Source organism: Plodia interpunctella, chromosome 20 (genome assembly GCF_027563975.2).
Source record: "Plodia interpunctella isolate USDA-ARS_2022_Savannah chromosome 20, ilPloInte3.2, whole genome shotgun sequence".
Classification (NCBI taxonomy): Eukaryota; Metazoa; Arthropoda; class Insecta; order Lepidoptera; family Pyralidae; genus Plodia; species Plodia interpunctella.
This window is the reverse complement of record NC_071313.1, coordinates 1796656-2319780: the sequence shown is the minus strand read 5'-3', so window position 1 is coordinate 2319780 and position 523125 is coordinate 1796656. Positions and strand designations below refer to the sequence as shown.

The following is a 523125-nucleotide window of genomic DNA, read 5'->3' as shown; positions in this document are numbered from 1 at the left end:
TACTATCGTCCCGCACTATCCGAAGTTCGAGAGCTACGGGGATGTTGGCACTGTCATTGAGAGCGGCGCGGTGTGACGGAATTGACGGCCGGCACCTGAGGAACAGGTGAGTCCGTGGTGACCAAGACCACAAGTACTTAATATAAGTGATTTTTTATTTTTTAATCATTTAAATTTAATGCAGGGTTTAAAAGCTATGACGATCTATTATATTATGTAGAAAAGCGCGCCTGCTGCGCCTGCGCCTTTTACCATTCCCGTTAACCTTTATTTTATCTTCAAGGTTTAGGTGTGTAATTAAATAACAGGACGTGCTGCTAGTTTAATAAGTACATTTACTTACCAAACTTTTTAATCACTATTCAATGTTTAACTAAAATCGTGCGTCCTGCAAACTATAGGAAATATAGTTTTTCAGTCTGATGAGAATCTTCTGTAAGGTATCGTTACGCTTTGTCTGTACAAATAAATTTCCCTAATAATTTTGACTCCTCACCAAAAATTGTTCGGCCACGCGAACTAAGTTGCGGGCATCAGCTAGTATAAAATAAAACAATAAAATATTGCAAAAACAAACTTTACTACAATTTTATTTACCTTATTTCCTAAATAATTTTAGAGTCAAGAAGTAGATGGTTCTCTATTTTTATGCATACAATTTTGTGTCATAATTTAACATGGCATACTTTTAAATCATAATAATAGTTACGCACAATATTAATTTAGCATAATGTTTTAGGCACAATTTTTTTACGCATACCTACCATAAGTATAACAATTTTTAAGCATAATATTTTAAAGCATATTGGCGGCTTAGGGATGGCCAAACGGCCACCCCGCCGCACCCTGACCTACACTATAGCTTTATGCAAATCAAAATTATGGTAAAATACATTAGCCTAAACTATGATTATGCTTATTAAAAAGGTATGCCAAAAAAAAGTTTTATACTTTTTTTTGGCATATCTTTTTCATAATTCGTTATGCTAAATTAAATTATGATAAAAAATTTATGTATATATTTATTAATTATAAAAAAAGGATCCCAAGTAAATACATTGCAATTTATGAGCAATTATTCAATGAAAATTTCAAATCCATCTCATATACAGGGTTTACTGGTGTCAAACGTAAAACCTCCTAAAGACTAATTGGGTACATCAAAACAAGCCACTTTTATTCTACGACTTTTTGGGATTCGTAGTTTTTTTAGTATAAAAAAAATACAATCTACTTTGCGATTCTACACATCATAACTCTATGTAATAGCCAAGCAATACGAGACAGTACAGTAGCGTTATGTAGCGGAATCGAACATAGAGTTAAAATAAAAAAAGGATTTTTTTTTGTATTTATTACGATTAGACAAAAGTCGTAGAACAAAAGATGTCAGTCTCTATGTACCTTATGCGTCTTTGGAAAGTTATGCGTCAGATACCAGTAACCCTGTATAGCTCGGCCTAGAGCGTTCAATAAACACACTCTTACTTTTTATTAAGTTATTATTTCAAAAATTTGTGCGACTATCTTAATCAATGTAACCAAACTCACGATAACTATCAACCAAATCCTCAATCTTCCTTTTGAACAGAGCAACAGTTTCGTTGTCCAAAAGAGACACTTGCACTGCTACTGTCAGCTCTTTTATGTCCTCAGGATTTTCCATTCCATTCTCCATTTTTTCCTTCATTGCAGCGGCATCTTCTGATTTTCTTATCAACATTGTGTTCAGTAATACTGACATCGCCAGATAAATTTTGGAATATCTCCGTAAGTCTGCATCTAGTTTGTCCCTTGGATAAACGTAATTTGCTTTCAAACCAAAATTAGCCAGAGAATTGTCCAGCTCTGAGTGATAGTAATCTATCCATTCATAATAGTGCTTCTTTCTTGTACTGTGATCTGTTGAACTAAATATCATGTATTGCAGGTCATCCACAGGATTCCCCACTTTACTTAATTGATAATCGATCAAAATGGCCTGCACGGGAACGTTGTCCTGAAATATGTAAAACATATGTCATAATTTTTTTCAGTTTTACTAGTTTATATTAACTTCTTGAATAATATTCACATAACATAACTTAATGTAAATAAAAGAGCTGTAATGTATTTAAACTAGGGTCTAAATTAATGAAACTAACCAAACCGTAACAATAATAAATTGTTTACGTGAAAACCTAACTAGTAAAATTTTCATCGAAGAAATTCACTCTCAATGAACTCACCTTGAAGCTAAACATTATGTTATTAGTCCAACCATCGCCGTGTGTGATAATAGAATATCTTGAATTTGGCTCGTTCTTAATTACTTTCGCTGAATGTTCAGGTAATAGAGAAACCGAGCCACGAATAGCTTTTTTGTAATTGTCACTATCCAATATGGCCAACGTGTCTGTCTCAAGGCTTTCAAAATAGTATTGCGATTGTGGATCGTTACCCACCCATGAATAAAAATCTTTCAATTTGTCGTTAAATGAATCGAATGTATCAGGGTCTTGCTTTTTCAACACAAATGACAAGGAATGATATATAGCAAAATTCTTCAGAATCAATTTGACGTTTTCATTTGTAAGCGGCGTGAACCGATCGAGCATTTCAAAATTTGAATCTTTCAGGTCCTCCAATAGTATGATTTCATTAAATGGCTCCATTAAAGTCCCATAGCATTCAGGAAAGCGGAAAAATTGATCTTCTGATAATCCTGCAGTAGTTTGTAAGTCAACGAATTTTGGAAATACCTCATTGTATATGATGCACTCGTTTTCAAAAAGCATGACTGTTCCCATTAATGTTCTAGTTATTTCATTATTTGTCGCAATCTTTGCTATCATATTGAATGCTTCTCCATTTTCCAGTTCTGCCGTAATCTTCTTTACATCAGCAACATAGTTATCTCCAGCTTTTCCAAGTGTATTTACTCGAACTTTACTACTCTTTATATTCTTCTTTTGTAACACTTCCTTCACTAATTCTTGTCGACGTGGCGTCAAACAATCTGTTTCTCCTTCGAACGTGATTCCTGTCATATTTCTCAACTTTTCAGACAATGCATCTATATTTTAAATAAACTTAGTTTTTATACTTCAATTCTGGCATTTGATTACGCAAATAATAACAGAAGATAATAAGTACAGATAACATGTATGATAACTGATAAAGAAAAACATATGACATTATTTTTGGGTACTAATGAAAGTGAAGAAAATCAATCGTCAAGAAACCTTATAGCAAAATATTGTAATGAGTAAGTATTTATTATAATGAGCTAGTAATTTAGTAAAAAAGGAGCAAAAAGATAAATAAGTACCTACGTGATATACATATGACACGATATGGATCTACATCAATGGAAACTGTATAAAAGAACCCACGATTTGCAGATGATATAATTTTGTTAGATGATAATAAACTAATGTATCTATCAAATAAAATTTGATAGATACATTATAAACTAAAACTGATGATAAACAAACTTTGCAAAAGTGAATGAAAACATTGGCCTCCGTCTGACTAAATATAAAAACAAGATGCCCCAAACGGATCATGTGAGCCTATCACAGTAAATAAAACTACACTTAAGTATGTAACTAGATACATCTAACTAACAAATATCTCTTAAAAACCCCAAATGAAATGACATGAAGCATAAGTAGAGAGAAGAGTGAACATTGAGGGGAAGAAATATTTAAATCTTGACTTCCATTGAATTTTAAAAGAATGTGATTGAGTTCTGTGTACTGCCTAGCCTGACATAATGGAGCACAAATATAGATATTTAGTAATAAAATAAAACAAAAATTACTAAAATGTCTATTCAATGGAAAGGAGCATCTTGAACATCAAGATCAAAGACTGGCAAAAATGCACAGAAACTCAAATCATAGATGCTCCGCAACACTCAACACCTGAATTCTTTTCAGTAGACAGGACATGTGGCACCAGGGACAGATGGACAAAGAGAGTCATTACGTGGAAGGCCCAAATAACAACAGGATCGTAGATGGGCATGCAGAAAAAGTAGCGGGAAAAGATTGGAACAGAAAAACTGAGGATACGCCAACATGGAGATTATTGGAGAAGCCTTTCATTCAATAAAACTAAAAAAATATATATAATAAAGTTTTGTGCCAAAAGTGAAACAGAGGTTTATTTTATGTGAACTGTAAACTTAAGGAAATAAATGGTTTCTTATTAATATTGTGTATTAATACTATTTATATAATATCAGGCAAAAACAACAATGCAAAATTGTATGTATGAGGTTCACAGACTACTAATAAAGTTGACAACAAATGATATTGCATTCCTTCAGAAAACAAGTTGCTGAAACACGATATCTGAAACATTGAATAGATCAGAAATATCTCTAATGCTTTTTCTTTGAATTTACAGGCCTCCCATTCTTTGTATCTATCCTAAGAGGCGATATGTATGCAATTGTGCATGTATGTTTGTTACTCTTTCACGCAAAATCTACTGGACGGATTGTTATGAAATTTGGTACACGGGTGAAACATAACCTGGAATAATACACAGGTTTAGCCGGTCTCAGATGTTAACACCTAGCCGGAATTAAAAAATACTAAATCTAGATCTAGAGTCTAAGATGAGCGGGCTACCTACACTTAGGTCTAACCAATCGTGACTGGCTGCGCCTATGTCCAGCCGATGTAGCCGCACTTGGGGGTTTAGCCGTAACATAATTATAATACGGAACTGCCATTTTTTATTATCAAATTGATTCGGGTTGTAGTTATCGTGAGCTCAAACCGTCGACGATAAAATAGTCGCGCAGAACTGTCAATTGTGGATAAAAATTAGTGACAAACAAACTTACTTCCGCATTTATAATATTAGTTCGAACTATCAGTCCGTCCCGGCTTCGCTCGGGTAAAACTGTAACAAATTACAACTATTACTAAACCTTATGTATAAAAAAAGATTAAAGGGTAAGGTAAAATAGTTTTTGTATCCCTCTGCCATATGTCCGGTGGTTCTATCTAACGAACGGAAATCTTATGACCATCCTGACATTCCATTCTACATATTGGAGAAATATTTTTTAAATCGGTGCAGTAGTGCCGCAGATTACCCCAAACATACACAACACTACCACTTTATTAAAATTTTATTAAAAATATATGCTGTATAATGTGTGCTAATATACAGATTATACAGCATACATTTTTAATTATTCTAAAAAAAATTAAAGGCTTTAATATTAAAGACCCTATTAATACAAGTGAGTAATCAAAATTTAATATTATCGTTTATCACCAAAGTTATTTAGGTTTGCGTTTATCCCAAAATATCAATGATGGACATAGTTTATTATATTATTCATAGTTTACCGTGTTCTCTCGCTCTCGCGTGTAATGACCCTGGCATAGGCAAAAATAAATAAATAAAAAAGAATTGCCAGAATTTATCAATGAAACTTTGTGTGAACCGCCGCACTGAACTTACCTTTACTATGAATCGTAGTATAGTCAGGTGGCACAGCACACATATTATCAAAATCAAAAAATCTTTATTTGTTCTTTTGTTCTAAATCTTTATCTTTATTATAACCAATTATTATAGATTTTTTGGATAAATTTTGGATTTCGATTTTTTATGCACATGTTTTGACTATGCACATATGATCAGTAATAGGTACTGATGGCCCCATTTTATTTTTTGGCATAATTAAAAATTTATGGTGTATAATACTTCCAGTAATATTAGTATGGAAATCGGTGCAGTAGTTATTACCCCAAATATACAAACTTACAAACACACCTTTATAATATTAGTATGGATTGATGTCTTAATTTTTTTAACACTCAATCAAATACCCAGCAATTCATTCTGATTCAGCATAATCGTGTATTTAATAAATCTTACCGACAAAAGTACTTTTCTATACCTAAGTATATTGATTTCTTTAAGCCTAAACAGCCATTAAATCTACCCAAATTCGTTGATATTAATTACCGATAAATAGATATACTGTTTCCTGTGTTATTGCACATAGGAAACAGTACCTATATATCTATCTATACTTCTAAACTGTTATTAAAGGTAAGTGTTTGTATGTTTGAGGCGGGTAACCTCCGAAACTACCTAGGTACCAAACCGATTTAAAAAATTATTTCACCATCGGACGTACATTATACAGGATTGCTATAGGCTATATTTTATCTCCAAATTCCCACGGGAGCGAAGCCCCGGGCAACATCTAGTATACAATATGAAACCATAAAAAATAATGACAAACGAAACATTTTCTCAACATGATCTTGATCAAATAAATTTGTATAGGTTGGTATTTCAACCAAAACAAAAAAACGCCCACGTTTCGAAGCGACATAGACAGACAGACAGATACGTCAATCGTGCAACTCATTGGTAGGTATACCTACATAGGGAGTAAAATAAGTATTTCTCGTGCCAAAACTTAGAGCGGCTGTCGAAGGATCCAACGCATCTTTCCCACGCCCCAATCGCGCGTTCAGGCCACTTCACTACACCTCCTGCCTGTGCCCAGGCACCGCCGCTTGTCGTCCTTGAACTTGCCACAGATCTCTTGAGTACCTTAACTGGTGCTACCGATAATTGATTTTTTTTTCAAAATCCTTACCCATGTCCATACTGATATTATAAATAGAAAAGATTTGGATTTCTTTTTTGTAATGACTAAATTCAAAAATTACTCTGCCGATTTTCATGAAATTTGGCACAGAGATGGACGAAACGTTTGGGAGTAACATAGGCTACCTAATTTTTTTTTAACGTTTTATTCGAGCGAAGCCGAGACGGATACCTAGAGTATTCTAAAACAAAGGTTTCTGCCGCGTCTGTCTGTTCGATAAACTCACAATTATTGCATAGTTCATGCATGAAACAGATAGTGTGATTTCTGAGGAAGGTTTTGGTGTTTAAGTGCCCCCGCCAAGACGAGCCAAGCGAAGCGCAAGCGCACTACCTACCTTTTCTCGAAACGTTTCGTCGTATTTTTGAACCCTCGTAACTTTGGTTTGGATGATGGATGCCAGATAGTTAAAATTTTCAAGATATAATACCATGAGTACATTAATTAAACATACAAAGTTTGAATACCTATCGTAGCTAGTATACCTACTTCAGATTTTGTAGATGTCCAAAAACCCATAATTTCGTCACTGATTCACTGATCATCAAAATTGTTAGGGTACTTCCTGAAGTCTTAGAAAGCTGAAATTTTCTACCCATGTACTAAATTTCATCAAAATCTGTCCACTACATTTTGTGTGAGTAACATGTATCCTGTCGCAATGGGGACAAAGGTTAACCTTATTATGTACTTCATTGTACTTACTCCAAACCATGTATGCAACACATTAAGATTGGTTAAGTGGATAGAACGACTTAGGTGGCTAGGTACTTGGAGAGGTAACAAACAAAAAACATTGGCATAGGTTATTATTATAGGAATTTCCTACAATATCAGTAGGTTTTAGGGATAAAAGGTTGATAAGATTAGTCGAGTAGATAACGCGTGAAGGAAACAACAAACTTACTTTCGCATTTATAATATTTTAGGATGCCTGAAAAAGAATTACATAGGTACTTTTAATTATTATTCCATTGTATTCCAGTCACTTGTTCACATTTTGACATTTTGGGCAAGGTTAGATTCTTCAATTAATAAATACATATAGAATTTGCCTTTTGTTGAACTTTAATGAAGCTTAATTCTGTGATAACTAATCTAAATTCCACAAAACACAACAACGGACAAACAAAACGAAATAACAACAAAAATGGTTGGCTTGTCAACAAGTGTTGCCAGTCGGATTTTACCTAAAAGGTTTTTTTTTAAATGGCTGAAAGAGTAACCCTTTATATTAAAAATTAGTTTTGTTTTTTCGTCTAAATAGATGTGTGTAATTTACATATAGTTTTAATTTCAATTTAATGGAACGTCTCTACAGAAAATATTTTATTATTTTGATTTTTTAAAGAAGAATATTAGAAAGAAGATAGTTATTAGCCGCAAACCGTGCTTAGTTAACATATTTTTATCATTTCGTTTCATTAAAAAATTTTTTATGTATAAATTATCACGAAAAGTTACCTTTTGGTTAATATACACAAAAGTAACATGAGAGAATTAAAAGTCACCTCATAGGTAGGTTCCAAAAATAATCACAATGAAAAAACCATAGATTTATAGAAGAGTGAATTAACTTTACGTTAACAATGCGAAAAAATGAAATCTTGCACTCAGATAAGTCTTACGTGCATTGTGGAACCGCAGTGAGAAATTCGAAAATTATAAAAGACAAAGTCGCACTAGACATGCAGGTAGCGTAACGACGATATTTGTTGACCAATTCGGCACCTTCTGACACTTTGTGCTGTCACAAGCGACCATCACATGTTTACTAGATGTTTTTACTGGGAGTTTTCAGATAAATTATAGCCTATAGCAATATTAGATAATGTAACTAGGTAATGTAATGGGGAAAGAATTTTTGAAATCGGTTCGGCAGTTTCGGCGATCATACTCCTCAAACATACAAAGTCACAAACTCACAAACGCTTACCTACCTCTTTATAATAATAAGAATAGATTTCTTACACACAGTTGGCTAAATTGAAAACTGTGGCCACCAAAATCCGTTTAGTCAATTGTGTAATGGAAAACACCCACTAAAATTCTTTATCTAGTATGACATAACTTGTTATCATTACATTTTACGGCGCCTTGACGTATTCTTTATTTGTACCACTTTTACTATACTATTTCTCCTTCACCCGCAAGTAAAGTTTATAAAATTCAATCGTTTACTTTTAATTTTTTAATATTTCAATTGGGTACAATCATTTTCAAAAAAATTCTGCGACGGCTATTAGAAATCCAATCACTCACAGACTTTATTTCCAATTTGTGACTATCTCAAAAGAAGCAGGTTTTTCAATAACGTCCAAGGGTCCATAAATTAAGGAGAAGCCCTCAAAAAGTCAATTTCGTAGGATCTTGAGGCTATGATTAAAGGTAAGACAAAGAGATAACTAGTGCCTACTGGAAGTATTGCCTACTCTGTTCGTAAACCTACTTACTTATTAAAGTACATAAAAATGGTATGGAACAACTAGCAAACTGTTTGCTATATTGAGTCGCGTGATTTTCCTAAACCACAATGAAATAATACCGGGAGCTCATTAAATTTCTCCATTTTTTTTCGATGGTTTTAAGCAGAAACCTAAACCTAAACCTAAACCTAATCAGCTCCCACATTATTACTAAAACGACCTTACATTATCAACAAGAAAATCAAATAAAAAATTATCCAAAACAAAAACAGGTCCCACCGAGATTTGAACTCGGATCGTTGGATTCAGAGTCCAAAGTGCTAACCATTACACCATGGGACCACTAACCGAAGCGGTGAAACATCGCTTTGGTAACAACATACGACGTAGTACGCATGACCTATATTATCTGTCTCCACTTGGTAGATACATTTGTCTCGCTCATTCATTCACTCCACATCGCATATTAAGTGGGCGTTCAATACAGCGAGATAGTCAACAGAAATTTCAAAAGAAATTATGTTCTGTTGCATCTTGTTTACATTCAGAAATAGATTAATACTCTTCTTTTATAATTTAAAACGTATTACAGAAAAGCAGTATGAAAGTAAATATTGTAAATACTTACCATTGTTTCGTATGGTTAGGTTAAATTAATTATTTCAGTTAGGTACGGATGAGAAAATACAGTTCTATTGTAATACGAAGTAAACTCGTATAAATGAAGTAAAGAAAGAAAGAAAATATTTTTTTTTTTCGACAAAAAAATTACATAAACTTACAACTAATTATGCGACTTAAAATTATTAACAATACAGTAAATATAATTGTCGAAAAGGCGGCCAGCTCAGCATGTTGCTGTGGCAGACACCATAGCGCTGGTTTTCAGCTGTAAAAATAATATAATTAATATCTTTTCAAAAAAAGTTGGAAATTCGCACCGTGCACTTAGCACCATAATATTAATTTACTTCCCCTCTCCCCAGTTCCCCACAGCTGGTAGACAGCGTCCCCAGATCCCGCCAACTTCTGATTGGGCGTTAATATTTTAACAAGGGATCTCTGTCTTCCACGTCATATCATTTCCTGATTTGGAATTTACTCCTCTTGAAATGTGTTGTATGTTGTTGTAGGATTATATTATTGCTATAAATATTTTATAGGCGTTTATCCATTTTTTATTGCATTTGCGGTCTCGACATTGTATTAACTTGGCTGTATTTACATAGTTTAAATAAAACAAATTCATTTTTAATAAATAATTATCATATAAATAAGTACAACTCTGCAAGTCAGTTTAAAATTTTTTGGAGAGAAAACTAGTAAGTAGGTACCTACCTAGTGCCTTCGATGAAGAGAAAAGACTAAAAGTAGGTTTTTATTGAGAAACAAATCACATAACTTTTGATCTTCGAAAAACCTACCTACTCGATCCACAATGTACCTACTAGTTATTGCTTATCCAACAAAATCAATATAGAATAGAGTTCAATAATGGACCATGAATATATTGAAAAAACAATGCAACTCGACTCATAATAATCCTTTAAAATTAACATCATACTACAAAATATATAAATTAACATAACTACTTATCTTTGTTTTTTATTTTTAATAAATTCAACATAAATACATTTATTAGTCAATATAATTGTGCTAGAAACGGGTTACCTACAGGTTTTAATTTAATTTAGTGAGCGAAGCAAGAATCGATTTGCCTGAAGACAGAATGTATCGGTTCACTTAATTTGAGGCGATTAGGTATTGCATGTTCGATGCTCGCCTCGCTCTTTCTAGAGTATTTACTAGGACTTTCTAGAGTAGAATACTTTAGTAAATATCATTGAGCACTTTGTCAATTTAAGGCAAGTTTTATTGGATAATTTAGATACAGATTTTTGATTGAGAGAATTTGATAGAAAACCTAGGATGACACAATTAAAATTAATTCTACTAATGTAATATAAATATAATGTATAAATGCGAAAGTTTGTGTGATGTTTGTGTGATGTTTGTTTGTTAATCTTTCACGCAAAATCTACTGGACGGATTGTTATGAAATTCATGACACGGGTTTTTTAGATGTACTAAGTAATATAAATGTATATGCAATATAAATGTTGCTGCAGGCTGCAGATTAGCACAGATATCTCATGTAAACTCGCACTACCTTAGCGTGGTTGGTGACAGCGAACCGGACGCACTACCTTGCCGTCATACAGTTTATACGGAGAGTAGTGACCAAAGGTCAGCATCCCATCTAGCCAATGTATAATGCAGATGTAAACATATATTTGTATACCTAGGGTAAGTTATTGTGAAAATAAAGTTATTATTATTATTTTTATCCCGAAATTCGCACGGGAGCAAAGCTCCGGGGCGCGGCACTAGCTGTAAGTGTGGTGTCTATAGATTGGTTGAAAATAATCAAAAAAAGCCTACAACATGTTAGAGTAACGGTTCGCGTCTAAAAATTCCCGTGGCCGTTAAATTTGGGGCAGACGAATGGCCGCCATTAAACAATGCCAATGCATTTTGCAACGGTCTATCTTCAGTGAAAATTGAGATGAAAATTAGAAAAGATTCGCTGCCGGATTTAATGTAGTAATTTTTCAATTTCATTTTACTGTCCGCAGTGAATATGAATGTGTTTCACTCAATGCTACGCTACGTTTAGTATATTATTGTCACTAGTCCCTTGGGTTCTGATCTCCTGGGAACACTAGGATAAAAAGTGGACTATCCATCCGTGTATATGAAATCTGACATTTCACACATATTTGTTCAAGATTTTGCTGAATTGAATACAGCACACACTTACGTCAAAACGTCTCATTTTAATAGGTAATTATTAAGTTCTTCTTCATCAGTATTAAATTTCAAGTCAATATGTTTTATTCATCATGACTTCTTTATTTTTTACATATATTTATTTACATATGATTTTTCATTTCGAGTTTAATCGGAAACTTCGGACTTATTATAACATACATACCAAGTTTTTTATAAATCTTTACCCTTTTCATCTATGCTCTGTGTGCAATACTCCAACTTGGCTATAAATTAAACATTTCTAGTGTCCAGCATCCGCATAAAATTCTAAGCAGTCAGCTTCAGGAAGCATGCCAAAATTTGGCAAAATTCCCTTGACATTGGCTCCCCGACTACAAAATATATGGGATCCTGACCTAGTATAATGCATTTAGCCACCATCGCACCTGAACAGCTTTCTGCTTGTAAATTTAAGTTTTAATCTTACTTTACAGCCTTGTTTTGATTTTTTTTACTTATTAGGTGATTTATGTATGAGTTTCCTCGGGCTGCAGGTTTGCAAGAGCTTAGACAGGTTTAATGAGCGGTATTTCTTGAAGTCTGGAAAAACTGTTAAAAAGTTTTTGATTTCCATTGTAATATGTACAGTACCAGCTACATCTCCTCCTCCTATGGGATTAAAAAGTACCATAATTTGAACTACACTGAATAATGTAGCTTCTTAATGATAAAATAATTTTGGAAATCAATCATATAGTCGTAAGTTCCTCTCTATAATGCCGGCTCCACACTGTCGTCGACGAGTTTGCCAAACTTTGGCGGATTCGGTATACAATGCTGGATTTTCATTGCGATAAATAAAAGCCCTCATACCTATTAACTACGCAATGTTCGCGCGTTCGTGCCGGCTTGTGTGTGAGTTCGACGACAGTGTAGAGCGGGCATGACATTACACTGTAGTGTAGACTGTAGATACTTCAGTGTATATTATGCAAGAAAATGTAGACATTTTGATGTTTCTTGTACTTTGCGAATAAGGCCAGGTTTGCATAACGTCTCTGCAAAGTACAGCCTGATAAATGTTTAACATAACGTCGGACTGCACTGCATTCGAGTGTGAATTAAAATTTCATTTTATTTCGTTCCGAGCGACTCAAATTTGCAGCCATTTTACAGACCGAAGAATTTTTATTTATTTATTTGACATTGGCTTAATACACTTGTGTGGAGACGACATTGCTTGTGATTTTCTGTTTAGAAAATAAAATAATTTTATTCAATAATACTAGTTGCTGGGGTCGTTTTTTTAAGCAAAAAATAGCGACTCCTCTCTTCATATCGGTAGGTTACATAAATATTATCAAATTAAACAAAGATATTTTAGTGCACACACGACTTACACCTTAGGTAATAATCTTCATTATCTAGGAATTATATAATGCAAGAAAACGAATAAATGGCAAACAAGATAAAACATGCCTAGACAGAGTCTTAGGTAAGTATTTGCGTTACTGTTATTGTTTCTCCTTCTTCTTTAATGTCAAATGGATCATTTTGTTGGTAGCTGTAGAGTGTCAATGGCTATTTTTTTATATACCTAGTAGTATAGGTAGTAGGATATCTGATATAAAACTCTTCCGAAGCTGACTGACGGTCAACGTAAAGTCGATACAAAGTTCGAACCACGAAAGTATTTTCTAAATACTTAAAGAGTTTAAAAATATTTTTTTTAGAGTAAGTTACAAACATTCTCATCTCACCTGCACTTGTGAATTGTCAGCTCTTGTCGTCTACTTCAATACAAGCCATACGTCTTTCGGCCTCGCAGGACCAAGGATTAAATAAACAATATATGGAGTCGGGAACCAAGGAAATAATCCTGAAAAATGTTCCAGGGTGGGTTCTTGATCTATCCATCTCATTCCATTCGGGCACCTTACGGTACTCCATTGTGCGAATGAACAAGCATATGAAATATGGATTCAGTTTGGAAAACTGTTCTTTGCTTTAAGTTTTTTTCATATAATAAAAAAAAAAGTAAACCAAAGAATAATTTCATACCTGAATATGTATTCAGTTCGTACTAATTAACTAATTTTAATATAATGACTGCATTATATTTTCAATTAATTATTTCTCATTTCAAGAATTCCTACATCGGTTAAATTAATTTCATTTTTTTTATGACTTACTAAAACTAAAATTAACTTATCCAACAATACCAAATCCGTGTTTTCATCCATTACATATTTCTCGACACATATCATAACTTCGCAGAAATGTAGCTTTAAAGAATATTCTCAGATGAAACGGGGTAATGGAAATAAAAAGATCGTCCCTGGTGGCTTTTAGGGACTTACACGTATCACCGTTATAATGGCTGAGTATTTCCTTACTGCAATAGCGAATGCAAACTCTTTACAAAATAGGTGAATAAAATGGCGCGTTTGAATGAGGCAAGAAAGAGTTCTACAAACATTTTTTTAAATGTATTTTTCTTGCTACTTCTTCAAGCATATAGAAAGTGTCCTACAAAAAAAAAAACACACTTTTTCAAGGATTTCTGTATAAGTTCTAGGATAACTGTTTATTTGCTCGCTGTCTCATTGCATCAATAAGTTATAGGTGCCTGCCTTTACAGGCAATTTTTCACGTCAAATTTTAAACGCAATATAATATTGGTGTCAAGCCAGACTAGAGATATTTATTGTACTCATATTGCTTTTATCTATGATTGTACACGTATTTTACCCGCAGAAATGAAACTTAAACTTTTCCCAAACCCCTTTGTTAAGCTCCTGATAAAAATACAGAAAGATTGAATAAATTAGACCAAAGGAGAGAGGTAAACGAACAATTTTATTTTCACATATATAATATTAGATTAATATTAACATGTGTAGTAGATAAGTACTTATCATATTAATATTATAAATGCGAATGTTTGTGTTGATGTGCGTTTGTTACAAAATAAAACGGATTGTTATGAAATTTGGTAACACGGATATAATATCTATCCTCGAGTACCAAATTTATCGCGGAATTACACATAGAGAACTTTTTATCCCGAAATTCCCACGGGAGCGAGGACCCGAAGGCGCAGCTAGTGTACAATAAATTAATTGTATTTTTGAAAAAAAAAATACCATTATTATTATTTAATTTTGGTAAATAAAAACCAAACACAACAAATTACCTAGATTAGAAATTACCACTTAGTCTATCCAATATAAAATATAATTCATCATAGGTAATTGTATTGAAAGGGTAATGCATAATTCAGTGAATGCCCCTAACGAGGCGGAGTGTACTCAACTGCGCTGCACTACAAACAATGCAAAATGTTGTACGGAAATATTAGAAGCAACTATGGTTCAGTAGGTCTCAATACAGTGGAATAATGACAACAAATTCTTGGAGTACTTTATTTAATAAACAATTCATAAATAACTCTGATAAGGCTGTAAAATGACACAAAACTTTAGAGGGAAAATTTTCGAATCATTGGAATGGTAATAGATTAAAAAAAAATCTTTTGGCAAAGATCGATATCCCCATAATCCCATCCCACGAATATTATAAAGGCAGTTAGGCTAGAGATATTTCATTTTAGTGTAGCATTTACCTTGGTTTAACACTGTGGGTACTTACTTTTTATTTCACGCGATTTCCAAAGGTTTTGGTCAATAACGATGACAGTCAATAGCGCTTTCTAAAATAGATGGTGCTACTGTGTATAAAAACGTAAGTAGTATGACTAGCATTAAATAAAGGCAGACCACATGTCAAAACATTTTCGTCCGTATTCCGAGTTTACATAATAAACAGTGTATTAATTATTAATTTTTCAAATTATTTATATATGAAAGTATTCTCAAAATTGAATAATGAATTAATGAATTTATTTGCAGAACATATATATATATATTTATGTATAATATAAATTTATGTATAATTTTATATATATATATATATATATAAAATTATACATAAATATATATGTATAATTTTATATTTATTTTATAATTTTTATTTATGTATAATTTTATATATATATATATATATATATATATATATATATATATATATATATATATATATATAAAATTATACATAAATTTATATTTAAAACATGGTAAGCCCTTCTGGCATAATAGGGACCAACACTGTTTGAATGAGTTTCTTTCGGCATTTCTTCTCAGCAGTGGTCGTTCCGAAATGCTAGTAGTTTGTAGCTTTGGTAAACATCATTTAATTTAGAATATGACGTGAAAAAGTGCCTGTGAAGGCCTAATTTCTGAATAAATGATTTGATTTGATTTGAACAAATTCATGGAAATATTTAGAAAAAAAAACAAATTTGTTCGAAAAAAATCACCTGTTAAAAATAATTAAATATTTTCACACAATACGCCCAAGCAGCATGTACGGATTTCTAAAAGTAAAAAAAAAAACAAAGATCTATACAGTGCACTTACAGCACCGTCCGCTGTTTGAGTAGTTGATGAAAAATGCACTTGTATACAGTAGAGGGAATTTTTAAACAGCGAACATTCAGAGCTGTTCTGTGCAGGGCCGGACTGTTATTGGAGCCAATGTGAACATTTTTAACCATCTGGGAACACTAAATGCCCCATACTTCTAGATATATCAGTAGCAAAATTACAGAAAGTTCCTACCAAAGTCTCTCTCTCTCTTCTTTTACATGTTTTCCGGGTATCTTCCCAGGCGTTGACCGTCGGAACCCAGGATCCGTAGGATCCCATACTTACACACGCATATCATTCTTGACGACATTAAGCCAGCTCTTCTTAAAAAATTCCTATTAAAATAACTGAACATTAAAGTGCGGTTCCTGATATGATCACGGAATAGGTATCACTCCATGTTCAAAACTCCATCGCCTCCTGGTAATATATGAAGCGACTGAGGGATACGCAGTCTTAACAGCTATAAGAGACAGCTTCAACTGTGATTTCCCTAAGAGACGTGATATCAACAGATGGATGGTCGTAAAATCATAGACAAAATTTTAAAATTTCAAGGTATATTTTTGGAGCACATGGAGCCATTAATAAATCGGGAACAATCGGTAACTGAGGTTTTTTCTGTGCATTTGAATATTTAATTATTCTCTTGTGTATTTTAATATTTGGCAACTGTCCTTCAGAATTTATTAGAAAAATAACAGAGTAGAGCCTTATTTCCACCCTGCCTAGCTATAGTACCATCCGTCTCTAAGCGCATTAGATTTTGCAGAATCAAATTATTTGATCCAATCAAATGGATCCATATTTTTTTTACTTTTCCGTTGGCTGGGTCGGAAAGAGAGGAACGGTAGGGAGTTTGTGTGTTTAGATGTTATTAATATAAAATCGGGGTTGTTTTAGAACTCAATCATAAATTCAATCCAAATATATATGGCTAATTAGGTAGTAGCTTTTTGTGTAATCTTCACTACATAGTCACTACAGTATCTGTCACTCTGTATATCTGTCTATCCCTATATATGCTTAGATCTATAAGTATAAGACGGTTGCACCGTCAGAAAAACGTACAGTACGCCATTTTGTCTAAATATCAGCGGCGCGCTGGTTAAAATCAACGTAAAAATTGACCGGTTCAACTCACCCTAAGTATACGGGGGTAACTACAGATTGATTTACTTTTTTTTTTAATAACTAATAGTTAACCAGATTAAGAAATACTTAAAAATACAGCAAGTTTGAACAAAATATGCGGAGTAAGACATCGAGTGCGGTTCACAGCCGATATCAAATATTTGCTGGTCGCGAGCGCTGCCGTGCATTGTATGTAACAAACACTATGTGGATAAGCCTAATCATCAATTAATTTAAGAACTTTGTTCTTGTCGTTGGAGCATTTTCCATCTTATTCTGTCCTCAGCCAGCGATTTCACCTCCCTATACGACGTTGTAAGATCAGATAAATTGACCTTGGAGAGTTAAACTGTATATATCTATTTCAAATGTTATTAAAATCAGCCCAGCAGCATCTTACTCGTGAAAGCATGACGGAAATACAGATTTTCGAATTTATAATATTAGTATGGAGGGATGGATTGTGTAACGAGATAAGTATTAAAGAATGGCTACCTACTTTCCACCTAGTCAAGGCATATATACTTTGTAATTGATGAGACCAAAAAACAATTTAAATCTCGTAATTAATAAAACTCATAATTATAGTAACATTTATTTTTTATATTTATATGCATTTTATTTTATACCCTGTCAAGTAGCCAATTGTCGCAGGATGGGTAAAACGTTAATTAGTTTTTGTTTAATTTCAAATAATTTATTTTAAAATCACACGAATGACATGTCCACAAGAAGCCACGCGAAAGCGTGCATGTTCACAAAATGTAAAGCGCGCGCCAGTGAGAATTTTTACTTATTTACATTGCGACCAGCCGCGCCGGGAACAAACGGTCTACGTGATGGGAAACCAGCAATGGGCGCTAGAGATACCCGTACCGTACTGTATTAATGAAAGTGTTATGCGCTGCGTTAGATATTCCATTTATTAAGACCATCGAAACAATTCATACTATACATATCTATACTTCCTATTTACTAATATTATAAGGAGAAAAGATTTGTATGTAATGTCATAGAGTATCTTCGCTCAAAAAGTAGTTTTGATCGATTTTGATGAAATTTGGCACAGAGACGATCAGGAGTAACATAGGCTTTTTCTTTATTATTATTTTACCCGAAAAGCCGGGACAGATCGCTAGTACAATACTTATGTAAGAGATACCTAGTGCGTACTGTCTCATAAAAAGTGAAAACTTCTTTAGCGGCGTTGTGCACTTTTGTGAGGACTCCGTACTCCGCGGTCGGTATTTACGTCAACAACTAAAGACGACTCAGTCGTAAATGACCCATGTATTTTAGTTTCAACAAAACTGACTAACTTATACTAACTTTATTCTTGTAGTATTATTATGCAGTGCTATTAACCCATAAGTTAGTATTAAAGTTAACGAATTATAAAAGAATTATCGAAGTCATAGTGCTAAAACGCAGTGTTCACGCTGGCGACGGCACTGCGATTAAAACTTTAGTACCAAATTGATCACCCTAGTTGGAGTTAAACACCAACCTTCGGGTGTTAAACCAACTAGAGAAATTGTACTTCACCAAGCTTTCCCCACGGCTGAAGGTGACCAAAAGACGTCAACGGTCGTAATTACGTGATTATATTTTAAGCTATTATATAATATTATATATTATAGCTATTAGCTACATTGTTTATTGAGGATCGTTTGATACTAGGGTTATTCTTAAGTTGGGCGGGTTTGTTATAGTGAGATGCACGTCTTCACAGTTCATACAGTTATTTGGCACTAAGTACTATATGACATTTTGATACATATAAAAAATTCGTTAGTTTTACAATCCATGGAGGCAGTAAATCTGTTTTGGACAAGAATCCTTTGGCATTTCTTCTCGATAGTGGTCGTTCCAAATCGCCCGTAATTTGTAACTCGCATAAATATTAGCCTCCGGATTTAATTTATTTTTATTTTTGAAAGAAAATGCCTGTGAAAGTCTAATTTCTGAATTTACTTTGGCTTTGACAATTGGTCGGCATTATTTCTGTTTTGCTAAGTGTCTAGTATGTATGATGAAATTAATGACATCTCGCCTCGTCCCTAAAATGACAGACTATTCTGTATAGTTGGTCACGTCGCGGCCTCTCCGGTTGATTTACTACTCAAAGCCACAAACTAAATATCTGCCATGTGCAAGCTAAGATATTAGATATTAACGGACCATTCCCGCTAAAAGTCAATCGTTTTTGGAATTTTTAATGTGCTCTTTAAATTTTTCGATACGCCAGGATCATGTTCAGGACGCGTTTTTGGCTAGATAGGCTATTCACGCTTCTTCAAAATTTATTATATGTTACTTTTTTTGTTATAAATATACCTATATGTTTGATTACATGGCTTATATTTGTGAGTCAAATTTTGCGTACGTATATTGTTGTCATGTCTTATTTACTATCAGAGGAAAACTCAGTTGAAGACTCAGAAGAAGCACTTGCTTGCATTGTTGTGTTCTGGTTTGAAGGGTGAAAAAGGCAGGGTAATTACAGGGACCAAGAGGTGACCAGTGGCCTAGGGGCCACACAGTCGGCAACGCGCGTGCGCCTGTGACCCTGGTGTTGCAGGCTTCCACCAAGTGGTCCGTATGCCTGTTTGCTGAATTGAAATAAAATGAAAATCACTCTGACATTAATCTGTATTCAGTTTAAGGCAGGCCGATTAGTCTTAGCGCAGCGCTGTGAAAAATGAAGAAAAAAAAATTAAGTGCTTTTAGTTTAAGTGGATTTGGCAGAGGCCGGGCTATCTCCCGTAGTGAATCACTTTATACTGGCGCGAGCCGGTTTGCGCCGCTTATATCCAGATATTAAATAGACTAATTATGGCGGTTGAGTGGCTGCTTCTTTCACATCGGTTATTTAGCTCATTTTTAAATATAAAATATATTTATAACCAGAAATATATTACATAGACACAATTTTAGAAGTAATATATAAACGTAAAGCTGTACTTATATAGTTCGTCGGTGAAGCCAAACATATAGCTCATAATCTTCTTAAATGTTTAAAGTTTTACGTAATTTCCTGGCGCGGAATGACGAAGTTACAATATCACATTAAAATAAATTTAATGTCATTAAGACGCGTCCTGCAGGTTTGCTTCAGTTGGAAGGTTAGAAATAACCCTTTCGTTTCATTTCAACATGGGTTGACCAAATTTCATCAAATTCTGTCACTTTTGTATTATAACCACCACTAATAGAATTAGTAAAGTATCTACCTAAAAAATATAGTACTCAGGTAGAATTGAGTCGAAAGGTAAATAAAACCTCTATTTACAAATTAAAATAGAAGTCTGAAATTATAAGCTTTCGTACAATTTCTATATTATTAAATCAAAATCCCATTACACAGAGTAAGGATTACTACGGAGCGCGCTTCCACAAAGGTCGGAATGTAAGAACTGCTCGTAAGAATGGTGCATAAACTAATCCGCTCAGAAAAGATTAGGTCTGGAGAATATTAATACCGGGTTTATCTATATTAATGCGAGACTGTTGCCGCGCTTACCTGGATTGGAGACTTGAGTCTCCTCTACACTGTAGAATGTTGCCAGCATCAAAAATATTTTTTTTTTTAATTTGAAAAGGGGCACTTCATTGAGCGGCCTTATTTGTTTCATGTTCTTAATTTTTTTATAGAATTCGACTGTTATAAACACACAAACAGAAAAAGAGTAATTCAAATGGAAAGAACTACTATTATTATAAAAAGGTAAGCGTTTTGTGAGTGATGTTTGATGTTGATCTTCGAAACCACCGAACCGATTTCAAAAATTCTTTTACCATTACAAAGGTTTATCCAAGATTGCTACAGGCTATATTTTATCTCAAAATTCCTACGTGATCGAAGCCCCGGGCAACTCTAATATGAAAATAAATTTATGACGTAAAAATATTTAATAAAAGACAAATTTAATTAAAGCAGACACATAGTTAGTTGATGATGAATAATATGAGGCATGTAAATCTTAATTGAATGAGAAAGCCATGCCAAAGCCAAATATACATGTTTTTATATGTGTATATTAAGGTATAATTTTAAACCATTATGTAAATTGCATCATACATTACGTCCTTATATTAATAAATATATTAACAATCCTTTATTATAAAATGTTACATAAGTCTTCGAAACACCACCTTTATACTAGTACACTGTGTCAAAGTGCACTGAGACTGGCTGTTTAGCTGTACAAGAGTGCTGCAGGATTATGGCAATGAGAGGACGCAAAGCGGATCGCTGGCGGTTCCGATCTCTTAAAGATCCGAGCGGAAACCGGGATTTTAATTAATAATATGGATTTGCTGCGCTTTAAGGTTGTCTTAATCACTTTTCTGATCTTATGAATGTCGATATTATAGTGTGTTTATTTATTGGTGTATTAAAACAATAACAATAACTACGTATAAAAAGTTAATTATATAACATTTTGTTTGTTAAAATATGTTTTTATTTTAGGTAACTTTAATTTAGTTTTATTTTTTATTTTAATTAATGTCCTTCTTATTTTGTATGGACTTTTAATTTTCGAGTTGTATATGTGGGAGAAAAATATTTTTAATCGTTAATATTGTTATTTTTTGAATTGAAACGGTTTCTTTATGTTGATTGTTATGACGCCTCATTCCCCCTCCCCCCACTATGGTCGTTTGACGTGCGTCACTATAAAAACCCTGTACACTGCCCGACGAGACACTTTGGTTTCGTCTGCGCACCGTGTCAGGTAAATAATAATTCTTATATTTATGTTTAAGTAAATCTATGAATCTATGATTAAATTGTGTAAAATATGTGTATCACAACTTTACTTTAATATTTTTTAAATGTGATTTATTTTAACATGAGTTTTTTTTGTTGCAAGTACCTACACATGCTTTTGTTATATTTAATGAAATAAACGTCGATTATTACTATATTTCGCTAATTTTATTTCTCGCTCCATATATACTTAAATGTCTTATACTTGAGGTACGTATGTATCTTTCACTTAAGATATTGGTGTGAAAAACCAATCGAAGTCAATAAAATGCTGAAGATGGAAATCAAAACTTGAAATGAAAATATAAAGTAGTTGATGTACAGTACATAGCACACCAAACTACACATATTCATAGCAAATTGGTCGCTATTACAGCCGCATAGATTTATCCATGTAGGGTAACCTGGGATGGCTACAGAGTAAAATGTTAAATTGCATTAAAAGGAAAGGTTTAGCAGTAATAAAAATGCTTTGAAAAAATGTGTTGCCACCGAATGGTGTGTAGTGCCAAAAGTCCGCAGATGTTAACAAATAAATATAAATTGTTGTTAGCACGACAGCATCGCATTGCGGGCGCGAACGTGCGGCGGCGCAGTGTCCGAGGAACGACCTAGTTGTACCTAAAATTAAAATATCGCCAATACTGTATAACAGAAAAGTATCGAGTTGTTAAAACAAAGACATGCAGACGTGGAGGTAATCTTTTTTTTTTGTACGTCCAATGTCCATGCCTGTAGATATATAATATTGTGTACCATCAGTGTTACACAACAGGGTTGTCACATTTATAATAATGTGAATTTCACCTAATCTTTGCTTTCCTTTGAGGTCAACGATTTACAACATGTTAAATATTTTGTGAAGATGTGTATTAGCAGATCTTGGGTTACACTGCGGAAGTAACTCTTCTTTTCGAATTAAAACGGCAGTCAAATCATATTGGTTAAAGGCCCGTGCGTACCGAACACGTATCCATTACCAGCACAATATAATTACTTACATGGAATTTTGAATTACGCGCGAATTACACGCATGCGGTATAATTCCATACAGAGCAACAGCAGCAAGTGCTACACAGGAATTCGGTGTGTAGAAAGTAGCCACAGCAACTAAGTAGGTATCTTATGATTACTTGCTTTATTAAGGTCTTCTATGATCAAGGAGGAAGAAACAAAATTTTTTTCCGTGTATGTTGACAGCCCTAGCGCGTATATCACGCAAACACAATCTCTCACCGGGCAGCGCGCCGTAAATCCCGCTCTGATGAAAGTGCGGAATTAACTGCCCGTGCCGCCGCGCGCCGTGCCCTGCACTGCGTCGCTTGCCCTATTTTTGTATCGCCTTTGCTATTTTTATGACCGTAAAATAATTTTGCAGGTTATCTGTGCCTTAAGACTGGACCGATCCGCACACAAGTGCCACCATCAAATTCTTATCAATTTCTTTCATTTATTAGCGAAAATTTTAAAGTGTTTCTACGAATTACGCAATACTGGATAATTGATTTTATTAGGAAGTATAATTCTGGTGGTTTCATTGTGACTACATTTTGTATAATGGAAACCTATAATACAATCTCATAAAATCCTCTATCTAGTATAGAATAATTAACTATAGCATTTTTTTAGTTTTAGCTACAAAGATGTCGATAAAAATGTGATTGATGGTGGCGCTACTCAACGTAACGGTAACGTCGCCTCGCAGCGTAGGTATCAGTACTAGGTATCGATAATATTAACGATACATTTATACCAGTACAGATAATAGCGATACAAATATTGGTATTTTACTTCAGTTATCGATTCCGTTATCGATATTTTCTTCAAAGTATCGGTATTTTAAAAATATCGGTATCCTGTCCCTGACGCTAATAAACCACGAACGCCCTACCTACTTAAGTAGGTATTACGTACGGAATTAGTAGGTAAGTACTTCGGAGTCCGAAGTATCTACTAATTCCATGATATTACGCTACATTCCGCATGATATAGTCAGAAATCCCGAAGCGAATCGGTTTAGAAGAACTTGAAGTAGAACTATGTTTAATAGAAGAACACAAGTAATTTAGAATTCTGAACTGTGTAAATGACCCTGCAATAAAACAGCCTTTAAAAATAATTCACAGAACGGCCATAACTAGCAGTGCATTCGTAATTGGGAACAGGTGGTGATTCCGTACATTTTACAGGTTTAATAAAACGACTGCAGCTGCCGTGAGCGATGTAGGGTGCTATGTAATGTACTGAAATAAATCCTCAACTAAACTGAATTTATTTTTGTTTTTTTTAGTGAAAACTTCTCAAGCGGCGTTGTGCACTTTTTATGATGTCAGGACACGTGACGGGGAAGTGCGGGTTTGCATTTCACTTCTCACCATCGAATCGATTCGAAATGAAACACTGCGAACCAATCACATTGCGCCTTTGTGACGCAACGTTAATTTCATGCAATCTTATTGGTTCGCTGCGTCACACTTCGAATCGATTCGATGATGGTGAGAAGTGAAATTATGCAAATCCGCACTTCGCCCTCTGATCGAAAATTCGTAAGACGTGAAAAATACACAACGTTTCAAGTTTGCACGTACTTCTGCTGTTTTTTTAAATTGCTTTCTATAAACGCCTATTTTACTACTTTCTGATAAGATAAAATGTCATTATTGTAATCAGACTGATGTCAATTCGTATTTCATCCCATAGATTGACTTTCTCAATCTATCGTATGGTATGATGGTATGTTACGAGTCCCGCGCGCTTACATGCGAAATTCTGAAATTAGCCTAGTACAGTCAACAGCACATCAGCCTACACAAATTTATTGCGATCTCGCCGCTATTACCGCGCCACATAGAGGTTCATGCAGGGGTAACATGATGTGCTGTTGACTGTACCAACTCAGGCATCAAATGGAGACATCTCAACAGTAGAACTTGTGGCCAACTTCGTTCGTCTTCGAGGATCTGCATATGCATTTTCCTGAGAAAACTTAATTGGAAGGCAACTTTAGCCAATCGACATTCGAAGTCATCTCGTTTCAACTGTACAGTTTACAAATAGACGTATATATAAATCCAACCAATATTGCAAATGAAAATTGTTTCCCTATCTGTTTCTTTCATAATATGGGCATGTCACAGCGCTATATATATATATATATATATATATATATATATATATATATATATAACTTGTTGTTGCCCGCAGCTCCAGCCGCAGAAGCCTATATTTGACCTTGGGACATCATCTATATCTATTCCGAATTCCATCTAAATCGGCCATACAATTAAGCCGTGAAAAACAAGACAGTTCGCATTTGTAACATTACGTATGAATATGGAAAATGATAAAACACGCCTTGTAATGAAAAGAAGGATATTTTATGTTATGCTAAAGTTTGTTTTGTCTCGTCCTGTCAATGCCTAATTTTGTAAAGTGCGATAGTAACAAAACATACTTTCGCTTTAAAGTATACTTATCTTTTTATATTAATAACACGGATAGAATTTAAAATTTATTACAAATTCATTCTGCTTTCCTTTCATCTCAGCATTTCCATTTTCGCCGCCATTTCCCGTTTGCTTTACAACTAGAAACAAGAATATAAAGAAGAAGAAATAGAAAGAAGTAATATTTAAAACGACATTTTGTCAACGTTTGCCTCGTTTGGGATCATGTTTTTTTTAGGGTTCCATAAGGAAAGGGCAAAACATACAAACACGTGGGTACTAGCACGTTCGTTACCAACATCCACATACTGTCTCTTTTCCTCATTCAATTTATCATCATCATCATGTCATATCAACAGTTACAAATAGAGAAAACCCGTTTTGTCGAAAACGCAACCCCATAGCGATATTTAATATGACGCGTGGCGATTACAGTTTTTGTCTCTTATTTGCGAGACTTTCTTACTTCAAACTACAAGCAAATTTTCAAGAAAATTAGTTGAGCAGATTAATCGTGAAGGTGAGGACTAGTTAGGATGGGACCCGTCCGAGTCCGACTCGTACTTGGCCGGTTTTTATTCAAACAAATCATTCTTTGTTGAAATATGGAATTCCTGAATAAGACGACGACGGTAAGAAGCGCGCTTAATAAATAATTTATGGAAGAAACAGCTTATCTGTCCCTCCAAGTGATTCGTGGAGCCGAAAAAATGTCACTGCAGAGAAATTCTTAACCGTCTCCCACAACGCGGTGTTTATTTATGTGATACAATCCTAGGAAATTTTCAAAAATGTTTCTTTGTTGTATTTATTCAGTAATCAACTTTCATATTGGCATGTTTCACGTCATTAAATAATATTTACCAAAGCTAAACACTACTAACTTTTCGGAACGACCATGTTGATAAAAAATGCCGAAAGAATCTCATTTAAACAGTGTTGGTCCCTGCCAGGAGGGCTTACAGTTAGCATAGAAGGTATAATCCTAAATATCTCTCTCCTTTCTGCATGTTCTCGGTTCGAAGTTTTGAAGCCGGGAAGCCCGTATTCAGCATATAAAAACCTTAAAATTTTAAAGCTGCGTGCACAACCGGCCGTCTGCCTGTCGTCAACCCTGCTTGTGAATGCTATGCCTATCAGCTGCCTAGGCTGTGAGTCCCTTAGTCGCCTTGTACGACATCCACGGGAGGATACGGAGTGGTCGCATTCTAGGACGGAACCACTCGCCAAGGGATAATCTAAGGTCACATTGAAAAAGTATTAGTGTGGTGATCAAAGAGAAGCAATTGTTTTACCTTTTAGTTTCTTTGTTTGCTAGTCCCGGTTCGCAATCACAAAGTAGATCCCGTAGGAGACAGGATTATCCGGAGACTGAGCCGGGAAGGGTGGAGCCAGCCTCTGTCAGCGGACCTTATGCCGGCTCCACACATCCGTGAACAGTTCGCCAAACTTTGACGGGTTCGGTATACATTGCTGATATTTCATTGCGGTAAACAAAAGCAATCATATGCAATACGCAATGTTTATGTACTCGTGTCGGCATCTGTCACTAGCGCCGCCATTACAAGTGTAAGTACATAGGTAAGTACCTATATCATTTAAAAAAAATAATATCGAAAACTAAAAATAGGTACCACAGAAGATTATGGTATACTAAGGTAAAGACTTTGATTAGATACCAGCGGCCCGTCTCCGCTTTGCAGGATAAAACCATAATAAAAAAGTCTCTTTGCCAAATTTCACCAAAATCGGCCGAGTAGTTCTTGAGTGTAGCCATTACAAACAAAAATACAAATCCTTTCTCTTTAAGTATATCTTCTCTAGTATGAACTGATATACCTACCTTGATAGGTCAATCCCATGGATAAATGAACAATTTTTTATCTATGGTCAAGCCGATGCTGCTACCATGGATTTAGTAAGTACTTCGTAGTTCCTGCTAATTTCATGGCTGCTACAGCGACACAAGATATAAAAACATTACAGCACATGCATCGTGCCTCTGTACAAACAAATTTCTCCGCTTACAATGTAACTCCAATTCACGTCGGAATTTGACTTTGTAAGACTACGATAATACTTTCCTGAGTAGGTACACCTTTGTTTCATAAATCTGCGCCAATCCGAAATCTTCGTAAAATTGTTTCCGCAGACTGCACGTGGGTAGTTGCACGGATTACATCTGTTTTGCTGCACAGAATTTGATATTACTGTTAAGTAAGCCTTTGCCCGCGGCCTCCCTTGTGTTCATTTCGCTCGCTTATAACTTACTAGCAGCGCCCCGAGGCATCGCTCCCGTGAGAAATTTGAGATAAAAAGTAGCCTATGTTAACACATAGGCTACTTTTTATCTCCAGGTTATATTCTACCCAGGTCCAGTAGATTTTGCGTGAAAGAGTAACAAACATACACACATCCTCACAAATTTTTGTATTTTTAATATTAGTAGGATTATTATCAAATCTCGGGTTCAGAGCAAGGTGTCGCGATGAAAACTATACTTGATTTTAAGTTAAACGTTGTGAAAACCATCTAATAAATCAACAAATTAACGTAACAGTATCGCAACGAATTATTTCGTTATGTATTATATCATAATCCATACTAATTATTACAAATGCGAAAATCTGTCTGTCTATATGTCTGTCTGTTCCGCTTTCACGGCTAACCCGCTGAACCGTATGGGTATGCAGTATGTAGTTAAGGACTACCGTTCAAACGTACATAATAAAGTCAGTTAAAATTGTACTTTCTGTCTTCCAAAGACGAGTTCAAACAAACTTTTCTGTCTCATTCAATTGAAGAGATTATTTTATGCGAAAAGTAGAAGTTGTGAGCGCGGCTAGTTCATGCTGGCTGACCCTATGTTAACATTGTGTAAAAATGTATAAAGTGCATAGAGTGCACTTCCTGCACTCGTGCAGTGAATTGTCAATATACCTGAGTTGCACTTAGCACATTTCCGAACGAAGACGGATGTTAGAAGTTTTATAAACTTTGTATTGGACACCACAGAGTCTCAATCTTTATAAACCTAATTGAAAAAAAAACGGAAAAAGACGGCAGCATTCGGACGTTAGTGACGTGTCGTGCTACGTGCTATATGCTTAGTATGTGTATCTTTCGTGGTAGGCCTTCAGTTACGTCAAACCAAAGTTACTTACGAAAGGGTCGAAAATGTAACATCGGAATATTAGACCATTGTGCAAAAAGGGTTTCTCAAATCAAATAAAGGGCACTGATTTGTTTGTATTAAGTAATTAGTCGGGTTCCAATTAACAGATGTTGCCGGGTTACGACGTCCTTTACAAATATTCGGTTTCCTGCCCTTAATGATCACCTTATTGAAATGAATCGTTTCATCATTTTACTGCAAATAGATCCTGGTCACGGTCAAAGTCTCACTCTTCCTCCGCACGGGGGTGTTCCTCGGAGCGTTTCGACCGCTCCGGTCGCGTTGTAATTTAAATTCAATTTATATTTACTACTTGCTGATGCCCGCGACTTAATTCGTAGCTAACAATTTTTGCTAAGGAGTCAGAATTATTGTAGAAATTTAATCAGGTAAACCGTAACAATACCTATACCTATCTTATAGTTTAGCTGGACCATTATCTTCTTCAAATGTTCCAGATCTTCGATTTTTATACAAAAACTGGGGGCTTCCCATCATTTCTTGACGCGATTCACTTTACGACCTAAACTGAACTGCATCGCAAATTCGTACCATCGACTTAATTTTTTGTATGAATGCGATTCATTCTATAAAAGTTGATGGTAGGCCTGCTGCACAACTTTTGTGCGGCATAATTTTATATTTCCTGTAGCTTAGCTGTACCGTCGTTGTTCTACATCTGGTGTTCTAGTTTTCAAAATCACTTACATATATACCCCATATGTTGCCCAGGCTTAGTAGCTATATAACAAAAAGTTTCATTCAAATCCGTCCAGTAGTTCCGAACAGACAGACAGACATATAGGTTGTTTTATTATAAATATGTATTGATGTATTTATTGATTTTAACTTATTTATTAAACTTTTTAATCTCCAATACCCTCATGATACCCAAGTTGCACATTGTACACAGATGTGTCGTTCATTTGACTTTAACCATTAAACATAACAATGTTGTGTGCTTGTACATGAATTGTCCTCAGCCATATCACTCAACATAAAACATCTGGCCACTAAAATGTTTATATTTTTAGTAGATTAGTTCCAGGATAGTGGTGAAGTAAGCGCACTCCATGATTGCAGATAGCGAATATGCGACATTTTATGCACTATAAAAGAGATTGCACAGCACTTCGGTTGAGGTCGAATTTTTAAAACATGCTCAGTTCTACCTACAGTTAATATTACCTACTAGCTCGTGCCCGCGGCTTCGCCCGTGAACATTTTTCATGGGAACAGTTTTTCTGGGATGTAAGGTACCTTATGTCCTTCGCCATACTTCAAACATGACATATGCAAAATTTCAAGAAGATTGGTTGAGCAAGATACAGCGTGAAGAGGTTCTAATCTTGTTAGGATGTGACGAGATTTTGTATTTACATAAACGGATAGAAGTAGGTACTATAAATTTCTATTATTTTCATAGAAGATTGGAGACTTCGACTTCAACGAAATCGTGATCTGATTGCGTATGGAATTTTCTAACTCAATTTTGACCGATGAAAAATGAACGATTAAATTGAAATTTTGTACACACATTTATTTTGGATGACTAGGTATACATTATTATGATAAACGCTTCACGTATTGAATGCAATAAGATGTCACAATACAATAAAAGCTTGTGTCAAAAATGGTATATTTATTAAAAAAATTATTCTCTTAAGACTGCTATCCATCATCTAAATATACCTATAAATTAATCCGAGTAAAACATCTATACTTATCTAATTTTTATTGAAAATCTTTACGATACAATAGAAGACTGAATTTGACTTTGTCTTATCCGGCTTTGTTTTGTAATTTAGAGATTTTATGCGATTTCAGCGAAGATACGGGTGTAATTCGCAACAAAGATGGTAATATATCGTAAAAATGCTTAGCCTTTTATGATTGAGTTGACGGTGCTCGTTCGCCGACTTTGTATGTTTGGGGAAAAGATAAAGGTAAACAATTACCAGTGTCCACAAGTGATTGACAAGTCTCTCATCCTCGCGTGTTCTCGATTAAATTTGGTGCTGGACGCCCCGAAGTCCAAAGATCGTGTAAAACAAGGAACATTTAAATTTTGAAGGTTTGGCCGTGCTGATGTTTAGTTAGTCCGAGTTGCTCTTCTAACCTATTGACGTGTCTAATTGACGTGTTAGCAAATCCTTCATTTTTAACCTTCAACTTTATTTACTTAACAAATGACGTTGCAAGTGAAAAATATCTTAATTTCACATTGTACCGAAAACAATTTCCATTAATGCTCGCCTTTGGACAAACATATAAACAAACGATTCAATTAATCGCTTTGTACAAAATCTAAACTAAAACAATTATATACCTGCATTTATATAACAATCATCAATTCACTTTAAACCTTAATGCAACAGTAATAAGATTCGCACTTAAAAATTTATGAAATAATGTCGTTTCGTTTTCTTGTTAATCTGGTTATTGTTCATAGGGTGTTATTTGACCAGGTGCAAATTGTTTGAAGATTATTTATATATATTGTTATATTAGTGTATAAATAGTAGATAAAGACAGACGATTTTGTGTATAATATATACCGAATTGGTCGAATTAAGACCAGCAAAATGCTGCCTATCGTTTTGGTATTATTCGTCGCTGCGGTGAGTTTTTTTTTTATTTTTTTTTATGTGACATTTTTAATTAGGTGTGTGCTGAATGATCCAGCCGTTAGGCCCTCTTTCCGCGATGCTCTCGAATTAGATTATTAGTTTGCCCGCCCTTATCCGTGACGCTCTCAATATTTTTTCTGTAAATAGATTCTTAATTAAATGTCACTTCACTAATTCAAATATTATTATTTGTAATGGCGAAAAAGCGATAACACCATTTTTATTAGTATTATTGACTTCATTATTGGACTTAACAAACAGTTACTCAAATGGTTTAAACTAGTAAAGTGAACAGTGAACAAAACAAGTTAATAAAAATGAGATTTTTAAACTATACACGATTATTCCGGCATTAACTTGAGGCATAACCGATTGAGTCGAGGTGGTTTTTGGTATAGACAACTGATTTTACTTTGTGTGACATGACAGACCACCTTTTTGCCGCAGGCGGGGATGCGGGCAACAGCTAGTACGTAATATTCACATAACAATTTTACCTTTATCTGGGAATTAAAGAACTCGTCCATTTTCTGCTTTATCGAAATCTCAGAAAAATATCAAAAGCACATTAAACGTAAACCGTTTCACATATTGAGCAAATATTGAGGTATAAAATTTTGCAAGATGATGATACATAACACATTTTTGAAAAGTATAGTTATGTCTGGACAGGGTAGGTACTTACTTACTTGATTTGTCATATCTCCTCTCGTTTCACCAATGAAGACGTTAGATTTAGCATTTATCAGTACCAAAATGTGTATCTAAGAGGATAAACTGGTAGAGTTCAATAAAAGTGTATCTCTAGGCAATAAATTCTATTTAAACTTTTTAGCTCAACAAAAATTGTTGTTGTGTTATATGATTGTAAGTAAAAGGAAGTATTTTTATCCCTTAATCGCCTCGTACGACAGCCGCAAGATGTTCTATGGCGGGAAACACACGCCTCTGTCTACCCCGTAAAGGGTAAATACGTAATGCTGTGACTGTTTATTTTCCTAAGAGTCTACTTAAGAAAATTAATTAATTAATCTTTGTATGATCCACACTCGAAAGTAATTAAAGCCTATGAGCAGTAAGAACATAAAGTTTTAACGGATACGGACAGACAGACAGACTAGCGACTGTCACATTCATTCAAGATAGCGACTTTGTTTATTGTTCGCACAAGTTGGTGGAAATTATCCAGCAACTTGACATCAGGTCGTGTGTACGAATTTACAAGCTAAAATCCAAATAAGATACGTCTCCCTGGGGGTATGTTAGTACAGTCAACCTAATGATATCTTAATTTTGCATGGACTTATGGACGTAGCGAGGTACGGGCAGGAGGGGCAGTTGCCCCGCCTTAGAAGAGAAGTTCTGACGGGCTTTATAGACTTACGTTCCTTCGTATAAGACCTAACATTACACTCACTGTACCCTACTTATACTAGTTAATACACTTTTGTAATGTAGTTACGTTCAAAGTGAAAAAGTTTATAAAACAATATTATTATTTTACATAATTATATTTTTCATAGACCTCTCTCAATTACTCTACTTACGCCAACTAAATTTTTTAAAATAAATAAATTGTTTATTTCGTCTCAATGGTGAGTCTTATATCTGATGTTTGTGTGCTTGTTTGTTTAATGGCTTTGGATGTGTTTACCTTCGTTTAGTGACTAGTTTCTGAAAGAGATTCCTATATGACCCTGTGCTTCAGGTACTCGTAGCTAGGCCCGGCCCTCAAATCGATCGTCTTATTTCAACAGGTTAGATTGGATACGTGTTTCATCTTACACTACACAGGAGATATTTATTGTTACAAAATTTTTAACATGCAATGTATGTATTAGTTGGGGCAATTATGTTTGTTCGGGTGGATAACATACTACAGCTACCCTTATAAATACATGATAAGCGAGATGACATGATGGTGCAACCGGTTCGGCTACGGACTAGGGAACTCGTCAACAGTTTTCCGCAAGGACATGATTTTATTGTTACACATTGACATACAACAAGATCTCTCTGACGACAATAAATATTTAAATGAAAATTTAAGAAACTACCGACTTCGAAGTTGCTGACATGGCAAAAATGAAATGGTTTCCAAACGGCTTAACGCACGTTTTCCAAACATAGCTAAAACAATCTCGACTGAATTTTCTTTCAAATAAAAATAAACTAGATCGAAATCGGTTAAGCCGGTTGGCTACTATGATGCTACAGACAGTCAGAGACGCTCATATCAGACATGTTAAACTTGTAACCCCTTAATAATCCCCCTCCTTTTGTCATCGGGGATTAAAAACGTATTTTTTATAGAAAACTTATTTATTTTACACAATACACTAGGAACATTATTCCAATTCACAACCAACCTCATAAATAGGTAGATTATTAGGAATCTCAATACGTATTCACGAATACGGATTTACATGGAAATATGTGCGGTGCCAGAGCCAGTAACACGGGTGACGCGATCTAGGGCTGCCCCGGAATAAAATATCGAGGTAATAATTTGTGTAATAAAGCTTCTTCTACACTTGCGCTTTGGAAGTCGGCGGTAATTTTTTTGACGACATTGTGATGCATATCAGCCGAAATTGAATTAAGAATTTTGATTTCTATTTAAATTTCTGGCCATGTGTCTGAAATAAAAAATAATATTTTTATTCGTATAATAGAAATCAAGCATAAATTGAGTTCTCATAATCTCATACCTACCACAATCTTTCAATCTAATGTGGTTATGAAATCACACAATTATGTTACCAATGAACATATTTGTAGTAATGGATCATTACAACTTTCTACGTTCGTAAATTTGAATTTCTTTAAAAAAAAAATGTGTTTTAGATTTTCTTTTATTTTTGCCCTAAACATGTGGTCATGGTGTAGATGTATGGCAAACAGCTAAAATATTTTCATAATTACTAACTTCAGGTAAGAATTTCTTCAAAAAGAATAGTTTTACCTATTAAGAACTATATTTTTGTTATTCTTACTTGTATCCAGAAGTGAGAGCACTGAAGATCTTGTGCCACAGGCCTCGCCTTACACAGGCTCCAGTCTCCTCCAATCTGGTATTTACGTTTGTAATATTCGATTGTTGGAGAAAACACATATATTTTTATCTTTTATCTTATCTTATTTCGCGACTCTTCGCTCTGTCTACCTCGCAAGGGATTACGAAATAATATTGGAATTGTACCAAAACAGATTTATGTTTTCGATATGCATGCATGGAGCATTTTAATATAATTTAATTTTGATCTGCAATTCAGATTAATAGTGTTGCTTACAATAATATCATTTACAGCGTATATTGCGCATCCTTCGTCTTGTGTCATAGATAGGACATTGACAGGTTGACAACCCTGGCAGAGGATATATTGAGATCGTGCCCTGCAAATGACGGGCACGGCCGATACGACCGCTGTTTGTTATGGGAAAATTACGAAATATATTGCGATTTTCACGTGTGATTTCTACAATGAAATGGTGAGATATCCAGTAATAATATATTATATACAAATCACACAGATTTACCTAGCCCCAAATTAAGTTCGAAACTTGTGTTCTACTACATACTATACTAACTTAAGTTACTTATACTTACGTTACTTATATATAAACATCGACAAGACCCGGGCCAATCAGAAAAATATCATTTTCATTCATGATCCGACCGGGGATCGAACCGGGACCTCTGATCATTACTTCCATACATATGTACCTGTCATACGTGTCAATGCTTTTATTTGTTCTTCTTTCACGTCAAAACGGAGAATAGGTTTTAAGTATTTTTTAAATCTGAGAGATATATAGACGGCAGGAAAGTTTATTCTATATCTATCGAATATAGGCTACTTATTGCCATGAGCAGAATCGCGGGCACCAGCTAGTAATGTTATAAACATAATAGTGTATTTAGTTGTCTTTATTTCATGTCAAACCGAAGTAATTAAGTATGTGATTGTTTGTGTGGAAAGGTGGAGAGTGACGCAGACTACTTTTACCGGAGAATAACAGTTGGTTTTAACAAATGTTATAAAAACAACAAATAAATTGTGTTCATTAACACTCGAATTAACGATGTTAGATTTAAATACTATTCATATCATCTATGGCAAAACTAACGCGCAATATTTTTATAGCGCATTAACAATTTATCAGAAAAATTTTTCACATTTCACAAATAAGAGGTAAACACATTATTAGGGCTCCGCCTGCAGCGGGGCGGAGTCAGCAAATCCCTCAGTTGAGTTATGAGCTCTATCTACCTGGTGACAGCCCTAGACCACTGAATCTGTCACACCTTTATCCGAACCAATTCAATGTATTACTTCAAATTGAGGTAATTTTACGTTTTGGGGATTTTAAAAACTGCTACCTTACTTGAGGCGCAATGGAGTATTTACACCAAGATCCGCTGATTTATTTTGTGGAATAGATAGAGACTGCTATACAATTATTCCACGACAAAAATAAAGATAAGGTTACTTCCGATGTAAAAGCTTGATCTTCTCAAAAAATCTTAAAATATCGTATAATTAGGTACATTATTATTATAGTACGAAGAAGGACTTATACAATCTTACATCACATACACATTCAGTCGTGGATGTGAAAAAACGAAGCGCAAAACTTTTCATTACCTTGAAATCTCTCGCATTCCCGGTTGTGTTCGGGCTGTGAACTCACGGAGCCCAAGGTCAGTGTAAGCATTTGAAGATTCGTGGGTAGTTTTACTATTAGCCGGCCTGATTTCAATCCTCCCTGGGAATGCTATTACTGTCTAGGATCCTAGAGAGAATATGAAGTGGTCGTGTTCTAGGGTGAAGTCATACACAACGGCTGAATTATCGAGATAGAATTTTGTTTTATTTTATTTTTTCAGGGCTCTTTTGCCGCCCCATCTGTGAGCATCATCCAAGCTGGTATCAATCAAATCCCTCGCCTCCCTGACGATGGCAGACTCGTAAACAGGTGACATTTTCAACGACCATCTATGATTACTGTGTATAAACTGGAACAAACTATTTCACCTGGTGGATTTACGATTTTAATTTACGACGCGGCCGATTCCGATTCTATTCTCAAAATAATTATTTCAGAGAATTGACTTTATTCAGAAAATCTATTCAGAAGGTCTAAACTAGCACGTAGTGCTACATGATCAATAAATGTTTACATCACAAGTAGTCCTGTAGATTTCTGGGCAGTTTCTGAATCGAATAATGTATAACAATTTGAAGTTTGACAAGAACATGAACATGAAATTTTAACAATCGACAATTTTGACAGCCAAGTCATTGACAGCGCATTCGAATCCTACGATGGTGGAGACACCAATATCTACATCCTGACCATCCAGGAGATCCTCAAGGACCTGGCCAGCAGATCAGACGCCGACAGCCAGAGCCTCGCTGTCGGAAGCGCTATCGCCACTCTTGGTGAGCTCGCTCCAGGAACCCCAGGAGACGCTTGTCAAAATGCAGCTGTAAGCAACTTACTGTTTTTTTTATTTATTTGTAAACTCTTCATTAAGCAAAGAAAATATATAAAAAATAATAATAATAAAGGGAAAGAAAAGACCGATTAGGTTACCCAGAGAGAGAGAGAGGAGAGGATATTGTTTTCAAATCTACAGCGCTCAAGAAAGTTTACATGGTAGTGATTTTTTTATATTAAATCAAGTATATAAGTAAATTTTTGTCCGAATAGGATCGAAAGTTTTTGACGTGTTTACATCTATTATTTTCAATAACATTATTAAGCATTTAGTAAATATATCATTTGTAATCTTAGTGCAAAAAAGAATTCACAAATATCATCATAACGTAAGAAACAGGTGTCTGTCTATATCGCGCCTGGTCCTGGCTATAGCGTACAGCTGAAATGAGGTTTTAATATCGCCAATGTTGATATGCGCGCTAGTGGTCTGATAACTAAAGATGTCGGACACGTGCGAAGTGACGACGGAAACTTAATAAAGCGGTCCTTAGGCTGCGACGATTTTTGGCTAATGCTGAAAGGAAATCTTCAAATAAAAGAGAGAGAAAATCTCGAGTACAAACATATTATTTTAAGAGTACAAGAGTAGCATTCAGACTAAAGCTCGTTATAAATTCGCTCAAATAAGAGTAAAGATAAATTATTTTCTAGAGTAACTAGTAAGTATATAATGTTTGCAGCTCATCAACGCCGTCGCCGGCGGAGTCGGATCATCAGCTCTGGGCAGCTGGGCCAATGGAATTTCGAATGCTATTGACAATATCGTCCTTCTCGTCAACAACCCCAACGCTGCCCGTAACGCCGTAAGTTTCGCATTTTTTTAGTTCTTCGTACTAGTAAATTAAAGAGACAAAAATACAAGGTAAACCTAGGCTTCGACGCTCGACGGCTAAAGAAGAAACCAGAGAGTACACAGATGAGAGACTACTAAAAACCCGTAAACTACGTTATATGAAATAGATGTCTCATTCACTTATGTTTATAAAAGCCCTACATCTACTATAGATTTCTCCAGGAGACGAATTGATATTATTTGGTACAAATGTACTCGTGGAAAGCTATAAATAAACATTTCGCTGTCCTAAAAGCAACATATCACTCATATCCTTAAATATTAATAGCCGGATCCTCCCCAATACATTCGTAAAGGGCCCACGTGTCTATAAATCATATTCGAGGACAGACAGCAACTTTATCTGAATAGAAAATGCGAGTTACAAATGTCCCGCCGACATCTTTATAAATATTTTGCGTTACGTCGCTTACATATTGTTTTCCAGTAAATCATTTTATCTTCTGAGAAAATATATAAATATCTCTTAAGGTTTTTATATATTTTAAAACCTATGTTAAGTACCTATGATATGACAAAGCTTAAGTTTTTTTCTAAATAAAATAGATAAAAATATGCATAACAGTTACATATTATAATTAACGACTGGGTGTTCTAGTCTTATCTAAATAATAAAGTTTATATATAAATAAATAACATTTATACTATAAAAAAATCATTTTATTAACCAGTTCGGTTTGATGTTGTACCACGTCGTATTCTAGACAATTAACGGTATCCGGGTCAGCGGTGGTGGTGTAATGGTTAAGACGCCCGCCTGTGGATCGAAAGGTCCCAGGTTCGAATCCTAATCGTGCCACATAAGTTTGTATACCAATCTGACTCATGTATAGTAGTTTTCATAGACCGCCATTGCTTCCGGTGAAGGAAAACATCGTGAGGAAACCTGCACACTGGTTGATTATTATTAACTTGTGTGTGAAATGGAGAAGGCAATGGCAAACCACTCCATTAATAATGCCAAGTTATTGTTTGTTTTTCTTTTTACGACCACGACCCTCAGCCATGAGGAATACGACTATGAAGAGAACAATGTCATCAAGAAAAGATGGTACGACTACACGACTACGTACAGTCGTCGAACGAATGTCACGTTATCCTGCATGAATTTGGTTAACTTGATATGAGTTGTTGACTGAACATTGGCTACCTCGTTATATTGTTTCACTTGTTATATTTCGCAAAAGATTTTTCCCTCTTTAACTACCTATATTCAATTCTTCAGGTTGGCGCACGCGGAAACTGCGCTGGAGGTGGGCGATCCTACCAATTCGAAGCAGCTTGGAATGCGGCCTTTGAAACCTCCAACCCATACAACATTGGGTGAGTTTAACTGGATACATAATACCATTGAATTCTTAGTGGAATACATACATGAACATTGAACAATATTAACCATAGGCCATGATTCCCTTGGGGTATGGTAGATAAGAGGGTAACACTGAACCTATAGAATAACTGAAACTATACGTGTAAGTAGAGGAAGCAACAGAAGCAGAGAGACTTAATTTATTTTATTTTTATAGAAGCAATTTTCTCTATCCTTCTCATTCCATCGTTCTTGCTTCTGATTAGATAAAATATAGGATTTTTAATTTTTGTTCCACTGCGGGCCAAAGCCTTTCTGCTTTCATGAGTCGAGACTCAGAGTACATAGAATCAGACTCAGAGTACAGACTCGAGAGTACATAGAATCGAGATTCTATGTATTTTCCCGCCATTCTGACAAGAATGATCGAAAATAATTTCGTGTTCTTCCAGCCTGATCAACGAGCAGTACTGCGCAGCCAAGCGCCTGTACGGAGCCCTGAACAACCGCAGCAACAACGTAGGAGCCGCTGTGTCCGCCGCCGCCACCGCCCCGGCCAGAGCTGCCCTCCAACAGGCTCTGCCACAGCTCGCCAACGTGAGTATTCTCCTTCTTGGTTTCGAGTGTGCTGGTGTCACGGAGCCAAGCGTCTCTATAGAGCGGGTTACGCAGATTCTGATACATGCCTCTCCTGCGGTGATCATCGCCAGGGAAGCATGTGTGTTTTCAAATTGGAAAATTGCTTCTGTCTCATAGTCAGGATACTCGTTTCTGTATTTAAGTCCATCCAAGCACGATATGGCGCTGTACAGTCTCAACTTCCTGCACTATTGAGGACATAAATGAGGTTAACGACAAAGTTATTAGATAGCATAGCCATTGCAATTTAGAAAGAGGCAACTTATGGTTTTAAGAAGAATAAACTTATGTGTTCGTTAAGTGTGTTCGTTGTCATAATTTTAACTTGTCCCTTTCATTTTTAGTTCCTGAGAGTAGTCGGCAATGGTGGCAACCCAGCAGGCGCCGCCAGCGCAGCCAAGTCTGCAATCAGAAGCGCCGCCGCCAACGTCCAAGCCACCGGCCTTTACTGAAAAGTTCTTTGACCGCACATCCCACTTGTACATATAGTATATATATATATAATTTATCACACACCACTCTTTTATATACTATATACGGTTTCATATACAAACGCCGCGAAATCACGGTTGTTATTCTAAATAGTAAACTGGTATTCGTAGCACCTTTTCGTGATCACAATAGATAATTTTATTTTTATGTAAATATACGTTTATATTTAACTAACAAGACCTGGCTTTTCATTTAACGGATTTTTTTTCAATAAAGATGTATCCAACTTCAATTTTTACGGCTGTGTTTTATTTCAATAAATTAACCTCAATTAGCTTAATTCTCTCAACTGCAAACTGTTTCTTCTCCCAGTTATTATGTCGGGGAAGCTTGAGTCTCGTATCGACTGACCACAAGGTCTCTATTGAATAGAAATATAGAATTCGCTTCGAAGGTTACCTTCGCTATTTGTTGTACAATTTGCTCGAATACATTTCACGAGCGAAAGTTTTCCGCGAAAATGCGACTGTCAAGCTATTCGATAGTGAATCATATAGTTAGTTTATAGAGGCTATTTTTGAATGACGTTTGATGAAAAAATTTTCGAGTATGTTATTCGCCTCACTGTGAGAAATTTCATTTGAGAAGATTTCGCGATTTCTCCCACTCGTTCCCTAGGGCCCGGCCCGTTGATTTATCGTCAAGAATTTTTCCTTTTCTTCTGTATTCAAAAAATTTGTTGTGTTACACTTTTCTTATGAGGATTCCCACGAGGCTCTGAAATTAAAATGTGTCGGAGCCGATGTATATCTGAACGTTAATTTTTTAAGAATCTTTTGCTGTATGACGCCAGCTTTCGACCTAAGAGAATTTGGTTAACTTTTTTCACCCCCTTTTCACCGTCATTTTCCTAGTCTTACCACTAAATATTTTAACCTTGGCACCAATTAATTTACAATTCAAGTTGCAAATTGTTATATACATAAAAAATCTCTTCTAGTATAGAAAAATCAAAGAAGAAAGGGACAATGGACGTGTAGATTTTTGACCCTTTTTAATTGACAAGTATTTAAGTTAACTATTTAAGTTTTCATTTTTTTTTGGCCTTGTACGGTACCTTTTTGCCCTTTTCGGATCGGACAGTACATATTGTATTGTTACAATCTTCAACTAAGCAAACAAGGAGTCGTTAAAATGCTTCCTAATGTATATTGGGAACATTCACACGGGATAGCTGTGGTTCTCAAGGCGAGTCAATGGGAATGGGAAATAATCGGAGTCGGGGTCTGTGTGACACGTGCCTTAATTGGGGGTGCACTGTGCCCCTGTTAATGTGTTTTTATTTTAATCTTATGATCTTGAGATATCTATTTAGGGTGTCTGAGATCGCTGTTGATAAGCTGGTGTATTCTATTAACATTCTATTATACTACATAAATATATTATTTTGATTAACTTTAATCGACAATTTAATTTATTACAATCAAATTTATTTTTAATTATTCATTATATCTTTGAATTTAATTTTTTAAAACTTAATTGACAATATCATTAATGGTATTATATTTATCGAAATAGAGTTTTACATTTGATTTAAATTCAATTAAAATAATAATTTTATGAAATAGTATATCACCTATTTCATTTTATAATTATTAAAATTACTTAAAATTAACTTAAACATTGTAAACCTCAGTAGCAGGACATAGAGATTTTTATAACCTTACTAGGTACCTGTGATCTAATAAATAAATCATTAATTAATCATCAAGAAGCTGAATGTATAGTTTGTGTGTGTGTGGGTAAATACCTATAATAGGTATAGGTCTAAATTAAGTATTATTACTCCCATACACAAACCCTACAATATTTAAAAAACCAAGTTTGTTGCATAAATCTATGTATATTTACTAACAAAACGCATATTCAACGATACGTAACGCAGAAATATCGTTAAAAACGTATATTTTTTTATTTGGTTTATGTTCACACGGGATAGCTGCGGTTCTCAAGACATTTCAGTGGGAATGGGAACTAGATCGGAGCGGAACAGGGGACTGTGTGACACGCGCCTATAGGTCCGGGTGTCATGTCGTGTCGATTTTAGGGTAAGGTCGAATGGCATAAAAGAAATCCTTATCAATTCGTTTGTCCCTCCGGATATCATAGCCTTTTCGAGTTGAAAATTTGTATAGGTATGTGTAAATTTATTGCGTGAACCGCTTCATGGTTTTTATTACCGATTTTTTTTTTAAAGTTTTATATTTACACTGTATAATGTTGTGATTATATGTAATATGATGATGTGAGACAATGACACACACATACATAATGGGAGCTGAAATGAAAAAAATATAAAAAACTAATATTATTCGTAATCTATGTTTCCTACTATGGAACCCTTCATGGGCGAGTCCGACTCGCACTTGGCCACTATTTATGTAAGTAGTCGTTTAATCTGATAATATTGGGTGTGAAATATTTATTTAGTTTCGGTTGGTTACATTTTGGTTGCGTTTTTTTTTTAAATTGAGGGTTATTTATTTTATTGAATTAAATTTTCCTCAAGTGAATTATGCATTTGATTAATTTCTGTATTTGTTTATCCCTTAATAATTATATTTCATTTCTAAATACAAATATATAAATAATAAAAAAATCAAGGTTTAATTTACAGCTTAGGTTTTCAAGGTGAAATTTTACCAATTGATTGTAAAAAAATTTGTAAATATTTTTTCTATCTCAAACCACAAAAGATACTTATGCAGCTAAGATTCGCGACGATCTTCGATTTAAAAGTCATCAGGGGGCTTACCATCATCTCTTAACGCGATTCACTTTACGACCTAAACTGAACTGCATCGCAAATTCGTATTATCGACTTAATTTTAAGTATTAATGCGATTCATTTTAGGTTCCTAAATTGAACTGAGTTGCATTGGAATCGTTCTGTAAAAGTTGATGGTAGGCCTACAGGTAGTGGAGCTTCACCCCCTCATGCCCCGTTCCGACTCACCCGGGGGTATTGTGGTTCACAGGAATTCTATGGGAACCTCAACGGACGGCACGCGGCAAGTCGCCCTTACTATATATTTTTGTTGATCTATGGTACTTAAAGAGCATAATAGACGGCGTGTCCTTAACAGTCGTACAGTCCTACAGTCGTAGTAAAAGATAATATTGTTAATACTAACAGTTTTCGTGTAAGTATAAGCTAATAATGTAGTGATATTTCTCTGTACACTTTTCAGTTCTCTTTGCCGTAAATTGTTTTTTTTTTTCACGCCAAAAATTAAAATAAATCCTGATAATAAAATATATGGGGATAAATTCGAGAACCCTATCTTCAAAATACAACATCGATTGTAAATTACTATCAAACGATCTTTTTATTTTCGAAAAACTGTTGACTGGAAGAAATCCCTTCATGGCTCTTATGAAATTCTGTACGTTTTTATTTTTAATAAAGTTAATTCAAGCTAACAAATATACGTGATAATGTCCTTATAATATCCATTACTTAAGTACATAACCTGACTGGTATATATATCTTGGCCAGAGATTAAGCATAGCCATTCAACGTGGCAATGCTGTCAGCCTTTTGGGCACGCTACTCCAAGGTAACGAATTCCAGGGTCTGGCATTTTTGTAAATGATTATTTTCTTTTAATAATTTGTTTTTATTAATTTTAATTTATTTTAGTTGTATAAAGTAGCTTAGGTTAAAATAATGTTACGTATGTAAAAAAAATATGTGACTTGTATGTATTAAATAAAACCAAAAATGTGAAGTAAAAATTAATACAATTCATACTAAGTATCAAAGTACATGTTTCTATTAACTACAATTACATACACAGAAAAAGCAGGAATCCACAAAACGTGTCCAATTTTCACACGGTCGCGGTACGGGAACACATGCCCTCGTTCCCACGGGTCGGATGTGGTTCCCAGGATCCCAGGCCATTGGTGGGAACCTCGGAAATACAGGAAGACGCGTGCCTTGTGGAATTTTTAATAGAGAATTGGCAAAAATACTCATGTAACGGATCCATTTGTGAAGGTTAATTTTTTGTAAGGGTATAATGTGTTTGAGGAATTGTGTAATTATCTTAGTCCTTTAAGTGGCCAAATACATTAAAAAGTCACTGTAATAGTAAAGAACAGGAGGCTCACCATCATCTCTTAACGCGATCCTCTTTACGACCTAAACTGAACTGCATCGCAAATTCGTACCATCGACTTAATTTTTTGTATGAATGCGATTCATTTTAGGTTCCTAAATTGAACTGAGTTGCATTGGAATCGTTCTGTAAAAGTTGATGGTAGGCATACAGTACTGATTTTAAACAAATCATTGCATGGTTTTAGGCGTTATAGTATTTTTTAACACAGTTAACCTATAATCGTTTTAGATAAATAATTAATTATTAAATTGCTAATTTATTATTAATTGCCGAACTCGGACAGGTGCCGACGCGACTACATAAACATTGTGTAGTTTGTATGAGTAACAGCACTCGTGCAAAAAGACTAGCAATATGCCGAATCCGTCAAAGTTTGGCGAACTGTTTGCCGACAGTGTGGAGCCGGCATAAAGAACCAAAGGTACGAAGTGCGAGCACAACAGTAGTAACGTTACATGATAATAATAACTTTTATGTGATCAGAATTTAAATTGAAAAAACCTGTTGTTGTCCCTCCTTGTCATTTAATTTAAATTAGTCTACCACTACATCACTAATTGGTTTGAAATGTTTAATCGAAAAAAAAAATTAAATTCACACAAAAAATTGAAATTCTCACGAGAAACCAATTCGTCCGTTGGGTTTTCACACGGGACGACGCTGGTTCCCAGCCCTTAGGGTGGGAACGTTGGGATCAGTGTAGTGTGACACGTGCCTTATATTTAATCGGTGGTTAACACACTTTCCTGTTTAGGGCACAGTCGGTTAAAATTCTCACGGAACATTTTTGATTCTCATTGAATTAGGAATGGGAAATAAGTGTTGACATTACTCAGGGTGATGTTGAGAAGTGTCAAATGTATAAGGTTAAAAGCATGAGTTGCAAACATAGATAGGGTTTCCGTCCAATATTTGCTCAGTGTCTTCCCAAAAAGTCTCAGGTTTACTTCCGACTGTCTGGGAGGAAGCTTGGACTACCTAAACTCTAATACCTACTCATTCGCAAATCACACAACAATCATTTTAGGAATAAAGTTTAAATTATTTTCTAGGTTGGTATTTGCTGAACACAGTTTAAACAAGAGGTTAAAGAACTTTTCAAAATTATCTGGTGGATTTCGTACGAGGCGACCAAGGGATACAAATCCCAAAGAGTGTTGACGTCAGGCTGGCGGTCGGTTAGAAAAACATAGCCGAATTTTTTTAGGGTTATTTATCAAGCGGGCTTCAGTACTACAAATCCTTGTGAATACGTGAAAAATTAACTAATAGATATAAATAAGATGTTGTATCAAAATATTACATTATATATATCATAATAAATATACTATTCGCCATTTCCATTAATTTAAACAAATTGCTTTTTCTCCTTTCGTCGGGAGTCACGCAAAACTCACGCTGCGAAGGAAATTAAGTATGTTTGGGATATAAATTTCGAGAACAAAAGAATGAAGGAACAGGAGACACATTTTTTAACGACTTGTTTTATGTTTCCAATTTGTTTTATATGGATCGGTTATGAATCTACAATTTAGATACCTACGTTTTCTTAGCGTGTCGAATCAGCCTAATTTGTGAAGACCATAGATAAAAAAAAACGCGAGAATGACGAATGTGAGTCGACTTGCTTGTGTAAAGAAAATACAATACTGTTTTATTTTAATGTTTCTTTTTAGTGTGATATTGTTATAGGATTTTTTCTTTTCTTTCTTTTACTGGACTGGTGGACTGACACCATCAAAAACAAGAGACGAGACACAGTTTTGATCATCTTAACATTATGTACCTTGTATTAAAAAGTTGTTGGCAGTGCGGGCTCCATTATTATCTAATAAGTAGGTAGCTTTGGTACTCAGAATCTGCCGCGTCGCGTCACTTAGCAAGGACGTCGGGTCACACAGATTCCCCCATAGCTCCTCAAGAATCTAACCATACTCTTGGGAAACTTAAAACGGATTTTATGTTGAGAATTAAATTATATCATTAAAGTCATGTTCCGTGGGATAATAGTCCCTTCCGTGTTATTTATGTTCTGCCAGTTTTATTGGACACGATGGGTATTGTTGAAATAAAAGGTTCCGTTTTTTTGGGAAGACGTTAAAGCCCTTTAGAGTAATAAGAGAAATGTTATGAGTAGGATACGTTTCAAAATGAAACGATAATAGTCGTGGGAATTTAACCTGTTTTTTTGCGATTGAGTCTAGCGAAATATTTAATTCGGTCAACGACGGGACTTTTTAGAAATAATTAAGACATGTTTGTTAAATCATGGTAGGTTAGGTTATTTTTATAACAATAATAAGTTGGTTAGGTTAATAAGAAAATTGAATTTATACACATATAGTATATTTACTACGCTGATTCAAAGTCCACAAGTCCTGCGCTATGATTGCCAGTGGGCAACTCCTAATTTACGCTAATAAGTATAGTATACTAAATAATTAAATAAAAATAGATAATTTAAGTTATCAGGGTACATAATATACAGAACAAAATAGAATGGAATATAACTCACCTAGTAATTATACTCATCACTCTACCGGGAATTAACACTAAACATATGCACAAACAAACACAACACTTACCCCAATTTGTTGGTTGACCGTTCAGATTAACCCGTCAACGGCGGGCGCGTGTCATTCGGACCCCAGTGGTTTTCAACCTGCCACGTGTAAAACGCGAAATGTCACCCCTTGGCTATTGACGTCACAATTTAGACAATTTTGTTACATTTCTTTTTGCTTTTCTTTAGTTTATATTCTTATTTCATAGAAAAATATATAAATTATTTAGTTTCATTCATTTTTAATTCAGTAGTGGTTCTGTATGTTTAAATTCAATAATTTTATATACCTTACTAATTTTACAAAAATATAGTTAACTAATTTAATTCTTGTTCGAGTCCTCTATTTTTTCATCTCAATATTTACAAAACATATTATAATATATATTAATGTATTTAAAATTGTGCACAAATTAATGAATAGTAGGTATTTATATGTATAATTTAAAAAACACATTATTTGCACAGTTAATTGCTCCGAAGTACATTAAATCAGGGTTGAAAATGAACATCAAAACAAACAAACCTTATTAGGGTAACAAATTAAAAAAAAACCGTGAACAGCTTCGGTCGAGTGTCATCCCGACCCTTCTCACGGGAATCGAACCCGGGACGTGAGAGTGAGAACTGAGAACTCAGGCGATGTTTCGACTAAACCGTTATTTTCGTCAGAATTTTAGGGTTGAATGATGGCCGGTTGCATAATTTCTTTAAATATAAATACTACTTTTTAAATTATAATTTTAGTGTGTTTGTTGGATGGAGGATGTAGATCTTATCAAGCGAGGATGAAGTCTACGTCCTCGGTTCCCATTATTCACTCAAATTATTAATTATAATAATTAAAAAATATAATTATATTAAAAACACAGGGTACCACCACGCGCGACCTCAAAATTGCCTCTCTCTTGCCAAGGCAAGGTCGCTCAATTATAGGATTTGCTCAATTATAGGTATTGCTTATAATTTGTAAAGTTATAGAAATTCAATATATAAAAGTAAGTTTTTACTTGACAACTTACATTATGTGTATTAATTCACGCTTAGTTCATTGCGTTGCATACCTTTATTTTGTAGTGTTGTATCTATTTAATCTTGAGATTGATTAGATAATGCAAACACCATCCAATGTGCTTTAGTATCAAGTTCAAGTTATCACTTTCTACGAAAATACAAGTATAAAGCTGAAATAAATAACAATAGATTTTATTTTATTAGTTTTAATTGTATTTACTTAGTTTTATTATTTTTGTAGACGAAATGTGATTTTTTAAAGAGTACCTATTCGCCAAATTTTCTTATTGATATTAAAAAAACCACAATTATAAACAAAGTAGCTAATCACCAAATCAATTACAAAAAACAGCTGATTCCATCAAAGAAAAAAATCTACCATAATTAGATTAAAATCTACACTAATTTTACATACGAACACGATATAAGCGTAAAAATCTATAATATCCCACTCAACGGTATGTCGGCACGTGGCAAGGTTCCCGCAGCCGTCAATTCCATGGGAAATGGGTTTTAAAAAGTTCTCGTCCCAGGAATTCACACGGGAAGGGCCGGGCTTCGCGGGAACCCGCGGGATTCCATCGGGTGATAATTAATTCTGACCTTACATTGACTCTTGTTGGCCTGGTAAAAAAATGTAGACGACGCTAGATGTAAGGAACGTTTGTATTTGGATATATTTGCTCTCGATTTTACTGAAATTGAAGCGCAGATTTATTTTTACAAGATTTTATTTAATTTGCAAATCTTGCAATGTGTTTGGTGGGAAGCTTGTAACTCAGTATTGAAGCAGATATCTTCAGCCTGTTGAACTGAAATTTTGTATACACGTTTAGTTCGGATCTTCTATTTTTCGAGTGCTAACAATGGTGTCAGATTTTGTTTTATTCAAGTCGCCTAAAAGCATCTGACATGACTTTTACGACCTACCAACGTAAACGTAGCAAGTAGTCGTTTTTTAATTCCAATTTATTATTAAAAATCTAATACATTAAATGGTGTTTTCATTCAAGCATTTAGATATTTTATCAAAAAGTCAGATAGATTTTTTGATAAAATATACTTAAAAACCTGATATACTTAAAAACTTGGTTTTACGAAAATGCTTCGAAAATTTAGCTAGGCGCAAGAAACAATATTTATTTCAGAGATGTTTCGTGGAAATTTACGTCGAATTATACTACAAAATATAATTAGTTATCTTATTTCTTATAAGTACTAAAGAAGTAGATATAGTACCTATGATTTTGGTGCAAAAAAGGTTATGGAATATTACCTATATTTTCCATATCCCTTATGAACAAAAATAAGGATAATTTAATACGTTTATCTATATAAAATAATTTACAAAACTATTTTGTCATTATGAAAATTTACGTTTGTCAGAGAATCACATTATCTCATTGTTATAGGTAAATACTATATTCAGTAATCCAACTCAGATTCACTTTCAAGGAACCGTCGCAAATTTTCTGAAAACAAAAGAAAAAGTTAAAAATTTAAAACTAATACTGGTTTATTCTTAATATTTAATTAATCCATAAATTATTTAAATTATTCAAAAGTTTTCATGATTTGGAGTAAAATTAAAAGAAAGTGTAACCTAGTTTTATGCACTAAAATAAAATATGTATAGGTATCTACTCTAGATAAAATAACTATTTTATCTAGATTGGATGTAGGTATAAGTATTTTTAATATAATAAATAATTCTCTGACCTTGTCAGCAACCCTATTAACACTTTCCGGGGCAGAACGGCGATTTTCGTGATTTGCGAAAATCACAATATGACACAACGCCTATTTACGCTAAAATATTTTTCAATTTATTTGCTAGTACGGACATAAGCGTGAAGATTTCATAGAGTCTATATGAAGTCACATGTTTACTGTCACAACGCAAGCAATTTCAATGGTGTACTGTCACAACAGAAGATTTTTAGCTGCAAACGTGTGGCCTTACACACACATGTAAACGTTCGCATAGTAAGCGTGTCGTGCCGCCACGAAGATAGCCGACGCGCGACTATAGCGCTGTGGTCGGTCAGTAGCGCAGTGCCACAGTGGGGGGCGATCGCTTGCGGCCGCGCAGTTTCAGCACGTGGTGTTTGTGGTTAGTATTTTATTCAATTTATTATTTTCTTGCTTTTTTGGAGTAAAATAATAACATGCCAATTATTTGTGAAATGTGTTTCAGAGAATTGAGTGTATTTTACGATAAAAATGACATATTTTGTACACCCTAACCTGTAACTATAATTATTATTATGTTTTATTGTATGTTGTATATCTATTGCAATCGTGTTATGTTGCTTCTGGTCTGGCTGTCTGTTACAATAGGTATTTTACTTATAGATGGCTACTAGAAAGAAGAGGGCACGTCAAAGCGAGAAATCCAAGACCTTGTTTGGAGCAGAAGAGTCAGGTAGTAGTCATGATCCGTTCTCTGACGTTGAAGGTGAATATGACTCCGACAAAAATTTTGAACCACCCGTGGAATATTCTAGTGGCAGTGAAGAAAGTATTTTTGACACACGTCCGCAGAACATACCCCGATCTCTGTCAGGAAGTGAGGAATCCAGTCAAGAATCTGATGAAAACTCTGAGAGTGATGACGGGACAGAAAATAACTCAGCTGAAACTCAGGAAGAAGGTGAGGATGCCGACGTAAGCAGCGACCAAGAAAGAAGCTCAATTCAGGGTGTTAGGGCTAGATCGCCCGAGCGGGTTTCTGGAGAAGAAGTTACACATCAAGAAGAAAATGAGGTAAACTGCTATTTGATACTTACCTTGAAGTTGAAACTTTGAGTTCAATTTTTTTTATAACCTATTTAATTAGTACAGTCAGCGTCATAAACATCTACACACTTTAGTACCCTAACACGTTGTAATAAGGTGCTATAGTGTGTAGATGTTTATGACGCTGACTGTACATATGTTGTAAAACCCAAAATGCGACTATACCTAAGTTTAGCCGACTAAATTTAGGTGTATCCGCATTTCGGGCTTTAGCTGTAACACATATCGCACTAACAATACAATAAGTAGTGTTGTAACTCAAAATAGGTAATTTTTCAGAATCAAAAAAGACTTATAAATCACTTCCTATTATAGATACACATAAAATGAATGTTTTCTGTGTTTTTGAAATGAAATTTTTGGCATTATTACAACGACGGTTTTATTGACTTGTGGGGCATTGAATTTTACGTTTGTTTATAGTGTTATGTCAAGTTAGATGTATTTTCAGTTACAACACTATTGTATTATTAGTGCGATATTATAAAGGATACAGGTAATTGAGTGTTGAATTGAAACTGTAAAATTTATGTACAGATTTATTTGATTTATTGTCAATAGTATGTTTACATTACTTTTTGTTCATACAGGACCAAAGCAGCAGACCAGAAGATTCACACGTTTCGGAAGAGGAAATCAGCCCAAGTCAAGACGAACCGATTACCGATCGTCAATCAAGCGCCAGTCAACCACCAGTGGCCCTAGTTTCTGATGGAAGAAATCAAGACTCTGAAGATTTTCCTTTGCCGCAACCACAGGCACAAGCTGAAGTGAGAGAGCGTGAGATAGAGGTCAGTATAGTTCAAGAAGAAAATAATGCCGGAAATCAGCTTAGTGTCAGTAGAGGACACAGACATTCGGTGAATCCTGTGCGCCGAGGTACTCCTCCACCAACTGAAAGGATTTGGGAGGAAAATGTATTAGATATTCCTTCATTTGAGTTCAGATCAGCTGCGGAAGGTCCGACTTTTGAAGTAAATGAAAATACCACATGTGAAGCAGTATTTAATGAAATTTTTACACCAGAGATGTTAGAATATTTAGTTGAAAGAACAAATTCTTACGGAGAAGCCCTAACAAATACTAATCGGCCGCATACACGCCATGCGCGAAACTCTGTATTCCGACCAACAAATACAGAAGAGATGAGAAAGTTCCTAGGGCTCATATTATTAAATGGTCATATTCATGTCCCAAACCAAAGAAAACTTTTCACTTACGATGATCCGCTGTACTTCCATCCCGTATTTAATTACACAATGTCCTGTAGAAGATACGAACAACTACTGCGGTGCTTATATGCAGCTGATTTGGGTGCAGATGGAGGTGCAAAAATTGAAGGATTCATCAATACACTGACACAAAATTTTCGAAACAAATTTAACCCTGGAGTAGATTTGTCTCTTGACGAGTCACTGTTGCTATATAGAGGGCGTTTGATGTTTCGACAATATATAAAGTCAAAAAAGGCGAGATACGGAATAAAATTTTACGTTTTAACGACATCTGATGGCTATGTGTTAAATATTAAAATGTATACTGGAGCGGAAGATGCAGATTCAACTGTGAGAAAAACAGATAAATTGGTCCTTCGTTTGATGCGTCCGTATGTGCTAAGAGGGCATAATCTCTATATGGACAACTTCTACAACTCTGTAACGCTTTCAGAGAAGTTAATAGATTTACAAACTCATTCTAATGGAACCCTGCGAAAGTCTAGGAAAGACAACCCAAAAGACGTCACAGGAAAGAAACTAAATAAAGGACAACATGTCTGGGCTAGAAAAGGAAGAGTTTACGTAAGTGCATGGAAAGATAAAAGAGAAGTCTGTATGATTACAACTTTGGACCACCCAGAACTTATTGAAGTGACAAACAGATTTGGTAAAAAGAAAACCAAACCCATAGAAGTTCATAGATACAACCAAAAAATGGCGGGCATAGATCGAGCTGACCAAATGGTCAGTTATTATTCGTCACCAAGAAAGACCATTCGGTGGTATAAAAAGGTTCTTTTCCACCTTTTGGACACGGCTGTTTGGAATTCTTTTTACATTTTCAAAAACTATGTGAAGAAAAACACAAAGTACGAGTTCATAAAATACAGAGAAGAACTGATCCGAAAACTGATTGGATTGAATGAAGAAAAAGGAGTCGATTTAGTACAAAAGTCTCATAAACACAATAGCCGACGATTTGTGGTTCAACCTGATCCAGTGCCCCAAACACAACCTGAAGAAGCATCTGCTTCCCCATCGACTTCCAATCACGGACATTGGCCTACACGCATGATGCCTTCTTCAGCATCAAAGAAGAAGTTTGCATTTTTGTCATGCAAGCAATGCTCAAAGAGTAAAATACGACGAGACACGAGCTATTACTGTAAAGGATGTGACAAATCTCCTGCATTGTGTCCATCGTGCTTCGAAGACTGGCACAAAGATCTCTAATATAATAGAAATGATACTTATATTTTGTTATATCTGAACTTGATACTGACGTTTTTAAGTTTTTTTTATTGTTATGTTTGCTGTGAAGAAGTCACATTTTTGTTTTCTTAAAAATAAATAGATACTGTAGGTAAATAGGTATAATAACAGGGTAAATTACTTTTATTTTATTGTGAGGAAGAACAAATTTTAAGTTTTTGTTAAGTTTCGTTTTATTTTTTTGTACACCCAGTATCATAAAGATTGATAAAACTGTGATTTGATGGAAAAATATGTTCCTACTTAGACTATAAGATTTAACTGATTAAAAAGACTTGGAATATAAAGACTGTATCTAAAGTTTGTCAATTATAGTTATTAAGTTGTAAACAAATTATAGTATGTGATTTAATTAAAGTGACTCTATTTTTTTCCTACAAAAAACACTTCGTACACAGGTATTGTGCAAACAATCATCAAAGGATTTGTAGTAAGTAAATATGCAACTTTACGTTTAATTATATACCAAAAACGTCTAAATCCGTGACGTAACAAGGCGTTGTGTCATATTAACGCAGTACATCTCTATTATTACCGGTCAGCACGTCTATTTGCGCTGACATACCAAGACGTTGTGTCATTTCTTAACTGTTCTTTTGATCAATTTTGGATACATCTCGACACAACGTCTGTTTACGTGTCACGTACTAAGACGTACTGTCAAATCCACAATATGAGCAGCAATGCTATACGACAGTACGCCTATTTACGGTCACGTACCCAGGCGTTGTGTCAGAATTTTACAGCATGCATGTAAAACCACATGACAGTACGCCTATTTACGTGTCACGTACCCAGGCGTTGTGTCAGAATTTTACAGCATGCATGTAAAACCACATGACAGTACGCCTATTTACGGTCACGTACCCAGGCGTTGTGTCAGAATTTTACAGCATGCATGTAAAACCACATGACAGTACGCCTATTTACGGTGACGTACCCAGGCGTTGTGTCAGAATTTTACAGCATGCATGTAAAACCACATGACAGTACGCCTATTTACGTGTCACGTACCTAGGCGTAGTGTCACATTAAGGTAGAGTCTGATGTAGTTATAATGGCAGTACGCCTACGTACAGAGACGTACTGCCATGTCAGCAGTTATAGTATCTTTAAATATGTGACACTACATTTATAGACGTGGTTTGAATTTGTATGAAAAAAAATAGTGCCACATTTGGTACTTGATCTAGTGAATAGTGTCCTTGAAAGTGTTAAGTGACATTTAATTTGAATATATTTGATTATTTATATAGATATATTCAGACATTTTATTTTGACCCAGTCGAATAGTCCATTGAGTATATGATGTACTAGTCGACATTATTACACTTAAAAGTTAGAAAGAAACGACACAGGGCGCTGACTTATTTTGTCCCTCATCACCCTGTCCGGCCCAATCTGCAAGTTTGTTTAAGATTAGGCGGATTGAGCGGGAAAGTTGTATGGATATCTTGTAATTCATTCGATCACATTCGTCTGTCGTCTATATAGTTTTATTGGCCTGGGTTTTAGGTGGGTTTTGGAGAGGTTACACGCTACGTCTACACGACGGAGCATTGGCGCCGGCCACATCTTTGAGTATCGCTGAAGTAGGGTAGGCACATACTAACTTTTATCATGACAAAGCATCCTGGTGCAGTATGCTATGCCATCAGCGCCGCAGACACACTTGTTACACTCCACCAGGTATGTCGTGAATGGTTCACATTTCTTATCAGAATTATCTGAAACATGCAGTTAAAATAGATCAAATTACTATCATCATCGTGTAACAAAAGCGGGGATCTTGACGGCGGAGTTCTTTCCATTGTTCTCTCTCCTTCACTTCTTATTATGATGCGACGGCTAATTTTTATTTGTCTGGTACACATATAACTACTTATCTGTTGGTCCAGTCTTCCAGATAGCCTACATCCTTCTACCTTTCTTTCTATAATATATCTAAAGAAGGCAATGTCCTATCAATTCTTCTAACATCACTATGGAGAAAAATAAAGTGAAATAAACTATAATATGTATCTAGTTGACCCTACTGTCTCGTCAAGCGCTCAATTCTGAATCTAGGTCTAAAATTGATTCCAGAGTTAGGTTCGGTCGAATAGGTACCTCCTAAGTACCTCCCGGACAATATTGGGCTTATTTTCTGTTAGATGTAGCAACACTCATTCAGAAATTAGGTCCAGTGATTAGTAGACGCTTGTGTCACAAATTCGAATCCTACTCGTGCCACAAGAAGTACTCGTAGGTACACCAATATAATAACTACTATAATGTATAGTTTTCGTTGACCTTTCCGGTGAAGGTAAACTTTTTATTCTTCACCATTATGCTTACGCAGAGTTTAGGATAACATCGCGAGGAAATCTGCACACTAAGCTTGAGTTCATTCATGCGTATGGTCACCGATGGTAGTGGTAAGAGTCATGTTAGATGTCTTTAGGCGACATTCGTGATAGCAATCTTTCTTTCTCGTTTGAGCGTTTTACCGGAGTCTTCCTTAGCCGTAAAGCTTTAGAGCCAAGGGGGCTACATCAGTTATAGCAATAACATATTAAAAAACCAAGATCTCACTTACCCCGTCTCCAGAAAAGTAATTTGTCAGCATCAAATTTCATTCGTATAGCTCTCAGGTCGACCATGGAAATCTGAAAATCATGACAACGCGACACGTTGTTACCATTTTAGAATTAAACATCAAGTGCTAGTTTAGTGATAAATCGAATAACATGAAGTGGGAAAACGAGTTTATTTGTTTGTCGCTTTATTAAAACAAGCAAACTTCTTGAAATTTCAAAACACGAAGAATGACATGGGAGAATACCTTTTATCCCCCAAATAAGTTCTGTTCCTTTGGGAAATTTACGCTGGCACAGTTACGGGTCAGAAGCTAGCCTAATATAAATTAAATTTCTCTCTCTCTCTCTCTTATGTGAGCACTTTTCCGGTTTCTTCCTAAGCCGTTGAGCGTCGGAGCCCAGTATCCGCTGATAAATATGAATTAAATTTTTGCGATTAATAAATAAATAATTAATTGTGTTCGTTTTTCCACAAAACTAAGTACCTATTACGTATGCACCGAACTTTTTTTACGCGCTTTTATAGAACCTGAAGTAAATGGATCTTGCATACCATAGTTATGTCTAAATCGCCTTTTAGCCTCTGGCATGTTTTATTTATTTATATTTAAATTAATGTTTAGTTTTGAAACCACAATATGGTAACCCAGATTTTATCTTTACCATCAAAGTCATCAATCGATTTACACGGGCGAAAACGTCACGACAAAATTTAATTAAGCAACCTAATTAGCTGAAAATAACTAACATTGCAATACATCCGCTCTATTGATAAAATAATGCCGAAAGAAACTTATTTTATATAGTGATTCTTCATCAAACCAAAAAGTTTTACATATATTTTTTGAATGGTGTTATTTATTACTATTTTATCTGTGAGGACAATCTTCACGACAGGCCTAGTGTCGTGTCGCTTTCCAAAGACATTTAGATGCTTCTACCAAACACCACAGAGGCGTCGAAACTAAAAATAAAACGGTAAAAACTCACGGTAATCGTAAATAGAAGAAACACTAGCTTCACATGCATAGCGATAACAAAGGAATAAAGTTTTTACTGCAGCCAATCAATTTTACCTATTATTTCGCGTTTATCGGCAAGGCCCAATGTTGCACGATTATCACATTACAAAAATATTCATTACAATACCAGTTTTAAGCGTGATTATTTACACATATGGTTTCAATTTTAAGATTATAATCGTCATTGTGAAAATATGAGACATGAAAAGAAAAAAACATATGTAGATTATTACTCGTAATTATTGCAAATATTAATAAAAATTACAGTTTTCGCTAATATACAAGCTTTTGTTTAGTTTCACAAATCTTGCAAGTTAAATATCGTCATTTGTTTTACAAAGGGGCCGCTCGACCGGTAAGCAGAGAGTTGCCGCTCTGAACCAGCTCTAGTATTTTTCAATGATGTAATTTTTTATGATGACCAACTCGGCCAATGGTCCAGATTTGTATGGCCAGCTACCTAAGTCGTATTTTACACGTGCTTCAGTTTTCATGATCCGTTATTATGACCTGACCACTCAGGATCCGCCCCGAGGTTCAAAAATTTACTATACTATACATTCATGGTAGTACACACCTTTAACGCAATAGAGGGGTATACTAAGTTTGACCGCTAAGTGTGTCTGTCTGTCTGTGCACCGTAGCTCATCCACGGGTGAACCGATTTGGAAGCAGTTTTTATTTGATAGTTAATTTTTTAGCGGCGGTTCTTAGATATGTTTGATAGAAATCTGTGTAGACGTTCAAAAGTTGTAGCGAAATGAAATTAAAAATATATATATTTTATAATTTGTCTAACAAACTTGTTACTCTGTACTAGGTGCAAAAATGAAAAAATAAGTCTTAAAGGCTAGGTCAGACGTCTCATGATGACTTCCAAGCTATATTTAAAAGGAAGTAATATAATTTCAGCTTCCATAAATTCTATAGTTTTGTTTCCAAACCTAAGACCGAAGACCCTTTGTTATTTTTACTTAAATTCTAACTAATACATTACTAAAGAGACACAAACCCCGCCTATTGAAACTGCGAGTAAAAGCATCTCATTGAAAATCAATCTGGCATCTCAAACGAAATCACGGAATGATCTCATAGGTTTGCACAACTGAAAGGCTCAGGAGTAAACACTAGGAGTTACATGAAATTTTCATGCGCTCCGTCTCTTTTCCACTTGCCTATCATGTGTTGCGCCGTCTCTGTCTCGCGTTTGAGGGTTGCCACAAATTGATTTCTAGACGCCACCTACCTCTTTGTCAATGTTCCTTTGATGTCTAAATTTATGACTTTGAGATATTGATTTAGTTGATTATAAACGTGGTTTTCTGTCTGTGCATATTGAACTATTAAAGTTACCGTAAGTTATGTAAAATTATTTTGTAAGCAAGTTAGATACTCATGGCACGCATTACTGACTAGTTACTTACTCATGGCAAGTATTTTGCCAGCCACATATTATCGTCGAATACAGACAGGTGTCGACGCGAATGAATGAACATTGGGTACCTAGTTTGTATGAGAGTTTTTATTTCCAGCACTGAAAAATCAGCAAAGCAATATTCGACAAATTTTTCGCCTTTATATATAGCCGCCATTATTGAACTAGTTGCAAATGTACTGTAAATAAATTATACTACTTATATCTGATATACAAATGCGAAAAAGTCAGTCTATATGTTTAACACGCTTCAGCAGCTAAACCGCTGAACCGATTGTAATGAATTTTGGTATGCTTAGAGTTGAAAACTCAAGTTCAAATATAAGCTACATGTTTTTACAATTTTTTTAACCGGAGTGACCGGAAATGCGGGTGAAAGTTCGTATGACTTTGATATACTTTACCACGGATGGAGTTTCGGCTATTAGCTATACTTTATAAAATATAACTTGGGTCCTATGACAGATGTCAATTGGTATGAAAATAATACTTCTGTCTCTGTCGCTCTCATTTCTAATTTATCAGTTCATTATCATATGTAGGTACTTCGTACAACGTATACTACTGATTCCATGGTATATTAATATAATTGCACTTAATTCTAACTTAAGTCAAATCTTGCATTCTGTTTCTTGTAAAGTGTAAGTTTATGATGCTGTCTATGTAAATGCTTTGTGAGATACCCGCACCTTTAGTTTAAAAGCTGTAACTAGTGAGAATTGAGAAGTTAACCGACCGGCGTCGAAGTTTTTAGTTTCGAAACTAATAATAATACCGGCCGCTTTGTTCTTCGTCTTATTTTTTTACTTACTTATTTAAAAAAATGTTCTTACCACTTGATATTTTTAAATGTTTAAAATTACCTATTACATATATTAAAAAAATGGATGCTGTCCTCTATTCAGGTTAGTTAATTACATAATTAATAACGCAGACGTAAAGAGAAAATGGCGTGCTTTGCATTTTTCTGCGCAGGTTAAAGTTAACGTTAAAGTTGACTGGAGCAATCCACTCTAAATCTCGCTTTTGAAAACAACAAATGATTTATAAATACAAGCTATGTCATTATTTACTTGTTGAGTGAAGTTTCCGCTATCCCGAGTTACGTCCAACATAGTTGAACTTTCGCGAACTTAGAAGCAAGAATAATGAAAGCTGCAGATTAGTTTACTATAACGTAATTAGCTGGAAAATCGTGTATCAGCCATCGGGTAATAGAGATTTATAATGCAGCACAGAAAGTGAGTAAAATCATTGAAAATTTATATTCTCAAAATTTCTAGAATATTGTATCTTGCCACTCAAGTTTGAAGAAGATATCTTTAACCGATTGTGATGGAATTTGATTTGATTGAAAATTATCTCATGGTGCATTTTAAAACGGACATGGTAACTAGGCTTTTCAACTCAAAAAGAAGTTCTTCTTCCTTGATTTCCCAGCTCGGCATCTGAGATTTTGGTATATTACGCGAGACACAACCAACACATACAAAATGGTAGCAAACATTTTATATATTTTTAAATCATATAATAGAAAAATATCAAATGTATGTGTACAGCTTGAATAAATGAACACCGAACGCTCCTCAAGCGAAATATGTAATGCGCCACGTAAGTGGCTAAGACCCACCACGCGGGCCCATTGCGGATTGGCGGATTTTAACGACTGCAAATACAATCAGGACTGACGGTTTCACGTGCCTTCCGAAGACGGAGGAGCTCAAGATAACACATTTTTAGTCCAACCATCCGATGACCAACCACTGTGAGAGTATCTTAACCGCCACTATAACAGCGCGCGCTAACTACTGCGCCATCCTTAGCTAGTTAGATGTTATTGTAAATAAATAATAAAATAAATAAAAAAAAATAATAATATTAATGATCATAGATTTCCGGGACAAAAGGCGTTCCCCAAGGAGTCAAGGCAGGACGTCCCCAAAATTGAACTAGAAGTGGGACGTTGGCAAGCCTAGTGACAATTCCTAAACGGTTTACTGCATGAACATGTTATTTTTGTAAAAAACTCATTCGAACTAAATTTTAAAAGCAAAGAATCTAGGTAATTTAGTAAATAACTACTGAAGCAATGCTGTAAGGTTTGTATTAATAAGATTATAACATAACATCGCGTTGACAAAGCATTATATTATAAAAATATAGAAAAAGTGTGTTAGGTATAAGTATTACAAAAATTGCAGTATTCAGTTTCAAAGATACATAGCCCGGTCAAATCAAAAATCAAAATTAAAAATCTCTATTTACTTTTACAGCAATGATCTTGTAAGGGACAGATGTAGGCGCTAGGCGTGGTCCAGGGCTTGAATAATAAGAACACAGGCGATATTTTTGGAAGAGCTTTCGGTAGGTACTCCATGCGTGTGCAAGCGGGAAGTGTCGGTCTCGAGCTGTCAATGTCAACTGTCGAAGTGACACTCGCGCACACATGACGTACACCTACGGCGCGCGTATATTTGAACTAATACATAGAAATGTACATCAAGCGGGTAAGTATATCACTTTTGAACTACTTATCAAAACTATTACTTTATTTATATTTATTAATATATATTTTAGTGTATTTCAGGTGCAGCCGGCGGGTACAGCGGTGCGTCGTCTACAGATCTTATAACTAGAAAGGTGACTGTGCCAGGAGTCTCCGCTCTTCTTTAACAATATCTGAGTTGAGATCTTAACATCAGTAAGTAGAATTTAAATTACAATATATAATAATTTTAATTTTAAATATACTTAATATAATACACTAAAATGTGAAAGAGTGTGAGTGTACAAAGAAGTAAAAAGTGTGCACAAGACAAATTCGTTCAATAAAAATAGACTAAAACTGGCTATTAATAAACACGCCTATTAATTGTCATTATAAAAATAACCCATACTATTCTATTCTCTTACGTCCTGACCTTTCCATTCCGACATGTAAGCGAAAGTTCATTCATAAAGCATCAGGGTATCTATTTCTGAACCACTGAAAGTGATAGCGAACTTATATAGATCACAGTCTGAAAATAAACGCTGAATCAGTAACAGTTTATTTAAGTTACGATCGATATAAGAACTGTTTGTTTATGGACGTCGCTTTCAACTAGATCTTCTTTTGTGATATATGATGTATATATATATATCTAGTTGATTGAGAGCTTTGCAGGATCCCTCATATACTTTTGAGGATGTCGTACGAGGCGACTAGGGGATGAAATGCTTTCGCAGCTGATAGAATGGTAGTAGTTGTAGTATGTGGCTTTGATTCTCAATATACATATATTTAAAAATTGTGGGAGACAGATTTATTTATTACTATTTATTTTATAGAGTGAGGTAGTTCTTTAATCTAGGAAGCTCACACGGAGTGGTCTTAATAGAAATTGTAAAACACATACAGAAATATGAATTTAAATTAAAGAAAAACAAAATTCTCAACTGAAGATTATAAAAAATCCATACATAATTTTACAATAAATATATATGTTACCGGCCAAACCCGATTCCAGGATAAACTAGTTTTGCTTAGGCTCAACTAATTCTTCCTACATGCGATAGGATAAACTAGTATAACCTAGGCTAAACCAGTTCGTCCTAAGCCCAACAGCCTGGGCCAAACTAGGTTATCCTAATAGAAATACACACTCTCAGGATAAACTGGAATGGATAGTATTTGATTAGTCTAAACATTATAAAATATCTAGAAAGACAAAATAAATAGATAAATTTCATAAAATACTATTTAATCAAGCTTGTTGGACTAGGCTAAATTGATTTAGATTAGGTCATTCCTGTTTAAGCTGAGTGTGTTTATTTCTATCAGGAGTTCATTTTTCTATAGTTTGGCCTAGGATAAACTCATTTTTCCTACATGCGATAGGATGTGCTAGTATAGCCTAGGCTAAACCAGTTTATCCTATCGCATGTAGGAAGAATTAGTTTGGCCTAGGCAAAACTAGTTTATCCTGAAATCGGATTTAGCCAGTAACATATATATTAGAAATTAGTATGTAAAAGTTTTTCTCCAACGTATTTTTATTTCTCAGTCGCGGGAGTTAGTTAAATATTTACTTGAAACATTCAGTAGATTGTTAAAGTATTACCAGTAGTATGTTACATTCTAATGAAGTTGTTATATGAATTGTTTACTTATTTTCACGTTTGCATTTTAACAATTTGTACGTGACTTTCGTACAAATGATATAGACTGATTAATGATTGATTATCCGTACCGTAATACATGATTGCACCAGTAAGAAAATCATTGGAATTGACTCAAAATATAAGTAACTAGATGTTGCCCGGGGCTTCGCTCCCGTGGGAATTTTGAAATAAAATATAGCCTATAGCAATCTTGGACTATGTACCTTTGTAATGGTGAAATAATTTTTGAAATCGGTTCGGTAGTTTCTGAAATTACCCGCCTCAAACATACAAACCCACAAACGCTTACCTCTTTATAATAATAGTATACATGAAATGAGTCTACGCGATTATATCATACATTTCATATACTAAACTAATATCATAAATGTAAAAATTTGTCTGTCCTTTTTAAAAGTCTAAACAGTGTACTGGATTGATGTGATTTTTGGTGTGAATTTAGTCGAAGAGCTCTCCAGCTCAGCTTTGCCGCGGACAGAGCCGTCCACACATGAATGTCCACACATTCATCACCATCATCAACAGCCACTTTAACGTCCCCAAAGCTGGGACAAAGCTTCCTTATGGATGGATAAGATGGATCCTTATTACAAGCCACGTAATTGGCTAAGACCCACCACGCGGGCCCATTGCGGATTGGCGGATTTTAACGACTGCAAATACAATCAGGACTGACGGTTTCACGTGCCTTTCGTAGACGGAGGAGCTCAAGATAATACATTTTTAGTCACCCATCCGATGACCAACCACTGTGAGAGTGTCTTAACCGCCACTATAACAGCGCGCGCTAACTACTGCGCCGTCCATAGCTAGTTAGCTGTTATTGTAAATTTAATGACTGTCTATAAAACAATCTGTGATTTTGACTTTATATCTCTTTAATTTTCTTACAGAATTCTGTTTTTGCTTTGGTATTAAGGTACTAAGTATATCTTTTGTCACCTTTTTTGTCAAGTTTTTTTTCATCACATGTCCAAACCGCGACCGCCTCAGCCATAGTACTTAATGTACTAATTTATATTATTCATTTACATCATACATCAATAACAGACCTTTAATTAATAGAACTACCCGAATAACTATAAATGAAACCTAAAATCAATAATCTTTTTAAACATTCGTGTAACAGAAAATATCTGAATATCGGAAAATGGAGCTTCGATTCGTGTCATATCCCACAAAATCTAACAAGACACGGAATATTGAATGAGAGCCGACAACTTTAGCCCCGAGCGAGACACCATTCTTGGTTTTGCATGAATATCATGAAAGTGACGTGCAGATTGGATATGAGGCCGGGTTCACATTGGAAATTTAATAATTCTATTAAATTTATTATTCTATTAAATATATTAATATTATCTGTTACTCTGAAGTTATAATCTTTGCATATTCCAAAACATGTAGTGAAATCCACACAAATTTTATAAATGCGAAAGTCTCTCTGTTTGTTGGTTTCACGGCTAAACCACTGGGCCCATTTTGATGAAGTTTGGAATAGATTTTTTTTTCGGCTTCCTAGTTCCTATATTACTTAAGTCTGATCATTGATTGATAAATCAATCAATTCGTGTAGGAGAGCCAAATAATTTTTGACATCTTCACTGCTGTAATATTTTGATAACAAAATTAATTAACAGACAATTCATGCTATTGACCTTTGTTATTGTTGGTCCAGAAACAAAATCAGACAAGAATCGACTTTATATAGATAGAAACTATTTATCGATTAAACAAACTATTTATCGATTAAACAAACTATTTATCGATTGGAGAAGTAGATATCTTTGAGTCTATACTATTATTATAAAGAGGTAAGAGTTTGTGAGTTTGTAAGTTTGTTTGTATGTATGTATGTTTGAGGGGGGTAATCTCCGCAACTACCGAACCGATTTCAAAAATTCTCTCACCATTAGAAACGTACATTATCCAAGATTGCTATAAGCTATATTTTGTTTCAAAATTCTTACGGGCGTGAAGCCCCGGGCAACATCAAGTATTTTATATAGGAAATCCAAGGTTAATATAGATATATTGTAAGTACAATATAGGTAACTATTCCACAAAATTGTATTTATTAAGCTGAGTTGTAAAGCTTTCAGGTCGGCCAGCAGAGGTAAAACTAAATAAAGGTTTGCGATATCAAAAATAGAAGTATTCCAAATGCATTCATAGTAAATCCGTTCACAATACTCGGATTGAATAGACCCGGGCGGAACGGTCCGGACGTCCGGGTGCAGATCCGGTCATTTCCGGTTCAACGGACATGCGTCAAAAGCCGTTATTTATTTTGAATATGCATATTTTATAGAGTACAAGTTATGAATATATAAAATCACTAGCTGAAACCCGCGGTGTTACCCGCGTGTTTTCTTCATAGTCGTATTCCTCATGGCTGAGGGTCGTGCGGTCATTACGTGGAATTAAACACACAACTTTCTTAGCATTATCTAGGAGTGGTTTGCCATTGCCTTCGTATCCATTTAACACACACATAATAATGAATTAGTGTACAGATTTCCTCAACATGTTTTCCTTCACCGGAAGCAAGTGGTGGTCTGTGAAAACGACTATACATGACTGATTGGCATACAAACTCATGTGGCATGAGTAGGATTCGTACCTGGGACCTTTCGATCCACAGGTGACGACTCTGGTTTACAATTTTAAGTTTTATTCTTTACCAAAGTATAACACTCAACCGCATGTCAATTATGAAAACTATATGAATGACTGACAAACGTAACCACATGAGATAGAAGATTTCCATACAACTGCCCGGTCCAATCCGGGTAATCTCATACAAAGTGGCAGATGGAGCACGTGATGAGCGACAGAAGATATCAGCGCTCTGTCTTCTTTCTTTCCACACATCTCTTTCTGGTATAAGTGAAATGGAAGATCTATATCTTTCTCTATCTACGATTAAAGCAGTGACACGAAATACTGCACCAGTTTCCGGCCAGGTTATATATACCAAATGTATGTTAGGTGACGCAGAAAAGGGTTAAAGGCAGAAGTCGACCCTTCCTTTCAGGACAGCGACCATATTCAAACGATCTTCGATTTTATTTTATTTGACTAACCTGCAGCCTGCAGGGTTTTGTTGTGTCAATGCTAGCACACTAGCACCACCATATTTTTTTATTTGTTAGCAAACATTCAAAAAGAAAAAGATCTTGACTAATTGTGCATTCCCACAGATATGAGAACATTACATTATGTGCGTGCATTCCATATATAATTAGGTACTAGCTGCGGCTTCGCTCCCGTAGGAATTTCGGAATAAAAAGTACCTTATGTGTTATTCCAGGTTATACAGACCTACCAAATTTCATAACAATCCGTCCTGTAGATTTTGCGTGAAAGAGTCACAAACATACATACACACATACATCCTCACAGAGTTTCGCATTTTTAATATTAGTAGGATAAAAAGTCGCGTTTGTCTCTCTCTGTCTGACCGCTATCACGGCTAAACGGCTGGATCGATTTCGATGAAATTTTGTATACATGTAGTTAAAGACGACAGATCAAACATAGGGTATTTAAATTTATATTTATTTATATATATTTTACAGACTTTCACGTTTAAAATATTAAAGTGTGATGGATTAATAAATTAAGTAACGAATATACCTATAGCAAATGGGTTTGTATAGTTTATTTATATTAAGAACTAAGTTTTTTTTTTCTTTTTTTTTACACAAAAAAAAATATTATATAGAAAATTGTTTTGTCTACTCCGCTGAATCAATTACAAAGTTCCGAGAGCTGAATTGACGTTTTACATACTAATAGTTTAGTCTTGTTATGTAAAGCGGGATAGCCATTGCGAAGTTTTAATTTATTCTGGAAATTTCTTTAGCGTCTGGAAGTTTCAGTCCTTGAGGCTCTCAACTCTTTACCTACTCGGACCACTTATAATTTTAATGAGTAAGTACATGAAAATTCCATAAAGATTTTGTTTAACAAGTGGCAGTTTTGTTTAGGATTTAATATATTTTTGAGGACATTTATAGGTTTTATTAGAAGGTTAATTAAGTTATCTAGAAATAAGTTATCTATTGAAGTAATATATTATTGCAGTAAATTGAAATGAAGGAATATGTTTTCTGTAATGGTAGGTTATGTTTGAGCAAATAAATAAATATTATTCTGCCTTCATTAAAGTATTTTGAACACAAAGTAAATCGTATAGAATTTGCGCAAAATAATAACTGTTCTTAAATAACTATCCCCATAGATCTTAGATCTCCCCATAGGTCTTGGTCATTATGTGAAATGTAATTTTACAAATATAATTTTCTTACCAATCAATGAGTGGTTTAACGTTGCCGTCTCCAATATCAAAATTAATTTAACTCAAATGCGTTACATATGCGTTACCTAATGGGTTACTGTGATATTGATGAATGATTAAACAATATTTATAGAAAATCCACTAAACGCGAGCCGGATTACGAACAGCAAAAAACGGCATTTGTTTTAGAGGAAAATTGAAATATTTATTTGATTCTGTTTTTATTATTTGTTGTTATAACGGCAATACATCATAATGTGAAAATTCAATTGTCTAACAATCGTGCTTGTGTCCTCGTCGTGGTTTGTGCTTGGTATCAGGCGGACAGACAGATGGACAAACGTGAAGTCGAGAAAATTGGAGTCTTTATAAGAGAGCCCCGTTTTTTCGTTTAAACTATTATTTTTTAACCCGTACGCAAGGATACGAAATCCTAAAATACGGCAACCACACATCCGCACACCATACCACACATCCACACAACCGCACAACATAAAGTGTTCTAAACAGAAATGATTTACGTTGTTTCATAATTGTAGTGCATTGTCGTTTGTCACACCGTCACACCATCACGAAGGTCCGCGCGGCTGAATTATGAACGTGTGACAGAATCCACCACGGCCTGATCCGAACGCACTGTATTTACACACGCTGATCTAATTGGAAGTGTTTATTTTGCAGTTTACGTAAAGTATCATCATTATCATCTCAGCCACAAAATGTCCACAAGAAGCTGGACGCAAGCAGCTTTCAATCAGTCTTTGGGAGAGGCCTATGTCCAGTTGTGGACTTCATTATATGTAAATGTATGATGGTAAATATGTTTGTTCTATCTCTTTGGCGAAAATAAAAAAGTTGTGGCAAAAATTACAAATTTGTAAAAAATGTGTAATTATATTCTGTATTACTCATCTATAACAAGATATTTATATTATTTAGATAGATATATTAATTAGTTACGTCTCTTAATTAAATAAATACAATTTAAGCCCAATGACGCCCAAATGTGACAAGACTATCGGCGAATCAATCAAACGTAACTCAATTGGTCGTTAATAATATAATTGTAGCAATACCTTAAAATATTTAACAATTATATAATTTAAGCGGTTAAATAAACGCGTCGTTTTTCTGATGTAGTGCGTAAAAAACCGCTCAATGTTTCATAGAGCGGGCAGCGGCCGGTTACAAATTCATGCGGACATCAGCAACAATGTGGAACTCGTTACCAACTGCTGAACAAGGAATCACATCAGATCAGGTTATTATTATCAACTAGCTTTTTGTTGACCTCGGTGGCACAATGGTAAAGTGCTTGTCTCTGAACCGTCAGGGTTCGATCCCCGGTCGGGTCACGATGGAAAATGATCTTTTTCTGATTGGCCCGGGTCTTGGATGTTTTTATATATATATGTATTTGTTATAAAATATAGAATCGTTGAGGTTAGTATAACACATTTGGACATATGGGGATAACACAAGTCTCGAACTTACTTTGGGGCTACCTCAATCTGTGTGATTTGTCCTTATTTATTTTTATAATTATTTTATTTTGGCCGCGGCTTCGCCCGCTAGAATTTCTCTATATCTAAACGGAGGTAGTTTTGATACAAACTTTCACCCCCCATTATAGTCTAATTATAAAGGATGGATTTTGGGTCTGCGTAAAAAAAAACCTTAAAATTTTGAAGATTCGGTTCTAATTTTTAACCGTCTGCCTGCCTGACGTCAACCTCTTTTGGAATGTACATAGGCTGTGTGTCCCTAAGCCGGCTTGTAAGACATCCAAGGGAGGATATGGAGTGGTCTTATTTTAAGGCGGAGCTAACATTTAATAAACTAATAATTCACGATTTTATACCAATACATCAATTCTATTTTTAGCTATGTCATCGGCTCCTCAAGTAACTGGTCAACATTCAATCACTTCAAACCTCAGACGCACGGCGTGTGTTCCCGATTTTCGAAATGTTCGAAAAATTTTCCAGACTGTTCGATATAAAGTCGCGCGACACATACCACCCTTCGTCCACAACTCCCATATACATGAAAGTACAAGTAATATGCAACCCAGCGAGTTTCCTCCTGAACGGGCATGCTCAAAAGATCGGAGGAGATGATGGCACAAATATTTATGCCTCAATCCTTCGTAATGTGCATCTGGAAAAATGTACTCTATTAACACAGAAACAAGGTGCACAAAATAGTTTTTTCAATTTTCCAGATGGCATTTGCTATTTTCGCATTAAGAAAATTTACTTCGTAGTGTCTTACTCTGCAATGATCGGTATTATTCATATGTTATATTCCGTATAGGTAAAAATTGTTCAAATACAAGTAATAAAAGTAAATAGTCTTTGATATTTCGAATGTTCGAATGGTAGCAGCTGCGAGGTCGATCGATTTTTTTTTTTAATATATTAGGACAAATCACACAAATTGAGCTAGCCCCAAAGTAAGTTCGAGACTTGTGTTATGGGATACTAACTAAACGATGATATATTTTATAACAAATACATATATAAATAAAAATCCAAGACCCGGGCCAATCAGAAAAATATCATTTTTCATCTTGACGCGACCGGGGATCGACACGGGACCACTCGGTTCAGAGGCAAGCACTTCACCACTGCGCCACCACGGTCGTCAATTGACTCCTTTGTAAATAGTGCTGTAAAGAGTTCATATATCTATCCAAATAAAGACTTAATTCGGAATTCTCTGTGAAATTTCGACGAAATTCGGATGTACTACACGTCACCCTGCTGTAATATCGCTCCTAGCAGCTTTCAGCAAATTGTTTCTCTGTTCAGCTCGTCGCAGTTTTAGATATAGTCTACCGATAGCATCGGTGAATTTCACAAACTCCTAATGAAATTGGAAATTCTTCTTGCTGTACCGAAGTGAAGTAAATAAGGAATATTCATTTTATTGGAACCGCTTTTTCCAATTGAAAGCCCTTGTTGAGTAAACGGAATGTAATGACTGATAATATTTACTTATATAACAAAACTTTATTTACCATATTGGTGGATACGGTAAAAGCATACTTCACCTGTGCCCTGGGTTTAGCGGTGGTGGTCCAATGGGGTCCTGTGATTGATAAGGTCCGACGTTGCACTTTGCCTCGCGGTGGCGCAGTGGTAAAGTGCTTGCCTCTGAACCGAGAGGTCCCGGTTCCCGGTCGGGTCATGCTGGAAAATGATCTTTTTCTGATTGGCCCGGGTCTTGGATGTTTATTTATATATGTATTTGTTATAAAATATAGTATCGTTGAGTTAGTATCCCATAACACAAGTCTCGTACTTACTTTGGGGCTAGTTCAATCTGTGTGATTTGTCCCAATATATTTATTTTTTATTTCACATTAGATGTTGCCCGGGCCTTCGCTCCCGTGGAAATTTTGAGATAAATAATAACCTATAGCAATCTTGGGTAATGTACCTTTCTTATAGTGAAATAATTTTTGAAATCGGTTCGGTAGTTTCGGAGATTACCCGCCTCAAACATACAAACTTACAAACGAAACTCAATAGTATAGATTACTTATGCATTTTTGTGAATAAGTACTTTTTGAAATAAAGCGAGGTTGGCAACAAACGGTACAAGAGATCTTTAGAAGACAAATAGGGAAGCCTTTGCCCAGCAGTGGGACACATAATACACACTATTTAAAAAAAGTATTTTTTCAAAACGTAACATACCCCACAAGACAAATTATTCTATCAGGAACACATTTTGATTTCTCATCAAGTAGCACCTGAAAAATATAGATGCTAAACGGAACCGATTTATGCCGTTTGGTGCGCAAAACATACTTCTATCATTTAGGTGCTATTCGAATTGGTGCGAAAATAGGCATACCTCACTAGCACGCCCGGGTGACTTTCACGAGCGTTTTGAACGCCGCCGTGGGCTATCATTAGTGTTTATTAAATTGTACCATACACAGTAATCAATTTATTTATCCTGTTTTTAAATAAGTAAAGTACTGGTACAATGCGACACTAATGAAACGCTACACGCCGCGTTCAAACAGTCGTGAAATTCACCCGCCCATGGAATGAGTAAGTACTGTTGTACGAAGTACTTACTAAATCCATGAGCACGCCTACCTAAAATAGTAATAAATCCAGAAACAATAATTTAGGCAAAGACAAATGGATCATGGCCACAATCCGCTTCCAAATTCAGTTCGACGGCAAAACTACCGGAAATAGATCCGCGCGGTAATAACCGCCACTTCCGGCTGAAACTAGACCAGCGGTGGCCATATCCGGTCCGAGGGCTTTGTTATGTTTCTCGTTTCCGGGTTCGACAGAGCCTTTTCCGAATGGTTTGAGTTTTAGTTTTCCCTAGCTGAAAAGCTCAGCAGTTTGGTAAGCTCCGCTAGTAAAGCTACGATAATGGCTGTTAAGCAACTTTAGTAGATTGTCAGTCATGAGATGGGTGGCCAAAAAATCATCGAGCAATGTAAGTAAGCTTCTCTTACGTTTCGTAAGACGTTTAATTTATCGTTGGTACCGGCCCTGCAATGCACTTTGCGTGATACGATAAGCACGTAGTAGGCTTAGCATAAATATCGTTGTCACGTGTGGTTCCGCCTTAGAATAGGACCACTTTATATCCTTCCGTCGATGTCGTACGATGCGACTACACACACAGCCTAAGCAGCTGATAGGCAACAATAACATTCCCAAGGAGGGCAGGGATGATGTCAAACGAGCGGCGGTAAAATAACAGCCGAATCTTCAAAATTTTAATATTTTTTAATATTTTTTTTACGTTGACCACGGGCTTTGCGGCTTTACAACCCCGAACGCAACATGCAGAGATGGCTTAGTATAATTATGTCGACGACTTTCCACAGTTTCTATCTATCGTTCTCCCTTAATTAGATAACTATGAACAAATCATACAGATTAAACGCCCAAAGCAAGCCCTTATCTGGGCTTTCCGGTTTCTTTCTCAGCCGTTAAGCGTTGGACTTTGATTATATAGTCAACCGTAGTATCGTTTCAATATTTGAATATTATTAAGCAAACTCCCATGGCACGAACACAAATATAATCCAACAAATCTCCGAGCTCGTCATGAATATTTATAAAAACAATTGAATTAACCATTCTACTTCGTCAAGGTACATTTGTGTCAGTATCCCTGTATTAATTTAACATCGAGCGAAGCGGTCTTTAGCCAAAACTTTCCAAATTAATCCATAATATAATTTGGCCAAACGAATTTATTGTTTGTAACAAGAAAACTGTTTTAATGTCGGTTTTAGTGTTGTGATTTTCGTATCAATTGATATTTTGATTATCGTATCAAAACGTTACGCGGAAATATTTTTGTGTTATAAATAAGATTTTGTTAGATTAGAGTTTATCAGAGATAAGAAACGTATATAGCTAATTAGGCACTTATATTTATTTCCTATTGGAAATTACTATTTTGATGTTAAAAAGGGTCTGTGAAGATCAAATTTCTGAATAAAGACTTCGACTTTGACATAAGGTGATATTGATGCCTTTATAGGAATACAAATAGCAATTGTTTTTCTTTTCTGGACACCTGTGTTATTGCTAACACTTGTGTCCAGAATTTATTCAAGTCGCCTGAAGGCATCCGACGTGACTTTAATTAACAAAACGTTTTCCATCCCCACCCTATTCAGTAAGAAATTAGTTGAGCCGTTATTCTATGTAAATAGAATTATAATAGCGTTACGGTATTTACATTTTGATTGGTTGTGAATTAAACTTGGCACAGGAGATGTTTTTGAAAGCTTTTATTTCGTTTCACCTGACCCACCGTTTGTTTGTTTGTTTGTTTGTTTGTTTGTCTGTAATCAAATCTTGCAAGTTAAATTTGTTAAATTTCATCTGATTTTGATTATTCTACAGAGTTGAAATTTCGCTTTAGTTTCTACTGGCGGCCCGTCCCGGCTTCACTCGGGTAAAAACATAATAAATTATACATCTAAACCTTCCTCAGGAATCACACTATCTATTGGTGAAAATTGCATGAAAATCCATGCATTAGTTTTTGAGTTTATCGCGAACAGGCATCGCGTATGCTGGACTTTGTTTTATAATAATTATGTAATGCAGCATAAGTATGACCTAATGTGGCATCCAAGTTGCCATTTGGGTGATGATAGAACATTTCTTAAAATTTTCTCACTAAAAAACTGAAAATCGCATCGAAATCCGTATGTATCGCCACTAGTCTCATTAATTTAGATGTTTTTCACAGCTAAGTACGCTAAAGAGTCCGGAATCTGGTGAAGTCGAACAGTTACACTGGTTTCACATTTTATTCAACTCGCCTAAAGCCATCTGACATGACTTACAACTACTTACCGCCATCTAGTGGCAGGTGATCGCATACACACTAGGAATCTAAACTGTCAACCAGTGCCCAGGTTTCCTCACGATGTTTTCCTTCGCCGGAAGCAAGTAAACTACTATACATGAGTCAGATTGGTATACAAACTCATATGGCACGAGTAGGATAAGAACCTGAGACCTTTCGATACAAATGCGTCTTAACCATTACACCACCACCGTTTCAAGAGTCCGGAGTAACTCTTGAAATGGATACCCAGTCTATGAATTAGTGTGTGTTGCTGACTCGGATACCCGAAATATTGTAAATAAGTACAGCCCAGTCTGAGTCATCAGGGTGCAAAGTAATCTTGCGTGAAAGAGCTGTGCCGTTCAGCGCACCAATTGGAATGGCACCGATTTGAATTGCACCTGGTTCCGTCTAAAACAGTCAACATTTTTCAGGTGCGATAGTAGTGGGAGTATATATATTTTAATAACTATCATAGTAAAATTTAATAATTATATTTTTTTACCTCTCGGTGTGGAAACGATGGGTCTCTGAGGCCCTGATGCAAAATTATTTTTAAAGGATATCACGACGCGCCACGTGGAGGCAACTGGAGACTCGAAGAGCTGGCAGATATTTTGCACAACGTGTTAGTCTCGCAATACAGCGGGAAAACGCTGCTGGTATTCAGGACACGTTGCCTTCATGGGGCGCGTTGTAAGATTATTTTTATTTGTAAGTAATTTAGATCATTTTAATTATTTGTACTTTTGTATTTGTCATTGTAAATAAAATATATAGTTATTAGTGTATTTAACATTTTATTTCAAAGTATCAAAATAAATTGAACGCCTAAAAATAAGCAACTAGCTTATTTTTAGGCGTTCAATAAATAAGCAACTACTTAGCTCGATGTGCTATAAACTCTATCTGTACTCCTGTGACATTTTAATTATTATTTTCATCACTCGAATCGCACCTGAAATATATTGACTGAGGTGCTCTAAATATGGCATGCATGACATTATGACACCCAACCGTAAGGTGCAATTAGAATTGGTGCGCTGAACGGCACGTGAAAAAATCGGGAAAGCGGGACCCGCTGAGTCACGTGGTCCAAATGCGATGAGTTCGCCTTGTCAAGGGTAAAAACCCTGTGTCAATGACACAAATTGAATGATTAAAGATATGTGACTCACGCTGGTTTTCCCAAAAACTAGGAATCGATCGTAGATAGAAAACCCAACATGATATTCTGTAAGTCACCTATTGGGAGTAAGCTTGCGTTTTTTTCAGTTCGTCGTCTTGTTTCAGTTGCCTTGTTATAAGTTAAATATTGTACTAACCTCATAATTCATAAAAAAATTAAAGCAGTAAGCATTTTATAATAACCTAATATTATAAATGCGAAAGTCTGTCCCTCTCTCATCTGAGCATTTTTTCTTAAAGTATTAATTCATTACCTTACTAGCTGCACCTCATGGCTTCGCTCCCGTGGGAATTTCGGGATAAAAAGTACCCCATGTGTTATTCCAGATTATATTCTACCCGTGCACCAGATTTCATAATAATCCGTCCAGTAGATTTTGCGTGAAAGAGTAACAAATATACATACATCGTCACAAACTTTCGCATAGTATATTAGTAGGATTTCATTCCAAAGTACATTGTCATTCTAACACATTTTTGTCCTAGGATAAAAACTGCTTATTGATTTTATTTCACGGTTTTAGTGTCAGAAATATAGTTGTATTTTTTTTTTTGAAAAAGTACTTTGTGCGTGTATCATTTTGTAAGTAAGTTTAGGAAAATAGTACCTACATGTTTAAATATAACAGAATTTCTGAAATGAGGTGGTGTATTCATGATTGAATAAAGCCACAAGTTCGCTTTTCGGACGCAATTGGAGCACGGCAGGCCACACCACATTACAAAACAAATATTTTACAGAATCAATTTAATTTTGTTTATTACACATGAAAAACCTGATAAAGCTTCATAGGCCAAATTAGAAAGAGAATTTAAGCCGTAGAATATTTAAATCAAGACTAAAATATTATCAACACAATCAGGAAAAAAAAAAATAAATGGACATTTTTCTAAAAAAGTTGTAAAATTTTTGTTGGTGGCCAACATTAAGTCATCATGTGATAAACTCCTGTGAATTAAGGCCCAGGGGGCAATACAGTACTGGTGCTCCATAGTTTGCGCCGAAGTTAATTAAGTAAGTTAGTCTACTAATGGATGAAAACTATAATCGACTTATCCTTCGATAATTATACGTGAGTGACATGTACTCTTCAATGAGAATTCAGTTACCGCGCGCCCCGATCGGACTGCGTTCCTAACGTTGTTCAATTCTCTTTATTTTATCCAGGGTCGAGGGGAAACAAAGTCAAACATACTGCCACCATCACTAATTAAACTTTTCGCATCGGTGTTAAAAAATAACTCAGGTTTAGATAATCATTATTCGGATCAACTTTGTACATTCTGTATTTTGCGTTCAAAAGCACCTGCAACAATGGGACAATTTCAGCATTTACAATTTGAAGAGACTGCTACTTTTGTACATGTGAAGCGTTTCTTGGTATCCCTGTTCCTGCTACATCAATGAATTACCTAATAGCATAGACGACCGAGCTACTTGATTCTTAGTAGGGAATGGGCGAAATTTGACTGTAGGAACTTTCTACAGTCTGAATTAGAAACCTTGAATTAGAAAACGTGGGGGCTAAGAAGTGCGGGGGGAAGGGTTGAATGTCGCGTTGGGAGCTACGAGTATTGTAGGGGTGTAAAACTTTTGGAAAAATTATTAACAGATACTGTATCACGTCTTTCATAATTTGTGACAACCCTGCCAGTATTGTCAACGCCGCCGTCTGTTTCTTTAGCAAAGCCGTCGAGCAATGAATCTCATTGTACTATCAATTGTGCTAATATTATATAGTATATAAAGGAAATAACGGCGAATTAGAATTGAAAATCTAAACGCAATAGCATTAGCAACAAATTAGAAGGTCTATATGGGATTGAACAAAACCACAGCGTGGTTTCCGGGCTTCCGGAGAATTGGTTTGTGTGAGCTTCGAGCCACACTTATTTCCTTTTCAAACAGTCACATAAAAGCATTTTGATATTTAAATGTTACACTGTTACTATATGTATATTCGTCCACTGAATAAAATAAATATAGAAGACCAGACTGTTTTTAAAATGTATGTCTTTGAAGAAAAGGCTGCGGCGAAGTTTGTTGCACCGAATCTTCTTCACCTGCACTTGATCACACAAAATTTAATGGACGGATTTCTATAAAATTTGTCACACTGGTAGAATATAACTTGAAATAGAACGGAGGATATTTTTTATCTCGAAATTTCCATGGCAGCCCCGGTAGTCAAGCCCCACGTAGCGTATGATATAATTTTATATCATACCGGCGTTACATTCCTTGTTCCAGTGGCTATACACTTTTGTGCCAAATTTTGCGGTTTGGACGTACATTGCAGGTTTTTCCTTGAGATAAATAGAAACTATCTTACAAATTACGCAATGCTCATTCATATGCCTCGGTATCTGTTCGAGTTCGACGATAGTGTGTACCCGGTAGGCTACATAAAGGCACATTGGGCTATTTCATTTTCGGTTCAGTAGTTTCGCGGAGAAAACTAGCTGTCAAGATCGGACAAACAGATGCAATAGTAATGCTTGAAACTTTTAAAGGCTATAAAAATTAAACGTATGAGGAAGCTCCTACGTTTAATTTTTTATGGCTCCTCACAAGCAAAAATAAGAACAATCTTACAAAGAAGAAACTTCCTCAGAAGAAGTGAGGAACCCTGAAATACTAAACACTGGCCGATTGCCATCGAGTCTCCTCGCAATGGCCAGCACCAATAATAAAAAATCAACAGGTCAACAATTTCGTTTAAACCCCACTCCTTTAACGCTGAACAGTTACATAATCACCGTCATAATACCCATTTCCTGTCCATTGCCGGCTGAACGATCATAAAAAAATATTTATTGCTCTTAAAACAGTAATGTATTATTAAAATGTTGTGAGCCTTTTCTGTGGGATGATTTTTTATGAGCGCTTAGGAATGCGTAAGGTTGTATTATACAGATGAATATCGATTATTTGGATTGAGAGGTCTCGAGAGATTTAGAAATGTTATATGTATGGTTTTTTCGGGTCCGTATTCAGTTGATTTTTTGGTATACTAAGGAACGATAATTATACTAGATACAATATGATATATTTTTCAAAGAATATATTAAAAAATGTAAATTATTTATTCTGTCGCTGAAATTGTGTGTTGTGTATGTCACATATATTAAAATGTGTATGTGTGTAATTAATAAGATAGGAAATAGGTATTCCACCGACAAGAACAAAGTTCTTAAATTAGCTGATGATTGATGTGTGTAATTAAAAGGGTTTTATCAGGACAGACATGTCCTGATACAAACATAATTGACAAAAAAAAAGAATCTAGCAAAAACAATGGTTAAATGTGGCGATGTGGCAATATTGCACAATTCGTGTGACAGTTGCATTGCGCGAGAGCGGGTGGATCAAACCGCACTGTGGTCGACGCGTCATTTTCAGACCAGCAAGCAAAATTACGTGTTACTTTTGGTAAAAATTATCACCTTTTATTTTAAACTATGCATATTTATCATGCATATTTTAATGATGAGTCATTAAAATATGCATGATAGCATAGGGTAACTGAAGAGCATGGTAACAAATGGATAGGATGAGAAATGTCCGCTATATAAAGATGCTGGGTTCGAATCTTAGCGCGGGCATAGGTATGTACAGTCAACGGCACATCAACCTACCCAAATTCATTGCAAACTCGCCATAGAAGTTTTTGCAGGGTAACTTGATGTGCTGTTGACTGTACGACTTGTAATCTCAAATATTTGTCTGCGGTCCTGGGTGTGTTGTGCTTGTTTCTGTGCACCATCAGTTGGTGTCCATTGTCAATAATTTAGTCTCTTATCGTACATACATAAGAGACTAAATTACTATATAGGTCGTCCTATGTACTATATGTATAATAATGTACATATGTATGTACATTACATACATTACATTACATAGGACGACCTCGGTGGCGCAGTGGTAAAGTGCTTGCCTCTGAGCCGAGAGGTCCCGTTTTCGAACCCCGGTAGGGTCTTGGATGTTTATCTATATATGTATTTATTGTAAAATATTGTATCGTTGAGTTAATATACCATAACACAAGTCTCGAACTTACTTTGGGGCTAGTTCAATCTGTGTGATTTGTCCTAATATACTTATTTATTTATGAATCTTACGAAAGTAAATATCGAAGTCTAGACTAGGATTAAATTTTACCACATCACTGTACAATTCCCGAGTCCCTCAGCACTATAACTTACCCATCGTAAATTGAATTGGGACAAAATATCTTGCAGGCTGGCAACACTCCAGGTCCTGGCTCTTGCGGTTTTGTTCTACGTCGTGTACCGTGACCATGTACAGCTATATTCATGAAAATACTAACTAGCCTGATGTACATGTATTTTTATATTTGTTTTTATATGTTTATTTACTTGGAGATGTTGTATACGCGGAGTCGGGTTTAGAGGTATAAACAACACACACACAGTAATCACATTCTATCTATTTACTTATTGGCGAAAATAGCTTGAAAATAATCAAGTACGTAAGTATTTAAATGAATCGTCAATATTTTTATCATTGTCAAAATATGTAATCCCAAGAAAGTATAATGTGAATTTAAGAGCGAAAATTTAAGTATGAAAAATGTACGTAGATAGAACCTAGTGCTAATAATTTTGACGGAGAAATAACTAATGAATACCTATTGCCAAGAATACATTATAATAGAATGTTAAAGTTAGAAGATTATAAAAGTATAAATATTTTTAAAAGCAAGTGAAAGAAAATTTTGCTCAGAACCGTGACTGAATAGATATAGTAATAAGTACTCGTATGTACTCATAATAATAGCAAAAATCTTAGGTTAATATAATATTAGGTTGTGTCAAAAGTTTTCTCACATTTGTTTTTCGCTGACAAACTGGTTTACGTGTTTTTTGTTTAGTGATAACCTGAAAAAATTGTAATATAAAAACGTACAATTTTTCATTTTTGAGTTCATCGTGAAACAAAGTCAACTGGACTTTATTTTATATTGTGTACGTATAGTCAACAGCACATCAAGTTACCCCGCATGAAACTATATGACGCGGTAATGGCGGCGAGTTTGCAATGAATTTGGGTAGGTTGATGTGCTGTTGACTGTACAAGGATTTTGAAACTTTCAGGTAGTTATAAACTACATTTCTTATTACAAATGATTTATTAATCTGATGCGACAAATGAATCTGATGCGAAAATTATCATGTTAAATACCAATAATAAATGTTCATGCACGAATATGTATTTTATGAACGTAGTTAATTAGTAGTAACTATTATATTATAATATATATATATATATATATATATATATATATATATATATATATATATATATATATATATATATATATATATATATATATATATATATATATATATATATATATATATATATATATATATATATATATATATATATATATATATATACATATATATATATACATATATACGCTGCCAGAGTTTTGAGCACATGGTCGTGCGTTAGTATGGTATATTAAAAAAAGATTAATATTTTAGTTCCAAAACATTTCGTATTTTCAGCTCATTGTCGCAACATATTAAAACATAACCTAAAATTAAACGTTGATCGATACACAAGGCCTTTTGACACTAATACAACAATTTTCCACTGAATCGCCGCACCGCAGTTTTCGATCAAAATTGTGATCAACGTGGCATTGAGCCTTTCGCCTATAGTCGGCTTTGATTACCTGGTGCTGGTGTAATGAACATTGTGTATGTATATTGCGGCGTCTGTTTTGTTAACATACAATATATTTTTGATATGTCACACATGGCAGTGAAATACATATTTTATAACCGTTAAATATCCTAAAAGATGAACTATTCGGATTTATTCTTTGTTGTTCGTAACACGCCTGCAGAAAATAAATAGCAAATTGATTGGCTTGCTTATTTTTGCTAAGTAGGTATCCATGTTCTGTTCATGTTATCACTTAATGTGATTGCCACTGTGAATGTATATCTGATTGGAGTAGATCCTTTGAGATATAGGTCAATCCTTCATAAAAGCCATTATAATTATTGGGTGGGAGTCCTTGTTTTATTTTAGGTACGTATTATTTGGGCAGGTCTGCCATCCGTAAGTTTTAAGAGTGATTATTTCCAAGTAGCAGATGTAAAAATATTGAGTTAATGATATTGAATTGATATATAATATTTGGCAACAGTTTTTCTTGGACATATATTCTATGGCATTTCACGCGCGATAATCTGTGAGGATATTATATCATTGTTATATTATATCAAGAAATAATATGAAGGATTTTTTCTGTAGGAAGGTAGCTTGTTTTTAGATTTAATTTATTTTTTTGAAATAACGCCTGTCAGTGATGAACAAAACTTAATTGAACAATTTAGCTCCTGATCGGTCCATAAAGTTAATGAAATTCCCAGAATTATTTTCTCTGATGCTCTCAAAAATATGAACACGGTTAAGTAACAACGTCGTTAGCTTAACAACAGTAGTTACATGTCCCAAGTTTACTAGTAGCTAGTTAATGTCTGAGTCATGTTCTTGTGCAAAATAACCCTGTTCGCGAAACTTTACCAAAGGGACTCATTACTGTATTGAGTTCATCCAACATACCTACCAGTCTTTGTGTTAGTGAGAAATATTATATTTATCTTAGACAGACAGACGCGCCAGAGGACTTTGTTTTAAAGGAAGGATAAAGAAATTTGGACAGAAGAAGATAAAAAACTCCAATCTCGGTTAGATTGAACACATGGAGTTTTGTAACTTCGCCTTTAAAAAAGTGTAAGCAAAGAAACATATATGATATTTGTGAGGCGAAACACACAAACCTATTTATTTCATGACACGAACAGGTTTATTGTAGCAGTGATATTATATGTTTTAAATAGTGCTTCTTTTTGAAATAAAATTATTTCTCGCGGTAATATGTCACTTTCCATCATTCCAAAACAGTTCAGGGATCATCAAGGTAAGAATGAATAGACATTTTTAGAACTTGCGTGTCCTTATACCCTACCTTTGCCTACCAATTATTTAGACTGAAGTCAAACATACTGAAATTATTAATAACTAGCGGCTTGTCTCGGCTTCGCTCGCGAAAAACATAATAAATTACCCACCTAAAACTTCTTCAGGAATCACCTATCCATTAGTGAAAACCGCATAAACATCTGTGCAGCAGTTTTTTAGTTTATCGGAATAGACAGAGAGACGTGGCAGAGGACTTTGTTTTGTAATATGTGAGGATAAAGAAATTGGGAATACACAATAGACACATGTCATTACTTAGCATAGTTGTCTTATCTACGCCTTAAAAAAAGTGTGAGCAAAGGCACAGGTAAAATTTTGTGAAGCGAAACTATGGATTTAGTAAGTACTTCGTACAACGGAGTACCTATTAATTCCATGGGCGAAACACATTAAACACATTGGCAGGGATCATAATAAATGTTGTTAGATCAAATTTGGCGCCCCCTAAAATCTGCCGCCCTAGGCTCCAGCCTACTCAGCCTAGTGGTAAATCCGCCACATACTTGGCAAACATTGTTACGGTTAGGTACAACTTAGATCTTATATACTTAAATTATTTGTCAGTTTTCATTTGTAAGTAATCAGTTTTAAGTGCCACTATGTAATTAAATAAATAAAATATGCATCAATATGACTGCAGCTTTAGAATTTGTTTTCTATGCAACAAAGGCAAAGTTTAATGCATTTTCGCAATGATTAGCCTATTCATCGTAAATTGTAGGTTTGAGGAGGCCGGTGAATGGCTCGCCAAGGACTCGGACAATCTAAGGGTGGGTTGCACCGTCAACTTTGACGTTAACTTAATCGAGCGCAGAATAACGCAAAGTACGCCATTTTGTCTAAAAGTCAGCGGCACGCCGCCGGCCGGTCGAAATCAATGTCAAGTTCTACGAATTTGAAATTGTCTCCAATTCTTCTATTCCAATACTTGTTGGAAATGGTGTTGCTTCTTTCGGGAGTATATGGTTCTATTGTACGGCGGAAGGCGGGAATTTAAATCTCTCATAGCCTGTAGTATTCGAATGTGATTCGAATACAGGCCCTGTGGTTCCAAATCGATTCGATCATTCTAAATGCAAAGTTGAGTACCTACTTATGTACAATTAAATTATAGTACGATCTCTACTTATGTCGTGTAGGATTCATCGACCTTCAGGAATTTGTACCTCAATCTGAATCATGTATCTCATAGATAAAAGAAATATGATGTATCTCAAATTTTCACGTTGCCTAAAAGGCAAGAGGTGGCCATGAAAACTACTTTTAATAGACCACCACTTGCTTTTTTGGCAACGTGAATGTTAGCAGTAAGATGAAGTTATTGAAAAAGATAGGCCTTGAAAAGATGAAAATTCAGTTCATGAAATAATTTATCAAAGTTTACTTATATGTATAACCCAGTCCTGTGTGTGTGTGAGACCTCTGGATGTCACCCAGTGAGAAAATTCTACCTGTCAAACTACGTAAATCAGTTGTCGCGAAAATTTGGAAATTTCCTATAAGACATTTTGCCAAAAGAGATCATTGATAACAATAATTGCTCATCAAATTAACCCCTAGATGACACCGATATTACACAATCAGTAAGTCGAAACAGACATACATTATGTTAGGTATAGTAAAGTTCAATCGCACTTCAATATTGTCTATTAAACCGGTACTTATCTCGATGTATATAGGGAGCACAACACCGGCAGACGCGTATGACTCAGTCGTACAACCCGACTTTAAAAGCCGGCGAGGGAAATGGAAAATCTCTTGAAAATACATAAGCTAGAGCGAGACAGCAACAGCTTTCCCGTTGCGTTTTCCGTTTAGCACCTCTGTAGGACCACGCTCCTCGGCCGGTTAGTTTGTGTTTTTTTTTCTTCAGGCGCTCAGTATTAGCCGTGCCATCGACGCGGATGCCGTGTCGATACGCTGCAGTACAAAAAATAACAGTACGTTGCATTGTATGCCAATATTTCAGCTCCAAAACTTGTGTTTTTCCAATAAACACTACGATTATACCCTCGGATAGAAACTGGACGTTGGAAAAACATTCATTCTCCCTCATTCCCCTTTAGTTATTCCGTTTATAGTGTCTTTATTTTACCGGGAAAACGCCGGTTCGCTGGAAATTTGTGATATACGCATTACATTCAGTGTAATTCCATTGCCTTGTGGTGGTTGAGGACTGGTTGGGAGAAAGACGTTTGGTTTTGTTAATTTACTTTTTTGGTTCAGTTTGTTTTTTTTTTCTTCTGAAAACCGGCTGGAGGTGTGGTGAAAACACGTGGGTTATCGATCGACCGGCGTGCCGAGTCAGGTAAGCCTATAAATTGAAAATATTACGAAACAGACGCGATATTAACTTTGGACACACTAACAACTAATGATGTGCGTACAATTTAGTGCATACAAATGCGTATTAGTCTTTTCTATGGCATTGACAGGAAAATATGATAATTTATGAGACTCAACTTCCGCACACGATAAACAGCTGTGCTTATAGTCAATATTTATTTTCCATATTAATTGCTACGATATTAAAATTAATGCTAATGGCGTTGTCAACTATCGTATTGTGTGTTATCGATTCGAAGCAGTTTTTTCTTTCTGTTTGTTGATCTGTTTTCAGGTCACCTGTTGTTATGTTTATAGGTCTTATTTTCATAACAATATATCTTTTATGTCGCAGTTTCATAACGTTGAAGCTAATTTCAATTAGGCTGACAGATGTTGATTTATTTACAAGCTTATGCCCGCGGCTGTGTCCGACTGAAAAACTGTCTTTCGCACAAAGTTGCACTTTATTTCATCCCCTTGAGGATGAAATTTCTTCTTATTAAATTTGTTATTTTTAAGAATGATTGCGAAATTTCAAGTTTCTATGTTCAGCAGTTTTGTTTCTGTTTTGACATCTATCAGTTAGCTATCAATACAGATGGCATATATTATAGATTTATCATGTCATTAGATTGGGCCTCGGGCTAATTTCATGTAGTGTGGGACGTTCACCTACATTACATTCTAGTAAGTATATTATCAAACGACTGTTTTTAGAGTTCCGTAGTCTAAAAAACCCTATTAATATGCCTTTGTTGTCTGTCGCTTCGTTAAAAGTATCTATCTCTTCATTATATATAGTATAAAATGAAGTCGCTTCCCGCTGTCTGTCCATAAGTATGCTAAGATCTTTAAAACTACGCAACGGATTTTGATGCTTTTCAAAAAGAGAGTTTGATTCCTGGGGATGGTTTATGTGTATATTTATTACCCGAGCGAAGCCGGGGCGGGCCGCTAGTTAACCATAAAAAGTGGCCAATTGATATTTTTACAGATGTCTTTTTCTTACAAGTCATATGTAAACAATATTATCATAATTTTTACGATTTTACAGCACTCCTTACATATAATAAAAAAAGTCCCAATATCGTGTTTGAATTATTATGATCATCTGAACGTATCCTCGGTTGCTTCTTCAGCCGCTTATCATGGAAGACCAGGGTCCATTAAAAAAAGCTTCTATCAATGTTAGATTGAAAAGAATCTCACGATCATTCTTAGACTTTGTGACTGTACATTGTACGACTGTATACTCAAAAGTGTTTTGTAATGATTTTTTGATATTTATCATTTCTGTTTAGGGTTCCGTAGTCCTAGACGAGGAACCCTTATAGTTTCACCATGTCCGTCCGTCCGTGGTCTAGCTCAAAAACTATTAGAACTAGAATAATTTAATTTGGTATGGATATACACATTAATCACGTCGACAAAGTGATGAAATAAAGTCTTGATAAAAATAAAATATTTTGTGTTACCCCTACATGTGTAGTGGGAATGATTTTCGCTAAATAAATACCTCTACATACTTGATTTATCAACGGATTACCTACGTGACACTATCACGTGTCACTCCAAGAATATACGCTGTATAGTATGGTGGTTCAAATATCAACTGTATTTCTTTATTATAGAGTGCAATTTGCAATTCAATACGATGGTAATCCGAGCGGGTGGCAACTGTTTGTAAGTTTGTAGAACTAACGTCATAAGGAACTACTGGAATTAAAAAGTAGGTATTAAGAGAAGACAGAATTATAATTAATGTCAATTTATGTATATATATATATATATATATATATATATATATATATATATATATATATATATATATATATATATATATATATATATATATATATATATAAATGTAATTAAAATATAAGTGGATACAGTAGATCACAGGAGATATTAAAATCAAAAATCAAAATAAAATCAGATTCAATCATTTATTCAGAAATTAGGCCTTCACAGGCACTTTTTCTCGTCATATTCTAAATTAAATTATGTTTACCAAAGCTACAAACTACTAGCATTTCGGAACGACCACTGCTGAGAAGAAATGCCGAAAGAAACTCATTCAAACAGTGTTGGTCCCTATTATACCAGAAGGGCTTACCATTTTTTAAATATAAATGTATGTATAATTTTTTATTTATTTATTAAAGAGAAATATCTTTAATATCTCCTGGGTCCATGAACTAATACAGCCGATGTTTTTTTGTCTGTTTGTCGTATGTTTATTGTATGCACAGATATTACATTAAACACTTGTGTCAAAATTGACATATAAAAATACTCAACTAAAAGCCATCGTTTTGACCTCAGATATCAGAAATTTTGACTATTAAAATAGTTGTGTTAAAAATATGCTGTCGTTTGGGATATTGTATTTATTTTCATATATTTTGTTTGGTTAATTGTATTGTATAAATATACTCTTAGAGAGAGAAAAAATTTGTAAGAAACAATAATAAGCTCTTCTGGTATGATAGGGACCAACAGTGTTTAATGAGTTTCTTTCGGCATTTTTTCTCAGCATTATAGACGTTACGAAACGCGAGTAGTTTGTAGCTTTTTGAGAAATTACTATATAGTATAAAATTTACTATAGGTATGTCTAATTTCTAAAAATAATTGATTAGATTGGATTTGATAAAATCCTGTTGCAAAAACTAAACTAGTTAAAAAATATGCGCAAATGGACTTAATGCCATATAGGTACTATATATACGTATTTTTTATCAGTAGACCATAAGACCGAACTGACATAGCATTGTGGTGCGATAAAGTTCATCTATTATGTTATATGTTCGTTTATTTTAATAGTTCTCTTCAAGTACGACCTCGATGAAATGACATTACGAAAGTGTAATGAGCGGTGGTGTATGAGTATAGTGCAGTATGCAATTCTGTGTGATCTCCGTGTCGCAACAGATGATCAGCTCGACCTGGTTACCCTTTCACTTTCCACTCGTAAATGAATGCACGCTATTTTAAGATAGCTTTCGATTTTTGCACACACGGTTTTTGGAGTAACACTAGATGAGATACGTTATGAAATGTGTTTATTATAATAGCTATGTCTTTATTATAATATACTAGCGGTTCGTTTAGGCTTCGCTCGGGTAAAACATAATAAATTATACACGTAAACCTTCCTCAACCACACTATCTATTGGTGAAAATCGCATGAAAATCCGTGTAGCAGTTTTTGAGTTTATTGCGAACAGACAGACGCTTTAAGGGACTTTGTATTATAATAAGTATGTAAGGATACGCTAAATTACAAAAAGAATTGAGTACAAATGGTAGATTTAGCGCTATATGACATAATCTACTATTCAACCATAAGACCAAACAGAGATGGGATTACTGTGCGTTAAAGTGCATCGAATAAATAGAAAACTTACGTACCATTAAATTAATAATACAAATATACATAGGTACTGAGAAGTACACACACAGTATAAAACACACAATCATAAATACACAAACTTATTGATAATAATAAATACTTATAAACCTATCTAATATTTATAATACGAGTAATGGATCCTTAAACCTTTTCTCTTAGGCCAATTACTTTATCAAAATTTATCCATAAGGTTTACATGTTTTTTATAGTTTGCAGCCCATATCAGCTTGATTCGGATAAAACCATAACAAATTATACAACAAAACCTTCCTCATGAATCGCACTATGTATTGGTGAATACCATATAAAAATCGGTCTGGTAGTTTTTGAGTTTAACGCCTTAATACTGACGAACTAACGCGACACCGGCTTGTTTTTATAATATGTAAGGATTATTCCCACACAAAGGCCATTACGAAATATAAAAACATCTTTACGAATGAATGATTTTTATTGCATGAAATGGTGGAAAAATAAGGAGCGTTTCACATAAAAACTTCGCTTAGGTTAGTACGAAATTTAACTATGCACATTGCAAACTAAATACTGACTGCATTTTAGTTGGATTACTGTAACAAAGGAAGCTGGCGACCACAGTTAGCCACAGTATTTAACTAGACCAGCCTAGGAGTGCATCTGCGCAGTATCTCTTACATAATGCCATTTAGTTAGCCACAAAAACTTTCGGACTAAAAATGTTGGTTGGTGTTTAAAAATTTCATGTGTGTTTTTGGATGCAAATACGTCCAACCCATTTCAGAATTAAAATCTGTAATTAAAGCGTCACTTTCGCCGTTCCTTGTCAATAATGGCCGTTGAGAAATACTAGTAGTTTGTTGACGTATCACGTCGTTTAGATATCAGGTTTTAAATATTCGGCTTTAAATATTACATTTTTTTTTTTCTAAATCAAAACATTGTAATGTCAAACGAACTGTATCCACACCATGATTCAAAAAAGACGCACCACCAGTATTTTTTCATGAATTTTTGATTTCGAAGTCTATGACTTGCAACTATGCAGTGCACGTTTTTATTCGGGTGAAATCTTGTATTTAAATTTTGAAGCAGATATCTTTAACCGATCGAGCTGAAATTATGTGCACACGTTTAGTTTGGATAACAATGCATTATTGTGATCCCGACGAGGGAACTCCTCAACGGTCTACTGCACTAACATATTTTTAATGTCACACGTCGCTCTCTGACAACACTAAAAGCTTGTGTCAAAATTTATTTCTCTATTAGCGGCCAGTTTCAGCGTCGCTCGGGTAAAACATAATCAATTATACACCTTAATTTTCCTCAGAAATTACACTATCTATTGGTGAAAACTGCATGAAAATGAAAATGAAAACTGCATGAAAATCCGTACAGTATTTTTTGAATTTATCGCGAATAGACAGACAGACGCGGCAAAGGATTTTGTTTTATAATATGTAAGGTTAAGGATGACGGCGGTTTAACTGTTATGGGAACACAAGGAGCATTCGATCTAGAAGCAATCTTATTTAGAAATGGCAGTAATAATAAATATGCACCGTCTGAAAGGTTACATTACGTGTGCATAACAGTGTTACATTGAATGGTTTATTTAATACAATGAGAACAAAGGTGCATTTGGCGCAAGGCCAAACATCGGAAGTGTTTGTGCATAGTGTTACCAAAACTATATTGCTAAGACCATTGTTAACGTTCGGTTGGGATATTGTCTAGCGAGGGAAGAAAATAAGGATGGTCTTATGCAATATGTTGAATGATATTAAATGTGTTTTCAAAACCTTTGCGTTTTGAACATATACTAGTTAAAGAACTTGGAAGCGGTGGTGTAATGGTTAAGACCGCCAGTGGATCGAAAGGTCTCAGGATCGTATCCTACGCGTGCCATATATGATTTGTATACCAATTTGACTCCTTTTTAGTAATTTTTATAGACTTACCACTTGCTTCCGGTGAAGGAAAACATCGTGAATCTGCACACTGGTGGACAGTTTAGTTCTCTAGTGTGTATTCGACTATCTGCCGTCACTAGATGGCGGTAAGTAGTCGTAAAAGTCATGTCAGATGCCTTCGACGTATTACAATACAATGACACCCAGTATTAGCAATAACACACTCGATATGATGATGATGATGATGAATTAACGAGAATACAGAGTTAAGTGCGGGACTTCTCGAATAATGCTGTATGTGACTATGGAGCGGTTCAATCCATGGCTCATCTAATGTCTTGCCTAAACTGTCCTGCTCCACAGAGGATCTGTATGAGGCCAATAACAAGATAATTGCTGTATCTACGTGTTGGTCTAAATCAATATTTTTTTTTGCTATTTCGACTCGGAAAAAAGAAGATTAATTAACGAGACTTAGAATTTTTTTATTTCATCTTGCTGACGTTTCAACGACCTTGTGGTCGCCGTGGTCGCAGTCAGTATTTGCGGTGTGAAGTAGTGGTGTTGGATGCAGTTACTAAACAATCAAAAGAATAATTTGTATCTAAAATCTTTAGCGTTTATCGTTCATAAATGTACCGGCTATGACCTATGAAAATATAAACTTAATGACTCAATTTCCCCTGCATTTTACCTTTGTAAATCAGCTTTTGCAACTAGTTTCCAGTGGGTTGACCTGACCAACTAGATTTTGTATTCATAACATAATAACTTTCAACTGCATCGCCAAATTAAACACGTACACGCGTATGCAACCATTTCATTTATTAGTTAAACTTAAATTAAATTTTGGACGTGATACAACTTTACTGAATACTAATTTATTTGTTTAGACAAAAATATTCTTTGGGATTTGGAGAGCGTAGCCACACAAAGAAGAATTGGTGGTCAACAGGGCAATGAAAGTAAGGTGCTTTATCTTTCAGGTCCAGTGGGCACTAAACCGATTTGGCATCTAACTTCGCTATGGTGAGCTCAGACTTTAATAACCAACTCTCTCTCTCTCTCATCTGCCCGCGTTTTCCCGGTTGTTTCCTCAGTTGCTGAGCGTCGGAGTTCGGAGTCAGATTTCCTACTATTTCGTGTTCATTTCGCACGGTCGTCGGCATCCCTAGTTGTGACATGATTCACGCCCATCATCCTTGGGCTTGGCGACTAACTTTGATAACTAATCGTGTTCGTCTATCGGAGTGACCAGCGCTACAAGCGGATATCTGTCCTCATTACAAAATCCTCATTACCAAGTTATCTAAACAATGGTCTAGCTAAAGGAAGTGTTGTCATACTTCACCTTGAGGCATCTTTTTAGGCAATGTTTGTATGAATTCATCATCATTAGCCATTTTAATGTAAATTAGATGGTACGAAAGTTGAATGAAAACCAAATCTTTCCTCTTGTAGATAGTAATAAATTTCATGACCATACCTTTAGCTATTACCTATATCTACCATGAATTTCACTTAGGTATGCCACGCTTATTTTCTCATTTAATAAAGGCTGATTTTTTTAATCACTGATGATATTTTGTCTACATGCCCAGTCCATGATACTTAACAACTCCTCGTTTTCGTATGGGACCTCGAAATCGCTTATATTGTAAAAGTATAGTTCCTACTTTCTACTATATATATATTCATTATCCAGTGTGGCGTAATCTGTTTTTTTTTTATTATCATTATTATTCGCTAAAATAATAGAAGAAATTCACGAAAATGTGAAGTGGCGCTAGTATGCGAGCACAAAGCGCCTTACGAACCACTGCGCCGCCGAACACCGAGCTGTTCGTTGAATTAAAATGCTAATATGCTCGGCTTCAGAAGGCGTGAGTTTGATGAATTGCCATCCTTGAGAACCGTTGTATGGATAAAAGCACTTTTAGACTGTATCTCAAATGTTTACTGCGTGAAATTATAGTGACATATAGACTGAAAGACGCCATAGAAATAATTAATTAACATGTTGGGCACTTCCTTTACTTTATTTCCATTAATATGAAACATGATCATGAACAAAAAATGTTCTTAATAATTATTACGGAAACTGGAAAAAGCCTTGGTGGCTGAGAGGCAACAAGAGCCTTCCTATAGGGTTGACGTCAGGCAGGTGGACGATATATACATATACATAGTCTTACTTTCGCGATAATCAGTACCCTCCCTATATATTCTAAGATATCAGTTACCTCAATACCATATTTCATAAGAAATTGGAAACGGCTTTTCCAATTTCTTTGAGCGTGAAGATGTAACAAACATATTCATAAACTTTCAATAACATTACTGGTATGAACTTTTAATAATATTACTGGTATGAAACGAGATAAGACGAAATGTTTCTTTTAATACAACAAGATATTTGTTTTGTGTTTATATTGATCCCGAAGACACACAAGAGCGAGGCCTTGGGTCGTATTTAGAAAACAAACTTTTAAGACGCGAAATAGAATATGTTCGGTATAATATTGTATCAGTTCTGAATTCAAACATAAAGCTCTATGTTTTGCAAGTTAAACATACTTGGAATAAAATGTAGGGCTTTTACAAACCGTGTACAGTGAATATACCGTCAGGCTGAGTAACCTGCAACCTAGGGCGGTAGATTTTAGGGGCGATAAATTTGATTCACACGTTACTTTGTCAAAGTCTTTCAATGATCTGGAAGACATGCCAATGTTAAAATACGTAGTTCAATCTTGATTCAGTGCTATTCCGCTTTGTGCAGTCGGGTTATATCACCTGGGCGAGCAAAGTTTTTATTTGTTTGTAAAATCTTTATTAAAATGAATCACATACAAAGATAGCAGTTAGAAAAAAAGATGCGGTACAAACGCTATCGAATCGACTCAACGTGTGACGCAGCGAACCAATGACATTGCAGTGTGGTTGTCGTTCCGTCATAATGACGCAATGTGATTGGTTCGCTGTGTCTCATTTCGAATCGATTCGATGGTGAGAAATGAAATGCTAACCTGCACTTCGCCCTCTGTTATTAAGTATTCTCACTTCATTTGGTGTGGTTAGTTTAGTTTTATTAATTTACTAGATATTCCCCGGGGCTTCGTTCCCGTGGGAATTTTGAGATAAACTATAGCCCACAGCAATATTGGATAATGTACCTTTCTTATTGTGAAAGAATTTTTGAAATCGGTTCGGTAGTTTTGGAGATTATCCCCCTCAAACATACACACTCTCAAACGCTTACCTCTTATTATTGTATAAATAGACGTGTTACCTTTTTGTCTAGTATGTAACTTTTGTAAGTATGTACTTTGTTTGGCTCACAGCGTTTGTTTGGCGACTGTTCGTTAAATAAAATATTCAAAGTTCAGTAGGGGCGGCAAAAATTTAATACCCTTTCCGCCTTCCGGCTTTGTAAATTCGACATTGCCGTGTGGTGAAGTTGAACTCTTATTGACTGAGACTTTCAGATGAGCGTTCTTCGAGTTTCCGAACAGAGTTGGTAAACGAATATCTGGGATATGTTTACTTTACTGCCTTTGACTGGTATGCAGATGAAAGCAATGAATAGTTATTTATTTTTACGAGGAGCTTCTTTGAAACCAAAGGCCCGATTTTCACGCAACCAAAAATCCATCTCAATTTTTTTTCGGAGATTTCATTAAATTCGCTATCAATAAATTGATTTAATTATAAATTTTTGTGCTTTCGATAGAACGTAATCATCAATTTATGAGAATAGTTCAGTATAAATATGCTTGAATCTCACAAAACATGAGTTTATATACCAATATGACTTATGTCTGTTACACATGAGTCATTAAGGGCAGTATTAGTTTTCATATCACCAAGTGGCGATTGCTTCATTACATTAAATACAATCGTACTCAAGTTTTTTCCTCAAATTCGTCCCGAAATTCCTACGGGAGAAAATCAGCTAAAACCTATACTATTATTTAGAGGTAAGCGTTTGTGAGTTTCTATGTTTGAGGCGGGTAATCTCCGAAACTACCGGACGGATTTCAAAAAATCTTTCACCATTAGAAAGGTACATTAAACAAGATTGCTATAGGATATACTTTATCTCAAAATTCCCACGGTAGCGAAGCCGAGGGCAACATCTAGGTTGTTGTAAAATCAAAGTATAATAATTATTGAAGTCATATTTTTTATCGATTGTGTTTTTGCTAAAACTGGTGTCTTGTTCATTGTCGCCTAGAGGCATCTGACAAAACATATATATTAATTAAATACATTGTCAACATCAAGACAGTCTTACTCTTGCTAAGCGTTGGATCAAGCTCGCTTGGCTATTTGCCATAGCACTAAAGTGTTTATGTAATACACAGTTATAATTTACATACAAACTGGATTTATTATGAGCAGTATATGGACAAGGGCAGTTGGTATTCAGATTGCGTCTGGTTATGAAGAATGCTGGATGTTGGGTAGTCTCAAACGAAGTGCAATTCATACGGTCAACAATCACTAACGAACTGAACAAAAAGTTTGTCTTCATGATCAGCCTTTCTCCATTCTGCCTTTTCATAGAAATCACGGGATTTAATTTCCAGGGGAAGTATAATTTTATGTTCGAGATTTGTAGGTACGTCTGTATGTATTCTGATAGCATGTTACAAAGACGACTGCAAATAAATGTCGCGTATCTTATATATTAATGTTATATAAAATATAAAAATTATATTAAAATGTTAGTTTCCTTTCTAATTCTAGACTTTTTTGTCAGTGTTATACCAATTTTGACCCACATCCTCATGCAAGCTTTAAAGGTCACACCTAAACCTTCCTCAGGAAGCACACTATGTATTGATGAAAACCGCATGGAAATCCATGCAGTAGTTTTTGAGTTTATCGCGGACAGACAGGCCGACCGATGCGGTAGAGGACTTTTAAGGAAGGGTAATGCCTGTCGAACGGTATACCGTTCAATCATGAGAATGACAACCATGAGAATACGCCTTAACCCCTCGGCCAAAGTCTATGGAAGCACAAAATAATACTTCGTTTCACAAACGGACACCAGATAACTAGTTACGTTACAAGTTACCTTGTTACATCAGTGTCGCTTCACTATTGCGTGGAATTGTGGAATTGAGTTATGTCGAGCACTTCAACATAGTCTAAGAGCCTATATGTATATATTTAAGATGCAATAATAATATAGATTGTATATAATATAGATTCTATAGTTCTACAACTGTTAATTTGTATGCGGAAAGAGTCCGGTTTTGTATAACATTTATTTTCTTTAATTTATTATTCTGGTGTGAGGATTCAAAAAGTCAATTGTAAGTGGTACCACTTACAATTGACTTAAATAGTAAATAGTTAAATGCTTTTTTTGCTGATGACTTAAATTGGACTAAAATTTAAGGTCTTATTTAATATTTTATGTTAAAAAGATATTTTAATGTTTTTCTTTATCATTTCAGTGAATATAAAAATCCACATAAAAATATAATCATCATAGTAATTTTAATGTCCAGTGTTGCTGGGGCTACCTCCTTATCTATATAATAAAAAGGAAAGCGTTTGTGGGTTTGTATGTTTCAGGCGGGTAATCTCCGAAACTACCGAACCGATTTCAAAAATTCTTTCACCATTAGAAAGGTACATTATCCAAGATTGCTGTAGGCTATATTTTATCTTAAAATTCCCACGGGAACGTAGGCCCGGGCTACATCTGGTCTAGTTATAAAGATGGTGATGGTTTAAAAAGAACTCAAAGAAGAAGAAAATTATCGCATCCTAAAAATGATGTTCGTATTAAAACGACAGCAAATGAAATGTCAGCTCTTACACTAGACATATTAGTGTGAAAGAATTATCTAACAGCTGTTCCGTTTTAAACAATAGCGACGCCATAAATACAGACACAAGACATATCATTATATACATTATCGTTGTGTGAGATTGCGGCGATTAAGCAGTTAAGATCGAATGATGAAGAATTATCACTGATTGTTCGTCTTATGTCTACGCCTTGAACTTAAAGATCGTTATTATTTCTATGGGCTATTGAAACGATCTATCTTCTGTGTTATTTACATAGTACTTCGTTGTCCACGGCTCTGCTCGCAGTAGCTTATTTGACTTCGGGTCATTGGCTATATTTATTCTAAACATCATAATCAACCCAACGGTTAGACGTGAAAGAGTACCAGATATACAGACTTTCGCCTTTATAATGTTGGTAAGTGATTAAGTGTTTATTATATATCGTGTTCAACTTGTCGTTTTGTTCCGACAACCGACCGATTGGCTCCTTAGTTATGTTATCGTCAAACCGCCTTGGGAAAGCTATTGTTGCAGACACAAATGCCAGCTGACAAGATTATAAGTCTTTCAGTTGACTTGTACGACAGCCACGGGTGGATATGGAGTGGTCCAATTCTAGGGCGGAACCTCACGCCACAAAACCAAAACCAATTAAATCGTATTGATATATCATCTCTCACCACGTATTTGATTTAGCAATTAAACAGAGGTCGTTTGAACAATGAAATGGTGGTAAATAGCGATGCGGTTTGTAATTATTTAACGTTTACCTTTGCGGCAATTAAAGCGGAATTATGTTGAACTAGCTACCTGGCCCGGCTTCGCACGGGTTTATTTATGTAAATAAATTATCTATATAACAGTGAAATCTGCATCAAAATCGCTTTCAGTTTTATTATACTACCAAGCAGGTAAACAGGCATGCGTCCCACCTGATAGTGGTCACCACAGCCTATGAACGCCTGCAACACCGGGTGTGTTACACGTGCGTTACCTACTTTGTAGTCTTAGGATGTTTTGCCATAATACCCTGTCGCTTTAGTACATTGCCTTTCTAATCCATCAAATCAGATAAAGGCGCTGCTATAATTATCTCGATATTTTCTTAAGGCATACTTATCTTTACATATTATAATACAAGTCCACTGCCGCGTCTGTCTGTTCGCGATTAACTCAGAAACTACTACACGGATTTTCGTATGGTTTTCACCGGTAGATAGTGTGGTTCCTGAGGAAGCTTTAGGTGTATAATTTATTGTTTTTATCCGAACGAAGCCGGGACGGGCCGCTAGTATAAAATAAATAAAAGCGTCCAAAATCGCTATTTCAGTTTAAACCTATCAAATATAATAGATATAATCCATAAAGAACTATCATTCACGCGTTTCATTCGGTGACGTTCCTCATCACCATTCGCGCTCCATTATGCAATTATGGAAATACTATGGACTATTCCGATGGATGGAAATTGCGTTAGTCTGTCTGTACGTTTGAATCCAGGACGTCCACGCTTTACTATGTAGATGGTGTGAATTGGTTTAGCTGTCAAACGGACTGAGATTCTTTACAAGTAGTCGAAAAGTTAAGTGTCGACGTAAATTGACAGTCGATTCTATTATCGTTACGTATCTAATTTAAGAGTTCCAGAAAATATTATTTCTGGTGTTTCAGTAGTGGTGCTAACACAATTCTTACTTTTCGTATCGCACGGAATTGAGCTAAGAGGTAGGATTTTTTAGCAGATTGATTGGTGGAAGTTACACAATTTTATGCATTTCTCGTATTATTTTCGAGTGTGTTATTGCTAACACTGGTGTCGGATTTTATTCAAGTCACCTAAAGGCATCTGACATGACTTTTTCGACTACCCAGCGCCATAATTTATGCACTTATTGCCGTCTTGAATTACCCAATAATATCTGGAGGTGCGGGTGATTGATAGTGCTCCGCCCGGGATCCGCTCGAGCCATTTAGAAGTTACGTAACTCGTAGATAGAGATGGGAATTTTGTCGATATCGATATATTTTTTCTCAATTTATATATCAGACGAAAGTATCTAAAAAATAATTTTAAAATTTTAACTCCAAAAATATGCTAAACTTCTTTCAGAACGACTTATGGGGTTACGTAAAAAGTACGGACGGACATAATACAAAGTATTTTGGGTGATATTTTTATAGTGAAATGTGTCTATTCTGATGAAAATATTTTCTTGTTACAGGTGAGCAATATTGACTGAGAAAAATGATACGGAGAGAAGTTAAAAAGCTATTAAATGTCGCCTCATCATTATAAGGTATCCTCAAAATATAGAAGACATGTTATCAAATATCATAGGGCTACGTGAAGACATTGTTTTATTCAAAACAATGTCTTCACGTAGCCCACACATTTCATCGAATCGGACATACGATAATCGGTTATCACCAATGAATAGTGTAAATCATGAGGAAAAATTTTAAGCGAATAATTTGTTATGGTTTTCTCCGAGTGAAGCTGGTACGGGCCGCAAGTTATTTATTTAACATAGAACGTTGCACATGCAAGCTACTTGCATGTATTTCCGCCATTGCTTAAGTTGTGAATGTTGTCAATTATAGTGCTACACAAAAAGTATCTCTATACATATATCGATAAAAGTACTTCCCCACACTATTTTCTGTCCCAGCCACTCACAATTCAGCAAAGTAGGTAGGCAGGCTTTCATTTATGTAACACTTTCTTATCTTGTGCTACACTCGACGTCTGATGATACTAGCAAGGGCGAAGGGCTGAATTTATGAACACGCGATTGTGGTATCAATGTACTGACAACAGCACTTAAACCGTCCAAATTCTATGCATATTTGACACTATTAACACTGCTTAAGGTTTAATTTAGTATGTATCTCTCATGCTGTAGAACTTCATGTGGAAATTTGAAACAGTGGTGGTCCAGAAGTTAAGGCGCCTGTGATCGAAAAGTCTCTGGTTCGAATCCTCATGCCGCATGAGTTTGTATATCAATCTGGCTCATGTAGTTTTTATAGACCTAGGAAAACACCGTGAGGACGAACCGTGTATTCTGGTTGATTTTGTGTTGACTAAAAACCGATTGATGTCAATGACAGGATTGGCGCTGGATTTGCAATTAATATTTTAGAGGTACAACTATTTCTCTCTACCAATTTGCTTCTTAGATAGATGAAGAATGAAAAACTTTAAACCATACAAAAAAGGTGATGAAAAAGAGTATAGCTATATTCATAGCAAAGATATCCAACCACCTGTTGTTAAATTCCTTATCGAATTCCTTTATGATTAATGCTTCCTGAAATTGTAATTTAAACTTGGATCCGTGATGCCTTATCAAGTGATTAAGTTGATAGAGCTCAATGGGAGTTTTAAATAAATTTGAAGATCGTAGGGTTGCTTTTGTAAAGTAAACAGGTTCTCTATATATATATATATATATATCATCAGAGCGTTTTCGCGGTTTTTTGGGAAATAAGTAATATATAAGTACTCGTAAAATTGTATGTGAAAAGGTGCCTATGAAGGAAAAATTTCAGATTAAATGATTTGATTTGAAATAAAATAAAGGCATCAAAATAATTGCCTAGGTACCTAAAGTATTTCACATAACAATCCGAATTTACCACAGACATATATTGTGGAATTTACCCATAACAACCCTGTGTTTCCCGCTTTTAATATTAACTTCCCCGAACAAATGGTTTGTGGGTGTCTGAAAAATGATATGTCAAGAGTTTCGTTTGCGTACATCCAGAGTCCAGCATCTGATGGATGGCGTTCTTGTGGTCGTCACGTTTACAATTTTGTTTACACTTGTAAATTACGGTCAGGAGTCGTGTGGAATTTGCAGTTCGAAATTCGTAGTCATACTAGTGTGACAAAATGGTAAAATCGAAAGTTTTTTTGGATTTTTTGTGCAAATTGAGTTTATACAATAATAATGAAACACCTCGAAAAGAGTTTTAGAAAAAATTGAAACAGATAAAAGGATACGTGATTACCGATCAGAACAATTAAAAAAAATAAATTTGAAACGAATGCCTACTTCATTGTATAAAATTGGTAACGTAATTACCAAGTCAAGAACGTGTCGAAAAATCCGTCAATGCTTAATGGAAATTACTAATCGTAGCAATAAATGCGAATGTTTGTGTGTATATGTGTATGTTTGTTACTCTTTCATGCAAAATCTACTACACAGATCATTACGAAATTTAGCACAGGGGCGCAGTTTAGCGCAGAATATAACCTGGAAAAATACATTGGGTACTTTTTATCTCGAAATTACCACGGGAGCGATGCCCCGGGTCGCAGCTAGTACCTACTGTATAAATATTATAAATAACTTGTACCTAAACTATATTTCCTACTAAAATCGGTGTTGCGATCTTTTTTAGAATTGTCGCCCTTTTCCATTCTAATAATAACATGATGTTAGTCTAATTGAATCAGTCCTCTCCAATTTCCAATCTGGAAAGAAGTTACGGTTTGAATAAAACATAACTTTAATAACAGTTCTAAAAGGATATTTTTTATAAGAACCTCTTATTGAAATTAACTCAAAGTGAGGACAAATATTTATCTCGATATACAAGTGTGAAAGCTAAGAGAGAGAGAGAGAGAGAGAGATGAGTTGTGAGAAAATAAGAAAAGTTCCCGCTCAGTAAGTCCGTTCTATTTTAATTTATACAACTCCTTGACTAAACTAGAATTCCTCGTATTTCTCATTCGTTTTCCATTTAAGTTGTCTTGTTGGATACTTATTTATTATGATGCCCGCACAGTGGCACGAATTTCTGCGCTCTAGTAAAAAAAAAATGCGTCTATTATGTCAACTGTTCATTATCACTAGTAGTATTACTACAATTTGGACAATTTGGAAAAAATAAACCGAAAGTAAGTTTGTTTGTTTGTTACCTCTTTTCAGTGTTCACGTTCTATCTACTCAACCATACTTCTTGAAATTTTGCATACATGTAGTTTGAAGTGTGGAGAAGGACATAGCTTACGACCTTTCATCCCGGAAAAATAACTGTTTCCGTGGTGGAAATTTACGCAGGCGAATTGAAGCCAGTATTAAATATTTGGGAAAAAATCTACTAGTTACTAATAATCAATTTTAACTGGGAAAAAATACTAAGGGTGACTTCGACGTTGACTTTAACCTAGTTGACTTAGTGTTTAAATTACGCGCCGCCGACCTCACCGCCGCCCGCGCCGCCACAACAAAATGCCGTACCCACTTTTCGATTTTCTGCGCAGGTTAATGTTAAGGTAATATTTCACTGGTGCACTCTTAACTTGGTAGTTCAAAGTCTAACATTTTACAAATATTACATACTAGATTTGTAACATGCTATATATATATATATATATATATATATATATATATATATATATATATATATATATATATATATATATATATATGTGTGAGTAAGATTTTAAGACGGATGCACAACATTTTTTTCATAAAAAAGACGTACTTGAATCATCATAGTTATAAATTGCTATTACTATTATAATGATTATAATCTAATTTCCTACAGAATTACGAATAGTTAGTCTTTGAGCATCGGAGCCCAGGGTCCACTTTCCTACTTTTTCGTGTCCACTTCGCGTACGAAGTCGTCGCCATCTCTAGTTGTTGTACCATTGGCACGCATATCATCTTTGACGACATCAACCCATTAAATAACGAATACCTATATGGCACATATGAATTGAATAATGTGATCGATTGAGTATTCTACTACTTAATTCGCACTTCAATTGACTTTATAATAGGTTATAGAGTAGTCACTTTACATGGACACCTTGGTAGTACCGAATCTTCAATCGGTTCCATCCCCTCACTGGGCAATGGTCTCCCTCAATTTCCTCCAAGTTCGTTTTAAATCCAACCATATCTTTTTAGAGCTTCGCAGATTATCACTAACAATCAGTATTTCGGTACCTAGATATTCAATGATTAGCTAAAAAATTTATTTGTTAGACAAATTAAAAATCCCCCGACTTTCAATATTCATTTGATTTTGCTACAACTTTTCAACGGCTGAACAGATTTTCATGAAACATGGCATTTCAAGAACACACGGGATAAAATTATCTATGAGACAAAAAAAATAAACGAAAATCGGTTCATCCGTTTGGGAGCTACGATGGCACAGACAGACAAGTTAAACTTATAACCCCCCCCTCTTTTTGCTGTTAAAAATACCCATTGACACAAACACACCCTTATTTCATAGAATTTTTTGATACAATTTTCCATATTACGCATATCTGACTGTTATGATGATGTATCGAGATAAAATACCTAATTCTAATTTGTATTTTGATACTTGTGGCGACTTCTATTGTGCAGTGTAAACACTATATTGTGCAGAATAATTTATGGCACATATAATTACAACTTTTATAATGATCCATACCAACTATTTGAAATAAAAACCAGTTTGATTCCGGCATTCAGTTGTTTTATTAGACTAACACACATAAGTAGACAAAGCATTATTTTTTTCTTTTCCGTAGTGTAAACTCCTCCTTGCTTTACTCGTGCGCCGCCATTGTCGTCGTAGGATTAGCGCCGCAAACTACCAACATTATACACTTAAGCTTGCACTGTGAAAACTGCACGAGAAGCGAAACTTTTCATAATTACTCGCCGATGATGGTAGTTACTTTTTAATGAGTTTTACTTATCCTCTATTAATTAATATCTATTTAAGATCTATTGTGTCTAACCTAATCTTTTAGTTGATAGACTATCATTCAACATATATATGTTACTATCAGTGTTAGCAATAACATACTCGATATGATTATGATGACACAACTAAATATTCTCCGGAGCTTTCTTTTCATACTACCAAGCTGGCAAACTGGCGTGAGACTGATGGTAAGTGGTCACCACAGCCTATCAATGTCTGTAACACCAGAGTTCACGCGCGTTGCTACTTTTTGGCCTAGGATCTTTTGTCACAGTACCCTGTAATCACAGCGCCTCTCTCGCCCTTCAAACCGGACCACAACAATGCAAGCACTGCTGTTTGGGACAGAAATAGACGCGAGTGAGGTATCCATGCAGAAGACATTCGTACCAAGGTCTACGTCTGTCGAAAAACAAATAAAAAAATCTTACGATATGATTATAATGGATGTCGTAATAAGATTTAAAAAAGAATAATATCAAAACTCTCCTAAAGGCCTCTACGTGTCGGATCTAATATCACCACGCAAGCCTCACAATGGACCGGCCTAGGTGCCGTGTATTGTTAAGCAGAAACATAATAATAACAATAAAATATTTAAATTATTGCAAAATGTAAATAATAAAACCAGGACGTAAAAGTCATGTCAGAGGCCTTTAGGCGACTTGAGCAATTAACACACTCGAAAAGGAAGAAAAAATAATAAGCTGTTTTGGAAATATTGACAATAAAGAAATAAATAGGAACAAACATATGTTAAAGAACATTAGGATAGGAATAACACTAATCACACACATTGAGTTAGCCCCAAAATAGATGAGTAAAATTGAATACATGAGTAAAAATTTAACTTGAGATTTAATATTTAAGATAGTCCTTAAACTAAATATAGTGGATAGCATGCTCCTCTTTATTTATTTGTATTTGCATACCTATATTCGGTAAAACATGTAGGTTTAATTCATTTTGACATAAATTTGTATATTTGTACACATGTTTTTGGCAAATAAATGTTTTCTTTCTTTCTTTAAAGTGTTAACATATCTACTTGTAATAATAATATGCTTTTAAACAAAGCCAGAAACCTTCTTGGCAATTGGTAATTTTGAAGTCTTGGCAATTATCAGCAAAAAATATTATTCCATATAATTTATGATCTACAATGATCATTTTCGAATAAATACATAGAAGTGGCGCTCTATACTGCAATATTTTCTCTCTAAATCCATAAATTTAGTAAATCATATAGAAGAGTCGTTCCTAGGCAATGAATGCAAATGAAAATCCGAAACGGAATTTCGATTATAATGAGTGTGTGAGTGGCGATTTCTGAGTTATATGCACTTAGAAATAATAACTGTAATCTCTTACAAATTGTATAAGTTCACTTCATATACTTTCAGATAAACATTCATAGAATTGATTTTTATTTCATATAAATATTGAAAATGTTCCTTTCAACAACTTTCCATTTTGTATAAAATTTCTCATAGACATATTTTGTTCCTTTCAATTCACACAAATACAACTTTTCATTTTGTATAAAATTTCTCATAAACATATTTTGTGATCAACCATATCTTTAACCTGTGCGGTCCTGAAGCGGTGGTGGTGTAATGGTTAAGACGCCTGGCTGTAGATCGAAAGATCCCAGGTTCGAATCCTACTCGTGCCGCATGAGTTTGTAAACTAATCTGACTCATGTATAGTAGTTTTCATCGACCACCACTTGCTTCCGGTGAAGGAAAACATCGTGAGGAGACCTGCACACTGAATGATTATATTAACTTGTGTGTGAAATGGAGAAGGCAATGACAAACCGTTACTAATGCCAATAAAGTTGTTATGTGTGTTTAATTACACGTAATGACCACGACCCTCAGCCATGAGGAATACGACTATGTATAATATATTTAACTGTTGTATCTTCTACTTTTGTCTACGGCAGCGAATTATATTGTTGGCAAATGTTGTGCTCGCTGTTAACTGGTGTTTATGTATCGCATTAAACTGCAAGTACAATTTACATACTATAATATTATATATATATGTAAACACTATAAGCGTTCCTAATATTAAATAAATAAATAATAAATAGAAAGGATGTTGAATACTGTGCAAAATGGAGTAGTTTATACTACTGGCCAAGTAAGAGTCGGGTTCTGGTACAGAGGATTATCGTAACTACTTATATAGTACAAAACAAAGTCGCCTTCGTCTCCAGTCGTCTGTAAGATATAGGGTCCCATTTTACCCTTTGGTTACGGAACCCTAAAACCCTGGGCCAGTCGCTTAATAGCTCAGGAAACAACCGAGAAAATGCTCAGTTGAGAGAGAGATAGAGTGAGGGAGAAAGGTATTGAAAATAAAATGAATGCTTGACAATTCTATCGTCCTTATCATTGCAAATTCTGTGGTCTTAAGTGATCACAGTGTAAATTCATCTGATATATCACTTTGGTTCTCTGCCAACTTAGCATTGTATGTTAAGCGTATATATTTATTGAATGGTTACTATTGTGACCGCTATGGCGACTAAATCATTTTTGGTTATCTAATCCTATTGTCGTGATCTACGACCAAAGGGCCTTATTTCGCGTGTTGGCACAGATTTACGCGCAGATTATATCTAAAATGTCATAATTTTTTGCGATCCATGCAATGACAATTAATATTTTTGAACCACAAATGCCACTAATAAAAAAAAAACGAACTCGACTTTAGTGAATTAAACTCTAAAATTTAGATTAGAAGTGGCTGTGATTTTCGGCAATTCGGTATACATTGCTGATGTTTCATTGCGGTAAATAAAAACGCTCATACAAACCACGCATTGTTCGAATATTTGCGTGTAGTCATCTGTAGCCGGCATAAGTTTATTTACATTATTGCATTACATTATTGCAATATATCTGTGTATGTTACATAAAAATAAAAAGCGAGACAAACAAATTCAAAACTTATTTGTCTTGTATGATTATTTGCATGATTAATGTAAAAATTACGTCTTCATTCTCTCCATCCACTGAACCACTTGGTTCGAAAATCTGTCATAATAAGTTCGGAATACGTACATTGCATAGCATCATTCATCCCGGAAAAAAGTGTCGCCGTGGAAAATTTATGCAAAATAAGATTTGAAAATTCATGGTAATTCGAGCGAAGCAGTGGACAAGAGCTACTTTAAAAATCAAGGCAAATGGACGGGGTCACTGGAAAATGTTTTAAAGTTTTGAATTAAAAAAAATAATTTGAATTAAAAAAAAAAGCATAAAAACACTGAATTCTAAAGGTGAAATTATATAAGAATCTTAGACTTTTTTTAAAAACTTCTCACCTTCAAAAACTTTTTTATTTTTTGGCCGTTAGCTAGCAGAAAGTTGAAGAAAATATAAATAAATTCTCTTCGTAAAATTATGCCAATGAGACGGGAAAATGTCTTGTGAAGTATTTCAACGCCTTTGAGTTAAAATGTAAGGATTTTTTATTTGCACTGCGACTCGGATCAAAAAGACGAGTTTATTTCAATTTGTGACTGAAAAAATAGTCCTCAAGGAGATTTTTCTCCAAGGCAAGCGGGGCTGAGGCAGACGGAGCAGAGTAGCAGTTCGATATAAGCCGCCCCGCCGTGTACTTGTGCACAAGTAGATACATCGGATACTTCTCTTTGTTCAGTATGTGATTCTGACTAAATAAATAAATATATGGAGACAAATCACACAAATGCTAGTTAGCCCCAAAGTTTTTTTTATACTACTAAGTAGGCAAACAGGCATGCGGCCCACTTGATGGAAAGCGGTCACCGCAGCCAATGGAGGCCTGCAACACCAAGGGCATCACGTGCGTTTTGCCGACCCTGAAGAAATCTTTTCACGCCCTTTTTGAAGAATCCCGTGTTGAAGACTCTAGGGAAAACCATGCCCCAAAGTTAGTTGGAGACTTGTTTTATGGGATACTAACTAAACGATACTATATTCTATATATATATAAATATAAAGATAAACATCCAAGACACAGGTCAATCTGAAAAAAAAACCATTTTCCATCCTGACCTGACCGGTGATCGAATCCGAGACCTCTAGTGTAGCCAAAGCAGCACTTCATCTAGCGCCTGAAAAATATAAATGGCAATAATTAGTGGACAAGCTCATTATAAGTCACGACCTTCAACAATGAGAGAACTATGAAGATTTTAACTAGAGAACCTCATGAATTGTCGCATTACCCCTTATCACTTCACAAAGACAACAAGGTCTCAAAGTTACGTCAAACAGAGACAATTACCGTAGTCCCAGCAGTGGGGTTATGCTTGTGCGTTGGCCCACAGCGGAGTAGGAACTGCGATAAGCTGAAAGCCGACAACAGCCTGATGTGTGGTACAAGTGATGTCCTGACAGCGTGTTATTTATTTAAACATTTTTGTGTCTTTGATAAGATCTTGTATCCACAAATAATCAGTTAATGGTAACGTTGGTTAACTAGATTTATAAATCAAAACAAATCTTAGCAGCAGGAATGATAATTTACTAAACGGATATTTTAGATAATACTATTGCAAAAGTGGATTTGATTAGAAATAAATGGATAATAATATATCTATCTATATAACTAAAATTGTTATAATTCTATTCTTTCTAGTTTATAATTAGTATCTCATACTTGTCCTTATACATTTTGATTAGGATACTTAAGTTCAAAATTCAAAATAATTTATACATCACATACATAGTCCAAAATGTATTTTAAATTAAGTCTACTGGCGATTTACATGGTCCCCTAATTTTGAATGAAGGGCCTACTTCATTCCAAATTAGTGTACAAGGCAATTTAGTTCGGCGAGGTAGTCGTAAGAGTCATATCAGATGCCTTTAGGCGACTTGAATAAAATCTGACACCAGTGTTAGCAATAACACACTCGATATGATGATGATGAGTTAAATATTTTCATTGTAAGAACTTAAACCTACCTAGATTTGATATTGAACTAAATGTTTAACTGAGAATGGTCGTCATTAAGTGGAAAATACGTTCGCTGTAAGTTCTCACCTTGTACCACACCCAGAGTGCGTTATAAGCAATTCATGGAACTGTCCTGCAGATAACAACGCGAAGTTTCAGCACTTGGGACCACTAATTATGTTGCCCGCTAAAACGTGCACGTCTAATATAGTTTGCTCTAACGTATTACGAAACTAAGGCTGCGGTCGAGTGATGAAAACGCCTATGTATCATCGAAAAGTTTAGTAATTCTAAAGACTCGTGCGCATGAGCGTTTTTTCGAAGCGCGTTAAAATTGCACTGGAATTGAAAATGATGTTCGGTTCATGGCAACTCTTTTTTGGATGCATGGAGACTGCTTGGTATGGCCATATTCATCCCTGGATCTCGTACAAGGCGACTAAGGGAATTAACACATACTTTTTAAAGTATGTGACGAATTAACATTCAATGTATGAAGTTTTAAAAACGAACCGAATTTACTTTGTGGCAAATGAACAACAACCCCATATTCTAGACAGCTTATAGGCAACATCAGCATTACCAAGGCTGAATCAACAAAATAGCAAAAAATCACAGCTTTTTAAAATCGAAATTTTAAATCGAATAATCAATTTTTTTTTATCGAATAGTAAAAATAAAATTACACCCCGGACTTCGTTTCGTCACAGCTCCGAATGAAATCGGGAACATGACATGCGGAGCGGTGAGTCCATTCCCATTATAGGATGGCAATATATCTCCATACAAAAAACATTCACAGTCCTAAATTCATTGCTCCGTTTTGATGTGAAATAAGAAAAAATAATCAGACTATAATTTCACAACTCTCTTTCTTATAAAAGAGCTAGGTTTTGCTTTTAAGATCTCGATATCTTCTTTTACAGTTGGCTTGCGTAACTCTTCCTCAGTCTCCCTGGACATCTTAATCCTTTCCTTCAAAAATAGTTTTAAAGCGGCGTCGTGTGTATCATTTATTTACTGGTTGGGGCAACAAGGGTACCACACACACGATAGACTTTATGACTTTGAATATTTTGCCACATTATCCTATCAAATTACAGAGTTTTGTGGCAAAATACCTAAACTATTGAGGTTGTATATATATCTTCGTTCGCGTATAAGACTCATTCAATCATTCGTTCACTCCTTCGGCCTGTCACTGGCGGTACCTGATTCCGTAATGCCGAGACGAGGAAAAATAGGTAGTCACAAGACATTTGCTGAGTCGTAAATTACAAGTAAAGCTACATCGAGCCCATCATTTGAGACATATGGTCTTGAAAAATGGCCGGCAACATAATATCATCGGATTTTCCGGATATGTTATGATCGCGGACCCTTCCGAGCCGCATGTTTTGACTCGATTTGGATGCTGCTTTAGTCATTTCAACACACACATACTTGAAAAAATCTCAATTACATTTACAAGTGTATAAAAATAAATATTACTTGATACTAAATGCTGGTAAATTATGGTCAATTTAAAAAGCAAAAAATTATGTAAATTGTATGAAACCTCTTATCTTTGTTGTACTCAAAACAAATAAGATGTAGCTTTCATCATTACATACACAAAAACACTTAAACTATAACAAAAAATGAGACACTCAGAAATGTAAATAAAAATTAAATTATTTGATATTTCTAAATGCTGTCCAATGATGCTCAATACCGATGGCAAAAAACAAGTATCGGGAATTATATTATCATTGTCATTAGGTCCACTTCATTAGTTATCTCTGCAAATATATAAGATTGAATCAAATACCAAAATTAGAACATACGAAAAATACAATGTAACAAATGTTCGTCAGGCGAGCAATCCTTGTGTCACAAAACTGAAGGAAACTGGAGGTGGAAAATAGACTTTTCGCGATTTAGCGGGCGGAATGAAGACTGACACACCTGATTGCCAATTCATCCACGGGAGAAGCCGAGGTGGCTTTCGGCTTATTAATGTTTGTTTTTATTCGATTCCGGCCAGTGTTTAATCTGGATCAACGTGGATTCAATTTTGAATCTTGCTGAAAAATCGATATTTTAAAGTTTAATTCATCGATTTCAAAGTATTTAACTTTTTGTATTCATATCGTTAATAAATTAAGTTTTATTTGAAGGGCAAACATTATAATTATAACTTGTAAAGAATGATATTAGTATATTAATTTTTTCAGCGAAATTTACATAGAAAAAAACGAGTTTAAAAGTCTGCAGTTAAACTGAACTTTTCTAACAAATTTACGATTACAAAACGTCTGTAAACTTTAAACGAGGTTTAGAAAACAACGGTCGCAAAATAAAAAATTAAGTTTGACAACAAAATGTTTCGGTTCGGTAACCATTCGTCGTTCGCTGTTTTTGACGAGTTTCGTGGAAAGTTAATTTTCTTTCGTCATTTTTTTATGTCGCTTTGATTATTTTCGAGTTCTGTTGCCACCACGAAGACTTAGGCGTTCGGGATAGGTACAAAGAATGTGTTGTTAAAAACAATAAATTGCGTAATCATTTCATTTTATTATTGGTTTTCTTTGTCGACGATACAACAAAAAAATAGCCTTATTTTCAAACGAGCTTTTGCTAGTTTGGCTTCGCCGGCGTTTTTATCGTGCGTACGCACTTATAACTTAATTATTGTTAATATCTCGGATTCTACGCATCGTATCGCTATTAAATCTTTACCAGATTCAGATCAGATTCATTCATTATCATTATATTATTCATATTCAGATCGTAGTCGTAGTCTGCAATACGCACTGTGAAAACAGCATCAAATTCCATTCAGTCGTTTTCGTTGTTATGTTTTTTCGCTCATCCACAATAACGCATCGTGTAAAAAAATAGAAGAGAATGTGTGGACGCAATGACGTGCTACGTTTTATGCTATGTTTTATATTTCATGGTATCCGCCCTGAATCTGACTCAAAACGGCGCTCGAGCGTTTTGAGGAGACTCACATTGACACACGAGTGTTCTATGCCTGACTCGAGTCAGCGCTCTGTATTGTATGTATACAAACTGCTCCAGCGTCGACTGGCAGACGTCACAACACTACTTGAAGATCACATCACATCACATCAACTGACAGAATGTCAAATAAAGATAAAGGTCAAGTGATGTGATGTGACTTTCGTGTTTTACGGAATCGCAAAGCTGGATGGAATTCGATGCGGTTTTACAGTTGTATAACGGATGGTCTAACTTAAAATATAGGTATAGGTTTCATCGCGTTACAACTCTTAGAATCCAAGATATTGGAAATAATATATTAAGAACGGTCGAAGTCACAAAGTTAGGTGGGCAATATAGTATAATTTTATAAAGGCATAATTTAAATAATAAAAATCCAGTTATTTTTTTAAAATAAGTACATATATCAACAGCAAGAAGTCCAACGCTTGATGTACTCATCACTCAGTAAAATAACAACTAACTTCCATTTTGACTAGTTCGATGTCGTCTCTATACTTAAATTGCATGTTGTGACAACTCTATAGTATCAAAGATCTCATCTAAGCACATTCACTATTTCTTCCCCAGCCAAATAGTGCCCGAATTCAGGGTTCACTTTCCTACTTTTACATCTCCAGTTCACGCAGTCTTTGTTATCTTTATCTAGTTGTTAGACCATATTTTTTGACGAAATCAATCCTTCTTGGATTTACCCTATCTGCCTGAACCAGATCAGAGCTTTGTCCCCTGCGCAATATTCCGTTCAGTTTGCCTGTCATCTCTATATATTTTTTAAATTACAAATATCATATAATCGTTAAAATTTCGCAAACTAAAAATGAAACATCACAAATGGTGTCAGAATGGGGATTTCCGAAGTGTTGCAAAAGCCAATGTTAAAATCTGTCCGGTGGACGTAAACGAGCGAACGTATTACGAGACAAAAGGCGGGAAAATAAAAGGTATGGACACAAGAGCGCAAATTGAAACTGAATTTCCCGGGGAAATGGCGACTGGAGCTGGAGTTACAGAAAGTTCACATATACGAGTTGACGGCATGCCTCGAAGAGTTTGTGTCGAATGCATGAAATATTTTCTACTTTTATTTTGTGAAAATACATTAAAAGAATTAATGTATTTTCACTAGTCACAATGTGTATAGATAACAAATAATAAAACTGTCAATGAGCTAATGTTTGTTCGCGCATCACGTTAAAGCTAGTAGATGGAATTTAACGGAGTTTTTACCGGACGATCGAACTTAAAATATGGTATAAGTTTTATCGCGGTACATTACTTAAAACCTGAGATACTTAATAATAATAATAATACTTAATAATAATGAGATAATAATTAGTAATAAGCGGAATGAACGCGGCCGAAGCAGCAGGCATAAGCTAATAGTAAATAAATTTATGTCGTTTAAAACATCATCGTCTGAGTAACAACACAATATTCCCAAAGAGGTACGTCAGGCCTGTAGTAAAATTGCAGGCAAAGTTTTTAAGAAGACCCCAGGCTTCTGGCGTCTCAGCCAAGAATTGAAGGGGAAACAAACTCGGACAAAAGAGAGAGAGAGAGAGAGAGAGAGAGAGTCGTAGATTAGTAAGTTGAGTAAGTACCATATAACATAAGTCTGTATTTTTCCTTCTGGACCCGGATATCCTATTTATTATTTACACAATCGCAAAAAAATTTTAAATATAATTTGAATAATACGTAATTGGCAGTAAGATCAGCTAAAGATTTAAAGTGCTGTTGATTCTGTGATAAAAAAGAAACAAAAAAAAAACAGATATTACTGCTTTGAGAGAGCACTAATGTTCAAGTTATCATTTTGGTTTTAATTTATTCTTAATAGAAATTTCAATGAATTATCTATCATGAGTCTGCCGCACAATAAAATGATGAGGTTTGAACGCTGAGTTATTTTCAAAAACTCGTACAATTACAAAATTCCCAAACTCCACGAAGTCTAAAACTTTATTAATTACTTTCATAACTCTTTTGACCTGTAATTTCTTCGCCCTTCAGAGTTCAGTTAGTAAGAAACGCTTTAAATAGCACTGAAATATCGCAAAATATTATCTATACTATTATTATAAAGACGTAATCATTTGTATGTTTCAGGCGGGTAATTTCCGAAACTACCGAACCGATTTCAATAATTCTTTCACCATTAGAAAGGTACATTATACAAGATTGCTATAGACTATATTTTATCCAAGTTCCCACGGGAGCGAAACACCGGGCAACATCTAGTATATTAAAAATATTCACTTTGGATAATGATTTGAAATTTTCTGTTTTACGGTGTACTTGAAATATATTTTTTTAAATGAGTTTTTTTTACTTTTTTTGAAATCATAAAAATAAATATATAAGACACATATTGAGTTAGCCCCAAATAAAGTTCGAGACTTGAAAAGGATACGAATTCAACGATACAATATTTTACATAACATTACATTTTCAGGCTTCATAGTCATTCTCTATTATCCTTACAAATCGAACGTCAACTTTGGTTTTCATATCTCTTTCTATTGTAACAAAATCTTGCAAGTTTAACCCTTTGCAGGACAGTTAACGTCTACAGACGTTATAACAATGAAACTTTTGTCTCTCGTTTAGTGTCCGTGATTAATTTCACCTACTTCGACTCTACAGCGTTTAATTTTCAACATCACCGCTTCAGTTTCCGTGACATCGCATTATTATGATAAACCTGGACCCTAACGAGGGAACTCCTCAACGAGCACACATATGATTTTTTCTTCACGAGTTGCATTTAAACCTCCCTAAATGACAATAAAATATTGTGTATTTTTTTTTTTTATAAAAAATTTATTCTTTACAAAAATGACAAATATCTCCTTATTTCTCATTTATAGTCCAGTGTCGACAAATTATTGACACAAGTAAAACCCTATAAAATGGCATCGTTTCAACTTTCCTCTCTTTTTTCATCTGTACACTGAATTTTTTCCAGCCCTCATTTCCTGCCGGCAATTGTCTTCTTTCGATTGGCATGCTCGCTCGCTGTGTTACGTTTTGTCTGTATTTATTTTCCATTTTAAACTCTCATTTTGCGTTCGATGGTCTTTGAAAATGTTCATCGTAGCAACAAATTATCCGTGTTTGGCTATTGTTTAAAATACGTATGCAATGGTTTGGAAATTCCTTGATTTTACGCTGTTCCATTTGGTTACACTATAACTTGAAAGATTCACTCGATAAGGCACACGAGGAGACCTTTGCCCACACATAAATTAACAAAAAAAAAATCCTTTGAACGATTTGCATGGCAGTTTCCAAATGGATAAACCGTACTTCACAAACATGATTACATATTAGCATTTATTTTAAAACCATGTATGTAACCTCGATTTTCTGGAGGGAATTTAATTTTTTTACCGAGTTGTTGTAATACAGCAATATCACATGCAAGTACAAAGGCCAAGTAACACGAATATATAATTAAGCAATATTTTTTTAAATTACACAATACTTTTCTAATTGGAACTCATACCGCTTATCAAATGTAAGCAATGCCGTGTACATACTTATTATAACTGCCTCAATATTTAATTTAGCCGCATTATGTTAAAATTATGAAGAGGTTTTTTATACATTGGTGCATTTTTAGAAATAGAATAACATATATATATATATATATAATATATATATATATATACATATATTTCTTTTATCTATGCTCACTATGTTTTCCTTCACCGGAAGCAAGTGGTGTTCTATGGAAAACTATACTTGAGTTAGATTGTTCTACAAAGTCATGTAGAATGTGAACCTGGGACTTTTCGAAGACAGATCCTGTTCTGTAGGCACTGAATAAATGATACTCAAGCATGGTACTAAGGAGGTGGCAGCAATAACGCGAGTTTCCGCGAATGTCGGCTCTGTGTTAATTTATTGGTTCGCTGCGGTGCAAGTGAAATGAGAATACGGATGAAATAATTCATCTGTCTGTCCCGTCTGTCTGTCTATCAGTCTGTTCGATAAACTCAAAAACTACTGCACGAATTTTCATGTGGTTTTCACGATAGAGTGATTCCCTGAGAAAGGTTTAGGGGTATAATTTTTTATGTTTTTATCCGAGCGAACCCGAGACGGGCCACTAGTTATTTTCTAGTTTACTCTTCTTCATAGGCTTCCTCAAGGCTGAGGTTCGTGGTCGTAGTCGATAACGTGGATTGAAACACTCAATAACTTTCCTGACACTATTAATGGAGTGGTTTGCCATTGCCTTTTCCATTTCACACACAAGTTAATAATCAATCAGTGTGCAGGTTATTTTCACACGATATTTTCGTTCACCGGAAGCAAATGTTGCTCGATGAAAACTACTTTATATAAGTCATATTGGTATACAAACTAGTAGATTAGCAGTAGGATTAGAACCTAGGATCTTTCGATACACAGGCGGGAATCTTAACCATTACACCACCCACCGCTTCTCATATAGTTTACTAGCTCGCACGTAACTACCTCGCTCGAGTAAAACCACAATGAATGATACCTTCCGAGTTCGATTTGAGTTCTATTATATAACAACAAACGCGAAAGCTTATGCATTGAAGCACTTTTACTCTGAACGACCTTCTCCTTAAGTAGACTGACGCATTTATAGCCAATAAAATGGACCACATAACGAGAAAATATACAATACTACGGATTCCAACTTTCTCAAGATTCGTAGAAGAGGGAATATTATGTTTTGTTCTGTATCGTATCTATTTTCGTATCAGAGAATTTATTACCTCCGTATGAAGTGTCCGCTATCTTAATGTGCTGGGTTCGATTCCCAGCGCGGACAAATATTTGTGCCTGTGATCACAAAATTTGTCTGCGGTTTTGGGTGCTTTGTGCCTGATGTGATGCTAGGATATAGTAGGCCCCATTTCCCGAGAGAAGTCGGGACGGGCCGTTAGTTTTACATAATGATATTCGTTATCTGTGACGTCAGACACGTGGAGTTACGAGTGTGTAAAACGTGCGACGAAAGAAAATTAGACACGGTTATGTAAATTGTACGTATATACCACGTACACAATACATTATTGAAACTTATGCAAGTATTTACCTAATCGCCCTTATTAATTAACTTCAAATTCAAATCGTATATTCAGAAATTAGAACTTCACTTTTCACTTCGATTTTTATATTAGTTATTTCTCAAAACTACTGGCTCTGTGTGACGATATAATGTTACGTTTTCAATGTCTTTGATTTTAATTGTAAACCTCATATTTCCATCTCACTAAGTATAAAATGAGGTCAACAACACTTAAAATCTATCCTACTAATGTTATAAATGCGAAAGTTTTTGAGGATGTGTGTACGTATGTATGTTTGTTACTCTTTCACGTAAATCTACTGGACTGATTGTTATGAAAGTGCTTGCCTCTGGACCGAGAGATCCCGGGTTCGATCCCCGGTCGGGTCATGATGGAAAATGATATTTTTCTGATTGACCCGGGTCTTGGATGTTTATCTATATATGTTATAAAATATAGTATCGTTAGTATCCCATAACACAAGTCTCGAACTTCCTTTGGGGCTAGTTCAATCTGTGTGATTTTTCCTAATATATTTATTTATTTATAGGGTACTTTTGAAATCCCCACGGGAGTAAAGCCTCGGGACGCAGCTAGTAAAAAAGAAAAAACAAAAATAAGGATAAAACAAAAACATTTATATGGCCTGTCCTTTGTTATATAAAAAATAATTTACAAATGTATCTAAAAATTTGAAACTTAATTGAAAATTGCCATCTTTTGACAATCCAATTAGCTCAGCGCTAAACTAAATAAAACAGTAGCGAAATGGAATTCTGTTTTGTGTTTTTCGCTTGAATGCAGCGGTCGCTATTCGTAAATAGAAATAAAATACCCTCAAGTATGAATTTTCATGAACCACAGTTCGGTCATAAGATAGCTTTATCATTTCGGCTACACAGTCGGCCTTCAAATCAAATTAAATCAAATCAAATCATTTATTCAGAAACAATCTTTTGCTCGCGGCTTCGCACTCGTAGGTACATTTCCCAACAATTCCAACAACAACGCGTATAGTTTAACATAACTGTTCCCATGGGAAATGTACCTACGTAACCTACGTACCTAATGTTTTCCAGAATGAAAGATACCCTATGTCCTTCTCCATACTTCAAACTACATGCAAAATGAATATTGATAAGACTAGATAGAGCGTGAAGAGGTAACAAACAAATTTAATTTCGCATTTATAATATTAGTCAGGATTAGCACTGGCCTGGCACTAAAAATAATGTCTATTTCACGTCGTATTACAAATTAAATAAATATTTACCAAAGCTACGAAGCTACTATCATTTCAGAACGACAACTGCTGAGAAGAAATGTCGAAAGAAACTCATTTAAACAGTGTTAGTCCCTATCATGCCAAAGGGCTTACCATTTTTTCTAACTTATATAACAATGTAAGTACACAATAAAGTACATGGTCAAAAGGTATACTGGAACATATATGTGTGTGATCGAAAAAAAAAATGGTGCAGTCCAAACCGTGGTGCAGTCGGTCGCAGATAAAATATAGCTTTAAGATTAGGTTAATTCGTGTGCATACGTTTTTTAAAACTCATGTCGGCTATTGTATCGAAACTGTTTGCCAAAGTTTGGCGGATTCGGCACACATTTCTAGTTTTCATTGCAGTAAATAAGAACTCTCATACAAACTACGATATGTTCATGCATTCGCGTCGGCATTCGTATGAGTTCGGCGTTAACGTGTAGCCCCTGAGTTGGACACAACTAGCTACCCACATATAAACAAGTTTTTATTATTGTCAGAGAGATCCTATGACTTTTAAGGCCTCACAAAAAACCGGGCTGTAAACGGTTGAGGAGTTCCCTCTGTAGGAGCCCATCCGGGCTGCACCATCACGTCATGCTTATCATAATAATGTATTGTCATGGAAACTGAAGCGACGTGGTAAATTTCAACTCTGTAGGACAACTGAAAGTAGAAGAAATCTAACTTGTAACTAAATAAAAGCTTGTAAAAATAATATCACAATGAGCCAAATGCGATAATACTCAGTGCTAAAAATACCATTAGGTACTTACCCGGTGTCAATTGGCATAATAATGATGTTGATAAGCCACTGTTCTTGGCAAGGTCATGGATATTGTTCGGGAAGGTAATTTTTGCAACTGTTTGCACGTGTATTGAAAGTACGTTTTGATATCATTACATACGTGAATTTGACATAATATACATATTTTATCAAAATAATGTACGTGACTTCAGCTTTCTAGTAATCAGTGTTAAACCTAATAAAACATGATTATATTTTGTAGTGTTTATTCTAAATGTCATCTATTGCGAACCTACAAAAATAAACGCGAAAAATTAAAAGCATATTTAGAATACCTTACTAATAAATAAATGGTTTAAACGAATACTATTTTATTTCAATCATATGAAACAAACAAATAATATATATGAAATAGCAAAAAAAAATAAAAATAAAATAAATTAGTATCTAGCTGATAAAGTTCAGTACATTATAACTAGATGGCGACAGTGAGCTTCACATGTTATCAATGTTTCGTTCCGTCTCTCTTTTTCCTTAATCATCCCGTATAGGTGATGCCTTTGCGCGCAAAGAAGTAAAACTTTAAATTAGTTTGACGCAAATATTTATTACAAATTCTAAAAATAAATGACCAATACGGTCTTAGTATTAGTAGATTTATAATTTTCAATTAATTTAATATTAAAAAATGCTGTATTTAACAAGATATTCTGAATCGCGAAGTCAAAGTTTTGGTGGCGCGTAGCATAAATACAGACGTTAGTAATTTGTCCGCGGGGAGTCCGTTTCTACACAGGATGTCAGTGGTTGATGGTGAGAGCTGTCCTAATTCCATTCATATTCGTGGACGCAATACGCTCAGAGGTTTTAAAGCTATTGTTGTCATAGTGCACAGGTGCAAGTCCTGTATTCGAGAAACCAGGTGCCTGGTCAGCCCGGTTATAGCAGCTCCATTGGGGGTTTATGGAATACGGCCCAACGGGGTCTAATTTGAGGCCATTGTGGCTTATTATGGTAACCTTGTAATGAGGATTATACAGTTGAACGAGGGATTTGCCCCTCATCCCCACTGTTGTAGAACATTTGACTCTCTTTTGCCAATTAAAATTGATTTCATAGGATAAGGTACATTATCCAAGATTGCTATACTTAGGCTATATTTTATCTCAAAATTCCCACGGGAGCAAAGCCTCTGGCAACATCTACTTAGTAGATTATAAAGGAGCTTTGTATCCAAGACCAATCTAAACGTGCATACATTAAAAATAATAACAAAAACTTCTAAAAACGGTTTTAGAAGTTTTTGTTATTTATTTGTATTGTAAACAAACAAATCTTGCAAGTTAAATTTCACCTACTACCGTTGGTCCTATAGAGGTAGAGTTGACTTTTTCCACAACGCTTCAGTTTCCATGACAATGAAATTATTATGAAAATTATGAGATGGTGTACCCAGGATCGGCTCCAGAGTAGAGAACACCTCAACGGTTTACTGCACGGACATGAGTTTTTGTCACGCGTTGAATACATCAAGATATATCTTGTGACATGTAATTTTTATTGAATAATACAGACTTTTGTAAACCAAATCGAGACCGATGGCCTAGGGATGCCCTACCTAGACCGGTTTACTGAACAGTCGCTGGCGACAAAAAAGATGGCTGATTAAAAAAGTATGACAAGGTCGTCTGTGAATCCAAGGACTGTGATAAGGAGTGAGTATTGTGATGTTACTTTTAGTACACACATGGCACACTGTCGCCGAGCGCAGACACGTGCCGACTCGAATGCTAACATTGCGTAATTAGTATGAGTGCTTTTATTTACCGCAATGAAAAACCAGCAATGTATATACTGAATCCGCCAAAATTTCGCAAACTGTTCGACGACATTGTGGAGCTGGCTAATACATGGCACACTTATAACCAATCTTTGTATTTTTGTTTGTATTGAATAAACTCAAAACTACTGGGCCGATTTTGATGAAATTTGGCACAGAGATAAACGAAACCTTCTGGTTATTCCTGGTAGGCTTAGGCTTTTTTCCGTAGGCTTTTTTATTGTGGTTTTACACGAGTGAAGCCGGAACGGGGCGCTAGTATATTATAATATTGCTTGTAATTGTGTTTCTACTTATCTCACTGCACTGTTCAGTTGCGCTGCATCGTCCTCCATCATGTTGACATCCGTCGGTAAATTAACGCAGAACATAAGAATTGTATGAAGTTTCAATGTGCATCATGCATGTCAGTACCTATCAAACCCTATAAAAAAACAACGGAGCACAAAGGAGCAACATCATGCTGTGTCATCGCAACGGAGCACGACTGAGCAATGGGACATGGCTCTTATCGGAGTTTGATTTTTTTAATGGAGTCACTATTCAATTCAGGTCACAGATTAAATAATATACGGTACATTTCAACATTTAAAATTTCATCAGAACAAAATACAGTTTATCAGATACATTTGGAGTATTTTAAGACTGATATTCCGCTGTGCATTGTACCGACGGGCGATGACAGAAACTGAACAATAGTAGAGAATCGTTAGTGATATGTAAGCGAGGAAGCTACTATGGAAACTCGAGAACACATTTCTCGGAGGATACTATGACACATAAAACACGTAGCACGTAATTGCGTCCACATATTCTCTGTTCTTTTACATGATGGGTAAAAGAGACAGCATGTGGACATTAGTATGTTTTGGAAGTATTATATATTTTACTGGAAGTATTATGTAATCTGTGGTAATAGTATAAGAGTAATTCAACAAGTCTTTTAAATCCTATTAATATTATAACTGCGAAAGTTTGTGAGGACGTGCGTGCATATTTGTTACTTTTTCATGCGAAATCTACTGGACAGATTTTTATGAAATTTGTTACTCGCGTAGAATATAATAAGGAATAACACATAAGGTACTTTTCATCCCGAAATTACCACGCGCGCGAAGCACCGGTGCGTAGCTAGTTTGTTATATCTTTGTGTAATCCAGTCGAGATAGTTTCGAAAACCATTCGTAAGGGCAAATACAGAACAATGTGGAATAATAAACTATACAGCTGTCTGTATGTGTTATGCAGACGCTTTATTTGATAAGTATTTAGATATTACTAGCTGCGCCCTGGGGCTTCCGTGGGAATTTCGGGATAAAAAGTAGACTACCTAAGTTTATTCCAGGTATATTGAACCCGTGTACCATACAAAAGAAGATTTTGCTCGAAAGAGTAACAAACATACACACATCCTCACAAACTTTCGCATCTATAATATTAGTAGAATAGGATACGGAATCACAACATTGAAAAATGATTGGATAGACATTTTCTTCGCCTGTTACCCATGGCCCACCCGTAGGTGAGTGAACTACGGGAATAATTTTTTCCGATATCTTACTTTTATGAGGTAATATCCTGAAACATGAATTTATATGTATTGGGACATTGTCTCACAATTGGAGCTAACTCAATCTGTGTTTTAATTTTTTTAATAATACGATTGTTGATTCAAATCAAATCGTTGCTTCCTTAATGTATCATACAGGTCTTTGTTTACAATAAATAGGTAGTAACAATTAAGGACGCGCCTGGCGGGCGCTGCAATGGGAGAAGGGCTATAATATATTTTCGTCAAGTTTATGTTATTTATTTTTTATTTTAGATGTCGTCGCGTGTTTATTTTATTTTATGTATGTTTATATTTAGGTATATTATTATGTTTATTTAGATATATGTTTTTTGTTCATAATAAGTTAGTTAATTAATAATAAATTAATAAATGTAAAAGTTTGTAAGTATCAAATATTTTGTTTTTTTTCTATTATGTTAATAATAGTAAGACATAATACAATGGCGGACTTATCCTATGAACCAGCGATAGTTTGACAAAATATATATTTTAAGTTGAGAAGATACAATTTAAGTCATGGTTAAGTAAAAATACTCAAACATCGATTACATTCGGAGCTGTGACGCCGAAAAGGGAGTAAAAAAAAGAACAATGGCTATGATTTTACAACCGACCACGTGCCTGACGTCAACCCTGTATGGGAATGCTAATGTTTGTTGTTAAGGCTTTATGTCCCTTAATCACCTTATACGACTTCCACGAGGGGATATGGAGTGGTCCTATTTGTGGACCATCCACGCCTTGTTAATGAATACTACAAATAACATTTGACAATATTTTTATCATAAAAAAAATATATTTTTTCGTAGAATATTTATGTGTTAATATTTCGTCATACATTCGTTCCTGGAAACGGTTGGCGCTATTCTGTAGGTCATTCGGTCGAGGTGACCCAAAGGATGCCGACTTCCTTTACGTGCTTTTGTTTCGAATAATGTTTTTTCGCTTTGTCTTTTTAAGGTCATGCATTGAGCCATATCCATGCTATGAATTATTTTATAAAGAAAAGATGTGTGTTTTGTTTTTTCTTTTAATTTTGTTTGTAACGAATAAACTTACTAAATACTGGGGCCCGATTCTCACTGAATCGAATTTCACTTCGTACGTTTTCAAATTTACAAACGTAAATGTTAGAACGATCGATGCATTCGCTTGAAATTTTTGACTTCTTTGTAGATAGTGCTATATCTATTCACGTGTCTATATTTGCAATAGATCAAAAAAAGCCTCCTCCCGCCCCATGCCTCCGAACGACTTTATTATTTTTAATGGTCAATATACACTTTATGTGATAATAAAAATGGATGCCATAATCGTTAAGGAATATTTAATAGAATTTTTATTCCAACTGTAATTTGAAATTTTTATTCTGCTGTCGAATGGAGGTTTATGGAAGATATTAAAATTCCATGTTTCTTAATATACATATGAAAGTGGAACAAAAAACTGAAAAATATATATAGATATTTTGCTTATATGCCAAAAAAGAGTGCTATGTTTTGTTATGATTTCCTATGTGTACATATCTAAGTGAGAATTGGTTTATTTACCATAATTTTTCACAACAACATATAACATTTATTCTACATAAATTCCATGTTAAAAAAATAAAATGTCGACCAAGACACGTTCTTTGAGTTTTCTCGACGACATTTTGATACACAATCGAGTAAAAATATGTTTTTCCAAAACGACTTCTGCAGTGTATATTAAGATTGTTTTTCCTTATACTTTGCCGTTTAAAAGTATATTTAGAAATTGGTCTTAATAGACTAATAGCAGATGTCACTGCAATTCAGACATTCTAAGAAACAGTTTAGTTTCAACGCAACGGAGCACTAAATATAGCGACAATTGACACCGAGCAGTGTCGCTCTATCAAAAATTTATTATATACATTATCGCGAAACTGTTCGTCAAATTTTGCGGTTCGGTATACACCGCTGGTTTTTTATTGTAGTAAATAAAAGCTCTCATATAAACTACGCAATGTGGTAGCCGGCATTAGAATCAATATGACGAAGTGACGTTTAAAAATTCTTTTTTTAAACATAATTATGAAAATAATTGATTTATTATTCATCGAGATTCATTTATTGTCATTGAGATAATAAATCATCTCGATGACAAAGTAAATGTCCCGGCAAGTGGGCTTGGGTTCGATTTCCGCTCAATACCAGAATTTTTTTCATCTCATTATTATATTCAAAATCATGTATATTGATTTGATGTAGCATAAGCAATTTGCCTCGATTAATATTTGGCTAAATATTATAATTAGTACTGTCGTGGTGTAATGCTGATCACAATCTTGTTCACGACGGATCATTAATCAATGTCTGTTGCGCTTTATTTTTGTTTTCGACTCTAACGAGACACGAATTTGTGGTAGAAAGTAACCTTTTTCAACTAACTAACTTCTTGCCGTGGTGCGACTTTGCTATTTACATCTCACCATCGAGTCGATTCGAAGTGAGACGCAGCTAACCAATCATAGAGCGCCATTGTAACGCAATGACAACCACACCGCAATGTGATTGGTTCGCTGCGTCTCACTTCGAATCGACTCTATAGTGAGAAGTGAAATACTATAATTTGAACGGGTGAACCGATTTTGATCAAAGATATCTAAAAACCACCAAATAAAATTAGATATCAAATAAAAAAACCGCATCTTAATCCGTTCACCCGTTGGTGAGCTACGTGCTACGTGCCACGACACAGACAGATAGACACACTTAGCGGGGTATTGTAAGTTTGAACATCTAAAAAATATCTTATGCCGGCTACACAACATCGCACAATTCAGACAGATACCGACTCGAATGCATAAACATTGTGTAATTTATATAAATCAGTAAAGTACCGTTATACCCTTTGGGTACGGAACCCTAAAGAAGGGGAATCGAGTGTGTCATGGTCACTCAAATGGTCAATCTGGTAGTGGCGTCGTGAGGGTCGTGAGGTTCCCTCTATTATGGTTGAGCTACGCGATGGCTATATATATATATATATATATATATATATATATATATATATATATATATATATAAATCAGTAAAGTACCGTTATACCCTTTGGGTACGGAACCCTAAAGAAGGGGAATCGAGTGTGTCATGGTCACTCAAATGGTCAATCTGGTAGTGGCGTCGTGGGCCGGGTCGTGAGGTTCCCTCTATTATGGTTGAGCTACGCGATGGCTATATATATATATATATATATATATATATATATATATATATAAAGTACCGTTATACCCTTTGGGTACGGAACCCTAAAGAAGGGGAATCGAGTGTGTCATGGTCACTCAAATGGTCAATCTGGTAGTGGCGTCGTGGGCCGGGTCGTGAGGTTCCCTCTATTATGGTTGAGCTACGCGATGGCTATATATATATATATATATATATATATATATAATAATCAGCACTCAGATCACAATCATAACCTGTTTTGATATACCTTTTGACTATGTACATTATGTACTTTTATATATTATGAGAAAAAATCTTATAAGAAACAATAATGGTAAGCCCTTCTGGCATGATGGGGACCAACACTGTTCAAATGAGTTTGTAGCTTGTGAGAAATAACTATAAATATAAAAATTGACGAGAAAAAGTGCCTGTGAAGGTCTAATTTCTAAATAAATGATTTGAATTCGAATTTGAAGAAATATTTTTTTTAGTCATTTGAGAAGTTCAAAAAAATTTCACGTTTATTTTTCATTTCGAATAATCAATTCAAACAAACCATATAAAACTAATACAAATGTTTGAATAGTGAATAAATAATGAAACCGATTGCACATACCGTGTATTTTATAACGTGAATCGGAAAAATGAATCATATTTTTTTTATGTTAAAAACTGAAAGGACTGATGGAATGATTTGATTTAGGATTGGATGATTCAGGTCACATATTTGTTGGGTGATATAAAAACATAATTGTTTGTATAGGCAGTTATCTACCAAATGCATACCGGATGACATTTTATACACCAAGTCATGTACATACTCGTGGTACATTTATATATTTTCGTTATGTAAAACTAACAGCTAAATCTATACTATTATTATATAGAGGTAAGCGTTTGTGAGTTTGTATATTTGAGGCGGGTAATCTTCGAAACTACCGAACCGATTTCAAAAATTCTTTCACCATTAGAAAGGTACATTATCCAAGATTGCTATAGATTATATTTTATCTTAAAATTCCCACGGGAGGGAAGCCCCGGGCAACATCTAGTAAAATATATGTAGAACAAAATAACAAAAGCTGGTTCCTGCAAAATGGTAATACAAGTTCTCACAGACAATACATTTATATAAGTATTTATCTAATAATACTCTATATATAATTAAATAAAATTTTAAAAAAGCAGTAATAATGTGTTTAGTTTACTATTTGTGTATTTATGTGTCTTGACGACCTCGGTGGCGCAGTGGTAAAGGTTCTTGTCACTGAACCGAGAGGTCTCGGGTTCGATCCCCGGTCGGGTCATGATGGAAAATGATATTTATTGGCCCGGGTCTTGGATGTTTATCTATATATGTACTTGTTATAAAATATAGTATCGTTAACACAAGTCTCGAACTTACTTTGGGGCTAGCTCAATCTGTGTGATTTCTCCTAAAATATTTATTTATATAAGTAGTCAATTCGTCTTTTATTTAATTCTTATTACTATTGGCGCCAACACTTAAGGTTCTCTGTTAATGTTCTTGATTTCTATTGTAAGTCAATAAAGTGTATTGAAACGTTATTAAAAAAAGTACCAAATAAAGGTAATTATGTATTTTTTTTCCCTAAAAATAGGATGAGATGTGGTGTAATAAAATGTTTTACTTACTTAAAATTGTTTGATGGGTTTCTAGAAATATTCCGTTTTACATATCATGGTCAAACAGACCCCTCTTTATTCCGGGTTAATCACTAATTATATTTTTTTTGCATAGGTTGTGACCACATCATTATAGTGCGGGCTCATTAGTCAGTCGCTGACATATGGGAAATTAATGTACGTGGTGGTTTATAGTTATAAAAAGACATGTTAGATGCCTTTAGGCGACTTGAATGTAATCTGACACCAGTGTTAGCCCTAACACACTCGATATGATGATGAATGTATGCCATACTCTCGAGTGTGTACGGTACACATTACTATTGAATATTCAGGTGCCAATTTTTTTAGGTGTTCATCAAACGTTGGTATGTTTTTTTTTCTATTCACATGTAATTTTTTTTAATCAGCACTCGACCACAATCATAACACGTTTTTGTACTTTGTTATACCATTAGGAAAAAAAATTAAGAAACAATAATTGAAAGCCCTTCTGTTTGACATTATAGGGACCAACATTGTTCAAATGAGTTTCTTTCGGCATTTCTTCTCAGCAGTCGTTCCAAAATGTCAGTTGTTTGTAGCTTTTTGAGAAATCACTATATAATATAAAATTTAAAGTGAAAAAGTTCCTGTGAAGGTCTAATTTCCGAATAAATGATTTGGTGAATGTAAAAAAAATGTGTTTTATATGATCATTAGACCACATGTGTGGTCAACCCCGTGTGGTCAGTGAATAACCTCGCTTCACTGACCCTCGTCCGTCCCCACCTATCTTATTGCCATTCACACTTCACTATATTTTCAGGACCCAACTTGCATGGGACGTGGGATGAATGTATCAAGTGTGACTTGGACTGACATTGCTAAATTTAAGTGCCACTGTTTTGCCATTGAGGTTTACTTTACAAGAGTTGATATTGAAAATAAATTGGTCTAATGATAGTTTGATTCGCTCAGCACCCCAAGGGTAAATTTGATATTTTAAAGATACCTCTAAGCGTTCCTGCAAAATGGTTTTAATCACGGACAGACGGACAAGTACGTAGGTGATCGTATAATGGTTAAAAAAATTATAGTTAGAAAAAGTTATTTATAATCACGAAAGAAGGCATAAAACTCGCCTGGGTGAGATCTGTTGATTGTAGTGGCTCTTAACTATATATTTTATTCGATCTATAGAAAGAAACGCATTATTACAAATTAATAAGATCTATGCCGAAAAGGATACCAGTTCAACTTTATGTTATGACTGGAAGCCACAGCGCATATTTTTAGTATATACTTGTTATATACTGTTCACTGTCTACTTTATACCAAAGCACAAATGTAAAAAAGTAGACATGCGATCTATATTGTACTATAGAGTATAGAGAAGTGCAGGAATGTTCCCTTATGAAGCCACGAATACACTAGGCAACATTTGACGTGCAAGATATCGTTTTTTCATTTTTATTACAATTCGCAAGAGCGAGATCGACTATGTGCTATTTCACTCGAGTCAATGGCAATGCTAGAATGATATGTTACGCATCAAATGTTGCCCAGTGTATTCAAAGCATATTAGTCATACAAAAAAGATACTCTCTCTCTCATTGTCAGCTCTAGTAATTTAATTCAAGTACGGGTCGTTCGGTATCTTATAACCTTTGCCTTAAATAAAGCTTTCTGACATTGACTAAGACTGTTATAAATTTGATGTACTTTGGAAAGATTCATCAAAATGTCCAATAAAAGAATGGCGACGTGTGATAAAACTCTTACGTTATTTTATATTCTAAATCTCTAGACATGTTTGAAATAAGAAAAAAATGACCTCTCTATATAATAAAAATATATAAATTACTGGCAGAGTTTTTATTTAGATACTATTTTAAAAAATATGTGAAAATTCACTACTAGATTGTAGAATTAAATATCATGACGTGAAAATATTTCACTTTTCATACAAATGAGTAGACCGATCTATCTAATACAAACCTCCTTTTTAAAGTCGATTAAATCGTGCGTCAACTGCAGCTGTGAAGAAAAAGGTTGACCTTGTTAATGGAATGGCAAAACAAAGAAAACACCCGTGTTAGTTATCGCACGCGCTGCGCTTGCGTCGGTTTGCGATTGTGACACACAGTCGATAAGATTGACAAGCATGTATGCTAAGAAATTCGTGAACTATTCAAACAGCTTCCTATATTTGAAGAAAATTTTATTTTACTCGGAGAACATACATATTATAGCTAAAATATGCTCATAAATTGAACACTGTTGCATTCTGTAGAATGCTAATAAGCTTGTTTTTTCTGTTTCAACTATTCTATTTAATCTTCTTATTGAAAGTGTCAGATTTTGTTTAAAACGCCTCAAAACCTTACTATATTATGGAATAATAAAAATGTATGCAAAAAGAACACAATTAATTTAACAATTTATAAATTTCATTTTTCAGCCTGGAATGAAACATTCCAAATAACGAATGACAATTTATACGTTTCTATATTTTTTCTTGAGTCATTGTCATTGCATCATATCCTCATTACTGAGAGTTGACATGTCAATGATGCGCTGTTTTTGAAGCAATCTTATCGGGCGAACAATAAAATCAATTAATAGTTTCGCCATTCATTTTTTCCGTGTGTATCGCAAGTGCTAACGGCTGGCTATCGAAACCGTGACGTAATTGGTTGCGTGTGAGCGAACCAGAAACCGGTTGGTATCTAGAGCAGTCGTAACTAACGCCGGATTGTCACTTCTGGTGCTAAACGATGCTATTATAGGATTATTGTGTTGGTTATATAGTTTTTTTGATTTGTCATCGACATTATGAAGAAATGTATTTGCTATGATATTATGGAGTCCTGAAGCTCATTGATGAGAGGATGGATGTAGAAGTATATACCTAAGAGTCATGTTGACCTCCACAAAAACAAAATTGTCAACTTAAGATAAGTTTAAATTTATGAGTATGTATTATATATGTATATACAAATAACTAGATATCGCCTAGGGCTTCGCTCCCGTGGGAATTTTGAGATAAAATATATAGCCTATAGCAATCTTTCTAATGGCGAAATAATTTTTGTAATCGGTTCGGTAGTTTCGGTTATTACCCGCCTCAAACATAAAAACTCACAAATACTTACCTCTTTATAATAATAGTATAGAGAGATAATATTAAGATAGATAATATTAACTGTTTATCTGAAGTAAACAATTTTTATTTTATTTATTTTATTTTATAAATAAGAAATCTTGATAATTGTGGAATTGAAGTTACTCTATTTGCTACTAGAATTCGTGTTTTAAATAGATAAATTATTCCCCATTCTTCGCTTCACTGTTCACTTCCTATCAAAATGTCAAACTGCTCTATAGAATTGGCAAACAGATCTGGCAAGACAAAAGAAGAAAAATTCCAACGGTATACCAATTACAGGTTCAAAGAAGAAACAACATTCTGTTTTATCGTCTGTTCACTTCTAATAAAATCTTAAAAATATCAGCGTTAAGTTATGTAGAACTAAGCAACATTTGCCGCGCAACATATCACTCTATCTCACTCATTACCATTGACTGGAGTGAAATAGCACATAGTCGATCTCATTCATGCAACTGAAAAGGAAAGAACGATGTGTTTCGTATCAAATGTTCCCTGTATCCGTGGCTTTAAACTAATAATTTGTATTAGCCATTCAAGGAATTTAATTAACAAATATATTAATTTAAAAATTGACCGAAGCGACTACACATAATTTTGTACTGACGTACTCAATCTGGACATAAACAGGTATAGGTATAGGTAGGTATTTATTCTATACAAAATCGCGAGCATATTGTAAACTCATTCACACGTTTACAGGAAATTCTAGAGAAAGATCTAGAGAAAAATCTAGACTCAATACTCAGAAAGGGTGAGGATCCCAAGTCTCCAGTGTCCGGGAGACGGCGAGATGAAATTGAATTTGTCAGGTACATTCTTACTCAACTATATGTCCACTATGAACGTCTTGAAATTCACTCCCAGAGCAATATCTCGATGTTTTTGCTTTCGAATTTAATACCGGCTCCACACTGTCGTTGAACAGTTTGCCAAACTTTAGCGGATTCAGTATACATTGCTGGTTTTTCATTGTTGTAAATAAAATCACTCATACTAACTACGCAATTTTCACGCATCGGCATATGTCTGAGTTCGGCAGTGTAGATCACATACACTGAAATCGAAAAGACCGCTGCTGAAAAGAAATATCACATATCAAAACATATCAAATCTTATCGAGTGTGTTATTGCTAACACTCGTGCCAGATATTAATCCAGTCGCCTAAAGGCATCGGACATGACATGGTCCTACTCGTGCAACATATACACACAACAACTAATATGACTCATGTGTACCTACTAGTAGTAGTTTTTATAGAACACTACAACAACTTGCTTCGGGATAAGGAAAACATCGTGAGGAAACTTGCTCACTGTTTGACATAAACGAAATATGTTTAGTTCTTAATGTGTATGAGACTTCATGCCACTAGATGGCGATAGGTGATAATCAAGATCTCAAACGAATAACTGATAATAATCAATTTTAGAAAGTAATTTGAGTTAATTTATGTTGAGTGCCTAAATTACTTATAGATGTATGTGAAGTGTATATATGTTACTGTAAAAGCCCGTATACAGGCAAATCTTAGGTTTTTTCAGAAAATCTTAGTATTTACCGGCATGGGTTGGTAAATGTAAGGATTTATAAATAATTGACGATTTTTCCGAGCTTTTACCATTAGAATTTAGTATATGCTAGGTTTTGCCACTGACGGCTGTTAAATGTTGGTTTTGGGAATAAAACAATGAGTAATTCTTATTAATCATTTATTTTTCAGTCAAAACCTTACATATTTTTATGTAGGTATCATAATTGTGAGAATAATTAATTAACTAAGTAATTAGTCAAATCCTAACCTATATTTTCATTAGGTAAGTATTTTTATTTTTATATTTTAAAGTTCTTAAATAATAAAAACTAACAAAAGTAAAATTATTTTCTCAACATTTACCGTGCCTTTGATGTAAATCTTAAGATTTACCAAGTGAATAGTGGTAAAAGTTAGAATCGCAAAATTGTTCGGATTTTTACCATTAAGAGTTGGTAAATCTTAGGTTTTACTGGAATATCTAAGGTCTTACCGTAGTTCGTGCTTTTACAGTAACATATTCATTTATTTTTCCATTTCGACACCCCACTCGATTATATAAGTCAAAATTGAATGTTTCAGTTTACATTGAAATGGAGTATGCATACAGTATGGATTTAGTAAGTACTTTATACAACGAGTACCTACTAAATCCATGGTATATATATAATCCGCCATATTGATTTAATAATGACGTCACATAGCCCATAACACTTCAGTATAATATAAAAATAAAATACTGATACCTGATCTTTATTTGGTTACGGTGTAATAAACATATATATTATATTATGAAATTAACCCAGAAAACATTACACATTTTTTTTGTGCATCCTTCGAAAAGCCGGTAAAATTAAGTCATTATAATTATTAATAAAAAACCTAAAAATAGTTTTAAAATTCAATGAATCCATCTTCAACAATGCTTCACTTGGTTTCCAGTGAGGCTGGTTTGTGGCATATGTCAGACAAGAGTTGAATACCAACATGATACTAGTACATCACCTCCCCGAATTTATTGCAATTTCGCCCGTATCACCACCGCATAGAGATACATGCGTAGCTTGTTATGCAGACTGTATTGTCGGAGTTAACAGCTTCCCAACGCACGTCAGATATAAGATGTTCTCGTACTAATTGAATTGATGGAATTCTGCGCGTTTAAGTTACATCTCGATTGTAGACCAAGAGACAGAATAGCCAAATTAATAGTTTTATGAAATACTAGCTTTTAACCGCAACTTCGCCAGCGTAAATTTATCTTTCCGGGATGAAAGGTACCCTATGTCCTTCTTCATACTTCAAACTACATTTATGCAAAATTAATCAATATCAAGATGATGGGTTGAGCAGATAGAGCGTGAAGAAATAAACAAACTTACTTTCTCATTATTAATATTAGTCCATGCAATATGTTGTTATACTAACACAACAATATAAAACACGCGAAATGTCTTGTTATATCAACGAACCACAACAATTTTCCTTCGAAATGTTTATAGTTTCACAACATTACATATCCAAGTACTTTGCTACCTTGGGATTATCGGGATAAAAAGTACCCTATGTCACTCAAGATTAATGTCGCTTCAAACCGGTAAAAGTATTTTAGAAATCGGTTGAGTTGTTGATTCTCAAACACCGTTTTTGCCCGTCTTACTACCGGATACCCTCCAATTCACTGCAAATGCATATATATATATAAATGTATATATATATATATATATATATATACAGTATTCGATATATATCAATTAACTGTAAATGCACATATATATATATATATATATATATATATATATATATATATATATATATATATATATATATATATATATATATATATATATATATATATAAATGTATATATATATATATATATATGTGCATTTACAGTTAATTGATATATATCGAATTACAAGTCTTGTTTTTGTTTTGTAATAAGTAAGGGGGGGGGAACTCTTTGCCCAGCAGTGGGACACAATAGGCATACTAATGCAAAGAAGTATCCTTTATATGAAAGCTATCAAAACAGTTTCCCGCTCCCGGACTAAAGCATATACTTATATCTCTCTGTATTTGAGTTGAAAAGCGAATCTGTGTGATTGGGCAATCACTTGGGCATGCGATTTAGTCCGTTTGATTCTAAGCTCGCTGACGATTTCCTGTACCATCAAAGGAATCTGCTAAACACACGTATTATTAATTGATAGCTTCGCCTTGTGGCGCCCTCTCGTGGGAGTTTACGGGTAACTAGTTTGTCTGTTGATACACTAGTAGCATTATCTGTGTTCTAGGTATTCGGTGGTCAATACACGAGAACGTTATCTTCATAGTCGCATTCCTCGTGACTGAGGGTCGTGGTCATTACGTGGAATGAAACACAAATAACGACTTTCTTGGCATTATTAATGGAGTGGTTTGCCATTGCCTTTTACATTTTACAAAGTTGATAATCAACCAGAGTACTGGTTTCCTCACGATGTTTTCCTTTAACGGAAGCAAGTGGTGTTCTATGAAAACTACTATTATATACAGGAGTCAGATTGGTATTCAATCTCATGCGGCACGAGTAGGATTCGAACCTGCGATCTTTCGATCCACAGGCGGTCACCTTAACCATTACACCACCACCGCTTCATTCTCGCTGTACTCATAAACCACACTAAGCATTTTTAATTAGATTTTTTACAGTACAGTAGGTAACAAAGTACGTTTGCATATAAGTTATAAATATCAACATTGCTATTTCCTTTTGCGATGACGCAATGGTTGTAGGAAATGGCCGCAGAGTATGTGAGGATAATTCAAAGCACCAGATATCGAGTGTGACGACCTCGTCTAGACTAACAGGATTTGTTTAGATTTTATATGTATATGACTAGCTTTTCCCCACAACTTCGTATGCGAGCAAAAATCCGTGGGAATTTCAGAAAATACCCTCTTAGTGCTCCCCTACACTGTACTAGGAACCTACACACCAAATTTCAGCTTTCTACAACCAGTAGTTTCGGCTGTGCGTTGTCTGTCAGTCAGTCACTCAGTAACGCAAGAGTTTTACGAGTATATATATAGCTGCGCCCCGGAGCATCGGGGAATTTCGGGATAAAAAGTACCACGCTATGCGTTATACCAGGTTCTATTTTACCTGTGTACCAAATAATTTGTAAATAAACAGAACGTGTATAAAAAACTACAAATTATTGGGACCGTAACTAAATATAACTAATAAAACTTTTATTTTGTTCACAGGTACCTACTATAATTTATTTTTTAACTAGCTTACATAGTGGTAAGTCAGACACCTCTCATCCATGTGTGGCTGTGACACCCCGAAACCCAGATACTAATAAAAAGTAAAACTTTAAATTTTGAAGATTCAGCTGTGATTTTACCAGATTTCCTGACGTCAATCTTTGCGAATGCTATTGTTATCCCAAGGCTTGTTATCCCTTAGTCCCCCCCTACGATATCCACGGGAGGATATGGAGTAGTCCTATTCGAGGGCGGGAACCTTACTCTTTCACGTGGTAAATCTCACGCCAAATATGGCATATGACCAGACCATAGACCATTAAGAATTCTAAAACGTGACTATAAATCCTTCGTCGCGGTCATTGCCGTCCAAATCTAAACAAATATGGTGATGTAACAATTTATTTTTGGATTTCAATCGTTTTTGCACGTTATGTAACGTCTGAAGACTTACTTTGTCACGATTTTATTACCTTACTTGTTTTTGAGCTACTTACTCGTATAAAAAAGGTTTATATAAATAATAAATAAATATATTAGGACAAATCACACAGATTGAGCTAGCCCCAAAGTAAGTTCGAGACTTGTGTTATGGGATACTAACTCAACGATACTATATTTTATAACAAATACATATATAAATAAAAATCCAAGACCCGGGCCAATCAGAAAAAGATCATTTTCCATCATGACCCGACCGGGGATCGAACCCGGGACCTCTCGGTTCAGTGGCAAGAACTTTACCACTGCGCCACCGAGGTCGTCAAAATGAATGATTATGTAGTCAAAATGATGCCTATGTATAAAAAATCATACTGTATAATTTAAATTTATAGTTATATACATTATATATGTGGGAAAATAATATTTTGGGTTAACTTTGCACTCTTTTATTATTTAATAATAAAAAAAATCTTACGCGACAAAACAACGTCTTCCAGTCTTATCTTTCTTAATCCCCACCCCAGAGCGAGATAGCTACATCCGCTCGTTCGGAAACCATCAACTTCCGAGTTAGCTTTTCTTAGCGTTCAGAAATTAATTAACAAAAAAAAATTCTACATATATATTTATAGTTATTTATAGCTTCCGATGAAGCCAAAGCATCGAATTGGCTCGGTTCTGGCAAGAATATAATTAGCACCTAATAGAGCGTTGATTTGTCGTCGACGTGCAAAGAAGTTATAGATTTCTACACTAAGATCTAGTACTTAAACGTTACTTAAATTGGCCTAAGTTTATAAGCTAGCAGAACAGGGCAGTTATCGCTATCTAAACGATACAAGAAACTAAACAAGGCAAAACGTTGACAAAGTATTTGCGAACCCAAATTTATAGTGTAAAGTTGTTACTACATCGAGAATGTTAGGTAGTCTTAGTGCATAAAATATAGATTAATATATTTAATACTAGCTGCGCCCCGGGGCTTCGCTCAATTGGGAATTCGGGATAAAAAGTACCCTATGTGTTATACCAGGTTATATTCTACCCGTGTACCGAATTTCATAACAATTGGTCCAGTAGATTTTTCGTGAAAAAACAGACATACATGGTAAGATATTATTATTCAGAAAATTGAATTGTTTTTTTTTTTGGTTTGGGAACAAATAATTGTCGACTTCTGTGGCCTACTGGTCATCATGGCAGACTGCTACGCTGGAGCTCCCAGGTTCGATCCCCTGTTAGGTCAAGATTGAAAATGATCTGTTACAGAGAAAGAAGTAGAAGTAACCAATCCATACGGACGGGATCTCACTCAACGAATCTAACTTTCAAAAATATTTACTAATTTATTTACTCAAAATGATTTACTTCAAATATTTTTGGTTCAGTGCAAACGAATGCAGTCACACTTTTCCAATGCACCAACAGGTAAAAACCCCCATTAAAACACTAACACAGAACAAACGATTCAAACACGTAACGAACAAAAACTAGGACCGAACTAGGTCAGAGCTTTCGATGACTAAAGCTTGTGCATCAAAACTTCCTAGCCGAAGCTTTGGTTACGTAATCATTTGAAAACCATAGGAATAATTACGTACGACCACGTTTCAGTCGTGTTAGGTTATGCAACCGGGATGAGTAGGGTGCCATCGATAGCGATTTTATTTATTTAGGTAGCGGCCCTTAACATAACAAATTACATACCTACAGAAAAATCTTTCTAATCACACTATCTATTTGTAAAAACCTGGAAATCCGTGCAGTTTCTGAGTTTATCGCGAACGACTTTGTTAATATGTAATGCTAAGGATTCATTTTAAGTTTATTTGCCACTATACAAAGTGGTATCTCCCGTCCATATTCTTAACTCAGCTAGCTAATAGGACTATAAACAAAAGATTTTTAATAATAATAAATAAATATATTAGGACAGCATTAAATTAATTAACAAAAAAAAATATCCTACATATATATTTATAGTTATTCATATTTATAGCTTCCGATGAAGCCAAAGCCATCGAACTGGCTCGGTTCTGGCAAGAATATAATTAGCACCTAATAGAGCGTTGATTTGTCGTCGACGTGCAAAGAAGTTATAGATTTCTACACTAAGATCTAGTACTAAAACGTTACTTAAATTGACCTAAGTTTATAAGCTAGCAGAACAGGGCAGTTACCGCTAACACACAGATTGAGCTAACCCAAAAGTAAGTTTGAGACTTGTGTTATGGGATACTTACTCAACGATACTATATTTTATAACAAATAAATACATATACAGATAAACATCCAAGATCCGAAACATCCGGGCCAATCATAAAAAGACCATTTTCCATCATGACACGACCGGGGATCGACCCCGGGACCTCTCAGTTCAGAGGCAAGCACTTCACCACTGAGCCACCGAGGTCGTCGATTTTCCTTATAAAAGGTGTGCTAACCTTCCTATCTCTCTCTCATCGGACCGTTTTCCAGGTTTCTTCCTCAGCCGTTGAGCGTCGGAACCTAGAGACCGCTTTCCTACTTTCTCGTCTCCACGATGACAGGCGATGGGCAAATTTGTCAATAATTAATCTCATTTCTAACAATAAGCGTCGCGTCGTATAGATAAACGAGCGGGGCCTTTAGTTTCGCAACTCTTGGCTCTGTCTGTCTGTAAAGATGTATGCTGTATCTGTATCAAAATGCATTATATAGTAGCATTCTCTGCCATTCAACCACTGTCAGTGATATTTTTTTGATTAATCAATTGAAGTTATGAATACAGGTTGTTTAATGTCATGTGCTTAATCCTACTTCCTACTAATATTTGTTTGTTGTTCGAAAGTTTGTTACCCTTTCACGCAAAATCTACTGAACGGATTGTTATGAAATTTGCTACACGGTTGGAATATTAACACTTAGATTATTTTCATCTCGAAATTCCCACAGGAGCGAAGCCCCGGGCGCAGCTAGTGATATTTACATACAGTTTTGATAAAAATCGAAAACTATATTTCTAGCATCTAAAATTCGTACCTAAAATTACTATAAGTGTAAGACATCAGCATTTGATAGGAAATTCAGTCAGGTCAAATCATTCAGAAAATCGCTACAAGCAGGGCCCCAATCTGTGTAGGTTCAACTCGGACAAACAGTACCTACACTGACAGTAACATCCACGGATTGGACATTCGTAAACACAATTAAAAACATATTGTACATATATAAATAAAAGCGTCTGTATAAATCGACTAATCCTATGAAGATTATAATATAATCTATAGCATTATTATAATGAGGTAAGCGTTTGTGAGTTTGTATGTTTAAGGCGGGTAATCTCCGAAACTACAGAACCTATTTCAAATAACGCTACATAATATTTTATCTCAAAATTCCCACGGTAGCGAAGCCCCGGTAACATCTGCTATTTTTATAAAAAACCCAGCCATAAACAGATGGAATATATTCGGGATCTCCAAAGTTCTGTAGAGACCTCGCACATGATAAAATTTTGAAGATTCGGTCTTCTTAGGAGCGCTATTATTGCCTATCAGGTACCAGGACTGTCTCTTAAATTATGTATATCGCAAAAGGCGAGTCACGGGATATGTGTGGTATAAACGCCACAAACTGCTACAGATCTGTAACCATAAAAGATGACGCATAGTGGTTTTAAAAAAAAGTTATGATTTTAATTTATAAATACTGAAGTGTGTGGCACAAATCCATAACGTCTATGGTACCTACCACCGTCTAGGCATGCGCTTTACTATCAATAATAGGTTTATTGACATTATAAAAGATTTGATATGAATCACACATTTTAATAACCTTTTGCTGTCATAAAGCAGGTTATTGTTATTAAACTTGAAGTAAATTGTTCAGCTTTCCCACAATCATTTTGGGTCTAAAAATTGGGGTAAATTTTGGAACCATTATCCTTACATTATTATAAAATAAAGTCCTCTGCCGCGTCCGTCTGTCTGTTCGCGATAAACTCATAAACGACTGCGCGGATTTTCATGCGGTTTTCACCAATTGATAGTGTGGTTTCTGAGGCAGGTTTAGGTATATAATTTATTATGTTTTTACCCGAGCGAAGCCGGCACGGGCCGCTATTATATTATAAAACTAAGTCATTTCCCCGCTAGTTCCTTTGTTCCTATGCAACGGATTTGATGCGGATTTAAAAAATATAAAGTAGATCCAAATGAAGGCAAAGGAGTGTGATTTAATACTGTTTTACCTAAACGAAGCCGAGACGGGCCGGTAGTTTAGAAAAATATTGTACATATATATTATAGTAGCTAAAAGTTAAGGCTTATTTTATAAAGTTCTAGGAAAATCCTCCATTCTCTTTGTCCTTTATTTCCTTTGTATGAATACTGATTCATTTCTTAGCGAAAGCATGGCCTTTAGTATCGAATGCTCTTTTGTGTTTCACTGTAACATGTGTACTTTTATTTTAAAGTTCAAAAGAAAAATACTTTACTAAAACTGTTTTGTTTCTGTGTCGCATAGATAAAATAGTACATTTGGTATTTGGTTTTAAATTATAATATTGTTTACAAGTGCAAATAAAAACAATTATTTGTTAACTCTTTATTAGAAACATAGAAAAAACAAACATAATAATCTGATTACGAAAAAAGACTTAACTCTTAGCCCTGTCTTACCTTATCTTCCTTTTTTTTTAATTTTTCTAAGTAATATTTTTAGAACAGCTTTGTTTTTGTATTAAGATAATTCACAAAAATAAAACTCAAACAAATAAATTAAACATTATTGTTCTGTTTGAAATTAGCATTGCCCAGTGGACCGATTGTCTTTTTAAATGTACCAAAAATATTTGAAAATGAGAATCAAAGACTAGTAACACTATTCCAATGATAGAAAACGTTTGATGTCTTCATACTTAAAGTTGTCTGAAGTGAATAGTTATTTAATATCAAAATAATTTTATTTCTATTTAAAACTATTGTAAAAAGTGGAAAAAACTTACTTATTATACCGATTTCACATAAAACATGAATGGGGATATTTTTGCCAGTGAATATGTAAAATTTCCCCTATATCAATGACCACGTAGGTACCTACCTAAATGAGTTTGTAAATTACAATCCGCGGAAGTCCACGGATCGTGACCAGGGGTCAGGCGGAGTCACGGCGGCGGGCTAGCTTAGGGCTAACGTAATGACACAAGGAAATGTATGTAATCTTGCTGAAGATAAGTGACGTGTTTTATTTAAAAGGCTTGGAAAACACAATGGTTTGTTTTGATGACAGGGGGCAGGTAGGGCTTTAACTGGCGAAGAATATTAAGGTGTTTGTCATCGACATCAATTTGTACATTGGACAATTATTATGTGATACTTGATATTTTTGACAAAAAAAATCCTTCTACATTACACGTTTTATTCATAGCATGTTAAGATTTTTTAACAGTACTGCAGTCCTCAGGTCCTCATACAATGACAGCTCATTTTCGTTCCATTCCATCCGAATGGAACAATATAATATATATATATATATATATATATATATATATATATATATATATATATATATATATATATATATATATATATTATTGGACGTATATTAATGGAACTTCATCTAAATTTGTGCGGATAAACAGTAAATTTATTATTATATATTGATTTGTTTTTTTTTTGTTTGGAAACAAATAATTGTCGACCTATGTGGTCTGGTTATCATGCTGCACGAGAGGTCCCGTTAGGTCAAGATTGAAAACGATCTTTTTCAAATTGATCTCGAAGTATCTCATAACACAAGTTCCGATATATCTAACCTTTATGTGATTTATCCCTGTCAATATAAATATATATATACATATATAGACTTAATATATATAATATTTCATTTTTCCCGTTGGTCTTATTCCAAAGTATCTGCCACGTAGTAGACAATTGCCAGCGATTCTTGGAATCACTTGGCTCCTTTAAACGACGCCTCAAAGGTGCTCAAATATTATTATTATTCCCCTATTCACCTTTACGATATGGCAGGACTTCGTGCTGAGTCGTGACTTTACGTTTGTATGTTTGTACCCTATAAGATAGCTTGTATGTGAACATAAATAAGTATGTTTATTTATGTATTTTTTAGAGTAGTGTCTAAATTCCATTTGTTCTTATAAATCTCACTATGTATTTTTATTAATTTACAGAAATTAAAATATACTTTTTAGGAAATGTTATTCGTGGTTTGAACTAATTATTTTCAACAAAATTCAACAATAAGTACCCTGTAGTTGTTCACTGAAGCGGTGGTGGTGTAAAGGTTAAGACGCCCGCCTGTGGATCGAAAGGTTCCAGGTTCGAATCCTACTAGTGTCACATGAGTTTGGATACCAATCTGACTCATGTAGTTTTCATAGACCACTTGCTCCCGGTGAAGGAAAACACCTTTGACGACCTCGGTGGCGCAGTGGTAAAGTTCTTGCCACTGAACCGAGAGGTCCCGGGTTCGATCCCCGGTCGGGTCATGATGGAAAATGATCTTTTTCTGATTGTCCCGGGTCTTGGATGTTTATCTATATATGTATTTGTTATAAAATATAGTATCGTTGAGTTAGTATCCCATAACACAAGTCTCGAACTTACTTTGGGGCTAGCTCAATCTGTGCGATTTGTCCTAATATATTTAATTTAATTTTTAACATCGTGAGGAAACCTACACACTGGTTGATTATTATTAACTTGTGTGTGAAATGGAGAAGGCAATGGCAAACCACTCCATTAATAAAGCCAAGAAAGTTGTTGTGTGTGTTTCATTCTACGTAATGACCACGACCCTCAGCCATGTGGAATACTAATATGAAGAAGAGTAAGAAAACAATGAGTGAAGTTAGGTATATTATTCTATTGTTTTAGCAACAAGTAAGATTAAAATAAGCTGAAATACAATACAATACAATACAAAAATCTTTATTGCACAAATTAATTACATAGTACACATAATTACAAAATGTATAATCACACATAGCATGACATTATGGTACTGATACATTGTGCAAAAGGCGGCCTTATCGCTGTAAGCAATTTCTTCCAGGCAACCTTTTGGGAAATTGCTAGACGAGGAAATACAGAAATGCGGGTCGGATTAAACTGACAATTGTAAAAATAGATTTAATATAATAAATATACTTAAGATAAATATCAAATAATATGAGGGGATGATTTAAAGACCGTATGCGTATTTACATGTAATGTACAAAAATAACTACACAACAAAGATGATAATACGATGCAGATCTAAAATAAATTATTATTTATTTATTTATATAATTTTACAGAAGTTATATTTTATGCAACCTATACTTCTAAATTGATCTTTAAAAAAAAAGCTTTTGTCATTGTTTCGCAGTTAATGAAAAATTCAATCAAGGTTAAAAATAACCTATTCTGCAAAACGATCATCACAAAAGGGCTCCGTAAAAGTATTGTAAGCACACAGAACACTTATCGACGCGGAACTAATGATATGCAAACTGTTGAGTCGCGCGTTCGCGAGAAGCCTTATTCTCGGGGACTTCCCAGATGTCTTGTGTTGCGTAGTGAGGGCTTTTTGAAGTGAAAACTTCTTTAGCGGCGTTGTGCACTTTTTATGATGGCCAAAACAATTTTAAACTCGCGTCAGGACACGTGACCTGATCGAAAATTCGTAAAACTTCAAAAATGCACAACATATTAACGTATCAAGTTTTCACTTCTACCGGAACTCACGGAGTGCAACCAGATTTTTTTCTTTATCATGCCTTTGATATGCATCATCTTTTTAATCTGTACTGTATTAATGTAAATTTCATGAATGATTGATTCCTTCCTCATGAAAATTGACGGATTGTTTGACGACCTCGGTGGCGCAGTGGTAAGGTTCTTGCCACTGAACCGAGAGTTCGATCCCCGGTCGGGTCATGCTGGAAAATGATCTTTTCTGATTGGCCCGGGTCTTGGATGTTTATTTATATATGTATTTGTTATAAAATATAGTATCGTTGAGTTAATATCCTATAACACATGTTTCGAACTTACTTTGGGGCTAGCTCAATCTGTGTGATTTGTCCTAATATATTTATATTTTATTTATTTATTTATTTATTGTAATGACAGCGCGGCCGCAGCGGTCGCAAAGCTCTGATAACGACCCAGCTATGACATAGATATAATAATTTATCTGCAGAAATCTCGTCATGTTCGCTTTCTTCTACCTCTTAACCTTTAGAGAAGTCGCTTGAATAAAAATTTAAAATTGTCGGCTACAATATGTAGTCCGGAATAATCCGAGTTGGCCTATTGTCGGGGATAGAGGGTGCTCCACATTCTCCCTTATAATGAGGAGTCCGCCGCGACACGCTACACTTCAATATACGCGACGTTCAAGTATGTTCTGTATTTGATAGTACCTATTTTAATCTTCATAGTCGTATTCCTCATGACTGAGGGTCGTGGTCGTCACGTGGAATGAAACGCACACAACAACATTCTTGACAATATTGAGTGGTTAGCCGTTGCCTTCTCAATTTTACACATAGGTTAATAATCAACCAGTGTGCAGCTGCTACCGAAAGCAAACGGTGGTCAATAAAAATTACTAGAGTCAGATTGGTATACAAACTCATGTGGCACGAGTAGGATTCGAACCTGGGACCTTTCCATCCATACACCACCACCACTTCTTTTAATACATACGTGTTATTTTACTCTCTTTTCCCATCGGTGGTATAGACAATTAGTCACCACGCCCGCCCGCTCTCTCTCTCCGCCAAGGCGAGCACTACCACGACCATCACCACGAGATTCCCCAGCACGGGCAAATATTTGTACTTGTGATCACAAGCTGCAACCGCTGTATTGTGTTCGTTTCTGTTTTTGTGTCTATCGAGTGTTGTCCATTTATTTATAAATTTATTTTAAGGTTTAACACATTCCACTTCAACTTCCATATTCCAAGGTGCTCAAAGTGGAATTTGGAATTGGTCATCTTCGCCTGTTCCCGGTTTCATACGAGGCTGTGATGCCGCGAAGCCCTGAACGGCGTATAAAATAAAACTTTAATTTAACAGATTTCGCTGCGATTTTCAATCCGGCGCCTTCTTGACGTCAACCCACTTTGGGAATATTATTGTTAGCATCAGCTGTCCAGGCTACGTGTCCCTTAGTCGCCTCGTACGATATCCATGAGAGGATATAGAGTGGTCTTAGTCTAAGGCGGAACCACAAGCAACGGATTCCTTATTTATAAACCTAAACATCGAATTCTGTTCATCGACACGTTATTTTTGTTTAAATCTTACATAAGCGTGGTATGCAAGCAAAACAACAAAAGTAAAAACCTACCTCAACTCACAGTAGATAGGGCAAGGGCATCGCACGCGGGTACCAGTGCACTGAGCCACAGAGTTGTATTGAAAAAAAAATATAGAATGACCTTTTTAATAAAATTTTGGCGGAGAAAATGATCTTTTTTTTTAAGTGAAAACTTCTTTAGCGGCGTTGTGCACTTTTTAGGATGGGTAAAAAATGTTAAACTCGCGTCAGGACACGTGACCCTGATCGAAAATTCGTCAAAAATGCACAACCGTAATATTCAAGTTTTCAATTCTGCCGGCAATCCCGGAGTGCAACCCGTTTTTATTTTAATATATGAACTAATTTACAATAATATAAAATAATATAAAATAATATAAAATAATATAAAATAATATAAAATAATATAAAATAATATAAAATAATATAATGCTTTAATATTATATATACAATTAAATTGCAACGCCCTTCCAGACGACCTCGGTGGCGCAGTGGTAAAGTGCTTGCCTCTGAACCGAGAGGTCCCGGGTTCAATCCCCGGTCGGGTCATGATGGAAAATTATCTTTTTCTGATTGGCCCGGGTCTTGGATGTTTATCTATATATGTATATGTTATAAAATATGGTATCGTTGAGTTAGTATCTCATAACACAAGTCTCGAACTTACTTTGGGGTTAGCTCAATCTGTGTGATTTGTCCTAATTTATTTATTTATATTTCTTATTATAAAATTACTATTGAGTTGTGACTGCTCGTGTGTCTTGTGTGCCTTGCAACATGTTCCATAAGTATTTTTTTGTACCGGCCGTAATAGCATTAAGATATGCATCATTCAGTCTTGCGATCGGCCTTTTTATTTTATTTTTGTGCTGCGTAAATAAGTAATTGTTATTATTTTATTTCACATTTTTTTGCAGTTAAGAAAAAAATCTGACAGATTCTGAGAGACAAAAATCAAGATACTACTGATCTTAAAAATCCTAGTTCCCTTAATACATGATGGGGGTTATCATGTCCAGAGACATCATTCTTTACGTAGGTATATTTAACCAAATATCTAAATGATGTCTCTCTGATGCAGGTACTTTATTTTATGGCCGCTCAGAGACAAAAGCGGTACTCTGTTATTAGTACTACCTGCTTATTCTATGACAATCTTGACCCTTGAGCGTGACCAGCGAGCGATCGTTGCCACTGCGCTCAATTGGACGAAGCACGTAGGTATTTTTGTTCCGCTTTGCTTTGTGGAGATACAAATTCCTTTTAAATGGACAACGCTCAACAGCCCCGGGCTTGTATCCTGTTGCCACAAACACAGAAAGTGTTGGGCCACACACCCATCCAGAACCAACCAAACCAACAAAAAATTGTATCGTAGATTTTAAACAAATTTTAATAACGAATGTTTCGTAAGTGAAATCTCTGTGTTTGAACAAAAATAGCTCTTAATAAAATATTTTTTTTATACTTAAAAACTAACTAATAAAGCTAATATTTACCATTCAATGCGAGATTCGTTCGCGATATCAATGATTGATTTCAATTCGATTCTAAAGCGATAAAATGTTCGAACATTTTATCGCTTTGAAAATAGTGACATTGTGTTCTGACTCTTATTTAAATATACCTTAGTATTTTGGAAGCAATTTCACATTTCGATTGGAAACCGAACACGTTACCGATTTACGATTTACTATTTTTCACTAGCAATATCAATTCTGAGAATTCGGAAATGAAAATTTTAGTTCAAAACAATCACTAAAATATATTCAGTATGTGTTGTAAATAGGTGAGACCCTGATTATAATAGGCTATCCTTAATATATGTATAGAAGCGGTGGTGGTGTAATGGTTAAGACGCCCGTCTGTGGATCGAAAGGTTTGTATTCAAATCTGGCTCATATATAGTGTTTTCATCGACCACCACTTGCTTCCAGTGAAGGAAAACATCATGAGGAAACATGCATACTGGTTGATTATTATTAACTTGTGTGTGAAATGGAGAAGGCAATGGCAAACCACTCCATTAATAATGCCAAGAAAGTTGTTGTATGTGATTAATTCCATGTAATGACCACGACCCTCAGCCGTAAGGAATACGACTATGAAGAAGAAGAACATATATATTATTAAATAGATAATTCAAGTATTTTTATGATTGTTTATACTCTGCTTTCCCTGTTTCGGGAAACTGGGGAAAGCGTCGTACTCAGGGTCTGCTTTCCTACTTTTACTTATCAACTTTATCGGTTTTCGGCATTCTTATTTACCAATTGGCATTTATCCATCCTTGACGACATCTAGCCAGCACTTCATGGGTTTGTCCCTTCTGCCAGGATCAAGTTATATCGCTTCTATCGTACTTCCTACACTAATCTGGCTTGTTACATTGTTTTTTGTCAGTCTGTTTTTACTCAATGGATTGGACCAAATTATATTATACTGTATACATATAATTATATTATGCTTTATATTGCCTGCGCCTCTGTTCATGTATATATCCCACGGGAACGGTAGGTATTTTACTCGAATCTACTTCTACGAAAATTACGTTGACCCTTGTGAGACACACACAGGTCAATAAGTCTCAGCATTTTCCTGTATAGAACGTACACAATTTTTTAATGTAAAATTAAATGCCGCCTTTGTATATTGTAGGTACCTATACCCTCTTTATATCTACTCTAAACCAGTTGGAAAACGAACAATATTGTACAAACGACTACGAGTTTATTACCCCCGAGATATAGATCGCAGTCACGACGTCGTTATCGTCTTTGTTTGGCTCCAATTGACAGCTGGGGTCACGGAGGTCAAGGTCACCCGGCACGGTCTCATGTGAATGGCGAATTCATCGGTTTTTATTAGAATTCGGAAAGTGTCTTTGATTTTTTTTTACAAAGACAAATAGAATATTTGTAAAGACATGAGTTTACATTATTATTTATTAATAGAATGTGGTGTTAAAAGAAAACTTAATCCTACATGTTTCACCGGCAATAGGTATCCTAATTGAAATGGTGGGCAATGTTATCATTTTACAAAATCGAAAAATAAATGTAACGATACAATAATGTAACAGTAATGTAATTACTGCCATTTTTATCTGAATTTATCGTTAAAAATCCCAAAGAGGGTTTTTTTTTATTTTTTCTTTAAAAAACCCAAAGAGGGTTTTTATCTGAATTTATCGTTAAAAAACCCAAAGAGGGTTGACGTCAGGCAAGTGGCAAGATGGAAAATCATAGCCGAATTTAGAAAATACCTTACAAGGTTAGTTTTTACGCGTTTTACGTCGCAGCCCCGAAAGAAACCACGCGAAGATGAGAGAGAGTACTAGCCCAGTTCAGGGGGGTTAGCGAGGTTGACAATAGCAAAGTGATTGGTTCGCTGCGTCTCACTTCGAATTGATTCGATGGTGAGAAATGAAATGCAAACCCGCACATCGCCCACAGTAAAGCCATTTTTTTAAAACGAGTATAATAACTCGTGCACCGAACCTCGCACTCCGTCTCGATTTTACCCGATTGATCAAGTCATACTACCATTAGTTATACAAAAATACGACCAGATCTCTCTGATGACAATAAAATCTAGATTAAAAAAAATGGCTTTTCTATGACGTTTATGAAGAACAGGCCATTTATTGAATTTGTGTATTATTATACAAGCCGTTAGCCTTTTCCAAACCATAGACACGATATTCGCAGTACCTTTAAATGTATCCTCTTTATTTCCCGCGCAAATGGAGGCAACCCCGAGATTAATGGCCAGATTTCATGGAGAGTTAACTCGAATAATTTCTAGCGATTTTTTTCCATGCAAGGAGTGTTTTTACAGGCCACTTTTACACTGACCAAAAACTGAAAATTTTTTTTTGGTCAGTTTGCCACATGCTATTTCATTGGAACCTCCAAACATTGGCAGTAAATTTGACACACCTACTCTATACTACTAAATTACCTGCTTAGAGAAAAATGTTTTGCTATGGCGTTTCCGCACGGTATTGGCAGAATGGGTAAACCTAACAGGCGGAAGAAACCGGGAAAACGCATAGCTGAGAGAGAGAGAGAGAGCAACAGCGTTTCCTAAGGGTAATTGACGTCCAGACATGTGGCCGCCGGTAAAGCTACAGCCGAATCTTCATCACTTTAAGAATCGATGACTTCGAGGCGTCACAGGCGATAATGCAATTAAAAACAGGCTTAGATCAGAAATAGAGTTTTTCCTTCCCGGCGTCCCGGGAGACAAGAAGGGATTCGTCAAGCAGAGGTCTAAAAAAATTATTAAATAGGTATATATTGGTGAGATTCTCATGTGCCGCAATTTTAACGTGGAAAATATACCTTTTCACAATACCTAATCTAAACAAAGTTCACTCCGAAAATATTCAAAATATTTCAGAAGCAAGTAAAAATAAGGAAAAGGGACGCATTACATTATTTTAGCAATAACATCATTACATTCTATTACCGTTTGAAAGCGGCGTAATAAAAAAAGTTTCACAAAAGAAAATTGTGTTTCGCCGGTATTTTCTGTCAGGAGCGTTCTTCATAATACAACTATTACGAAGTTATGGACGAAATCACATTTTACCATATTTTTTTCTTTTTGTTTTGTTGCGAGAATTTCGCCAAACGTATGGTCTTCGAACAAATGGAGCACCTTGAAATTAATACGCGTTATTTGACAAAATACATAGCTACGCTTACAGGTTTGTACATATTTTGTTTGTTTATTAAATGCTTATGCATGTGAACTCTGTGTGTATAACAGAGCCACTGAAGAAGAAAAAAATCTTATTTTTTTGCAAGCATTTTCTTGTCTACATATTTCGGTCTTATGTCATATGTTTTGTATGTATATTTGTATTTTGTATGCATAGTATAATGTGCAATAAAAATTTTATTCCTTCTTCCTATACGTTCTTCCGTTCACTCATTGCTGTCCTAGCCATGCCGATCCGTATTCTAATCTGACTTCTAATCGGTTCACTGCTACATTTGTTGGTAATTATCGATTCTAAATATTGAAATTAGTCTACGGCTTCATACTACGGACAAAAACTAGTAACACATAAATCGTCGGCGTCGTCCAATCGGCAATAATCAGGCTTTGACCACTCGCTGGCTGCACAAAGTTCTTCTGTGGCTCATTGCAAACTGTTAAAACAGTTGAAACAACTCGAATTATTTCAACTGAATCCCTGGTTTAGCTTTGTGCTGTGCTCAATTGTACTGGATACTGTTTATATTTATTTTTGAATACCGCACCGAGACTCTTCCATGGGAATATTAAGTTAGGATTTTTATCCTGATAAAAAGTAATTTATGAAATTTGAGTAACTACCAATTTGGGAAGCCAAATATTATTCATAAATACAAAAATGTTGATATATGTATGTTACTTTTCTACTTTTCCACATTTTTTATTATACGGTAGGTTTTTGTGGGCTTCCTCAGCTTATAACATTTGTCTATCTCTATCCACTATAAACCTGTTAACCTTTTAACTTACTGTATGAGCTCGAAGTTATAGGTTTCAAAATGATAATTAAAACTTATTTTGGATATGAGCTCAGACAATCTTTTAACTTACTGTCTATTTATGAATAATATTAGTAGGAGCTCAACGGCGTTCACACTCAGTGGTTAGCACGCTCGGCCTGAGCGGTCATTGGATGGGTGACCCAAATATATTATCTTGAGCTCCTCCGTGCTTTGGAAGGCAAGTTAAGCCATTGATACGATTATATTTGAAGTCTTTCGAACCCGCCGATCTGCAATGTGCCCGCGTGGTGACCTGTGCCCCAGCGGTGGAGACATTTAAATGGTAGTTGTTGATAGTGATTGTAGATCAATAGGATTATGTGAAGTAAAAAAAGAACGACAAAGTAACAAAATCCTAATCTTTTTATTTTATTCAAATTCAAAATTCTTTATTCAATTTAGGATGATATACATCACTTATTGACGTCAAAAAAATTACTTCAACTAAGTCTACTGCCGGCTTCCAAAGCGCAAGTGAAGAAGAAGCGGCGCAACAAACTTCACCGCAGCCTTTTCTCCAAGGACGTTTAGGTATTATATTAGGTATTATATTATATATATATATATATATATATATATATATATATATATATATATATATATATATATATATATATATATATATATATATATATTAAAAATTAGGAGGACGAATTTACTATTATTTTAATATTACATTTAATATTAAATTTATTTATTATTTAATTTTTTGTCTAATTATTTAATACTGTTAAGTTTAGTGCACCCTCTTAGTTTACTTGTGTCTCTTTCCATCCAAAGGTTGGCTGGAAGAAATTGCATTAGCGATAAGTCCGTCCGCCTTTGCACTCATTATGTTTGAATATCTTGTTATAACTTATAATTGTAACTCCTTTGTGAATGGTGAAATAAAGTGTTTATCTATCTATCAAAATAAACTCAGATCAAATAATAAACTATAATATCACTAATAGCCTATATTCAATTGATAAAAGCACTTCAATTGAATGAATGAGCGTTTCGAACTCTCGTTCAATGCGATAGACGCGGACAAAAAGGGCGAACACAAAAAATATTGTGATCAGCACTGAACGGCACAATGGCATTTCAATATTAAATATTGAATGAATAATATTGTCTGCATTTGTTTGAAGAGTGAATGATAATATTTTTGTTGTAAGACCGAAATATTTATCGTATGTTGATTTTGATCTTACTTTTGGCTACCTACTTAGTTGTATAGCTGTATGTACCTTTTTCATAGGAATTAGGTACTGTTGATTTATTTGACATCAATGAAGTAGATTTATAAAAGTATTAAGTTTTTCCGTAAGTTAAATCAGTTGGTTATAAAAAAAATGTTTAAAACAATAATTTTTTGATTATGATAGCGATTTTGGAGTTGCTTAATTTCAAAGCGTTTCTTTTAAAGGAAAGCCTTGAAATATCGGGTAAATAATAATCGGGAAATACTAAAATAGTAAATCACGTCGTTCGTAATATTAATCAGTTAAATTAATATTTTTTTTTATGTTTTTTGTAGACCCGCCGTAACATAGTAACAAGTTCAGTAATTAGGTTGAGTTTTACGAGCAATCTTTACAATTAGCATCCCAGAATGTAGTCGGGAATGCACCCGCGCTGGTCCGACAGGATTGGTACCCGTAGTTCTCTAGAAGTCTGTGGTACGCTCAGACTTCTAGAGAACTGAACACGTTAAAATTCGTTCGTCCTGAATTCAGACCTTGCAATATTTCAAAATAAGTAATCACTTAGATGTTAATGAAAATAATAAAATCCTAACTGATCCAGATCCTGCTTTCACGCCTTAACCGCTGGGCCGATTTTGATGAAAGTTTGGAATTTCCGCAAATGACTAGACGTCATACATACTATAATGTAAGTTTCATCTATATTAATATTATAAACGAAAACTGTATGTCAATCTGTTTCACGGGTAAATTGTTGGATCTATTTTGATAAAATTTGGTATGTATGTAGTTTAAGACCCCTGTTCAGACATAGGCTACTTAAAAAATCAACCCATTTAATTGTGAAAGTTTATATGAAAATCATGTTTGTTTCAAATTCAGTGGGTGAAGCCGGAAGCTAAAGCTAGTGTTTATACATTAATTAATAAACAAGGTAACACAGGCAGAGTTTCGAGAAATAGCTAGTAAATAATACTTACAATATGAAACTATATTTGATTAAGAAACTTAGTTCGTAAAGTATACGTTTCATACGGAACATTTCGGAACGACTGCTGAGAAGAAACACCGAAAGGACAAACAAACTCTGATTTATACTCGTAATAGGGACACTTATAATAGATCTGGTATTAACCTTAGCACCGTGACAATTTAGGATCTTTTAGTCCTGGTTTAAACCAGATATAAATCAAACTTTTGTAATAAGACGGAGAAAGTAATGCATTATTAGACAACTGAAAAACTACAGACTGAACTACCTGAGGTTTTGACGGCACAGTTTTATTCCCGTCTAGCTAGTCCATCGTTGATAGGAATCATTGTTATTGAGTTGCTTTAGTATCTATTATGTATACTACGTTTAGGGACTAAAATAATGATACGTCTTGTCTAACGTTAGCAGCACTCAGGTTAAATTTAACGTTAAAGTTGACTTGTGCAGATCACCCTTAGTGAAATAACCTATTCGGTTAAGCGACGCAGTTAAATATAGACGTACAAAAAGTAGCCTCGCTGGCTTGCAAGGGAATTCCCCCAGCTGCATTATACTGAACGTTGCAACCGGTTCCAAATGAGAGGGAAAGCACAAGATTCCATAGAAAACGAAAGGGACAAAGCTACTTGGCTTGTTTTGCTTTTAAGTGGGATTGTTTCAATAGGACTCGGATAATAAACAAGGAGAAATGGTTGACCGAACATATCAGAAACTTTATAAAAGAGCGAGTTGCCATATTAATATTTATTAATAGTTGCATGGTCACTAACAATCATTAGGTAATCTAGGCTTTATTTTTATACACTAATTATATTTTAATGACCACATGATATGACCTTTAAAATTATATTTCATAATTTGACCTCTCTTTTGATTGCATTGAAGAAAATATTGATGAAGCAATATGTTAATTGATTTTTGGTTCTAAAAACATTTAAGGTTGGAATGCACCGTCAACTTTAACGTTAACTTTAAAGTGCGCAGAACAATGGAAAGTACACAGGTTAAAATCAACGTCAAATTTGACGGTGCAACTCGCCCGAAGTAAATACCGGCGCTGTATATTGTGTGTTGCTTTAATTACAAAATATCTTTGGTTATAATACACTAGCTTTTACACGTGGCTTCGCCCGGGAGCGTTTCCGAATCATTTTCCGGGATGATGACCCTATACGTTACGTTCATACTCTGAGTTAATGTATGCCAAATTTCAGGAAATTTGGTGGACTTGATAGAGCGTGTCTTGTTAGATTTGATTGGGCGTGAAGAAGTAACAAATTTACTTTCGCATTTATAATATTAGTCGGGATTGGGATTACTTATGATGTTGTCTTCGGAAAAACTTTTTTCTACCATCTATATTATAGTAGTATTTTCCAAAGAATTTTAATATAATTGACTCGGGTTCTCTTGGTGGCTCTCAGGCATCTAGTAAGATAAATTAGTTATATTTATTATCAGTCGCAAAACTCTGTTTAAAGCCTCTTTACACTATAGTAGAAAACTAATTCAAATTTGACAGAACGAGACACGTAATGCATTAAAATATGCACGTTTCTGCACCAGACCTTAGCAATTGTTACATTACATCCTTGAGTACCGTTCACTTCTAGCTAGATCTCAGATTGCTGTTTCGACACACCATCTAGGTCAAGTACGCTTCCTTTCGAACCCTGTGCCTAAGGTCTACCACAGCTACTTCTTAGGGCCATTTCGACACGGCTGTTTTGTCATCTGACTCATAAGGATGTTTACTTTCATTGGTTATTTGACTGAGTAAAAAATAATTAAACATGTTAATCGAATGTAAATTTAATTCAACAGTTTTTATTAATTACTCGATATTTTTCCGTTCTCTTTGAAGTTGGAAAGGTTTTTGACTGCAAAATCGTGACGTCACAGGATCACTTTGTGTTGTGAAATAATGTCCATACATTATTTAACAACACAAAGTGATCCTGTGACATCACGATTTTGTGACTTGTATGACAGCTTGTATGAAAGCTTGTATGACAGCTATATAAATTTATTTATTTTTACATCAGAAAAAAGTATCTCATTGGATAGTTGGAAAATAATCAATGGTGCTAACTGAGCACATTGACAGTAAAAGTGGCTTGTTATATCATTTTATACACATATTTTAGACTAGTTAATTGATCGATATACTTCTAACCTATAACACGACACATTTCACATTTACACTTCTAACCATCCTATATATGTAACATTCCATGCAAAAAGCTATTCAGAGACTATTATAGTACTGGAAGTATTATATAATCTATGACTTTAGTCTGGACACAGATTATATAATACTTCCAGTAGAGTCTAGGGAAGGCCTAAAACAGAACCATATGTCACAGTGACCTGACCGCATAGTTGCCGGAAAATGTTAGTTATATAATTAATGACATCGCGCAACCAATCGGTATGAGACTGTATGAGTCCTGTCATTTTTGCATGTACATGACAAAACAGAGGGAGATAGAAAGTATAATTTTTATGCAATTTGACTTTCATTACATTGTTAATAATTGATGATTTTTTTCATAGAACTTTTATTATATAAAACATTTGTAGAGGTACAGTTCATCCCAATTATATCTTCCCCGGTATTGAAGGGAGGGAGAAAATTCAATGAACGCCGGCTCATCGTTATAACCCACTATCTGGCAATACCTCTTATTTTTAGTAACTTCTGTAGTAAATATTGACTTTCCGATATCAGCTTCAATTGGACGTTTACAGTTTTCATATTTCGAATTCTGAGAATTGTTGATTATGTTATGATATGTTAAACGAGTGTTATATATACATTTTGATTTTTTCCTGGTTGAAAGTATATTTTGTAACTATTTAATCGTTTCGTTTTTACATCAATCGTTGATTGAATAACATATTTATTTGAAACAAAGCTTTAGTTAAAATTTAATTTAAAAGCATTTAACACAATTTTAGCACAAAAGTATTTAGCACAATAGCCCAGAAAAAACCTTGATATTGTCCTACTTTTAATATTGAATATTAAAGTACTTTTTTTGAAATACTTTTACACAAGTAATTCAATTATCTATGCCACTACGAGTCACGCGCCAATTTTTTTTTAGGTCAAATCAAGCGTAAAATCGTGTCAGTATAGTGCGAAAATTGTCAAATACACAGTTTTTCAGTTCAGCAAGTTTGCCTGGGAGGAAAAGTGAATTTAGTTGGACCCTTTTTAGCGGTCCTCTTAGGGATTCTTTGTTGGTGAAATTGGGAATTATATGGTTTAGTGCGTAAAAGAAATGATGATATTAGCACTGCGCACGTTTGTCATTGTGTTCCCCATTCTATTGTCTTGATAAAAATGAGGGCTTTATATAAAGTTTTATAAATGGAGGACACATTTTGGCGGGATTAACGACATTGGCCGTATATTTCTCTCATCTTAGCGTTTTGCCAGTTTCTTCCACAGCATTGAGCGTCGGAGCCCAGGGTTCATTCTTTTCAGTCTCAATTTCGCATGGTCGTCGGCATCCTTAGATGTCAGACCATTGGCACGCTAACCTTCCTTGAGTTGGCCCGTCTACCAGAGCCGTAGCTTTCTTAGGCAAAATCTGTTTGTATTTTTAAATATGTTAACCAGGCGTTTTTATTTTCTACAAGTACATCTTATTGGATGTGTTATGGTTAATCTATACTATCATTATAAAGATGTAAGCATTTGATGATGATCCGTGGTTATCTGAAATAAACAATATTTATATTTCTTTTTATTTTTTTATTTGTGAGTTTGTATGTTTGGGGGCTCCGTAATTTTCGAAACTACCGAACTGATTTCAAAAATTCTTTCACCATTAGAAAGGTACATTATCCAAGATTGCTATAGGCTATATTTTATCTCAAAATTCCCACGGGAGCGAAGCCCCGGGCAACATCTAGTCGATTATAAAAATTATAAATCATAATCCATAGACTAACTAGTAGCCTCTGTACAACCCGTAAAGAGTAAAGAACGCCAAAGTAAGTTCGAGATCGTGTTCTGATACTATATTTTATAACAGATACATATATAGATCAACATCTAAGACCCGGGCCAATCAGAAAAAGATCATTTTCCCGACCATCATGGCCCGACCGGGGATCGAACCCGGTACCTATCGGTTCAGAGGCAAGCACTTTACCACTGCGCCACCGATGTCATCAAGATACTTGAATATAAATACCTAAAACATTAATCTTTCCCGTCTCTGTCACCCCAAAATCCCATTCGATTTTCGAATAAACGCAATCAACTCGAACCAAAGGGTTTCTCGATTGTCCACCTCGGCCAGTTGCTCCCCTGATTGACACATAACCGATAAGAGTCATAGATCCACCTTAATAAATCACTTACCGCAATGCGATAGCTGACAGGATACCGAATGGATGAAATTTAAATCACGCTATCTGTGAAATAAGATAGCTTTACATGCAAAAGGAAAATTGCAAGAAACGTGAAACGAGTTCGCGAAACAGGAGTTCAATTTATCATTTTTTAACTTAGCTCCCTTAAGAAATAAATTTTGGAATTTAATGTACAGATATGTACATTATCAATTTTCCGGCTTACGGGATGTACAGAGCCGAGACGCGCTAAACTCGAAAGTTTTAGTTGGATATGTTTATTGCTCGAAAACTGTTTTTTTCGTGTTCCCTCAACTTTGCAAACGATATCTCACAAAAATATAGTATGCTTTATTGCGTGCAACCAGTTAGTGAGAATAGGGCATTAGAGGGCTCGTTTGTCAAGGAGACAGATCATCCCTTGTGGCCAGGGGATGACAAATGCGCGGTCAGGTAAAAACGGCTGTTATTCACTTAACTGTTTTTTGGGCACTTGTAGATGGAGAGATATTAATTCCACATTATATCTGTGAACTAGTGGCATGTCCAGGCTTCGCTCGGATAAAACCATAATAACTTATACACCTAAATCTTCCTCAGGAATCGTTATATAATAAATAAACAAAACATCAAAATTTGTTGCGTAGTTTTAAAGATCTGTGGATACACAGGTACAGATAGACAGATAGCGGGAAGCTACTTTGTTTTATACTATGTAAGTAGTGATAAATTGTTAGTTGTGCGTGTTGTATATAATAAAACTTTGATTGTTTCAGATTTTGCCCCGCAGAGAGAAGACGATAGAACTAACAAGGTAACATTATAATTAAGCATTTAATAATAATCTTATCAGTGGAGCTATCTCTATTTACATCGATCCTCTGCCGTCGATTTTACCTCCCTATACGACACGACTCCTGCCGTCTCCATCAACTGATCCATGAATGCCCTCCGTGGCTGTCACTTCTCTCTCCAAGCTCGGCTTTTCCTTCAATCAAGAATTCCATAAAGTTATTGTGTCGTATAAAGGTGGATAAATATCTTTCCACGGTAACTAAAGAAGGTAACACATCTTATTATTTAGGTAGCTAGCGACAAAAAATTTTGTAAATTAGTATTCTATTTGAATTTTCACAAATTCAAATCATTTATTTAGAAATTAGAAGAGAAAACGTGCCTGTAAACACTTTTTCTCGTCAATTTTTATATTAAATAATTATTTCTCACAAGCTATAAACGACTGGCATTTCGGAACTACCACTGCTGAGAAGAAATGTCTAAAGAAACTCATTTGAACAATGTTGGTCCCTATCATGCCAGAAGGGCTTACCATTATTGTTTCTTACAATGTTTTTTTTCTAATAATATGTAAAAATAGCAGGTTTGGATGACAAAACAGTCAAAAAATATCAGACAAGTTCCAAAAAATAGAAACTGCGGTTGCCTAATGTCAACTATTATTTGACGACTTCCGTGGCCTAATGGTCATCATGCCGGACTGCCACACTAGAGGTCCCGGGTTCAAGGTCCCCGGTCAGGTCAACATGGAAAATAATCATTTTCAGATTGACCTGAGTCTTAAATGTTTATTTATATATGTATATTTTATAGATAGAATATTGTATCGTTAGTATCCCATAACACATGTTTCGAACTTACTTTGAGGCTAATTCGATCTGTGTGTTTTTTCCCTTCAAATTTATATTTATTTATAACTATGCTGTTAATTTTAACCTGCGCAGTAAAACACAAAGCACAACGTTTCATCTAAACGACGGCGGCGCGCAGGTTAAAGTTAACATCAATGTTGATTGGAGCAACCCACTATTGTCAACTTAACACGAATTAACGTTCAATTCTTTATGTCCATTAACTAAAATCTCCAAAGCTAATGCTTCCAAAACTATTACCTTTTATAACTCACTATCGCCAGTTAATGTCCTTTCAAATTGACCTATTTTCTATTGTGAGTAAGTTATCAAAATATTAAAATTACAGAAATGTTATTTTGACTCTGTATCCTATAAAACTTTGATAAAGCATGAAACTTGATTTATTTATTCAGAGCCATTAGGTGTTCCACTGCTTGGCAATGGTCTCCGGCCCGGTCCGGTCCGCTCGTATGTTATGGCTAGCTTCAGTTTTAGCAAATGGAAACAGAGATTATCTTTTTTAAATTGCAATACGAAAGATATTATTTAAATGTTGATTTATTTCTTGCAATTTCGGTTCATTCGGTGTTTTATTTTTGACACCTGACACTGCAACTACAACTTAATCATTGAAATTATTTATGTATCACTTAATTACCATCTTTTTCGGTGACCATCATCAGCCGCCTAACCCTTATCCCGTTTTATATGTGATCGATACAGCATGCCAGCCTATTCCAATTCTCTCTGCCTGATTTTTACCGATCTGTTACATTTATCTTAGCCAAATCCTGCGCATCTTCTGTAGCGACCAAAACACGCTGGCAGAACACTGATCGCATGTCGACTTTACCATTGTTTTCTAGCCTGTAGTGGTGTATCTGTTACATACATTTATTAAAATTAACCAGTTGCAGAACACTACAGACCTCATAACAATATATAATATAATTAAACTATCGCTGGATGACTGGAAGAGATCCCGTCATGGGATAAGTCCTCCATTGTATATTTACCTTTTTGTTATATACATATGTACTTTTAACATGTTCATGTTCTCAAACAAACAAACAATTAACTTCTATTGTGTTTCGTTTAGTATCCAATACAATAATATTTTATTACACAAATTAGTTTCCTTCTCCATTTCACACACAAGTTAATAAGAATCAACCAGTGTGCAGGTTTTCTCACGATGTTTTCCTTCACCGGAAGCAAGTGGTGGTCGATGAAAACTACTATACATGAAAAAAAAAAAAAATATTTATTGGGCAACTACAAATTACATTAGATCAGGTTGTGGGAACCTCCTTTTAAGCAAAATGTGCTTGTGCCAGGAAGCTCCGCTCTTTCATAACTTATTTAACAGTTGACCTCTTAAGCAATAACTATAAAACAAAGTTTTTCACAATTTTATACTATTTATATGTTGGAATGAAGTAGGATGAATGAAAATTACATGAGTCAGATTGGTATACAAACTCATGTGGCACGAGTGGGATTCGAACCTGGGACCTTTCGATCCACAGGCGGGCGTCTTAACCATTACACCACCACACAGTATACATAGATACAAAATGTATTATCACACATAGCATGACAGATTTAGATACACTGTGCAAATGGCGGCCGTGGAAATGAAGTCTTATTGAAAATAATTTCGCTGAATCTCTAATTCGTGAAAATTTTGTGTAAATCATGCGGTGTGCACATCTCTTATAGACTACCATTTGTGACATTTCTTAAAGTTCAGAGCCTGAGAGGAACGTCTACCAATGTGGACATGTTCATCCGCGTTAATGTCACAATGGAAAGAATTGAATCGACATTCGCTAGATTACTGGTCACTCTCAATTTGTGGGGTTATTGGACTCAACAATTGCCGATATTATTTTTCCTTTGACACAATTTATTCGGAGCGAAATTTCTTTGGTGTTTGTAATGTTATACAATATTGCCTGAGTATAATGTATGGTTAGAAAAAATTGTTATTGTGAAAACTTTTATGGTTACATTCCTTATAGGTGGGACGTTGTAATTATGTGGAATGAAACTCTCACTAGGTGATAAAATAGGACACAATATGTTTTGTTTGTTCTGCTAATGTCATTAATAGTAAATAAAAAAGGTATTTGAAATATTCACTCTTTAGTTAATATTCACTCTTTTTTGACGTTCAAAATATGCTACTGATACTTTTGAACAACGAAAAAAAAATTGACAGTGTAATTTGTATTATTATTATAACGCGTATCATTATAACGCGTTATATTGCACGCATTTTATATTACAGCTTAGTTCAAGTCAATTGAAATAAGCTAATTATACAAATTCATCATTCTGAACAATGTGTCTCATGTTTTTGTTCAGCAGGGGACTTGTTTGAAATCTAAATAACCTTGCCTCGCCTAAACAGAAGCCATTACGTGGAAATGTACAGCGGAGGATGAAAATAGGTTAATGATGATTAAGCGGGATATTATTTACAATATTGTTATTAAATAAAGGGGTTCTTACGTATTTTATAACAACCACTTTTCATAAATACGATTACTCATTTCGCTATTACGGCATTTCCGTTATTTTCGACACAAATTGTGGACATAAATTTGAAATAGGATCACAATCATAACCTGTTTTTGATATACTTTTTGTCTATGTACATAGATGCATATCACATACCCGTATATAATGTACATAATGTAAATTATGTACTTTGATATATTATAAGAAAAATAAACTATAAGAAACAATAATGGTAAGCCCTTCTGGCATGATAGGGACCAACACTGTTCAAATGAGTTTCTTTCGGCATTTATTCTCAGCAGTGGTAATTCCGAAATGCCAGTAGTTTGTAGCTTGTGAGAAATAACTATTTAATATAATAATAATTACGTGAAAAAGTGCCTGTGGAGGTCTAATTTCTGAATAATTGATTCGATTTGATTTGATTGACGACCTCGGTGGCGCAGTGGTAAAAAATCTCTGAACCGAGAGGTCCCGGGTTCGATCCCCGGTCGGGTCATGATGGAAAATGATCTTTTTCTGATTGGCCCGGGTCTTGGATGTTTATCTATATGTATATTTGTTATAAAATATAGTATTGTTGAGTTAGTATACCATAACACAAGTCTCGAACTTACTTTGGGGCTAGCTCAATCTGTGTGATTTGTCCTAATAGGTAGGTATAGGTAATTGAAAAATATCGTTAGACACACATTGATACAGATGGTTTGAATCGCACGAGAAGAATATTTAAACGTTGCAGTGTCGTATTGTGTTGAATCACGCCATTGTAAACACAAGTTTATGACAAAAGTAAGTATTTTATTACTCTGCTATTAATTTTGTACAAATGAAATATATATTAAAGTTAATATAACACCCCTCTGTTCGTGGACGTATAAAACAATTTGTTATCTCGCTAAAGAGAGTGACTCAGACGAGGCGCTTCGGCTATTTTATAGGTATTAGATCTCCATTGCCAACGAAAGATTACCCGATAATATTTTAGTTCAGTTTATTTTCAACAAAACGACGTTTATAATTTTTTGAAATGTTTCCTTCTGTAATTTAAAACTGATAAAATATTTATGCCTTTAAGAATGTCGACGAAAAATAGACTTATTTTTAAAACGTACGCGCTTTATTGTCTCTGTTTTAATTTAAATCTATAACTCAAATTCTTTCGTGTCATTAAAAATTGTAGTTTAAACGATAAATGTACGATCGTTTTTATTAAGAAGAACAACAGAATTGAAATCAGCCATACAACATTACAAATCATGTCAATAACAGATATCTTATATGTCTGCATGTTTGTGGCTAATTTTGATATAAATTAGAATATAGCTTAGTACTTTAACGAGATTATATGTCCACGGATACATAGTGAGTAAATCCCTTGTATATATTCTGTACAAGGAACGGATACTAGGTAAGTCAGTGCATCGTGTTCTTAGCATGTAGCCCCTGGCAATCTTCAAACCAAGTTTTATGTCTTAGGGTCGGGAGTTTGTCGATGTTTCGTTTATCGACCTCGATTAAATCATCTAGTTTTTGATAAATACGGCAGAGGATCGAAAAGTATAGATTCGAATCGTAAATTCTTACAATTAAACCTGTGTCGTAAAAAAATCAACATATAAACCAGTCTACAAGTAAAGTTACAACTAATATCTATAGTCAACGAAAACACGTTCAATGTGCTTTAAAAGGAACTTCCACATTTTCTGAGATTGTCGAATGAACGCTGTCTTATGTTTCTCTACAGACAACATGGTGTTCTTCAAAAAGGACGTAAAAAGATTTTTACAAGGCAACGCGCGTGTGACATCCAGGTGTTGCAGGTGCCCATAGCCTGCGGTTACCATTTTTCATGAAAAAAAAAACGGGGTGCTCTCCGGCAGTGACGGCAGAAGTGGAAACTTGAATATTAACGTTGTGCATTTTTGATGTCTTGTTAATTTTCGATCTGTCACGTGTCCTGACGCGAGTTTAAAATTTTTTACCCATCAAGTGCACAACGCCGCTAAAGAAGTTTTCACTTATATCGATAGTAGGAAATTCCCAGCACTAGAGGCAGCATTAAAGGTATCTTACGAGCAACTGTTCAAGTGCGAGACTTAGACGGTATTAATAATGTTTATAAATGTGTTAAGTTTCCCTGAAGTTTCGTGTTTACATAAAATACACGTGACTTAAAATCCACTTTTGTGTTGGGGGTTACATAACACTACGTATCTTACCTCCGTACAATCGACCTCATGGCTTAGGGTCGTGGCCATTAGGTGGAACGAAACACACACACACTCTTGGCAATATTCATGGCGTGGTTCTCCTTCGCCATTTCACAAAAATTGATAAATTAACAACTAGAGTGCAGGTTTTTCTCACGATGTTTTCGTAAACCGAAGTGGTCTATGAAAATTACTACACACGAGTCAGATTGGTATATAAACTCATGTGGCACAAGTAGGATTCGAACCTGAGACCTTTCGATCACAGGCAGACGGTCTTAACCACTGGACCATCGGCACTTCGTAACTGTGTTATATACAGGGCCGGCCGCAGGGACTTACTCCTTAAGGAAATTTTGTGATACAATACTAGAAATCCTACTTCTCACTAACTTGTAAATGCGAAAGAATAGGCGTGTGTATATAATTTATTTTATAAACAGCCAGTGAGGCCTTTAAAAGGCCTAGTGTCACTAAATGTTCCATTTTTCTTTGTCGAATCATGGTTTACTTTATCCCCGTTTAATTTCTCAGGTTGTTTTGTTGACATCAAAACTGCATTTAGTTGAGTAGCTAAGTAGATAATTTTGCTTCTCCAAAAAGCGGATGGACGTGGTGATCACCACATAAGTCGTCAAATCTTTTATTTCGACCCGAAATGAAAATTTGCCGGTCATTTCGCGAAGCAACCTTTAATATTTCACCTTCTCATTTATTATACTCTAAAAACGTAAACAAATCAATCTCAACTCCTTATTTTTCGACTCCGCATTTCTGGAAACTATTTCAGCGGAACCTCCTATCTTCATTCTATCCAGAGTTACCGAGTAAAAACTTTTCAAACAGATAAACACACGACTGAGACAAATCGTTATAGAGAATTCATCGGATTCCGGTCGAACTTCGACGATTTAAACTTCTGAATTCAATATAAAGATTCTTTCCCTATATACCCTGATATAGACCTTACCGATAACCCTTTATTGCACAATTTATAGAGGAATTATATGTTAACTAGGCACCTAACGTAAATGAGAATATAGGCGGACTTATCGCCACACAGAATAGTAGTAACTAATAACCAAAAATAGTCAAGACTTTATCATAATTACACAATAAATTAATTAATCAATCTACCTAACCTGTAGGTTGATTAATATTAGTATATTAATATAATAACATACACAAAAAAGTATCCAAAAGCATTAAAAGATTCTTCCTTAATTTTAAATACAAGAAAATTAATGCAAAACCGTTTTATTTTGAAATATCTACATTTCTACATCACACAGTATAGTAGAACCTAATAACCAAAAAGATTTTATCAATATTACACAATAAGTTAATTTAATAAACCTACACAAAAAATACTTGAAGGCTTGAAAAGATTTTTCCTTAATTTTACAAGAAAATCAATGAAAAACCCCTTTATTTTGAAGTATCTACATCAATTTAATCACACCTCTTAAACCTTTCTTTGATCGAATTAAATCCCGAGTATTGCTACTATAATCCGTAATACTTTCCTGGAATATCCTTTGGGTATCCTTCACACCTAAAAAATCCTTTCATTTAAAACCAGCTCCCTAGAACAAAGGGAGATGGCCAGGCGAAGAAAATTAACAAAGTTTAATGAAAACATTCGGGGGGAAATCACCCTCCAATAAAGGCGCAAACAGGTGTAAAAGTAAATAAACAGATGAATATAATGCCTAATATTCTTAGGGAGATAGGGATGGGCAAACGATAAAGAAGGCGATGTCGATAATTAGGGTATTGCTGATTCAGTATCACCACTTTGATTATATATAATTCAAAAAGTGGGCCCTCTTTCTGATATTAATTATAAGTAATACACGCATACGCAAGTAATTTCGTGTAGTAAATGGGTATTCTATTGAAGTTTCATTTTGGATTCTTACATTCATTTTAGGAACATAACACTTATAAGGGACTGATAGAAAATGACTGAATTGTGTAATATGACAATTATATTTTCAATATTTTTTGTTGTCATCGATACGTATTGAAAAATAATAATTTGTAAATATTATCGATATGAATTTACTGTGATTGTTTTGTTGTTCAATAAAAGTTGAAATATTATGATAGTGTTAATCGTTTTCAAAACATTTATATTTTCAAATCCATGACAAACTATAATTTGGTTCTAATATCGATAGTCGATAACACATATAATCCACATTTTCTCGCCCCTATTTCAATAATAAAAGGTAATAAAAACGGGGATCTCAAAGCCGACAAGAGGTTGAAAAAAAAATACAAAATTTAACATACCACGGTGTAGATTGTGTTTCGTAGTAACTTTTTCAATAAAACGTCGGTTTGTTCAAACAATTTGCTTTGGATATCAATAATTTTGTGTTTCATTGTGTTCGGGAAATGTTCAGAGGAAAGGTTTTGCCCTCACAATGGAAAGGTCGAGAGTCTATGTTTTACAATTGCCTTTTTTGAGGTAAAATATATTTCTTACATTTTGTTTTGTTACCTTTTTCATTATAATAAGAAGTCGAAATTGGTTTCTCCATATTTATTAAAAACCTATATATACACTACATAGTAAAAAACAAAATTGTTTTCCGCTGTCTGTCCCTTTGTTTTAATAGGTAGTATATATATAAAATGTATTATGGTTTTTTGTATGGTTTTGTTTTGATATACCTTTTGACTATGTACATTATGTACTTTTATATATTATTAGAAAGAAAAGAAAAAAAAAATTTTTTGTAAGAAACAATAATGGTAAGCCGATCTGGCATGATAGGGACCAACACTGTTCAAATGAGTTTCTTTCGGCATTTCTTCTCAGCAGTGGTCGTTCCGAAATGCCAGTAGTTTCTAGCTTGTGAGAAATAACTATAAATTTAAAGATTGACGGGAAAAAGTGCCTGTGAAGGTCTAATTTCTGAATAAATGATTTGAATTTGAATTTGAATTTTGAATTTGAATTTGACCCGAGCAAAGGGCCGGACTGCTAGTTATACATATAGTAGGTAGTTACTGTTTAATTGACAGATTGCTTTGACATACGCAGAAAAACGCAATGTATGTCAATTTGTCTAAACGTCAGCGGCGCGCCGGTCTACTCACCCTAAATGATGTGTGCACAAGAAAATCAGAATTTTCGACAGCAATAAAAGTATTAAGCTTATGGGAAAAACTCTTAGGTATTTAAAAAAAGTCTAAGCAAACTTTGTCTATGCTCTTCTTCTATAATATCGAACGAAGCGACCATTGACACAAAAGCATTTTTAAAGTCAACATTTCACTTCGCCTGACAATCAACCTGTCAGGTGGGTGACCGGTCATATAATAATCACAGCAAAATCTTCATTTATAGTTTATTTCTTATGTGGATTCTGGTCTTTGGGTCTTCTTGCCCGTAAGTAAATACGAAGAGAGACAATAACGACGAATTTTGTGGCAATATCAATGTACCTAGTGGTTTTGCCCTTTGTCCACTACTTTCACACATTAACCTGCACAGCATTCAAATTCAAATCATTTCAGAAATTAGACCTTTGCAAGCACTTTTTCACGTCATTCTAAAAGCTTCTGCGTTTAACAAAATGTAATATATTCTTATCATGAATATAAAACCTTTGCCAGCATATTTGATGCAATATTAAAAACGTGTGCATTATAAAGGCTAATAGTGTAATATCCGAAGTGTCACGTCTCGCGTGAAAAATCTATGTAAATAGTTACAATAAAGACCTGTTCTACACGAAATGGGATTCTGAATGCAATTGCTGCGAACAAAATGGATGAAAATTCGTTGATAAGGGACAGCGGATGAGAAAATAATAATGAGTTGAGAAAATTCTGGAATCGAACGGGAAACTCAGTGGTTAGGAGCACTGTCCCGGATAGACAGGGGTGTGGGTTCGTTTCCCGCTCGATTCTAGAATATCATTCATCTCATTATTAATTATAAAATAAAGTTAAAAGCATGTGTGACACGACTTTATAATATGAAAAGTTTTTTAAACTCATACTTTTAAATATAGAAATGTATTTTTTTAAGAATCAGTAACTTATGTTAAATTAAATTATTATGGAATTTGTATGGATGGAATAAAGGCTTGAGTAGAGGAAAGCGTGAAATGACGAGAGACCGATTACACATGCGGGAAATATACTGAATTATTTATTTAAATTTTTAACGGAAAATCAAAACGATTCGACAGACTTAAAGTCTAGGGTTTCGTTTAATTATTATTTTTTACCTGCTCACAATGTGTAATGGTTTTCGCATAAACACCGTCTCCTGAATTACTGGTTCTATTACGCTCCAAAACCATGGGTCCATTTGAAAAATAAATCTTAATTTTTTTTATTGGGGTGGTACTTTACGACTGGCCGCTTACCAGACGTCAACTCTTTGAGAAAACTGTTGTTGCCTATCAGCTGTCAATACTTTTCACCTCTTAGTCGTCTCTGTACGACATACACACAGGAGTACACGTAGTGGTAGTAATTCAGAATCAACGCTACCTTTCTTTACTTAGACATCAGTCAAAGCTCTTTGTACGATGCCCCCCCAGTTACATTAATAGCTGCGTTAAGTGTACGGCTTTATTAAGTTTTAAACAAGCACTTACTGTGGCTTTATTAGATTTACTAGCATCGCCCTGGGATGAACGAGTGCTGCCAAGGAGAACTGGTCAACTCGATTCTCATATATTTTTGTGTGATTTATCGTTCTTTACATCAATTTTTTTTATCAGCACTCGATTACAATCATACAAGACATCTTCAAGGTTATTTATCCAGAATAATATAATAACTAAGTGAAGTTTGGTATACTAGATAAAATGGTATCTGCACTCATCAGCTTTTGATTTGAAGCCGCCATCATTACCCACTTTTGGCTTTCGTAATCGCGTAAAAAGGGCTGAAATTCCGCACTAACATCTCACGAATCCCCTCGGCCAGTTTCACAACTCTCGAGATCAAAAAGATGTAAATTGGGGTAGAATTTAGCCGATAGCAGTTTAGAGGGTACTTGGACCTCTGACGATGCCCAGGAGTGGACCCACAAAAGGGCAAATCCAATATAGGTTCTTAATTTGCTTTTATAACAACTTGAAAGAATAGTCTGAATTGTGTAGATACGAATATAGCTGATTGAACCTGTCTTAAACCATTTTAAAGTGGATGTAACGCTTTACAGTGCACCCAAATTTCTGTGTCAATATTTATGTCTTTATTGATATACCTATATCCATACAAATAATATAGATATATGTTGTAAATATCAGAAAGTCAGTCTGTCTCTCTGTCTGTCTGCTGGGCCGATGAAGCCGCCTAAACCTAAGGAGCTACAGGCAACAGCTAGTGTAAAAACATAAAAGTAACTTGTTGGGTGTACGTACAGTGGTTAAGATATCTGTGATCGTACAAATCCTACACGTGACACATGTAATTTCGGCAAGGCACTCTATAACGAAAGGTCATAATAACATTTCAAATTTGCCGCCCCCTAAAATCTGCCGCCCTAGGCTCCGGCCTATTCAGCCGGTAAATCCGCCACTGAACTCGTGTACGTTGATGTATTCATAGACCACCACTTGACTGCAGTGAGGAAAATATCTGATACTTACTGGTTAACTATTTACTTTACTGGTCTGGCGATTTTAATAAATTTGACACATAACAAAACACTCTATAAGAAATAAAGATCGTATAGTTATCAAATTTCAGTCTACTTCTATGTATCTTGCTCTCCTATCTTCCCTCTCTTCGCTTAATCTATGTCACTCTTCTACCAAAAAATTTAAAGAGCTTTTCACTTTGAAAAACATCGGAAAGCAACAAAGCGACAGTGTTTATAACACAGTTAATCCAATATTCTAGCGATACGCCCGCCGTCCGGACGGCCCCTGCATTATTTATATGGGAAAACTTATTGGTTACAATGTTGTAGACTTGCTAATGGACAGACACGGCACGGCATTTACTATAGGTAATATAGAAATGACGCCTTAATAAATGTTTTTCAGCTCATCAAACTGAAAAACATTGAATGAAAATGATCTTCTTGATCTTCTGTATCGTTATGCTTTTTCGGTACAGTAAAATTTCTTTAATGATTTTGACTCCTTACCAAAAATTGTTCGGCCACGCGAACGAAGTCGCGGGCATCAGCTAGTTAAAAATTTTATTTTATTCTCTCTCATTTTGGCGTGTTCATTGGTTTCATCCGGAGCTGTGACGCCGTGAACTGGGTTTATTCATATAGGAAATTTTCAGAGCTCTTTTCGATCAGTCTTTATGTATGCTTTTTGACTGTAAAATTGTGACTTCACAGGTTAACTTTCATACAAGGTCCATAAAAATTATTGTTTTGGATATTAGAAAAAGAATCTGATTTTGTATTCTCAATTAATCTGAGCTGATGAGTTTGGAAATGGAAGAATGGAAATTTTATTAAACTGCAAGTAACACGTACAATCATAGATAAAATAAATATATTATGCGTACAATCGACTTTTTCTTAAGTTTTCATTCAAAGACAGCAGTTATCTGAAAGCAGCAGTCGATGTAATTTGAGATGGTTAATTTTGCTGTTTTGTGATAGTAGGTACGATTACAAAATGAAACATTTTTAGAATTATAATTAGATAAAAAGCCTGTTAATTCTAAGTTTTTTTTTTGCATTCTTTATTGTTTATTTGTTAAATAATAGCAGTCTATAACTGTTATTTAGTCTATGGTTCTAACAACTCTTATGTGACTGGCTACGAATTCGGACATTTGCTATATCCTATACAATTTCTCAGAAACCACCGGAATAGCAAGCACTTTAGGGTACATACTTACGGAATGATTTACAACTTTGCAGACCATGACGTAACATGAGATGGCGTGTGGTTCCGCCCTAGAATAGGGCCACTTCATAATCCTGCCGTGGATATTATACGGCGACTAAGGGACACGTAGTCGAGGTTCTTTCTTTCGGCATTTCCAGTAGTTTGTAGCTTGGGAGAAATAAGAAAAAATGCCTGTGAAGTTCTAATTTCTGAATAAATGATTAAAATTTGCAGCTGAAACCTTCTGCAGCTGCATTCTTGTATACCGGTCTGAGAGAGCTAGTGTAATTATAGGGTATTGTGGCAGAGGGCCCTAGATCAGATACGGAACACAAAAAACAACTGTTTTCTGAGTTCCGTGGGTTACAAGCTGCGGTGCCCATTCATTTGGAGTCAAAAGCTAGTGAAGTGAAAACTTCTTAAGCCGCATTGTGCACTTTTTGTGATGGGTATGAAATGTTAAACTCGCGTCAGGACACGTGACCCTGATCGAAAATTCGTATTTTCAAGTTTTCACTTCTGCCGGCACTCCCGGAGTGCAACCCGGTTTTTTCAATGCTCAGTTTTATGTGTCCCACTGCAGGGCAAAGGCCTCCCCTTGCAACTTGGGTTCCCGAAGGGCGCAGGCGTCGAGGTAGACCACGAACAAGATGGCGATGATTCAGACAGGTTTCAGCGCGGTTAGCAACAAATGGCTCTAGATAGACCTTTGTAAAACAAAAGGGGATGCCTTAGTACATGATAAGTAAATATCTACAGTTAACATAAAAGTCGAAGTGCTGTAGCGATATAGTAGGTACTTGAAGATTACAAGTAGAAAAGATGGGAAAAAGGTCCTCGCAGAAAGTCTAAGACCTTGCCTTTTGATTAACCACTTCATTGTTTTGCTAATTAATTCAATAATAAATATACATTATGAAGATTAAATAAATAGTCACATATATAATTTGCAGAGCAAGAAGTGAACTGTAGCATGCACATTGCACCGAGCTCACCGATGCGTTACACCGCGTTGCGTGGGAACCGCGTGTTGCACAATGCAGTTGTGTCACACTCGCCATGTGTCAACTGTGAAGTAATCGATTTGAATTACTGTGTCTCGTTCTATTTGCAATTTCTTTTTTTTTTACTTTTTGTTTCTAACCAGTTGTTTTAGAAAAAAAAATGTGTGTTCCAAGCGCGAAAGTTTAAAAAACCCAAAAAAAGGAATTCCTTTTAAATCATTTTCTTTTTTTAAACGATTTTAATGACTCCTCTATTTGCATTATTTTTTGTTTTTGAAAGTTAAATAAAAATAATTTATATTATACAGTATATACTGTATAATATAAATTATTTTTATTTAACTTTAATAATATAAATTATTTTTATAGCTTGGGCTATAAAATTATACTACATAATAGAATATATATAATTACTCCTTCTAGCGCTTCACCGTGAAATTTTATAAAATTTATTTTTACTGATTTTGTCCCCTGACAAAATATAGACGTATTTGTCTACTCATTAAATCAGTAAAAATAAATTTTAGAGAAAGAATTTTCTAGAGGCCCTCCTCTATATGTCAGTTTTCTCTTTAGATATGTATGAACGATTTTCCATTGTACAGGAATATTTATTTGCTCAAACAATAAGAAATATATGCATGCAAAGACTCTCGGCTACAACTCGATGAAAGCGAGAATTAAAAAGAAGAATTTAAATTTTTCTTTAGCAAAAGTTAATATTCCTATCCGCGTGGCCAGTATTAGCATTCTGCTGGTAATCTGATATTATGTAACCACGTACAGAGTGTGGAGTAAATGGATTCTCCACGACTTTCAATGTTCTTGTAGAATTTTTAAATCTACTGCTACATTAATTTGCACACGTAGATTTTTTAAACGAATTTGAGATCTCAGAATTACGCTCCGATGTAAACTTGTGATTCGCTCTGCCACTCCATATCCTATATATGTCGTATAATGTGATTAGGGGATAAAAAATCATCACAGTTGGTAATCATTAATATCATTGGTAATTAACGTTAAGCAGACCTCTGGAAATAAAATCAAAGCCGAATCTAGAAAAACTTAAAGGTTCTATTACTATCTATTTATAGTAGATTAAAAAATTTTAAAAAATGTCAATAATTTTATATTTTAAATTACTATCGTATTGTTTTTGAAATAATTAGCTATGTTATAATTCGTATGCAATTAATTAGCAATGTAAAATTGTAACACATCAGTCACAATACAAAAATACGTCTGCTGCATTTACGTCATCGTATATTACTGAGTAATCGATGCAAAACTGCGCAATGTGTATTGTTACATACGTTTTTATGATAAAGAGGTTAGGGATGGGATAACATTGTTATATTTTATTAAACATAACAAATTGGACAGCCTTACATTATAAAACAAAGACCTCTGCCGCGTCTGTCTGTCTGTTTGCTATAAAGTCAAAAACGAATGCACGGATTTTCATGTGATTATCACCAATACATCCTGAAAATTTAGGTATGATTTTACCCGAGCGAAGTCGGGGCGGGCTGCTTGTAGGCCAAAAAAAAAAAAGAAAAAGGTTTAAAAAATCTGGGCGCTGTGATATTCTAAGATTACTCTAGCAATTAAATCGTGAAAATGTAAGAAACAAAGTTACTTACTCATTAAAAACATTAGTTAGGATGAAGATAAAGTTAATAAATAAATAAATATATAAGGACAAATCACACAGATTGAGTTAGCCCCAAAGTAAGTTCGAGACTTGTGTTATGGGATACTAACTCAACGATAGTAGAAGACTAAGTAAACTAACTAAGACACTAATAAGAAGAAGATTTAAGGCTCCAGAGCGACGCATAATGGATGAGAAAGTAACGGTGAATTGAGAGATTACTATAACAATTTTATTATTTGGGTGTCATTGACATCGACATTAATCTTAATGATAAGTTATCTGTGAGTTTAATGAACTAAACTGTGTAAACATTTATTTGTAAAAAAAATAATTTCAGTCTCACTTCAAGTTTTAATTGACAGTTATAGGAATATTAAAATAAAACGTCCCAGAACAAAATCAATAATACGTAAAAATAATCCATACTTCTATACTAATATTATGCATGCGAAAGTCAGTCTGTCTGTCACGCTTTCACGGCTAAACTCTTAGGCCGATTTAGATGGGATTTGGAGTAGATATTATACTTAAACATACATGTTTAAAACAATAAATATGCAAAAATAAATTAATAAATCAGGAGCCATACCATCTACTTACCATAAAATTAGAAATAGTGTAGCCAATATCATCAATAATTTTTATAATTACAAAAATATTTGCTTTGTCTGTCCATCATTCGTTGTTATATTAAACGTAGTAAATTAAAAAAAAAATCTGCACAGAAACAATTTCTGCACGAAATCTTATGAAAATCGCATAATTTCGAGGTAAAAATGTGTTAATCCAAAGTAACAGCTACCTCAACACCAAATTTCATAATAATTGGCCCATCCGTTTCAACGTGAAGAAGTAGGTAACACACTTTATACAAACATACACACTTTCGCCTTTATATTATTAGTGAGATTCAAATAAATGGCATATCTTCTACGGAACAACTGATATGTCTGTACTCTGTCTGGACTGTGCTGATAAGGGGACTTTGTGTCTAAATGATACGCCATAAACAACACTTAATACATTGTATATTTTGTAAAAGATACGCAGATGTTTTATCTGTGGATTAGTGTTTATTTTTGTCGCCACATTGTGCAATATCGATATTAGTCTACATAATTTTAAAAGTCTATTTTTCTCTTATACGTATATTATATTAAAAAGTTTATAGATATAAATTTATTTGGTATTGTCATGAAGATACAAACATTGATACACTTCACAGAATTTTCTTATGTAGTACCTATTTAATACAATTTGAAATATCCGCAACACGCTTCGTCAGAAGTTTATGTATTAAAATTTGTTTTGAGAGAAATTATATAATTTTAAAAACCAGTTATTCGCTTGCGAAGAATAATGCGATGCATCACAATGTCTAAAACATGAATGTTGTTTGGTTTTGTAATGAATACTTGCATATTTAGAGTTTAACATCGGAATAGTTTGGGATAAATGAAATTCAAATAATAATGGCTGATAGAGAGACCAAAGTCCAAAGACCAAATGCAAGACAATTTGACATCAGTAATATTGCATAAGCAAATATAAAAATTTTATTGCAATATCATGCGTTTCTATAAATTCAGTAAGCCTACGATAAATTGAATTGTGCACACGTCCACATAAATAATCGTTATCGATAAAAAGTTACGCACTAGCGCGTCACTAGTGTTGTAATCGGTTATCGTTCGATTCAGTCTCAATGTGCGTTTGGACGCTTGCCCTCGCGTCCACGTTAGTTCTAGCAACATTCGACATTTGATAAGTTTGTTTATTTTTAAAAACGAATTTTATTAGTGGCCAAGGATGATGCAGTGATTTGGATAGTGCAAACGCTTCAGTGAAGTGTCATCGAATCGTAATCGAATTTCGTGTTTCGAAAGTGTATTTGCGAATCGATTTTATCGTATTCGTGGTGTGCGAATAAATCAACTTTCATCACAGGTTAGTGAACATTTTCTATCTGATCACGTAATGTAAGGCTAATTATTTTTTGCAATAATTACACGGGTGAAGGTTAATTGGTGACCAATTCTTTCAGTAAACATTAGATTTTTTAGCTAGTGTTTATTTATCTATAACCAATTAATGTTTTTTTAGTCTCAGTATAAGCAAATTTTTCCTTATACAAATAAACATTTATATTCTTCCCTGTGACATAATAATTCCAGGAAAACTGTTAACTCAAGACTATAGTTGTTTTTAATATAAAGACATTGTTTCAAAGCGTAATATTTTTTTATAAATAGGTATTCTCATGTTGCTTTCATTTTCCATACGGTCATAGAACTGAAAAATAATTTATGATTATAACCCAAGTAGAATCTAGGCAAACAAAAAAAAATATTTCGTTCTGTGATCATAAATATTTCGTGTTTGAGTCCATCGGACCCGCGACACAAGCTTAGTGTGGGCCGTTGAATGTTGTCCATCTATATTTATTTATTTAATATTTTACACGTTTTTGTACCTCCGCCTTCGGTGGCCTATGTTTGAATGTTGTCCATCAATATTTATTTGTTTATTCCGTTGAATGTTGTCCATCAATATTTATTTATTTAATATTTTACACGTTTTTGTACCTCCGCCTTCGGTGGCCTATGTTTGACTTCATGTCTGTGATTGTGAAGACCTCGGTGGTTCAATGGTAAAGTGCTTGCATCTGAACCGAGAGGTCCCCGGTTCGAACCCCGGTCGGGTCATGATGAAAAAATGATCTTTTTCTGATTGGCCCGGGTCTGGGATGTTTATCTATAAATGTATTTGTCATAAAATACAGTATCGTTGAGTTAGTATCTCATAACACAAGTCTCGAACTTACTTTGGGGCTAGCTCAATCTGTGTGATTTGTCCTAATATATGTATTATTATTTATTATTATTTCTATATCTATTCCAAATTTCATGAAAACCGGCCATACATACTATCGCATTCAGATATTAGTATCGTTAGGTGCTTCTTAGCGTGTCGATTAGGCTAAATTTCTGAGGACCAATACAATACAATGTATTATATATTACTAGCTACACATATGTGTTCAAGCGCGAAGGTTTAAAAACATTAGGTGTGGGTTGCACCAGTCAACTTTGAAGTTAACTTTAACCCGCCCAGATTAACGCAAAGTACGCCACAAAGTCAACGTCAAAGTTGACTGGTGTAACTCACCCGAACTGTTTCATTTCTATGAAAGTCACCTTAGGACTATGAAGCGAAATGAATTGATAGCCACTTGAGACACACAACTGATGTTATGTTTTAAAAACAAATGTGACTAATTGGTTTCATACTAACAGCAATTTGCAATGCACGTGCATAGATCCGTGATATAATTGTTATCGCTTGGAAGATTCGAGATAAAAAAGGTCAAAAGTGAACTGCTTTCGAAAACACATTGTAATAATTTAGCGTGAACTAGAATAAATTTTCAGTGTATGTGGTTAAGAGTGCGTAACACCAGTAATGTAAACGTGTGTTTATTTGTCTTTCATAATGATTTGAAGTTATTTTTGTGTAAAGAAAGGGCGCAGCGAATGATATAAGTTACTTTTAGCGAAACCCCAAGCAACTAACTGGTATTTAATATAATAAATTGACAACACGCAATGTGTTTTAAAATGAACATTTTAAAATTTAAATATACAGGAATAATAAGGAAAATATATGACCAAAATAGGTCAAAAGGATAATGTAACGCATAAGGTAAACGGAAAACAAATAAATATTTAACAGAAAACAACGAAGCGTTTGCGCATTACAGACAAAATGTAAGCATGTGTCAAGTTAAACAAATTTTCTATTTTATTCCAATTTTGATTTTCTTAATGATTATTTAAATATATTTTAAATTTTTCGAACGTTATTCAAATATGGAACTGTAGTTGCCTGACAGACATTTTTTTTCTTCCATAGTTGTCGATCCAATGCGGTTTCCCGCCATTTCGTCTGAAGTCGTTGCGCCACCTCGTTAGTATTAAAATTTTAAAATAAAAATTTTCATACAAATTGGCACTGCCGATTTCTCCATTTAGGGGAAGATTTTCCAGGATAAATATAGGCTATTTGCTATTTCAGATTATAAATCCTTCAGTCTGTCAAATTTTATCCAGATCCATTCAGCAGATTTTATGCGATATGTATAAATATACAAACATAAAGACAGTCCGACGAAAATCCTTAAATTTTAAATTGTTAAATGCATTTGTAGCAAAATAATGAATTGTATTTCTATTTACCTACTCACCTATATATACCAAATATAATGCTACTTTTCATGTATCATAATGCTATAATTTCAATTTTTCAATCCGTACATTTAATTATCCGCTTATCTAAGTTATCCTGCATGGCACAATGTCCCGGTAACATACGGGCGAATTCGCAATGTTTTTGGGCAGGGTGATATGTTGTCGACTGTATTTAAATAGTATTTTCTAACAAAACACCGTCAGAAAAAAAAGTTGCTAATAATCGTAGCGATCACGGAATGGTTTCAGTGGTGCAGTGCAGGGTGCATATACTGCAATATCGGCTGCATTTTATGCAAATTCACTAAATGGTTGCCTACTTCCACAGGAATCGGAAGAGAGTCTAAGCTTCAAACAATTAGGTTTTCATTGGTACACTACTACAAGCTTGCAGCGCATGTGTGCGTGTGTCTACTAACCACTTGAGCGTACTCACTGTAGTACTGTAACCGGATAAAACCGGTTTACGCACGCGCGGCCAGTAGACAAACTGAGAACCTCGTAACGGCTATCACAATGTTTCGCGCTCCAGCTCCATGGAAACTGAAGAATTTTAAATTGTTTTCAGTAGAATAAAGTGTAAATAGATAATCAAAAAAGTGTGAACAGTTAGATTCGGAGGTCTAAAATCTAATAAATGTATTGTTTATTGAAATCTTCTTTATCAGCCCAACTAAAATAGGTAACGATTTTGGACGCTCCTTAGAAAGCTTAGCCTCTGTTTTGATCTTTACTCCTGGGCCTACTTCTTTTATTGTTATAACTGCGTATAGTTGTATATAATACATGTCAAAACTACAATTGATTCTGATTGATCCTAGCTCTAATATTGTAATTGGGAACTATTTTGAAGAAATAATCATGCTTTATCTACTCAAACAATCTTCACGAACTTTGTATACACGTAGTTAAGAATACGGAGAAGTATATACATTATCATTCATCCAGTGGACAGTTTAGTAGATACTGTAAACGTATTTTTTTAATTCGATTGAGATATAAATTGTTCTGTTATTTATTGTCCCAAATAAATTGTAAAGGAAATAAAAATTTTTAAAAAATCGTGGAATTTAGAATACCTACTTGTCTGTAATAAGCTTTATGTCGTAAATTCTCGACAATATAAAAAAAAATGTATTTATACAGACAATGTTATACTTACTAGCTGTTTTCATCGGGTCCGCCCGCGGCAAGAAGTAGCTTAAGACAGGCAGTTTTAAAAATCTAAAAAAAAAACTATCTCCACACAAAAAATATCCTCAATCTGTTGCTCCGTTTTGACGTGAAACACGGACAAACAAACACACTTTCACATTCATAATATTAGTATAAATTACAATATTAGTATGGCTAATTACCTTTAATTTTTTAACATGTAGACTTAAAAACGATATTTATATTTTTTTACACACTTCTCAACAGTCCAGAGTTGTTCTCATGACGTTGTATAACTGAAATTAACAATTCCGGGACATGCCAGTCTTGAGGGATGATTTAATAGGTCATTCCATAACGACGTGGGTCGGGGTGAATTAATTTATAATTGCGTTTTACTGACCCAAATGTGTGGGGTTGCAACACCCGGAATCCACGAAGTTACGGGGTTTACCTGCAACATCAATCAACGTCGAATTGTACGTAGATTGGTTAAATTATGTAACTTGCTGATACAATTATGTAAAACTTGAGGCACTACACGCCCGCCCTAAAATATTACCTCCATATATTATTTTATTTTATTTCAATAAAGGAAGACCAACAGCTGTTAAAATAACAATAGGTAAACACTTAAATATCCAAAAAGCTAATAACAGGTCCTCACAAATAAAATGGAAGTATTATACCTACTTACATAACAAATAAGTTGAATATTTTTATTAACACTAATCCTGTGAAAAACAATGATAGGATAAATTAAAAAATGAGTAAAAAAAAAAACTAAATTTGCAGTTAGTTATATAAAAGTCAACAACAAGGCGAATTAGTGACACATAGCCTTGAAACGGTGATGGTGTAATGGTTATGACGCCCGCTTGTGGATCGAAAGGTCTCAGGTTCGTATCCTACTCGTGCCATATGAGTTTGTATACCAATCTGACTCATATATAGTAGTTTTCATAGACCACTTGCTTCCGGTAGAAAGCATCGTAATGAAACTGCACACTGGTTGACAGTTTAGTTCCCTAGTGTGTATGCGAACACCTGCCACTAGATGACGATAAGTATCATAGAAATCATGTCAGATGCCTTTAGGCGACATGAATAAAATCTGACATCAGTGTTAGCAATTACATACTCGATATGATGATGAGGGACAGATAGCTTTAAAAACTGCTACACGACAATAGGAAGAGAGGGTTTATGTCAGCCAGGCGGCCGGTTCTAAAACCATAGCTTAATTTTCCAAATTTTTACTTTCTATTGTACATAAAGTTATTATGAGAGGCTTCGGAGCTAATGAAGGGATGAAAGGCCTTGATAACATATACGAAACCACAGCATTCCAAAAGTGTGTCGACGGGTTCACGTCTGGCAGGTCATGAGACCTTTTCACATTGTATTCGATTGAACCTCTTTATTCGATTAATCAAATCGTTTCAAAAACAAATTTAAACACCGGCGACATTTTTTTCGAGTTATTAAGATATTAATCTGAAGTTTACGAGGAAAGGGCGAAAAGAAAATGAAACCAAGTCCACCCTTCATTGGAAAGCTTTTGAATGTATTTTTATGAATTTCAATTGCGTAATAAAATTCAATTCTTCGTTCCTTCTTTGATTAATGTTTGCCTCCGGTGCTACGTGAAATTTTCGGGTTCATTATGAAATTGATTCATTGGAATTCGTTACAATTAAATTCTTTTAAGACTTTCAATATAAAATCAGGTGACGAAAAGGACGATTGAAAATATTAGTTGCTAGTGGCCCGACCCGACTTTGTTTGGGTCAAACCATAATAAATTTTACATTTAAACCTACCTCAGGAATCGCACTGTCTATTAGAAAGGCCTGCATCAAAATCCATAGCGTATTTCGTTGCATACATAAGTACTGACAGCGGAAAGTGACATTGTTTTATACTATGTAGTGATCGTAATAAGCATAGATACATAATCTATACTAATGCAGAAGCGGTGGTGGTGTAATGGTTAAGACGCCCGCCTGTGGATCGAAAGGTCCCAGGTTCGAATCCTACACGTTCCACATGAGTTTGTATACCAATCTGACTCATGTAAGGTAGTTTTCATCGTCCACTACTTGCTTCCGGCGAAGGGAAACATCGTGAGGAAACCTGCACACTGGTTGATTCTTATTAACTTGTGTGTGAAATGGAGAAGGCAATGGCAAACCACTCCATTAATAATGCCAAGAAAGTTGTTGTGTGTGTTTCATTCCACGTAATGACCACGACCCTGAGCCATGAGGAATACGACTGAAGTAAGAATACGAATGCATGAATGCTATCGACGCAGCTAGCATCTCGGACACCTTTGCGACAGAGTTTAATTTATATTTAACTAACGGCCCGTCCCGGCTTCGCTCGATTAGAAACATAATGAATTATACACCTAAACCTTCCTCAAAAATTACACTATCTATTGGTTAAAACCGCATGAAAATATGTGCAGCAGTTTTTGAGTTTACCGCGAACAGACAGACAGATACGGCAGAGGACTTTGTTTTGTAATATGTAAGGATTTATTTATAAGCACGTATATATTTATGTGACACTTTGTGACTAATTTATGTGTAATAAATTAAATAAATAACAGTCTTTAGCTATATAAATCATTATTATAATCACTACATAGTACAAAAGTCTGTCTATTCCTATGTATGCTCAGATCTTTAAAACCACGCAATGGATTTTGACGCGGTTTTTTAACAGAAGAGTGATTCAAAAGGAACATTCATATGTACCTAACATGCATAATATTGTACCTTTACAAGCCTGAGCGAGTCGCTAGTAAAAAATAATATAGGAATTTTATCCAAAAAATATTACGTAATCTTCAGACTTAATTCAAATAAAAGTATTAACCAAACCTGTCGAAGACAATTGCACTTGACCACTTCACTGCTTCTCCAAATAGTGGAAATCACATATAAAGGTAAATACAGCCTGGATTCAAATCAATTAAGCAGAAAAACCCCTACACGAGAAATTAGCTCGTAAAATCCTAAAGCGTTTGCGGAGAACCGAACCTTTGCGTCCTGTATGTGGTCCACGTATAAAGAATAAGAGTACATGGCCACAGAAAAAAATTTACTTATTCTATATTCAATAATTTAAAGTTTTACAAAACAAAATATATGTGGTCGTCCAAATCAAAAGGGACCTTATGGCGGCCAGCGCTTAGGTCTTTATTGCCGTTGTTCCAATACAAAACAACGGCAATAATGGCGTAAGCGCCGGGCGCCATAAGGTCCCTTTTGATTTGGACAACCATAAATTTATACACCAGCTGATGCCCGAATGCCGCGCGCTGCCGCAAGAAGTAATCTAATACATAGTCACTTATCACCTCTTCAACTCTAAAACCATCACTAAAAATTATCTCAATGGTCCGTTTTGGCCTGAAAAAGGACAAACAAACACACTTTTATATTGTAAGTACTACAAGTTTGGAATGGATGGTGGATTTCTCCATTTTATCGTTAATTATAACTAATTTTGATTTAGACTTAGATTACGATTAAATACGATGGTTATACGTTTTAGAATTTACGTGATGGTGTAATAAGACACACATTTAATCCTGATAAGACCACAAAATTAAGGAACAGTAAAAGTAGTTATATCATTATTTTTGTTTATCATATTTCTAAAATTGTTTGCCAATAATAATTTCAAGATTTGTTCACTGTATTTACCAAAATCGGAATTCCATCTATGTTTCCTATGTTTTCCATTTTATTGATGTCTTATACCGCGCAATCTCCCTTGACTTGGACCATCCAATAGGCAGGAGAGGAACACTCTGACTTACAAGATTGCCTTTGGAGAGCCATCACCCTGTTCTTCAAATGTGGGAGCTTTATTAACCTCACTTTATTTTACGTTTAACCCCGTGTTTCTATCTTTCTGGAAGACAAATTGTAGATATACATACACGACTGCCCAGTAAGGTTATATTTTTGGCTCATTTCTGTTTTTATCAACGGATAAACGTAGTCTCTCTCTCTCTTTTATCTGAGCGTACCTATTTCCTCCTCAGCTGTTGAGCGTCGGAGCCCAGGGTCCGCTCTCCTGCTATTTCGTCTTCCTTTGCGCGGTTGACAGCGTCCCTGGTTGTTGACATTGACCCGCATATCATCCTTGACAACATAAATCCACGATTTCTTCATAAGTTTTTGCATTTTATCACCTTGGAGTTTTAAGTTTGGTCTCTGTAGTCCTAGGAATGCCGTCGGTTATAATAAATACACCTTACGATGTAATATTATGACGTAACGAACGAAAACGTATATACTTATATACTACTACTATAAATATTTATTCATGGAATAATTTATCGAAAATGCAATCATTTCCGATAATTTGATTATCGTTTACCAAATTTCATTTCAGTCCAATATATAATTAGATATCCAATCATATAATTCCATAAATAATAAAGATAACTTCCAATTTTATCCCGAAATTTCCATGGAAAAGTAACAATTGAAGTGAAAATAAATCAAATTTAAATCGGCGACTCGACAAAACATGACGAAAGGTCAATGCACTGCGCAGTTATGAGGGGATGAGTCATCAATTGTGCAACTAAGTGAATGAGCGTTGTGTACTAGTATATACTTTATCTATTAGTAGCTCGCTAATAGACATAATGCATGTTGTTACTATTAGAACCGACTGTTGGCGTGTGGTTCCGCCCTAGATTAGAACCACTCCATATCTTCCCGTTGATTTCGTACGAGGCGACTAAGGAATACACAGCCTAGGCAGCTGATAGGCATCAATAGTATTCCCAAGGAGGATTGACGTCAGCCAGGCGGCCGGTTGTAAAATCACAGCCGAATCTTCAAATGTTGAAGGATTTAATTTTAAACTTGAAAACGGCAGAATATGCCTTTTTGTCTTATCAAAACGGCGCGCAGGTTAATTGGTGCAACCGACCTAAGTAAACATAATACCATAGAACGGCCATCTTGTCGGCCACATTTTGGAAATGGGAGATCGTCTTAGAGTTTCACATGAATACGGAGCCGAAATCTGCATATTAGATAGGTCATTGTCCAATTTGTCAGGATATCTGGATATGCCAACGTTCAAGTATTATGCAAAGGGAGTATGAAGTTTTGATATCTGTTACCTAATCAGACTAATTTTAATATGCTAATTTATATAATTTATATGAAGTACTAGCTGCGTCCCGGGGATTTGCTCCCGTGGGAATTTCAGGATAAAAATTACCCTATGTGTTATTCCAGATAATTTTCTACCCGTGTACCAAATTTCATGACATTCAGTCATATAATGCGTGAATAGGTAACAAACAAACTTACTTTCGCATTTATAATATTAGTAAGGATGGTACTTGAGTAATTTTTATCCTGAAATTCTCATAGCACCAAACTTCGGAGCGTAAATGGTGCTAACTTAAGCCCAAATAACTTAGTTAGTACCTACTTAATTTAACTTTAGATTAGTATGTAGATAGTGTGTAGATTACTTTTAGATTAGATTGTTTTTTCACATATTTTATTATTAAGCACATATTAACTTTTCACAAGTTAGATTATCGAAAGTATTTACATACATATATACTCACAATTAATATCCAGCCATACATAGTATCGTGAACATGCAAGCCGGGTCGTTTCCTTCCGCTGCGGATGCCGACATCTCACAATATTGCCGAACAAGATGGCGGCTGACGCCAAAATGGCGGCCTTTGAACATTATCCATGGCGCCTAATTTAATTACCCAAAATAACATATATGTTATAATAATATATATATTATTCAATTAATAATTTGAAGGAAATATGGTGACTTGGAGTTGATCTACATTTTTGTGCCCTTTGGGGTCCCGAGGCAAAATCCTTTTTGTCTGAGATTTCAGCGCGTCTCCGTGAGGTAACGGGCGATCCAAGGGCGGACAGTTACTTTGCACAGGGGATTGCCATAGCGGTTCAGAGGGGTAATGCTGCCAGCCTTCTTGGAACCCTTCCTGGAATTTCTTTATTAGTTATAATTATACATTTAAAAAAATATATATTTTTTTTTAATGTTTTATAAAAATTATTGAAGTCATTGAAAACAAAAAGATACCTTTCTTCTTAGTTATTATTCACTCTTGACCTTTTTCTGGTTGTTGTAAATATTTTTTTTTTCTCATCTCATCGAACTCAAATGTTAATGGATATTCTGATATATTTGATAATAATATTTAGTTTTTTAAATAGGTTTATAAAATTAATAAACAATTTTAATTTATATAAACATAAAGCCATACTTTGAAAACGAAACAATATTTGATTTTTTTTCCTAACTTATGTGTGGGTTATCAACAAATTATTTAGTTTACTGAATATACGTATTACGTATATTGAGTTTAATACGCGTATTTACCAAAAATGATTTGTGAAAAATCTATGATATAGTTCAGTCAGTGTCATTATCATTCGTCTTAGGGTGAGTTGTACCAGTCAACTTTGACGTTAACCGACGCACCGCTGACATTTAGACAAAATGGTTAACGTCAAAGTTGACGGATCCATCCCACCCACTTTAAAGGTTATTTGTACCAATATAATTTTTAACAACGTTATGTAAAAAAATGAAGGGATGAGACAAAACCTACTCTCCTTTACATGACTAGTCACAATGTGAGTTCGTTAGCGTTGGTCTGCAGTAAGTAGCAATTAAAACTTAACAGAATAAAGGGCAACGTGCTTAGCCATTCAAAATAACAGTGTTTCCTTGAAACTTTTAGTTTGTAGCGATATATTCCCTTGTGGCGCGCCCGGGTAGCTTAAAGTTATGTTTACATTCCCAAAAATGAAATTAGAGAATTAAAATTTATTTATTTTGATATCAAATATTAAAATCATCATCATTTTGCTCGCTTGAAGTTCTCGGATATAGTGTCCCCCAACGAACGAACAATCAACAAGAACAATCTGCCTGAATGAACAATCCTACTAAAGACGAAAAAGTAGAAATGCGGAACCTGTACTGCGCGAGAGATACGGTTTACTTCTGCAGCCATTGAGCATCGGAGCCCAGGCTCCGCTTTTCCTACGTATCGTCTTAAGTAGCAAGCGCCGTTTATCCCTTTTACAATTTGTATTATATATGTAACAATCATTCTCTAAAATTTAATTAAGCTATTTACCAAATTTAGAAGTAAAAAAGCATCTTGACTTTTATCGAAATTCGGTAGTAAATAAGTACGTATAGAAGCGGTGGTGGTGTAATGGTTAAGACGCGTATGAACCAAAAGATCCCAGATTCTAATCCTACTCGTGCCACGTGAGTTGGTATACCAACTCTGACTCATGTATTTTTCTAACTCATTTTCGTCGACCACCACTTGCTTCCGGTGAAGGAAAACATCATGAAATCCGCTCTTTGACTATAAACTTGTGTGTGAAATGAAGAAGGCAATGGCAAACCACTCCATTTATAGCGCCAAGAAAGTCGTTGTGTGTATTATTGTTCCGCGTAAGGACCACGACTATTTATTTTATTATTAAAAAATACATTTTCGGACAATTTGTTACTTGCATTAAATTAACTTTTTCTGTATCATAGGCAACTAAAGCATAGATTATGATATACTAGGGCGCCCCGGGGCTTTGCTCTCTTGGAAATATCGCGATAAGAAGTAGCCTATGTGTTATTCCAGGCTATTTTCTACCCGTATAACAAATTTCATAACAATCGGTCCGGTAGATAATGCGTGAAGAGGTAACAAACTTACTATCGTATTTATAATATTAGTTGGGATTACTGAAAGTATTGTGTAATCTGTGCATAGATAGAAGGCTTATGTATTAATAAAGGAAACCACTATCACAATGCAATCAGCTGGATTGAGTTACATTTACTATGCAAACCGGTTCGTCTATAATCTGTAGGCTTTGATGGCCGATGCCTCATTAAATTTATATTAATCTGATTTAACCATAGCATGGTCATGATAGGAATTTAATTGCATTAACGAAGGTTTGTGAGGAATGTATGTGCTTGTTACTCATTCACGCAAAATCTACTGGACGGATTGTTACGAAATCTGGTACACGGGTAGAATATAAGCTGGAATAACACATAGAGTACTTTTTATAGAAGCGAAGCCCCGGCGCGCAGCTAGTATCTTTAAACAGGAGGATAGAAATTACTGAAACATATATTTATTTTTACAAAATGTTTATTTTTATTAAAATTAAAGATGTCTGTTAATTAATAATCCTATCACTTGCATTCGAGTGTGTTCCACAGATTGTAAATACAATTATTTTTTTTCCTGCTGCCTCGGGAAAACGCTGGAGGCATAACTTCTTTAAATTCACAGATATAAGAATATTATCGATCTAATCTTTAAATTAAAATACGTAAATAAATTGTTGGTAAAAATATCGCCAAGTCAGCAAAATATGCCTATTGCAGGCAAACTTTTGACATTCAAAATGGAACGTAATCACGAAAACTAGAGTCATTATTTTCACATTAGTGCATCTTGAACGTCAAAATGCTTACATGCAATATTCAAATAGTTTGCAGAATCCGCATTGAAGTGAATTTAAATTAGCTAGCTACCCTGTCTGAGCTTAGGGTAAAATTTGGGCAACCGGTGAAGTTAAACTTCTAAGTTATGATAGAAGGGTTAAACGTACAGAACCCCTTAGTTAAACCCCTCAGTCGGTTTCCACGACTTCAACAACAAAGGCCACATTCTGTAAATGGTGCAATAACCAGTTCATCTATTGATTTACCTTAAACATATTGCAAACGAAGTCGCGGGCGGCCGACATTGGTACAATTATAAATATATGTAAAAACTATTTCCGTATCGACATCTAACAAATATTTTATTCTTTTTTTTTTGTTGATTGATTAGGATTGGACGGTAAACTCCATGTTTTAATGAAAAGTTTAATATTAAAATGATCACATATCAAAAACAAAACATGTTTACATCGACTTCCGAATAAGTTAGGCACATAAATTCACTGACTGACATATGAATCAATAAGTACATGTAAAGTTGACGCCCTCGGCGAGCCAGCGATGCCCTTGTCTGGACGTTGTCATCGCGAAGTCATTCGCATCGCCCGGAATGCAATGTCATGACACTACCAACAACCCTAACAAACGATAAACAAACCTCAAACAATACCAATAAGTCGCAAATTCAATAAACCCTTAGAAATCAACTTGCTACCTTTCTACACAAAGAAATGATTGAACTACAAGCTAATAAGTGTTCTGTGTTGAACGCTATTAAGTCCATATTCGAAAAATTGGAACTACCCACACGGGGCATTATCCAGGCTCCAGTGACTCCTGTGCTTGCATTCCAAATGAGGTATTCTAAATTAAATTTTATTGCTCGGAGTTAAGGTCTATGTTAGAACGTGTGAATATGGTAGTTGTGCTGTATTATGAGCTGAATGGTCTTGAATGGCAATAGTCGTTTATTTCTGAAGATGTATGCCTCACTTGTCCCACGAGGTTTCGACCCGCATAAATAAATCTGTTAATGTACCTACATGTTACACTCCTATTTTGTTCAATCATTTTTATATCATACTAGCAGTTACCTGTGGTTCTGTCTATGACAAAAAGTAATATATAACACTCTCTACCCCCTTTAATTATATGTATGTATAACAAAAGATCATAATCGAATGCACATTTACATATTATTTTATTTGAAAGAAAAAAGCCTACAAACACACTTACACTACACTTCCACACAGTTATATGGTATTAGCACAGATATCTGTTACAAGTTTAACCATTAACTTAAGCAGAAAATATGGTTTTAGAATGGTTTTAGTGAGGATTTATTTTTAAACATAAATTGGTTATTGGTTAAACATAAATCGATTGATATGATTTAATTTGGTGGTCATGTTTTAAAAATGTTTTTTTTTACACAGAAGCCTAGTAAGTGCTGCATATAATATTTTTTTTATAACGTGGAACAAATAACCCAAGAAAACATGGGACAAAACTGTCTGAAAGGACCGCTGATTTGCGCCGATTATTACAAAATAAATTTTATTCGTGGTTTAAATAGAGTTTGTTTTCGTGTGTGGTTATTTAAGGTCACGCCTTGGCCGAGTGCGTCGACATTACAATTTTAGCCCGGATAGCTTCATGCAGTTTTTATTGTGGTAGGGTCATGACTTCACTTTCTTTTTATTTTATTTCTCTGATTAATGGGTTCTAATTAGGTAAACTGGTAATTTTGTTTGTGTTTCCCGCCCTTCAAATGCACTGTCTGATTTTATCAGATTGATATTCGAACTCGGGACCTTTCGATCCACGCCATAACCATTACACCACCGCCGCTTTGTAACACTTATTCGAGTCCTGAAATAGTGTCACATAGTTACAGAAATAATTCGGTTACAGATTTAAACTTTAATGTTATACTTACCGCTATGAATGTGTTACACTTATTATAGAGTTTTAAACTTTAAAATACTGATGGTCTTTTTAAGTTTTTATATAGTCGATGTGTATTTATTGGTTGTTTTAAAATATATGACTAACCTTCGCCTTCCACCATTGGATTACCATACGCGGGTGTGCCTTGTGACATTGGTCGTCTTTGTCGAGGTTACTGACTTGTTTTCAAAGAAATGGGCTTGTCACACATTCCTGGAGTGAGACCTCTTCCCCTATAAACGTTTTGCAAAAGTCGATAGTTTTTGAGACAAAAATGGACTTCAATGAAATATGGAAATTTTATTTATTAAAAAAAATTAATTAAATTAAAATTTTTACTTTTATCAACGTTGTCCATATTATTGACTCTATTTGTTATAATTATTATTAATGCAGGGGAAAATCTTATTTTTCATACTGAACACCATGCCACGTAATTCAAATACTTATCAACAAAAATTTCCCTTTTTTTGTTGTAAACATTTTATGTATCAAAATTGTAAACATTTCAATCGTAAAAAAATTTTGTTAACACAAAAAATGGACAATTCATTACCTACGTAGTATAAAACAAAGTCGCTTTCCGCTGTCTGTCTGTCTCTATGTATGCTTAGATCTATAAAACCACTGAACATATTTTAACGCAGATATTTTTAATAGATATAGTGATTCAAAAGGAAGGTTACATGCATAATATTGCACCCGTGTTATATAAAAATATAAAATTGAAAAATTTAGGAAACCCTAACTCCGAAGTTGTTGGCATTCGCTAGAAAAGAGCTGACAATTTCCAAATGGCTGTACACACTATTTCCAAACATAGCTAATAACACTCTCGATTAAATTCTCTTTCAAATAAAAAAAAACTAAATCATAATCGGTTCAGCCGTTTGGATTCTATGGCGCCACAGATAAGACACGTTAAACTTATAAGTCCCCTTTGTCGTCGGGGTTTAAAAAGCCTTGGTCTAAATAAATAGCATGTAGTGGCACAATATGGAGTCGTCACGTACTTAGTAGTGTAACTATGACGTCACGTGTCGCCTTGAACAGAATAGGAAATGTTAACGGGAAGAACTTTGTTCTGTGTGAAAATAATTGTTTCAAAAGAATATTTGATAAGTAGTGTGACGTACACGAAACATACACATTCGAAACAAAATCAAATCATTTACACAGAAATTAGGCCTTCACAGGCCACAGATTGGTTGACTAAATATAGCGTGTAGAGGAAACTTTATTTATTGCTTGACCAACATACTATCAATCAATACTAATACAAGAATCCATATATAAAATTGAAGATAAAAATAACGTTTCAATATATTTTTAGTGTATATTCAGAATTGGTCTAGACTGGAATCCTTTAAGGTCTAGACCAATTCAATTATAGATTAGAACTAGACAAATAAACTTACAATGAAGTCTTTGAAGTGGGTTTATCTTGCATTTATTGGTTCTATCGACAATAATTAGGTGCCACTAGACATTTCTTTTATCTATGCGCTAGACGCTATAGATAGTCGTAAAAGTCATGTCAGATGCCTTGAGGCGACTTGAATAAAATCTAAATAGTGTTAGCAATCCAAAAGAAATATCGATATACATGATTATTTCGTACGTAATGGTGCAATACAATTTAAAATATCATATTATATTAATTGGTTTTTGGTTGCACTAAATACTCCTATTTCTTAAAATTTTATAAAATTTTGTATTGCATTAAATCTATAGAAGCTATTTCAATCGGTGGCTAAAGTAGAAACGTCAGTTTACTTATCCTAAACTTGGTTACGATGTTAAAATCCACGTCTATCAAAATCGGCTAAGCAGTTTTTGCGTTTATTATTTACAACAAAAATGAAAATCATATCTCTTTATAACATCAATATCGGTTAGTATGGATTAATAACTGCCTATCTGAATATAAATATGTCTCTAAAAATCAATTCAAGTTTATTGGGTTCATTTTTAAAATTAACTAACTAAATCTTCCCATAAAACTCTAGTAGAAAAAGACGCAGCTTAAACAAAAGTCTAAAACATTACGCTCCCTTTTGTGTGTGAAAATAAGCATTGTTCAAAGTAAGGGCTGTATCACACAACATATAATAAGATTTTCGTCATCCGTCAAAGAATCTAATAAACGGTATCTCGCGGCGCACGCGCCAATCTCCAAATTACAAAAGAAACATTTACCGAGCCGCATAAAGAACTTATTTACGCCGCAAATCCTTTGAGTATGGTGCAAGTTACAAGCGACATGATTTCTAAACTCATAAGATGCGGTTCAAACCACTTCTGAAAGCAGTTTAGGAACATAAAAACGTAAGAGTTTATAGGTAAAATCTTGTCAATTTTTTTGTATCTGATTACGTTTCTAAGCGTTTGAAAAGCTTGTTTTCATTTTTTTTAATCTCGATTTATTTTGCATATATTGGCAAATTTTACGTATTAACAATGATTTATCCATATTAAAATTATAAAAAGATATGATAAGATATTATAAGTATTTTTGTTTGTAATGAATAAACTCAAAAACTACTGGACCGATTTTGATGAAATTTGGCACAGAGATAGACGAAAAGTTCAGGAGTAACATAGGCTTTTATATGGCTTTACCCTAGCGAAGCTGCCAATTTATAAAATCGTCAAATGTTATTGGAGTCATATCCTACACTATACTATACTAGAAAAGTACTTTTGTTCAAACTTCATTGATTGAAAAGAAATATTGATATGTTTTTACTCTAACTGAATACTTGTCAAAACAAAGTCATCTGACTGCACTGATTTTCATGCCGTTTTCACCAATAGATAATGTAGGTATAATTTATTATAGTCTTACCCGAGCGAAGCCAGTACGGGTCGCTAGTGATTTGTAAAAGTTATAACTGACATTTTCAACGTAGCTTTTTTATGCTATGTCTACGCACGCTAGATATGGTAAAATTGATGAAAATTCGCGTCCCCAGCTTCCGGTTACTCTGGTTCCGTCCTTTTTGCGAAAATGAGAGGGAACATTATAATGTTCCCTCTCATTTCTACAAATATCTACACACGACGCCATTAAAAATATTATAAATTAGAAGCCTTGATAGCTCTATACCTACAACAGCATCCCTAAGTGGTTGACGTTAGGCTGGGGGTCAGTCGCAAAATCACAGTTCCAAAATTTGTATGTTTAATTACGGACCCCGAGATTCGGGGCGTCACAACCGACTAAGAAACTGCAGACGTGTGTGGATTACAGACAGCGTTTCGTCAATAATAATCGCGTTTTTTTTCAACGCAAATATAAATTGACTAACTGAAATATTTTATTACCGAAACACAATTATACAAGGTAGGTATATCGACTATCGTATAAATAAGCTTATGAGTAACCAATTACATTGTGAGTGGAAATGAAAATACAATCTGAATGAATTGAGCAATCAGTGATGGATATTACATACAGGCCCATTACGCTAATAACTTCAACTGGATCACAAATGAACCTCGACCAGACCGTTATTGTGTCGCGAAAATTCTTTGATAGATTTTTAGGTCAAAATAAGTTCATTACAACATCTTTCCAACAAGTCTAAACACCGCTATGATACGATATTCTCTCATGATATCATGAAATCTCAGCCCATCTTCCGACTCCATCATCAGATCAGTTCGTCAGTACGATATTATTGTATTGTCATCAGAACTACATACAGCTGCATATTTTCAAAATCAAATCATTTATTCAGAAATTGGGCACTTTTTCACGTCATATTCTAAATTAAATGATGTTTACCAAAACTACAAACTACTAGCATTTCGGAACGACCACTGCTGAGAACAAATGCCGAAAGAAACTCATTCAAACAGTGTTGGTCCCTATTATGCCAGAAGGGCTTACCATTTTTTTAATATAAATTTATGTATAATTTTTTTATCAGTAATATAACAATGAAAGTACACAATAAAGTACATGGTCAAAAGGTATACTGAAACATGACACACTTTTGATGACGTTACAATCCTTGGAAGATGGTTAAATTAGTTACTTAAGATTCCATTACATAAGTAGTTTCTTACATACGTGCAGGGTCGACCTAATAAAAGCGTGTTAAAAAAAAAAAATATTTGGACGCAAAGACGTATGTATGTTTATTTATTTATTTTTCAATTCATAGTAGCCGCCCAATTTCAAAGAAAAATATGTGCAATCATGATCTATGAACAAAACTATACTTATATTTACTATACTACTCGCTCACTCTCGATCCATTCTCAGATATTCCGCAGCCAAGATTTCTTACATTTTCCAACTTAAAATATATTATAAATAAATAAATAAATGAGGACAAACCACACATATTTAGCTAGCCCCAAAGTAACTTCGAGACTTGTGTTATGGGATACTAACTCAACGATACTATATTTTATAACAAATACATATATAGATAAACATCCAAGACCCGGGCCAATCAGAAAAAGATCGTTTTCCATCATGACCCGACCGGGGATCGAACCCGGGACCTCTCGGTTCAGTGGCAAGAACTTTACCACTGCGCCACCGAGGACGTCATTATATATAATATAGATGTTTTATAATGTACACCAAGGAAGCAATACATGATTTGATCAGATTTGAGCTTTCTTTTTCCAGCGACTTTGCTCGTACAGGCGATCTTATCGTTCTAAAACTGCCTGCAAAATCAAAACACTGCTCGTTATGACTGCGCAGACAATTGTATAAATAGTACAGTTTTCATATCCATATTTTAATTTTTATTTAGTAGACATATAACATAAGCAGCTCAGCTTTAATAAACATAGTTACATACAACACGAGCCTTCTATTCGGGATGTTTTATATTTGTCTTCACACCATGGTTTCTTGACTTTTTGTATGGTCAAGAGAAAAAAATGTCCATTTCTTTTGTGTATGTATTGCATCGGAAATGAATGCTTGTAAAATATGTGACTTCATTCTTCACCATGTACACAAGAATACAAGGATAATGGACCTTTCAGTAGTGAATGTCCTCATCAGTCCTACTGCCAGATACTAATATCATTGTCGCTATAAGTGTAAAGCAGTCGATCTTGAACTTAACGTATATTGTTGTATATCTCTATGATTGTTAGTTCTTTTTATAGACAAATACAAAGATTATTTATTTGCAATGTTTCACCGGCTATGGATATGTGCAAATTTAAATGGCAACATAAATATACGATACTAGATGTTGCCCGGGGCTTCGCTCCCGTGGGAATAAAATATAGCCTATAACAATCTTGGATAATGTGCCTTTCTAATGGTGAAATAATTTTTGTTTCGGAGATTACCCGCTTCAAACATACAAACTCACAAAGTCACTAACTCACAAACGCTTACCTCTTTATAATAATAGTATAGATGAAAAGATCCCCTAATTGTGATGTCTTGTACTACTTATGAAAAAACAATAGTATTGCACATCTACCATCTACAGGTAACCTCTATGACCCAGTTATCGTGTCACTCGTCCAATCCCCTAGGCGATGTCGTGATGAGTCATTGTCATATCGTATATATCTATATAATCATGGATGTTCTTGAATTCAGGACAAATGACACATCATATCCGACATACTTATGATGACAAATTAATATTAACGATAGTTTTCCTACATCGCAATTTGGATTTTGTAAGAATTTAGAGATAGTCCCATGTTATTTTATATTTCGGCAAAATTTTACGCCATTTTCATACATACATATAGTATTACGTTTTTATCTCTTACGGGGTAGACAGAGCCAAGATTTGTGAGACTCGAAGGCCTTGTTGTTTTTGTGCTTGTTATATAAAATTAAGATTAAATAGTGAAACTTATGGGAAGACTCATACTGTTCAATACTGTATAAACATTTTTTTTTTATATATGGACAAACAAACCACACAGATCGAATCAGCTCCAAAGTAAGTTCGAGACTTGTGTCATATAGTATTTTACAAAATATATAGATAAACATCTAAAATCCACTCCACTCCAGTCACTCCGAAAAAGATAATTTCCCATTTCAACCTGATCAGGGATCGAACCCGGGTCCTCCAGTGTCGCTAGCATGATGACCATTATGCCACAGAAGTCGTCGAATACACAAAGCTATACTACTTTTGTGCCTAGTCGAGCGTCCCTGATATTTACAGAAGAATTCGAACTTCGCTCATTTGTCGAGCCGAGGTGTGAATGTGAACCTGCGTCATTGGCATTTCTTAGTAACGTTCTTGGCATGACACCACACCAGCGCCACCATTCAGCTGCTATAATTCAGTCGACAGCACAATTAAGTGTTGTGATAGTAAACAAACATATGGACTACTTCGTTTTGTGTACAGTCTGTCCAGAAAGTGAAGAAATAAAATGCCGACGCTTCTTTTCTTCTTTGTGCTGGTAACACTGAGTGTTTATCAACCAATCTTGATCGTTATATTTGGTATTGCAATGGCAAAAAAAATGTGGTTCGTTAAAAATTCGTTTTCTTCACTTTCTGGACAGACTGTACTGGCTTTGTAATTAAACTCGTGTTAAGATCTCTGAATGAAAACGCGCGCTACATATCTGTTCGAAACAATTAGAGAGCTATAGTGCTTTGAGTACTCAAAAAATATTCTTAACCACGACTGATCTGTCAAGAGCATACATAGATGAAAATGGCTTCTTTCCCTCTCTAATATTCGTTCCCTGTTGAATTCGAAGCTATGATGCTGCGAAGCCCGGGGTCGGCCTAAAATAATGAACCTTAAATGACGATTGGGCTGTGATTTTATATACAAACATATTATGTTATGGCTAAACCCCTAAGTGCGTTATACTTAGGTTTAGCCGAGCTCAATTGGCTAGATCTAGGTGCAGCCTGTCTTCGCTGGTTACAATTGTCATGTTTGTATAATCATGTTTATCTCCGGCTATAGAATCCTATTTTAAGGCGGGGTCACTCGCTAATCTTCTTCATAGTCGTATTCCTCATGGCTGAGGGTCGTGGTCATTACGTGGAATGAAACACACACAACAACTTTCTTGGCACTATTAATGGAGTGGTTTGCCATTTCCTTCTCCATTTCACACACAAGTTAATAAGAATCAACCAGTGTGCAGGTTTCCTCACGATGTTTTCCTTCACCGGAAGCAAGTGGTGGTCGATGAAAACTACTATACATGAGTCAGATTGGTATACAAACTCATGTGGCACGAGTAGGATTCGAACCTGGGACCTTTCGATCCACAGACGGGCGTCTTAACCATTACACCACCGCCGCTTCCACACACGCTAATAGTTACATTTATTTTATACTGTCTTTAGATTCTCATTCGAGCTTCATTATATATGAAGTTGACATCTTAACAACGAATACATATATGTACACTCTTACATGCGTAATACTCGTTTTTTTTTTTAATTTAAATGGCCATGGATCCAACTTGGCAAGATTCCTTGCCGTACATAGCGAGGACTCAACACTAATACATACATTTAAGTCCATGCATATCTAATGTGACCATTTATTCTTATATAACAGCGGGACATTTGCGAAATGTCATAAAAAACCTATTTCTACGCCACGAAGGTACCTACTTTTCATACCATAAAATAAATATACTTAATTGATAATGAAACGGTAGTAGTCCAATGATTAAGATGCCCACGTGTGAACCGAAATATTCCATGTTCGAATCCAATTTGTGCTACGTAAGTTTGTGTACCAATTTGATTCATGTATGTATAATATTTATCGCCCACTTGCTTCCGGTGAAAGATAACATAGTGCGGAAACCTGAACTCAATTCGATGCCCTCAGATCAGTGTATGAATTGGAGAAGAATATGGCAAACAACTCCATTAATATTGCCAAGAATATAATCGAGTATTTCATTCCATTTAATCACCACGACCTCAGCCATGAGGATACGACTGAACTTATTACATGAGATAAGTCCGTCGTTTTGCATGTATATTTCTTGTTTTTATGTAATTATCATATAATAAAGTCATAGACAAACAAGCAGACAAACGTTTAATAGGTGGAGACATAGATGGAAAAAGGGACAGAGAACTTGAAAATGGGAAAGTCCCGCCAAAATCAGGACGTGTGGTCGCCTTATACAAACCCATATAATATAGATGTGATGTCGCCTATATAACAATACAAGCTCATACAATGGCATACATCAATTGGAATTAATCAAAATTTACATAATATAGTAAATATTCATGAGTTAACTAATGAAATAATACCGAGGACGACAACCAGATTCATTGTTACAAATTGGTTCGAGTTTTATCGCGAGCGATTGAATTTATTGTCACTGTAATTAATTCAACTAATCAACTCGTGAATCTAATTATATTTTACTAGCGGCATGTACCGGATTCGCTTGGTTAAAAACATAAATTATACAGCTAAAGCGTCCTCAGGAATCACACTATCTATTGGTGAACACCTCATGAAAATATATGCGTTCGTTTTTGAGTTTATCACGAATCAGACAGAGGTCAGGACTTTGTTTTATAATATAGTGATATAAGGATAGTGACTCTACTCCACACACAGTATCACCAAATCTTGTCACCGTACCTCACGAGTTCCTGGTTATATTCAGGGCGGTAACGACACGAAGCGCTGGGCCATCGTGAAAAATGAATTAAAATTTGAAGGTTCGGCAATGATTTTATCTGCCAAGTACCTCTCCATGACTATGTGACCCTTAGTCGCCTTGTACGACGTTCCCGGGAGGATCTTGTTTTAGGGCGGGGACCGCACGCACGCACCCGACACAGTACCTGTTATAGTCTATACCTGAATTCAGCATAAGTTATGTTAAAATACCTATGTTGTATCTCTTTCTAACAATGTCAAATTTTAAAAAGTGCGACTACACAAAACATTTTATTCGCGGTAAAATATATTTTTTAAGTACTTTTTGAGTAAATTGTACATTATCGTCAAAATATTAAAAAATTGTTTCAGATAATTATCGCTTTTCGGACAACGAGATAAATTTTATTTCACTTACTATTAATGCTTATTTTATAAAATAAAATGAATTTTCACATTAAATGAATTGCAAATATTATGAAATATATTATTTAACTGAATTACTTATAATTAATGCAGCTTCTTAATAGCATTCATGTTAAAATGATTTTTAAATATACCACAATTTTGGTCAATAATAATTATATTATTATCAATTACCACGTTAAAATAAATTACATAATTATCATGTAATTGGTAAGTAGTTAGATCTTTTGTCAAAACGAGGCTTTATCGTCAAATTTGCCTAATAATCACAATATTTAGAGCGGATTGCACACTTTGACTTTAATTTTAGCGTGCGCAGGAAAAGGCAAAACACGCCATTTTGGGCAAACGTCAGCGGCGCACCGGTTAAAATCAACGTCAAATTTGACGGTGCGACTCATCCTTAATATAGATATAATGACGAACTATTTTTTTTTTCCCGTTGCAATACCAAATATTGGCAAGGATTGGCTGAACAACACCCATAGTGTTGCCAGCGAGACATCACCTGTATTTTCTAATCTATATAGACAGGTAATTAGGACTATAACAAAAGTGCAATGTCGGCTCCAGACTATTCGCGAACAGTTCGCTAAACTGTGACGGATTCGGCAATGAATGAACGAAAATTGCGGTAAATAAAACACTATATACTATGCAATGTTCGCGTCGGCGTGTGTCCGAATTTGGCGATAGTGTGGAGCAGCTGTGGATCCTATATACGAGTAAAACGTGGGTATTGGTCAAGGTCCGTATTGACGCTGATCGAATTCGCACGCCCAAGGCAGTAAGTCTATTATGTTCGACTGCTTGTACAACTAATGTGATTATTTATCATTTATATATGTTGTACAACATTATACAATACAGATATTTTAAGCACGTCACACTGTCCGATACGAAGCGGCGTGTTTCATTCGATGCGCAAGCACATTTCAACAATGATGATACTAATACCTATAGACACTTTGTAAAATATAACTTCAGTCATATGACAGCAGGATGAAACGATACATTCCAAATGAGAGCGACAGAGAAAGATATTATTGTCATTATAATCAAGTTATATTTTATAAAGTATAATAAATAAGATGTGTGGATGGTGTTTTCTGCTAAATTATTTGCAGATTTTTATTGCCGTCAGACTAACTTTCTCACTTTTTTTAATGATTTTCAAGAGATAAAATAGATTCTTGACTACTTGAATGTTTTAATCATACATGCGAAGCCGGGGCGGGCCGCTAGCCTTAAATAAGAATAGATCACTTTCGATCTAGTCATTCGTACAAGTTATCTTGTTTTCTTAGGTGTCTAAACGTATGCCACTTTCGTCACCAAAAAATGGCGCCTCAGGTTTTCCAAAAGCAGCGGCTTCTAGTATTTTACCAGACAAAAATATTATATAAAAATAATTGTAAGAAATAATTCCCAGCATGTGTGTCCATGCGTACACACACCAATATAAACTAACATATTAAGAAATCAATAATAAAATCTGAAACTCTGTAAATATGCTAGCGAAACTATCAGTTTTTCATCACGTCCAGATTAGCGAGGCGTTTCGGAATCGACGTTCCGTTTTGCAATATAAATATTCACCATTCAAACAAGGCATACGCGTATTTGAAACATTCAAAGGTAAATTGACACGACAGGAAAATAAATAAAACAAATGTAGGCAAGCGAGAAAGGGTCAAAGGCACCCATTTTTATGTCAATGTTGGATTCTGTTGCTACGATCAAAAATCACCATGTAGATGCGTCGTGAAGGAGATAGACATTGTGAGAAAAGTCGTGAAACTGAAAAATGGCTTGACATTGATTACAATTTAATGTAGATTATTTATTTACTTATTAAACTTTATTGTTCCAAATAAAAACATACTTGACAAATGACGAAGTTAATGCTAAAAGTTACACATAAAAAATGGCATTCGAGAAGTAAATTGTTCGAATTTTACTTATATTTCTATACACGCCGCCAACATAATATTATTAAATTAAATACTGATAGATATTTTACCAAACTTTATATAGCTTTATATTGTTTACGATTGTCTGGAGCTGCGGTGACCATTTGCTTAGAATAATTAGACTTTGCCTTGCAGTAATACGTTAGCCCTGACAGAAGGAAAAAACCCAAGAAATGCTGGCTCTATGTCACCAAGTATGATAAGTCGTTTGACAACTAAGGATGCCGAAGACCATGCGAAGTGGAGGGGAAATGGAACAATCACATTACAGTGTGTTTGTCGTTGCGTCACAATAGCGCAATGTGATTGGTTCGCTGCGTTTGACTTCGAATCGATTCGATGGTGAGAAGTGAAATGCAAACCTGCACTAAGCCCTCGGCTCGCTCAATGGCAGCGAGAAAACGCTAAGACGAGAGAAAGAGAAAGAAATAGTCACAGCGCATCTTACATTTTTCATCTCAGCCCAGGGTGGTTCAATCTTTGATGCGAGGGTGTAGGCGCGGGGGTTTTACAAAGGTGAGATAAAATAAGATGTTTACTGTTCGATAACACTTCCAGTTTTGCCGGGTATACTCGTATATATGCTAATAGCGAAAGTCTTAGGTAATTGTATGCATGAAAATGTCTATGACTACGCACAGGCACGTCTGTCTCTCGTGCGGCTATTGCAGAACCTTGGAAAGCTATTGAGGCAACGTTTACCAATGTAAATGAGATACGTTTGATACATGAATTAAGTTCACCTTTCTTTCCTTACATTACATTACGCGTTCACACAAACAGACGCGACAAGGGCACTTATTTCTAAAGTGCCCTTGTCGCGTCTGTTTGTATGAACGCGATAAACGACAAAACTCTCGGACGGATTTTTGTACGGTTACTACAAATAAATAGGTGATTCCTGAAGATTCCTCGTTATTTTTTCTTTTTACTCGAATGAAGCCGTGACTATAGCTTAAATTGCTAAATATTCTAGAAAACAAAACCAATTAAACTTTTAAAACTCAAAAGTAATATTCCCGGTTTCCTGAAGTTGCAAATGAAATTCGATGCATGTAATATGCCATAAAAGATTATGCAACTGGTCGTAATTTGACTCAAATGGACCTCTCTTGCGTGGAATACTTTTATTCTGACTTTTTAGTCAATTTGCTTGGGTTTTTGTCAATGTTTATTCCTACAGATTCCATATAAATTGAACCCTTGGTCTTATTAAATTTACAGGTCCATCTGTTCATTCATTTCAATTTCAGCTCAATCGGATGAAGATATCTGTGTCAAAATTGAGTTGTCAGATTCCACCCCAGACACAGCGACATACAATGTATTACAAGATAAATAAAAGCTTGTAAAAATACTTTTTATAACATCGTCAAATTTACAATGAGTTTGGGTAGGTTAATATGCTGTTGACTGTTACTGTTTGAATGAACTTAAATTACACACAGTATTCGGTGTTAAATTTTGTCAGCTTAATTTTGATTAAAATGTTTGCGGAAAATTCTCAAACGTTAATGTCCAATGTAAACATTATATTCATCTTTAATTTGCTAAGTGCTGTTAAATTCTACGATTGTAACCGTGTTGTTTAATCTATTTGAAATAAACAAGGTATAATTCCACGAAATTGATTGTTCGTGACACACGCTACATTGATCATTTCATCAATCGAGAACCTTATGTGGCCGCATGTTTTTGCTGTATCATCTATACTCATATATTAATACGAAATGTGTGTAAGTACTTTCGTACTGGACTACTCTAGATTTGTGCCCTTTTGTAAATATCATGCCGAAGAGCCATAGCTTTTAGGCATTAGATTTTAGAATACCCATCACTCATTCTCTCATCTTTGCATGTTAGCAGTTGCATCGGGGGCTGTGACGCCGAAGCCCAGAAGTCAAAATAGAACCTTGAAAAATCGAGTCTTTAAGACTCGATAGTGATTTTGGAATCCTCTCCTAGGGAATGCTATCATTGACTATTGACAGCTGCCATCGCTATAAATCCTGTGCGTAGATACAGCCTCGTATGATATTATTATGGAGATGTCCTATTCTAGGGCGGAACCACACACCATTAGGTTCTAGAATATTCTGCTCATAACAACGACCTGCATATTTTTGTTGGTTTAGAAACAAGTTGAAACATGATTGGTATTTGTTGATCGAACGATATTTCAGGCGAAGCGGAGCTATTTTCACCGTTCTATTTCTGGATGTTGTGTGTATGGCGTTATTAGAGTACGTAAATGAAGAATGAAACAATTTGCCGTCTTCAAAAAGAAAAGAAGTTTGGGAATGAACGGAAAAGGCCAGAAAACGTTCTCGGAAATTCCCGAGAAATGTGTTTAGAAAATTTTTGGTGATTTTCAAAAGGCAAAAGTTATACGAACAGCGTTTCTCGGTGGCTCATCACTAGTTGTATGCCAACGATTCTTAATTTTAAATATTTCAAATAGAATTTGATCCAAACGTACATAATTTAAGATTCGACCCGAAATAAAAAGGATTTCATTGACTTAGACCATTCGACCTTCCTTAAATTTTAACATGCGCGCGCATTGGATCCCCATTTATGGACAGTAATGGACATCTTTAATTTGAATTTGAAATCACGTAATGTGGGCAAGGAACATTTATTTTTCCGGGATGAAAGGTAACTAAGCTCCGTACTTCAAACTAACTGCAAAATTTCAAGTAGATTGGTTGAGTACATAGAGCGTGAAGAGATAACAAACAAAACTATTTTCGTATTTATAATATCATTTTCACTGATTTTTCCGTTTCTAATGATTTGTTTTCATGTTTCAGGTAATTCCAGTTTACATAAAAGGTATTTAAATAATTCTTTACATACTTATTACTCGTAAGTCTCACTCTTATAGTTAGCATTCTCGATTAGACGACCTCGATAGCCCAGTGGTAAAGTGCTTGACTCTGAACCGTGAGGTCCCGTGTTCGATCCCCGGTCGGGTCATGATGGAAAATGATCTTTTTCTAATTGGCTTGGGTCTTGCATGTATATCTATATATGTATATGTTATACAATATAATATCGTTGAGTCAGTATCCCATAACACAAGTCTCGAACTTACTTTGAGGCTAGCTCAATCTGTGTGATTTATCCTAATATATTTATTTATATTTCTCTATCTAGGTATCTGTTAGCCTCTGTAGCGTTAAAAATGGCGGGAAAAACCTCTTACTAAACATAACATTAGCGCAGTTTCAAAGTTAAGCCCTCATACACGTGGTTTTCAAATGTGATATAATTTTAAATGGACTAAACATATTACCAGAATTAGTAGTTTCTCAGTTAACCCTAAAACAAGGCCAGCTCAGGGTTATGTCTCCCAAGGGGAGCTGTTCTACCGGCCCACGTGTTACCACATGTTTCCCCACATTTTACTAGCGTGGGGTAGCTAGGCTCTTGGGGTTTTGACAATGTGCCGACAATGTCATTCGATCCGAAATATTTGTGTAGCCTATTTTGACGACCTCAGTGGCGCAGTGGTAAGGTGCTTGCTTCTGAACCGAGAGGTCCCGGGTTCGATCCCCGGTCGGGTCATGATGGAAAATGATCTTTTTCTGATTGGCTCTGGTCTTCGATGTTTATCTATATATGTATATGTTATACAATAGTATGTTTGTTAGTATCCCATAACACAAGTCTCGAACCTACTTTGGAGCTAGCTCAATCTGTGTGATTTGTCCTTATATATTTATTTATTTTATTACCGCTCCACACGGTCGTCGAATAGTTTGAGAGACTTTGGCGGATTTGGTATACATTGCTGGTTTTTCATTGCGGTAAATAAACGCACTCATACTAACTACGCAATGTTGACGCGTTCGCGTCAGCTCATATTATGTTCGGCGACAGTGTGGAGCTGGCTTAAGTGTAAGTATATAAGATTCGGAATATATGTATCCGATTATTTAAAACCGCATAGATAGCACGGATAACTATAACTTGGGATCATTAATTGATATCGAGTGTGTTAGGTGATTAGCAGAGCGTTTTTTTTTTTCAAATTTTAACAAAGACAAGAATGAGTTTTACTATATGACTCTACATAAATTACTCTGTACTGTAGTAATGTCAATTTTATGAATGATTGATTTTGGAAATGATTCCTTCCTCAAGAAAATTGACGGATTGTAATGACCGCGCAGCCGCAGCGGTCGAAACGCACTGCGAACCACCATTATAATGCTGATACTGCGACAGATTTTATTGAAATCGCTTAAAGACCTCTTATATAACTTTTACGATTACCTACAGCTATCCTATGGCAAGGTACCGACATGGAAACATAAAAATTGTGATAGCCTTCGATCCCCAGGGCACGCCGCGTCAATGTCACCAAGTCAAGGTCGTGACCGTCGTAATAGCATTGTTAATGGAATAACTAATTGTCCTGAAATTGTGATACAGCTTATTAAATAACCGGCCAAGTGCGTGTTGCGCCACGCATAGAGGGTTCCGTAGTTTACTACAACAACGAAACATTATTATTATTTGTTAATGTATAAGTTATGTACTTATTAACGAAGGAAGAAGATGTCCAGGGAGACTGAGGAAAAGCTATACACGCCAACTGAAAGAGAAGGGAGGCGTTGTGTCGTATCGAGACCTTAAAAGCAAAGCCGAGGATAGAGAGGCGTGGCGTATACTCCACCGACAAGAGCATAGCTCTTAAATAAGAAGTAGAAGAAGACTTATTTTCGATGGAGTTATTCGAAGTTTTAAAATAGAATACAGTTGGTCGGTTGTATTTATAACCATACAAAATTACATCATTCTAGTACTAATAGTTCTTAAGCTAGACCGCGGACGGACAGACGGATAGACAGACATGGCGAAACTATAAAGGTTTCACGTCTGTAGACTATGGAAAACTAAAAAAGAAAACAGAAAAACAAAATTACAACAGTTTTCACTTTTCGTTTTAAGTTGAAAATTATATGTAACAAGTAATTTTACAATGCAATTAACATTTTATTCATCAGAACGCGTTTTCCGATTACATCATCCTCTCTCAGCTGCGACGCCTACGGTTGGTTAGTACTTGTGTAGGAGATAGCCGAGAGTTGCTTAGCGACAATATGGATTGGTCATATTCAAGGGCGGAAACCACACACCTTTGTGACCACCACCACTTACAACCATTATTAGCACTAGCGTCAATGTGAACTGATCTTAATTAACTAAAATGTAAAAATCAGCATAAAAATCCAAGCGCTGCGCACGCACACGTACTTAATTGTATTTAATTATTGTGCCAGGGTTCCGCGTAACCCTGTTATCGCGCGGGTTGTCACCTTGTCAAAGTAAAAGCCATCCTTCAATTAAATGCCCCACTGGGATATGTGCTATGCGCGTGTAGCCTTGTACGAGAGATATTTTATGGGAGTTTCATTACGGCTTTTGGGGATCCTTGCTGCTGATTTAGATCTGTATTTGTTTGAGTATACTTTTTATGTATATAGGTGCATTGGGTAATTCCACGAGAAATTTCTAAGAGATGACTAGAGGTCTATGTTTCGGTTAATTATTCGAAGTTATTTTATATTCACTGTCATTATCGTTTCACCTCTGTGTTCTCAATAAAATGATGTGTTACTAATTGTATTAGAGTCTTAAACACGTTATTAGGTTCTTCAAATCGAGCATTTAAAATGTCGAATCATATTTTTTCGTGTAGGGGAAATTACGAATAAATCTTGGGAATATTATGAAAATAAACAAAAATGGCGCGAATAACACTAGCTTTTAATTGAAAAAAAAAATTGTATTAGCTTCGCGTAGGCGGGTTGCGAGAACGAGAGGAGGGCGCAAGGTTATGTATGGAATTCGCGACTTCGTCATAACTTACATTTCGGCCATACAATAAAGATAAGAAACGAGACAGAGCGCTTACAACTTTTGTCCCTCCTTTACGTGTCCAACCCAATCTGCATTTGTGTTACCACTGATTGTACGATAGTGTTACTGATATTTTCTTCATGTACCCAAAAATTGATTAATATAGACCGGGAAGCTGTATGTAAATCTTCATCACATTTGATAACACTACGGTCCGCCGTAGATAGTTTTCTTAGTCTTTGGTTACCATAGACATTTTTTTTTCGTTTAATCTATCCATATGGAAAGGCAAAGGAATCTAAGTCCATACAGCCATATTACCATAGACTAGCACCTAATCATCTCAAATATTGGTGACGTCATCATTAGCGCCACAAACATTTCGCCGGAGGAAACGGAAATCCGCTGGTGAGGTGTTCCGTACGTGGGCAACTATTCATCATAAAATTAAACTATTCTCAACGTGAAAACTATGCTAGTGCCGCATGGCTTTACAGTATAATGTAAATTGTCGTTTATGGAGTCAGATGATGATAGATGGATGTTATGCCGGCTATAGACTGAACAGTTTCGGCACACATATCCGGTTTTTCAGTGCGGTAAATAAAAGCGTCGGCATCCGAGTTCGGCGATAGTGTAACCGACATTATACGAGACATAATCGATAGAGAGAATCTCTTGATTTTATTCAAGTTGCATAAAGGCGTCTGAGATGACTTTTATATAGCCGTAAACTATATAGTCTATATATACATTGTATAGATAATGTTCTTCTTTACCGAAAGCAAGTGGTGGTCGAAGTAGTAAACGGCCGTCAGATTTTTATAAAAAAAATCTCGTGGCACAATTAGGATTCCAATTTGGGACCATTCGATATATAGGCGACTTAACCACTGGACCACTACTTACCAGATTTTTAACGGTATTGTAAAGACTTATCAAAAAATCTAAACCGGCAAAATCATTACACTCCTATATTTCGACAGTAGTGCTATAAAATGTATTTTATTTAAACGTGCGGATTCCATGTTCGAAACTTGAACGGTCAATGCGCGGGGAAATTTCCTCTACCAACTAATTAACTTATAAAATATCGCCGAACCCCATTTATAGTTGATAAAGTTGAAAATTGTCTGACAGTTCTTTTTTTTAAACTTCCAAATGAGTTGGCAAAGGAAATAACCGTCTTGATCCTTGAACTGTTATCAGTTTAGGTGTTCTGATGTCAATGATCGGCACAAGGCTTTTGGAGGTCTTATTCTGGGCTGTTTTTACGCATTTGCCGATCGTATCTGACTGAGGGTAACCAGATGTTTGGATAACTTGGGATTCTAGACATTTATTTTAGATTTCAATATTATATACATCTTTATGTGAACTGGCAAATATGGTATCCATACGTATCGTTGGTCTCGGATATCCTAAAGTAAACTATGTTTATTGGGTATTATACAATTGATAACCTTTTATACTATAATAATACATATACATATACATAGTTAAAAACTTGAAAATTAAATTATTCGCGCAAAAGGTGGACCTCTGAGCAATTTCCAGCCAACCTTTTGGTGAATTATAAGAAAATAATAAGAGTTAAACGTGTTGGTCCAAGAAATACATAATAAATAAATACATGTACACTTCATTAAAATAAAGCAGACATTGACAGCAAAATATTAAAATTTCTATACTCAGTCACAAATTTCTGGTCACCCTAATGCATCAAAGTTCGTTGAAATCTGAATAGCGTAAATGATCCGACCTTGACGCCTCCGCGAAGTCATTTTCGCGTTTTCCGCCATATTTTTTTTCTATTGTGTAGGAACAAACATCGCCAGTTCAATGACAGTTTGACGAACTCTGTATGTATTCATGTTAAAACATAATGTGGTTAAATAACTCAATTTTTAGGATGAAAATACGTTTTCATAACAAATAATTGAGGTTAGGGTGTTTCTGTTTTCTTTTTCTGTTTTTTTTTTTATTATACACGTCAAGACATTACATAAAAATAATCTTTTAGCTTCAAACTAACGCCGAAAACGGTTTGAAACTATTCTTTTATTCCCTAAATAAAACATTCAACAATTTATAGTAGGGTTTAGCATCTGCTTCGGTAGTAAATCGCTCGCTAACGAGCAGATCAATCAGCGGAGCGATTCGTCAATTTGTTGCCCGACAAGTCGAGTGCTTAATCTGAAAAAAACTGGAGTGATGAGGTAATACACTAATTTGCTAAAGGAAATTAGTAATTTTTGACTGGAAGTAGAACTCTCTCTCCTTCTCCTATTTTCTCTCTCGTGTGAGACCTTCCTGATCGGATAAGCCAAACAAAATCCTTTTTTTTTATTGTGATTTTACGATCGTTTGCTTATCTTTGAGAACGCTGTTATTGCCTGTTATCACTTAGTTGCTTCATACGACATCCACGGGAACATACACACAGTGTTTCTATTCTAGGGGGTGAGTCACACGCTATGTATGCCGTACAACAGAACAGACCATACGACTGATTATCTAAAAAAATAAAAAATAAAAATGTGTGAAATCTATAATATTATTATAAAAGAGAATTTGAATTTGATTGTGAATTTTTATGTTTGAAGCGGGTAATCTCCGAAACTACCGAACCGAATTCTAAAATTCTTTCACCATTAGAAAGGTACATTATCCAAGATTGCTATAGGCCATAATTTGACCCAAAATTGCCACGGGAGCAAAGCCTCGGGCAACATCTAGTACCTAATAAAAATTACAAATAGATCAAATCAAGATTGCAATTGCTATGCGGTGGTTGTTGCAAGCTCACTTCACGAATGGCAAATCTATTAATTTATACATACAACAAGCATAATATGACATTATGGTAGTTTACAACATTAACAACAATTTTACAACCGGTACGTGCTTATTCATATGAATTAATGTAACAATGTAATTTAAGCTCTCATTAACCACGCTATAATTGAAAATTAAGCGATTCTTGAATATTCATGTGGGATCGGAACAGACTGTGTACCTACAAATCCTTTCTGACCCGTGGAACACCTAGGTGAACCATGGTTTACCTAGGTGTTCCACGTTTAACTTTGAATACTCCTGGTTCGCTATGCCTTTTGAGCTAGAGCTCACTAGAGCCACTATCACATTTTATGCCTGGCAAAAAAACTATGCGCATGCTGTAAACGGTTGAGGAGTTCCCTCGTTTGGAGCCGATCCGGGATGCACCATCAGGTCTCGCTTATGTAAACTGTTCCATAACAATGTATTATTAAGATAAGCGTAGTGGGAAATTTCAACTCTGTATAGGACAACTGGAACTAGGAGAAAACTAACTTGCAAGATTCGATTACAGACAGACAACGGGACAGGTGAAACTAAATATAATAAAAGCTTGCAAAAAGAACATAAAAATGACTTCCTAAAGACTCACTAAAAACAATCGACTACTTCACTGGGTAAACAAATTAAATCATAAACGTATTTAGTCATATATTAATATCACTTTAATTGATCAGTATTATTAATTACGTAATTTACAATTTTTTTGTTCTCAATAATGTATTAATTGAAATGCACTTTGATTTAAAAAATCGTTACGTCATAACACATAACTGTCATAGAAGCTCCATAAAAAGAAGTATCTGATATGTCTTGATAAATATTAACCAAATGGCTGTTCGGAGTTCTATTTTTGTTTATGTACACTACAAAATACTTCAGAAGAGTAGGTCACACCCATCTAGGGAATTCGTAGGAATATTTCTTAACTCGTTGTATGACTAGGTATTGGATGAAATAAAATTCGATTCGATTTTTGTGTGTATGAGTTACTGGTTATGAATCGCGTCTTGGTCAGTCTACTACAAAATAACGCATTAATATTTACAGAGAACTAAATGAATTATCTTCATAATATTCAAAGTTCTCGACATCCACAATCAAAGCCGAACCACAAAACACTTTTTACTTATCAAAATTAATTGTTAACCCATTTCTAACAAAAACAATTCTAGTTATGTTATCAGCGGCATCCTGCCTCGTAATATCCTATTTCTCAACTGCTATCGCGAACCATTGTTGCACTGTGCGATTGCGTCGTACAAGTTGTTTGAATTTATTTTGAATTTCGAATAGAAACTGCGTTTGCAATTTACTTTTTCTTCTATAAATATTATCATACGTTGCCAGTGTTGCCATGACGAGTGTAGATCAATCACAGACTAGGATATATGGAATTTTATGACCGCCTAAAATCTAACTCAGAAATTTTTCTCTATAATGTTGTGGTTTTGTATGAATTAGGTAACTAATTAATAAATGGGATTTTTTTCTGAATTTGAATTTTTTGAATCAACATTATCCGATTAATCAATTCAGTATAAAAAATATGGTTGTAACCAACAATATACAATAGTATCTAATCTAAACAAGTGCTAAACACTAGACAAACTCTAGTTTATATTATTTACTTAAGTAATTAGACCTATTAGAAGAACTATTCCTCTTACGATTCCATTTGCATTTACAAAAATCATTAAATATCAACCAGATTGCACCAAAATACGAAATGAAACCGAAACAAATGAAAAGCATAAATAAAATTTGGAAAGACACCCGACGTCCCATTTTATTTTCGTGAAATATTGCAACATTTAGCTCCACTCCTTACACAGCGCTCATTGCTTACTCCGTAATCTATAGCGACACACTTTATCCCCTTTCTACTCCATAAATTCCGCGTACCATCCATGGTCCTTGGAGAGGGAGAAAATAAAATAAAAAGACTGGAAGCCAAGTTGCAAAGCAAATTTAAAAACAAAATTGCCACTCGGAATTCAAATGAAGTAGCTATTATTTGAATGAAAAGACTGCAGTATCTGTAGTCTATGATCAAAAATTAAAATTATATCACTGGCCATATTGACCATGAAGTTACTTATAAAGGCAATTTGAAAAAAGAATACCAGCTGGCTGACCGCGGCAGCTAGTGATGCGGATCAGTCGACAATCAATTATAACTCGTATTCATTCGGTGTTATGGTCGGATAGCATCACAATCGAGTAAGTAGGCTATACTTTCACTATGTAATGCCAATGTCAGCGCAGCTATTTTCTCTGATATTATACAATCGGTTACGCCTATTACGATGTTACGCAATCGTTTGCACGTGGAACTCGTTCTAAGAACATTTGAATTTGATTTGAATAAAGATTTACGTTTCGATTCCATTTTATGTCCATGCCCTCCTATTTATGTGTATTACCAATAGGTAGACTGTCACGATTTAGGATTAGCTATCAGAATCAAAAGTTTATCCTCAAAAAGTGTAATTTTCGACAAAGGTTTTTAATAGTAACGTGACTTAAGAATGAATATGGCTAAGGCTACGACTCGAACGAATCTTTATTCAGATATACATACATAACCCATTACAATATATATTCTAATCTCCTAATCTAATCTCACATGACAGGATTATCAAGGATTGATGTATCGATATTTATTAGTTTTACGTAGGCATCGATTATATTCGGATAATAGCTCATCGCGATCATAAAATTCTCGATTTCCCACGCCTAATATCAAATTCGACCTTGAGTAATATTAATTTCTTGAAGGAAACATTTACCCGTAGAACGGCAACACTCAAAAGTAACCGTTGAATCGTATTCGAAAGCAAGCTCTGAAATGAAATAAAACTGAGAACAAGTTTTATGAGATGAGATGGAAGCACTGAAGATCTTATTAAAAGTCTTACGGGTATAATGTACTCTTTTTCGTCTGAACGTTGTCCCGGTTTCTTCCTGAGCCGTAGCGTTGGAGCCCAGGGTCCACTTTCCTACTTCCTCCACTTCGCACATATCATCCTTACGAGTTTATTATATCTACATGTATTAAATATCAATGAGTCTAATATAAAATATAATTACGTAGAATCTGTAAAGATCTTACGCATCAGTAAATAAATAAACAAATATATAGGACACAGATTGAGTTAGCCCCAAAGTAAGCTCGAAACTTGTATTATGGTATACCAACTCAACGATGCTATATTCTGTAACATATACATATATAGATAAACATCCAAGACCCAGGTCAATCTGAAAAATATCATTTTCCGTCTTGACCTGATCGGGGGTCGAACCCGAGACCTCCAGTGTAGCAGTCCGGCATGATGACCATTAGGCCACGGAGGTCGTCAGTGTTGCCTTAAGACATATTAAAATTCCGTCACTAAAAATGTCCCTCCGTCACCTTATCTACGCTTCAAAATTATATTGTTGCGCCATAAAGTTGCGAAAAAGGTGATAAAACCCCCCCCTAATAAAGACATTTGCAGGTGAACTTTCCACTTTATTGGCACTGTAAAAACATTTTTACTCCTACGGGAACACGTGGTTATTTTACATAATTAATGCACGAATTTATGACCTTTGAACTTCGTTATGTGACTTAAAATTAAGCCTTATAAAATAGAACTTTAGTTATTTACCACCACAATATTTCTCAGCACAATACGGCATCATTGTTTTGATATTGTTTTTATTTTGGAGCAAATTAACACAGCCTTCGCTTCGATGTTCGCCGGCGGTATAACCAAAGAAAAGGGGCGGGGCCCGATCTTATGTAGTGTCACGACATAAGCTTGGCGAATGGATATGCCGATGATGCGCGGTCTTAAGGTTAAATGGTCTGTAATTATGCTCTATAGAAGTCGTACAGTAAACAGCACATCAACCTACCCAAATTCATTGCAAACATTGCTATTGCTATTACCGCTCCATAGTGGTTCATGCAGGATGACTTGATGTGCCGTTGATTATACGTTATACCAGTCAATTTTGACGTTAACTGACCTGCGTAAAAAATCCTAAGCAATTTTATCTAAAAGACTACAGCGCGCAGGATAAAGTTAAAGTCAAAGTTAACTGGTATTATACAACCCACTCTTAATATGGATAGGCTAAATACACATTTTCCTGATTGACCATGATCTTCATACAAAGTTTCATTCCCGAGATTTTCAAAAAGGAGTATATGTTTAACCGCTTCTCTTTAATTATATGTATACCAAATTTCATCGAAATCGGTCCAGCGATTTAGCCGTGAAAGCGGAACAGACGACAGATAGACAGACTTTCTCATTAAAATATTAGTATGGATGTGGGCTATAAGCATGTATTAAAAAAGCGCTAACTATGAACGACGACTTAATATGATCACCGTTCATCCTTCAAATTGAATTGAATCACCCAATCTCAGGAATAATTACGTAACAATCCAATTAATTAAATATTACGTCATCGTTAATTCAAATTCACAAGTTCAAAAGCTCCCAATGGGATATGGGCGGGGGGCGCCAAGGGGGGGCTTGTAAAGTCTTATTTACAACATTAGGTGTAGGCACCGCTGTTCAAAATTTTACGAGCCACCTTCTATTGCTGATAAAGTATTGCTAGAAATGATTGGATACGAACTTTTTGATGAAATTCATAAAGTAATATTTTAAAAATCACTAGAAAAACACGTTGGTTAAGTTTATTACAAAATTTTTCTACCAAGTCCAAACACGGCTATGATACGATGTTCCAGAATGAAGTTCTAGTTCATATCTTCCGGCTCCATCATCAGATCAGTTCGTTAGTATCATATTATTGTATTGTCATCAGAACTACATACAGCTGCCAATTTTCATGACGCCACGATCCTTGGAAGATGGTTAAATTAGTTAGGTACCTTAAATTACATAGTTTTTTACATACAATTTTGCATTTTAATGAAGTACGCTGGGACAGTATATATATTGGCTCAGCTGTTTTCGTTTTTATATTTTAAGAAAAAAATATGTTTGGACTTTTAATTTCTTTTTTAAATTAAATATTTGTTTTGATATAAACGTAGCATTGCTGTCAGTATAGATATCTATGATGAATCAAAATGTAGACAAAAAGTGATTTATTAGCATAGGATTCATGCCACTGAACTGTTCAAATGATGGAGGAGGAGCTACGCCGATCCGGGTAATGAGTACCCTATGTGTTATTCCAGGTTATATTCTACCCGTATACCAAATTTCATAACAATCCGTCCAGTAGATTTTACGTAAAAAAATACCAAACATACACATATGCGTCCTCACAAACTTTCGCATTTGTAATATTAGTAGGGTATTCGATAAATCGTACAAGTATCATATATCAAGAATATTTTATTTTTTATTAAAACTTTATAACATCATAACAGTGATGACACTAAAGCAATATTATAAGTACATTAATGTGATTGTATATAGTCAATTTGAACAATAGGCTAGTTAGAATAAATGTTTTTCTGACCGTGAAATTGAAGATTCTGACCTAACCTTGGACTCCGACGTTCTATGGCACGGAAGAGAGATAGAATTCGGTTAATTTTTGACCACGTTTTTAAACACGCTCTTATTTGGCACATTTGTATTGACATTCATACAGAACAGTTACATTTTACCCACAAGTGCACATCCAGTAACAATGCGTTTTATATCAAAGTGGGCTCGCCCAGTTTTATTTATTTTACTTACACCAGAGCTGTTTGCTACAAACATACAACAAACAGCTATTTGTGTTTGCTTGATAAGTACTGTTACTTATTTGCTAAGCTCGCCTAGCTAAATCTTATTGTCATATGTGACTTTATGTTGATTTTAATTAATGTTTTTAAGTTTATAGAACATTTTTGATATAATTTCGAGTTAAATAAATACCTATATAGGAACACTACTTAAACATCACATCACATCGCAAGTAACTGACAGAATGCAAAATAAAAATCAAGATCAACGTCAGGAGAAGTGAAAATGATTGCCAAGTGTGAGTTATGTGACTTTCGAATTTTACAGAATCGCAAAGCAAATCACTCATATTGAGTTAGCCCGGATGGGATATTAAGTCAACGATGCTTTATTTTTGTTTATCCGCCATTGACAGAGAGACAAAACATTCTTAACTTAAAGTATATTTATACTTTTATAATAATAATAGGGTTATACAATATATAGCAGACCATTATCTCAGAAAATATCTCGTAACATTTCATAATATTGCCTCCACTCTAATTTATATAAAGAATACTAAAGCAATTTACACATGCCATCGTAAAATTATTTCAATTCTGAATAAGGTACAATTTCACAAAACCTATAGATATAACTTGTTAAATTTCGCACTCACAAGATGTAGATTTTATTTGAATAGCCTTGAATTTCACTCGTGAACGGGTGCTGCCAGAGGGAACTGGTCATCTCGTTTCTCATATATTTTCATGTAAGTTAATTGTGTTTCACATCGATATATATATATATATATATATATATATATATATATATATATATATATATATATATTATAATCAGCACTCGGATCACAATCATAACCTGTTTTGATATACCTTTTGACTATGTACATTATGTACTTTTATATATTATTAGAAAGAAAAGAAAAAAAATTTTTTTTGTAAGAAACAATAATGGTAAGCCGATCTGGCATGATAGGGACCAACACTGTTCAAATGAGTTTCTTTCGGCATTTCTTCTCAGCAGTGGTCGTTCCGAAATGCCAGTAGTTTCTAGCTTGTGAGAAATAACTATAAATTTAAAGATTGACGAGAAAAAGTGCCTGTGAAGGTCTAATTTCTGAATAAATGATTTGAATTTGAATTTGAATTTGAATCCCAACAAATTGCGTAAGCAGGCTCTGAAACTCATAACTTGTAAAATCATACACAAAATATCCATTGCATAGAAGTTTGCACTTCTTCAATCATTCATATGTATCCTCAAACTAAATATACCGTAAATATACCTATATATTTCTTTATGTATCAAAAACAAAGATTATTTATTTGCAAAAACATGAGTTTACATTTTTTTACAATGTGGTGTTAAAAGAAAAACCTAATCCTACATGTTTCACCGTCTACGCGTTTGCAAATTTAAATGGAGAGCATGCTATCATCCCACAAAACAAAATCGAATAAACAAAAGTAACTAAATCAACAAAATTTTTATCTGAGTCTACCATTACAAGCTTTTATTTAGTTTCACCTGTCCCGTTGTCTGTCTGTAATCAAATCTTGCAAGTTAGATTTCTCCTACTTCCAATTGACCTACAGAGTTGAAATTTACCACGTCGCTTCAGCTTCCATGACAATGCATTATTATGATAAGCATAACCTGACGGTGCAACCCTGATCGGCTGAAACGAGGGAACTCCTCAACCGTTTACAGTACGGACGTAGTAGGCGTTAAATGTCCTAAGATCTCTCTGATGACAATAATTGTGGCAAAAATTACATTTTCGTAAAAAACTTTTCTTAATATGATAAAATGCGCAAAACAAGCCTTTGACGTTATGTATGCACAAAATGCAATTTCTGCTCTCTTTTTCTTTTCAACGGAGCCCCCGTAAATGGCTCGGCTTCCGACAATTCAACCGGTTGGTCTCCTTCTCAGCATGTTTTCAAGGTTGAATTTCTTTAACAAAGAAAAATTCTTTCTGTAAAAATTGGCTTTGTCCGTATTCTTTATATAAATTATAAAAAAGTAACAGGTATCCTTATGCTTATTGTTATGTATACAAATCTCTTCTCTTTATAATATTACTAGATGTTGCCCGGGGCTTCGCTTCCGTGGGAATTTAGACATAAAATATAGCTTAAAGCAATCTTGGATAATGTACCATTCTAATGGTGAAAGAATTTTTGAAATCGGTTTGGTAGTTTCGGAGATTGCCCGCCTCCAACATACAAACTTACAAACGCTTACCTCTAAAAGTATAGATTTACCCTCTGGACCCAAGGGTTGAGTTTGGCTATCCATGGAATGTCACCAGCCTTCTGGGAACTTTACCGCACGATTAGGATGAATTTTTCATTCAAATTAATTTTCATATTTATACTTGAGTTTTGATTTTAGATAAGTTTGATTAAGTTGTTCTTTATTTATATATTTTTGAATTAGTTAAAGTTTATTTTGAAATGTATTTTTTTTACTTTTTGAATTTCTTTGCTTGAAGCATGTGTAGTGATTGAAAATATTCATTAGACTGTTGTAACTGTGTATTGTTAAAAAAAATTTTCTAGTTAAAATAAATAGACTACTTCTAAGTTAAAGTACAATAAAAAATGGTAATTTGAATGTTATCAAAACATTAAGTGATAACCACCGTAAAAAGATACCGGTACTAATATATAATACTAATTTATTTCCAGAAATAATAGTAAAATTGCTACTGCTAAACTTAATTCAGTACCTAGTTATTTCTGAACCTATTAAAAGAAATAATACTTGTTAATACGTTTTCGAAATACCTGTTACGGTAGAGCAGGTATTTCCTGGAACAGTTACCGCAGGCGCCGAGTTCACTAAAACTAATGTTTGCAATTATTGTACACGTGTGGTCTTTGTACAGTGTCCACAAAACGAAAGTTTATCAATATTATCGATTTATACTGTTCGTAGTATCGTATAGTAGTGATATAGATTATGGTTAAAGCTGACTTGTGATACTTGTAATGAGGCCCTCGAAGTGGCTCGGTTCTTGCAAAAAATATTTAGTATCCAATAAATAAATATTATAGTACAAATCACTCAAATTGAGCTAGCCCCAAAGTAAGTTCTATACTTGTGTTATGGGATACTAACTCAACGATACTATATTTTATAACATATACATATATAGGTAAACATCCAAGACCCGGGCCAATCAGAAAAAGATCATATTTCATCATGATCCGACCGGGGATCCAACCCGAGACCTCTCGGTTCAGAGGTAAGCCACTGCGTCACCGAGGTCGTCAATAAAGCATGTTGATTTGCCATCGACACGCAAAAAAGTTTAATTTGAAGCAGTGTTTTGTTAGATATTCAAAATTTAACGAACAAATCCGATTCCAAATTTGCTTTTATCCTAATGAATATTACAAATGCGAAAGTAACTTTGTTTGTTGCGTCTTCAAGCTATGTCTACTCAACCAATCTTCTTGAAATTTTGTATACATGTAAAATTTGAAGTATAAATAATGGAGTGCTTTTAATGTCAGAAAAATCTGTTGGAAAACTACGCGGGTGAAGCCGCAGGCAAAAGCTATTGTTAAGTTTTTCACAAATGAAATTATATTTGTCGTTCAAAATGCAGCTACTTTACGCTTCGCTCGGCTTTGGCGGAGTCACACGAAGCAAGAGACTGTTCACTAAAAAGCTGTAACGTCCATAAATCTCAGACGATGTCGTTAAATTACATGCACTTGCACAATGTAACCTCAGGTTTAACTTAGTGTTTGAGACCTGCAATTTTGAGCTAGGTCACCTAGATCTGACTTAGTTTTATTTGCGACTTAACTTTTAACATCTCTATGAAGTTGGCTGCAAACGTTCACACACTTGCTTTCATTCGACAGTAAGTTTTAAGTTAGTTTACATTGAGATAAAATGCAACTTACTAGTAAGCATTTTGCAGTTAATGAGGACTAACGCAATTGAATTCACCACTAGGGGTGCTAGTATAGGGAAAGGTTTATTAACAAAGAAATTTTTGATATTTCAGTTGTGCATGACCTCTTTTTTTAGTCCTAGTACTTGGGTTTAAGCATATAGTATTTTCCCAGCTTTTTACTTCAAAAACTTTTTTGTGAAGAATTTAGCAAAATACTGTATATAAATCCGCAATCTATGCGCGCGACCAGTGAACAAAAACGATAGAACAGATTCACATAGGTAACCTATAAACGTTCAAATCATAAAACAAAAAGTATATCTTTAAAGTGCCAATCAAAAACAATAATAATAGAAATAATTGCAATTGCTTTTTCGCCCATCATGAGTATCAATTTTTGGGTAGTCGCACAAAAGGAAACTCGATAGACCCCGCCGATTACATTGCTACTTTACGAGGCACATAAAAACAAATACATTACTGGTTATTCTTGTTATATCGTGAATCAGTTTGACACACGCTGGGTTACCAAAACAATACTGCAATAATAATATAGATACTAATAGATAGTCAACCCTATCTCGTACTCAGAGAGATTAGACAGGATTAATGTCCTTAGCTTTGCATTCTCCCGGCATCTTCCTCAGACTTTAAGCATCGGAGCCCAGGGTCCTCATTCCTACTTATTCATTCCCCATTTCTTCAAATCTATAATCTGCTGATATTCTTTAAATACAACAGTTTGCATTGTAACTCAATCATACTAATTCTCTGTTTACATCGCGAAATTCCCGCGGGAGAGCAGATTAGGAGAATATTATAAGTTATTTTCACTTTTTTCCATCAATCGAATGAAAAAAGTTTCAATTACATTAACTACCTACATTGCCTTGATAGAGGTAGTCGTAAAAGTCACGTCAGACGTCGTTAACTAATTCTATCGTGGCGCGATGCATCAATTTTAAATACATTATTTACTTATATGTTGTCGTCGTGAATATTCAAACACGTGTACTGTGACGACAGTAGTGCAATGTGACATCGCGTCGTGCAGCCTTCTGCCGCTCACCTATAACGTAGGGATAGCCCATAAGTATAATAATAATAAAAGCAGACATGAAATAGACAGGCCAAAAAAAATAAAACAGGAAAGAAATCCAATCTAATTGATTCAACAATTCACTATCCATTTTATTTCGTTATAAAAAGTGATAGGGCCACTCAGGATCTCCGATTCTCAGACTAATGGGGGTGATGGGGGTGGGGGGGGGGGTAACTTTACGAGTGTCATAAAACCGGATAATGTACTTAGTTGAAGTACTCGCACGCGTGATCGGCGTACCTGAATGTAGGGCGCTATTTATTTGGTAACCAATTGAACGAGACGCATGTACTAGTATAGGTACAGTCAACAGCACATCAAGTTAACCTCTATGGCGCGGTAATAGCGGCGAGTTTGCAATGAATTTGGGTAGGTTGATGTGCTGTTCACTGTGCATTTGAAATTCTTCAGTCTAGCCCTGGCAGAAAGGGCAAACATAGCTTGATGTAGTCAAGAATGGTATGCGTGCTAATGGTCTAACAGCTGATGAAGTGGTGGCAAAAACGCTCTGACGCTCAACAGCTCCAGTAGAAACCAAGAAAACCCTCAGATGAGAGAGAACATGTATATATTATGGACCAGAGAGCGCAAATGCGGGTTTGCATATCATTGAATCGATTCGAAGTGAGACGCAGAGAACCAATGACATTGCAGTGTGGTTGTCGTTCCGTCACAATGGCGCAATGTGATTGGTTCGCTGTATCTCATTTCGAATCGATTCGATGGTGAAAAGTGAAATGCTAACCCGCACTTCGTCCACCGATGATTAATTATAACATTATTATTAATATCCAGGCATTTTTAATATTGTCAAGCCACTTTATTAATATTGTCGTGTGGCAGTCACACCTACGATAATGGATAGCTTGATGAGCTGTTGACTTTACATTTAATCCTATCACAGCTCACTTACAAACATTTTATGGAATACAATAGTAGGGTCAAAAAGAACGTCGTCAAATTGACACATTCATGTTTGAATAGATCAAATCAGGAAGCCGAAATTATTTATTTACGGAGACACGCGTAAACCCGTTTACGAGCAGAACGTCGATTTCTCAGAACGGTAAATCGCAAAATGTAAAACTGCATGAGAAGAAGTCAATATCATTGAAATTTTTATCATCTCGTCGAAATAGTAAATCCTTACGGATACAGTATGTAATATTCTTGATTTACTCTCTTATAGATGGTAAAGTTATCATCAGTTGCTTATCGGTCTAGTCAATAGTCAGTTATTTTTAGTAAAATATATGACCCTAACTTCGCAATGTAACCATTTTTGTGACGAATGGATATGAAAGTTCGAAGTGAAAAAAAAATATAAAAAGTATGTATTCCAAAAATTTTTCATAACGTTCCCCAATTTAGAAAACTTGTTAAAAGAAATATTTTTTTTACCTTTTTCGTTTCGTCATTTCGCGCTGCTGACCTTATGCTCCTAAAAGCAAATCTAGTTACACGCTCGTGTCCTCGAATAAATAAAATGTTACTTTGTTATCGGATTATGGGAGTTATAACATAATTAGCTTACGCTCATGTTTTTATCGTGCGCCATTTTGTGTAATCTCGTTATTCGGTTGTTCTTCGTTGTCTTTCGGCACATATTTTTCTGTATTGTGTGTATAGAATGTTTATATTTTGTATTATCTACCTCTGTTTGGTTACAGGGTAGTAATATGCCGATAACAGATTACGTAATACGTTTTTCTATACTGGCTTGGGAAAGAAGAGCTAATATTTGGTAGACGAGTATTTAATATTGCTGAACGGTGCCTAGTATTTTTCAGAATTTATTTTTGGTATTAGATTTTTTATTATAAACTAAGACAATATGTACACAGAATATAGATAACAATCTGAAAAAGATCGTTCTCAATCTTGACTTGATGAAGATAGAACACGGGACCTCGGTGATCATTTCGATATGATGACCAATAAGACAGAGCTCATTAATGGATGGAACATAACAAAACATCAAGATGGTTATAAAGGGGTGGTTGTCAGAGCGCTTCGACCGCTGCAGCCGCACTTTCATTAATTTTTTTTAAATTTTAACAAAGACGAGAATTAGTTTTACTATCAGACTTTAAAATAAATAATCTGTTCTGTGGTAATGACAATTTTATGAATGATTGAATTTGGGAAATTATTTCCTCCTCAAGAAAATTGACGGATCGCAAAGATAGCGCGTCCGCAGCGGTCGATACGCCCTGAGAACCACCCAAAAACAAAATGATTTATCGTTTGAGCAAGTCTCTCGGGTTTCATTATTGAAATTGATTGATATTAGCTCTTTTATATCATTTATATGTTACGGCTAAACTCAGAAGTGTTCGATCTATGTTTAACCGGGTAGATCTAGATGTAGCCGGCAGCAGGTTTACACCTAAGCGTAACCTACTTAGGCTAAAGCTAGGTCGCAATGATAACGGCTAGTCTAGCTGAAGAAGATAAGCGGGTTACACCAGATGTATATATCTGAGGATGTTAATTTTATTTTTTTGATGGCAAACAGCATACAAAATATCTTAGTACCATCTGCTAACAGTCAACCTATGCTATGGATATTCAGTTCAATTCAAATCGTTTTTGCTTTTTACAATGTACGGTAAATCAAATTTTTTTGCACATTTGTACACACAGGTATTATTATTTTCATAAGTAATTCATTAACTTAGTCACCTAGTCATTATAATATAGGCACAATGTAAACCCTGTGGGGCATTGCAATTTAAAATACAAATAAGGAAACAAGGAACAAACATTCCAAATCATTTGTGAGAGTTTCAATAGTTTGGTAATATTAAATACTCAATTAAAAAGAATAAAAGCAGCTGTTAAGGAACGCAATACGTCCTTTGAATTGCCGCAAGCAGGAAATTGACCTATCTGTCAATACAGCAACTACCGGACGAGATTTAAAACTATGAAAAATCTTGAAAATTTACCACTTGAATTATAAAAAACTGTAAAAAATGATGATGACATTAAAAATATGTGGTTTTATTTTTTATTTCCACGATAGCGGCTTAAAACGCTAGGTATCCTTTACTTCTTTGACCATAGAGTGGTTCCATCTCGACAATTCAAATGGTGAGTATAGCCAGCCTTCAATATTGTCTATTGCAAAATTTGCAAACATCTACAAAAACTAAGTGTTATGTAGGTAGTTTGTAAAATATGTATGATTCTCTTTTCATCCATCGAAAATAATTTATAAATTTATTGAAACACGGGCGAAGCCGCAGACAAAATCTGTTACTAGATTTTGTCTGCGGCTTCGCCCGTATTCCATGATCATTTTATAAAACGGACACAGAAAAGTAACTTTTATCATATACGCCAAGCAATAAAATCTCGGTCATTTATATTTAAAACCCTCGTTTTAAGAATATAAAACGTTATCATTTTTCATGGATGGGCAAGAACGGAGATTTCAGTTTAAAATAATGAACATACAGAAAAAACACTTACAGTAATAAATTTACGGTAAGTAATTTACGGTAGTGGTCAAGATGGATTCAAACTCCAAGGTTTCACGATTACGATCCTATTACGATTGCTGATAGAGAAAAGCGCACAAAGTCGAGATTCATTTCCTCCTGGAAGCACTTTACGCTGTTACTGTTTCGGTTGTATGGTCCTTGCGACTGTCGCCATATTTCCTTCGGATAAGCAGTAAGAACGCTAGACTAGTGTAATTATATTTCAAAGTACAGTACATATTTTCGTGAAGGAAAAGATCGTGAGGAAACCTGCTCACTGCTTATTCAACAAGCAGTGAGCCGATTTGGTGGTGATAATCGGGTGGGAGGCTCTCGTTCCACGATAATTATGAATTGGTACGTCTATTCTCTTTGATAATGTTGTCATTATTATTTTAAGACTTAATACTCCCTCAATTGCTTTCTATTTAATTTTTATTTACATATAAGCCAGATCATTGATGATTTGTTCACTATGTTAACCTCCTGTATTTTCTTTATTTTGTAAGGTTAATTTCCGACATAAAGTCGAAATTAGCAGGGTTTGTTAAATTTAATGAACTGTATGGTTTTTATCTGAATGGAACATAATATCGGTTAGCGAAAAATGTCGCTATTTTCATCATTTATTCAGTCATTTACGACAATCAGTTACATATTTCCGTACCTTTAAATGAAATCAATCCCAACAGAGAGCCCATTGCGAGTGATAGCAACACATCTCCTTTACATCAAAAAGACCTCAGTAGTGCCAGTTCCATAACTATCTATAGCTTCATGAGAACAACGAAGCAGCAACGCGCTGCATCGACGCAACGGAGTAATGGAGCCGGGCCCCGGGACTGCAATTAGAAAAGCGTTTTGTAGAAAAACGTTTATGAACTAAAACCAATTGTAATTGTCTCTTCAAATAATTTAATTGTCATGGCCCGCAGAGAAAAATGTAAGGGAACAATTTAGGGCTTGAATCCCATCCATTCCACCCGAAGAATGTTAAGCGAATGCGTGCGCATTCTTTGGATATTTATAATGGCGACTGACGATTTATAATTATAGAAATTATTAGCGTTTACCCTCGGCTACACCCGCGTGCAAGCTGTTTTTTTTTTCTCCACATAAAAATGTACCCATGTCTCCCTCCGTACTAAACATCTATGAGAAATTTCACGGTGATTTATTGGAGACAAATTGTGAAGACTTCAACAAAGTAACATACCAACAGATATACTCTGTTTATTAAATAGTGAGAGTCAGATACTCATTTCTCATTTCTCATTTATTATATATTACTATCCTTCCTACTAATATTATAAATGGGAAAGTTTGTGAGGATGTATGTGTGTGTTTGTCACTCTTTCACGCAAAATCTACTGGACAGATTATTATGAAATTTGGTACACGGGTAGAATATAACCTAGAATAACACATAGAATACTTTTTATCCCGAAATTCCACCGGGAGCGAAGCCCCGGGGCGAAGCTAGTTTATTATCAAAGTACTGATAATATAGAACATGTATGCGCGATGTATAGCAATTTTTAAGGTCCCCATTGATCACGGACATTTTTTTTGTAGGTTTGATAAATAAATAAACAAATGGACATACACTCAACGGAATACTAAGTTTGTATCGCGGGTCCGATGGACACAAACACAGAAACGGGCACAACACACACAGAACTCTTATCACACATAACTCTTATAACACTTTTATCCTGCCTAATGGGTAGCAGATATTTGTACAATCACAATTATAAATAATTGCCCGCGCTCGGAATCGAACCCAGGACCTCCAGTTAGCGGACGATAGTGGTGACCACTAGGCCGTCGTCAAGATCGATTAGTTTAAGAAGCCAATTCTTATATTTGATTAAACTGTGCTATATTTTAAGTAAAAAGTAACAATCAACGTCGTCTTTCACAGTAATTGTCAAATGGCGGGTAATATCGGCCAGGAATTCTAAGATCAATCGCGAGTGACGAATATTGATACTGAGCGGCTTTGCGTTGGATAAATCTTCGAGTCATCATTGGCTGAGATGTAGGGTTGCCACAATCAATATTACAAGAAGTTGATCCTATTTTAGATCAATACGTACGTACGTACGGCCTTTCTGGAATTTAACGCAATGAATAGTTTTGGTATGTTTGGGTTTCGTCTGTAAATCATAACGATAAATAGTGTTGGTTCGTCCAGGTTTCTTCGCTTTTACCGGCATTCCGGTATATAGGGCCATACGACATTGCAAGATTTAGATGGTAAAAAATTTCATGTAAAATATTAAGTGTGAAGAAGTAACTAATTTGTTCATGTACTTTTGCGTATTAGTTTATAAATTGTTTATATACAAGTTAGAATTGAACGACAACGTAATATATTTTTAGGTTTAAAGTATTTTATTTCTCAAATAGAATACACATATTTACTTACTGAGAAACTGTATCTAATATATAAATTTTAAATATACAACTTTCGATCTGTTTACTATAAAACAGCTGTCTATATATAGCAATTCTTATATACTTTATTCTTTCTATTATCTGTATAACTGAGATCAGAGAGATTTAATTCGAATAGAATTGTATCTAAGAAGATACAAAATTAAGGCTGCCTTTTGGCAACCCTAATTGGAGGATATACAGGATTTTTCGTAGATCTCGCTTCGAATCGTCCAATACCTTTGAAGAAAAAGACTTTATAAAAGTAAATTGGCCTCAGCTGATGCTGATGAGCATAAAAATGGGGATTTTCGAAGGTAGGAACGCGGTAATCCGTCTTGTTAGATACATTACTGATTTTCAATCTTCTGTCAATTGGAAAAATGGTCTCCACTTTTCAGTTTGACAATTGAAACCGAAACAACAATCGGAGAAAGGTGTAAAAAAAATAACTAAATAGCATCCAGACCCGACTTCGCTTTGGGTTCGTTGTGGTTTTTGAGTTTATTGCGTTCATACAGATAGACAAGACTTCTTTTTATGATATGTAAAGATGGACAAATCACACAAATTGAGTTAGCCTAAGTCAGTTCGTGACTTGTGTTATGAGATACCAACTCAGCGGTACTATATTTTATAACATAGGTATATATAAGTAGATAAACATCCCAGACCCAGGTCAATCTGAAAAATATCATTTTCCATCTTGACCTGACCGGGGATCAAACCCGGGACCTCCAGTGTAGCTTACGACGTGATGACTGACTAGCTACAGAGGTCGTCAAAGAGGTCTCGCGGCAATATATGATCAGCCACGTTGTTGTTGTCAGCGACTGTAACGCCGCGTTCAGAAACTTAGTTCATTGTGCAGACTCAAATTCCACAATAAACCGACAGCAGGTATACGAGTTGACACCGTACTATCTGCGGAATGTAAGGTCAGATATTCCAGTTATCTAAGGAATTCCCAACGAATTTTGTTCTTATTTTCTAAAACCACTATTTACTTGCATTTTACCTATTTTACCTTGCAAAAAGCCTTGGAGAAGATTTTTTGTCCGGTATTTTCGAAACTTCTTTCAAAAGTAGGATACAACTAACCGGACTTTTTCCGAACAAATTGGGAATATTATGTTGACAGTTGTTTGGCAACAGACAACGATATTCCGAAAGAGAGTTGACGTGGTAAGGGCAGGCCGAATCTTCAAAATGGAAAGGTTTATTTTTTGAACAGACCTCGGGCTTCGGGGCGTCTAACAGTCAAGAATGAAGCTGAAAACACGCACTAACCCCAAAAGTGTTATATTTTCTCTCTGCACCTTTTGCTTCAATTGTAAAACTCATTAAACTAAGATAAATAGGGGAATTCCCCTTTTTATCTTATAAAACATTTTTTATTTAGTCATCATCATTAACGGTCATTTAAACGACCCCACTGCTGGGGCACTGACCTTCCCTTTGGGTAAAAGTATGAATTGAATGAATTGATGAGTGAATGAATTACCACTATTTATACTCACTCTCTTATCTCTGCATGTTTCAGGTTTGTGAAATTCGGGGTTGTGAAGCCTTATCATCAGATCAGCTTAAAAAAATCCTTTAATTATGAAGATTCGTTTGTGATTTGACAACCGGCCGCCTGCGGACGTAAACCCTACATGGGAATGCTATTGTTACTCGTACTCGTACGACATCCACTGGAGAATATAGAGTGATCCTATTCTATGGCGAAACCACATGCCATCACTATTTTTACTATTTGGTATAAATTATCGTATCTTTGTTTCAGGTAATTATAGACATTGGTACACTTAAAAATTAATCATCAATTTTGTAAGTAATAAAGAAATAAAAAAAAATTGGTAGGATCCTATAACACATTTTTTACTGTGTCTGTCAGTTTGCATGTGTTAAAACTCGCATTAGGCCTATGTTATAGTGCAAAAATCGCAGTCAATCAAAACCACCACAGTTTGCTATCAATCATACAGCTCATAAATGTGAGTCACGTATCTAACAGGCTATATATAACTGGATCACCGGAGTACTGATATGGTTCATGAAAAAATCTGTGACTTCTTCTTCTTTAATCTTTTGAAGTAGTTATAAGCGCTCAGATCAAAAAATATACTTTGGTCTATCCTTTTTAAACAAATGGACTGAAAATTTCACGTTTTCAACTAGATAAATATATATTTTTTTAAGTAATCGAATTTATATTTAAAGTTCTACAAATGTCGGGAAAATTCTAAACTGAATTTTTATTTTAAAATGTTGCAATTCAAAAAATTGCAGTAACTCAAGTCAGTTTGCAATCAATCCAAAAGCTAATAAATGTCAGTGACGTGGCCGTTGTCCAATGGGATTTCCCTACGGGGCAACATGGCGGCAGACTGGCGCGAAACTAACCGAGTCACTGCACTGCGTCTTTACACTGTGGCTACGTAATTCCTTTTTAACATTTTTAATTAATTTATTTTATTTGTAAGTGAAATTTAATATTGTTTGTAACTAGATTTTGCCCGCGGCTTTGCCCGTGCGTGTATTTGAAACAAACATGATTTTCACACAAACTTTCACCGTCCCCATTATGGTCACTTGGGGGTAAATTTTTGAAAAAAGTAGCCTATGTGTGAACGGGGATCTTTAACTACATGCATACAAATTTCGTCAAATAGCAACATTTTAGTATTGTCTATGACGTTTGCCTTTGGTTTTGTTTCCCGCGTGCTCTCTCTCTCTCTGTACTTTCATCTTTGTGGACGAATACACGTATTTCAACACATTAATACAAATTTCATTTATTAACACCTAGGAAAATAACAAATCAAATAACATCGAAGCTTACCAATACTAAGTTTCGGTTCTCCCGAAGTTACTGCCTTGTTTGAGATTCCCATCTCATAGTTAATAGTTCTTCCTCCATTAAAAGTACCCTTAACTTTTTCAAAGGCTATGCGGTTTCTTTGTACAGAGGCTTTGTCTTCAAAAATTCCCTTTTGTCGGAAACTGTTAACGTTTGCTTTAAGTTAATTTATAGGAGTATTTATTTTTTCCCAATTCAAATTTACTAGACACGGTTGTATTCACGGCTGTGAGGCTTCGTATCTCGAACAGAGAACACTTTATGGCGTTACTTCATATATTGTTGTCATTTACATTTGTGAAAATAAAGTTGAAATAAACAAAAACGCTCGGGGATCGCGTAAAAAAATAATTGGACGACACGACAGAATTTTTGACCGGCCTGATGTAAACCCTCTAAAGGAAAGCGTCTTCTTCCTTCTTATCTCGTGAATGATTGCTAATACTGGTGTAAAATTTTATTCAAATCGCCTAAAGGCATCTGACATGACTTTCACAGCTGTCTACATTAATCTTTTGGCAAGTAGTCAAGTGAGGTTGGCTATTAGCTAACTTTTAAGGTTTTTATGTAAGTCACAATAAGGGTAACGAAAGGATGCGAAACGTTCCTATTTTAGGGCGGAAACACACACCCCAACTACACAAATAAACCAGTGTTATCGAATCTATAATACTGTCAACTGAAACTCAATTAATCTCATCGAATAGTCGGCCAATTTCCATTAATACCATAACGAGAATTTCAATTTAGCATTTTCAATTATTTCCGAATATATTAAGGATTGTAAATCTGCTATTCAGGATAAATATGTAAAAGTTTGTTAAATGGTTCCTGTTTTGTGCTTAAAATTAACTATTTGTACAATAGAAATGTTATTAAGCTGTATGTAAAGATCATCGTCATTCGTCCTTCAAATTTTAAACGGTAGTACTGGTTGTTGACCGCGTCTCCGCCCACGGCAAAAAATAGCCTATGACCCTCTCTAGCTCTCCAACTATCTCGACGCCAAAAATCACCTTAATCCATTGCTCGGTTTTGACATGAAAAACGGACGAACACATTGTCACATTTATAATATTTAGTATGGATATTGTATATAATAGTAACAAAAACATTTTTGGTCTCATCGAATGAGGTTATAAATTTACACTTTTTTCACGTAATATTTTAATGTAGCACTAATTTTCTTGTCTAACATAATCTGATTCATAAAGTGACATTTGATTATAGTGCACTAGCGACCCGCCCCCCCCCCCCCGGCTTCGCTTATGTTAAAACATAATAGATTATACACCTATAAACCTTCCTCGGGAATTACACTATATATTGGAAACCGCATGAAAATCCGTGCAGCAGATTTTGAGTTTATCGCGAACAGACGTGGCAAAGGACTTTGTTTTATAATATGCAAGGATGTATTTACTTCATGGATTTAGTAAGTATTTGAGTACCCACTAATTCCATGGTTTATTTATATAATTAACTTTATAATTGTTACACGTTATGACAAATTCAATACTAAACCGACTATATACATATACACGAGTATTTTGATTTGCTTTAATTGGGAATGTGTAAATAAAGAGGCTGAGATTCTGGTTGTTAATTAATATTTATTTTGTTTAATTTGTTGACACCTAAATACTGACGTCAACTACTATTATTATTGTTACAAATAGAAATAGAAAAGCACATTTCCATCCATCTAACCATTAGAAGAGGCGTTGGTGTAATGTTTACGACGCCCGCCTGTGGATCGAAAGGTCTCAGGTTCGTATCCTACTCGTGCCATTTAAGCTTGTATAGGTACCAAGCTGACTCAAATATAGTAGTTTTCATCGACCACCACTTGCTTCCGGTGAAGGAAAACATCGTGAGGAAACCTTCACACTGGTTGACAGTTTAGTTCCCTAGTGTGTATACGACTATCTGCCTCTAAGGTGGTAATTAGTCGTAAAAGTCATGTCAGATGCCTTTAGGCGACTTGAATAAAATCTGACATCAGTGTTAGCAATAACACACTCGATATGATGATGAATAACCATCGTAAGGGATCACAATGTCAATTGCTCAATCTGTGTGATTTGTCCTAATATATTTATTTATTTATTGCTGAAAACATGAAAATCCGTGCAGTAATTATTTTTGAGTTTATTGCGAATAGACGACGACCCAGCAGACGAATTTGTTTCATAATAATGTGGGGTATCTATAAATTTTGTGAACAGGTATTACCACAAAATTCATAGAATCAAAGTAAAGAATTTATAACTTTTGATTTTATGAAAACGGATAAAACGGGACATAATTAGGTGTGTTAGATTGATACATTATATATACCTATATATGAATTAAATATTATTTTGTTTTAATACAAAACTGTTTAATCTATTTGAACAAATAAATAAATAAATATATTAGGACAAATCACACAGATTGAGCTAGCCCCAAAGTAAGTTCGAGACTTGTGTTATGGGATACTAACTCAACGATACTATATTTTATAATAAATACATATATAGATAAACGTCCAAGACCCGGGCCAATCAGAAAAAGATCATTTTCCATCATGACCCGACCGGGGATCGAACCCGGAACCTCTCGGTTCAGTGGCAAGAATCAAGAGGTCGTCAACCTGTAACTTTTTTGTGTTGTTGTTTTGATTATCTAAATATTATTTTCTTAATTATCGTATAATATTCCTTAACTAAATAAATACCATCATCCGTCACCATCGTAATCTATAATCTCTAAACCGAAATGTAACTGGAAACTTATCAAAATTAATACAGTAGTTCGTCATAGAGCGTTATCCCATATCTGTATTTACGTTTCCCGCATAAATGCTGCTTGATCCTTTCCAAATTGATATTGTTGAAATGGCATGATCCCTCTGGCTTCACTGATTGTTCCCTGCGTCCATAACTACGTACAGGACACAAAATGAAGTTTTCACTAAATTATAAATATTATCTTACTTCCGTACTACAAAGAGGAAAGAGTTTGTGAGTTTGATGTTTGAGGTGGGTAATCTACGAAACTTTTCTTTCACCATTAGAATGGTACATTATCCAATATTGCTATAGTTTATCTCAAAATTCCCACGGGAGCAAAGCCCCGGGCAACATCTAGTACGTTTAATTAATTTGTGCAAATAATTCTTTCAAGATTAGCCAAAGTATGACTGTTGGCTAATGCGACTGTGTTTTTTTTTTACTAATCACTCGTTCCCAATGGGTTTTTAATACTTGTGAATTTGTTTTGTATATTATTTATACTTTTAGACTGATGTATGTTTTCTTCAATACTTACATCACTGAAAAAAAATACAATATGGTAAGCCCTTCTGGCATAAAAGGGGGACCAATACTGTTTAACTGAGTTTCTTTTGGCATTTCTTCTCAGTTATTCCTGTTCCCAAACCTCGAATATAACTTTGAGAAATATCCCAAAATTCTAGCAGTTCGAAACACTAAAAAATGTCATTTCACTAAGACTACTTTAATTGCTTGGTCTAATTCCTTTGATTTTGATGTTGAGAATACTTCCACTGGCTCTAATCAATGAGGTACAAGAGGAGTCCACTTATAAACCGGGCTCTGGGTTACTATATAATAACAAGGGTTTAAATTGTTTACAGTTCAATTTGCTTTCTGTGCCTGTTAATCCTAGGAGATAGTGGAGTCCTTTGTGTTGCCCATTAAAATTACAGTCAGTACAGTCGACCGCACGTTAAGCTACCCTGCATTACTCTCTGTCATCCTCGCGTGTTCGGGTTACATCCTCTACATGTAGCGTCCAATCGTTCACCTAGGACACCTAGGTGAGAAACTGCGAACGATAATGGTAATGATAAAACGTTGCCAATCACACGTGAGCTATTTTAATTTCTTTAAAAGTGTTAGTTTCTTTTTTATTAGCTCTGAAAAGATGTGATGTGAGGATTATGGGGAAATCTCGAGGGATTCAATAAATTATACTCTCTTGGTTTCGTTCGTCGTTTCCGTGTAATGTCCATTCAAAGTAGTTTCTTCCTTTCACAAATAAAAAAGGCGGTATTTTACGACATTGACAGCTGTCATTAGACAAGCTCTTATTAAACGGTGGATTTCAAAGAAAACAATATTACTTTCTTGATTCACTAATAGATCCTAGATCGAGATAATTACTAATTTTAAATACTACTTACTTACTTTGACAATTATTAAACCACTTAATAAGTTATATTTATATATATTACTTATAATTTATTTATATATATATATATTACTTACCGCTTTATCTATATATTACTTTGTTATTATAAATACAAACCACGTAATAAGTTATATATATATATATATATATATATATATATATATATATATATATATATATATATTACTTACCACTTTATCTATATATTACTTTATTATTATAAATACAAACCACTTAATAAGTGGTTTGTATTTATAATAATTGTTAAAGTTTCACAGTACCCTTAAAAATGTTTGACTTGATTTGATACTTCTATTGAAAATAAACTTATATACTTCTATTAATAAATATAATGTAATATTTTTACCTAATTATATGACATCACAGGATTATTTACCTTCAGTATAATAGTAATAAAGACTTGAATGTAACGAACGGCCAGGGAAATCTGTTTCCAGACATAAAAGGTCGGTCACAAACGCGAGTCTTTTCAACGTCACCCGAGTGTAAAGCGGAGTCTACATTTTTCCCAAGGTTTATTGCATTCTTTCCCTTACAATAATTGAGAATTCGGCGGTATAATGAAGGAAGTCTGGTGACAAAGATAAGGCCTCCTTGACAGATTTGCGCGGATTGTGGAAGAATGAAGACGGATATTCAAATGACATTAATAAATTTGATAAGCCCGTTTTTGTTTGTTCTTGCATAGCCTTTGAGTTGTATTTTGCGTTACTTATTTTGAAATTAGAAGACCAGGAAATATAATGATTTGTCACTGTTTTTTGAAATTAGAATACCAATAATTTTTTTTTATTAAATATATGTAGAAGACCAGTATTTTTTTTTTTAAAGAAATTTGTGATTTATTTAATGCTTATAGTTAGAATGCAGTTGAGGAGAAACGGTTAGCTGTTATAACAACGAAAACTTCTTTAAAATCACGAGTAGGATTCGAACTTGAGTTCATTATTACTAGCGGCCCGCCCCGGCTTTGCGCGGCCTTATTTTACATTAAAACATACCTCTTGAAATCACTCTTTAAAAAAACTCGCTTCAATATCCGTTGCGTAATTTTAAAAATCTATGCTAGGCAGACAGCGGAAAGTGACTTTGTTTTATATCATCGTTTGGGTACTAAGAACAGAATATATTGAACCTTACTAAAAACATATCGAAGTAACTCAAACTTTTGGTAACGTGTAAACTCCAAAACTTTTAAAGATATGCCTGGTCGGATCGTGTTTTCAAACTTGTGTTTAACAAGCTGGATTTAGTGGTGTATCCCTTGTGAACCGGTTTATATAATCTAAATATATACATATAATAAAACTTTTAGTGGTTATAGTAAAAAATAATTATGAAGGTATTTGTAAGACTAATAGAAGCCAAAACATTTTTTTAGAAGTTTGAATGTTTATTCGCACATAACGCTAAAAGTACTAGACGGAATTTGATGCGGTTTTTAAATTTATTTAGTGGAAGTTCTAAATTAAAATCTAGTATAGTTATCATCGCAATATGTTGCTTAGATCCCGAGATATCGATAATATGTTATGAGCGGACGCAAGAAATAAACGTGGGAGCTAAGAGCAAAAGCGCGTTAAAATATGTGTTTAAATATCAATGTGGATTGTTCTGTTGGGTCTAATCAATAAGCTTGTATAGAACACATCAGTGTAGTACATAAGCACGTTATATCAGCATAGGCGATAGGCACCAACTAGATTACACTCCGACCCTATAAAGTTGTTATATAACCGTTATGACAGGCGGTATACTGCTATACTCTTTATACAGCATTGTATTATATAAAACTAGTTGCTTATTAACTCAAAAATCCGTGACGTCACAACACATAACTGTCATACAAGCTCCATATAAAATTTTGTTTTTAACATTAGAAAAAAGTATCTAATTTGACTCAGTTGGAGATTAGCCAATTATATTGTTTTCCCATCAATGCCATGCAAAAATATTGATAAATTTAATCTATACAGGTACCTGAGCGACGATTATTAGTTAGTCATTTAATTAAATTTTAATAAACAGAATATAGACAGACAATCGAAGAAGTTTATTTGTCTATACTAGACTAATACAAAAAACAACTTTCAATATTCATTTCGCTTCAACTTTTGAACGGCTGAACCGATTCCAATGGAACAGGGCTAAGAAAAAACGGGATAAAATTATATATAACACAAAAAAAAAAACTCAACGAAAATCGGTTCATCCCTTTGGGAGCTACGATGCCACAGATAGATACACAGACAGACACGTTAAACTTATAACACCCCTCTTTTTGCGTGGGGGGTTAAAAATGGAAAATGTTGAATATTATCTTTTCATAAAATTTGATGAATAATTGAAAAGTAAGCAACTGCATTAGTTGTTATGCAGCACTAACACCCAATATAAATATTAATAAAAAGCCTACGGCCTATATAAAAACAATTTTAAATAGTTCTTTTCATCCGTATTTTTCCACCAAGCGATGGTCTCACCGGTCACCGGACTCAATGAACGCAGTGACGCAGTGTCGGCGTATATGTTCACGATAAGCTTTATATAAGCCCGGCCAACCTATATTTTCAGTTGTACGATGGCAGTGATAACAGACTTACTACGTAGTATAAAATACACCAAAAAAATCCACAGCCGCTTTTTCAGTTTCGGGCCAAATTTCTGCGGCGCGATATCTTTGTGTGTTCATGTTCTGTGCGACCAGTTTACAGGTCTAACAGATGGTGCCTAATAAAGCAGGCACGCCCTCGACGAAAGTGGTTTGATGATATAAAGGATTGGACCGGACTTAGATACAACCAACTGAAAATAGCGGCCCAAAGCCGTGAGGGTTTCCGTATGCTGACCTCCAAACTTCAACAAAGCATTACAGATTTAAAAAAGTAATGAGATATCTCAACATCGTGGCAAGTGCGAATCTTATCTAGCCCAGGCATGATAATATATGTATGTGAATGAGAATGCCGGAAATACATGTAAGCATGTTTGTTGTACGATCTAAAGCTCATTTATTTTTATTTAAAAAGGTTAAAAACAAAGACGTTTCTCTAACAGGTATAAGTCATTCGCAAACCGGCGCCCCTTTGTGTCCGCCACCCGGGGCAGTGGCCCGAGCACCCCACCCTAACGTCGCTGAAAGTGTTTATACTGAAAATAACCCTCCCATGAATTTGCCTACAAAATAGTTGTGCAAATAACGTGGCATTTTTATGAGGACATACCTTTGTGAATTTTGGGACAAGCTTAACTAAGTAAACATCTGAATGTGTCAATTCTCTAGTGGAAACATTTTATTCTAATAATAAAGCTAAAGAATAACCATCCATCAGTAACCTATTTGCGATGAAGCCTAAGAACCTAGAAGCGGTGGTGGTGTAATGGTTAAGACGCCCGCCTGTGGATCGAAAGGTCCCAGGTTCGAATCCTACTCGTGCCACATGAGTTTATATACCAATCTGTCTCATGTATAGTATTTTTCATCGACCACCACTTGCTTCCGGTGAAGGAAAACATCATGGGGAAACCTGCACACTTGTTGATTATATTAACTTATGTGTGAAATGGAGAAGGCAAAGGCAAACCACTCCATTAATAATGCCAAGAAAGTTGTTATGTGTGTTTAATTCCACGTAATGACCATGAGCTTCAGACATGAAGAATACGACTATGAAGATGAACCTATTTACGATGGCAATAGCTGCGAATTTACAATGAATCAGATAGGTTGATGTGCGGTCGACTGTACTGTGTGTGACAAAAGACAAGACCCTAGATCACAAAGGCGGCAACGCGAGTGTGAGACCCTGGAATTACAGCGCCCGTATGTGGTGTGGACCAAGCGTTTCCTGGTAGGCCGCAAGCCTGTTTGCTTGCTTGATAGTATATATGTAAACAAGTAGGCAATAGACGCATATATTTCCTGGTGTTGCATAGGCTACGGTGACCGTTACATAGGTGGTTTTGATATAAAAATAAGAAAAATACCAAAGAAATATTTTATTGGAGAAAAGGTGATGATTGTTAGTTTATGTAGGTATTGGGCACATTCATCGAAACTCAAAAAATCAATCGATTTCCTAAATTAATTCACCATAAGGAGCATTATTCCTGAATGACATAAGGTACATTATATCCCTTTATTCCCATAGGAAACCCGGCACCCTCCTAGCACATTATGTAATGCACTATAGCAGCCCATTCCGGCTTCGCTCGGGTAAAACCATAATAATTATACACGTGAACCTTCCTCAGGAATCACGCCATCTATTGGTGATAACCGTACAAAAATCCGTCCAGTAATTTTATTTGATAGTTAATCGCGATCATACAGACAGGGGGACTTTTTTATACCAGCTCCGCCACTGTTGCCGAAGTCGGACACTTGCCGACACGATGCGTGAACAATGCGTACTAAGTTTGAGTGCTTTTATTTACCACATTGAAAAATCAGCAACGAATCCGCTAAAGTTTGGCAAACTGTTCGACGACAGTGTGGAGCCGGCATTATAATATGTAAGGATTGCAAGCTGGTAAACGCCGTTTACGAGTACATTTACACTGAAAATATGTCGAAGTCCGGAATTCTGGACGCGCGTCGAGAGCAATTTGACATCGATATCGTGTCGATGTATCGATATAGTATCGATGTTTCTGTCGGCAAGTTGGTGCTTTGTAGCGCAGATGTTTCGTTATATTTCAACATTTCCAACGGAGAACACTTACTTTTAGAAAGGACATGCAATTGTAATTTTACACGTACACAGTAAAAGATCTCATAATGCCTGATATAAATGTAACAAAAACACAAAACTCACAGGTTTCGTACAAATTTTTATATGTATAAAAATGTACAATCACATTTCTAATAATAATGTATATGGACAATTCACACAGATTGAGTTTGTCCCAAAGTACTTAAGTAGTCGAATAAAATATATTTTATAACTGTTATGTTATGTTAGAATTGTGTATAGTGACTAAATAATTTTGATATTTGCATGTTCGCGATTCATGTATTTTATAGTTATTGACTCAATTCTGCATGCTAATTTTAGCTAAATAGGTATAAGGACATTATTGTTATTTAGTCCATCATTGTAAACCCTGTTTATCTATACGTACATAAAATAAAACTCTAAGCGTCTGTCTGTACATAGGAGATATTAAAAAATATATATTATGAGGGGCCTTTATGAGACTACTAGAAGCCAAAACTTTATTTTAGAATTAGTGTACTGGTCTTTATGTTTGTTCTCATGTCACGCAAAAACCTACTTATATATAATAAATAAAATTAATTAAAATACCTGTCCCAAAATTTTTTCACCATTCTTATTCACTTGCTCCTTGAAAGTAGAGGCAGAAGGTTTCAATTTTAAATATTTTTAACCCCATTATGTGATGTATATCACCCTAAGATGAATCTAGAATTTTGAATTTGAATTCATCACTTTATTAAAACAGATGAAATAAATTAACCTACGAACTATCAGAGAGGGCACTTGGCGTTGCAAGACACTTACCTCGGTCTTCAAACTTCGCCTCACAATTTGGCAGAGAGGTTCATGAAACTTGTCCATTCTGTCCAAGTGTTCTTAATTAGTTCTCCTGATAGGCTGCCTACTGCTGCCTGCTCTAAAACTGGGCCATTATTGGCCGCTCCGATACTTGAAGTTATAAATAGATTTCAAGCGCATCGTCCTACAATTGGCTGGTTGTGTAAAATAGCCTATATTTTTAATACATTCGAGTGTGTTTACAGGTCTAACCTGTAAACACACTGTATTCTGTAAACCAACTGGCTTTTTGCCAAAACAGTATATATTCAATGGCTTTATCGAAAGCTACTACTTAATTGCTAATATTAATCCATTAAAACTCGCTTATATAAGTAAAAAGAAGAGGGCGAGGGGTTAGGGGGAGACTTGTCCCAGTGAGGAACTGATCCTGGGGACTACTTTTCCTTTTTTAATTGTGGTAATGAAATAAAATTTATAAAATGTCAAAAGTGAAATAGAAAATTAATTTTCTTTAACAGTAGCGACATTTTTTTAACAGTAGCGACGACGCCTACGCCGTACCAGATAAGTGTGTTCCTACAACCAGAAAGACTTGCAAGTGGGTCTTAAGACATTTCCAGCTGCACTTTATCCTGTGGCAGCCCTACAAGCCACGTGACCATTTATCGAGCCGGCACACACACGTTTCAGGTATCGGAACAGTTTATAAACAATAAACACGTAACCGATGGAGTACTACGTGCGAGTGCTTTGGAAATGCACGTCAAAATGTGCGGAAATGGTTGACCATGTTATATAGTATATAATATAATAATATAAGAAATGCACATAGCCACGAATGCAACCGGGCGGACCCTTGGCTACGACGCTAACGGCTGAGGAAGAAACCGAGGAAACGCTCAGATGAGAGAGAGATAGCCATGAATACCACCGAGAATACAAGAAAGAGTGTATATTAGCTCTATGTTTGATCTTGTGTTAATCAAAATCGGCCCAGTAGTTAGCCGTGAAAGCGTGACAGACAGATTACTTGAATAATGATATAATGTCATATCGATAATGTTTTTTTTTTCAATTATGTAATTATTCTTAATGAATTAATAATATTAATTTTTATAGCCCTATCGATGTAAGGCACTGCTGGGCAAAAGACATTCTATAATATTCATTTGTTTGACACAGTATTTTTTTAAAGCGCTTACATACCCGACACCTAAAAGCATTATATTCGTGACACACACCAAAAACACTCCGTTTTCATCAATCCAAACTATGAAAATACAATTTACTCGTGGAAGATTTCTCTTACTTACACACAGCGGTCATTTATCAAAGTGTCGCGTTTCGCGCAGTGCCAGCGACATCAACACATATGAAGGAAAATTTTCCAGAAGTCTATTGTACATTAATAATGGAAGTTGCTATTGCAACTTAAAGTTGTTCGTTTGCTTGTGTAATTACGCTTGAACTTTGTCGACTGTGAAGAACTTTATGTTAACCTTACGCTCGGTTTACATAGCGAGCTAGTAGGATGAATTGATTGATGAATTAATTGATGTATATCACAACAACGAAATAAATAAACGAGACACGCAGCGGGAAACTGGAAATTGAAGTAAAGATGAGAAAAAATGCAAATTTAAATCATATATGTTTACTAGTCTTAAAGAGTACGCGATAAAAAAATTACTAAGATTTTGCTATGAAATTCACGCGTGCGAAGCCGCGGGCAAAAGGTAGTAAATAAATATTAATACATGATCATTCCTCATACCTTACAATGTACTCGTTATAGTCGTATTCCTCATGGCTGAGGGTCGTGGTCATTACGTGGAACGACACACATAACAACTTTCTTGGCACTATTAATGGAGTGGTTTGCCATTGCCTTCTACATTTCACACACAAGTTGATAATCAACCAGAGTGCAGGTTTCCTCACGATGTTTTCCTTCACCGGAAGCAAGTGGCAAAATTACTACACATGAGCCAGATTGGTTTACAAACTCATGTGGCACGAGTAGAATTCGAACCTGGGACCTTTCGGTTCACAGGCGGGCGTCTTAACCATTACACCACCACCGCTTCAATATAATATGTGTCCAATATCATAATACAATACCAACATTTATCCTTTTTTTTTAATAGTTTGTTATTTTCAATTAGTTTATAAATAAAAAACCTGAGTATACAAAAACTTTATCAATGACTCATTTATTCTAGTTTTCTTATACCACCACTTGCTTCCGGTGAAGGAAAACATCGTGAGGAAACCTGCACACTGGTGGACAGTTTGGCTAACTAGTGTGTATGCGAATTTACCACTAGATTACGGTAATACGAAAAAAAATATGAAAACCTAGGACCCTGAAATATTGAACAAGACAGTAACATAATCAGAATCCTTTTAATTTTTTATATGGATAGGACAAGCTGTAACAACAAATGTTACATTTCAGAACCCATTCAATTATTCTATATAATGAAATTGCTCGTGGACTGCTCTCAGGATATCGCTACTGCGGGCTTCACTCAAAACTGCTGAAGACAATATTCCTTAATTTAATAAGTCCGAAGGCGATGCAATAAGCCTCCGCTTCCAATGAGAGCTTCAGCTAAAACGACTGGTAAAGGTAGGGTTCCAGTAACAGCGTTGTAACCTTATATTGTCTGAGTAGGAAAACATCGCGGAGAAAACAGATTTTATCAGCTAAATTATGTCAAACACAGAGGCAATGATAAAATTATTCGATTAATTTTCCAGAGAAAGTAAATATAACATCGACAAGATAAATATAAACGATGTTTAAAAAAAGGTTTCCATGTTGGAGCCTTCAAGAGAAGAGTCTAGACTAAAACACATCAGTTGTTCGTATCGGATCTTTGGTTTCTATTGGCTATATGCTTACCATCTGGCAACCGACACGCTTGTTTGCCCACTATTCGCTACAAAAAAAAAGAAAACAAAAAACTTCTCTGATTTTGATGGCCTCAGCAATCAGCGTTTTTAATGTACTGTACTGGTGTCAGATTTTATTCAAGTCGCCTAATGTCACCTGACATGACTTTTACGACTACGTACCGTCATCTAGTGGCACGTAGTCGCATATACACTGGTGAACTAAATTGTCCACCAGTGTGCAGGTTTCCTCACCGGAAGCAAGTGGTGGTCTATGAAAACTACTATATATATGAGTCAGATTGGTATACAAACTCTTATGGGACAATTAAGTAGGATTCAAACCTGAGACCTTTCGATCCACAGACGGGCGTCTTAACCATTACACCACCACCGCTTCAATTGATTCAACATGCTTTTCAAAATATGAGGAGAAAAAGTACAATCAAAGTAGGGTAAATATTTATACAAGTTCATTCTGATAATACCATAGTTAATCAATATGCGCAAAATAACTAAAATTTAAATAAAATTAAGTATATATATATATTTTTTTTAATAGTTCTTTAATCGAATAATTTTTTAAATAAACCCAACCTAAAGGACCTTAAGGATTCTATTTTTTTAAATTATTTACAAAATTTTCTTGTCCATATAATATTCAAATTATTATCAATTAGTGTGTTCCTATAAAATCAGTCACAGAACTCCTGGGGAATTTATTAAATTAAACCACTCGCTGATAGTGGCACCATACCCGTATTGGCGACTTGAATATTTCAACAAGATGCAAGTAGCCGTGAAAGGAAATCCTTCATGCGCCTCGAGTGCACTGCTAATATTTTACAAAAGGTTTTTGTAAATTAAACCTGCCTCGTTTGCAACAGTTTTCGCTTCAGAAGATTTTTTCTCGCTTGAAGCATTAATTGTATCGATGTTTTAGCAAACTGAAAGACTTTGGTAATTATATGAAACGTATAACCACACTATTTCTGTATTTCAAAAGAAATGAGGATAAAATATCTTAGTGGTTCCTTTAGCTCTCTTAAAAAATGAAAAAGGTTTATAGAGAGAATACTAGAGCTAAAGGAACCAGAAGGCCTACCACGAAACAAATAAATACGTATTACGTTACTAACGTCCACATGCTGTCTCTTTTTCTCATATAGCTGCCAAAAAAGCTAATACAAGTCTTTAATACTCACGTCTTGAAGACGTAACTAAAAGGTAATATGTAATAAAAACCCGATCGATTCTCACGTTATGGCCCATTAAATTGTTACACTCAACATACGTTTCCCGATTACAATTACGTTGTCGGAAAAATGTCTTTTTGAATTATAAGGACGTGTTTTATGTGGCATATGGACGTAAAATTTATCCTTTTACAGTATAAGGATAGCGTATCTTACAATGATGTAAACACAATTAAATTTCTTACTTATATTCACACACACACAATGCATAACGTGTTGCATTTAGTTTAAAATCGTTCAAATTTAAAATTTGTTAAAAAATATATTCAGATCGATTGACATATAACAGAAAGCATGTTTAGTTTGGATGACAATGCATTATTATGATAAGCATGACCCGATGGTGCACCCAGGAACGGCTTCAGACATGAGAACTACTGAACGGTTTATTTCGTGGACATGAATTTTTTGTCACACATTGAATGCAATTGTAAAAAAAACTGTAAACTTATTAATTCTGAATTTTATAATGTTAGTTATGATATTTTAAATGTAGTAGTATTTTTCATTCCCTAGCTAGTATAAAACATCTAAAGTTACAAGTAGATTTTTATCTCAACAAACATCCATTAATGAATCCCCAAGTAACTTATCTGTAGATAGGTCGAATTAATTTCCTCTTGCGGTAACCGCCGCGCCGCATCGGATGGAATCCATTAGTCTACAACATCAAACAAGACGTACGAACTTGGCCCCCAGTTCGCCGTGCTCACTCCACTTGTAAAACTTTAATAACCACGGATTATGGCTTTGATGAATATTATCGTTGGTGTTGCCAGATTGCAGAATACGACGCCAAATTTACTGCTAGTTTCAAAATCGACTGTGGATTTGACTGATAATTTCGTGAGAAAATCTGTAAAACCATTCTAATCTATACTATTATTATAAAGAGGGTAAGCGTTTGTGAGTGCGTATGTTTGATGTAATCTCTGAAACTACCAAATCGATTTCAAAATTCCAACGGGAACGAAGCCCCGAACAACATCTAGTATTATAATAAATACGAAAGTCTGTCTGTCCGTCAGTCCGTCAATCTGTTCCGCTTTCACAGCTAAACCGATAGACTGATTTTGATGAAATTTGGTATATATGCATACCATTACGTTACGTTTTATCATCTACGTTTTTACGTTTACGTTAAAGACTCCCGTTCAAACATAGGTTACTTTTTTTTTTTCAAAGATCAACCCCTAAATTACTATAATGAAGGGGGTGAAAATTTGTATGAAAATCATGTTTGTTTCAAAATCACGCGGGCGATGCCGCGGGCAAAAGCTAATAAACTATAACGAAAAAAGGTAAGCTGGTAAGATGAATAAGCAGTGGTGGTCTTGAGAATACAAATCGGGGCTAATCTAAACATCTGACGGTCTCGGTGTAAATAAGGCCTGTATATAGGACAGTTTCGGCCTACTGGAGTACTTGGTAAATAAACATATTAGCCGTAAGTGGAAATGCGGCCGTTGGATTTGCCAATGGGATGCGGCACAAGTTGTAGACGGACAGAGGGTAATGCTGATGCAAGTGCAGCGTGATGGTAATGTAGATTTTAAGTGTACCCCGTAGTTTAGCCGGGCACGCTTCCCGAATCTTTAATCTTTAAGATTTTTCTTGAATACATTTTAAATTATAAATGCGAAATTCTGTTTATTCTGCTTTCACGGCTAAATCACTGAAAGCATTGTGCTGAAATTTTGTATGCATGTTGTTGTTAAAGAACGCTGTTCAAACATAGGTTTTATTTTAACTATGGGAGGTGAAAGTTTGTATGAAATTCATTCCGCTTTCGCAGAGAAAATCACGCCGGTAAAAGCTAGTCATAATTAAAACCTAGATTTATATTGAGATAAATAAGCGATTAAACAGTAGTACCACAGATATAAAAAGTAATGTAAATGTTGTTATATGTGTGAGTATAAACACTTATGCAAGTATTTTTTAAGTATTTATTTTCGCTTGAAAAACACTGACGGACACGTTAAACTTATAATACCTATTTTTGCGTCGGGGGTTAAAAACCGAATCACCTGTCTCTTTCAGTCTTTCACGGATTACCGTGTCGCCTTTCACTTGCACCGCAAACATTTAGTAAGGTTTAGCCGGGCACGCTTCCTGAATCTTTAATTTTATTGAATTCCGATCGATCCTCGGGTGCTCGGCCCCCCAGATGTTCGTGAGCACTTTATCCCCTCATTCGCTGGTCTTGTGCCGTGCCAATATTACATACCGGTGTCTTACTTCCAATACAGAGATTTTGTATTCAGTGTGCCGATGAAATACTGAGAATTTATTTACTTTCAAGTGGAAGCCGTGTGTTTCTTGTCGAATGTCTGGATCATTCTCACTAGTTCCGCTGGCAAATAGTACATGGAACAAGTGAGATTTTTTTTCTCAGTAGTTTCAAACTCAAAAATTAAAACGCCATTGGAACCTAGAGAGAATGATCCGAATGTCTTACTAACATCCAAATCAGATTTTATTAAAACTTACAATAAAGGAAAAGACATGTGATAGAATGATATTTATAACGTGCTGTAGTTGTATATCCTAACTTGAAGCGGTGGTGGCCCAGTGGTTAAGGTGGCACTGGGATCGAAAGGTCCCAGGTTCGAATCCTACTCGGGCCATGTTTAATAGTTTTCATAGACCCTTTGCTTCCGGTGAAAGGAAACGTCAGATTCTGCAGGTTTCCTCACTTTTTCTTTCGCAATACCATACGAGGGTTCACGTACCTAACTTATAATTTTGGAAACATCTATTTTACTGTACATATGTACAATCCTCGGCACATAATCTGAACCAAAATGCCGACCGTCAGCGCAGGTTTAATCAGAGATAAAAGTGTTATCTATGGGATTTTTCGTTGTTATCCGCGAATTTCAAAATACGCGTTTATTTTTTCATAAATAATAACCACTGAAAAATCCTTTCTAATACTTTCATCTCTAATTAAACCTGCGCTGACGGCCGCCATTTTGGTTCAACTTATGTTCCGAGGATTGTAAGCAATTGCGAATGCATAAATGCGCATTGGTGGGCAATTTAATTCATTAGTGTGTATCCGACTACTTCGGTGTAGGTAGTCGTAAAGTCATGTCAGATGCCTTTGGGCGACCAGTGATATCAATAACACAATGGGTGATCGTAACAGTTATTCAGTCCAGTCCTCTCGTTATTTTCCTTAACTGTTTAAGTGTTTTCTTTCGGCATTTCTTATCACTGGTTGCTGCAAAATAGTAGTCAACAAATGCATAATCAAAGTCAGGACATTTTTCAGAAATACAATTAATGTGCTTCACAGTCGAAACTATAAATAACAAAGGTTCGTGCTGGGTCCCGTTAATATAATATTACGTACATATTACGTAGTTATGTGTTAAAAGCGCGAAAGTTTAAAAACCACCAGCACGGGCAAAATTCTGAATAAAATCAATCAAAATAATTATATTTTGATTGATTTTATTCAGAATTTTGATTGAGAGATGACAGTGTTTACAATATGTGGCCGTCGAAATGAAAAGGGACCTTATGGCGGTTGGCACTTAGGTCTTTATTGCCGTTGTTCGAATACAAAACAACGGTAATAATGGCGTAAGTGCCGGGCGCCATAAGGTCCCTTTTGTAAATATAAGTTAAATAAAAATAGGCGAGTAAAATATTCACGTTCATTCAAAAAAAAAGAATGGAGTTATAACAACGTGAACATTTTACCAAAGTTTAGAAATAAATCGTAAACATATTTAAGTTTCAGTAAAACATGATTTTCATGATTAAATTACCGTCCGAATGTCGTACAAAGGAAAATAAAGTGAATTTAATCCATTTAATTTGTATGGACCATTGTTAAATATTCCGCCGAGCGGCGACTGCTGTATCAACGTATTTATTTCCGCCTTTTTTCCATCCCGATTAACTTGGCGATTAAACTTTTGTCTCATTTTGGATGCGGTATTGATCTTTTTCACTTATTCTCGTGAAAATTCAGTTGCCACCTCAGCCATAAAGCATCGGAAAGCCAAGTGTTTCTTACACTTATTATGGATGTTACACAATATTTGACTTTGACAGAATTTAATTTATGTTAAAGTGTGCTTTAACAATTGTATAAAAATTGCAAATTTTGCCCAATATTGTTCGAAAGGACGTTATTTTATGGCTCATATAGACCAGTGTATTTCGCACTCGTTCATCATCAGTTACGCTCTCCTGAAGACAAAACTTTACAGAGTGCTTTACAGAGAGAATTTATGTAGTTTATTTTGCTTTGGAATTTACAGTTCTTGAACAGAAACTTGTAATTATTATTTATTGTGTACTCTGATAGTTCACCAGTACAAGTTTAAACTTTTATGTTTTGAAAACATTTTTGTCCGCAAAAGTAGTTTTGTGTGAAGTTACAATGACCTACTTCTAGTTCTCAAAACGTTAACCAGTGCGCAGGTTTCTTCACGATGTTTTCCTTCACCCTAACTGGTGAACTTTGAATTTTTCTTGGTAACAATACATACAAGTGCAATTTTCAAAATTTTAAAAATCTTTCTTTTATTCATTCATTCGTTCATCCATTCATTCATTCGTTCACCATTCATTTATTCATTCATTCATCCATTCGTTCATTGTTTGATTCATTCATTCAATAAATGAGTGTTTTGATCCTTATTTTATATAAGTGTATTGTTGAAAAACCTATTCGATGCATAACATGCCGCATCCACCTATAAATGGTATATAGCATCCATGGCTCGTTAGGTTCGGATCGACCATGCAAGAATTCATTTCCGGACCGTAATGGTTTGCTGATTGCTCGCCCATTTCACAATTTCGTCGCCCACTTAACTTAACTTCATATCGTCGTTTTTTTCGGCTTTTAATCAGTATTGTTATATTATGAGCGACTCTTGTGTAAATTTTCATGCACGTAGCACCATCTTCAATGGATTCTTCCACGCACCAGTTAGAACTTTGTAACCACGTATTCCTCTCGGACCAACCTTGGTTGGTATGTACACTAACATCATAAAAGTTATATTTTTTACACAATTTTATTTAATCGCAATGTATGGGCAACTACCTACATTTGTTCGGAATCCTGAGACAAAATTTTTTAAACTAATATCTTCAACCAAATTTTGAATACACTTTTAGGTTGAATGACAATGCAATATTACGTTATGTTACACATCGGCTCCCGATGTAGGACTTCGTATTTTTTGTCACATATTTCTATGTGACATTATTGCATTCATGCAATAAGATCTCTCTGAAGACAATAAAAGATTGTGTCAAAAATTACATACTATATTGTGTCAATAATTACATAAGCCAACTTTTTTTCAGGTATGTGCTCCATTTAAGTATTTTTACAACTTGGTAAGTTTATTAATATTGTTTGAAAGAAAGCTTTTTTAGAAAGACACACACAATACGCTCAAGTTTACGGGGTTAAAATAACAACAATAATTCATATAAATATGTGAAGTTATAAATACTTGAAAACCTGCATGACACAGCCTCCGTGGTCACAACACCCGACCGCTATGGTCCGCCCGACAACTAATACTAGCTATAATGCGAGCAGAACCGCGGGCAAAAGTGGTTGTAGTAAAGCTTGTGAAAGACAAAAGGTAGTCTTCTTTCGAAACTATATTAAAGTGATTACTCTTCGCACACTAGCGACACCGAAAGATAGAGAAAATTTGTTTATTTAATACATTATAAAGACAAAGATTATTTATTTGCAAAAACATGAATTTAATTTTTTTACAATTTTGTGTTAAAAGAAAAACTTAATTCTACATGTCTCGCTTCACCGTCCACGGGTGTCCAAATTAAAAAAAAAAACTAATGTAAACTAAAAATTAAAAAAAAAAAACACAAAGCATACCTACATTACTACATAGGTTTTTTTACCTACATTACTACATAATTTTTATTAATTTCTTTTATTTCTTAGCGAAAATAAAAATATATATATGTTTATTTTTACAGTTATGCCACATTACATAAATAATTTTAAAAGAAAGTATTATAGCGGAAAGTTATCGGAGAGTCCAGCGTAATTTTGTCGCGAAAACGACCACCGGTACTACCATATGGGTAGGAATTTCGCTTGAACGAGTAGGTACATTGAGATGAAGTGCATTCATTGAGATAATTGTCCCATCACGCACGATTTACGCAATATTCTGCTCGTTCATTATTGGGGACAGAATTGGATTCGATGTTTGACAATCTTGCCCGGATTTTTTTGTAATTTTGTTGAAAAACTTTAAAATAATCATTTTCATTTACTTAAAGAAATTGACAAAAACTTATTAAATAATAATAAATAAATTTTTGTTAATAAAAAAAAAACAAAAATAATAAATATACACCAATATAACCTCTCCTTTTGGAAGTCGGTTAATATTAATTAAATATGACAGAAACCGAATACTAAACTAATGTCATGGCCTCATATCTAAAATACTTACGCAGCACATATTGACATTAATTCAGAATTGAAAATATATTGTATATCTTATATCAACCGTCGTGTCCATAAAGTAACACGGCTCCACGCTACACGGTAAAAAGCAATTGAAGTTTTGAACAAAATAAATTGGCCAGTGTAAAATAATAAATACAAATTTCCGGATGAAAATATTCGAAAACAAAAAATCTTATGTCAAGCGATGGCAACACTGAATGATTGAATGTATCCAGCGGCCAGTAACCGGAAAATTGTAACTGAATTTTAAATATCGAATTGAAACATGTACGAATTACCGCCATTAATATTTAATCCCTTGTAACCGGCTCCATCGTTTAATTTTGTCAGTTTCATTTATTAATTTTAAAAACCCAGTAGATTAAAAGTGAATTGATTTTTAGTTCATTGCTATATTTTCGCCTAGGTTCATTGAATTTGACAATAATTCAATGCAAAGCACACACTTGCAATCTGCCAATAAAAAACATCAGTTTTATGCAAAATTAGGCATATTATTAAACAAGTACTAATTATGAATCTCTCTCTCAGCTGTGCATGCTAGGTTACATTATTGGCTGTAACGCCTCAAAGCCGCATGCATGCGGCTTACCTCGCAAAAATAAAAACAATTGAAGATTCGGTTGTGCTTTTACAACACTGGCATCAATTCTTGGGAATGCTGTTATTATCAAGTCTTTTTATCTCATAGTCATATCGTATACATCCATAGGATCACCGTAGTCATATTCTGGGGCGAGAACCACACTCCGCCACGCTACAATAGCCATCGTCAAAGATACATTGATATCGTAACATTACCAAAATATTACTTAAGTTGTGTAACTTAACAATAGTGTTTAACGAGCACTATACTTAGTCAAACCGTAGCCAGAAGTCTCAATTTTAACGGGATGTCCCGTTTTTAACCACATAATTTACTGTCCCGCGCAGGACTGCTCAGTCTCACTTTTTCGAGTTTGCGTCAGGAGAGAAGACAAACGCCGACAAACTATTGACAAAAAGTAAACCAGACTTAATATTTTTATTATATTATCGAAATAAATATAATAATATACCTAAATATAAACATACATAAAATAAAATAAACACGCGACAATATCTAAAATAAATAACAAATAACATAAACTTGACGAAAATATATAGCCCTTCTCCCATTGCAGCGCCCGCCAGGGTCCTTAATTGTTACTATTTATTGTATACAAAGACCTGTATGATACATTAAGGAAGCAATAAATGATTTGATTTGATTTATTACAAGTAAAATATTAAATTACCTATTAATTTATTTTTACTCTATAACGCTTTTGACGATTAAATTCCGTTTCGAATTATCTGGCAACACTGAGTCAAATTATACATTTTTCGTCAACACTATTCTGTAGACGAGACACTCAAACACTTACCGGTCTAACTCTTATGTATTGTTTATCCATTTATTTATGTACACAACATAACAGTGTAAATATAAAACTTACAAATAGGAAACTAAGTACAAAGGTAATACTTATTTCTATAGAAATTTCTTCTAGTAGACCCGCGAAAGAAGAATGGGAAAAAAAGAGGCATTGGCGTGTATATAATAGAAAATTACAATAAACTTAAATATTTTATATAATGCATAATGTAATATAATGACTACAATAATATAAGAACTACATATAATAATTAAGTAAATAAACTATAATAGTAAATACAAATAATATATATATATATATATATATATATATATATATATATATATATATATATATATATATATATATATATATATATATATATATATATATATATATATATATATATTATTTGTAGAAAGGAGATGTTCCTTAATCCTTTTCTTAAAGACCGAAATTGTTTTTGATTCCTGTATACTAATTAAATAATAAATAATAATAAATAAATATATTAGGACACATCACACAGATTGAGCTAGCCCCAAAGTAAGTTCGAGACTTGTGTTATGGGATGCTAACTCAACGATACTATATTTTATAACAAATACATATATAGATAAACATCCAAGACCCGGGCCAATCAGAAAAAGATCATTTTCCACCATGACCCGACCGGGGATCGAACCCGGGACCTCTCGGTTCAGTGGCAAGAACCATTGCGCCACCGAGGTCAAATATATTTATATTTATTTAGTTTGTATATATATTTGTTAAACAATATAGTATCGTTGAGTTAGTGTCCCATAATACAAGTCTCGTACTTACTTTGGGGTCAACTCAATCAGTGTGATTTGTCCCTATATATTTATTTATTGTGTATTACATTATAGTAGTAAACAATATTCTATGTGATATTATTTTTTAAGTTTACTTCAGGGTTTCGGGACCTCGCAGTCGTGAATGAATACGGAAACACGCGAGAACGAGATAAATACTTTTTTTCATGTTAAAATTTCCATGCCTTTTACAGTCTCCGTTAAAACAATGACATGTACAAGCATGACTATTAAATAAATAAATCCGGGTTTTTTTTTTGCTATCATTCGTCACACAATAAAAACATACGGCATCGACCTGAACCATTATAATATTAATTACGCCATTATTTCCAAAAGGTCGTTAACCCCCCATCAAAGCATGACAACTCATGACCTTGCTATTTTTTTTTTGCTCGAAAACCCGTGCAAAATTTCCGTACATCCTGTTTTTCCTTATCACAACAAAATAGAGTGCTATTTGGCGCAAATGACATTTTGTGTGTAAATGTAATTTTGTGTACAATAATGGCACACTGGCAGGTTATTGTCGTGGATTGCGTAACGTTTAAAAAATATAAAAGTTCGTTCACTGAATTCGTAATTAGAAGACAATAGACGAATCATAGAACAAAAAAACAAAAACTTCCGTAGCCGTTAAGCATTGGAGTCCAGAATGCTATTTCCTTCTTTTTCTTTGCACGATCTTCAATACTACTACTATATTTAGTAATTGGTGGGTTGCATATAGGTACCTCTAAGTAAACATTAGCGTAATTACCTTCACTCTCCGGAGGAGGCTTATGCTGAAGGGCAAGACTATTATATAAATCAAATAGCGGCCGGTCCCGGCTCGAGTAAAAACATAACAAATAAATTAAACATAACATATACAGAAAAAACCGCGTGAATATCCGTGCCGTAGTTTTCGAGTTTGTCGCGAATAGACAGAGGACTTTGCATTACCCGTATCTCTGTCACTAAACATTAATTTAAAACAAAAAAAATATTTTTATTTTTCCAAAACTTTACATCATAATATTAATATCGACAATGACCAAGTTTTGTAATACCATAATGTCAATTTGTCTATGTAATAAAGAATGTAATTATTTCAAACACTAAGCTTGGGTTGCACCTTCAACTTTGACGTTAACTTTAACGTGCGCAGAAAAACGCAATGTACACCATTTTGTCGAACATCCTTAATTGTTAGTTGCATCAACGTATACCTTTTATATGCTTATATCTAAAAACGTAAAGATAATTACGCCTGTCACGAAACAATAGACCTGTCCAAAATATAATAATTCATCGAGGGTTACCTTGTTTTATTTATTTCACCCCGAACATCGGACAATAAAGATGGGAAAAACTATTATAAGCTAGGGGAAAACACGGCAGCGGACGGCGCATGATATGAGAGGAAGCGAATCCTAACTAATATTATAAATGCTTAAGTTTGTTACCTCTTCACGCTCTATTTGCTCAACGAATCTTCTTGAAATTTTGCATACATATAGTTTAAAGTACGCAGAAGGACATAGGATACTTTCATCCCGGAAAAATAACGACAAAGCCACGGCCTAAAACTAGTGTTATATAGGGTGCGCTTCATTTGAATACGCTTCAAAACGCGTATCGAGGAATACCTCAATTGAGTGTGTCAAGGTTTATTGACGACCTTGGTGGCGCATTGGTAAAGTTCTTGCCACTGAACCGAGAGGTTCCGTGTTCGATCCCCGGTCGGGTCATGATGGAAAATGATCTTTTTCTGATTGGCCCGGGTCTTGGATGTTTATCTATATATGTATTTGTTATAAAATATAATATCGTTGAGATAGTATCCGCAAACAACAATAATCCTCACTAATATTATAAATGCGAAAGTAAGTTTTTTTGTTATCGCTTCACCCTCTATACCTATACTCAACCAATCTTCTTGAAATTTTGCATACATATAGTTTGAAGTACGGAGAAGGTACCCCCTACCTTAAAAAACAGATAATAAATTATTTCGCAGAAGTCTCAATACTTGCACCGCGCCCTTAACAGGAGAAAAATAAGTCCCTCGAGTTACCTGGAGCCTTATCTCTTGCTGGGGTCATTCGCCATTGCCATATCCATGATTTGTGGCGATGTGGGAGCGCAACTTGACGTGCAATCATTAACAGAGGAAACTTCTCGCCCGTTTTTATGTTCAGATGTTGTTTTCGGGGTGAAAAATAACACATTTGTGTTGCCGAAGTGTTGAATTTAATTAGATCAAAAGTATTTTCTTGTTGACATTAAATATGTAAGTAAGTAAAAAAGTAATATCATATTATAGAATACTAGCTTATTGCCCGCGGCTTCGCCCGCTTGAATTTCCCACATTTATTTTTTCGGGATGAAAGGTACCCTATGTGCTTCTCCGTAGTTCAAACTACATGTATGCAAAATTTCACGAAGATTGAACAATCAGATCGAGCGTGAGGTAACAAACAAACTTACTTTCGCATTTGTGATATTAGTTAGGATATCTATAGCTTATTTAGTTTTAAACGACGCGCCTACAAGTGAAAAAATAATTTTCATTACGCGTAATTATCGCGTAATAATATTGGTAAGCCGCTAAATGCGGTAGTTAAAGAAGTCATGTAAGAAGCCTGTAGGCGACTTGAATATAATCTGACCACAGTGTCAGCAATTAACACACTCGAAATTCTATACAGACAGATAGGATATGTACAAATCAACTATTATTTTACGGTTCGTTTTCCCTCCCATTCGACGACCTCGGTGGCGCAGTGGTAAAGTTCTTGCCACTGAACTGAGAGGTCCCGGGTTCGATCCCTGGTCGGGTCATGATGGAAAATGATTTTTTTCTGATTGGCCCGGGTCTTGGATGTTTATTTATATATGTATATGTTATAAAATATAGTATCGTTGAGTTAGTATCCCATAACACAAGTCTCGAACTTACTTTGGGGCTAGCTCAATCTGTGTGATTTGTCCTAATATAAATAAAATAAAATAAAATAAATAAATGATAACCCCAATGGAATATAACTTTTATGGGTTTTGGGTTTAAAGATTTATTTTCATAAAGTAATTCTCATGAAATAAATAATGAGAACTATACGTTACAGACAACTATGTAAAACAAAGCGCGTACGGTAATACTTGCAATAGAATTTGAATTCGCAAGATTTGTCACTGTAAAAACTGTAATTTTAAAACATAACATCACAAACACTTGATTTCCTATAAAGACGACGAGAGCGACGAATTTTGCTCCTATCTATCATTTGACAAGACGACAGATTAAAATATAAGAAATCAAAATCACATCATTTATTCAGAAATTAGGCCTTCACAGGCACTTTTTCACATCATATTCTAAATTAAATGATGTTTACCAAAGCTACAAACTACTAGCATTTCGGAACGACCACTGCTGAGAAGAAATGCCGAAAGAACTCATTCAGTGTTGGTCCCTATTATGCCAGAAGGGCTTACCATTTTTCCAAGATCCATACGATTTTTACGTAAGCCTAACGCATTACAGAAATCCAAAAAAATCGATGACAATATTCACAATCCTTACGTTCCCTAAATACCTGCGTCAATATTAATCGACTCGCTTTATCTTAATCGATTCAGATATTCCTAAAATTGAGAACCGATTCCAAGCCCTATTAAGATGACGGTAATGTCCCAGTTAGCGTTATGTAATGACGCACGAAATAGATTAGGGATGTTAACAGATGACGATAATTATCTCAATTACGTTTTAGTGTTTGTTGCGATTATTTTGAATGAGCCCGTTTTGTATGGATGATCAAGGACAGGTGTAGAGATTTTGATGTCGATTGTCGATAGAATATTGAGAATTCTAACTAATATTATAAATGCGAAAGTAAGTTTGTTTGTTACCACTTCACGCTCTATCTACACAACCAATCTTCTTGGAAATTTTGCATACATGCAGTTTGAAGTATGGAGAAGGACGTAAGGACCTTTCATCCCGGAAAAATAATTGTTCGCGTCGAAAATTTACACGGGCGAAGCCGCCGGCAAAAGCGAGTGTACAAAATGTTAGAAAGTTATGTGAACTCATCAACTGTTGCAAAGGTTTGTCCAAACAAACTTTTTAAGAGGTTGTTTAGTCCCAAAAGCCTTTAAGTAAAAGAAAAAAATGCGTATTTCAAGCGCAAACAATATGGAGTTTTTATATGTGTTTTTCACTAATATTATGTAATCACATATCAGTGAACAAGCGCTCGCAGTGCCAGATAAAACAGTAAATGCAGACATCTCTATCAATACAGTACAAAATATCTTTGTGGCGAGTGATTCCGCCCTGGAATAGGGCCAATCTATACCTTCCCGTGGATGTCGACTAAGAGACACAAAGTCTTCAGCTGACAAGCAACAATAGTCGTTATTTTATTATGCAATAGCATTCCCAAAGAGGGTTAACGTAATCAGCTTGTGTGTGAAATGGAGAAGGCAATTAATTCCATTAATAGTGCCAAGAAAGTCGTTGTGTTTGTTTCATTCCACGTAACGATCACGACGCTCAGTCATGAGGAATACGACTATGAAGGGAGTCACTTTATGTGATCGGTGCAACATGTCAGCCTCCACTTCCTGCCTGATGTTAACCGATCTGTTACATTTCTTTTTGCCATATCCTGCCACCGCATCCGTCTCTACTTCGATCTTCCTCAACTTCTTCTTCTTCCCCACTCGATTTCAATTATGAATCGAATCGATCCATTCACAAATGTTTGTTTTGAAACTGTGGAAATGAAAAAAAATATCTGCAATCAAAAATGAGGTAGTCCAAAGTAGAAAAATAAAAAAAATCTATAATACATTATATATTAATAATAATTAATAATAATAATAAATATATATTAATAAATATATTAGGACAAATCACACAGATTGAGCTAGCCCCAAAGTAAGTTCGAGACTTGTGTTATGGGATACTAACTCAACGATACTATATTTTATAAATAGATACATATATAAATAAACATCCAAGACCCGGGCCAATCAGAAAAAGATCATTTTCCATCATGACCCGACCGGGGATCGAACCCGGGACCTCTCGGTTCAGTGGCAAGAACTTTACCACTGCGCCACCGAGGTCGTCAATGTAATGTACTTACTACCTTACTCAGTTGGTTCCATTTAAATCGTTCACTGTCTCCGTAAACGGTCACCGATAAAAGCAAAAAAGTCCACTAAAATTCATAGCGTTCATTCCAAATTGTTTTGACCCGAAATCTTTAGATTCAGATCGGTGATATTTTTTCATCCGCCAAAAGCCGTGTCAATATCTAGTCGCCACTGTGTCGAAATAAAAGACCCTACACACTATATGGCTGCTTTATCCCTTGTTCACACGGGCGGTAAAAAAACTCCAACATTCGCGCGGTTTACTCGCTTGTGACATAAGTAGCTTTCGAATATGGTCCCTGAAGGTCTTGGTAGCTGTAGGCAACAATAATATTCCCAAAGAGTGTTGATGTCATGCAGGTGGCCGGTTGTTAGTTGTTGCTTTGTATTGTATGTACACACACAGATTTTGCTATATTTTTTTTAATTTGACTAAAATCACAGCCAAATCTTTTAAAATTTTATGGTAATTTGACAACTACGCGACACCACAGCCCGAAATACAAGCGGGAACGCGCGAAGAGAATGAGAGAAAAAAATAGGAAAAAACAAGTGTATACGATCCACTATTCGATATAATGTAGTATTCACGTCACGCTTGTGCGTGTTCGCAATACAGGATGCGTTAGCATATTCGTCTTTTAGCCCTAGTCGTACAGTATACAGAACAAAGAATCACCCTACATGGACTCTATGTCGTACCAATACCAGCGAGATTCCAAAAAAATTTGGCTAGATTGATGAAGTTCACTTGTACTCAGCGTTTAGGCCGACCCGCGGGTATTTCCGGCAGTTTAACCAGTTTTCGATACCTACCGTCGCCTTTGCATAGAGCCTTTATTTAACTTACTTTCCTTTTCATAAGTGATTTTCATAAGTGATTTTCATAAGTGATACTCAGAAAATTATATCATATTTTGTCCGTATACCGGGTTAAAACTGGACAAAACATAACACTGAAATACTCATAGCAATTAATGCCCTATCAACCGAGTAAATTTCAAAAATAGAATTCGTATGTTATCGGCCACAAATAATCTTACTAATAAAAAAAAAGCTAGAATACAAAAAAGAAACGCTGCAGTTTTGTAAGTTTCTAAACAGCCAGTTATTTACATTAGAAATAGTCATATAGTTTTTTTTTTATATAGAAAAAAATCTCCAAAATGGCCAGAACATGTTGTTCAACAATAAAATAATTTATTTCCATTACACCCGACATGTGTCATCACCAGGGTGCGTATCAATGTTATCTTGGCAATGGCCTCGTAAAGTTATTTACTTCACAGTCGTGAGACTCACGTCTCCTTTCATGGTCGTTTTGACAGAGTCTCGGGCAATTATTTTTATATTTTTCACACAAACATGAGTTGTCCATGTAATTTCTTACACCGGTGGAGTAGACATTTTCATTCCGAAATTCCTACGAGAGCAAAGCCCGGGAGCGCAGCTAGTGATATCACATTTTACATATATTTTAAATCCTCCAATCCTATATATACGAGTATAACACGTGTGCAGACGGGTGAACGACCTCAGTATTACCTTCAGATCACTCAATTTACGAAGCAATCCGCGCCTCGAGTCATTTATCAATATTAACTGTCGAATTGAGATTATTACGACGGAATTGATTTTGGTGGGCTGTAAGCGAATCAATCAATGTTATATTTATTATATTATTTATGTTAAAATCAATGATATATTTATAAAAAATATATCATCGATTGATTCGCTTACAACCCATCAAAATCGATTTCTGGGCCGTCCTGGTTTGCTCGAGTAAAACATATAAATATATATAATAAATAATACATATAAATCTTTCTCAAGAATCACACTGTATACTGGTAAAACCGTATAAAAATCCGTCCGATATTTTTACCCTTGACATAAAAATGTATAGTTATAAAAATTCTAATGGTGACTCCCAACGTGACCTCCTCAACGATTTTTTTATCACTCAATGGATAAAAGAAAATCTCTCTGAAGACTTTGTCAAAAATTACATCCTACTGACATCTTATTACGCTTGACGACCTCGGTGGCGCAGTGGTAAAGTTCTTGCCACTGAACCGAGAGGTCCCGGGTTCGATCCCCGGTCAAGATGGAAAGCGATCTTTTTCTGATTGGCCCGAGTCTTGGATGTTTATGTATATGTATTTATTATAAAATATAGTATCGTCGAGTTAGTATCCCATAACACAAGTCTCGAACTTACTTTGGGGCTAGCTCAATCTGTGTGATTTGTCCTAAAACATTTATTTATTTTTATTTATTTATTGGGTTTCACCAGTAGATTGCAGGTTCGAGATAGATGGAAAAGGGACAAGAAACGGAAACTAACACTGAAATAAAAAACGTGTAAGCTTTAATAAAATCGATATATGACAATGAAATTTATTGACAATTCATAGAAAAGGTCGAAACATCAGAATATCTAAAGAGTTTTCGACACTAGTCGACTGTGACGTTCACCTGCCCAACGCCGGTTTCGTTTATACAAAATGGTGTACTTGCGTTTTTCTGCGCAAGTTAAAGTCAACGTCAAAGTTGTTGCAACTCACCATAAGTCCGTACAAATGAAGAAAATTATAAAGAGAAAATATATTGGATAAACTCAAAAACTACTTGGCCGATTTTGATGATATTTGGCACAGAGATAGGCGAAAGCTTAAGGAGTGATATAGGCTATATTCTACTAGCCCCGGTAATCGCCGTAGTCGGGACGGGCCCCGACTTCGCTCGGGTAAAACCATAAAAACTGTACGCCTAAACCTTTCCCAGGGATACACTATTTATTGGTGAAAACCGCATAAAAATCCGTGAAGTTGTTTTTGAGTTTATCGCGAACATACAGACAGACGGCGGCAGAGGACTTTGTTTTATAATATGTAAGAATTTTCGTACCCAAAAAAGTACCCAAAAATCAAACTCGAAACTGAGTCTCCACACAGTCGCAATCATAATTAGGTGGGCACGCAGTGACAATAAAAACTAATGAAGCGCCCTCTCGCGTCTATAAAAGACATTCGTGTTGCGCAGACTCCATTTTGTTCGCTGTATTTCTCTAAGGAGCTCATCCTTGGCGCTATAGACTGTGATTTGGACAAACATTAACATTTTTACTTTATTGTAGCTATGGACCTTTAAATTTGACATTATTTTATAACAAACTTTTATAGCAGCTCGCCCCGGCTTCGCTCGGGTAGAACCATAATAAAAGTAGTCTATGTTACTCCTGAAGGTTTTGTCTATCTCTGTGCCAAATTTTGTTTAAATTGGCTCAGTAAGTTTTGAGTTTATTCATTACAAACAAAAATACAAATCTTTTCTCTTTATAATATTAGTATGGATTTTTCCACTTAAGGTTAATTTTTAAGGAAAATTTGCAATATGTTAATAGTACTGTTACGAAAGTCCATCGACAATTTGCCTTTTAAAAGTAACCTGTCGGACACATCAGAGTACAAAGGCGTAAAATATTTCATTCTCAATAGTGTCAAACCTACTATCAAGTATAGGTTAAAACGCAGCGCATATAAACTTGAAATGCTCAGAAACAACTATAAAACGTGTACAAAGTCACACTAGACATGGATTAATAAGTGTATTTGAAATTCCTGAGGCACCCGGCAAGGTCACGTACACCGCGGTAGGGTGACCACGTCACTGGATATTATAACACACAGGGTTGACGCCCAGTATCTCTCTAAAAACTCGGACTCAAACACAACTGGAGGTTGGCTTTTCGTCCGACTGTTTGCGAAGAAACTCGGGAAATACTGGACTTAAACCCATTTCTGTATGGTCTGCTCGACGTGCTCGGAAAGAGGAACGGAATAACACACAGTTCAAACGAGATAGGTAAATGGTTCAGTTCAAAATCTTGGAATTTATTGCGTTGAGAATGCTGAATTGAATTTTACTATTTGTTTGAATATCTTAGAAAAGTATGTAACTTTTCATACTTCCTAAGGAAAGGACCATTATTACTAATGGTAATTTGTCCTGAAGTAAAATATATTTTTCGTAGAAAGATAAAAAATATTGTTACATTAAAAAACCGTTTAATATAAATTTAAATTTGAACATTCGGTTGTGATTTTACGACCGGCCTGTCTGGCAGTAGCTCTCATTTATTTGAAAAAAAAAAAAACATGTTTAACCCTATCCATAATAAATTCGTGGCGCAGCAGGTGTATAAATATGAATTTCTTGCCGGAGTGTTTTGAAAATGATATAGTAAAGCTATGGCTCTCTTTATGGCCGTCCATTATGGTTATTACATTTACGACATATTGCTGGTAAACACCCCTGTAGGTTACTCTGTATGATTATAAGGGTCGTGTTCTGTTTGTATTTTTAATCTGTAATAGCTACTCGATCTTTATAACGCTTCAATTTTTTTAATAACAATAACAGTAAGTAACTTATTCATTATATATACTATCTTTTGCCTACGCATATTTCACGTGGGTGAGTGATATACAGTTTTCGAGATGAGGTTTAGGATTCGGTTTCCGTACCATAAGATTGAAATTAAAAATAAATAACAAATAAAATATTGTTAGGTATGTAATAATTTCTTTTAGAGGTTCATCATACTAAAATGCGGAAAATAAGAATCGTTATTTTTTTGCCAATTGTAAATGAATGTGCCAATACGTTCAAAAGTCAAAAATTAAATAACGTGCAAGATTACGTGCTAATAATTCTATAATTATTAAATAATCAATAAAAACCACAATCAAAACTTCAATTTGTGTCATAATTTCCTTGAAATACGTGTACTTTTAAGTGTCTGTGATAAATGAATACGTTCATAAATAATTTCAAAATTGTACATTACATGTTATTTGGAGACCCTACAATCGAGTAACCCAAGGAGCCTAAGTTTTCATAGTGCTTCTAAAATGCCACTTGTGAGAAATAAAATTTGTACCGTCTGTTCTAAAAGGCACAGATGTTATATTTTATTAGCTTTTCGTGACATATAATGCATTCTACCGTTTTGAAGAGAAATAAAATGCATTATTTTGTTTGAAATTTATGTCTGCGTAAATTTCGTGTTCGCCATCCCAGAGAACATAGATTGTTACTACTACATACCTTTTTAACTATAACAATATCACCTGTCCCGTCTGTCTGTAATCAAATATTGCTTGTTAAATTTCGGTAACCTCAGCTTGTCCTCATCATTGTCTACATCAACCCATCGCTGGATTAAGCCTATATATTCACCCCACTTCCTATGGTCCTGTACTAATCTCTAATCTGTCATTTTCCCGTGACCTAAAAAATTTCATCCACTGAATACTTTTTAACAATGCAAGTGGATTATTGTATTCTTTATGAGTCAACAAAGATCATTAAACCTAACTTTCGCGTTGCATAATTATATGAATGATTTATTTATAAACTTGCACGTGTACAAAAATAATTTACCAGTTGGCTCCACACTAGGCGGCAAGCCTGTCCTGCGGCAGCCAAAAAAAAGGTTAACAATGTTGATTTAAAAAGCCAATGACAATAAGGTTTATTACACATAATCTATTATATAATAAACAATTACAGGTAGGAATAAGGACACTGTCAGTGTGTATTATGACGGTAATTGGCTGAGAAATAATATGGCGGTAGAAGAAGATTTTACCGTAGCTCGCTGAGTCAGTCGCCCAGTGACCACGTACCTTTGTAACAATGTCCAAAACGTCTGGGAAATAAAAATGGCGTTTGCGCGTTTAATACCTCTGTTGTTTAGTATGTAATGTCATCCACCAGCGGGCTGGTCTGGTCTACCAACTGGTCTCTGTGTTTTTTTTAAAGTAGCTATATCATGTCCCACTGCGGGGCAAAAGCCTTCCGAATCTCTTTTCGTGTATCCATGTCTCCGGTCTCAATGAACAATTTCAACTCTGTAGAGTTGAAATTGTTCACATAACCTCAGTTTACATGAAAATTATTAAATTTAAAAAAAGGTGAATGTCAGGCGGGTGACCGATGTCAAATCATAGCCAAGTTTGACGTTAATTTTTAACCTATGCGCCGGCGCCGATTAAATAAATTTACGAAATGGGCGATGTAGTGCGCAGATTAAGGCTTAGTGAGGTTTACTTTTATAATGACGCCAGCTTACGCGGCATCACAGCTCCGAATGACAGAATGACTATGAGACAGAGCGTAAACAAAAAATAGTGCAACTAGTTAAAATTAACAGATTAATATAAGGCTAATGGATCACATTAACTGTTTCGCTGTACATCGTAACTGTAATGGCTGAAATCTCTCAATTTAATTTATTTTCCCCCAATTTATTTAACACCCGTACACTTAAATACTTGTAATTGTTGGAACTTATTAAATGGCGACTTCATTATTAGGATGGCTTGCATTTGTTATAAATCATTGAGATATATCAACAGAAGTGACATGCCAGAGTGCTTTGGCAATCGGTCATTACATTATATTTTAAATGGCTCTACAATTTTAGTCCGAACATTTATTTATTCAGACTAAAACCAAATAGAAATAAAGTATAAAAAAAAAATTTTGACTCTTTCGCAAATTTTTGTTAGTGATTGAATTTAAAGTATGTATTATATTATTTATGAGCCTGTCACGTGGATAATGTCGGACATTTTATCATAGTTCATAATCCATGGACACAAATGTGGCAGTGATCATAATACACTATGTCGCCCACTCAGTATCGGCGAAAAGTTCGCAGAACATTCGCGGTTTTCACAAGTTATTTCACAATAAAACAAGTTATTTTACAAAAACATTTTTACCACAAGCTTCTATTGTCGTCAGTGATATCTGGCTGAGGCGTTAACAAAAACCTGACAGCCTGACAAAAATCAATGTCTGTGCTGTAACCGTTGGGAAGTTCCCTCGTTGGGAGCCGATCCTGGGTGCCCCATCTGGTCATGTTTATCATAATAATGCATTGTCATGAATCTTGCAAGATTTGATTACAGGAAGATAAGCATATATCGGGTCAGGTGAAACTAAATAAAAGCTTGTAATAAAGCTTACATACAAACTACGTTCATTCGCGACGTACGTATCTGTCCGAGTCCGCCTAGTATTTATGCGTCATTAACGTCATTATTCCGAAGTCGTAATGTCGTCTCCACGTATATCTCACATCAGTGTACCGTGTGTACGTTCGTCTAAACTTCTAAACTCATTACCGATGTCGTCAGGCTTAACGATGAGGTTAGAACCCGCTTAAGACTTTTGTCTCGCTCCTAAACTCTAGTTCACACTGAGCGAGTGCTTCGTTCCAGCTGCTTACGATAACTACCGAGTAATCAAGATGGGACTATTACAGACAGTAATAAATTCAAATAGGAAAACCCCTTTATTCCTTTTAGTGGATTAACTTTCAATATGTTCCTGAAATGATCACGTATTTTTACTTCAAAGCAGCATGTAAGCTAATTTATATACCAAAAGACAATCAAGGTCCAAAAGTCTGTAAAAGTGTGTCAAGTAAAAGTGTCTTAATAGTCGTATTTCCTCATGGCTGAGGTCATTGCGTAGAATTAAACACACACAACAAGTTACTTGACATTAGTAATGGAGTGAGCTATTGCCTTCATCATTTCCCACACAAGTTAATAATTAGATTTTCTCACAATGTTTTTCTTCGCCGGAAGCAGAGGTTGTGGTCGATGAAAACTTCTATACATGCGTCAGATTAGCATACAAACTCGTGTGGCATGAGTAGGATGCGAACCTGAGACCTTTTGATCCACAAGCGGGCTTAACCATTACACCACCACCGCTTCGTGCACAAGTACAAGTGTACTTGCCCGTAAACTCGACCACAGTGAACATGTTAAGTTAGGCTGTCCTCCCTCCTCTATATGTTAATTATTTATGATTAAGTTATGCAATTTAAGTCATTGGAGAAGTTGGGAGTCCTGAATATTTCGAGCCATGTCTCGTCATTAGAATGTGTACGGTGATGTGTTGATCAATCAACGTGATTGTAGGGATTAAGGGGATTAATCATACATTTTAAGTGACACTGCGAAGTTACTTACGATCTAAATCCATGATTAATATTTAACCTTTGACATGTTTTTTAACCTTTGACCTCGCGAACACAATATACACTTTTACAAAATTGTGAATATTCAAAAACTACATACTTGATCGATTTTGTTGCCACACGAAGCTCCACGAACTTAAAATTTCTATTAGACGTATCCTACGTACCTTTCAAATTTCATCAAAATCAGACCAACGGTTCGAAAGTTATAGCGTTCAACCTTTGACATGTTTTTGTAATAAAACTGTTTGTTACCTCCCACACTAATCTAATGAACCTGAATGAACTATCTTCTTGAATTTTTGCATACATATAGTTTAGAATATGGAGATGGACGCAAAGTACAATTCATCCCAGAAAAAAGAACTGTTTCTGTGGGAGAGCCGTAGGCAACAGCTAGTTATACAATAATGAGAAAATATTTGTTTTTTTTATTATAAACTCAAATCATCACGATGACCTATGGAATGCTCAAGAAACTAATCGACCCAAAATCGATGCATGGTGAAAAATTACGTGACTCAGCTATGATTTCAAAGCCTGCCAGACGTCAATACTCTTTGATAACGCTGTTCTCATCCCATGGTTTCCTCGTTGATCCACTTTCGGATATAAAGAGGTCCAATTCTAGGACGGGAACCGCACACCCATCTAATCACATCCCGGGTTACATATCGGAACAGTTTATGACTTCATATTCACCTTAGGCAGTTTAGGTCTCGGCTAAATACGATCACATAAAAGCAAATGGGGCCACAAACGCCCCGCCATTAGGGCTTGGGGTCAATCGGGGACGTTATGGCCCTAAGTAGTGGTGTCTTGATCGGGGTTGGGCAGTGGCCCGGATGGAACTGGGCTCTTTACCTGTAAAACGCCCACTTGTTGCTTAGTAGATTTCATCGGCGTTTTTTTTTCTTTATTTCTTATCAAATGTGTTATTGCTAATAGGTTGATACTTGTGTCTCATTCGGGTTTTGTATCTCAATTTTTTTTTAGTAAGTTTATTATACCAACTAATTTTATTAATGCAAATTTGTTCGCATATTCATTTAAATGAGCAACGCAATGCACGACGAAATGCGACGTTGTGCTTGTATGAGTGATTACGATGACTACACAGACCACTAGTATACTCTGTCGCATTTGTCGCTCACTTAGGACATCGACGTCCTAAAGGTGCATCTAGCCTGCTACCAACGGGATAAAAATGGTCCTTTTGAAAAATGACCAGTTTTGGGCCAAACTAAAGGCTGTCATTCTCTATACAGCACTATTAGAAAGAAGGTAAAGTTGTTTTTTTTTTTTTTGGTAAAAAAGATAAATCGAGACTGTTAAGGGTCTACCATTTATGAAGGATAATCAGGTGGTCACTTTATGAAACGAGGAAGGGAGGAAGGAAAACGTGTGTTCAGACATCATGTGTATTATTTATTATGCTACTTCGTGGTTAATAGGTGGGACTTTTGCATCAACAACAAACAAAATCTTGAATTAATAGGCGTTTATTATTTTGCTCCGACTCTAAACACTATTGATTTCAATCGTAATACATTTTCTATAACTAACACCTTAAATTCTTACTACCTACATAATAATGTAATAGTTTCAAGTTTATTTAGTTTAAAATAATAGTTTTTATGTAATGTAAGATAAGTCCATTAATTGATTTTTCTTAAATATTTTAAATTTAATATTACTAATTCTAAAAACTGCTGATTGAGATTAAAAGCATTAAATGCCAATATAATAATTAATTTCTCATAATTTTGGATTTGTAAACATGTAGATCTTTGTATGTCAATCACGTGAAATCTACTCGATGCATTTGGCACCCAAGTATAAAATAACATATCACCCACAAGGTACCCCTTTTAGCCCATAAATATTTTTATATTTCAAAATTCGGATGGATGTTCGGCCATTACTGACTTCCATAGCCGTTCCGTTTCACCTTAACATAAGTCACAATAAATTTATTGCGTGGTTCCCCCTAATTCGAACGTAAAACTAAACGGGCGTATAATTTGAACATAGGTAACCCTATTTCCTTTGTAATGAGAGGAGGTTTATATGATGTTTAAATGTTTCCAACATCGTTCATTAGTTTTTATTGTTAGCAATGTTTCCGGGAGCTTTTACTGTAATCTTTAGAGTTAAAATAACAAATATGTAAAATCCAGATAATTAGGTTGCAAGTGAAAGATATAATTATAATTTTTTCCTTAACATTATTCGAATAATATATTTGCCAAACGCCGCCGTAATACGGAACAAATACGGGACAGATTACTCAAATACGATCCCCCATATACGGGACATAGTGCAACTCTTTAAGTACATGTAGCAAGTACATGATGTAAGTACAGTCTGCCACAGAGAAATCTGACCCCTAAGAGATGGTGTTCAAATCGCGGGGGGTCAGATTTCTCTGTGGCAGACTGTACACAGGATATACTGTTCCTCACGTACACGACAAACAAGAAAATCGTTTCAAATCCCCGCGATCGATTCGTTCTATTAATAGACCGCTTTACGACCAAACCCTTCAATGTTCGAACATCCTTACATATTATAAAAAGAAATTCCCCTGTCGCGTCTGTCTCTATGAACGCGATAAACTCAAAAACTACCAGACACATCCTTAACAGCCGATATTCAACAATAGCAACTCCAAAGAGTCTTGACGTCAGTCATGCAACCGGTTACAAAGGCATAGCCAAATCTTCAAAACTTAATATTTGATTTGTTTACGTGAACCCTGGGCTTCGGGGCGTCATAGCCCCGAATTTAGCCGAGAAAATACGAAGATGACAGAGAGAGACAAGAGAGTTTAAAAATAAAAATTATAATTAATTACAACTTATGTCATGACTATTACCAAGGTCTTGTTAGTGGGTCGAAACAGCGAAAGTACAGAATTGAGGTTACATCGAAAGCAAGTTAAGGTCAGTGGTACAAGGTCACTATACAGATGTCATATTTACGACAAGAACAACAGTCTGACAACTTAAAAGATTTATTTATTTATGACGTACAAATAAAACTGGACTTCTTATATCCATAATAATATTACTCGTATGAATGCGAAAGCCTTTGATTTGAAAGATTTTAAGACAGTCATTATTACAGTTTCTGTGTATGTCACTTCTTTACAAACAACTTTCTTCAACAAACTTCTTTCTTTTTTATAAACAGGGAAGGGGAAATATGTATGTTACGTTATATTTATAAAAAGTAATTATGTAGGTAAATTACGTTAATTGAATAAACCAGTCGTCGTCTATACGACTATGTTAGATTAAGACGCCCTGCTACACTTTCTGTTTGTCTCGTATCAAAATCGGCCCAGTGGTAGAGGGGGCCGATTTTGATGAAATTTGGATTAGATATAATTGACGAGTCGGGGTCAAAAACAAGCAACCGCGGGCTGAAAATACTTATTATTTGATGGTTTCACTTGTGTGTGTGTCTGTTCGAAGTGTTTATACTTCTGAAGAAGATTTTCTCTGTTGCGGTTCTATTTTTAAAATCTTTGTCTACCAACAAATTTAGATATTTTTGTAAAAATTATTTATACCTTATCAATTTACAGACACAAACCGCCATTATCTCCGAGCACTCAAATCATACACTCACAACAAACAATTCAAACACATTGTTTTACGCAAGAACATTACAATTTATGTAATTATTTATTTATGCAATTCAATTTTACGCTTCTAGCATTATTGATCCTGACGTATTTTTACTATATATACGCATTTACGTAATATAAAATTCTCTGTGAAATTGAAATTACGAAATACTGAAATAAACACACGAAGCACGTCGAGACATCCACAAGTTGTTTGATGTTTTTGTATAAACTTTTCTTTGATATTATTTTCAAACAATGTACAACAAGAATACACAAAGATTTGTGTTTAGTCTTACTATTTATAACGAATTCTGTAATTGGCCTTTCTTATTTTGTAAGCTGAACCGATTTTTATCAAACATATCTAAGAACCACCGCATAAAAATTTGCTGTCAAATAAAAAAACCGCATCCAAATCGGTTCACCCGTTGACGAGCTACGGTGCCACGTACACAGACAGACACTTAGCGGTCAGACTTATAACACCCCTTTTTTGCGTCGGGGTTAAAAATAACGCAAAGAACAAGTTTCTATCACAAATACAGATCACTTTCCAACGGCGAAACAATAAAATGTATAAAATATTCAGTCGACACACAACCTTGACTATTCCTTTCTCTTTCTGCGCCCTCGCTTTTGCAGTTTTAGATCGTATCTACATTTTATCCATATTCCTGAACTAGCTTAAGCCCGCGGCTTCGCCCGCGTTAATTTCGTGCGTCCGCTAATATCTTATTATTGTCAGTATCTCGAGTTCTAAGCAACGTATCGCGATGAAACCTATACCAGATTTTAATAGACTATCCCTTATGCAGTTGTAAAAAACAGCATCAAGTTACATTCAGTTGTTTTTGCGAACAAACATGCAGACATACATAAAACCTTATAAAAAAAATATATAAAAAAATTATTTGCCCTAAAACAGGACTACTCCAAAACTTCCCGAGGATGTCTCAAAAGACAAACGTAGTCTTGGCAGCCGATGTGCAACAATAACATTCCCAAAGAGGGTTGACATCAAACAGGCGGTAGTAAAATCACAGTGAAATCATCAACATTTTTTGGTTAACGTTTAAGTGAATCCCACACTTCAGAGCGTCACACCCCCAAATTAAACGGTAAATATGAGAGAGAGATGTGAGGTAGAGAGGGAGACAATACAATATGCATTAGCGCTGCTTGCAATAGTAGCTTCTATGCAAATCCGCGAACAATATACGAGTATATATTTATTTATTCAGCAATCTGATGAAGGTTATTAAGTCTAAATTTGCATAAACTAGTAAAACCGTACTTCCGTCAACAATGTTATACCCTTCGTCGTTGTTTTTTAAATTCAAATGGCGACGGAGTCTATATATGGTATAAGACTGTTGTAGCAAATGCTCACAAAGAATATCTTTATATATTACTAGCTTATGCCCGTGGCTGCGACCGCATTTATTTCGATCACATTTGATTCGATTTTGCTCAAACTATCAAATCGCAACGTATTGCGATGAAAAGTAATTTTTTGAGAAATTATAGATAAAAATGATTCTGATTCTGAAACCTAAATACCAGATTTTAAGTTAGTATAGTATAAAACCTCATCAAATTCCATCCAGTAGTTTTTGCGTGATGCGCGAACAAACATATAGACAGATTCTGAAATAATTTGTTTTGGCTTTTATTAGTCCCGTAAAGATCCCCCAAAATTATTTTTCTTTAATATTATGTATAGATATAGTTAAAAAGGTCAAGTAAGTCTGCTCAAAAACTGCCGAACAGATTTATGTTCGGTTTTCACCGATTGATAGAAGAGGAATATTTAAAGTATAATAAATTATGGTTTTACCCAAACGAAGCCAGGACATACCGCCACTATTTATTTCAACATTGGATAGATTTACTTCACAGATGCCGCTCTAGCACCGCTCGATAAGAACAAATCGTACAAATTGTACGTTGATTTTAACCGGCTCGCCGCTGACGTTTAGGCAAAATGGCGCACCTTGCGTTTTTCTGTGCACATTAAAGTTAACGTCAAAATTGACGGTGCAACCCTCTGAACTCACCTTTAGTCTTTTCTCATTGTCATTGTTTAAATCTAAAAAATGTTTTTGTCTACTTCAAAAAGTTACATCAAAAATTCAGAATACCTGTTCGTCTAGAAATTATTATTTTTAACATCGAATAATAAAAAGAATATAATAAGAATACACAACATTTTCTAAATTACATTTCAAAACAATTTTTTCTAAATTATTTTTATACAAGAAAATTATTATAAAAAGTCTTAAAACTAAACAGGGGCAGCCGCATTCACGCGTCGTATTTCGCGGGAAAACTAATTATTTCTCACTTTCAAGCCATTTGTTTCCTTTCAGAGGCCGCCATTGTTTTTCATCCCGAAGTAAATTAAAAATATTTTTTTGTCGCCCAAGTGTGTAAATGAGATACTTTGTTCAGTGCGGTGGATGGAACTTGTGTTGCGTTTTGTTATAACGTCGCGATTTTCATTTCCAATTTATTCAAAGAGCATAAGGGTATATTATAGTTATCGTTATATCCTCAAGGATATGTGTGCCACGTGTGTTTAAGTGAGACTTTATTCAAGTCGCCCAAAGGCATCTGACACGACTATTACGACTACCTAAACGCATTTAGTGGCATGTAAACAGACAATCCTCTGATAACTAAGGATGATGATGTGCGTAAAAGAGTGAAAGAGAAGATGTTGGAAAGAGAGCTCCAAATCTCGACGAAGAAAATCACTGTAAAAACGGTGCAAAGGAATGTATCCTTTGGGCATAACTCGAAATATAATCTAAGCAGCAATTGTAATTTCTAAAGCGGTTGACATTTAATTTCGCTTGGCTTGAAATAAATATGGTGTTACTCGGACAAAAACCCATGCAAATTATGCCATCGTAAATAAATAATTTCTGTCTCTCGTCAAAAATGAAACGAACGAATCTGGCATCTGATAAATAGTCTATTTCACTGTAATACTCGATGTTCACCGTTCGTTACCACTACGAATGGGGCTGTAATTAAAGGGTTGTAATTGAAATGGCTGCGCTGCTATCAATTGGCCGTCGACTACACCTCAGTGTAACATATGTGTGTGCACTTGTCTTTGTTTTTAGTTTCAATTGCAAAATTCATGTGATACAGAAGTATATATACATATACATTAATTTCGCAAAAAATACTAGAAAAGTAATAAAGTACTAGAACTTAACATTATTCTAAGCCTGTTTTGATTATGCTTGTGAAATTTATTTTATTTTTTATCTACTAATGATGAGGTGCACCACCTTTAAGTTGCGTGCGGCCGTCGTTTCGACAAAATGGCGTACTTTGTGTTTATCTGCAGAAATGGAAAAATGGAAAAGGCTACAGAAAAAACCCTTATATTATGAGACAGAAATAGTTTAAATGGATTTGTTATACTTACATGTAACACATGCTTTTTAACTTTATTTTTGAAAGTAATAATGACATGAAAAAATTCTGAAATAACAAATCTTAACCATTTAAATAGATGCTTGATTATTTTCATAAAACATAGTTTCTTGCTTGTATGTTGATTAGTTGAGACCTCCTACTCTCTAATCTCTCTAATGAAAATACTGTACGTCGACTGGCGTGGTCTCGATAGCTCAGTGGTCAAGACACTGTGCCGGATACAGGGGCGCGGGTTCAATTCCCGCTCATTTTCATCTTTCAATCTTAATTCCCGCTTGATTCTAGAATTATTTCATCTCATTATTTGCTATTTAATGTTAATAAGTTATTTAATTAATGTTATAATTGTTACAGGTAATTCGTCTACGAAACTGAAAACTGAAGTTATTATAAATGATGCTAAATTATTATCTTAAAGGTAGTGTCAGAGTTCAAACTAATTAATATTTGATTCATACCTCAATAAATTATACTTACGTCATACTACTTACCTTATATTAATACTTATTAACTTTGTCATAAGTAAATACATTTTTTCCCAATGATAGTATATTTCAATCGAATAGATATCCATCAAAAAGTTTTGATTTTATATCAAAACTTTAATCAGAAAGTCATAAAATGAGCAACGAGTTATTGAATGGAAAACTCCCAAAGATTTTTAGTCATTCTTCTAACATATTACAATGCAAAACCCACAAGTTTGTCTTTTAGTCAAATTGTAGATTGGTTACTATATTCTCACTACCAATTTTAACATCGACTTGTTCGTTTGTAACAACTTTTAAAATAAATACATACGAGTAAATTAAAATTATCATTTTTCATCAACTAGTTAACACATGTAACTAGTTGTTCGCCGCGAACTTAACACACAATGAATTCTTACAAAATTGTGAATACTTCAAAAACGACTGAAACTATTTTGATGCTCCACGAACTTAAATTTCATCAAAATCGGGCCAAGGTTCGAAAGTTATCGCCTAGAAACAAACAAACAAACATACATACAAAAAAATTATTATAATATTTTTGCCCCAAGTCTCGTTGACCTCGCTCGCTCGGTCAATTAATTGATTATGGTTATAAAGGTGGGATGCACCGCCATTGACCTTAACATTAACGTGCGCACAAAAACGCAAAATATTTTTGTCTAAACGTCAGCGGCGCGCCGATTACAGTCAATGTCAAATTGACGGTGCAACTCACCCTAATTTTATTGAGTAGCAATTCGAAATCAATCATACATAATCAGCTTATCTCATCTAATAAACGTTGGAATCTGTTTGCAATGAACGGCTAAGCGTTATTGTAAATCGTAAATTGTGTCTCGATTCGTATTCGATGTAATAATAGGATTATCTACTACGAGTATACTTATACTGGTTTATATCTACATTGTTTTAATTACCTGAAATATATCGGGTACATATTATAAACCCTTACCGCCAATGCCAGTTTAGCTTCAGATAAAACAGCGTAGCGCCACATAACATAGCTTAGTACAGCTTCTATCGACTCCAGTCCTTAATACATCATGGCTCCGGCAATAAACAATAGTTTGTATGCAAGTACATGTCATTTAATGTTCATAAGGCCGTTACAGTTTAGGGCGCCATAATCAGAGGCATATCTACTAGCATAGGTCGTTTCTTTCTTGATGGCAATTCTGTATGCCAGCCGCGGAGTCGGGCCGGGATATAGAGGTTTTATTGGGTCCGTAATTAGGTCGAAATCGTGTGGTATACGCATAAAGGAATAATGAAGCAAATATTGTTGGTTGTACCATCATCTTAAGCTTAATATTAGTACCTATTGTATCATCAAATGTGTCATATTGAGTAAGGTGAGTAAGTCATAAAGTGAACAATAAACTTTAATTAAGAACAAGTTATTTTAATATACCCAATGCGAGGGTAATTATCTTCTTTCTGAATGTTTGAGTATTGCGTGAGATTGGGAATCTACGATGGGTTTTAATGAAGTCATCGTTTTCAACCTATATATCAATTGGTTTTTTATATTATTATTGGTTTGCACAGCCGCCATGTTCGTTTTTTTTAACATCAACTATCTAAAAATACTCGGGCAGCTAAGACGAATGAACGATACATCAATTTATGTAAATACCTTTCCTTTGCAGTCGGGTAATGAGAGGAGAGAAACACTCCTGCTATCTGATTGGCTAAAATGAAAGAATCACAAGTCGATTTATAAAGACCCAATTGTCTTCCAACTATATCGGCTCTTTCATGCAACTTCACAGCTAATACTGTGGGTATGATTGATTATGATTGAACTTCGAGTCGATCAATTTTTCAAGGGGCATTTTTCAAACGGTTTTTTGTCATCACAAACAATGGCCAATAAAGTGGGATGGATCCAGAGATGTCTAATATATAGAGCAGACATACACCGCTCAACTGCATTCGGATATGAACTGTTCGATAACTATTACGTTATGTTATAAATTTTTCTTCTACTTATCTCTAAAATAAATTTGAAATAAGGTCAATTTCGTTTTCATCTCCCAAACCGAAGACAAAACTTTTAGTCGTTTCCTCAATTCAAGTTTGACATATTCACACTTTTTGCATCCGAGGTTAAAAGGATTTCTTCCTCTTCATAGTCGTATTCCTCATGGCTGAGGGTCGTGGTCATTACATGGAATGAAACACACACAACAACTTTCTTGGCAAAATGGAGTGATTTGCCATTGCCTTCTCCATTTCACAATAAGTTCATAATAATCAACCAGTGTGCAGGTTTCCTCACGATGTTTTCCTTCACCGGAAGCAAGTGGTGGTCGATGAAAACTACTATATATGAGTCAGATTTGTATACAAACTAATGTGGCACGAGTAGGTTTCGAACCTGGGACCTTTCGATCCACAGGCGGGCGTCTTAACCATTACACCACCACCGCTTCACGTGTCTTTACATCCTTTAAATCCTTCTTCCATATCATACTTAAATACTGTTTATATATGTAATTTATGTTTTTATTCCGACAATTTATTTTGAATTATTTAAGCACTTACATGTAAATAAACACGCGTGCGGAGCCGGTCGCGTCGCTAGTTACCATATGAAATAATTATTTATTTTTATAAAATCTTGAAACTGTAAAATTGTATTTTATTGAGTATGTAAACTCTATGCGTAGTACTCATCGGACTGCGAATTTTCAGGCGTTGCTTTGTTCAAAGCTATGAATGCAATAGTGAGGTCTATTTGAACTGTGAAATGAATGTGACTATCTCTCATGGCCTGGCACCTTGCTAGTTTTGTCTACACCAAAACCTCACATGTGTGCTTTCATCTAATGAACCCTGAGTTCCGGAGCTCAACGGCTGAGGAGGCAACAGGGAAAACGCTCGGATGAGAAAGAATGACGCCCCAAAATCCTGGTTTCGCGTAGAAAAGTGCCTTGAAAATCTGAAGATTCGGCTGTGATTTCACGGCCTGCCTGAATGCCTGCCAACTCTTTGGGAATTCTGTTGTCGCCTGTCAGCTGTTTAGGCTACACCGTGAATTTTCTGCTAAGTATTTGTCAGTCGATGTAATTTATAACTACCCATTTATTTTCACACTACATACGTATACCTATAACATAATTAAAACATTTGTAATCTTTTTCGTTCGTACTTGACTTTTACATAATATAATAATTAATAGACGATGAACTGTAAATATATTAGGACAAATCACACAGATTGAGCTAGCCCCAAAGTAAGTTCGAGACTTGTGTTATGGAATACTAACTCAACGATAGTATATTTTATAACAAATACATATATAAACATCTAAGACCCGGATCAATCAGAAAAAGATCATTTTCAATCATGACCCGACCGGGGATCGAACCCAGGACCTCTCGGTTCAGTGGCAAGAACTTTACCACTGCGCCACCGAGGTCGTCACTCAATTTCATCGTCGTCAATTATATTAATATTTTCACACACTACTTGGAAAGTTTGGGACCCCTGCTTTTAAAGCTACACTGTAAATAAAAGCGCAAAAGTTAAATTCCATCTAAAAAGCTCCATATCCATTACTCAGAGAGCTTTCCCTTCATTAGCTTTTCCACTAAAAGGTTGGTGTAGTAAAATACTCATAATATAAGATTTCCTTCCGAGTTTCGCTCACAAAACAATTTAAAAATGTTCTCCACACAACACCGACTTTTAAATATTAAGAGTGGGCTACCCCAAGCAACTTTGACATTACCTTTAACCTTGAATATGAACAAGTACGAAAAGAAAAAAAAACATAATAAAATCTCAGTAATTTATTTATTTATTGGTGCACACAACAGTTTACAACTTATACATTCTTATGGTTAAAAAAAAAAAGAATCAGCAGCTGCTTGTAAGACCAAAAGTGCACACAGCATGAAAAAGATTATTATTCTAACAGGAAGACATGTGTATGACAGTAAATAATATAGTGATGATAATAGTAAGAAGATGTGAAAATTTAATGCAATAAATTAAATTAAAAAATTAAAAATAAAAAAGCCAAAAGAATTGTGTGAAACTAAGAGATTTTGCAAGCGAACTTTGCAATTAGTGGCAGGTAGTTGCATACACACTAGCCCACTAAACTGTCCACCATTGTGTAATGTGTAGGTTTCCTCACGATGTTTTCCTTCACCGGAAGCAAGTGATGGTCTATGAAAACTACTATAGGTAATGATTGGTATACAAACTCATATGGCACGAGGTGGCTACGAACCTGAGACCTTTCGATCCACAGGTCTTAACCATAACACTACCACCGCTTCACACTTCGCTTTACCACAATATATATATATATACTATATATATATATATATATATATATATATATATATATATATATATTATTTACGAGTATTATCATAAATATGTAGTACAAATTCAATTTACAAAATTTTACTACTTTAGACGCTTGTAAAACGCTTTCAAAATGCTTAAATTAAATTTAAAATCCGTGCATTTTCAAGAGGCTTCCACAGAATCGCTTGAATGGAATTCGAAATGGTTGAAAAGGTTGAAAAAAAACAAAGATGCGTGCTGAAAAAAAAATGTTTTTACTTAAATTGAACTGCAAATAATGACTCGCGTTTTGGTTTATTACTGTGGTTCTACAATGTAAATTTCAAGGCACTAATGTTTTTTTTTTTACATAGCTTTAACTATTACCCGCGGTTTTGCCCGCGTGAATTTCCCACGGGAAATGTACTTTTTTCCAGAATGAAAAGTAGAACATGTTCTTCGCCATATTCTTAACTAAAACTACGTACTCATTACTAAAATTATTTAATTTATTATTAACTTTTTTCCCAACTTTCAATTCACTCTCTCTCTTTTTCTCATCTTCGCATGATCACTATTCATTCGGGGCTGTAACGTTACGAAGCCACTAAGATTTTTTACGCCAATAATAAATATTGAAATTTGAAGATTTTTCAGTGATTTTACATTCGACCGCCTGCTGACGTCAACCCATTTTGGGAATGCTATTTTAGCCTATCAGCTTCCAAGGGTATTTGTCTTTTCTCCTCATACGACATCTGCGTGAGGACATGGAGTGGTCCCATTTTAGGGCGGAAACACAATACAGTTAATTTTTTAATACTACCTATCTAAAGTAAGTACCTATATACGTCAATATTTTCCTAAGTTTCTTTTGGCATAGTACCAAAAAAGGCGACCTCAACTCGACTCCCACCTCAAAGTCGTAAATCATGTACAATATCACCAAATACTTTTCACATTTATTCAGTATTACGAAGGTACATTAATCACCATTCTATTTCAGCTCGAATCTGAATGTGACCCAACCGTAACTCGTAATCATTTTTCAGGTTAATTTACGCCGTTTGGCTTAAAAACCTGTCAAAAACCATCAAGCACTTCTATTGCAAATATATTAATTACTTATAACTTTAGGAAATTTCTTTATAGTTATCAGAGAAGACATTTCGATTAATAGAGTATGCATTCTATTAAGAAAGCTGGGGTTTTCGTATGATGTTTTATGTTTTCCCTTCAGTGTCTTTTTCGAGGCTCAAGCTATTATCAAAAGAAGTATCAAACTTGAGTAGAAAAAATAAAAACAAATATCTAAGATCCGCACTACAGATTTTTTTCAATTTAGGCTTACTATTCTTGTTCCTTTTTTAAATGAAAAAGCGTCTAATTTGCTATAATTATATAATAAGTGTTACTGCACTGTTAATGATCAAATTAAGTGAATATAATTCATTACCTTGAGTTCTCACCTGAGACCGGGTTTGCAGCCATTTTAGTATAAACTCACCCTTATAATTTCATAATTTACTGAGACGTAAAAAGCTAATTAAAATTTCGTATGCACGCTTAATGGCACCTGCTTGTTTACACCGCTCGTAAACTGCTCTCCGAAATATATGAAGCGTGGATGATACTCTTTAATATTAAAGATAAAATAACGCTTAATTTTCGTATATATCCTCCATTGTTTCACCATTGATTATATATTGAGTGAGTTGCTGCGCAGGTTAAAGTTGACGTCAAAGTTGACTGGTGCAACTCACCCTAAGTAGTAACTCTTTCTTGGACTCTTAATCCTTAAACAAGTTTTTTTTTTTTTACAAAAATATCATTTTGACGCTATTTGTTTTCGTTTCAACGCGTGACAAAAAAAAAGCATTTCTGTGTCTGTTGAGGAGTTCCCATCGCTAAAAGTGGATTCTGTGAGCACCATCAGACCTTGCTCATCATAAAAATTAACATGGAAAATATCAATTCTATATAACAAGAGAAATTAAATTAACTTGCCACACAACTTTTAAAAGAAATAGAATCATAAGAAAGGAATATTTTATTTTTACATGAGACAATGACAATGAGAGCAATTTCTGTAAAGTTTTCGTCATAAACACACAGAAATCATCATCGGCCCACCCTTATGTCAACTGTATGTGTGGTCGGTACAGCATGTCAGTCTCCTCCACTTCTCCCTCTCTGATTTAACCGATCTGTTACTTCATTTTTAGCCATATCCTGCCTGACGCACTCAATCCACCTCTTCTTCGACCTGCAACTACTTCTGTTCCCATTCAACTTAAAATCCACAACCTTTCTTACAAAGTTATTTCCCTCCCTTCTCATAACGTGACTATAAACTCACAGAATTATTAATCAAAAATGTACTTCACTTCCACTTGCAAGAGTTGCATCAAATTACGCGTCAAAAATCCCTATAGAGAGCGTACACATACACCTCATAATCCCGGCATTAGCACTGCCAGCTGCAGGCAGATCTAACTGGTTTAGACCGGATTTTTCCGCTTATTCGAACGCAAACACAGTCTTATCTCTTACATTTTTCGTCCTCTGAATTTATTTTACTTGCAAGACAATTTTTCCAGTCTTGTTCGTGCCAAATTTAATAGTTTCTCGTTTATGTGTTCAATTTTTTTTTACTTTCAACAAGTTCTTCACTGCAATGCGTATTTTAAGTACACCTATAATTAAATTTGTTTATGTTAATGAATTCAGAGCTAATGATGAAAAAAGATAACACGACACGAAAATAAGGACTTTATTGTAAATTCAAATTCAAAATTCAAATCATTTATTCAGAAATTAGACCTTCACAGGCACTTTTTCTCGTCAACTTTTATATTTATAGTTATTTCTCACAAGCTACAAACTACTGGCATTTCGGAACGACCAGTGCTGAGAAGAAATGCCGAAAGAAACTCATTTGAACAGTGTTGGTCCCTATTATGCCAGAAGGGCTTACCATTATTGTTTCTTACAATGTTTTTTTTTTCTAATAATATATAAAAGTACATAATGTACATAGTCAAAAGGTATATCAAAACAGGTTATGATTGTGATCCGAGTGCTGATTATAATATATATATATATATCGATGTGAAACACAATTAACTTACATAAAAATATATGAGAAATATGTATGGTGGTTATCTATTATAAGTTGCGGAGCTTCGCTTTCCGGACGTCCCCTCATAACTTACCATTATCTTGGGTTCTAAGCAATGTATCGCGATGAAATCTATACAAGAAATTAAGTTAGACCTTCCGCTATACAAATTAATAAACCGCATCAAATTCCACTCAGTAGTTTTTGCGTGATGCGCAAAGAAAACAGAATAAAAATTTAAATAAAAACAATGTTTTTCCTTCTATTAGCCCCAAAACAAAATTACATGGATCTCACAACTTTTTACGGTAGAAAAACTGAGTTGCAAGACTTGAGTTTTTTACATCATGTTTTTGATGGCATAGATAGATTACTGGATAAAATTCGACATCTCTCTTATTTTTGTATGAATTAAAAATACATAGGTAAATATCTCTCTCCGAATATGCCTAATGTGATTTTCGCAAATGTATGAGATTGAGAACCTCTCCAGTTCCATTATAGACGCCATATTTATTCTGATTGTAAATTCTCATCAACGCGAGTGCTCTGAATATTTACATTATTATTTTCATACCTATATGTTGAATATGTTTGTAATATAAAGATTTCTCTTCGAAGATTGAGTAAACATTATATTTGCTTATATATTATTACGTTAATGAAATATGTACATATTATAAAACTATAATTTTATTAGCTATGATGAGATGTATTATGGGACTAATAGAATCCAAAACAATTCTTTTTAGAATTTTTGTTCTATGTTTCTTCGCGCATTACGCAATAACTACTGAATGAGATTTTAGGCTGTTAATTGTATAGTCGATCGAACTTGATTTCAAAAACTCCCAGCTAACCATTAGAACAAACAGAACTACTTGAATATAAAACACACGACATAAATACGTATATAAAACAACATTGATACATAAAGATACATACAAAAAATTCTGATAACGATTTATGAGAGAGAAAAAATAAAGTATTAAAAAGAGAGTGTCCAGGAGGAGAACTGAACTCTTCCCTTTTCTTGAAAGAAAATCTAGTATTTAAACTGTTTATATTATCTATACTATTATTATAAAGAGGTAAGCGTTTGTGAGTATGTTTGAGGAGGGTAATCTCCGTAACTACTGAACCGATTTAAAAATTTAAATTTAATTTAAATTAAATTAATTTAAATTAAATTCCCCCGGGAGCGAAGCCCCGGGCAACATCTAGTGGCTTATAATTTACAAATATCTGAAGAAGATCGCCTAAGCAAGGTGCCCATCACATAGGTATTTTTAATTTGTAAGTTTTTATATATTACTTTTAAGATTTAGATAGGTAGTTTTTAGTTAAAATATTTTGTGTGTATTTAAAGTAGTTCTTATAAATATTTAATTTCTAATACATTGAATAAATTCACTTATTTTTACATTTTTCTTCATAGTCGTATTACTCATGACTGAGGGTGGTGGTCATTACATGGAACGAAACACACGTAACAACTTTCTTGGCATTATTAATGGAGTGGTTTGCCATTGCCTTCTCCACTCCACAATTTTACATTAGCTTAGTTATATGAATAAAAAGGTTGTATAACAACATAGTACGGATTTAAAGTAAAACCTTTTTGCCGCAAGATATTAATAATACACGCGATTAAACTAGAAAAACTGTGTAATCCGGCGGATTTTAAAAAACCTGTGTGTTTGCAGATGGTGTTAAAGTGTATGTAGTGATTGCGAGGCATATTTGATTTTGATACTAATAGATGTTTTGTGGTTCCAGATCCACTACTTTTATAAGTAAAGTAGATATTCTAGTCCTTTTAGTGTCCAAAAAAATGAAAAAACGGAACACTTATAGTGAATGTAATGTACGGTACCCTCTTCACGCGAGTTCAACTCGCACTTGACCGGTTTTTTATGCCTCATGAGGTAGACTGCTCGTGTCTCCGACACAAGTATTTTGGGTATCAGGCTTGTTGGTAGAGTATCTCAAATAGTAACTGATTGCTAGACCAACGCTCGTGAAAATAAAATATGCAAAGTCCTTAAAGTTAAAATTTTAATAGTGGGTTGCACAATTTTTAATAAAAAATAAATAAATCATATTTGACTTGTGCAATGCACTATAAGTATGAGTAGTAACATTCAACATTGACAAAATGGCTTACTTGGCGTTTTACTGCGAAGGTTAAATTTAACGTCTAAGTTAACTGGTGCATCCATCAAACGAATACTATCATGAGTTCTATATAAAGATTGGACTTGGCAGCCCAATATGTTTTTATGTCTGTTTTTAGTTCGAATTAGTTATTTTTCTGACAACTTCCGCTCGACCAAGTTTTGGGCGAACAAATATAAACGGGAAAGTCTAAGTTCATTTCCTTTGTGGAGACAAAGAGAGAAAAAAATATACGCTATTACATCTGCCTTAGTAAGTATTCCGGAATTATCTGGAATTCTTGTAAACAAGAGGAAACTCTTGGAGAAACACGGTGAATGGAATAATTGAAAAAAGCGAAAACATTTTGATTTTGGTACGCAGTCAGCAATAATCCGCAAGCACGAAAGTGATTAAAAATTAATCGGGCAACACTCAACGCCCCACACTAAGTACAAAGTTGTAAGCTTGTAGCGGTAAGGTAGGTAAGGCCGCGCTGGAAATCGAACCGAGGCCCTTCAGATAGCGGACGGGCGTGGTGACCACTACGCCACGGAGGTTGTCTAAGTGGCAATTTTGACAAATTCGTTAAAATATCGATAAAATATTTTAACGAATTTTCTATTTATATTAACGAATTTATCATATTTACAAATTTATATTGTAAGAACGAGCGCAAACTCGGTCAAGTTTGCATAATTTTCTGATCGCAATATATTGTACCAATCCTACAAGCTATTTTTATCCGATTTTCCCACGGGAGTGATATCCCGGGACGCAGCTAGTAAATAAATAAAATGTCCGGTCTTTCCGAAGTCTATCAGCACGACAAAGTTTGAACAATGGCCGCCATTCAATTTGCAGCTAACAACGCTCTTACAATCAGCTGTATTCACCACAATTGGCTTCCACTCGGATTGCTCCCAGATATTCCCTGTAAAACAATATAATCAAAACGTCTGTGAATTGCTTACATAACTTTATCGGTAATTAATGAATGAACATTAGTTTAGTTTTCATCAAACATTAGATTGTAAGGACGTTTATCCGAGAAAAATATGTACCAACATTCCCATCCTACTAATATTACAAATGCGAAAGTTTATAAGTATGTGTGTATGTATATTTACGCAAAATCTACTGGACGGATTGTTATGAAATTGGTACATGGGTAGAATAGCACATAGGGTACCTTTTATCCCGAAATTCCCACGGGAGCGAAGCCCCGAGCCAATAGTATTCCTAAGGTGAGTTAACGTAAATTTATATCCATTTACAGTTCATATATTATGTACTGACCTTATTAAAATATAAATTATAGAAAAAAAACGACGAAAATTTATTCAAAAATACTTAATCACCCAAGAAACCCTGAAGAAAATTAATTGTAAAAAATATAGGCAAATACTAAAAAAACAATTTTAACTATCGCGTGTTATTAAAAGCACAAAGCCTTTCATACGAACTTATTAATAATCAAAACACTAAAAACTTAATAATCCAGAAAACGAGCTCAATGTAAGCGAAAATTAGCTTGAAAACGGGCAAAATGTGTCGGAAAACGCCTTCATTTTAGCGTGGCGCGCTGCGGGGCCAAACAGTTATTTCTGACCTAGGGCATTACCAAAACTATGAGTTCATAGAATCTATTAACCCGTACCCGCCCGGTTATATTTGAGGCTGCATACTAATTACGTTTACTTTCCAAGCAGTTAAAGTTACTAAATGTGGCAACCGTAGTACAGAGAAAACATAACGACCCTGAAAATCTTTTGTCTCTTCAACGCACAAAAGCAATTTCATCTTTGTGTATAACTTTAGTATATTTTATTCTATTTGTGTTTGTTTGAAACTGTGTGGCTTTGAATCTGTCCGCTTAAAGGTTGTGACGCCTCGAAGCCCGGCTCATCATGAAAAAAATATGCTTAAATTTTTGAAGATTTCGCTGTGTTGTTATAACCAACCTCCTGCCTGACGTCAACCCTCTTTAAGATTGCTATTGTTGCCTCATCTGCCAAGGCTGTGCAGAAAAGCCGCTTTTCAGCAATCCCATTATATTAAACCTCAACTATTTTAGAATACAAGTTGTGTATTTAACACCAGAACGAGTTCGCTCGAACTTTCCCAATTTAAATTTTTAATAAGCTCTTTCTGCATTTTATATATCTTGTTTCTTCCGTAATAAGGAGTCGCCGGCGTACGCGTAATATTCTTAAATAGGTAGGTATAGTAGTATTATCACGCTAATATTAATATAACAGGAGTTTCGTGCGGAAACAATGTATAATACACCAGCCATTTGCTTGTAGCAAATTCAATTAGTTATTGTAGCAATTTTAACAATAAAAACGAATAAACGAAGCCCCCCACACGATCACTTTATAGTCAATATCATTTTTTCAAGAAATATATGAAACTATATTGGAATATAACAGCTTTGTATGAAACAACTTTATTGCGCGCAATAAAACACAAAAAATATACAGTAATTGTATGCTTTAATTGTCGTGAAAGAAAAAATGTGTGTTATGATACAGTTTTCACTGTTACCTTGACAATTTATTCCCGAATGTACATACTTATATATTACAAATCAAAGTCTTCTGCTGCGTCTGTCTGTTCGCTAAAACCTCAAAAACTACAGCACAGATTTTCATGCAGTTTTCACTAATAGATAGATTCCTAAAGTTAAAATGTTCAAGCAATTATGTTCCCTAACGACATTAAACTAAAAATTCCCCATTAATTTTAACCCCGCGTCTAGGTTCATTACCTGAGGCTCTAAAAATTCTTGGAAGTGTCAGTAATAATTTTCGTCTCCTCTAAATTTAATGGTTCTAACATAGCCTAGAATAAATTGTGAATCTTTACACATATTTCAACAACTTTATTTTTTAGACAAATTGAAAAACCCCCGACTTTCAATATTAATTTCGCTACAACTTTTGATCAAACATATCTAAGAACGGTGGTTCTTAGATATGTTTGATCAAAAGTTAGCATAGCATAAAAAATTTCTATCAAATAAAAAAAACCGCATCTACCTCCACTTGCTTCCGATGAAGGAAAACATCCTGAAAACATACTGCACTTTAGTTGATTATAAACTTGTGTGTGAAATGGAGAAAACCACTCAATTAACATTGCCATGAAAGTCGTTATTTGTGTTTCATTCATTCATTCATTCACTCACTCATTCATTCATTCCATTTAATGTCCCGATCCTCAGCCATGAGGAATACGACTATGATGCTTACCTACTTTGCGTGTTTCTGCGTTAACGTCGTACTTAGTTAACGTCAAAGTTGACAGTGCAACCCACCCTTAGATGTCAGACCATTGATCATGGGTGCAGATACTTACATGTAAATATTGAAAATCCGTCTTTTTATTTTAGACAACGAACGAATACAATTCAATAAAAACACCGAGAATTCGAATGACCACAACATAATTATATTGAAGACTTTCCCCAATATTGAATATTCCATTCAATAACGCCAAAGCCTAACTAGGGTTTCTTAACGACATTTATTTATGAACTGGATCCATTAATTTTTCATACGAAAATTGGATAACTTTTTTGCAAAAATTTCATTTTTGATGCAAGTAAGCTTTTATTGCCGTCACAACTAAATGTAATTGCATTCAATGAGTGACAAAACACATATCATGTCCGTGCAGTAAACCGTTGAGGAGATCCCATGTCGGGAGTCGTTACTTTTTAAATTTCACCAAATTCAGACCAACAACGGTTCGAAAGTTATCGCGTCACAAACAAACAAACATACTTATTTTTGCCCCAAATTCATTTGTAGACCTCGCTTGCTTCGTAATTAGTTATTTCAAATGTTTGACATTAAAACCAACACAGCTTATCTGTATATCTTAGCAACAGAATTGGCAAGAAATCTCAAGACGAGTTCGCCCTTGCTTTAATTTATTTTCAAATATATATATCAAAGGAAGAGACTGATTGCAATGGAGGATTGATTTTATCCTGATTGGTGCTTATAGAAGATTCATTTAGCATTAACCACAGACTGCTATAGACTCTCGATTTTATACATTTTATAGCATTTAAAAAAATACCTAAAGTTTATTTGTGTTAACTGGAATTTTTAATTTACAATTTACTATCTGCTTCCCAAGGATTCGCTCTCGTGGGAATTTCTAGATAAAAAGTACCCTATGTGTTATTCTAGGTTATATTCTATCCGTATACTAAATTTAATAACAATCGGTCCAGTGCATTTTGCGTGAAAGAGCAACATACGTACATACTCACAAACTTTCGCGTTTATATTATTAGTAGGATAAGTTTCCTGCGACCCATTTTGACTTCACTTTGATGAAACCATAATAAATTATACAATTTTAAACCTTTCCCTTGAATCACTCTACATAATTGTACTGAATTAGTAAATACTATGGTATATTTCTTCGTTTCTTTGTTCTTTAGCCTATCGCCTTGAGGTTCATGAGGTTAATGTGTCTTTGCCTATTTCTATCGTCAGATACATATATATCAAAAACACACTCGCCGAAAACAACACAAACATAGGTTTCCCCATTCGTTTCGTGTATTTCGTGTATTCTTTTTGCGTTTCCACCTCTCTAATCACGATACCCTTTTTTTTGCAAATAAACACGTAACCCGACGCTTTCGTTAAGCGACGGAGCGCTGGGTGATGCTACGCGACCCTGTGTGTTAGGTTGTCTCCACAGTGACAAAAGCGCGATGCGATGTATATTACGGTGTACTTATATAGTTATAATATACACATTATACACATGTCATGGGCATATTTCTCGACTTATTTGGTATTTTTGCATCAACGAAGGCGAGGTTTAACGCCAGCTAATCCCGGAACACGGCGAAATGAAATGTCACTTTCTAGACTTGCTCTTTTTCGGAACTGTACAATGACATCTTCAAGGTGTCATCCATTTTTATTTATTTGTAAACTGTTTATTGCATGAATAAGACACATACAAAGAAAGAGATTGTTCTTCATCCTTTTCTAAAATTAATATTTTCTGATTTTCTATTTATCTTTTACTCACAATCTCTTGCTCTAAATTTTGCTATCGCTCTGTTTGGCGCATAATAAATATTACGGAGATAATATGCGACATCTAGGCATACATACATACATCTGTTTGATATTGTCGCATCGCGTCGCGCCACCTTGATGCAGCCTACTAACAATTAGCAGTTAGGTTTATCCTTTTTCAATAGCAATAAACATTGTATTCTGTATTGGAATAATTTGACGAATCGCGTGGTTCAAATTTCCAATCAAATCGTTGTTTAATTAGTTAGCAAGCTAATCATTGCGGTCGAATGATTAAAATATCTTTGATTGAAACGCCTAAAAGTGGGCCAAAATCATCAAAATTAATGCTACAAATTCCAATCAAATATGAATCGAAATGTACCCTTCTCGGTTCATCCTCAAATATTCATAAATACGTAAACACGCAAAGGAAAACAACTTAAAAGTATTTGCGTGTTCACATGAAGTTCCCCATTAATCATTAGTCCTCCGCGCTGCCGCCGGAGGCGCGACTGTGCTGTTTAATTGGAATACTTCGGGAATTACGAATACCTGTCTTACGCCGGTACGAATAAGGGCAAAAATTGGGCCGCAAATGGACTGTTTCAAAATGGCCGCCTTCTTTCTATAGGACTGTTACATTTAAAGTGTGGCAGTAACAGCCCGTAGGAGATTTACCGGGAAAGTGTCATAACCTAGAAGGGCGCTGCGATGACTGAAAGTCAACAAGAGATGTTGATGAGTTTGAGATGTTTTCTAAAAAATCTGACAATCATTATTATTATTACATAATATACAACAAAGTCGTAATATGTAAGTTATTTGTTGTGCTTCTTTGTAACAAGGCGCCATATTTTGTTTACGGAAAAATTCATCTGAAGATTTCCCCGAAATGTTTGCAATTTCTGGTTGTACAGAAATTACAGTGTCCTTGTTAGTTCAAACGGTTCGCTCCCATTGAAACTTGCGTATTTCCCTCCTTAGGGCAATTTTTTGAAGTGAAAACGTCTTTAGCGGAGTTGTGCACTGTTGTGATGGGTAAAAAATGTTATACTCGCGCCAGGACACGTGACCTGATCTAAAATTCGTAAGTGGTCAAAAATGCACAACTAGTTAGTATTCAAGTATTTTTTTGCTACTAACTTTTGCCCGAATGAAACGCACACTTTCCCCTCTTATAACTTTAAAAGCTAGCTGTTACAGTTAAATTAATTAATCCTGTAGTCGTAACATGTAGGCTTTATTTATTTAACTTTGCATTTTTCTGTGCAGGTTAAATATAACCTCAAAATTGACTGGTGCAACGCACCCTAATCTTCATAGAAAAATAAATAATATTACAATATTTGGCATTGAGAGGCAAAGCATACTTTAGCTTAAAGTTTAACTTTTTAATAAGTGTAGAGCTTTTTCTGCCAACTAATAGGTAACGCAGGATAGAACATTTTTGGTCATTACCTTCTAATTGGTTTACTTTCAGGCATAAAGTGACATTAGACGTACAAATCCCCGACTTTCAAATATATGTTCCAATATATTTAAAACTAGCCGTTACATTTTCCACGGAGACATTTATTTTTCCGAGATGAAAGGTACCCAATGTCCTTCTCCTTCTCTAATGTAAGTAGTGGTTTTTTTTTGTATATTGTTAGCAAATAAAGATTATATTTTTAATATTCTCCATACTTTAAGCTACACACACGCAAAGTTTCAATAAGATTGGTTGAGTAGATAGGACGTGAAGAGGTAACAAATAAACTTAAAGTCTAAGAGATGTGTTTCTAATTCAGCTTGCTAAAGGTGATCTAAAGATACACCAATCGCATAGTATCCTAGCTGAAGAATAGCTTGCATGAAATGGGTTTACCCAAAGGAATGAAAGGGAGTAAACCCTGCAAGGGGCGGGGATGACCTCGTTTGATACTCATTAAGTCACCTCACCGCTTAACTTTTAACTTAAGTGAAAAATTTAGTAAATTTTCGCAGTTACAATCAGTGTTTGTTAAATAGGGGTAATTATATATTTATCTGGCACTTTTATTAGCGCGTGTGCTTGCTCTAAAATTAGACTACTGCATATCCTGTCGTGAACGTGGTATGAGACGAGTAAGGGATAAAGCATTGATTTTTTCAACAACAGCATTACCAAATAGGATTGACTTCGGACAGGCGGCCGATCGTGAAATCCCAGCTTGAATCTTCCACTTTTTTGTTTTGAGATTTCCTTTTTAAGTGATCTCAGCTTTCGCGGCGCTACAGGCCAAAAATTAATTTAAGTGAGACATTTATCATATGATATTTATAATCGATATCGTCGGGTATTTATAATCGACTTTACGAGTGCTATTTATGCATTTCCATATACAAACTAGTGATTTTTATTAAACTAAATTCAGTAAATATTTTTTACATTTTTTTCCAGGTACAAATGAAAATATAATGGCTATGCTCCGATTATTAATGTAAGTTAACTTTGTTTATAATTCAGTAACGTAAGTGAAACGATGGTGGCCCAGTGATTAAGAACCAAAAGGGCCCAGGTTCTAATCCTACTCGTATCACATGAGACTGTCTCATCTTCTCGTGTATAGATTTTTCATCGACCACCACACTGTGATGGTAAACGTCGTGAGGAAACTTGCATTTGATGATTTATCACTTGATGATGTGGAATGGACCATTATTGTCATGAAGCTGTTATGTGTTTTTCATTCCACATAATAGTCACGTCATGACGTGACTCTCAACCACGAGGAATACATACTTCCATACTAATATAAAATCGAAAGTCTGTTCTGCCGCTGAGCCGATTTTGATAAAATGTGGAATATATATAATTCAAAGAGGTCAAAGATCAAGCGGAGTTACAGGCAACAGCTAGTAGAATAATAAGAACAATTTCATAAACAGCTACACGACATTCGAAAACTCAACTGTAAAATGGAACAAAGTTTCTCAAAAGTTGAAATAACTGTATTATGAATATAATATTAATAAAAACATTTAAACGAAACTTTAAGCTTTGTACTATTCGTACACAGCGCAAGAAGTCTTAAAACAAAATTAAAAATAAGTTTTCCTCGAACGAACCTCTGAATGTAACAAACTTGGCACACAAAGGTCTTGTGCTGTTTTTGTTTTAGCAGATTTTATTGTTGCAAAACGTGTGGTTTTCGTAACAGATTTTTGTATAAAATCTTAGCGCTATTGCCAGGCCTCGCCTGCACGAAAATACTAAGCTATATTGCCTGATACAGTGATTGACTTCAAAAAAGTACTCAAAACTGAGAGTGGGTTGCACTGACGTTAACTTTAACTAGCCCAAGCATGATGGAATAGCCTTATAACAACTCCAATATCTCTAAAAGGCTCCAAAAAGTCATTTATTATAATTATATGTTGTAATTGTAATAAACATTTTGTACATTATTTTTTCTTGACTCTTATAATATCCTTTTTTACATAGCGCGAATATATAGTTTTTCCTCCTCTTTGATCAGAATTTCGAAATTTTCTTTCTTATTATATCACTCAGCGTCCATTTTCGGTCCACGTGAAATGTCTGAGCTAAAGAACATGCAGCCGCAACGGATGATTATAAGGATTGTCTTATATTGACAACGGAATCATGAAAATGGCTTCTTGTTTTCCTAACACAACAGTCAAAATTTTTCAAACAAAATGTAGGTTTTGTGCTTTCCTAATTGTATAAAAATTGGTACAGAACCAATCAAAACTTTTAACGAATGAACAGCTGTTGAAACTGGGTCTATTTTTAAAACCTAGTCGAGAGTTTCGCGTGGTTCATGCCTTAGTATAGGACTACTCTATATCCTCTTGTAAATGTTGTAAAAATTCAATCCTGTTGCGTCAATTCAATTTCAAACGTATATAAGCTTGTGGCTACGTTCTCGTAATCACTCATTCACAAATAGCGTAGTATTCGTGCACTATTTCGCCCCTCAACTAGGAAGTGTCAACATCAAATGTTTGTCGAATATTTCAGTCATTTTTTTATATTTGGAACATAACTTCCTTCCTACTTGAAGCGAACATCGTAATAAAATTATACATGTTTCTTCTGAACCAACTACAAACCAACTCGTAAATTAAACTGCAAAAGTGCAGTAAAATCACGTCTTAAAGCCACAAATCTGTGTAATGAATCGTATAATAAAACATTTACACGTACCGACACTAACTTACAGAACAACGAAGTTAAAGAGGTAATGTAAAAGTCAAATGCACTCAAATTTCTAATAAAAAAAAATACTTACTAATCTTCCCGTGGTTGTCATACGAAGCGACTAATCGTAGTGGAGACGGGGATGTTAAATTTGCAGTAACTGAAGCTTGGCTAAAGATTACGTCTTTTTAACCCCCGAAGAGGGGTGTTATAAGTTGAACCGCTAAGTGTGTCTGTCTGTTTACATGGCAAAATCGGTTCAGCCGTTCAAAAGTTGTAGCGAAATGAATATTGAAAGTCGGGGTTTTTTTAAAAACTTGTTACTAATCTGACGGGCTACCCTCAACGTACGCACGCATGATTCATATTGTTGAGTACTTCTCAGGGTACAAGGTTTCGCCACATATGATATAAGAGATACAGGATTGGCAGCTGATAGGAAATAATTACGTTTTTCTTCGCTCCCTGGCCAGCATATCAGAGGCATTTCCAATAAAAAAAATATATTTTTTTTTCACCGGGCTTTATCATCAGGTTCAGGTCAGGTTAACATGGAAAATTATATTTTCATTCTCGATGTTTATCTATTTATTAAAACTCAAATTTCTTTATTCAATTTAGGATGATATACATCACTTATTGATGCCAAAAAAATACTTAGTCAACGGCCGACTTCCAAAGCGCAAGTGAAGAAGAAGCGTCGCATATGTAATGTACCGATATTATGATATAAAATATAATAATATATTTTAAGTATTGAGTAAGTATCCCATAACACAGGTACCTTACTATGTCGCTAACTTAATCTATGTGATGTGTCCATAATATATTTATTTATTTTTAACTGTTTCTGTACGATTTTGTTTTGTGCTCTAACTAATGGAAAACATCACGGGTGCGTACAAAATATACGATTTTTGAAGCAGGTAACATTGCCACTTAATTTTTACAGAGATAACTTTATGAGAAATATTTTTGTATAAAATGAAACATGATTTCGTATTTTATCGCGAATTTAGCGATACATAAATACGTTGATATTAATATAATAATTAAATATTAAATGATGCTAATTATTTTATTTTATTTACAACGCATTAAGACTTTATGCCTAATAAATTGTCTCGTAAGATTTCCACCCCGTCGAGATTTTATTACACGCGTACTTTATCCAAATGTGTTCAGTACTTTCAAATATTACTTAACTAGCGGCCCGTCCTGTCTTCGCTCGCGTAAAACCATAATAAATTATACACCTAAACGTTCCTCAGGAGTCATACTATTTAATAGTGAAAACCGTACAAAATCGGAGTTAATCGCATTCATACAGACAAGACAGCGCACACACACATTTATAATATAAAGAAATCTATAAATAGAAGTACACATTTTGATATTACATCGGGATTATTTTTCATTTTTTTTTGTCCTTATCATTATTTAATAAAAATAATAATTGACCAGTGCTATATTCGACGTTCAAGTGCGTCAAAAATATAGGTATTTTAGACAAAATCATGAAATTAGTAGGCACTACGTATTGTACGAAGTACCTACTAATTCCATGGACAAAATGACGTACTTTGTATTTTTCTGCACACGTTAAAGTTAACGTCAAAGTTGACGGTGAAACCCACCCTAAGTCCGCGAAAGTGATTACAACTAATCTTGATGCTCTAGTAGCACAAAATGGAAGCTACACCGCTTGTCGACGAAAACAAATTTCATCCGTTTTGCATTTCTCATCAAATGTACTGAATGGGTAAAGGATAACCTCCCTTTGTGGCGACTGCTTTGCGTGGAGTCGAGGTGTGGTCGTAGTTACTGCGAGTTACATTAATGTGACTTTTGGTTCCGCCCTAGAATAGAACCTCTGCATGTCCTCCCGTGGATGTTGTTTGAGGCAACTAAAAGATACACCCTTGGCAGCTGATAGGTAACAACCGCGTTCCATAAGGGGGTTGACGTCATAAAATGAAAGCCAATTATTATATTAAGCGGATTTTTAAAATAGAGTGATTCAAGAGTTTGCGATGGCAAAGCCGAGAGCCGCTAGCATAATACGATTTGTTAATTCAACTGATCCGCTACGCTCAAAGTGAGGCGGCAACTTTTCTGCAATCTCTTCAGTAGGTTAGGCTGCAATACGAGATATAACTTGTGCGGAGATGGCTTGCCGACTGAGACGTAATATGCTTATACTTCATGTCTTATTTGATATTATCTAATAAGACCTACATATTTACATGGTTCCTTTGGTCTCCACACAGGGTGGAAAAGAATGGCCCACCATTATAATTCACCACGCGGGCGCTTTGCATTGCATTTTTTTTATGAGAGTTTCCGTTTTCTGTAATATATAACGCTTTAAATACGTTTTAAATAGTTTTATTATAAACTTAACAGCTATCCATCATTCTTAATTAGTAGGATGAGCCTGGACTCTGTAGTCAGGTTGCGACATAGTTCAGACTCCAGACTTTCACAATGATTCGCTTCACAAATAAGTTTGATGAAATCAAAAACGTAAGTTTTGTTTGTTTGTTACCTCTTCACGCTATATCTACTCAACCAATCTTCTTGAAATTTTGCATACATATAGTTTGAAGTATGGAAAAGGCCATATGGTACTTTTTATCCCGGAAAATTAACGCGGGCGAAGCCGCGGGCTAAAACTGTAATTGTGAGAAGTGAAGTAAATTTATTATTATTATTATATTATCCGCCATTACAAAAATGTTAGACCACAGACAAAATACAGCGGTAGGATATTCATTGATTCTCCAACAAATACTGGTCAACATGACATGCCGTTGACTGTACAATTAATGTAGTAGTTCATCGCAATTTGCGTTTAGTAAATTCAACTCTAGTTTGCTCGGTTGTGTGTTAATTGATAAAATTAGTTTCATTTGCGATAAACGGGCTAGTTTTATATGTCAGATTAGTGGAATTGTTTTTAAGATTTTGCTAATAGGAAAACTCTCTAGAGATGGATTATCCCTTCATTGCAACATTTACAAAGGAGACATAAAGTATAAAAAACTATTCAAACTTAAACGACAAAGGCGGACTTCTCGCAAATGTGTCCAAAATACGAAATTTAAACTCTTTCATTCATATCGAGTGTGTCATTGCTAACACTGGTGTCAGATTTTATTCAAGACAAAACTACTCGAAAATTGTTATCGCCATCACTACATAGTAATAAAAGTCACTCTACGTGTCTGTCTGTATAAGCTTTCTTTTTACAGATGTTGATGCATTTTTTGTGTTATTTAGACAACTAATTCCCGAAGTTTATAAACCTCGAGCGAAGCCGGGCCAAGTCGCTAGTTAAAAATATATTTTGGGATTATTTTACGTACATACACACACACATCATAGTCTCACTTATTTTCACATTTTTCCATTATCCCTAGCCTAACTAATATTATAAACGCCAAAGTCTGTTTGTTACCTCTTCCCGCTCTACTATGTACTCAACCAATCTTCTTGATATTTTGCATACATATAGTTTCAATTATGAAGAAAAACATAGGCTACCTTTCATCCCGGAAAAATAACTGTTCCCGTGGGAAATTACCGCGGGTGGAGCCGCGGGCAAAAGCTATTTCTTCGCTTTGCTTTGCTTCCATTAGAATAGAATTCCTTGCGCCTAGTATTTAAACATCATTTCAGCCAATGAAATAGTATCGGATACTAGCAACCAATTACTTACCGAGTAACGTCTTTGACTGGGGTACTTTGAGCAAGTCGCTCGAAGTTGTAAAGTAAATTCCTTTATCTGTTTATCTTCTGCTTTATCATATACGTGCGCTGTTTATTGTTAAGCTTTCGGTAACTTTAATTTTCTTGATAAAACTTTTATTGAAGTAAAAACTTTTTACTTATAAAGTGGATGACAAAAGCAGCTATTAAGACACGACGACGCAATTTGGATTCGTATGTATGTTGAACCTAAGAACACAACTGTGGAATTTAATTAATTTTAATTTTTAATAATTTTAGACGTGTGAACTTGATAATAGAAATTTTTGATTTTTATGTTTTATCCGATTTTTTAAATGAATTTGGATAGGTTGAAACGCTGTCGACTACATGTATCCTTCTTGTGTCTTCATTTCAAAATTAGGTAGTTACTTATAAATATACTACATACAAATTTAATTTATACAAGCGAACCGCCCCGGCTTCGCACGGTGCAATACTAAGCATGTTATATACATAAAAACCTTCCTCTTGAATCACTCTATTTATTAAAAAACCCGCATCGAAATCTGTAGCGTAGTTTTAAAGATCGAAATGGTGACGGGCAGACAGCGGAACCCGATTTTGTTTTATACTATATAATAATTAGCAGCTATCGATGCGATATCGGTGCACATAAAGTACATAATTATGGACATAAAGTCGTGTATCAAGCTGAAGGTCGCGCTAGATCAAGTGCCATCCGAACTAATGACCGCCCAGCAATGAACTTGAAACTAGAACAAGTTTCAACTACTTGCACTCCCTAGAGGTACATTAGTATGGATACGATTTTCGACATTATTGTGGACTAGGTGGCGGTGTAATGGTAAAGACGCCCGCCTGTGGACCGACAGATCCCAGGTTCGAATCTGACTTTATAACATTTTTCATCGACTGCCAACTTGCTTCCGGTGAAGGAAAACATCGTGACGAAACCTGCAATACCGGTTGATTAAGCTTGTGTGTAAAATTGAAAAGGCAATGGCAAACCAAAACCACTCCATGAAAATAATGCCAAGTTGTTGTGTGTGTTTCATTCCGCGTAATGACCTCGACCCTCAGCCATTAGGGAATGCGACTGTGAAGATTTTAATTTAGATCGCGGTTTCGCCCGCGTGAATTTTCCGTGAGAAAAGTTATTTTTTCCGGAATGAAATGTTACTCTATGTCCTCAATTTCAAAAAGATTGGGTGAGATATTATACATTCTGATTAGTTTTCATTGAACATATTCATACATGTGGTCATCCACATGCTTGTTTTAAACCATATTTGGTAAAATATATAGACATGTTTTGATTTTAACACAAGATACAGTACCACGTTTTTATCCGTTGCGGGATAGTCAGAGCCAAAAGTTTCTAAAGTCGATGGCCTTATTTAGCTGGTTTATTTGTGGAAATCGCCTGTGAGGAAAATTTCACTTGTTTATAGTCTTTCCCTGGATGGACTTTTGCAATGTGCGCGGGAGAAACACTCTTATATTCTCTGTTTTTCTTCCGTACCCAGACCGGCATGGAAACACAATTTTTTTAAACAAAAATTCATTTTTTTTTTTCAAATAAAATCTTTGTTTTTTAAGCATATCTATAACAATCTTGCGATGGCAGTCCATTACTCGCAGGGTACCGAAGCGAGACAGTCCCGTCTCATCCCCCCCCTCCCCCTCCCGCTCACCCCCTCCAGCTCCCATTAGTCGTAGACGCATTCGTATGGAACATCTTCCTGTGTCCTTTCCTCTTTTTATTATAAATCACTTTGTGACGGCTTGTACTTTATAACTCGAAGGCGCGCAGTCATTGTGTGACTTGAAAAAAATATTGTGTTCTTTTTGTCATAAACTAGATCAACGATTTTTAATTATAAACCTTATTTACTGTACAATACTTACAAAATATTGCTTGTCTACTTATTGCAAAATAAGAACTATTAAAAAATGATTTTATTAATATTTTGTTCTGATTTATTGTGAAAACATTGTGAAAACATTTAGCTACTCAGAGTCCGTAACATGCGGGTCGCACCCCTGGTATTGCAGGTGTCAGTAGTCTGTGGTGACCACTTACCATCAGGTATATCATGGTCATAAGCTTCAAAATAAGCTAAGTACTTTAAGGCCATGTTGTTCATAATTGGTCGTTATCACTGAATACATTCGAATGCTACTAATTTTTAACGTTTAAATTTAAAATTAGTGTTGTTTTGATCGACTTGAATTTAGAATTTGATTTTTTACAATATGCAATGCTATGCTTGAGAATGAACATATTTAATTGTTTAGCCGTATTACATTCCATCCATTGGAAGAAATGATCTGATTTCTAATATTCTAGGTCGGACACTAAAGTACCAACTTTATTAAACAGCATTTTAAAAAGGTGACGCCGCTACGTGACTATCCGATGGCGAAGGCGACCTTTAAAAATGTTCGCTTATCGTAAATCAAGTTTATAGTGCTTGGGCTAGGTCGGGCACGAAGTATCGGATATTCAAATTTCTGCCGCGTTTTGAACGTTTCAGCAACCCTGATATGTAGGGCTGTCAAACATAGATATCAATTAATGAACATGGGCGAATCCTAGCGTCGAGGTCAACTATCCGATCTTGAGCAGTATGTGAAACAATTCGAAACGATAGCGTCAAAAAGTAGTTCACAAGTGATTGATAAGTTTGCCTTACCGTTGTTGCGTTGAGTCAGATTGGTCTAGCACTTCGTTTTAGTTAGTAGTTGGTATTCTAGTTTATCTATCAGATTAAAAAAAATATTTTATTAGATAATAATGAAACAGACCCTAAATCTAACAGACTCAAAAGTATTTAGGGGTAAATTGAAAAACAAAACACTGTACGGGGTCCTACATGCGACAAGTCTCATGTGCTTATTTTCGTGTAAAGTAAACAACCTAACAGTATTAATAGTTGCAATGTCATTTAGAGTGTGCAAAACGCATACTCTAGTGCAATAATTCGCATTTCAAAAAACCCCAAATGATGGTATTATCGAAGACCATTTCCCCCCCATCGAGTAATAATTATGTAAACAAAGACTAAAAGTGGGATGCAGACCAGTCCAGGGAGTTGGCTCCCCCTATCATTGGGTTGCACCAGTCAACTTTCACGATAACTTTAACCTGCGCAGAAAAGCGCAAAGAACGCTATTTTGTCTAAACGTCGGCTACGCGCAGGTTTAAGTCAATTTCAAAGTTTACCGTTACAACCAACCCAAAATTAGCCGAAATCTGATCAAATCGGATCTAGATACCAAACAAATGACATCAAATTATAAATTTACATATAAAATTTGCAGAGTTCGCAGAATTTAAACACGCTGTTCGACAACCCTACGCTACCTAGCTTGATGATATTGGAATGCAAAAATCCCGATATTTATTTTCTGTGTTTGCGTTTTTAATGGAAATTGAATGGAAGAGTGAAAAATGAAAATCGCACGATCCTCTCAAGTCTTTGAGTCTTAAAAAAACTGATATCAATGTAAAAGGAATGGAATATTTTAGTAACAATATTTTCAGCTTTTTGTAAAGACTTTTGTATTCATTTCTGCTTTCGAAACTATAGATATAGTCCAATTGGCATTTAAAGTATAAAGAATCGAAAGTAGCTTTGTGCGAGTTGAAATGAGAGTAGTATGTTCTGAAATTACTTTTGTTTGAACCTTACGAACCGGTGCAAATGCGCTGGTCTATCAATTAATATATCTATTGTGTCTCGATTCTGCTTAGGAAATCTATACTTAAGCTTTTCCTTCTGATATATTTTTTTGATAGCTGCAACATATCCCACTGCTGGGCAAAAGTGTCTTCCCACTCCCTTTCCATGTATCCCTGTCTCTTCTTCATCCATCTCTTGTCGAAATCTGACCATATCGGCATGCATACTGAAACTAAAATAAAATAAAATTTAAAATATTATGACAAAGTCAATTTAGAAACAGACAGAACAAGACAAAACATACATAGGTTAAAATAATGGAATTAGTAGGTACTTGTACGTAGTATATACTAATTCCATAGTTAAAATACTTTAACTTTCTTTTAATAAGGTGGCTTGACTGTACGAGCTTGAACTTTGAAATAGAGTTTGCATATATACGCCATTCAGTACATCGATGTCCTTCTATCGACATCCCTCATTCGGACGCACGTTAGTTTGTGGTTTTTGAACATGGCATTGACAAAAGTACCGAGTTCGAAAAAGTTCACTGGATTGACGTCGGTTTTAATTAAAAATCGGGAGTGCATTTGAACCATACCTTTTTTGTTCGCTTGAAATTTTGGGGTACCAAACAATTTTTACAAGATACCCTGCGTTTTCTGCCCGTGCCCGTTTCGATATTTTACGTTACTCATGAAGGTGTAGCCGTGGCAGAGATGGGTAAAATTTAATCGAACAACCAATAATTTATTAGTTACGAATAAATTATTATTCATCACTAATTTATTCGTAAATAAATTGGCCACGAATTGTTATCATGACAAATGACGATGTGACGTGTGACGTCATAATTTTTATTTTATTTTAATAATCATTTTCATGATTTTTTATTCGTTGCCAATTCATTCGCGAATAAATTAATTACGAATAATTTATTTGCGAGTAAATTGGCCACATATAATTTTTTATTCCAATATTCACTCAAATAACAATTAACTCGAATAACGCCCATCTCTGAGCTGTGGTAGTTAGATAGATAGATAGATATTGCATTTATTTGTACCAAAAACACACACATTCACAATAAAAGTTCTAAGAATGAAAAGAACTATTCATAACATTTTACAGCCCAGACAGTTTATTAAATAAACAAAACCAGCCTGTTCTGTTCGACCACCGAGATAGGGTGTGTTTACATTAGTATATTATTATGTGTAGGGTATGTTTAGGGCAGACAAATAAAGACTTGCTTTGTCCATGTTCCAGAGATGGTAAGTGGACAGACATAACAGCTTCTAATTTGTATATATATTCTGCTGTGGCTACGCCATCATCATAGCCAATAATAGCTGTAGGAATATTCTGTTTGGCCTTTGGTTATTTATTAATGGACTAGATGTTTTGACGCGGAAAGCGATTTTATTTTATACTACACTATATGTTGCCCGGGGCTTCGCTCCCGTGGGAATTTTGAGATAAAATATAGCCTATAGCAACCTTTCTAATGGTGAAAAAACTAGTAGTTTCAGAGATTACACGCCTCAAACATACAAACTCACAAACGCTTACCTCTTTATAATAATAATATAGATATTAGATAAGGATTATAACCACTGACGCGCGGTTCAGATCTGCGAATTCTTTAGTTAATATAAGTCTGTTTTTATAAAGAATTTTGAACTTAGTGATCAACACACTCCGGGGTATATTTCGAGACATGCTCAAGAATCGAACCCGCTTACGCCGTACTAACAGCTGCTGCACTCTAAGTACCACCTGAACCAAAGCTATACATGTTTCTCTAGTCGACTAGTGATGCGACTGTATTAATAAGAGATATCGACAATTGGTATCTGCGACACGATTTATCATTTTCGGGGTTAATTAAAACCCTGTTTTGTGTTTAAATTAGGGTTCACATTACAAAATTTAATTTTATAGCATTTGCGGGTCGTTAATGAACGTATATTGTTTTAGAGATCGTGTTGCGAATTGATATCCGGAGGACGGTAAATGGTACAAGTAAATTCAGTAATGGCGCAGGGTAGGGCGTAGTTTGGCGACCGCTCAGGGCGCAGTATACTAAGGGGCGCCACGCCTTTTTTGTGATTATTAAGAGGGCCTCAGGTTTGCCGACTATTTGTAAGGCACAACACCGGACAATCTAAATTTATAAGTTACATTTTATATCTACACCACCACGGATCAAATATCGAGAGAATAGAAGGAAGAATGATAGGTATGAACTTGTGTACAAATACAAAGAAATAGACTTCACGGTTAGGGGCCGGATTCATTTCGTTTTTCGTTCTAAATGGGGTGGAGCCATGGCAGAACAGCTTCCTCACTCATCTGACTCAGCCCCGTAACAACTTTTATTCGAGAAATGGCAATAAGGCATCACTTTTTTTTTAAATGTTTTATAATACAATGTTCAGACGCAACTCGCGCTCGTCGCCCCTCTTAGTTTGTGCGAATGGGGGCGCCATATAAATTTCGCCCAGGTTATTTAACTATTTTTTTATCCACCTACAACAGTTGGTCGCTTCGGCGACCGTTCCTGCTTAACCGACTGAGTTAAACAACTTATTTTCTGACAAAGCAGAAAATGTAGCTGAAATTTGTATATTATATTCGTTGGTTAAAATGTTTTAAATAACCGAGGTATGTTTCGAATTTACGAAGCATATCTTGCATTTAATAATTTTCAGAATCTGTTTTTAACTGTACAGTAACTCCATTCGTGACAATATGAGAATACAATTTGGAATTTACACTTTCTCTAACTAACGAGAACAATAAATTTATAGAGTAGACGAGAGAATTTTCCAAATACGGATAACATTATGTCTTTCACAATATTAACATCAGTCGTATTTTGAGAACTTTACACATTGATAACTCTAATAGTTAATACTATGTTTTGAACAACTGTTTTGTGAAAAGTTATACAATTACTCGAACTAAGAATAGTTAGTATTTGAGGTCATAAATTGGCTCTCTTAATCCCCGACGACAAAAGGAGTGGTAAGTTTAACGTGTCTGTAAATATGTGTGTCTGTCCGTGGCATCGCCACTCCTGTCACACCTTATTATCTGTGGACATCTTCTCTATCGGTAGCCACCCTGAGAATTTCTAGCCCAAAGTCAAATAAATATATACCCTGATAAACACTACATATCTTATCTATACTATTATTGTAAAGAAGTAAGCGTTTGTGAGTTTGTATGTATGAGACGGGTAATCTCAGAAACTACCGAACCTATTTCAAAAATTCTTTCACCATTAGAAAGGTTTTTTCATATCAAAATTCCCACGAGAGCGAAATAAAATCGCTTCCCGCTGTCTGACCCCCTCTCTCTCTGCCATCTGAGCGTTTTTCCGGTTTCTTCTTCAGCCATTGAGCGTCGGAGCTTAGAGTCCTCTGTCTGTCTGTCCCTATGTATCCTTAGAAATTTATAACTGCGCAGCGGATTTTGTTGTGGGTTTATTTAATAGTGTGATTCCGGAGGAGGAGGGAAGTCGGGACGGGCCACTATCCTTATCCTTACAAATTATAAAACAAAGTTCGCTGCCGCGTCTGTCTGTATGTTCGCTACTGAACAGATTTTCTTGCGGTTTTCACCAACGGATAGTGTGATTTCCGCGGAGGTGTGTAACTTATTATGGTTGTAACCAAGCGAAGATTGGACATGCCACTAAAATATTCATATTTTAATTACTTCGTTCCCACATTCAACTGTTTTACCCAACAGGGCGGATATTAAGCATCAAATTATATTGTAAGCTGCACAGCGCACAGCAGAGGCAGTCGGCGCAAAAATAAATTACAATAGAATTGCGAGCTTTCCTGAAAAGCTCTCTCTCTTTGCGGCAGCATAATTACGGTTTATAACAGCACGTAAAAAAGCTCAATGTAATTTCACAACTTGCCCGTAGCTTAACTTTTCAAGTAGGATTTTAAGTAAGTTTGTGTAGGTGAGCGCTTACTCTGAGTTGCATGTTCGGTCCAAGTTAGGTAGATGACCTATTCAATTAATTCACACTTAAGTGTGAATCAATGTGGCGTGTGTTTCCGCCCTAGAATCGGACCATTCTATATCCCGTGGATGTCGTACCAGATCTGTCTTTTAAATTATATAAAACTAGCTTTATCCCGCGGTTTCCGGCCCGCGTAAATTTCTCTGCGAAAGCGGAACGGACAGACAAACCTTCACCCCCAATTGTATTCATTTGGGAGTTTATTTTGAAAAAAAAAGTAGCCTATATTTGAACGGGAGGTCTTACAGGTCTTTCAGGCTAATTTCATTAAAATAGGTTCAGCGGTTTAGCTGTGAAAGCGGAACAGACAGGCCGACTTTCGCATTTATAATAATAGTATGGATTTGTCAATCCTAGTAGCATTTCGTAACGATTGCAACTGTTGAAACAAAATGCCAAAAAAAAACAAGTTTTTGTTATGACATGATTGTCTGGACATATCAGCCTATTTTCCATTAGATACCTACATCGAACCTTCTCGTAATTAATGTGATACATAACTGCATACTACCGCCAGCTTCATATTTTTAAAAATTTATTTTGTTTATTACGCAAAAATCAAAAATCCTCTTTCCAAATTATTATGTACATACATATAGGAAGAACAAATCACACAGATTCAGTTAAGTAGCCCCAAAGTAAGTTCGAAACTTGTGTTATGGGATAATAACTCAACGATGCTATATTCTGTAACATATACATATATTGATAAACATCCAAGACCCAGGTCAATCTGAAAAAGATCATTTTCCATGTTGACGTGACCGGGAATCGAACCTGGGAAAAGGAATTTAATGCAAAAGATTATATATATAGTTTTCCATTACACAATGTAGTTACAGTCTACTAATACCGAAAACGGTGACCACCAAAATCTTCATAGTATTTTTGCTAATAAACAAAAAGAAATTGGTAAAAATGTGATGGTGACGCTATTGTTCAGTTATGTATAACCTTAACTTTGCTTAATCCTTTAATTATCTTGATTCCGAACCGAATATTTCTGATTTCTATTCATTACTAACTAAATAAACAGCCCCGCATTAAGAGACCAAAATATTAATTAATCGTTCTAATATTTTATATCATAGCCATTAGGTCTTTCATTTCGCTGAGCTGCCAAGCGATTATTATTATAGTCCGTAGGAGATTTTCTGAAGAAGCGCACTGCGCCTGCTTTTTGTGGAAATAACCGGCTTTTTCTGGAAATAACCGGGTATCTGGAATGGTATAAAATAAATTGCCACTTGAAAGCCTCGCGCTCGGTTTCAGGTTAATAATGTGAATTTATGAAATTTACTTTGACCGTGCGTTTTCATGGAAAATGGGTTTAACGAAACATACTCTCACAGGTCTTCCGAGTAAAATAACATAGGGACCCTTCTTTCATTATTAATACCTCTCATTCTCATCTAAACGTGTTGGTTTCAATCACGGCTGTGATGCTCCGAAGCCCGAGGTCCGTTTAAAACTCTCTGACAAGTTAGGAATAGGGATCAATAGTGTTAACTCAAACCAAATAATTTATTCAGAAATTAGACCTACACAATTTCACGTCATATTCTAAATTGAATAATATTTACCAAAGCAACAAACTACTAGCATTAAATTCATGCTGTCATCAATCCCTCTCAACAGCGGTAGTTCCGAAATATATACATACTAGCTTTTGCCCACAACTTCGTATGTGAGTAACAATCTGTCCCGTGGGAATTTCAGGAAAATCCCTTCTTTGTGCTCCGCCACACTGTCCTAGGAACCTACACACCAAATTTTAGCTTTCTACGCCCAGTAGTTTCGGCTGTGCGTTGTCTGTCAGTCAGTCACTCAGTAACGCAAGAGTTTTATATCAATATGATAATACGATGTAGGTAGGTACTCCTAATTTTATCGGATCAAGTTTTGTTGTAGCCATAGATAAAAGATATTAATTTTATCTATGGTAGTAGCATTTTCTCTCTTCTTTGGACCGTCTTGATGTCAATTCCTTTACATTTTTTACATCTCAAGTTTTCTCATCTTCTTACTCTGTGTCCAAAAATTCACAGATCATAAATCTTTCTTCACGTACCGTGGCGTGAGTGGATAAAAAACAAAGGCCGTCAAATAAATTGTATAGCATTCCTGGGTTACATTAACATAAATGGGAGAAATAAAATAATGATAAAACAGAAGATAATACGGTCAGAACATTGTAAAAATACGTGTGCTCTTGATAAAATAGATATATTTAATATCATTGTGATAATTCATGGACTAAACTATACGAAGATCCGTTCCATTCAAAGGCCGTCCCGTTGTCCCGAAACGGTGTCCCGTTCAAAGGTTCCTATAATGGAAATACGTTGTTTCTACAATATCTTTATTTTATACAAGACTATTCCTTCATAGTTTGTATAGGGCATTCCTTGAATATGTTATTAGTCCATTTGTATTGAGATCGTTTTTACAACGCATGAGGCAGTATTAGAAATTTGTTTAATGGTATTTAATGGAGTATATCATATCTAAATGGATTTGTTATACATGTCACACATGCATTTTGACTTATTTTTTGAAAATACTCAAGCATCTTTTATAGTTGCTTAAGTATATTCTTGCTTGTAACAGTCTCTATCAGTCTCAATCTCTAATGAAAATACTGTAAGACGTAAAGATAAGAATTCATTCAGCCGAAATGGCATAGTCTCGATAGCTCAGTGGTTAAGTCCCGGATAGACAGAGGCGCAGGTTCAATTCCCGCTCGATTTCAGAATTTTTTCATCACATTATTTTCAAGAATATATCATATCTGTCACACCTTGTTTGGTATATATTCCACTTTTCATATATAAGTGTTAGATTGTTGTGCTAATTGTGTAGTACCAAATAAATAGTTTATCTTTCTCTTTCTTTATACCATACCACCATTTGAGCTCCGAGGTTCCACTCCACTCCTCTATATCGAAAAGGTTTAACCTCTCTTTCATCTGAACACATCTCTTATTCCTTCGTCGAAGCCTAGAGTCCGCTTTCTTACATTTTCTTCTCCACTTCGTATTATATTCGGCATCCATAATTTACAGACCATTGTCACGCATAATATTATCCTTTATGACATTAAAGAGGGCGAATGACTGGACGTAACCATAGACTAGACAGATTCTATTAACACATTTTTAATCTGATGCACAACAAATACACAACATTAAATACCTCATACTTAGCTTAAATCATACATATAACATGCACAGAAACAGGCAGAACACACCTACCTATTAAAAGAACGAATGTTTGCCCGCGCTGACAATCGACCCTCTGTCCGCAAACAACAAATATAATTACCCTAGCTTTGCCCGCGGCTTGCCTCGCGTTTATATTGTGCGTCCGCTCATAACTTATTATTGTCCATATCTCGGTCCCTTAGCAACGTATCGCGACGAAACCTATACCAGATTTTAAGTTAGACCATCCGCTATACAACTATGAAAACCGCATCAAATTCAATTCAGTAGTTTTTGCGTAAAGCGCCATTGCGCGAGCAAATATACAGACATTGTTTTGGCTTCCATTAGTTCAATAAAGACTCCCCATCATTATATTTCATATGTACAGATAGCCCACTTATAGTTTTATTATATGTATGTATAGATAGATTACGAATACGAAATAGATTACGAATACAAATATTTGCCCGCGCTGGGTATCCAATCCAGGCCCTCCAGATAGCGGTGCGGTTACCACTATGCCACGGCGGTCGTCTAAAATGCACGCAGTTGCCTTTCCACAACGTAATCTATTTGCCGAAAACCTTACACCAGCACGATTTGTCTCATTCAAAAACCCTCATTAAGTATCAACAAAGAAGATAAACAGCGATATTTGTACCTATAGCAATCCACCCCTAATGAAAACTGCTCTAAAGCCGGGACAATATACTTAGTTACGTTGCTCAGCGCTTCCCAAATGTCGGGTCACCACACGACAGACATTTTTCAAAAATGACACCTTCCTAGAATTACCTGAGGAAGGCCCCCGCTTTATTCGTGTGTTCTCTTGTAAAACTAGTTAAGGAACATCATAATCTCACATCTCTTTCGTGTAAAATAACGATGGTAGGCCTAGGACGAGACGGCCATGATTTGAAGATACCCAATAGAGGGAAGCGGTGGTGGTGTAATCGTTAAGACGCCCGCCTGTGGATCGAAAGGTCCCAGGTTCGAATCCTACTCGTGCCACATGAGTTTGTATACCAATCTGACTCATGTATAATGAGTCTGAGTCTGTGTCATGTATAGGAAATTATGCGTGCTACAAACAAACAGCTATAACAGCAGTAGCTTAAATCTATATATAACTTTTCCAAATATTTAACAATCATTAATGTATATTACACTTATATATAAATAAAAGATGTAAGTTTCTTGGTGACATAATGGTTAAGAAGGCTGCCTGTAGATCGAAAGGTCTCAGATTCGAATTCTACTCATGACACATGAATTTATACATCAACTTGTCTGTCTCATGTATAGTAGTTTTCATCGACCACCACTTGCTTCCGGTGAAGAAAAACATCGTGACGAAACCTGCACACTGGTTAATTATTAACTTGTGTGTGAAATGGACAAGGCAATGGCAAACCACTCCATTACAAATGCCAAGAAAGTTGTTGTGTGTATTTCATTCCACGTAATAACCACGACCCTCAGCCATGAGGAATACGACTATGAAGAAGAATATAGGGATTACCCAGCAGTACCACGTAATAGGTAGGTTCACCACCGGCAAAGTTGTCAGACCATTGGCAACGTCACATTTTTGTCAAATGGCGGAAAATGGCAGAACGAAGTTTCGGAAACGTTGACGTACATAGACACAGACAGACACACTGATTTCATTTAGCGCTGCCCCCCGTCTCGACGTCTAGCCGTCTGGCGGACTATACGGAAGGGGGACGGAATAGCGATTTGTGGTTGTATTGTACAGTATAATGTATGGAAGTGGCAGTTTTTTTTGAAATCCATATGAAATTATAACCCTGAATCTGTGTTCATCGCGAGCGAACAGGAGTGACGCTTAGGGAATATAATAAACTGGTAAATAACTTAAATAAATTGTTTATTTTCGCAAGGATTCAAAAACCATTCAAATAAAATGAAAATCTAGCTAGCACGAGTTTTTGCGAGTTCGTAATCGTATTCCGTCGATCGCGCAGAATATAGACAATTGTTTTACCGGCGCATTTGCACGACGACATCGACAAAAATTAAATGAAAACACACACTCGACCCTTGGCCTTGAGGCCCTCCTAACAATCTAATACACAACCTCGACGTCGCCAATATATAACATAGTAGCTATAAGTAGATCTTCACCCTAGTTTCTGTATATATATATACATAGGTACCTATATGTCCAGTCTGTAGATTTACCACCCACGTCGAGACCTTTCACACTATCCTCTGAGTGAAGCAGTACATACTACATATGTATGTATACTTCTAGTTGAGTGGAAACTGGTGGAAGATTTTCTAGTATGTGTTTGGAGGAATATATAGGCGATCGGTATTGGAATTTCGATTTATACTGTAAATTGCAATGGAAAACCTTTCAGCTGTCAGGTTTTTTATTCTACAGAGTGTATCCTAAACCCCGTGCACATACGAAACGGTAAATACAATCTACCCAATTCGTAGAGGATCTAGTCACTAGATCCTCTATGCGAATATTCCAGTGAATATTAACATTTCTAAATTTTTTATATTAATAAATCCGGTGTGAATTAGACTAGGCGTCTATTGTTATCTACAATATATCTATTATATATATCTATTATATATATATATATATATATATATATATATATATATATATATATATATATATATATAATATTTATAAATCACAGGCAAATTGTTTTTTATTGTGACCGTGACCGGTAATAGTCGAATTAAAAATACATTCAGCCTGCTCCTTGATCATTATTTTTAGATTATGTATAAACAACTTTTCAAATAATTTTTATACTTGGCAATTTATTACTTTTTATAACAGAAGCATACTTATTTTAAAAGCATTATAAAATTTAGACCCTTTTAATATTTAATAATAATGTTATTCTGAAAAAATATCCCATTTCAGTTAGAAATAATTGGTCATAATAATCCGTATTGCTTAAAAGGGCAATAAACCTTTGACGTTAATCTTTCGGCCATTTTCCTTTTTTTTTTCGCTCCAAAAGTAATTTCCAAATATTTTAAAGCGAAAAATGGACTCTTTCATTATATTTTTATGTACCATTTAAGTAACTGAATAATAAGCATATTTTATAGGATTTATGGTAAAAAAATTTGGTAGGAGGTAGTACTTTTGGACATTATTATTTTTTCAATTCAAAGAAAATGAAAATCTAAAGCCATGGAGTTAGCTCGAGTTTTTGCGAGTTCGTAATAGTATTATATTATATGAAAAAAGAATAGCACCTCTATCGTAAAATGAACTGTTAATTTTCCAAATAATCTTTTACGCTGTCGATGTCGATAAGAATGCGCTCTCGTAAAAAACTCGTGCTAACCCCACGGATTGTGGTCTAGGTTGAAATTATGCGTGCTACAAACAAACAGCTATAACAGCAGTGGCTTAAATCTATATATAACTTTTCCAAATATTTAACAATCATTAATGTAAATTACACTTATATATAAATAAAAGATGTAAGTTTCTTGGTGACAATGGTTAAGAAGCACGCTTGTAGATCGAAAGGTCTCAGATTCGAATTCTACTCATGCCACATGAGTTTCTACATCGACCTGTCTAATGTATAGTAGTTTTCATCGACCACCACCTGCTTCCGGTGAAGGAAAACATCGTGAGGGAACCCGCACACTGGTTGATTATTAACTGGTGTGTGAAATGGAAAAGGCAATGGCAAACCACTGCTACTCATAGTGCTAAGAAAATTGTTGTGTGTGTTTCATTTCACGTAATGTCAACCACGACCCTTAGCTATCAGGGAATACGACTATAAAGAAGATTTATGTATTCTTACATGCTAATGTGTACTGGACTAGTTTTAAAAAAAAAACATTTTTAACCCCCGAGATCATAAAAGACCAAAACCTAAGATTAATATAAAACATTTAATCATATGTAAATATACTACGAATATCATTAAAGAATTCAAAAGTGTACCATTTAAATAGATCCCGACCTGCCATACTTTGAGGTAGGTCCGATGCATCAAGTAGGGTACCATCACTAACAAAATGGGATCCGTAAAATTATTTTGTGTTTTTTTTTTTTTTCAAAATTTGATTATGCCTATAAGTTGAAAGCGTGAAAATATTTATTTAGGGCGGACAACGCGCGTGTGACAACGCAAAAACGTGTCACAATGAATGAATTTTTTTACACTACTGAACAAGGAAATAGGAATACGACACACCTGATGGAAAGTGGTCACCAGTGGACTTGTAACACCCTAGTGTTACAAGTCCATCATTGGTTATTTATTTTGTTATGCTGTATTAACTAACCAATTAAATAAATATTATTGCACATATACTTAAGTGTTGTTTGCTATTAATTTTACAGTTATAAAACACTGACACCAAATTGCGTAGCGGCTCAGATGACGTCAAAACTTGGAGTTTCATAGTCTTTGATTGTTATGTTTAGTGGTGATGAAATAATTTTACAAAAAATATTATTAATAGCAGTTGATCAAATGTTCTTTTCTTTTCGCAGGTAATATTTTAAGTTTGTCCTGCTTGCCTGGTAAGTGAATTAATTAAACATTAATCAATTAACTTCAATTAAAGTAATATATATTGTTTACATACATTATGTTTATGTAAATATGATAGATAATCACATGCTTACAAAATTAAGGCACATTTGCATTTTTACGAGATAAATCTATAGGTTGTTCAATTTTTGTTTTCAGTTTTTGACAAGTATGATATTTTTAATTTATAAGTTTATTCTTATTATTTAATATCTCTAATAATACAATTTCGAAATAATTCTTATTTTTGTTTATAATGTCGGTCATTGGCATTACAGGCTAATGATATTTAAAAAAATTGTTGCTAATACTTTGTCCACGATTACACTGCACGATATGTTACATTTTCAACACGAGGGTTAAAGTAACTATCATCTTAGCAATAGCAATTATATCATTGACCTTTGAACCCGGATATAAACAATGGTATTTGTATAATCATTTCAGCAGACACTTCTGTCAACGACCGTACTCATATTATTATGCATACATAAGTGACGTATGTATAAACGAAAACATGCACCTGTGTGCGTGCGTCACACGTGTGTGCGACCTTTAGAATGTAAATTTATCATTCATCTCACTCGCACACCATCGTGCGTGACGCCACAGGATGTGTGGTCATTGACTATAAAATTTATAAATTTTATACCTTTTTGTTTGGACCTTTTTCGTCATTTCATCAAATTATTTTTAACTATCTACTTGTCCCGGCTTCGCTCAGGTTAAACCATAGTAAATTATACACATGTATCTTCTTCAGGAATCACACTAGGTATTAAAAAAACCGCATCAAAATCCGTTGCGTAGTTTTAAAGATCTAAGCATTCAGACAGCGGGAAGCGACTTTGTTTTATACTGTGTAGTGTTGTTCCGTACCCAGAGGGTTAAAAGGGACGCTGTTCTGTCCGCGCCTCTTTCTGTCCATCCGCCTCTAGACTGTACGTATCTCACGAACCGTAACAGTCAGATAGTTGAAAAATTCACAGATAATTTATATCTGTTGTCGTTGTAACAACAAATACTGGAAAACAATTGAATAACATTTTGCATTTGTTCTATGGGAGCCGAAATTTTTGACGTGTTTAATGATGTTACCGGCCGGTTTTTGTTTTCTAAAATCGAGTAGATGTGTAATACACATTTTAATTAAAATTAGCATGGTCACAGTGTGCGCACTCGGCGTGGGCGGACCTTAAACTGGTTGTAACCTTGTAACACCTACGAAAGTAGATAACAAAAGTCATAAAGGGAAGTAATGTGGTGGTCGAATTGTTAAAACTATGGTCTAGTTAGCTACGCTGACGCACGGCCAGTTAGTATTAGTTGAGTCATACCTTGATTTGATTAATCCTTCTGTGAATTATTTATTTATTTATCTAGAGCGATTTGTGTGTCCCAATGCTGGGCAAAAGCCTCCCTTTATAAAATTTAACAGTGAAACATTTTTTACTATTAAACTAATATACCATTTCAGCCAGTTCGAAAATCCAAGTTTTCTTCCCAAGAATCTTTTAACGTGCCAGCCGTTATGTAGAATTAACGTAACAAAAAACATGCATAATCCTGTTAACTGCCATTTTTACAGCTTTTCCCACAATTAACGTTGCAAACAAATGCGAAAAGATATATTTGGCAATAAACTTCCCGCGAATTTTGCACCAAGTTCGAACAAAGAAAGATATGATTTACGTGGATTTATGCCAGCAAAATGAAAACTCGTTTTTTTTTTGTCGTCAGGTACAAAAGAAAATGGAAATTTTATTTAGACACACGTGTGTATATATTTAGATACACGTATATATATTATCATTTTTTATATAGCTTTTATTTAGTTTCACCTGTACCTGTGTTTGTCTGAACTGAAATCAAATCTTGCAAGTTAAATTTCACCTAACTTTCTCTTGTCCTATAGAGTTGAAATTTTCCACATCGCTTCAGTTTCTATGACAATGCATTATTATGGTAAGTATGACCTGATGGTAGACCCCGGATCTGCTCCAAACGAGAGAGCTCCTCAACGATTTACTACACAGTCAATTTTCAATTCAACGCTTGACAAAACAACAATGTTTTGTCAAGCGTTGAATGCAAGATCTTTAAGCATGTGGCAAAAATTTTAAAAATATTGCTTTTCAAGTAAAAATTATCACAATCACAGACAGTAATCGGATTTCTTTAGGTAACTAAAGAACCTAAAGAAATCCGATTAATCCTTTCGTAATTTTGGACAACAACAATTCGATACCTTTTGTAATTTTGGACAAACATTGATATTGAAAACTACGCTAATACTAGTTTAGAAAATATTTATTATCAATTTGATTAATATTAATATATTATTAAGTTTTGTCCATTTTTGGAATTAAAATGTGCCTTGTTGGAATAAATTAGGGAAATTTGGATTAAATAATAAAAAAAGCGGGCTTTTTTGTCCCTAATTTAATCCAAATCCATTTGTGTATCCATTTTTGTAAAGGAGAATGAAAAAACAAGTATTGACAAATTGAGTTTATGATAGAATTGTTTATTAGTGGCATATAAAAACTAAATGTACTAATGAATACACGGACAAGAGATTCCAAGTCAGGCGAGACTACGACTAAGTGTGTCATTGTCAAGGACGGACAGACATACTATTTTTATATAGTGACCCACGCGTCGAACTCCGCTTGTTCTTATTGTAGACAAAGACGAATAAAATAGCTATTAGTTTATTTTTATTACAGAATATATCATTTGAAATTAGGCCTGTGATAGTGGCGGTTAAGACACTCTCGCAATGTTCGGTCATTGGATGGGTGACCAAAAATGTGTTATTTTGAGCTCCGCAATACAACCGGAAGGCCGTGGGTTCCGGTTGTATTGCAGTCATTAAAACCGGCCAATCCGCAATGGGCGTGTGGGGTCATGGCCCATAACCCTTATGCATCCGTAAGGAAGGCCAGTGCCCCAACACTGGGGACCTTTAAATGGCCGATGACAACGATGAAATTATATTGTAAAACAGTAAGTTGTTATTAAAAAAATAATACCTATACGAATAACTTTGAAATGGAATAACAATCGTCGAAATAAAAACTAATTTTTCCGATTTTATTACCTGTCAATTTTCTATGTTTGCGCTCCCACCATAAATATTATTTTCTCATCAACTTCTACTTTATTATTACCTTGGTTGACTGGTAGCTAAAAGCCTCAGGCTTTAAGTCCGCCATTTACATGTGTTTGTAATAAAGTTAAATAAATAAATTATACCTATGAATCTTGACCAGAAACATCCTAAATATTAGTATCTATAATTTAGTGTCAGCAACTCATGAAATCCAACTAAGGTGGCTTTTCTTTGACCCCGGATCACTAATTGTATCTAGGTATTCTAAATCTCATCAAAATTGGACCAGCGGTTTAATTGTTAAAGCGATATTTTATATATGTAGCATAGTAGTAGATAGTAGGGGGTATCGAATTCCTATTCTTTGCTCCTGTTTGGATATGAATGTGGCAGAAGATATTTTGTTATGAAAATGTATAGAGACAAGTCTCATATTAATCACTATGATATGTCATTATGGCATTACAATGTAGTCTATATTTCCTTCAAAATAAAAGTACATAGACACTGGGTAAGTAATTAGGAATGGCACGTTAATTTAAAATGAAAATATAAATTACAGATACGTGTCGCCGTACGTAGGTAAAGCGTGCGTGTGTGTGTCGTGAATATTTTTATATCGATGTCCGTGGCAATGACCGTCGGCGCTGCCTCGGTTCACGGCCGTTTAAAAACACGCACAATTGCGCACCAATACGTAGAATCATCGAGTAAATAAGATATTTTTCTTTAATAAACACGAATATCCATAGAATATGCACTGAATACCCCATTTTGGAAAATAAATAAATGGATGGGGCGCAGGGCGGTAACACCCTCACATCTACATCGGCGAACTCACTCACACATGCGCAACGGGGCGGATGAGAGGGCGCTAGTACCTTCACGCGTTCGCTCGTGTTTAGTCTCGCGCGGACCATTCTTGCGGTCGGATGTCTCGCCAGCTGCGATGCGATCGGAAAAATAAACTAGTTTTGTTCGGACCGATCGCCCTTACTGTGCATCCCAGACAAATTTTACGTGCTTTGTGGACAAAAAAAACTGTGTATTGTATTGTTTCTCGAAACGCGAACGGTTAGTATCCCCTTGATGTCGGTTTTTTTTCAACGGCTCCGTTCCACACATGTTCATTGTTTACATCTGTAGTTATATTAATGGTGCAGACATGTGTTTCTTTATTTTTTTCTCCCCTCTGCATGCGGGGTTTAAAATATACGGGTAGGTCCGCGCGGTCGTATGAATCATAAGGCGGTACCCACATTAATATAAGTCGCTTCTATTTTCAGATAAAACGATTGGGATTGATTTGGAGACGTATTGTGTGGAACAAAGGTTTACATTGTATAAAGGTGAACGAACGTGCTTCATTCAGCATTCTACAGGTATGTTTGAATTTCAACTGTTTAATTAAAATCACAGTGCGCGTTCAAAATTACATTCGACATTTTAAAAAAATACTGGCTGTTAATTGGGGTATATGGATTTTTATTTTTAATGGTGGAATATCACGGTATTGCATGCCTAATTACGTATCAAAGCAGTAGTTGCCATAGCTATGTCGTATGTCGTCCGTTTTTGGGTCAATGCCCTCAATAGTCGCGCATTAGCCGATAGGTTGCTAATTTTTTTTTATGCAACTCGACTAAGCCTTGCATAACGTTCGTCTCAGTATGTATGTAATTAAGCGATTGTTAGTGTTGCATATGAGACCCTGCCTTATATAATTTGTAACCTTTGTCTGGCATTTGATAGGTTGATATATAAGCCTTTCAAACGGATTGAATCGCTTACTTGTTGCTTTTGGCCGTTATTAGGCCAGATATGTATAGGTATGATGGCAAAGTCAAACATACCATATTAACAAATATGTATATCTAATCTGGATTCTGAAGCTTTATCTGTGAGTAATGTAGGTTGGTCCTATGTAGTATCTGTATTAACATAAAGGCGATGGCATCTATTTACTTATCCGTTTTATCGAACGAAACAGAGAAGGAAATTGAATCTGAAACTCCTAGGAAGATAGTAGGTAGGTACCTAGTCATTAGTCAGATGAAACTAATACCTGTAGCTAGGCAGTTCCACAGATTATTAAATAGGTAGGTACCTACCTACCTAGTTACTTGACAGTTCTGCTAGGTAGGTACAATCGCATGTCAAGTTACCTAATAGATACTAACCTTTGACATTATCAGTATTTTTATCTCACTCTAATTAATGGTCGGAGACAAAGACAAATGATTTATAAAACGGAAACTTCAAACTACCTATTTAACTAAATATATGCAAATCATTGTGTTAGTGAATTCATCTTGATTGATTAACTCTTTGAAGCGCAAAATTTAATACCTAATTGAATTTATTTCATAGATTAAATTTTATTTCAATAAGATAGAATACCTATGCTACCTATGCCTGCGTAATAATGGCCGAATTAACTATATTTCGGAATAAGAAGTAGGTAGGTACCTAGGTACTTTACTTACCTAGGTACTGTAAAAATCCGTGTAGATATCCACTAGACCTACTAGACTAAACCTTCAATATGTATATTGAAGGTTTAGTCTAGTGCCTATGTACCTACCTACCTACCAAGCGAATTTCAAAAAATATAGCATGGTCATAGCCTATTTCATGTAAAATTTTGAACAAGTTCGAATTCGAATGGGCCCTGAAATTAGGTTCAATGGGCACATTTCGCTTCCGGATCGAATCTGAAAGGTCCAATGGCTACTAGACCTTTTATCCTACTATGGTATAATGTTCTGAAGTAGATTGGTCGCGTATTTGCTAGTGTTACATAACCTGCAGCTTTGTTTCCTAACTGAACTGGTTTGTGACTAGGAGTATGAAGCAATATAGACCTAAATTCAATGTAAAATCTTGTCCTGTGCTTTCAATACGTAGGTACTTATGCTTTATTACTAGATCGAACGTGGGAAGGTACCTAGTACCTATAGGGTATAAAATGCATTAATATACATTAAACTCGATAATTAATTATATAAATTGATCAATTTTATTTATGTTTTTCGGCCAATTCTGTACAAAAAATTTTGTTGACTATATTTCTATTTATTATATTTAGAAATGTGATATTTATTATGCTACTAGATGTTGCCCGGGGATTCGCTCCCTAGGGAATTTTGAGATAAAATATACCTAGCCTATAGCAATCTTGAATAATGTACCTGTCTAATGGTGAAAGAATTTTTGAAATCTGTTCGGCAGTTTCGGAGATTACCCGCCTCAAACATACAAACGCTTACCTCTTTATAATAATAGTATAGATTTATATTTACAAAATTCGTTGGTCTACATGGTAATTGATTTTTTTTTACTTAAAATAACTACAGCATGTCCCACTATTAGGTAAAAGCATCCCAATTCTGTTAATTCAAAATGTTATTTATTTTGTACTGTAGTGTACACAACATAACAGAGAAAATAGGTATAAAACTTTCATATGGTACCTATACGTATACATCGAGCGATGATTGTGTAATGGTTAAAACGCCCGCCTGTGGATCGAAAGGGCAGATCCAGGTACGAATTCCACTCGTGCCACATTAGTTTGTAACCAATCTGATCACTTCCCTCTCACAATCACTTGCTTCCAGTGAAGGAAAACATCTTGAGGAAACCTGCACAGTGGTTGATTTTGTGCGTGAAATGGAGAAGGCAATGGCAAACCACTCCATTAATAGTGCCAAGAAAGTTGTTTGTGTTTCGATCCATGTAATGACCACGACTCTCAGCCATGAGGTTTATATGACTATGAAAAGAAATAGTACAAGTTTACTACTTATTTCTATATAAATTTCTTCCAGTGTAAATAAATTAATATATAGTAACAATCGACGACCTCGGTGGCGCAGTGGTAAGGTTCTTGCCACTGAACCGAGAGGTCCCGGGTTCGATCCCCGGTCGGGTAATGGTGGAAAATGATCTTTTTCTGATTGGAAATTATTTTTTTATTTTTATAAAATCACAAAGATTGAGCTAGCCCCAAAGTAAGTTCGAAACTTGTGTTATGAGATACTAACTCAACGATTTGATATTGTATATTCTATGATTTGATATTGGATATTGTATGATTTGATATTGAATATTGTATGATGTATACATAATATAGATAACATCAAAGACCCAGGTCAATCTGAAAAAGATCATTTTCCATGTTGCCCTGACCGGGGATCGAACCCGGGACCTCGAGTGTAGCAGTCCGGCGTGATGACCATTAGGCCACGGAGGTCGTCACAATTCCTGTAAATTGTGTGTGTTTTTTTTTAAGAACTAACCGTACTCAACATTGTTAACATAAGTGAGGTCAACACAAGTGGTTTTATCACAATGTATATTAATTAATGACATGCTTATCAATGTTTACATATTTATAATACTGTTTTTAGATATCAATATTGCCTATAAATCAAAACACACGGTTAGATAGAAGCATAATCAAGTCGAATTTGTAGGTTACATGAAACATAAACAAAAACTGATGTAGTGATAATGTATGGACAACCTATTCTAGATATGTTTTGGAGACATATTTGTTGGTTTTGTCACTTTCGCACTTTACACTATTTGCCACTGACAGAACGAGACAAAAGATACTTTAGCTTGAAGTGTGCTTAACTTTTTTAAGGAACAGGTAACGTGGTCATATTATTAACCCGTGTACCTACCACATTTCAATGAAATCTGTCCATGAAATGTGTTATTTGGTAATTCCTGTGGCGCTCATACATACATTCTTACTTTAGTATTTAAATTATTCGTTTTAACTTATTTTTGATAGAAATATGACTTGTGAATTATTCTAATTTCAGGTCATTTAAAAAGGACAAACTCACTTGCAATATTTTTGTGGCAAACAATGAAATAGCATTTCCTACATAAATTACAGGGGACAGTGTGTAGCCGTTAAACCACATCTCCAGCCTTTTATTAAAAGGTCTGGAGTACTGCAATTAAGGACAATCATTCAATTACCCAGTACATTAGGGTGCGGGTAATTTAAACCGTTTCCGAGTAAAAGTCAACCGTTGCCATGGTTACGTATTTTAGGACGTAACTTTGAAACTAAAAACAAGTTTCATTAATCAATGCAATTGCAAACGAGTGTTAACCATTTTTATGGCAACTTTACTCTATTATTATTGTTTGAACACTAATTTACCCAGTATCGGTTGGTATTAGCCTATTTTAGTATTCATGAGTTCGACTATAATGACCGATTTATTATACCATTGCTACCGAAACCAAGTTATTTCAGAAAATAGAGCTTAAATGTTTCAGGACTAAATTACAGTTCTTATGAACTAAAATTCTTGTAGTTTTTCAAGCACTAAACCTTAATACAGCTGATTTATTTCATATCAAAAGTAATTGAATTTGGTAATAAATGTACGAAATTATGAGACTGGTATTTATCTTAATTGTCTGATGTCATAACTTCTGGACGACGACGGTCTGTTTTTATTATCTTGGTAACACATTTCGAGTCATTAAAATGTTACATTGTAACAACCGTGCTAGAACCAATTTTCTCGTTTATTGACATTGAAAAAACTGTTACGACATCAAGTAATTGCTAAGTAATCGCTAAACAGACATGGGAATCGTAGTAATCAGTCACCAATGCTCTTTTTCAACGCACCTTCCCCTTTTGATTTTGTTATATAACAACCACCAGTAAACTAAGACCTCGGAACTCACCTTTGGGGGCTTCACCTATCTGTATAAGAGAGCGGCATTTGCGAGGGAGGGTGAGTCAATTTATAGTGGACAGACAAATTCTCAGAGACTAGTATAGTCATCGCCCGTGTCGTTACATCCCCTTTTTTCTTTGTTCAAGAAGCGTATCGCCACGCAAGTCGGTTCTCAGGCCTATGCCACGTTTGGACCGATTTAGTAATGTTAGGTTGACTCATAAGTTGTGAGTAAAATTAGTCATTGCCGCTCTTTGTTGAATGTTTCGCTGGCCTCTGAGTATGTTGACCGTTTGCAATACAGCGTTTGTGATGCGAATAACACCATGACTGAATTCGGAATTTCGCCCGCTTCTAGTGCCGCTGATGCCAATAAAATTTTTACAGTCGGTGCTCTCGGTACAATACTAAAATGAAAATGAATTTTAGATATATCGCATCAACATCTCATCAAAACGGCAGTTTTATTATCAGATATTTTTCATGATACAAAATTTGCTACAGTTGCCAAGATTCCGTTTTTATTTGGAGCGATATTAACGCGAACATGACGTGTGAAACCATTTGTATTATTTACAAAAGTGTTCCTTTCAGAAGAAATATAATGACTTGCAAGTCACGTCTGTTACATGTCATATCGAGAGGCAAAGTAGTAGATTATCTGAATTTTGGAGATCGTTGACTTCACGTTCCATTGTTTTGGTGGACCCACCGCATCGAATACTCATTTATTTATCGTGTCATTAGTAAATAAATTAAGCTCGACCCACTCACTGTGAATAGCGATAGAGTTGAAACAGAGCTTAGCAATGAGAAATATTTCCTAACCATGCGGACTACCTTCACTTGTAACCTTGCAAGTATTGCAGCGTAGAACAAGGCATATTTCCTTGAAAATACTTCCGTAGAGGGTTTGCAGCCTTTCTTAGTAATCTGTGACATGGTATTAGCTGTAAAAGCTATGAATTCTTCGATTATTCAAACTGTATCACGTATTATGAAGTTCATGTTACCACCATAACTAGTTGAATTAGAATTAAATTCAACACCATTGTCCACAATTCTAGGTAGATATACTAAATTGCTTGAATAATATCTATTCTGAACCACATGTTTTAGTATTTTCAGTCTTAACCTTTTATCGGATTGGCTACGTGACTTCTGACATGAAGAGACCTATACCAAATTGCACCAATGACGATCCATCCGAATCTTTTAGATTAGCTTGCTTCATACATATTATTTGTAAGGTCATTTCAATACGACATATATGATTAAATTTATTTTTCTGAAAACTTGATGCATGTCGTCTATCAGGCATCGTAAATTATATATTCTGACAGATTGATTGGTTTGGTACAACTGTATGAGCGGATGTCCGCTAGCGAAATCAATATCTGACTAGACAGGATGCGTCTGATCTCGCTTGTGTTGGTTTTTGATGTTTATTTTCCAGAATAGGATTCCATTCTTGGCACATACATTGAGTATCAGAAATGTTTTATTTTCAATTCAGTACTACTTTAGTATGAAGTAGTAAAATGCTGGAGCAGTAATATCCTTTATGATTAAATACATGGCGCAGAAGAAACATGAAACATTTTTTCAAGTTTTACACATAGCACACATTTACTTGACACGCAAATGAAAGAGATGTTTATAAAGTTAACTCTTTGGAAAACATAAATTGCACATACAAAGGTCAAATGACAGTAACCTTCATACTTTAGTAATTGACCTTAATATTAATAATGCAATGAGAGTTATAATTTGCCAAATCTAGACCTGTATAAAAAATTATGTTTAAGACATACCTATTACGAAAGTTCACATACACAAAAATGCTGCACAAGTAGAAATGTTTTTGTGGTGTGTGAACTCATGCTTTTGTAAAAAAAATATGTATTGTTTGCTTCGGTACAAATTGGTTCGTTTTACATTATAATTGATCTTAACATAGATACCACACGTTTCCTGTGGCTCGAATTCCATTTCGTCATCCTAACGACCATTATTTAAAGTAACCAACCGACTTATATCATCCACTGTAACGACTTCTTTAGTTTTTGTTTCTAACAATTTTTTACTGGCGTCGTGAGGTATTCTTTGTCTTTTGACGTATGAGAGAGGGGGATAGGAGATATATTCGGCTAGTGAAAACGCTGGGTAAGGTAATGTACCAGCTCACGCGCGGTGTTGATGACCGCGAGCAAGCCGCGAAGGTCGTACAATCGGTCAGACATCCAAATGTCACGGCCGTACGCGGAGCGACAGGAAAAACTTCGTCACAGATGAAAAAACGTGACGTGACTCAGTGACACGTAGCTCTAGCCAAATTAGCGCGCCGCAATTTACGCGTTCACGAGAATTAGCCGTTTTATAATTCGTCGCATTCACCACTATGACTGCAACAAAGAATGACAGTGACAATGACATTGGATTCAACGCGGAAAACGGAAGCGTCTTATGACACATTGCACATTCTTTCCTTATTTATGAGTGTGTTACACCAGTCTACTTAACGTTAACTTTAACCTGCGCGTCGCTTAGATAAAATGGCGTTCTTTGCGTTTGTTTTCGCATGTTAAACTTAACGTCAAAGTTGACTGATGCAACGCAGCCTGTAACATTTTTATCTGGAATAATTGTGTTTGATACATAAAAATGAGCATTGTGCTATTAAATCGTAAACAGAAATAATAAGTAAGAGATCGACGTTGTTTTACGACTGTCAATAGCGTATTTCTAATAATAAAATGTCTCAATTTAGAGAGGGCTATGTTTTATCACGGCTGTAAAGACGCGCTATTATCGCTTTTTATGTTGGACGGGGTTGGTCTGTTTAGCACTTCGGATTTAAGGTTGGATTGTGCACCAGAAATTCGTTCTTATATTCCTTAACGTATGAAATGTACCTTTTTTTTTAAAGTCTCGACGTTATAGTAACTAATTCTTTTATAAAATAATTCAATTTCATAATAATTATTATCTCTTACAGGCAATGGACAAAAAGGCTATATGCCGCTTTTTTAGATTTGTAGTCGCAAACAGGAAAAAAAATTACAACATTTTCAATAAAATTTAGCTTTAATGTGTAATTAAGAAATGTTTAACTATGTGTATTATTTTAAATATTTCGTTTTTTTTTTCTATTATGTCCCGTGTTTGACGAAATAATCCCGCTTTTTGTGGCATAATTAACATTTAGGCTAGGCTAATTAATGCTTTAAATAGTTACGCCTAAGAACGTTATGATCAAAAATCATTATGCTGCAGTTATTACTATTATAATACAGTGTGCTATTATTTACATTATGGCTTATATTTTTATGTTCATAGATAGAGAACCTTACATATATCGTAACTCTTCTAGCCCAGTGGACAAAAGGACCTATAACATTTTTTTATATCTAGTGGCGCCCTCATTAGAAATATTTTTAAAACACAGTTACAGGACTCATTCATTTTTATGTTGGACAGGGTTAATATGTTAAACAGAGTTTTAAGTGTTGGAACGTGAATATAATGATAATAATTCACGTTATCTAACCGGAGGTACGGACGTGGCGAGTCGCCGCCGCGTTTTTTATACGCATTATAAATAGTCCTTTATTTGTGAGCGACTGTGCGTGCCGGTACGTGAAGTTTCCATATTAAAATCGTGTGTTAAGCGAGATATATCGTACTTTTCAGAATTGTACTATAATTTATCTGATGTCGTGGTACTAAAGGCTGACGTTTCGAAATAGTTATTTATTTTATACCTTAAGACTATACTATCGTTATAACGTGTGTATTTCAGTTGTATTTCCCTTTATTATTTATCAAGTCACTTTCGTCCTTACCAAATAAAGAGAAAAATCTGACCAAAAAAGGTTATATTTTGCGCGCTGTGCGTATATCAAATAACTGTTTAGAATAAATGACAGCCTCTATTGCCACTTCATAAGGGTCAAAGTTGAGTAACTCGATATTCTGCTGTCGGTACCGCCAAGGCATCGGAAAATTCCTGGTAATATAAAATAAAATCAAATATTTTCTCGCCACGAAATCTGAGATTACGTGTTTCTTGGAAAGGTTTACTGTCACTTGTTTATTTTTTGTCTGTGACAAAGGAATCACCATTCCTTAATCCACAGAGAAAAAACTACTTTATTTTATCGGTATCAAAGTTTATAATAGATTAAGTTTCAGTACACAACTTATGATTTTCTGCGCAGTCAAATCGTTCATAGATGAAATAAGACCACTGACACTGCAACAAAAGAAGCTATCTAAATACCATATGACTTCTAAATACCATATAATTAATTATCATATCATAAAATACAATAGATATTTTGTACCAATATTATTCACACACAAACACCACGTGAATTAGCAAAAGAACCGCACGAAAAACGTAAAAAAAAAACATTATTTCATAGTAAAAAGACCTTTACAAAATCCTTTAGTATCGGAAAGTATCTCAGACATAAAAGGAAACATCCAATTTATCAAGATGACCTCGAGTGCTATTTTTGAGACACATGACTCGGCAAAAACATTCATTTCAAAAATAACATCTCGGATAATATAGCAACATGATCACTGTGCAATCCGAAATGTTTCTGAGGTCGTAGTGGATTAAAACAACGCCCGCTGCCGGGTACATAGGAAAGTCTGTTGGAAATCTGTGAATGTTTAACTAACCAAAACTCGCACTACGACCTGAAATCTGTATACGTTATTTGATTTGATATAGGTATTTGTATTTAGGGTTGCCACGCATTTCAGTGATACGAACTCATGTATTGATATGAGCAATGAAATAAAACTACTATCGAGACAGCAAATTATTATTTATAAGCATCCACACAATTAAATTTACAAAAATCACCTGGCACCAAACTGTTCTTGGATGACCGAATGAACTGTCACTAATATGTTCAATCTCGAGACTGACTTGAATGACAGACTTGACGTGTATGACGATTGTGAATGAACGTTCAGTAAAATGAATGATTTAATGGATAAGAATCGTTACACCGGTCTACGGGAAACTCTTTTTAATTTGACCATCCTGTCCGTGCCCCATATTTTTCCTGTATTTCGACATGCGATCGCGAACATACAAAACATTTTCATCTAAATGACCCGAATTTTGAAGCGTGGTAGTGTAATGGTTAAGACCTGTGGATCGAAAGGTCTCAGGTTCGTATCCTACTCGTGCCCATATGAGTTTGTATACCAATCTTTCATATATACTCGTATATATAGTATTTTTCATCGTCCACATCTTGTTTCCGGTGAAAGAAAACGTGAGAAAACCTGCACATTGGTTGACAGTTTAGTCCCCTAGAGTGTATGCGACTACCTGCCACTAGATGGCGGTAAGGAGTTGTAAAAGTCACATCAGATGCTTTCAGATGACTTAAATAAAAGCTGAAACAAGTATTAGCAATAACACACTCGATATGATGATGATGAGTCGTATCGGTTACTAGGTAGTTTATGGTTTATGGTAACCCTGTTATTCAGCTCGCGTATAGCGTAGCCATTTATTATATTAACAAAAGAGACGCGTAGTTTTCCGAAATAGATTTAACAGTAACATATTAGTTACGCATATCTGTCATATACATATATAGTATTGAAAACGGTCAGTACTCTCGTAAGTATGACACAATAACACAGGGGCTAAGTCGGGTTGCTCAGGTTGGGTTCAATGAACTCTGTATCTTTAGTACGGAAATGTGGTGTTTATGGAAAGAACGGTGACTCATTACATTTTGAATCCTATGGTGTTTGCCGTAAGGTTTATTTTGACAGTTTTGTTTGAGATTCGAATAGGTATAAGCGGTTGCGAGCTGTTGATCATTTATTACATTTGTTGTGAAATTTGATCATAAAAAATTGTTTGGACTTGTACTTTGATCTCAATATGTAATTGTTTTTCTAACTACCTACTAAGTACATACATATACGTATATATACCCACAGAAGAGATTTTTTATTATTTCTAACAACATAACTGGGAAAAACTGACTAAAATTAAAAAGTTTCTTAGAAATACATATTTATGTGGAAATTTCACAGCGTGAATAAAATATTTTTGGTGCTCACTCGAGCAAGATCATAGATCCTACCTATATGTACGTATTAAGAATGCATACCTATATTTACATACCTAGGTAACCAAATTTCTCACCCCAAATAAAAAAAACTGGCAGTCATCGAGACACGAGCCTAATAAAACAATGAAAAAGAAATATCTAAAAGAACATTTTAAAGTTTTTTCTCATTTCGTGATATGGCTTAATTTGATGATAGCGAGCGAGACTGCTGTTTAACTATCTCGCTCGCACGGTACCTACCTACCTGTTTTTTTTTAATCTACCTGCGTACCATCCCCATGTGTAATCGGGTTGAGTCACACTGTGTACAGTCCTCGACAAAAATGTTATTTTTTGTTATGAGCTCCGTTTTATAAGGTTATTATGCCTGGTTTTGTTATGGTATATTTTAATGCCTTTTTGGTTTGATGCATGATGATCAATGTGGTACCGGGTCAGGTAAATTTCATCTACGCTTTGGCGTCTTTGGTATCGCCATCAGAATGTTTTATAGACAGCCCTATAGGGCTGGCCAATACAACGTTGTATCGTTGTTAGTAAAGTTTAATTCTAGAAACTTCATGACTTTTTAAATGAAACAGCGCAAATTACATACGCCAGAACAAGTTTCGATGATACATTTACTCCGATTCATTCTTGAAACACTGTAGCTTTTAGTATGATAGGATTTCCTTCATAGCCCCACTGCACATACATTTGCTAAGCTGGTTTCCCGAAAAGGTTCATTGAATTACATTAAATAAACATTCACACAACATGAAAAGTTAATTAGGTAGGTACATTCCGTGGAAACTTATAGACTTCATTATTTATTAATAATGTTTTTCCGCCTTATTTATCAGTTCTGTTGTTTAGCTTGAAATAGGATTTACTAACTTCTTGCGTAAAATCACACGTTTTACCATTTATGGCTATGTAAACATAAATGAGCATGCTATCGTCCCGCAAAAGCTAAAAATCTTTCATAAAATAATATGGAATATATATTATTTTTACTAATAACGAATAAACATTTTAATAACGAACTTACTTTAGGGCTAGCTCAATCTGTGATTTGTCCTAATTTATTTATTTGTTGCGCCGCTTCTTCTTCGCCTGCGCTTTGGAAGCCGGCAGTAGACTTAGTTTAAGTATTTTTTTTGACGTCAATAAGTGATGTATATCATCATAAATTGAATGAAGAATATAATACTATACTTTGTTAATTTCAATGATTTCAAGTATACTTGTGACATTTTTGTCGAAGTAGGTATTTACACAAAAAATAGTGGTATAAAATTGACATTATGCACGCATCTGTACAGTGTTAATGTAACGAAAACTGCGGTGTTTTGACCTCTCGATGGTTGATCTTATGAAACACGCTGTATCAATATGAACAAAACAAAATATTGTTACTTAGATTGGTGGTCTTGGGGTGACTGACCCGGAAAATTGGATCCCTGTGGTTTGAGTTCAGTTTTTTTATACCAATTTCTGCGGCCATACACCTGATACCTATACTTATGTGTAAACAAATTAATTCAAGAATATTTATATATTTATTACAATAAATATAAATATAGGTACTAAAACCTTTCATACAAATATATACATCTCTGACGAGTATAACATATAGATATATTATGATAATTATAGTACGATAACTATAAATGTAAATGACTATGAATATCATACTACAGCAGGCGCCGCATATTCGTAATACCTGTAAAAGACAAGCACTACTTGTGATTACTTTAATATCATTTTAACACTTGGTTAGCAAATATACATTGTTAATAAATAAATAAATTTATTAGGACAAATTACACAGATTGAGCTAGCCCCAAAGTAAGTTCTAGACTTGTGTTATGGGATACTTGTATAATTGCCAATTTTAAAATTGAATATTTTTGTCACTAGATGGCGATATCTAGTTTTAGAACGCGCTATCGTGTGTCGCTCAAGAAATTATATAGTGCTTTGAAATATATGAACCTCTTTTTGGCTTAACTTTTTGATCATTACACGCTTGTCACAATTCTGAAGTTTATATTTCTGTTGGACCTCACGTGTATTTTTGATAATCAAACGATTGTTCAATACTAACTCAACGATACTATATTTTATAACGTATCTATACATATATAGATAAACATCTAAAACCCGGGCCAATCAGAAAAAGATCATTTTCCATCATGACCAGACCGGGGATCGAACCCGGGACCTTTCGGTTTAGGGGCAATCACTTTACCACTGCGCCACAATACATACAGTCAACAGAACATCAGCCTTTCCAAAATCATTGAAATTAAGCAGCTATTACCTTCGCATCAAGGTCCATGCAGTGTAACGTTATGTTTAATTATTAGGTACTATAACTATGTAATTTTCATTAGCTGTACAGCCGAGGTACTATTGCCGGCCCCATACTGTCGTCGAACAGTCCGTCAAACTTTGGCACATTCGGTATACATTACTGGTTTTTCATTGCGTTAAATAAAAGCATTCGTACTATGTACACAATGTCCACGCATTCGGCATGAGTCCGAGTTTGGCGACAGTGTGGACTGAGGTGCTCTATGGGTTACGTGTTATGTTAGTGCTAAAATCAATTATTTATTACATTTGATTTCTATTTTTAAGACTAAATGTTTTTTATTTTTATATTAGCTGTTTGAGTCCCATTGCTGGGCAAAAGCCTCCCCTAACTTCTTCCACGCAATCCTATCCTTTGTGTTCTCGTGACATTCCTAGTCGAACTTTTTCATATCGTCCCACCATCTCGTCCTAGGCCTTCCTCTTTTCCTGTATCCGTCAGTTGGAATCCATGAGGTTAATCTGTATGTCCATCTCTCCGGATGCATGCGGCAGACGTGACGTGCATGACTTTGACTAAATGTAACGAATAAAAATTCGATCAAGACTCGTTATGCCGTCAAAAGCGCGTTACAACAGGAATCCACAATATAAATCACCATACAATGATACACAAATGCTCCCCGAAACTACCCTTCCGTGGAATTTCCCCACTCATAACCCTGAATCATGTAAGGTTAGGATACAAGGGATTAAAGAGTTTCCCGCAGGTCCTGGGACCGTATTATCATAAATATATAAGAGGAACCTTAATAGGATTATGTGTAGTCACGAAATGTGTTATAAGCGCTAAATTGCATTAAGAAAGATGAGACTCAAACTTACTTTCATCGATTTTTAGAGATGTGCAATGTATTTATCGAAATTATTCTGGGAAACATGTCTGAAAACTTAAATTATAAGCGTCGACGCTCGTCATTAATTGTTCTCTCTTTGACGGCTTCCAGCGCTTCCAGAATGGCAGGAAACTGCATTGGGTCGACGGTTATGGAGCAGAAGGGGAGGGCATTTGTTGCCCAGCAGTGGGACACAAAATAGGCTTTAATACTAATGTTTTTTGGAGGGACAGCCATTTTATTATACTAGAAATGTCATGACATAATATCGTCTGGGCAACTGCTGAAATACTGATTCTTACTTATGAATATTAGAGCAACTATAAAAGAAGCAAGTTATTGATAACAGGATAAATTAAATCGTACGCTTTCAGCGCCCAGACTAAATAAATCGACGGGCCATTCAACTTTTATAGGATTATTTTTCGATCGAACCTCCGACGATTTAAGGCACACATCCAATGCGTCCGACGACAAGGCATATACCGCGTTTATTCACCCAGATGAACAAAGGGAATTTTTTCATTATCTATACTATTATTATAAAGAGTTAGGCGTTTGTGAGTTTGTATGTTTGAGGCGTTTAATTCTTTCGCCTAGAAAGGTACATTATTCAAAATTGTTATAGGCTATATATCATCTCAAATTCCCACGGGAACGAAGCCCCGGGCATCATCTAGTAATCTATACAACTGAGTAATTGAGATCGAGGTAAAAAATAGGAGACTAAAATTCTACCTTCATCCCCTAGCGCCTATGGTGGAATAAACCATTTAGCTCATATTAGGTTTTTTATACTACCTAGCAGCAAAATGGCGGCTCACCTGATGGACCGGTTTTGAAGCTAATAATTATGACGGCCTTGCTATGAGATTCAGATAAAACTATTTTTATCTGCAGTACAGGTTCCAGGGTATACTAAGTGTGTTCTCAAGACATCGTTCATTTATTCACGGCGCATTATTTTGAGATAAATGCTATGTTATTTCTAACATTCACTATAACAAGCATTTTAGTACCAGCCGTCGCCAGCGCGCTTCCATGGAAGATAACAGAAAAATAGTAATGGTCTTCTATAGTAATAGCAACTAAGTCTTAAAAGGACTGCCTAATTGTGAATACAATATTTTCATTCTGGAATGATTTGGAAATTGTCCTTCAGCGCTTTCGGCTCATAGCATTTTTTAAATCGGTGCTAATGGATCGGCACCTTTAAGCTGAGTTTTTTTTTCTTCAGCTCGTAATCTGAGAGGAGCCGTGTCAGGGCATTACGTCACTAATGCATTTTAAGATGGGCCGTTCAGCCCTTGTTCGCTTAAAAAATATTGCCGTGCGTGTTACAGAATATTCCCAAAAGTGTATGCGCGGAATATTCTAGATAAATGAGGATTGCGATGTTATGACGCCAGACTAGAGCAGCATAAGAATATGATGATCGCGTATTTTGACTTTGACAATGACAGGTCTTCCATGACAATTGACATTGACATGTGCACCGGCAACGGCTCGTTTTGAATCTGTGATTACATGGTTATGATCTCTCTTTCGTAGTTTATTTATCGAAGGTAGTGGCGCCGTTTACTCTTGAGTTTTGTGTAAAATGCCCCTATTGACTGTCTTTGTCGCTTTTTGTTTTATTTATCACTTAACTCAACTAAGAGTGACATCATATTTCCATGAATCAATGGCGTTGTCCAAGGTATTAAAAAAAATAGGCTATTATTTGTTTAACTACTCAGTTCTGGCATGGCCCGATCGGACTGCGATTGTAGTCTTTATTATCTCGTGACTCGAAGGGAAAAAATTATCTTGTATTTGTAATTCATAATTGATATAGTAAAAATTTGAAAACAACTCAGATTTATGAACTGATGATAAAATGCAGTTTTTGGAGAGAAAATTGTAGCCCTTACTTCATGCAGGCGGCCGGCCGTAAAATAACAACCAATTTTTTTTTATCAAGCGGATCTCGGGCTTCATGGCGCCACATGCAAGAGGATTCACTGCAGCTGTGTTTAATCATAAACTCGTCACTGCGCCGGAGTTAGTCGTTACTCTATAAATAAACGCAAGTCATGAATGCCCTTAACCCCCCGTTTAAATGAGCAACGGAAACGGGGCTATTTCAGTTAGTTAAAATAAATTGAACGTTAGTTGGAAAGTTTACGCGCCCACATTTCACCGTCTTCCGTTCGAGACAAAAGTTTTAAATTGTTTATCGAAATTCTACAGTTAAACAAAGATTGGATCTTAATTGATCTATTTTATGGACTGTTGATCGTGTCTTCTGTTCATTTCGCTGACGCTAATTACTTTCATACTGACTCTGTGTCTTTGCGAATGCGTAGTATCGACATGGAATTAAACTTTGTTAGGAACTAAAGTAAGATAGTGTTTCCTTGTCTCTCACAGCATATAGAAGGAAGTCCTTGTCTCTCACACCAGATAGCGCTTGTCGAATGCCCTAACAACTGGACGATGTCTCTAATTTGATGATTTTCATACGTGATTTTAATTTTTCGCTTCCTCTGGGGCACGACAATTTCTGATATCAAATATTATATACGCGATATTACGATTAAAGGTGAATGAATTAATTAAAATTCAATTTAGAATTATATATATATTTCTTAATTTACTTAAAACCAAGTCTCCATCCGACTTCCAAAGCGTAGGTGAAGAGGAAGCGTAACAAACTTCACCGACGCCTTTTCCCGTAAACGTCAATACGGGTAGAAAAGTTAAAGCTAAAACTTCAGAATCCTATTTTATTCTTTAACACACGACATGAAAGAATGACCCAAACTTTATCGCAATGCGTCACGATTATCACATAGAGAGATTTTAAGACGGTCTCATGTTTATGTTAAGATGTGAGATAGTGCTGGGAAGTTAGGAGAGTTCACGCTCCCTAGAGGGCGCTACTGCGCAGTTTATTTCAATTTTTGTTTAAAGAACATGAGGAAAACATTGACGATACCGTTTAATTTAGACTCCGTTTTTTTTAACATGTGTTTACATGTTAAAAAAATGGAGTGTAGATCCTATGGTCCTAATATATAAACATTTTTAACAATACATGAAATGGGTGCTAAACGTTTGAAGTGTCTGTGTATCTGTCTGCTCCCAAAATGGACGGCTGAATCAATTTAACATGTTTTGTTTGTAAGGGAGTATTCTTAGCCATGACCGAGAGCCATGGTGAGTATCGCATCAAAATTCGTCGCTTAGTTTCAAAGGTCTAAATTGTGACTACATAACACAAACTCATTTTTGTATTTATTTATTTTTTTGACATTAGAAAGTTGTCAACAAGCGCATCAGTTTTAGGTTTTCTATCGACAAGGATTTTTACAGTTAAAGTAAAGCTCTCAGTAGGTGCTTTAAATATTGAATAATAAATTCTGTTTAAATTCTAAGCATACATAGGGACAGACAGCGGGACGCGACTTTGTTTTATACTATGTAGTGATATTATAACGTTCATTCATCTCCAACCTTGTCCATCCGAAAGGAAAGCCAGTGCCCCAGCAGTGGGGACGTTTAAATGACTGTTGATGATACAATGTGGATCATAGTATGAAATATACCGTATTTTTAATATTCGATCAAGATTCATATTCTTACATACATCAAATATTGTAAACAAATCTTTCAGCTGGAGATGGAAGAGGTTCGAAAAAATTTTCATAAATCAATTCGAACATTTACTTACGACAGGAAAAATCGCCTTTCGCAGTCCATCTTCAATAGGAAATGATAATCTTATATTATTATTTGGGTTGAATGGGCACGCCAAGAAAATAGATTTTCCTGCCCTCGACATTTATATAATTCGTTCAGTCGCCTTTGAAAAAATATGTTTCTTTCGATTAGCGGTTACCTTTGTTCGATATTAAGTAATATTCGTTCAAACATTTTTCTCTTTTGTGGCGCCCAATTCTTACGTAATAGAAGTTCACTTCGAAATTGATTTAAAGATCGATTTGTTCAATTGATTTGTGATTTTCTAAGAATGTAAAAAACTATGCTAATCTAATCATTAAAATAAATGGAAGACAATAGATGAAACGCGGGAATTCAAAAATCAAATCATTTATTCGATATAAAAACCGAAATAAAAACATTAAAAGATGTCTGTCTTGTTAGAACAATTTAGAAAAAATAAAAAACTTTTTTTTTCTAAATTGTTGAAATTTCTTCACAAAACTGGCTGTAATTAACATAATGCATACCCAAAATTTCTAATTTCCTCCTAGAAATTTACTTAAAGTAAGTTTACGTGAAGTATATGGGCCAAATAAACCACTCAACCCGAAATTTATTCCCAGCGCACCTGATACATAATGCATTCCATCTTAACCCTAAAACTTCGTTCTAAATTCACTGTAGGTCTGCACAATTTAAATCACAATATGCCAAGTGTGATATGGGACGGCTGCCTGTGACAGGGCCTTGTCCTCTTGCGTTTTATCACGCAAGTTTTGGTACTGAATAGCCTTTATGACTGTTGGATTTTTTTAACATATCAAGTACGCTTGTTAAGGGTTTGACCCCTCTCATGTTTCTTCGATATCGGACGTGTCATTCAATATTTATTGGCTAAGTTTTTATTGTCTCGCGTTATTTCAGACTTATAATTGAGTAGATTTAAACAATATGTATTTGTTGGGATGGCCCTATTATTTGACCTTGCGACCGAAATCGCATGAATTGTATGACATTTTCTTGACATTTTTTTCAAAAGTATCGATTCACTCTATATGCCATATACATACATTACGTTTGTTCCTGTGTACACGTGTCCCCATCGCACGCGATTTAGCAAAGCAATTCTGAAGTATGAGCTCATAAATTTATGTAGGTTAATAACTGTTAACTATCAAGAAGTTGAGAACCATGCTAGTCCTTAAAATTATGAATATTTAAAAAACTGGTTCGTTATTAATACAGTTTAACCGCCTGTGGTAATTAATGCAACCGTTACATGTACATATTTCATGAAAGAAAATAAACGCACGTGTTCTCTTTGTCAAAATATGAGTCGTATGGCTCAAACAATGGTGCGTATCGCCGGTTATATTAGACGTAAAACGGAGCGTTTCAAACCTTATTTCCAAGGTATTTTGGTCATAAGGACTGCGTCTTTTATTCTGTATTAATGTTGGACATAACCTGTTTTTATTCTGTCACGAGTAGTGATGTGACAGCTTCGATAAGACTCATTTATACTTTGGGTAAATAAAAATTAGTACTTATACTAACGGCTCGGATATATATATATATATATATATATATATATATATATATATATACTATACTATATAATTATACACCTTCCTCAGATATCACACTATCTATTTGAATTTATCGCATTCATAGTTCAACTTTTGTTATAATAACTATGTAATCATAATGTTATATCATATCTTGGGTTACTTACAGTAAAACATATTAAATTATTAAATGTTTTACTGTAAGTAACCCAAGCTAAATGCTTGGGTATATATATAGCTTCATGAATCAATGTTTTCCTTACATTATATGTATTAATAGGTTTCCCAAATACTTTGATTAATGACCAGAAGTAATGTATGACATTGAATGTACACACGATTACTGCAGCGTTGCGTGATTTCATTGTAATTCTTCATGTTTCGCCTTAACCTCGTTTACCTCAATTTAGCAAAATATTTCGCGCCGTTTTTATAAATCGACTCGACTCGAGTCTGTGTTGAATTGAAATTGAGGACGATTTTTTGAAATGCAGCATTTTCAGTTCTTTGAAATCTGATTCTACATTTTTTTTATACGGTTACATTTGCGAAATATTATTAAATATTACTTGCACCGAACGCTATAAGGCTGGATGCAGGCCGCGTCCAACTGGTCTTGTATCTCGTTGGGGGAGGCCTATGTCGAGCCGTGAACTCATTGCGACTGAAATGATAACGATTTTAATAAGTTCATTTCGATTAGTCCAAGCCAGAGATATTTATGTACACGCTGAGTATTTCCCAATTTATTACCCATTTTTTGGATTGCCACTTTTTGAGAATAAACTGGGAAAATATCGAGCATTGTCTCTGAGGATATAACTTTGCCTCTTTTTCATATTAAAATATCTTTTGGAGGATAAGTATCCTCCAAAAGATATTTTTAGCAATTTTCATTTATATTTATTAGTGTCAATGCAGTCCTCCCTAAACACATCCAAATGTATGCAGACAGATTCGGATGAAAAAAAAAATCCGTCTGAACCGAGCGGGATATTTAAATTAAATGTCTGGTTTAAACAATGGCTGATGTCAGTCCGGCCATGGTCTTTGTTATGGAAAAATTAGAGATGGGTTGATGTCGACTTTAATATCGATAAAAATCTCACCCTTCTATCATGTTTCAATTTCTGATAATCAATTGCTCATATAGAACTAGTGAGATAAAAGTATCTAAATTAATTTTCTTAATTAAAAATCTTTTTTTTGTCATGTTATTTTTTTCAGATTTCCATTTTATACTCTTGTTTCGTTCTCGGCGCCAGTTCATAGTTTTAATCTTTAATACATTCAATAGGGGACCAAATAATGTTTGAAAATTGTTGAAAATATACAATAGTAATATCCCGGTAGGCTATTGTTTCTACTGGGTTTAGAATCCTGGATGTTGAAGAGTTGTCCGGGAGGATAGTCTCCCGTCAATTTTTATTCAGTTGGCTTTAGTATCTATAACACCATAATTACATTTCCAGCACTTGGTAATGGTAATTACAGAGAGCCAATTCTGAAACGCTTTGATAGTGGTATTAATTCGAATATATCGAAGACAGGCATTGATAATTAACAGAATATCCTATAGACCAACTATGGTATTGAGTGTAAAATGATTCATTGTTTAAGTCATATTTTCATGACGTAGAATGGGAACTGTATTAAATGAATATATATCACAAACTATTTATTTATCTAATGATAAGGCTTTACACTAAAAAGTCGTAATATACTTGGAGTCATCTTAATATATATTTTGGTAAGTAAAATATATCAAAAAATACATAAATTATATATTAGGTCCAAGCATATTAGTAACTCTTCTTATATCTTTGTCGCGGTAATAGCGTAGGTTCGCATTGAATTTGGTTAGGTTTATATGATGGTGACTGTACGAAAAGGTGGTTTCCGTTTTGGAGATCGCTGTCGTAAACTATCATATGGAATTTCGTCTCGTTATTCTATAAATAACATGGCTATTTCTAAACTGAAGCTACGCAGCGTGGCACGAAGTAATTTGTCGAAGATTAATTACTGGGAAGAATTTCTTCTTGTGTAAAGTTTGCGGAACGATTCTTGTTACACAGAGTATACGAGACTATATTTTGTCTACCACAAAGATAAATTTCACTAAACAATGATTAATTTCTCTCTCACTCTCTCTCTAATCTAAGCGTTTTCCTGTTGTTCGCTCCTCTGCCCATAGCAAAAAATTCATAGTGTGTTTTTCATACAAACTTTCATCCCCCATTGCCCCCAGGTCCTAGGAGTTGAATTTTAACAAAAATAGAAACAAAGTCATTGCGCCTGGAGCTATATTTGTACTAAATTTTATCAAATCGGTCAGAAATAGTATACAATCACGCAACAAATGCATTTTAAATTTAATACGACAAAAGTATCAAATGCATATATATTCTATAAAATGCACAGAAAATAAAACTTGAACTAGCATTCAGTGCGCGTTCGGAACTCTTATATATATACTAGTATTTATTCCAACCACTTTCATTGATAGCTTGCTTGAAGCAATAGAACAGATTCGCTGTTTACTGATTAAAAATAGAGTATTATTTTTGAAATCCCGTGTTCCAGGTGAGGGAAATACCACCTGTTACTGAATATTTCCGTCTACGAGTATGTAATAGCTGTTCGTAGATTTGAATTTAAGACGCGATGTTATAACAGATAACCTCTCTCTCTCTCTCTCTCATTTGAACATTTTAAGTCTATGCCAAGGGTTCACTTCTCTACTTTCTTTTCTACGTTTGTTAGACTATCAGATGTCTCTCTTTTTATCCCGTAGTCACCTCGTACGACGCCCACGTTAGAATATGTAGAGCTCCAATTTATACTTATTTTTATATGATTTTGTGTAATTAATCTTAACAATTAATTTTGTGTCAGTTATTGAAAACAAGTAATATTAGTAACCTAAAAGCGATGAAAACTAAATTACCTCAAAAATTGAGATCAAAAGTAAACAGCGCGTAGGGAACGTAAGACACAATCTGTCAACCATAAACAATTTTACCAGCGACAAAAACACGGCCGGAGTGGGGATTTCCTCCTACCCGCAGATTAGCAATGTTAGGCTCTGAGCACATAGACCTCACACGTCTACACACTTAATCCTATGTTTATGGTCGCCACCAGCGGATGTAGCGGATGTGATCGTTTCCCCTTCGTCCTCTTTGATAAGCAAACTTACTTAGTGACAAGAAAATAATTTTTCGTTGTTAAGTTGTAATTGAGTAATTTTTCTATTTTTGTAATTTTGTGTTTCATTGTTTTTTGCCTACATTTGGATTAGTATTGGTGAATACAGGGAAAATAATTGATTGTTAATTTCATTAAAAATTTGGCTAACGTCGTCGCTTTTTTAATTTTTCAATAAAAAAAAAACCTTCTCACTACAACACTGTCAAGTTTTTAGTAATCAGGTGTCTACACAAGTAGTGTTTAACTTCGAGAAATGGCACTTGAATTTTCATTTTGTTTTCACTATTCCAGAAGGTACATTCTATAACCCGAAAGCGTTTCTCTTTTTACCTTGCACTTCACTTGTACAATTTCATAGAGCTTACCTTTAAGTTAACTTACTTTGCGTCAACGTTGACAGATGTTGAACCGTAGTTACTGCTCGTAAAGTAAGGGATAAGGTGGTATTTATTGCATTCATATTTTGTTGTTTGTCTCTCTGGTGGCACATTTTATCCTTTGTATACATTTAGATACCGTAGTTTTCCTGTGAATTACACAGTTTGTACTTCAACGTGTTTATATATATATATATATATATATATATTCGTGTTTTCATTGATAAAATCCTAAGACGTAAATCCACACTTCTATAATATCTATAAATGTTAAATAGTGTAGATGACTTGATTTTTATTTTGGTAACCGTTCGAACACCCATATATTAATAGAAACGCAAAATACTGTGATAATGACAATGCTTTCAAAGATATGACAAAAAAAATTGCACATTTTTGGACTCGTCCAAACGCTCCGTACTGAATGATGCTCTAACGTCACAATGAGCAATCACTTAGCGAAAACGCTGTTTGTTCGACAGCTGCCTTATTTGCGTTTATGATGGCGACTTCTCTATATAAGTAGTTAAAAAATTTAAAGTTTTTCATGATGTTCGAGTTCATTTTTACAATTTTTTCAATTTTCTATAGTATGTTTTTATCTAAGAGCACACATATTGTTTGATGCTTGTAGTTTGTAGCTTTGGTAAATATCATTTAATTTAAGAATACAATGTGAAAAAATGCCTGTGAAGGCCTAATTTCTGAATAAATGATTTGATTTTGATTTTTACAATTTTCTGACCTTGTTTGTCATCTAACCCTATCGCGTATGTTTAAAAAAAGTCATTGATGTAATTTTTGGTGTGGAATTATTTATTAATTATTAAATTTAATAATTAATTATTAAATTTATTTTACAGGTAAGCATCTACTTCAACTATCAACAAAGTGTTAAGTCCGTAAGTTTATCATGCATTATTCTATTATATTATTTCTCTGAGCAAAAACGAATTCATGCTTAAATTTATTACTAGCTGAAAATTAGAAATTTCGGGATGACTTTTAAGTTGATTCGATTTTGCCCGTGGCTCGATCCGCGTGAATTTCCCACGGGAACAGTTATTTTTCCGGAATGAATGGTATCCTATGTTCTCTTCCGTGCTCTTAAACTACCATATATGTAAATTCGAGAGAATAGGTAACAAACAAACCTACATTGCCTTTTATTATATAAGTAATGATTACGATATTTTACTCTCGTCTTTCAATGGAAACCGTTTTTGAACTAATAATGTATGTGTTTCGTCCAATATGACCTTTCTATCCGTTACGATATATGACGTACATTCGTTGATGTTGGCACCATCGCGGGCACGTGGGCAAGTGCAGCAGTCTACGTGATACGAATGCCGCCTATTGGCGGCTATATATCAGTAAATACTTCGCCAAACTATGGATCCGGCAAACACTGCTGGTGATTCGTTGCGGTAAATAAAAGCTCTCATACAAACCACGTGTCGGAAACTGTATTAGTTGGGCAATAGTGAACTGCCATGTTTTGGTCAAATCCCACTTTTCCTGGATCCTAACTTTTAGTTTGTTATTCAGTTATTTTTTTATATTTTAATCTTTCCTCTTCATATTTCGGAATCTTTCAATAACTTTCTCTCATTTGATCGTTAGACGTATTTCAGAGTTTAGAGAGTCTAGTTTTTCTTCAGCCGTTAAGGCTTCTGAAGTCAGAATCCACTTTCCACCATTTCTTGTTTATTACGCGCGGTCTTCAGAATGTTTAATTATCTGGTTTAGTTGTCTCCAGGTTACGAATTGTAATACTTATTAGGTTACTTTTCTGAAGATCCGCTGATTGATCCGATGAGCTTGTTATCCGCAAAATATTACACAAACACATTTAGTAGTAGTAGTAGGTTGCACCAACAATTTTGTTTTTAACGTGACATTTAACGTAACGTAACTTTAAACATGCGCGCCGCCGCCTTTTGTAAATTATTTGTTTTCTCAGTCCACTCCAGTAATTTTATAATCACTTTATTCTACGAAAAATAAGTAGACAAGCACAATAAAACACACACGCACCGCGGCGGGCTCATCACGAGGAATAATCAGAAACTTGGAATTAATATTGACACAAATCTAGATAGGAAAACGTCGGGTGTTGACGATATGGCCTACATGTCGATTACATTTTCCATACTTACAGAAACCATAGCATCTCTAAAACCCTATTATCCACTGAATCGCGTAATAGTTAAACAAATAGAGAGAATATTCAACAAAGACCTTACCATAACAGTGGATTCTATAACAGCATTATATAATGCTGCTACTTGTATTGACAGGCAGAGTTTGATTCAAAGTGCTCTATAACGGAGATATAAAGGAAATATGTTACATATTACCCGCCGTGTACCAAATTTCATAACAATCCGTCCAGTAGATTTTGATAGATTTTCCTCACAAATATTCGCATATTTATGATATTATGCATATTTAGTAGAATATTGTTCGTACAAAAATACCTTCTGTGCTGTTTCTAACGCGGACGAAGCCATAATATTTCATTCAAGACCAAGAAATACTCTCTCTTTTATTCTGGCGTTTCACTCTCAGGCCTTGATGCTCAGAAGCCGTCAGTCGGCTGGCCTGACGTCTATCTTCTTTGGGAAATCTATTAAATTTTTTTATCTCTTATTCGCCTTCTATAACATCCAAAATATGTCACTACATATTTTGGATCACTACCCTATTCTAGGGCGGGAAGCAAACGCCACTTCTAGCTGGACGAACTAAGAAACTCCACACAGTAATGCCACCTCCATACTGTCACCAAACTCGGAGACATGCCGACGTGAATGCGTGAATATTGCGTAATTAGTAGGAGTGCTTTTATTTAACGCAATGAGAAACTAGCAATGTATAGCGAATCCGTCAAAGTTTGACGACAGCGTGGAGCTGACGTAACATTTATATCGCGCTGAAGCAAACAAAATCCTCGCGTTTCGCATCGAACACACATATTTGCACTTGCACTTGGCTACGTTATGTAGTGCGTAGTGATAGTGACATTGCGCAATGCAAGCGAGGAAATAATACGTGATGACCGTAGAGTTCACTTAGTGTCTCGGTGGCGCAGTGATAAAGTGAACCGAGAGGTCCCGAGGTCGATCTCCGGTCTGGTCATGATGGAAAATGATATTTTTCTGATTGGATCGGGTCTTATCTATATATGTATTTGTTATAAAATATAGTTTCGTTGAGTTAGTACATACATACATACATCACAAGTAAAATAAAAGGTTGTAAAATTGTCATAAATGAGACAACTCGACAATATAATTATCAAGTATCAACCTTTATTATACAACCAGCACGTTAGTCACACACGATTCCGCTTTTGTAGCAAGATTGTTTTTTCTCATAACTAGGATATGCTTATTTGAAATTGTTTATCAGCAGTTGTACATAATTACATCATATAAGGTCTTGTGTCGCTTGTAGTTCCGTTTGTGTTAGCTAAAAATGTCTGAATACTCCGAGCTCGTTAGATTTTTTGTTCGTATATTCGTGCTTTCACATTTTAATTAACAATTACTGGAAAATAATGAATCGATGTAAACATCATTTCGTTTGCAATATACTATATATTTACATTTATAAAAATAAGTTACGTCTGTCTGTATGAACGCGATAAACTCAAGTGCTTAACTACCAAACGGATTTTTGTACGGTCATCATATATATTGTGATTTCTGAGTCAGGTTTAGGTGTATCAATTATTACTTGGATTAAAACCCGAGCGCAACCAAAAAACCTATCGAAGTGAAACCACCTGGGTTCCGACGGCTGAAGAAGGAACCGGGAACACGCTCAGATTAGAGAGAGAGAGAGAACTAAAACCATCAGTATATAATTGTTTACCGCCAACCACAATGTTCTTTTTTTGTTTACAGTAAAAATAACATACTTATATAAAGATTTTTTAAAAATTGTCAGGTTTCTTGCCCTCTACCACTGAAATATAAAATCGTAATAAACTCTAAAAGGAGACGTTTATTGAAATTCGTCAGGAAACCTCATCATTATGCGGCCCGCCATCTTGGTCGGGTAAAAACCGAAACAAGTCATTAACATTACGATAATTCAATGGACGGAAGTGGCTTGGTCTCGTGCTATGGTGTTTTCGAAAAAGGATGGTGTAACAAAAGGCTACATTTTGAAAAATCATTTGGAACAGTTATTATGTTAAAACTCTATAGTTAACAATGTTTACTCTATTGCCAGGCAAATAATCCTCATTTCCTCTTGTCATTTGATCCTGAGGCACTCTCGACGGCATACAGCCAGACTGTTCAAATAATTGTACTTAAAATAACCGATAGGGTTTTCGTCCACCTAAATTCAGGAGATTTTTCAATCATCGACAGCCATTTCAACGTACCCACTTCTGGGCACAATGGGGCACAGGACTTCCTTATGGATGGATAAAGAATATGGGCTATGACCAACTACGCGGGTCCTTTGTGGAATTATACAATCGGAACCAACGGCTTTACGTGCCTTACGAAGCACGGAGGAGCTCAAGATAAAAATTTTTTGTCACCCATCCACTGACCCACCATTGTGAGAGTGTTAACAGCCACTAGTCTTAACCACTGCGCAATTGAGCATAGGACATCGTTAAATATTATTTATATATCCTCAAAATTGAAAAAAGTTAATAACGTTTGGATATTCAGATTCCTCTCAAATCTCCCAGCTAATCCCCAAGGTTCTCAACCCTTGCATAATTCAAACGCTATTTAAGATCATTTTATAAAATTCTCCATTTCACCACTGAAACCGCCAATCTTGAAGATTTTAATAATAAATCTGGAGCGCTCAGGATTTCCAAAAACGAAATACTTATACCGATACTGTTTATCGACTGTAAACACTCGTTATATAGGCACATAAAAGACTGGCTCTAAATTCATCTTATAATGCCTTTCCATTACTGGAGGTAGCCATCTCCTTTGCGAAGCCATATCTGTCCATCGTCAAGCGAAACGGCTCTGGTTTTATACATGAGATTTCTACATCTTTTTCCTTTCAAATCTCTTCATAGACCTGTCAAATATCTCACAGATACGGAGCTTCATTGTAACTGACTAGCCCTAATTCTTTGACCGAAAAAACAGCTAAGCAGCCATCTTTTTCTAGCTTATTGTTTAAAGTGTCAATTACAATACAATCCTCGTTATACTAACCCGAGGTCCTCTCATTCAGGGTTAATGCTCTCTGTGTCAGGCATCTGTACGCAACGTAGACGGGTAAAGGTGACTTTACAATACGTCCAGTTTTAGCCACGTAATTATTTTGGTGGTCTAACAGTCCTTTGTTCGGATCCCACTCATGCACATGTTTTTAGACCAATCTAACACCAGCACACTATAGCTGTACTCAGATGCCGACGCGAATTAATGAACATACCAAAGTTTGTGTGAGCTTTTATTTACCACAATGAAAAACCACCAATGTACGCCGAATCCTCCAAAGATCGGGGAACTGTTTTGTAACAATGAGATTGCCACTTGTATAAGAAATCCGAAGTTGACTAACTGTGAACTAGTAAGTATAAAAATAAGGCTATTTACAGATCATTTCAAATATTGTCAATAAATTCGATGTCTTACAATGAAGGGAGAAAACCCAGAACCTTAAATGGTAACATTGAAGGAGTCCAAAACTGAGCCAAACAGTTCACTCCTAGTAGGACCGTAGTCAATTCTGGCCCGGAGTATTTTTATCCGATGTTTATCAATGATGACATTCAGGGGTCATCCGAAGTGACAAACACTGTAGGTACTCCACTTATGGCTAAACAACTCACCTGGTTCTAAAATGGTGGTAATATTAAAATAAAGACACCATATTAAAAGATATACTTTATCATAATAGGGTAAATTTGAAACTCAATGACGCACCAGCGCATCGTAAGATAAAACTATGCTATATTGCCATCATAAATCGTAAAGCTCAATTTAGTTAATCTGTATTACGCACCTATCTGCATAGTAAAGAAACAGTATCTTGCTAGTACCACCCTAGATTGTACAATTTTCATGAAGAAACTGGACGAGCAATGGTCTAACTAAAGTATGTGTTAAAGATATAAGATAAGATTGAGCATCCAAAGGTTGGCTGGAAATAATTGCGTTTGCGATAAGTCTGCCTTTGCGCTCATTTGTGCTTGAATATCTTATGATTCTACTGTATATGGTGCAAAAAAAGTTCTTCTATCTCATGGTGGGCATGGCAACCACATGAAATATTTCCATTAGGAATGAATTCAATTTCTTTACGTCAATATCAGCTAAACTAGCAATGTCTAGCTGGGCTAGTGGTAATGAAATAAAAAGAAATACTGAGCGCGCTTTATTCAGAATCGTGACGCAACTAAACGTCGATCACAAAAAGGGCATGCTTTGCCTCTTCCTTTCTATACACTGGTTTTTTATAGCCACGCTTGATTAATAATCCACAGGATTTATTCCTGTGTCAGGTTGAAAAATATAAAAAAAAATGACACGTCACATCATCCGAACCCCGAATCACAGTCTATTCAGTGCCACAATAGGACTTCGAGCATTTATAATTCAAAAGAGACTTTATCGTGACGGCGCTAAGTTCATTTTGGCCTACCCTCTTTTTATGTAAACGCTGATAAAGTGTTTTCGACTTTATTTGGAGCGTGTCAAAGGTAAAATTAGGTTAGTAGGGTTTATTATGGAATTTCAATATGGCTGCCAAGGAAAGGATGCGTCGGGCGTTCAGGACATAAAAACGTAGATGTGGGCGGTCGATTGAAGATGTTTCAACAAAATTTAGCTTCAAGGAATAGAAGTTTATGATTCACGAAGGGATATTTCATGAGGTCGTTCACTATAAAGATGAATTGATTCTGGTAAACATCTTTTGAACGGTATATTAAAAGAGATAATGCAGGAGATTATTGTTCCTGTCTCAATGTCTTAAATGAATTTATGCAACATGTCAAATGACAGTTACAATATATCTAGCAGCTACATTATCGAATAAAAATTCTTGCAATAAAATATATAAAGAGCCATTTGTAAAGAATCACGAACGGAAACTTAACACATGAAAGCTTAAACCACCATCCTATTAAATTAAATATGCACTTCATAAAGCGAATTCGATTGTGTTTATTTTAAAAAAATCAAACTTATTTTATTATGGAAATCGAGTCAAGATTCAATACCTTAGGTTTGACTTGCGTTTTTGAATTTAAATATGTCTCTTTCTGATCTATGCGGTCTGAATGTTTAATATTGTTAGTCCTCGCAATGTGTTAGACCACCATGCTTTTAAATGCGAATGTAACATTATCTAATAGGATGACACAAAACCTGTCGCAATCGACCATGTTTTATGTGATGGTAATAAAGATGAAGACGTATCAACTGAAGCAGACGTATAGTGCAGTACAGTGTACTCTAATAAATGCAAGTGTTTAGATAGGAATGAAAAATATTTTAGAAATTCAATAAAGAAATTGAGCAAGTGCGCAAATAATCTTATTGTCATACCAAATTTTATGAATCTAACCCAAAAGCCCTATATGTTTTGACTCTATTGTGAAATCGCAAAGTGCATAAACGTTTCATTTTTCTCAGCTGATCTATACATATAATAAAACTATATAAGTAGGCTGTCTCTACACTGGAGATATTATAGAAATGTAATCATTGGTTTCTACGGGGCTATTAGAAGTCAAAACAATGTGTTTTAGAATTTTCGTCTGTAGGTTAGTTTGCGCATCACGCAAAAACTACTGAAAGGAATTTGATACGGTTTTCACAGCTGTATACGCTGATAGTCTAACTTAAAATCTGATATAGGTTTAATCGCGATACGTTGCTTAGAAACCGAGATATTTACAATAATAAGTTATGACGAGATAAAACTAGTTATTTGAATAAATTTCAACTTGATAACTATTTAACATTCCCGAGAAAAAGGAGACAGATCTGCATCAGTTCAGTCTGACAGATGTACAACGAATTACAACGTTACAGGATTATTATTAATTCAATTTTTAATTTTTGAGATACGGAACCCTAAAGACATGAGGGTAATTTACAGAGACTGGTTTGTTATTCTTCAGTTGTCGTTTTTGCTAGCGTCACACTATAGCTCTGTTTGTTGTGGATATTGAGAGCACGAAACATGATATCTTAATGGAATAACACCACAAATTCGCACCATACCTCTTTACTGTACACACGTTGAAGCTTGAGTATTAAAGATGATATTACTAGAAGCACTTACAGAGGTACTTGTAATTTAAATTGCTTTTGAACTCAATAGCTCCAGTAGATTCTGCTTAAGTTGAGTCATAATAGTCTCTCGATGGTTTTTCAATGGCAGTTCTTATTGTGTGTTAATCAAAAGTTGATTGTTGCTTGACGATGTCGATTCTGAAGGATACGAGCTTTATATCAGAACATCACACACATAAATGTAATTAGTGTCATACTACATATATAAAAAGAAAATAAGTACAAAAAGTACTACTCATTTCTATAGACATTTTAATTCATTTCCAGTAGTCACGCGAAAGAAGAAAGGAAAAAAGAGGCTCTGGCGTGTACGAAGATATATAATGTATATAATATAATATATATATATATATATATATATATATATATATATATATATATATATATATATATATATATATATATATATATATATATATATATATATAATATAATGCATATACATATTCTGCTTAGATCAAGCCATAATATTGTGTCAATGGTTTTTCAATAGTAGTGTTAGTTTTCAATCAGGTGGGCCGCATGCCTGTTTGCCTACTTAGTAGTATAAAAAAATAGTAGTTTTTGTATGATGTGCACGGGTTTTCAACCTTCATGGATCGATACGATGGTAATAGCTACGAATTTGCAATGAATGTTATACAAATGTACGTGACTTCAATTACTAATTATACAGATAGGTACAACCATTGTAAGAGAGTCCCTTTGCTCTCATTCGTTATTTCTGTCATTAACACATGTCAGCGCCTTGACCTACTAACCCAATGATTTAATACGAAATGAAAGAAGTCGACAGTGCACTTGGTCATTATGACTGTTGCAACATTGCAATGCAATGCTGAATGCGCGATCTACATTTTTATAAATTCCAAGTTTGTTATGCGAATTTCGTTTAAGTTGTATTGTTTATGTTGTCGAAGCGGTGGTGGTGTTAAGACGCCGGCCTGTGGATCGAATGGTCCCAGGTTCGACTCCTACTGGTACCACATGAGTTCGTATACCATTCTGACTCAATGAGTATAAGTTGTTTTCATCGGACCACCACTTGCTTCGCGTGAAAGAAATTAAGGAGGAAACCCGGTTTGATTATTAACTTGTGGCAAAAAATCTTAACATTTACCTTAGACATGAATGTTATAAATTTATAATAGTTATGAAGTACAGACAAGGCAGACAAGAGAATTTTAATAGCAACAAGATGCAGGTGGTCCTGTACAAGCATCAATCGAACCTTCATGAATCAACTGCAATACTTGGATTGTATGGGCTCAATTCCAACTGTACAAAGTGCAGAGGTTATGTTAGATATACGACATAGTATATATCTTAATTTTTGAAAGTGTTAGTCCTGTAGCACTAGGCAGCTGATATCACAAACGATAGCTCGAGTTTTGATAATTCATTAACCTATCAATTCCCGCGCGTCCCGATCTGACGATTTTTTGTTGTTCAATTGTTTTTATTGTCTCCAATATCGAAGGGTTAAAATTTACTTTGTACATCTATAATATTATTATGAAGAGGTAAATGTTTGTGAGTTGGGTCTAGAAACTTCTAATTTAGCACGTAGGTTCCTTATGTGGTCTAGGTGTGCAGTAAGAAAGGATTTTTCAAAATATTCATCCTCTAAAGGGGTTCCAAGTTTAGGTAAACCAGATTAATTACGAGTCTAAATATTTAACTGAACGGAAAATGAAGCGGGCGAAGTTGCGGGAAAAAAACAGTATTATTGTAAGTTTAACAATTTTGTTTTCATATTTAAAACTACAAATGTAATTATTTTCGATTTAAACGTCCGTTGTTCAAAGGCGTCCACTTTTTCTTTTTTGCAAGGTTAATAATGACTCGATTACAATCGTAGGCGGTCGGTCGTGGTCAAATATCACTTTCCAATGTCAAATATCTACTTATACATCGAAATTATACGTAATTAAGACTGTCTTTATGTTTATTCGCGCGCACGGTATGTAAGCCGGCTTCCTGTTTCGGCAGTTCGATCATGTCTTTATTCGTCATAGGTTACTATGCCCAGCTGTGGGACACATAAACAGACTATGTAAAAAAATATGTTTATGTAATATGTTTACTCTTATTGTATATTATTACATGGCATTATAGAATGTGTCTTTTTGAGGATAGAAGGAAAATTGTCTTTTATGCTTAGCTTCTTGTACTAATATGATAGAGTACTAGCTGCGCCCCGGAACTTCGCTCGCGTGTGAATTTCGAAATAAAAATACCATATGTGTTATTCCAGGTTAAATTCTACCCGTGTACCAAATTTCATAAAGATCGGTCCAGTCGATTTTGCGTGAAAGTGTAACAAACATACATACACATTACATCCTCACGAACTTTCCCATTTATAATATTAGTAAGATTGTCCACTGTATAAAGCATAGTTGTAATTATGAATACAATCACGTTCTTGCAATTATTCAAATATAAATATAATAAGTCTAACACTATGATCGAAGGTTCTCTTAGATTAGAAACCTTGAATGTCTAGAATGTTAGATAATGAGCTAGCTAACAGCGAAGCTATCGTAACAATAGAAATAAATTCGCCATCATAAATTTAGATGTGCACTGAGTGACCAAATGAATAAATAAATAAATATATATATTAGGACAAATCACACAGATTGAGCTAGCCCCAAAGTAAGTTCGAGACTTGTGTCATGGGATACTAACTCAACGATACTACATTTTGATAACATATAGATAAACATCCAAGACCCGGGCCAATCAGAAAAAGATCATTTTCCATCATGGCCCGACCGGGGATCGAACCCGGGACCTCTCGGTTCAAAGGTAAGAACCTTACGATTGCGCCACCGAGGTCATCAACTACGTTGCTAAGCTGAATTTGTGACAACCCAATATTTGTCTGTGGAGCCGAGTAATAAGAAATTAAGGGAAGGGGCTTCTTTCAGTACAGTGAACTCTGCATGAAACTCTATGGCGCGGCAAAACCGGCGAATTTGCAATTTATTTATTTGCATGTTGAAGAGGTGGTGGTGTAATGTTTAAGACGCCCGCCTGTGGATCGAAAGGTCCCAGGTTCGAATCCTACTCGTGCCACATGAGATTGTATACCAATCTGACTCGTGTATAGTAGTTTTCATCGTCCACCACTTGCTTCCAGTGAAGGAAAACATCGTGAGGAAACCTGCACACTGGTTCATTCTTATTAACTTGTGTGTGAAATGGAGAAGGCAATGGCAAATCACTCCATTAATAATGCCAAGAAAGTTGTTGTGTGTGTTTCATTCCACGTAACAACCACGACCCTCAGCCATGAGGAATACGACTATGAAGAAGAAGGTTGATCTGCAGTTGACTGTACGTCTCAAAATCACGCTTCAAATCTCCAAAATAATTTCTCTGAATTCAATTTCTTTGAAATATAAAGGAGTTTCATAAAAACTCGGCTCATTTCCTTTATATAAATCTCTTACTTCGTCTTAAGGTTAATTTCGTAGAAATAAATCCTGTGTATCAGGTCAGAGGGTTTCCAGTTTTTGGAGACAGTTATCGTATTAACGCCTATTCCTGGCTGCTTTTGGTCGTAGATGTTTTTTTTTTCTGAAATATGTTTCGAAAATGAAGTACGATTTCCAGCTTTCCTTCCAACTATAGGTTCCACTTACTTTCGTGTCGTCGTGGATTTTTATTAAATAAGTTAGTACGATTCATTTAATTTAAATGGATCTGTTATACATGTTACAGAGAAGCTTTTAAATATTACCGTTTTGTGTAAATAAAAAATATAAATATCTTTTTTAATGACGACCTCGGTGGCGCAGTGGTAAAGTGCTTGCCTCTGAACCGAGTGGTCCTGGGTTCAATCCCCGGTTGGGTCATGACGGAAAATGACCTTTTTCTGATTGGCCCGGGTCTTGGATGTTTATCTATATATGTATTTGTTATGAAATATAGTATCGTTGAGTTAGTATCCCATAACACAAGTCTCGAACTTACTTTGGGTAGCCCCAATCTGTGTGATTTATCTTCATATATTTATTTATTTATTTTTGGCAAAAAAATTACGTCGTTCCTATTGTGGATATGAACTATTAATATACTAGCTTTTGCCCGCGGCTCCGCTCGCGTAATTTTCCTACGGGAACATTTTTTTTCCAGGATGAAAGGAACACTGTGTCCTTCTCTGTGATTTAAACTAAACGTATGCAAAGTATCAAGAAGATTGGTTCAGCAAATAATGTGTGCAAATTCAATGAACAAACTTAGGTAATTTCGCCTTTATAATGAATATTTAGGATTATGAAAAAACAATATGACCAACCCGAAAAAACTATTTAAATTTTTATTCAGACTGCAGTATGAAAATTGAACACTGGAAAAAAGTCGACTGCATTTTGTCCAAAGCCTTGAGCATTGAGTCTGACTCGAAAGCCCAAGCTTAATAAGGTATGCAATATATCGCACGAATTGCATCCGATATAACCTCTCTATAATAAGAAATCCTCAACACAATCTTGTTCCCATAAATTGTGTGCGACTATGACGTCATACCGGCCAGGTACTTGCTATTCTCACTGGCCACTGACCACAAGGGACCTTTGCGGGGTTACTGTCCTGCCAACTAAGCTGGACCCCTGTTCAGGATGAATTCCCAAGCGAGAAAAGTACATCTTCAACTGGTCGGTTTATCCCACCAATTTACTAAGAACTCAACGACCCCACTCGAAACTGCTCAAGATTTTTATATTGCGAAGGCCTAAATAAAATATTTTGAATTTAGCATGCAATTACGAGTATATTACGTCTTCTGATGTTAAAAATAAAATCCAGTTGGCAAAAATATTTGATACATTTCGAAGAAAATCAAGATTCCATTCTAAAGCTGCTTTTCTTATTTAATTATCCTGTATCAAATATCTACCAGTGTAGATAAAAAAAAATAGAAACCAGTATTGAGAAATTTCTCGTAAATTTCAATTTCATTATCGTCTATTTTTCCATCATAAAATCAAACGGCGACATTGTATGAATTCATCTGCACATCATAGTCATAAAGGTTAAATAAAGGAAGTCTCCCGGTTTTCAAGGATCAAGATACATTGGTTGTCAGTTGTGAGTTTCTTTTTTATGCCATATGTTTTCTGGTCGTTTTGTTGGCCTTGGAAGAATGTCTGGTCCCTGCACCGTGTGGGTTGATGTCTTCTTATTTAAAGGTGTAAGTTTTTCTCTCGTGTACTTCATTTTAAATTCTATCTGGCCAGGATTTTTTACTTCAGATTTCAAATTAGCTGTTCTGTTTTTAAATTTTAACATTTCGCTTGATTTATTCGAATCCGATGTAAAATATCAGTGGAAAATACCACCATTACGTTATTTAATACCAACCTTAATATTAAAGAAATACTTATTTACAGTCTTATTTTACCGAACGGTATTAAATTTACTCTGTCCCTTGTGGCCAGATTTCGGGGCAACGATGTTTAGTGGAAGAAAATTACTTTGATGATGGTGATTTTAATTTTGGTACAGTTTCTCATTTATTTTCTTAAATCCCAATCTCGTGTCTTGGGCGACATTTTTATCGATTACTTTATTTTGACACCGAACCGTACAATCGAATTCCTAAAGAAATCGAAATTCTACTAAATCATAGCCCAACATGTGGCCAATATAAAAATGCTGACGACCAACAGCTTTACACATAAAACTGAGTCTTATACGTTATGACAAAAGAAACAGTGATATTGAATGAGTTGTGATGTTAAAATTGTGGATAAGTGGGATCGGAAAAGTGGTCTGAACTCGCCTGACTGGTATTCACAGGCGCGACCTGTTTCGTCCCGTTTTGTTTTATTTTTGTTCCGTTGAGGCACTGACCACGACAACAAAGGTCTGTGGGCTGGGCTCGATCTTTTTTTTTCTACGGCGCTGGCTCCAAGGCGTTTTGCCTCAAGTTGTCTGCTGCACGGAGATAGCATTGTTGCAACCGGTGCTTTTGTAACTATTTTATATTACAATTTATTGCCTTATAAATTGATATCAATATTTCTGTTTCTTAAGATCAGACTGAAGTTGGATTTTCAACATTTTCTGTAGAATCGATACGGAATCTGTTTTATTGTGTCACTAAAATAGCCCCTATTTTGCCCCGAATGTTGGAAATGAAATGTTTATTAAAAACATGCCCTTTGTTTTGACTGTTTATTTTGAGGTCAGGTGATTTAGGTCCGGGACGTTAATCCTAGGCACCCGACGAGACCGCTGTCAATGTCAGACAACAGTAGGTGAACATCTACGTAAATAACTTTATTTATTTACTAATGCTCAGTCCCCTGCCGTCGACCAAATTCTTGGAATACTTTTGGGATGTCCAACAAATTAACAATCTAACAAATATGCGTGTTTTAACAACAAATGTGTACAGTTATTATCCCAACAGCTAGTATGTTAAACAAATTTTTAATTTTGCAAGTTCTATCCTTCAGTCTTCAATTGATTTCAAGGACAAGAGTTCTACAAACCGAATTGAAAATTGAAAAATGTAATATAAATTTTACTGCAATAAAAATTTTCCGTCTTTTGTACCCTAGAATCGATTTCTCTTGATAGGAAATCGCAGATTCCTCTATACTGCCATTTTTATTGCCCTCCGCTTTTATGTTAGTGGCAACACATACGTTTTACGATTATACGGTAGATAACCTAAATTGTACATACATATTTACAATCTCCTTGATAGGCTTTATGTAATCTATCATTCAGGAAAACCTTTTTAACCCACTACGCCAGACCCGGGGTTTTTATAACTCTGTAAAAAACGATATCGGATTTAACTTTAACCGTAGTTTTGCCCGTAAAAAGCAATGGTAAAAAGCCAAAAGTTAACTAGTTTTACGATTCAGCTACGTAAACAGACTTCGAAAATCGAAACAAACAGTCCCCTGCCCTAAAATTAAAAAAAAAAAGAACGCGTTCCGCGCAGTTTATTTATCTATTTATAGCTTAGGCCAAGTGTTCGTTTCATTACTTGTGAACATATTGCGGTGTTTACGTTGTGTATTTCTGGAGCTAGCCGTGTGTTCGGCCACGTGTGGGGTGCCAGTGTTGCCATTGCAACGCCCTATGTCTTGGCCTTTGATTTTTAAAAAGTAAAACGCGCCAAAGCGCCTGTGCTTCCTTTCGATTTTTGAAATTCGATTATGTCTTTGGCCTTTTTTTTGATCGTTCCAAATTTAAAATGAATAAGGAACAGTTTACTTTTAGACCAAATGGCGTACATTGCCTTTTACTGTATACGTTACAGTTATCGTCAAAATTGTCGGTGCAACCCACCCTTGGTAATTAATTCGTTTAAAAATTAATGTGCCGAAATATCTGATTAAATTTATTTAACTCAACAACCAGACCTAATTATTAATGCTAAAACCAACCAAATAAGATTATTAAGTTGTTAAGTTGTAGTTCTTAAGCGCTATTTATTAAACTATATATTAAACTGTCCCGCAGTTTAATAAAGCCTTTTTTTTCTACACTAGTACCATAAGCTTTATTTTCATACACTAGAGAATTCCAATTTATTAAATGACATATCTCAAAAATTCTCTAAGAAGTATCTGGTCCTAACTGGTTTAAGCTGGATTATATTGGAAAGAGTATCAAGAATCACGATCCATAGAGATTTATACTGGAGAGCATTCCGCAATTTGAACATTTGGGTCAAATCTTGAAGAAGAAAGATGAAGACTCCGGAGGGTTGGAGTATATTTATTTGGATGATATAATCATTGTATGTAATTTTAGAACCTTATGTATAGAAAGGGATTTTCGTCATTTCCACTGCCGTTTTTTGGTGTTGGCTTGTTTGCCGCGTGCTAGCGAAACAACACCAAAAAATTAAATATAATGGGAAATAAAATGTTTGCACTAAAAATCGAAATATCTGGGCCTCGATTCTCGTGTCATCGAAATTCATATTATTATTTACTTATTTATTTCCTTGTTGGAGGCAAAACATAGTGATACTATAATTATCCATAACCAACTAATGTATAATACCTATGTTTTACAAATGAATAAATGATTGATGACTGATTTCATCCCATTTCCAAAAATTTTGAAAGTTCCCTGTTGTATCCTTTTTCTAAGTCAACGATTTGACTAATTAAGGGTTATTATCGTGAGTACCAGAACATATATAACTGGTAATATAATTATCTCTCTTAGAAATATAATTTTCTCCCTTAGAAAGTAGGTACTTTTGCATTAGAAAATGTTTATGCGTAATATGGGAAATAATCATATACACAAAAATAACACGAGTTTTGCATCAAGTTTACTGACGTTATAAGTAAATGAGGCTTTAATTTGTTGACTTAACAAGCTACAAGCTGTTCCCTGCAACTTCGCCCGCGGCAAAAAGTATCATCAGGTGCGTTTGTCTATATACTTTCAGCCCGCCCTTTTTTCTGGTGCCTGGCGGTAGAAATTAAAAAAAAAACAGTTTTATTCTTAAAGAGTCCTAACAAGTAAACAGTCTTCATAGTTTTTATTGTTAAATTTTGTTGAAAATTAATCAAATATTATTTCAAACTCATCCTAAAGTAAAATATGTACTACGAAAGTCATTTTTGATAAAAATTTTTACTAAGACCCGTAAGAAAAAAGAAACTTTACTGATAAACAAAAACTAGTTGGAAATGATGACAGATACAATATCAACAAGAAAACATCTTGGATTTATGAATAATAATTATGGCTTGGTTAGCAAGTTTTGAATTCAAATGCATATTTCATGTTAGTATTTACAATTATCCGAAAACCATAGAACACCACACCACTTCCAACTGTGTGCGTAGTGCGATTTTGGTATTTACATTTCACTATCGAGTCTATTCGCAGTGAGACGCAGCTAACCAATCACAGTGCGTCTTTGTGACGCAACGACAACCACACCGCAATGTGATTGGTTCGCTGCGTCTCACGAATCGACTCGATAGTGAGTATTGAAGTGCAAACCCGAACTTTATTCTGTATATGGTTCTGTAAAGTCGTTGTAAGCATGATTTTATATATTATAATAACAACGAAATAATTTATTTTATTTTGGTTTCCAGGTACACTACGCACAAAACGGGAACAAGTCAATCCGTGAGTTTACCTTGTTTACGTTACCTCATAAACATCCATCGTAACACAAACTGTAGCGAATTGTAAATAAATACATAAATATGGCACCGAAACGACGCTGTTGCGAAATATCTAATTCAGACTATGAAATCAATATTGAATCTAAATTGTTTACTGCCAAATACTAACAATTTATACATGTGACGCGTGCACTTGCTTCCGGTGAAGGAAAATATCGTGGGGAAAGCACACGAAGAACCATGTCCCATTGGGGGTGTCCGTTAATCACGTGATGTGTTTTAGCATTTTTAATCCTATTGGCCAGGCTAGCCTAGCCAGGGAACCCTGCCACGTATCAGGCAGGGTGGGTGGATCTCAAGCGTATCGACCGCTGCGGCCGCGCTGTCATTACGAGCCGTCACTTTTCTTGAAGAATTCATTTTCAAAATCAATTATTCACATAATTGATATTACCACAGTACAGATTAATTATTTTAAAGTCAACTAATTGTTGTCTTTGTTAAAATTTGAAAAAATGTAATGACAGCACGACCTCAGCGATCAAAACGCTCGGAGAAATACGGGTATTTCTCCGAGCGTTTTGCTAAGGTTTCAGTCTAATATAAAATCACGTGTATTTTCGATAATTGATTTTTATCTTGTCCACTAAGGCAGTTGCGATTTGAAAATATCGGACACTTATTTAATAACTAACGCCATCTATTGGTGGCATAACGCACACTAGTTGCATAGCGTGCAATAAAGCTGTGTCGCTAGGTGGCGCCATTATATTGGTTAAAACCATGGATTTAGTAAGTAGTTGTACGGAGTACCTACTAATTCCATGGTTAAAACATTGCTTTTGCCAACAAAACATTTCTTTGGATAAATCACAATTATAATCAGAGGATTTAGTGTTGGTTTGCAATTCATTTCACTATCGAGACCATTCGCAGTGAGACAGTCAACCAATCACCGCACTTTGATTGGTTGTCTGTGTCTCATTGTGACGCAACGACATACACACCGCATTGTGATTGGCTAGCTGGAGCTGGATCTCATTGCGAAAGAAAGGACAGTGAAATGTCAATTGCAAACCTAAACACCTGAACGTTCTAGAATCTTTTCTGTTGTTTTTTGTCCTCCATTAGGCGACTTTTTTTTACTAAATCATAAATATGACATCCTCACTGTCTCGGCGGCAAATATTTGTCAAGCGCAGATTACGGCCAGATGGCGTAAGTCAAATTTTGATGAAAAAATTCTTTCTCCCTGTTTACTTTAGCCCCGAGCGGTAATGAACTTACCACGGACGCGGTGAAAATAGACGCGGTATTTTTGGAAATTTTCATTTTATATTTGTAAATGGAGGTCGCATTTTTTTCGATTTCATTTCTTTGGTCGCTTGAAGTTCAATTTTAAACTACTAGTACTAAATTATAGGTGTACAGTCGGGGACAGATTAAACTAATCTAACTAGGTTCATGTTTATTTGTGTGTGACTGTACAATCTGTGGTAAATCTACTCTTTTATGTGTATAGACCACGGTAGGCAAGTGACGTCTTCAATTATTGATTTGGAAATAGAAATCAGTAGTTTTAGTGAAAGAGTGCATTTCTGGCAGTACAATTCAGTTTTAAAGACGAGAGATTATTTCAGTGGAATTAACTCCCAAAAACGAAAATATAGTACAGAAGTAAATTAAAGAAGTAAACAAAGACAACGAATCACTTTATCTTTGTTTTACTTTTTTTGCCGCTCCTATTATTCCTTTTTGGGTACGGTTCCGATTATTCCTTTTTGGGTACGGAACCCTAAAAATGCGGAATGTAATCAGAATGTGTTTTAAATAATCACCGGCTCAAATATCCTGGTAATTTCTCCCAGAAATATGGACTAAGTTAGTATCTGACGACGATAAGGGCCGGGACGCACTTCCGCGCGCCGGCTCAAATGATTTATATACTGTTCGGGGACTTTAGTCACGTACCTGGCACGCAGATATATACCAAATTGTATACATACATGCATTTTTTATGCAAAATTATATCTATTGCATGTTTTACAGTTGTGGTTGGCTCGATGCCGCGTAGTACGGTCAACAGCACATCAAGTTACCCTGTATGAACCTCTATATGGCGTGACAATAGCGCCCGGTTTGCAATGAATTTGTGTACGTTGATGTACACGCGCTCAGCCTACGATAGATAGATACGATCCATAGGTCGCTGGTTCATATACGGCTCGAAGGACCAATGTTAATGGATGAAAATATTAATAGTACTGTATTTAAAATAGGGCTGTTGTAATAAAAGGTCCGGAGGTGATGAAATGCGTGTATTCGTCCAGAATGAGAAGGGGAGAGAGAGAGCGAGAGGGAGAGCACGCGGGAAATATATCCAAAGACAATATATATAACATAGACAATGCTAAAATGTTGCTATTTCCAACAAAGGCGTTTTGTACCCATCATTGTACATGATCAGGCGTTTTGTACATTGTAGCGCCGTCTTATCAATTTCTTTTATTTCTTAGTGAAAAGTAAATAAAACATATCATATGCCACACTAGATAAAGAATTTTGGTAGAAAGTATACAAAGCATTTAACAGAGGTGGACAAAAAGTAGTCGTATTAACGATTGAGCATTGTGACAAGGTACAATAATCATGTAATAAGAGTGTAATCCTCAGAAAGGATTACAGAATACACAAAATAATCTTTAAAAAAAAATCAAGATTCAACTGTAATGTAATAAGATTACTTTTCAAAATAATCACTTGATTATTTTTAATATTACTTTTCACTAACGATCCAGACCAGTTTGGTAAGTAGTCAAATGTATCGTCGGTTTTCGATTTCACTTAACTTACAGGATAAACAGAGTCAACTGTCGCTAATCTTACAATTCGCAATGTAATCGTTTACGGCCAAATTTTGAAATGGTCCACCAATGGATGGGTGACCCAAAATGTATTGTCTCGTGACTTTTCGTGTCTCAATGGCACGTTTAATCCGTTTTTACACGAACCAAAAACTTCCCATATGTTTATTTTCTTTTTCGAAACATCTACTGATTCTTCATAAATTTTAATATGTTTTCTTTCTAGTGTAATCTAGTTTTTCAAGTTGATTTTAATACATTTCTATAAAACAAGAGATAACGTCGTAAAAGCCATTCCAGCCTACCACTAACTCGCGGATTACGAATGAATTATTAATGTGGGTAATCACATAAAACCCTGACTTTTTTATACTACGGGCGTTATTTTCTTGTTAGTGCCTCTAGGGGTCTCTTTCGAAATATGGATTCAGTTTTTTATCTAGCAAATATATTTGTAGGTGACAGAAATCTTTATAGCGTTTACACAGAGATTCTAATTGCTTACACAGATTAAAAAACACCTAACATTTACTTTATTCAATCCATACTTATGAGAAAAAAATCCGTCATCAGATTTTTTTTTCGTAATTTCATCTATAATACGTGTATTGACTGAAGATCCGTTTGAATTATGTCTGTTGACGAATTTTTTTCTTGATGGATTGAATAAAGTGAATTTTACTTTTCTAAAATTCAAATAGGTATTGATTTTATGACATGTCCCAGTATAATTATCAACAAAAATGTTGAGTAAAATATAGCCAAAAAACTTGATTACAGCTGGGGCGTAAATCTGTTTTTAATAGCAGTTATTACAGATTTGGAGTTATCAGGAACAGTTCGGGCTTGTTAATTGAAAATGGCTGTAGATAGGGCATGGCTGCGGAGAATATTAATGTACAGACTGTAACTTACCGGTATGATTGACGGCCTAAAAAATTATTCTTGTTTTATGGTATACTGTTCACCCGCGGCTTCGTCTGCATACATTTCCCACTGGAATAGTTATTTTTTCGGGATGAAATGTCACACCTTAAACTACATGGATGGAAAATTTCAAGAAGATTGGTTAAGTAGATAACGCCTGAAGAGGTAACGAACAAACTTACGCATTTATAATATTAGTCAGGACTAGATGTTGCCCGGGGCTTCACTCCCGTGGGAATTTTGAGATAAAATATAGCCTATAAACAATCTTGGATAATGTACCATTCTAATGGTGAGAGAATTTTAAAAATCTGTTTGGTAATTTCGGAGATTACCCGCCTCAAACATACAAACTCACAAAGTCACAAACTCTCTTACCTCTTTATAATAATAGTATAGATTATGTTTCTTGTCTATTATCTAACAATAGGAGAAGGGCCAGTTGTGGACACTAAATGATGACTAATAACGGATTTTCAGTATGTTTCCCAACATACAATCACTCACTATACAATCGAAAATATCCATTCGACCATTAAGTAACATAATAATTGTTTACAATTGGATCACTGGCAGGTTTATTGCACAAACAATCTCTTCCAGCCAACCTATATACGACATATTTATATGTGTTTTCAAAAAGCGAAACATAAAACGTAAAGCAAACAAATCTTCTTAACAATTTGGTTGATTGTTAAGAAGATTCAGTCAGACTCGGCAAATCCTTTGCTTCTACAAAATAGCAACACAAAATCCATCGTAGAATTTTTATATATTTTTTATATATAATCATGACGACATCAAACGAGTTGAAATACGAAAATCGTGTTTAATCTATGCATCAAACCGAAGCCATAGTCTTGTCCCGGCGAAATTATCACGTCAAAATACGCCTAATCCTGACCCTTTATTTTCATAATGAATACCCTTCATCCGAGATGTCCCCATCTTTATCACAGAGCCATCTGTTGATTTTCTTTGTTAAACTCGCCCTTTGTTCTCGGATTAAATTAAACAAGTGTGTGACTTATTATTTCAGTGATAAGGTCCAATGTTGTGTTTTAATAGTACGTTTAATGAAGGTATTGTTGAAGACAGAGGGCGCCCCTATCGTCACATGTGCACTACTCGTTAGAGCTTCATAAGCACTTTTGTGCCCGTATGTACGCCAAGGTAAGGCATCGCGACAAGTAGAATTGTTACACCGAATTAAACTTTATGCCGTCGCATTAGAGGTTACGTAATGTCTAGTATCAGGGTTTGCTGGGGATAGGTAGCAGGAATTGAATGGGTTATGTAAATGGTGTTCAGTAAACTTTTAATTGGAACATACATTGTTTTAATTGACATTCTAGTTGTTATTGTTTGTTTTTGTTGTTTATTTTGCTTAAGTAGCTAAGTAAGGGTAACTTGATACGGATAGATGACCTAGTAAGAAGATAAGGTAAGGTAGGGTAGCCTAATTTCTTATTTAAACGGAATGACATTTGGGCTCTTGCTATGTGATAATAGGTATTAAATAAAGTAACGCCTACACCCTACACGATATTTAAAATTTGACGTTTCAAAACTACATTTTCCATATATGGTTTCGTTTATTATCTGATTAAAAGATAACCTTAATGTCTTTTTTACGGCCAGTCTACTTTGACTCATATCTACAAAGGAAGTAAATTTAATGTGTTTTTAAAACGCAATTTCGGCGTTTCCGAGTCAACCCGCCGCCATTTTGGACTTTGAACTTTTCTCTTATGTCATGTGTATTAATTTCACATTTCCTTTAGGCTTAAAGGATATCTATATTAACTTTTGCACGCTGATTCGGCATAGCAATTGATATTTCGTATTTGTCTAATTTACTTTTGCCATGTTTAATAAATATAAATATGCAATAAAATTCATGTTACGATTTTTATATTTATGTTATTGAAATTTTATTGCACGAAATGCAATATGGAAAAGTACAACAGTTGGACATTATGTTAAAAACAATGTAACGATATACCATGGGGTCACACAAAGCTATGTGGTCGCTAAAAATAATAATAATAATGTGTCTACTACAGAATATTGTTCATAATATCATCAAATTAATTTTTCCTTTTGAAAACTCGACAATACAGCCGCAGACCGCTATCAGTCATTCAAAAACTGGCCAGAATTAATGAAAAATATAAATCGTCCCGCATTCCAAATTTGAATAAAATGCGCGCGTGAGGTCACCGCCATTTCGGCTGGTTACATTTCGACTATTATACGTATTACGAACTCTGATAAATTAACACACAAGTGGTTTGTAATGGATGTGGTTAAATTAATATCAAAAGTAAAGTAATTTTATTCAAAACGTGCGATTACACAGTATTTCATTTCATTTTGCATTTGTAAATGGAAATCACGTGGTTTCAATTATGCAATTAATGAATTTTGTTCTAAAGAAATCTGAATTATTTTGTAAGACGTCCATATATCATTTTACTAATTTCAGTGACATTTTCACCCACCTAAATCGCTCTAGTTTTTCAAGTGCCAAAAAATTGCAACCGAGCTCAAAGAGATTTAGGCAGGTCAACGGATTTTGGTGCCACTAAACTACTAAAATTCCTAGAATATTTTCGAGCTATCCCTGCGCGAGAATCATTCTTTTTCAGATACTATACGAGAAACATTTAGAACTAGCTTTTACCTGCGGCTTCGCCCGCGTCAATTTCTCACGGGGTCAGTGCAGAGATCTATCATTTCTTGCAATATTTCACGAATGTCGATTGAATAGAAGCTTGAAAAGGGACATTGAACTCACTTTAACATTTTAATTTCGTTTAATGAAATCGAAAAAGTGGAATAGGACTGAACATATTTAGAATTTGTTCCTTCTCGACTAAAGTAATCATTTATGATTATAGTAGTAGAATAAATCACCGTTTATTAATCCATTTCCTCAAGTCATGATCACACTACCTTGGCATCGTAATCTGTATCAAAATACTTCATTCTATTACCCTATTTTATTTAACTTCAATCAGGGTTGCGTTTGCCCAACAGTGGGACACATGGACAGGCTAATATAAAAACTAAATTAGCAATTTAACAAACTCCCGGCTCCCAACTTGTTGTCATTCTCTTCATCTGCTAGAAAACAGCTGACGTTTTCTAAACGGCTAAACACATGTTTTCCAAGCATAGCTAAGAACAATCTCCTTTAAATTTTGTATCAATTGGAAAAACTAGATCAAAATCTGTTCAGGCGTTTGGCCACTATGATGCCACAGACAGAAATACTGATACACACGACACGTTAATCTTCTAACCCGATTTGTCGTGGGATGTTAAAAAAGACTTTAATCAAGAATGGAAATATAAAAAAAAGATTTTTACTTAAAGACTAACGCCTTGGGCCACAAAACTTTTTGCTACTAGTGAAGTCAGTGAATTTTGGATGCCAGAAATTACCTAGAATATTTTTGAGTGCAATTAGGGGAGGTGTTGCTTCTTACGACGGTCCATATTTATTAGTGTTGCATCTAAATTAAAACTGACCTGGATGTGTTGTGTAACATTAGGCGTAGGGTTAATGGAAGTTGTAAAGTTCTCAGCGGTTTGTGGGAATGTTAACAAGAAGAACACTTTATAACGCATAAACCATAAGGTGAATGCCCTCTGGCCCTGGCAGTGGATTAAATATTTATAATTATTAAATATTTACATCGTTAAAACGATGGTCGTTAATTGAAATTTATCTACACAAATAATCCTATAAAAGATATAAGTTCCTTCCTTTGGATCTTACCTTTTTTGAGTAAAATCTCTAATTAATTGTTCATTTATTTAAATATTATTAAGCTAAATAGACAAATGCTATAAGTCACTCTCTGCCAATCAAATTCTTTTAAAGTTAAAACAAAATTATAATGATACCTAAATACAAGTAAAATTCTTCCATAAGAAATTAACGTAAAAATAAAATAATTTTAATAATATTAATTAAATTTATCTTTCATGCGATAAAACATTATACATCTACACACATATTTTTCACCGCGATTGTACAAAGCGGTACAATCGCGGTGACGAGTGGCGCAGATTGGAACAGCTGTCACTTATCTACGCAAGTGTACCCGCATGCCCTTATCAGGACCATGTGTGTTGGAGAGCATTGTGCTACCGCTTTTGAAAATCAAGTAGTTCTTTTTTGTCTAACCGTACTTAATCATCTGAGTATTTTTTCTCTTTATTTTTCGAACGGATATTCTAATTTCAAATAAAAAAAATAATCGAGGCAAGCGACACGTGATCCACTAAGGTTTCCGTTATTTTGAATTCGAATTTCGAAATAACTTCGTCACAACAGTTAATCACCATCATAAAATATGATTACGAAGTAACTCCTATTCTAAAAATTATAAAAAATGTAACTTACAAATAAATACGTGAAAAATTGTATTGCTGTCAAATGTTTTGCTCGCTGTTATTGTACCTGCCTTAAGTTACATACACACATACATACATACATACATACATACATACATACATACATACATACATACATACATACATACATACATACATACATACATACATACATACATACATACATATATGTAAATTTATCTAACTTAATCTGTCAATAATAAACAGACACAGCCCTACACAAATAAAAATACTCAATACACAATTTGAACACATTCCGCTTTCCCAAAATAGATGTTTTTATTTATGACTTATAAAAACTTCACGTGCACACACACCCTTAAGTGTTCGCAGTAACCAACCCCAAATCGGTTTTCATGTCGACTCGATGACAGAAACACGCGAAAAAAGCGTAAAAAACAAGTGCAATAAACGTCTATCAAATCGAAGTGATACTATCGAACGGAATAGTGATACTTTTGTTTGTCCGAGTTCGCAGTTTTGCCGTGATTTGGGCAATTTGTGAATAGTCTAGCTGATTGGACAATAAAATGGCCGAATGTGCGCGTGTATTTGTGAAAATTGGGGTAGATTAGACTTTGTCTTGATTGGCAGAGGCACGGGTGAGTTACTAATAAACAGAATATCTTATATATATATTTATAAATAAATATATTAGGACAAATCACACAGATTGAGCTAGCCCCAAAGTAAATTCGGGATTTGTGTTATGGGATACTAACTCAGCAATACTAAACAATATAACAAATACAAATATTTCAAACATTCAAAACCAATCAGAAAAAAAATATTTTCCATCATGACCCGACCGGGGATCGAACCCGGGACCTCTCGGTTCAGAGGCAAGCACTTTACTACTACGCCACCGAGGTCGTCAATTTTCAAATTTCTTATCCAATACTGAAAATCACATCAAAATACAAGCGTATCTCTTTCTTCGTTAGAAGTGGTGGTGGTGTATTAGTTAAGGCGCTTGTGAACGGAAAGTTCCAGGTTCGAATCCTACTTGTGCCGCATGAATTTGTATACCAATTTCATTCATGTATAGTAGTTTTCATCGACTTGCTTCCGGTGAAGGAAAACATCGTGAGGAAACCTGCACTCTGATTGATCAACTTGTGTGTGCAATGGAGAAGGTTATGGCGAACCATTCCGTTAATGGTGCCAAGAAAGTCATTGTGTTTCATTCCATGTAATGACCACGACCCCCAGCCATGATTACGACTACGAAGAAACTAATTCTTCAAACTAATTGATTGGTAACTCAGTCACACAAAATCAATTCTATAAAATTTTACATAAATGTAGTTTCAAGTAAAAATAACTGCGCCCGTGGGAAATTTGCGCGGGCGGAGCCGCGGGCAAGAGCTAGAAAATAAATAAAACAACTATGAAAACTCGAAACTGAACTGGAGTCCCATGTAAATACTCTTTTGTTATGTATTTCTGTGTGTACGATGTTACGCGGAATATTACATACGGTCATGTTTATTTAGGCCAGTTGCCACAATTTATTACGATACTTTTTAACCCCCGACGCAAAAAAGGGGTGGTATAAGTTTGACCTTAACGGTGTGTCTGTCTGTGTACGTGGCACCGTAGCTAATCAACGGGTGAACCGATTTGGATGCGTTTTGTTTTTTTTAAATTTGATAGCCAATTTTTATCCGGTGTTTCTTAGATATGTTCGATCAAAATCGGTTCAGCCGTTCATAAGTGAAATGAATATTGAAATTCATTCACAACTTAATTTTTTAACCCAAATTGTTGAACTCAACAGCTTCAGCTCGTCTCCCTTACTTAATTACATTCGAAGTGGGGAAGAGAGATCAAAGAAGAACTTTTCCTTTAAACTAACAAGACGACCACGATCTTTGTGTTCAATTATATTCATAGACTGATGATCACAACTCTCGTGACATATTTAAACTCTCTTAACTTTGCTAATGACTTGACTTGCCCTTGTTATTGCGATAAAGGCTTGTTCAAATATTGTATGGAAAGTTGGAATTTGAAATATGGATGAAATAAGTTACGTATCCTAACTAATATTATAAATGTGAAAGTAAGTTTGTTTGTTACCTCTTCACGCTCTATCTAGTCAGCCAATCTTCTTGAAATTTTGCACACATGTAGTTTGAAATATGGAGAAGGACATAGGGTATCTTTGCAAAAGAAAAAGCTAGTATGAAACGTTTAGAGTTTATTGAAACGACAATGTTGTTATATTTTTTTTATTTGTTGTACGTACTTCGAGTAATCTGAAATTTTATTGTCCGACTGATTATAATTGTTTTTATTGAATTCTAATGTTATGTATCCTTGAGTATTGAAAGCCTTATTAAGCCTTGTCAGTTGATAAGCAACAATAACATTTCAAGTAGGTTGGACGCCAGGCAGGCGGCCGGTTTCTGCGATTCATTACAGTCCGCCGGAATATTGAGACAAAAAAATTGTACATACGTTACAAACATACAAATTTTTCTAATATATCCTACTAATATTATAAACGCGAAAGTTTGTGAGGATGTATGTGTGTATATGTTACTGTAAAAGCCCGTATATAGGTAAATCTTAGGTTGTCAGAAAATCTTAGGATTTACCGGCATGGGTTGGTAAATGTAAGTATTTACAAAAAATAACTATTTTTTCGGGCTTTTGCCATTAGAATTTAGTATATGCTAGGTTTTGCCACTGACGGCTGGTAAATGTTGGTTTTGGGAATAAAACAATGAGTAATTCTTTTTAATCATTTATTTTTCAGTCAATACCTTACATATTTTTATATAGGTATCATAATTATGAGAGTAATTAATTACCTAAGTAATTAGTCTAATCCATATCTATTTTAAATTATTTTTATGTGATAAGTAGGTATTTTTATTTTTAAAATTTTTTAACTTTTAAAGGTATATATGATATATTTTAACGAGCACGAGACAATTCGCCGAACACGATATGACATATTTTTTTCAACATTTACCGTGCCTTTGATGTAAATCCTAAGATTTACCAAGTGAATGGTGGTAAAAGTTCGAATCGCAAAATTGTTCGGACTTTTACCATTAAGAGTTGGTAAATCTTAGGTTTTACTGAAATATCATAGGATTTACAGTAACATATATATATGTTTGTTACCTTTTCACGTAAAATCTACTGGACGGATTAACAAATAGAGTACTTTTTATCCCGAAATTCCCACAGGCGCAGCAAGCTATTCACATATAACTATTTATTCACATATAGCTATATATCTGTATATCCTGTTTTTAAAACTCGAAATTTTCATAGACAATTTTCAATTACACGACGGGTATCTGTAGCTTAAAGGCACAATTTAATTACAATACAGACAAAATTAAAGTGAAACGTACGATCATACAGAACAATAACATCATTAAGTCCGCCATGTTAATTAGGGTTCAATGCTTAACGCGGCCGATCCAGTAATTAAATGGGATGTCACTCCGTGTGACAAAGTGGACCCGTGTCACGCACAACGTGTGGAGCTGGCGATTCGCTTGATAGTTGGTGATAGGTTTCCGAAATCTTCGTCTGAAATAGATCCAGTTAGTATTTGATGTTACATTGTGTCCACAATCTGTATCTCGGAGCTTCTATTCCGTTATAAAAAGTATCCTAAATGCCTGATGGGATATTCCAGGCTATATGATTCCATAGAAATATGTCCAATGGAATTTGCATGAGTGAGTAAAAAACAATTCAACTTTCGCATAAGTAAGAAGTAGGATTTGTACCTTGTAAATATTATATGCTGTGTACTACGAGTATCATGCAGCCTACAACGTCATTAGCTATGTCCTTACAACTGTGGTACTAGTCTATCTTAAGGTGTACTTTTTTATATATTTCACAAGCAGGCAAACATGCATGCGGCCCACCTGATGGGAAGTGGTCAACGCTTGCAGCGATAGGGGTGTCGCACGTGAGTACTTTGTGGCCCTAAGGTCTATTAGCACAGTACCCTGTAATTACACTGCCTGTCTCACAATTCCAACCGGAAATTTACGTATGAAACTGGCCAATAACAGAACACACATTTGCATATGGTAATGTTTGTAAGAAACATATTCTATGAATACGGACAGAGAAACTTCACACACAGTATATTCAGAAATATGTAACTTTTCCGCACCCGAGTCGCAAAGCTAACTTTGTAATCAAAATCCGCATTGCATAATCAAATTTGGAGGGAAAATTAATGATAAAAGCGAGACAGCCATTATGTTCTCAGTCGGCAAACTTGACAAAAAGAGAATTTTGGTATCAATTAAGTAAATCAACGTAACTCTTAAATGGTTCGTCCTTTTTGGGTCGCTTTAGAAGTTTAAGATTTGATCACAGTATCTTAGTCAAAATTCAGCTAAAGTTTGAATGAGCTACATAGGTTTTACTTTTATTTTTACTACGGGATCTCGATAGACAAGGCATGGCCATTTTTCGATTTCACATGATTTATTTGATCATTTAAATACCTACTTGTAACTTACTAACTTACTTTTGATAATGTCATTGCGATTGCAATCGATTTCCATTTCCAAGTTCGATTCAAGTTCGATTTTCAAGTTTTTGTCTAGGTAAGTATATTATAAAATAAATAACTTGTATACAATTTTTCACGAAGACGTATAGGTATTTTGGCTTCAGAAAAAAGCACGCACTGTGACTGTGACTGCTGAAAATATACGTCAATTTTCTTAAGGAATAATTTCCAAAATCAATCATTCATAAAATTGACATTACAACAGTACAAATTAATTATTTTAAAGTCGGATAGAAAAAGTAATTCTTGCCTTGGTTACAATTCGAAAAATTGTAACGATAGCCCGACCGCAAGCGTTCGAAACGCCCTGAGAATCACCAGCTGCGTCTCACTGCGAATCGATTCGGTGAGATGTGAATAGCAAAGTCGCGCTACGCACACAGATATACTCATGCGCAATAGCGCGATTATTTTCTATTCTTTTGTATCAAACCATCTTAAACGACGGGTATATAATGTAATACATAAAGGTTCACAAGCGCGTGGGAGGTACATTCAAACTTATGTTGATTTGTGTCGTAATGTGTGTTGTGTTGTAAGCATTACAATGAATGGAGGGATAGGCTGACGGCTAGATGGTTTTGTGCGTAGGAAAATATTAAAAACTAATGGCCCGTCCCGGCTTCGCTCGGCTAAAAATATAATTTAAAAAGTAGCCTTTGTTACTCTTAAAGGTTTCGTCTATAGCTGTGCCAAATTTCATCAAAATTGGCCCGGTAGTATTTGAGTTTATACATTACGAATATAAATATTTTTTTCTTTATTAGCATGTAAGTAAGGATTGTACTTACTTCGTAACTACTTACTATTGTTGTATAAACATAAATTTCTGAAAGGTATGTAATTTGAAACAGATCAATTACCACACTAATTAAAAACATGTTAACCGTTACAAGGTCACGTACCAAAAAAGATAGGACAAAAAAATATATAAAAACTGTACACACATACAAATCGGAAGTTAATTAAGCTGGGGGCCTACCATGGAACGTAAAACACGTAGCACGTAATTGCTACGTTTTTTTTACACGATGCGTACACGATATGTGTAAGAGAGACAACATGTGGACGTTAGTAACGTTTTGCGTATTTGTATTTTTCGTAGTAGGCCTTCTGGTTTATTCGGGCGTTAACCACATGCGATAAATACTAACTGGCACGTAAAAAGTGTTCATTCGCAATACAAATTTTAATCGAATCCTACTAATATTATCGTACTTAAAATGCGAAAGTTTATGAGGATGTATGTTCTATATGTGTATATATTACTAGCTGCGCCCCGGAGCTTCGCTCCCGAGGAAATTTCGGGACAAAGAGTACCTTCTGTCCTTATCCAGACTTCATACTACGTGTATGCAAAATTTCAAGAAGATTGGTCATGTAGATAAAGCTTGAAGAGGTAACAAACAAACTTACTCTCGCGTTTATAATATTAGTTAGGTTGGTTGTAACTATTTCACGCAAAATCTACTGGACGGATTGTTATAAAATTTGGTTCACGGATAATTCAGGTGCAGGCGCAGCTAGTAATAAAAACTAAAATTCTCTCTTTAAGTTTTCACTAAACTCTGTCAGTTAGGTACTTACTAATCAGACCAACCCAACCCAACTGAAGTTTACAAGTTGCGTAAGCAAATCCCTCTGGCTAGATACACGAACATATGTCCCTAGTTAGATAACTAGTTTGTTACGTAATATTTGTTTATTGAAATAAACTTGTCTGTACACAAACATACATTTTTTAAATAATATATACTTATTTTCTCCACAATATACAAATTAATCAAATGGTATAGACTAATAGTAAACACATTAGGTAAGAATTTATATTGTTGTGGGAGACTGGTGCTTAAACTAGACTAAAAGCCTGTATTTTTATAAAACAAAATCCGGTTGTTGGCTTTCAACTCAAAAACTACTAAATGGATTTCCGGTCATTGGTGATATTTTTTTTTTTAATCAATCGATTCAATAAATAAAATGAACAAATTGAAAGATGTCTGTCTTTTTTATGAAACACAAAATCATTCGGAACTTACAAACATGTATTATTTCAACTTGTAACAATCTGTGATAATTGAAAAATTCGTATTAATTACGAAACTTCAGATAAACGGACCGATACTCAAACAAGAATCTGTAACAGGATTACACGATCTAATTAACTTTCATTGAAGTACAGTATTCTTATTCAAACAGTCTCAAAACCTAATAATTTAATTAGAAATTCGTTATTTTCGGCTTGACCAGTCTGGGTCCAAACTGGTCGAGCAGTAATGTGAGATCATTTGCCACATTTATCTTAAATAGATTCATTAAATCAAAACTTTTTTAGGCCATTGATATAATTCAGTAAATATTTTACTATATATTTTTTTTCCCCCATATATCGCTCTTTTCGACGACCTCGATGGCGCAGTGCTTGCCTCTAAACCGTGAGGTCCCGGGTTCGGTCTTTTTCTGATTGGCCCGGGTCTTGGATGTTTATCTGTATATGTATTTGTTATTAAATATAGTATAGTTGAGTTAGTATCCCATAAGACAAGTCTCGAACTTACTTTGGGGCTAGATCAATCTGTGTGATTTGTCCTTATATATTCGTTTACTTTCTTAAAGTATTATCAACATATTTATTGTTGAAATCATTACCGGCGGTTAGGAATCGTTTATGTCGTATTTTTTATACAGCTAGCCAAGGCTATGTGTCCTTTATTCGCCTTGTACGACATCTACGGGAACCTAACGCCACTCAATCTTTCCCTAAATACTCGAATGGCCAATATAAGGAAACATCTTAACGAGTGTGTTATTGCTGACACTTGTGTCTGATTTTATTCAAGTCGCCTATAGGCATCTGATATGACTTAAAAATATTATTAATACCTACCGCCATATAATTGCAAGGCAACACACTAGTAAACTACACAGTCAACCAGTAGCGTGCTTGATTGGTATACAAACTCATATGGCACGAATAAATCAAAATCAAATCATTTATTCAGAAATTAGGCCTTCACAGGCACTTTTTCACGTCATATTCTAAATTAAATGATGTTTACCAAAGCTACAAACTACTAGCATTTCGGAACTACCACCACCAATAGGATTCGAGCCTGAGACCTCTCGATCACAATGTAACTATTCTACCTATACTGAATTGTAAATATATTGTACTGGAGGTGAACTCAACCAATATGTATTTATTAATGAAAAGTAAAGATTTTGATAGAATCCGCTGTTGCAATGATGTTAACTAGATTTTGAAGCTTACCTTGTCCTTTGACGTTTTACTGTTTTATAATTATTGTTGGGAACGCGTTCTAAGAGGCTCATTAAGTATGTTATGAAAAAAATAAAATTTCCTTTTTTAAATCTGTGAATTTTTTTTCATTAATTGACTTCAAACGAAAATGTGAATTACACAATATCCATAGACTACAGAAAAAAATAACGAAAGTGTTACTGATTATACTAAGAATGTTATATGTATGTAACCGGATTTTACTGGTTCTATGTATTTACTAATAACCTTTAAACCATAGAGGGAATTATCTTCGTAGAAAAATACATATATTATTACACGGACATCATAAACAAATATTCTAAATTCAACAACCATAACACTCCTTTGTCTTCACCGCAGTAGGATAAAAAATGACACACGTCTTGACGCCACATGTTTGAAAATCATTAACCATATCGCAGTCAGCTGTTGCGCCTTATTGACAAGGTAATAAGGTTTATAATTTGCATATTTTTAGACATTCACGTCTAATGCTGTCGTGTTTTTTAAGTTTGTTCGGGTCTGTTGCTACCTGCATTCGTTTTTTTTTTCTATTCCAAGGTCGTATGCATTCCAGACAACGGTTTTATGTCTGCTTCCTGCTAAATTTGGATCATTTAGGGTTATTATATTTCTCTTGTAAGTTTTGGAACCGTTAATAGCTTTGAAATGTCAGAAGTTTTTGTTGGTTCTGGGTAATATCGTAAGTTAGTTTTTAGTTACATCTGTCTTTCATTAAACTAAACATGGTCTCAAACATAAAATAAAATTGATACTGGAGTTTAAACTATTTTCCGTAAAGTAAATTGATCTATGGTTAAATGATTTTTGTCCATCCAATGGGACTACGGAAACAAGAGGACTGCATTCATTTATTGCTTGCATAATAATTATTACTTCGCATGGCTAAAAAGATTACGGAACTGTTTGCAAAAAACTTGCTAATGAAATTTCACAGATGAGCTTTATATTAATGTTATCCTTCTATTGTTACAGTTTAAAACAACGTTAGTAAGAAGGCACGCTGGCTACCGACAATGAATTACATATAGATATCGAGCAAACGATATCAAAACGTGAGTACTAGTACCTTCAATTCACCTTATTAACATTAATTAATTATGAAATTGAGAGCGTCTTAACCTCACCGCGAACTTCGGATTTATACGACAAACATTTCGCGAGCGTCGTATATATCCGACCAAAAAACCACTGCTTGTAAAGTTTAGTGTGCACATCCCTACCAGATTTTGTTGTTTCTTAATTATTGGGATCGCCATTTCCGACAAAAAAAATATGTTTTGAATAAGTGACATTATGCGAAAATGACATCTTCTTCCGTGTATGTTGCTTTAGATTCTAAACAGATGGAAGTTTTAGCTTTCCCGCCACCTCCGCTTTTCCATGCGAATAGAATTATTTTAAAATTTTGATAGTTCCTACTCGGGCGGGAGAAAGGATGCTTATTATTTATTCGGCTATATATGAGCGTATTATATATATGTTATTATATTATCGACGAGCCGCTAGTTAGACAGAACTGATTCACTTTCATGTCTATTTCTCGGTTTGTGGCTCCTATAAATAAGGTACCAAACCACGGTTATAGTTAATTAAATTTAATACCCCTGACAAGAATCCAAAATTTCTAACTCGCATTGTTTATCAAAATTCAAGCAGTAATAATAATTATTCAAACAAAACTCACGGTTTTGATGTTTACTCAGGACTTGATTGTATAATTAATACACCAACTTTGTTGTTTAGCGAGATGAAACTCTAATTGGATAATGATAAAGTCGGGTTTCCCATAAATAACTTTTCAGTGGATTAAGGAAACTGCCTGAATTTCGGTGACAGCTTAAGTATTTACTTTTTTAGTGTAAGACGTCTGTTTAAATGTTATATTTTTCTATTAAAACGGTTGCCATATTTGAATTACCTGAACAAATTGTGGCCAGAAACTGCAGATACTTTTATGAGCCGACAAATAACAAGCCACACTGATCCACGACTCTACGGACAGATGGCACAACGGTCGTCTCACTGTAGAAAGCTAACAAGCCTAAACCGCGCAGACAGTGCGTTTACGATTGGAAGCATATAAGCACGGCTCCGACATGACACTGTCGGAGCTGTGCGGTTCCCCGGCGCTGAGATCTTCTCTTTGTGGCGGTCGAGCATAATCACCTCGCTCCCGCTACATCTTCATACAATTTCTTACGTTCTTCTGCATTGATCCATCGACAGATTCAACGGAATAAACGTGACGGAGAACGATGAGCAATGGGAACACGCTCTTAGATAACGCGAAGTGGGCCAACACTTTTTCAACTGAAATATTCATTTTGCACGAGCTAAATTTATTTATTAATCTGAACTTCACCCGTTTGCAAGTCAAATACATTATGGTTAACAACTTTGAGATTAATTTTTAATTCTGAGCCACGAGTGCGCCCATCGGAACTGTTATATTTTTACAAACTTTAATTTAACTTGCAATGTATTTATATATGAATGTAACTCAATTTTGAAGCAGATATCTTTAGTTGTTCCGGTTAAAATAGGTGAAATGTTTTGTTTTATGAAAAACTATGAGATTGTTTCTGAGACTACGATTTTCCCACGGGAATTGTAACGTAACAAGTAATTATATCAATATTGATTTAGTAGTTAAAGCGTGAAAAGAACAAACAAATTCACTTTCGCTTTTGTAATATTAGATGAAAATCTTTCTGTTACTTTTGATGACATACACAATGAAAGTATGCGATGATATAGGTATTTTGGTATTCAATCCTTGATTGGTCAAAGAGAATTCACGTTCCTTTTTAAAGTGTTATAAGAAATTCGGAATACTGAAGATTTTGTCTCAATAGAAACAATAAATAACAAAATGGCGTCGGCGGGCCCTCTGGCGCTTTTCCCGCCTTTTCTTCTGTCAGGCTTTAACCATGATCCATTTATCCTAATGCCACTCACGACTTATTTGTGTCTTTTAAATCTTTTTAGCGATATTTAACCGATATGTTAGCATATTAAATTGTTATAAAGAACCGGTCAAGTGCGAGTTGAACTCGTGGACCACTTTGTCGGCGTAATTAATGTTTATACCCATACTAAATCACCATTCTAGTACTATGTTTTTGAGCTAAACAACAGACGGACGGACATGATGAAACTATAAGGGTTCTTTGTCTATAGGACTATGGAACCCTAAAAATAGTTTAAAAATACACATTTAAATGTGCTTACTTCTTATGTTTATTGTTAGCATGAAATTTATTGTCCTTTATACAACCCTTGTTAAAATAAACAGGATCCGAACATATTATACGATACGATATAATGATATATTCGTGTATTTTGGAATAAATTGGAGCAGAATACCGACGTGTTAGTTTTTATTTTATTTATGGTTTCAATAAACATTTACCAACTAACTGGGGTCAACATGTTACGATATCAGTCGGATTATGTATTTAATTGAATACATGTTTCGGAAAATATTGAAATATCCACTATATTTACATAAATTGTTTACTTTTATATTCATACATAACTGTTACCCGCGGGAATATTTATCTTTCCGGTATCTAAGGTACCCTATGTCCTACATACTTCAAACAACGTGAAGATATAACATACAAACTTACTTTCGCCTTTATAATATTAGTTAGGATGCAATAAAATATTAATTGATTGTTTTTATGTTTATTAAATGTTACTGAGCATACGCCTTCCGTCGAGGCGAAAAGGGGTTGAAATTATGATAATTCTTACTGAATCTGTGCGATAGATAAGAGTCGCGGCGCTTAAACTTTTAAAACTCACGACATTTCTATCTAACATGCGAGCATATGGGTATCTGGGTCTCGAAAATCGCAGATAAATTTAACCCCCTAAACTGTCAAAAGTCGATAATTTCTCTTCAAAATACAGCAGCCATATTGTAGCCATGCTCGCACTTGAGACAAATAATCGCGGTCTAAGATAAGATGACAGGTCGATTGCAAAATTTATACCAATGTATAAAACCCCATGTTTGCAACTTTAGAACACGGGAAGTGCGATAAAATGCGCTAACCATGTTCCCCGCTCTTCTGTTTTCCGACGCTCACCGGCTGAGGAGGGAAAACGCTCAGATAAGAAAACCTACTTGGATTCTCGTATATCCATTACAAATAAATTTGGTTATGTCAAACCGTATTAAAGTTTACACTTAAACCTTCCTCAGGTCACTATCTATTGAAAATACCCGCATTAACATCCTTTGCGGAGTTTGAAAGATCTAAGCGTAAATAGAGACAGACAGCGGGAAGCGACTTTGTTTTAGGCTAATGTAGTAATTAAAACTCTTGTATCGTATGACAAGATCCTTTTTATTAGCCGAAGTTAATATTTCACTATACGTCTACTTAATCAGAAAAATCTCCACGTCCCCAATAATTGACATTACAAGCTGAAAAGGAACGTTACACAGTGATCTATTAACGGATAAAGTCCCGACAAAATAACGCTTATTTCGCGATAATCCCTAAATCAGTCCCTTCTATCCCTGTTTGAGACGTTCCAAAAACAAACACTTGGCAGGCTATAGACAAAATTCTATTCATTCCGTTTCATCCCAACAGCCATTCGAGTTTCAAATAACGTATTCCTTTTTCGAAGCACTCAACATGGCGAGATAAGGCATTTCTTTGTCTATGGTAACAGGAGCATCTTGTCTTTCGTAATCTGTTTTTAGAATGAATATCTTGGGTAAGACTTCGAAGTTTCCAAGTGAAAATTGTTTCGCATAAGTAATGTCTATGGATTTTGAGTTTAAGATTAAAATGACGTGAAAAGTAATCAACTTTACACCTTTTGATGATTAAACCTGCACGTTTATGACACTAAAAAACTAATAAAGCCATTAATAAAGCAATTTTCATTATGGTACCAATGTTATCGAAACAGTTTCGTCCGTTAAAAGTTTCACGTGTAAATAAACGTCAAATTTTATATGCGTGCATTGAATTCACAAAAATTGAATTTTACATGTTAAATTTTTGAGATAATTAATCCGTGCCATTAGAATATTTATACAGTACAATAAAAATTAGTTACACAATTTATTACACAGTATATTAATTAATAATCTATTCATTAATAAAAATGAAGCTTTCATTTTTCTTGCCGAGATCATCCTGGATGGAGTTAATAAAAAAGATCTACAATCAAGCCGCGCGGGAACTGAAAGGCTACGATTTTTTCTAGAATTCCCGAAAATGTGTGTCTCGTTTTCCTACATTTTCGACTGTGTTTGCGGTTACGCCCGAAACCGACCATTGACGGTTCTCAAATGGATTCTAGAACAAATAATTTGCGGCTTTTCAACCGCGACTCGATACTGAATTTCGTTTATTAATACCGAATTTAATTTTGAACGGTTCCGATTTAAATGTCAATAAAATAATTATTTAAATGCCAACAAAATTATTACTGTGCATTTGTATAATTGACTGTTTCCACAAAATGTGCTGATTTTGATTCGGTTTTCATATAGTCATGATTTTAGTATTATTTTTACTAGCTTTTGCCGGGTGTTTTACCCGCCGCAGACTGTTATATTTACGGTCAACTACATCTATTCCTAGTTTCATCAAAATCGGGCCTTGAAAGCGCCATAGACAGACAAAAATTAGACTTTTTCGCATATATAATATTGCGTATTAGCGGCAAATATTCCGAAAATCGAAAGAATTTATTTGTATGGGTTTGCAACATTTAAAGTTTCATACATAAATTTCTTCCCTATCCCACTGTTGGGCAAACACATTTAGCTTCCATAGTTATCCATAAGTAGTTCTTATTTTCCTTTTCAATTTTCACACGAGATATCACCTGTCGATAGAACCAACACAAGCTTTTGATAAATTCCAAATTGTTTTTATTTCTCATAAAATCGGTTTAATCTTGCATTTAATTATCCGAATACATTATTCATTTTCATAAATTCTGTTAACACAATGCAAATTAACGTATAAAGTGCAAATATGGTTTAATTAATATCCATAGTCGAGACTCATTAGCATAAGGTCCTCAGACCAAACTTTGAGGTTATGAGACAATATTGAAGGAACTATATGTATTATGAACTTCATGTACAGTCACCAGCACATCAATCTACCTAAATACATTGAAAAATCGCCGCTATTGCGACAGCCATACCATACCCCCTTATAAGTAAAAACGTTATCTTCTGATTAGCCTCGGAATAGTTATTCCTTGTATTGTCTCGTTCTTTCAATGTCAAATACTGACAAGAGAGAGAGGGACAACACAAAGAAAAACTACTCTAAGCCCAATCAGAGAACAAAATTTTTATTGATAGAGCGGTAAATGTCTTAGAGCCTGACTCGACCGAAGCTGTGCTGTGCGGAGCTGAGTTTCAAGAAAATTGTTTTTGACCTAGCGAGCGAGGTTTACAATTCAACTTGGAGCAAAATTACATTGTATGTATGTTTGTAATGCGATGACTTTCGAACCGTTGGTCTGATTTTGATGAAATTTAAAAGGTATGTTAGATCTGTCAATAGAATTTTTAAGTTCGTGGGGCATCAAAATCGGTTGAGTAGTTTTTGAAATGTTCACAATTTACAAAAAAAAACTAATCAAAAATTTATTGTGTTCGCTCAAAATCGGTTAAGTCGTTTTTGATGTGTGGTTCCTGATTCCTCAGGATTGTACACCTAAACCTTCTTTCTTTTCTTTTCTTTTTTTTTTCTTCTTTCAATTAATTATGATTTTACGCGAGCGAAGCCGGGACGGGCCGCTAGTATTGAATAAGGCCCTTCTGAATGCTAAAAGGGTCCATTGTATAACCGTCGACCGTTTTGTGTCATTGTTATTTTAATACGCAATTAATTCATTGTTTTTTTTTTCAGGTAAGTACCATTGAAAATTCTGATTTCTGAGGAGCTGTTAGTATCGACATTTTCGCATACAAGAATTGGGTTCAGGTAGGAATGATTCAATTTTGTAAGTATAAAAGTAAGATTACGACAGACGGGGTCTCGGGTGCCATTGAAATCGGTGCTCAAATTGGAACATGACCGAAGTTTTACCAGTGGACGGACGACGCGCGGCATCCCTTACTGCATAATCAGATGATAATTTCCCAAGGTAAAAAATTGTGCTAGTAGTTTGTAGCTTTGGTAAATATTATTTAATTTAGAATATGACGTGAAAAAGTTGGTCTGTGAAGGTCTAATTTCTGAAATCGTGATTGGGATTATCAGGATACACTTTTCGCAGTGACAGACGCTGACAACCAATCACAATGTAGCATGATTGTAAGCTAAAAACTTAATGAACTACTTCATTTACAACGAACCCAATAAATGGGCGAATTTTCGAGCGTTTCGACCGCCGTCATTCTCTTCATAGTCGTATTCCTCATGGCTGGGGGTCGTGGTCATTATCTGGAATAAAACACACACAACAACTTTCTTGGCATTATTAATGCAGTGGTTTGCCATTGCCTTCTCCATTTCACACACAAGTTGATAATACCAGTGTGTAGGTTTCCTCACGATGTTTTCCTTCACCGGAAGCAAGTGGTCTATGAAAACTACTATACATGAGTCAGATTGGTTTACAAACTCATGTGGCACGAATAGGATTCGAACCTGGGACCCTTCGATCCACAGCCGGGCGTCTTAACCATTACACCATCACAGCTTCATTACCCTTCTTCAAATTTCAACAAAGACAAGAAACTTTTTAGTATCATAATTTATAAATAATAACCTGTGTTGAGGGTAGTTTGTAAATTTAAATAACATTTGATTGTTAAGATTTTAGAATGGGTCTATTTTGAAGGAACGTAATGACGGCGGCCAAAACGCTCGAAAATTCAGCCAACTGGCGGTTTCCGTCTTCGCTCGAGTAAAATCATAATAAATTATACATCAAAACCTTCCCCAAGAACCACGCTATATACAAAACTAGTTTATTTATTAGACAAATAAAAAAAAACCCCGACTTTCAATAGAAATAAAGAAATAATATTTGGTACAAAATAACATTACAAAAACAGAAACATTAGGTAAATCCTATAACAATTTTGTGCACCAAAATGGTCCCCCCTCAGCATTTGTCGTGGTCCACAACGCTGGTCTTCCGTGTGCACCATGATAAGGAAATAAAATAAATACAATAATAATAAAATAAAAAATACACAGTGGCCGCGCTACTGCACTAAATATTCCCAGTTTGACAATAATAATGCAAAAATTCATCAATTTAAAAATTAGGGAATAGAAGCTACAATATTCCAAGTATCCAAGGAACCTACGATACGATAAGTTGATTGCATCAGAATCGGGCCTCAGGTTAATGCAATGCAATACCAAACAGATCTCAGTGCAATCAAATTATTACGGATTAATGGGAGCGTTCTAATTAATATTTCGATTGGATGTTGAACAATTGAACATTGGGAATGCATAAGCCGCATCAGTGTACGCATAGGATGCCGCGGACAGCGCCCTCTAGCGAGGGGCGCACTCGCCGTAGGGTTGCCACTAGGGTAGTTTTTGATCAATCAATAATTATTTTTTTAATGACGATGATGATGGATACCGGCGACCTCCGGCGTCGAAGGGGCGAACTCGTCATAGGGTTGGCAATGAGTAATTTTTTTTTTGCTGATGAGTATTTCTATGATCAACAATTGCTGATTAATATAATAACTGTGATGTCTATGTTTACTAGCGCCTTCTGTTGTGTTAGGACTAAACGATACTTATTTAAAAATTGCTGACAAAATCCCAGGTTTTGATTTATAGCTGCGTCTAGCCGCACATTTTTACTAATTTCTCTTATTCCTTTGGCATAATTATTCGTCAAGATCATTTTGTACTTTTGCTATGAAATAAAAAAGATTTATAAAAAGGCGATAGTGACGCTAGTGTGTCTAGTTAAAGGCTTTAAATTACGATACAAATTTCAATCTTAACCACATTAAAAGCGATTGCTTTTTGTTGACCAACTTACAACATCAACATTAACATCCTTCTTTTTCTTACAACTGGGAATAGGCTACTCTTAATGAACGCCATCCTTCGCTGACTTATAGTTCGAATCAAATTTGTGAGTAATCTCGTTTAGTGACAGCCCTACCAGGGACGCAGAGCAGCCGAGGGGGTAGGAAGTGACGAGATCTCCCGCCGCGTCGCCATGGCAACCGCCGTGTTTACCACGACATATCGATCGCCGGCTGCGTTGCTGTTTACACCAACATTGGTATAGGTTTTGGAGTTCACTGACTCTTGGACCATAGGAAGTTGGACAATGGGACAAATCTACGATAAATGGACAATATTATAGTCATGTTTAATGTCGCAGACAAACTAGAAAAAGCAACTTGTTGATGATAGCTCAAAGTTTGTTTTACCTGTTTTAACGTTTTTGTATGCCTGACCATACTATGTATATGTATATTGACCTTGAGTAGGGTTGACAGTAGTTTGGGCTGGAGAGACATCGGGAAAATAATTAATAAAGGTTACAGAATCAGCTTGTTTAGAAATCAATTTATGAATAATCCTCTGCATGTCTAATCTGTGGCAGTTATGTGTCAGTGGTGTCGGAGCAACTTCACTATTTAACAGTCAAAATGTACTCTTACTGTAATATTTACTACTATTATAAAGAGGTAAGCGTTTGTGAGTTTGTATGTTTGAGCCCGGTAATCTACGAAACTAACGAACCGATTTCAAAAATTCTTTCACTATTAGAAAGGTACATTATCCAAGATTGCTATTGGCTATATTTTATCTCAAAATTCCCACGGGAGCGAAGCCCCGGGCAACATCTATGAATTAAGTGGTTTTATTATTTTAATATTATTATATATTTTTAATTATATGGCGTGAAAACCTGTAGTTAATATAATTTGGGCTAGTAGTTAGTAGAGTATGTTTTATAATATATGTAAAGGAAGCATATTTTTTTGTTAGAAAATTGTACCATAGCGCAATATGCGCTTGTTGCAACCCCATTTTCTTATCGACAGGATGCACTGCTGCACCAGCACATTTTCCTCTACTACGAACTAAATCACCGAGTTTTGCGATAACGTAACAAAACCCAAAAACTTTTCGGGAAAGACCGTTGGAAAAGTAGACCGACCGGGAAAGTAGGTAAACATTTTAAACAAGTACAGTCAACAGCACGTCAAGTTACCCTCCATGAAGCTCTATGGCGCGATAATAGCGGCGAGTTTGCAATGAATTTGGATAGTTTGATGTGCCGTTAACTGTACTGAAGTAGAAGAAAACAAGATTTTTTTTCTACAAAAATGTTTGTTTGTAATAATTTGTAATAACTTTAATACAAGATAGATACATTGTACAACGGCGGACTTATCCCATGTAGGGATCTCTTACAGTCATAACATATGCAAGCTAAATATTTCCAATTAAATTAATTGAGAATTGATATAAACAGGCTTACATAACTTTCACCCACTTATATGACTAAACAAAGAAACAATTTATGAAAACTCATGTTTACGCAATAAAACTTCTTTCCATATATTTCCACGAATAATTTGATCACAAAGTTTATGTTCCGTATTGTTCTTTTTATTAGATTGTAACCGAAAATTTGCAATCACTGTCTCAAATTTGGACATAGCAGAAGAATCACGTTTACAATAAGGTAGTTGCCAAGGTCAGATAATTGTAAAAAATATGTATAATCTAGATGAAATTGATGTATTTAGGATCATTATGATAATTCATAGACTGTAACAATGCAGCTGGATTTAAATACGAAGATTTAAAGTTGGTTGGAAAGTCCTTTTTCAAAAAGTATGAAATTATAAAAATAAATTTAACCATCATAAATAACAAAAAAATTGTAACAACTTTTATTAAGAAATCATCACCATAAACGTAATATTTAATGTAGCTGTCGAACGAACATATCTTTCTTCGCGAACATTTTCGCACGTTGTGACGTCACTTGTTCGTGTTATTTAGTATGGAGCGTTTGGACGAGTGAGAGAGACTAAAATATGTGATTTTATTTTTGTCATATCTTTGAAAGTATTGTCATTATCACAGTATTTTTTCACTGGTGTTTCTAATGATATAAGAGCCTTCGAATAGTCATAAAAAAAATTGGTGACTAGCCTATACTTGTTGAAAAACTGTATGATTTTATTCTTCTCATTTAAGAGTCTTGTCGATGGAGTATTCGCGTACAGGAGATCCCACTATTACATAGCATAGCAATTCATTTCTTACTAGCGGCTCGTCCCGGCTTCGCTTGGATAAAACCATATTAAATTATAAACTTAAATCTTATTCCGGAATCACACTGTGGTGGAAACCGTACAAAAATCAGCCTAGTAATTTTTGAGCTTATTGCGTTCATACATACAGTCAGACGCGACTTCTTTTTATAATATTGTAAGAATTTAAACTTAACATCATTATAAAAATGCTGCTTGTTGCAGTTGTGAAGGACTTCTTTTTTATAGTTCTTCAATTCTGTAGCATTTATAATTTGCGACTGTGTGAATTTCCGGCACGCTATGTCAGAAATGTCGTGATAAACTGAATTCCCGCCCTTTTCCTAACGCCTATTGTTTTGTTGTTACAAAAGAGTCCTTTCAACAATACAATATCGTTTACCCTTAAAAAAATAAAAGTTAAAGCTCAAAAATTGGTATTGTCGATTTGATTTCCATCACATAATTTCGTCATTGCCGAAATATATGGGTGTAGGTGTGACGAAGTAACATTATGTCTAATTAATGCATGTACTGGCGTGTATGCGGCAAATTGACAGTGACAATCTAACGAAGTTCCATAATCAAACTTATCAACTCGAAACATTCAAATTGAACAATAGTTCTTATTTTTCGAAATTCGAAATGTAAAAAAAGCAAAGGTTTTTATTTTTTTGTTGCTTTTACCTCCGATTCTGGAATTATTATATAATCTATGCTACGATGTACAAAGGTCTTTCTACCGATTTAAGAAATGCTAGCTTGATGTCGTCAAGTATGATATTATGCATGCCAATGGTCTGACAGACAGACAAACGATGCTCAAGACCGAACGAAGTACGGGAGAAAAATTTTAAAAGCTAGTATTTGATTCCAACCTCTTATGTCGTTTGGAAGCAACCGGAAAAACAATAAGTGAAGAGAGAGGGACCTTATATTAAATTTGAATAAATTATACATAATGCCCTTTAATCAAATTGACGACACAATAATTCCCGTACAGTCTACAACGACAGATATTTTATATAGAGAATGAATGAATGAATGAATGAAATAAAAAAAACATGAATTAATTTGTACATATTATTTGATTTATACCGTCCACTAGTTTAGTTGTTTTACTATGTTCTACTTACTGACTTACAAACTTTTAAAAACCTGAATCAATCTGTACAACATTTGTTCAGTTGATTTCAATGTATTAAATGATATATGTATTGTGTACTTATGGTAGGGCTATTTAGAATCCACGATACATGTTCGTGTATGTAATATATTAATCGATTTAAATTTCAATATTAAGCTTTTTATGCGGACTGTACCCCGTTAGTTGAAGATCGCGTGTCGTCCATCTTTTTTAATTTAAATAATTGTTTTGTCAATCAGAAAAGATTTATTTTCTCTCTTTGTATTTCGTACAACACGCGAAATATCGAGTAATCGTTTTAATTATTCGATTAATATTACAATTTGTACGAACTGAGCTGTAACTTTTAACGTATTTTGATATCGCGTGCCGTGGTAGTTAGCGCTGTTACGATGTCGTGTAATTATATGAGAGTTATGAAATTTGAAGAACTGATTACATATTTGATTGAGCTTTTAGTACATGAATGACTTAATAAAAATTCACTTACCATTTTAACCACATAATAATTATTATTATGTGGTGGCACTTAGCACATCCACCATTGAGAAATCTATACTATACTATTAATATAAAGAGGAGTTTGTGTGTTTAAGGCGGGTAATCGCCGTAAATACTGAACCGACTTCAAAAATTCTTTATCATTAGAATGGTACATTATCCAAGATTGCTATATTTTATCTCAAAATTCCCACGGGATCGAAGCCCCGGGCAACATCTAGTATTAGATTAAATAATAAAAAAATGCCCTCAAAAAAGCCTGTGACACTTTTACTTCTAAATTTATGCTTTAACTGAACAGGATATAAAAGTGTCCGCAATTTTATAAACCATTCTTCTGAGAGAAAAATACCCGCAGGAAATTCTATTTAACACAAAAAATAAAAGACAATCAATATTTACAAAGCAATTCTTTCATGCCATTGGTTCACCAACGCGATACTCGTATTCAAATTTCGAATTCGAACATTCCGTTCATTGTGAGGGAACAAATTGCATTTTGACACGAAAATAAACCGATTTTTGTATTTTACGTATTTACTCATTCAATTGCGTTCGAATTTTGAACGAAGCTCAATATTTTATTGATATATCGAGCGAGGACGAAATTAAATTCGTCACGCTACATGCTTTCGATTTTCGATCTTGAAAAAAAAAATTACGTTGAAAATGAATTATTATTTTATGACATTGTACGTGTAATATCAAAGTCGAGTGAATTAAATATTCACAATCATGTGTAACCCACAACGTTTTCCACCTCAGAGTTGTCGTAACCTCGACATCCTTTGCTGGCAATCGATAACGATGCAAAGAATCGAGTTACAGTCATCGATATCGATGCGGGTAACCCAACACTTAACGGAAGGACTTGCGAATGTAATCGCCTTATATTTTCGTCTTGTGGACAATCCTGATAAAATATTTAATGTAACTAATTACTAACTCAAAGCTAACTCTTGACTAAACAAAGGAACTAGATCACTTTTATTTGTAAGATGGTGAAAAAAATAGTACATGCTTTCAAATAATACTTTTGTATCAGTTTTCTCAAACTCTTAAACGATAATAAAGTACGTAATTTATTGGCCGTCGGTGGTCAAAACGCAATAATATTTAATCGTGATTAAGTAACGAACTGACGAATGTCACACATTTAGTTTTCTCATCAACAGCCATTTAAACGTCCCCACAGCTAGGGCACAGGTCTTCCATGCGGATGAATAAGGAGTCATGACCCACCACGCGGGCCCATTGCGGATTGCCGGTTCTTTAATCTACATTTTATCGATCTATACGTATAAATCTCTTGCGTTACTAAGTGACTGACTGACAGACAACGTACAGCAAAAGAAAGCTGAAATTTGGTGTGTAGGTTCCTAGGACAGTGCAGGGGAGCACTAACAAGGGATTTTCTGAAATTCCCACGGGAAACGGATTTTTATTCACATACGAAGTTGTGGGTAAAAGCTAGTACGTTATATGTCACTATTTCAATGAAAAGAGCAACTAAAAGATCTGAAGCGAAACGAAGGACGACGAAAGAACCCGAGTGACGTTACTAGTCCACCGCCCGCTTATCTTATTGTTGACTTTAGTACTTAGATTGCAGCGTGTGTGGTCAAGCAAACAACAAAACCTCCATTATGTCCGTTGAACCGACCATTACTGTTTAAAAGTAGTGCGTTGACTTGTTACCTTGTCCTAGGTGAGCGGCGGACGCTGCACGACGCAGTGCGACGCTACGCACATGTTAGTGATTACAGCGACAACCAACAACACAGGCTAATAGCAAATTATATGAATCATATGAAATCATATGAATTAATGATAATATATTTAAATTAAAATCGGTACTTACTAAAGCAGTTGTTCAGTATAAAAATAATACGTATCTCACTTTCCCTCCCGATCAGAAAGTCTAAGTAGTAAAACGTCCAACAAAGCGAAACGTCTAATGAGCAATCTGCCTAGCTAGCTAATCGCCTGTGTAGCAAAACTTCTAACTATCAAGAAGTCTGTAAAACAAAACGCCTATTTAGGAAATCGACAGTTTTCATTATGTAGGTACACTTTAACTTACATCAGGCATGCAAAATACAAAATCAAATACAATCACTAAACCAATATATAATAACAATTATTTATCTCAACCTAACAAATGTACCTAAATATTAACTTTTCATAAAAAATATCATCACCTACCATATATAAGTATCATCCATATATCACTTAACATTTATGTTATGGGAATATCGCGTTGTACCGCTTATGTCGCTCACCTAGGACGCGGTTACTCATCGGTTTCAACTTTGAGTACGTGTTGTGTAGTAGTTACACCATCTGTTGGCTCTTGATCAAACTTCATTTGTATAGTTTCCCGCGTCAGTTCCGCCATTGATTTGACAACAAAATTTGGAAATTACGACAATAGATAATAATTTTTTTCACTTGATTACTTGAAACTTGAAGACTCATTTTCATAATTTTATTATTCATGTTAAAAATGTAGAAATAAACACACTCAAGTGTTTGTTTTTAACTAAACCAAAGTAAAAAACTTGAGCGGAAATAATAGGATAGAACACGTTTTTATTAATTCATCAATACGGCGTAAGATTAAGTGATAAGTCTGAGCGTTTTCCCGGTTCCTTCCTCAGCCGCAGAGAGTAGATGTCAAGGTCCGTTTTCCAACTTTTTCTCATGGTCTCCGACATTCTTATTTGCTAGACCATTGGCACTACACATATTATCCATGACAACATTAAAACTTTTTGTGAGAAATATTTATTCGGTTTCGAGACTCGATTTACACGAGTATTAGAAAACTCGAGGAAATTCGCAAGTTCTCATACGTACCTCAGCCGGAAATAACTCGGGAGACGGAGTGCAGAAGCGTATGCATTTTATCCAGTTTACTGAATGATTCCTTCCTAGAATGTATCGTTCACTCTGTGAAATGTGTTCAAATATTATATTTTACTTTGGAATAAATAAAAATATTATTTTGTGTCACATAGTATGACTGTGAAGGAAAAATCTGACCAATTTGGCACTAGCATATGTCCAAATAAGTCCATAGACCGAGCTTCAATAAGGAACATTTTTTTATGAAACACCAAGTTATGTTTTTTACAGAACTGAATTCCTTTGAAATTTACTTGTGTTTTATTTTTTTTAATTGAGCGTCATTTTTTGGTCTCCGTATAGGTACTGAAAGATTGAGAAGCTCAGTTCTGAATGATACAATCACCTGACACACAAAGGTCACCGACCTGTCATTGACCCCGTGCTGTATGGTCGGTTTAGGTATTTATAGGTAATTGCATATCCTGCCTACCTCAACATGTCGCCACATATGACAGGTGGTTCGTATGCAACCCGCGTATCATATACTTACATTGTTTTACGATCACAAACTGAGCAATTTTAAACTCTATTTCCTACGTAATACAATTGCAATTCCTGGGAAATATTAACATTTTCTGCTTGAAAATACATTTTTTCTTTTAGCACCAGATGTAGACTTAATCAGAATAATTAGTGTAAAAAATCCTCGGACATCTGCAAAAATCTGCAGTCGTTTGTTTTTTATTAAATTAATTTGCATCTTAAGATTTCTTTGAGTTGTTTCACGATTCCTTTGCTTAGTAACAGTATATAATGTATTAAAACTCCAATGAAAACTAGAAAAACCCGGCTTGAAATTATTTTTATGATATCAAATTACGAATTACCCATGAATAACTGTGAAACTTCAATTAAATATTTACACAAACCGATGAAAATAAAAACGCAGTTCAACTTTTTGTCACTCGTAAATTCCATGGAAAAAACTTCATTCCAATTTGTTCCTCACTAATTAATATTAATTACTTTCTCTTGTAACAATACAGAATTAACCGTTGAAAAAATCGATTGATCATGACAAAAACGATCATTATTTAACGTACACCCCTAACGCACACACCCACGTCCACGATTTGTACTGACGCACACACATGCAACGGAATCGTTTGTATGTATGCGTAGGGACGGCAGCTGCAGAACTTGGGGCAAGTGGTTTCCAAACTTTTATTATTAACTGTCTAGGACCCCGACGGCGCTCGCCAAATTAAATCAAATCGAGTCTAGCCGCTTTAGTTAGGCATTTGTTCAACTTAAATGTACTTTTATTTTTCTTCTCTAATGTAATTGTTCGCTAATTAATAAACTTCGCTTTGAAATTTGCCAAATTGTTAATAATATTGATGTGGAAATTGTTCTTCAAAAGTCTAGACAAAAGCAATTTATTTCGTCAATTATCTGTTTTCAACAGATTATATAGTTAATGGTTATCCAATTTAATTTTCTCAATTTATTTAAATAATCATTAACGAGAATAAAATTTATTGGATATTAAATAGATTAAAATTAATGTCTTCTAAAATGTCATTGAACCTATAAAAACTTTTGATGTTGATGGATGTTCACAAATATGGCAATAGAATAATTAAAAGTGTGAATCAGAACTGAGCCAGCCAATGATAAATCTGGCGAACAAAATAAGTTTCCACAGAAACTCGTTGGTATAATTTTCTAACAAGCATTATAAAACTAAGGACAATGAACGGAACTTGATAACCTTGGAAACATGATACTAATTGAAAAAAAAAACGACTAAAACCCGAAGTGATTTGATAAGCTAAAATGAGATCATATTTTTAAATATTACCCACTCTTTTTACAAGCGTTTATTTTTTATTCAGTCTAGCTAGATTTTTTTTTATTTGTAGCCATGTTTAAGAAAAAGTTTTTGTTTTTGTTTAACCGAAATTTTCATACGAATGACAGTGTTATTTAGTTTTAAACGAATTTATTTCCTAGTTAAAACAAAAAATAAATTGAATTTTACAAGATAATGGTTATTAAATGATGTTCATTATTTTTTGTGTAACCAAATTACAAAAATAATAATTATATTATTTATTTAACTTCGTCGAAAAAAAAAGCGATGCACTTTTCAGTTTGGGAACCATTTGGTCGATATTATTTGAAGGGGTCTTTTTTTGTTACTCATCTCGCAACGTACGCGTGGTAGGGCGCTGCCACTTAGACATTTTTCCAAACTTGTGACCCTCAGTTGTGTTCATGCCGTTCCGACGGACGGACGTGTTTTCCCGCCCTCAAAGTTCTAGTCATTGTGTCCAAAATTCTAGTATTACGGACTAGTGTTTAATCTGTGCCACTTTTAGTGTTTACTTGTAGCTAGCTATAAAGAAGATTTGTTTTTTTTTTTTTAATGAACGGATTTGGCTTGCTTTGGTAAGTTGTTGCTGCTTCCGAAATGCCGGTTGGTTATTTTTTTTTATTGACGTGATATTTATATGTTTTTTTTTTAGTTTACGAATATCGAGACCTGTTGTTATGTAATTCCTATTTTAAAGCGGTTGTTTTTTAGTGCTTTTGGAGCTACAGGTCTTCGTTGCGTTCGGTACAATGGAGCTTTTGTAATTCATTCATTTCTTGGAAGGCATTATTTATAAAATCTTTTGCATTAAAGAATTATTCAATATATATATAGGTAGGTTTATATTTAACTAGGTGCGCCACGGGGCTTCGCACCCGTGGTAATTTCGGGATAAAAAGTATTCTATGTCTTATTCCAGGTTATATTCTACCCGTGTCCTAAGTTTTATAACAATTGTCCAGTAGATTTTGCGCGAGAAAGTAACAAATAAACATACATACACACAAACTTTCGCATTTATAATATTAATAGGTCATGAGCCATAATAATTAAAAGTATGTTATTTGCCCTTACTTAAATACAACACACGTTTATATTGAGAATAATATTTTAAACTTTAGTAAAATTTATTTATATCAAGGCGCAGATAAAATAAAATCTTTTCGTATTATTATTTTCATCAGTTTAAAATCCGATCGCTTCACGATTCTGTTTTGTCATCATTTCTACCAATAAATCGTGGATAGAATATATAGCAGAAGCCATCAAAAGCGTTGTAGTCGCTTTGGCATAACCGTCAATTCGTCACAAAAACCTTCTTAAGTATGGCGAGTTAACTATCGACGATTGGAAATTACAAATGTGCGGTAAATTGACTGTGACAAATCGACATGAACACGCTTCAAAATTTGTAAATGTTTGTTTTCCCAATTCTAAGTAAATCTTTGCTAAAACACAGGTAATCCAACAAAACGGTAGTGGAGATTTCTGTACACAAGCTTAATTCAATCGCAACATTGTGTGTTTGTTTGCATGCCGGGATCTCGGAGACTGCCCGAGGAAGCCCCTAACAATATGCCACTCCGCTACCTTTCACAGAAATTGTCTTTCAGCTCTGAAGCTAGGGTTGTCAACATAGCAAAGCTTTTCCAGATTTATGAATTACGTTAGTATTAATCTGTGACATTAGCATCAGTCATATTTAAATTTTTTTAGGTCTTTCAATGAGCTTTATATTATTTATTTTTATAAAATTAACTACACATACACACTTAAGCTATTTGTTAAAATTAAAAATTAAAACTAGAATAATAAATTAATTTAAATAAAAAATTGACACTAAAATGGTAAATGAGTGATAGTATCTATTTTACATCTGTAATTTTACTTACAAAAAAAGAATTAATAACGGAATAAAACAAATCTAATGTATCAATCAAAACACGGTTTCAATTCAAATTATTCGTATACGCTTTAACATAGCAATTTTTTCTTCTTTATAGTTTTACGACAAATTATGACCCCAATACGTGCAATCTTTCGTAAATTTTTAGGTGGGTGGTAACCCTAAATGTGCTTTAGCGAACAAGGTAAAGGAATAGTCACGTACAATCGAATGCAATTAAATTTGACCAAGCCGCAGTCCCTTGAAGCTCGGGGCAACAATTTGAGACATATTTTTAAGAAAAATTCAAATACTTTTTAGAACATCCACTTTTATAATCTTATGTCTGTGGGAATAAAATTTAATACTGCTTCATTTTCCCCACTTAAATTTTCTTGTTAAATCATATCGATGAATCAGTCACGTAGTTGTCCCGATTAAGACAAACCGGAGCGAGGCGACGCGCCGCGATATTTTTTTTTAAATGTATGGATGAATATGTCCGAGTGCTGTATTCATTCATTCAACATTTACGAACATCTTTCCTGTTGGTTCTTTTCATCTCTTTCTATCCTCATCCATCGTTTTGACCTCCCTGTACGACCTCAATCTTGGCTCCCTTCTTTATTTGTTCCATAGAAGCCCTTCTTGGCTTTCTGTTTCCTATTTTCGCTTCTGTTTTGCCTTCTATTGGGTTTTTAATATGTTATCATGTCGCACAACGTGGCCAAACATTTTTTCACCCCTCAGCTCTTCCTAACCTTTAGTCCCATACATTTTTCTCGTCCCTTCGCATCGTGCTGCTTAATTTCAATGAGAACAACGAAGTTGAGGATCTTGATCTTAAAAACCATAGATAAAATAAGGGTGTTTTTCTTTTATCTGTGTTAAAAACCCTACAAAATTATAGATATTAGTAAAGTAGTAAGTCATGCATGATGTTTATTGCTTTTCACCAGTAATATAAAACAGTAATAATTTCATATAAGCGTTTCGATGAAATTCTACACAAGCAGAGTTAGCGAACCCTTTTTAAGTAGAACTGATTGAAAAAAAAATACATATCCTGTAATTTTTACGGACGCATCCACAGTCGAGTCAGTATAATCGTGTGAATTCCTCCAATAAGCTTCAGCATCAGAAAACAAACGGCCCTTAACGATTCAGAGGCGAATTCCGAATTTCGTAGTAGTGCTCCATCACACGATTGTTCAAATAGTTATTAGTCCCAGTTCCTGGAGTATGGACGTGAGAAAAGCGAGGAGCGGACATTACTGAAACAGATTTCCACGAAGTTAATCGAATTCGGTTTCTTCTTTTGAGTTCTCAGGTCACTCTAATAGAAGTTTTTATTGTGGTACCCGATCTTTGAAATTCAAAATTCATTAACTTAGGATGATATACATCACTTATTGGCGTCAAAAAATTACTTGAAACTAAGTCTACTGCCGATTTTAAAGCGCAGATGAAGAAGCGACACAACACACTTCATCGCAGCGTTTTCTTCAAAGATGTTAATTAACAAATGTGGATCTTATATAAATGGTGAGGATTTATGTGTGTATGTTTGTTATTCTTTCACGCAAAGTCTATTAGGCGAAGGCGGTCGGTTTTATTTTAATACGTTCGTACGTATACTTATAAATAGTAACACATGCTTCATGTGAAATAGTTCTAGACTATTCCATACAATACCACGCGACTCTCATCAATATGTCCACGGACGCCACAACACCCGCGCTGCGGATTTGCTATTCAGATTTCAACTAACCATTCGACTTGATTTGATTAATGACTGCCTAGCCGTTGTTTCTCACTGCCTTTGTTCTGATTTATAAACTGGGCCACGTGGTATATTCTGTTTTATTACCCTGCTTAACTTAATCCTTATCGCCGTGTTCATTATTCTTTTATATTCAATTGTGTTGAAATGCTCCTTACAATTTTATCTGTGGGTCTATACAGTACAAGATAGTTTCGTTAAATGAAAACTGAGAAATACTGTTTATAAGATATAAATTGAAGAGCAAGTACTAGTAAATATATAAATAAATAAATAAATACGGACTTAAGGAATTTATCTTCTCAAAAACTTGACTGGCCTCATCTACCCTTTCGCTTTTAAGATTATTGACAGCAAAAACAGGTTTGTCGAGTCCCAGGGTATTCTTACCTGTTTTAGCTTGAGGGTTCACTCCTTTGTCTTCGAGACGTTCAGGTAGGACTGTCGTTAAATGGACACAAAAAATATGGTTCTTCCAAAGGTGTAGTGGCTCATAACTGACGCTCATGCACGAGTAGATAAAAACATCTTCAACTTAGATTCTCTAGGTAATTAATAATAGCTAAATTTAGATTCTACTCAGGTCATTACAACATAAAGTCTTAATATATTAGGACAAATCACACAGATTGAGCTAGCCCCAAATTAAGTTCGAGACTTGTGTTATGGGATACTAACTCAACGATACTATATTTTATAAGAAATACATGTATAGATAAACATCCAAGACCCGGGACAATCAGAAAAAGATCATTTTCCATCATGACCCGACCGGGGATCGAACCCGGGACCTCTCGGTTCGTTCAGTGGCAAGAACTTTACCACTGCGCCACCGAGGTCGTCAAATTAATTAATAAAAATTGGAAATAGCTTAAATATTTAATGATGATTTAGATGATAGATGAAGATCTGTATTACTTGAACGGACTTGTAACAAACAACATCGTAATGAAGAAATCGATTTAAAACAGACCATTAATCAGTTTCGATATCATCCGATAATCGCAATTCACACATTGGGAATACCGGTTATATTCCAACGAACAGTTGCCTCGTAATCGATGTTTTGAATATATTGAATTGCTATCGGGGCTATCGACCGTGTAAACGGAGCTATTTAACAGATTTCGGGGGCAAAGCCTGTCGATTAATGAGTTGGTGAAGATGTTATGTCTCACAGTTTGCATTGTATTATTAACCTGTGACTTTGCATGTAATATGTGTTCTGCTGCATTGAAGTTGTCTCATTTACATTCATATAAGTCATTTGAATCTATTTTATTTTATAACGATCTTCAAATGACATTGGATGGTATATGATACTAAACATATCACTCATAATCAGAGTGCTTACTACTTAGCTACATGGCCAATCTTCCTTATCCATCTTGTCTTGGATCATGATCGAACAACAGCAGGCCTACCATCAACTTTTACGGAACGATTCAAATGCAGCGCAGTTCAATCTGGGAACCTAAAATGAATCGCATTCATACTAAAAATTAACTCGATGGTACGAATTTGTGATGCAGATCAGTTTAGGTCTCGAAGTGGATCGCGTTAAGAGATGATGGTAAGTCCCCTGATTACATGATTGAACTAGATTCTGGATATGCTACTACTCAACGCAAAATGAGTAAGATGGTGAAACTAAGGCGTTTAAATCTATTTTCTTTCGTTATGCACATACAGAATAAAATATGATAGACAAATATGTATATTTCTAAGAAAAATATGGCTGATATTTCTCACGTAGACGAGTTTTCTGGTCATTCACCAGGTTTTTTTATATCGCGATGAGCTCACACTTGCACAATATTGAACTTCCACGAATTTTGTTTATTCACAATTTTTCCAAATACTGATTACATTAAAGGAAACATTTCTAGATGACGTTTTTACATCCGCTAAATTGTATCTCCATTTCAATAGATCAATTCAATCTTAAAAGTCATTTGGGAATAATTAATTCATATTCATAATCAAATTCTCTGAATCAATTTTAATATCCAATGATTTCGTTTCATTACACGAGCAGTGTCTTGAAATTTCAATATCGGAACTTACGAATTCTATGAAATTCAAAATACGATCCCGAGCTGTACCAAATTTATATCAATTGACAAAGGGGTCATGAGATTTTGGTTATACTAACAAGTAAAATTGACTTAGCCTAATGAATTATATAACAAATGATATTAGCCTTCAAAGTACGGGAGGCACAAGTGCCCACGACAACAAGTTACAAGCAGCAGATTAAAATACACGTCACGCATGTACTTGTAAACTCCCACAACTAATTACTAGGCTATCGAGCTCTTCTGATTAAATCAATACATCATTAAATCTTTAGACACCAGGAGAAGAGATACAACAACAGTAAAATTATCAATGTACTGAAATATGAGTGACTACTTGCGTTGTTGTGTTGCCATCAGTAAGGCAGTGGGGGAAAAAGGAGCGAATCCTCAATTACTCATCTTGCCTGGAAGACGCCACTCGCCAATTAATCAAATTAATTACGTTCATTTCCTAGCGAGAAACGTTTCTTGAATCGCCTCAAGTGGTATAATCTAGCGTATGTAGTATATTGTTATGATCACACACTTGGTATTCCTCGAAACGTGTAAAAATGGATTAGTTACAAGTTACTTTACAGTTTCGTTATATCTGTCAGTCGGTCTGTCCGCGGCGTCGTAGTTATTTTAAAATGTCTCTTTACCACATCTCCTTCTTTGAGACATACTGCTACTGTCTGTACTTCAATGATCATCATTGACTTTTGGTTCTTCAATAACATATAGTTTTATCGCCATACGCTCTAACCTTGTACCGTTAGAAATAAAAGCCCATAAAGTGAGTGTTGCGGAAATGTAATTTTGACAAGTGTGGATTTTTGATGACGTTACTTTGTCCGACCGTACTACGTCGGTTGCAGAATCATTTTGCCACTCTAAATGTGCTGTCATTTTTTTTTCCGTTCTCGTTTATTTATTATCTTGTGGATTTGCTCGCGAAATATTAAGTGGGACATCTAAAAGGATGAATTTGGTGTTTGGTTTACTAGTTTTGATTGTTTTATTTCAAGAGCTTGCGTGTGAAACGATTAATGTTATAATCCTTGTCGAACCTATAATTTCAAACTTTGAATTGTTTTATCTATCAAATGTATGTTTCCTTTGTATTCCTTTATTTATCTTCTTTTCTTAATATTCATATTTATTTGATCCGTCAAAAACATTATTAATAACAAATTTTTCATGATTTTTTCTAGCTATAGTTTCACTATATTACATGAATTTGGAAAATGTTCGGTGAAGTCTTGCCATATTGACTTTGACTGCACTCAAAACACTCAAGTTTCTATAAAATGGTTTCCACACGAGAGTATTTGCGTTCCGGTCCGTTGCAGTCCCTAAACGAATTATATTAACTTCGTTAAATCCCGATGTTGGAGCCATGTAAAGAACTAAACGGATTATGGTCCAGATAGGGAATTTATAATCTAGCTTCTGGCCTAGCTTCACTAAATGGATGTTGGAAACTAAATGTTTAGTAAAGTTACGGTTCTGTACAACATGTATATTATACTGAGTGCGAAGGGTTTTATATTCTATGTTTTTTACAGCCAATCAATCCTAGATTTTAAAATCCTGACAATTAGCCTCACCAAGTTTTAAAATCTTCCATTTGGCAGTCTTCCAAGACGGGTAGCCATTCACTGTCATCATAAATAAAAAAGTAACAATGATTCTCACGACTTGAATCTTGGTTGCAAATAACACAAATTAGTTATTCTCACAATGAACTTACTCTGCCGTTGTAAAGAAAAAATGGTGTAAGTTTAATTCAGGTATCCATGACCGTTAAACCATTAAACTATTCCTTTATTCTACCCCAAGAATTCTGTGAGAAGTCTGTGTTAGGGGTCTAAGCCCCTATTTGTCTATGACCAAGTTCACACGATCAGGTGCGTCTATTTTGAATTTCGAACAATAGAACATGGGGGCCCCGACCTGTCCTTTCGGGAATTTAAAATCTTAAGATGGCGCGCAACGTAACGGTTCCACAACCAAACATTGTTTAAGTTTTATGGTATTTTTTATTAACTATTGTTTTTTTTTTCATTTATTTATCAGATGCGATCTTTCAATGGAAACGGAAATATTTTATTTGATATTTTTCAATTGATAAATTAAAATTTATGCAAAATCACATATATAGAATCATTCGTATTGTAATTTCAAAACGAACTATACTATATTATCGTATGTATAATTGTATATATGTAGGTATGAAATATGGTTTGTGTTTATGTAATCACAGCCTTTCGTTCCTTTTTGTTCGTGCAATGCACGTCTTACAATTATGTATGAGTCGTGACATATCTCATGTAAATCGATCTATAATAAACAGACATACTGACTATATGTTGCGATGGTGTTAGGCTTTAGGATATTTTATCTTGATTTCTTTGAAGATGTATAATTCAAAATTGTAATTCAAACAGACGGGGAAAAACTTTCGCATGTTTAAGGTTAGTGTAGACATATCTGTAATTTATTTGAGATAATGATGATGACCTTGGTGGCGCAGTGGTAAAGTGCTTGCCTCTGAACCGAGAGGTCCCGGGTTCGATCCCCGGTCGGGTCATGATGGAAAATGATATTTTTCTGGTTGGCCCGGGTCTTGGATTATTATCTATATATGTATTTATTATAATATATAGTATAGTTGAGTTAGTATCCCATAACACAAGTCTCAAACTTACGTACATTGGGGCTAGCTCAATCTTATGTGATTTGTCCTAATATATGTATATGTTATTGCTTAATTATAACACTACTCTCTCACTCACTCCGTTCCATTTCCCACATATATTTATTTATTTAATGATATCTATACTTAGCTTCATCGTCACCCATGTTGACTGACTGCATGTTGACACCCAGACTGGTGCAACCCACCCTGGGTTGCACCAGTCTACTTGACGTAAACTTTAACCCGCGCGCCGCTGACGTTTTGATAAATTGGCGTACTTTGCATTTTTCGGTGCAGTTTAACTAGTGTAGTTGACTAGTGTAACCAAGTCTTAGAGTTTAGACTAACAAAAGCCAACTTAACCATATGAATGTTTTGCGATAACTATGCCATGTCGCAATAGTCGGGTAGCACGGAACAATAGAACCATGAAATAGTGAAAAGAAATACAGATCTTATAAATTATGGTCGCAAATTAATAGGTTTCATATTTCTTGCGCAAGAATTTTTATTGCATAACTAGCAAGATACCCTGTGTGTTGCCGCCTATGTGGTTTTTTCTACCACATTTCACATAATGCTTCTCTTTTCATTCGTGATTTTAAACACTTTTTAGACAATTTTAATCCAGTTCACCTTGGAAAATAAAAAGTCGTTATTCATTTATGTCAAGTAAATTTTGACTTGACATAAATAGACAACCACTTTTTAAGCGTGAGTTGCATTGTCAAATTTTACGTTAACGTACTTTGCGCTTTTCTGCGCACGTTAAAGTTGACGGTGCGACCCACCCTAAGTACGACACCTTATTGTTTTCTTTAAAAATCTTATTCTCCCGCTACCTTACAGAGTTAAATACCATACATCATGTTATTCATAATGAAAAGTCACATCAAATTTACATCGAAAATTATGATTTTATACAACTTGCGCCAAGGAAATGCGTGAGGTAACCAACCATGAGGTAACGAATAGTAACACTCAATAAACTTTGGTGCCATGAACAATATGAATTTTAATATCGCCTTGTCGTGGTAAGCAGTTGTATATTTCGGCTTGTGAGTACACCACGCGATATACGCCTTATTAAAATGAGACCGTTTTTATGCTTTTCTTTACAATTCTGTTACGTTACCTTTGTGGAATTGTTTGTGATTTTTTTCATAATTGCGTTCGAATTAATTGAATGTTCTTTAGTTGTATTAGTAGCTTTGTTAGTTCTTTTTGATTAAGAGTTCATTACCAATATATTTTTATGTTTGTGTGTTTGGTTTATCCATCACTGCAATTTTTTTTTGTAAACTTACGCAATCACAAGAAACTCGTTCGTTTTGTGCATTCTTCAATCTACTTTATTTATATGTCAAAAACTGTAATTTGTATTCTCAATTGTTTTAACATATTGTGTCCCACTGCGGGGCAAGTGTCTCTCCCAACTTTAGCCATTCTATCCGATACCAAATCCACCCATTTCTTCTTAAAGCGTCAGAAAGCATAATTTAACCACTGCTTTTTTCTATCTTTAAAAAAAAATAAACCTATCAGATCCATCCCCGCGTAACATCATAACTCTCGTAAACATAATACAGTAAAGACGAGAGAAAAAATTAATCTCGGCTCCCGTACTACGGCTACCCGGCTAATCTAAATGTAGATGAATTTCGTAAATTGTGAGAGCAATTTCGACGCAGCGCTATTTTGTAGGCTTATTTAGATTTTAATTGGGAGTTTTAGAGTTGATGTCGTGACCTCTCGTGTCTCGATTGCATATTTTAATTACCTACTGGATGGTTTTAGTCACATTTCGGAATTATATTATTATAATTGGAGTTGAGTGGTTGTTGATTGACGCTGAATTATTTTGATACCGCTTTTTGTGTGCTTTGGGACATATGTATAAATGACGTTGGATCTAACAATAAGACTTAAAACATGTGTCGGATATATAATGCGTATTATTTAATGAATTTGAATAATACTAGCTGTTGCCATCAGTTCCGCCGGCGGTTGTCTGTGTTTGGCCCAGTCATTAACCTAGTAGTTTGTATGGTAAACATCATTTAATTTAGAATATTACGTGAAAAAGTGCCTGTGAAGGCCTAATATCTGATTAAAACTTTTGATTTCGATTTTGAACCTATTATATCTATTCAAAATTTCTTCAAATTCGACCCAGCGATTTAGCCGTGAAAGCGCGACAAACTTTCGTATTTATAGTGTTAGTATGGAAGAAGGTACATACAATTTTGACTATAAGAGTTGGCTTAAATTTCACAATAACGACTCCATACCTCTAATGAAGCGGGGTCGAACATTCAAACTTCTAAAAACAAGAGCAAATAATAGAATGATCGCACAAAACACGATAATTTCAAACATCCTCTTAACCCACGTACGAGTACGTGAACTTAAAGGTACAAATTAACGAGACTTTGCAGAGTAACCCTCTTCTTCTTTGCGCGTCGATGGCATATCAACGCTCTATAGGGTGCTACCTAAATATATTTTTGCCAGAACCGAGCCACTTCGATGGCTTCATCGGAAGCTGCTATCAAGTCAGCCCGAGTACAGGTGTTTGGACACTCGGGACAGGCGAGGAGATTATGAGCCATCAATTGTTTAACCCTCTAAGATTTAATTACTTTGAATTTTTTAAACTATTTCCGTAAGTAAGAATACCGTAACAAAATTTTGCATTACCTTTAAGATAATTTTCGCTTGCTTTTCATGCACACAATTACAGAAATGGAAACAGCCCGATGAGGGCGTCGCTGCTGTTGAATAAATTCGACAACAAAATGACTAAACGTAGACAGAGAATCCTAAATCACCTTCGAATATTTCCACTTTTGGTGAGAATATAATACTATTGTTCTTATTTCTGTGTTGTCGTTATTTTGTTGTGATGTGAGTCGTAACAATCCTGTCTATACCCATGTCGGCTAAATGGAGTGTAACCGGGTCACTTGATTTAATTTTATTTTTCTTTATTACGGCTTAATTTTTGAAAGGGTCCACATAATAAACAAACAAACAAGTTGTTTCGGTTCAGTTGCGGAGGTCGCTCGAAGTACGTGATTTAAAATTACGAAAGTGAGCCCGTTGTTCCTACTTTATTTCGATGCCTCCGTTTAGCTTAAAAGTTGACTTGTTTTAATTAAGACTTAAATTTGAACATTCCACATGTATTTTTAAATTTAAATTTTTGGAATGTCAACTTCTGATTATAATCAGGTCTGAATCTGCAAAAAAACCTTTTCTCAGCTATTCCCCCGGTTCACAAGAAACATATGTGCTTATATTTATTTAAAAACTTGCAAAATTACAAAAAAAATTACTAAATATGGACTTTACGCTATATGGCATTCTCTATCAGTCAACCATTCAAGACAGAACAGAAATAGCTAGTTTTAGTGTTTTTATTTTTAAGATTTAAGTAGTTTTTGAGTAGTCCAGTTTGAAGAAATTTTAGTAACTAAATATCGACCTAGAAAAATCGAATTTATTTGTTAAAAAGCTTAATGTTTAATTGTGTACAGTCACCCACATGTCAAGTCACCCTACGATGCGGCGGTAATAGAGACTGGTTTGCAATAACTTTTGGCAGGTTGAATGTGCTGTCGACCGTACTACGATTTTCATACAAAAAAAAAAATTAATTCGAGCCAAATGAAGGCTTTTTATACGAGGCAGTCACGGTAACTTATTATTCAATGTTTTGGTCGTTACTGAGTTTAATCAAAAGTTTACGTGTGCCGGTCTAATGTTTATTTACATTGTGTTCATTTAATGTTTTGTTTTCATGTTATTTATTACATGAAAACGTGAATTCATGAAGATTTTGATTATGGTACACACTATCCTCGAACTCTGACAGATGTCAACGCGAATGCATGAACATTGCGTACTATGTATGAGTGCTTTTGTGTACCGCAATGAAAAACCAGCAATGTATACCGAATCCGCTAAAGTTTTGCGAACTGGTCGCGGATAGTGTGGAGCCGGCATAAAATCGTGATCAATGGTTACAAATGCTGATTCTTATTGTTTCTATATTTAATATCTAAATCTGATTGTTTCACACAAAAATGAGGCTAAACAAGCATTATGAATTAACACTGTTAATACATAAAAAAAAATAATGTTTTGTCACTTTCGTTCTTCACAATATTTTACAATGACAGAACGAGACAAGACATACTTTACTAGTTTTATTTTCTTCAACTCGATGAATTGCCGAATCTTCATAATTTTAACGTTTATTTTTGATTTGGTCTTCGCGACCTCACAGTCCGAATGTAAAACTCTATACGATAGACAGAGAGAGTGACAATAATATAATCGATATTATACAACGTCATATTATAATAACAGCCATACTTTTTTTTTTATATAGATGTCCAAAGACTGATGCTTTTAGAAGGCGCGGTCGGCAAACACGGTGAGGAGGTGTAGTGGGGGGAGATTGGGGGCAATTGGGCCGCACTTGTTGCTCGAACAAACACTATTTTTGGACCAACCCATTTCACATTTTGCATGACGACCGGCCTGACAAATTTTCGCCGCGTTGATGGAAATTGTTCAAACGCTGCGTATACAAAGGAATATCGGAGTTGCCTTTCCATGTGTTTTAGTTATAAATAGTCGATGCAGTGTAACGTTTGTTGAGCCGTTGAATAGGACCATCACTCAATGTCCTAACATGGATGTCGTAGGAGGCGACTAGCGACACTGTCTTAGCGGCCGATAAGCACGACTGAAGCGAAGAGAGACGAAAAATACGACGTATGAAACCGGACCCTGGGCTCAGATGCTCGACGGTTGCGGAAGTAACCGGGAAAGGTTTAAATGAGAGAGATAACCTTAGCTGATAAGCAGTAGCTTTCCGATAGAGGGTTGACGTCAGGCAAGCGGCCAATTGTAAAACCACAGTTTTCAAAATGTATTTTCTTTAAAGCCTCCCTCCTCAAAAGCCTCCCCTAACTTGTTCCACGCATTCCTATCTTTTGTGTTCTCTTGCCATTTTTTGTCGATTTTTTTTTTCATTAAACTATAATATTACATTTTTATTCCATTCGAAAAGAACTAAAAAATAAATGCTTTTTGTATGTAATGGTATTAATTGGTATTAAAAGTGAAATAAAAAGGTTTTGAAATCGGATCGGATAATCTCAAATCCCATCTACACATCAAAAAAAAAAATCTGAAAACCATTGGCTGTAAACTGAAAACTCAACGCAGTCTCCCGTTGTAATCGCATTACTAGAGCGTATATCACAGTACGTGGTTTTGAATACGACCCGAGTCGATATCTCGAATCGGTACAAATTAAAATCGATGCCAAGCCGAGTGGAGCGCGTTAATGGCGTAGAAAACTGACTCGGTAATATATAGCGCGGATTGCTATTGAAAAACTTATATTGGAGCTTTGTATGAGCTTGCTTAATGTTACTTTAATTTTCTTTGTCAAGTTAGATACCAGTATTCTAGGTAAATAAAAAACGTGGCAAGGTAACGCGACGCGGTGTGCGATGCGGCAATGTCAAATCAATGTTTTTATTTGTGGTGTATGTTTTCGCCGTGACTTACATTGGGTCGTGTAGCGTGTCGCCACTCACCTAGGACGGCGATTAAGAAGTAATCTTTATATCGTCAACGACATTAAAGAATCGATCGTGTTTCGAAGTATCTTTATTTTTTTGAGTCATTGAATATGGATCGACCCAATTTTCTAAATATATTCAGTTTTATAACCTATTTCCGATGCTTTTGTTTACATTAGATAAAGTGTAAATATAACTATCGCTATGCAATATATTATACTTGCGTAATGTAATGAATATATAAAAAAAAACACAAAACACATACAATTACTTTCAGACGAGTGTTTTTCGTCACTGAGCCTATTATTTGCGGAATTTATACTACTTTCTCACACATCAATAAGATCTAGCTAAATGTGACATAATCTATCAAAATCGTGGTGGTGGTCCCGCCCTAGATACGACCACTTCACACATCCACATCCTCGATCTTAAGGAGACATATCAAAGTTAATAAAAAACACGATCCATCAGTCAATATAAAACGCAAAGCAATCTTTTAGCAGTTATGGCACCTCAGACAACTAAGTGTAATAGGTACCTCAAATATTTTTTTGCCCTGGGCGGGCTGTTAGCTACGCCACTATTAGCATTACAGTAGCATAAAACCTCCAGCTTAACTTCAAGAGGAAGACAAATAAATTAGGATAGCCGACACGTACGTGCTCGCTGTGGCCACCTGTTGACATTAACCGGAACTACCCTGTTAATATGCGCAGAGTTATTTTGTGGATTAACATAAACCTGGTTGTTAAGATAGAATTTATTGTGTCTACGATCTTGTAACTACGTATTAAATACTTTGTGATTATAATAAATAAATATATAAATATAAGATCGCATTTGTTTATTGTGGTCTTTGAAAAAAAGGCTGAAAAGAAATTTTGTTTCTTAAAGTTGGCGGTCAATAAGTGATGTATATCATCCCAAGTCGAATAAAAAAAATGATTTTTCACTGTTAAACATAACTCTTGACAAATATTTATTTATGTATAAATTATGTTCGTATTAAGCTAAGAATACGAATACGCTATAAAACTAAGAATGAAAACGTGTGCGAAGCCTAAGAAATTTTCCCTAAGTGTTTATTGCAAACAATCGAAATAATACGTTTCTTATTACGCTCCCATAAAGGGCTCAAAGGGTAGCCGTATAAGCATATTTACGACACCGAATCCCATTTCTATTCGACACATTAATTAAGTTAAAAAGCAATCTGCCTCTATAATTTAATTAACCTTTAATTGCGTACTCCACTTAGGCTGGTGTCACTGGGCCTACGCCATCGCATTGATCCTAATTCCCGAACGAATAAAATCTTACAATGCTATGTGAAAGCCTTTGGGGGTCCCAATCCCCTTTTCGTATCAGATTGGGTGGTGTTCGACCCCTTAGAATGAGCATCATTATTAGAGCACCTAATTTCTCGCCACTCAAAGAAAAAATCGTTCTTGTCTTAGGATTTAATATGTATTGACAAATCATACAGATCTAGTTGGCCCCAAAGTAGTACCTAGTTCGAGACTTGTGTTATGGGTTACTAACTCAACGATACTATATTTTATAACATAATGCATATATAGATAAACATCCAAGACCCAGGTCAATCTGAAATACTTCATGTTCCGTCTTGACCTGGATCAAATCCCGGAGGTCGTCGTTAAATGATATCAGTTATTACATTTTACTTTTGTTATCAACACGATTGGTGGAAGCGGTGGTGGTGTAATGGTTAAGACGCCCGCCTGTGGATCGAAAGGTCCCAGGTTCGAATCCTATACGTGCCACATGAGTTTGTATACCAATTTGACTCATGTATAGTAGTTTTCATCGTCCACCACTTGCTTCCGGTGAAGGAAAACATCGTGAGGAAACCTGCACACTGGTTGATTCTTATTAACTTGTGTGTGAAATGAAGAAGGCAATGGCAAACCACTGCATTAATAATGCCAAGAAAGTTGTTGTGTGTGTTTCATTCCACGTAACAACCACGACCCTCAGCCATGAGGAACCCCGCTATGAAGAAGAAGAATCAATGCGATTATGGATGAATACATTTTCTTTTTATAAAGATTCTCTTACTAGAATTAAAATTTTTATTTTTACATGATGAACAACGTAATTCTCACGACATTTTATTTATTAAGTAGACACTGTCTGTCGTGCTCTATCTTGAAAATTTTGTACTACCTCTAAGTTTGTCCCCGAAACCTACAGTTTGCAAACCCGTAGCCCTATCCACATTGTTGGAACAAACATACCAATATTGGCTCAAACATTTGACAAATTTCAAGAACAGTGCTATACCAAAAGGTTTTTACTTAATACCGAGTGGAAATGAAAGAGAGTAGTGTCAGAAAAGGAGATTTTAATATAGCATAGTGCATATTTCGAAAATGCGAAACTTTCAACGTAAATTTCAAATTTTTAGACGATATCTAGCGATATACGATGCTTGTCGTTTTCGGCTTTCGAAAAGAAGGAAAATTGTCGTATGGGACTTTGAGAAAAACGCGTCATTTTTAAAGCGTTCAAATAGGCGTGTGCCTTTTTCCGTTGCGATAGAAGTTTTTCACGTGTACGCTTCGTATTTTACGTTTCTTTTTAAGTGCCAAAGAAACGTAGGGGTTTTGGCGTGAGGCCAGCTTCGGCCTCTAAACCTTAATGCCAATTTGGGCTCCAGCCGGCTGTGAACTATTTTTTCTCATAACGACGATAGCTAACTTCGATTTCGAAAGAGATAATCAAGTTTCGGTTACACCAGTCAATTTTGATTTTAACCAACACTTGTCTATAAATTGTAAAAAATATACAAAGTTTTTACTACAAAATTAGAAGTCGTTTATGTAAAAAGGAATAGTTATTGTCAAACAAACCTTAGGAAATATTGAAAATTAATCTTATATCTTTTCAATAGACAAACCGACAAAATTTTTGAATGTCCTTAATTAAATATCTCTTATTTTGTTACATATAAATATTTTAAACCTAAATTATTTACTGCTATTAATTACTATAACAAAGTGTATTAAAACTATGAACCAGGTGTTCTCATGCAAATCATAGGCAGGTCCTATATTTTATAATCGTTCATTCAGTTCCTCAATTTGTGGATCGTCAAATTTCTTGGAAAGTGTAATTAATTTTTCCCCAAATTATTTGATGGTATATTCTATTAACTCTTAAGAGTATCTAGAGTACATAAAATTGTCAATTTTTGATATAGCTTACCTTCACTCTGTTGAGCTTCCAGAATCCTATTAATATCTCTATTTACTAGTTACTATTATATAATATACTCGTATTTTCTGAGAAATACCTTTTTGTTTAAGCGCCTTAAATATCCTAATTCAGTAACCTAAATTGAATTTATATATCAATAACTAATAATAATAATACTTACAATAACGTATAATATAATGTTTAGCGAAATATTTACACATGTATTTTTTTGTTACTTGAAAGAAAATGTCTGAATTATATTTAAACGATATTTTTCATTTTTTACAGGTAAGTACGAGAATGCAATAATACAGTTCGAATCTACGAAGGTACCAATTAAGCGAAACATTATTTTGTAAAAGCATACCTATCTCCACAGGAAAGATAAATTTTCTCTATGATAACAAGAGAAACGATTTGCCGAAGGCGTACCCAATTAACGAATTCCAAATTTTTTTCAGCTCTCATTTTCTCAGATCTACTTATTATAAATTGCGCAACTCCCCCATAATTGTATTTGTTAACACTTAATTAAGCAAAAGCCTTAGATTTTTTCAATATTATAATTCTTTGGACATAATTACGACGTTTAAAAATCTCGGCAACGTCACTACTTTCTGAATATCACATATTTACTAACTTCTAAAAACATTCTAATTTCAATTTTTTTTTTAAGAATGAAAAAATGCTACTGGCTGATTTGTCAGTTTTTTTTTTCACATCTAATTTATAATTCCTTTCTCGAAGTCCTAAGTATATTTGTTCTCGGTCGCGGGTATAAATAGAATGCAAATTTTTCGGTCCTTCGATTCAATATGTTAAGAACAAGTTAACCGGAAGGGTTCGCTAAATCCTTAGGCGGACTGCCATGACAGGTGGTGAACGAGTGTCTGGGCTGTGGAGCAAGAGACAAACATATAGCGGGGTTCATTTATTGACCGAGCAAGTGAGCTTTTTTGTTTGTATGTATGTTTGTTTGTAACACGATAACTTTCAAACCGCTGGTCTGATTTCGATTAAATTTGAAAGGTATGTAGAATCTGTCAATAGAATTTTTAAGTACGTGGAGCATCAAAAGCGGTTCAGTCGTTTTTGAAATATTCACAATTTTGTAAAACTATTACGTGTTCGCGAGATCTAAGTTCGCGGCGAACAACTAGTTACTTTATGTACACATAAATAGATATATTAGGTTGAATTGAGCACATTCCATCTCATTTAAGTGTTGGCCAAACCAAAAATAACATGAATCTCTGGCTTTCTTACTTTTTCTTCTTCACTTCGCACGGTCATCGTCCTTAGAAAAAACATAAATAAGACATTTTTAAAAATATATAAAACAAACTTACTTCACAAACGTATGAAGAAGTTGTAGACAAGTCCTAAAATTTTACTAGCGTTAAAATTATTTCATTGTTCATTGCCAAAGAAAATAATAACTGAACAGAACATAGACGTTCGCTGCGAAACTATTTCGCCTGCAATAAAATAAAACCGCAGTTCTCCTTTAAATTGTACGCTTTGCAATTTAAGTAGGCAGAAAATTAATGTCCCTGTTCCGATATCGGGAATCCTTTCAGAGCTAGTTCCTTGGAATCTTTATTTATGGATAAAACGCTCACCGTCTATTGTTATAGCCTTGTATACTTAAAGATTCTATTATCGTACCATAAAGGAAGTTATTTCTACGATAGTATTCCAATTTTTGCAATGGCCGCCTTGCGTAGCTCGCGAAGGTTTTATTGCGAAGGCTGACCCTGCCGTCAACTCATGAACGGGTGCTGCCAAGGACCTGCATTTGAATCATTGTGTAATATGGTAGGCGCCCTGAGCTAGTTCTTGTCTGCAATTGAATTTGAAACGACTTGTGTGTATTTTAAAGAATATGATGAGTATTGTTTGTTTATTGTGGTAATTCATGGCTAAAACACCTGATAAATTTTCTGAATATTCTTTTAATTACAATCTCCCTATATAGGTACCTAAGGAACATAACATTTTTTCTTATCGTCATCTAGTCTAGCTGATAAATCATCAACGGCCGGTTTCCTCACGATGTTATCCTTCACCGTACCAATGGTCTGACAACTAGGGATGCCAACCACCGTGTGAAGTGGAGACGAGGAAATAATAAAGCGAATCCTGGGCTTTCCTTCGCCGGAATCATACTATATATAGCCTAATAAAAAAGTTATTCAATTTGAGCACAGTCAAAGTATCTCTCATACAGTCCCGTAAACTATATAACACGATGGAATAGAGTAGAGGACCCCGTCCGATCCCTCAGGACCCGCGTCAGGCCCGCACGTGACCCGTTCCTGATTAAATACAATGATTACTAGAAATATATACGACATGCTGAAATGGTTTAGGGTTATTTTGGGGTGCGCCATCTGTTGGACAAACATGGTTGATCATTTAGAAACAAATGAAGCGTGAACGCTTTTCAACAATGAGAGCAAATCGTTTCAATTTCTGTTCCTTCCTTGTTTTAATTAGAATTGTAACATAATTATTGCTGACTTCAAGGCAATTATGCTATTACTTCCGTCGTGTATAATCTTAGTCTTAGGTAGCTTGCATCATCCAGTATATATCGACGACTTGATTGAAAAATCCATGTGTGACGTGGTGCGAATATACATTTTATCCTTTTACACCGAAACGTCGCGATTTAAGCGACAATTTCTTCCTTATAAAGAAAATATTGAATAAAACGAACCACGCAGTCAATAAATATTATTTATCAACATAGTACGCAGCACCCCTTTGCGAGTTACTTTCTCATTCTATCCAGGAATTATCCCTTAAAACGGCCACGTGTCATCTAAAATCCAGGGTGCGATTGTGAGGGGCGCTGAGCGAAACCAATTTGCCCTTTGTGTTCCCTGCTTCGGTAATACTCTGTCCTCCCTTTCATGGCTTGGAAAGTCGCAATAAGTGCAAGCGAGATATTAACAACGACATTTTATGAAGTGAGGGCTGGAATGAGTAATAAAATAATCCTCTGGGTTTTGCGAAAAATTCTATAGACTAAGCACGATGTGTCATCTTTTCGGTTTGGGAAAAACGAACAATGAATGTAACCTGATATTTTTATCAAAACTTGTATGTTTTCTGTTGTTTTGCAGCTGCCAATCATATAAGATTATCCTATCAAACTGATCTATTGCTTTTAATTTATGGTTTTATCAAAATGCGAGAAATAAACGATTGTTGGAGTCAATGTCCGTATTAAGTAAATGATGTCTCCAATTAAAGCATTCCACGCAATCGGTTCCAATTTCAAAACCCTAATTCAACGCAGAACGGGCGCCAAAAGTGACATTGACATTACATTCAAAATGGCGGATGCAGAAGATTTGAACAATTTAATCTGGTATCTGTATTTTCCGAGGTTAATTGTTCCGTATTATTATAAGCTTTTAAATTTTAATGTAAATTTGTTGAAAAATATGTTTTTCGCAGGCCAACGCTATTTGCTGTTAATTCGTTGGTGGAAATTTGTTTTCATAGCTTTACTAACGAATTTCTCATTTGCATACGGTTCGTGGCTACAGAACAGAACCTTTTGAAAAACAGATTTTTTATAATGTTTGTTTAATTTAGTTACTTTATTGAAGAGAACAACATTTTCCATGGTTTCTGTGTGACACTAATTTATACTAGATATTAAAATATTAAAAAAACATTGTTGAAATCTTTCTAAATAAAATAAAATTGCGGTAGGTAATAAACACGCTAATAAGCACTTAATTATATGAGTTCATTTAGTTTGCTCATCCAACATACATATATAGACTATCGGTCATGACTTTGTATCGATTGAAACGTGATCGTCCTGGGCATAATTTTTAACACAACCACGCCTTGACACTTTGCTTACACAGTGAATATCACTACCGCTAATGTACATCAGCTATACAATCTAAAGTTATAGGATCGACGGCACTCACTAATCTATATAACTGTGGGTTTAGAACTTCAGTAATATGTTAACTTAATGAGAAAATAAAAGTTAAAAAAAAAGTTTTCTTACTTCAGAAATAACTGCTATAGTAACAATTGTATTCATAAAAACAAAATCATCTGTTATATCGTAGACAAAAAAGAAACAAATGTATGTAAATTGGTTAGAGAAACCATTTTCTAGATTTCTTAGAATATAACGAATGGAATTTGAAAAAGGAACGTTCTAAATAAGAATTTATTTTTAATTTTAGTCATGTCTCGCCAGTTAGAACAGTTGACAAAAGAGACGATAACTGAAGAGAGACGATCGACAAATGCGTATAACATACAAACGTAGAATCTGTTCTAAATAGGACATTTGTGGCTCAAGTGTTCTCCAGAACATATGTGCGTGTTCACCCACTATGGCACAATTAGCCTTGTGTATGACTAGTGCCAGAGTTATCTGGCATATGGTCGTTTATTGCCTACGCTGATGCCATTTAGCTGAACATATCTTAGCGTTTGCTCGTTAGCAAAATTCATCTAAAGCATCACTTTAAGATCGTTATCTTTATTGCTATCGCTTTTGATGAATTTTGCCGATTTGTCCTTTTTGTCTCCTCTAAAGTTATTTTGTTTCTTTATTGATACCTCATAAAAATAAGCCTTCATTGGTCATAGTCTAGTCTTAACTGCTATATCTATATAACGTATTATTAATTCACCAAATAAGACTTCTACAGGTATTGGTTAATTGCTTTTCCAACTGAAAGTTTTAGTCTAGACAAAAATAGTTTTATACAGCGTTATTATCCTTTTTGATAAATTGATCATAGAAACCTTTAAAACCTTAAAACTAATTCAATGGGGCATACTTAAATGGCTAGCTCATAACAAGCCGTGCTTGAGGCAGGCCTACCATCAACTTTTAAGGAACAATTCCAATGCAATTCAGTTTAATTTAGGAACCTGAAATAAATTGTCAAAAAAGTCTTTCGAAAACTCGATATAACGAACTTGCGATGCAGAACTGTTTCGGTCACAAAGTGGATCGCGTTATGAGACGATAGTAAGCCCCCAAACACATACACAATGACAATGTTACAATAGTGCTGCCGCTCTTTCATCTCCACATATTCCCGAGGGCTGTGGCGCCGCGAACCCTGGATCAGCGTAAATGAACTTAAAATTTCGAAGATTCGGCTGTAATTTTACCTGCCGCCACCAAGTAGTCGCATATATTCTAGCGAACTCCTTAGTCTATAAGCAATAGCTATAGAACTTAGCTCTTTTCGAAATACAACAGTTAAAATTCGACGTGAACAACACGTTTGACAAGTTTCCTCAAGATGTGTTCCTTTGCTACAAGCAATTGGTGGTTTTGTTATGTGACAGGCGGAGCTACCCGTGCGTGTAGCTTGACCTTGTCCTGCTGGTTGCAAATGACGCTATAATCATATCCAAGCTACATGAACCGCTGAATACGACACTAGTATCAACTGACCAGAGAGTGTATCAACTGACCAGGTATTTGCGTGCTGGAAATGCGTCTGCGGCCCAGCTTGGCATTATCCTGCTTCTCGCGCTCGAATGATGCTACAATCATATCGGAGCTACATGAACTACTAAATACCTACGACACTAGCATCAACTGACCGACCAGAGAATGCCAGGTATCTGCGGTGCTGGAGAAGCTCTCCAGCCTTCTGGCCTCCTGGTTCTCGCGCTTCTTGCGACGCGCAGAGTGCCAAAATCTGCGTGTTGAAGATAAGTCGGCGGCAATTTACCCGCGCATGTCCATAATCGAGGCCTATGAATTCACAGCCAAGAGGACTGTTAGGGTGTTAATGATGTGCACTTCGATCCAGTCCAATCCCACTAATGGTTTTTTGTTTACCGTGTTAAAAGTGACAATAGCCTGACTGATTTTTTTATGGACAAATTATCGTATTATAATAAGTGAATGATTTTTTCTTTCTTAAATCTTTAGTTTTTGTAAATTCTATTCCGTGACGTTGCCTTAACTTAAATCTAGTTAAACATAGAGATAAGGACAAAAATCAGATTTTCTTCCAACTAAGGCGCAATCAATATTAAAATATGTATATCCATGACAGTAAATGTATAACTATAATAGGTGACGATAGTGGTTAGAATAGTGCATAGGATAACAACTAATTACGTAAATAAAATAAACCATAGCCTAGTTAGCAACTTTATAAAACTATAAAACTTTTCCATGAAAATATTAAATAAAAAAAGTTGTGCTAAGTTTTTTCAAAAGCAAATGTGTACTTTTATTCGCAATGTTTATTGTCTGGTCAATCTCACTCCATTTATATGACAAATACAATTCCCTGACTTATTACAAACACGTCTACGCACTTACTCGAATATTATGATATTTCTTCTTATTCCAAGGCATGACATATATCCTCATGAACCTACAATCTTACAAAAGGCGTAGTAATTTTTCAACGCTTGTTTCTGCGAATGTTCTAGAAGCTTACCGGCGTTATTTAGACAGAGATCGATATATAAAAGTACTTAAGCAAGACAGGAACGCATTAAGACAATTTGTGGGTGCGTAGGTGTTTCTTAGGCCGGCTATTTTATGAGGTAAACGAGATTGGGGCTATTCCTTTCGCAACAATGAATTTTGACAAACAACTCGATCGAACGAAAAAGAAAGTGATAAAAATATCGATTCATTATTAATTCTTTAAATCGACTATTGAAATTCAAATTTGAGTTACAGAAAAACATACTTTCATTAATATATTGTATAATGCATCAGTTGGGCAGCTATAACGAATGGTAAAAAGCTGAACCGAAACAAGTTTAGGTCATGTCTACACATTGCAAGCGACATGGCAACAGCACCAGGCAAACAATGCAATAATAATACGTTAAAAAAGTTGTAATAATAATGCATAATTACGTGAAAGCACAGCGCGTGCCATATTTTAATACAGTACTTTACTGTTCAAGGGGAGAGTCCGACAGCTGCCGTGCGAACGACGCATCTGCCAGCCCTGACGCACACAAGCGTACAAACTTCACACACTCGACCGTGAACCACACACGCACCCTTCCGCCCGACACGGTCCACACACACAAACAAAGCAACACACCAACCGAACGCACACACGCGCGCTCACCTTGCTTCCTATAGGGTGTTGCCATTGTGACACGAATTCAGGGCTGGTCCGATAACAGTTTTGTTTTTACTTGTTGAATGTATGACGGATGATCAGCGATGATTGATCGAGTCCTTTTAGAGTTGTTTTCGTAATAGATTTCACAAAAGCATAATCTTTCGCCTGCCATTTTCATTCATTTGTCGAGTCAATCGTTGGATATGGTAATGGTGCAACCATTACAAATGCCATTACCATGAGACGATATTACAATACAGCTTTATATCGTGATATAAAACTCAAACCAATTACTTTACTCACAGAGTGTTGCTATTGAAAAAGATAAGATGCTTTATCAGATCATATATCGATTGAGAATTAACTTACGATGTGACGACCCTGGATGCAATTTAATCAGTTAATGTATCGCTTTGGGGCTTCGGGTTTACAACCTGCAATACTATGGTGAGCTTTAAAAGGCTGTCAGGAGTCTAACCAGAATTTATAGTGGTATAAACATGAGCCGCCATTTTACATTTACGTTTTTAGCTCCCAAAATTGTCAGATGAAATATTCAGTCTTTCAGTGTTCACTCTGTATACACACATACATTTTGATTTGACAATTTTTTTTTTAAGAAATTTAAATCTAAATAAAATTTTAAATATAAAAAGGATGATATAAATAAATGTCGGTAGCTTATAGGGTTTATTGGACGAAGCAAAATTTATAATAATGGAATTATTATGTCTTCATATAAATCTGCAAAAAAGTAGCCAAATAGTGGGTTATTTTTGTTTACTTCAAGTCTCATAGGCCTATCGGCGTAATTGACCATAGTATCGAAATAGAAATCAATCAAAACATAGACAATTCCAACATTTACAAAACATTAACGACATTATAAACTTTCGCGCGGCATAATTATATATTTAACGACGTGAATTAAACGCACACATACCTTTCTTATTTCCCAAACGTTTCGGACATTGTTACAAAGGTCCGTGGTCACTGGGCGACAAACAAAACATTTCTTCAAAACAGAATAAGAGCACACAATGCCATTAAATATTTCGGTAGCGTCAACGACACGTGTTGTCAAGTATCGAATGAAATGTACCTACATCTCCTTTGTCAGCGAGGAAGCTTTGTGATGCTTTATTAGAATCCCATAAAACGCGAGATGGTTTACTCGAATCGCTTTTTTTGATCGATCGAGTCTTTTATTTCGCAATAATTACTCCAGCTGATATTTAAATCTGTCCAGGAAATCGTCAGGTCGAATCTGTTAGATAGATAAATAAACTCTGTATAAGAAAGCGCGTGACGATGCGTGTTATGTTGATGACCTCTTTAAAAAAACGTCAAAACACAAGTTTTACGAGCAAAAGTTTTCAACAAAAAAAAATCAGTCAAAAAATTGTCTTGAACTCAAGAACTATCAAACTTGTGCACTACTTGAAAACTTTGTTGATATGCTATGTGTTTGAATGCACGCAAGGTTAAGCAAGGAACGGGTAGGACATTATAGTTATTAAGACCTAAATTCTAGAACATTGAACAAGTGTCTTTCTTTGAAGGCGTTAATTGTAAGGAAATATTATTAACTATTTTACACACTAAAAGTAGGTTGCACCAGTCAAATTCGCAGTGAAAATACGCATTTTATCGGCGACGCGCAGGTTAAAGTCAACATCAAAGTACAACTAACCTAAGTACTAGTTAAGTATACATTTGACTTCGTGATGTCTCAGTACTAAAATGTTACTTGAACCGTTAATAAGGCATGTATACAGCTCTTACGACCCTTTGATGTTTCGTTAAATATTAATGATATTAATATCAAATTGTAGCGAAGCTATCTGGGGCGGCTACAGACAACTTGAAACTTCGCATATAAGATCTGCACAGGCTCTTATCAATTCGTACGTATATAGTTAGCAACAGCTCACAGTCCTTAAAAATTTTCGGTCTGAAACGGCCTAAAATGTATATATGTATAGTCTATATATATCCGTTAGCAATAAATAACAACAAAATCTCCCAATTCTCTAATCACTACGTAGCCTATAAATCAGATTTTTTGTCCGATCTGCGCGGGTTTACAAGCTAATCCCGAGTGGCATACGGCGTTCCCAAATGGGCTAAAATGTCATTGAACATCTGCGGGCCCTGGGGTCGGATATTGCCAAAATGTGACTCGGCATTTCGACAAATGATATTCGATTACACCCTGTGTTAATCGATTTCGACTAACCGAAGATTTAACAAATTGTACCCTTGGTTTCAACGTCCCAACATTTTAGGGCAATTACATAAATTAATGTTAACTTTTGGTCTAATGTTCTATTGCTACTTTCCAACCCTCTAATGTCAAAACAGAAACGTATATAGTCTGATGATCCGTCATATTTTATGACGTAAAAATTTGGAGTCAAAAAGCATGCTTGATATACTGTAATCAGAATAAAAATATTGTAAATCGCGTAATTAATAAAACTAACGAATTTAAGTGTCAATTAATCATCGTGTTTGATTAATTAAACACCATTGCGCATTTTACACAGTCAAATGACCTATTGAAACAGTGATTTAAGAGGACAAATGTAAAGATCGAATGTCATGAATTTAGAAACTTCTACAACACGACTGATGCCTTCTAAACAAGACAACTAAAAAAAATAATGTTTTAATAGAATTTTTAAACATTGCAATGTATTTAGATTTTTGTTTCATGCATTTTGGAATAATTCCAATTAAATGCCTCTATTTTGGCCCGATTTTCTAATTCAGTCACGAACTGTTAACTGTCAAAACATGCTTTTATGAATTAGTGTTTTATTTTTAAACATTTAATAAGAAACGTTCTTGCTAAGTCGCGTTAAATATGTAGTTTTATAAATTATACTCATTTTAAAATATAATGTATTGTTTTAGAAATCGTAATTATATCGTTGAAGTTGAATTAAAAAGTAAACATTTAGCCTTGGCAAACATAAAAGGTATGCTCGAGTATATTTCTTTTGAAATAAGCGCCTTTGTACTTGTTTTTCTTTATTGTAATTTTCTTTATGTTTTCTTGTATACAGCAATTGATAAATAATACGCCTTTGTCCTGCGTAAACACAAAACACTGATTGCAATATATACTTTCATGTATTATGTATACACTATCGGTAAACTTCATTCATTTCATTCATTCAAACTTGGCCGTACTCAATCGATTTTGAATTTACATTACTGTTTGAGAATAATTCTTAACCGTTAGTGTATATTTCTAATATTCTGGTGAACACTAATAAAAGCACACTTAATACAAGAATAGCATCGGCCTATTAGTGCTACTTAGTTCTCAATATGACCGCTAGATGCGCTGTCAGTCACATTATAAAGCTACCCGCATATGCAGGTGTAAGACTTATCAATTCTCAGTCAAAAGTATGCGTTGACTGAGTTGACTGGGTTGCGTTCCCCGTTTTTTCACAGACATGCAAATGAAGGGATGTAAATGAAATTTGTCCCTGTAACCGGCGGGGTAACGAGGGTGTCCCCGGCGGTTTCACGTGAAAAATCATGGGACGACCTAATTAAGCCTTTTGTTTTTTCATGGCCCCGAAAATGGACACAGGTTTTTTTTTTTTGAGCAAATTGTAATTTTTGTTGCTTATTTAAGGGATGACGACCCGCCCGAATTTATTTCGATTTTTTCTTTTGATTCACCGTTAGCTTTATTCACATGGTAATTTTTCTCCGAAATTTCCGAATTTGTAACTGAAATGAAAGATCATAATGTGCACAAACTTATACAAAGTTGATTTTTTTATATTCATAAATAAAGCAGTACTAAAACACTTAAAATATGAATGCGTTATTTCTATCAAACTTAGTCATAAACCTAGCGTTCGTGTGGCCACATTTGTTAACGACCTATATGCAATAATAGAACATTAAGGCGTTTCATTTTGCGCCCACAGTTTTTTATTTGAGTTTAAGGTTGACTGAATCTATCAAAATAATTTTAATATTTTTAGCTGAGAAATAAATTTAAATGCTAAAAAATGTGGCGCTAGTGCGCGCTTTAAAAACTAAAAAGCCATATCAAAGCTTTATGAAAGTGCACGCCAACAAACATAAAAATTATCGCTTCGCATTTCTAAACTTTATCGTTCGTGTAGCTAGGCTTTGTTAATTCAGAACGGCCGATATGCACTGAAACTAATGTCGTTGTATGGTGCAACCACTAGGGAGCTGCAATGCGGATGCAAGAACGCCATGCATCAGAACATTGCATCGTTCGAATTCACCCTTAACCATATTCGACTGGAATATTAAAGCGAGATCACAGTATCACACTGTCTATGAAATGTTCAGCGTCTGTGTGATTATAGAACATTGCAGCGAGATAAATATATATTTTTAACTTTATTACAAAAAATATGTACTTAATTTATATTATTTAGTATTACAAAAAACTTACGGACTCAAAAGTTTTGGGCTTTTTCTACCAGTCAACCGACAGAGGGTAGGCAAAGTGGCGAGAAGTGCAAATTTAAGAACAAGATTACATCTAATTATATAACAATTATAACGTACCAGTTAATACATGTAGGTACAATATGTAAATATATATAAATACATATAACATAAACTTAATGTAAACTTCTGTTTCTTATCGAGTGTGTTATTGCTAACACTGACTAACATTTGACGACCTCGGTGGTACACTTTCTACACAAATTAACTTTTCGCGACACATTACATGTGGTAAATTAAAATAAAGACCTAACACAAGATTTATGGAACTGGCTACAAGCAATGCTGAACGAATAATGAGCCAATTAAACTGATCCGCTGACGTTAATTATGCAAATCGCTAAACAACAGTCTTCATGTCGTGGCCATTTTGTTTCTCGGCTGTGTTAGGAGTGTAATGTCTTTAGGATACATTATATATGAGGTTCTTGTCCGCCAGAATTTCTTCTAATTATAAAATAAATAAAAATATCTACATTTACAACAAATCATTCGTTGAGTGTAAGTCAATGTTATTATCATGGCTAAAAGATAAAACTTATGACGAACTTGAGGCGTTTATCAGCACCTCCTCTATATAGCATTATATACTTTTTATATTTATTACACCTTAATATTATTATCTATTATTATAATCTATCTTATCTGTTTGTATTTATTTACGTTGTTAATATTTGATTTATATGTAATTATTTATTTATTATATTTTTAGAATACTTTACACCCTTCTTTTATTGTAAATTCGTGTACTTAGGTTCACTAATTATAAAATACTTAGATATTAGAGAGCGGTGTCGCCTGGCACAAGCATATCTTGCTTAAAAGGTGGCACCCACAACTAGCAAAATTGTGAACATTGAGTTACCCAATAAACATTTTTATTTTTATTTTTTTTTTTTTTTTTATAGTCTTTTTTTTTTTCAAGGACATTTAAAGTATATAAAGGACGTGTTTTAAATAAGTTTTTGCTTTTTCCAATTGTTCTACAAACTTTTATAATAACACAAAAGCAAATTATTATTTAGACCAAAGGGACTAACACTCGGAAACATTGTGTTCTGTGTTACCACTGTTCATAAGTAATACACGCGACTTTTGCTTGTTTCATTCAATTACAATGCTTATTACGTCGACACAAGGTTGAATTTCTATTATGAAGTAGCCGCGTGACTCTTCTGCGAAACATTTAGCTCGAGTTAGTTAACCTGTAATATATCCAGTTTAATGAAATTTGCATCGCAAAAGTTGCAATTTCATATCTATATACCACATCTGCATAGTCCTTTTAATGTGTATTTTTAATTCCATGGCATTACTTAAGCGGTAAATCGGAGAATATTGCGTAACTTGGAATCCTCAAATATTTTAACTTTCCTTCTTGTTTTCGCTTTTGTTTGGACAAAAATATACATCAATTCATTACTCCAAACATTTTGTTGTCCATTAAATATTAAAACTTCCTAACTTTACAAACAGCAGCCTGTAACCGCTGTCAAAACTTCCCACTTAAAATCCCAGTGTTCCGGACTTATGTAATTCATTGCACGCCAAATTGTATCCTATTGCTCAGATTTTACGGTTTAACTTAGGCGCAGATACCTGACAAATGCAAATAATAACAAACTGGAAAACGGAACTAATGAAATGGTATTTTGTGCTAACTCTGTCGTTTCGATTAATCAGAGCGATAAGTGGGTGAGAATACCAATCCATTATTATTAATCAATGCAGGTTTTGCATTTTTAATTTTTAAAATTTCGAACGCCGCATTCATGTCGCGTGTTGGCCAGTGTTACTTTTTCAAACACCAGTTTCGAGGCACGGGGATCTGTATATTTTTATTTAACTAAGTTAACATTTTCGAGTTTTCTATCACGCAAACGGAAACGGCGCAAAATTATTCGCATAACAGTGGACTATAATAATTTAATTCTTAGAAATGGTTCAGTTATTTATTTTTGGAGAAAAAGTGTTGCAATTTTGTATTCAAATTTCAAAGATTTAAACTATTCTCATTTCGCAAGTTTGAATTGAGAATCGTCTGCTCATTAATGGGCTGAAGAGTGAAAAATTAAAAGCCGCAAGTGAGACAGAGCGTGGTGTGCGAGTGAGAAAGCAGATTTCTCTCTAACAGCCAATATCCGGTCGATCAGCTGTGCGACGGAAACAGCTGGCGGCTCGAGTGCGCGTCATTCACTCCCGATTTTTTTCAAGTGACTAACGACTTTCGCCTGTAACGAATTCGAGGCAATTTATTATTTTTTATGAACACAAAAAATGACGACGTCAGCTGATGGCAATTCTGTTGCTAAAAGTGGCACCTTTTGTTAGTTTTTGTAAACTAAATACGTAAATATCTGGAACAAACAATACAACAGTTTGTGGCGGTAGATTCACGTGCCGTCCTTATTACTCATTAAAACTATCGCGCAAGGTATTCTTGCATGTATATTAGCACTTATCCGGAATGGCATAGAGGTGAGAATGGTGAACTTTGACCGTCGGTATAAGTTTGTTTAACTATTTAGTCGCTCCATCTCTATGTGGCACTCGAAAGCCTGCTCTGTTTAATGTGTTAATCCATGTGGTGGCGTCTTAATGAAAACTATTCATATGTATGAGTAAAGCTTGAGTTTCGATTAAAATTACAGGTGTATTTTCGTCTATTTTCAAACCCGGCTCCCGCTTTGTGTTTATGTATGTAACTACGGGCTATTGACCTGGAATAATTAATAATAATAATAATAAATAATCGTATTCTATTATAATTACCTCTGTCTCACATATGAGCGAAAAAAATATTATGTTTATTCCTTATTTTTTGAATTTCGAACGCAAAGCTAAACTTTGCATGCCAGTGATGGTGTAACATGTGAGACTTGTTCATGTATTAATTGTCATGTTATTGCAAATAAATATATCTTTGTCTATGAATCCAAGGGCTTTTTTTCCACTAAAACGAAACACATTTACAATTAAAAAAATATATATGTATGAGAACGTTTTAAACATAGTGTTGCTAATTTACCCAAACATAAAGGGGGTGTTGACTAGACTAAAGTAATTTTCAGATAGTATGAACCAAGCCTAACACAAGCATCTTCGAGTATTAAACCGTCGTCACATTGCTTGTTGTGTGATCAATCAATCTTGCTCCTGACCTAATTCCAAGCCTCGTTTTTATGATATAATTAACTTGTACATCACCGTTTTGAATTTAGATCAGACGAGATCAATACTTTCAGTTTTATATGTTTTATCGGAGTTTCATTCGGGGATTTTACTAAGTAATTTTGATTGTATGTGTACGATAATTAATATCAATAAAATTAGCTTCATATAGGTTTTTCTGTATTTTGAAAATAATATGGAATGAAAAAAAATCTTAAATTAAGCGGGGATCAAACCCAACCTATTCTCCACTTAACCTTAACTCTTGCTCTTGCTCTGCTCTTAACCACTGAGTTATCGAAACCATGATTATTCGGACGAATTTATACATTACGTGTGTTTATTTAGTTAAAAATATGTGTGACATCGTATGTAAAAATAACATTTAAAAAGTTATATTGTGGAATTATTTAAATTATAACGAATAAATGGTGTTTAAATAATATTTTGTTTTGAAAGTTCTCAAGAAGAAAGATTTATAAAACACCATAAACAAAACTTTACCTTTTTTTGCTACGAGTGCTACGATTTGCTACGAATAAAACGTCGCAGTACTACAAAAACGAATCTACGAGTCGTAGACGCCTACAACCTACGACTAAGATCGTAACATAGTTACTTATATCAGCACACAACGATTACTCGAGAATAGAAAAGTCTACTTCGAAGCTGGCATGTTAAAAAAATAAATCGATTCCCAATACTGGCTTGTAAGACAAAAATAAAAAAAGAAATTGAATTAGCATTCCGTCCGTTTGTTTGATGTCGGTTTGAATACAAAATTAATTTTCTGATGTCATCTGTTGTCTATTTGGTATCTGTGGAGTGGAGGCGTAATTCAAATATTTGTATCCAATCTATTTCGATTCAAGAAATATATGTAATACTAGTTGTCGCCCACGGCTTCGCACGCGTGTATTTCAGTTCTTAAAAGGAAATGAAGTAAATTTTCAGTTATTTTTTTAACACGTATGTATTCTAAAACTGGTAAAATGTATTTATTACTATGATTCAAATTTGTATTTTTTGTCATCTTCAATTCAATCCCCCGTTTCCCGCTACGATTTCCGCTACGTGTCTCGTTCCGAAACTTGTATCTAATATCAAATGGCATCGATTCTAATGCTTTCTTATCTCTCTTTTTATATCACGTAGACATTTATATAAACTTTCCTCTTATTTATTTGTGTAAACCGCATAAAAATTAAGTCCTTAGTTTAAAAGATTCACTTAAAAACCCCTCCATGGGATAAGACCGCCTATCAACATTGCTGTGTTTTGTTTCTGTTTTCACAACATGGTTATGTAGAACAAACAATGTTTTGACGACCTCGGTGGCGCAGAGGTAAAGTTCTTGCCACTGAACCGAGAGGTCCCGGGTTCGAACCATGGTCGGGTCATGATGGAAAATGGTCTTGGATGTTTGTATCTATTTGTTATAAAATATAGTATCGTTGAGTTAGTATTCCATAAAACAAGTCTCGAAATTTATATATTTATACAATTGATTTTACACAAATATACGAAACCTAGACAACCAATCCGGGTTACCTACAGCCCTGGTGTGTTTATTTACTATTCTTATCTCATTTAGCTCTCGAGATAGAAAAGATAACACGCCTTGGTGTCGTTATCAGCTTATCGTGCGGTCAATCGATCGGTGCTATTCAGACTATGTTTAATCTTAATCTGGGTAATTCAAAATGAGATAGTTCAAGTGTTTTATAGGAGTTTCCTTTAGCCTATTATTTGTATTGTGAACATTTTTATTTTAATTAGAAAATGTACCGAAGTCTTTCCAATTAGTATCCAAATATATATTACTACTTTCCCGTGGCTCCTCTCACTGCAAAATATTATGTATCATGTTTTTCATTCATACGTTCATGTCCCTAGACTGCATGCACTTATGTGGGCGTAATTTTGTTTGACCTCAAAATTTTTAGGTCAAAAAAACTTTATCTATTCCCAAACTTCATCAAAATCGGACCATCGGTTTAGCCGTCAAACCGTGACACGCAGACTTGCATTGATAATATCAGTAGGCAGTAAATTTGGGTAGGTTTATGTAACAGTTTCATAGATTTGCTTCCGGTGAAGGAAAACTTCATGAGGAACCCTGCACTCTGTTTGATTATCATGTGTAAAATGGAGAAGGCAATGGCAAAAACCACTCCATTGATAGTGTCAAGAAAGTCGGTGTGTGTGTTTCATTTCACGTAAAGACCCCAAGCCATGAGGAATACGACTATGAAGAAAATGTGTTGCTGTGTTGTTGGCTGCACCTTATTTGCAGATCTTTATTTGGCTCTTCAGTAATGGCACGCCCCTCTATAAATTAGACCCGTATGTTCTCGATTTTGGAACTAACACGTACGTGTACGTAAATTTCGTGATTTGAACCTGGTATTCTTGCTCCGCATTGCGTACCGTCCGCATGTCAAGTTACACTATAATCCCTGCATTAATTCTAGTTTTAGAACAATTCGTCGCCAACACCACATGTCGATTCCTAAGCAGCGGTAATAATATTTTTTTATTATTATAATTAGTAATTTGAATGCCCTTTGAAATCTTTTTTTTATTATTATAATTATTAATTTGAATGCCCTTTGAACTCAACCTTGCCTTATGTGAAGCAAAATACAAGTTTAGGGTTGTACCACATCAAATTCAATATCAAAAATTGCCTATACGAGTATATTCACTCGATATATATTATTATCATTAGTAAATGTCTTTTGTTATCTTTTTGATGCACTTGACTGCACCATCTTGCTATCTCTGTTTGGTCTAATGGTTAACTGGTAGAGACTGCCATATTGCCTTAAGCCCAGCTCTTGTACTTTTTTGTAATTTTGTGCAACAAAGTTAAAAGAAAAAGACCTTAAATTTAATTTTTGGGCAGTCGTGTTGATAACTGTACTTATCGGGCATCTGCAAGTTGCAGTATCTTTGGATGTAATATGACTGTTATATATTGCAACTTGTATTCAATTTCTGTAAAGACGTACCATCAATGTGGAGTACACGAGATAACTTCGCGTGTGACTGAGATTTTAGCTAAACTCGATTTGTTAGCTATTCAAACGGCGCAACATACAGCGCCGTCATTTGCATGCAATTAAATGTTCATTGAAGATCCATAGTAATTGTATACATGCGAAAGTCAGTCTGTCATGTTTCGGCATAAACATCGCTAAACTGCTGGGCCGATTTCGATGAAATGAACGAATAATGTTTGTTGTGTAAAAGTGCATTTGTTCTTATGCACAAAGATTGTTTATATGGATTGCAACTATGTTTATTACTATGTAACAGTACCCAATAAGAAAACATATCTCCAATTTTTTTAAAAAGAAGTAGCGACCTCTAGCGAGCAAAACTAAAGACTATAAATGAAACTACGTAATAAGGTCGCGCTGCATGAGTCGAACTTTGAAGTTTCCGACAATTTCGCAAAAAAAGATCAACTTTAGCAGTTCGGGACGTGTGGGGTAAGGGATGTTCTAATAAACGTCACCGAAGATAGAATATATTTTTATTCCACCCCAGTTGCAAAGTATACGTTCGTATAGCTACTTGTGAAACTTTGTCTTGTTCGATTCCCGGGCGGGCATCAGTCGCAAGCAGTGAAAGAGGGATAACTCGTGCTGACTACACTTTGCCCGGGGGACACCCCTTTAGATTCAATCCTGTGGGAATTCCGGGAATTTCTTCATTCTTTCTATTTCTATAGATATAGATAAGCTGAAATGTTTCTCTCCGTCTCCACCTGTCTTTGATATAATTTTTACTCCCAAACTACGCTACAGAATTATATTCGGTTTTCACTGTTGAATAGAACATTTCTTGAGCAATCTTTATTTTCAACTCTCATCTCACACGAGCGATACAGAATCAGTTTTCTAGATACCATAAAAGTGTACAAAAAAGCGAAAGCTTAATTTTCCCGGAACCATTTCATATTCACTACAGGAACCCCCAAAAATACCCCTTAATTAGACTATTTAGCTTAATTAGGCAGGAATTTATTCCGAACACTTTTGGAATTTTAATTTCTTACAATATAAACGCCCGAAACATTACGACTTTCAAATATATTACATTGGGCGAGCGAAATGAACTATCAAAAAAATATTTTGTTTGGTTTAATGATGACTCATCATTATAATCCTTATGTTTATGTACAAATTCATAGAATCTGCTCTCTAATTATGACGATATTTGCCACTAGATGTCGGTGGGTACCGACAAATATCGTAACAGTAAAAGTCATGTCAGATTCCTTTAGACGACTGGAATAAAATCTGACACCACTGTTAGTAGTAACACGCTCAAAAAATAAATGTACATTGACCAGTTTACATTTTTCAGAGCGCTTATAATCTTTATTTTTTAACGAAGGAAATAAAAAGCAGAAAATAAATCTTTGATCATCTTTTACTAGTGATGCCGATTTTATAGCCCGAATATGCTTTCGATATCGATAGTATTGCTATGATAATATTATTAAACATTTGTCTATAAATCATGATGACCATGATTTTCAAGATGAACTATCGACAGTTAACTAGATTTGGCAAAACTATCTTCAATAAATATAAACGCAATATTTGTATAAGTGGAATATTCTGGAACCTCCGATATTTAACGGCGATACTAAAAAGTTTCTGGCATAACAGGATTGCGTCCTTCGGCGATATTCTAATTAGGGTCACGTTAAGAGTTTTTACGCTTTTAATAACCTGCAGGTTCTGTTTTAGTGTTATTTTAAGCTTACTTCGGTAGCTATAGGAGTTCAAATGAAACTACAAATTTCTTCGCAGTAATTTTGTGCAGTAAAATTTCACTTATTAGTTTCATTTGTTCGTGCTTCGGTGAAATTCATCGAATTCACAATAGAAAAATATTTACGATGTCGACTAAACGATCAATTATATTGCGCAAAACGAACGAATGATAAGGCTACGAGACCAAATTAAGAAGTTACATTTTCTTGTCAAACTTATACAGCATTAGCGACTCTTTTACCGTGTAAGTTATCTATTTTGTTAATTCAATATAATTGAACGTTTTATAGCGGCATAAAACGATGTATGAAATGTGCTATATTATGATGAAACACATATGTAATATAGCTCTTAATCATAGACACTGGTTACTGGAATATTTTAAAGTTATAGTTTACTAAATGTTGTCTTTCTTTTTTTTGCAGGTAAGTTTCCCGAGAATATTCTAAGAAGTGATACAGTCTGGTGTCCCGGACAACTAAGGTAAACATCTGTACTAATATTATAAATGCAACAATAAGTTTGTTACCTCTTCACGCTCTATCTACTCAACCAATCTTCTTGAAATTTTGCATACACGTAGTTTGAATTATGGAAAAGGACATAGGATACCTTTAATTACAGAAAAATAACTTTTCCCCTAGGAACTTGCAGCGGGCAAAAACCAGCTATTTATTACTTGGAAATTGCAGATTTTGACTTTTGAAATGCATTACAATATTTAACGCTATCTGTTCGATATGTTGCATACAGTCTATCAGCAAGCGGAGAAAAGCTCCTTAAAGTGATTACAAAAATCCATGTATTCTCACAAATGTTCATATTTGTGATATTAGTAGATAAAAAACAAAGACCGTCTGTCTGTATTACGTAAGGAATCTATATTAAAACATGTAAAAAAGTGGTTAATTCTTCTAGCAACAAGTATTACAAGCCTAATCCGATATCGTGCTCGCTTTGTCGTGACAAAAATTTTCTAGTGTTTTGTCCTTGTGACGAAGAAAGCAATCCATTTGTTTGTTTGTTTTATTCAGGGTTGTATAAAGCAGGCTTAGGGCGTGTTTCACCAGTTTCTGATAAAATATTATATTGTATTGTGATGGTAAATCTAACTGCTAGATAAATCTGTGACTTTGGCTAGTTAGCCTTATTTAACTCTAGTGAAATAATATTTAACGATATCTGTTCGATATGTTCTGTATATACAGCGGTAAAACAGGCCCTTAGTCTATAAAATTACCATCACTAAAATCAAATTAGTTGTATTCTTTTTGCTTCAAGGCTGGTAAAGGTTAATTCTAAGCAATACTCCAAATTTCATCAAATTGTCTTATAATTTAGTCAGCAAAAATTTCCAAACTTGCGCATTTATAGTCACTATCATCTCAAAATAGTCCTGGTTTCATCAATTGGCTGTGACGTCCCGTAGCATGTGCTCGCTGTTGTCTTCGCAAACATTGTATAAATATAAACAAATAGAATAAATATAGGAATAAGCCTTTTGCCTCTTCTAGTGAATATGGTATATTCACTAGAAAAGGCAAAAATTACTTATAATATCGGCTGTTCAAAAGAATTATTAAAAAAAAAAATCCATAGACAATAATTTTTTTCGACATGATATTTCAAGCTCCGATTTGCATACTGCTTAGATTCATTGCCACAGATTCAAATTTAGAATCGCCATAATTTTAATGGCGCCAATTTGCCGCCGCGTGGCGCTATCGCCGCGATTATCGCCCGCCTGTGACGTTCACGCGAAAATAATTGTCTATAAGCCATAATTAATATTATTCCGGTGAAATTGATAATGGCATTGCTTTCGAGACGGTAGGAAGTGAATGTAGGCATGACTGATATGGTTTTAAGTCATCGTTCATTTAAATGTATAATTTCTTACCTTTGATAGCTCAGCAAAGAGGTCTTTGAATGAAAAAGAAAGTAATATTTTTCACTGATTCCTGTTTTACGTCTTTACTTGCAAGAGGAAATCTTTTTTTGTCTTCACGTCTTGATGCGGGGATGAATTATATTTTTATTCTGTAGCTGTGAAAATTGACTATTGATATGTTCTTGGAAATCTTTGTCATTCGTTTTTTTTATGCAGAATTGATTACTAAAATTTTTATCTTTTCTTTTATAATATAACGCTAAGTCGAACATCTCGTGATCAAGTTTAGTAACAGCGAAAATGCTTAGTAACAGCTAAAATGCTAAGTGACACCTCAGATCGAGTTTAGCAACAGCTTGAATTCAAAGTCACACCTCAGTTACCGATTGTGATGACGTCACACCCGTAGTATGTACTTAGATTAAAGCTAGTTAGGAAGTCAAACGTTTCGGTTAGTTAGAAATGTTACAATTAATTTATTCCTGTTTGGTGGCGTCGTTGGCTTGCACCTTGTTAGTCTTTGTAACTAGGGTTTCCATATTTGTAGAATCGTCCTGAGATCTCAGGATTGTTTGTTTGTTTGTTTGTTTGTTTGTTTGTTTGTTTGTTTGTTTGTTTGTTTGTTTGTTTGTTTGTTTGTTTGTTTGTTTGTTTGTTTGGTTGTTTATAATATCTTGTACAAAGAACACATTTTTAAAAGTACATACATAACAAGAAGGTAAATATACAATGGCGAACTTATCACGTGAAGCGATGGATTTGATTCGATGGATTTCAGAGGATTTATGTACTCAATATAAAGATTTTAGACGATACTAAAAAGTCTTGAAGTTTCATGACACTTTTGAATAAAATAGAGTATTTTAGATAATATTATTAAGAAACAAAAGTCTATAGTAATTAAACAATCGACTTTTGTGACAAATAAAAATAATCGTAATATTTCTCCGTTGTCCGTTCTCTCGTTGGTTTCACCAACCGTGCGACATGTTTACGACTACGGAGCTTGATCTCTGAGAGATTCCTAAGTTACTATAGCTTAATACTTATGTATGACCTATGTAATCGCAAGTAACGTTAGAAACAATTCTCATATCGAAACATTTTTTTCTCAGGACTTAAAATTTTCTCATGTGGCAACCCTAGTCTCATCTATTGAAATACCAGCACCTGAGCGAATTTGCTAGGTATTCCACTCAGAACACCGATTCGAATATTTCTAACTTCTAAAGCAATTTTTATTTATCTTTACGGAAGTTTTGATAAGTCGCACCTAGCGTTGCCGAAATATCGATAGCTTGATTGTCGATAGTTTTCATCGAAAAAGGCCATACTGTCGATAGAATCGATACCATTGTTTTTTTTTTATTCAAACTATCGGTAGTCTATCGAAACGCTATCGAAAGTTGAACTATCCAGCTGCAATACTAATTCCGTTTAGATATAATTTTCTGTCGATTCTGTTACACAACGGTTTGTCCGTACTATGTATGTATGTAGTATATGCTAAAAAGTAACTATATAAAAATAGATAAGTCTTAATACGTAGGCCATAAGTTTCAATTTCAAGCAGACATGGTAATTTCTCTATGTAACATCAACATTGTAATGTACATTTAGTATAATGATTAATGGAGGATTAATGCAACAGGACTGTGCGTTGTTAATCGTGTTTATCTATCAGATAAAGCGTCATTAGTTTCGTTATGTATGTCAACAGTTAGGCAATCAAATATACAATATAGGTATCCCATGAGTACTAACAAAATCAATAAATCGGTGGCTAAAAATGTCTAAATTACATTTTCGCCACAATTTTTTATTGTCGTCAGAGAGATCTTGACAACGGGTGACAAAAACCATGTTGGTGCAGTAAACCGTTGAGGATTTCCCTCGTTGGGAGCCGATCCTGGATACACCATCATGCTTATCATAATAAGCGAGGGCATGCGGAAGTAGGTGAAATTTAACTGGCAATATTTTACTACCATTTTTGCCACGTGTTAAATGTAACAAATTCAAATTTTGACATTTTTTAATAATGATGTAAATTCGTCCTCCTAATTTTTAATATATGTATAAGACTTATATTTGTTAATTGACGTGCTTGGAGAAAAGGCTGCGGTGAAGTTTGTTGCGCCGCTTCTTCTTCACCTGCGCTTTGGAAGCCGGCAGTAGACTTAGTTTAAATATTTTTTTTTGACGTCAATAACTGATGTATATCATCCTAAACTGAATAAAGAATTTTGAATTTAATTTGAATTCTAACGACGATAAAAGTTTGTGCCAAAAAAAATATTTCAAAAAAGACCTCGTGTAAAAAATCTCCAATGTGCATATTTCTTTAGGCTCATAGACTAGACACTGCAAGCGCACGTGGGAACTAATTGTAGCAATAGATAGCATATGATGCAACCCAAGCCATAGAATTGATAATTGTGATGACACGCCGAGCGACACGTGTGTACTAAAGATTAGAAAGGTTACATAACCTTTCTTCAAAGGAACAGTTTCGAAATAAAACTTTGCGATGAAAAGTAACATTCATTGTCTATATATTTTAATCTTACTAACAATACTTGGTGCTCGGGTAAAAACACAATAAATTATACACCTAGACCTTCCTCAGGAAACACAATATCTATCGGTGAAAACCGCATGAAAATCCGCTTTTGTGTTTACCGCGAACAGACAGACAGATGCGGCGAAGGACTTTGCTTTATAATATGTAAGGATAAGGACTGGGGTTATTGCATTAATTTCTATTTAAATTGTATTTTTTTGTCTAGCTTTTTTATATACAAATTCTCAGTCGTAAAACTAAGATTCAGTATCTAAAGTGACTATGCAAAATTAATCTACTCTAAATTTTTTATCTTCCAAAAGCACTTTTAATAATTCATGTCTAGCTTCTAAGATGAGCATAAACTAAATAAAATGTATATAAATATACTTATATATATATATTGTCTCCTGAGAAACTTTATAAAAGCAAATTTATGTTATAACACAGACCCAATACGGGCGTCAGTTCATACATTATTTATTTATAAAAGGACTTGAATTTGCATTCTGCGGGTTTATTGAACAACTTTTATATCTTGTCATTCAATATTAAAAATGGCGTCAGGCAGGGAAAACTCGTAAAAATTAAACCGAGTTTATGTAGGCACAGTTATGCTGAAAGTTTTCGTTAAATATGGACAATGATGCAGGCTGAAGTTTTTACGTGACCGAAATTTTGTGGATTACAAGAAATTGTGGGATGTCTGCTCGTGATTTTGTAATTTTGGACCAATGTTTTAAATATTACATACTTTTAAGGAAATACTATTATATTTTACTAAAGTACATAACTAGCGGCACGTCCAGGCCTCGATCGGGTAAATTCCTATCGTATATCGTATCTATTGTTGAAAACCGCACGAAAATCCGTGCGAACAGACGAACGCAAATAGCAAAGGACTTTGTTTTATTAAAAAGATGATCGGTTGGCTCAGTAATATAATAGTATTTTCTATAATATTATTTCACCACTTATATAGCTAAATATTCTGAAATAACATTTCAAGCATAAAAATATTATGCATGACATGTTGATATTTAATCAGTGTCGGAAATAACTAATTACCAACGTGAAATGTCTACTAAAATGAATGAAATAAGAAAAAATGTAAAAACAAAAGGATATCACGACTCTCGTATACCGAGCACATTTAAAAACTGGGTTGCCAGCAATACATTAACTTAAAACGTGACGTCATAAACGTGGAGATGTTGCCAGCGTGAATAATATGTTGTCCTGTGTGTCCTCATGAATTTTAACACAGCAGAATTTTGATTGTCGTCTTAAAAAAATCGATGTAAGTACAATATTTCATATGGGATTTTTTCAAATAAACTTTACGTATGTCGATAAAGTTTTCTCTAACTAATTTTGGGTTGAACTAAAGGCCAGAATACATTGGGAAAAGTTTTTGGTATCCGTTTTTAAGTAGGACTAAAATGTTGGAGAATTTGAATAACACGTCACACGGCCTTGTCCTTTCAGACGATCAAATACAAAGCATTTAATCAAAAAATTTAACTGAAGATTTAATGGAAAGTCCTATCTGACGGGTGTACGGTTTCAAACTTCTCAATATCAGAGGCCAAGTTCATGAAATATACGTTTTACAGTCTACTCAGACGGGAATAAAGTTTTGTTTGCTTTGAATTAATTTCGTTCGGTATTTTCAATTAATAAATAATACTCCGTTCGTTAATTTATTATATCTTTATAAAGTGATTATTATAGGGACCAGACGTTATTAATCTTCAGATATTATATCAGATACCTTTTATATCAGATGGAATAGAATATTTTAGTTGGATCGCTAATTTACAAGAACATTAAGTCTTAAATAGTGATAACTTTTTCCCAGCATGATTTCACGAATATATATCCCCTTATCAATTTTATTTGACACGATCTCATTAAATCTAGGAAATGCAAAAACGAACCTTTGATAGGTGGCTCATAAAATCGGATAGGAACATAAAATCCGGTATCATAACATAGGTACGTATACGGTCATTTTCACCGAATGCGTTACATAACAAAGTAACTGGAGCGATATATTTTTTCGACGTATACCTATTTCGGATATTCCGGGAAAGGTGTCTGTGTATCCGAATATCCGGCAAAATGGACAGACAAATGGTGCCTTCCCAGTAAGTACGACACTAAATTTGTCTGCGCGTAGTCAAGTGGTGGCCTATTCCGTAATCGTTCTTATAAGACTCAGTCCTTTTCTTCATTCAGTCTTGTGAATGATTTCGATTCTTTCTTTTTCTTATTGTTCCAAAATCAAATCATTCATAAATCAGGCCTTCACAGGCACCTTTTCATGTCATATTCTAAATTAAATGACTATTTACTAAAGCTACAAACTACTAGCATTTCGGAACGACCTCTACTGTGAAGAAATGCCGAAAGAAACTCATTCAGTGTTGGTCCCATCATGCCAGCAGGGCCTACCATTATTGTATTTATTGTATTCCTTATTCATACCATACATCCTAATCCTAACGAATACCCTAATTAATATTATAAATGCGAAAGTAAGTTTGTTTGTTTATTGATTGTTTATTACCTCTTCACGCTCTATCTGCTTCACCAATCTTCTTGAAATTTTGCATACATGTAGTTTGAAGTATGGAGATGGATATGGGATACTTTTCAACCCGGAAAATTAACGCGTGCGAGGGCGCGGGCAAAAGTTAGTAGCGTTTTAATAGAAGGGTGTTAAAGTAGTGCGAAGATAGCGTAATACTGCGAAGATTCTCATATCAAATCAAACAAATAAATATATTTCAAGAATTAGTCAGGGTGAATGACTAAAAAATGTTGGTATAAAATGGAAAAGTTAATATAACAAATTTTATTCAGGTATGGGTAGAAAATCACAACGAATGTAAGAATTACGTACGGTTACAGAATAACTCCACAAAAGTATTTCCCAGCACAACACTAAATTCGTCTACGCGTATTCAAGTGGAGGGTGATTCTCTCGGATTCAGAGTTTGCACGAATTGGATGTAAATATATCGTTCTAGATTCTGTAAAACGCGAGAGGCAACTTTACCCGTGTTTTATGTCCATGTTCCGTGAGAAAACTTTATGTACATTTGTAAGATACTATAATAAATATACAATATTGCCTATTATTTTAAAAACTAGTTTGTTTATTAACTAATGGCATTTAATGTCTCATATATATTAATTGGAAAAAAATAATGTTTTGCGCAAAATGCTTGCTAATGTTAGTGGGACTATTGGACCGGTGGGACATTATAGGCGGGTTCTAGTCAAAAATCAAGACTCAATATCAACCCCTGATTTGTCAATAAAAATCTTCCAAATTCAATTTTAGTTTTTTAAATTATAAACAACCAGGACGGTGTCCCACGAAATGCTAATTATGATAAATATTAAATGATTTCGTTAAAATGATTATATTTAAACAAATCATTATTAATTTTAAAGCTGCTCCAAAAACAAACACCAAATCAAAACGAACCGTACCGTCATTAATATGAATACCTACCAAAATTAGCAAATGTTGTCATTAAATTATACTTCACCTTCCAGTCAGACCACAATCCTAGCCCTTGGGTTTCAATTGTTCCGAACTGTTCCAAGGAAATATGGACTCTAATCAAGTATTGTTAAAGTTTAGTTTGTTAAAACAGAGGCTGATTTACAGCAGTTCGAAGAACCTTCCAAGGTTGTAATCTGCTTGGACCCGATCGCAATTAATGGACCCCGGACGGCTTTGGAAGGCGTTAGAGAGATTCTAGAAGATTCTTATTTCCAACAGCGGAGAAAACGTCAGCCGATGTGATTATTATTGTCTCTTGAAATGGAATAAAAATTACTGATTCATTTATCCCACACCGGTTAACTCCCAAGTCTTTCCAAAAAATACTTTATTTTAATTAATTATTTTTTTGATCCTCGAATTTTACAACCTATGAATATGTTTTTGACGTCAAGAAGTGAATATCATCCTAAATCGAATAAAGTATTTGAATTTGAATTTATGGTCAACAAAGTTTTACTAAATTCGGGAGTCTTGGATTCGATTCCTTATTTTTTTTTCTTGCTACGTAAGGTCATTCATTCCACTTTCCCACTGAACAGTAACATTTCAGATACTTTCACGATTATTGTACTGACAATGTTAACGTTTTTTTTTAAACTTCTTACAACATTGCCTCATCCAGTATTTAAATATCGATATCTTTGCCCGAGAGGGTACCTGCAGGAGATTTGTCCGTACAATGGCGTATAATTTTCGACCATTGTGGCGACCTGCGTCGATACAATATCTAACTTAAATTGGGTTCCTAACTATATCTTCTATCGCTATTGCTCCTTGAAATTGACTGGTAACTTATCCCGCCCAATAGTTGCCGACCGCATGCATCCATAATATTATGTTCCACACTTGAATAGGTATATAATTAGTAAATACATTAAAAAATAAATATAATTCTGCTGGCAACGTTCTAAAGAAATGAAAAATGTAATTACCACCACACTGCTATCTCTTTTTGATGTTATAAGGCGTTAATTTTACATTTGTACATAATTTTTCTTAGAATTTTGTGCAATGAAATTTTAAACAAACAAATAACTCAAGCTTTTCTAGTAACGAAATTAATGAGACAGGAAACCCTGCAATGTGTCATTTATGTTATTAACAACATAAAATATAATATGTATAGCGGATGCAATCCATACATGTTGCGCAAACAATACATTAACGTTCAGTACAAGCTTGACATGGGCCTACATTATCTTCACATACCCACAGATGCTAAGGAGAGACAATTTTCTTGGCTTGGGTTTTTCCTTAATTAATTGTGTGTTGTAATTTATTACATACTAACATAGATCAAGAAGATTTATTTTGTCAGTGTAAATAAAATCTTATTGTTTAATGGTTTCGTTTTGTGTAAAATGTAAAAATGTATAAAAAGACAAATTTGTCTTTTTATACATATATAAAATGTATATTATACTTCATACATTATAACTCGAAGAGGTGAGCTGTTCTTATTACAATAATATTCGTGGTATCGAAGTTTTACTTTCTTGTGTATATTTTTAGACAGTTTATTTCCCGCTTTAGCATATCCAATCTGTTCGATAGTAATTTCTGATTTCAGACGGACAAATATGCAACGGAAAGCTAGTGTCTAGGCTTTTACATTTATGTAATTAATTTGAATAAATATGAACTAATCAGAAGTCGTGGGTTTGTCAAAATCCATAGCAGTGTGTAGTTTGAATGAAAACGCTGACTATCAATGCGCAAACGTATCTAGGCACAAATCATGTTTGATTCAGGAATATGTCCAATATGTAGCTCGATTCAGCAGTTACCTTGTCCATTTTGATTATTATCTAGAATACTCTCCGTATTGTAGATACACACATTTATTGATCAATAGATACTATCACAACACTATCCGCAAATATATTATTAGCTAGTAGATTTTACATCATTGTTTACAGGCAATGTTGAACCATTTTTGTTTAAAACAACGAAAACAAAATTCAATAGCTACACCAATTTCCATTGAGGGACCTCTTCCAGTCAAAGGGCGCACAATGGACAAAAGAAGCAATATTATTATAGAACAAATTAATAAAGGAAGAGAGTATTTTTGTTTTTCATGGAACTATTATCCAAATTTGCCACGTTTGTTAAATTGCCCCCCTTGTGGTCTAAAATTATTTTTAAAATGCAGGAATTACATTCTTAAATTGACCTTATATTTAAGTGACAGAGCCTCAAGATAATCATTACGTTTATCGTGAAATATCAACAAACGTAATCCCCGTGATAGATCGAACGCTTCAAAACTCTTGACAAATCTCCGGCGACATTAAGAAAAATCCTGATAAAGCGTCAGAAACTCTGACACAGTATAATTAACAATGAACTTTTCTTATCTCCCCCCAAATCCAGCAACGCTTTGACGTCCTTTATTTCGTTAAGGAAATGACAAATTTGCTCGTCAAAAACATTTCTTTCCATTCAATTTGATAAGCAATTCGGAAGGATAATGAATTCGCTGATATTAATAGCGAATTTTGCGAATTTCGCTGATAATAATAGACAGCTGTCAATTCAGTAAGTGTTTCTGGGGTGTAAAATAATACAACACTAAATTGTAAATGTCATTTCGAATTTTAGAACCAATTTAATGAATATATGTAAAATTTTAGATAAAATCATAATCTAGATAAAACTAGACATCTGAATTACTAAAACCTTCAATAAAATTATCATCACGCTCCGGATATTGATCATAGCTTTACAACGCTGCCATTATTGTGCGATCCAAATGCACATTAACCCCAAATGCAATAAATCAGCATATGGGACATCCAAATTCTGACCGCTATCTTCATTAGCCGATGCCATCGGCTCTCCCAGCGTGGTAATTCCATCGGTAGCCATTGCAATCCAGCCGGCGTTGTCACAGGGGACTAGTCCGCCATGTAATGTATTGCCAGCGTTTGCATCGATCACGGGAATTCGTACCACGTATAGGGAATTAGATAGATACACAGGCTTTCCGTGATGCATCGGGCTTACGCCGATTGCAAACATTCAGAGCTATCTAACAGCGCTTTTGTGATTTGGAAATTGATTTTTGGTCCTCTTGCGGCTTTGCGACGCTTGCTAAAGCAGAATTTTAGCTTTAATCCGAAAAGGTTTTGGTTAAATTTCTGGCTTATGTTGACGTTATTTTTTGATTACATTCGTTTGCTGATTCTAATAAGGCTTAAAGGGTTACCAATTTATGTCCAAGATTATCGAGTCAAATGTGCTTCATACAATAATTTTTAACTGCCTAATATAAAACAAGGGCGTTCACCTCGCAAATATCTCCCCTTAGGTGGTAGCATTACTAAACAAGGGGGAGTCAAAATAAATATCCACCCTCACCCTAATTCGAATACGAAGTATCCCCTACGATTCGCCCTATGTTGCTATGGCGACGGGCCTTTTGCAAGAACTGCACCGAAACTTTGGAAGTAAACATAAACATAGTGACTCCGAATTCTGCAGTTCAGTTCAGGTGAAGACATCACTGAATCTCACATAGCTATTACGTGGAGAAAATGGTGATTTTTAAATTTTTAAACATTATATAGTATTTTTTTAATTATTTCTCATGTAAGTGGCTATGTGTCTTTATGAGAATAAAGTTCTTTAAAACGAATAATTACAAGCTTTTATATTTACGATGACTTGCAATGTATGCAAGTATGAATATTCAGGTGGAAACTTGCAACTCGAATTTGAAGCTTCAACCGATTAATTGAGCTTGAAATTTTGTACACACGTTTAGTTTGACAATGCATTATTATGATAAGCATGACCTGGTGGTGCATTTAGTAATGAGTCGAAAGAATGCAATATGATCTCTCTGACAACAATAAAAACTTGTGTCAAAAATTACATTTTTGTTTGTTACACATAACTAACTACTTTGTCTGATTGACTCTGATATTTAAAGACGTTGTTACGGATACACAAAATGGCGTATAAAATATTAACATAATCAAAAATAAGCTTGTATGTTAGCTCATTCTATGATATATGACAAGAAGTGAGTGTTATTTGTGCTGTAGATACAGCGACTACTTTATCAAATGTCACTTTGCTATGCAGCCAGACGGAACGTTGCATAGGCATCTCACGGCAGCTACATATTATGTAGCATTGGAATCGCGGCTTTATTGACGTTTTCGCCCGACCCGGCTCCTTCCGGTGTCTCGCTTCGGTGTCTCGTAAATTCACCAAAAATATTGAGCAAAGCTTGTCTATTTATCACGTTTATGGCTCGGCTCTGCTGTATCTAAGGTCAGGGGCCGAGTAAATGGGAAAATGCATTTGCGCTCGTTGTATTTTCTTGAAAGTTTTAATTCCTTCTGTCTATTAAGTACATTTTCTCTCTCATCTCTGAGTATTTTACCGTTTTCTATCGTAGTTGTTAAGCATTTACTAGGTTCCGTTATTACTACTAGCATTATCACTCAACTTTGAAATTGAACTTTAATGTTACGCTATCACGTCTAACTGCTGAGCGAATTTTGATGAAATTTGTTGAACCGTCAAATATTACTTATATAGTTTAATTTAAATTGTTTCAGGGATGCCGGTTTCCTGAAGATGGCCTCACGCACCCCGTCCCTTGAGTCGCTGCCCGGTGCCAACTCTATAGGTTCGCTGGAGCGTGGCTCCTTATCGCCCCTGACCCTCAGCGGCTCCTCGCCCCCCGCGAGTGACTCCGCCGTATGTGACCTTCGTGAGTACGACGGCCTCGACACTACCTGCGCGATCTGTCGAGAAACATTCGTCGACCCTAAAGTATTGAACTGCTTTCACACCTTTTGCCGAGCTTGTCTGGAGAGGGAACAAACACACCCAGACAAAGTCACCTGCGTTACTTGCCGCGTAGACAGCTCGCTACCTCCAGGCGGCGTTCCTGGTCTACTCACCAACTTGGTAATAGCCGCGGCCGTCGAACAGGACGCCGACCTTCTCCCGTCTACTCGTCAGACGAACTCGCCATCAGCTCGCTGCACGGGCTGTAAATCAAAGGAATCCGACGCTGTAGCGCGTTGCGTAGATTGTGCTAATTTCCTTTGCCCCAACTGCGTCATGGCACACCAATTCATGCACTGCTTCGAAGGTCACCGTGTGCTGGCATTCACGGACCTGAAAGACGACAAAGGTATGCTTGGATCTCTGTCGGCAAGTGCAGAAAAGACCGCCTTCTGTCCAAGGCACAAAAATGACATCCTCAAATTCTTCTGCCGCACATGCAGTGTGCCAATCTGCAAAGAGTGCACGATTATCGAACATCCTGCCGCTTTGCACGACTGTGAACATTTAGCGGACGCCGGGCCTAAACAATTAGAGCTTATGCAACAATCAGTAAACGAAGCTAAAACTCGCGCCACTGAAATTAGGCACGTAGTCAAGACTGTTGAACATGCTGCGGGCAAACTACAAGTACAGTATCATAAAGCCCAAAATGAAATCAATGACACCTTCCAATTCTACCGATCCATGCTCGAAGAACGCAAGCAAGAGTTATTAAAGGAACTGGAAAGTGTGTTTTCCACGAAACAAATTGCCCTCACTGTCGTCGGGCAAAAAGCTCAAGAAACAGTCGATAAGATCTACCAAACTTGTGATTTCGTGGAACGACTGACAAAATGCGCTAATATTACAGACATATTAATGTTCAGGAAACTTTTAGACGCAAAACTACAGACATTAATGAGTTCTAATCCCGAACAAAGTGTGCAAACTGCTTGCGAGCTGGAATTCGTCTCGAACTATCAGGCGATACAGGTTGGAGTACGAAACACTTTTGGCTATGTCCGCACTAGCTCAGAAGCGAATATTGGACCTACGAAACAACCGCCCATTGCTCGTCCCACTAATGGCTCTCTACTGAATGGTGGGTCTTCGTCTAGCAGCAGCAGCGTCAATGGAAGTTCAGGCAGCCTTAATGGCGGCATTCATCTACCAACTGGACTCAATGGAGTATTGGATCGCCCGTACACAAACGGCTTACTGGGGCCCACCAGCCAATCTACTTCACCATTTGAATCAAACATTATCACAAAAAGATTCAATAGTGCCACCAGCCTTGGGCCATTCTCTACTGCAATCGGAGATATCAATCTGAATGGAATCAATCCATATGAGAAATGGTCGAACGGTGGGTGTGACTCTCTATTTCCACCTGCCACTGCAGATCCCTACTCACTCACATCTGCTGCGCACAATGACCCCATATTAGACTTAACGAATAAACTAATCTCCACAACTATTTTCCCGCCAAAATCCCAAATCAAAAGACAAAAGATGATTTACCACTGCAAATTTGGCGAATTCGGAGTAATGGAAGGACAATTTACCGAACCGAGTGGAGTTGCAGTTAATGCTCAAAACGACATTATAGTCGCTGACACAAACAACCACCGCATCCAGATTTTCGACAAGGAAGGGCGTTTCAAATTTCAGTTTGGCGAATGCGGCAAACGAGACGGTCAGCTTTTATACCCGAACAGAGTTGCTGTAGTCCGTACTTCTGGAGATATCATTGTCACTGAGAGATCGCCAACACACCAAATCCAGATTTACAACCAATACGGGCAATTTGTCCGCAAATTCGGCGCTAACATCTTACAGCACCCTCGCGGAGTCACGGTGGATAATAAAGGGCGCATCGTCGTCGTTGAGTGCAAAGTCATGCGCGTAATTATTTTCGATCAAGTGGGCAACGTGTTACAGAAATTCGGTTGCTCCAAACACCTAGAATTCCCTAACGGCGTGGTGGTAAACGATAAGCAGGAGATATTTATTAGCGACAACCGTGCGCATTGCGTAAAGGTGTTTAATTATGAGGGCATTTACTTGCGCCAGATTGGTGGCGAGGGAGTGACAAATTACCCTATCGGAGTCGGCATCAACGCTGCTGGTGAAATTCTAATTGCCGATAACCACAACAACTTTAACTTGACAATATTTACTCAGGACGGGCAGCTAGTATCCGCTTTGGAAAGCAAGGTGAAGCATGCTCAGTGCTTCGACGTGGCCCTGATGGATGATGGCTCGGTCGTACTCGCAAGTAAGGACTACAGGCTGTACATCTATCGCTACGTGCAAGTCCCGCCTATAGGTATGTGAGCCGCACGCTCGGATCACAGGAGATCGGAATGACCGAACTATAAGCCAAGAATCGACACATACAAACGCAAGTAATCAAAATGATGAAGACTTAACAGTTTTGGTCATCCGTGTCAATTTTTGAGATAGTTCAAGTGACGAATTGTGTTAATAGATTTGAACTTGCTGTATTATTAAGTGCAAGGGTAGGATTACGGCTGTCTCGGTGTGATCATTTGACTAACGATGGGAATTTTACATATTTTTCTCGATCAATGAGATCTCTGTATTTCTAATGGAAACTGTAATGAGATTAGTTGATAGTATTGACATTGTTATTCGAGTACCTATGAAGGATAGAGATTATTCCATTGGATCGATCCAAACATTGCGAACGGTGTTCTCGACCCTATCATTTTTTAATCTATTGAATAATATTTTTTCATATCCCACATCGTTAAATTAGGGATGAATATTAAGGGCATTTGTATTATTTAGCCCATTTGTTGGACCAATATTTTAACTATTACTTAACAAATTGTTAGGCGTTAAGCGTGTGATTTTATCGTAATAAGAGAGCATCGAGCGGATTGTTGTTAGTTTTAAGAGAATTCTTCGGCACAATGGCACTTCCTGTTTTTAATTAGCACTTATTCTGTGTCGATTGAAATATGATTATGAAATTAAGTAAGAAGTTGTTACATTATTATTAGGTAAGTGTTAAATTGATTGAGCTGATATGGACAATCTTTAGTTACTACCCCTCCTAATGTAGTTACAAAATTTTAGGGAAATGTGATGTTAGGGGTTTTATCAATGACAAAGTTGACTGCGGTGTTCTTTGCGTACAGAGATTGGTCCTTAGGAAGTCACACTCGAGAACTATTGGATGTGGAAAACTGAAGAGCATCACAAAACGTGTGATCGAAAATGTTTTATGAACTTCAATTGTTTCTGAATTCCTAGTACCCTATATTATTGAACACAGCCGTAGAATTGAGTATTATAAAACATTTTAGATATTATGTACCTTATTGAATGAGCAGGTTTTAATTTTTTAACATTGTCGGACGACAGTTTTTTAATCTGTACTGACCGATGTCATTACCGCCTAGTCACTGAGAGCCCACGGATCTTAGTTTCTCCATTGTTTTAACGATTAGTAACATTTGGTTTATAATAATGTTGTTCGTTTTTATACACGCTAGTATTTGAATGTTTTTTTTTTAATTGGACACGGTAGTAACTAGTAGAGCACTTTAGCAAATGGTCGTCTCGCTAGACTTTTTATTAACTGATGATTTCTCGGACGTTTAGCTACTTTATAAAGTTCGTGCGTTGAAAATAATTTTACAATTTGTTATTCTGGTAAGATATTTTTTTTTATATGGAAACAATTTTATTTTTGTAGAAGTAGTCTTACGGTGCATGTGTAGTGTACATTTTAGTTTTTTTTTTTCGTATTTTATGAATATTGTGCTGCAATTTTCTACTCTATTGCCGTGTGTGAGTGTGTTAGCAGAATTATTTTAGTTCGATTTCATTAGTTTTGGTTAAAACGGTTTTATTTAGTGAATAATGGTTTTTAGTATTTTTTGCTGAATCTATGACAATAAAGAGATCTGATACGGTGCACCGCGCCGGTCGTGGGTCATTATTCTTTTGATCTGCATTTTTGTTAGGTTACGTGTCCTTTTGGTTCGATGCGGTGATATTCCGCGATATTGAAGACATGTCGACGACCCGTCGCAGCACACGGGCTTTGCTACAACCTGCGTCGCACGTGCCATAACATTATGTTGTGATTTAATAAGTGATATTTAGTTGTTTGTAAATATGTACCATAATCTGATGTATTAAATCTAATTGAGGTCTGAAATCGGTAATGTAGTGCAAGCCCGACCTCATTCTGCAACGATTCCATAAGGACCAATGAATTTTATACCAATCATTTTTATAATTCCTAATTATTATACTTTGCACTGATTGTAACTGTACCTGGATAATGGATTGAATTTACTTGCACCAATCATTTCGATTGACGACCGTTTCTTGGTTTTTTTCCCGTTACTTATATAATACTGCAAAGTACTGTGCTGTCGAGTGGGTTCAGTCTTGACGTGTCTTCGATTTTATTAGTTTTTCGTCATTAATCGAACTGAGTAGCCACTAGATTAGGTGGATTACAATTAGTATCTAATCTTAGTGTCCAAATTTCAGTGATTTGTCACCAATGATTTTATTATAGACTGCCCTGTTCCTAATAAATTTATACCTGAGATCAGGTCGTATTGTATTGCGCTTAATCTACTGGATTTTTTGAACTTAATTAATCGTATTATGTTATTTCAATCATGGCGTCGATAGATCTGCTTCACCTCAGTTTTTATGTCGAGTTGACACGACTGCATGATTTTGATTTCTTTTATTATCAATAGAATTATTATTTACTTAATTATATGAATTTATACCTATGTACCTCTATGTTATTTTTGATTTGACTTAACAAACTGAGGTTTTGCTAGAACTATTGGGAATACTTAGGTTTAAATTTTACATGATTTTATTCGGGAAATAAGAACGGTTGCTATAAGTATGAATCCATCAAAAGCTAAGCCGTTGTTAGTTTTGCGAATAAAATCATTTCGGTAAAAATATACGCTTCCACTTAATTCAGATCGACGTATTATATTTAAATTAAGTAGATGTAGTGTTAGTTCATCATTAAGTATTGAAATAGACAACCACGCCATCCACTAAAGCTCACATTTTATTTTTTTTATATCACATTCTGAAGTTTTCTTTGTCAAAAATATGCCAGCGAGTTGCTACTTATTCTAAACATCTGTCATTTTTTAAATCCGACTTTGGCCGTCGACATATTTCTGCCAAACGGAAACTTATTTTAGTTATTTTTATTTAAACCGAAAGTAATTATTTAAGTTTCAATTATAATTACAAACTAATTTTTCGTTCACGTATATTTTTTTAATGTATTCGCATAATAAGTACCTAAGCAAAATGATTTCTTTGCTGGAAACATTTCATTCTTTAAATTGCATTTCTGAAGCTTCGACTGATTAAAATTGAAACATGTTTTGTCTTTAAATATATTTTGTCGATGTTTGTTGTTATAATTATTATATTTTTTTAATTATTTGTATAAACAATTGTTCTTTAAATTAATGTACATCGTTTTGTTTTGAATTATTTTTGTTGTATAATTGCTTTTTTTATAATAATACCAGTTCATTGCAGTTTTATTGTGTGTTTTATTTTGATTTTCTTTTTTTTTGCCCAAGTAGAGCTTCAGTAGCTTAGATTTGGTTATAGCTGACTTAGTCAAAACTTAGTCAGTTATAGCTGACTCACTTTGTACAAAATATGCATGTTTGTGCTAATAAATCCGAATAAATCAAACCATCACAAAATATACACCCACAGCTTTTATAGTTTAAATGAAAAATTAATTTCATGATATTTTTTTAAATACCTTTACTAAATAATGGATTAAAATCCTTTGTAGAAAGTTAACCTTTATTGGTGGGCTTGAATTCTTTACACTAAGTATCTGAAACATACACATACATAATTTCTAATATACAACTCTGCAATAGTTTAAAAATGTTGACAAACCTTCACTATCTATGAATCTGAATCTGCATGACATGTAGTTGATATTATTTTTTATACACTCGCTAAGTACATAATTAATTTTATGCAAAAAGTAATTATTGAACTACACAAAACATAATATAAAGGTTTGTCAACAATTTAGAGCGTCCTCTGCGTGACGCTTAGTTGTAATGCATATATCAGTCTGTCTCATTCACTCATACCGAAAAGTGCTCTTGCTCCTAATCCACAAATCAACGTTCATTTCAATGAACGTTGTTTAAAGTGAGCTTTGGGGCGTCCACTGTGGACTTACATCACATTGATAACTAAAGAGCTGTAAGCGATCAGACTGCTGGCTATCTGCTAATTTGTTGTTAATGTATAGTATGACTTAAAGTGGACGCACGAGAGCTCAAATTTCAATGTTCATAATTTTGCCGGATAGGAGCGGTGTTTCGTGAGTCTACCACTACGTTACAATCTGCTCGACTCTCTTGTGCACATACTGTGTGACCGAGACAGGCTGCAATTATGAGCTACTACTACGCGTACCGCAATGAACATCAAAATGGAAAAATTTAAAAGAAATGATTAATTAGCACAAACGTCGAACGTGTGATGGTGATAGTGTTTTATGGTTGTGTGTGCATTTTGATAAGACTTTGACAGTTGGTGTCGGGGAACAAAAGCATGGAAAGCGTAAGTATTGCTATAGTGTTAAGTGCTTATTACATTTGGTTGGTTAATTGAGACATGATCGACTACTGTCATTAATTTATCAACAAAAATAATTTTATTAGAATGTGACATTATTTGAAGATACGTGAATTTTAACTTAAAATATAAGTCTTATACTCGTATTCCCATACACGATAATTAATTCATTCCCAGAAAAAAAATCTAATTTCATTTAGTCGATCATGCACTCAAATATAAATTATAACATGCACATAGTGGAAAGAACGACATATTAAAAAATGAAAAAAAAACAGACATACATATATCAATAAGGCACTACCAAATGTAGTTATTATTTGGGCAGTACAGTAATCTACAATATACCTCAGTTGAGGTCAATGTGGGATACTTAAATCTAGTTATGACCAAAATTTCACTGCCTTAAGTTTTTCTAATATTCTCTATACAACATTCCTATTGATTAAAGACAATAATATTATTTCACAGTCACATTCTAAGATTCAAAAGCCTTAATTAGTATTCGCGAGTCAACGGTATCTATAAAATAATTTTTTGAGTACTAGGTACCTATAATAGGTTATGAAATTAGCGGGATGTGTAAAGCATTGGTTTAGATGAATTTTAGTAAAACGTATTTTAAAGCTTCTCAGTGATTCAGGCGGTACTATATTTTCAATAACGTGTTGTAAACCAAAAATGGCGGTGAAATTAGATAATTAGTCACCATCGTTGTTGTTTTCAACATTGAAATTGAGCAAATTATTCTGGCCAGGCTACAAACAAACTTACTAAATAAATACATATTCTTATGAGGGTAGGCTATAACTTCGTGTTTAAGAACTATTTGTATTTCTAAAATAAGATCATAATATCCCAAATAAGCTTTACTTTTCTACGAGAAAGTAGATGTTAAACCTGTTTCAGGATTCTTCAAAAACTCCCTTCTCTCAGCAGCAGCACTGCTTTGGATATATGAAATTGCGCTAACCAAAACCATATAAATATTTCCAAGTCAATTACTATAGGGAACATTTTACTACTGTAGCACCTACTAGTATCGTAAGCAAAGTTAGGCTTACAAAAGTGTTTATAATTTTATACTCTGCAAAGATTTTCTTAAGATTACAATTAAGATTTGACACACCTACTATATCATTTCTCTGCTGTAATTAATTATTAAGATTCATCGACATTTCAGTTTTTAATCAAAAATCTCGAACATTCACATCGATTTCAATCGCCAATCTTAATATATCGATCGATTCCTAAACTGCTGCTGTATCTTCCTCGATATTCCTATTGTAGTAATATTCCTATATCCACAACATTTGTATATCGAAAACACAAAAAACATGTAGTAACTAATGATCATTGATGAAATTTCAAGCTTGTACCTCGTCCCATCATTTCCGAAAAATCGTTTTAATTTTTTTTTAATACCATTCAGGAAGTGTGTAGAAAAATAATGTAAATAAACTTAGGATAATGATGTTGGTAATATTACAATCTAGAATTAAGGAATGCCGGGATCGAACAAGTATTGAAACGATTGGATATTGACGAGTGAGGAATGTATTATGAAAGAGTGTGTATTTTTATAATGAAAATTAAATTATGAGTCAACGATAGGTAACTATTTGTAAGATGTTATTTAGAATGGGACTACGTTGTTAGATGAGAAGCATATAAACTGGCTAGGATTGTTGAAGCACTTGGGTTGGGAGGATCCGAATTTGACAGGATTAGATTCGAATTATAAGGGTTTACATTAACCATATCGATAGCTGTATGTCTACTTTTAACATTGTTTGAAATCGGTAATTTTGTGACAGTTAATAAATTCACCTGTTAATGTATTCATCGAGGTAGTAATAAAGTATCAATGTTAGCTTGTCAGATTGTATGTGGTTAACGGTTTGGTCACTTATTATATTACGTGGTAGAGCGTCGTTGAATTTTATAGAACTTGCGTTATCGATTGATCCGAACGGTGTTTGTAAATATCTTGGTCGCTTCTATGCTCGTCTCATAGTTCGCCACCACAACAGGGCGCGCATGCAAACTCACGTGCGTGTATATTTGCTCAGGAATTGTATTCATTTCCACATTGGATTATCAAAGATTGATAATAATTTATTTTGGTCATCGCTTTTATAAAATTATTGTATGTAATTAAAAGTGACGATGTTGTGTCATTGTTGAATTTAATTAATTCGCTAATTTAATAATTTAGTGAATTGCACAGAACGTTGGTATTTCACTTGATTTTTTGATGTATTTTTTCTTGAAAGAGATGTATTCAATGATTTTACTGTGTCAGTGACTGAAGTTGAGTTTGATAATGAATGAGAATTAAAATTCGTTGATGTCGTTGTAGACGAGACTTATGAAAAAGAAAACAATTTTTATGAGAGAATTAAGAAAATGATACCTCCTTGGTTCGACAAAGGGGTTTTTGTCTATACGCGAATTCTCAAAATTGTGATTGTTGTAAGTTTAGATGATGTAACAAAGCACATGAGCACAAACCATCCATCCTCAGAGAAACTACGCTGAATGTTTAAATTTGACTCACGTTTGAATTTATGATACATTTTATTGTAAAAAATATTTTACTATCGCTTAAGTTAGTTGAACGTTTGCAAATGATAGTATTTATTTTCACAATGATGATAATTTTTGAACGGCGAAGTTTTGGAATTCTTAAGGTGTTTTATATAATATTATACTAAAATATTGATTATAGATATAACGACTTGTCACTATGATTCTATGCGTTTCTTTCCTTTAGTCCATAGTGATGGAGCTACTATTTTGATGTCCTTTACTATTCGATGCGTTACTAATTTCTGAGCAAGTAATGTTTCGTTGCCCATTCTGGAGCAAGATATAGAAATGATTATCAGCTTTCAATTGGAATTTTATTTCGTAAAGTGTTAGGTAATTTATTATAATTCTAAGGTGTGATTTTAGTTTTAATACCAATGATTTTCACACAAGGAAAGATTCCAAATGAAATGGCATAGATAGAATTAACGAAGGTGTAGTTTTGACATATCATGATGTTTATTATTAGACGTTTGGACACGAAGATGGAGAAAGGGCAATGGTTAGTGATGTACGCTGATGCTGTCTTGTAGTTTGATTATCGGACAATATTGATACAGTTTTGAAATATTCTGATGTTAAAATAATAAAAGTTTTAATAGTGAATTTGTTTCAATGGCAGAAACATGACATATCGCCCACTTAGTGGGGTCATTTGAAAATAGGCAAAATTAATAGACCAAATTCAAATTTTCATGTTAAGGCGTTGGAGATTGTTTATATTGATGATGGCATGGGGTAAGCAAAATTTGGAATCTTTCTGTACGAAGCTAGTCGCCAAAGAAATTGCTTTTAGATAATTAAATGTTAAAGTAATATGTGTATGCACGTAAGTTTTAACCTAAATTAGTTATACGATGCTTGAATTGTCCACACAGAAATCGATTTTACACACTTAATGCCATCCTGCCAGATATAAGAACACATGCTTATGAAATAAATTAAATTATATCCTACTTAGCATACGAAGTAGTGTGTATTTTTAGATATCGCATTGTCTATGTTAGTTTAGTGATTAAGACACACTTTGAGCTTTGAACTGTGTGAATCTTTCACCGATATTTTTTACATACGAGTAGTGATGTTAATGTAAATCAATTTCAAACCGTGCTTTCCTTGATAGTAGTCGTAGGTTTAAGAGATCACTAGAGCGGTTCGAGCACACATAAGGTGCGGAGCTTTGCACAGCGTAATGATTTAGCATAAACACGCAAGGCTTTTGACTTCATCTTGAAGAAGCAATACTTCACACAGTGAGCGCACGCTTCACACTAAGTAAGGCCAGTCTAGGAAATAATGACATCTTTAAAAAAATAAATAATAAAATTCAGTAATCTAACTGTAAATCTACTGAAACACCATTTTGCGCTGTGGCCTTAAATTTGATGGAATGTGTTAAACCTTTTATAAAAGTTAATAATTCATTTGAATTTTTGTACAAACTAAGGAATCCTATGTTTCACTTATTCAATATGATGATTGTCATACTGTTTTAAATTAAGTGCTAATAATCACTTGTATCGTAACCATTAACTAGGTTAGACGTTGCAGTAGTGTTCTGTGTAGGTATCGCTTTAAACTACGTCCTAAATTAATAATAATAATTGTTGATTTCGCTATTTCAATTCGTGCATATCCCCATTTAACGTTTGATAATTGTTACCTACTCATTAGTTACTTTGAGACTGTTCAAAATGTACTCTATCGAGTTTTTCTCTAAGGGAAAGGGCTGTTTTAGCAGATATTTTTGATACTTTGAGGATAATCAAAGGGAAACGATCATGAGGTGTAGATAATTAATTGGTGTGTTTGGGTGACTCGCAAAATGCTCCAATCATTTTGCTAAGTGGAGTTTCGGATTTTGCGACGAGTCCACACAGGAGTGGGGCTTTTGACGGCCTGAGACAAAAGTCATCGAGTGGATGACCCGTTACTTCCCATCTCTACTTTGTAAGCGTGGATATTACAATTAATGATACTGTGACGAAGAAATACAATGTTGTTCTTATATGAGATGCGATGGTTTTCGCTGATAACTTGTTGTTTTTCATATATTCATAATATTTCCTTTATTTTTTGTACTCTTTAGTATTAAGATTAATATTAAAATGAAAAAAAAAACTATTCAATGTTGATTACTCTAAAACCAATAATGTATGCGTTAAGGATGGTGTAAAATAGTTTCCCCGAGAGCCTTACTAGTCGAGAAGCCTTTTCCTTAGACAGTTAAAATTTCCCATTTCCCGTTTGATGTAATTATATGGATATGTGGATAATTGGACGAAGTAAATAAACGAAGAAAGTAATGAGAACAACAATGCTATGCAACGCCATGGCCAGATCACTTATGACCGTTACAAAATATAAAAACTAATCCATATTTTTATATACACCTGATTTACGTTTTACTCTATTAATGAGAAAACTCACAGATAACATTGTCAGGTATATATGGAAATTTAAATGAATTAAGCCAAGCCATGGCGGTAATAATAAAATTAAATCGTCTCCTACACTAACATATTGCATTTTTATATCTCCCTAAAATAGTTTATACTTCCACTATTTAAACACTATTAAAAACCACACAGCCGATTCAGATTATTCAGGCCTAGCAATGATTTAAGGTAATGTTAGCGTTCATCATTTCTTAGTTAGATGGTATGACTCAATTTTAAGACTGATCACAGAAAAAGAAAAAAATGCAAAAAAAAAATGTCCTAGATATTGTTTCTCAGTTAGATAATCATTGGGTTTGCTTTTGCGATATCACGAAATAAACTGGATGGGTAGAGAGATAAGTAACACATGATAGCCAAATTTTAGAAGAAGATGATCCAGTTTATCAGTGAAATCGACAATAATCAAGTCTTCTATCGATTTTCTCCTGTCTTTCTTCTATCTTTAAAGACGATTATAAAATAAATCGATGCAAGATCAAAAACAGCCGGTAGTGTTGACTCCAGTGATGTTAACGTTACTGAAATTGATGGTAAAAAATCTTAAATATGAAAATACTATTTGTTGCCAAAATGTTGATAGGGATAAACATGTAGTTATAAAAATCGGTTGTCACATGCATAATTAAGTTGTTCTTGGGTGGTTTGAAATTAAGGAGAGAGGTTGAAAAATATTTCCAATGATATATTTTTTCATAATGATCTTGAATGATAATCGATACTTAAGGTTTATATCTGTGTAGGAATTTAAACTTAACGTGTGGTAAAATATGTCTTTGTCACGATTTGGTTTGTATCAGTACACTGGTTCCACAAGCAAATTCATTCGAGACAGGGGAATTAATAAGGATATAGCAAACAGCAAAAAATAATATAATATTGATAATATTTTAATAAAGCAATGCATCAGTAACCCTTATTAGATTACTGGTGTCCATGGGCTACGGTATTTGCTTACCATCGGGCAACCAGCTTGCTCGTTTGCCTACTATGCTATAAACATAATTAATGTCATCATGCATTTCAGATCGTGGCAAAAGCTTTAGTTGTTTAGTGTTCATGTTACATTAGATTGTATTGGACAGTTCCGAATATCTATGAATTTACACCTGTTCTTGCCTTCTGCACACCAGTGATATCAACCCACTGTTTTGTATCATCAACATATTTGATTGGTCCATTTTAAATTAAAATTTCTATGGACCTTAAGATTTAGTGTTTTGTTGAATTATTTATTACATTATTGCTATTTATTTCAACATAATTTATTTGTGTGTTTGCGACGCTAGTCAGCCAAGTTTTGATTAGATTAGCACTAAGTTTCTTCTTAGTTTCATGAGTTAAGTTGTATGTAACTTTCGTGGTTCTTATATTAGGATAATGTTTAATTTTGTTTCCTCGTGTTTCTGAGACTATTGTCTTCTAGTCACTGCAGTCGCATTTCATTATGTGTTTCTACTTCTTAGCAAGTAACTATACCCTATTCATCTTGGACTGAGACAAATGGTAAACAAACCTTGAACAAAAAATCATAATTTCTCGTTATTCCTTTGTTAATTTTAATAATTAAAAAAAAAAAAACAACAACAAAAAATTTAACATTAACAGAAAGTAAGAACAAAATTAACAAAGGAATAACGAGAAATTATGATTTTTTTGTTCAAGGTTTGTTTACCTTTTGTCTCAGCAAGATGAATAGGGTATAGATTCTTTTTTTGTATCTCCTCTCCTTTTTGTATTTATATTATAACGTATGGGAATAAGTAATAAAATCTGTGTTAGTTGACGGTTGTCAGAATAAAATACTGTGTAACTGTATTGTATTGTTTTAATTAAAAATATATATTCAACTGCAGTAGGATAATTTTTCAATCATTTGGTGAGAATAACATCTAAAAAGAAATACACGAAGCAAAAAATGCGTGTACATTTTAAAATATCGCGCAACCGTAAACTACTGAGTTTATGAGCCAAATTTGATTCCCACCAAAGGTGGAAAAATAAATTAAACTGCAGATATTGCATTTATAAACTAATGTTTACAGTCATTTGTCTATGAGATAAAAAAGTGAATTTTAAGGTTATTTTAATTCTTATTCATACAATTTTGGTTAATAACGATTTTTCCGGTTATTGCAAAGTTTGGTCCGGCTGCGTTTTAAATGATTTTTTTGGAAACTAAAATCTGCATGCTGTTAAGCAAAGTTTGAGTTAAAAAAATATTGCTCGTGTAATTTTGAGCTCCAAATTCAAACAGAGGAACGAATATTTTTTTACCACTAGTACTGGCTAAATGTCAACATAGAATTCTTGTGCAACACAGATTCTTCATCAACATTCATATTAAAATAGTGAACTACGTTTGGATACTCGAGTTAAATTGAGCAGGCCAATTTGTAATTATTTTTTATTGCAAATAAATGCTTGTATACGATAACTGCTAATATCCGGAATTGAATTCTAATAAGCTATACCATACATTCCAATGTCAAGGGTTTAAAATTTGTTGATTTTCTTTTATTTTTGATGTGTGGGTTGGGCAACTTAACTTCGTTTCCCAGTACGTCTCATTGCAGAACTTCTGACGATATACTCATACATACATACATACTTGTTATTCAGGTCGTAATTAAGTTAGCGAGTAAGAATTGATAAATAATATCCGATGATAATTTACTTGTATGTTGTATTAAAATGATGAACACGAATAAAGAAACTGGTTTGAAGTTGGGTTTTAATTATAAGACACCATTATTACCTTGCACTGTCAATCATATAAAAATATAAAGCAAACTTCAAGCTAAAGTGTGTTTTGTCGCTATCACACTTAACAATATTAACAATATTTATTTTTACACTTAACAATATTTTACTATGACAGAACGGGACAAAACATTCTTTAGCATAAAGTATGCTTTAGCTTTTTTAGCTCCAAATAGTGCTTGTGGCGGTCTAATGTCTGGAGCAATTATTTGACTTGACAAATAAATTAAATCATACATATAAGTCTCAAAGTAAATTCGAAACTTGTGTCACGGGATACTAACTCCTCGACACTATAATTAAAATACTTTAATATACTCTCATAATCTAAGAAAAAGATCATTTTCCAATTTGACCTGACCGTGAATCGAACCCGGGACCTCCAGTGTAGCAGTCCGCCATGACGACGATTAGGCTACAGAGGCCGAAGAAAGATTAGAAGTTACATTAGTTTTTTGCGATATATGGTATGTTTTATTTTCATAAATACGCAGGACCGAAGCCGTGAAATGAAGCATTTTAGAAAACTACTAAAATAATAACACCTGTAGATGCACCACTCCATGTGGCAAGAACGTTATGCTATAAATTATCGCGAAGATATTTACACTGCTGGTTTTTCATTGAGGTAAATAAAAGCTTTCATAAAAACTACGTAATGTTCGTGTATCTGAGCTCGGCTATAGTGTATAGCTGGCATAAGGGAATGACGCAGGAATACGTCACAAGTTTAGGGCCATGTTCTGGGCTGCACGTGACCACAGCGTTATGTCACGTGCAGTGTGTAGCGTGACTTCATCGAGAGTACAGACTGACAAGGATATCTGTCCCGACGATCTTCATTTTCTTGTCAAAAATTATTCTTCAATAAATATAATTTTCTTGTCAAAAATTATTAAAAAGACATTTTGCATTAAATTATAAAATCGAACCTTCCTCAGGAATCACACTATCTATTGGTGAAAATCGCATGAAAATCCGTGCAGTAGTGTTTGAGTTTATCCCGAACAGACAGACGAAGCAAAGGACTTTAGGAGGTTTAATAAATCAATCCAATCCGTTATATATAAACGTTAAATTACTATCATCTTCTCACTATACAACTAAATGTGGCCTCCGAGATTCTCAACTCATAGCTCTGTCTATCGCGTAAGGCATAAAGACGTGATGCAGTACCTATATCTTCTACTCAGCTATAATCTCACTGCCAAATTATCAGTCTGTTGAGAGTCCAACCAATTCACACTCGTCCAAACTTGTAAATGATTATGTCACGTCATAAAATATGAGCCTTATTAGATGAGTCTCTACTAATCTTAGTTGAGACTCATCTAATGAGGCTCCTGGACTCTGATTTCAAAGGCTGAGGATGAAACCACGAAAACGCTCAAATGTGAGAGAGATACTCCACTACTGTACTGTAATAGATGAAACTATATTAATGTCTATAATAATGCTAAGAGTTATATCTGCATTCTCTTTATCTTATTAGGTTGACGCTGGCCAAGGCGAGGCTGACGTCTTCCATCTACTGTAGGCGTTTCGTTGACGTAATAACAAATATACGTCAACTTAAGTATCACTTAAGTATCACTTCAGACATTCACAGATACTTCAAATAAATAAATGCATTCAGAAAAGTATCAAGTAAAGGAGAATAAGAAAAGCGGTCCCTGGACTCTGCTTTTGGTCTGAGAATGGAACCAGATGAATGCTAACCTTCCATACTAATCGATACTATCTACTTTCATCCATAATAATGTTTATATGCGAAAGGTAAGTCACACTTTTACAGCTATAGTATATTCGACTTACCAGCTGACAGCAATTTCTTGAAGGCAATAATTTTATTATGACTAGTTTAAATGTTTTATAACCAACAAAATAGCCTAACATTTTCCAATAGACAGCTCAAATATACTCATAGCGCGATGTTTAGTATTAATTGAATAAGTCAACACATCACTGGAACAAATAATCAGGTTAATTGGCCCACGAGAGAGCTCTCTGCTAGATCAGTATAGTTCATAGTCATAGCGATAATAATTTTTATGCCCAGGGGAAATGGTCAGTGAATTTGTATGTCATTTCCCGAAAGAATCGACAAACTGGGTTTTATTCAAGAGAAACAATTGAAAATAGTGGATTATTCACTATATATGATCATTGTGTGGCCAAAATAGCTAATTCTGCATTAGGGCATAAGTTTAAAAAATATTTTTTGGATTAACCTTAGAACTACACTGGTATGAAATTCAAATTCAATTAAACGAAATTAAACCTTTACTAAAGAAGAAGAAATTAAACCTTTACAGGGACGTTTACACGTCAAATTATATATTATATATTTAACTTCTCAGAAAGATAGAAACTAGTGACATTTCTGAACATTTCTGAAAGCAATGCATGCTCCCCCTCAATGAAGGGTGCTTAGGAATGCTATTGTTGCATATCAACTGCCAAAGCTATGCCCTTAGTCACTTCGTACGACATCCATGGTTGGTAGTTCTATTCCAGGGCGGAACAACACGTCACAGATCACTTGCTAAACAAATGCTACTAACAAAACATGAAGCAGTGCTAGTGCAATATATAAGACGCCCTTTGAACCTAAAAGGTACCAGATTTGGGTCCTACTCATGCCATATGAGTTTGCATACCAATTCACTTCATGTATAATACATTTTCTAGACCACCACTTGCTTCCGGTGAAGGAAAACATCGTGAAGAAACCTGCACTGCTGTGAAATGGATGTGAAATGACAAAATCACTCCATGTTATTGCAAAAAAGTCTTTGTGTGTCCCACATAATGACCACGACCCTCAGCCATGGGGAAATACGACTATGAAGCAAAATAAAACATGAAATTCACTTACCGTACACACACACGCAGATAAAGCTGCGAGCAGACCAGTAGCGATCGATAGTTTTCCCCTCGGGAATGAGAGGTCGATACGCGGGGGAGCTCGTCTGCCCCAACATTGTAATCAACAGAGCGATTTTAAACCTGTTTTTGAAAGCGGATTGCCGAATGAGTGTCTTTGAAGTTTGAAGTTTAATTTGTTCATGTCGTTTTAAGAAAATAAATAAGATCCCTATTGTTCATTAAAAAGTTAAAGCATACTTTAAGCTAAAGTATATTTTGTCTCATTATTTCAATATTGTAAAGTGCGACAGTGACAAAACATTCCTACTTTAGCAAAAATCCTACAAATATTACAAATGCGAAAGTTTGTGAGGATTTGTGTATATACAAAAATTTTTTGTTTGTTGTTTCACGCAAAATCTACTGGACCGATTCCGAAATTCCCATGAGAGCGAAGCCCCGGGACGCAGTTAGTTGTGAAGTTAAGTTAGTAGTGAAGTTTATCATTAATTATCTTTATTTAATAGGGTGTAGCACCCTATTGGATTCGGGGCTGTGGCGCCAGGATATATAATGGTCCTATTCTATAGGGCAAAACCACATGCCCACTCGATACTACGCGTGCGGTATTCAAACCAAAGCTGCCAGCAACTGACAGACGAACGCGACGAATAAAATTCTGGATACATATTAATAATGTAATGCAAATTTCTCTCTCGGCCCTATAAATATTCATGTACTCGCCGTTGCAATTAGACAGATGGACTTCCGAGTATTATGCAAATACTGCTCCTTTTTAAGTGAAATAATATTTAGGTTCGTATAAGTTAGACTTTGACAAAATCGTTTCACATTTTGTGAGAGCGAAACGCATACTATCACCATCACCCAGGTGATCAAACTGAAATAAATCAAAAATGTATCAATTTCAAGAAATAAATCTTGGAGAAAATTTTCATGAAAGGGTAATGTCACATTAAATAAAGAATTTTAATAGAAAGTATTATAGTTTTTCTATACAGGGTTACTGGTATCTAACGCATAAGCTTCCAAAGGCGCATAAGGTACATAGAGACTAATATCATTTGTTCTATGACTTTTGTTTAAACGTAATAAATACAAAAAAAATCCTGTCGTTACTATAAATCGTAAACTCTATGTTCGATTATGCTTCATAACGCCACTGTACATTCTCATGTTGCTTGGTTATTACATAGATTTAAGATGTGTAGAATCTCAAATTAGATTGTAGTTTTTTTATATGATAAAAAACTACGAATCACGAAAAGTCGTAGGTAGAATAAAATATATAATAATAATTAACCTTATTATAATTTAATAATAGTTTTGACTAAATCTAATCTAATCTGGTGAAATCTAAAAATTCTTACAATTTTTTTTTATTTTGAAACAGTCTAGATACACGGACATTGTCCTTGCTTTGTCTGAATATTCTATCGTTTACACTAGTTTCACAATAAGTATTACGAATTAATTTGTGCTAAAACATACAGTAAATAGTCCAGTCTATAGCAGGTCAATTACCCTGCATGAACGTCTATGGTGCGGCAATAGCGGCGAGCTTGCAATGAGTTTGGGTAGGTTGATGTGCTGTTGACTGTACAAGACAAATCGATACAAGAGCCCGACTCGATTCCGGCTCGCCGAGCATCGGATCATATCGATAATCGAGTCTGTACTCGCGTTCTGTAGTGAATATTCATATCTCTCCTCGTAATTGGAATGACGAGTACAGTGGACTGTAGTCATTCTGTAAAACAAAATTCGATTGCATTTAACTCTTCTTTAGTACCAGGAAATAAGGTTGATTACCGCATGATCGATATATTTAGATAACTTTGTATGCTTCAATTATTTCATGTCTTCCCGTGGTTTTTTCAAAATATTATGCATTAATATTGGTATGTACTTATTTTTTAGGTAATAAACGCTATTTTTCTTTATAACTGTTCATGGCTAGTTATTGTTTGTAATATGTAATTATATGATGAACACATTAATTATGGATAATAATAGAAATGAGTGATTAAATCCGCGTAAAAAATAGACCATTTATTTGGAGATTTGGATCTGGTATTATAACCGGCCGCCTGCCTAACGTCAACCCTCTCAATCCGTTTGCCTGTCATCTGCCTAGGCTGTGATTCTTAGTCGCGAACGGTAACCACGGGAGGATTCGGAGTGGTCTTTTTCTAGGGCGCAACCATACACCAACCATAGAGCATCACTTGAATTCCCGATTGAAGCGGTGGTGATGTAATGGATAAGACGCCTGTGGATCGAAAGGTCTCAGGTTCGTATCCTACTCGTGCCATATGAGAGTTTATTTACCAATCTGATTCATATATAAGTAGTTTTCATAGACCACCACTTGCTTCTGGTGAAGGAAGTCATCGTGAGGAAACCTGCGCACTGGTTGACAGTTTAGTTCCCTAGTGTGTATGCAACTACCTGCCACTAGGTGGAGGTAAGTAGTCGTAAAAGACATGTCAGATGCCTTTGGGCGACTTGAATAAAATGTGACACCAGTGTTAGCAATAACACACTCGATGTGATGATGATGACTTGAATTCAGAAAATACGTACGCGACAACAAAATATCCGATCACCGGCAACCTTTGACGACCAACAATATTGGCAATCAACTCCGAAACGCAGGACTCACCCCCGAGACACCCCTAGTATTTACACCGCCGACATTTCGTCGCCATTTATATTTAATAACGGGGGTGAACAAATCGATATGGCTGTCTGGGGAGGGTCCGACCCTCAAAATCCTTGCACCGAATATCTGCATGTGAATGCTAGTCAAAATTGTTTATCATTCGCTCGGCGCGATTCCAAATTAAAATGTTCCATTTGATTTCATACCGCCGAGTTTCAAAGCGCAGGTGAAGAAGAAGCGGCGCAACAAACTTCACCAAAGCCATTCCCTAAAGGACGAAGGATGTCAATTTACAAATATGAATCTTCAACCATTTTCCACTCATTCCTGAGTGTAGGTATGATCTTGGTAACTCCTATATACTCGTACACTCGAATATTCTTCGTATTCGTATGATCTTGGTAACTTCTATATACACATTTACATTACATAAGTTGTCTCATCGCCATATCTTGTTGAGGTTCTTAATAATAGTATTTGTCAAATTGATATCCTACTTACTAATATTATAAACTAGCTTTTGCCCGCGACTTCGCCCGCGTTTAACTCGTGTGTCCGCTCATAATTTCTTATAGTGAATATCTGGAGTTCTAAGAAATACTTCGCGATGAAACCTATACAAGATTTTAAATTTGACCATACGCTAATGAGAAAATCGCGTCAAATTCCATACTTACAGTTTTATTATATGTATTGTGTGGATGTAAATGTAATGTATGTAAATAAAGCGCACGAACCTACATTTAAAATACTGAAACCTCTCACCAACCTTTCGCTGAAGATCGAGATACGATCGAGATGTTTTAAATAAACAGAGAAATCTTCCAATATCTTTCAAATCCATAGTTCAAATCCCAATCGATTACGTAACTCAAGACAACGTATTGCCAAAAAACAATAGACGTATTTAATTGCAGAATTTCATAGAATTTCAAGAAGTGTGCCCTCAGACCACACGCACATTAATTAGGCACATAAATAGAAAAAAGCAAGAAATCGAATTAAACTTTCTGTCAAACATAGATCAAGTAAAATATACTTTCCAAATAAATTAACTACCACGAATTTAACATACGTCGGAAGTACATATATTCAAATGCGAATCCCCCAACATGTTTTCAATTTTAAAAAGCAAATATTCCGTTTCGTTTCCGAGCGTGTATTCCTTTTGAGACGCAAGTAATTTTAATCTGTCGTTTGTCAACATACGTTTAATCTCATATCAGTAAGTGCAAATTAAGGTAGCTCCCACGCGATATCGAAATCCGTGCCGACATGGAGTTTCTGACAAGTGGAAATGATTTAAATCTGAATTTAAGTATATCTCGAAAACATTTCTGGGATTTAACAGAAAAATATTATGTTTTTACCTGAGCTGAGCTATTACCTGGCTAATATAGTCGTATTATAATAAATTTGGATTATTATATACTATCTACTAAAATATTTCATTGAATTGAAATCGAAATTTCGAGATAAGCTGAAGTTTCTCTATTTCTTGTATCGTATCGAATCTCGAAAACTAAGATCGTCGTGCACCCTTGAGACTCGAAGGCATATATTGGATTACTCTTGGTATATCTTACAAACTTATCGTATACGAATGAAAATGAACTGGTTTTTGTGTTGAACTCTATCCACGTAACATTATATTATATTTTTTTTTGTATAATTACATGGTAAGATCATTAATTAAATTAAAGAGTAATACCTAAAATAAAAACTAATTTAAAAAAATGAAATTAATAAAACTACTTTTTTTTGTGATTCCGTAACACCTTTTGCCTTTAAAATAATAGAATCAAAAATATATACAAAGTTCTGAGTTACTACAATATAAAACTAACAAATTTGAAAAGAATAGACACTTGCCTCATTGATATTCGCGGCTGGCTAACGAGATATAAACTTATTTATCTCGAAATAAGAAAGTTAATCGAAGTTTTCATCACAAAAGTAAATTACTTCGAAAATTAAGATCGCCGTATCTCGCAGCTAATTGCATTCTCGCAGTAAATATTGCAGTAGTAATTTTAAAAGTCTAGAACTATTCGCCTTAACCCTTGAAGATGCGAGGTGTTTAGAGTGCGTTGCCAGTTAACTTTGACGTTAACTTTAACCTGCGCAGAAAAAAACGCGAAGAACGCAGTTTTGACGGTCTCCGTGGCTAAGGCCATTATCGGACTTGCTACACTATGGGTTCGATCTCCCCTGTCATGTCAAGATACAAAATGTTTTTTTTTTTTTAATTGACCTGGGTGTTTCATGTTTATCTATATATAAGATATAGAACATAGTATCGTTGAGTATCCCATAACACAAGTCTCGAACTTACTTTGAGGCGAACTCAATCGGTGTGATTTTCATATTTGTCTGTATTGGTATTTGTTTTGTATTAGTGAAAATCCATCCGGTAGTTTTTGAGTTCATCGCGAACAGACAGACAGATTAGGCAGAGCCCTTTTTTATAATATGACCACGACTCTCTGCCAGGTTACTTTTTATTCTAAACTCCTATAGAAACTTTGTACATATTAAAGAAACACATAAAATTTAAAATTATTCTGGTATAATCTTCCGTTTTCCCATCGTGAGAGACTTATAGAGAATTGATTGAGAATTTGGTGGGTTAAATGTGAGCGGATCCATCACGCGATTGCGTCATCAACAGTGCATGACGGCAATGGTTGTCTATGGTAGGGCTGGCTCTGCTCCAAACAAGCATAAGGCCCAGTGATTTTAATTAATATAAAGTTCTAAGCAATACCTATGTAATAATAATATCCGTGCCACTATATATAGCAATAATTTGTACACGAACGAAAAATTCTATTCTTTTTTTATGTTTTGTATTTTCACTGTTTTGTGTTATGGTGTTTTGCCGTAAAGGATATTTTAAAAATAGCGATCTGGCCCTGCCTCGTACGAGATGTTGTATTCTTCGGGATTGAAGTGTTGTTATCTAAATAACAGTGAAAACTACATCAAAATCCGTTGCGTGGTTTAATAACAAAAAGCTTAGAAACAGATAGAAGGGGTAGGGCGACTTTATTATATACTATGTAATGATAGATCACTATCACTTATGTAGTATATAATGTTAGTGAATCATACACATCAATACAAAGGCTAAGGCCATGAAAACAGTTGTTTTGCCTTTTATGTACATAGAACAAAACAATAACAAGATCAGAATAAGTTGAATGTGGACAAATTGTAAACTTCGTCAAGAATTAGCGGCTCTTGATTGACCGGTCCGTTTAAATAGGAATCACAGAATGACGACGAGTACAGATAAAACGCGGGCAAACGGAAATTCATATCATACGTTCCGTATAAAATAAAATAATAAGTTTATTTCCGATTTTCATACATGTATAAAATTACCCCCTATATTGTGACTGTTAGTTACTAACATAAAATTACAATAGGTCCTTTTTATCTTATACTTTTTGTATAATTTGTGCTGAAATTGCCTTCTAACCTTAGAAAAGAATCGCTCAATATAGTACTGTTAATGTTGCACGACAGCTTTGGTAGCTACGAATAGCATTCCCAATGAGGGTTAACTTCAGGCAGAAGGATAAAAACAGAGAAAAGGGGTAAACGCGAAGATGGAAGCGACTTTTTATTGCAATTTTTAAATTCTTAAGGATTACCTGACATCAACTCTGAACGTGCTGTCGTTTCCTATTTATTTAACTACTCATAGGATTTAATTTTGGCTGTGCCACTTCTGCCCTGTCTGCTGCTTACTGCTGAAAAAATGAAAAATGCTGACTTGATGTCGTCAGGGTTGATGAGTGTGCCATTGGTCTGAAGATGTGCAATTGGCAACTAAGGTTGCCGCAGACCATGCGAAGTAAAGGAGAAAAAGTAGGACTCTGGGCTTCGATGCTCAATGCCAGGATGAGAGAGAAGACTTTCCTTTGAATTAGTTTGAAGTGTCGATCAATCAATCGCTTAGATTTTAAGGTATGTCTTTCTGCACTCTTGCCGTTTCGTTGTGGAACTCAAACGAGAGTTATCCAACTTTGCCGGATTCCAGTCACGAACTGTCAATAGTCCCGATGGATTAGCCGGGATGGTGAATACGGATGTGATCCCAAGTGGATCCTAGGGGAAACGTACGGCCAATATTTTTTTATTTCAATATTTTCGATGATTTGTTAAAGAAATAAAAATGTATTTTGTAATGTCGTTGGCACCTGCTGAATATCGTATTTTTATGCTTTTCTTTGCAGATATTTCAAGATAGCTTTGGGCAGCTTGAAGTATCATTCTTACTATAAATTTGTGTGTGTTGGAACACCTTAAAACCAACAACATTAAAAAGTTTTTTTTTTTATATTTAATTTTTTGGTTACATTGTCTGTATCGAATATTTCCTCCCTCTAATAAACGGTCACGTTTCTCCGTAGCTCTTGGATTTTTATTTTTACCAGCCTAAATCAACAGTCCGCTCAAATTCATATTTTACTTTTTTATTCAATGTTGTTATTCTGTTATGTTTATTATTCTTAATAAACGCGCAAATTCATAAATTATTTGTGTCAGTATCTCTGGTTTTTAGTAATGTATCGCGATGAAACTTATAGCATATTTTAAGTTAGACCTTCGTCTAAATAACTGTGAAAACCGCATCAAATTCCATCCAGCAATTATTGCGTGATGCGCGAACAAACATACAGATAGACAAACATTCTAAAAATTGTTTCGGCTTATATAAGCCCAATTTTTCTTTAATATCTTTATTTACAGACATAGCCCATTTACAGTATCATTACATATATAGATAGAAATAATAATGACAGCCCTACGTGTCCTCCAATACACAATACAAGTGTCTACTCGTTAGCACTAGCCTACCGAAAATCGATAGACAGCGTCCCCAGTGGAATTTTCCTACCTACATTTATTTCAAATATGAGATAGGGGAAGCTTGTATTGCTGCTACATGTGTTGATATCGCATGTACAGTATTGGTGTTTGGTACAGACAGGTTCATAATGTTTTGCATATTTTTTTTATTGGCTCACACATCCCAAAAGACAGACAACCTAAGGATACCAAACACCGTTCGAAATTAATGAGAAAATGTAGGAAAGCGGGCCCTGGGCTTCGACGCTTAATGGCGGAGGAAGATACTAGGAAAATGCTCAGATAGAGAACAGAGAAAGCCTAAGTAAGCAAATGCGAAAGTTTGTATAGATGTATGTGTGTTTGTTACTTTTTTCACGCAAACTGGACGGATTGTAATTAAATTTGGTGCACGCGTAGAATATAACTTGCAATAACATTTAGGGTACATTATATACCGAAATTTCCACGGGAGCAAAACCCCGGTGCTCAGCTAGTTTTAAATAAAATTATGAAAAACACCGTTTTACTAAAACAGTTCTGTCGTGAATTAAATAACGGAAACTGGATCAACAATTATCACCTTAATTATGTTATCATAATTAATAAAGAATTTAATGACAATTCTGCATTTAATGTACCTGTGTGTCTGACAAATGTGTCAATTAATTTCGGTTTCATTCGATGAATTGCTGAACCCTTCACAAAGTACATACATTATCAAGTTAGCAAACAACTCCTATGTCGCGGTAATAACGACCAAATTGCAATGATTTATTGTCGATCATATATACATTATTAATACTCCCTATGGATAATTTACATAAGTGACCATTGTAATACATGGCCTGAGCGGTATAAAAGTAGAATACAAAGGGTGTGCACCAATCAATTAGGATTAAGGGATGCATTTATCAGGGATGGACATAATTAATTGGTTTGTGTCAGACGTACAGGGGGTTTATTGAAAACAGATAAATTGTCAGTACAATTGTTATGATATTTATTATCATTAAAATTTAAATTTAATTCGCTCGAACTGGCATGGTCTCGATAGCTCAGTGGCTGAAAACACTATCACGGATATACAGGGGCGTTGGTTCATATCCCGCCTGATTCCAGAGATTTTTCATCTCATTATTTTCAAAATCAAAATTTTGTTTATCAACCTTGTGTTTATCAAAGATAGATATTGCGCGGGGCATCGCTCACGTGGGAATTTTGGGATAAAATATAGCCTATAGCAACCTTGGATAATGTACCTTTCTAATGCTGAAAGAATTTTTGAAATCGGTTCAGTAGTTTCGGAGTTTGCCGTCTCAAACCTACTAACTCACAAAGACACAAACTCACAAACGCTTACCTCTTTTTAATAATAGTATAGATCAATTTTGGAGACGAATCCTTTCTCGAGAAAATCGACGGGTCGTAATGACAGCGCGGCTGCAGCGGTCATAACATTACCGTGAATAAAGGATATGGAATAATTAAAATCTGCTATAAAGTTCTATGTGATCTGATATAAAATCTATGTTTTAATTAGCAGAAAATACAAGCCATTCCATGATGTTGGAATGTTCCCATCCTAGGGCGGAAATATCACTATACTAGCTTTTGCCTGCGGCTTCGCCCGCATGAATTTCATAGCAAAATCTCAGTAATTTTTTTATCGCGTACTTTGTAAGACTGGTAAACATATATGATTCAAATTCGCATTTTTTCTCATCTTTAGTTCAGTTTTCTGTTTCCCGCTGCGTGTCTCGTTCCATAAACTTGTCCAATCCCGCTTCCTGCTATGTAATGTAAAGTAGATATACCGTACCGTTTCCTACATATTATGCCATCATGTTTTTTGCAATGTGTCCCGTCCTGTTTCGTCTCGTCCTACGTGTCTCCTTCCCATTTCCCGCTCCTACTCCCACTCCCGCTTTCTGCAATGCGTGCCGTCCCATTTTCCATGACGTTTTCCGTCCCGGTTTTTTATTAACCACAAACGTAAATTAAACATTTCTTGTATTTACTTTTACTGTTATTTACTACAAAAAGTAAGTGTGCCAATTTTCAGCTTTTTATCTTGAAAATTATATTAAGTCCCATACAATCTTTCACCCTCCTTATAAAGGGTTGAGGGTTAATTTTCAGAAAAATCTGAAACACGTATTCATTACTTTGTTGCAAACAACCAAAATCCAAATTTTCAAGTCACTAACTTCAACGGTGTAGAACTTTCATATTTACAGATTTCAGCCCTTTCACCCCCTTCGGAGTAGAATTTCCAAATATCCTCTCTTAGTGCTCACTTACATTCACTTACATGCCAAATTTCAGCTTCCCGCCCAGCAGTTTCGGGTGTACGTTGTCTGTCAGTCAGTCAGTCACTTTGTAACGGAAGAGTTTTATACTTATTTATTGATACACACTGCGCCCATTATATCTATATCAGACTTTAATCGATAAAAACAATTTATTTATATTGTGTTTACACCTCCACTTTCTACAAAATTTTAAAGTAAATCTGCTCCGTAGATTGTTATTTTAATTTTCCTACAGGACCCCCCTCATTTTCCGGGATTAAATGTCTATAAGGTGGTAACCCGGGATTCCGAGGAATTTTTGATTCATAATTATTTTTTCAATAATCCTACGGGAACCTGACCATTTACCGGGATGAAATGTATCTAATTTTCCTACAGGACCCTCCTCATTTTCCAGGATAAAATGTCTATAAGATGTTAACAGTTTTGATTCATAATTAGTTTTTCAATTATCCTACGGGAACCTGACCATTTACCGGGATGAAATGTATTTAAAATTTTAACCCGGTATATAAGATACCTACATACCACATTTCAAGCAAATCGGTCCAGTAGATTTCGAGTGATGCGCGTTCAGACAGACAGACAAAAATTTCTAAAACTATATTTTCGTCATCTATATCAGTAATTAAGTATATTCCATGAAGAATTTAAAAAATATATCCAATGTACAAATTTGACCTTTCTTCTATTTTATTATATGTATGATGATTGACAATATTGATGATGATATATACAAATATCACTAATTCTACTATACAGATAGCACCACACGAGTAACACAAGCTTCTCCTGCCCAGATTAGCATGGACGATCACAGCCGTATTAGCTCATCCATTCAAATGGATGCATCGTCCTTCGAGGAATGATGCTTTGTGACGAACAAAACTATATCTGTATAGTTTGTTAATCTCTAAGTATCCAATTCGAAAAACACTACGAACCATATAGTCAGAGGAAAGGCAATAGCCTTTCCTCAAAGGTAGCCTGAACTACTACTGATTGCACTAGCGATAAGGCCGCTGATTGGACATCTTTCTACCTAGTTCGTATGCTCAAAATTCTTTTGTCTTGTTTTTGGTACTATAAACTGTTTTTACTTGTATGCAAACGCATGCGGCATGAGTAGGAACTCGAACAAAATTAAAATCAAAGAATTTATTCAGAAATTAGACCTTCATAGGCACTTTTTCAAATGCCGAAAGAAACTCATTCAACAGTGTTGGTCTCTTTCATGCCAGAAGGGCTTGCCTTTTTTATACATAAATATATTTTTTTTCTCAGTAATATGGCAATGTAAGCACAAAATAAAGTACATGGTCAAAAGGTATATGGAAACATAACTTTTCAGTCCACAGACGGACACATGTCCGTCTGTGGACTGGAAAGTTATGTTTGTTGTATCACAGCACAGCACTAACACAACTTCGATACCTATATATTTTATTAGTATAAAAGCCAGCTTAAGTAAAAATAATAAAATAACAGTATTTAAATTTAATTTAGGAAAAAATATAGGTATAGATACAATTTGTTTTTGTGTTCAGCTGAAAATCAGCGTTATGGCTTTTTTATCATAGCATATAGCTGGCTGATCCATTTCGGCACGATTTTAGCAAAACTGTTTTTAAATGTTTATTTTTTTTCCCCGACAAAAGTGGGTAAAGTTTTTCTTTCTTTCATAGATAAAGATATGCAAATTGGCAACTACTTATATAGAATAGCAATGACTAATTTCATCTGGCCAGTCTTATAATTAGCCTAGCTTCTGAAGGTGCTCTAATTAACTTACGTTTTATTAAAACGTTCAACGTAGTCGTTAATTGCGCTGTTCGGGACGAAACGAATGATACATTTTTTAGTCGTCATTTTTAAAGAAAATTGTTTTCAATTAAGTACTATTTTAAAATACTGAGAATTATTTTTTTTTTATAGAATTACTATTTTTTTAGCTCTTATATATCTGTAGTTGCATGCAAATATATATTATTTATATTATCTGTGTCTACTTAATTGTAATATTTACTTAATTAGTTTAATATTAGAAATACAACTTAAAGAAAAGTCTGTTGTGAAGTTTTTTTTTTACACAACAAGCATTCGGCCCACCTGATGGTAAATGGTCACCATAACCTATCAACGCCTGCAACACCAGTCACACGCGCGGTGCCTTCTCTGTGGCCTAGGATCTTTTGCCACAGTACCCTGTAATCACACCGCCTCTCTCACCCTTCAAATCAGAACACAACAATGCAAGCACTGCTATTTAGAGGCAGAAATAGGTGAGATTGAGCCACATGCAGACGGACTTTGTGTAATATAATAAATATTTCTATATAATATAATAAATTTTCTATCTATGGTAAATTTTTGCACCGGTTCTTCTTCACCTTCGCTTTGGAAGTCGACAGTAGACTTAGTTTGAATTTGCGTTTAGTTGAAAAGGCTTTTTATTTGTAACAATAAAACGCTATATCTGTGTACCAGATATAAACACAATGCGTCCATTCTCACAAACTTTTAAGTTTCAATAGTAACCTAGGTAGTGTGAAGTATTGGTTGATGCAATGGTAATGAAAACTGAAACAAAACATACTTACATGAATAAAATCGCACGCAAAACACACCTACATGCCTACGTAGTCAATTTGAAAGTTCGCGACTGATTTATTGGCGTGTATCGCAACAAAATTACGAGGGCGAGATAACATCTAAACTTTGCGTCTCGCCGCTTCCGAAGCTTTGCGATATTAACAAGTTTATGTAGTGTATGTTCAAGATTTTCGTATCTTACTCTCTCTGTCTCCGGCGTAGTGGTTACTACGCCCGTTCGCTAGGATGTTTTGTATTCGACTCCCAGCGCGGACAAACATTTTGTTAAGCTTCGTGATAAAGATAAAAGATATTTTATTTGCAAAAATTTTCGTGCTTTGTTAGCTGTTGGGTGTTGTACATTTATTTATATTTGTCGTGCTCACTAATACTTCCTAAAAACTTGGGTTCGTAGTCTCACTTCTTAGTGGAACTATCGGTCATAGGTATAATATGAAATAGGGTTTAGGAACTGTCGACAGCACATCAGCCTTTGCTTTGCCGTTCTTACAGAACCATAGAGATCCCTAAACCGTCTGTACGCTCTCATACGATTGCTCTGCCAAATCATGTTACATAAAATTGTGTACAAAAATAATATTTTTGCGACAAGCTTTTATTGTCGTTAGAGAGATCTGTTTTGTTTTACATGTACGCGTAAAATTTTATTGCTGCTATTAACCGTTGAAGAGTTCCCTCTTCAGGAACCGACCCTAGGTGCACGCGCATCATAATAATTCATCCAAACTAAAATTGTATTCAAATTTTTCGAACTTTGGAAAGTAGGTCTATTTTAATTTCCAAAATGTTACCAATTGTAAGGATCATATTAATTAACGAAATAAAAGCTTGTAAAAGTGTATTAAATCCGAAATCAAGCAAATTTTAATTAACACATTAATTCTATCAAATTCCCACACGAGACGACAAAATTCGGTCCGATAAGTCCCAATAAATCAGAGAGAGACTTTGCAGCGAAATTTACTGAGCTCCGTGAGTGAAGCACCTATTATGTTAGGTTTAAAATTTGCATAGAAATGACTTTCGACTTAAACACATTGAAATAAGAGCCGTTATTAATGTCTGCGATAAAACTAGTCCCCCTTTTGTTTTTACTACTCTATGATAGTTCGGGAGCTCGGTGATGAGACGATAGCACAATACAACTGTACATCATGTACATCTATACTAATATTATAAATGCGAAAGTCTGTCTGTCCATTTCGCTTTCACGGCTAAATAGCACGCTGGACAGATTTTGATGAAATTTGGTGTGGTTTGAAAAAAAATAAATGGAAATGCATATATTTTTTCCAAAAATCAACTCCTAAATGACACTCGGGCGAAGCCGCAGGAAAAGATAGTAACCAATATATAATATACTGTAATTTTGTCCGCGGCTTCGCCCGCATCAATTTCGCTTAGAAAATCTTGAAAATTTAAAACTATTTTCGAAAAAAAAAAATTAAAAAAGTGTAAAATTCAACCGCAAAATGTATGCAAGACTGCAATAAATAAAAACAAATAAAAGAAATGTGAGTGTTTTGATAATGACTGCAGACATACAAAACAGCGTTTGTTTATTTTGATATGGACGGCATGGCACTTTATTTGTTACTCTTTTACTGTAATCGTTTGAATGTATGTGATAATGTTAAATATGTGTTCAACTGATACCTAATTACTCACTTATAAATAACTTTTAAGCCACATTTTTGAAAAAGGTTTTCATTTCTATCTGTACGACTAAGTCAGGCCACTGGCAAAAGCATTGACAACAAATAGTAAGTCATTTAGCTTTTGGACTACAATCTATAGCACTTAGCTCGCCGACTATAAATGACGCAATCCAACGATTTTTAGACACACGGACAGTTTGCAATTCTCCCAATTTAGTAAAATGTTTGTTGGGAATGTGTTAGTTTTGTAAATTGTGATAACAAAGATATGTGCTGGGAAATATTTGTTTGTTTTCCACAAAAGTGTTACACAATCATGTGCGTGTGGTCTAAGGGTCCACTTCAAATCGGTTCAGAAACTATTGTATTAATCCAAATTTTAACTAAACCTAACTAATTAATCTTATTGCACGCTTCACGCTCTCTCTACTCAACCAATCTTCTTGGAATTTTTCATTACATGTAGTTTGAAGTATGTCATCACTATTCCCGTGGGAGAAGCTAGTAAAATAGAATACTAATATAACAGTAGGAAGCGGCGGTGGTGTAATGGTTAAGACGCCCGCCTGTGAATCGAAAGGTCCCAGGTTCGAATCCTACTCGTGCCACATGAGTTTGTATACAAATCTGACCACCACTTGCTTCCGGTGAAGGAAAAGATCGTAAGGAAACCTGCACACTGGTTGATTATTATTAATTTGTGTGTAAAATGGAGAAGGCAATGGCAAACCACTCCATTAATAATGCCAAGAAAGTGTTTCATTCCACGTAATGACAACGACCATCAGCCATGAGGAATACGACTATGAAGAAGAATATAACAGGTAAGTTTGTTTGTTTACTTGTTTGTTATCTCTTCATGTTCAATATACCTAAATGATTACATACATAGGTTCAGAGTACGGATAAGGACATAAGGTTCCATGCGAAAAATAACTGAGACCACGCGAAATTCTCGCGGGCGGAGTCATGGGCAAGATGTAAACTACATAATTATAAACTTACCCTTTAGATGAATGACGTAGTATATTATACGTATTAAGTTGAAGAATTTATTTAGTTGTCATTAATTAAAAAATATATTGTATGTATCTGAAGTATTTCAAAAGTTACAAAAGTGTAACTTATAAGAGAATCGCTAACAACAAAGCGAACTTGAAAGCGCTTGAACGGCAAAATATGTACTCAATTTTCTCACTTGGACATTTTCTCTTCAACAAAGCCTTATCTGTTGAGAAATAAAGACTTTTTGTACAAAGTTGAAGCATTTGTCTGACGGGCACTTAGAGGCGACGGTAATTATTTTCATTGTGCCTCTGGAATTGTGAAAGTAGGGGTTTCTTTTGGAAATTTAATGCCTGTAAAAAGTATATCAAATATTTTAATGTAATATGCGTTGTCAAACGTTAAAAAAATGTATTTTTTAACCATTTTTATAGCACTTTATCGCTTAGAACAGAGTTATATAGTCACATTAATTAATTAAATACGCGCTACTACATTAACTATCATAACAAACAATAAAACAACATTTGGAATTATTCTGTCTTTTTTACTAAAAACGTACAATACGGGTAAATTTCCCGAAATCTATAAAATATTGCGAATCTGCACATTTGCTGATTCGTCGGGCTGTAGTACGTCAATCGCTGAAGCTTGCGGTCATTTAGATTTGATCCAGTTTTCATATAATCAATGGTGTTTATTTCAATCGTAATCCTTCAACATCGTAGTTTTTAAAACAGACTCCTCCAGCTTCTCTGCCACGTAATTCTAATGAAAGTAAATTTGAAAATCCGTTGTGTAGTTCCGAAAATTACTTCTACATACAAAGTTAACGCTATGATGTAACGGAAAATTTATAATATGGTTTAGAGGATATTACAGTTAATAAAACAGGACTATGACTTAAAAGCGTGGAAATCTACCAGATAAGTTCTTAGATATCGACAAATATGGCTGATACGGTCACCCTTTGGCTCAGTTCCAAGATTTCCAGAGTCTCACGGAAACGGAACGTAACTCATAAAAGTAAATACGGGACTTAACTTAACAGATAGTGACGGTAAACGAATATTTGAGGAGTTTGCGGATAATGCTGGTAATGAATGGTTTTAGTGATGGAAGCCGGAGATTTTGTAGAAAAAAGTATAATTTTATTTTCTTGGCACGGCTTTATTATTTACGGGGCATAAAGAGCAAAAAGTTGCGAAACTCAACAGAAGTTTAGCTGTATGGATTGATTTGTGATGAAATAGCAGACCCAGATTAGTATAAATATATTATGTTTTACCTATTATTATTTTCGTTTATTATATTATATTAATTACATTATGTGGTACTGTAAATCGGACTATCCACAACGAAGTTATTGGGGTTCGAATTTGGCCTGAATTGCTTCGAGAAAAGGATGGTTCGGCCGTGCCTTTTTTTTTGCTCGACTTGCGGTAATGGTCTATCTCTCGTCCGAGCGATTTCCCGGTTACTTTCTCAACCGTCGGAGCCCATTCGTCTCCACTTCACACGGTCGTCGGCATCCCTAGTTGTCAGCCCATTGACACGCATATCACCCTTGCCGACATTAACCCAATCTCATACAGCGACAGAGAATGGGTTAAGTCAACACTTCAATTATTGGCTCGTGAAATAGATTTTTATCATTTTAACTTAAACGCGTTCCTTATCACTGTGTCTACACCGTAAAACGATCGCGCCTACAAATTAACGAGCGGATTTGTCAAATTAAACGGTCACAAGCAGCTGTTTAAACTGTATAGCGCACAATTAAATTCGAGAATTTGGGAATTTCTACCTTTGTTATTCGCGAGGTAAAGCTAGGGGGACTTCGATTAATATTTTAGATTCTAAAAGTTGGTTGCGCCAGTCCACTTTGACGATAACTAAATAATCTGCGCGCCGCTAACATTTAAACTTAACGTTAAAATTGACTGGCACAACTCACACTAAGGTACTTAGGATTTTCATTAGATTTTCAAATAATTTTTTTTAATTAATCGACCAACTTGGTTCCTCTTTCCCCATTTCTCATGTCACCAACAAACAAACAAACTTACTTTCGCGTATATAATATTAGTATAGATTAGTAGGTCTTATTGGGAATTTTCGCCTTTTTCAACACAGCACAAAAATATTGTTGAAATAGTACGTATGGAGCGCACAAGATTTTTGCTTCACGGCGCTTAGCTCTGCTACCCATTGTTCTACTCACACGGTGAATTAAATTTTAATATTTAAAAACACCTTCCATCTAGTTTCGGTTCTCTCTTTTGGGTTTTATATGTCGGTTGGAGCTGCTTGAATTATTAATTTGAATTTTAATCAACTATTATAATGCGCCCCTATAGTCCACTCGATCGATTTTGAAAATTCTTTACCTACATTATTTCTGAGTCCATTAAAATTTTACTCTAGACCGGCAACGCGCGTATTACACACTGGTGTTGCAAGTCCATAGGGTGCGGTGACCACTTACCTTCAGGTGGGCCGCATGCTTGTTTACTTGCTCGGTAGTGTGAAAACGAAACTTTGGTTAATTCAAAGTTTCTTCGTATTAGATCGAGGAGAGCTACGACTTCTCGTAGACAATTCGTTAAAGCTACGCCGTAGAGGGTCTACGATTTCGTAGCAATGTGTTTCGTAGTACTATAATGGGTGCAGTTTCAGATTATATTGAGAAACTGCATACAATTTTGTTTTATTTTAGCATTTTATTGAATAAAGTAAAACCTAATAATATTTAGTTAAACCTAAATTTAAAGTAGCCTATGTTACTCCTGAAGGTTTCGTCACCTGCACCAAAATTGATCAAAATCAGCCTAGTAGTCGGCCAGTTTCATAGCTCTGCTCGCGGTGGCTTACGTTTGACTTCATTGATTATATTTGTTTCAAATTTTATCAAAATCGGCCTAGTGGTTAGCCGTGTAAGCGTGACATGACACTATCGCATTATAATATTAATATGAATTGCCCAAAAATCGTGAAAAATATTTTTATCATAATCTACTTACTCAATATACCATAATGTCACTTCGTGTGTATACAAGCATTTATAACACTTCTGAAATGTAATAGTATATAAACGTACACAGGATGAAGTAACTTGAACATTTTTATTACATCTAAAAGAGCTTATAATATTGGATATTATTGTCTATAAGGAAAAATTATGTGTATATTTTTATATAAATGATAATAGCTTACTTGGTAACATATAAATTTCAAGAGGTATAATAGCGGCGCTCTGTGAAAATATGTGGATAAGTTATTAATGATTATTATCTAGGGGTAACAATAACTAGAACTAGATTTTACTAGAATAAAAAGCACCCTATGTTCCTGATAATATGTAGCTTTCTACTGGAGAAAGAATTTTCGAAGTCTGTATTACCATGAGGTCATTTGTCTTGGATTAATTACGGCTTTTCAGATTTTGCCGAATTTTATCGTAATCTATATACTATATAGTAGGTTTGTATATGTATAACATCTAGATATAAATATGATTTCTTTGCTAGATTTATCAATATATATAAAATTCTTCCGTTACTGAGTGAGTGAGTGACTGACAGACAACGCACGGCCGAAACAACTGGGCGTAGAAAGCTGAAATTTGGTGTGTAGGTTCTAAAGACAGTGTAGGGGAGCACTAAGAAGGGATTTCCTGAAATTCCCACGGGAAACTGGTTTTTACTCACATACGAAGTTGTGGGCAAAAGCTAGTATGATATATAATTCTCTTTTCTGGCCCAGGGTAAACAAATTTATCTCTCATTTGCACAGTTTCGCGGCCATGACACATCGTAGCCATTCCATTTGCGTACTTTTTCTACTCAAGCCAGCAATTTTACGGTTTAGACACTAGGAATAAATTTAATCTCAATTCCGTCAAAGTCCGCCTCGGGCCAACTCTTGCCTCTGTCTACTGCGTAAGGGACGAAGACATGATTTTGTTTTTCGGGGATAGAGTCATAAAAAGCGAGGCTTGTACAGGGAACATGTTTATCGAACACTCCGGTTTATTGTCAGTAAAACTTGCTACAGTCCCGGCCAATCTGTCTCAGCTATTGAACCGTAGAGGAAAAATTAACGAAGATACGACGACTTCTTAAGCTACTATAAAAAAAGGATTGTTATGTCTTGTGTTTCATCTAGTTAGCTAGGCGCCTTGGAGTTCGACATCCACTTAAATATATACCTTTAACATTTCAAGATTAGGCAGTGATTTAAAGATTAAAGAAGCAGTAGGCCGGCTGTCTGATGTTAACGTTTATTTATGAATTGTTATTGTGTATCAGCTGTGATGTGAAGGCTTTTTATTTTTGAACGGATTGTCCAATCCAATCCGTACGAATTGTCAAGCCCCTGTGCGCAGGTAGCATGTAATATGAATAGCCGCTAATATTGCATACTAGCCGTGCCCACGTACCTCTACAGTCCAGATGTGCGCTCAAAGCTCGTCAGGTTTTTGCTTATTTATATGACTATGTAATGTATATTGTAATGTATTTTGCAAATTAATAAATAAATACTAAAAAACGTTTCTTCATTATTTCGGCTTGCAATATAATATATTATACTATATTATATTGCAAGCAGATATAATGATAAATATAATAATTTTGCCCCCGAGATTTTCCCACGGGAATATTTATTTTTCCCGGATGCTAGATACCCTATGTCCTTCTCCGTACTTTATACTACATATATGCAAAATTTCAAGAAGATTGGTTGAGTAGGTAAAGCGTGAAGAGGTAACAAACCAACTAACTTTCGCAATTATAATATTCGTACGGATTATCTCAATCAAGATTCTATCTTCTGTGTTTGCAATCTTAGTATTGAGTTGAGAAAAACAAACGTCCTCGCTGTTATTTTTTATTGAATGAGCAGAAATTATTATGATTGCGAATGAAATGAGGAAGATCTGATAACATGTTATGATATATTTCCCTTATTATTTCTCGTATTATTCGTACTGAAACTTGTGTTTTAGATTCCTTGTTAATATGAGCCCAAATAATATTATTATAAATATTATACAGCTAAATATTGCCTTCAAGTTTCACAAATCCTGGCTCTTATCTACTTAGTTATGTACTTCTCTCGAGTTAGACTTCTTGACGGGACCAAATTAAATAATTTATTCAGCAATTAGATCTGAGAAATGTACTTGTGTCAAAGCAAAGGAAAAAATATATGAAAAGGGAAAAAATAAGAAATAATTAATAATATAATTGACTTGATCATCATCATGACTACGAAAACGAACATTGACCAAAAGAACTTTGAACATGTCGGATACTATTTTATACTAGCTATTTCCCGCGGCTTTGACCGCGTCAATTTTCACCCCCCATTAACCTATAATGGGCGACATGTGACAAATTACTACATTTGGGTTCATCCCCCCTATAATAGCAATTTTGGGGGATGATTTTTGAAAAATAAGTCGCCAATGTTCGAACTCGGTTTAACTACATACATAACAAATTTCATCAAAATTGGTCCAGCGGTTTAGCCGTGAAAGCAGAACAGACAGACAGACTTTCGCATAATTATAATATTAGTATGGACAGTATGGATTTCCTCACCACTCGTTCAAATCAAATTTTAATCAAAATTGGTATTTGAGTGCATACACTATATCTACTGCTAGACTACTGGCTAGGTAGACGAGTGCACTCCGCCGGAGCGTCTCGTCGCATCGATCGACACCTGTGGCAGATTTCCCTATGCGATAGCACGTAAAATATCACACCTCAGCGAGATTTCTTTCAGTATCCTAATATAGGTCCTAAAGTAGTCCTAAGGTACAAATGTTGTTCAGTTTAGGTATATTAAACTTTTACAAACTCATTTACAAAACTCCCGACTTTCAATATTCATTTCGCTACAGTTTTTGAACGGCTGAACCGTTTTTCATGAAACATGGCTAAGAACACTCGGGATAAAATTACCTATGACGCAAAGAAAACTAAACGAAAATCGGTTCATCCGTTTAAGAGCTACGATGCCACAGACAGATACACAGACAGACACGTTAAACTTATAACATCCCTCTTTTTGCGTCGGGATTTAAAAACAGGAACTGTGCTTTCAACACGAGCGTTGCCGAATTTGTGGCCTAAGATCTTTTGCCAGAACCCTTACCGTAATTACACTGTCTCTCTCACCCTACAAATCGGAATACAACAATGCAAGCAGTTTTGGGGCTGAAATAGATTATAAAGAGAACACATCCAAGATCTACCTCTGGTACGCTTTCCTGCTATCTTCTTCTCCACTTAGCATGGTCATTTATGTCTATGCTTCATTACAAAATTTTGTCTATAAGTTATTTGAATTAGGCGATTTGTGTTCGATCAATAAAAAGAGTCGGTTGCACTCCGGAAGTGCCGGCACAAGTGAAAACTTGAATATTATCGTTGTGCATTTTTGACGTCTTTTCAAGTAAGAATTTTCGAATTTTCCTGACGCGAGTTTTACATTTTTTACCCATCACAAAAAGTGCACAACAACACCGCTAAAGAAATTTTCACTTCAAAAATATTTAAGTAAAATTGTTTAGCCAGCCTACCATTTCCTTGAAACAATGCGCAAGATGCTTACGAGGGCTGCTATTTATGTATCCGGAACTGGCCAATAATTCTAGAATATTTAAAAAGTAATTACAACATTTGAAAATAGAACTCTTCGGCTAGAGAATAAATATTTTTCATGTCCCTGTCATTTGTTTTTTTCAATTGGCGCCAATTTTGAAAATAGCTTGTCTTCATTGCCATGGATTTAACTCGTGAACATTTTCGCGCGATGATTTATTATGATTTTCGGCGTGGATTAACTCAAAAACAGTGCATCGAACAACTGATTTTAACTTTTGAAGATGAAGCACCATCGAAAACCACTGTGTATTATTGGTTTAAGGAATTTCAACGTGGACGGTCTATGCTCACGGATGAAATTAAGGAGGGTGGTCCTAAATCGGTAGTGGTACAACAAAATATTGATGCTGTGCGACAATTAGTAATGCAAGATCGTCATGTTACATACCGCGAGATAGAGGCGTCTCTGGGCATTAGTATGACGAGTATACACGCGATATTACACGAACATTTAATTGTTAAAAAAATTTGTTCGCGTTGGATTCCGCACAACTTGAGCGTAGATCAAAAACAGGCTCGTGTCGACTGGTGTAAGAAAATGATAAAAAAATACAACCGTGGCACGTCAAAAGCTGTTTATAATATCTACACAGGTGACGAAACCTGGATCTATGCTTATGACCCTGAAACTAAACAGCAGTCAACGGTGTGGGTCTTTCAAGATGAACCGAATCCAACAAAAGTTGTTCGTGCGAGAAGCACTTTAAAGCAAATGGTCGCTTGTTTTTTTAGTATCAACGGACATGTAGCTACAGTGCCACTAGAGAATAGTAGGACGGTTAATTCTGAATGGTACACCACCATTTGTTTGCCAGAAGTCTTTGAAAAAATACGTATGAATAACCCACAACGCAGAATCATACTTCATCACGACAATGCTAGCTGCCACAAGTCGGCTGAAACAAATAATTTTTTGGAGGGTCAAAAGATTGAATTGACGGGTCATCCGCCGTACAGCCCCGACCTGGCACCCAATGATTTTTATTTATTTCCAAACATTAAAAATAAATTACGTGGTCAACGTTTTTCGAGCCGCGAAGAGGCCGTTGATGCGTTCAAAACACACGTTTTGGACATACCTCAATCAGAATGGAAAAAGTGCTTTGAAAATTGGTTTCATCGTATGCAGAAGTGCATAGATCATCGCGGAGAATACTTCGAGAAACAATAAAACCATATGTAATAATATATGTTTGTTTAATTTTGTTATTCCGGATACATAAATAGCAGCCTATGTACTAATTTAGAATAACCACGTACACAATTTTACAGCCCCATTTCAACTCCTAAGTTTTAATACAAAGGAACAAAGTATACATTCTTGTTATTATTCATCTCACGCGTAGCAATTTACCATCTGCGGTTGTCTGTCTGCATTTTATTGCATTACCGATCCCTCCGACAAAATGTTTCCAGACATTGTTCCCGTTGGACTTTGGAGGGGCGAAACTATTTGGTACATAACATATATCAAATACTGTACTGTGGCTCCGATAACCACGACTGAAAGGTTGTTGAAACGTCAGCTACGTTACACAAAAAAATGTTCGTGCTTCTATCTTCTTATCCAATGTGTTAATTGACTAACACTGTCCGTCTGTCACTGTCATCATGGTTATGTGAAATGAAATATACCACAGATTTATATATGCGATTATTTTTTCTTTATCTGTATCAAATACAGAAATCTGTAGAGCTACAGTTTTCTGTTCTTTGTTCATATTTCTATTTATTGATTTATATTCTTGATACAGATTTATATTAAAAAAATTGCATGCTAATATTAAATCTGAACTGAGTCTTTTGGTTCGCTCATACAAGAAAGAGAAACGCACGCTATTAGAAATACACGCGCGCTAATAACTTCTGTCCCTCATTGTGTCTTGTGCAAGATAAGCTGAAAAATGTTCTATTTAATGTGGCTACACTAGCATTTGGTTGAAACTAAATATTAGAAGATAAGTAGTTTATGACAAAACTAGCTGAAGTTAATTTATGACTAATTTTATTTTAAAAATACTGACGTTTTTATACACAGAGCAGCGCTATCTGCTTTATAAATAAAACGCCATTGACTATCAGACTTTATGACCAAGTTCTACGGGAATTCTACTTTCGGGATAAAAAGTTACCCTATGCGTTAATCCAAGGTATCAGCTATCTCAATACCAAGTTTCATAAAAATTGGCCCAGTCGTTTGAGCGTGAAGAAATAACAAATATACTCACGAACTTTCGCCTCTATAATTTCGGTGGGATAGACTCAAAGAGAACACTCCAATTCAGAAGAAGGAAACTCAGACACATAAATTATGTGCTAGCTTACATTTCTTCAGAGTTCAAGACTTGCAGTAGCTCACCTTTTAGCACTAATTAGTTAAAAGTCGAGTTCGTTCTAGGTATAATTTCAGTTAATGTTCCTGCAACCAATTAAATTTATATTTCAATTTGTTTCTAATAGTGTAAATTCTATAACAGAAATTCCTGTTGGCTTACTTTACTTTATCTATATTTGACACATATTGGTCGAAAAATTATAAGCCATTCCTAAACGACGAAGAATTTGAGGTATTTCAATATTTATATGAAGAAGAGGCCCTATAAAAGGGGTCTATATCTTAATGTGTATAAACACAGATATAAAACATGTTTTTATATCTGTGTGTATAACTAAAAACACATTCACCGTCGGTGCCACGTATTAATAAAGTCTGTACCATAATGCTATAAGAAACAATAAATATTTTTTGTATGCACATCAATTACACGTTTCTTGTAAGTTATTACTTGTTGCACTTAGGTTCTATGTTCTTCTTTAACTAGTAGGACAAGTTTGTATTATTCTTGCTTTGCTTTGCTCAAATGCAGCCGTCATTTGAGAGAGGGGCTATCTTCTCTATACCAATGATGGTGCAAATCAATGGTGCATACGATGCAACAGCGGAGCCCGTTCAAAATTTTTTTGTCTTTCAATTTAAAAATAAAAAACTTTTTCCAATTAGCTTTCTTATGACGGGAGTGTAGTCTTTCGATATTCAGATCGCATGAAGGCAGGACAAATATGTGTGCTATATGGTTTGGAAAGGCAAATCTGGTTTTAAGTTTGGTTTTACAGTTTATTACCAGAAAATGGGAAAATGCTGTATTTTCCCATTTTCTGGTAATAAACTGGAAATAAATAATACTGAGCGTAATTCTATACCATGACTGATAAAGCCCAACTATGGCTAATATATTTTTTAATTAAAATTCCCCCTTTCGCCAAACTTTTGCGGAATAGGTATACATTGCAGGTTTTAAATTGCGATAAATAAAAGCACACAAACTACGCAATGTTCACGAATTAGCGTCGGCATTTGTCCGAGTTCGGCTACATTGTGAAGCTGGCATTCAACTTAACAATAATAAAATGACTGGTGAATCGATAATCACTTCGGGGAGAAAAATATTTCATAATATCAAACTTTTAAATTCCACGCTCCATTTCTATTCCGCAGAAAACCGGAGCTTTCTTAGGGCCAACTTTAATTGACTTTCGAGATTTTTAATTACGAACTTTAGAAGATACACCCCCGTTCCTGTGGATTTTACAATCGGTAGGAAAAACTTGATATTTCATTCCTGGACTGTTTTAACGAAGCAACTTCGCTCCACCGTCCTGTCTTCGTTTGCTTTGAGAATCTCATGATTGAACATTTAAGTAGTACCTAAGTGGGTACCTTACCCTTTTTTTATTCTACTACTATCTATTTGATACTAACAAAGATTTTTTACAAGCTTTTATTTAGTTAGAATATTTTAAATTTGCAAAATTTGATTACAGACATCAAATTTTGCAAGTTGAATTTCACCTACTTCCGCTTGACCTACAGAGTAAAATGATAAATTTCCGTAACAAACGTTATTATGATAATATTTTTGACCTGATGGTGCACCTAGGATCGGACATGGGATTTTTGTCAGACGTTAAATACACCAATATCTCTCTCACAACAATAAAAGCTTGTGGCATTTTTTTATGGATAATCAAAAAGGTATATATGTGCTTAACATGAGTCAGAAAGCGTAATAAATAACTATAAGAGCGTTATAGATATAGGATAAACACAATTATATAAAAAGATGACCAGTCTTTGTTCATTTCAGACAGTTCAGTCCTTTTACTCATAAATTACTGCAGTTACCAACTCGTTAGCACTAGAAAAACCTAGCTCAAAGCATTCCAGCGTCAAGCACGAGGTTCCTCGACATTTCTACCGTAAAATCTGTGAACGCAATTAAGTTCAACTTCACTCAACGCTTCCTGTGCTCAAATGCAAATTAATTAGCATTTCGAATGCACCTTGAGTGGTTAAGATAAGGGTGATAGTTGCACAAATCGTGGCGAATTAAGTTTGCGTAGCCACCCTTTGTTGTCTCGGCGCGAGACAAGGGATGCATTTTGTTTTATTTGAACAGTCTCGGTGCGAGTGTGTGAGTGCGATCGATGCGTGAGAGGGATGCATTTGTCATACATCATGGATGTTGGATTTGCCGAAATCGAAACTCGATATTTTTTCCACTCGGAGTCGATAAACTTGCATGAGCTGTTCTCGCAAGTTATGATTATTCCGAATGCCAAGGATCAAATTTTACCCTTCAAAATTAAGTAGAAATGGTTGGTGACTATTTACATAGATCACGATAATTATTTTTCATACTTTAAATTATAAAGTACTAATTGGTTTTAGTTGGTACTATTGGTACGGTACCGGACTCATGTCCCGCGGAAAATTGGGGACAAAAAAATGCTTTGGAATAATAAGAAATTTTAATCTCTATGTGTTATTCCAGGTCTATAGCCGTGTGCCAAATTTCATAACAATCCGTCCAGTAGATTTTGCGTGAAAGAGTAACAAACATAGACACATTAACCCATTCATGATCACAAACTTTTGCATTTATAATATTAGTACCTAAGTAGGATTTGTAGGATGATGTCTAGTCTACACCTTTTGTTGTCCTTGTTACTAAGTAGTAGATACATAATATCTTTTTTTTTTTATGAGATGAGATCTTTTTAAATTTGTTATCCTATCAATAGACTACTCACTAGACTACAGGAAGTAAATAGGTATTTAGTAAATAAACACATGGCTAACAAACACTATTTATTCAATTTAAAATATATATCAGAACAATGTAAACCCGTAGTAATCTCCAGGTTTGGTAAAACCACATTCCGCTCGGATATTTCCCGTGTATATACGATTCATATGCTCATCAGACACTGTTACCGATGGGCGCTTTAGTATATTTAAACGTTTGGGATACGCTCTGGGCTGAAATGGTATACCATAGGCAACTGGAGTGGTCTTGAACGTTGCCTTGCAGGAATTTGCAAGGAAGCCGCCTTGAGCGAAATGATTCATCTTGGTTTATTTAAATAATGAATTGATGCTGATTTAATCGAGATGACAATAGTTTTTTTGATATAAGTACGGTTGACATTTTTGCCTATAACTTACCTCTTTGACAATAACCAACCAAATTGTGATTCTTATGAAGATAAGAAAAAATATTATACATTTTTAAAATTTAATTTCCGCAATACATAGCTTTTACAACCTAAAATATAATTATATAATTTAATCTATAGAAATGTACTGTTTCTAAGCTAAATATCACGGTACGTTCATGCCATCCCAATAAAAAAAAATATAATATTTGACACTGACAGTTTACGTCGTCGCACAGGCGGCTGTGCTGTCAAAGTGATTGAAAAAAGTTTTTTTTTTTGCCTTGGCGTTTCGTCGTTTGTTCTTGGCGTCCATGTCCATGATGTTTATTATAATATAAATCATTTTTTACATCGTGAGTTCGTACCTACCGCTAAAAAGTGAGAATCACTGTAATTAGTGAAAATACGTCATAATATTAGGTCTTACGTAGTTACAAAATGTCGTTTTCATTTGGTACACCGTCTAGTGCTCCCGCCAACACGGGACTTTCTGGGGGTTTTAATTTTGCTGCCAAGTAAGTTTTTTCTTCATTATAACCTCTGTTCGTGGCCGAAAAAAAGAATAATATATTTCTAATGTCTTCTTTTTTCAAAAGACAAACAGGTACTGTCGTTTATAACCTACAAGAGATTTGTTAGAAAACCGTTGAGAGTACATTTTCTTTGTAGACAAGAGTATTGAGCAAACTCTAATTTGTAGGCCAGCTACACCTGGATTTGGATTGACAGCGACCACTCAGGCCTCGACTGGACTTTTCGGAACACCGGCAACTTCTGCGCCTACATTCGGGTCTACTGGATTTGGTGCTACTACAACACCTAAGTTTGGGGCTACCCCAGCACTAGGAACTACACCTGCGTTTGGAACAACCCCGGCCTTAGGGTCAACTCCTGCTTTTGGAACTACCCCAGCGCTGGGAACAACTCCTGCCTTTGGAACTACTCCAGCTTTGGGGACAACTCCTGCTTTTGGGACAACCCCAGCATTGGGGACAACTCCGGCCTTTGGAACAACACCAGCATTAGGGACAAATCCTGGTTTTGGAACTACACCAGCTCTTGGTACTACTCCTGCATTCGGAACCACTCCAGCTCTGGGTACCACTCCGGCCTTTGGGGCTACCTCTACTGCTCCAGCATTTGGGACTGGGACACCAGCTTTTGGTATGTTATTTTTCATTCTTCATTTATAACTAGCTTAAAAAGTAGTTATTTACATATTTTCCTTTCAAATCTTAATACCTCATTTTAACCATTTGTGAGTTAAATGTGGAACACTGATTTGCTAACCTAGAATTACAATGCTATCAATAAATAAATTAGGACAAATCACACAGATTGAACTAGCCAAAGTAAATTCGAGACTTGTGTTATGGGATACTAACTCAACAATAATATATTTTATAACATATAGATGAACATCCAAGACACGGGCCAATCAGAAAGACCTGGGTTTGAACCCGGGACCTCTCGGTTCAGTGGCAAGAACTTTACCACTGCGCCACCGAGGTTGTCAATTAGTGTTCCACATTAATTTTCATTATGGTGGAAGCTCACCCTCCAGTGCTATAGTTTTGTATACAACTGGAACAAGAGGTTCTTACTTAAAAGTCCTTTAGAAATTTTGACGAATTCTGTCAATATCTACAATAATACAGTTTTAATGTGATTGTGTACGGATATTTGTCACTCAATAATGCAAAATCTGGGCTGATTTTAATGAAATTTGGTGCATATACATACATATATTCACACCTGCTTCCCATGGATATTTGTGGAAATTGTGGTTTTTGTCTGGGTAGGCAAAGACTATGATTTCCACAAAATTTGGTACATGAGTAGACTATATCCTAGAATAGCACATAGGGAACATTTCATCCTGAAGATGCAGCTAATATTATATATTTATTGCAACACTTTTCTAAATGTTAATTAAATTTTATTTTTAGGTACTGCCACTTCCTCTGCATTTGGCTCGACAAGCCTTGGCACTGGATTGGGTGGTGGGGGCCTGAATTTTGGGGCCAGCTCGAACATTACTGCACCTAGCACAGGTACTCCTACTTATATCTTAAACTTGTAAACTTTGTGAGAACTCTGGAATTCCCCCTGTCGTGTCTGTCTGTATGAATGTGATAAACTCAAAGACAACAAAACTGATTTTTCATCGATAGACAGTGTGATACAATTTGCATCAACGGTAGTGTCAAGGTTCTGAAACGATACTCCAGGTATCTGAAGCAGGTTTAAGTGAATAATGTATTATATTTTACCTGAGCAAAGCCAGAACGGGGTGCTAATGTTTGTTGTGTATGTACTGGATATCAATTACCTACATTGGAGCCTGGGCGTAATATAATCTGGAAAAGCTCATAAAGAGTCAGCCTCACGAAAGAAGTCCTGCAGACGCGGCGCTACAGTCGCTGACGACAATAACGTGGATGAACTGTTATCTGTAGGCACATTGCCGCGAGATTTTCCGGCGAGGACGATAAACCATTTGTTCCCTAGATTTCTGTAGGGTTTGAGCGCCGAGGCTTCCTATATAAAAACACGGAATTTTGTATACATCTGCACAGTAATTGTAATAATAAACACCATCAATTATTCCAGTATAATGCATCCACACCAAAGTTCTCCCCATGTCGGTCCGTTCATCCCTATCACTCAGACGTTCCAAATGGTAGCGCCATCTCCAATCCAAAATGTCATACCTCTCGAACTCAGTCCAATTAGGTGCGAAGAAGAACACACACAAAAAGTAGAATTAAAGAATGCTAAAAGGAATTGCTATAAATACCTTGAGCCATCCTGTGGTGAGATAGATTTTCAACAGATGTCATATTTTTAATTTTTAATTATATTTATTGTGCTAGTGTAGTGAGATCATTGAGTGTAGTAATTTTATCTTATTTTTTCTTAAATACCTATATAGTAAAAAAATTTGCTTAGTTGCAGTGTAGGGTTTCCCAAACTATGGGTTAAATATTAAGTGGGCAACAAACAAAACTTAGTTTGATATTTGAAAAGTAGTTTATTCACATTGGTAACATTTTAATTTCCATTTATTAGTATCGGAACAACAGTAATATTGGAGATGTATGAATTTTATACTTCCTTTTCTCTAAGGCGGGATAGTGGTGAGTCCCAAGTTTGAATCCTTGCAAATGAGTCGTAGTCCAGATAGCTTTGGGAAGCACTGGTTTAGTGTATCAATTGGTCAACCAGATTTTCATTCAATTCCATTTTACTCTTGGAATGGGAGGACAATAAACATGTGAATTGTATTTCATTATAATTTGTTAGTTTCTAGTTTATACCCTGTATCTCTTATATTTGTTTAATTTTTTAGTTTTTGATATATACTCATTCGAATTTTTTAGTTTTTCATTGCTTTTTATTTCAAATTTTGTTTTTGTTTTTTAGGTTTAAATTTAGGGACAACTTCAGTTACTGGTACGCAGCCAACTACATTAGGTAAATGTTAAATACTGTAATAATGAATTTTAGATTTCATTTGAAATTGATTAACATCGAAACACAGATTCTTTATTTCTTTTATCTTTTTATCTCAAGATTATTTATTTTAACAAAATTATTGGCATCCTTTGTTATAAATGTTTAAGTGTTTGTTTGTCTTTCACATATCTTTAGGTCTCCTCGTACAACAACCACGGGAGAATATGGAGTGGTCCCATTCTAGGGCGGAACCACACGCCAATAATAGCACTTATTTAATAACAGTGTTTATTTGTACTACACCATTATTTTTTAACCATTCCAACATAATATGTATCTAGACTTTTAAATTATCATAATTTATATTTTTATTTCAGTGACGCCAAGTTTAGGCTTAGGTGGTGTCGCTCCGACAACTGGCGTTGGGACGACTAATGCCACAGATGCCAAATGTGAGTAATTCTTACAAATATTGTGGGTTGATAAATTGTATGGACTTGTGTAAAATAGACTTAGATTTGTATTGAGTATAATGTTACGTTCTGAGTGTTGTTACGTTGTGTTATTGAGTATTGTATATATATAACTTGAATATTTATTATATTTGTAGCGGAACCACCGAAGCAGACGAAGCTGCCCAATGAGATATCAACCACAGTGGACTCTTTCAAAGAATTTGTGAAGAAACAGAAGTCCCTCAGTTCAGAAGTGATGCGCGTGTCTATCAAACCGTTGCATAAGGTAGGCATTTTCATTTCACTCGTCATTTGTCATGTTCTGCTTCTTTCTGATCTGTGACGTCGATTTTACTATCTGCCTGACGTCAATTCGCCTTGGGAATGCCATTGTTGTCTATCAGCTGTCTAAGCTGTGTCCCTTAGTCGTACGGCATCCACGGGAGGATATGCAGTGGTCCTATTATGGGTCAGAACCGCACGCCATTTTTAGTTTAAAGTATTTTTTAACTTCTTAGAGGCAAAACATAGTGATATTATAATTATCCAACACCAATGATTAATTATTGATTGATTATATATTTATTTGATTTTCGGGGGTTTTACAGCGAAACTATACTAACTAAAATATAGAGTAAACTTACATATGTTTCAATATATAAAAATTATCCGTTTATTAAAATGTTATATACTATTATGATTGAATACTAATAATGGTAAGCCCTTCTGGCATGATAGGGACTAACATTGCTTAAATGAGTTTCTTTCAGCATTTCTTCTCAGCAGTGGTCGTCCCTATATGTTAGTTTGTAGCTTGTGAGAAAAGAATATAAAATTTAACGTAATAAAATGCCTGTGAAAGTCGTAATTCTAATTTCTAAGGGGGTTAGTTGGGTACAAAGTGTTTACATTGACAATAAACACAAATCAGGTGTCTCGCGAAGCGGAGTCGACCCACCGCCTGGCGCTGAGCGAGCGCGGGAGCGCGACGCGCGCGCGCGCGCAGACCCGGCGCCTGCGCGCCGCCGCCGCCGCCGCGCTCGCCGCCGCCGACGGCCTCAACAACACCGGTACCGTACTCCACCCGCTGTTGGGACGGCCGCAGACACCACCACACGAACTACTTTACTGGGGTTGCAATTTTTAACACATTCCACCGCACTGCTGGGTAAAGGTTTCGCCCATATCCAAAGATACTGCTCGCGACACAACCACATCTGGTACACTGGAGCTGAAGTTTTTTAACCCATCCCACCCCACTACTGGGTTTAGTTAAGCTGATTTTATTTTAGTCTCTAGAACAAACAACACATTCATATATAGAGTTTTTACCGTATGCTCAAACTTTAAAATATAATTGTAGGCAGCTTACAACCTGTCACTTTACAAGCGTGAAATGTGAAAAATAAATACATTCAGGTCTGGAGCTGGAGAGCCCAGCGCCGCCTGTGTACGTGAAGGAGTTAGTGTCGGAGTTGGAACAGCAGCTGATCTCGTTCCGGAGGCAAATGGACGTCGCCGACAAGCAGATGCAGGCAGAGCCCAAGTTACTCACCGAACAAGGTCAATTGTATAAACTACTAGCTTTTACCCGCGGCTTCGCCCGCGGTTATTTTCCGGGATGAAAGATAGGTCCTTCTCCATACATCAAACTACAAATATGGAATATTTTAAAAGGATTGGTTGATAGATTGAGCGTGAATAGGTAACAAATAAACTTATTTTCACATTTATAATGTTAGGATAGTTCAAAAATTAAATATATATATACGATTAGTTAGGATTACGATACTCTGTCTCTCTCATTTGAACTTTGTTGTCGTATTTTAGGGCGGAACCCCACGACCAGACCAGAAAAACAAGAGTGTAATAACACTTTTGTTTTTCTGGTCTCTTCCTCAGCTAGACAGCGTTGATGTCCAGGATTTAGAATATTTAGTTATCAGACCCCTTTCTTCCTCGCTTGATCTCGGCTATATTCAGGGCTGTGATGTCGCGAAGCCCGAATTGAGCATAAAAATACACATTTTATGGTTTTGGCTGTGATTTTATGACCATATAACAATAGATAAACCAATTTGTGAAGTTAAATATGGGCAATATGTTTCGCTACAGAATTAACTCTGGGAATCCGCCGCATGCACGAGTCACTAGTGGCGCTGGCCGGACGGCTGCAGACCGTACATTCACAGGTAATTCTAATCCATAAATAGGACAAATCACACAGATTATAACGAATACGTATATAGATATTATCCAAGACCCGGGCCAATTACAAAAATATCATTTTCCATCGTGACCCGACCGGGTATCGAAACCGGTACCTCTCCGTTCAGAGGCAAGCACTTTACCACTGCGTCCCCGTGTTGTTATAAAAAGTGTACCCTGTGTGTTATTCCAGTGTTTATTTTCTACCCGTGTACCAGATTTCATAACAATCGCTCCAGTAGAAAATGCGTGAAGAGGTAACAAACTAACTTACTTTCGCATTTGTAATATTAGTCGGGATGGGATGAATAAACTCAAAAACTACTGATACCGTACCGATTTTGGCGAAATTTGACGAAACCGTTACTTTCTTGACAGACTGTATAGTCTAGATTTCATTATTTCACTATGTTCATATATTAATTAATATTTAATATATATTTGACTATGATTTGTTTAACTATATACTTAACAGGTGGAAGCGCAGAAGGAGCAGTATCTAAATCTGAGGAAATATGTACTCAAGGACCCAAGCAACGTGTTTGACACTAAATCTTGTAAGTTTTATTATCTGTACTAATACTAATAATACTGAAGGTATTTGACATAATTTAAATGCATATAAAACACATAGAAACAATACAGAAAGAGCAAAAGTGGACTTATCCCAATGTGGGAACACTTCCAGTCAACCAGTGGTTAGTATGTACACGCTAATCTCTGGAACTGTTGCCATGATTTTAGAAATATCTTAATAATTTAAATGAATGAGAGAATAGGTGATTATGCTACACTATTATTTGAAAGTATTATAGTTTTAATTGGACGCAGTTGACCACAATTTATCAAAAAGAGAACTGTGGCTCCCTAATCCTTATACATTGTGATTCAAATTCAAAATTCTTTATTCAATTTAGGATGATATACATCACTTATTGACGTCAAAAAATTACTTAAACTAAGTCTACTGCCGGCTTCCAAAGCGCAGGTGAAGAAGAAGCGGCGCAACAAACTTCACCGCAGCCTTTTCTCCAAGGACGTCAATTAACAAATATAGGTTTTATACATATATTAAAAATTAGTAGGGCGAATTTACTTCATTATTAAAAATGTCAAAACTACATTTTGTATAATAGAAAGCTGAGATAGTGTTTAATAAAAACTTATTTAGTGTCGCATAATCTAATATGGTTTATTTTTAGTTTTCGCTATTTATTAGAGATTTATGAAAAATATGTTGGTACACAAATATGTTGGTATAGAGCACCGTATTCTGGTGTGCAGCTAGATAGCAAATAGGGTGCTCTCGGCTCACTAGGCCCATAGGTGATTATGCTACACCAGAAAAATAAAATAAAAATAAATCTATCTATTATACATATAAAGAGGTAAGCGTTTGTGAGTTTGTGTGATGTTTAAGGCGGGTAATCTCCGAAACTACCGAACAGATTTCAAAAATTCTTTCAGCATTAGAAAGTATTTTAAATTAAATATTTTAAATTATATATTATATATTATAAATGCTTGGTAAAATAAGTTATTTGTAGACAGCACCAGCCTGGACCAGATACTGAAAGACGCGGAGTCCTCGAAGAAGAAGACGAAGACGAGCAACTTCAATAATTCCAACGACTTCAGCTTTGGCAGCGCTGTGCTCACTGATCCCAGGGCAGCTTTAGGTAATCATCTACATAGTATAAAACAAAGTCGTTTCTCTCTGTCCACTGTTAAGGATCATTAAGATCTAGATAACGTAACGGATTTTGATGCAGGTGTTTCAATAGAGTGATCGAAGAGGTAGGTTAAGGCGTCGTTTTAAAAAATTAAATTAAAAAAAATATTCTCGAGTTATCCGAGCGAAGCCTGGACGGGCGGCTAGTTTCATACTAATTTATAGTTCTATACCACAGACCAAATGTAGATGACGTGGTTCAGCAACTTGTGCACAGATACAATGAAAGGTGCACATAAGTCTCGTCCAAAGGCGAGACTTTCGTTTTCTGCTTCCCCCACTCGTCTGTCTCAGACCCGCGTATCGTCATATAAGGTTTGTCAGATAGGTTGTATATAACAAATCCATTTAAATAGATGCTTGAGTATTTTCAAAAAACATAGTTTCTTGCTTGTAACAGTGGGGTATGTTGATTAGTTAAGAGCAGGGACCGGACAAGCCGTTCGTTTGCTTAATCCCTTGAAAAGCTTTCCCATATTCTTATCTTACCTGTTCAATGGCTAACCCAATCCAATCACTATCCCATATGGTGAGCTAGCTAACCCTTTCAAAGGATTTCCCATATGATATGGCTAACTCTTTGGAAAGGGTAACCCGTTCGTTATAGCGCTTACCCTGTTCGGCTTTCCCCTGAAATGCCTGCGGGGGAGAGGGGTGTAGTTTTCATCACACCCCGCTCCTGTGCAAATTTGAGTAGCTCCGTGTGTGAAGGGCCTAAAAGACACGAAACGACACATTGAATCGTGTTAATAATAACGCACCGCTTTACCGCACGCGCTTAGTAGGTATTTGTTGTGCATTGCAATTTATTCAAATTAAGACCGTATGGGCTGAGCTTAAAGCAAAAATTAGCCTGCTATCTGAACGGGCAACCCCTTCGTATGACTTACCTCAAAGAAGGGGTTTTGCAGGCGTTGATATAGCGCTTACCAAAGCAAATTGAACGGGTTACAGCACCGAACGGCTTTCGAAAGCAAACCCCTTCAACACCTGTGAAAGGGATAGCGGTCCGGTCCCTGGTTAAGAGTACCTACTACTCTCTAATGAAAATACTGTACGTCGGCGTGAGACGAAAGAGATGAATTAATTCAACCGAACTGTCATGGTCTCGATAGCTCAGTGGTCAAGAGCACTGTGCCGGATATACAGGGGCGCGGGTTCAATTCCCGCTCGATTCAAGATTTTTTTCATTTCATTATTATTTTCAAAAATAAGTTAAAAAGGCATATGTGACATGTATATAACAAAAAGTATATATTTATTTCCACAGGCAACATTCAACAGTTGGCGGGCCCAACGCCATTCAACTATTTGACAAATACGTTATCTCCGTTCCCCACTGCAGATTGTAGCGGTAAGTATTGGTCTCGTATTTATTAGGTCGTAGACGCAGAAAATTATAGACTTCGAAAGTTAATTCCGAAAAAAAAATCCTTAACTAAAAAGTTAAGGAATTAATTTTCTGAAAAGCTGAAAAAGAGTTGCGTTGCGTTGCTTTGCATTGTATTGTAAACCGAATCTGTTAAGTAAATAGCTGAGAACATAAAAAGATAAGGCAGATTTTTTTTTAAATTTATCTTGCCATAAAACTCCCCTTTTTATTATCTCAGTGGATAGATACGTCCAAGGGAAGCAACGTTTGTATGGAACATTTTTTCAGAAAGTCATCCCTTGACCACTTTTTTGTCTTTCGCGCATAAGTCTTCAGCTTAAGCATCTATGAGCGCAAGTGCCTATGCGCGCTAATGTCTTTCGCGCATGTGTCCTAGTTTTCTAGCGTAACCATTATCAAACAAATGTTGAACGCGCTCTCTATACTGCAATTCGTAGTCCATACTCAAAGACATTTTATATTTAATCTATTTTAATCTTGAATTATATGAATCGAACAACATTAATTTTGCGAATTTATCGCCTGCACCTTGTCTACATTCTGACGCGGTTTGTAGAAAACTAGCAACGAACCAACTCGTGCAAATCGTAATCGGTATAGGACCCGTCGTAATCGTGTGTCGGTAGTGGATGGGGCAGTGACAGCGGATGCTGAGGATTCGTCGGCGCATGTGAAATGAACACTACTGCTACTATTATTGTTATTATTCAAGACGCCATGCGCGCACCAACCTGGTCTCGGGGAAGAAGAAAACGGCTCAGCATATTCTTCTCTGTTTCTTTTTTAGTGGTCAAGTCCCTAATTGTTGTAGACGTCGCCTCTTATTCTATACTTGGTCTACAAGTTTACCTCGTGCTTGCAATACCTATTACTTCAGACGCTGTGGTACATGCCGGAATATAATATGTTTTCGTCCGTTCACCAAGAAAAAGTGAATTGATCAATTTTGCCCACTTAATTGCTACTTGAGCTATAAAATGAAATCATTAGGAGAAACAGAGAAATATTTTCGAATAAGATTAAAAAAATATTTTTTCTGTTAAGGAATATAAAATAATTGTTTTCCGCTAACAATTTTCGACGGATACATTCACGCGGTCGTAGTAGCTGGAATAAGCTAATGGTGGTATGATTGTTATTCATCAGGTTCTGGTTGGCAGCCGACGTCGCAGCCACAGCCGACCCCTACAGTGTCGTTCCCCGCGGCTCAGGAAACCAGCTTCCAGCTCCAAAAACCGCCAGGCAAGCGCGGCAAACAATGATATTGGCGGTAGGCACGCAGATGCCCTGAAAAAATAAGTGATGCTTAATTGTGAAAACAGTGTACTTGTTTGTGGCAAAAACAGTGATAATTTAAAGTGGAAAATTGTGTATTTTTAGTAAAACATTAATGAGAATCGAACTTTTCATTATAGAACGATAGGTCATAGTAAAAATGTCCAATAACTGGCCATTTTACGACTTTGGTGAATTAAGACAAGAAAATGTTTTTCGCACGCCCATATTTAACATTTTTGTGATAGCTTTGTATAAACTATATTTTACACTATACATAAACAAACATAGATTGTAATTAAAACAAAACAACATTTGATACTTATTTTTACTTTTCACTAATTATATTGACTATGAAATTTAGTAACTGGCCGTAGTCAATTCAGTTAGTGGCATTATGAATAATCTGTAATAATTTTACATTTAAAGCAAAATAAAAGAGTTAACAATGGCACTAACCCTTTTAGCTGTCTTTAAATGTATCATGATCTAAATTCTAGATAGAAATATAGAGAAAATAAATGAGACAGCAAAAAGTTTGTTTAAAATCCATGTTTGCCATTTATTTCTGGAGAACGGAAAAACAAGATAATTATAACAAAATTTTTAATAATTAATATAATAACAAAAAAATAACATTAAAATTTAATCATCATCAGATTCAAAAATGATAGACATGGTGAAATCTGTGTCACTATCTTCAATTACGAATCGGTCTACGGTATCTTCAATTAATCCGTCTCTTTGCCGATAAGTTTCTTCTAAAATTATGACATGATCGTCAAAACCACGCCAATCTTCCTCTGTGACTTGAGTAAGCGCCAGCTCTGTAACTTCTTTTAATCTTTTTAGGGAGAAATCGGAAGTAATGTTGTGATGCCTCACTATTATTTTCACTTTTGCCCATGCCAACTCAATAGGATAAGGATTAAGGCACATGTATTGTGGCAGTCTTAATACGCTATGGCGTTAATTCGTCGATTTTGAATTTTTTTCTGCAGGTTTATGTAACTGAACCAAATCAAAAAGCAGATCTTTTCTCTTAGTACTCTTTTCTTAGTAAGTGAAGCTTTTACATTGTTCTTGGTTAACCATTCCATAACCAGAATTTTGTTTGGTTTGCCAGAAGTGTGGTTGTTATCTATCCACGTTTCGTCAAAAAAAAAAATTTCTCGATCCTTGAAAGAAAGAAAGAAAACATTTATTTGCCAAAAACATGAGTACAAATATACAAATTGATGTCAAGATGAATTAAACCTACATGTTTTACCGAATATAGGTATGCAAATATAAATAAATAAAGAGGAGCATGCTATCCAAACAAATAACATATAACAAACAGAAAAAAGTATAAATAACAAAAAAAAGAATTATAATGTATACTAGCACTAAATTCTATCCAAGTCTATCATTAAAGAAATCATTTAAAGTATAATAACATTTATCAGTTAATAAAGACTTGAGGTGCTTTTTAAATAGATTTAAATTTAAGCTTTTATTAATTTGGAATTTAGTTGTAAATTTTCGGTGCCATACATACTATGCTATTACCGAGTAAAGCAGTTTTTGATGGGTGCATGCATAATCGATAGATATCTCGATGATTCCTCATTACAACATCAGCTAGACGAGGGAATAAATGGACGTAGTTAAGCAGAAATGACAATCCACACAAGATCATTTTTGAGTTGCAGGCGTTTGAAGTTTGAGCTTTTTCTCTTAAGACAAAAATATTCATCTTTTAAAATTTGAACTTATAATAAAATAAATGGTATATATTTTATTTATCTATCCAATAAAGTGCATATTTTGCAGTACATTCTGAGATATTTAATGAAATGTGGGTTAAGTCCTAACAATTAAACTCAAGTTTCAAGTTTGTTAAGACAGGCCTTTTTTATTTATTTATCAGAATGGACTCATAACTACCCCTAGACTAGTACATAAGTTGTAAAAAAAACAAAATAAGTAAAAACTATTAATATATATATATATATATTTCTTAATCATTAAGCTTTTACAACAATTTAAAGAAATTAAAAAAAACGATCATTTTTTTTTTTTTAATTTCTTTACGCGCGTCTATCATTCATCCTCCTGTAAATCGAAGTCAAGAGTTGGACCATATCCATCGACATCCTCTTGGATATTGTTGTTGCCCTTTAAATTTTTATAAAAATAATGACAATCTTCAGGAATTAAACTGAACATTGATTTTAGATCATCGATCTTTGCCTGAGGAATGAGTTTTCCTTGTGGCCAAAGAACTTCAAAATCTTCTGAAAATTGAACTACAACACCTTTGTCGCTACTATTGCACGTCACTTAATAAAACACACACTGCTACTGAATTCATTTATTGAAGTGAGAGATTTACTATAAGGATTAACAAAAAAGAAACCATACCGCGTTTTAAATCGGTACAGCGCCATCTAGGGTCACATTTGTGACTTAAACTTAAACTCCTTGCATATTGAGACGGAATGCAACAAATACAAACAAATAGTATAAGAATAATGATAAACAATACAGTATTACGTCTTAATTTTTTTAATACACAATACGTCTTAATACACAAAATTGAACAACCTTTGTTTTTTTTGACAAATCCAGCGTTTGGATATCCCCATTTTCTGATGTCATAGTGATTAAGTATTTATCTTCTTTGGTTAATAGAATTTGCTTAGTTTTAAGCCAGTTGATTTTATCTTTATTAATGCAATTTTTGCGGTTAACAATTTTTTTTTCTATTATTTTTGTGCTTAATAAATCATGTGTATTCATTCTAGTGACGATTAACGGATTATTTTTCTTAGCAAATTTCATAATTTTTATATATTCTTCTGCGGTGTATATTCGCTCGTGACGCTTAAGCTCACATTCAATTTTGCTGAAATCAGTATCATTTGGTAAAAATGAATGGCCGGTCTCTAAATATTTAAAAGTTATTGTTTTGAGATTTGGGTGACTGTTTAGGATTGTTTTTAACATAAGAGTTATTTTAATATTTCTGTTTTGCCCCTCGCAGCAGTCGCTCCATAACACTAAATTTTCTACGCCATTCCTCAAATCATTTTTAATGAACTTAACGAGGCACGAACCAACTTGTTGGGCTCTTCCGGCTTCCCCTTCAACCCAGATATTGCACCGTCCTTGATCGTTAGAGCCAACGTGGATTCCAGCATTATAAACCCATAACTGCCGCTTATAAAATACTACGTTAGTAGGAATACGAGGTAAAGGTAGAGTCTTTTCGAGATCGTAGGTAACGCATTCAAATTTAGGGTCTATTTTAGTTCGTGCCATGCCTTGCGACATTTCATTACGAAGACGTTCCGCTCTCATTTGATGTATATCTTTTTTCTGGATCAATAATTCCATTTCTTCTGGTACATTACACTTATTTATCTCAAGAGCCAATGTACCTATCGCATTTCTTGCAGGTGTCCTTCAAAGATTTACACCGGAGATTAAAATTCGTATAAAATATGCGTTTCAGGGTAGCAAAAGAGACGTATTTCATCTCGCTGCCGTGCACTTTTTTAAATTCCGTGATATAGATGTCGTACACTTTTTGGACCGTCATACCTAGTTTTAAATATTCCGTGCCATTGTTTCTTTCCCTTCTATAATGAGATACGTATTTTGGGAGGGAATTGATGACATTTTTCACAAAGTCTATATCTTCTTCAGGAGTCTTATTCCAGCCACCTTGTTTTTTACCCCTTTTGTCTTTATAAGTTTGCTCTGTTCGCTTTTTGGCCAAGCATATATCAACTCTTTTAGATGATATTTGAAAAGTATTCAAAAACATTCAAAAACACCTGATTTGCGACTGCCATTTCGGCCGTTTTTATGAAACGGTCTTGTCGGGCTGTGTTTACAATAGTGGAATCTTGCGCAGAGGAGCTAGTTTTTCGAGGGAAAGTACGTCCAAAATGACATATCGTTTTATTAATCATCAATAACTTTAATATTATTCATAATAGGAACATATTTTTTTCTTACAACTTTGCGTATATTAATTGGTTAACAGGAATCATATAGATTTTGTCAGAAAAATCAACATTTACATAAATATTTAGTATTAAATGAAGATCAAGAAAAATCCGTGTCGTTTTGTCCATACGGTATGGACAAAACGACACGAGTCGTATGAACTAAATGACATACACAGCCATCAACATAACAAAAATGATAAAATAAGAGATAACAATAAAAATTAATTGCACAATTCGCAAACAAAATTTTTGGTACGCTTTGGCAAATCAGCACAGGCTGCGTGAACCCAACGACTGCACCGCCTGCACCTCAACCACCTGGATGGCTTTGATGAAGATTCAGGGGCCTTATTCTGTTCCTGGGCCATAATCTCGCCAACCTCCGGTTCTATTGGCATCGATGGAAGGTTCTGATCCTGGATTGAGTCTGAGTTATCATCTGTGGAAGCTATTGGCATATTTGTTGTTTCAGCTGGTTAAAAAAAGTGATCTGGAAATATGTCTGGATTAACTGGCCAGAGTCCAGTGTTTTTGAAACCATTGCATGCATTTTGAACTGAAGCAGTCTTTCCATAAGCTTGATTGAATAAATATCCGATCTGAAGAGCTGTCACCACTCTTCCTGGATGATTTCCAAGCCAGACAGAAATTTCTTGGTTAAAATATGTCTTGAGCGGTCCATAAAAGCACACATCGAAGCACGTTCAAAGCTTCGAATGACTTATGGCTGGTATGGCCATTGACAATAAGAAGGACAATAATTATGACTAGCTTTTACAAAGCTTTGAAAATGCTGGAGCCACTTCACGAAAATTTCAGTGGTCATCTACCCGCTTTCTTGAACTACTTCTACCGTACCAGTTGGTGCGTCATCCACGAGCTCGTTTTTCATATATTTCCTTGGGAAAATCATGAAAGGAGGTACATACGACCCAGCTGCGTTCATGCAACACACAACTGTCACACCCGCTTGTAATGGCACCTACTGGCTTCCTGCCAGCGGTAGCCAGGATCTTTTGAGGTCTTTGGACAGTAGACAGCCCCGATTCGTCCACATTGTAGATCCGGTTTGCGTTTAATTTGTGTTTTTATGTATTCTTGATGGTTATCGAAAAACTTTCTTACTTGAGGTCTATTAAAAGCTTGGCCTCTGGCTGCGGAGGTAGGCTCCGGTTTTCGTAAAGATATGTCTTTATAGCGTTTTAAAAATCCATCTAGCCACTCCTGGCCAGCTTTACCCTTATCTTTATTAAAGCTGTGTGAAAAGCCATTCTTTTCAGCCAATTCGAAAGCGAGTTCTTTGACCATTGTACGCGTTAATCCAAACATGCGAGTTTCAAGTGGCTTGATGTGCTCAACCAATTGTCTCTCAATTTTAAGAGGAAATGTTAGCTGAAATCGGCCTAAACCTTTTGCTGCAGGTGCAACTGTTTTATTTTGTTCCAAAGCATGCCGCATTAGTGTAGCTTGTGGCACTTTGAAGGTCTTAGAAGCCAGAAGCCAACCCATTTTTTTTCTCTTTAACAGCTTCAATAGCTTTTTTCATCGCTTCTTGACTCCATGTTTGCCGATTACTTGTCCTCTTATAATTTCGGGGCATATTGTCATTCTGTAAATTAAAAAGATTTACGTAGCTTTACTTTAAAAAAATTCTTACCACCATCTCTACGGTCAAAATGACGCAATTCGTTTTGCCCATAGTGGTTGTATGTCATTTTGTACATAGCCTCAAAAAATATTACGATTCGAAGAATAATCTTGTTGCAGTGACAATAATGTTTTAAATTCTACGCGATCACCTCAAACACAAAATGCTTCGAAATATAAAATTATAGGACAGTAAAATAACAAAAGAAAACTTACCAAAAAACAAAAACAAATGACCACTAACAAATTTCTTTCCAACCTCAAAACACAAATGTCAACATGGCGTCCGTTCTGTATTTTAAACGGCTCTCAAAAGTCCAATGATATATTTCCGGTGTAGGTGCTTCTTGATTGGCTAACTTTTGACAGTTTATACCGCGCAGTTTTTCAAATATCACTAATGTGTCATTTTATCCGTATATGTCATTTTGGACGTACTTCCCCTACGTCTCCTGCTGTTCGCCACCTTTCAGTCCACAATATGACAGTATTAGTCTAAAATTTTAAAAAATCGGTAATAAATAACAATTTGGACTACTACTGCACAACAATGATAAAAATTACTGGTTATTACAAAAATCACACATCTCCTTTGAGTATCCATGTCTGTGAATAAATAAATTGCAAATAATTACGCATTTTTTAACTTACACTTATACCAAGTTCATCCGATATATCGGTATTGCTGACACATTCGCGATGTAAATTTACTATTTGGTGTTTTAATTGTTCTCTTAAATGGTAAGGAGCCATGAATGTGCTAATTATAATATAATTTATAACTGTAATTATTTCAAATACGATTAAATCAGTGACAGATAACAAACGCGTATAGTCTGTGTTAATAAACTCGTAGGAGATAGTCGTTATGCAATCTCTACTACTGGAACATAATTATTGATAATCTAAAGAGTTTTCATTGCGAATTACATTAATATTTAATAATGAACAAAAATAAGTTTGTTCGTCGATTGTAATTTCGTAGAAAATGAATACACTGAGGAAAAAATATATATATATAACAAATACGAGAGTCAAATAAGTATAATTATTTTTCTGCAACAAATGGCGTATATTTCGACCATTTTGTCGATCGAAGTCTAGCCGATCTGTGTTTAACCAGGCAAATTCGTGCTACCTATTTACTATGAAATATCACAAAAGTCGGTTCATTTAAAATTTAGGACTTTCTTTTAATAAAATATTGCATTGTTGTCAATTACACGAAGACTAGGTAGTCATGCAATCACCCTCTACTAGGGTTGCTTATGTAAATCCCTAAATACTAAGTATGTATAACTAAATAAGTTCGTGTCAGCACTTTTAGGGACTTGCATAGAGCCCGAATGCATTGCTGCATTGGACAGACTGTTCTGGTCGTAAACCTCCGACAGACGTCCCGTGTAATTATTACAATCTAATTTTTGTAATTAATTTAAATAAATAAGTTTAAATCTCATTAATTTTTATAACTTTTTAAAAACACTCCCATACGTTCCCCAAACAAGTCTGGCGCAGCCCGGTCGGTAGGATCTTCAAAAACCGAGACTTCTGTTTTCGCGTTTTGGACTAAAACTCGTGCCAGCGTAGAAAAATTCGGTTGGAAAAGCGGTGTAGAGATCCTTCGAACCAAACATTTGACTTACGGGAGTGAGTGAATAGTGTCTTCGCAACGGCAAGAGATGGTGTCGAGTGGCTTGTAAGTAAAACTCATTCCCTCATTTTCCTATTTTTCCATATTTTCTATTTCGTGTAATTTCGAAGGTTTTACATTAAACGAGCAAATAATATTTTTGCATAGTTACGTTAGTTTATTAATTCAATAAAAGTTCATAAATAAATTACATAAAAATTAAATTGTAACAGAATATTTGCAGTTATTTGTATAAGTACATACATACTTAAGTTATATTATTAATTATATAAAATGGCGCAAGAGCAACCAGCTATGGAGAGAATTAATATAATTCCTAATGAAATGATAAAGCTTATTCCTATTTTTAAGGGTGATAAAAGACAGTTAGGATTATTTTTAAGATAATGTGAATATATTATAAACAGGTACCATGGGTCAGAGCTTCAAAATGTATACCTTATGCATACTATCACCAGCAGGCTAGCGGACGAGGCCGCAGCGCTTATCAGTGAGCGCGAGGATGTTTTGGCTTGGATAGAGTTCAAGGAATTGTTAGAGCAACACTTTGGGGATCCGCGTTGCGAGGAATGTATTTCTATTGAATTAGAGTCACTTAAAATTAAATCAGGTGAAAGTTATTTAGATTTTTGTAGTAGAATACAAACTGTCAGATCAATTTTAATGTCGAAGGTGAATAAAATCGAAGATATACAATTAAAACAGAGTAAAAAAACGATATATGATAACACATCTTTAAACGTTTTTCTTTATAACTTACCGGAACATCTTGTAAGAATAGTAAGATTTAAAATGCCCCCATCACTAGAAGCGTTAAGCATTGTTCTTGAAGAAGTCAATTTTCACGAACAATATACTGCGCGAAATAAATTACATAATAATAGCGGAGCATTTAACGGATTTAATAAACAAAATTTAAATTTCGGAAATAAATTTAAGGAAACATCATTTCCATCCCAATTAACTGGTTCCGTACAAAAACTTAATCAACCTAAATTTAATTTCGGCATACCATTAAAACACCTCAAAATTTCATGAAACCCCCAGCAGTTTGGTTACAGACCCCAGTTTTCTAATGTGCAATGTGTCAATTCTGATTCTCAAGCTGCATACGAAACGGATAACCCAACCAGGAAAAGTGCAACCCTTAACAAGGTAAAATAAACTTGTAACAAACTGAAAAGAGTTCCAGGCTTCTATTCAGACTTATAGTACAGATAATTATTAAAAAAGACGATCACATAGCAATGACATCGATCTTTGTCATCTTTTCAAGTTCCTGCCGCAGTCTGTCATGCGATGCAAACGGTACCTTTCTCAGAGCATTAACTCTAGGCTTGACCTCCGGGTTTATGTTGATATGACATTCTCCAGGAAGACACCCAAGACCGATAAAAACAGAATTATTACATTCAACAAGGTGCTTTAAATTAATATTTTGTGACTGACTTGACTGTAATGGAAATGACGGTGACTGACTTTGTACTGGACTGGACGTTATTTTACATAAGACAGTTGGAGAATTTACATTTGTAATTATAAAATTAATTTGTCTCGACATTTAAGAATTATTCAATTGGAATTTACACCTACACATTTAAGTTTTGTTGACCTAGTACTTCTATACTATTACCAGTGTATGACTTAATTTTAACATTAGTTTTAGACAATGACTTATTAATATTAAGAGAATCATAAATACTCTTTGACATAATATTTACATCACTTCCAGTATCAATAATACAGTTTATTTGTGACCCATTTATATGTAAATTAATTGACCATTCACTTGACAGAGGTTTGGATGACTGAATATGACCTATGAACATTTCATCTTCTTCTGACTGTTCTTGTAACTCATTATTATCTGACTGTACATACTTTACCGACTTTGACTTCAATGACCGACTTACTTAGGTCTTCGAAAGATACCTGTACAGGGACATTTCTCAGGATTGGAGGGTAATAAAAATATATCGGTAAAATATATGGTACAATTAGATTTATTTATTATTACGGCCAAGATTTGACTGTAGTACTAAACTTACTATTCAAGCATACGTGCTTAATACAATCACTACTTTCCTTCCTAGTAGGGAAATAGTTTCATTGAACTGGATTGAGCTAAACAATATTTGCTTAGCTGATCCACAATATCACACGCCTATCAATTGATATCTTATTATGTGCTGAGGTTTATGGACAAATAATTAAAAATGAGGTTAAAACTGAGCCTAAGGGAACACTGGTTACTCAAAATACTTCGCTCGGGTGGATTCCGTCAGGTGTTTTTTTTTTTTTTTCATAGGCTAGAATTTAATATATTGGGCGAATAATAGTCAAATATTTGTATCATTTATATATGGGCTCAGTTTGGGCTCCCTGCTATTTTTTTGCTAATTGATACAAAATTTGCAGAGAGTCCCACCACAGAGTATGTGGTATGTAAAATAATAATGCTATATGGTACAGTTTTACTACAAAGAAAAAGTTTTGTGATACAAGGTAGGGGTGAGAAAGAAGAAGACTTTATTTATGACCCGTTTATGGTCTTTAGGTTTTGTATGATTTTATTTATATGAGTATTGAGGGTCTTCGTTGTTTCATCTTTTTGGGCTGATTGTAGGAGATCGAACTCCTCAATCTGATGGCTCTGGCACGCCACGACGTAATCGTGACGTGTTTTTGAGAATATTGGGCACTTCGTCAGTAAATGTTGTACGTCCTGTGTTGTGGTGTCGTCGCAGGGGCACTTGTCATTGTCTGTGATCTTAAAGCGATGGAGGTACGCCTTATGGTATCCGTGACCAGTTAATATTTGCGTAAGGGCAAAGGAGATTTTGAATGCGCTAAGGAAGGAGAAGATGTCTGTTAAAGAGGGGAAGAAGGCTTTGGTGGTGGCACCCTGCGTGGCCGACTCGTACTCCGCCTGCCAAGCCTGGAGCGTTGCCGCTTTTAGGAGTCGCTTGGCGTGGGAGAGTGGGAAGAAATTGACCTCGGACGCTGTCTTTTTAGAGGCCGCCTCTTTGGCTGTCGCGTCCGCGATCTCGTTTCCCACTATCCCAACGTGAGCCTTCGTCCACACAAAGTCCACCACCTGGTTCCTGGACCGCAGCAAGAACAGATCTCTGTGAATACGATTCACGAGATAGTCTGTGTTGCTGCGGTCCTGGATAGCCTTTATAGCGGATAGTGAGTCTGAAAAGATCTTGGCCGAGGAGTGGTCTCGAAGACGAAGCCACTCCAAGGCTTGGGCTATTGCGTACAGTTCCGCCATGAAGACAGTAGCGGTTCTGCACAATTTGAATTTCCTGGTCACGGATACCCCCGGCAGTCCCTCCATGATGATGACAAATGCCGCCCCCGTGTCCCCATTGTCGTGTTTGCTCCCGTCCGTGAAGACATTGGGTGCCTCCGGGTTCATGAGGTAGTCGGTTTCCTCCTGCGTGGTCGCCGTGCTGTAGTCTATAGTGACCCGCTCGGCTGGATGCAGGAGGTCCCTAACCCGGACACGCCGGTACAGCCCAATGTCCTCAGGGAGGGAGTCCAACATACCGGTCTGCTTGATGCGGTGTGTCTCGCGTATCTCGTCAACCACCAAGTGTAGCGGCGGAAATCGTGCCAGTGCGTCGGCTGCGACGGCAGATATTGTGTGGAATCCGCGTATTGCCATGATCGCGAATTTCCTTTGAAATGACCGGAGCGCTCGGCGGACCAGGTGATATTTTGTTGCAGACCCCCATATCCCTGCCGCATAGGTAATAATGGGGGTCACGACCTGTCTGTAGATGCAGTCGATATTTTCTGGGTGGACGCCCCATGTGGGCCGAACGAATCGTATAAGATTTTTGTACACTTTGGTCGCTTTGTGTATAATGTATTTCGTGTGGTTTATGAATGTGAGTCTCTTGTCTATTATAACTCCTAAAAGTTTGATGGTGTCAGAGATTGGTATTTGAGTGTTGTTGATGCGGATGATGGCGGTCTGTGTGTGTTTAGTGAATGAGATGAGTTTTGTTTTGTCGGGACCAAAGTGTAGCTTGACTCGTTCGCCCCAGGAATGGATGTCCTGTAGACATAGCTCGGAGATCTTTTCCACCTCCTCACGTGTTCGTCCCTCAACGATCAGCAACACATCATCCGCAAATGCTTGGATATGTGCGCCGTCAGGTAGGGGCAACGTGAGGAGTTCGTCCAGGACTATGTTCCAAAACACTGGTCCGCAGGCCGACCCTTGGATGCACCCCTTGGACATCTCTTTGGACGCCGTGCTGTCGGCGTAGTCCAGGGTTACGGTCCTGTTCGAAACATAATTCCGGACGATACGGTGGATATTCTTAGGGCATTTGATGTGCCGAAGCCGCCGAAAGAGTGCCGGCCACCAAGCATTGTCGAATGCTGCTTTAATATCCAGCGAGACTGCTACAACTTGCTTTTTGTTATTCTTGGCGTTGTTTATAGTCTTTAGGGCCAACTCGAGAGCGTCTGTAGTAGATGTTTGTTCTCTAAATCCGAACTGTCTATTGGAGAGTGTTTCTTCGCGTTCCGCTTTGTATGAGATCCGTTTGATCAATAGCTTTTCTAGGACCTTGCCGAACACGGGGATGAGTCCTATAGGCCGATAGGAGCCGAGCTCCTCCATATCGGTCTTGCCAGGTTTCGGGAGGATCCTGACCACTGCCTTCTTCCAGGTTTTCGGGAAGTATCCCAGTTCCAGGCACCTATTGTACAGATTGGTAAAAAATTCAGGATACTCATCGAATACCTCCTTGCAGATGTCTGAGGTCAAGTGGTCTCCTCCCGGGGCCTTCTTGTGACCGATATGTGCCAGGCATTCCCGGACCTCCTCGGCCGTGAACGGAAGGTCATCCTCCGAGTCCGGCAAGTCATCCATTCTGTTCCGCATTTCCCTTTGACAGCTCGTTGAATCCGGGGTATCATCAGGGTAAAAATGGTTGAGAAGTGCATGGGCGGTGTTGGGGCTATTGTCTGTGTATGTGTTGTTGATTTTTAAAGTTTGTGGTGGTCTTCTGAGAGGCGATTCTTTGATGATGCGGTTGGTGACCGCCCATACATCCTCTTTCTCCTGTGTGTCGCAGAATTTCCGGAAATGTTCCGTGGACGCTTTCGAGATAGCCAGGGCGTAGTTCTTCTTTGCCTCCTGGTAGTTGATAATCGCTTCGCCGAGCGGTCTGCTGGCTCTTTTTAAGTAGTGTAGCCTGTGATGTAGGCGGATACATTCCTTTTTCATATTTTCGAGGTCGTCTGACCACCATGGGTTGTGGGATTTAGGGCTTCGGTTTCGGTGGAAAACCCTGCTGCAGACCCGTTGAATGTTGGTGGTAAGCTGGTCCACCACGCGGTCCAGCCCTTCCCCAGAGAGAGCGGCAACGTTTGTTTGACCCACCAGCGGGGCCATGACTGGCACCAATTCCTCGCGGAATTGTTTCCAGTCCGCCCTATAGGTGGAGTATTTGAAAGTCGAGGAACTTTTTAACTTGTTCATTCTGTGGGGCGGTTTCAATACGTAGGTGATGCCGTTATGGTCTGAGGAGGGGCAAACCGCGCGGTCGACGCGCCAGTTGTTAACACTGTCAGCAAGGTTGTGTGAGGCGTAGGTAACATCGACAATGGAGGAGCAATGTTTCCCATGTCTTATCGCCTCAAAGGTGGGTTCATCGCCTACATTGCAGACTGCCATGTTGTTAGATGCCATGATGGTGGCCACTTCTTCTCCCCTGTCATTCGCATCGCGATGTCCCCATTCCTGATGGCTTCCATTGACATCGCCGCCGACCAGCCGCAAGGAGGAGTTGGTCGTCCGCAAGAAGTTGTTTAATTTGGGCAGTGTGGATTCCTTGTCTGTGTCGGGTTCCACATAAATTGAGGCGACATCCAGGGATCTGGGGCCAAAGTTGATGCGGGCGACGGCTAGGTTCGCGGTGGATAGCTGCGTGACGCCAATGGCAGCCACCGTGGATTTGGTAAGGATGCAAGCTCTGACTCGGGAGCCATTTGAAAATTGGTAGACATTAATTCCCAGTGGGGGCCTAACTTCTAAGCCACTGCCCACATAGGGTTCCGATATCCGATTCATTGCGATGCCTAATTTTGCAAACTTTTACTAATGGCGTTCAACAAAAACTATGTGACACGGCTGCCGGGTCAAGCGCCATACGATTACATGACACGCCTCCTGTGTCTTCAGCCATATGGAAAAGAATACAGTATTTCAACCAGTTTTTACATGTTTTAGGCTTACATACTTTTAGTTGACATTCGAAATCTAACGCGAACATACAGAAACGTTGTTTCAAGTGATTATAAGTGGCATAACAAGTGTATTTTTGAAAATGGAAGGTAAGTGACATTTCTAATGAAGGTGTGCAAAACCTTTTGAACTTATTTTTAAGTCCTAATGGTTTGAATAGTTTTATAGGAATGTGGGCTTGACTAAATGAGGTTTTAAGTTAGTTCTGTAATTATTGTTTTGGTTTTGCTCACAAGAAATTTCAACTTATTTACACTACGTAATGATAAACTGTCAAGTTTGATTTAGTACTTAATAGGTATATATTTATTAAAAATACTAGCTTTTTTCCCGCAATTCGCCCGCGTTCAAATTAATACATTGTCTAAGCTTAAGTTGATTGTACTATTCCCGTTCAGAATTTCATCCAAATCAGTTCAGCCGTTTCAGCGTGATTGAGAACAAACATCCAAATTCACAAAATTACAAGCATGATAACTTCCGCATTTATAATACTACTAGTATGGTTGTCATATGATACATTAAGTCATTAAGACGACTAGTGCAGCGAAACTAGCGCCACTCGTCTATAAATTCCGTATCATATTTTAAAAATCTAATCCCATAGTGTCATAGTAAATAACACATAGTATTTTTCGCAGTTTCATATTTTTTCCTTTCAAAACCGCCGAGGGAAATTGATTACCGCCAAAAGTGGCCACTTTCGGCGGTAATCAATTTTTCTCTGAATTTACCAAAGGAAAAATTATCAAACTTATATGTAAGTACCAAAAATACTATGAGTCGTTTACTAGGGCACTATGGAATAAGATTTTTACATTTTAAGAAAAAGAGTAAATAGACGGGTGCCTTCAATCTCAGTCATTCAAAATCCTAATTTGCTTAATATTGCCATTATACTCTAATTACCTATTGCCTATTATTGTTTAAGAATTACGGCGAAAAAGAAAGTACATTCCCGAGACAGAAACTGAAACTCAGTGCGAATCTGATGACGAAATTTTCGAGCCAAATTCGCAAAAGTATTTACTACACAGGGACAACTTCGAATTTACACAAAATATAAAAACAAAGGATATTTTTATGTGCCCAGAAAAAAATATGGTACATAGTGCAACATGTACAGAAAAAGTAATGGTGGATAGAGCAATTTGCACAGAAAATACAATGGCGGGCAGTGCAAAGGATATAGAAAAAAATAAGGAAGATGAGGATCAGGTCCCAACTATCTTGGACATCCATGGATGTAAATATTTTGGCCAGTTGGTTTCAAATGAATTGCTGCGCTTCAAGCCATATGACAGAAATATAAAAATGCAGCAAATTTTGGATATGATAAGAAAATAATTTTAGTAAGTAGGTACAATATAAAAAAAATTAGAAAAGAGTTTTTAATGAAACTAGGTTTTAAATGAAAACCATATATTTAAAAAAAGTTACATATGCCGGTTCGATCAATTTGAGCGGGAAATTTAAGTACACAATAATATTTCCAAGTATTTTTGCATTTGGCGAACTGAAATACATAGATCAATGTAGTTTTCGTTCAGTAACAGACATTTTTGCAGTAACCTAAATGAAACCGTATACAATTGAGTTATGGTCAATATTTTTAACACTATCCCGCCATCCCGCTCAATGCAAATCGGATCATCTTAATCTTTTCTACTGACATTGTTCTTAAATTATAAGACTGATTGTATATCATTTAAAGGAGACTGGAGACTGATATTTTAAGTAAAGTGCCAGATTGATTTTTATTATTAAGAAGTTTTTTTTTTAATCAGTACCTATTCAGTTTTTAATCAATATCCTTTACAAAAAAAAAAATGGTGTTTCACAAATTTTGCTCTATTATTATTGACCATTTCTTATAAAAGTAAACTGAACATGTGATTACAAAAATAGTTCAGAAGTCCGTAGACAACCAGTATGTACTGTCAGTAGTATTTTTAAAATAAGTACCTGACTGATCGTATTTTTTTTTAATTAAACTTTTAAATTTGAAAATCAGCAAAATCAAATTATAGTGAGTAGCCTCTTGCCAATCAAGTTAAGTATTATAAAAACCTAAAAAATCTTCTATAACACAATTTGTAATTTTTAACAATCACAATACAGTATGCTAATATTTGTGAAATTCTCTCAAAACATTTATCAATACATAGACCCGGAAATCCGGGGCAATCAGGACAGCCAAATAAAACAGAAACTCTTTTTTTGGTTTTCAAATAACACACTCTGCATCTTTTTCTTAGGGTATTGCCATTTTTCTTTGGCAAGTTGGCAGGTAAATGTATTTTTCCTTCTGATAGAGACCGAGAAAGTTCTGTTCTATTTGGCATTGGCAGTAATTTCTCCATTATGTCCATTCTAAATTTGTACAAAGTTGTTTCATTTCCTTTGTTTCTTGCGTTAAAAAGCAAAAAGCCATTTACTAGACATATTTGTATTATATGTATAATAACTTTTTTGTACCAGCGCAGGGTCTTATGCTCACAGCAATAATAACTTAACATCTGATCATGTCGGTCTATTGCCCGCATGTATTTATTATATTTTATTTGTACGGCCGGTTTGTATTTGACGGTGCGTACACGGCGACTAGTAGTCGCTTTATATTGACTTGTGTGTTCCGAACTTATGAACAATATCTCCCGTTTATCTTGCCATTTGGTTACTACAATTTTTTTCCAGTTGTGTACTATACACGATTCTCCTGTTTTTAATTTTATATTTTTTACTACCGTTGGATTACCAATACGGTTTGCTCTTAAGGTACCAGTTACGTATGTATTTTTACACAATAACTCCTCAGATAACCCCACGCTGGTATAAAAGTTATCTAAATATAAGGAATGTCCCTTTTCAATATATTTTTTCATAAGAAGATGTACAACTTTTTTAATATGATTTTTACCGCCTACTTGTGTATCTTGAGACCCTGCGTACACGTGAATTTTTAAAATAATTCCGTTAGCGTCGGCTAAAATGTACAACTTGATGCCGTATCTATGGGCTTTACCTGTAATATATTGACGAAAACGAAGTCTTCCTTTCCATAAAATAAGAGATTCATCAATAGTTAATTCTCTCAATGGATAATATACCGAATCAATCGTGTCATTGAACAAATCAATTAACGACTTTATTTTAAATATACTTTGGGTTCTCTCATTATTTTGCACGTTTAAAGCTCTTAAAATTAAAAAAAATCTATCTCTCGACATAAATTGACGTACACATAGACGAAACAAATAATGAGTTGACCAATAGTCTGTTAGTCTATTTAGCTTAATTGTCCCCATCAGCAACAGTAGACCGAGAAAAGTTTTGAATTCGGCTACACTTACATCAGTCCACTTGCGAAAACGAGCGCGTGGAGTAGTCGCTGTTGCTTTTAGTTTGTTACCGTACTTATTAGTACACTCCAGAATTAAATTTATAAAGTGAGAATTAAAGAATAAAAAGAAATAGTCCAAAGGACTTTTGACGTTTACATCATGTGGCGGCAACATACCACTTGTCCCTGTAAAGATTATATTGGACATATTTGTAGGATTACCCGGATACCACCCGGTCGTCTCTTCTGGAGAAGTATCTTCTTCCTCTTCGGCCTGTTGATTTTCGTAAGAATTGCTAATATTTGTTTCTTCGTTCGGATCTGCACTATTAAGTTCATCCAATGTGTCGTCGTTATTGCCGGTCAAAATCCCGTATAGTTCTTCGTCACCAATAAAATCTAAGCCTTCCATATCGTATAATGGCATAGTTTCTTGTGGAGACATCATTCTTCCTAATTCTACGGTTAAGGGATCTAATGCGGTTGGTGTACCGAATTGCGGCGAACTCCGAGCTTCCAAAGGGTCTATAGCGGATGATGGTCCAGGTGTTGGTGAACTTGGAAGAATCATATATGGATTCAAAGGATCCAGTGAAGTTAATGTACCGAATTGCGGCGAACTGCAAGCTTCCAAAGGATCTATAGCTGATGATGGTCCAGGTGTTGGTGAACTTGGAAGAATCATATACGGATTCAAAGGATCCAGAGAAGTTGATGTACCGAATTGCGGCGAACTGCAAGCTTCCAAAGGATTTATACCCGATGATGGTCCAGGTTTTGGCGAACTTGGCAGATTAATACTTGGATTCAAAGGATCCATGGCGGATGGCGGCTCCGAAGAGTTCGAAAAGACTTAAAGTTTTAATCCAAATCATTCTGTTTTAATCCAATAAAAAAAAAAAAATAATATTAAGTATATAACATATAACATTTAAGTTTTTACCTATGTTAATAAGAAGAATGTGATAAGTTAAAGTGATTTAGTTTATTTAGTTTATTTATGTTCGCGGCTAAGGGGTGGCCCAAGGGCCGCCGCACCTTAACCTATACTAGTGTTTTTAAGTAATTTAAAGTGAAAATACTTATTGAAATGTTAATGTCTTACATTTTCAGGTTCAGGAAACCATCAACAAAATTCTCTCGTTTTCTCGTTAGAAAATCTTATGAAAAAACTTATTCAAATTTTAGCCACTTATAAGGGTTTAAAATAGAGTTAGAATAGAATTTATGAACTAAATAAATTATAATAAACTATGATTATGACTATAACTGTTATGACAAACCCATTATGATATACTATTTTACAGCAAAACTCATTATTATAAACTAACATTATGCCTACACAAGCATTATAGCAATAAACTTTATGTGAATCAATTATTATGTTAGAAAAATTATGAGAAAGGCCTTATGACAAACCATATTATGATAAATTTAATCATGAGAACAAACAGGATCCCTCCATTGGATACATAGATAGGTACTCTTTTGAACAAAGTTTACTCTGTTCAAAAGAGTACCTACCTTATAGTGTGCTCTTATAGGAGTTCAAAAGAGTACCAATAAGAGTAACTTACCCAATAAGTTACCATGAAGTTTACGGCAAGCAGAGATTTATGTACACAGGCTGAGTCGTCACATTGGCAGATCACGGAGTCCAGTTATACAAGCAGCAGTCGTTTTTTTACGAAGATCAGAGCACAGTAACACAGTCCTCACAACACAAATGTCGAAAGCCCAGATATACGATCTCAATGTCATCGATACGCACGCAGATCTGATCACCAAGGATAGCAAAACAGAACTAATTCACAAAAGATAAGAAAACATTCACCTTCGAATTTTTTAGGACCTTTTTCTTATCTGTCCACGCAAAAATGGACCATATTGTACAAAACGTACTGGTCATTTTACATTGTTGGTACTTCGTAGGGACATGCAACTTGTTATCTCTCCGGCAGGGATCCTCCATTGTTTAGGACATGAAGTGTCGTGTGCAATAAGACTCATATTAGCCATATTGAACCGCACGTGGTATTTTTCCATAACTAATAGGCTACATGACAGGAGTAGAGTTTTGGAAATAATGTTTCATAATACATAAATTTTTACCTAACCGAAACTAATAATCACACTTTTAATTTTGTAACTACTAGCTGCTCGCCCCGGCTTCGCCCGAGGTACATACATTTTCTCGCCGCCGTAAAAACCATCCTTGAGCTACGAAGAATATTAAAAAAAAAGAATTGGCCAAATTGGTCCAGGCGTTCTTGAGTTATGCGCTTACCAACACATTTAGCGATTTATTTTTATATTAAAGATTATTTGAAGTTAGTTGGGCAAGTCCATTTTAAAACTATAGAAAAAGCAAAAAATTGTATTATCATAAGGTAACTTATTAAAATCAAAGCAACTTTTATTATGAGGCCTATACCATAAACACAATATTTTACATAGTTATCATATAAAGTTCACGCACGTGTCCTACGAAATACATATTATTTAGAAGTGACGTCACACCTAGGTAGCCTTCTCTATGGAACGTTTTGGACTCGCCAAAAAAGTGTGACTTTATGTCAAAGAGTTCTTCAGTAATCATGGTATTTCTTTTACTAGTGGGCTTATTTTTAGAGGTGTTTCCATATTTAAACAAAACAAAATTGAGTCATGTAGCCTAGGTATTATTAAATTGCAATTTTAAGCATCTGAAAAGGTTGGTTACACCTGCTTTTAATAAAATCATACAATTACCAGAAACGAAGGCTACGACCTTGATTTAGATGAAAAATAGCGACAATTTTGTTCTGGGTAGATCTCCCTAAAACCTAATTTGAAGGAGTTATCATCGATTTAAAAATGACACGGCTCCCGCGCCCTACGCCACACGTAAAAGAAAGTAATGGCACGGCAGGCGTGCCATCCGCAATGAATCGGATATCAAGGCTACATCGAAGTTGTTATCGCGGAAGTGCACTAAAAATTCCTGTTGGGATGTATAGCACCGATTAAGGTTACATTGTACAATGTTTATTGTGTTAGTAACCATAGTCGGTTGATTCATTTAGGGATTTTTGGGCTTTCAGAATCTTTGGGCAAACTTTAGTGTCAAGGGCGGAGTGTTTAGTGTATGTGCTGTTTGTTTGTTTGCAGTTGTAGCAACACATTTTAGTCGGGTCGGTTCTATGGGAGCAGGTGGAGATATGGTGCGCGGCGGAGCCGCAGTGGGCGCACGGGTAGAACTCCGCTTCGCATTTATTGCCGGTGTGCCCAAACTGTAGGCATTTCCGGCACTGCACGAAGCGGCTGAAGTCCGCCACGTGTACCCTCTGATGCTCCACGTTGACGCGGCCCACCTCCACGAAGGTTCGGTTCCGTCAGGTGTTACCAAACACTCAGATTGATAAAAATATGGTCTCTATGCATACATGCATTTTGATTGATACTCTAATCATTCTTCTATAAGGTCTAAATGAAAAAATATCAATTTTGATTTTTGTAAAAAATGGAAAGTGTTACAACTTACCCCGTGCTTGGGGTTAGTTGTAACAGCTATTGGGCATGTTGTTAAAGAATAAAACACTTATAATTTTAATTTTTTATTCATTAACGAGTATTCTTTTCACATTTTGATTTGTTTTCAACAAATAAGTAATTAACAAAAATAACAAAATACTTCTGTAAATCGTTTCTTCTACTAAATAATTAACTGAAATACACTTTTCTATAAGTAATCAACAAAATTAAGCTTTTAGTTTTAAACTATTAATAATGTTTTGTACTTAATTACTACCGTAGGTACTTATACGTCTACTTGGCACGTCAAAATCACAGTTTGATTAAAATAATGCAAGTTAAACCCCCAATTTAAGTCTTCTAACTAATTATCTCTTAGTTCTACATCTTATAATGATCAGCCTTTTAATAACCCTCTTAATAAAAGAATTTAGTCATCATCTGAGTTACAGTTAATACAAACAAAAGAAAAAGTATTTCCTCCGACACATCCTACATGTGCCCACATCTTACATACCGTACATTGTACCCAATTACCTTTTGACTGACTATATTCTTCGCTGCAAACTAGACAATACCACTCTTCAGATTCTGAATCCGAATCTGAAGAACCCGAACTTTAAACCCTTTTCTTAACTCTTTCTATTTCATCCTTATTTTTTGCAGACTTTTTACCTTTGCCTTTTTGTTTTCCTTTTCCCTTTTCTTTACCTTTATCGTCTTTTTTCTGCTTTTTCTTCATCTTTTCTTCATATTCCATTCTCAAAGATTCTTTTTCTGGTGTGTCTGTCAAAACAACGGACTTTCTCTTGCGCCTGGTATTCATGTTCGTTTTCCTTGGTGGTGCCTTTGGTAATGGCCTAATCTTAGTTGGGGAAAATTGGTTTAGACCAGAGCAACTCGGAGTTGGTTGGTTTGCAGTTTATGTGCCCTATTCACGTAATTTTTAAAAGTAATAAATGAGACCAAAAAAATAACTATAAACCAATTACAGTAAGTATTCAGTTATGGCCTTCTTACCTCTAATGTAATGGCCATCACGCCCGGACCCCTCGGGAGAGATGGCTAATTGTGATTTTTTAAAAAACTAAATTAATAAGGTGATCTCATTAGAAATTATTACTTATATGTTTATAATATCATAGTTGATTCTTTAAAGTTTAATAAAAAATAAATATAATATGAGATAACCATAAACAATATATTATAATAAAATATAACCTTTAAATGTGGTGGCTGTCCACTAACTTACTGATACTCAACACTCTTCCTCAGACATCACATTTAAAATTCCTAACTTAACAACAAATTCTTTTAAACAAAACTTACGAACAGGCTTAGTAAAAATATCAGCTAATTGGTTATTAGTACTTATATATTCAACTTTAACAAAACCTTGCTCAACCTTTTGTTTCATAAAATTATATTTAATTTCTAAATGCTTCAGTTTTCTTTGATCATAAGTTTGAATAGATTTGATAGTACTTTGATTATCTTCAAAAATTTTAAAATCCTTTACTTCAATATTTAAATCTTAATTTAAAATCTTAATAACAAAACAAGACTCAACACAAGCTTCACAAAGTGCTACCAATTCTGCTTCCGTCGTACTTAAAGCTACTACAGATTGTTTTTTAGATTTCCACACAACAGTGTTACCAAAAATTAAAAACAAATAACCAGTAGTTGATTTCCTATCAACGACTCTACCCCAATCTGCATCAGCAAAACCAACTAATGAAATATTATTACAATTCTTATAACATAAATTATAATATAAAGTTTGTTTAACATATCTCAAAATTCTTTTCAAAGCTTTCCACAAAGTCAAATTTGGTTTAGATTGATATTGCTTAAATAGTTTACAGGGAACGTTAAATCTGGCCTAAAATTTACTGTTACATATAACAAAGAACCAATTAAAGATCTACATTTAGTTTCATAATTCATATCAATAGTTTTATCTTCAAATTTAAAATTTACATCCATAGGTGTATCAATCCCTTTACAATCACTCTGGATGCGCCGGTTCAATGACGATATATGTAGGACTGTATATTTATGCTTTGCAAGTTGCTAATTAGAAAAATAAAGGACGAACTGCCTGGAGGCTATATGGACAAAAGGAGCAGGCAGCTCATGGATAAGGAACCACCAACCTTTGCTGAGATGCCTTCACAAATAGGTCGGCCGGCAGCGTGCTATCGGGCTTGGTCCGCTGAAGATCCAATTTGCTCTCCAGGCCGATGCTGGAAGTAAACTACAACGCACAAAGTCCACGGTGGTTGTATGGAAGAGTTTATGCACATTCACGGGGTGGTACAAGTGTAATTTCACCAATTTTCGAATATTATTAGCGGGACCGCGCGCGCGACAAACCGAATTTTTTTTTGCACACACTTTTTGAAGCGCACGACTAGCGGCGATGATTTCCGAATTGCTTGGTATTGTCTTCTCGCTCACACATGCGTTGGCGCGTTGGTGTGGGAAGGAGACAACTAATAGGAACAGGTAATGTGGGAACAGCCAATCAGCAACTTACAATTCAAACAAGACCGAGACGTATGGCGTCAAATTCAAAGTACCATATTGGCGCAACCACACTCATCCCATGTATTTTAAGAATATTTTTTAAGTATCTTGTCTGATTAACTAAAATACAGTCATCTAGTCTCTTAATAGAAATTTCTAAATTCAATTCCTAAATATGTCATGTCAGTATTACCTAGATCTTTCATTCTAAATTGTGTAGTCAAAAACGTCTTTACTTTTTCTATCTCTGTCTCCTGCTTCGCGAAAATCAAAAGATCGTCAACGTATAATAAAACATAAACATTATCTTTCATGTATAAACAATAATCATTTTCAGAACGTTGAAAGCCATAATCCAACATTGCTTCAGTAAATCTCTCATACCAATATTTCGGGGATTTTCTTAAACCATAAAGTGATTTTTCTAATTTGAAAACATAATTGTCTTCTTTTCCAATATAATATCCTTTAGGTATTTTTAAATAAACTTCTTCATCAATTCGACCATAAAGAAAAGCTCCTTTTACATCCATTTGTTTAATCTTAAAATCCTTCTTTGCAGCAACTGCTAATAATGTTCTTAATGTTTGCATCTTTAATACAGGTGAATATAAATTATCCATATGTCCTGTTTGTTGATATCCCAAAACAACAAGTCGCGCTTTACATATCTCTGCATCACCTACTTTTTTCTTTGTAAATACCCATTTAGTATCTAAAAGTTTCATATCTCTCTTTCTTTCTACTTTCCTCCATGTTCCACTATCTTCAAGAACATTAAACTCTTCCTTAACTGCATTTCTCCATAACTCACTATCTTCTCTCTTATCTATTTCCTCAAATGTATGTGGCGTATCTTCTATTTGTCCAGCCATTAAAGCATACATTACTTCATTTTCATTTCCTTCAAAATCAGTAACATAATCTTGTTGCCACTTGGGTTTTCTAATTATTCTTTTCTCCCTTACAATTTGTTCTTTTTCAGAATTTTCCTTCGAATTATCATCTTTTTCTAATGTATCTTCCGCTTCATAAAATTCTTCATTATCATTTTCTTCATTATCATCTTTGTTAACATCTTCTTCTTTTACCTCTCGGCACTCTAGTTCTACATTATTCTGTATTTCTTTTCGTTCTTTTTCATCAAAAATTACATTTCTTCTTATCACCACTTTTTTAGTATCTTCATCGTAAAGTCTATAACCGTTTCTAGCATAACCTATCATTATCATTCTTTTTCCACAGTTATCAAGTTTATGTCTTAATTGAGATGGCACATGATTATAAGCAACACTTCCGAAAACTCTCATATTAATCACGTTTGGTTTTCTTCCTTCCCATAATTCACTTGGTGTACAATCTTTCCCTTTTGTTGGACTTCTATTAGTTACATATGCAGAACACAAAATAGCATCCGCCCAAAATTCTTTATTCAATTGCGAATCTAATAAAAGTGTCCTAGTTTTTTCCACCAACGTTCTATTCATTCTTTCCGCCACTCCATTCATTTCAGGATTATATGGCACCGTGTACTGAACTTGAATTCCGTTATTTCTACAAAAATTATAAAATTCTCTAGTTACGTATTCTCTACCATTGTCAGATCTCAATTTTAATAAGTCACAGTTAAAATGTTTCGTAGCATAATAATAGTACTCTCTAAATATTTCAAAAGCTTCACTTTTCTGTTTCATAATGTAAACCATAACAAAATGAGTGTAATCGTCAATAAACGTGATAAAATATCTATAACCTTCTCTACTAACTGGAGTAATAGGACCACAAACATCTGTGTGCACTAGCTCAAGTGGTCTTTTAGCTCTGTAACCTATCTTATTAAATGGTAATCTAGTCATTTTCCCTAACACACAAGTCTCACATTGTTACCGATACATAAGTCGTTCCCTGCATTAATTTATACTGTGGGCTGGCGGCAATGCGTATGCTTTTACTATACTGGGACACGCGCAAATAACGCGCCTTATTTGGTAATGTTCGCGGTCCTTGATCGTGATTGGCGCTCGCAGTCGCTATAGTCCGTGGATAGCATCACGCGTTCCCGCTTCCCGCGCCCGCTCTCATGTCAGTCTGTGTCGTCGTTCGTCTTGTAACAGTCGTGTGTGCTAAGATAAATGTTCCGTGATTGTAAAGTGTTAAGGCTCCTCATTGTACGATAATAAACGCTGTTGTACCTACCTAAGTCCACAAATCTTTCATTTCTAACATCTGGTCCATTCGAGTCGGACAGTTAATATTAAAGTGCAACCGCGTCGCGTTCCGCGTGCCTCAGTCAGGACACCTACCAGTGAACTCGTTTCATCACAATGGTGGGAACAAGAAGCACGGCGAGGGAACCACTGGAGGAGCCATCGTCCATCACGGAGTCACTAGTCACGACACGGCCGCAGCACTGCCGCCCGGTGGCACTTCGGCACCCGTCGCACCCGTCACAACTGCGTCCAATGGGTCGCACGCCACCACGACGGCGGGAGTACCACAGCCAAACGACACCAGCCAGCCGTTGAGAGACCTAACGGCGGCTTTATTAGAGGTAGTTCGCGGGGTTCGCTCCGCACCCGCGACTCACAGGTATGCTGACTTACCTTACTTTAATGGAAATACTGGTGACTGGCTATATTTTAAAAGTGCATTTGTCGAGTCACAGTCCGCCTTTACGGAGGCGGAAAATATGGCCCGGCTTCGCAAGTGCCTAAAGGGAGTAGCTTTGGAATCGGTAAAGGGTTTATTTGTAGGAGGTATTGAAGCGCTAGAAATTGTGGAAAGGCTAGAAGCACGTTTCGGCCGACCACACGCTTTGGTTACAAACGAACTGGAAAAATTACGCCACTTACCAAAGTTGCTAGATAGTCCAAGGGAAGTCTGTGTTTTTGCTTCTAAAGTAAATAATATTATATCTACTATAAAGGCACTAAATAAAAATAACCCAGAAATTACTAACATTGTATGCGATAAATTAACGACAGTTTTACGACATAGGTGGTATGATTTTGAGGCTTTGGCGGATGCATCTGAACCTAGGCTGCTTGTCATTGCTCGTTTCTTAGACAGAGAGGCTGATCTCAATTCTAGGCATGCCAAATGTGAGATAGTCGAAGAGCGAAAGGACTGCAAGCGCCATCACTGTGACACGCGCCCTTCAGGAAGACTGCTTTTCGTCGGAGCTACGTGACATCACCGGCGGGAGGAGATTATCTACTGACAGTCGCCTTCGACATCTATCCTTGACTACGGACCAAAATGGCGTAATGAGGTTACGCTCTCGAACTGCCGCCGCGACTGATATCAACGAGGAAACTCTGTCCCCAGCAGTGTTAGACGGAGACCACGCCTACAGTAGTCGACTGTATATAAACTGGATCCACCGAAAGTTACATCATAGCGGCGTCGAATGCGTTACAAATGAGATACGCCAAAGATTTTGGATGCTACGCATTAGACCCACAGTAAGAGCAGTTATCAGACGATGCCAGCCCTGCAGACTGCGCCGTGCCACGCCTCCTGAACCGCTGACGGGGAACCTGCCACTGTGTCGCCTCACCCATCATCAGCGTCCATTCACACAAACAGGATTGGATTATTTCGGGCCGCTTTCAGTCACTATAGTGAGACACCATGAGAAGCGCCACGTTGCCTTATTTACCTGCTTGACGACAAGGGCAGTTCATTTAGAAATAGCGTCGTCACTCTCTGCTGATGCTGCTGTGCTCGCACTACGTCGTATGATGGCTAGACGTGGTTGCCCCGACACTGTATGGAGTGACAATGGTTCTAACTTCCACGGAGCTGATGCTGAACTACGAAAGGCAGCCCTAACCTCTATGAAACAAGAAGCGGACATTCGACAAATAAACTGGCACTACATTCCTCCAGGTGCACCGTTCATGGGCGGAGCTTGGGAACGATTAGTGCGTTCAGTTAAAACCGCACTGACGGCTACATTGCACGAACGTCACCCTCACGAAGACGTCCTCCACACTCTACTTACGGAAGTCGAACATACAATTAATTCTCGACCACTGTCACACGTGTCGGTCGCACCGGAAGACGACACCGCCTTAACCCCTAACCACTTCCTATTAGGGGGTCCTTCAAAGGTTCCATTACCGGGCGCATTTACCAAGGTAGACGAGCTTGGACGGTCGCATTGGAAAGCTGCTCAACGATTGGCTGATCTATTCTGGCAGCGCTGGGTGCGGGAAGTCCTACCTCTCCTTCATCATCGGCGGGAGCCGCATGGTCGCGGCGAGGCGGTAAAAGTAGGCGATGTTGTCGTCATAGCGGACTCCACGTTACCACGAAACGTATGGCCGAAGGGAAGGGTGGAGCAGGTCTATCCAGGCGCGGACGGAGTAATACGAGTCGTAGACGTCAAAACTAAGAATGGCCTAATATGTTTCAGTATACCTTTTGACCATGTACTTTATTATGTACTTAATGTTATATTACTGATAAAAAATTATACATAAATTTATATATAAAAAATGGTAAGGCCTATAACGCACTAGCGGTTGGCCGCCATGCGGCGTGCCGTTGCGGTAGGCCGCACATCGATTAGTACATGAAACCGCACGATAACGACGCACTGATTTGCGGCCAGCCGTCAACCGCTCCGGTTGTTCCGGAGCTGCGACGAGCCGCGCCGGTTGAATGATGCGGCGCACCGCATCCCCACCACGCACTCGGCGCGGTAGTCGCAAACGCCGCGTCCCGCCCGCCAGTCCGTCGTCGCTTGTTTCACGCGCTAGACGCTACTCGTGCGCGTCATGGATTTTGATTAGCGATCGAAAAAGGTCGAGCCTTTTAGCCCTTTTTTAAGACTCGCCGCTTTATAGCGAGGGCTAGAAGGCTAAAAGGCTAAATAGCTCTTAAGCCCTCGAGGCTAATTGTATTTATGGCTTTTGAAGGCTCGAGCCTTATAAATTTAAAGCTTGCGAGTCTTTTTTAAAGGCGGGCTTTTTTTCTAAAATTGTTCACTAAAAAAGGCTTGAGGCTTTTTAGGCATAGGCTTTTTTAAAGTCTTTTTAGATATAATATTATTTGACACTATTAGGTACTAATTAGGTCTAAAGGTGGTATCGATGATTGGTTTAAATATAGCAAAAACATAAACAATTACATAATTTTTGGTACATTTAATAATAAAATATAAAACCAGTATACGTTGACACTTGGTTATAAAGATTTACTAAGTCATAAGAGGCCAACTTAAAATAGTCATTGTTCCAAAAAGAAAAACAGCCGATTTTCATTAGGTATGGCAATGAAATGAAATTGTAAATAAATAAAGGATGTGTTAATAAAAATACAGTATCATATTTAAAAAATATAAAAATGAAATTAAACGTAATAAATATAACCAATGACACAACTTGGATATCTACTCATTTTCATTGTCGGAATCATCAAAACTTGGCAAACTGATATTAGCCAAACTGTCTTCTTGGCGTATTTTTCTAATGAAATCCAGAATCTTTGAATACGTCATCGTGCGTTTTTCTGGAGGAACACGGTCGAGCTCAAAAGCTAATAATTTTGCAAACTCTTTGTTTCTTTGATCATTTGGTTGCTGCTCTGAGCACAGGTGGATATCGTCTACCACTACCACATTCAATTGTGCTCGCACATCGGATGAGTCCCATCGATTTCTTTTATATATGGCACAATCCATAATATCTTCTTGTCGTACCTGTACTCCTTTGTCCAATTGTTTTTTTGATGATGATTCTGGTTTTAACTTTTCTTCATTTAAAGATAACTTCCTCTTCTTCTCGCGAGATAAACCAGGTAAAATACTCGGAGAACACGGAGGAGACCCGTCATCACTAGACATTTTTATTATATAATAAAAATGAAATGTATTATCTTAACGAGCCAAGAAATCACAATTGCTAATGATTAACAGATTACAAAATAGTAAAAATATCCAAAAAGTTGTGGGTAGGTGAAATGTTGACCTACCCACAACTTTTTTGATATTTTGGATATTTTTTTTAAACTTCAAGTTACAATATAATATATTGGATCTTTAACCACTGCGCATAACATATCCAAAAGAAAAGTGATTAAAAAGAAAAACATTCTTTAAAAAAAATATTTATTTAATTAGAGTTCCATCTTTAAAAATACTCGACTCTTTTGAGGATTAGGTTAATAGAAACGTAATGAATTATAAATGAAAGTTTTATTATGTATTATAACAGTTTAACATATTTTAAATCAATTAATGAAATAAAAAAAGCATAGGTAAAACATCGTTAGGTACGCGAACATTAATCACCAAAAACGTTTAGCCAGGATGAAAGGCACATTGAGGATTGTATGCTTTTATTACTCAAACGATTCCTTTTCTTATTGATTAAATTTCCAGCTTTGGAAAATGACTGTTCACTGGGAACGCTTGTAGCTGGTATACATAAAATATCAAAAGCCATCTTTTGTAAGCGTGGTAAGTTTAATTGTTGGTTTTTCCACCAGTCTATTACATCAGTGTCTTCGGGTTCAATCGGTAGGGATAAATATTTTTCCAGCTCATTATTATCAAGTCTTCTTTTTTTATAAATTGAAGAAAAAATATTGTTATTGACTCCAGATGCACCGGAAGATTCCGATAGATCGGATTGCTGTTCAGCTGCTTGATTTCCAAGATTGTATCTGGTATTAAAAAGTAATGTCATAGAAGTGAGGGGATCTTCAGTACCATTGTAATTTTCGGAGTAATAATCATTTTTTAATCTTGGATCGAGTATAATAGAAAACATAGCATACTCAGTGCGTAGCAAGGGAAAATATTCTTGCAATTTGTTGAGCATGGCTCCAGAAATTTTTTTCTTAAGATCATTATCCATCTCCTCGGCATTAGAAAGTCGATTCATTAGGACGTCTACTATAGGTACTACATAGTAAATACTTGGGTATTTTGACTTAGATAGTAAAAGTGTGGCATCGTAAAACGGCTTTAGCAAGTCAATCAATAATTTAACATCAGCCCACATGATTTCTTCAATATTGGAATTTCGAAATTCCCTATCATTCTGACAAAGATCATTGAGAACTGCTTTCATTTTATATGCACGCTCAAGCATAAGGTAGGTCGAATTCCACCTTATGTTAATTTCTTTTAGTAAAGCTAATTGCGGAATATCTAATTCTGCACACTTTTCAAAATAGGTCTGCTTTTTTTTAGTGGAAAAATTTATTAAGTTAACAAGTTTACTCACAGCTGAAATAGGCTCTTCAACTTCTTTTAGACCTTTCTTTACTACCAAATTTAAAATGTGTGCCAAACATCTAGTGTGAATCACATCATCATAATCATCATTACATAAAGTCAGTAATTGTAAACATTTCACATTTACTTTCTCGTTATCTGTAGTAATGGACATAATTCTTTTATGTAAAGCATATAAATTGAAGATTTCTACAATTTTATGTAATATCTGTTCAGCTTTATGTGGATACGGTATTAAATCGAAGTCCAGGATAAATGACTGTAATGCACCATTATCTATTAAGTGCGCAGTAACAACTACGTATGGTTTGTTCGTGACGGAGGTCCAAAAGTCAAAAGTCAAAGAAATTTTATTTGTAATCATTTTGATTTTCTCTATAACTTCAGGTTGTTTCTGTTTAAATAGTTTGTGAATGTTTGATTTAAGTGACGTTGAACTTAATGGCGAGTATTTAGGATTTATCTCAGCCATTAATTTTTTAAAATGTTCTTCTTCTACAAGTTTAAACGGATGGTTGCCGTGAACGATAAAATTAAGCACTAGTCGGTCATACAGTGCCTTTTTATGTTTGCTCAATGTCAATGCAGAAGTATTGCTGGTTGAGGTTGAGGGGCCTTCAATGCCTTCATGACTTAGCAAATGATTTTTTAGCGTAGAATGTGACGATTTTATCGAAAATGGTTTTTTACATATTTTACATTTAAGCCCACTGTCATTCTTCGTGTAATATGTATTCCTCAGCTTTTTATATTTTTTTTTAGGATTCGGAGAAGACTCAATACTCACATTTTCTCTAGAACTCGTAAATGTGACATCAGTAGACACATCCAAATCACCATCAAATCCATCATTTTCCATTTTGGCGCAAAGATAACGAGTAATAGTAACCAACGCGCTAAAATATAATTCCAACCCAATGTTTCAGTTCAATTGATGAACCAGTATTTATTTACGATATTAACCGCAACACAATATACTAACAGATATTTAACTTAACACATTTCCTGGTCATGATACGAACAACAATTCGAATAGAACGATATTAAAACGAATGAATGACGTAAATTAAACCGGGCATCCAGCAACGCATAAGAACAAATATACCTACCTACCCTCACATTAAAATATTAAACACCACGGAAATAAGTATTTTTCTTTGTCATTTCCAAGATAATAATGGCGAAATAGGAATCGATGTTATTTTGAAAATTGTAAAAAAATAATATTCACGTAAGTACAAAATTAATAAAATACAGTCTTATTTTTAAAATAAGTCTAAATTTGACTGGCCTCGTGGCGTAGTGGTTAGTGACACTGACAGATAATCCGGAGGTCGTGGGTTCGATTCCCACCCAGAACAATTGTTTGTGCGATGAACATGATAATTTATTCTGTGTCTGGGTGTTTTATCTATAATATGTATGTATTTAGAAATTTATATTTATTAATTGTTTTTACTACCCATGGCGTTATATGAATGTAGTGACATATTTATTATTATTAGCCAATGTCCAGCAGTGGACGTCCATCGGCTGAGACGACGATTTATTATTATAATTAATATTGTAGCCATCGCTATAAAACGGTGAGTCTTAAAAAAAGGCTATAAGGAGCCTTTTTGACCGCTAAAATGATAAAACTCTAATTACGACGCCAGTCTTGTAAAAAGGCTTTAAAAAAAGCCTAGGCCTAAAAAAGCCTTAAGCTCTTTTTTAGTGAGCAATTTTAGAACTACTGTTTCGTGAGTCCGCCTTTAAAAAAGACTCGCAAGCTTTTAATAGGGCTAAAAGGCTCGAGCCTTTTCGACCGCTACAATTGTGAGTCCGCCTTTAAAAAAGACTCGCAACTTTAAATTTAGGGCTAAAAGGCTCGAGCCTTTTTGACCGCTAATTTTGATACAGAAAAGTTCATTTTAGAAATAAAAGAACGCCCCGCAATATGGGATAGCAAATGCGCTGATTATGCAGACAGAAATAAAAAGTTAAAATGTTGGGAGGAAATGATTAATATATATGCAAAGGAAGATGATACATCGGAAGAAAAGAAAGAACTCGGTAAGTTACGTTATTTATTAATCATGGTTACAATGTTACAATCATCATACCTACTTTTTATTCGCAATTTCTTGCGATTTTGCGGATTAATGCCATTATATTTACTTATATATATTTTTCTTGCCATTCCAATTTACCTTCATGTTCAAAATACTGAGCGAAAGAGTCACGAATTCTTTCAGCGATATTATTACCTATTCGATTATATGTTCTCGGAGTTTCTGGTACATCAGGCGACATGTAACATGTTAAAGTATCTTCATAGTTATAACCGTCTCTGTCTCGAACGTAGTTATGCAAAATGCAACATGCTTTGATGATATCAGTAGCCAAACTAATATCCACATTTAAAGGTCTATGGAATATACGCCACTTATTGCTCAGTATTCCAAACGAACATTCGACATATCGCCGTGCTCTACTATGCCGATAATTATATATTCTCTTAGTAGTGTTTAAATTAGAATTTTTTGGTTTTGCATAAGGTCGCATTAAGTTCGTGGATAAGGGAAAGGCTTCATCGCCTACTAAAACATATGGCATTGGAATAGTATTTACTTGTGATATGGGTACTGATTCTGGTATCTCAAGTTCTCCTGCTATCATTTTTTTGTAAAAGTTAGAGTGTTGATAAACTGCTGAGTCTCCAAATTTGCCACAAGCACCGACATCTATTGTTATGAATTTGTAGTTACTGTCGCA

General features: G+C 35.2%; 6 protein-coding genes and 1 non-coding gene across 38 annotated transcripts; 4 read left to right on the top strand and 3 right to left on the bottom strand.

Annotated features, from left to right (window-relative positions):
* Positions 1-856: 856 nt before the first annotated feature.
* Positions 857-3065, bottom strand: LOC128678780 (uncharacterized). Its single transcript, XM_053760576.2, has 2 exons — positions 2229-3065; positions 857-1999 (listed from the first exon to the last, which is right to left on the bottom strand). Exons 1-2 carry the CDS (start codon positions 3027-3029, stop codon positions 1529-1531), a joined length of 1272 nt encoding a protein of 423 aa, XP_053616551.1. The 5' UTR covers positions 3030-3065; the 3' UTR covers positions 857-1528.
* A 6268-nt stretch (positions 3066-9333) lies between these two features.
* Positions 9334-9405, bottom strand: TRNAQ-CUG (transfer RNA glutamine (anticodon CUG)). Its single transcript has one exon. It is a non-coding gene; the product is annotated as a tRNA-Gln (tRNA).
* Positions 9406-31348: 21943 nt separating this feature from the next.
* On the top strand, positions 31349-40520 carry LOC128678647 (fibroin light chain-like). The gene is made up of 7 exons (XM_053760323.2): positions 31349-31472; positions 36373-36461; positions 36780-36975; positions 37670-37792; positions 39068-39165; positions 39604-39748; positions 40135-40520. The coding sequence occupies exons 1-7, from the start codon at positions 31437-31439 to the stop codon at positions 40240-40242; spliced, it is 795 nt and encodes a 264-aa protein (XP_053616298.1). The 5' UTR covers positions 31349-31436; the 3' UTR covers positions 40243-40520.
* A 9207-nt stretch (positions 40521-49727) lies between these two features.
* Positions 49728-53631, top strand: LOC128678671 (piggyBac transposable element-derived protein 4-like). 2 transcript variants are annotated; one of them, XM_053760384.2, is made up of 3 exons: positions 49728-50099; positions 50342-50752; positions 51376-53631. In XM_053760384.2, the coding sequence occupies exons 2-3, from the start codon at positions 50342-50344 to the stop codon at positions 53233-53235; spliced, it is 2271 nt and encodes a 756-aa protein (XP_053616359.1). In that variant the 5' UTR covers positions 49728-50099; the 3' UTR covers positions 53236-53631. The 2 variants fall into 2 exon arrangements, with proteins under 2 accessions (XP_053616359.1, XP_053616360.1); XM_053760385.2 differs by having other exon boundaries at positions 49728-50752.
* Positions 53632-83244: 29613 nt separating this feature from the next.
* brat (brain tumor) lies at positions 83245-440572 on the top strand. Of its 30 annotated transcripts, none has more exons than XM_053760354.2 (8): positions 172222-172471; positions 286148-286187; positions 307103-307132; positions 335014-335052; positions 351558-351591; positions 368653-368732; positions 374586-374660; positions 434777-440572. In XM_053760354.2, the coding sequence occupies exon 8, from the start codon at positions 434796-434798 to the stop codon at positions 437328-437330; it is 2535 nt and encodes an 844-aa protein (XP_053616329.1). In that variant the 5' UTR covers positions 172222-172471; positions 286148-286187; positions 307103-307132; positions 335014-335052; positions 351558-351591; positions 368653-368732; positions 374586-374660; positions 434777-434795; the 3' UTR covers positions 437331-440572. The 30 variants fall into 30 exon arrangements, with proteins under 30 accessions (XP_053616314.1, XP_053616315.1, XP_053616331.1 ...); XM_053760337.1 differs by lacking the exon at positions 374586-374660 and adding an exon at positions 422591-422648 and having other exon boundaries at positions 172223-172471; XM_053760347.2 differs by lacking the exons at positions 368653-368732; positions 374586-374660 and adding an exon at positions 422591-422648.
* Positions 440573-479900: 39328 nt separating this feature from the next.
* Nup58 (Nucleoporin 58kD) lies at positions 479901-490710 on the top strand. 2 transcript variants are annotated; one of them, XM_053760368.2, is made up of 13 exons: positions 479902-480151; positions 480337-480800; positions 481586-481690; positions 483063-483113; positions 483473-483547; positions 483706-483836; positions 484482-484620; positions 484970-485113; positions 485666-485742; positions 486234-486315; positions 487306-487437; positions 488761-488844; positions 490030-490710. In XM_053760368.2, the coding sequence occupies exons 1-13, from the start codon at positions 480075-480077 to the stop codon at positions 490143-490145; spliced, it is 1677 nt and encodes a 558-aa protein (XP_053616343.1). In that variant the 5' UTR covers positions 479902-480074; the 3' UTR covers positions 490146-490710. The 2 variants fall into 2 exon arrangements, with proteins under 2 accessions (XP_053616344.1, XP_053616343.1); XM_053760369.2 differs by lacking the exon at positions 483063-483113 and having other exon boundaries at positions 479901-480151.
* A 19399-nt stretch (positions 490711-510109) lies between these two features.
* Positions 510110-514345, bottom strand: LOC128678904 (uncharacterized). Its single transcript, XM_053760816.1, has 4 exons — positions 513824-514345; positions 512747-512847; positions 511213-511402; positions 510110-510427 (listed from the first exon to the last, which is right to left on the bottom strand). The coding sequence occupies exons 1-4, from the start codon at positions 514343-514345 to the stop codon at positions 510110-510112; spliced, it is 1131 nt and encodes a 376-aa protein (XP_053616791.1).
* Positions 514346-523125: the final 8780 nt, after the last annotated feature.

Excerpts from the sequence above, each read along its gene's own strand:
- LOC128678780 (XM_053760576.2), bottom strand. The coding sequence starts at position 3,029 with ATGACAGGAATCACGTTCGAAGGAGAAACAGATTGTTTGACGCCACGT. Across the intron at positions 2,000-2,228 it reads ACATAATGTTTAGCTTCAAG|GACAACGTTCCCGTGCAGGC; the intron begins GTGAGTTCATTG and ends TACATATTTCAG.
- LOC128678647 (XM_053760323.2), top strand. The coding sequence starts at position 31,437 with ATGCTGCCTATCGTTTTGGTATTATTCGTCGCTGCG. Across the intron at positions 37,793-39,067 it reads CCAACGCTGCCCGTAACGCC|GTTGGCGCACGCGGAAACTG; the intron begins GTAAGTTTCGCA and ends TCAATTCTTCAG. Across the intron at positions 39,749-40,134 it reads CTCTGCCACAGCTCGCCAAC|TTCCTGAGAGTAGTCGGCAA; the intron begins GTGAGTATTCTC and ends TTTCATTTTTAG.
- LOC128678671 (XM_053760384.2), top strand. The coding sequence starts at position 50,342 with ATGGCTACTAGAAAGAAGAGGGCACGTCAAAGCGAGAAATCCAAGACC. Across the intron at positions 50,753-51,375 it reads CACATCAAGAAGAAAATGAG|GACCAAAGCAGCAGACCAGA; the intron begins GTAAACTGCTAT and ends TTGTTCATACAG.
- brat (XM_053760330.2), top strand. The coding sequence starts at position 311,190 with ATGTCTCGCCAGCTGCGATGCGATCGGAAAAATAAACTAGTTTTGTTC. Across the intron at positions 311,332-311,543 it reads TGTTTCTCGAAACGCGAACG|ATAAAACGATTGGGATTGAT; the intron begins GTTAGTATCCCC and ends TTCTATTTTCAG. Across the intron at positions 351,592-434,776 it reads AAACGGGAACAAGTCAATCC|GGATGCCGGTTTCCTGAAGA; the intron begins GTGAGTTTACCT and ends AAATTGTTTCAG.
- Nup58 (XM_053760368.2), top strand. The coding sequence starts at position 480,075 with ATGTCGTTTTCATTTGGTACACCGTCTAGTGCTCCCGCCAACACGGGA. Across the intron at positions 483,548-483,705 it reads TAATGCCACAGATGCCAAAT|CGGAACCACCGAAGCAGACG; the intron begins GTGAGTAATTCT and ends TTATATTTGTAG. Across the intron at positions 486,316-487,305 it reads CGTGTTTGACACTAAATCTT|ACAGCACCAGCCTGGACCAG; the intron begins GTAAGTTTTATT and ends AGTTATTTGTAG.
- LOC128678904 (XM_053760816.1), bottom strand. The coding sequence starts at position 514,345 with ATGATAGGTTATGCTAGAAACGGTTATAGACTTTACGATGAAGATACT. Across the intron at positions 512,848-513,823 it reads AACTTTTAGATACTAAATGG|TTTACTTCCAGCATCGGCCT; the intron begins GTATTTACAAAG and ends TGTGCGTTGTAG. Across the intron at positions 511,403-512,746 it reads GTGAAGGCATCTCAGCAAAG|GCGCAAGAGAAAGTCCGTTG; the intron begins GTTGGTGGTTCC and ends CATGAATACCAG.